General features: G+C 54.4%; 35 protein-coding genes and 3 long non-coding RNA genes across 74 annotated transcripts; 21 read left to right on the forward strand and 17 right to left on the reverse strand.

Moving 5' to 3' along the window:
• The first annotated feature begins 5,919 nt into the window (after window positions 1-5,919).
• On the forward strand, window positions 5,920-17,044 carry LOC115618307 (homer protein homolog 3-like). Its single transcript, XM_030509746.1, has 8 exons — window positions 5,920-6,255; window positions 7,115-7,246; window positions 7,675-7,782; window positions 10,983-11,104; window positions 12,023-12,179; window positions 13,556-13,666; window positions 13,847-13,927; window positions 14,783-17,044. Exons 1-8 carry the CDS (start codon window positions 5,920-5,922, stop codon window positions 14,969-14,971), a joined length of 1,236 nt encoding a protein of 411 aa, XP_030365606.1. The 3' UTR covers window positions 14,972-17,044.
• A 5,353-nt stretch (window positions 17,045-22,397) lies between these two features.
• DDX49 (DEAD-box helicase 49) lies at window positions 22,398-28,374 on the reverse strand. The gene is made up of 13 exons (XM_030509714.1): window positions 28,231-28,374; window positions 28,019-28,142; window positions 27,853-27,938; window positions 27,487-27,608; window positions 27,204-27,391; window positions 26,936-27,076; window positions 26,324-26,399; window positions 26,164-26,240; window positions 25,585-25,682; window positions 25,176-25,250; window positions 24,483-24,571; window positions 24,039-24,110; window positions 22,398-23,774 (listed from the first exon to the last, which is right to left on the reverse strand). The coding sequence occupies exons 1-13, from the start codon at window positions 28,343-28,345 to the stop codon at window positions 23,586-23,588; spliced, it is 1,452 nt and encodes a 483-aa protein (XP_030365574.1). The 5' UTR covers window positions 28,346-28,374; the 3' UTR covers window positions 22,398-23,585.
• A 123-nt stretch (window positions 28,375-28,497) lies between these two features.
• Window positions 28,498-33,403, forward strand: COPE (COPI coat complex subunit epsilon). Its single transcript, XM_030509748.1, has 9 exons — window positions 28,498-28,667; window positions 28,963-29,025; window positions 29,395-29,495; window positions 29,682-29,834; window positions 30,243-30,296; window positions 30,689-30,770; window positions 31,824-31,979; window positions 32,229-32,306; window positions 33,356-33,403. Exons 1-9 carry the CDS (start codon window positions 28,551-28,553, stop codon window positions 33,401-33,403), a joined length of 852 nt encoding a protein of 283 aa, XP_030365608.1. The 5' UTR covers window positions 28,498-28,550.
• Window positions 33,404-35,627: 2,224 nt separating this feature from the next.
• CERS1 (ceramide synthase 1) lies at window positions 35,628-53,683 on the forward strand. Its single transcript, XM_030509715.1, has 7 exons — window positions 35,628-36,076; window positions 44,130-44,289; window positions 44,920-45,100; window positions 45,427-45,588; window positions 46,465-46,612; window positions 47,200-47,348; window positions 47,767-53,683. The coding sequence occupies exons 1-7, from the start codon at window positions 35,855-35,857 to the stop codon at window positions 47,807-47,809; spliced, it is 1,065 nt and encodes a 354-aa protein (XP_030365575.1). The 5' UTR covers window positions 35,628-35,854; the 3' UTR covers window positions 47,810-53,683.
• On the forward strand, window positions 49,689-51,820 carry GDF1 (growth differentiation factor 1). The gene is made up of 2 exons (XM_030509716.1): window positions 49,689-49,976; window positions 50,926-51,820. The coding sequence occupies exons 1-2, from the start codon at window positions 49,700-49,702 to the stop codon at window positions 51,750-51,752; spliced, it is 1,104 nt and encodes a 367-aa protein (XP_030365576.1). The 5' UTR covers window positions 49,689-49,699; the 3' UTR covers window positions 51,753-51,820.
• UPF1 (UPF1 RNA helicase and ATPase) lies at window positions 53,670-77,215 on the reverse strand. 5 transcript variants are annotated; one of them, XM_030509703.1, is made up of 24 exons: window positions 76,622-77,215; window positions 70,371-70,513; window positions 69,843-69,932; window positions 69,171-69,338; window positions 68,102-68,291; window positions 67,348-67,509; window positions 66,597-66,681; window positions 66,328-66,426; window positions 66,025-66,142; window positions 65,044-65,203; window positions 64,828-64,946; window positions 64,401-64,565; window positions 64,082-64,196; window positions 63,745-63,888; window positions 63,094-63,307; window positions 62,761-62,878; window positions 60,992-61,148; window positions 59,851-59,993; window positions 59,003-59,177; window positions 58,230-58,311; window positions 57,577-57,738; window positions 56,762-56,979; window positions 56,220-56,342; window positions 53,670-56,109 (listed from the first exon to the last, which is right to left on the reverse strand). In XM_030509703.1, the coding sequence occupies exons 1-23, from the start codon at window positions 76,844-76,846 to the stop codon at window positions 56,223-56,225; spliced, it is 3,372 nt and encodes a 1,123-aa protein (XP_030365563.1). In that variant the 5' UTR covers window positions 76,847-77,215; the 3' UTR covers window positions 53,670-56,109; window positions 56,220-56,222. The 5 variants fall into 5 exon arrangements, with proteins under 5 accessions (XP_030365563.1, XP_030365567.1, XP_030365565.1 ...); XM_030509705.1 differs by having other exon boundaries at window positions 54,201-56,109; window positions 68,102-68,282; XM_030509706.1 differs by having other exon boundaries at window positions 54,981-56,109; window positions 66,025-66,133; window positions 68,102-68,282.
• Window positions 77,216-77,625: 410 nt separating this feature from the next.
• On the forward strand, window positions 77,626-112,898 carry COMP (cartilage oligomeric matrix protein). Of its 2 annotated transcripts, XM_030509708.1 has the most exons (26): window positions 77,626-79,590; window positions 79,894-81,942; window positions 83,380-84,694; window positions 84,884-84,984; window positions 90,945-91,090; window positions 95,415-95,536; window positions 95,698-95,831; window positions 97,274-97,521; window positions 99,605-99,690; window positions 101,756-101,807; window positions 103,923-104,095; window positions 105,357-105,494; window positions 106,262-106,339; window positions 106,482-106,640; window positions 107,201-107,305; window positions 107,445-107,552; window positions 107,722-107,881; window positions 109,098-109,216; window positions 109,623-109,675; window positions 110,068-110,261; window positions 110,686-110,864; window positions 111,075-111,123; window positions 111,356-111,552; window positions 111,685-111,857; window positions 112,028-112,167; window positions 112,342-112,898. In XM_030509708.1, exons 8-26 carry the CDS (start codon window positions 97,446-97,448, stop codon window positions 112,386-112,388), a joined length of 2,286 nt encoding a protein of 761 aa, XP_030365568.1. In that variant the 5' UTR covers window positions 77,626-79,590; window positions 79,894-81,942; window positions 83,380-84,694; window positions 84,884-84,984; window positions 90,945-91,090; window positions 95,415-95,536; window positions 95,698-95,831; window positions 97,274-97,445; the 3' UTR covers window positions 112,389-112,898. The 2 variants fall into 2 exon arrangements, with proteins under 2 accessions (XP_030365568.1, XP_030365569.1); XM_030509709.1 differs by lacking the exons at window positions 77,626-79,590; window positions 79,894-81,942; window positions 83,380-84,694; ... (3 more) ...; window positions 95,698-95,831; window positions 97,274-97,521 and adding an exon at window positions 101,498-101,629 and having other exon boundaries at window positions 99,608-99,690.
• Window positions 112,899-115,601: 2,703 nt separating this feature from the next.
• Window positions 115,602-163,092, reverse strand: CRTC1 (CREB regulated transcription coactivator 1). 3 transcript variants are annotated; one of them, XM_030509710.1, is made up of 14 exons: window positions 162,925-163,092; window positions 143,613-143,729; window positions 139,345-139,482; window positions 138,594-138,655; window positions 137,788-137,882; window positions 136,415-136,500; window positions 135,988-136,031; window positions 135,443-135,663; window positions 132,628-132,761; window positions 131,806-132,057; window positions 129,562-129,663; window positions 124,613-124,699; window positions 123,601-123,781; window positions 115,602-122,873 (listed from the first exon to the last, which is right to left on the reverse strand). In XM_030509710.1, exons 1-14 carry the CDS (start codon window positions 163,048-163,050, stop codon window positions 122,662-122,664), a joined length of 1,857 nt encoding a protein of 618 aa, XP_030365570.1. In that variant the 5' UTR covers window positions 163,051-163,092; the 3' UTR covers window positions 115,602-122,661. The 3 variants fall into 3 exon arrangements, with proteins under 3 accessions (XP_030365570.1, XP_030365571.1, XP_030365573.1); XM_030509711.1 differs by lacking the exon at window positions 124,613-124,699 and having other exon boundaries at window positions 121,029-122,873; XM_030509713.1 differs by lacking the exon at window positions 129,562-129,663 and having other exon boundaries at window positions 122,504-122,873.
• Window positions 163,093-170,264: 7,172 nt separating this feature from the next.
• Window positions 170,265-189,346, reverse strand: KLHL26 (kelch like family member 26). Of its 6 annotated transcripts, XM_030509477.1 has the most exons (4): window positions 181,553-184,197; window positions 180,719-180,972; window positions 177,511-177,693; window positions 170,265-174,432 (listed from the first exon to the last, which is right to left on the reverse strand). In XM_030509477.1, exons 3-4 carry the CDS (start codon window positions 177,690-177,692, stop codon window positions 172,851-172,853), a joined length of 1,764 nt encoding a protein of 587 aa, XP_030365337.1. In that variant the 5' UTR covers window position 177,693; window positions 180,719-180,972; window positions 181,553-184,197; the 3' UTR covers window positions 170,265-172,850. The 6 variants fall into 6 exon arrangements, 5 of the variants coding, with proteins under 5 accessions (XP_030365337.1, XP_030365336.1, XP_030365339.1 ...); XR_003994756.1 differs by lacking the exons at window positions 180,719-180,972; window positions 181,553-184,197 and having other exon boundaries at window positions 170,265-170,892; window positions 172,767-174,432; window positions 177,511-180,216; XM_030509476.1 differs by lacking the exons at window positions 180,719-180,972; window positions 181,553-184,197 and adding an exon at window positions 189,086-189,291.
• A 7,475-nt stretch (window positions 189,347-196,821) lies between these two features.
• Window positions 196,822-202,839, reverse strand: TMEM59L (transmembrane protein 59 like). Of its 2 annotated transcripts, none has more exons than XM_030509486.1 (8): window positions 202,527-202,839; window positions 201,149-201,254; window positions 200,795-200,889; window positions 199,564-199,710; window positions 199,369-199,468; window positions 198,966-199,074; window positions 198,726-198,843; window positions 196,822-198,478 (listed from the first exon to the last, which is right to left on the reverse strand). In XM_030509486.1, the coding sequence occupies exons 1-8, from the start codon at window positions 202,677-202,679 to the stop codon at window positions 198,317-198,319; spliced, it is 990 nt and encodes a 329-aa protein (XP_030365346.1). In that variant the 5' UTR covers window positions 202,680-202,839; the 3' UTR covers window positions 196,822-198,316. The 2 variants fall into 2 exon arrangements, with proteins under 2 accessions (XP_030365346.1, XP_030365345.1); XM_030509485.1 differs by having other exon boundaries at window positions 198,726-198,867; window positions 202,527-202,729.
• A 4,509-nt stretch (window positions 202,840-207,348) lies between these two features.
• On the forward strand, window positions 207,349-215,078 carry CRLF1 (cytokine receptor like factor 1). 2 transcript variants are annotated; one of them, XM_030509484.1, is made up of 8 exons: window positions 207,349-207,471; window positions 211,792-212,070; window positions 212,631-212,760; window positions 213,143-213,312; window positions 213,503-213,660; window positions 213,738-213,906; window positions 214,172-214,354; window positions 214,487-215,078. In XM_030509484.1, the coding sequence occupies exons 1-8, from the start codon at window positions 207,399-207,401 to the stop codon at window positions 214,501-214,503; spliced, it is 1,179 nt and encodes a 392-aa protein (XP_030365344.1). In that variant the 5' UTR covers window positions 207,349-207,398; the 3' UTR covers window positions 214,504-215,078. The 2 variants fall into 2 exon arrangements, with proteins under 2 accessions (XP_030365344.1, XP_030365343.1); XM_030509483.1 differs by having other exon boundaries at window positions 214,172-214,350.
• A 151-nt stretch (window positions 215,079-215,229) lies between these two features.
• REX1BD (required for excision 1-B domain containing) lies at window positions 215,230-217,811 on the reverse strand. 3 transcript variants are annotated; one of them, XR_003994758.1, is made up of 6 exons: window positions 217,762-217,803; window positions 217,246-217,328; window positions 216,265-216,469; window positions 216,089-216,177; window positions 215,616-215,797; window positions 215,230-215,466 (listed from the first exon to the last, which is right to left on the reverse strand). XR_003994758.1 is itself a non-coding variant. In XM_030509491.1 (5 exons), the coding sequence occupies exons 1-5, from the start codon at window positions 217,762-217,764 to the stop codon at window positions 215,725-215,727; spliced, it is 453 nt and encodes a 150-aa protein (XP_030365351.1). In that variant the 5' UTR covers window positions 217,765-217,811; the 3' UTR covers window positions 215,230-215,724. The 3 variants fall into 3 exon arrangements, 1 of the variants encoding a protein (XP_030365351.1); XR_003994757.1 differs by having other exon boundaries at window positions 215,230-215,500; XM_030509491.1 differs by having other exon boundaries at window positions 215,230-215,797; window positions 217,762-217,811.
• Window positions 217,812-217,924: 113 nt separating this feature from the next.
• On the reverse strand, window positions 217,925-218,977 carry UBA52 (ubiquitin A-52 residue ribosomal protein fusion product 1). The gene is made up of 5 exons (XM_030509492.2): window positions 218,815-218,977; window positions 218,538-218,657; window positions 218,347-218,433; window positions 218,161-218,263; window positions 217,925-218,084 (listed from the first exon to the last, which is right to left on the reverse strand). The coding sequence occupies exons 2-5, from the start codon at window positions 218,638-218,640 to the stop codon at window positions 217,991-217,993; spliced, it is 387 nt and encodes a 128-aa protein (XP_030365352.1). The 5' UTR covers window positions 218,641-218,657; window positions 218,815-218,977; the 3' UTR covers window positions 217,925-217,990.
• A 156-nt stretch (window positions 218,978-219,133) lies between these two features.
• On the reverse strand, window positions 219,134-221,182 carry KXD1 (KxDL motif containing 1). 2 transcript variants are annotated; one of them, XM_030509489.2, is made up of 5 exons: window positions 220,804-221,182; window positions 220,509-220,609; window positions 220,273-220,425; window positions 219,843-219,889; window positions 219,134-219,550 (listed from the first exon to the last, which is right to left on the reverse strand). In XM_030509489.2, the coding sequence occupies exons 2-5, from the start codon at window positions 220,601-220,603 to the stop codon at window positions 219,315-219,317; spliced, it is 531 nt and encodes a 176-aa protein (XP_030365349.1). In that variant the 5' UTR covers window positions 220,604-220,609; window positions 220,804-221,182; the 3' UTR covers window positions 219,134-219,314. The 2 variants fall into 2 exon arrangements, with proteins under 2 accessions (XP_030365349.1, XP_030365350.1); XM_030509490.2 differs by having other exon boundaries at window positions 220,509-220,618; window positions 220,805-220,980.
• Window positions 221,182-226,904, forward strand: FKBP8 (FKBP prolyl isomerase 8). Of its 2 annotated transcripts, none has more exons than XM_030509481.1 (9): window positions 221,182-221,268; window positions 221,406-221,669; window positions 221,777-221,946; window positions 222,117-222,205; window positions 222,515-222,732; window positions 222,804-222,976; window positions 223,088-223,165; window positions 225,633-225,770; window positions 226,048-226,904. In XM_030509481.1, exons 2-9 carry the CDS (start codon window positions 221,420-221,422, stop codon window positions 226,132-226,134), a joined length of 1,203 nt encoding a protein of 400 aa, XP_030365341.1. In that variant the 5' UTR covers window positions 221,182-221,268; window positions 221,406-221,419; the 3' UTR covers window positions 226,135-226,904. The 2 variants fall into 2 exon arrangements, with proteins under 2 accessions (XP_030365341.1, XP_030365342.1); XM_030509482.1 differs by lacking the exon at window positions 221,182-221,268 and adding an exon at window positions 221,281-221,299.
• A 454-nt stretch (window positions 226,905-227,358) lies between these two features.
• On the forward strand, window positions 227,359-278,686 carry ELL (elongation factor for RNA polymerase II). 2 transcript variants are annotated; one of them, XM_030509494.1, is made up of 12 exons: window positions 227,359-227,531; window positions 249,257-249,304; window positions 254,860-254,981; window positions 255,274-255,437; window positions 258,327-258,580; window positions 261,451-261,575; window positions 264,787-264,883; window positions 268,080-268,547; window positions 271,481-271,569; window positions 273,482-273,653; window positions 274,520-274,564; window positions 275,466-278,686. In XM_030509494.1, the coding sequence occupies exons 1-12, from the start codon at window positions 227,397-227,399 to the stop codon at window positions 275,568-275,570; spliced, it is 1,824 nt and encodes a 607-aa protein (XP_030365354.1). In that variant the 5' UTR covers window positions 227,359-227,396; the 3' UTR covers window positions 275,571-278,686. The 2 variants fall into 2 exon arrangements, with proteins under 2 accessions (XP_030365354.1, XP_030365353.1); XM_030509493.1 differs by having other exon boundaries at window positions 227,360-227,531; window positions 268,080-268,575; window positions 271,503-271,569.
• On the forward strand, window positions 243,367-244,830 carry LOC115618185. Its single transcript, XR_003994759.1, has 2 exons — window positions 243,367-243,955; window positions 244,052-244,830. It is a non-coding gene; the product is annotated as an uncharacterized LOC115618185 (long non-coding RNA).
• A 4,436-nt stretch (window positions 278,687-283,122) lies between the features above and the next one.
• ISYNA1 (inositol-3-phosphate synthase 1) lies at window positions 283,123-287,214 on the forward strand. Its single transcript, XM_030509621.1, has 11 exons — window positions 283,123-283,258; window positions 283,810-283,934; window positions 284,182-284,343; window positions 284,541-284,670; window positions 284,745-284,938; window positions 285,070-285,219; window positions 285,296-285,511; window positions 285,588-285,752; window positions 285,825-285,938; window positions 286,018-286,235; window positions 286,812-287,214. The coding sequence occupies exons 2-11, from the start codon at window positions 283,821-283,823 to the stop codon at window positions 287,023-287,025; spliced, it is 1,677 nt and encodes a 558-aa protein (XP_030365481.1). The 5' UTR covers window positions 283,123-283,258; window positions 283,810-283,820; the 3' UTR covers window positions 287,026-287,214.
• A 148-nt stretch (window positions 287,215-287,362) lies between these two features.
• Window positions 287,363-296,906, reverse strand: SSBP4 (single stranded DNA binding protein 4). Of its 2 annotated transcripts, XM_030509548.1 has the most exons (18): window positions 296,687-296,885; window positions 295,898-295,970; window positions 295,692-295,753; window positions 294,652-294,736; window positions 291,446-291,535; window positions 290,809-290,874; window positions 290,622-290,681; window positions 290,436-290,505; window positions 290,257-290,327; window positions 289,970-290,037; window positions 289,846-289,891; window positions 289,699-289,734; window positions 289,565-289,619; window positions 289,396-289,466; window positions 289,222-289,300; window positions 289,032-289,060; window positions 288,796-288,897; window positions 287,363-288,560 (listed from the first exon to the last, which is right to left on the reverse strand). In XM_030509548.1, exons 1-18 carry the CDS (start codon window positions 296,740-296,742, stop codon window positions 288,531-288,533), a joined length of 1,149 nt encoding a protein of 382 aa, XP_030365408.1. In that variant the 5' UTR covers window positions 296,743-296,885; the 3' UTR covers window positions 287,363-288,530. The 2 variants fall into 2 exon arrangements, with proteins under 2 accessions (XP_030365408.1, XP_030365409.1); XM_030509549.1 differs by lacking the exon at window positions 290,809-290,874 and having other exon boundaries at window positions 296,687-296,906.
• Window positions 296,907-297,500: 594 nt separating this feature from the next.
• On the forward strand, window positions 297,501-300,290 carry LRRC25 (leucine rich repeat containing 25). Its single transcript, XM_030509550.1, has 3 exons — window positions 297,501-297,993; window positions 298,211-299,178; window positions 299,545-300,290. Exons 1-3 carry the CDS (start codon window positions 297,748-297,750, stop codon window positions 299,663-299,665), a joined length of 1,335 nt encoding a protein of 444 aa, XP_030365410.1. The 5' UTR covers window positions 297,501-297,747; the 3' UTR covers window positions 299,666-300,290.
• An 866-nt stretch (window positions 300,291-301,156) lies between these two features.
• GDF15 (growth differentiation factor 15) lies at window positions 301,157-303,445 on the reverse strand. Its single transcript, XM_030509551.1, has 2 exons — window positions 303,050-303,445; window positions 301,157-302,423 (listed from the first exon to the last, which is right to left on the reverse strand). Exons 1-2 carry the CDS (start codon window positions 303,363-303,365, stop codon window positions 301,639-301,641), a joined length of 1,101 nt encoding a protein of 366 aa, XP_030365411.1. The 5' UTR covers window positions 303,366-303,445; the 3' UTR covers window positions 301,157-301,638.
• Window positions 303,446-312,582: 9,137 nt separating this feature from the next.
• Window positions 312,583-327,921, reverse strand: PGPEP1 (pyroglutamyl-peptidase I). 5 transcript variants are annotated; one of them, XM_030509577.1, is made up of 5 exons: window positions 327,905-327,921; window positions 325,061-325,113; window positions 319,953-320,069; window positions 319,211-319,443; window positions 312,583-318,571 (listed from the first exon to the last, which is right to left on the reverse strand). In XM_030509577.1, the coding sequence occupies exons 4-5, from the start codon at window positions 319,414-319,416 to the stop codon at window positions 318,379-318,381; spliced, it is 399 nt and encodes a 132-aa protein (XP_030365437.1). In that variant the 5' UTR covers window positions 319,417-319,443; window positions 319,953-320,069; window positions 325,061-325,113; window positions 327,905-327,921; the 3' UTR covers window positions 312,583-318,378. The 5 variants fall into 5 exon arrangements, with proteins under 5 accessions (XP_030365437.1, XP_030365431.1, XP_030365432.1 ...); XM_030509571.1 differs by lacking the exon at window positions 327,905-327,921 and adding an exon at window positions 327,484-327,577; XM_030509572.1 differs by lacking the exon at window positions 327,905-327,921 and adding an exon at window positions 325,652-327,223 and having other exon boundaries at window positions 325,061-325,571.
• LSM4 (LSM4 homolog, U6 small nuclear RNA and mRNA degradation associated) lies at window positions 327,727-333,963 on the forward strand. Its single transcript, XM_030509578.1, has 5 exons — window positions 327,727-328,177; window positions 328,270-328,311; window positions 328,412-328,510; window positions 330,761-330,944; window positions 332,573-333,963. The coding sequence occupies exons 1-5, from the start codon at window positions 328,175-328,177 to the stop codon at window positions 332,659-332,661; spliced, it is 417 nt and encodes a 138-aa protein (XP_030365438.1). The 5' UTR covers window positions 327,727-328,174; the 3' UTR covers window positions 332,662-333,963.
• Window positions 333,964-337,640: 3,677 nt separating this feature from the next.
• JUND (JunD proto-oncogene, AP-1 transcription factor subunit) lies at window positions 337,641-338,992 on the forward strand. Its single transcript, XM_030509562.1, has one exon. It carries the CDS (start codon window positions 337,777-337,779, stop codon window positions 338,734-338,736), a length of 960 nt encoding a protein of 319 aa, XP_030365422.1. The 5' UTR covers window positions 337,641-337,776; the 3' UTR covers window positions 338,737-338,992.
• Window positions 338,993-340,256: 1,264 nt separating this feature from the next.
• LOC115618219 (putative protein TPRXL) lies at window positions 340,257-342,763 on the forward strand. 4 transcript variants are annotated; one of them, XM_030509566.2, is made up of 4 exons: window positions 340,257-340,457; window positions 341,460-342,080; window positions 342,445-342,590; window positions 342,698-342,763. In XM_030509566.2, exons 1-4 carry the CDS (start codon window positions 340,400-340,402, stop codon window positions 342,743-342,745), a joined length of 873 nt encoding a protein of 290 aa, XP_030365426.1. In that variant the 5' UTR covers window positions 340,257-340,399; the 3' UTR covers window positions 342,746-342,763. The 4 variants fall into 4 exon arrangements, with proteins under 4 accessions (XP_030365426.1, XP_030365427.1, XP_030365424.1 ...); XM_030509567.1 differs by having other exon boundaries at window positions 340,366-340,457; window positions 342,445-342,581; XM_030509564.1 differs by lacking the exon at window positions 340,257-340,457 and having other exon boundaries at window positions 341,062-342,080; window positions 342,445-342,581.
• Window positions 342,764-345,757: 2,994 nt separating this feature from the next.
• On the forward strand, window positions 345,758-352,679 carry PDE4C (phosphodiesterase 4C). 3 transcript variants are annotated; one of them, XM_030509555.1, is made up of 15 exons: window positions 345,758-345,996; window positions 347,789-347,977; window positions 348,055-348,091; window positions 348,174-348,238; window positions 348,363-348,412; window positions 348,911-349,023; window positions 349,111-349,204; window positions 349,317-349,495; window positions 349,567-349,665; window positions 349,737-349,901; window positions 349,993-350,092; window positions 350,188-350,342; window positions 350,432-350,554; window positions 351,162-351,344; window positions 351,424-352,679. In XM_030509555.1, exons 1-15 carry the CDS (start codon window positions 345,845-345,847, stop codon window positions 351,937-351,939), a joined length of 2,220 nt encoding a protein of 739 aa, XP_030365415.1. In that variant the 5' UTR covers window positions 345,758-345,844; the 3' UTR covers window positions 351,940-352,679. The 3 variants fall into 3 exon arrangements, with proteins under 3 accessions (XP_030365415.1, XP_030365417.1, XP_030365418.1); XM_030509557.1 differs by having other exon boundaries at window positions 348,914-349,023; XM_030509558.1 differs by lacking the exon at window positions 348,363-348,412 and having other exon boundaries at window positions 348,174-348,211; window positions 348,822-349,023.
• Window positions 352,680-353,889: 1,210 nt separating this feature from the next.
• RAB3A (RAB3A, member RAS oncogene family) lies at window positions 353,890-357,618 on the forward strand. Its single transcript, XM_030509570.1, has 5 exons — window positions 353,890-353,966; window positions 355,094-355,321; window positions 355,474-355,592; window positions 355,712-355,836; window positions 356,200-357,618. Exons 2-5 carry the CDS (start codon window positions 355,094-355,096, stop codon window positions 356,388-356,390), a joined length of 663 nt encoding a protein of 220 aa, XP_030365430.1. The 5' UTR covers window positions 353,890-353,966; the 3' UTR covers window positions 356,391-357,618.
• MPV17L2 (MPV17 mitochondrial inner membrane protein like 2) lies at window positions 357,561-361,864 on the reverse strand. The gene is made up of 7 exons (XM_030509568.1): window positions 361,604-361,864; window positions 360,920-361,101; window positions 359,726-359,896; window positions 359,458-359,534; window positions 358,697-358,825; window positions 358,504-358,614; window positions 357,561-358,306 (listed from the first exon to the last, which is right to left on the reverse strand). The coding sequence occupies exons 1-6, from the start codon at window positions 361,774-361,776 to the stop codon at window positions 358,549-358,551; spliced, it is 798 nt and encodes a 265-aa protein (XP_030365428.1). The 5' UTR covers window positions 361,777-361,864; the 3' UTR covers window positions 357,561-358,306; window positions 358,504-358,548.
• Window positions 361,865-361,959: 95 nt separating this feature from the next.
• Window positions 361,960-367,649, reverse strand: IFI30 (IFI30 lysosomal thiol reductase). Its single transcript, XM_030509569.1, has 7 exons — window positions 363,947-367,649; window positions 363,185-363,355; window positions 363,032-363,106; window positions 362,536-362,631; window positions 362,312-362,464; window positions 362,157-362,225; window positions 361,960-362,082 (listed from the first exon to the last, which is right to left on the reverse strand). Exons 1-7 carry the CDS (start codon window positions 364,079-364,081, stop codon window positions 362,017-362,019), a joined length of 765 nt encoding a protein of 254 aa, XP_030365429.1. The 5' UTR covers window positions 364,082-367,649; the 3' UTR covers window positions 361,960-362,016.
• On the forward strand, window positions 364,339-383,008 carry LOC115618226. The gene is made up of 3 exons (XR_003994762.1): window positions 364,339-364,350; window positions 370,705-370,710; window positions 381,754-383,008. It is a non-coding gene; the product is annotated as an uncharacterized LOC115618226 (long non-coding RNA).
• On the reverse strand, window positions 364,602-383,844 carry PIK3R2 (phosphoinositide-3-kinase regulatory subunit 2). Of its 2 annotated transcripts, none has more exons than XM_030509560.1 (16): window positions 383,828-383,844; window positions 377,153-377,879; window positions 373,325-373,417; window positions 372,844-372,906; window positions 371,724-371,855; window positions 371,323-371,524; window positions 370,936-371,021; window positions 370,531-370,636; window positions 370,326-370,424; window positions 370,028-370,208; window positions 369,692-369,817; window positions 369,281-369,423; window positions 368,919-369,095; window positions 368,617-368,688; window positions 368,073-368,243; window positions 364,602-367,838 (listed from the first exon to the last, which is right to left on the reverse strand). In XM_030509560.1, the coding sequence occupies exons 2-16, from the start codon at window positions 377,490-377,492 to the stop codon at window positions 367,646-367,648; spliced, it is 2,184 nt and encodes a 727-aa protein (XP_030365420.1). In that variant the 5' UTR covers window positions 377,493-377,879; window positions 383,828-383,844; the 3' UTR covers window positions 364,602-367,645. The 2 variants fall into 2 exon arrangements, with proteins under 2 accessions (XP_030365420.1, XP_030365419.1); XM_030509559.1 differs by lacking the exon at window positions 383,828-383,844 and adding an exon at window positions 383,679-383,798.
• Window positions 383,845-384,580: 736 nt separating this feature from the next.
• On the reverse strand, window positions 384,581-409,485 carry MAST3 (microtubule associated serine/threonine kinase 3). Of its 3 annotated transcripts, none has more exons than XM_030509554.2 (28): window positions 409,373-409,485; window positions 406,738-406,769; window positions 397,724-397,812; window positions 397,396-397,468; window positions 397,197-397,217; window positions 396,164-396,242; window positions 395,422-395,579; window positions 394,290-394,365; window positions 393,974-394,183; window positions 393,793-393,894; window positions 393,099-393,231; window positions 392,528-392,595; window positions 392,082-392,167; window positions 391,739-391,947; window positions 391,275-391,413; window positions 390,910-391,042; window positions 390,637-390,802; window positions 390,274-390,375; window positions 389,877-389,999; window positions 389,447-389,556; window positions 389,164-389,300; window positions 388,740-388,972; window positions 388,432-388,632; window positions 388,122-388,348; window positions 387,891-388,013; window positions 387,603-387,739; window positions 387,228-387,409; window positions 384,581-387,113 (listed from the first exon to the last, which is right to left on the reverse strand). In XM_030509554.2, exons 1-28 carry the CDS (start codon window positions 409,409-409,411, stop codon window positions 386,119-386,121), a joined length of 4,383 nt encoding a protein of 1,460 aa, XP_030365414.1. In that variant the 5' UTR covers window positions 409,412-409,485; the 3' UTR covers window positions 384,581-386,118. The 3 variants fall into 3 exon arrangements, with proteins under 3 accessions (XP_030365414.1, XP_030365412.1, XP_030365413.1); XM_030509552.1 differs by lacking the exons at window positions 406,738-406,769; window positions 409,373-409,485 and adding exons at window positions 405,121-405,201; window positions 405,706-405,820; XM_030509553.1 differs by lacking the exons at window positions 406,738-406,769; window positions 409,373-409,485 and adding an exon at window positions 402,786-403,010.
• LOC115618225 lies at window positions 396,932-419,383 on the forward strand. The gene is made up of 3 exons (XR_003994761.1): window positions 396,932-396,942; window positions 397,549-397,554; window positions 419,131-419,383. It is a non-coding gene; the product is annotated as an uncharacterized LOC115618225 (long non-coding RNA).
• Window positions 411,072-414,943, forward strand: IL12RB1 (interleukin 12 receptor subunit beta 1). The gene is given in 15 exon segments (XM_030509561.1): window positions 411,072-411,136; window positions 411,138-411,266; window positions 411,386-411,555; window positions 411,628-411,779; window positions 412,298-412,334; window positions 412,464-412,574; window positions 412,658-412,740; window positions 412,810-413,049; window positions 413,052-413,286; window positions 413,381-413,482; window positions 413,579-413,725; window positions 413,814-413,957; window positions 414,087-414,183; window positions 414,277-414,358; window positions 414,450-414,943. Coding segments are annotated over 15 exon segments (2,202 nt in total). The 3' UTR covers window positions 414,858-414,943.
• A 4,220-nt stretch (window positions 419,384-423,603) lies between the features above and the next one.
• ARRDC2 (arrestin domain containing 2) lies at window positions 423,604-433,078 on the reverse strand. 4 transcript variants are annotated; one of them, XM_030509696.1, is made up of 9 exons: window positions 432,998-433,076; window positions 432,570-432,906; window positions 427,229-427,295; window positions 426,930-427,077; window positions 426,487-426,589; window positions 425,946-426,202; window positions 425,473-425,632; window positions 425,073-425,224; window positions 423,604-424,981 (listed from the first exon to the last, which is right to left on the reverse strand). In XM_030509696.1, exons 2-9 carry the CDS (start codon window positions 432,832-432,834, stop codon window positions 424,928-424,930), a joined length of 1,206 nt encoding a protein of 401 aa, XP_030365556.1. In that variant the 5' UTR covers window positions 432,835-432,906; window positions 432,998-433,076; the 3' UTR covers window positions 423,604-424,927. The 4 variants fall into 4 exon arrangements, with proteins under 4 accessions (XP_030365556.1, XP_030365552.1, XP_030365554.1 ...); XM_030509692.1 differs by having other exon boundaries at window positions 432,491-433,078; XM_030509694.1 differs by having other exon boundaries at window positions 432,570-433,077.
• A 1,222-nt stretch (window positions 433,079-434,300) lies between these two features.
• TEX45 (testis expressed 45) lies at window positions 434,301-438,032 on the reverse strand. Its single transcript, XM_030509697.1, has 8 exons — window positions 437,642-438,032; window positions 437,080-437,183; window positions 436,792-436,883; window positions 436,585-436,700; window positions 436,381-436,499; window positions 436,038-436,239; window positions 435,218-435,306; window positions 434,301-434,688 (listed from the first exon to the last, which is right to left on the reverse strand). The coding sequence occupies exons 1-8, from the start codon at window positions 437,865-437,867 to the stop codon at window positions 434,500-434,502; spliced, it is 1,137 nt and encodes a 378-aa protein (XP_030365557.1). The 5' UTR covers window positions 437,868-438,032; the 3' UTR covers window positions 434,301-434,499.
• A 217-nt stretch (window positions 438,033-438,249) lies between these two features.
• On the forward strand, window positions 438,250-440,859 carry PEX11G (peroxisomal biogenesis factor 11 gamma). The gene is given in 6 exon segments (XM_030509698.1): window positions 438,250-438,327; window positions 438,407-438,595; window positions 438,710-438,889; window positions 439,592-439,643; window positions 439,774-439,847; window positions 439,849-440,859. Coding segments are annotated over 6 exon segments (711 nt in total). The 5' UTR covers window positions 438,250-438,261; the 3' UTR covers window positions 439,999-440,859.
• Window positions 440,860-442,512: 1,653 nt separating this feature from the next.
• Window positions 442,513-445,729, forward strand: LOC115618282 (ectoderm-neural cortex protein 1-like). Of its 2 annotated transcripts, XM_030509691.1 has the most exons (3): window positions 442,513-442,651; window positions 442,695-444,344; window positions 445,209-445,729. In XM_030509691.1, the coding sequence occupies exon 2, from the start codon at window positions 442,767-442,769 to the stop codon at window positions 444,315-444,317; it is 1,551 nt and encodes a 516-aa protein (XP_030365551.1). In that variant the 5' UTR covers window positions 442,513-442,651; window positions 442,695-442,766; the 3' UTR covers window positions 444,318-444,344; window positions 445,209-445,729. The 2 variants fall into 2 exon arrangements, with proteins under 2 accessions (XP_030365551.1, XP_030365550.1); XM_030509690.1 differs by lacking the exon at window positions 445,209-445,729 and having other exon boundaries at window positions 442,695-444,765.
• The last annotated feature ends 2,031 nt before the right edge of the window (window positions 445,730-447,760 follow it).

Consider the following 447,760-nt stretch of genomic DNA (forward strand, 5'->3'; position numbering starts at 1 on the left):
TTTACCAAAGAGATGCTATTTGCATTGGAAATACCTTGAGAAAGTAAAGAGCAGTAAAACACACTTTCTCTGAGGTGTAAAGACCCAACAGGCAGCTGAATTGGATGGGTCGAGGAGCGAGCCTGCAATGAAAACACTGGAGCTGCCACGGTGCTAGTTTAGACAGAAAGATAAATGCTTTATTGACAGCTTTTTCAAAGACTCTCTGTCCCTTCCTCTATCCTGCGCTGTTCCTTACAACGGGATACATTTCTTTGTAGGATTGCGGCAGGAGGTGCAGTGGGAACACCATTCCAGCTCTGCCTTTGCCTCCTGCGGCTTCAGCCAAAAACCCCTTCACCTTTTCACTTCTGTTCTGCTATTAGACTTGTTTGCAGGCTTGAGAGTATGTGTCTGGTGAGGATTAGGGGGGGACTCTCTGAAATCCTCCTGTTAAACACATCCCCGGCAGAGGGATTGAAAGGGGTTTGCTCAGTGTGTAGATGTATGTGTGTGCAGGACGGGCTCTGCAGCAAGGCGGGCGAGCTGGGCTGTGTATGTACCTGTGTATGTCCTGATCCAGATGATCCAGGTGTGTCACGGGACAATCCTGGTGCTGTCTCCTAAACAGGAGATGTGCAGGCTCTCTCTGGGTGGTGCTCGTCTCCCTTCCTGCTGCAATCCCCCGTTGCATGAGCAGCACTGGGGTCATTTAGAAGATCCCACTCAGGAAGAGGCCCATGTGCTATAAGAAGAGGGTAGAGGCCACATCCCGACAGGACACTCGAGGACAGCTCGCTGCCTCCAGTGACATATGTGTTCAGATTACACAGCACAGAGGGGGCAGTGCTGGGTTTTGGTCTTCTCCGGACCTTGGCACCTTTTAATGCCTGCTGTTCCCCTGCAGGTAAAACGTGGTGCTGGTGCAGGGCTGAATTGATGCCATCTGTACCTCCTTGGCATGGGGCAGTGCTTGCAGGGTTGCTTCTCCTCCAGGGTTTTGGGCAGGGTTTTCAGTGTGTCCTAACCTGACGGGGTCCTCCCCCCAGCCTTGGTGGACTCAGTCCCTTTGAGCTGCTCAGTTCATTGCTACTCTGCTGAGACCATCCATTAAGAGGACAAACAATGATTTGCTCTCCTGGCAAGGGGGAAATAAGCAGCTATTTATTAAGAAATCCATTTGGATGCTGTAGAGAGGGAAATAATAGAAGAACCAAGATGGAACTGAGACCAGCATGCAGTTTTACACGCTGTCTTAATGACCACTGAGCACAGACTCCAGAGAGAGCAAATGGGAAACGACTGATCCATAGCCTGTATTCATGTGTCCTCCCCAAGCACCCTGTGACCTTCTTCCGCCTTCTCCGTCAGGAGGAGCCACAAGAGGAGAGATTTGGGCCCTTACTCAGGCAGCACCCTGGAGCCAGGTGCTTTGCTGCTGTGAAGAGCACATTAGACTGGTTAGATCATCTCTGCTTTTCAGTTTTAGCTGCTTGGTTTTGCTGGTAGCTGGCAGTCTGCATCGGGACATTCACTGGGGACAGGTCGTTTTTAAGCCATCAGTGGGCCATGGGATATTGAGTGTTGCCCTTCCCCCTTGGGCTGGAGCAGATGCTGGCAGCGATGGGACCTGAATCCTTTCCAGTTGCCAGCAGGCACTTGCTGAACACGTCTGTCTCTCAGCCAGATCGTTGTCCTTTCAGTTATTTGCTTTGGTTTTCTCAGTTCTCTGCCAAGGGCAGCCCTGAGGGATGTGAGTGGCTTTATTTACATGTGCCCTTTTCACTACAACGTCTGTATGGTCATGGGGACTCCCAGCTGGGAGCAGGACAAGAAGTGGCAGCATTGAGAGATGTGTGGTGTATCCAGCCTATACACTTACAACACAGGGGAAAAGGGAGAGGGAACACGACAGTTTGAATCCTGGGCACTTTCAGGGCTATTTTGATAAGCTTTGTAGTGGTTTTGGGAACAAGAGGTCATCGGCTCGGCCTGCAACAAGCTCAGCCGTGGCTCTGCCCATGCATCTTTGCCCTGGCTGGCAGGACCTGAGTTTTCCCTGCTCTGAACCAACCTCAGCAGTGTCCTGCCTGTGTCCCGCCTTGCTGAGCCACTCCTGGGCTGTGTCAGCCCTGCTGCTGGAGGAGGCATTTTCCATTTAATAACCATTAGTGACTTCTTGGAGATGTGCCTCTGGATCTGCAGACTTTCTTGCTTTTCTTCTCTTGGTTTGCATTGCTGCCTGCTCTTTCTCTCTGCTTTTTTGTTGTGCCCCACCACTTAGACTCCAGGAGAGCTTTTTGTTTTGCAGCTTTGCTTTAACCTCGTCAGACAAGTGAGTACTGAAAGGCAGGTTTCCAGGCTGGCCAGTGTCCTCCATAATGACATTCTTGTACTTGCTGGATACAGTTTGTACCATTTGATGGATTTAAAACAAAGAAAGACTTTTTCCCCCTGCACAAGCACTGCAAAAGGAACATAAACATCTCTGTGCTGTTCCCAAGCAGAGCAGAAAGCTCTCCTAATCATTACCTGCAGTGCTTCAGCTACTGCTTCCTAGAAAGCCCTGTCCCGGGGCCAGGCTGGCGTGCTGCTCCGGTAGTTGTGAGGAGGCCACGTAAAGCAATCACCATGAGGAGGGACAGGCCTGTTGGCAGCAGCTCTTCCAGCTGCAGTGAGGAGAAGGGAAACATGAGCAATCATTTCAGGAGATTCTGCCTGTCTGCTTCCCTCGCAGGGAGGCGGCAGCGGGATTCCCTCCCTGGCCAGGCAGGTGAAGCTGCTGCGAGCCCTGGCGCTGGTGTGCCGCTTTGCTCTCTGTTGGAAGCAAAGCACGTGTGGTGGAGCTGGCAGCAGGCCCATGGAGAGCCTGCGAGGCTTGCACGTTTCTAACTGGAAGGGATGCGCCTTGCACAGCCGCCGGGAAGTGGTGTTGCTCCAGGGAACACCGTAAGGGACAAGCAGAGGTATGAGGAGTGTTGAGGCACGGTGGTGGTGTGAAGGCACAAGAAGCAGAGCACCCTTCCCATCGGCACCATCAGAGGGGCAGCTTGCGGTGTACCTGAGACCAGGAAAAGAACGTGCATTCCGGGGGCTGTGTGCTGGCAGGAGAGCGGCCAAGTTGGCTTCATGGGATTAGGAAAAGCATAAGCTAACCCTGTGAGGGCTTTTCTCCTCTCCGACAGGGCTTCCAGTTGCAGTTTATTTTCCACTCCTGGTGCTCAGAAGGAAAGTAACGCTGGCTTTGTGGTGCGTGGCCTCCTGAGCCTCTCCTGGGCTTAGAGCGATAAGTAGAAGGCAGTGGGGGTTTCCAGATTAAGATACTCTCAGCTGACCTGCTTGGAGGCAGACCTACCAAAGAGGCTGGAGATCTGGGCTCTCTATCCCTTCACAGGCATCTTCATCATGCAAATTCACTTTCTTAAGCTTCTTTCGGAGATACCCAGTCTCAGCTGACATGGGAGAGAGCAGGGTGGGGACCATTTACTGCAGAGCCTCATTTACAAAGCAAATAATAGCCAGCGCTCACATGTCATGGGGAGACAGCGCAGGGCAGCCACAGCGGTTCCTCCCTGCTGGAGTCTGGGATCATGCCTGGCCCTGCAGAGCACGGGGCAGGGAGACACACGAGGTGGGAATCCCCCGTGTGGCTGCAGACCCGATCCCTGCGGGCAGAGGAGGGTGATGTCGGAATGGCAGAGCTCAGGGTGCATCGAGGGGGCTGGCTGGGGGACAGGGGACATCACTTGGTCTGAAAGCTGCTGCAGTCAGCAGGAGGGATCCCACTGGCACTGGTGCAGGCGCCGCTGAGCACAGGAATAGCTCCGTGCGGGCGAGGGCTGATCCTGAGGAGGGGTTTCCATCATGCAGCGCATCACGTGCGCGTGACTGGGAAACGAGCGCTTTCCAGGCTCCCTGTGGCCCTTTCCCAACAGCCAGCGCCTGCTGCCAAGGGGATTTGCTCCAGTTACACAGCTCACCCACTTATCCCCCCGGCCAGGGAAGAAAACTTGTTCAGTGATGAGAAATCATTGCAAGCTCCAAGCTTGGGACAAGGGAGCCCCTGAATGCTGCCTGGTTGAACGCCCTGTGCTCTGGGTGGTGAATAGAGCTGAAAGGAATCACTTGGAGGCAAAAACTCCAGCTAGGAGACCTGAGGAGGAAGCTGCTGGAGGAGACGCATACTAACTCCATGGCCTCTACTCTTACCCTTCCTAACAGATGTCACCAACTAGGTAATGTCCTTCCTCTCTTCTTTCCAACACTAGCCAGGATTTGGGGGTTAAGGTGCAGAAACATTAGTTTTTCCCTACTCTGTAGCTCCTGTGTCTCAAAGGGTTAAGTTGTGATCCATGTGAACTTCGTATCTGTCACTGGAGCCTGGAAAACATGAATCTCATTCCAAAACCAGACTGTGGCTGAATAAAACCAGGCAGAGAAGGTGCAGAGAGAGGCTGGATTAGACCCTCCTGCAGTCACAGAGATCTGAGTCAGGGAACAAGGTGTGAAATGGGGAGCTAGCAGGGAGGATCTGATTTCCTTCCTGAGCTTTGGGATGTGTTCAGAAAGCAGCAGTACATTTGTCTCTGGATTGACAGGAAAGGCTGCTCATGGCAGCTGTGAGGACTTGGAACAGGCAGGAAATACAAGTGGTGTGGATTTGGGGAGCTTGCCCAGAGCAGGGGTCGTGCCTGTGCCTTGTGCGCAGCTGCCGTGGGGGGGTGTTCCCAGTCACATCACATTTCACTGGTTTGGGTAATGGCCAGTACCTTGGGTTTAACCAAAGCCAAGCCCAGACCCCGATGCACCTGATGTTGTGTCATGGGAACATTCCTTCGTGCTCCTGAAACGCTCGAGTTACATCCTGATGCCTCTGGTTCAACTCCTTAGTTCAGCTCAGATCGCACTGGTTACAGAGCCCGGGCAGTGCTTGGTTCAGAGCTTTCTTCCAGCAGCTGCACATTGTGTGGTGAAGTGTTTCCTTTCATTCCTTGTGAAGTGGCTTGCTTTGAATCCTGCAGTGTGACCTCTCCCTGCAGGATGCGCTTCCCAAGCATGAGTCAAGGGAGGAAGAGCTGTGCTGAGGGGAAGGCGCTGCTTGTGCTCACATCCTAGACACATCATCCATCCATCCATCCGTCCGTCCATTTATTTCCCTCGCGCTCCAGCTTGGAGATACGAAGTATATACAATACAGCAGCCAGAGAGTCCTGTCCCTGGTGCACTTGCATGAACTGCCCACTGAGGTGCTGAGGGGTGCTGAAAGAAAGCTTCAAGGTGGCCTAAAAAGACTGTAACCCTCATCATTAACATGACTCTGGCTGTGTTGTGAAGGGCTGCCAGGTATACTCCAAACATGAGGTTGTGATGTCCTATTTGTGCTTCTGCTTCCAAGTTGCTTGCCTATCCATGGGTGAGCATGCATATATGATATACTAACGTGAGGGCATAACCTGTTATTGCTGGGATAAGCAGGCTTTTGGCCTTTGGAAATGGCTGAAGACTGCAGAGGAGGACAGAGAAACTCTAGAGGAAGGTAAAAACCTGTACCTGTAGTTAAACACCCTTGGTAGCTTTGTTATTGTGCCAAGGGTATTTTCATAGCCCAGGGTCACTAGTGTGCAGTGAAAGCTGCTGTCATTGTGCTGCCTGGATGGTGGTCAAATAGGAGGCATAAAACAACCACGGGCTTGTACTTTGCAGGGGCATCCAAGCAGTCCCCCAGCTTCTAAAAAGGGCTTTGGAAGGGTGTCCAGGATGTGGAGAGCTCCTGGGGAGAGCACAGAGAAGCGCGGAGATCTTGGAAAAGCAACTCACAGGAATGCTGGAAAACTTGGGTCATGACTCTCCTGATAGGGAAGGACACTAGATGATACCAGCCCAGACTGGGGAGCTGCTGCTCCCTGCACAGAGGCTCAGCGGAGGGCTGCTGGGTGAGAGATGCTGTGTCCTTGGGGGCTGCCCTGCCTGGCACCCCCTGCCTCAGATCCCTGCAGAGAAGCGAGGAGCAGAAGTGCTGCTGGTGGTGCATCATTCAGCCCCAGTGCCAGGAAGTCAGCGCTCTTTCCCTGTTGCTCAGCTCCCCTGTGCCCTGACAGCCCTGTTTGTTTCTCTTGCAGAGAGCAGCCAATCTTCAGCACCAGGGCCCACGTCTTCCAGATTGACCCTGCCACCAAACGGAACTGGATCCCTGCCAGCAAACACGCTCTCACCGTCTCCTACTTCTACGATGCCACACGCAACGTGTACCGGATCATCAGCGTGGGGGGCACCAAGGTGGGGGCAGCACCACGCAGCGTCACAGCAGGCTCTTCTCCACTCTGTTCTGGTGATGTTGTGGTGTCAAGTTGGTCAGTTCTCAGCACAGGCCCTTGAGGATCTCCACTGCAGGGAATGGAAGGTTAAACACTGCTGCCACGCTCAAGTGTAGTGTTAGACACTAGAATCTGTGCTGATGGGTCTGATGTTGTCTCTCCCAGCTCCAGTCTCTTCTCGCCCTTGGCACGTGCAAAGCACAAGCTTGTCCTGACACCCTTTATCCTGTGCTAAACCCAACCCCTGTAGAAATAATGAAATGACAGGCAGAGGCTGGGGGCATCTCAGGAGTTGTCTGTGCAGTCACTTCCACCAAACCCGAGTAACTCTCCACAAACTGCTCTTGATAGGCGTGTTCCTGACCTCCTCCTGCAGACCTGCAATGGCAGAGCCTCAGCATCTTCCCAGACACCTTCCTTTGGTGCTGCCCCAACCAGCAGAGTGGTTCATAACAGCCGCTCCCGACTGCTGGGGAAGCCTTTTGCTTTACTTGCCATGCAAATGGAGAACAGCAGCGAGTTGTGGAGTCCCCAGGGACACCCTGTCTCTTATCTTCCTTTCCAGCAATGGAGGAAGCTGATGACACTGAGACTTTCTTTTCCTTTTTCTAGATGAGATGACTGAGGTTTGTCCATGTCACGTAGCCACACTAGACTTTTGGTCACCAAAAGCCTGAACTGTTGTTTTATAGACGAAAAGCCAGAGCTTTCTCCCCCTAATTCCTAGAGCACCCAGGGATGATAGTGAGCACTCCCACCCCACCGCCTCAGGGCAGCAGGCTGGAGTTTTCTCTGACTCTCATTGTTGCTTCTCTCTCCAGGCAATCATCAACAGCACCATCACTCCCAACATGACCTTCACAAAGACATCCCAGAAATTTGGCCAGTGGGCAGACAGCCGAGCCAACACCGTGTACGGGTTGGGCTTTGCTTCTGAGCAGCATCTCTCCCAGGTAATGCTGCAGGTGCTGCAGAAAGCTGATGCCAGCGGGGGGAATGTCCCTGAAACCCTGAAGGGGAGATAAGCCTCTGGAGAACAGGCTTTAGGAGCCTGATGTAATGCTGTTCCTAGCATCTCTGCATCTTGCATCAGCTTTTAGCACAGTGGGAAGAGCTTTAAAGTAAAATTTGCAGAGTGGTTTTGAATATCACAAATCAAATTAGGACTTGAGGCTCAATTTCTGTCACTGCTGTTTAGCTAAGCCCACCGAGGGCCAGAACCATGGCCAGGAAGGGGCCACTCACTGAATTGTATTGTTAGTTGAAGAGAAATGTAAAAGCATGTTGGATGGAGCTGCAAAGGGAGGAGGACCCAGGCCTCGGGTCTGGTGAGTTGCACTTGTTGGCAGAGCACTGGAGTGACTCTTCCCCTCCCCTCTAGTTTGCAGAGAAGTTCCAGGAAGTGAAGGAAGCAGCTCGTTTGGCGAGGGAGAAGTCCCAGGATAAAACAGAGCTGACCAACCCTGCCCTGAACATCGCATCTCACCAGGTAATGCTGAGTGATGGCAGCCAGGGGAAACGGCCGCTGTGCTCATCTCCTCCAGTAACTTCTGACTTCCACCCCCTTCTGAGAGCTTCCTCCCAGACACTGAGCGGGGAGCCTCACACTTTGGTGGCACTTGTGGCCCTGAGGTCACTGCTGGAGCTCATGAAGCAGATTAACAAATGAGTGCTTAAGTGGAGCTCCTGGGAAGGTTCACCCCCCTCTCCCTTTGGCAAACTATGGAAGCCGTTTGATGTCTATTGAAGCCATGCTGGGGTGGGGGGGTTCCTGCTGTGCTGCCTGGGGCTTTTTAGTTTGGTGGGGTTTGTTGTGGTTCTTTTCTTCTTTGATTTCGAGCTGCTGGCTCTCCCTGGGCTCAGGGTGACAGCAGCACGCAGGTGGCATGCAGGAGTGCATGTTGCCTGGTCGAAGATCATAGGGAGGAAGACACATGGCACTTTTGTCCATTCTTCTGGGGCTGCAGGGAATTCTCCTCCAAGTGTCTCTGACAGGAGATGGTGCTGCCCACGGGGGTCCATGGAAAGACAAAGGGATTTCTTAGAGCTGGTGACTGAGGAGTGCTGGCCAGACTTCTGTTTCTGTTTCCACTGTGGAGGAGAAGCTGTGCTGTGAGAGCAGGAATCACACTCCTCTTGGGAACTCTCCCTAAGGTAGCGCTGCTGCCTGACAGCCACTCATTCCATTTTCTTTTCCCCAGGAGACCAAGCCAGAAACCTTAAGCCCATCACAGATGGTTCTCACATGTGTTGCACTTGTTACCTTTCTCCCTGTGTAGCTAAACCAACTCCAGCAGCAGTGGGATGGAGGGAGAGGACAGGCTGTGGAGAGCTCTACCCTGTTTTTTCCCATGGTGAAGCAGTGCAGTGCTGATGATGAACTTGCCCTCCCAAATACTTCCCTCCAGAGGTGATTCTGCATTTCCCAGCGCTCCTGGCAGTAGGAGAGGAGCTGTAGGTTGGAGGACATTGTGTTCTCTGGGCTGGGTACAGATGGAGTGGCAGCAGAGGAGGAGGAGGGAGTGTGAACAGTACCTTGGCCTGCAGGGAAAGGAGGGGGAGGTGGTGGCTCTGCAGAGACTGGAAATGTCAGGTGGGGTGCAAAACTGGGGAAAATCTGCCCAGCTTTTGGCTCCTGTAACTCTAAGCCCCATCCTAATGGGTGGGTCATGAGGCCAAATGCTGGGTGGGTTAATGGCCAAAGACTCTGCTCAGTAATCATTACCCAAGATGCAGATTCCTGGCCAGCTGCGGTGTCATCTCCCAGCTCCCCTGGCCAGGAGGTGGAGGCTGGGAGTACAGATCCTCCCTCTTCAGCTGTTTACACCAGCAGAGCTCAGGAGGTGCCACAACAGGACATGTTCATCCCTTCTGTGCTGCGATGGCACCTTGCAGCAGAAGGGCTGAGGAGGTCACATGGAGGTGACCTTCACCTCACTCTTCCCATTCAGCCTGTCTCAGTGACCAGCATGCTGAGGCAGTGGCACGTGCAGTGTCCCTTGCCATGGGGGTGTGCACATCTTGGCCTGCAATTCCTGCTTTCTCCAGCCTGTACACAAATCAGCCCCTCATCCCTTCTCCAACTGTCCCACTGATTCCCAGTCTCTACATTAGTAGAGCTTCAAATCTGAGTTTCATCCTTGAATAATTGATTGTGTTTCTGTTTGCAAGTGAGCAGAGAGCAGATCTGTCTCCTGAAATTAAATCAAGGCTTCCTCCTTTTCTGCATCTGCACTAGTTTACTCAGGCTTTAGATTTTCAGAGCTGGGCAAATCCCAGGATAGAAGCTCTCTTCTGGCCTCTAGTAGCTTTTAGGCCAATTCCCATCCCATTTAGCATCCCCAGCACAGAGTATGTCACTGTGGAAACATAAGCAACAAAACAGTGTGCAGTATCTTCAGCTGGACTCACAGGGGTTCAACACACAAGAAAAGGAAACTTCTGCCCCTTCCCTGCCTCAGTTTCCCCACCTCGTGGTAAAGGTGAGGCAGGGTTGTGTTTTCCAGGTCTTGTTTCTCAGTCATTCTCTGGAAGGCTTCATGAAGCTGGTGTTTAATACATGTCATGGCCATGTCTGGCTCTATTTATAGGTGTCACCCGACTCCAAAGCAGGTGCCTGTCTCTACCACAGGCATTTGAGGGCTACCTATGAACCCCAGCAGCAGCCTGGGCTCACAGCTCCCTGCTTAGGAGCCCAGAGACTCGTTGCTCAGAGAGGCTTTTTATAGCTCAGTTTGCCCTGTCAGTGCCAAGCTGTTTCCCTGCTGTGAGAGGAGATCATGTAGGAAGGGTCTTCTGGAGGGGCTGGAGGATGTGAAGTCTGCTTTGGCTTCTGCATATTCATCTCTGCTCTGCTGTCAGTTGTTTGTCTCTGCTAGCTCTGATGTATGCAAGAATCTGGAGCCATAGACAAGGATATACTTTGGTGCAGAGACTGTGAGTTTCTTCTCCCACACCTTTGGAAAATGGGTGCCAGAGTCACCTGAGCAATAGAAGAGTTTCCTTCCCCTGAGCCTGAGACACCCCATCCCAATGGCACCTGGTGTCTTAGCTCAAGGTCCAGAAGCTGGGCTTGACTGAACCCAGGTCTGGCAGGTCTGCGTTTAGTTTAAGTCTTTCCACTGCTCTGAGAACCAGCAAGAAAATCCTCTTAAGAATTCAGCAAAGCCCCGGGACAGCCACTTGAGCAGCTCCAGTGTGTGCAGGGCCACGGGGCTGGGTTCCAGCTGGTGACACCCTGGCATTGCCATGGGGAAGCTGAGGGCCGGAGAATTCAGCCCCTCAGCTTGGGAGGGGGAAGAGCTGGTGCGTGCAGGCTGTGAGCCCTCCTGCTCAGCGTGTCTGCGCGCTGGGGTCGCTGCCCCAGCGTGGCATGGACACAGAGAAAGGGAGGACCCTGCAGCAGGGCAGCTGCTGGAAGAGCAGAGCACTGACCTGCCTATCCAAGAGAGAGCCCTGTGCCCACATTGCTGTGCCATGCCTGGTGCTGCTGAGCCGTACCTGAGGGTCTTTGTCACCCCTTGTCATGGAGACAAGCACAGCACTACCTGAGCGTTAGGACTGAAAGCCAGTGTTCCCCACAGGAGTGCAGGGGCTCAGAGCCAGCCCTGTGAACCTGGGCTAGGAGTGAGTTTGCAGAGACCTTGTGGGTCTCACTGCTGTGTGGTAACCACTCTTCTTCATCCCCAGGTACTTCCCAGCCCCATCATCAGCTCCAATGGGCCAGGAGAAGATAAACTATTCCGAAGCCAAAGCGCCGATGTGGAGGTGACCACGGAGAAGGAGCGGCTGAAGAAGATGCTCTCCGAAGGGTGAGGCTGCCACAAGTGCTCCCTGTTCCTCACTCCTGAACTGTCTGTTCTGGCAGGATTTGGTGCATGTCCCTGTCATCCCAAATGCTTTTGAACCAATGCTGCTACTTCAGGTAGCTGGATAATGCCCCGTGTCCGCTGCTGCTCTAACCCTCCACCGTAGCGATTTCCCCTCTTCTCCAGTAGGAAGTTATTCCGGTTGGAGGTGAAATCCGCTCTTCAGGCAGCGTGGGAAGAATGCTTTTGTGCCCGCAGCAGGGCTGAGTTGATGCCAGTTATCTACAGATCAGTAGTTTATGATACCAGAAGATATTCACGCTTTTCCAGCTGGCCCAGGGCTACATTTGTGTTAATTCCCCTGATGATACCAGCAAAGTCTCCGCTGCTTCCGCTCTTTGTCTGTTCAAGAGACTCTGGCTGGATTCTGCCCTGCGGCTCCCCTTTAGCTCCCAGCTGAACACTTAAGAGTATTTTTAAATCAAAAGCAAGTGTCCTTTGCTACCTTCTCCTGAGCCTGGGGTGGGAGGGCTTTAGTCAAAGCAAACTCAGATGTGACAAGGATTTAAACCCCAGATTTGCAGTCCCACATTATGAAGCTCCTTTGTAGCAGCTGTACACACAAACACACACACACACCCCCCCCTTAATCTCACAGTGTGGTTTCTGCAGTTTCAAGCCAGCACACAAGGCCTCAAATACAAATATTATCCGGGGGTAAAGAGGCGCAGATTCAGGGCTGGAAGAAGCGTTTACATTGGGGAAGTGGTATGAAAGCTGAACAGAAAACTCTGGAGGAGCTGGGAGCTGCCCTGCGCTTCCAGGAGCTTTGTTTCGGTGCATGTGAGCACGGGGGGAAGAACCCTTCATGCTGAGACTCTCCTGTGCTCTCCTGAACACTTGCCGTGTTCTCTCACACAGTTCTGTGAGTGAAGTCCAGTGGGAGGCCGAGTTCTTCAGCCTCCAGGACAACAACAACAAGCTCGTGGCTGCTCTCCATGAAGCCAACGCCAACGTGGACCAGTGGAAGAAGCAGTTGGCTGCTTACCAGGAGGAGACGGAAACACTGCGGCAGCGGGTGAGCACCGGAGGGGCTTTGCAGAGCAGGTCAGAGGAAGCCCCATCCCAGAACCAGATGGTGCCCTTGACCCCATTCTCTCTTCAGTTTCCATGGGTGTCAGCAGGAGATGGGATGGAAATCCAGGATGCTGCATGAGCCTGGCAGGGAAAACATGTCAAGGAATAAGGCCATGTAGCCAGGGAGCTCTCACAAGAGCTCCTGTTCTCTGCAGAGCAAGTTGGGGTTGTGCTGTGTCCCCATGAGCAAAGGGAGGAAACCAGGGCACAAAGTCAAAGCATACCAGCTTTCCTTCACATTTCCAGGGGGTGGTTCCCAGCTGCAGCAGTACTGAGTGAGGTCCATGCCCCCTTAGCTGGGCATCAGCACAAGCTTCTGGCTGCTGACAGGAAGGATGAAGGTTGCTCTGTCTGCTGTAATTAGCTCAAATCCAAGCTGCCACATCATGAAACCCACGTGGTGCGGTACAAACAAGCCCTTGTTCGGTTGGAAGAATAGGATCTTTTGACCTGTATAATGTCAGAGAGGTCCCAGATCAACTGTGTGCAGGCCTGTGTGCATCTGGGCAGAGGAGTGACAGTCACACGGCTGAGCTTGTTGGGAAGAACTATGGAGAACTTGGGAAAGGGTTTTAGGACAGTTGGGGTTTGGCTGGGAAAGGACTCTGGGGGCCTGCAGAAGGAGGCATGAAGCCATTTCACTTCAGGATAGCTCATTCAAAAGACAGCAGGGATTTATAGCAATTGAGAGCTGTTTCCACCCGATGGCTGTTGTGTGGCCAGTCCCCAGGAAACAGCCATCCCCCAGGATTCACTGTGCCCACTGGTGGTTCTCAGTGTTGGAGTCACACAGTGACAGAACAAATGTTCTGCTCTGCAGCAGGAGCCTGCCTGAGGTGTAGCAGAGACCTTGGTGTTGTGTGTGCATTTTAAACACAAATCCTCTTCATGAATCATCTCAGCCACTGGGCTGAATTTTTCAGGAATGGGGCAAATCCTTCCTCCCAGCCCTGCTGGGGTTGAGCTGCAGCAGCTCCCTTGCCCTTGGCAAGCTCTGCCCAGGGATGTAAATGGTGTAGCCATCACTTTGGGTTGTAGGCTCATGTGCTTGATGTCAACCAGCTGGAAGCACAGAGGTGGAGGAGAAAGCAGAGACAGTCTCTAACCTGAGCTTTGCCATGGAGGGTTTCTGTGTGTGATCTGGGCAGAGCAGAAGGAGATGATTTTTTCCTCCCCAGGGTGGGAGCTGCTGCCCTGTTGTAACCTGGTTGGGTTTGCAAGGAAGCCAAAACATGACGGAGAGTGACTGAGGGTGATGAGGTGTCAGGACATTCCTGTATCTCTGAGCATGCTTCCCCTGTGCTTGCTTCCATGTAGGTAGCAGAACTGGAGTCACAGGGCACTCAGGATTCCTCCAGCGAGAACAACAAGGAAGAGCTGAGCCAAACCCTGGAGGAGCTGGAACTGCTGATCAAGGCTAAGGATGAGGTAAGAGCCCACAAAGCAGAGCAAAGCCTGCAGCTGGGAGGCCCGTCAGTCACCAACACCCTGTTTGTCATTACAGCTTGAGTGAGAGGGGAGGGAGGGAAGGGACTTGGCTGGGGTAGGTGCTGGGAGCTGGCCCCACTGGGACAGGGGTGGGTCTGACAGCTCCTCCTTGTGTTTTAGGAGATCCAGATGCTAAAGAGCCAGAAGTGTGGCCGATGGGAAGCAGAGGGCGAGCGTGAGGAGACACTGCAGAAGCTGCAGGTGGGGATGGCAGATCTGGGACACCTCTGCACTCATAGCAGAGTGATCCTCCCCATTTCTCTGCTGAGCCAAAGAGTGAATGCTGTAGAGCTGCTGTGCCTATGGTCTGCCTCTGGATGATGGGACTGGGTTCTTGCTGGTGTCTCTGCCTTCTTCCACCCTCTCTGTGTCCCTCAGAGATGTGACATGGGGCACAATCAGCAGGCAAGAGCAAACCCAGCCTTCACCTACTCTCCTTTTAGCTCTTGCAGTAGCCCCTGACATGGGACTGGAGCAGAATCTGTCATGTCCTGTGACCGTCTACCTCTGAAGTCCTGCTTAGCATGCTGGCTGGCCAGGGCTGGCTGGGGAGCAGAGCTCTGCCTCAGTCTGGCTGGCAGGAGGGATGCAAGCTGCTCTGCACCTCAGGGCAAGGACACAGGTGGAAGCAGGATCTGTTGTGTGGTCTCTGGGGGCACTGCCTGCCTGTGTTCACCTCTGAGCTACTGAACAAGGAGATCTGCTGCAGGGCCCAGCCCCTTACACAGGCACTGGTTTTCATGGCAGAATAGTGTCTCCAAACATCAAATGCCATCACAACTGGAGGTGACAGGCATGTGAGATCTGCTTTGCAAACTGTGGGCACATCCCTGGGTTTGGGGAACACGTGCTCACATGCATGTGCCTGCCAAGTGCTGTGGCCTAGGACAGGAGATCCCTTGGTGAAAGAACTGGTGGGGCCCCAGGCTTCTGGGTGTGGGAAGCCTGGTGCTGGGCTGGCAGCGTGGCTGGTTGGTGCAGATAAGGGGGGCGGTGTGTGAGCAGCTCCTGTTGGTGCTGGGGCAGCCCCCTCACTGCACTCGTGTCCCTGGGCAGGAGCTGGAGACCCGCAACGCAGAGCTGGAGCAGCGCCTTCACCTGGCTGAGCAGACATTGGCAGAGACCCTGGCCGAGAGGGAGAAGATCCAGAACGAGGTCACCAAAGTGGCGGAGATCATGGATGTGAAGATATTTGAGCTCAGTGAGATCCGGCAGGGACTGGCCAAGCTGGTAGAGAGCAATTGAGCAGCAGCACACTCAGAGGAGACACCTCCAGAGGAGGGGAGCCTGAGCTGGGACAGTCACAGAACATCGAGGTCTGCTGGGGCAGGACATGCCAACATACCAGCAGCTGCCTGGACAGTGTGGAGACCAGCCACAGCCACCTACTGCCCCCTGAACACCCAGGCAGAGGGCAGAGAGCACCTGAGCTCCTGAATCCTCCTCAGGGAGCATCGACAAATCACAGCCAGACCTCTCTGGACCCTGCCATGGCTGTGGCATGGTCCAGAGAGAGCGGCTGTGCCCGAGCCGCCCTCCCAGCCCCCTGCTGCCGCACTGTGTCTCCCACAGTTGTGAGGTTTCAGGGGGAAGGGGCTGAGCAGCCTGTGCAGGTTTTCAGTAGTTTGGTTTTTAGGAAACCACTTGCCTTTTGCAAATAAGCTGCCAGGTGTTTCCCACCTGGGCAGGGAGCAGCAGTTCTAGCACACCAAGAGCAAGAGTTGCTCCTTTTCCTCTTCCCCAGCCCTAACTACATCATGTCTTTTCAACAGGATCCAGTAACACTTCCAGAGGTAGCAGTGTCCCCACTGCAGAGAAGGGTCCTTGCCTGACCGTGTGTCCTTTCCACTGTTCAGTTGCATCCTCCAGAGAAGAAGGAGCTGCAGGTTTTAAAGCTCTTATTAGTTCACCACAGTGGGATGTAATGACTTGTTAAAACTTTAAGCTGAGAAGAGCAGAGGCTTGGTTGGGAAAGGGGCATTTGAGAAATGGGACATCCCTGAGGGGATGGCCAACAAACTGCTCCGTTGGCATCAATCCCGGCCTCTGAGGGCTGCACTTAATTGAAATTAAATGGAGCAAGTCACAGTTGCTCTTGGCTGCTTTTTTTTTTTCCTTCTTTTTCATTAGGAAACAGTCCCCAGGGTCAGCCCCAGTGCTCCCTGTGAAGGGTCTGGGTCCCTGCTCCATGTCAGCCCCAGTGCTCCCTGTGACGGATCCGGGTCCCTGCTCCATGTCAGCCCCAGTGCTCCCTGTGAGGGGCCGGGTCCCTGCTCCATGTCAGCCCCAGTGCTCCCTGTGACGGATCCGGGTCCCTGCTCCATGTCAGCCCCAGTGCTCCCTGTGAAGGGTCTGGGTCCCTGCTCCATGTCAGCCCCAGTGCTCCCTGTGAGGGGCTGGGTCCCTGCTCCATGTGAAGGGTCCTGGTGCCAGCTTGCCACACTTGGCCACATGGAAGGAGAACAGGAGGCGTTTGGAGCATGCTGGGACCAGTGCCCTGAGGAGCCTGTGAGAAGTTTGTGAGTTACCACAGATGTTTTCTAGTCATAGGAATTGAGCAAGGAAGAGTTGTGCCCCCCCACGGCACCTGCTGTGCCCCCCCAATTACCCAGGAGCATGTTAGCCCTGTGCTGAATGATGAAGCAGTGTCCATGTAGAAATAGTTAGAAACCTCCCAGGAGTGTTGATGGATTTGGATTCTGTTGTTGGGGTTTTTGCCCTCTTTGCCACTATAAGTAATCCTGGGAATGTCTCACAGGTTGCAGAAACTCTGGTGCTGGCAAGCACTGCCTGCCAGTGCTGCCCTCTCCCCAGCACACCCCCTGAACCTCAGCAGAGCTCAGGGCCTGCCTCTCCTTTCCCTCACCTGGTGACCACGAGAGGAACCCAGAGCTCCCACGCACTGCCTGCAAGTCAGGGCAGGATTTGGGGCTGGCACCTTGGGAATCCGCTGCCGTGGAGAGCTGCTGGTGACTCCCTGCTGGATTGTGTCCAGGCAAAGCCCTTCCCTTTCCCAGGGGTGATGAGGAAACAGTGAGGTTTCCAGACCTGCATAGCCAGGGAAGGGCTTTTCTGGTTTTAGGTTGGGCTTTTTTCGTTGGTTTTCCCTTCATTTTAATGATTTTTGTTTGCATGACGTGTTCTCAACTGTATGGGCTGGAGCTCCTGTAGTGATACTTGTTTCAGGGTATTTAAGAAGGGAAGGAAGTAACTGGGTGGCAAAAGACTCCAGGGACTTGTTTACCTCCCCGTGCCAGTGTTCATATTCTATTCCTACAGGAGCAGCCTTCTTTTGAAATAGAGATCAGCTCCAAGAAAGGTGTGTTTGGTTTCATTTGTCACTGGGCTATGGCAGGAGGAGGGTGGGATTTGGGAGTATGGGAGAAAGGAAGTTGAGCAGAAGTTCCTTGTGTTCTCTGCTTCCTGCCCTCTCATGCTCCTCTCCTGTGGCTGTGACCCACAGGCTGGAGCTGGGTATGGATCCTGAATTCTGGCAGTGACCATTCCATAGCCCAGCAGCTTGGCCAGTGCCTGTGGTGATGGCTCAGTGGTGGGGCTGACCACGCCTGGCTGAGTCAGCTCTCCTGAGGCCACCTCACACCATTCCCAAGCAGTGAGAGGCAGAACCTGAGTCAAGCTGCTGCACATCCCAGCAGGACTCCCTGGGAGTGGGGGAGAGACACAGCCACAAACTGCTCTTACGCTATTTAAGCCTCTTCTTGTCCCTTATGCATTGAAATGTCCTCAAAGCACAACCTAGCATCACTGGAGAACTCCACCTAGGCCTACAGCAGAGACAACTGAGTTGAGGTGGAGTGGAGGAAGGTCTGCAAGTCATGCAACAAGTCACACATAGGAGGAATCTGGAGCTAATCTTCCACTGCCATCCTGCAGGAAGCTCTCCTGGTTTCACAGTGTTCAACCTTCTCATGGCAGATGGAGAGTCAGACTCCATTTAAAAAATGCCATGGAAAACCAGACCAACCAACCAACCAGGCCATGGAAAAGTGCAAGTTCTGGGCTGCTGCTTATCCTCATGTCCCATCTGAAGCCAGAGCCCAGGGGTGTGTGCACACAGGGGGCCTGTGGGAGCAGTCCTACCTCCCCCCCAGGTCTATCTCATGATGGTGAGTAAAACCAGTGTTGAGTGCTGCTGAGCTCAGACTGGGAGGAGGGTATCCGAGTGCCAACGAGACAGGGGTTGTGCAGGGATCCTGCTCTAGAGCCTCCTCTTGCTATCCCAAGCTGTAACCCCCTGGAAGGGGGGTTTCTGTCTAGTGGGGAAAGTATTACAGCCAGGCATACAAAGTGCAGATTCCTCTTGTGAAATCAGTACTTCTGCAGGAGCAAAGCCCGTGCATAAAACCTGCTGAGCTGCTTGTTCAGTGCACACCAAGGTGCTGCCAGCCCCTGGGGCCTTTGCTGCTGGAGCTGGCCTGGCCCTGCCAGGATGCTCAGCGCTGTTCCCTGCGCTCTCTGTACCCTGAGGCCACTGGTGCTTCGCCTGCGTTGGCATCAGCTCGTCACAGTCCTGGCTGTGCTCCTTTGCTCTTCCATTGTCAGGAACCAGGAGCAGAGGCAATTTTCCTTCACACTGTTCCCAACAGGGACTTTTGCAATGCTTTTCCTTGCCAGAATAATCTGAAGAGTGGCTTTTTGATGAGATCTGTCCTGCGCTGAGCATTTGTTCAAAGCCTCTTACCGAGGCATCGCAGGGCAGTGTGATGGATGGTTCTGGGAGGCACTTTCCATTGCAGTCTTCCCCTCATCTAAACTAATGAAAACCAATTCATCACCAGCTATTTCCACAAATGCCCTAAACCTGCAGTTAGCAATGAGCCAGTGCAGCAGCAAAGCACTAATTCCATCTGCCCCACTCCAGTGAGCATTTCAAAAGGACTTCAGTTGTGTTCCAGAACAGTAGCGCTCCAACACATCACCACCCTGTGCTTTCCAACCCTCCCTCCTTCCCTCTTTATGCTTCTCTTGCTTCAAAAGGAGAAAATCCTGTGTCACAAAAGCCAGCAGTGAGTGGCAAGGCTGCAGTTTGCTTCAGTCTCACAGTAACAGTTATTGTCAGCAGCTAAATAGCAGCTTCCTTGCTGGAGGAGAAACGCTGCTGATTGCAGGTGCCTTGAGAGAGCTAATTCTTGTGGTAAATTAGGATCTTAATTATTCATAGAAACCCAGACAGAACATTAATAAAGAGAACATGGGGAAATAGCTCACATATGAGAGCAGGATGAACAAAGAAAGAAATCTTTCAACCTTCCCCTGTTCATACAACATTGCAATGAACAGCAGCAAGGTGAGATTCTCTGCTCTGGACCCAGACCCAAGACAAGGTCCTTCTGACCAGCTCAGCAAGAGGAAATGAAGCTTTGCTATTACAGGACATGCCAATAATAGAGCCTCAGAAAAAGGATGTGTCTAATGCAAACACCATCTGACAGATGCCAATAGAGCCTGGACAGGAACGCAGACCCAGTCCAGAGCTTGAGCTGGCCTGGCTGGAACGGCAGCCCACCACCAGCTCTGCCACAGCTCACTCTGCAACCTCCTCACCCCGCCAGGCTCTGGTTCCTCCTCCTCCTCCTCCATAAAGCACATAATTACTCTCCCTGAAGGACTGTTAGACACCAATTACTCACATCTACAAGTGCCTGGAGAGCCAAGCGAGGAAGAGGTTAGCACAGGCCAGGCTGGTTAATGCTCTAAGTCCGCTGAGTGGTTTTTAAACAAGAGGTAAAAATCTTTCTCTTCCCCAAAAGCCGCTTCAGAGCCCCTGGTAATGTGTGGTGGGTTCTTAGGCAGCCTCACATCAAAGTTACTTAACAGATTGTCTTTGCTATCTGTGGTTTTGTGAGGACACCCTCTTGCTAAGAGGGAAAAGCAACCAAGCACTTTGTTTTAAACCTCCAAAGGATCAAGCTTGGGGGGAATTAGTAATTAAATAGCACCATTAGTGAAAAAGAGGTGAGCTAACCCTTCCGAGCTCCTGCATCTGGCTGCAGGATCAGCTGCTCAGGGGATGGGTTATTTTTAGTGCAGCAACGGGCTGTTTCCACTCGGCAGCACAGGCTGTGAGTGTGACACCCCCCCATGCACACACTGGAAGACAATTTCCGTGTGCACCACCGAAGGCAATTAGATGTGTGCTTTGGAAAATGTCCATGAACACATAATAAAGTCCCAACACCCAGCGAGGTTCACAGCTCCCTTTCCCTGAGTAATTCCTGATTATTATCGTTACTAGACTGTGGTGTGGAAAGGCAGTTTCTGCTCTGGGGGAAAAGAACATGAGCTACAGCACTAATCATCTCTGCACCAGGTCCTGCCTCCTCCAGCAGCTCCCCTTCACCCTTCCAAACAAGCAGCAGCTGGAATAATACTGGAAATGAGACGTTTGTGTTAACAGGAAGCAACATTCCAGACACAAGAGATGTGGCAGCTCCAGCGACAGGTAATCCAAAGGGGCAACACTTGCACACTCATCAGCTCACACCTGAAGCACCATCTGCTTCCACTTGGCTCCCTGAGCTCTGTTAAGCATCAGCCTGGGAAGGGAGAATCAAAGGTACCAAGATCCACTTCCTCGGATGCTGCTGTAAACTGCAGTGGTAGGAAGCTGCCAGGTGGAAAGGGCCAGGAGGCTGGTACCACCTCTGTCCCCACAGCAACACCTCTGTCCCCATGGTGTGCAGGGAGGGGGTCTGTAGTCTGCAGCACCAGCTATTCCAGGGCACGTGTCACCTTTGTAGTTCACTGGGGCTTGTGTAGGCCGCCACAAATGTGAACTGTCACCCATTTCTCATGTACCCCATCCTGCAGCCTATACATGGGTGACACTGTGCTCCAGAGAGAGCAGGGCAGCTCCTCACCCTGTTGCTAGCTTATTTTCCCCAAGACCTGGTAGAACAAGAAGACAGGATGCTGTACATAGTCTCTGCCTTCTGTTTCAACTGATGCTGGGCTAACAGGGTTTCAAATCCCAGCAGGCAGCTCACAGAAAACATTTCACTCTAGCCTTACAGATATACAGAGATATTGATGTCCAGACCTTGTGATGTGTAGATGAAAACAGCGTCTGGGCCTAGAGATTGGTGGCATGAGTGCCACCTCCCCTGTGGGCTCAATGTGGGAGTAGCACAGCTTGTGATGTTTGGGCTTGGGAACACAAGAATGATAATGGGAAGGGCTGCGCAGAGATGAAGGGATGGGGATGAGCCACTGCAACGGGCTGCTGCTCTGCTCACAGCTTCTCTTTGCCAGGGCAGAGCAGAGTCTGCTGCTCCTTCACAACTGCTCTCCCTCCCAGAAGTGACAGGAATCCAAAGCGAGTCATGCAGGATGCGTTCCCAGGAGACAGAGCTGCTGCAGGGAGGGCATTAAAGCGAGCCAGCAGGGAGGTTTCCTTAGCACACAAGAGAAAAGAGAATCCAGGTATTCCTTCCCTCTGTCCTGTTTTTGGGCTCCTGTTGCTGGCAGGGAGGATCTAGGAGTTAAGTGTCAAGCCTGTCATACCCCGAGTGAAGACACATGTCCGGGCAGCTGCAGTCAAGCCTTAAATGAGGGTGTGCCACAGACAAGGAGTTGAATCACCAAAAACTGGCAGGGAAGAGCTTTGAGGTGCAGCAGAAAAGGTGAAGGTTCAACAAAGCAACTGCAAGGAGCTGGGCAGAGAGCCCTGGAACAAGGGCCTGCTCAGGGCTCTGGCAGAGCCACAGGCAGGAGATTACAGCTCCAATCCAGGCTGTGACGAGAAGGAAATCCTTCTATTCCCAGAAGATCCCAAAGGTTTATGACGATGCCTAGAAACCCCACAATGCAAATCCTAGCTGGGGGGCAGTACTGACAGCAGGTACAGAAACGTCCCCCAACGGCCTTTCGCCCTGGGAAAGATGGAAATTCCTAATCTGGGAATTTAAGGCATTTTTCCACATCCCAGCCAGTGCAGCAACCTCTTTTTCTACTTGGCCACTCCCAAAACTGATTCTCTGAAGCCGGAATGTCTCGTCAGCACTACAGAAAGCTCTTTCCAGCACGTGTCCCTCCCTCCCAGAGAAGGCTGCTCAAAGACAAGAGAGGTGTTAAAAGGAATTTTGAATAAAGCTGCAAGACAAGAGCCTTGATCAAAGCCCGTGTGTCACATGTGGAAGGAGACAGAGAAACCCCTGCCAGGAAGAAGCAAAGGCTCCAGGCAGCAGGTTAAGGAGTGTCTGGAAGAGGGAGGGAAACAACTGACACCCTGGGCAGGAAGGCAGGAGCAGCCTGGCCCGGGCAGGGTGTCTGTGTTAACCTGCAGCTAACAGGCTTGCCCCACACATCAGCACGCACCAGGCTGTGGCAGCATTTAGCATTCACAAAGCATCAGCCTGGTACAAACCTATTTGCTGCTGCAGCAGCAGCTGCCACTGGTGGCAGGGAGCTGTGCTCCAAGTGAGTGCTTTTCCTTCCCAGAGGGCACCCAGGAGGACAGAGGAACCCCCGGCAGGACCACGTCCATCCTGCCTGCTGCCCCGCAGGTAGATGGACCCCCAGGAATGCCAGCTCAATCCTTACCCCGCTCATCTCTTGACATGAACCCCATGTTCTCTCCAAGCTGTTTGCTCCCCTCCCCTGAGGTCCCACAGCTCCCCTCTGTGTTCGGGAAAGTCAACCAGCCGCTCACTTGTTGCAATAAGTATTTATTTGGGCACTGAGCATAGAAACTATTTTTGTAAGCCAGAGACAGAAATAGCAGATCTTCAGTCTCAAGTCATAGGAAGCTCTAAATGTTAAAGAAGGCACCAAGGCTCAAACCTGACATCAGAACAGGGTTGGTCTGAGCTACTCTGAGACTGCAAGTTCTGCCTCCTTAGGGAATCACAACCGTTTCTTAGGAGAGCTCTGCCCCCTCCAGCCCAACCAGGCTCCTGTTCCAAACATGTGATGCAAATTACACAGGGAAACCTACGGAGCAGACCAGAAAAAGGGCCACAACGATGCTCTGCGGGCTGCAGACAGGCTGAGAGCTGGGCTGGGGCAGCCTGGAGAAGAGAAGGGTCCTGAAAGGGAGACCTTAGAGCAGCTCCAGTGCCTAAAGGGGCTACAAGAAACCTGGAGAGGGGCTTTGGACAAGGGCCTGCAGGGACAGAACAAGGGGAATGGCTTTAACCTGCCAGAGGGGAGATTGAGATGAGCTCTGAGGCAGAAGCTCTTCCCTGTGAGGGTGCTGAGGCGCTGGCACAGACTTTTCCCAGAGAAGCTGTGGCTGCCCCATCCCTGGCAGTGTTCAAGGCCAGGTTGGACACAGGGGCTTGGAGCAACCTGGTCACTTCAATGCATAAAGCAGAATTACCCCAAGAAGACCCCGGGACCAGCCCCACAGTACAACCTCTCCATGTGTTCCAGGAATTTTCCTCTTGGAAAACTCTGGGCTGTGGCACAGGCAGGGGCTGAGCTCATTTTGTCACAGTATTTTTAGACTCTGGCTCAGGGGAGAATCTGTTGATATAAACAGTGTGAGTGGCAAGCACCAGCCCTTGAAAGGGAAAGAGCAGGGACTGAATGGAGGGGGAAGAGACAGAGGAGCTTTATTTCCCTTCACGTCACCAGGAGCTCAGGTCTGGCCTCATCTCTGGTGGAGGAAGGAAACTTGCTCTTGACAGACACTCTTGCAGCAGACAGACCCGGCCTGCCGGGGAGGCCCAAGCCAGCAGCGTTGTGCAGGAAGGGAACCCAACAAGCTGGTTTATCGAGGCATCTCCCCTCTCCCACCTTCCCAACAACATCAGGTCAGAAGTGTCCACATTAAAACACATTAGATCCCAGTATTCCCAAAGCAGCAGCAACACCAGGGCAGTCTGAGCCAAGCGAGTCAGGCTGAGGGCTGTTCTTCCTCTTCCTTCAAGCGCCTGTTCCGCCGCTCCATCTTCTTCTGCAGTTTCCTCTTCAGCTGCAGCTGCTTCCTCTTCTGCAGGACCTGCTGCACCTTCTCACGGCACTGCCTGTTCTTCTTCTTGATCTTGGCTAGCTCTGCCTTCCTTTTGGCCTCCAGATCTGGATCCTGCAATGGCAAATGCCAGGACACGGTGACATGCCCAGGGACAGTGCCAGCCCCTTTGCCTCTCCTAGAAGCCCATGACCAAGTAGGCTGCACAAGTCAGACACGACTCCAGTGCACTTTTTAGTATCAGTCACCTTTTAAGATAAAGCTTCACCACCCTGAAGGGGAGTGAGGCAGAGACACCACAGCAGTGAGGGAGGAACTCCCATCGATAGTAGTGTCCCAGCTACTGATCACAGCAGTTTATACAGCAGCAACTCTCACCTTCCCCTCAAGGATCATTTGCTTCCGCTTATTTATTTCTTTCTTCTCATCAAAGTCCATTCCCTCCAATTCCTGTCAAAGCACAAATACAGGAGGCCGATCAGTAACCAAGCACCAAATCTGCCATGGAGCTGTATAGGGTGAGCAGCACCTTGCTGGTGTGCACACATCTGGCAGCCCCCAAAGCACCAGCCTCAACACTCAGCAGCACAAAAATGCTGCAAGAATGTACAATAACAGACCAAACGTAGGGAAAATAACTAAAACAACCCCCCACGTGCACACAGCCAAGTGTTTGCACTAGAAAAAGGAACACCAACTCTTAGTTATGTGCTCAAGAGCAAAGCTGCACGGCCAGAGCCACACGTCAGGCTGTGATGAATCTCCCCGTTGCCCAAGCTCTCCAGTCCTCCGAACACAGGGGCTTCCTGTTTGCACACTTACTATTTCACACTCCCTCCTGGTGACGTTCACTTGGGTGAGGATGTCGAGCACAAACTTCTCCTCCACAGAGAACTCCTGCAGCTTCAGCTCTGAATCAGGGTGAGACATTTACAGACCATGGTTGGGTACAAAATCCAGGAGCAGATTCTCAACTAGTAAAAAACCCACTCTAGTTGCATTGATTATTGGTGGGATTGTTGACACACACCATGATCACTGACTTCTTCAGCCTTACAACAAAGAATCAAATCCTCTCCTCTGTCTACAATTCCCCATAGCACAAGGTGTTGCGTTTATTAGGTCTCCTTCCTCAAAAACTATGAAGCCTGAAGCTATGCAAAGCATGGGTCCTCTTTGTCCACATCAGCATTCACAGTACCAAGAGAGCAAGGAAGAAGTTGGCTGCTTTAATAACAAGGTTACAGAGAAAGTCCAACCACTGTTTTTCCTCCACTAGGAATAGCAGGAAGACAAACCTATTCATGCCTGATGCACTCAAGAGCAGAATCAAAGCTGATGCTTTGCTGATGCTCCTGCTCTTTTCCAAGCCGTAGCCACACAGGGAAGAGAAACCATTTTCACACTGATGCTCTGGATCATCCTGCACAGATGAAATCAGCACTGCAAGCACCATGAGCGCAAAGGAACATACACGATCCCAAATTTGAGGAGCATTAATGGTGCTCTACTTACTGATTTCTTCCTCAATAGCATGCACAAGATGGATGTCGTACTGTGTCACCAGCGTGATGGCCATTCCTTTCCGACCTGCATGGTGAAAACACAGCGAGATATGAATGTCGATGAGCAGAGGGAGATGAAGCCTAACCCATGCCAAATTCCATCATCCCCATGAGTCTGCCCTGGCACAGTCTGCTCATGGGGCACTCAGAAGGGTCTCTATTTGCTCTGCAAATTCATCTCAGTACCAGTGCAGAGCAGCCACCAGCCAGCACTGCAGCCTTAAGGCAGGATGCTGAGCCAGGGCTCAGAGCAGACGTGGCACTGACTGACCAGTCTGCACTGCTGCTGCCCTGCTGCCTCAGCCCAGCACTGGGATCCCAGTTTGAGGCAGCAAAGGGCACTCAGTTTCCCTGCTCACCCGCACGGGCTGTCCGGCCAACACGGTGAATGTAGATCTTGGGCAGGCCGGGAGTGTTGTGGTTGATGACAACCTGGACTGCAGGAATGTCCAAACCTCTGCAGCACAGGGGAGGAGAACAGAAGTGGGGAAACGCTGTTTTAATACAGGCACTTTGAATTCCTGTCCTCTGCTTTCTCCCCGAGCCCCATATTCTCATGGATGTCATCTTTACTGGCTCATTCTAGGACAAACTCCTCATGCAGCTCTCCAACAGTAACAGAACACAGCACCACCTCATAGCCCACTGTTCCCTCTCAGACTCAGAGGTCACACTGAGCCTCACAGAAATCATTCTCCTGCTAGAACACATCTCCCCACTGCAGCAAAAGAAGCCAGGATCAGAGCAACACTGCACACGAGTGGGCTGCAAAACCCAGCTCAGAGATTTTCTACAACCCTGTCCTACCCAAGTGGGAGATTTTAAAGTGAGAGCTTTAAAAATCCACTTGCTAACCCCAACCAAACCTCCACGGTAGTTCTGGCACTTAAAAAGCAGGCTTAAGACCTCTGGCAACAGGGACCGTGATTTTCCCTTACCTGGCAGCAACGTCAGTGGCAATGAGAATCTTGAAGATGCTGGACTTGAACTTTGCTAAAGCTGCAAATCGCTGCCGCTGTGAAGAGAAAAGTCTGTCTGAGGGACACTGTGACTCAGGAGCACTTGAGCATCCCTCTCCCAGATCTGTCCATCACCCACCTGTTTCATCATGGAATGCAGAGCTACAGAAGGGAAGTTGTATTTCCTGAGCATCATGTTCAGGACCTGGCAGTCCCTTGAACGAAAAAACAGTAAAAGAATCAGAATGTCCCAGGAAAACGTGGAGCTGCTGGAGCAGGACAGGGCTGGGCTCCTCCAGAAGCCCTCACACAAATTACCACCACAGTGAGATGTTGCAGCACTGTGACAGAGGTAGGGAAGGGGACCCCCACTCCACACCAGGGAGTGTGACTGGTTTCCCCTTCCACTCAGGGGAATGTCCAGCTCCAGGGCTCCATCCCAGTCACCTGAACCACCCGAAGGAAGGGAGCAGCAGCACTGGGATGCAGACAGGTCTATTTGCCCCATTCCTTTCCCAGTATCCATCAGTAGGAGGAAAAGAAGATGCACGGAGGTAAAGCAGCTTGACCTTCGGGCATGCTACTTGTCTGGGTGGCCCTTCAGCCCCAAACTGCTCAAAGGAAAAGGTGTTTCTCTACCAGACTATGGAAGCAAACACCATCCCAGCCTAACACCCAGGACAGCACAGGCTTGGAACCTCAAGTAGAAATGTCTATGTTAAGAGTGCTCACAAGGAACAAGGCCACTCACTTGCAGGTTTTAGTAAAGATAATGATAGACCAGTCCTCGTGCTCGTCCTGGAAGGTCTGGACTAAGTGGACAAGATACGCGTCCTTCACCGCCTCGGGTACGAGCAAGTACCTCTGGTCCAGCTCCTCCACTGTCCGCACCCTGGAGGGGAAGCACCAGCAGCAACAGTTGGGCAAGTGAAGGTGGAACATGAGGGACAGTGAGGAGACAAGAAACCAGAGAGGAAGCAGGATTCTGTGTCCGCGCAGTAGCGAGGGTGAAGACTTACTCGGATGCAGCCTCCCAGAAGAAGGGCCTGTTGGCAGCCAGGCTCTTCAGCTCCTTCAGCGTGTCGGTCAGCGTGGCGCTGAACAGCAGCGTCTGTCTGCGTGCTGGAACAGCCTCCAGAATCACCTCCAGGTCTGCAGTGAAGTCAGCACAGCCCTGCTCCAACAGCCGGTCAGCTTCATCCAAAATCTAGGCAGAGCCGAAACCCCCGAGCTCATCCACATGTACGGCTGAGAAGGCAGAAGTCTGAAAAGCACAAAAACCCAACCGGAAAACTGCCCTACCAAGAACTTGAGCTTTTTAAGGCTGAAGGTGTTGGAGCTGCGGAGGTGATCTGCCAGCCTGCCGGGCGTAGCGATGACAACGTGGGGCTTACGGGACAGCTCCAGTGCTTGTGCCACCATGTCTGCAAGGAGACCCACAGAGGGGACCATGGAACATGCACTCCAAAGTCATTCCCTCTGTAAAGCTGGAAAACATCACTCTCCTTATCCCCACCAGCCTCCGCTGCCCTGGGCGCTGGGTCACAGCTCCTCGGCATGAGCACAACAAACCGTGCGGAAGGAGAAGCTCCCGAGCGCTCCGCTCGTTCCCGACCAGCCCATCCCGGGGCCGGAGGAGAAGGGCAGAGGCTCCGCCGCAGCACTCACCCAGGCCGCCCACCACCACGCAGTCCTTCAGGCCGAGGGGCTTCCCCAGGACGCGGAACTGCTCGGCGATCTGGTACGCCAGCTCCCTGCCGGCGAGGAGCGCGGTGAGGCGGGGCCGGCCGCCGCGGCGGGGCCTACCGGGGGCCGGCTCCCCGGAGCACCGTACCTGGTGGGTGTCAGCACCAAGCAGAAGATGCCGTAGGGGTCCTCGGAGAGCGCCTGCAGCACGGGCAGCACGAACGCCGCCGTCTTCCCGCTGCCGGTCTTGGCGCAGCCCAGGCAGTCGCGGCCTGCGGGAAGGACGGAGGTGCCGGTGAGCGGGCGCGGCGCGGTGCGGTGCGGGGCGGTGCGGGTCGGGGCGGTGCGGGCCCGGCTCACCCTGCAGCGCGGCCGGGATGCAGGCGGCCTGCACGGGCGTGGGCCGCGCCAGCCCCACGTGCCGCGCCTGCTCCGCCAGCCACGGCGCCAGCCCCAGCGCGCGGAACCCCGCCATGCCGCCGCTCCGGGCGCCGCGTCACCACCGCGCGCCCGCCGCTCATTGGCTGCTCACCCCACCCGGCGCACCACCGCTTCCAGCGCTCTTGGTGACGTCGCTTCCTCCTGGCGCGCCGATTGGCTTGGCGCGGGGAGGGTTGCCATGGAGACCGCGGCTCCCGGCAGCCTCCGTGGCTGCTTCCGGAGACGTGTCTGCGGGGGCAATGGCGGTCGCGGGCCCCGCCGGGCAGGCCGCGGATGCGGACGAGCTCTTCGACGTGAAGAACAGCTTCTACATCGGCGCCTACCAGGCCGCCATCAACGAGGCGCAGCGCGTCAAGGTACCCGCGGTCGCCCGAGGCGGCGCAGCCCGTCCTTCGGCCCGCGGGTCGGTGCCTGTCCCCGGCGGGTAAAGGTGCTGACCTGCGGCTCCCCGAGAGCCTTTCGTCCTTGAGCGCCTCGGCCCAGGCTGTGCTCGGCGCTCCCTGTGGTAGTGGGGGGGGAGGGCGCTGGGGTGGAAGAGAGGCTCCGGCGGTGCCCCGGCCGCGTGTGTGCGGATGGGGGTGTCCCCTGTGGGGTCGGGTTGTGGCTGTGCAGGACCCTGAGAGCGCTTCTTGTTTCCTGCCGTCCCTTCAGGCGTCCAGCCCGGAGAAGGAAGTGGAGAGGGATGTGTTCTTGTTCCGAGCCTACATTGCCCAGGTGAGGGGGGGAATGCTGCGTTTGCCTCGGGGTAACCGGGCTGCAGGTTGGGAACCCGAGTTCGGCAACTACAGCCGTGTCCAGTTTGGGAGCAATTCTTTCAGCATTGGAAGATAACACATTCCCTGGTGCTGATACGGTTGTGAATGCAGTGTGATGTGTGCAGGGTCAGCGTGACCCCCTGGGGCCAGTTTGGGTGGTCAGAGAGTCCTCGTCAGGGCTGTGGAATTTGGCTGCATTGGTAGAGTCCAATGTGGGATGTAAAGCAGAAATCTGCCTTTCCCGGTGGTTCTTACTGAGGTTTCAGAAAGTCAACAGGTATGTCCTGTGCTGTCAAAGTCACAGCTTTGTCTTTGTTGCCTTTCACAGAGGAAATATGGTGTTGTCCTGGATGAAATTAAAGCCAGTGCTAGTCCTGAGCTCCAGGCAGTGAGGATGTTTGCAGAGTATCTTTCAAACGAGAGTCAGAGGTAAGACTGATAAGTTGGACCTTGAGCCCTGTTCTACAAGGAATCTGCTTCCATGTGGAAAGTTTCTTGTAGAAGCGTGGTTTTTATTGGGGTTTTTCTGAGGCTTTTCCAGTCAAACTCAAGCTCAGAGTTGCCGGGGTGCTCAGTAAGGAGCTACTCCCAAATTCTCACCCTTGCTCTTCGTAGGGATGCAATTGTTGCTGATCTGGACAAGAAAATGGCAAAAAGCGTTGATGTGGCCAACACCACTTTCTTGCTGATGGCTGCTTCCATCTATTTCCATGACAAAAACCCGGACGCGGCTCTGCGCACTCTGCACCAAGGGGAGAGCCTGGAGTGGTAGGTGGAACTCAGCCGGCATCACGGAGCCTCTCTCGTGGCTTGGGAGAGGTGCCCCATGAATGGCTGAGGTCTGGCTTCTCTCTAAAAAGCCTTGAAACCGTTGAGAAGCTCCTCTGAGGTTTGCCTTTTGGAGTAGGAAGTGATTTGGTGCTTGTCTTCCCATATCAAGTCTATTGCTCCCTTGTGAAACTTAAGAACCTGCTTTATTGATTCAAGTGTGCTCAGGACTGCTGAGCTGAGCATTGTGTCAGTGCAGCGAGGGAGCGTGTGGGAGAATGGAGCCAGCTGCCCTGCTCCAGGCCCTGCTCCCAGAGCTGGTGCCCCACAGCAGGGAGGCTTGTCCCAGGGCACTGGGAGAGGTAAAGCCTGCAGCTGGAAAAACCACTTTGCTCTTATTCCTTGCAGCATGGCCATGATGATACAGATTCTTCTGAAGCTTGACAGGCTTGATCTGGCTCGGTAAGTTTGTGTCTGTTTGCTTCTTCATGGTGCTGGGGTGGGCTGTGATAAGAGAATTTTCAGCACCCAGCCTTCCCCAGGGTGCAGCATTTTAACACCTGCCATGGAGAAAACAACTTGTGCATAGATGTGGGTGTGCTGCAAAAGAGATAATAGAGCTGGATACAGCTGAAGGAAGAGATGGACCCCCAGGTTTAATCCTCCCTTGAGCAGAATGTGGTTTGAACCTCAAGTCTTGGGTTTCTGGCTTCCCATAAGGAAGTAAAACAGGGAAGTCTTTCATGGATTGCTTCAGTGAAATGTTAAGAGGTGTTTGTGGCATTATATGGAAGAGCTGAGAGAAGAAAGCAGAGCCTTTTTGCCTTGTGTGACTCCCACTTTTCCTTCTGCAGCAAGGAACTTAAAAAGATGCAGGAGCAAGATGAGGATGCAACTCTGACTCAGCTGGCAACTGCCTGGGTGAACCTGGCCATCGTGAGTGTCTGAAATGGGGATCCTTAGCCTACAGCATGGAGAAACACCACTCCACAGCTTGTTCCTGCTTGCTCTTTTCACATCATACTTTCAGAAGAGCATGCAGGGGGGTAGCTGGGTTGGTTTGTTGTTCTTCCCCTTCCTTCAAGTACACAGAAGGCGTTGGCAGCTGGCTTCACAAAGTGCCTGGGTTGATTGCCAGTCTTTCAGCTGTGCTCCTTGGCCTTCGGCTCGCACAGGGAAGGGCTAAACCACACTTAAATAATTCACAAAGCATTATAATATAAAATGGCAAGTGCAGCAGGACCAGCATCCAGACCTTGCAATTAAACTCCAAGAAAGAAATGTAATTCTTTGCTTAGAGCAGACTGTCTTTAAGGATGTTTGTGAATCAGACAAAGCCAAACACAGGCCAGATAATCAGGTGACTGAAAATCAGTCTCCTCAAGTTCAGTGAAGCCCAAGGTTAAGCAGGACACAACCTGTTGTACCATTAAGATTTCTTTCTAGTGTTCACTTGGGTTTGTTAGGAAATCTCTCATGCAGAACCTCTGCCTTGCCATAGTGCACAGCTGGATTTTCCTTAAGGTCTGAGTTTCCTCAAGCGATCCCACCTCTAACTGGTGGACACCTCTGCCTGTAGGACCTGTCTGAAGCTGGAACTTTTTGGAAAGCCAGCTATCCACACCGGCATTTAATTATAAAAATCCCCTTTCATAATCTAATCCCATGAATACATCCAACACCTGAAGTGGTTCTTCTGAAGTGGTTGGTTTTTTCTTTTTGAATGGAAACCTGCATCTTTTGATCCTTTAAATAGCTCTTAATAGTATATATTTTTGCATTCCTTTCATCTGTGGTCTGCAGTGATGTGTTGTGGTGCAGGAGACCACCTGAATGCCAGCTGCCAGCACTGGTTCTGACACGCTCCATGCCTGGGCTTTATAACGCTAGGAATGAACTTTGTGCCTGGTCCTTCAACCATGGCAAGAACATACAGGCTTCTTAGCAACATGGAATGGAACTGTGTGTGTTTGTCTCCTCCCTTCACAGGGTGGTGAGAAGTTACAAGATGCTTATTACATCTTCCAAGAGATGGCAGACAAATGCTCCTCCACCCTGCTGCTGCTTAACGGGCAAGCAGCCTGCTACATGGCCCAGGGCAAGTGGGACGATGCGGAGGGAGTGCTTCAGGAGGCTCTGGACAAGGTACTTCTGGTTTTGCCAGGCAGATTTGCTCTGTGGGAGACACAGAGTAAAGCAGCATGACCTTCACTCTTAAACTTCATGAACATAGCGACACATTGGTAGATATGGTTATGGTGGTTGCTTTGCTTCTACTCTGCCTTTTGCAGTGAAGTGGGCTGTGGGCACAACTGGTTCTTGCAGAACTCTGCTGGTTGTAACCATTTGTTGCTGTGGAGGTAAATCAGGTCAGATGGTTGCTCTTGTTTGCAGGACAGTGGCCATCCTGAGACCCTGATCAACTTTGTGGTCCTGTCGCAGCACTTGGGCAAACCCCCGGAGGTGAGACCTGTTTTACTGTACTCACCAAGCAGATACAATCAACCTGCTTGTGCTGCTGCGGGCAGGGCCTGTGCTCTGAGGGCTTGTGGTAACTTTGCTTGGGCTTTGCAATTCTCTGTGTTCTCATCAGGATCAGCATTAACAAAGCAGAACAGTTCTGGGGTGTGGAGAGCTCCCATCTTCCATAAAGTGTTTGTGGAAATAGAGATGCTGCAGACGGAGGGATGGACTTGAGAGGAAGGCCTGGGTGGAAAACAAATGGCTTGAATTCTGAGCTCAGTCCTCACTGACTATTCTCTCAAACCCACTATTTAAGGTCTAATTTTTATAAGCACAGGGTGTGCCCAGTTCTTACTGATTTTAACTGGGGCTGCTATTGTTTGGGACACTGAGAGAATCGGGTCAGGACTCACTGTAAATAATCAACTTGAAGTGTGATGTTTTAAACTCTTGGCTTCTCATTTTAATATTGAAACTTCTCTCATCCCATCAGGTTACGAATCGCTATTTGTCACAGCTGAAAGATGCACATAAGAATCATCCATTCATAAAGGAGTATCAGGCAAAGGTACAAGTTCCTCTCTAATATAAAATTGAATTTCTCATGCCTCATACCAGTCTCTGATGGGGCAAGTGGATTCTTTACCAGCAAACCTGACTGCAGGGGGCACCTCACTTATCACAGCAAATTTTCTAGCCCTTGTGGGAGATGTTGGGAGCCACAAGCCAGATGTTAAACAAAGGAGCCATGTACCCAAATCTGCTCACATCTTGAATGAATCTCTCTGACATTAGGTTCTTAATCTTGTTACCATGAGATTTTGTGCTTAAATAGAGGAAACCTCCTTCTGGAGAGGGAATCTGGGGAGGGAGGAAGAGGGATTAAGGTGATGGCAAAGGGAAAATGGAACAAATTGAAAAAAAAATTGGGAACTGAGACAGGTGATCTTGCTGCTTAGAATTCCTGTTGCCTCAGCGAGCTGTGCTAGTGGTGGTCTCTTCAGCTCCTCCAGTAAAGTTCAAGGTTTGTTCATTCTATTTCTGTTTCTGGTTCGAAGGAGAACGACTTTGACCGGCTGGCTGTGCAGTACGCCCCCAGCGCCTGAGGAGAGGGGAAGGAGGCTGCAGACCTGCTCTCTGGTACCTTGGGAACTGGGGTTGATGTGCAAAAACCTCCCTGGTAACACAGAAAAGTGCCCTCTGCAAGTCGTCTGGCTTCCCTCACCGTGGGGAGGGTCTCGCAGTCCAGCGGGATGGTGTTAAACCTGTATATAACACGTAGCTACTCGAATTTGGTAGCTGCAAAGCCTGTGCTCAGGCTTACCTGGGTCCTGAACTCTGTTTAAACTACAGTGCGAATCAAGAGTGTGCAACACTGTACCTTAAACATTCCTAATAAAGCCTTTTCTGGGTCCTTAATTTCTGGAATTCATGTAATTCCACCCTGGGACTGAGCCCCGTCATCTGGACTGATGTGGGAAGAGTATGAAGGTTAATTTTAAACACCTGCATTCAGTACATGGATGAATCCTGAATTATGGATCTTCCAGGCTGACTGATGACTCCTCCTTTAACTTTTCCAGTGGAAGCAGCACACTCTGCTGTTGGGGTTACTGCTGGTGCGAGAGAAACCTTCCCCAGAATAAAACTAATCCCACTGTAATAGGCTCAGCCTTAATCTTACGTTGGTAAAATGCAGCAGCTCGTATCTGGAGCCAGGGAAGTACCTCCCGTGGTACGCATGGAGGTCACCGGTCACTTCTGCAGGCGTGGTGGTTGTTGAACCTGTTGTGTTGTGGAACATAACGTGACTGTGTGTGCTGTGGCTCCTGCCTGGTGTTCAGAGGACAGTGCTGCTGTAGCCACGATGCAGAGCAGAGAGCCTGAGCAGAACCCTCGGCTGGGACCTCCTGACCTCTAATGTTTGAATTATCTTCTGAATTACCATTTGCGTTGCCTTCGAGGAGGGGGAGAAAAGGGGTTTGTGCTACACTGTGAATGTGGCTGACGACGTTTCCTTTGTGCCCACCTCGCCTGCTCCCTCTGAAAGGGCTCATTGTCTCTCCTCGGCGGGTTTAGCCAGCAGCTATTTTCAGTGAGGGGTTATTCCTGCTCTGGGCCTGGATGAATGTTTCCTTTGTAGAGCTGTCTGAGGGAGCTGTGAAAGGGGCTTCTGTGTCCTGGGCAGCCATTATCCACTTGATGGGCCATGATAAATTGACTTAAAAACATAAACAATAAAAGCAAGGGGCAGCAGGAGCCAGCGCTGCCCCTGGCAGGAGGGGAACATGGTGTTCGGGCCTCTGAGAGGAGCGAGTTGGTGTTTTCTCATTGCTGCCCCATTAGAGAGGTTCCAGGGAACTCAAGGGCACAATGGCTGTGGTTAGAGGAATGGCTTTCAGTGAGATGAAGCTCATTTCTGTTTTGTCTTTTTCTCTCCCTATCAAGCTGGTTCACATCACAGTTCACGGGGGCCTGTGCTGGTAAGAGTTATTCTCCATCTCTTGTAGTATGGATTCCCCAGCTGCAATCTAGCTGATGGTTCTGGGGCAGATGGACACAGCTGAACTCCATTCAGTCCTCCACAGCTGAAACCAAACCCTGCTGAGCTGCTCCAGGTCCTGTTGTGCCTTGCCAGGAGCCAATTAAAGTGTTGGTATTTTAGGTGAATCTTCACTCAGGTTTCCTCTAGTCGGGCTGTCTGTGTGATTGGATGGATCACTTTGAACACATCCACAGTAAGATTCCCCTTCTCTGCAGCAGCAGCTAGCTGGGGTGGAAGCTGCCTGCCTTCTGCAGGAGGCACTGGAGCAAGTCTTCCAGCGGGGGCCCTTTTGGGAGGGGGTGTTTGCAGTGTTCAGGTGCATCTCATGATTCCAGAGCCTCTGCAGCTGCAGAGGTGCTCTAGTTGAGCTGTTGTAGGGGTGGGAACTCCCAGTTGGGGTGTGAGGAAGGGACGAATCTGTTGCTGGTTGGAGGCTTTTGCAGAAGAGGTATGGAAAGAAGAGAGCTGGAGAAACGTTTCTCTTTGCATCTCGTTTAAGGGTGAAGATTTAGTCGGGGGGTTGGCTGTTGGGAACTGCAGGAGCTCTGTGTTGTGGGACAATAGACGAAGGCGCTGCAGGGAACTTCCAGCCCCTGTGGCTGCCCGAAGGGTGCCCCTTGGCAGCAGAGCCGCTTCCCCTGTTCTGTCCACCCTCATCTCGCCGCACTGAACTATTGGTGTTTGTCTCGGGTTCTTGCTGCTGGAGCGGCTCCAGCCTCGTGTCAGGGCCCGTCCTGCAGCACAGCGGCGGTGCCGTGGGGCAGTGAAACTTCATTCAGCCATTCAGCGAGTGCCCGTGCTGATTAACGGGCCGCTAATGAGCCGCTGCCCCGCCCCGTGCTGATTAACGGGCCGCTAATGAGCTCCGGCTGCAGCCCGCGGGGAGCGGAGCCCGAAGGGGCGGCTCTTAGGGCCCGGTAACGGCGCGGGGTGGGGGGAGCCCCGGCGCCGGCCCCGTCCCGCCCCGCGGAGCGTGCGCGGAGCCGGCGGGCAGCGCGGCGGCGGGAGCGCCATGCCGGGCCCCGAGCCCATGCCCGGCTACGGGCTGCTGCTGCGGCGGGGCTACGGCAGCCTGGCGGCGGCCGCGCGAGGCTGCGCCGACTGCGGCTGGGAGCTGTCGCGCCGGACCTGGGCCGAGAACGCGCACCTGGGCTGGGGCGAGGTGCTGCTCTGCGCGCTCGGAGCGCTGGGCTGGACCGCGTTGCGCCGCGCCGCCGCTCGGAGCCTCTTTGGGGTCAGTCTCGGGGAGCGGGGGTGCGGGAGGGCTCGTTGTGTGCGAGAGCGCGTCCGGGGCTGCGGGATGGGGGGGGGGGGGGGCTGTGCGAGGACCCCCCCCTTCCTCTGCGGCTGCATCCCGCTGCGGAGCCCCCCCACCCCCCCGATGTGTGCCCTTAGTGCAGGGCTCGGGGGTTGTTCGTGCCTCCCTCCCGCCTTTCTGCGTGTCATCCGCGGGGTGCAGGAAAAATGTCCGTCCCCGGTGCGGCGGTGATGAGGGTGGCGTGGGGATGGTGGGATGTGCTGCAACGCTGGGCTGACCTTCCTCCGAGCGTGGGGGTGCCGGGATGGGAGCCCCCGGACGGCTCTGCTGGCCGTGGTCCCCTCCTTGCTAACGCAGGGCTGTGTGAGGGACAGGGTGAGCAGGATGTCCCCCGGAGCGGGGAACAGCTCCATTTAATTTCTTACTGTGAAAAGTGTGTGTCATGAGCAGAGACCTCCCCTCTCTGATGGCTCAGTCCCAGCTGAGGCGATCTCCTTCAGGCTGCTTTCCTGGAGAGGTGCTGGCTGCTTTGCTGCACGATTATCCTGGCCTTGGTAGGACTCGAGGGGCAGAAGCAAGGGAGATGCAGGGTTTTGGGTCAGGGGATTGCTTTTGGGGATGCAGGGACAACCCTTTTCTCACCCACCCGTGACGATGGTGGCAGGAGGCCTTGAGCATAGAATCATAGAATCAAGAGGTTGGAAAACACCTTTAAGATCATCAGTTCCAACCATTACCCCAGGACTGCAAAGGCTGCCACTAAACCGTGTCTCTGAGGGCCTCATCTACGTGCATCCAACATGATTCCCTGCAGCTACATGGGACAGGCCTTGTTCCCTGGGTGAACTGCTTCCCTGGAAGAAATTTCCTTTGTGCTCCAGTTCCTCCTTGTGCCGGGCTCACCTTTACAGAGCGAGTGGTGATCAGAGAAGGGAAAGAAAAGCTCTTGGTGGTGTGGAGCCCGCTCAGTGCTCTCCGAGGACACTTGGCAGCTTGTCCCAATGCTGAGCTGTCATTCCCTCGGAGAAATGGGTCACACTTGTAACTGCAGAAGGGGGGAGGGGGGGGAGGATTTGAGCTGGTTTCTTGTGGCTTCATCAGCATCTGCGTGTGTCATAGTGATGTGCTGCAGAGGGAACTGCCATGGCATGGGTTTTCTCCCAGCAGATAGGTGGCAGGGGAGCAGCAGGGAGGGATGAGTCTCTCCATATACATGTGTGTATATCCCAAGCTTTTCTCTGTTGTTTCTGCTGGATTCGCTCTGGAAAAAGATGGAGGTTGTGGCTTTTCTCTAAAAACTCTGGCAGTGCTTAGGAAATCCGTTTACATCATAAAATCGTTTGGGTTGAAGGGACCTTAAAGCTCATCCAGTCCCACCCGCCTGCCCCGGGCAGGGACACCTTCCACTAGAGCAGGTTGCTCCAAGCTCCTGTGTCCAACCTGGCCTTGAACACTGCCAGGGATGGGGCAGCCACAGCTTCTCTGGGCACCCTGTGCCAGCGCCTCAGCACCCTCACAGGGAAGAACTTGTGCCTCAGAGCTCATCTCAATCTCCCCTCTGGCAGGTTAAAGCCATTCCCCTTGGCCTGTCCCTACAGGCCCTTGCCCAAAGCCCCTCTCCAGGTTTCCTGGAGCCCCTTTAGGCACTGGAGCTGCTCTAAGGTCTCCCCTTCAGGAGCCTTCTCCAGGCTGCCCCAGCCCAGCTCTCTCAGCCTGGCTCCAGAGCAGAGCTGCTCCGGCCCTCGCTCGAGCAGGTCCACATCCCTCCTGGGTTGGGGGCCCCAGTTATGTTGCATCATATGGTCCCTGTATGGGCATCAGTCGAATGGGGTCATTCAGGAGGAAAGTCAGGGAGAAGACAGACCTGTTTAACCACAAGAGGAAACATCTCCCTTGCACAGGATGTCACTTCCCAGTGCAGACTCGGAGAGCATCTGTCCTCACTTTGAACCTCTTCATGTTCTCTGCAAGAACTGAAACCCTCACGGTTACCAAAGTGCACTCAGAGCGTGGTGCTGCCTTCCTGCATGTCAGCTATAAATACCGAATCTCACCGTGTGGACTGTCATTCCCTGCATCTGAGGAGGAAGTGACTCTTACCACAAGCCCTTGAAGCTCTGCACTTAAGTTGCACCTTACTTAGCTTTGGCCATGACCACTCTGCTGAGAAACGAGTGTGTTAAAGCCACGTTCTTCTTCCTGTGCTGTCTGCGTGGCCCCATTCTGATCAGTGGGATCGAGAGAAGGGGAGGCGGGCTCTTTGCTCTCTCCTAGCACCATAGTATTGAACCTGCAACATCTTTGTCACAGAAGGTCTCCCAGTTGGGTTGGAGTGGTAGAGGTTGTGCCTGATGGAGGGTTTGGTTATGATTCGGAAGTGTGGGCTGGTTACAGCAGCTGGGGCGTGTGTTAGAGGTGGTTTTCTCACCATCCTTGGAGCAAAGATGGTTTTTGGGCTGTTGTCTCTGAACCACCACTGTCCTTGGTGTGACCCTGTGTGGCGAGTGGCTGCTGCAGGCTCTGGGGAGCTTGATTAGAAAGCAGCAACCTGAGCATCTCTATTAGTGAAACCCTCTGGAGGCAGCCGAGCCTGGCAGTGCCGAGACCAAGCGCTGCTGGAATGGGACCAGGCAGCTCCACTTGGGAAAGGCTTGGTGAAGCACCTGGAGCTCAGCAAGCCTGTGCCAGCAGCCTGCCCTCCCAGGCACGTCCTGAGTGGTGCAGTGAACTTGAACCCAGGTGTGCTCTTAGTTTTCATTCCCAAAGATGACCCGGAATAGCTGTGGCAAGCCTAGGCAGACACTTGCAGCCCTAAACTACCCTGAGTCATCTTTGTTGCTCTGAGCTGAAGTCCCCAGAATCCATAAGTGAGAAAAATCCACTCTATAAAATGTTATTTAGGGACTTTGGACAAGGGCCTGCAGGGACAGGACAAGGGGAATGGCTTTAACCTGCCAGAGGGGAGATTGAGATGAGCTCTGAGGCAGAAGCTCTTCCCTGTGAGGGTGCTGAGGCGCTGGCACAGGGTGCCCAGAGAAGCTGTGGCTGCCCCATCCCTGGCAGTGTTCAAGGCCAGGTTGGACACAGGGGCTTGGAGCAACCTGCTCTAGTGGAAGGTGTCCCTGCCTGTGGCAGGGGGTTGGAGCTGGATGAGCTTTAAGGTCCCTTCCAACACAAACCAGGCTGGGATTCTATGATAAATGAGTCTCCTGGAGCCTGCAGACCCAAGCCCACTGTGAAAGGGGAATGAACTGAGCACAGCCCGGATTGCTCCAGCACCATGCAGTGAGCCACTCGGTGCCTCAGCTTCCCTGCCTGCACAGTGGTGAAGGCACCACAAAGCTGTTAGATAAACATGTAGGAAAAGGTGCTGTGACAGTAGCAGCAAACCAGCAGATGTTATTCCTTGCTCAGCCCCTCTGCAAAGCAGTACAATTTGCCCCTAAGAGAGAAAAGCCACAGCAGACACCCTCTGAAGACAAGACACAGCACCCACAGGGTGCTGCGGGGGCTGAAGAACCTCCTCATGCCCGACTGCTGACACAGGGAGAGCAGCCCCCGCTCCCAGCAGCTTCACCCCACGGCGTGAAGAAAAGACCCATTGTTGTGGCTTCCCCCCCTCGGTGTCCAGGGGTTGTGCTTCCAAGAGGCAGAGCACGGCGGGACGAGCCGCGGCAGCAGCACCCGGGCTCGGTCGGGTCCTTTGCTCCAAGCAGCAGCAGTGTTGGGTGGCCAGTGTGGGGACAGTGATATTCCCCCCTCAAGCCACACATCCAGTGCTGGGGCTCGGAAAAATAAGTCTTGACAATAGTGAAGGGTGGAGGAAAGTTGCATAAATGTCTGAAAGGGATAATGGGGGACTGTGGCTTTCCAGCTTCCACGTCCTTCCCGCGGCAGTGCTGTATCACTCACATGGAAACCCTGCTTTCCAGAGCATAGTTTTCCATTTACACACCACTTTTCCTTGCAGAGGACACTGCAATGTCCTACAGATTTTGACCCCACTAAGAAAGCAAGCTCACTAGTGTGTGCCCAAAAGTGGGGAGCATTTACCCACTGCACAGAAAAGGCAGAGAGCCAGTAAGGATGGAGGTGATACCTGACAAACACCACCAGATTCAGAGGTTGCTGTTTATAGAATCCCAGCCTGGTTTGGGTTGAAGGGACCTTAAAGCTCATCCAGTCCCAAACCCCTGCCACAGGCAGGGACACCTTCCACTAGAGCAGGTTGCTCCAAGCCCCTGTGTCCAACCTGGCCTTGAACACTGCCAGGGATGGGGCAGCCACAGCTTCTCTGGGCACCCTGTGCCAGCGCCTCAGCACCCTCACAGGGAAGAGCTTCTGCCTCAGAGCTCATCTCAATCTCCCCTCTGGCAGGTTAAAGCCATTCCCCTTGGCCTGTCACTACATCCTTTTGTAAAAAGCCCCTCTCACCATTTCTTGTAGGCAAGAATTTCCATCAGGTTTACAGAACAGTGATGTTTTCCTGCCTCTTCCCTTCTGTAGGCCCTGTGCCCCATCCCTGATGTGGCAGGGGGCGGCAGCCACTCCAGGCTGGGTACGGAGAGGACAGAGTCCCTTGGGGTGGAAAAGCACCACTGCAGCTTGGAGCAGCCCCAGGCCATGCTGTGGGGAGCTGTGCTGCTGCCCTGCAAGGGCCAGGAGCTGTTGGTTGTGGCCAGGGTTTGAGTTGGAGCTCTGCTTGCTCATCATTATCATCTGCATTGAGTAAAAGCTGATGTCAAGCTGCCAGTTCCCTGGCTGAGGGCGCTCTGTGCCAGCCATTCCTTTGTGTTCCTCTGGGGAACGCGTTGTGCCCAGAAGCCAGACGCAGCTCGGCTGGGACTTGGCCGGGTGCTGGTCTCTGGGCTGGGGGGTGGCAGCAGCGATGGGGGCGGGCTGGGGGATACAATTCCTCGGTAACAAGCCTCAATTCATAACTCATCCCTGCAGCCTGCCAGGTTGCATCAAGGACTTGCTGCTTTGGCTGGTTGTAGATGTGAGGGGACCAGCTGCTTTCCTCTCGTGCTGGAGGCTGTAGAAAGGAAGAGAACAGGAGTTTGCTTTTTGCTACGAGTAGTTGTTATTTTTCTGACGCTCAGCAGAGCTGTGGGCAGCGACGGTTTCCATTTGGTTTCTCTTTGCAGCTCCAAACTGCTCTCAGTGTGCTCTCACCCACTGCTTCGCTCCTTCCCTCCCCCTGGGTGGTGTGGGGCGATGCTGTGGGGGAACAGGCACGTCCCCCCCAGCGTGGGTAATTGTGCAGGTGAATCAGAAGCTGCCTGTGAATGTTTGCGGGGGGGTAACGGGGAGGAGGAGGAGGGAGGAAGAGCGGGTTGCCCTTCAAGCAAAGCCCTGTACATCGCTTGCCAAGAGCCTTGGGCTCTTTCAGCCGGAGCCAGATCCGCTGCTCCCGCCGCAGCACCCGTCACCCCTAGCAACATGCATTGCTGCACCGTTGCCGTGGGAACAGCAGCCGGGTGATGGGAGGACATCTCCCACCTTGCACATCTCCCACCTCCTGCATGGCGTGGGCTGGTCTGTGCCTCTCCTTGGCTTGTGCTTCCCGGTGCAAGTGGTCCAGGTTTTGGTGGGGGCTCCGCAGGGACATGACTTTGTGCCCCCAGCCCCCTGTGCGATGCTGGTTCTCTTCAGTTCCTTCTCTGTGTCTGCTCCAGAGCTAAGTCCCATTTCCATAGTGCTCAGGGCACAGCCTCAGATGCCCCGTGGCTGTTTAAGGGAGGAAGAGGCGGGTCTCCCCAGGGCTTGTCATTAACCATCAGGGTTAAAGCCTCTCTTGAGCATCAGCCACCAGAAGCTGGGGCAGGAACACCCTTCCCTAGGTTTTGCTTTTGCTCCAGCCTAGGAGCTGCTGCCACGCCTGCAGAGGGCTGTTCGTGGTGTGCGCCTGCCCCGTGGGTGATGATCTTTGCCCACCCGGGGTAGGAACGTGGTATTCTTCCCCCTTCACAGGTAGGGAGCTGAGGTGCAGAGAAGCAGCGACATGACTTGGCTGGCGATGGGCAGCAAAGCTGCAACAGGGATTTGAGGCTGAGCTCAGCATCCTAAATTGAGCCCCAGCTGAGGAGGGCAGGGGCTCTGCAGCTTGCTGTAGTAGCATGGTGAGCTGTCCCCATATCTGAGCTGCTCCGCTGTATGGAGACACAAATAATTCATGCTTCCTGGGCTCAGGGCTTTCTGTCTCTGCATTATTTATTCCCCCTTCAAGTGTCCTCCTCTTTTTCCTCCTGTGGCTCCTGTTGGAGGAAGCCTTGGCAGCAGCGTATTCCTGGTCTTAGGGAGGATGGCCATGCCCTGAATGTGAGATGCATGTGGGAGGCCAGGGCTGGAGGGGATGACTTGGCAGAGCTTTGTGGGGCTGGTGCTTCCAGGGCTGACCAGTGCTGGGAAATTCAGAGCTTAGAACAAAGCACTTTTAGGCTGGGATAATGCTTGGAGTGGAGTCCTTTGAAAATCTGATGCGGAGAGGAGCTAAAAGCCAGAGCAGCCGCTGCCTGGGGACAGCTGGGGCCTTAATATAGCCTTTGAGCATCCGGGGCCAGAAAGTGCTGAGCTGGGGCAGGGTACAGAGAGTTTGCAGGCATTTCGGTGTCATCTCGAGCTTATCTGGTCTCTCTCTTGGGCGTTCTCTGCATTTCAGGCAGAGATGGTTCCCTCTGGAACTTGGGCAACGCTCTCCCGCGCTGGCTGCTGCCCGGGGGCCGCGGGCTGACACGGCTCCGTCACTCGTGTGATGAGAAGCAGGAATGGTGCCTGGTGTTGCTCAGCTGCCACGGGGGGCCCGGAGCCGAGGGCAGGCTCCAGCATTGCTCACTGCCCGGCACACAGGCTGAGGTGAAGGATGGTGTTGGCTGCTCCAGGTCACTCCTGCAGAGCCGAGCTTCTTTAATGCTGGGGCTTTGCTTTTGCTCTCATTTCCAAGCTGTCCCTGGCCTGGTGGCCCAGCTCTGCTGCAGGCAGCCCCATGGTGCTTGTCATCCCTGGAGCATGGGGTGAGAAGCTCTTGTTCTGATGAGCAGGAGCAAGCGGGGAGCTGCGCGTCCTCCCGGCCGGCGCTGTGCCCATGTTTGGGAAGATTTGCCTCCTGTTTCCCAGCCCTGGTGGGTGGGAGGGGAGCTGCCAACCACAGGGGGAAACCAGCATTTCATAGAGTCCCAGCCTGGTTTGGGTTGAAGGGACCTTAAAGCTCCTCCAGCTCCAGCCCCCTGCCACGGGCAGGGACACCTTCCACTAGAGCAGGTTGCTCCAAGCCCCTGTGCCCAACCTGGCCTTGAACACTGCCAGGGATGGGGCAGCCACAGCTTCTCTGGGCACCCTGTGCCAGCGCCTCAGCACCCTCACAGGGAAGAGCTTCTGCCTCAGAGCTCATCTCAGTCTCCCCTGTGGCAGGTTAAAGCCATTCCCCTTGTCCTGTCCCTACAGGCCCTTGTGTCGGTGCTGGTCAGGTCAAAAAGCTGCTTGGGAACATGAGTGATGCAGGCGGGTGTGAGAGCAAGAGGTCCTGGTGCCCCAGCCTGTCCTGACCCATTACCTGCAAAGCTGCCCCCTCCAGTGCTGCCTGCACATGCAGGGGTCTTTGTTGGGGAGCAGCATGTGGTGTGTTAGGGCTCTGCAAAGTCTTTGCTTCCTCAGCTGAAAGGCTCTTCCCTGGGTTGGCAGCGCGGCGGGGTCCGGGTGAACAGGACAGTTGCAGGTTCCTCCTCTGGGTTTCCTTGTGCAGCGAGGGCTGGATTTTGGTGTTCTGAGTTACTGAGTGCGTTCTGCAGAGCCGGCCGTGGTCAGCCCCGCTGCTGGAGCGAGGGGATGGAGCTGTGCCCGGGCTGTGGGGGACACGCTCCTGCCTTCCCTGTGGGCTTTGCTTTCGCAGCTTTCTGCTGTGGCCGAGGATGAGTGGAAGGATCTTTAGCCTCGTGTTTTTCCTTGCTTCAGGCTCTGTCCAAAGCCTCTTTGACCTCCTTATACCAGTCTCTTTACCCTGTGTGATGATACTTCTCTCCTCTCCTTGCAGCCCTTTGGGGAGTGGTGCAACCTGCGACCGAAAGATGCTGCCAAGATGCCTGAGAGTGCCTGGAAGCTGCTTTTCTACATGATATCCTGGTCATATGGCATCTACCTGCTCTTCTTCACTGACTACCCCTTCTTCTATGACCCACCATCTGTCTTTTATGGTACAGTAAGAACCTGAGAGAAGTGGGTATGGATTAAGATGTCCAGGTTCATAGGATATCTGGGTTGACGAAGGGAATGGGAGTTGGGGTGAGCAAAAGAGAAGACCAAACCCCTAAACTGCCTTTTCTGTGGTGCTGTGGGTATCATAGAAAGGGCACAACAGCCTATCTCTGTTCATTTTGTTAGAGAGAGAGTCACCTAGTGGCTATTGCAGGGGCTGGGATGTGTCAGGGGAAGGGGATCGAGTAGCTAAAGCAGGAGAGAAGTAAATCATAGAATCACAGACTGATTTGGGTTGGAGGGGACCTAAAAGCTCATCCAGTTCCAACTCACTGCCACAGGCAGGGACACCTTCCACAAGCCTCGGCCAGCCTGGCCTTGAACAATTCCAGGGCTTCTCTCTTAGATCTAGGAGAGAGAGGGGGTCTAATGCCAAAGCAGAGTTTGGGAGCCAGGATACCTGGGTTCCCTTCCAGCCTTTACCTCCTTTGCATCTGGGATGACCTGGCCCTGAGCACAGCGAAGTGCTGGGGCTGCTTGGGACAGCTCTGACTGTCCTGTCTCTGCTGGGGACAGAGGCTCTGTGCTCGTGGCTCTGGGTTCACCAGGGTGTCTCTGTCCCACCCTAGGCTGGCAGAAGGGCATGGACGTGCCCACGGACATCGCCATCGCCTACCTGATGCAGTGCAGCTTCTACGGGCACTCCATCTACGCCACCGCCTACATGGACACGTGGCGCAAGGACTCTGTGGTCATGCTTCTCCACCACGTCATCACGCTGACCCTCATAGCCTGCTCCTACGCCTTCAGGTGAGGTCCTGGGTCTGGCGCTGCCCCTCTGCGCTGTGCCCGGGCCAGCAAAAGCTGTGGCCTGTCTCACGTGCGTCTCATACCATGCAGCGGCAGGACTCTGCCTGGGTTGGTGTGGGTTCTCCCCTCCCTCCTTACCCTGCCTGCATGTACCACAGTGCTTGCGAGCCATTGCACAATGCAGCACATTGCTGTGCCCTGCCAGGTCTGGGTGTCCAGGTTCTTTAGGGATTCCATCTTCTCCCAGTGTAGTGGACTGTGGGTGCTGGGTGCTAACATGAGCCCACTGCCCCATGCATCTCCCTGCTCCTCTTTTTTTCCTGCAGGTACCACAACGTGGGCATCCTCGTGTTCTTCCTGCACGACGTCAATGATATCCAGCTGGAATTCACCAAGCTCAATGTCTACTTCAAGCACCGGGGGGGTGTCTACCATCGCCTCAATGATGTCCTCTCCAACATCGGCTGCCTCACCTTCAGCATCAGCTGGTGAGTTTGGCTGATCCCACTTCCCACCCTCCTCACCAGCTTTTGCAATCCTCCCAGTGCCTCTGGGTACAGGGCTGGGTTTGTGTGCATGGGAACTGTTTGGGAAGAGGTTCCCGCAGAGCCTGACCCCATGCTGGGCTTGGAATCCTTCTGTAGTCACTTTGCTGTCTGTCACCACAGAAGTGCCTGTGAAATCTGGCTTGCAGCATGACAAATGACCCCAGGGGAGGAGGAGCTGTTCCCATTTTCCCACTCGCTTGGTGTTAGCAGTAAGAAACACTTTTGCAAGAAAGAAACAGGACTTGGGGCTGTCCCACATTCCAGCCTTGCTATTCCTCCTGGGGCAAGGCAGGAGGGAAAAAAGGATGAAGAATAGAGATGGGTAACATGCAGGTTGTCTTCTCCTTTGTCCCCTTCCTCTCTTTTTGAGGGGTGGCAGCAAGAGCCCTCAGTTTGAGGAAAAGAGAGCAGCAAAGGTTTGTAGTGATTAACTAGGGATGCACAGGGCTAAGAAAACCTTCCAGCTCTATTCCCCTCCTGTCCTGCTCCAGTTGAGCTGATCTGCAGTGTAGACCTGCCTCTCTACCTTGAGAAAGCTCTTCCTCCACAAGCCTCTGGTGCCAAACCTTTCCTGCCCACAGAAATTGTATTCTCCCTTCAGTAGCTGCCCTTCCACAGGGTCTCTGTGAAGTCCTGCCTGGAGCCAGACCTGGAAACCCAAGGCAGATGCCAAGAGCAGGGACTGCGGGTGCAGGGGGAGTGGGTGAGGGCTGCCTGGAGGCAGGAGGTTGTGCTGGGGAAGCTGTGCTGGGTCTCTCCCCTCTCTTGGGATCCCTGTGGGATGTTAAACCCATCCTGCTCCCTCTGCCCTGGCAGGTTCTGGTTCCGTCTCTACTGGTTCCCCCTCAAGGTGCTCTACGCCACTTGCTACTCCAGCCTCCAGTCGGTCCCTAATATCCCCTTCTACTTCTTCTTCAATGCTCTGCTCCTTGTCCTCACTCTGATGAACATCTACTGGTTTCTGGTGAGTGGGGGGAGCTCAGCAACCCCTACACTGGCTTCTCCCTCCTCTGCTGCTCCTGCATGGCGCCTGCTGCCTGTCCTGGGAGCAGCTCGGGGGACTGCAGGGGTGGAGGTGGCTTGGAGGGGAGGAGGGAAACTCAAGTCAGTGCCTGGGGGGCTTCTTTGTGCTGGAATTCAGACTGTGATCCATGGGGAGGGGGTGATAACAGCAGTTATCACTGGGAGGCTGGAACTTGATATGGGCGTAAATGCTCTGGTGCCCCCTGAAGCCTTGGGGAGGTGGGGGGAAAAGGGTGGACTTGGAGGCCTCATGTCAGCAAGCACAATGCTGGGCACAGCGGGGTACATCCGAGTTCATCATCCTGTGGGAATGAAGTGGGTTAAGGGCAGTTGCAAGAGCGCTGCCTCCCACTGCTGCAGGTCATCAACCACGTCCCAGGGCTTTGGCCATCCCAGAGGGGTCTGCCCAGCCCTTCCTGGGCATGAGGGCAGCAGAGCAAGGCCCCACGTAGCAAATGGGAGTGAGTAGGTTGGGAGGAACAGCTCTAAGCCTTGGCGTTTGTGGCTGATGGTGTCTCTCCCCCACAGTACATTGTCCTGTTTGTGGCCAAGGTGCTGATGGGGCAGATGCAAGAGGTGAATGATGTGCGTGAGTACGACATGGAGGACAGCAAGAAACCCACAACGGCCAAGAAGAGAGAGGCTGGGCTCCAGCTGCCCAGTGCTCTGAAAGAAGGGTACGTGGGCAGGGGGTGGCACGTGAACAGCATCTGTGGGCTGGGGAGGGGATGCTGGCAGACACCCTGGAGCCGCTGTCAGAGGGTTCATTGCTGGGCATGAAGGCAGAAGATCTCTTGACACAGAGTATAGAGCGTTGCTGCAGGTATCAGGAAGGGCTCTACAGAGACACTGGGTGTCTGTCCATCTTTCTGTCCCATGAATGCTCACCCACCCCTTCCCCTGCTCGCTGTGTAGGGCTGGCTCTTTGCTCAAGGCTGCTGTCTCTCAGCAGCATCTCTGCTTCATGTGGTGAGCAGAGCCTGGCGGGATCTGGCTGACTCTGCAGGGACCTGTCAAGGCAGGTCTGACCTCAGCAGTGATGTGTGGCAGGAAGGGGGGCAGGTCGGTGCTCATGGCCCCTGTGCTCTCCCACAGGATGCACCTCAAGAATGGACTTGTGAAGAACAAGCGGTTGTGAGGGACTCGCGGCCGGAGCTGGGGCTGACCCAGGACCCGACTCAAACCCAGCACGAGGAGAACTTCATCCCTGACACCCCTTCACCCCCTGCCCGGAGCCGGGGAAGAGACGCCACTGGCAGGATCAGGCCCCTCCTGGGGCTTGGCTGTGACCAGGCTTCACCTGATGCTCATGTGCTTTGTGTAGCCAGCCCGTGCTGGTTCAGCTGAGAGGCTGGTGGCTTTGCTGGTCCAGGTAGGATTTGGAGCTGGCTTTAGGTCCCCTGGTGTTTCTTCTGTAACTCCATCCCTTGGCTGTTCTCAGTCCCTTTGTGATATCCTCTGTCTTTACTGTTGGACCCTCCCACCAACCCTTCCTCAGCAGCTCTTGAAGGCTCCTCTGACCCGGCATCAAACTGGGGAGGGAAACGTCCTCTCCTGCATGGGCAGCACCGTCCCAGGCCAGGGGAGCCTGAAGCCAGCTCTTCTCTAGCTGCTGAGCAGGGACTAGAGGGGATGTGATGAGGCATCTCTGAGCCTTCCTCCTCAGGGGGGTCACTAGTGCAGAGCTGCCCACATCCGTCTGGAGGCACAGCACAGCTTCCACGAGCCAGTCTGCCTGGAAACCCAGCCCTGGAGCGTTAGTCCAGCCTCCTGGCCTGTCAGATGAGGGCCAGGAGCTTTAGTTTGCTTGAAAAGCCAATGTAGATCTTCTAGTTGCTCAAAAAGCCAGTCCTAGTCCTGCAGGGTCCCCTGCTGAGGGGTCTCTAGACCCTCACCCAGCAACATCTGCTTGCTCAAGTGAAGAACAAATAGTTCCTGCTCCTCGGGTTGGTTTTCCAGGCAGGGCTGGCCTGAGCCTTGCCCCGAGGCTGGGCTGTGTCTGCGCCGGGCAGCCCCATCGCTCTCCCCTTGCAGGGCCAGGGCTGCTCCTGTGTCTGTGCTGGGATGTGCAGCTCCCTCCCAGCATGAGGGGGGGATTCAGGGCAATAATCCCAGTTCATTGTGGTTTTATTCTGTGTTTGGGCGCTGTATCGAGTCAGCTCCAGGCTCCTGTGAGCCCTGGGGAAAGCTCCTCTGGAAACAGAGAGCAAAAGGTGACTTGGGCTGATGGAGCCTGGCCCAGGCTGTGGGACCCGGACCCTCCTCACCCGCCGCCGTCTCCGCTTTAGTTCCTTGGCTTTTAAGTGGGATTTGCAGGAAGGAGGAAACAAAGGGAGCTGAGATCCCGGGTGATGCCTTGTCTCGTGTGTGGATAAACTGGATTTTATAGCACTGGCTTCAGCATTCATCTGGTAACTCCATGGCCAGACTGTGGGGGTGTGTGTGACAGCAGGTTTGCTGCCTGCAGCCCTGCTGGCATGGAGAGAAAGGGGCAGGGACCCGGCTGGGGATGGGTGCTGAAGGTGGGTGCTGATGGCTTCTTGTGCCGCCCGGGGGCTGTGCCTGTAGGCAGAGAGCTGAAGGAAGAGTTGAAGGGTTTGGGGTGCTGGAAGTTGATGGCCTTAAGAGAGAAAAGTTGGATGCTGTGATTGAGAAAACAATGAGGGAGCGGGAGGAGACCCAGCTCCGTGCCTGCGGATCTGGGTGGGATGTGTGTGCAGTGGGTGGGAGCAGCTTTGTGTGGGGAAGAGCAGCCTCTTCCCTGTCATCAAGGACTTTTGTTGGACCCGGATGGTGTGGAGATAAGGGAGATTGCAGGAGCTCAGAGGGAGGAGCAGCAGCCTCAAAGGGTTAAGAGGTCCAAGGGAGCCCGGAGGGATGCTCCCACCCTCTGCCCAATCCTGGGAATCCCTCGTGCTAATTGAGCACTAACCAGATCAAAGGCTCCAATTGGCCATCGACACCCCCTGGCCGCTGTCTTCAGGTCCCCAGCCCAGGCTGCTCTTTGTCTGCAGGAAGGAGTGGAGCAATGTGGCTTCTCCCCAGCTTTCAGGCCAGCCTGGCCTGGGCTCTCCTCAGCGCGGCGCTGGCCACACAGTTAAGTTTGCAGGAAAGTTTGCTGTTAAAATCCCTGGGTTTGAGCACCAAACCCAGCCCCAAAACCCACGGTCCTGTTCCCTGTGTGCTGTGGCGGATCTTCCAGAGGAGGAAAACGCTGCCTTCCACAAGCAAAGACCTGGGAGATGCCTGTAGGGTGGAGGAATTTAATGTCCCCGGGAACATCATCCGTGTCTTCGCTGACCAAGGTACAGAAACGCCCTGGTTTGGGTCCTGTCTTTTGGAAGCTCTTTGGGCTGGGGACTTGGCTTCTGTCCTTCCTTGGCTGTCTCTCGGGTGCAGGTAGGAGAGGCTGGGAGAGGACAGGGCAGTGCCCAGTCGCTGCTGTGTGAGCTCTGGACCCTCTGGGTGCTGCAGATGGTTATTTACAGCTAGAAATGTGGGTGAGGGTGAGGGTGTGGAGCTGTGCGAGGCTCTGTCCTGGAGCCACCTACAGCAGCCCAGTGGTGCTGGTTTGATCCCAGGTGACTTGGCCCATGGGGCTCATGGTGGTGACGTGGCTTCTCCATCCGCTGGGGCTGTGGGTGCAGCGAGTGGGACCAGCAGCACCCAGCATGGGGAAGGGACGGGTTGTGGCCATTTGGCTCTGTCCCTCCTCCCGTTTGTCTTCCTTCCCCTGCCTGGCCACGCAGCACATTGAGCTGCTTCAGCCTGAGGCCCATCTGAGCCATTCCCACTTACCCAGTTGTCCTCTGGGTCTCTCGTGCTTCCAGGTTTCCAGTGAAAAGCTCGGGCTGGCTAAAACAGGCACGTTACCAGCTCCTAAAGTTTGCGGCTGTTTGCAATCCTGTCCCCTCCATCCCAACCACCCACCCCCTGGCCTGGGGAAGATAGTTACAGCTGGGGAAGAATGCGCGCCAAAATGTTAAGTAGCATCCAGAGGAGGTGCTGGCATGGCTGTAGCATCCTGGTGCTCCAGCCCAGGCCAGCGTTGGTGCCTCCAGCCCTTTCTGAAGGCTGTGCCATGGGGCTGACAGCCCTTGCTGCAGCTTTGTCATCTCCAGCCAGTGCGTTTGGCAGCCCTCTCCTGTCAGCCCCATCTTCCTCTCACTGCGCAGCCAAGAGCTCAAACAGGAGCTGCTCCTGCTCAGTGTAACAGGGTTCAACCCCCCCCACCTCTTTCTCCTTCTTTGTCAGGCCACTTCATTCACAACGGGCAGCCCCCCAGGCTGCTGTGCCTGCGGAAGCGCCTGTACTTTAACCTCTCCGTGCTGGAGGAGGACGAGCGCCTGACCATGGCTCAGTTGGAGATCAAATTCAGCCACAACTCCTACCCTAGCCCCAGCCAGGGGCAGGGCTTGGAGCTGAGGCTCTACCGCAGCTCCCGGCTGGCTCTGCAGGGGACACCGGCCCCTGAGCGCGGCCAGAAGCTGCTGGTGGAACGGTCCTTTGTGCAGCTCCACAAGTCTCTTGTCTTTGACCTGAGCGGGGTGGCGAAGGACTGGAGAACGCACAGCAGGAACCTGGGCTTGATCCTGGAGATCACGGAGAGCAGCGGCGATGGTGCCTCAGCCCTGGGGAGCGGCGGCTGCACCAGCATCAACTCCTTCCTGGACACGTCCCTCCTGGTGGTGACCCTCAGCCAGCAGCAGTGCAGAGCTTCCAGGAGGAGGAGGAGGAGTGCTGAGCCCCCCCCCGTCACCCCAAGCAGCCTCTGCAAGCCCCGGCGGCTCTACATCAGCTTCAGCGACGTTGGCTGGGAGAACTGGATCATCGCCCCCCAGGGCTACCTGGCCAACTACTGCCTGGGTGAGTGCCCCTTCCCGCTGACCGCCGAGCTCAACAGCACCAACCACGCCATCCTCCAGACCATGGTGCACTCGCTGGACCCCGAGGGGACCCCCCAGCCCTGCTGTGTCCCCGTCAGGCTCTCCCCCATCTCCATCCTCTACTACGATAACAGCGACAACGTGGTGCTGAGGCACTATGAGGACATGGTGGTGGATGAGTGCGGCTGCAGATAGTGGCATGTGCGCTGCAGGGCCCAGCTGGAGCCATGGATGGGTGCTGGAATAAATCCAAGTGTGTTAAATCCCCCCTGTGCTGGTATTGAGGGAGTTTCCCATTGGTGCAGCCCTTCCGTCGGTGCAGCCTCCCATTGGAGGTGCCCTTCTCCACGTGCAGTTTTGGGGGGTTCTTGCATTAAGAGGTTGGTGCTGGAGGTGTGATTTAGCAGGAGCTGGTGCAGCTCCACACAGCCTCTGGGGTTATGATCAGCTCTGGTGCTGGTTCCCTGCCCTGTTCTCCGCGGGTGATGGCAGCACCAGGTTGGGAATCCCAGACCCCTCGTGCTTGGCTGAACTGCTGCTGGTGCCAGCGAGGAGAGCGCAGCCGCGGGGCTGCTGCTTTCCAGCTTTTTGGCTGAATGCTGTAGATTTGTGCAAACAGAAATGACTGTTTTTAGTGACCTGCTGCTGGTGGTGCCCCCGGTGCGGAGCGGGGCTGCGGCAGCTCCAGTCCTGCTGCAGGAAGAGGTATGTTGTCACTGCGGGAGCTGCGGCTCCGGGTGACTGAATCCCTTCCCGCAGGGCAGAGCGTGGAGGGGCGAGCACCGGGTTCTCTTGCTGGGGGAACTGGGGGTGGCCATGGCACGGGGGGGTGGCTGCTGCACGGTGGTGTTTTGGCTGAGGATGGGGGTGAAGCAGCGGGAGGTGATGCTCCAGTGCAGAGCTGGAGGTGTGGGGGGGGGAGTTGCTCCCTCCCAGCCTGCTGTGAGTCCAGGTTTAACTCGCCTCATGTGCGAAGTGATGAGACCAGGGTGGTGTGTCCGTCCCTGTGCCGGTGGCTGGGACCAGCCGGAACCTTGGCTGGAGCCAGATGGCAGCCGAGCATCAGCCCCGCTCTGTCAGGCCCCATTTGTGGTTCAGTTTTCATTTGGTGTTTGGGTTTTTGGGGGGAACAGAAGCAGAATCCACGTTAGACTTGAATTCTTTGTCTTTTTTTTAATGTGAACCTGAGCCCAGCTCCTGGTTGGTTTTGTCTGTGTTTTGCCTCCCTGCTCTGCTGCAGTATTCCCTTCCCCTCGGGGAGGCACTACAGGTTTAACCACTGTTGGGGTTGCTGAGGAAGGGGGGTGCTGGCCCCTGCGAGGGTGTTTCTGCCAACACCCTGTCATGAGGAGCAGAAGCCCAACCCAGGAGCAGCTCAAGGACTGTAGCTGTGTAGTTTACTAATGTTTTCATGTCCAACTGTGTTTCTGGAGTAGCAGAAAGCACCACACCTGCACTCTGCTTTACTCCAGTGGATGAACAAGAGCTATGCTGGAGCCCATTTCAAGCACTTAAATGGTTTAAGGGCTTAGAGGAGGGCTTGACCAAGGCAAAAGCCCCTTCTTTCAAGTTTAGGATAGGCAGGATTAAGAAAACCTGTAAGTATTTGGGGTTTTGTACCTGTGCTGGGGCAGACTCAGAGCCTGAAGGACTCAGCTCACTTAACACATAGTAATGCCAACTCCTAACCTGGTTCTGCAACATGATGAATGGCAACTGTTCACCTCTATCACAGAGACATAAGGAGGTGGGTTACAGTGACCAAACATGGAGAGGCCCTGGAGTAGCTGCACTGAGCTCATACACAGGCCTGGGCCCTGCTCTAACACAGGTAAAAGCCATTCCCACATTTACTGGAGGAGGGAGACGTTCCAGGTGGGACTGGTCACCTCTGGAACCAGCCTCAGCCTTTGGTAACTCCTGTGGCTCCCCCTGCACCCCGCACACAGTCATGGACCACCCCAGGGCTCACAGTAGCCCCCCCTGAGCCGGAAGAAGGGAGGGGAGAGGGCATTTAACAAGAGTGGTCACAGTTTGTTGCTTACCCGTGTTTGCTCTGCACATCCCCACTTTTGTACTAGTCTGTGTTAAAAACGAGTAATAAACTTGAGGTTTATACAATCAGACTAAGTTTTAATGAACGGTGCATGGTTTCATCATCGAGAGTTAGGGGCCACCTCGAATGCAAGAGCTGTTTATTAATATTTTTATTGATGACAAACAGGTTTAAAACAAACTGAGACAAAATCAAAAGAGTTAACACCGTGCTAGCACTGATGTCTGGATTTATAAAACTCAGAGTAACTGCTACAAAGGAAAAACCAGCACAAAGCAGAGGCAAGCATTCCCGTCAGTGAAATAAAGGGGGTGAGGGGGAGAGGAAGGGGGACGGTACTCAATGGATTGCATTGCACAGAGGGTACAGCTTCAACCTATCGGAAACGTCTACGCAGCTACGCAGCCTACAGAGGAAGAAAATTAAAAAGCCCTTCGGCAATGTTAATAAATAAAAGAGTCCATCTCACAGGAGGAAGGTGGCCTCTGGCTCCGGGCTCACGTTGAGTCTAAACTCTGGAGGCTTTTGATGAGAAAAGAATGGGTTTCACTTCTGGAAAGTTTCTTTTGCAGTTCTCGCTGCAGGACTGAACAAAACCCCCCCTGAACACCTGCTCCATGGTTATGTGCTCGCTACTCACGGGTTGTGGGGATGCTACACCAGGTCTGCACTGGGGAGAGACACTCCTGAAAAACTACAGCAAATACAGGTTATGAAAGCAGGTCAACGATCTACAGAAAGGACAGTAATGAAAGGGCTTCCCCCCCAGCTACAAAAAGTGGGTTTTTACGTCATTTAAGTACATTCAGATGAGAGGTATTCTTGAGTTCCCCCCCGACCCCCCCAAAAAAAGAGACTAGAAACACTCGGAGCCCTTTGAGTATAAAGCTAACTTAATTCAGACTTTAAAAACACCCAGGTTAGTGAATCCCACACTACTGTTGGTTGCCAATTGGGAGGTAGAGGCTCAGCTCATTTGGGGATTGGATAAAAATGGGGCTGGGGGTTATTGTCAATTCTCTGCCCTGTTTCTAAAAAGGTTTAGACAGAACTAAAATGCTCCCAGTGTTCCCGTAGGACTTGGTTAAGACATGGGTACAACTTTGAAATTGGATGGCTTCTCTTATGTGCTGTTCTCAGTTCTGACTTCCAGCCACTCCTCAAGCCAGCGGCGGTGGCGCAGCCGTGGCCACGGCTCCGGGTTTGGTTCTCACACCTGAACCTGTCAGCGACCTGCCTTCCGCACCGAAGAAGCCCCACAAAAAGCCTGACCCCGTATCTCTAAAGCCACCCAGCTCTCAGAGGCCACCTTCCAACAGCCGCCTGCTTTGTCCATTTTCCCCACCTGCTTCAGTAACATTGTAGAGTCTTTACTTCAAAACCAATATAATCCCCAGTTTCCACTACCTCTTCCCCAGGTCTGAGGGAGCGAGTCAAGCAGGCCCATTAGCATCTTTTCCTCCAGGCCGAAGGGCACAGGAACCCATCCCCTTTCAAGCGCAAAGTTCATCTTACAGAAAGGCTGTTTTTCACAGAGTAGAGTCCAGACAGTTGCCAATTGAAGCATACAGAAAACTTTGAAACCCTCCTCCCGCTTGAGCGCGCAGGCTCCTGTCACTCTAACTGCTATCCAATGTAGGAAGAAGAGGCTGATTGCTGCAACTTTAAATCACACTGAAAAGTTCTCAAGGTTGGTGCTCTAATTTAGTTTTGGTTTAAACTTTTTGTAAGCTTCTCAGAACAAGCATCTCCCCAGGTCCACCACTAAGAATTCAGAGACAAACTTCTAAAAATTCAGTGCTCCTTTGAAAGAATCTCTTTAAAACCACCTTGTCACGAAAGACCCGTTCAGAATGTGGGCGACACGATGACACTAAGGATTTCAGAGCCAGTGTTGGACAACAAAACCTGCATCTCAGAGTTGAGCATCAGCCATGGCCCGCTGGATTCTGCTTGGCTTGCTGTCACTGAGTCAGGAACTCTCTCTCTTTCTCTCTCAGATACTCTGCTTCTAAAATGTAAACAGTTACTGCTAAAATATAGTACCCCTTTAAAACGAGAACAACTCTGAGATGAGGGTTTTCCTCTCCCCATCTGCTCTGAAAAGTAATGCCCTGCTCGCAAAGAGAAGTATGGAATGAAGTGAAACCTGCTTAAGGCCCTTCTCTCGAGCTTGTTGACTGGGGGAGCAGGGACTCGGCTGACCACTCATTTCAGGGGAGTTGCTTCCCAGTGAGGCGCCAGCCAGTCCTTCAGTGCGCTCTCTCCTCTCCGGTCAGGCTCCTGGTCTCAGTGAGCTTAGCAGTGGGCTCTCTCGCGCGCTCCTTTCTCTCTCTCCTCGCCGTTGGTTGGTTTCTTTCTCCTGTTGCTCTCACACAGTGGTGCTTCAGTTTTAGCAGTGGAAAACAGGTATCCATTTTATTTTATTTTTTTTATTACCCAGAATAAAATGCTGATGAACTAAGCTCCACACAAGCTTAGCTCTTCTTCCTCAACCTGAAAGCGAGAAAGCAAAAGCTGCATTAGGGATGTCACTAAGACAAACGCTGCGTTCATGAACTTAAACAGGGAGGAAGAAGCAGAGGAATGCTCCTCGGGTGCCTTACACTCTAATACTGTGACAGTCCCGTCACTCCACCATGTTGATATGCACGTTCACCCTGGTAAGTAGAGTCCTGTGACAGCGCCACGTCAATCTGAGATTTAAACTCATCACCAAGGTAACTGTCCTGAAAACAAAAGCTTGTGTTAAGCCTCTACCTCCTCGCCCAGCCCAGGTGCTCCCTCAGCAAGCAGAGGACCCGGCAGCCCAGAGGGCTGGGGGGGGATTCTTGTTTGGTTGCATTGGATTTTTTAAAACCCACTCTTTTTTGCTGCAGAATTCCCATAAATACAAAGGGTTTTGCAATAGCCAGAGGCTGAACAGGCAAGTGGGGCAAAGTTAAGGTCTAGAGCTGAAAAAGTTGAGCTGAAGTCTAGACATGCAGCATTGCACTTTATGCCAGAGCGTATGTGAAGTTCACCAAGGGGAGGAGTATGAGTCACTGAAAATAGTTTTAGTTTCCATTTTCCTCGGTGCTAGGAAACAAGGATGCGCATGCACGGGAATCACCACCATAAACCTCACTGTCCATCAAATCCTGCTTACCTGTGATAATTCGGGTTGGGAGAGCCCAGGCTGACTCATCTGTGATGGCTGACTCATGGAGATATACCCCTGAGTCAGTGGACCCTGGGAGAAGGGCTGGGACACCACGTCTTGGCTCGCTTGACTATTTGGAAGGTTTGACTGACTAGTTCCAGGAATCCCAAAACGATTTTTCTGGCGCCCACCACGACCAGTCTTCCCTTTTGGTGCCCCGCGTCCTGGAAAAGCGTTAATCCCAAGCAGCAGTGAGAAGCCTTAGACATGCAAACATGAAGACCTGATCACTCCCAAGAGGCAACATTTTGTATGTACTCAACATAGCGGTGCAGAGAAGTCATGGAATGGTTTGGGTTGGAAAGGACCTTAAAGCTCCTCCAGTTCCAACCCCCTGCCACGGGCAGGGACACCTTCCACTAGAGCAGGTTGCTCCAAGGCCCTGTGTCCAACCTGGCCTTGAACACTGCCAGGGATGGGGCAGCCACAGCTTCTCTGGGCACCCTGTGCCAGCGCCTCAGCACCCTCACAGGGAAGAGCTTCTGCCTCAGAGCTCATCTCAGTCTCCCCTCTGGCAGGTTAAAGCCATTCCCCCTTAACCTTTACCCTTGTCAGAAGTCCCTCTCCAGATTTCCTGTAGGCCCCTTCAGGTACTGGAACCACAAAGCAAAGGGACACTCATTGGAGGCTGCAGTGCTGCTGTGTCTGTGCTCCCTACAGCTAACAGAAGCTCATCATCTCCTCCCATCAGAGGAGCAAAAACCATTCTCTGAGTTCAGAGCTAACCCGTGGGGTTTGCCCCAGCTCCCCTCAGCCCGTACCTGCGGCTGGTCCGTTTGCTTGGCCGAAGTACCCTGGCGGCGGCATCGGCGGCATCACCAGGTTGAAGGGGATGGGAATGTTCATGGCAGTGACGTGGCTGGGGCCGGCGCTGATCATCCCGATCTGGTCATGGGTCTGGAAGTACATGTTGGAGGGGCGGCCTGGGGAGGGGAGGAAAAGCCACAGTGATTCCAGGCATTTAAAAAGCGATTCATGTTCCTGCTTTGGACAGGAGTCGAGGACTTGGGAGCAGAACTTGAAAGGACAAACCTACCCCTGCCAGGGACCAGCAGTGTTTCCAGTTCACCATTTACTCCACATTTAATTTCAGATACTCATCTAACACATTCAATCCTACAGTTACTCTTCTACAGCACCAGCTTAGACTCCCAAAATGCACTCGCATACACACACATACACACGCTCCCTTTCCCCTCATTTTTCACTTGCTGTGCAGACACCAGAGCTCCTATACACAGACAGCAAAATCCAGGCACATCATAAATATTTTCAGTTCTTAAATTCCTCATTTTTCTGTAGTGGCTCTTCAAACATTCAGAAATTTGAAGTCTGTCGAATAGCAAACCCCATGGGCTTGGTGGGAGGGAAAGTAAAAACCTCTGGAGATGTTAATTTTGATAGTTTCCTTTACCTTGACTGCTCCGGTCATAGACAGATCCTGGAATAATGGCCTCCCGTGCATCATACATGGCAGTAGTCATGAAACGGGCACCCTGGAAGCATTAGAGGGGTTAGACAAAGCCTTTGCACATAAACCTTTGCACTACAACTTCAGGATAAGCTGTTTTGGGTAAAAATGCAATAACACACCATGGATCACGCATACTTTACAAGTGCTGAGTAAAGTAATTGTTCTATGTGGAAAGCATCCAACTATCCTTTCAACCACATCACGACAAGAAAAAGAAAAGGTTGTACAGCCCATCTCACACTGTGAAACTTTTGATGAATTTTCAGGCTATTTTGAGGTTCTGATGATAGTTCTTCCCTTGCTCTATTCCTGCCACCATCCTGTGATGGCTCATGAGCTGCCCCCTCCCCCAAATGCTACTCATGATAAAGTATAAAACTTGTAGGTTGAGGATTAAAGTACAATGCTGTAAGTAAATGTGCCTCATGAGCTTGCCATTTCTACACATACCAGTTCCTTTATGCTTCATTCACCTCAGAATTTACCCCCTCATAACATTTTGCAGTAAATAGCTACAAAAAAGCCCCAAAAAGGATTTTCTACAAGCACTTACAAACAGCTGAAGCAGCAAATTACTTGGGTCACACTGCATTAACTAGGCAACAAAAATGGCAAGTTATGGGAGTGTGAGGCTATGGGGATGACTGTTTCTTCCATCCATTTATAACTGATCGAATCCCAACTATTTCATGCCACAACCATGTGAGACTTACTGGGTTGATGGTGTTGACGAGCTTCCGGGGCTTGCTGAACTGCATAAGGCTTTCCCGGAGGTTGTTCAGTGGTCCCTCCACCAGCACCTTCTGCTCCTTGTAGTAATTCAGCAGGTGATTCCAGAGTGGTTGTTTAGACAGAGCTTTTGGGTTCCCAACAATAATTACTCCATACCTGTAACAACAGCAGACAGAGAAGGTAAAATTAACTTTGACTAAAACCAAAGCCACGCGTTGCATTTAAATCTCAGAACAGCCTCGAAGTCCACCTCTTCCACAGCACATCAGGGCACCCAAGAGCAGCCCATGGTAGGTGTAACAAACTCTGATGCAATTGTTTTGTTTACTGCAGATGATTTCTGTACTATGACAAAACACTTGAAAGGAGATTGCAGCAGCCAGTTGCTCAGTATCACAAGTTTCCCTATGCAGGTTTGCCAAATACACCAGCATGCTCAACCAACCACCACCCTGGATCAGCTGGAAAGCCTGCAGAAACCAAGGAAGCCAACCAACAGTGTGGATTCCAAATTACCCTTCTCAGTCATCAAACCCATTAAGAGAAGCAAAATGATAAGAAAGGGTTGGTGGAAGGGGTAAAGCAGCAGATGAAGGGTACAAAGGGGAATAACAAGGCAGATTCTACAAACTACTGATGCCAAGCGGAAACGTTCATTAGGTTGAGATTGCTCTTGCGAGTTGTAGGGAATGTGGAAATCACTCGAGGCTCCCTTAAACCAGGTGGGGAAGGGCCCACTACCCACAAAACACAGACCTTCTGGTCATGGGTCTGTACCAGTGCTTTAGCACACTGAAGTAGGTCCAGAATAGATGAGATTTTACTTTACCTTGCTCTTGTAAGAGCTACATTAAGACGCCTGGGGTCATTCAGAAACCCTATCCCTTGGTGTTCATTGGCCCTCACACAAGAAAGGATAATAAAGTCCTTCTCTCGTCCCTGGAAGGCATCCACACTTGCAATTTCCACTTCCTGAAACAGAAGAAAACATGTAAATCACAGAAGCACAGTGCAAAACAGCTCTGCTACCAACAGGCATTACAACATGCCTTGGCCATGCAGTCCCCATCAGTTGACAAAAATGTTATTTTTGTAATGACAGATGATTTGGTAATTCCACTGCTCTCTAAATAGTTTCCCTAAAGGAGAACAGTCAGTCTCAGTTTAGGACAAATTACTTTTATGTTCACTGCTTTATGGTTCTCACATTTCCCCAAACCTGGCATTTGCACTATGGAAAGCATCCCTTTCTAGGTATTTTGCCAAGAAGACTTCTGACTATTCCAAAACCTCGTAGTAGAACAGGTCCAAATTAGCACTGCTGCTCCCAGCCTCCGAGAATCCTGAATCAGAGGGACAGATCATTCCTGGCAGAAGTAAAGGTATTTCCACCAAATTTTCCTTCAATGAAAACACTGACCAAGTCCTCACTATTGCAAAACAGACTATATTAAACATACAGCAGTCTTGTTTGTAGCAACAAATTTGAATGTTTGCTAGAGGAGTTCCACTGATGGGAGGATGTGTTTCCAAGCAAATAAATAGTACGTGGGTCAGAATTTATGGTGCTTGGTTTCCTGCATGTCTCTTGGCATGATGCTTTTATTTTTAAGGCACAAGCTGACTGAAGCTTTTCCACAGTTGAAGCACTAATGACCTCTCCTTTCTCTGCCTCAAGGAGTCCTCAGAGGATGGACTCACTGAGCCTTCCTTTCAGAGTCCATAACAAGGCACTCTCCTTTATGTGGCCAACTGCTCCCCTGACATTTATTGGCATTTGATACCTGCTAAGCTTTTCCCCCCGGTCTATTTTAACCACAATCACTAAAAACCCCCCAAATTACTACAGAATAAACAGACTGATGCCTAAGAAGCCAGACTGCAAATGAAAATACTGTGAAGTTTCACAATATCTGACTTTTTGAGCTGCTCTGCATCCAAGTGTTCCCATGTGTGCAAGCACTCCGCACCTGGTAGAGCTTTGTATGCAAGGAGCCACTGAACTGCATGTACTGCACCAGGTAGGAGCGCTGCCCTTCGTAAGGAGTAATAATGCCAATCTGATCTGGTTTGGCACCAGCTTTCAATAGCTTTGTAGTTATCTTCTCCACATTGGCAGCTTCCGTCCTGGAAAAAGAGAGTTGTTTATCTGAGGAGAATCAAGGCATTAGGTTGAACTTCTTGCAAGTTAATGGGTCTAAAAAACTTGGAACGTGAATGCTGAGCTGGCCGTGGCCAGCAAGGCTGCCTCAAGAAAAAGACAATTCTGTGCTGCTTGAGCACTCTGATTAATCCAGCTTCAGCTTTGCAGGAACATTCACCACTATCAGCTCTCGACTTAGGCCATGCGCAGATATTCTCAGCCAGAGGAATATGGGCAAAAGCCTTCCTCCCAAAGAAAACCCTCAGAATGACACAAATTTCTCCTTAACATATAAATCCACCCTCTCAGAACTACACAACCAGACTTCCCAGATAGCACAATTCATGGCAGCCACCATTTCAAAATGGAATTTCTTAGTAGGGTTCAATGTACACACGTACTTTTATGAGTGAGATCATTAAAAGTGTTCCCGCCTGCTGTGCAAACAGATCCTTCAGTTGCTTTATCTTCAAAGTTTTATATATAGAATGTTTTTAATGCCAATCCCCCTGTCAGCCAACTGCTGTGGTGTGTGTTTGTGCACAATCTGGGTGGCTGCATTCAGTCTTGCACATGCTACTCATCAGACAGACAGATTAAAAATAACCCAGCACTTATTTTTCATGATTTGGTCTGGTTTTCCTTCCAGGCACATGAACACGTCTGACCAAAAGGAGCAAAGTGTTTTAAGCTCACTCTTTAAAAAGAAGTTGGAATGTACAGCAAAACAAAAAAGAAGGGATAGACAAAAGAAAACTAAGTTCTCATTCCTTACACACCCCGGCCAAAATTAAAGACTCTGCTTCAGGAGCTACTGGAATTCTGGCCTCAAAATGCAACTTGATCAGCATTTCCTGCTGCAACTGCAGTCAGTTTACTTGCTGGCCCAAATTCATTCCACAGATTAGGCACTTAATTGTCCCATGCTCCTTACGCTACCAGTGAAGGAAAACACACACCTCCACAGAACAATTCCAACCCACTTCAGATCTGAACTGCTCCCACTGGAAATGCCTTTTTCTCTTCATTTACTGGGAAGAGAGCTTAGGGCAAACCAGCTCCAGGATACAGCTCAGCCTGCACCATCCTTGCTGGCAGCTTTGATTATACAAAGCACACCAGCAACTTCAGCCACAGCTGTTAACAGCAAACAACATTTTATTCATTTAGAAGAACTACTGCAGAGCATAAGGATCAACAGCACTGAACACTGTACCCAACACACGAGCCATTTGATGGCTGTGGGCTGGCTCATTTGAATACCATCTTCACAGAAACAGAAAGTAACTCTTCTTGGAAATCACAAGCCTTTATTTAGCTGTTAATGCCTTTATTCAAGGCAAGGCCACCACAAGTCATGGGGGAATAAGGAATACTATGAATTTTGTTGCAGAAATTCTAGATAAAGAAATTCTTAGATATTTGGTCTGCAGTGGGAATCACATATTGCTCTCTCTCTTGACTTCAGTACTTGTGACCGTCTCCAAGGGATGTGATTAGTAACAGATTCATTTAACAATCTCCCTTACAACCTGAGATACACTGGGATGATGTATTTTTAAGTAAGTTTAGATCTCAGTGCTGAATTTTCTTTACCTGTTTAAGTAAGAGGTGCCTGAGCTGGCAATTTCTTCCTGTCCTTGTGTAACGTAGAAAAACATTGGCTTATCTGGCTGTGGCCACTGGAAATCAAACCCTTTCTTCACACGGTCCGCTGAAGAGCACGAAAAAGGTAAACCAGTTTTTAGCACTGTATTACTAGCAAGAACATATGCTACTTTCATATCAAAGCACCTTAAAGACTCAAAACTAAGTGCAGTGGCAAGTCTCGTTAAGCAAGTGTATCAACATACTCATCCAGATGAAGGATTAAAGGAAGGATTCTTTAAGGAATGGAAAGGAATTTGCACGAGTACTGTTCTTGCTTACCTGCAGTGACACCATTCTGGAGTGAACCCTCATAGAAGATGTTGGATGGGAAAGCACTAAGTGCAGGATGCATGCGGTACTGCACCTGCAGGCGGATCGGCCGGATACCCAGCACCACCAGCCTCTCGAAGAGGCTCTGAGACAGCCCAGCCTTAGCAGCTTTCTTACACATCACAACAGGACCAAGCTGGCAGTGGTCACCCACGAGAATAAGCTGTGAAAAAGGAAGTTGGCAGATCTCTAAGCTTCTATTTTCTGAAACTTGCCCAGTAGCTAGAAACAACAGCAATATCCTACTATAAAATATATTAGGAACTAACCAGTCTGACTTGTAATAAGCTTCAGATCTAACCTCAGGTTTATAAATCTTTAGTGTCAACTAGCTTTTCAGCTCATCATTTTCAAGTAAAATCTTATTCAGTCTCTAGATTGTTCCAACAGTACCAACATGTTCTAAGCAAAGATTATGCATAGAAATGGAAAACTAACAGGACTAAGACAAAGATGCTTCTATCTGTAGTATGGAAGCATCTTCCACAAAAGGATTTTGTTTCTTTGTATGCCCACACTGTGAATGTTGCTGCTTGCTGCTACTTCCTCTACTCATAAACTTTAATGAGATTTTCTTTAATCAAGTCCAACAGCTCCTACCTGCTTTGCTCCCAGCACCACTGGCACCATGCACTCCGGCTCAGTGGCCTGGGTGCTTTCATCGATCAGAATGGAGCGGAACTGCATCTTTGCAAGCCTTGGGTCACCAGCTCCCACACATGTGCAACAGATCACATCTGCGTTCTGAGACAGAAATGCGACTAAGATTAATCACGTAGGTTATCAACAGCCAGTATTTCTACATGCAGGAGTATCCAACACCATTCCAGGAACCTCCCCAAAGTTAAATTGTACTCTCACCTCCACCAGCAAATTACAGCCAAGCCTCCAGTGGAGGAAGGCAATTATTTAAGCTACTAGAACCAATGCACCTTACCATAAGTAACTCCCGCTCTGCTGTTCGTTTCAGCGCCCGGTAACGTTTCTCATCAGCAGATGACAGTTCTCCAGTTTCATCTTTAAGCTGCTGCAGTTTCTGAAGTTCTGGCATGCTGCAAAAAAGCAATTTTGCTTTATGGCCTAATTAACAACTTCATAGGATTCCAGTGGAACTCATTCACAAAACTAAACAGGACACAAGAAGTTATCACCAAGCAAATACACGTTGTCACCATGACACAGTTCATCAGTGGCGTCCATCACAACACTTCAGTTGGGTTTTTTTTGTTCCCCTGCTCCTTTCAACCATTTCTTACCTATCCATGTTCCTGATCTGGTTATGCAATGCCAAGAAGGACACGGGAGAGTCAATTGCCTCACGACTTTTAGCACACAGACGAACCACTTTCAGTCCAGTTTGATGGATCTTCTCAGTCAACTGATCCACAGCGATGTTACTCGGAGCACAGACTAGCACAGGCCTTGGGAAAACATGAAGCAAAAAGTCTCAATGAGCTGTAACAGACTTGCAATAAAATCCTGTGCTCCAACACAGGCCTCTGAAAAATATGCTGGGGAAGAATATTCTCTGAAATAAGCACAAGCCTTCCCGTAAAAAATATACTTGTAAAAAACCATTCTAGTTCAATGATGCAAATTATTCTGATGTTAAAATGAAGCTGTTTCTTTGACCATTAATAAAATAACCTTGTACGTACAGGATTCAGAGAGAACAGTTCTTACCCGTTGCCCTGTCTAGCCAGATGATAGACAATCGTGGCTGATGTCACTGTTTTTCCGGTACCAGGAGGACCCTGAATAAGGCTCAGAGGACGCTGCAGGACAGTCTTCACAGCATAAACCTATTCAGTATTCAATGCACAGGAAGGTACAAAGTTGTTCCAAGCTCATTCATAAATCCCTTCTCTTTTGTGTATAGTAAAAAGGAGATGAGGTTACCTGAGAATGATTGAGATCAGGAAGTCCTTGTGCTGTAAAGCGCTTTGGCAACTGGCATTTAATAATTACATCTTCCACCTCATGACCTAACAGCTTGTGATAGATGTACCCGGACACTGAGGTCTCATCCACAGCGAATGTTTTTAAAGCACTCTGCATTCTGAAATGAAGGAAGGACAGAAAACACCTCAAAATCAGTATGACCTCAATTACAACTATCCATAAGTGTCCTACACAAAGGTTAATCAGACATCAGACACAAAATATATCTTGGGAAAAGAGCAATGTAGAAGACTTACTAACAGAATTTAGAGACAGAAATCAGACTCGTGAGAACACAGATGTTTTTCCTCATACTACAAAGTAGTATAACCAGAAAAATCTGTAGAGAAACATCAGAGAGAATCTGCAACAGTAATTTTAAGTCTAAGATTTGATGAAAAAATTGTATTTGGTGTTTCTCAGGATCACAAACCAACTCCTATCTTACAAAATGCAGTACAGACATCTCTGAAGTCTACTGACCCCACAGCCAACTCAAATGCCTTGAAATTTCAGCTAGTTAAAGCAATTCAAAGTCTAGGAATGCCAATTAAAATCAGAGAGCACTTCATGATGAAGCAGTGTTCAGGAAGCTGAAGACAGTTCTTTTTGCATCCCAAGTATTACTGAACATGAGGTAAGTTTTCCCCCACCTTGATGTATTTGCAACAAACCTTAAGCATGCCTTAAAAAATGAGAAAAATTGACAGTTTGATGGCATTCAGGTTAATGCAGTTCCTAGTGAAAGCCAGGCCTGGTGCTCTATAACCCAGGTACCACATTCACAGGCTCAATACATTGGGCGCACTCAGATTCCTGACTCCCAGTCTCACCAAACAACTCTTCCTGTTCAAGGATTCCCTCTGAAAGTAAAGGAAAACACACACACACACCAACTGCACCCATTATGTGCCCAATACTGAAGTGCTTTCTCAATACCTGTCAAATGAAGTCGACTTCCACACAAAATCCACTTGGAAGTTATGAGTGACTTCCACAGGCGCTCCCACGCTGCTCCTCAGCTCGATGGCTATCTCATCACCATAATCTGTAGAACCTCGTTAAGTAGTAATCTGCAGCAAACTTCTCCATTGTATTTTTCCCAATTTTGGTATTATTTTAGCAGACCCCCCATGACAAATTAAAAATTAGCTCAAAATTACTTTTGGACCCATTTACTGATTTCTCAAAGACTTCAACCTTCCACTAAGTCTTTCTGAAGGCTCACTAAGTAAAGGATACTATCAGGAACTTTGATAACATGACCAATTCCTTTCCACAAAGGGGCCAGGTCTCCCTTATACCTCAGGCAGATCTCATCTCCTTGCATAAGACGCATATCTACAAAGGAAGGAAAAATGTTCTCAGAATATTCACCAAACAACCACTTCCCAAACCAAAACCAACACAATACTATCTTATACCCCAGACCAGAACAGTTCTCCAAACACTGATATTATTCACCAAGCATAAAACAATCCAGACAAAACATACAATCAAAGTGTCATTACCCGAATCAGTCTTTGGCAAAGTGAAATAGGCAATTCTTTTCTTGTTCAAGCCCAGGTCCCATCTGACTGTGATGTTATCTTGGGTCTAATAGTAAAGAAAAGGCATCTATTAGGTTTTTAAAAATCTGTTTGCTAACTCATACAATCCTCACCATCCTCTACTTCAAAACAGTCGAGAAATGAAAACTTGCTGTTCCAGCATCACAGCAGAGACAAATACTGGTATTTATTCCTATGGCCTGAGATCACACCATCTGCAGAAGATAACTCTGTTCTACAAGAGCTACTTAGTTAATGAGAAACAAAGTCCTAATCAGCACCTGCATTATTCTCTCCCCCCCACCTTTAAAACATTCATGAAGTGCTTGCATGACCTCACGCAGTTCAGGTGTGACTGGAAGCTCTGACAAAGGTAACAGCAGGTTATGAGGATAACAACATAAGGTGGCCAAGTTGCAGTTCTACAATAGAGTATGGCTCTTGGAAAGATGAAACTCTCAACACAGAAAAGATGGAAGTTCCCAAGTGTTTCAAGCTGTTTTTTTAAACCTCAGTTTGAGGATTTTCTCCTTTCCTCTCCCTGCTACCAGACACCATCATTACTACTGTAGTTACTGTGATGTAATAGTATTGTAATAAAGACATCTACTTCACTTGAGCCTCTCTTGTATGCTGTTAACAATAACCATATGTTTGACACCAGAGAATTGGTCAGAAGCCCCCTCAAACAGGCATATTTCAAGTTTATTACCTGAGACTCCTTGAGTTTCTTGTCATAGTCTGCCTCAAGCTTGACCAGAGGACCAAAGATATTTTGGTACTGATAAGCATCTTCATATCTAAGCAGGACATGCTGTGGTTCTTCATCAACACCAGGCTTTTCCAAGTCCTCAAGGGTTGCAGATGGATTTTCCTAGAATTTGAAGCCCAAGTGGTTTCTTCCAAAGTTTTAAATACAAACAAGTGACAAGTTTTCACCGTGCAACAGGACTGATAACACTGTGTTCTACTACCACAGGAAGTTATATCAAGGTATAACCATGTCATGGTGTTAAGACTACACCCAGACGTTATATGTCATACTCACATCCAGTCAGTTTTGTTATGCTTTAAAAAATGTACAGAAAAACCTCTCAGAAAACAACAGCTGAATACTAAGCAAGGATGAAGAGTTCCCTACTCAGCTAGTCACCACATAAAGCAGAAGCAAGTGAAAGACGTGATATGGGGAGGGAAAGTTGTTTTTTCAGACAGCCTGACAGTGCAACTTGAACAGAGCTGAAGAACTCAAAAGGTGAAACTTTCCTACTTTGATAAACAATATCCTGAATGCTTTCATCAATTCCCAGTTGCACTGCTTGTCAAACTCGCAGGATTTAAAACTCATGTGATTTAAGTATGTTTCCTGCCTTATAGAGTTGCTAAAACAGTCTTGTCCTTCCTTCATAAAAACACAAAGTTAGCACTTGGTAAAACATAACCAGTATTTGAAAAGCAGCACATACCTTCCAAAGTTCTTCCAGTTTGTTAATCTGTTGAGCTGTAATCTGACGGGCTCTCAACTGCTCCTGTTCAGATGGAATCTTCACCAGCCATGAAAGGAAACAACGATCCTGGATAAGAGGCTGCCACTGTGAACTGTCCCAGTTAATATCCTTTAAACTGCTCTGGCTGGCACATGGCTGCCTGCACAACCAAAACATTGGAAAAATTGTTAAATTAGACAAGTGTAAGAAAAAGTCTGTCGTGTGAAGTGTAAAAATAGCTTTATCACGCTCCTGAAACAACTCAAATATCTCAGTGAAAAGGAGAAAACAAACCCACCCTATAACCTGCTGGGCCAATTCATCTTTTGGTTCCTTTTTCTGCTATTTCAACACTGGGAAGGCTCAGAATTTTAAATAGCGTTTCTTGGGTGTTTCTAGAACTGAAAATTGTAACACCTGAAGTATTAAATGAGACACTCACCTTTGAAAGCGTTACAGTCCATTAAGATTATGCACATATATAATATATCGGAAAACACTTGGGATTACTTCCCATCTGTTGTTTAGGCAAATAGAAGAACTCATTCCATAGAAACACACCTTCTACTGTCAAATACATGGTGATAGCATTTAATTAAAATACATACAATTAAAATAATGATTTCTGATAGAACCTCTCAGAGGAAAACTTCCAATTTACTGTTGTCTTCAAATGACTCTATGAGCTGACAGAAAAACATATTGTGTAATAGAGTCACTGCTCCAGGAGGGATCCAGAGTCACTTCCTGAACTGATCTGTTACTCTTCCAAGTCTGAAGATCACAGTTCTAGAAAAGGGGAAAACCACCTTTCTTCCATTAAGGACTACTTCACTTCAGGTACTTTTCTCTGGAACCAAGACAATTGCCCAGCATAACAGAATGCTCTTTTAGTGATTATCTACTTGTATACAATTCATCTGAAGGAAAAAATGGTGTCAAATTAGAGCATAAAATATATTTTGGTACAAAATGAAAGCATCACCCTTTAGAAATCAGCTTATGCAACAGACTTGACACAAACATGCCAACAAAGGCATTCTCTCACCTGCACAGCAAAACCACCACAGAGTCCGCCTTAGCTGGAATAAAGCCCAGGAGAAACACATTACGACACCCGCAGTTGTAACATTCCAAGACGGTCTCTCCTAGAGGCCCATCCTTATGGAGAGTCACCTCCTTGCACTTCGCTCTCACAAGATGATTAACAATGTGGCTGAAACCAAAGAGAACATACATTTGTATTCATTTAATAGGAAAATCATATTTAGTCCTAACAATGTATCAGCTCAGTTATTAAAAGACACAAACAAGAAATCGATTTACGCTGTGGCAGACAATTGTAAGATACAAGCACAGATACTAACAGAGTTTCACTGGTTTCTCAGTGCATGAATGCTTTAAGGTACAGGAGTGTGAAAGAACAGGAAACGTGTAAAACGTTCTTTCATGTTCCTGGTAATTGAAAGAAGGCTCCCAAAGCTCCATAGATCAAGAGGTGCTTTGCAGGAAGACACAATGGGGGAAGCTCACTTCACAGAAGTGATTCAAGTTCTGCTGAGATTGAGCTCTAAGCTGGTAACAGCAGCAAAGCTCCACAGGCAGCTGGAGGTTCACATTTAAGTCACCAGACTTTGATTACCACCAAAATCTAAGTCACAGCCACCACATCACTTCAGAACAAACCCACTCTGGAAACAAGACTGTCATTGTTATTTACCTGCCAGATGTATTTCCACGCCCATTACAGAACCACTTTTTGCTGGTGTTGCAGTAAACCACACAAGCAGGGTCATGGATGCCACAGTAACTGGAATTACAAGTGAAAAAAAAGGCAGTGATTGGGTACTTGCTTATAGGAAAACACAAATACAAGATTTAAACTGTGTGGCAGTGTCCAAAATCACAGGGAAGTGAAAATTAGGGAACATGAGTGTTGGTAAAAGCATCAGACACGAGCTAAACTTCTGTTCTGAGTCACAGGTATTTCAACACTTCCCAACATTGCTATCCTTAGGTTGGCTTAACTTTCTACTTACTCCTCAAGGGAAGTCCAAAACCTGCTGGACGAGGCAGCTCTAAGTATCCAACAGAGCTCACCAGAGGGCACCATTCTCCTACCAGTACATGGCTGTCTCCAAAGAAGTTGCTCTCAAAACCCAAAATCCTCTAAGCATACACCTTTCACTCCCACAAAGCACTCCTGCCTCCTGGAAATAACAAGCCTGAGGCAAAGCTTAGGTCTTACCTGCAAGCATGCACAGGAAGGTCCTTTGTGTAATAAGTATCTTCCTCATCTTCTTCAAAATTCAACTCTGCCAGAAGCTGGCTGGTTTTAGCCACGTTATCATCCACAGCTCCATTCTGGAGAATGCCATCAGGTCCATTCACCTGAAATACAAGGTCAGTGCTTAAGTTATACAATCAAAATAGAGTCCACAACATGAAGGCAAGGACAGTAATCCCCCCTCCTCACAGCAAAAACTTGGGTTTCGTTTAGGAAATCTCAAAAGGAAAGTGCTGGTAGGAGCTGAAACACATCCCAGTTAGAGCATCAGTATCCACTTCACCAACTTTCTACTTACTCCTCAAGGGAAGTCCAAAACCTGCTGGACGAGGCAGCTCTAAGTATCCAACAGAGCTCACCAGAGGGCACCATTCTCCTACCAGTACATGGCTGTCTCCAAAGAAGTTGCTCTCAAAACCCAAAATCCTCTAAGCATACACCTTTCACTCCCACAAAGCTCCTATTTCAGAGTATTTAAACTCCTATTTCAGAGTTTAAATAGGAGTTTAAGAGTATTTAAACTCCAACTGGTAAGTAGAAAGAAGTTAACAAAGGATATTGCTTTTCTGCACTGACATTTTTCCATCTTACACAACACATAAAATTCCATTTAAACAATTCCAGCAGTATCAAAAGTTCAGGTTTTTCATCCTTCATTTTATTCCAGAAATCAATCTGAAAACAGGATCTTTATTGTACAGGACATTCCTCACCTATTTCTGCTGTTGACTATCCACTAAATCAATGCTGTTCCCACCTCCAAGATATGAGAAGTACAACTTCATGACACTTGGACAACAGAGAGCAAGAAATCAAGAAGCTTGTTTCATATACACCTAGTTTAACAAAATTGTGTGACTTTCCATTTGGTTTAGGTTTGACACGATTTCCTAAACTGCAAAAGTGCAAACCCTGTAACGCAGCTCTAGCTTCAGAGCACTACGCCTCAGAGATGGGGGTGCTAATGCAGCACATACAAACCAGGTGCTCTTTCCACTGAGGATACACTGCCAGAATCATGAAGTTCTGCACCATTTGGTGCTGCGTCGACAGCTTTTGCACACCAAGCCCCTCTCCTGTTAAAAACAACTGCTTTTTGGCAATACTGAGCACGGAGCTTTTACCACCAGGAAGGAGCATCAAGAAGAGGGAATGTCACGGAGTAGATCTGGGCATAGCATTGCCCCTTGGGCCTCCCTCCCAAAATAACTTTGTTCCTTCAGTCACTTGATTCTTTGACTCTCACTAAAACCTGAGAAGAGGGAAGTGTCCCACAATCCATGTTAACTTTGAGTGGCAAAAGGTGGGAAAGGGACCACCAGAGTGCCTGCAATGGTTAACATAATGCTGACAAAGCGTTCAAGAGGAGTGCTCTGAGGTAGTTTCCCTATCACATGTATTAACCCCCCCCAATGTTTTTACAGGTACTGGGTTAGGATGAGATTTATTTATGACAGTTTAACTAGCTAATAAATAGGAGCATAAGAATCACTCAAGGCCTTTGTCTACTGATACAGTATTTAATAACTCTCTTGCACTTAAGACATTTAATGCAATTTATCTGGTATCTGTAGGTTAATTCTCTGCAGGAGATGAGAAAGCTGCCCACGGTGAGGAGAATGCTAAACCTTTATTAAAAGAAAGCTGATAAAAATAGTTGCTGTAGCATTTTAAAGCCAGAACTCAGCAACAAATCCAAACAAGCTTACTTCTCTGAGAGCCCCATTCAGGTTCCGTGCCAGCCAGTGTCAGTACTGCACATTAAAATTTAACAGCCACTTGCAAGAGTTAAAATTAAGTGGAAGCCACTTCACATTTGCCCTCAGCAGTAAGGAGCTGGACTCAATGACAGCAGCTTTGTTTCATTATCTCCAAATGAAATGAGCTGCATTTGCAAAACACAATCCAAATGGTTTGACTTATAATGGATGTTACCTCCAAGTACTGGCTTTTAATAGAAAGAACCAGCCAAGAGGAACCATCAGCACAGAGTGTGCTCAGAGTGTGCAAAAGCAGCAGAGGGGGAAAAAAGGGAAAACGAACTGCAGCAGCATGCAAGGACCCATGAGTACAATGAACCCAAACCCACCCAGCTCACTGTGTAATAGCACCTCCACAGATGTTGGAAGATAAAAATCCATTTTAAACAGATAGTGCCATTTTACAAAGTATGAAGGTAACTTACTAACTGAGCATGGAATAGGTGCAATTCCAAAGCCTTAAATTTATCTGAATGTCTTAGAGGCACAAACACCAGGCATTCGCAGGTGCACTTCTACCAGGCTGTTGCAAAGAGCCATAACACACATTCTATATATAATTATTATCCACAGCAGCTAACAGCTTTAATAGTTTTTTTGGGTGCTCATAAAAAACTGTATTGCTGAGCAGTAATAAAATTGCAAAGCTTTTGGTCTTTTTAAGGCAGAAACCCAAGAAACTACAACTGCAAGTTATTTGTACTCCTGCACCAGGTGACTGTGTTAGTTACACCTCAGAGAGCTCCAACCCTTCCCAAGTTAGGCACAGTGATGTCACCTGTGACTGTGGAAATACTCAGCTTTGGCAGGCAGACAATGAGGAAGTGAGCAACTATTGTTCTAAAACTACTGTGATGTTAGCCTATATGCATGTCATTAACAATCTGGCACCATCAACTGTTGTACAAGGTGTGGGGGGGTCATCTTTATTTTAAAAGTGTTGACTGAAACTTCCAGCACAGCAAGTTCAACAGCTACAGCAACATGAGGAACATCGAGGTGCTCTGAAACTATCACCAACGTACTGCTCCCTCCATTGATCCCTTTTTGGCCTCTAAAATACTGGTCAAGCAACAACAGTAGAAGTCCAGAGAACTGAGTAACAGAATAGTAAACCAGCCTATGTAGTGGCTTCTTCCAACCGTGTGTAAGCAAGGCCCCAAATCAGCAGTAACAGAATACAACCCTCTCAGTTTCTCCTGGTGCTTCCGACTAACACAGCCCACCTGCATGAGGAGCTCATCCCCAGGTGAACACAGCTACATCCACCTGACGTAGTTCTGCTCTAAAGTGGTGCATTTCAAGCTGGAACAAGAAAACTAATTGCAGTTAAGCAGGTATTTTGCTAGAAGAGTACTCTTGCTCCAGGACTGCAATGCCCTTTGACATGGCACAGTCACTGCAGGACACCCTGTCACACTGTCCCAATTTAGGTCATTTCCCTCTCATGCTTGAGAAAAAAATACACACTTCTGGACTTGCACAAATAACCCAACTATGGTAGATTCTTTATATTAAAGCTAGAGGCTATTTACTGTACCTTATTATAATCTCCTATACCATTTGCTTTCCCTTTCAAAATAAGGAAGTGGCTACTACAGAGAACACTCGCTCCCACACCACCTCCAAAGCAGTGTGGAGTAAGCTGTATTTCCAGATGGGACCTGAGCAACAGGGCGAAGGTTATTTTGCCAAGACAAAAAGTCTTTGTTAGAACTAGAAGTTAAATCCAGCCCTCATAGTCTAGACCAAAAATAATTGCTGTCCCAGCCTCCTTCGACCACTGCTGCAACAGCTTAACTAACACATCAACACCATGTGTCTTGTCCAGCACGGACCCGCTGAGTATATGACTGCTTCTGAGCATCATCCCTAAGTGCTTGCCTGAAAGAGCAAAAAAAATGAGGCAGAAATCAGAATTGATCTTAAAATATTCAGAAAAATCAATTCCCAGGTTTGATTTTAATCATATCTAAACAATGGAGATTGAGCTTCCTGAAGAGAACACAGTGGACATGGCTCTGTGCTCCCGACTGCTCGCTCTTGTCAGTCAGACACTAATCAATTGTAACAACATCCTCTTAAACTATTAGTTAAATGTACATTGGGAATGGAAGCTCTTATAGACTATCTGAATTAATCACTTTATTCAAGAAATCAGGTGCTCTGAATTGCTCATCCTTTTAAACTCTAGGACACTAAAATGATACCAGAATATGAAACAGCAGAGTAAAAGTACATCCCTCCAATATTCATCAGCTTCAAATACACATTATTCAAGCAGCTTTACTTATAGTCACAGTGACAACACATGAATGTGATTAATTTTAGGACCTTAGAAGTTATTAGTTAGCACGTCCCCTGCCAAAAGCCATAACAAGTTTAAATTATTTGTTGAAGGCAGCAAAATTTCCCCCAGAATCTTTAAAAAACACTTAATTTCTGATCTTATCACTCCTGAGACCGTTGCAAGGTACAAGCCTGAACAGCTCCAGGGAGCTGGGGTTTGCCGTGCTTCAGCTCAGGAGATTACACTTCTTACTCTTCAGAGTTCTGCTTGCAATAGTTCTCTCCCAACCCTCCCCAAAACTTACATTTCTAGTCAAAATGGGGATCAGGCTGACCACAACAGTTTGTGGAAATATCATAAACACGCTCAGCTTTAAAAACGTAATAAATAACTCCCTTCTTGCCAGGCTGGATGGGCACAGACACACCAGTACCTGAATGTACTCTCCAGATACTTTTTTTTCCCCTTTTTACTTCAAAGGCTTTTCAAACATGTTTAGACAAAAAGACAGATTAATCCTCTTGTCTGGTCTTCTAGCTTATGAGGCTTATTTTGGGGTGGTTTTTCTTCTTCTGGCCACATGTTGTCTATTGTGAGATCGGGAATGATCACAACCCATTAAAGCTTTAAAAAAAAAAATAGGATTTTACTGAAACTGCCTGTTTAATCAATTCATGTGTAGTCTAACTGTACACAGGCAAGGTCTTCCTACTACCATTAAGTAATCCTGATATCCCAATGCTCAAACTGGATAAAGTCTACCAAAGCCAAATGCAAAAGCTGTAAGCAACCAGAAACTAAACAGCCCATGGGATCCCATCCCCGAGTCTGTCTTATGAACACACTAACCCGGAGCAAGTCACGGCACAGCAGCTACACCCTGGCTGTGTGCTGAGCACAAGAAAGTCCTTCAATTCATCCCGGGATAAACTCAATGCAGCCAGGATGGGATAATACCACCTGCAGGCTCTCAGCACCTGCACACACTGGCCTCTTTGCCATTTGCTCGCTTCTCTATCCACAACTACATTATTCACAGACCCTGATACATCAGCTTGCACAAGGAGAATCAAGCCTGCTCAAACTGTGTTTGGTTTACGATTCAAAACTTACCTAAAGCATTTCAACTCATCCTTTAAAGTGCGGATAACATGCATTTAATTATTAATAACGGGACCACACAAGGATGCAATGAAACTTAGAATAGTCCATGATCTCTAGATGGAAAATAGTTTGACTTTTTAAAAACCATGAAGGAATTCTTCAGGGGTTTTGGTTTTACTACAGTCACGACGTAGCACAGTGACAGGTATCGTCTTCACATGCAGCATATAACCCTGCTTCCTGCTTTACTTCCACTTTTGTGAATTGTTAAATAAATACGTGTATGTAGCAAATATCAACAAGGTATACATTAAAAAAATCACCTCTTTTTAAGCTATGAGGAGCCAGACCTCCGAACTTAAACCTCAGGCAGTATCGACTGTCACTCCCATGCAAACCCAAACAGACCAGCCCAGCAACCATGCAGCAGAAAAGGTGGCAAAGCACGATAAAACAACAGTAATACTAAAAAATTAAAAGCACGTTTTGCTTTTAGTCGCAGAAATCAAGAAATGAAAGGAAGTAATGCTGAATTTCCTCAGCACTCAACTTTTGGTAAGCAAATGCCACCTCTCGCTGCGTTTGTTTTAAAGAGGAAAAGAATCGGAAGCAACATCCCGAAGCGTTTCTAACTTCAACATCACACCGAAGAGCGACACAACTGTCACGACGCAGCCACGGAGTCCGCCGGCTTTACCAGCCTATAACCGGCTGCCGGGCTGCTCCTCAGGGCGCTGTCCCCGCACTCCCGGGGCAGCGCCGGAGCGCACGCCTGCCAGGCCCGTTCCCTGCCGCGCCGTGCCGGCAGCGGGCGGCACCGCTCCGGAGCCGGCAGCCTCCTCTCGGCGGGGCAAGCTCGCAGCCACACGCTGCTTCCACTTCCCCGTCCGGCGCTGCCGGGGACAGAGCGCCCAACCCCGCAGCCCGCCCAGGGCTTCCCCTCGCCGGCCCCACGGCCGGGCCCGCCCGCCCCTTCCGGACTCCCCCCCCCACACCCCCGGTGGCGGAGCCGCCCTGACACCCCCCCCCCGCCGACACACCCCCGGCCGCGGGCTCACCTGCGCTTCGATCGGTCCTGGCGGTCCCTGCCCCGCTCCGGGGGGCCCTTGGCCCTGTCCCGGCCCCGCCTGCCCGGGCCCGGGCGGGGTTTGGGTCTGGCTGGGGAGAGTGAAGTCGGTGAACTCGAACTCGGATCCCTGCGTGTCGGCGCCGAGCAGCTCGGCCTCCTCGGTGTCCAGGAAGGTGAGGGTCTGCGAGCTGGGGCCATACGCCTCCACGCTCATGGCGGCGGCGGCGGTGAGGAGAAGCGGCTCTTCCCCACCCGCCCGCCCCCCCCCCCTTCGCCCGAGCCTCACCTCAGGGAGCCCGGGCGCCGCGCTACGCGAGCGGCAGGATCCGCTGCGCGCACCAGGCCGCGCGCGCGAGAGCCGGCCAACAACGAGCTCGCCGCCGCTCCCCCCCTCCCCCCCACCCCGGCTCGGGCGGTCCCTCGCGACCGGAGCCAACGGCGGAGAGCAGCGGCCGAAGCGGCGGGCGGGCGCCGGGGGAGGAGCGAGTCCCGAGGCGCTGCGAGCGGGACGGTCCGGCCGCTGCTGCTGCTGCCGCCGCCGCGCGCCAGGCCAGGAGCGGTGACGCGGAGCGCACGGAGGACGACGGCGGCGACGCCAGCACGCCCCGTGCGCGTGGGAGGGGTGACGCAGCACGCACACACCTGGGGAGGGCAGGCGAAAGGGGAGGAGCCTCGGCGGAAAAGGCGCGAAGGGGCTCGCGCCGCGGGCGGGGGGCCTGTGTTCCCCCCCATACACACACACACCCCCGAGGGAATGGGCGGGGCCTGCCTCTGATTGACGGCTCTGTCAGCCAATGGGTACTTGAAGAGGGGAGGGAGGGCGGGCCGCGGGGGCGCTGGCGGCGGAGAGGGCGGCTCGGCCCCGAGGGGGCGGCTGCAGCAGCAGCGTGTGGTGGCGGAGGGCGAGGGGGGGAGCTGAGGTGGTGGGAGAGCCTTGTGGGGGCCATGGGGGGCTGTGGTGCTGGTGCTGGGAGCCCTGTGGTGGTACCAGCTCCGTGTGAGGGGAGGCAAGGTGGTGGTTACCACCGTGGAGACAGGAAGGGGCTGTTTATCCGCCTGTGCCCGCTGGCTTTGTGGCCTGCCCGCCTCGTGTTCCTGTTTGAAACGAGCGTTCAGTGTCTGGGCTAACAGTGGCATAGCCTGGGTTAGGGAGTTATGCAGGGGCTTTAAGTGTTTTGAGGCAGATGTGGTGATTAAGGAGGATCTGGTATTATAGTAATACCTGCTCTAGCTGTAATACCTATTATATCTGTAATACATGATATAACAGTGTGGTAGTCAGAAAGCTGAGTTGCTGTGAGGTGAGGGTAGTGGAGTTGGCCACAGGGATTCTCTGAGGTCAGGGCAGAGAAGGTGAGCAGCACGTCTTCCTGTCCAGAAATAAACAAAGTGTTGGATTTGGGTGCCCTCATTTCAACATCCTTTTGTCAGCACGCAACAAACCTCTTTTAAGATAACTTTTGTGTGTTGTGAAAAACACTGATACGAAAGGCTCGATATTCAGTCCCTCTTCCCTACTGAAGCCTTCGGTTATAAGATGCAAATATGTGTTTTCTTTTATAAGTAACGTTAATTTTATTCTTGCCTTTGGTGTCGGATAAAGCCTGGATCTGAAACAGCATGTACCAGATTTGCAGCTGTTAGGCTGAAAAGATCTAGATGAAGATTGAAAAGCATCCTTGTTCTAGGAATTCTGCGCACCAAACACAGGAAAGGAAAGAACGAACACAGGAATCATCACTTCTGCGTACAGACTGTCTGAATTAATCTTTAGCTTTAAGCCTCTAGGAAGAATAGGCTGTACCAATAGTTTATCATAAATGTATCCTAATTCAGGCTTCAGATTAAAGTAGGTTAATCCAACAAGCCGCTAAAATCAAAAAGCACAATGGAAATGTGATGAGTTAGGACTGTCACATCAGCTCCAGTGTAACATGGTGACATCAAGAGAAGTCAGTGTATACCAGTTCGTAAGTTCATCAGTGTTACAAGACAGTTTGAACTTTGAGACTCTTGATTCCTACAGCAACTGAATTAAAACCCACCGAAAGTTTGGCTGGAAAGCGTCCATGGATGAACTAAACTGGTGCTTTCTTAAGACAAACCGGAAATTAACTGTTTTGTAGTTCAGAGAAGAGCATAACTGTGAGAAAATATGAAATCCTACTTGAGGATGAAAGCGGAATTGAAGAAGACAGTTCTAAAGCCAGGTAGGCTGCTTGTTATGAACACTTATTTATTAATAAACACAACGTGCTTGCAGCATTTGGCTGCTTTACAGAATCCTCAAAAGCCCTGGAAACTGATCAAAGTTTTGATGTGCTGCTGGGTTTCTTTCCCTATCCCCTACATAATCCAGAAAATACCAATGCTTTTAAAGAGAGGCTGCTTGGAAAACTTGCTGAGAACTGCAGGTCCTGCCTTCGCTCTGCCGTCAGGAGGGGAATTTAAGGTGCCGGGGCCCGGTGGCTGCGTTGGGGACACGGTGGTGCTGCTGTCTGAGGTGCTGAAGCTGGAGGGCTGCGAGGGATCCCCCCACACGGCGTGGGCAAAAGCAGGAGCAGGGGGTCTGTGTGGGAATCCTGCAGTTCTTTTTGGTCTGTTTTGATAAGGGATCAAACCGGCGATTAGTTGTGGCCGTTGGATTACTGCGTTTAAACTGGACACTGCAACTAGTCTTTATAGCAATACAAAAGGAGGGTACGTTTGAATTTCATGATATTATTGCTTAATTGTAGTTCGCTGCATGCTGGAAGCTCTGTGGACCACTTCAGGGCTTTTAAAGGTAAATATGGAGGCACATATGCAGGCTATATTAGAAAGCCCCATGACAGTATATTTTGTGTAAGCCATGTTTCGTGAAGGTTTTCTCTCTTCAGGCTGGGCTGCTGCAGAGATGGCACTCTGCTCTGACTCATTGGTCTCTACTGCTGTGCATCCAATATGAAATTTAAAAAGGTAACACTTCAGGAAACTGGAACACATTCTGTTGCTGCTTTACCATTTTTATGCATAATTAGATGCTAGATTTGCAGGACAGGCTTAGCTGTAAGAAGCTATCCAAGAGAACAAATGTGGGTGAATGTAATTTTAAAAAGGATGCTTCCTGCTTGCTTGAGAGCTAAAAAGTTTCAGGTGATTATCTTGAAGAGGTGATGATAAAGGTTCTTGTGGGTTGTCAGTGTAAAACTGGTGCATACAGCAGTTTAGGTGTTGATAGAAATAACACAGTCCTGACTCAAAATAATGTGCTTTTGCCAGAGAACTATCCTTGAAACTCATTTCAATTCCAAGACACACTGCGCCGGGATTCGATAACATCCTCCACTCAGGACTGCACAGGAGAGGGCTGAAAACAAGCTCTTACCAAAGGGAATGAACTGATTGGTCTCTGCAAACTCCAAGCCATGGAGATAGTGCTGGGAAGTGTCATCATGACGTGGGGGGTTCCAAGCCAATCACACCCAGTGTGAGGAGTCTTTGCAAAGCTGCTACTTCAAATGACAGCGTTGGATTGAGGAAAAAAATGTATTTTTATCCTGGGATAAAACAATTCAGGTTAGGGGCAAATGAGAACGAAACAGAGAGAAGATGTTCTTGACAAGAATGCTTAAGGAATACTCACTCCTTGCACATCCCGTGGTGATGGATCTATCCAGGAGCGCTGTGGTTAGCAGCGTGTTAACATGGCACAAAACAATGCGGTTATTGTGCAGATCACTTTTTTATCTGCTCTGTCACTTCCCATCTCTATTTCTTCTTTTTTGTTGTTGTTGAAGGGTCAGCTAGTTCATAGGGCTTTTAAATTCTTCATTTCCCCTCTCTCTGGTTTTCCTTTTGCCTCTTCCCTAAACCAAATCTTCAAGTGGAAATTCCATACAATTGTACCTCGCCTGAGGACTAGTCAATGGAAGACCGAAAAATATCTGTTGTCGTTTGGTTTTGCTTTAAAGGAAAACTCTCCCCCTCTATAATGACAGCATTTTAAAAACAAAACAAAGAGACTTTTTAAAAATACAACCTATTGCACCAAACCCACAGCAACAAAGCAGAAACCGTTGCAGGCTGTGAATTATTCCGTTGCAGCTGGTACAGTTCTTCCCAGTTACCACAAGAGGGACATAGAGGGAAAGCTAATGCAGCGCTGGGCAAGGTTACCAGCAGAGCAGCTTGGCGCAGGTTCACGGCAACATGCGTTTTCCTTTTGTTTAGGAAGACCTTCTGGGATCATAACATTTCTATAGCTTCCTTCATCCCATAGAATCCTTAAAAAGCTTTCTAGGCATTATAAAATGTGATAATAAGCATTAATGGCTGTAATGGAGCTTTTCCCAGAACTTTGTATCTTTCCTCAGCGTTTTCCTATTTTAATGTGTGTAGTAGTGCTGGGACAGGGAGAGGTTGGGCTGTATTTTGGTTCCATCTCTAAGACTGGACCAACAAACCTGGCAGCATTCAGCAGGCATGTGCAGGAGAGGGGTATGGAGCTAGTTTTGTTTGTTTAGTTTTCACAAATGAATGGCTGATGATGCAGATCTAAGATCAGAGCTCATCTAAATGCCTCCATGAAACAAAAGGACCATGAAATCCCCTCAAGTAAATATTGAAGGGTTTATTGGGCTCTTGTGGAATTAAAAAGCAAGATCTCAATATGCACTAGATTGGAAGTAATGCAGCATGTGTGTTTAAGGATAGGCAGTTGATTAATCCCTAATGTCAGTAAAGCTTTGCTTCCAGCCCTGGTGAGACAGAGGCATTGCTACTTGGGCACGCTGCTATTTGGGATCCAAACAATAATACTGGGAGAAAGGGCTGTTGTGAGTAAGATGGGAAAAATGCCTTCTTTTGAAATAGCTTTACGGACTTCAGTCTTACCACATTTCTGTGCCGGGTATTTGAACCACATTCAAAGCTCTTGGCAAGTGCTATCAGATTGAATGGTTGTTTTTAAAAGCCCAGTTTCATGCACAGAATGTTTTCACAAAGGAAAAGCATATCAGAAAGAAGTAAGAATTTCTCCAAGGTGCAGAAGTGCGCGTGCAGCAGTGAATGCAGCCCAGCTTTGACTTCAGGAGTGTGAGTAATGCAGTATAGAAAATTCACAGCAAAGGTCTTTTGCTCATTATCAGGGGAATCTCAGTGCTTTTATCCTTCAAATTGTGTAATATTTCTGTTTCAACTGCCTTCCTTGCAGGTTCAATTGTGGCTATAAAAATATTCCTGAAACAAGTCATGGATTGGGAACTTAAAACAGTGAAGGAAAAGGAGGAAAAGACCTGGACATTTCTTCAGTGATCCTGAATGAAGAAGGTACTTAGATATTATGGTGATGAGTGACATAAACTGATACGAGATGAAAGCCAGTAAATGAAACTACCTATAAACTCTGTGCTATAAACCAGTTTTCTTTCACTGTCTAAGTTAAGTGGATACTAAAAGGCCAATAAACTGTGAAAAGGTAATTTAATATTAAAATACTAATTAAAACTACTTTATTTCAGTATAAAATTTGAAATCCTTCCCTCCAAAATGTATTCAAATCCTTTCTAACACCCACTCCTTGAAAACAGCTGAAGTGTATGTTCATCCTAAACAATGCCACGTTAGCACAGACTCAGAATTCAAGGAACTCATGTAGGGGAAAAGTCTTTTTATGAACAGAGCTTCTGGCGTTCTGAAGGTTTCTGGTTGCAAAAGTACTGTATGAAGTGATCTCTTTAACTGGCCACAGAAGTTAAAAGCAAACCATGCTAGCAAAAAGGCATGGTTTCTAAAATCCAAGAAATAAAATCGCTGGAATTGGTGGATACATTCAAGAATATATTTAAGAGTATCTGTTACCTATTAAATCTGTCTTGAGTAGGAGTTCTGGAAGGAGCAGACTTGTTAAAAATCCTCAGTTTCTAAAGGGGCATCAAGGTTTCTTTAAACGGGGCTTCTTCAAAACAGATGTCGTTGTATCTGAGCGTAAAACCAGCTATTGAAGCCCTTGATTGACTACAAAGAGTGTACATGTTCCTTTGTTTTAATTTCTGGCAGTTCTCCTGGGCAGATGGAGAAGCAGCGAGGTTATTTCAGTGTAATGTAAAATCCAGTGCTTCACAAAGGGTTTGATGTGTGTTTGGATCTCATGGAGTGGTGTTCCTCCCTCTGGTTTGGTGGGGAAAATAGGAGAGTGGCGAGTTTTCAGGTTGTCCCTGGAGGCTCATTTAAATTTATAAATACTTTTTAAGTTTTAGCAACACAACTTCTGATGTGGTGGAAGCTTGCTTTCTTCTCAAAGCATTCCTGCTTTACAGACATGTTTTTAACCTTGGGGGAAGGTGGCACGCACAGGGTTAAATAGGAGGTTGTTTTCATAAAGAGTATCTTAAGAGAACAAATCACTCGAAAACCAGTATTTTTGGAGTCCCACCCTGCCTTTTTCTTTGCTTTTTCTTTAAGTGAATAACATACTTGCATTCTCTACATAGAAAGTGAATCCTTCCAAGTAATTCCTTCTTCCTGCTGTGGGAGAGGTCTGTTTATTTGGCACTCGTTTGAAAATGGAATAATGCAAGCCATCCCATAATGAGGTGTATTGCCCTTTGGGTTTTGCTGGGGGGTATCTAAACACACATGTAAGAATGTGTGTTCAGCCATATAATGTGGCTACATGACTTACAGGAGTGGTTCAGACTCCTGCTGGACTAAACACCTGCATCCATGAAGGTCCTTGTCCTGGAACATGAACCATTTGATTTTCAGGTCTCCAGCTCTCAAGAATTATTCCGTCTGGCTTTTTTATGGACATCTCAGGTCCTTTTGATGTGAAATGCAGCATTTGCCAGCGAGGCCTTCTCTTTTCATTGCAGATATTAAAGGTTCACAAAACATTGAGTGTAAGCACTTTCATAGTGGCAGCTACGGGCAAGGTTAGTAATATGAACAGTTGCTTCTGTTAATTGCCTTTATTTCTTGCCTGAAGGAAAACCAGATCTAGAATTGAGAAGACCAAATGGATTAGGTGTTGCAGTTGTTTTGCTGTCATGGAAGCCCTTCCATTAGAAAGCCTTTATTTCTGATGTCTGGGGTGAGTGCAGGGCAGGAAGAGCTTGGGTGCCTGAACCAGACTGGTTTCAGGATGGAGAAGCTTGCTTGAAGTGGAAAGAATGTTTTCTTTGCAGAATGTTGTGGATTTGAGGAGGAACCAAGCCAGTACTGAGCAACAGGTCATGAATGGTTACAGAGCAGCTTTGTAATGCCTTCCCAGAAGTCAGGAGTTCCTTGGAAATGTACCCAGGCCACTGGTGGAGTTTCTTCAAATGGCATATGAAAAGATCTGGACAGTGTACTCCTGAGAGTGGAGGTTTCTGTTGATTATACCTACTTCCTAAACACTGTGAGCTTAAAATACAGTGGATTTGCCCCTACTTGCGTGAAATGAGGTTTCCCACTATCGAGCTGTTGTTAAGGAGTGTTTCATGGAGTTCCTTTGCTAGTAGTTTCCCTGTCACTGTATGGTTTCGTTGCCTGCTCCTCAGCTGCTAAGCCAGGGCAGAGGTGGAGTGATTCTCCCACCCCAGCCTGGTGGTGCTGGTTACTGAGGCTTCCTCAGACTGGATTATTTAGGACCCACTGACCTCCCTTGGTAGCAGCAGCACCCTGATGGCAACACCTCAGGACCTTCTCTGGGTCCGATCTACCAGGCTTTCACCAGCACTCCCAAATTAACTGCCCAGCGAGCCTTTGCTTTCGGCTTTCTGTGCACTGTGTAAGGAGGCAGAGTTCCCACTGGGGAAGGCAGCCAGTGTGACAGCCAGTAAATAAATGGAAGGGTGCTGGAAGAGCTATGAAGAGATGGAGAGATAAGGAGTCCTTCCAGGCTGTTCCCTCTGGACTCATGCAGACCAGCAATTATCAACTGGCGCCATTGGAGAGTCACATTGCAGAAGCTGCTACAGGTGCTGTGATGAAAGCGGAGTCTGTGCGAATTCCTGGCCCCTGAACAAGACCCATGGCAGCACTATGGACCCATCGTGGAGGCTGGAAACTCTGAACTGGGGCTGGTTTTACTAAAAAGGTAATTATTTGGCTTGATTTATGATCAAACAAAAGTTTTCAAACAGCTTTTCAATTCTGGCCCAGAGATCCATGAGGCTTATGTCATATGGAGGAAACTCAGAACACAGACATTTTTTATGTAGTTGTTAGCAAATGTTATTAAGAAAATGAAATGTTGAACTAGATCCTACGGCCTTTTTTTTTCCAGCTACAGTATGAAGACAGAGCAAAAGTCTAATGAGAAGCGAGTAAGTGGCGTTCCAGTCTCAGACAAGATACTAACAGATGAGACCACCACTCTGGCAGCAGGTTAGTATGTGACTTTGCTGGAAGAGGTGATTGCAAAAGGATATGAAGAAGGTCTGGAGAGCAATAATTCGAAATAGCACTTTAGTAATGATGTCATTTAAACAAAAAAGCAACATTAAACATTGGGCAATGAACTCCTTTGGATCAAGAGCAACGCAGGGCCACTGGCCAAGGTGCAGAAGAACTTCTACAGCAGAAGTTGTGCAGTGTAATAAAGAGCTTGTGGAAAGTCCAAAGCATGCAAGGTCATGATGGAAAAGCCAGATTAGAATAATCCTGACGAGTGGCAGGATAAATAACCCAGTATTTTTTGTGAGCATGAGGGCTTACTAGGGAACGGAGGGGAGGAAGGTATTAGAACTGTAGTAAGTAGTGTATTCACTCACGATCAGCCCATGTGTCTTGAAGTCAGATCTTGGGCTAGCTGGAGCACCGAAACAGCCAGAATGATTGCTATGATCCCAGCCCGATCCTGAGCTCTTCTCATGGGGCTCAAAACAAATCCAGTCACAACCTGCATCCACCTCCTTGACTGAGGAAGCAGAAGGGCTGAAACAAGACAAGGGAGATTATTCCTGTGGACTTGACGAACATCAGGAAACATCAAAAATGGCATTTAAAAGCTGTGGTGTTGGAGGTTTTTCTTTAGAGGATGGCCCATCCTGGTGGTGCACGTGGTCTGGATTGGTGGCTCAGGATATGGAGATCAACCCTTTCCTGGCAGGTGTGGATAGCTTGAAACAAACTCCCACTGATGAACAGCCAAAGGCCTGGTCAGCTGGTGGGAGGCAGCACATGCCTTGCTCCTTTTTTCCCTTTAATATCATTTGTTCCATATCCCACTAGAGGCCACCACAAATCTCATCTGGCAAAAAAAAAAACAACAGAAAGGAAGGGAGGGGGCACCTGCAGTGCTAAATGGCAAAAGCTCCTGGTTTATAGGGAGGTTTAGAAGTGGAACTCTGATATCCCTAGAAACAACTTCTCTTCCCACTGTGGTAGGAGTAACTCCCAGATGTGACTTGAAGCCAGCAAATGATCTCAGGCTGTGAGATCAGATTTTGCTGAGTGTACAGGGTTAGACACATTCATTACTCTTTCCAGAAGATCTCCTGTCCAAACCATGCATTGATATTTGATTTCCTTGGGAAATATTGGCCTTCATGGGAGCCTTTACTGCATCTGTGTATAGAGACTCAAAGTTTCAACATTGGCTCCTGCCTTGCCAGTAGAAAGTTGCTTTTGTCATTGCTATTTATTCACCTGAGGCGTGGGGTTCCTGGAATTGTGTGTGCTTTCCTGGAAGAAGTGTTGAAGGGTGGAATGGCTTGTGCAGGAAGCATTCAAAGACTGAAAAGATGTCAAGGAGAGACAAGGCAGCTGCGGCTTAGGGAGAGCTCTCGGATTCCACCCTCATGATGGGTATTTCTCTGGCAGTCATTGTCTCAGGAGCTCAGCGCTGCTTACACCCAGAGAGCTTTGGCTTGAGGAAAGGTTGATGGAAGAAACTGCCTCTGTGGTAGCCAAGAGCAATTGGCCTTTAGCAAAGGAAGCGTTGCAGAAACACAGAGGATCAAACTTCGAGTTTCCATGTGGAATTAAAATCAGAGCAATGCTATGACTGTCACAATTCAGCCGATGTGTGTCCTTGCAAGCTTTGGATGGGAAGAGCCGTTTAGGTGAAGCAGGGATTGACTCTGACTCTTTACACAGACCGTGATACTGAAAAATAGTGTGGAAAAGATTTGCTTTTGTGGCTGTTTTTCAGCTTTGGGTGGGGTCAGGAGAAGGAATTGCCAGAATTCTCCAGAGCCAGCTCATTCCTGTGAGATTTCTGGTCTGATATTTTCTTGAAAACTCCAGAGGTTTGGACCAGTCTCCAGACTGGATCTTGCTGTAGAGCTTCCCCCAGCTCCTCAGTCTGTATGTGCCGTTTTTCCATCTCTAGGGGTGAAAAACCCAACAGCTCAGAGTCTGCATGATGTCGAATTTTCCTCTGAGTTTCTAAATGCTGTACAAAGAAGCCCAATTTTTGGATGAAGCCAATAATCCAGAATGTCTCAAGGCTTAAGAAAAGAAAATGTTATGTGAAAAGAGATGTATGGTGAGACGGGCTGACAGCGTGAGCAGGGAAAGCACGTGGCTCCTTTGCTTCCACGATCCTTGAGGCTGGTGAAACAAGCGGTTTCACAGATGCAGCTGTTTACCTTAAGGCTCATAGGCCTCTTGAATTGGTTCTTTTGGCTTGCACCTGTTAGTAACTTCCTAGTAGTCAGGATGAGGCAGCGTAGTTCCCTTCAGCGTTGTGGAAGCTGCCGCCCGGATAACGTTTTTTAGTCATAGCTGTGTGCTGTGCACCCAAGTGGGGAGACCCTTCTGCAGGAGAAAAGCTGAGTATTTCACTTGTTACTTAACCAGACGTGAGTGAGGGCTCAGCTGCCTGGCTCTGTGCTGTTATTTCTGTTTGACAAGTCATCTTCATATTGGATGAGATCTCTCTTTTGAGAGAGACAAAGTGCTGCTGCTTCTGAGGACGATACCTGTCCTTCCCACCCCCAGAGCGTGGGCCCTGCAAACATCTTTGTCTCTTCATTCCTGTGACAGCCCTAATTGTCTGACAGAAAAGTCTGTGCAGCACCTCAGGCAGGCACTGAAGGGGGACAGCGCTGTGGAGGCTACACTGCCTTGTGCTAAAACGAGCTCTGTCTACAAGGTACTGAGTTTGTCATTCTCTGCTCAGGCTTGAGGAACTGGCATCTTTTTGTGGTCGAGGTTTTGGGAACAATTAATGAAGGCTTAAAGGACAGTTTCCAAGAAGAGGGTTTGTTCTTGTTTGCTCAAAATCTAACCAAAGTTCTTACTCAGCTGAAGTCGGGTATAAGCAATAAAGATCGAGACAATGTTCTGCTCTGCAACCATCACAAGAGGAAGAAGGATTTCTATGGAATACTGAGGCTCTGCTATAATAATAACCCCATTTTCTTTTTTCATCTTCAAGATTCTCATTTTACAAGTGGATAATAAGACCACTTTAGAGAACAGCTTTGACAGGCTACTGGTCCTTCCCATATCCCTCTATTTGTGCCCTCGGTGAGTCTCCCAGTCATCCTGATTCCACAGCAGTTGAAGAAAGCACCTACACTTGAAGAATTTTCATTGTAGTTCCTAACGGCTTGCCCCTCCATTTGCCTTGTATGCAAGTGTTGAACTGCTCATAACCAAAACTAAAGTGTGTGAGGCATAGAGTGTTGTGTATAGTGACTGACTTCTTTTCCTCCTTTCTCTTTCTCACTGGGTATTTTGAAGAGTTGAGTTTGGAGAAAGCAATGCTCAGACTTCTGACCTAATGCTTTCAGCATCCGCATAGCTGGGGGAGATGTGAGGGGAGGATTAATACAGAGCGATCTATCCTCTCTTCCTCTTCGTACAAGTTAACTCTCATTTTTACCACTGAAAAGCTTTATGGCTCCTGCAAGCAGCTGACTGCAAAGTATGTTTCTACAGACTACCTCAACAGTGGTCTTTTGATCACTGGTGTCCTGAGAAGACCTGATTGCTTGGTGCTGGTTTTGCTTCTTTCCAGCTGTTAAATCACACCAGAGATCTTCCTTCTGGTTTCGGGTGTGTTTTCTTTTTTAAATGTAAGCAGGAGAGGTAATTGCTATGGAACAGTTGTGTGAAAAAGAGCAAATGGGAAGAAAAGAACCAGCCCCTGTTGCAGCCGGTGGGAGAGGAAGTGTCAGGAGAACTATCATTAATCTTGAATCAACACTTATTAAAAAGCTACAGCTTTCTGCTGTGTGTATCAAGGAGACCTGAACAGGTTTGCTTAATATAACATCTGGCATGGAAAATTTCTTCATGGTCCCTTGAGATGGCCACAGAAAGGGCAGCTTTGTGGTCTGTCAGAACATGGTTATTAGGGCTACTGATCCAGCTTGTTGGGAAAGGTAACTTACCACTTCATACTTCTGAGCAGAATAAACTGTGAGGTTCAGGTTTTCTCTGTGGGTCTTTGGGCTGTGACCATAGCAAGAGCAGATCTGTCTCCTGTGAATGGCTGCTAACCATTCCTTGGCTTGCTCTACACAAAGCAAGGTTTTCTCTGGAGTCCCAAGCCAAATGTTTCCCTTTTTTCCTGCTGTTCTGCACTCTGTTATGTATTTGGCTGTGCTCTCTGTCCCAGAGGTGTCTATGTTCTGGTGGTATTAGGTATGAAGAGATTGTCAGGTTCCCTGGGATCTTCCTTGCTGAAAGGAACGGTGGAAATGATCTTTTTTTCTCTGAAGCTGCCTGTCAGAAGGCTGATGGCATGTGCCAACTTGTGGCTAGAAGGCAGTAATTTGAGGCCAGCAAATACTCATCTGTGTAATGCTTGTATATATGATACAGAAATAGTATTATTCATACACAGTGTGTGCATTTGTGTGTAGCTACTGAACTAATCGGGTGAAGACAGCTCCAGCAGGATCCAAGCACATCTCCAGGCTCCCTTGGGTTCAGTGCTCTGCCTCCGAAGGGGTCAATGCCAAATGTTTCTTTTGAATTAAAAACTCTTGGTACATGCTCAAAACCCAGTCAATGCTCCCTAAGAGAATCCCTAGGCTATTAAAAGTACCGTCTGCCCACCTACATGTGTGATCTCAGAGCACTGAGCACTTCCAGTCCCTTCTGCAATGACACAATTCCTGTTTACACTCTTGCTGAAGACCCCTGGATTACTCAATAAGAAGGTTTGACCACGGAGATGAATTATATACATCATTTAGGAGAAAAGGAAAACCAGTCTGCTTAGAAAAAGGTTAGTCTGTAAGGTTTGCCATCCCGAAGAGTTTTGGGAAGTGACTTAGTGCATCCTGAGCAACCAGGAAAACTGTGTTATTGTCATTATGGCGCTGGGAGGTGTCTTTTAGTAGCAAAAACCAAAAAAGGAGACCACAGCCAAAGCAGTTGTACTGACAAAACCTGCATGCTCTAAGCATTAATGATACTCCCAACAATAATTCCCAGCAAGACGTGATGGCTTAACCATCACACCAGCTTGCAGCTCTCTTAGTCAAAACAGCCGCCAGTCTTCTCCTTTTTTCCAGTACAATTCAGTTAATTATTCCCAGGTCTCCCGACAAGTCCGAGCTCCCGCTGGCTGCTGGAGCAATAGGAGCCCATTGTTGCAAATTTGCTTAATCCAGTGTTAGAACTCTTTATTGTCCAGAACAGAAAATGGCATGAATAGTAAAGGAAAAAATGTGAGCTGTTTCCTGTAGGGTTTTAACAACCCTCTGGGGGTGTGATTACAACATATGCTGGGGAACAGTGCTGAGCAGGGTGGTGGTGGGAGAAGAGGCTCTGGCAGCATTGACCACCCCATCTGTAAGGCTCATTACAGCGAGCTGCTGGGGAGGAAGGGGAGGATGGGAGACAGCTCTTCTTCATCCCAATGTGCCACTGCTTTTCAGCCCCTTGGCCTTCCAATCTGTCACAGTTTGTCTTTGCAGGCTGAAGTGAGAGGTAAAGCAAAACTGACTGAGGGCTGATGGAAATGTGGGCCCTTTGGTTGGCCTCCTGCCCTCGTGTAAAAAACATTTTAGTTCCAGGTGTCTTCTCTTCAGACAGGATCATGTTGACACAAGGTCTCAGGCATCTTGGAAGGGGTGGGATTATCCATGTGGGACCTGGGAGTGTGGAACATTTGAAAGTGCTGCGACCTTTCTAGAGACAGCAAATCAGCTTGTCAAAACTCAGGAAGCCACTGGGAAGTTCTGGACTGTATTTGAAATGAAGGACAGTTCAGGGTGATCCTATAGCCCTGTCTCTGGATAGACCTTGGACCTATATTGTGGCTTTGTCACCAGCATGTCAACTGGCCTTGTCTCTTGCTGTTCCTTGGTAGTATCACATCTCTGGTGAAACTGAACTGTGGTGGTCTTACTGTGCGCTTAGACACTTTGTCTTTGTTGCAGGACTATAGTTGTTGGATATTTTCTTCTCTTGTAAAAGTCCAGCTTTTCTTGCTGATGCTCCTCAAGAGTTCCTACAACATCGTGTGCTGTTCTCTCAGCCAGTGTGGGCAGGATATGGCGCTTCCAGGAAGATTCTTGCAGTGGTGGTAAGGCTGCCCAGACAATATGTAGTATCCCTTAGTTCAGATGAATGTGCATGTGCTTTTCCCTGCCAGCGTCTGTCAGGGAAGGTTCCCCTTCTTCAGAGAAGCAAGATGGTTTAGTTATTACAGTGCTGGCAGGAGCTTTGGGCTTCCAGGTTCAATTTATTTGCATGGTGTGACTGAGCGGAAGCTGCTGAGCTTCTGAATGACTCAGTTCCATGTCTGTGGAGAGGATTCTTTCTTCCTCAGGAGTAATGTGGCAATGACAAGTCAGGCCATTCAGCTTTCTCATGGCTGCTCCAGGTGGTTTATCTTGTTGGGAGTCTCATTAGACCAAGAAACAAAAAACCTTGTGGGCGAGGAGCTGCTTCTGATTCTTACTGGGAGCTTCCTAGGACGGGTCCGGAGGCGCAGAGAACCTGTCCTGGTGATACACAGACATTTTCAGGCTTGCACCTTTCTTTTCCCCCACCCCAGCAGTCACAAAATTACATGGAAAAAAAGAAAGACAAAGGAGGTAGTAAAGGCATCAGGTGGCAATTCCTTTTGCTGTGTTTGTTACAAATGTCTCTTACTTATAAAATTTATTGTATTGGCTGTTCAACAGCAAAAATGTTGGAAAACCCCTGCTCAGCTCCCACTTCTTATTACTTTTTGGTTGAGGGTTAGAAGCTCAGGATGAAACGAAGAGTTTGAATGAGTTTTTGGCTCCTCTGTGTCTTTTTGTGGGATTCCTCCCCCAGACTCTGGAAGGCAGGTCTGGGCCTTGTTTGAGAAACCATTTTGCAGCTATTTTTGTGTATTAGTGTGATGGTGTTTGTGTTCTGCTCTGTTCAAAGCTCAAAGAGAATGTTCAGGATGAAAACTGATGTTCCATCAAAAGCCAACTTCTCACGTGGTAAATATGAAAGTCCTCACATTCCTAATAGTGGTGGAGGAGTGAGCAGGAAAGCTGAGCCTTCTGAGACTCTCACTTTCCTTCCAGGAAGGCCCCATTTGCTGTGGTGGAAGATAGCAGCTTCCTCCCAGGAGATGTCACAATGTGCCTGTTGCTGTGACACCAGGCCATGGCCCAGTGGTGTCACTCTGCCTATTGCCACAGGCAGTTGTGTGGCCTTTTTTTAGCTCATATAAATGGCTTTGCTGACATGAGTCGAATGCCATTAGCAGGACAGGGAACACCAAGAACGAAGTGAGCACAGTGCACAATGGAGCCATTCCATTTGTTTTGCAAGCTCCATTCTCCACCACTGCACTTTGCCATTGATTAAATGAAAACCCCATTAAAAGCACTGATAAAAGGCCTCCCACACCCTCCAGTTCTTGCTTTCCTGAGGAAGTCAAAGTTAGAGACATAAACCAGACTGCAGCAAGCCGTAACTCTTCAAACATGTAACAAACCACAACCTGTAATGGATTATTCCATCTTGCAATGACTGAGGTGGACGGGGATGTTCTTACCTGTTTTGGGCTGCTGGGTTTTGTGTGTAACATCTTCATTGCTTTTGGTGTCCATGTCAAATAACAAACCTGCTTCCATAAAGCATTGGTGCTATTCTTTATGTTATTTAGTTAGTATCTAAACTTTGTTACTTCAGGACTGCAGATAGCTCTAAGCAGATCCTTTAGGAATCCTGTTTGTTGAGGCTGTGTTTTAGCAACGGATGAATAAGTATTTATACATAATCAAGCCATAAAATCGTGTTTTGCAAACTTTTGAGAGTAGGTTTTTGTTTCGTCTGGAAGCACATAATAGAAAGATAGGAGGAGGCTGAAGCTGGGCCTCACACTTCAATGCCTGTCCTTCTCACAGTGTGTACCTTTGGGGTTTGTAAATGTTAGACAGTAGCATTCAAAATAATGCTGCTGATGTATTTGGGCTTCTCACTGATCCACTCGGGGTGAAATGTGTCGGGTTGGTCCAACTCCAGTTGTAATCCAGCAGTTCACCACAACAGCCAATACATCTTCTGAGTCATGGATAGTTTATGCCCGGTGACAGTTAACAAAAATACTGACTGATGAAGATTCAGTTGAGACTTCAAGTTTGCAATGACTATGATCATTTTGCATCTCCACCTTCCTATATTGCTGCAGACATCACCAGGCTCTTTTGCACAAGGATGGAATTGAAATGCAAGTTTTCAAATATCTAGTGCTTGTTCAAAGAAGGGACTGGTCTGCTCTTTGAGTCCATGGGGAATAAGATAAGAAGCAATGGGCTTAAATAGCATCCCTTGGAAACATTTTCACAGTAGGGATATAGAGCATTGGAAGGCTGCCTGGGGTGGCTGGGGAGTGTCTGTCACGGGAAGTGTTTTAGAGAAGGGTAGAGATGTCTTCGTGAGGAGTGCATTGGTACTATTGATCCTGTATTGGGGACAAAAGGAGGAGATGCTTTTTGAAACCATCTTTTATATAATTTGGTTTCTTATGACCATAAATATATAAGAAACACTGTAAACTACTCAGCATACCATTGAGGAGAGTGTAGATGTTTTTCACTTATTTTTAGCACTTGACCTTACAAGACTGACAAATAACTTTTTCCTTCTGACTTTTGTCCTCCGCTTGGCAAAGATTAGTTAAAAACACAGAGATGGAAAATATTTAAACTTTAAACTAGGATGAGCTTTTCTTTTCTTTGTTTGTTTGTGTGCTGCTTTCATTTGTGATGTCAACTCCAGTCAGGAAAAAAAGGTGTAACTAGCCTGGCACTGCACACTGCTAAAGCGCTTCCACACTGAAGCCCAAACAAACACTACCTGCTGCTCACTTCTTTTTTAATCAGTAATGCTTAAGAAGTTATAGACAAATGTGGAAGCTGTTTCCCTATCAGATAATAACAAGTTCAGATACATCAGCTCCTTTCGAATTTGTCTTTTTTTAAACAGAAACAGGCACCCAGAAATAACCAAGCCATGACCGAACACTTTCTGATCTGCTACTATGTGTTTAAGCTGTGTCAGAGTGGTGATTTACAAGGATTTCTAGCCCTCAGATCTGAATACAGAAAGGTATAAAATGAGTCCAAGGAAAATAAAGGTAGGAATGATCTCAGCCTGTGGAGACACCATGTCTTGCTCAGCTCAAGAAAGTTCTGAAGAAACAAGCTACATTTATTTGTAGTTATTTCGCTACTGTCAATGAATAGAAATGATCCCAGAAACTGTTGCAGACTGAAGAGAAATGGCTTTGGGTTTCTAGAAGAATGCCAAGACGTATTGATCACTGCCTTAGTATGCAGACAACTTACTTGTTCAAATATTTAAAGTTGGTGTAATGCAGATTTAATGTGCTGTGCTTCATTTCATTTAGAATAAGTGAGCACAAGCACTGTTGTGTCACTGTGCTGTTCTACACTGATTGTTGCTGAGGGCAATGAGGGTCATTTCTCAGCATGGAACATTCCTGACTTTACTCTTCTAAGTACATACTCACTGAGTGCATCTTCTAAGTACATACTCACAGTTTTCCATTTGGGCCAGAACACCTCAGCTAACTGCAGAGTTACTTACAAGCAACACGTGCTGCTTGTGAGCCAGGTCAATATAGTCTCCAGCCTTGCCAATAACTTCATTATTAGTGACTCTCTTGCAGAGGAGAACAGAGGTGGGAATGTCCTTGCAGGATGTCCACATTGTCCAAGTTCTCTTTTTCTCTTCCCTGTGAAGAGATCCAGGTTTGCTGCTGGTAGCCCTGAATATTCCAAATCCTTGGGTGACTTGCAGCTTGTCCACACAAGGTGTTCTTCACAAGAGAGGGGGTGTCTCTGTTCCTTTTGTCCTTTGCAGTGACTCCAGGAGCTTGGGAGATTTCTTCTTTATAATGTCAATTATTTGAGTTTCTTCAGTCCATAGTAAAACCCAAGAAAAGTATCTAACATCTCTATAATATGGTTTTGATGAGTTAATTTAGATGTTAAATGATAGACAAATTAGAAAATACAGTGAATTTTACATATAACATGATCACCATGTTTAGTATTATAAAAGGGCATGTTCTGGGCAGCTGAAAGTGTTCAGAAGAATGTGGAACTCTGTACAGAGGAAGCAGGACTTTTCATGACGGTCTTCAAGAGATCTTCCTGGATGCCTTGCTAGATCCCTTCCTGGATCCCTTGCTGGCTGGGGTCATACTGCTTTACAAGCCAATGTCACACACTCTCAGAAATGACTTTAAAGGGTTTTTTCATGTGGCTTTGTTTGGTTTTATGTCCTGCTATCACTGAGTAATACTTTGCATAGATAGCAGAAAACGTCATTACTGCTCATACCTGTTTTATTTGCCTTGTACTGAATATTTCCTTTTTCATTTCTTTTTGTAGTACCAGGACTTTGATTGTCTCATCATTCTACGTGCACATTTATTTCTCCATACAAAGCAAACCTGATGGCAGCTGGTTCTGAGGTGACCTCACAAGTGACCCTTGTCCACTCTTCATTCCATGTGAGTTACATCTCTTTCTTTCTGGAGTTTTATGACTTCTCCTCACTTGAAAAAAACTTTTTTTTCTGAATAGTTGGCTAGAACCGGCCTTTATTAATGACCCATCAGGCTTCTGTTGAAGTAATGTGTTTTTCCCTTAAAACTCTCCACTAGCATAACAGGTCCTAACAGGCTTCCTTGCTTGCCATCTAGCAGGGTCCTGGAGTGAGCAGCCTGCAGAGGCTGTTGCCTCTCACCTCCTGACAGCAGCATCCTCAGACATGAGCTGGACAGGCAGCGACTAACAACGTTTCAGGTGAGAGACTGTCTCTGTGGGATGCGTGATGGGGCGTTTTCATTCACTCCCCACTTGTTGCTATAAAATAAAACTGTAAATATTTCCCAGAACATCTCTGGGAAAACCAGTAGGTTTTATCTTTAATAATCAGTTGCCGTGGTTTGAATTTGTCCAGAAGCACCCAGAAATGCTAAAACCTGGGAAACTCCATGGTTCGGCGTTCCCACTGAGCCACTTCAGTTCACCACAAGCATCAAACCCTCAAAGCTGATTTATCTGTGGTTTGACAGCAGAAAGTCACTTGCTGTGTGTGACATGAGATGGCACATGTGCCAGACAAGCAGAATCATACCAGTGCCACCAAGGCAACACGTGCAAATCAACTTTATTTTCAGTGTAAATTGGCTTGGTGCAAGAAATGTAAAATCTGTCAGCTGCAGCATTCCTGTAATACAAACAACATTGATTTGCTTACTTTAGTGACCATCCACACCCCAGTGCCTGCAGGGCTGCTCCCAGTTACCTTCAGCAGCTGTGCACAGCCACAGGGATGGGAAGGTTTTCCTGAACCTGGGAGGTCTGAGGTCAAACTGAGAAAACAAATGTGTATGTAAATAGCCATGATCCTGCTGCTGTAACACTTGAGAGACTGAGCTACTGTTTCCTGGGGCTTTCCTAACTGTGCGCCCGAGGGTGTTGCATGATCACCATACTGACAGATCTCACAGTCAAGCAATGGGAACGTGTGATCAGGAATTTCACTGCTTTTCAGACCAACCTTTTCTGCAGGTCACAGTTTTAACGTGTGATTTCCCTGAGGTAGTAGCTTTAAGATTTTCTTTGGGCAGATTTTCTTTGGCTGCTGTAGATGGATTTCTCAATCTGCTCTGTCCCCTCTGATGGAAAATGCTGGATTGAGACTGGCGAAAAATGCTGGATTGAAACTCCTTGCTTTACTGACATGAAACAGCAAAGTCTACCTTCCTTTCATACCATCACTTCTGCATTGCATCCTTCCTTTAGGTGGGGGCAATAAGAACATCAGCCTTCAGGGCTAGTATATTTGCCCAATCCCTCTCCAAAATAGGATGTGGTAGCTCCTCTTTGGAGTTGGAAGATGACTCAATAGTTCTACCCCAAGTGTGAGTGGTGAAACTGTCTTTTGGGAGTTAAAAGAGCCTTTTCTGAAGCTCTAGTGAAGTCCAGATGTCTCACAGCTTTTGTGATCTTGCGAGCAGTTTTAGAAGGAAAGCCTGTCAGGGATACAGCTATGAATCATCTGTCTATCCTGTGTCCATGAAGAAGAAATAAAAACCCCAATCCCAAAAGAATCCATTTAATTCTGGAATTTTCTGACCTATTTTGGTGCAAGCTGGGCTTAGAAAAAAAACCCCTCAAGCTCCTGTGCTGATGAGTTTCTCATATTGTTTACTCCTGTAACATTCCCTGTGCACTGCCAGCCAGGAATGACGTCCACCCCTCGTCCAGCATCACAGAATAAGAACTTCAGAGGAAGGAATGCAACTTCATAAATAGCAAACCACAGACACTAATGGGGAGCAGAGGCAAACCTGCAGGTTAAAATTCCTTGCAAGAGAAGTCCATAGATCCACACTGCCTGGAGATTCAGAGATGACTTCAGCTCTAGCCTTCGTTTTCCTCCTCTGCCTCTCCTGCCCCTTTTCATCATGTCAGCAGAGAAGGGCTGGTAAGTCATTTCATGATCTCTGTATTTTCTGGACTCGTATGTTTTCTAGACTCCTATGAAAAGTGTGTTTTGCAGAAGGGAATGAGGAAGGAGGTAACATTCAACTGCACCACTGAAGCCTAAAAACAATGTTTAGGGATTTTGTAGTTTCATATGAAACTCGAAGCTGAACTGTGTAAATGTTCGGTCTTGGATTTTTCCTCAGTTCCCCTCCAGAGCAGTGAAGTTGGTTTTTAAGAAAACATTTATTCAAGGGCAGCTGGAAATTTTGGTGTGTTTTGTAATGACCTAAAAAAGACATTTGCTATTAATCTGCATTTTACATGTGATTTAAGTTAAAAATCAGATCATACAAAATGTCCTATAGCAGGATCCTTAGATATCCGCTCCACTTGTGCACACAGAGCTCAGGGAAGCCCTGACTTCCAGGAATGTACTTCATTACAATAGGGGAATGCTCAGCTCAAAGAGGATCTGTGAGATCTGGCAGACTCAGGCTGTGTACCAGAGATTCAGGTGTGTGCTTGTGGAGACAGAATGAGTCCCTGGAGAAGGATGCATAGCAATGGGAATGTCTGCAAGTGCCTAGATTTCCTTCGGGATTTGCTCCTGGGCAGTGGAATCATTATTGTGAATTTGGATATTAAAAAAACCCCAAACTTTTCTTTTAAATTACGTCTTGCTACAAGGGATGGAAAATTCTGCCCAGGAATAACAGCAGCTGCCTGCAGGCTTCCTGCAGAGCTTATTCAACCCCTCTGGAGTTAGATATCATATGCAAGCTCCTTGTTTTCAATAAAATAAGGAACATCACTTGGATTCAGTCCTTCTGTCTTAGAATGTCACATTTGTGGTACTTTTAATTTAGTTTCCAAACCAAAATGTATTGGAGGGGTTGCAAATACGCACAGAATCCTCTTGGTTCTTTGTGGGGTAGACCCGTGAGGCTTCCAGGCTTGTTTGTCACAGGGAATGCCAGAGTTGTTGTGCTAAGCACGGGCTCCCACCCTGCCTGTGCCACTGGCAAACTCCTCATGCTGAAGGAGGCAGCCCCCAAATCCAGCTGATTTTCCCCTGAACACGCAGTGGAAGATGCTGCTGTTTGTCTCTTCTTAACGGTTTGCTTGCGCTGTAGGCAAGGTGTGACTTCTGCTAAAGGATTGCTTCATCTAGAAAAGCCAAAATGAGGTTGTGCTTTCTCGTAAGAGACAGGGAATAGCAGAGTTGAGCTTTGTGTCCACTTGGTTTCAAATGGTTCAAGTTTTCTTAAAACTGACCTAGTTTTAGAAGCAATGAGCTGCTTCCATTCATTCCTCTTGAGCGAAGCTGGAGTATGGACTGGATATGGAGCATGTCTCAAAGGACTGGGCAAGTCTAGAATCTAGCAGATGGGAGAGAAAAATCATGTTAATCTGCCCTAAATGACCTTGTAAAATGCTTTCTATCCCGTTCAGCGTAGCTTAAACAGGATTTTGCAGTGTTGGATGAGCAGATGGATCCTCCATGTCCCAAAACCACTACTGAGCAATTTGAAACTGCCGCTACCCAAAAAGAACCTGTCTCCAGCAAGGAAAAGTCTGTCCCTTGAGAACAAGAGAGGCAAGGGCTGATGTGCTGGTTTTCCACGTTCAGTGCTTGGCAGCACATTTGGGATAGACTCAGCAAAGGGACTTACTTCAGTGGTGCCCTTCATAGCAGCTTCCACAGCACTGAATTATTAATCTGCTGCTTTTGGCAGCAAAGCCTTCCTATGTGTGAACTGCAGAGACCGTGCCAGATAAGCAGCTACCACAACTGCCAGGCTGCCAGGCCAAGCTGTTTGCTGAGGGGTAGCTGTTACCTGCCTGCCAGGCACGGCTGATTATCACTGTCTGCCCCATCTAGAGCAAACTCTACCCCGTGTGCAGGTCTCTGTTAATTCCAACAAGCTTCTAGTTAGGAACTGCCAGAGACTGGTGCGGAGGAGTCTGTATCTCCTCATATCTTAATAATATCTCGTACCTTAAGCTGAAGTTAATAATACCGTTGGTTTGGACTGCTAATGGCTCTTCTGTGTTTTTTCCAACCACTTTGGTTTGTTTAGGAGGTGAAGTTGGGCCAGAAATGCTGGAAGAGATGAGAGAAACTAACCGTGTGCTAATGGAAGTTCGAGACTTGCTGAGACAGCAGGTAGGTGAGAAAGGGACCTGGGTCCTTATATGCAGAGAGATCTCTGAATCCTCTGCCTTATGTGCTGAGTTCTGCAGCTGGGGGGGGCTGCTTCTTGTGTGAAGTGAAATGAGCAATAGAATTATTGCACTGCAAACCAGAATCAAGAGGGTGGTCTCACAATCAGATCTGTAACTCTGAGATAAAGTGGATTGATGTGAATTCCAAATTCTGCTGCTTAGAACCCTGTCTGCTGAGAACAGAAAGAACTCAAAAGAAAAACAAAAAGCCACGCACACACAGTGGGTATACATTTAACTGGAAAAACAAGTCACTTTTTCCTTGGTTTTGTGGGCTCATGAAATCAGTTAAAGAGTCCAAACTTGGAAGATGGAAGAGACCTTTCAGCCGTCTATTAGGGTCCTGGAAAGGGAAGTCATATGGAGTCTAAACAAGCTCTGTATTCACTCTTTCCTCTTGTTGTTTTAATCCTAAGCTTTTCTGGCTCTGGTAGTTTCTTAGGGAATTTGGAACTTCTTGGGTGCTTAGATCTTTTCCCATTTTAGCGACGAGATGGTGGTTTGTCTGGTCCACTCCCTTTTAAGCACAGAAAAAGGTTCCATTCTCCCTTTCCCCACTGTGGGAGCTGAGGGCAGCAGCCTCTGCCTGCCAGAGGACTGGAATGGCAGACAGGCCCCTGTGCCAGTGCAAACTGGGCGGCCTCTGATCTGCAAAACCATCTGTTGCGTTGAGCTCCCCTCACATCTCAGGCTGCAGCATAAACAGCCAGTGTTTACTAGGAACCAGGTCAGACATGGTTCCTGGCAGCCTCAAGCAATGATTTCCAGTGTTCCCTTCCAGCCCAGCCCTGCTTTCCATACAGGTTTTCTATTTGTTCTTTCTCTCACTGTGCCACCTAATTGGGGGTTTTTTTCATCCATGGCTTTTCTCAACAGTGCTTTCAAGAAAACTTCATAAGCAAAACTTGCAAATAGAACTGGAGAGCCAAGGGGGCACTTCATCATTGCTCAATCTGTGCAAAGATTTTCTATAGCTTACTTTTTCTTGATTCAGCATTTTGGGATGTTGGCAATAAGGATGGCAAGAGGCCTAACAATGAAAGGCCAGATCTACTCTCCTGAGCCAAAGGCTGAAGTATTTTTGGCACAAAGGAGCCACTGATACTTCTTAGAAGTGCTCCAAATCCTCCACTCTGCTCTGTCAGCCTCTTCTAATGGGAGATGTTCTGGGGATTTGGGTTAGATTTCTTTCTGCATTAACCATTCAAAATACAGGACCCCGGGCTGTGTTGGAGGGAAGAGAGTATCTAACATAGGATGAAACTTGCTCTTACACCTGGGAGCTGGCAGAGACATGAGCTTTTGTCAAAGTGAAATGATGTCCACAGGGTGTGAAAGGTTGGTCCTGAGCATCGGTTGCAGACAGTCAGTGAGGCTTTGCAGGAGCTAAGTCTGCTGGGATTGCTCTCTAAGGTGCTGGAGACTCCATAAACATTAGCTTGGGACTGACATGCTTACTTCTGCCTCTCCATATCCCAGGTGAGGAAGTCTGGAAGGAGGAGCTTTCATGAACAGATTCTAAACATCCTCATGGCACGGGCATTTGGAACAAAGAATGGCATAAGCAATGTCAGAGATTATTCAGATATCTGCGAAAATGGCCCATGGGAGCCCCCCTCTGAGCCACAGAGTCTGGGCTGCAGATCAAGCAGACCTCTCTTGGACTCTAGTTCAGCATCTTTTAGAGTAGAAGACCCAAATAAAGTAGATTTCTCTTTCTCTGTGACACTTGTTTGTGTGTATTCAAGTCAAGTGTCTCCTGCATCTGTGACAGAATAGTATTACCAAGATAGCCTGGAGAAACACTGGAGCAGGGAGTGACTTGCAGCAGGGAGCACAAGCCACCTCAGGTTCCAGAAAGTCTGCAACATAGACTTTGGGTAAGAGTTCCTTTGTCAGTAGCTGTGCAGTCTCAGAGACACCCTGGGTTTGACAGTGGGGCTTACTAGTTTCTGTGGGAGCAAAACTCACCCTTTGGTTAAGTGATGGTTCTTGTTTTCTTCTAGATTAAGGAGATAACATTCCTGAAGAATACAGTCATGGAGTGTGATGCCTGTGGTGAGTTAGTGAGCTGAGTCCTGTGTTCAGCTGTCTCCTCCAAGTCCTTCATACCTTTGTGTGCAAGCAAGTACTAAAAAGCTACCTGTGACCACGTCCCCAAAGGAAATGGCTTGTTTCACAATTACCTGAGTGTCACAGGGTAACACTCCGTATTAGTGATGCTTTTTTCTGCACGCATGGACCACCATTCCATGCTTCTCTCGTGTTCCATGGCAGCTGAAGTAATTACCCTTTTCCTGAGCAGAAGTAGCCTTAAAAAGCTGATCCTTCCTTCCAGCAAACCCCCCAGCATTTGCTTACTCGCACTGTTTCTGAAATCAGCTTTGTTGGTGGCTTTGTGACACACTGTGCTGGACTTCTCAGGGTAGCTACATGCTGGTGCAGAAAGCTGCCCAACCACATCTCCTCATAACCCAACCCATGGCCCATGCTTGAATTGCCTGGGAATGCACACTGGGTATCCTGTGGGATACAGCTGGCTACTCCTGAGCTGCAAGTGGAAGAGAACATCACCCCCAAGAGGTACTGCTTTGCTATTCCTTCCGTCCTAGTGCTGCCACCATCCAAGCAAAGAGGTTTATGGAGAGTTCAGGAAGCATGGTCATATTTTTTCCCACATAAATCTTGTCCTCTGCTCCCCAATAAATGTTGTAGGGTTTTATTTCTAAACCGGAACTTACTTCCAGTCTATCTGGCTTGCAGAAAGCATGGTTCTTGGAGATGCTCTTTTATTTGCCAGTACACTCAAAGGGTGCAGCAATAGCCATGTCTGCATTTGGAGAGATTGTCCTTCTGCTGGAAAAGAGATTAGCCAAAGCTCCTGGGGCCTGCAGCACAGAACTGCATTTGTCCACAGCAATTGTTTTAATAATTTGCTCATAAAACTGTCCTGAACTTTCTCTGTTACTTGATTTCTGCCTTCCCCACTTGCTAGTCCGTTTTATGTGTGTTCTTCTCCTGTACTCCTAACTGTAGAATTTGAGCCTCTTTTAGTCATGCATTGAACAACGTGACTCCCAGCAGTCGTGTGCTTCTCATTATTGCTCAGAAAGAGAAACATGAAGAGAGGAAGCCTTGGGTTTAGTGAAGATTTTGCTGCTGGCAGTGGTGGAGTGTTGGCTTTTGTTCTGTTTTGTTTCAGGTTTTTCATGTTAGGCTTTTAAACTGGAGAAAGTGGGAGCAAAAAGTGTCCTGCTACCATGTAGAGTAGTGGCTATGGGAGATTGTGACAATTCTGGAAAGTTTATTCACAGTCCTGAACCAGCCTTCAGTGAAGTTCTGCAACTTCTCCAGTGCTGTGGGGCAGGTCATGAGGATAGAGACAAAAACCTGGCATTTGGCCTCAAACTTTAAGGGAAGCTGGTGTGAGCAGTGTGGGCACAGGCTGGATTGGTTCTCAGTGCTTCGGAATAGGGCTGCAGGAGCATTTATATGGGTTAGAATTTCCTACCCATCACGCACAGTACATCATGCTTAGATGGACCATATTGCTGTATTCCAGCCCAGAAGTGATGAATGGCTGAATAACAGATTGATTTCCCATCTGCCAGGATGAAGGGAGGTTGTGGAGACAACAGGTAGCATGTTATGCATAACATTATGGCACAGAGCCTTATTGAGCCTGATGTGAGTATTTTCCTGCTACAGACCAAGCTGACCTGTTTAACATGCCTGCTTCTACAGCAGAGATTTTGGCTGACAGCCCTTCACAGTGCTTCCCAGACTTCAGCCTGTGTGGGTTCTGCTTTAAGCCAGGTGCCTGAGTCCGTAGCACCAGTGAGGTGTAGTTATGAAGGAACCAAGGAGAGAACTGATATCTGTGGAACTCCAAAGCAAGGGCATTGCACCAACAACAAGAGATTTGGACTGGAGCTAAGGCTTTGGGGGGTTCTTGTTTATTTTTTGTCTGCTCTGACTCAGGAATTTGTCAGACTGCTGCTTCTGGCTTCATTTTTTTCCATTTACAAAACAGCTACAACTGCTTGACCTCAGAAAGGATGTGAGGAAATGTCCTGTGTGTGAAGCACACTGATCCCTTCTGGGACAGCGGGACCACCTGATGCTCGTCCCTGGCAGTGACAGCTCTGTTCCAACATTCCTCTTGTCCTCCAGGCATGCACACCGAGGCCACAGGCCCTGTCATCACCGTCACACAGTTTAACAGATGCCTCCCAAACTCCTGCTTCCCTGGCGTGGCCTGCACCGAGACCGGCACCGGCTTCCGCTGCGGACCCTGTCCCCCGGGTTATTCAGGCAATGGCACCCACTGCACAGACATCAATGAGGTAAAAACCCCAAGTGGGACCAGCTGGAGGGTACGAACCTGATTCACTTGGCTTGGAGTGTTGCAAGTTAGTTTTGTGGTTATAAAGAAAAGTCTTGCAAATCCCCTCAGAGCTGCAGTTCATCAGAAACATCATTTCATGGGAAGGGAGGCTGTATCTCACCCTCCCTTGAGCTCTATTCCATGGTGGGTTTATATCCAGCTAGGGATTTCTTTCTAAAAGATACGTAGGCTCCAACAAAATAAATCTTTTGGTTTGTACCACACAGGAAGGTGAGTTTGGAAGCCCAGAACAGTCTCTTTTGGTCTTACGATCTTTTGAGCTGATGGCTGATGAGTTGTTAGAGATAAGATTTATTATGTGTGGAATAGAATCAAACGCTTCCCAAATAGTCTTTTTACAATAAATCTTACCACACTACTCTTAATGCTGTACTTCTGCCTTTAAATCAAACCTTGCTGGGCAGATACTGTTTGGTTTTTTCAGGAAGTGAGGCATTCCCTCAAGTTTTCTCTCCATGTCTGTGCAAAGCTTCACTCAACCGTTAATTTTGTGTGTCCATAAGACTCCTTAGTTCTGTGGTTCCCAAACCCCAGTCCTACGCTCTCCGATTAGGCCACCAAGCAACTGCAAGTGTCTTGCAAAGCCATATCACCTTTATAGTGTTTCAGTTTAAAAACCTGCTGAAAAGGGTCAATGAGAGATTTTGAGAGTGATGATAATCTGTCAGTCACCAAAACGTGGGAACCGCTCTGTTAATGTAATGTGTCTGCCAGTACAGAGCACAAGAATTCAGTGAAAATAAAGTGTTGGAGAAAATGAAGCATTAATAGCAGTTTTGGAAGACAATTGCTTCCCAGGGTAGTAAACAAACAACTGTTCTTGTCTGTCAAAACCAGTGTAAGAAATTATCCAGTTCCCTGGATTCAGAGGCTGCCAGGAAGGAAAGTGTGAAGTGAAGCCAGCCCTTTGCCTGGGCAATTGATGTCACCAAAGAAGAATTAGTCCTGAAAGTTGATTTGTTTTACTTGTCTGCACATTACTGGAACTTGGGAGAACAACTGAGCTGGGGAAGCTGCATTTTCCACTTCCAAGGAAAGCCAGGAACTTCTATGCATTTTTGGTTTATTCTTTAAAAAGAAAAGTACAATAGGTGGCTCTCAGCCAGCGAGGCCTGTTTTGAGAGCTGGCTTCACAGCTGGCTCTTGAGGGAGAGCTGTGGGCCTGCCTCACAGCTCTGCACCACCTCTCTTGTTTGCAGTGCAATGCAAACCCCTGCTTCCCGAAGGTCCAGTGCATTAACACCAGCCCTGGCTTCCGCTGTGATCCCTGCCCTCCCGGCTTCACCGGCCAGATGGTCGAAGGGGTTGGACTGGCCTATGCCAGAGCCAACAAACAGGTAAGGCCCAGAAACGTTTCTGTCTCCTTCAGAAGCTGTTAACTCTTTCCCCTCTGTAACTGTAATTCAAAAGTCTTGGAGCCTCCAAAGAAATGGGGGGGACATGCAAGGTGGCTGCATTGTGTTGGTGGAAAGACTGATGCAGTGAAAGACTTGCCAAGGATGTCCTGGCACATCAGCAGTGAAGCAACCTCCACTCCAAGACCTTATTTCTGCTCAATCTATGCTGGACAGAATGTTACATCTCTGACACCTCTGGGGCTGCGAAGCCAGCCCAAGGAATCCTTCATGCTAGGACACAGAAGAGCTCATACAGCTACTCCCCCTCTGCTTCCCCAACAGCTGTAGGCAGGTTAAAGTAAAAACAACAACACAAAGCCTAGCCTTCTGGTTTATAAGCAGGAATGGCATGTGGCTTGTGTTATTTAGAGAGCTGCTAGCTGGTCACAGGATGCAGTCTTTGACCTTCTTGTTCCGTTGACCCGCTTCTATCCTTTTACAGTAAGGAGATACTCTGCCAGCTCAGCTCAGAGCTAAGCTATTTTGCCAGGCTAAAATCTCTGGTGACTGTAGAGGGTGAGCAGCTCGCCTGGGGTCAGGAGTACTGCTGGGATCTGCCTCCAGTTTGAAGGAAAACTTGGAGCTGTGGGTCCTAGGAAGGTGTGTCAGGGGCGTTGCTTCTGCGTCTAGTGATGCTCTAATTCTGTAATCTGATGTGGGATCTGCTCAAGAGTGAAGTGAATATCTATTTTGTTGTTCCCGGGCAGGTTTGTACTGACATCAATGAATGTGAGACAGGTGCTGCCAGAAACTGTGTCCCCAACTCCATCTGCATCAACACGCGGGTCAGTACTACTGCAAGCCTCATGTGGGTCTCTTCCCCAGGCTCTGGGGCCTCTGTTAGCTGTGGAAATCAGCTGCTGAGGAAGGTTACAGCAAAGGTTTGCCAGGACTCGTGACTTAACTCCCTATTGCTCTTCCTTGCAGGGATCCTACAAGTGCGGGGCTTGTAAACCTGGCTTTGTTGGGGATCAAGTGAGTGGCTGCAGGAGCCAGTCAGTGAGACGCTGCCCTAACGGAGAGATCAGCCCGTGCCACGAGAAAGCAGAATGCATCGTGGAGCGCGACGGGTCCCTCTCCTGCGCGGTGAGATTCAAACCTTCCTGCGAGCAGCGTCTGCTCACTCCGCCTTCCCTTTGCTGTGCTTGCTCTGCTGGGTCTGCCACTGCCCTCTCCTGGAGAGCCTTCCCCACACTGACCTGCTCTCCTTTGCCACCTGAGCCGCTGCAGTGTTGCCTCCGGTGCTCCCTGGAGACGGGGGCTGCTCCTGGCACCTCAGATCCACTCTTGTGTGTTTGGGGTTTGGTTTTTGCCTTTGCCCGAAGTGCTACAAATTTGTCAGTCATGGAACATTACACACAGCTGAGCAGGGAGAAGCACCCTGCAGCAACCTGCAGGAGCCAAGATGCTGCTGCATCTGTCTTTATAATCTCAAGAACAAGCTGAGAGCTTGTATCTGAGCTATGTAAAGTGCTGTTTACAGTATAAATGCTTATTCCAGACAGCATTTTTCCCGTAGAGCACTGTGTACCTGGATTTGCAATGCTTCATGCTGGTTCTCATGTGAAGCCTTCCATTTCGGAGGCATATGATGGCCATCAGGGGACTCGCTGCCAGCCTCATTTTGTTCATGTGCTGTCTTCCAGTGCCTCGTGGGGTGGGCAGGGAATGGCTATGTGTGCGGGAAGGACACGGACATTGATGGAGTCCCTGATGAGAAGCAACGCTGCTCAGACAAAAAGTGCCGCAAGGTAAGATGCGGTTGTCTCGTGTAGCTGATAGCAGGACGTCAGAGGAATGCCCGACCAGAACTGGGCAATTCTGACAGGAGACCCTGCCCATCCTTCAGAACTCTGGTTCCTAACAAGCCCTTTGTTGCTTTCCTTGCAGGATAACTGCATGACTGTCCCCAACTCCGGCCAAGAGGATGCAGACAGGGATGGAATTGGAGATGCTTGTGATGATGATGCTGATGGAGATGGGATATTAAATGCTGAGGTTTGAATTCTAATGCTTAAGTTCTGCCATACCTAAATGTACCCAAAGGTCTTGCAAAGCAATTGCCTTCACTTCTCTCTCTCTCTCACTTGGCCAAGGGTCTGTGTTACTCCCCAGTAGCAGGCTCAGAGCCACACGTTCCCCTTCAGCCCGGCCCTGTCTCCCGCAGGACAACTGCGTGTACACGCGCAACGCGGACCAGCGCAACGCGGACAAGGACAACTTCGGTGACGCCTGCGACAACTGCCGCCAAGTGAAGAACAACGATCAGAAGGACATTGATGGTGATGGGAAGGGAGATGAGTGTGACGATGACATGGATGGAGATGGTAAGAGCAGCAGGAGAGCATCCTCAGAGAGGTGCATACATGCTGAGCTAAGGCCCAGAAAGCTATGCAGCACACAGCTAGACAGCCTCAGGGTAAGTGCCAGCCTTCAGAGGCTTGAGATCTACAGGAGCAGAACTAACTTCTGGTAGGATGAAGCACAGCTCAATTTTTTAGCTACCAAGTCAAGCCAACATCCTTTACAGTTCAGCTCTCACAGGATTTAAATATCTCTCATCAGGATGGTGCTAACAACTTTTTATTAGCACTCTTATCGTGCACAATCACATCAAACCTGTGTCAGACTTAAGCAAGAAAGATGTACCATGCAGACTGATCTCAGGCCAGACAAGGACACTACTTTGTGCTGTAATTTAAACATAGGAAGAAGTGTGGGAATAACCAAGTTGTTGGCAGCTACTGGCTCAAGGCAGTTTGTATCAGGGCCGTCTTCTGGGGTGAAGAAACATGAAATTACTTTAGAAACAGTGTGTGCACTGATGCTGCTGTATTTGCACAAAGCCTGCTTTCAAAAGCCAGAAATCACAACTGCCCTGGCCTGAGACACACATTCTTATTTACAGAGTGTTTCTGTATCTAGTGCTGTTTGGGTCTGGCTGCATCCTGCTGGCATGATCCGCTGCTGTAGTAGGTAGACGCAGAGAAGTGGGAAGTCAAGTCATGCAGGTTGCAATTAGATTGTTCCTGTCCTTGAAAAGGCCATTTCTAAACCTTCCAGGTCAAAGGGCCAAGATTAACCTTGACTTATTTTCTAATTACATAGATGTGTGCTTTAGTGGGAAAGCCTCTGTCATGGTTTAGGGGACCACAGACAGCTTCATCTTCATCCTCTTGGAACCCTCACTCCTGTACAGATGTGATGCCAGTTTGGAGCCACATTCTTCAGTTCTTTAGCTTCCTCTAAGGAACACAGTTTAGGACATTTCCTCTCAGGTTCATGTGCAGCAGCATGCTCAGACATCCAGCATGATGCAGCTTGGAGCATTTTAAGATCAGTTGCTGCTGATCTCTTCATCCTCCAGAGCTGCTGGGATGTAACTGAAATTGTGCAAAATGTAGACACAAATTTAAATAGTTGCTTTATTACATGACTTGAAGTATCCTCAATTTTTGCCATCTCTTACATCCGAAAGAGATCTTGCTGCATAGAGCCCAATAGGCCTGTTGCCTTGACGGGTCTACTTTGCATGTTTTACAGGGATCAAAAACCCAATGGACAACTGTGAAAGAGTTCCTAACCCTGATCAGAAAGATGTCGATGGTGATGGAGTAGGAGATGTCTGTGACAGCTGCCCCACAGTCAGTAACCCGGACCAGGTAAGGAAGTACTCCCCATTCTGCAGTCCTGTGACCGTGCTGCTCTCACCTGCCTGAGGTGCACAAACCTGGGAACCCACCGAGCACCACTTGCAAATGCCACAGTACGAAAGTGCAGCCCCTCGAGATCAAAGGGCCTGGTGTGTGGAAGAGGAAGCCAGAGAGGAACCGCTGCTCTCTGGCCTCCTCTCCTACTACCCCCTTCATCTGTGTTTAGAAATAGCACTGCTGGAATCCATCAGTGCCACATGTAAATCCTGCAGGAGGAACTCTCCCACTGTTGTCAGTTCTGTTTTCAATCAGAACAGCCATGGCACTGAGCTGACCCCTCTCTTTGGTCTCTTTATTGCCTAATCCACCTCTTGATCTATGGAAAATTTCAATTATTATTGCTTTATTTAACTAGAAAGATACCGACCATGATCTGGTGGGAGATGTCTGCGACACCAACCAGGACAGGTGAGAGCTTGCTGCAAAGATTACACTGGGTTTGCATGAAATCTTGGGGATGGAGGGAGAAAAAGGCAACTCCCTGACAGCCTGGCTTGGCCTTACCCAGGAAAAAGACAGAGGTTAAGGGAGATGGAGTTCTCTTCACACCTCAAAAGAACATGTCAGTGGAAGCATGGCCCGTGCTGGCCTGCTCATCATTACCTACCACCCACAGCCCTGTTCAGACACTCCAGCAGGAGTATTTCTGCTCTGTTGTTGGTGTAACTAACAGCTTAAGGCTAAACTCACCAACTTGCGCCGTTCTTGTGGAGGACCCCAGCTCCTAGAAAGGTGTTACCTGCTTCTTTTAAAAGCATCTTTTAAAATGGATGATCTTTACCTGTGATTTTCTCCACCAGCGATGGGGATGGCCACCAAGACACACGGGATAACTGCCCATCAGTGCCCAACAGCTCCCAGGTGGACACAGACAATGATGGGCTGGGAGATGAATGTGATGATGATGATGATGATGACGGGATTCCAGATGAGAAACCTCCAGGCCCTGACAACTGTCGGCTTGTCCCTAACCCTGGCCAAGAAGACTCGGATGGTAAGGGAATTGGATGCACCTAAGCTCTGCTTGGGGCCTTCTGTTCCTGGTGGCCAGTGCCTATCAGTTTGGTCTCTAGAGATAGCCAGGAATTAAGATCTTCTCAGTACTGACTTGGGACAGTCCTATGTCATTTTCGGATCTCCCAAAACCCTGGCATCAGGATCATATCTGGAACAAGTTCTCTTCCAGAAGTGACAACAATTTGAGGTGTCTTCTGCTCACAGCATCTCTGCAAGCAAGAGAAGCCTCAGGGTTTCTTTGCAACTGACTTAAAGTGTGCCAGTGCTCTGAACATCTCTTAACCTTGCACGTGGCTACCTTAAACTGCACTATCCAACAGCTACTGGAGAGAAACTCGGGTGTAAGGGGTAGGAGAGACTAATGAAAGCTTGTTACTCCTTTTCTTCTCTCGTGCTCTCAGGTGATGGTGTGGGAAACCTCTGCGAAGATGACTTTGACAGAGACATGGTGATAGACAGGATTGACGTGTGCCCAGAGAACGCAGAGGTGACACTAACAGACTTCAGGGCTTTCCAGACGGTTGTATTGGACCCTGAGGGTGATGCCCAGATTGACCCCAACTGGATTGTCCTCAACCAGGTAGACACTGCTCCAGAACAGGCTGGGGTTGGGAGGGAAGACACAGGCCTGTACCAAACTGCGTGCAGTTTTCCTTAGGAGACTCCGCAGGCTTCACATCCTAATCCTGGAGCCTCACCCCGGGGGTATCTTTCCTCTGAGCACCAAACCAGGGTCAAGTTGGTACATTTGAAACTGTTCTAATGAGACAACAAAATTCCTCTTTTTCAGGGCATGGAAATTGTCCAGACCATGAACAGCGACCCCGGCCTGGCCGTAGGTGAGGCTCTTCCTTTTGTCCTTTTGGGAAAGTTACCGCTCAGTAACTGCCTGCTCCTAGTGCAGCTTTACAAGTACTAATGCTTCATCCACCTCCTGGGGAAATACTTTCTGCAGTAGCAGAGGCTTCAGATCTGGCTCAGCAAAATCCACCTCCCCCATCCGGATCTGGAATCAAATGGATCTACATTTTGTCCTAGAACACAGAATCTTTGTTTTCGTACCCATTCCAGGTTACACGGCGTTCAACGGAGTGGACTTTGAGGGCACATTCCATGTCAACACTGCCACAGATGACGATTATGCTGGTTTCATATTTGGCTACCAGGACAGTTCCAGCTTTTATGTGGTCATGTGGAAGCAGATGGAACAGACATACTGGCAGGCAAACCCCTTCCGAGCAGTGGCAGAACCTGGAATTCAACTGAAGGTAAAGCAGCCATTGAAAAAGAATTCCCTAGTGGATTTGTGGCCGCCGCCTTAGCTGTGCTGCTTGGACACACGCAGCTCCAGTCAATCAGTCCTTTATCCTCACATCTTACCAGTCTCGTCTCTGTCTCAGGCAGTGAAGTCTAAAACAGGCCCAGGGGAGTATCTCCGCAATTCCCTCTGGCACACGGGAGACACCACAGACCAGGTCAAGCTGCTGTGGAAGGACCCTCGCAACTCCGGCTGGAAGGACAAGACCTCCTACCGCTGGTTCCTGCAACACCGGCCTCAGGTCGGGTACATCAGGTGGGGGCTTACAACTTCCTCTGCACGCCTGAGCAGCAGTTTAACGTGCAGAAACAGCATCTCTAGTGCGGTGCAGAGGGAAAGAGGAGGGAGCGTCTGATTGAGGAACAGTTTCTATGTGGGTGCATCAGTCTCATGTTCGTGTCCTACACACGCTTGTTCTCTCCTAGAGCTCGTTTCTATGAAGGACCTGAAGTAGTAGCAGACACAGGAGTTGTCCTTGACACAACCATGCGAGGAGGCCGCCTGGGAGTCTTCTGCTTCTCCCAAGAGAACATCATTTGGTCAAACCTGCGTTACCGCTGCAACGGTGAGTTTGAAAAAGCAAACACAGGAATTTTTGCCATTTTACTTCCAAGACATTCATTTGCTCTGGGATAACCTGCACCTACACCTGCAGCAGGATGGCCCACAGCACCTTAGACTATTTTTCGCTTCTGATTCTACTTCTAATCTATATTTGCTTTAATCTCCTCGTCCTCAGACACCATCCCAGAAGACTATGAAACATTCAGAGTTCAGCAAGACTAAGCCCTGCTGTAAAGATGTGTCCAGCCAGCCTTGCTTTCAGACCCTGCTAAGCTGCCCCACTATCGCTCCTGTAGCCCCTATAAGGAACTGTAAGTAACGTACCACTGCGGCATCATCCAGCATCTCTTCTACCACAGCAACTGTCTTTCTTACACGCTCCAAACCCGCTGGCACGGCCGTGGTGTAGACAGCGAGTGTGAACAGAAGCCTGAGCTGCTGTAAACATGAGTTCTCTACACACCGTGGAAAAAGATGTGCTGAGAAGCTGCTTGCTGTAGCTGGAATTGAGTCAGTCTGGTGTGGATGATTCCTAGGAATATTTTCCCTACTCAAAGGCTCTCGAGTGTGAATGTTTGTTTTCCTTTTCAAGCAGACCCAGCACTAGTCTGAAAAGGACACAGGGAGCAGCCCATGTACAAGTTGCTCACAAAACATTAAAAAAAGCACTTTAAGGAGAGTGTCTTTGTTCTGGAATGTTGGATAATAAATACTTGGAATGTTGGAGAATAAGTACTAGACTTCTTCTTTGTCATGTGCATGTTGCTTTTTCCTCCTCTGAAACTATTCTAATGCAGATGTGTAAGAGACCCTCAGCAGCGGGAAGCAGCTGCACTGCTGGAGAGCCCCCAGCTCCGTTATCAGTTGTTAGTACAAACGCACAGGGACATGTTCTCCTGCGAGACCCTCCCTCTGCTCAGACCGTCCTGCCCGGGTCTTGTGCGTGGGGGTGAGCTTTACATGAAAGCTTTAGGTGGGATCTGTCTTACGGCACCAGGCCGGGACTCCCACAGCTGAACAACCAAGGAACAGGGAATGCTGAAGCCGTTGGTGTCATGGGTGCTCATTTGGGCTGGGAACAGCAGGCACAGGGTTTCCATAGCTGCTAACTGGGGAAGGCTTCAGTCCTGCACTAGTGTAATCCCCAGTATCTTTTGGGTAACCAGTAGCAGCATTCCCAGGCTGACAATAAAAGCACATCAGGTAAGGGGTTCACACTGAAACTTCCTCCCAGTTCCTGTGGAACACTCAGAAGTGCCGCTCTGCGAGCTCCTTACAAGTTCCACTCTAGAGCAAGGCTGTAGTATCCATCCTGTACACTGGCCACGCTGCCCCCATTACATGTTCCCAAACAAGCAGGGTGTGAACACACCTTCCCTCTCCTCAAAAGGGCTCTCAGATCGGAAGGGACGTTGTATAAGCTTGTAAGAAACTGATTCCCAAGTGACTCTGGCCAGAGATGGTTCCAAACCAAGAGCAGGAATGAACAACCCTCCACTGACACTGGTCCCTGTCCCCAGCAACCCGGTCCCTGTGTCAGCTGCTCAGTGCACAGGAACCTTCCCACAGACAAGCACAAACCAGGGTCCAAACCAGATTCATTCCACTCAAGAGAGCGATGCAGCAGCTGCCCAAGTGGAGGGACTTGGTCCTTCTGTCCCAGCTGCCTTCGTCACGTCCTGCCCTGGTCATGGCGCCTCTGCTCATCCCCATGAGCCACCCAAGGCAGGAGCTCCTGAGGTGAACACTACCCCCAGGGAAAGCCCATGTCTGTGACAAGTGAATTGGGCCCGGCTGAGCACTTACACACTCAAACCTCCAGCAACTCAGACTCTCCTTACCCCACACAGCCCTAAAGCTACGCAGCAGCCCAGAGACGAGACCTCAGTGAGGCTGAGACAGTCACCACACTGGCCCCAAGAGACACCAGCACTCGGGATGCTTCTGGTGACAGCTCCAAGCTCCAGACTTGTCCCAGCACTCTGCATCTTTCCAAGCAGTTGCAGTTTCCTCACACAGAGTTGGGTTTCACCACTGCCAGCAGCCAGGGAACCACCAGCACTCAATTCTGCCCTTCCTTTAGAAACACGAGTACTGAAACACCAACATTTCAACCCTGAGAACCACCGGCCAAAGAGCAACCAACCAACAAATGAAGCTAAGAAAAAGCTGAGCAGCCAGAGACAAAACCAGTTGAACTTTTATTACATTTCATTTACAAATAATGCAAAGATACAAAGACAAAAGCCTTCACACAAAAAAAAGATTGAAAAGAATGTACATTTAGTTGAGCTGCTTTTTCACATCATGTCTCAGATTGCAAACACTTAAAGCCAACTTCAGTTTCCACTTTACCTAGAGAAAAACACAATAAATAGAACCTTCCTGTCGCAGCAACAACTGTTGCAGCGTTCCTGTGCCACCAATGCTGTAGCTGAGGATTGCATATATCAGTGAGAGAACCCACAACTTCTCGGAATAGAAAAGGTTCAGCTTGCAAAGAACAGCAATTTGTCCTGTCTCTGACGACACATGAACCGGTTCTGCCAAGCCCCATGAACTGCACAAGGTTGGGTTTAGCTGCCGGTCTGTGAGAGGAGCTGCCAGAGCAGCTCTGTGGGGCTTGAGTAACATCAAACTCGCCCTCTGTGAGCACGGACACGTTTAACTCCCACTGCTCCAGGGAATCCTTCCACAGACGGGGCTCCGGCACGGTCAGGAGCATCTGGAAGGTCTAATCCCTCCCCAGAATAAAACCTCAAGGTCTCCTCTCTCAGGTAAGAGCTGACTGAAACACCCTGTTGGCATCACTGCGCTGGATGGTGCTGACCCAACACCGGTCGCTATCTTTATTCACTCAGTTCTCTTCCAACTGTGACGATGCTCATGCCAGGAATATTCAGGAATGTTCGGGATGCAGTGAGGAAAGGATGGCTGGTTTAAGCAAGCCCGGTGCCCCCGTGATGTTTCACCCCATAAATATCATCACCTAACTTTTATATTCGTCTACTCTGCGAGGCCAGAAGCTTCACCCGTGTGTCTTCCCTACATTTAATGTCTCACAAATCCCAAACTGAGCCAAGCTTAATCCTTCCCTGTCAAATGGGGGCTTGTGCCACTGCTCACGAGTGAGGCCACTTGCGCACTGCTCACTCTTCCCAACAAAGAGCAGACAGATTGTGTCGCGTTAAAAAGATCGCCCTTTGTACAACGGAATTCAACTCAGTTGCTGCAAGTTTAAGCCTGTAAAATTCCAGAAGGGAATACAGACAGCGCCACTACTCCTATTGCAGAAACACAGCCTTAGAGGAGATGTACAAACAGAGACCTTTCATCCCTTCTCTTCTAAACCACGGTAGGAAACAGTTGGACTGACCAACCCCTCGGAGCGGTACGAACACCCCGGAGCAGAGACACGGGAGGGCCACAGCCTGGAGCTGCCTCCCCGGACACCCCTTTGGAGTTCGCTCTTAAAGGGATCCAGCTCCGACCATCACCGTGTCCAAGCCCTGCCCTGCACACACGGAGTTCATCCAGCCCTCACAAGCACAAACCTCACCCAACGCTCCCCTTCACCGTTCCTCAGTCACACCAATTTAAGCGTATTGAGAGGGAAAAGCTCCTGTTGCACATGGAAGGGAAGAGCTGACGGGTGGATGAACCCACACAGGTCTTGGACTGATCCCCCCAGCTCCGAGGCCCCCCAGGCAGCGAGTGGCTCCGCTCTGGGACAGCCCGGCAGGGTTCAGTGCTCCACAATGGGAAAAGCGGGATCCCAACGGGCTCCATTCAGGACAAGTGCTGTGGGAGCCTTCACGGCCTCTGGCTCCCAAGACTTCTCCAACACAAGCACCAACTATTGCAGCTTTGTCTCATCCTGAGACACACGGGAGCTGAGCGCCACCTCCTCTCTGTGTTAAGTGTTCATACGAGGCTCAAATCCAGCTTGCACTGGAGGAAGGTGAATTCCAAGACAAGAGCAGGGAGGGCTGAGGGCGGCTGCTGCATCCTCAGTTCTGTTTATCCCAATGTATTTATTGAAGGATTCCCTAAAGCCTAAGGAAAGCGGGAGGCGAGATGAGGGTGAGATCAGAGCCCCCCCAAGCTCTCGGGGTTCAGAAAACATCAAGCAGAAGAAGAATCTAACACTGTGAGACAGTAACTGTCACGCACCAGCAGGTTCAACACCCGCCGGTGTCAGCTTCATCTGACCCATCCACCACACACAACGAATTCAAACACTATGAAACAAAGACTTGATCCAACACACATTAAAACCCAACAGTTTTAAGACCGACAGAAGCCGCGTGAACATGGACATGCCAACGTGCCCTGTTGTTAACCTCGATGAAGCTCCTCCTGGGAGGTTTCTGCCTCCAATGGTAGCTCAGGGTTTCTGCTGCAGGTAAAGCAAAGCTCAAGCTCAGGTCTAGACTAACCCAAAAGCTGTCATTGATATTAAAACACAACTTACTGAGGAGGAGGAACCCCTATGGCAGCTCGGGAACGCCGTCCCTTCTGTGCACAGAGCTGCCAGTCTGCAGCGATGGGAAAGGGGTGACTACTGCTGCCATTGAGCAGACCAACGGCTCAACTTCCTATTTGTACCTTTGAGCTCAATCAAACGAGACTGGAACCAGTGATAAATTGAACATCAACCTGTCCACGCTCCAGAACAAGCCACGTTAACGTGTGCCTGTAGATCCCGGCTTCCAAAAGCCTGGAGAGAGGAGGACGGCAGGAAAACGTGACTGATGATCGCTCTTGCCTGTACACACCAGCAGCCACCACAGGGAAACACTGCCTGCAAAGGCAGAAGCAATGAAGGACGTGTGGGTCTCTTGCCATGTGGGTTTTCTGTCCCAAATTGCATCACCTTAAAGCTGGACCAAGCACTGAACTGAAACACAACCAACAGAACAAGACCCTCGTACCCAGCGAACACCAACACCGACCACGGCGAGCCTCCAGCAAGCAGATAACATACAGCAGATACTCAATGCACAGCGTGTGCTCCATGCTCCTGTCACTACTTAAGGGCAATATGTAAAGTGAAAAGAACCAAGATAAACCAAACCAAATGCTGTTTAGGCATTTCCCTGCCTCCCATTTAGTTATAACCTTGAAGCAACAGGTCAAGCTGGTTTTGAGGAGACAGCCAGGGTCAGGATGAGTGGGGAAAAGCTGCCACCACAATGGCACCACCTTCTCCAGCCTCCCCCAGCCACGTGGACCCTTGGACCACACTGATGTGCAAAGCACGTCACCACCACGCTGCTCCCCAAAACACCTTCAAAACTGAGCAGTGACGGAGCTGCGGCTGCTCCGGGGACACAAACCACTGGGGACAAGCAGGACCCCCACGCCGGGGACACTTCCCTGCCACGGGCCTCACTGGCCAAGCTGCATCGGCACAGAAAATGGGGGCAGGCCCCTGCTCTTGCTCTGTTCTCCTTGGTCTCATTACCTGTGCTCAGACAGAACCGAAGCGGAAACCCTGGAGCAGCTCCAGAGCAGCGGGATCTACAGAACATCAGCGCTGCCCAGTTCAGGCAACCTCAGAACCACAGAATCATGGAAGAGTCTGAGTTTAGATCCTGCGAGAAGAGACCTGCAGGGCTGGGCCAAGGAACGACCCTCTCGAGGGTCTCCAGAAGGACTCAGGGCATGTACAGGCGGGTGGGGAGGCTCAGACGCAGGGCTCCAGCCTCGCTACGCAGTTACCAGCGTCGCCTCCTCACCTGAGGCTCAAATCACTTCTCACCCCTTGCTACGTGGAGTTGCTCCAGCACACAGCTGCCTTTTCTTGCTGTACACATCCTCTACGCTAAGGAGTTGCTTCCCTTGACGCCTTCTACAACGCAGTCAAGTCACTGAAGAAAACAGCCAACGTTATTTTACCCCTTTAGGCCTTTATTTTGATAAAATTGGTCAAGCCCACATAAGGCGAGATACACCACAGTCAAAACCACCCCCCGCCCCCCAATAGTAAAATAAATAACACAAATGAGTACGTAATGTAGTGTTTTGGTTTGCAGTATAGAAATTCCACACAATGATTCTGTTTAAAAAGGTAAAAATGATTTATAATACACAGTTAGAATGTCATGGTGCCCGCATAGAAAACCGACATGCAATCCATGCCTACACTGCGCCGTAGAAATAAGATGCAACTAAAAATACAAAGAACAGGAACAACTACAAATTGATTCTGTCTTTTTTTTAAAGGGCTTTTGTGGGTTGGTTTGTTTGTTTTTTTTACAAAGGACACAGAACAAACGCTACCTGCGCTTTCACATTGCCATCACAGTGACGGGGGGGCCGCTTCGCAGAGGAATAAACGCTGTTGGAATCCCGAAATCCCAACGGGACGGGAGCTTCCCGCTTCCTTCATGCACAGAGGGGGTTTCCAGGGGCAGCGTCGTGCTCATGCCGGGAGGGACCTCCAGCCTCAAGTGGTGTTTCTACAGAAATCCAAGCTTTTACCAAACGAGCACAGTCCAGAGCTTGGTTTTGAGGGAAGTTTAAAGGATTCTCTAAGTTTTGGGATGCTGATTTTAGGCAAACTCGGAGGGCAGCTCCTTCTCTAGCTGCAGGTTCGCCCACGAGCATCGTTCTGGCTTCACCCCCGGGCCTCAGGCACACTTCTTTTTATTTAGAAAAACAAAAATCAATTCAATTCAAAATAAGGTCATAAAACGTACAAAGAATGAACAATTTCTTCTTTCTGGAAAGCTTTTCCCCTCTTGAAAAGGAAACCCCCAGCTCTGTGAGCAGGGGCTGCAGGGCCGGCGCTCGCTGCCATGCAGGAGCCGTAGCGAGCCGGCGCCAAGCGCGGCACAACCGTATGTACGCGGGCAGAGCCCCCTGCAAGCAGCACAAGCTCGGCTTTCCACTTGGGAATCACAGTATTTGATGCACTGAAGGTTTATTCCTGTTATTTCCCCATTGTATTGGCAAATGCAACAGTCTAGCTTGGGAGCTTTGTAATATATATTTCTATCTCTAGCTATAAAAACACGTGTTGGGAGGGGGCAGGGTTCACTCAGCAGGTAAGTTTGGACAGCAACCCTTTGAGACACCAGACAGCTTCAACGTCACTTAACTCAAAAAGTTATAAATACTACTCCTTTTTATATATATCTATTTCTTTTTTGCTAAGTGATCTTTCTGTTTCTGCTCTCCTCCATCACGGGACGGGAAGGGGCAGCCATTCCCCACGGCTCCACCTGCACAATGAAAATGGAACCAGAGCTCTTAAGTTTTCCAAACCAAATCAGATTACTTGTTCCAAAAGCACCGGGATTCACTCCACGCTTTCACAGCCACAAGGTGCCACAACCTCATAGATCAGCTTTGCTTTAAAACCAGCCTTGTGTGTACACACATTGGAAAATGGACATTTTAATGGGCGAGGGAGAGAAAAACTCCTCTCGAAGTGCAGCTCCTCCACGATGCCGTCTGGAACCTGGCTTTTGGGGAGGCAAAACCCAAGAGGTGTTGAAGTAACTGCGCTGGTTCTCAAAGGGTTGGTCCTAGCAGGCCTGTGCCTGCTCCGAGGTGGAGCACACTTCCCATGGCTCAGCCCGTCCCGCTCCCAGCGCCCTTCGCCCCTTGCAGAAGGAACAAAACCTGGATTTCTCTCAACTCGATGGTCCCTAATTTTGACAGTTGCATCCAGACGTGTTATTTTTTAAATTAAGGCCATTTTAAATGTCTACTTACAAGTCTAATAAACAAGATCTCTTATGTACACGCGTAGTTTACAAACCAATGAGAAGGTAGCGTTTAGCAACAGCTCCCTGTAAAAGTCTCCAGTGAGGAATCTCGTCTCCTACTTGGATGCTTCATTCTGAAGTGACTCTGGGTTTCAAAATAAAAACACAAACAGATCACAAACGAGCATTTCCATGCAGGAGAGTCATCGGAACGCGAGCGCAACACGGGAACGCCGCCGAGGAGCGACGGGAACTGCGGGAAGCGGATCCAACTCACGCTGCACCTTCGGCTGTTCCACAGCCGAGGACTCCGAGTCACCCGTGCCCAAATTATCCTGGTCTTTTAGGGGATCCTCCTGTTCAAAGCTACCTTTTTGTTTCTCCTCCTTAAATTAAGAAAGCATTAGCAATCTGAAATAAGCAGACACCAGGAGTTAACATGTACTACCGGGCTTAAATCCTGACATAACAACCCCAAACGTTTTCAACAGAGATGCAGGAAAACCTTCCAGGCGGGTGGGAAGGAACAGAAGAGACACACGTAAGGAAAGAGCTCGAAAGGAAAAAAACAACATCTTTTTTTTAGTGCAAATGGTCAACTAATGGCACGGACGTGAGCAAACACGCACCCAGGTTAGACCCCGACAGCGCCTCTGCTCAGAGCCTTTGCCTGGCGCTCAGGACAGGCTCCCACCCATTTCTGGAAGCACACAGAAACCCAATATAACTCATTAGGAGCAGCCCAGCTCCTCCGCAGACCTTCACCACTGCTCACTGACAACAGCGAGGAGACCCCTGCTCGAGGGGAAGGGGACGGGTGGGAGAGCTGAGGGGACGGGTCTTGCTTACAAGAACAGACACGGCTTTGGACCAAAAAGCAAATCCAGCTGCTGCAGACCCCGAGCGGGTGCGGAACTACCGCGCCAGGGGAGAACCAACAACCCACAGCTCGTCTGGAGAGGGAAACTCATCCAGCCCTTCTCTTTGGGGTGTATGCAACCCAAACGGCTGAGGGTGTTGGCCCCGTCCTGTGCAGGAGAGCCGTGCTCTAGCAGGTATCCCCTCACCTCATGGGCAGAGCGTTAGATGCCACGTGAGCTTTAATTTGTTAGTTAGACTCAAAATAACATTAATCCCTCACTTCTGTAAAGAGGAGGGCCCTGTGCCTGCAGATTCTGGCACTGCACAGGACACAGCGTAACCAAGCCAATGCTTCCACAGGCCCCTGGCAATCAGCATTGAGCCCACTGGACTCCTCATGAGTCTTTAAAGGTGTTTTTCAAAGTGGGAACAAGACCTGGGACTCGCCACCAATTCACCCCCAACACCAAGGTGACAGCCCTGATGCAGAGTCCAGGGGTGGGTTGGGGTTGGGGTTCTCCCTCTGTCGCTCACCGGCCCCTGACACTGCAGCCCAGAGGATGAACAAGGACCAACAGAAATAATCCGTTATGAACTCGACAGACCCTCCACCTGCTCGAGGACACAGCACTGCGGAGCAAGCCAGTTCTTCCCCAGGGTGAGAGAAGGAATAGCTAGGTTCCTGCCACCCTGTTTTGACTATATAAAAGGAAAACATCCAGCCTTGCCGTAGGCTTCCTTACTTCTGCTCAACATCTGTTTAAAATTCCAGTTAGTTAAAAATACCTATATATATAATATATATAATATATTTCTGGAATAAAAACACAAAAAGATGGACTGTACAAGGATGCTGTAGAGTGCTTCAGTTGGCTGTATGTAGTTTAGCTACTTTCCTACTATCCAAATACTTAAATAAAAAAAACCCAAAACAAACAAAAAAGATCATAAATAATGATAACAGAATAAGTAATGAATAAGAATAAAAAATAAACCATAAGAAATAGTCGTGATTTGAGCCAGGCATTGCTACAGAAATGCCCTTCCTGTTGCCCAGGAATCTCTCACAAAGTAACATTAGGAACATGCTCTGCAAGTTAGTCTCCTAGATTCTTTTAGCTGCTTTAAAATGTTCTGATCCTTCCTCCATGCTGATCAAGTAACGAATTATAGTACTTTTGTGTGTGCTCAGAAATGCTCCTTATATATGTATACATATATATAAATATATATATTACATATATATCAAAAAAAAAAGCTTTGAAAATAGTGTTTTCAGTTGCCTGGTGAGCGGCAAACGGCCGTGGGGCTGCCGGGCTCGGTCCTGCTCGGGGCGTGAGGACAGGAGGAGGGTGACAGCCAGGGACCAACCTGCACCCGTGGGCGGCCTGGCCACGAGGGGAGAAACGTCTCACTCGACCAAGCGGGTGGCACAAAGCGGAGCCAAACCCCCTGCAGCTCCCCCGGGATCAGCGTGGGGAGAGGGAGGGGGCGCACAGCGGCGCTTCTCCCCCTCCCAACAGCTTGGTACGTTAGAAGGAATCTCTTTACCCTTGGCTCTGAGCCTTCCTCGCCTGCCCCCAACTGCCCCTTTTCTAGTGCAAAGGATAAATGGACAACATAACGCTGGAGCTTTGGTGGGGGAAAGGGTGGGGCTCTGGAGAGGAAACTGCTGATGGAAACTCCTTACTCATTCACAGCAATGAGCGGGTAAGGGGTGAAATACGGCGCGACAGGGAGTAGGGGTCTGCAGCGCTGCAAGCTTAGAACGACAAGCTTTACTCATTGTACATGTTGTACAGGACAGAGCTGCTGCTCTCAGCAGCTCCTGTTCCCACACGACTGACCCGCTGGCCTCTCCAGTTCGGCTGGGCTCCAGGAACAAGCGTCATTCCCACGCTCCTGGTGTCCGCGCTTCACAGCCGGTCCATCCTGAACGTGTCCTCTGTGGCGGGGTCGGTGAGGACCATGTCTGGGTCATTCAGCATGTGCAGTCCATCCAAGGTTAAAGGGTCAATTTTGAGTTCATCCAGAGGGAACTGGGAATCCGTGTCAAAGCTGACGTCTCCCACTCCTGCCAACGAGCTGGTCAGTTCTTTTGATAAGCTGGGAGGGGATTCTCCTGTCACTGCAGGGAAGAGGAAGAGAAAGGTGTTAGCAGGACTTAGCAAACACACACTGGCCAGGCAGAGGAGTCATAAAGCAGCTTGCAGCAATTCTGGAGTAATTTATCAAACTCAAGGCTGCAGTTCAGACCAGAAACAGCTCTCCTCATTGCCAGCCAGATGGAGCACAGGTTGGCCAGAGCAGCTCGGAACCCCTGTAACTACTTAACACAAAGCCAAATCCCTGTACGTATATTCGTGGGCCACAACACGGTGTCACTTGAGTCTCTTTCCTCCCCGTTAGGTTTAAGAGGAATAACCTTAATTGACATGATTCTAACCAGCAAGAGGCTGCAATCTGGGCTGCAGAGCAGTTTTCTCAGTGGGCTGTGCAGAAACTGTTTCCAAACGTCCAACGGTGACCGGATCTGCTCCCATATGTGCCACTGACAAACCCTCTGCTGGCGTGCAGCCGGAGCAGCACAGGGAGAAGTTTGGCTTTCCCAGCTTCTCCCTCACTGTGGTGGAGGAGCCAGTAAATTAAGAGGCAGGGAATGTCTGTAGGACAATGATCCCTGGCTGCAGGGATCAAACATGAGCCACCTGGCACTCGGGGAATAGCCAGACCGGTAACACAAGGTGAAACAACCTTCAAAGGCACCAACACCCTTTTGCTTTCTTGGCTTGAAGCAAGAAGAGAAGCACCAGCGCTGGGTGCTTTAGATGTCAGTAAGGCTGTGATTTCCCTACCTGTAAGAATGATGTTGGGGATGTTTCCATGGCTGGAGTAATTGAGCTGCTGCGAGTCCTGCAGGCTGCCGTGGCTGCCGGTGAGCCCCATCATAGCTGCTTGGGAGTAGTTGAGGGTGGAGCAGGGGCTATACAGGCTGTTGGAACTAATGGCGTTTTCGATCATATTAAACTGTTCAAGCTGAAGACCAATGCACAAAGGAATTATTACTTGTAACCAGCAAGAAATACAACAAAACAACATACAAAGCTCAAGAAAGGGAAGTAACATTGAAAGAGGCAGGCAAACAAATTCATCTTTAGGTTTCCTTCATCAAAATATGGTCTATTGTCACTGAACTTTCCAGAGTACTGGAAATTTACTGCCAAATTCAGAGTGCAGGGGAATGAGGAGAGGGTGGATGCAAAAACAAAACTGTTGCTTTTGATATTGGAAGAACAAAAGAAAAGGTAGCTTGAAAACAAAGGAAAAAACCCAGAATTCATGCTCCTAACTCAGGTATCTGCCCATCAAGTGCTGCCTCTCAGAGGTCAACTTGTTTCTTCCTGCTAAGAGATTTCAGAGTTGAATGAATCAAGGCACTGGTCAACCAAATGATTGGAGGCATGAGGCTGTGTGCTCGGTTTTGGCACCAGGCACAAGTTGTTTGCCAAATTCAGGAGTAAATATTGTTACCACCTACAAGTGAATCCTTCCCAAATGCAACTATGGCCAAAAAACGTGGCTTTTTTTTTTCAGATTTATTTTCATTATTTTTAATCCAATAAACTCGGCAGAACACCCGTAAAAAACACCTGCTATGATGGTGAAGAGGGATGGGGGGAAGCAAAGAGTGTGGGGAGGAAAAGAATGCAACAGAAGGAAAGAAATCCCTGAGTACTGCAAACTAAAAGTAACGCAAGTAGAACTATATGGCCAAAATGTGATTAAAAGAATCAGAAGTTGATCCATATTTATTTTAAGCTGAAAGTGGCCGAAATATAGCTGAAAATCTGAGATGAATTTGCTCACCTGGTGGGATAGGGCATTAGCCTGCCTAGCTGTCATCTGCTGATCATAATAGGAGTCACCAAATACACTCCCCAGAATGGAAGAATGCTGAAAACAAAACAGAGTCTTTATGGTGCAAAACTCCCACAAACAGGCGTCCCCACGGCGTGGCTCGAGCCGTCCGACCGGTTCTGCTCCAAGTCAGTCAGCAGCACCCTGTGTTGTTATAACCACCACTGCCCAGCAGCCCTGGAACAGCCAGAGGTGCCCTCTGACACGCAAACCCTTCCGTGTTACACTTGGTAAAGCACAAAGAAACAGTCAAGGAAACCAAACAAACTTCCTCACGGAGGACACAGAACACAGAAAACTTCGGGTTTATGGAAACAGACGAGTGCGCCAACACGAGGAATTAGAGACATCACTCTAACGTCAGCTTTTGTGTGAATTCCTGGCTTTTTGGGTGCAAGACAAACCCCACACAGAATTCAAGTGCACGTTGGAACACAGCGTGACGCCAAGCTGCTCCCCAGCCCGCTGCCTCTGCAGCCTCATGCTCACAGCTTCACCAAGGAGACAACGTGCTGAACCTGACCACTCGCTTTAAAGTCACTGCACTCCAGCGGCAGCCAGAGCAGTGAAGGAGAAAGGCCAGCAAAGGATGCTGTCAGCGGCTGGAAGGCAGGGATCCCGGGAGGAATTCCTCAGCATTGCTAATTTGACTGTCCCCTCTAGCACTACGAGCATCTATCAGTTATTCTCCATCACAGAATCCCAGGCTGGTTTGGGTTGGAAGGGACCTTAAAGCTCATCCAGTTCCAACCCCCTGCCACGGGCAGGGACACCTTCCACTAGAGCAGGCTGCTCCAAGCCCCTGTGTCCAACCTGGCCTTGAACACTGCCAGGGATGGGGCAGCCACAGCTTCTCTGGGCACCCTGTGCCAGCACCTCAGCACCCTCACAGGGAAGAGCTTCTTCCTTATCTCCAACCTGAACTTCCCCTTTTTCAGTTTGAACCCATCGCCCCTTGTCCTATCGCTACAGTCCCTGATGAAGGTCCCTCTCCAGCATCCTTGTGGGTCCCAATCACAAATCAGAAAGAGAGCACTTCTTACTCAGAGGTGTCCCAAATTCAGATACTCCAACTGAAATCAAAATAATCTACTGACAAAGAGCATCTATAAAAGGTGGTGTCTAAAAAAGACCACTTGCATGGAGAGTTTGTATCTATCTTGACAAAATAAAATCAACACCTTGCACAGCATCTTCCAGCTGCTTTATCTGCATGTGAAGAGAAAGGCTCCAAACTTTCTCCTTAAAAACCTAAGCAGCCTAGGAAATTAAGCAAAAGCCTAAGAAATACCAGAACAGCCAGACCAGCCACCACAGTTAAAGCTGAATGCAGCCAAAGCTACCCAAACCCCCACAGGACAATGTCCACACCAGTGGACATGTAAATTTGAGCAAACATCCCACCTGAAACCTCCTCCCTCCTCCACCAGCAACATATCTCAGTGCAGCAGATTTGCAGGTTGCATGCAAGGAAAAGGATGGAATAAACCCCCCTTGAATTGTTCACAACCTTGTTGTGACTCTCAGGAAAGGAGCAACAATACCTTCTTCCAAAGCAAACCAACCCACCAGAAGAGGGGAAACACGAGCCTCACACACCTCCATGGTGCTGCGGTTCCCAGTTAGCCACTGGCAGAGCCAGAAACAGCAGCAAACTGCCTCCAAGTCTCCATCAGAGATCACTGGCAGCTTCTCAGTAAGAAATGGTTTAACTAGATGAAGCCAGCTCATCCTTAAGGATTGGTTAAAGCCAAGAATAGGGTTTTATGGACAAAAATAAGCTTCTGATTGCCTTTCCTGTGCATTTGTGATCCGTCACAGCTGTGAGCACAGAAAAACGATGATGTCTTTGCAAATTTACACCCCACTCCGTGCCCTCCTTACAAGCAGGTAAAAATGGAAAATGGTTCTAATTGGGACCAGTCTTCCAGTTTACCACCCAGTCCTCAAAGCTGTGGTGGCTGCTCTCTCCCTTGTGTGAGACAGGGCTACCAGGAAGTTACAAACATCACAAGCAAGAGCCACATTAGACCTCAGGAGAGAAAATGCAAAGCGCTACTTACATCAACAAAAAAAGAACCACACTTTTCCTTAAACCACATCGAACCACAGAGTGGTTTGTGTTGGAAGGGACCTTAAAGCTCCTCCAGACGCAACCCCCTGCCATGGGCAGGGACACCTTCCACTAGAGCAGGTTGCTCCAAGCCCCTGTGTCCAACCTGGCCTTGAACACTGCCAGGGATGGGGCAGCCACAGCTTCCTTGCTGTGATCAGCTGTTCAAACAATACATCCTGCTACATGTGCTCCTTCCAAAGAAAACGGAGTCAGAACCTGGGGCAACCTCAAGATGAGGATGAGCCAAGCTGAACTCCATCACAGGAAAACCATCTCTATCTCACGTGGCAGATGTGCCTCCAGAGCTGTGTCTTGGTTTATAATGAACTCCTACCCAATGCGTGCTTCGGGATGTCACGCACTCAACACGAACCAAAGCCAGTCTGGACCAGCACTAGAAACACAATTCTGTTCAAGAGCTCCAAAGAGGATCAAGGGGTTTGTTTTTCCCTGCACTTCACTGAGCATCACTCCCAAACTAAAAAGTCTGAAAAGTAATAAACAAGAGACCAAAATCTCTTTGTGCAAGTCCATGTTAGCAACTCCTACCAAAACACACTCAAGCTCTGGTTTACTCCTCAGCTCTGAAGTACACCGGGTATTACATCTGCAAGCACTAAACCTCCCAGAGGAAATCAACTGGAAATGTCATTACTTCAACACTTCGGAGTCCCGGAATAATTTACTGACAACCCTGTGAAAAACATCTTGCTACCACCAGCTCCTCCAGACACGCTGGGTGAGGTCTGTTTTGTCAACAGTACATCTTCTTGGGTTAATGATGTGGTGACTGCAAGGGAAGGAAACAAACCCCAAATCGCAAACCCCCTATTAATCTAAAAATACATACCATAATATCCAGTATGCAGCCATTCTACTAAACAAAGCAGATTCCAGCTAATTGGAACAGTCTGCTAGGTGTTAGAGAGGAGCAATGTAGCAATAAACAAGGCACTGTCAATGGAAAGCCATGCAAACACAGAGCTGGGAGCTACGAGCAAGCTTTTCAAGCCATGTTTGAACAGGGAGCCCCTGGAGAACACACACACATCGGGGACACGAGAGCCAATCCATCTGGAGATGTGGAGAGATGGGAAATTCACTTGTGGTGAATGAACCGGAGGGGAGAAGAAAATCAAAGCACAGGTTGCTGGTTTTAGAGTGTGTCACTCATCTCACTGACAGGCTCAGAATGGTTTCACCTAAAGTTAATCCAGGAGGAGGAGCGAGTGGGGGACACCCACCCGGTCACACCTCCCTCAATCCACTCTCGCCAGCCAGTGCCACACTGTTCCACGATGGGCATGTTCTGTGCTTGGAACCACTCTGCCTTTCCCCCACAGATCACCCTACAGCTGATGGATCCTGCTGTCTGGGAGCTGCCCCCATCATCTCAACCAACCCAAATTTTTCTCCAAAACTGGGTTTTTAGTTCCCCCATTGCTTCTCTCCAAGCTTCATTTTTGTAACAACCACCACAGGCAGCTCTTGGGTCATCGCTTTTAATTTAGCAAACATGAAGAATTGTGTGGTTGTTTTGAAGAGGCCAATACTGAAGTAAGTGGTATTGATAAACCCTCTTCCTTTCACTAAGAGTTACCATGTCCTGCTGAAAGCAGCTCCTAAGCAGGAGTTGACAGGATAAATTAGAGTCACTCTGTGCTCCACTGGGGAGTGCTGGCTGCGCTTTGGCCTGACCAGTGGCAACAAATCTGTGGACAAAACCAAGAATAATTTATTGAGAAGCCAAGGGGGGAAGAAAATCAACTCAAAAATCAAGAGTGGGTGCACTGCCTGAGAACCTGCAGCAGGAGTGGCAACAGCTCTGCTCTATGGGACAGCCTCGAGCAGCGAGTTTGCTTGTTCCCTCTGGGGCACCCCCAGAACAGCAGAACTCACAGAAGCAGCAGAAGAGAGAGAAGTTAAGGAGCAATTCAGCAGGGGTTAAGAAAATCCAGACTGTCCTGACACTCGGCTCTACTGCTGAGCTTATCAGTGACCTGTCTCTGACTAACGGCAAGGAGAGACAAAGCTTCTGCTTTGGAACCATGAAGGGGCAGCAATTATTTACACAGGATCCTCCTTGCAGCCTTAAACGTTAAATGATGAAACAGAAAATGTATTTTCAGACTCTGTTGTGACGCTCTGGAGGAACCTGCACCTTGTTCCTACAGGTGGGATCTAGGAAAAGGGCAGCCCTATGGAGCTGCTGGAGCAGCATCAGCTTATTTCTGTGCTGAAATGCCCTCGCTCCCTCACAGTGGGGCAGCCCCAAAGACTTGCTCAACTGCCTTGCTGCTGGCAGGTAAAAATTCCCCTTCCACACCCCCCAAAGTGTGACCTGCATATAGGACACGTGGATGTAGAAGAATATACATCCAGAGGGGGAAAAACCAGCTGGCAGGCAAGAGAGCGTGTTCAGATACTCAGTGCCACAGGAGCTACCCTGCTGCAGGAAGCACTTACATTTCCCTGTCTCTCCCCCTGCCTTGTCCATCAGCTCTACCTGGTATTGCTGACTGAAGGGCTCTACCTGGAGGTTCTGTGCACCCCAGAGAAAGAACTGAGTTTAACAGTGTTCAAATTGCAGCTTTGATCAATCAAAAGGCAATTCACCAGCTATTGAAAAACTCTGGAACTGAATGAAACCGCAAACAAGATGAGACATTGGTAATGCATGAGGCACACACAGGTACAGTGAGACAACTATGGGTCAGTCATGGAGAGACTCAACTCAAACAAACACAAGAAGCAAGGCCTGTGGAAGCACAGAGTCCCTTACTTGAGGGGAGCTGCCAGGAGAGAAGCCTTGATTGGAGACAGGAGAGGTGGGAGACTGGTTGGCTGGGGATCCAGCATTACTGCGGTACTGCTGGAGTGAAGCCTACAGAACAACACAGAATTAAAGACCATGGGATTGATGGAAGCTTGGAAAATTATCAACTTTTGGCGTACAGAGCTTGAGGAAGCTGGGAGAAACCATCCTCTGGAGGAGTTCTTGGCTATGTGTGAAGGCAGGATTACTGTGAGCGATGCAGAGGCAGGGTATCAGTGCGGCAGGGCCTGGCTGGAGCAGGGAGTGCTGCTGCACGAGCAGAACTGATGGAGTATTTCCTCCCTGGTCTCAGTTATCCTGGATTTTTAAAAAGGTCCAATCTGGCAGCCAACAATTTAGGGAAAAGCAGCCTTGAAAGCTGGGAATAACTCAAAAATCCTGCCGTTTATTCTCCAATTGAACCTGCTATACCCACACATCCCTGAGCTGTGCTTACACCTCGGGAAGTCCTTCTCCTATTCCTCTGCCTGCTCTCAAAGAGCCTCATCAAGATGGAAGTTACATCCATGCAGAGTGGAATCCTCAAAGCTGCCTTTTACCCCAGGACACGGAGCAGACGTTGTCTGAGAATCCCCACTCCATTCTGCAGGTTTGTATTAGTGACATTTACATGGTTCTCTGTCATTTTGAGGACATATTTACAAAGATTTACCTTTTTTTGGGGTCATAAAGAACCCAGATTTGAACAAATTAATCATCTTCATGGCATTTAAATAGGAAGTTGCAGTAATTAAATCGTAAGTGTAGCTCTTCTCATCACAACTCCTTCAGAAATTAACAGATGATTGAGGAGAACCTGCAATCCAGGAGCTGTAAGCTGTAAGTACTGAAGGAGTACTTCACCAGGAGAACACTGTACTGATGCTTCCTGACACCAAATTCTGTGAAGCTTATGAAAATATGCCTGAACCTTTCTGCTACATGTTGCTACTCACACACTTTAAGCAGTGAGTAACCAAACTACAGCAAAAGGAACTTTGTTATCACTCCACAAAACCTGCACTGAAGTTGTGAGTGAGACCACAGCACAGCTCCAATGGCTTTTTGGATAAACTAGCTTCAAACTTCAGTTTATTTATGAATGATTTCAGTTGCTTGGAAAGATAAGCACAGCACCCTAAAAGTTAAGGGCATAAAGAAGTTTAGGATGAGGAAAGCAACACAGAAAGCCAAGAATGAAAATCAGAATCATCTCTAACTATGTGAGTATTAGAATCAAAGCACTGGGGCACATTCTGAGTGGGCTGGTATCCTTTCCACTGCTGGATTTGTCCTTCCCTCTTCCCCTTCCAGCCCTGAAAGGGAAGCAGCTTCATTCAAGAACCACTTATCAGCACTCAGCCACAAATGAAATCAAGTGATAGATCAATAGACAATGATTTCTTCTCATCCTCAAACCAGTTACTGTCCTACGACACTGCCAGGAGGACACAACAAGTCAGACCACTGAGATCCTACCTAGTGGGGTGGAATGAGCAGAGCACAAGCTGTGAAACCCTTCCCCGGCTCCCCTGGTCACCCTGGTCTCTGCAGTTTGGATCTGCAGGTGCTGAGACAGAACATTTCATACCAGACCATGTTAAAACAAGCAAGAAATGTGTCTGTAAATCCCTGGGGGGTGTACGTACACACTCCAGTTCTCCTGAGCATCTGAAAGCAGGCACATACCCAGGTTTTGGATAATAACGTATGCTCTAAAATTCCTTAAGATTAAAGGGCTCTAAACATAGAAAATAGAGAAAACACCTGGTTCTCTCCAACTTAGGACAAATGCTTGTTAGCATTTTGGTTTCTTTACTCTTAGCTCTAACTCCTCCAGCCTACAGCACACTGTGGAGCCTACAAGGTGCCGGGTTTACATTGCATTTAACACCCTGGAATGTATCAGCGTAGCAGCAGCAGGAAGGTATGAAATCAATGCTGATCTATTTAATCTGGTCTAATCAAACATGGACACCACTTTATGAACATCTGGCCACCTTAAGCGCACATTGAACCCAAGTTTTCCTCTGTAAAACATTTCAATGTGGATTCAACCAAATCCATTCTAAGTCTCCTTCAGCCTCTGCCTCAAAGCACAGTTACGGGAGGGTCTGCCCAGCCGGATCTCTGGCTCTAGGCTGTACACTGCTGGGTTTTCCACATGAAAGCTGTGTTGGATGAAGTGCTCTGGGATGCAGCCATGCTTACCGAGTTGATGTCTATTCCCATGGATGGCTGGGTCTGGCTACCCGGAGGTGACTGTGGGATGGTAGAAGGTACCGTGACAGAGAGCGGGGGGAGCTGTGCTCCTCGCTGTAAGCCAGAGGTCTGCATTAAAGGAGTGTTCTGAGGCAGGGTACTTGCCACCTGCGTCTGCTGCTGTTGCTGGGAAGTTGTCTGGGTAAAAAATGGATATGGGGGAAGCTGCTGCTCCAGAGACAATGCATCCATAGCCACGGCCTTGAAAAGAAGAACCAAAGTCATCCACGCTGGCACGTAATTCCCCTTCACTTTCAAGCACATCAGCTTTCACTCCAAGAGAAACGCACTAAATCAATCTCATCTTGCATTTAAAAAGTGTTACCTAAAGGTTCAGAAACAGTCAAGAACACGTTTCAAAAGACTTACTATCACCTCCAGTGTACAATAAACAAATAGGCTCAAAGTCCAGTTGAATGTCCAGGTCAGAAACCGATCATCTCATCAGTCACAGAGTCACACTCAGGAAATCAATTTCAAAAGCCATTTGAGCTTCACTCATGAATAGAGAAATGTCTTTCAAAATTTCACCACTAACTTTGGGACAGTAACATTAAAGTGTCCCAAGAGATGGTTTTTGCCACAGTTCTCAAAAAGCAAAAGTAAAATCTCTCCCCTCTCCAAACCTCCCCCTTTTTAAGGCTCTGAATTAATGAACACAGAAGAAAATGACAGAACAAGAGGGAGGAAATTCCAGCCTTAGAGCCAGCTTCCCTCTGGGTACAGGAACACAACCTGTGCTTGAAAACATGGAATTCTCCAAGTTCCTACCTGAGTAATGGGTGACAGAGGGGACAGTGTAGGAGACATCTGCTGCGACTGCGGCCGCCGGGAGTCGGCGCTCAGGGAGAGGGGGCTGACGGCGGCCGGGCGGTGCTGCGGGGCCGGAGCCGGCGGCGACATTCCTGCCGGGAAAGGACAGGAACAGAGCAATGGTTTATTGACACCTGTGTGGAGGTAATCCCCAAGCGATGAGAAGCGAATGGCCTGAGTAGACAACAGCTTCATGCAAAGTGCTGGCTGCACCTCGGCCAATCGGGCTGGAACCCATTAGCTGATTGCAATTGATTTTGTCAGGCTGAAGAGCACTGGGGTGAGAGGAAGATCCCTGTGATTTACCCTGGACCCAAACCAGTCACGGTTGTTCAGGTTCATGCACAGACACTGGCTTGAAATGGCAACAGGAGGAGCAGCTTCAGTGGTTTACAGAATCCATCGGGATTGCTCTCCCACGCCTCCTGGGCTGCAGGCACTGATCCCAGGAAAAGCACCCTCTGCTCTATTTGTAAGGGCTCCAACTTCAGGAAGAAGGTAACAGATGATACAACACGACTAATCAGAGGGCACTTGAGATATTATAAAAGCAAACACCTATTTAATGGAAAAAGCAGCAGAAAAACTGGTTACACAGGAAGTACTCCATCTTCAGTGCACAGGAAGGCAGGAAATATCCTTCACACCCCAAAGAGCCACGACCTGGCAGGGGGCAGAGATCAACAACTCAAGCGACGTAATGTTTAAATTCAAGCCCAAAATGCAGACGTTTTGAAATATCCCCTCTTTTCTGCCTCACCCTGAAGGAACCGAGACACCCTGCAAAGGGATTTCAGGCCAATCTAGTGAGTGAGCTGCTCCTCTGGAGCTGCCAGGAAGCAGGAATTCACAAGAGCCTCTGAGCTCTCAGGCACTTGGCAAACGTTCTGGGCTTCCAGGCAGGCTGCCAGGGAGCCAGGAAGCCCGGGCTGCCAAGGAGCCAGCAGGCAAACTGGCTCGAGCGGCGCGGATCCGGCAGGCTGCCTCCCTGCCGTGTTTCCAAACCCAACACGGCCCCACGGAACGCGGCAGTGAACTGACAAGCTCAGAGGCACAAACGTGCTCCCGAATGGTGGCAGGTCTTGGTAACCTCCCAGGAGTTTGGTTCCCCACCTCCTCTTGGGGCAGGCCTGGGCAATGCAACCAGCTCTTGGGAAAGGTCCCAAAGCCTTTGTGTTCTCTGCTAAAGAGCTAGAAGATAAGAGAGGTGAGGAAGGTTTGGAAAAATCAGTTTTAAAAGCCCCAAACACTGACTATGCCAATGATTAAACTATGGGATGGTCTCCAAAGAGGCACAGGAAAATCATCAGTGAGTGTAGCTTTTTCATTTGTTATGTCTTTGATAGATGGGGCAATGTCTTCAAGGCAATTACACACTTCCCAGGTTGGGTTTGAAGCATTTACTCTGCTAATTATGGGCATGGCAAGACATTCGGCAACCCAGCCTGGCCTGACTCCATGCAAGTAGCTTGTTTCTTTTTACTCACACAATAGTTCTGTCTGAGTGTCTCTTTGGAGCCCAGAACACTTGGTAAAGGATGCTGAAAGCTGCTGCCTGGCTCCGTACTCAAACAGTTAAACCATCCTCTTGCTTCGTTCTCAAGTACAACTGCTCAGTCAGAACCTGATGAGAATTATTTCCTTTTCCCAACATATGAGAGGGTTTTTAAGTGGGTAAGGGAATCCTGCCTAACACAGGAAATCCACTTGTATTTTTGGATACAACGCCTCATTTCTAATCTAGGAATGATGCAACTGCCTCTGACAATAACAATCCACAACCCTCAAGACCCAGTGAAATCCGTTAAGAAATCACAATCCCCAGTGGAGGCCATTTGCATGTAAAGTCCTGAAATTATGAGGAGATCAGGCTGAACATTACAGATTTTAACACAGAGGCTCCTCCTTGAGAGCTGTGAGAGGTTAAGGGGTGCACTTGGCATTACTTCCCAAAGCCCCCCTGTATTATGCAGCCTGACTATTCAGGGTATTTTCCAAACTTAAGCAGTCAAGCTTACAAAAACTAGCACACCTTGTGAAGGGCTCCACGTTACTCCTGATTGCTCAGAAGAGGAAACTGGAGTCAAATGAAGCAAGCAATGTTCTCTCTCTAAAAGAATCCTCACACAGGGGGGGAAGACAAACACCAAAAACATTCTGAACGAATGAAAACAAAAGGTCTGCTCAAGATATTGCCATAACACGAGGGCTGCTGGGGTTAAGGAGAGTGAATTAAAAGAGAGGCTGCTTTGGGCTCTAGTCTCTCCTCTAAGTCTTATACATAAAATAGACAAAAACCAAACAAAAAAGCAGATTTGGGCACCAAGAACATGAGAAAAATGAAATACAATTTGTAAGTCACATAATCAAATACAGCTTTTGCACTAACCTTAGAGCAGCTCCCAGCACCTAAAGGGGCTACAAGAAACCTGGAGAGGGGCTTTGGGCAAGGGGTGGAGGGACAGGCCAAGGGGAATGGCTTTAACCTGCCAGAGGGGAGACTGAGATGAGCTCTGAGGCAGAAGCTCTTCCCTGTGAGGGTGGTGGGACACTGGCACAGGGTGCCCAGAGAAGCTGTGGCTGCCCCATCCCTGGCAGTGTTCAAGGCCAGGTTGGACACAGGGGCTTGGAGCAACCTGCTCTAGTGGAAGGTGTCCCTGCCCGTGGCAGGGGGTTGGAGCTGGAGGAGCTTTAAAGTCCCTTCAACCCAAACCAATTCATGATTCTATGATTATGGACAACATGTAGAAGTGCCCCAGAGTTGCGCTCTTACCCTGACTGGCCGTGCTGATGCCCAAGTGAGTCAGATTGGCAGCAAGATTTCCGGTGCTATTGGAGCTACTCAGGGCTGGGAATGTGGATTCCTCAGGATCTAACGGTGTTGGGAGAGGGGAAGGGAAATGGATGTTTGTCAGGTCTGGCAGGGAGCCACCTGTGTTATGCGTAGCAGGAATCAGTGTTGTAGTGTTTTCCTGGTCAGCTGATGGAAAGATGCTAAATAAGGGAGAGAGGAAAAGAAAACAGGTCTCTGATTACAACTCAGCCTGGACAAATGTTGTACAATCTGTTTTGAAAAAGGCAGGTGCCATACACAGAACTGTATATTGTCCTCTTTGTTGTATTATCTGTTGTATTGTATAGCCAGAGATTTATAATCCAAGGGTACTCTCACAGAGGTTCTGGCTTTTCTTGCGTCTACTGCACTTACACCGTCTAAGTGCTTTTCGGAAAGCTCAAAAGCAGGAGGACATTCCGTACACAACATCCTTCCTTAGAGATTTCAATGTTCTTTAAAAAAAGAAATCGCTCAAAACTTACTTGATTCCTGGAACTTCACATGATTTAGGTCTCGATGACCCAGTCTAAAATAGAAGGAAGACATGTTTAAAGGCAAAGATCCTGCTGGAAATCAATGCTAGGATATACTCCAATTAGGAAGTTTTATTTCATACATTTCTACACAAGAGCTCTGTGAAACTCTTGGAAGATACTTGTCACCTTTTTTGCTTTATTGGCCCAACAAGGCTCAAATTCAGAGTTTCTCCTGATATCATCAAACATGCACACACACATATACATATAAAGTGCTTTTCTGAGCTAATAGTTAGTGATTTATTTCTAAATACAGCATTTAACCTCTAATCTCTGTAAGTACTTTGTTTTGGTTGACAACATTTAGAGCATTCATTGAACTAAATAAGTTTAGAAAACAAAATGGGTACAGTTTGGCATGTGAGATTCCTACCTTTTTAGTGTCCCATCCTTGCTTAGAGAGGGTTTTGTCTGCCTCAGAGGTGGTCTCCTCCATTCCAGGGACAGTCAGTAACAAAACTAAAAAATAAGACCAACAGGAATTGTATCATATTAAGCTTCTCAGTCAGAAATGTTCAGGTTGGAAGTTTAACGATTTGAAAACTCTAAAGTAACTCATTAGCAAGGAATGTGAAACAGTGGCACTGCTGGGAGATCAGAACTGAAAATATGAACACCAGAAGAGACTAAAGTTGTATTTAATCCGAAAGGAGTCATCACAGGCTTCAAAATACAACAAAGCAAATAATACTTCAAAAACGTTGGCCTTCAATTGAGTCTCTAAATGGAAGAGTGTATCTTGGGACCTAGTTTTTCCTGTCTTTTGCGTTTTGCCAAGTGATGTACACCTGATGCTTAATGGGTGGCCAACAGGACAAATTCCAGTGGGGAAAAAATCTGGACCATCTTCCCTAGGATACAGAAACGCTGTAAACCTGTTCCTCCTCCGTATTCCCAGAACATTGGTTTGTTCAGAGCAAGCAACTGTTTCATCATGCTAATAGCAAGGTGACACAACAGCAAAAGAAAGCCCAGTCAGAAAGATGTATCACCAGAAGCCTTTGAGAGTGATGACTCTAAATCCATATTTACACAAGACTGTTTAAGGTGATCATTATTTAATGTTTTACAGCTCTGGAAGCACATGGAAGAGCTCATATGCACCTGAGTGTTGGGTGTTCACCCAGCTCTGGGTGATTGTTTAAGGATTAAATTTCTCTGGGCAGATTTAAGAGCTTTTCATGTTTTTCTTGTGCTGACAGCAGGAACAAGGGCCAGCAGAGGGCACCCGAATTGTTAGTGCGGGAAGGTTGCGCTGCTCCAGCTCCTAACTCCAAATGGGATCAGAGTACTGACTGGAAGCATTGCCTCTGAGGCTGTATTCACTGATCACAACCCCAGAATAACAACCAGATGGAGTCTTGCTACTTTATGATATTTACCCCTGACCACGAAATGCCTGCAACCTCTACACTTGTTGAGAAGTTACTCCAAACTGCAAAGCTCTAGTACCACTGAGAGCAGCCTCACCACTGGGGTCCCACAGCTCAGATTACTTATCCCCATAGGGCAAGGTCTTGGAATCACAGAATACAGGATGGAGGAAAATGTTCTGCCTTAGCTTTGTATGATCTTTTCTGGATCTCAGTACCCAGAAGAGTAAATGTGGCCCTTGGCTCCAATTCTTGTGTAACTGAATCTAGGTGTTACACATACGTGTCTTGACAGACACAGGTGAGCAGCAATACGTGTGTGTGTAACCTGAAGTACAATGCTCTGCAAGCTCCAACTATTTCCTCTGTTTACCTCTTTTCTGCTGGATGTCCTGTGACCCTCCTGTGAAGGACTCTTGCTGAGCTGGAGTCATAGTGCTCTGGTGCAAGGCAGAATCGGAATTTGTCCTGGAAAGAAGGCCAGAAAAATGAATTTTTATTGCCTCTAGATAAAAGGAGGCTTCAATTCAAAGAAATGTAACCAACTCAGTAAAACCTGAACACTCTGCATCAGAAAAACCCCACTCTATGCATGGCACACACCAAGCACAATTTCCTCATGAAACCATCAATTCACAGAACAAATTCATTCGGGTTTGAAGAGCAATTGCTTCAACAATGGGATGGAGATTATCCACCACAGGATAAAGTGGTGGCTGTCACTACAGAATTATTTGATAAGCTTTGTTAAGATAATGCACGATCAAATAATGCAATTTTGAAGTTGAAAACTGCTTAGAAATACTTTGGTTATACCAGTCTTTGTAAAGAAAACATCCCTGTTTCACAGGGAGGGGAAATGACTCAAACTCAAGTGCTTGCAAGGGCAGACTAACCCAGCTTCTGCACAGGGAGAAACACCCAGGTCTTTGACAGCTCAATTCTGGGGTATGCCCTGGAACACCCAGCAAGATTTGCCTTTGAAAAGATGCCATTAGCTGAAACACCTTCATTTGAAAGGCAGAGCATCGAAAAGATGAAGCTTAATAGAAGAAAAAACCAAATTCTAAATTCAGGAAGGCAAATTCAGATGGCAAAGTGCTGTGGGGAACAACCAAGGCTTCTGTTGGACGTGGAAGTGTTGTGGGATCAGAGAACACACACAATTGTGCTACCAACCTTCTCCAGCTTGTGTCTGAGGGAGGTGACAGATACACAGTGCCATACGGACAGCTGTCCACGTGACTCCAGCAGTTAAGGGAAGAACGCCACTTGCTCACTCAAGGAGGAAGCCTATTTGAGATCTTTCCCTAAGGAATAATTCAAATGGCCCTGTCAGAACCACTGCGCTCCCATGGGAAAGGCAAGCAGCCTCCTCACGGGGAGCAACCTGACTTTAAAAGGACACTCAAACCAAAGTGTTAGCTGGATTGTTGCGATGTTTGAACCACAGGTCAACCTGTGCCAGCGCCTCACCACCCTCACGGGGAAGAACTTCTGCTTAAGATCTCATCTCAGTCTCTCTTCTGGCAGGTTAAAGCCATTCCCCCTTGTCCTGTCCCTACAGGCCCTTGTCAAAACCTTGTAACCCTGTCATAGCAGGCCACTAAATGTGTCAGGCACTATTTGCCCTTAGTGAAGCCATGTTGGTTGTCACCAATCACTCCAAGGATCTCAGTCCCTCTCAGCTTTGTGTGTATCACTATCCCCACTTAGAGCTGAGGAAACTGAGAAAGGTAAATGCTTACTTCCCAGAGTAGTATGTATTTATAGACTAGATCACAGTTCAGCAAAAGCAGATGACATTAACTGAGATGGGAAGCAACTCTGCTGACAGGTGAGGAGGGAGGAAGAAGAGAACTGTAAGAACTGGGAAGTGATGTTGTGGAAAGGGGTGGGTGTCCCTGCCAGCTCCTGAGCCAAAGGATATTTGTCTTCCATGCTTATCCACGGAGAGCGGGCGGCGATGCGGGGAGCCGAGGCGGTTTCTGTCACGATACACTCTGTCCACCAGCCCGTGGTGCCGAGTTGTTCTGCTTGTGTCCAGCCCCGAGGACTGAAAAGGAGTCTGAGAGACACAAACTAAATTAGCAGCAGAAAAGCACATGCAGGAGCAGCCTCCCCAGCCCCCAGTCATTTGTATGCAAGGCTGTGTTATTCTAAGGAATGAAACTCAAAAAAGATATGGGCAAGTGTAACCATGTACATGTTTCCTTCACTATCATTTTCATAATAGCCATGGAAAGCAATTACCAAGGCTCTCTCTTCCAGAGATCAGAGACAAGTGGAGGCAGACCATGCTAGACCTGCCCTGGCATACATCAGCGCTGCTCTCCAACCTTTGTAGCTCTGCGATACCACCGTGAGCAGGGCAGGAGACTCCTGACAACTGCTGGGTCCATTCCCTCGGTGCGGCATGCAGCATGCATCCAGAAGGAACATGCTGACAACCAGAGCTTCAGCTACCAGGGCAGGAGATGCAGGAAGGAGATGCACAGTGAGCCTAACGTTCACCAGAACACGCCACGTTCTCTCAGAGCCTCCTTTCACCCCTCCTCTCCGTGTGATTATTTTAAGGGGACACTGATAGAATTAAAAGAAAAAGAAAAGCAGTTTCCTTCCTCCTCTGTCTCGAAGAAGTTACAGCATCCAGTAAGTGATTTTCGTCTCGCTCAGGCTGCACCTGGGTGGGTTGATTCCACTTTGAGCCCTGTCACTACCATTATCTGGAGAGTGTTCACTTGTCAGTAAGTGAATTCAGAGCATGAGGCCGGCAGAGGAGGGACAGGGAAGATGAAATCCCAGGCGAAACTGGAAAACTCCTGTGTTTTCAAAAGCCCTTCCCAATGTATACCTGTGGGGCAGGAAAGGAAGTACCGAATGGTCCCACTCCAACAGCAATATATGGGTCTCTGGGGGAAGAAAGGCTCCACAGCCTTCCAGTGCTTGCCAATGTGAACAGCTTTGCTGAGTCCCTCAACACCATCTGTTTGGAAATCCAAATTTTCCTCCTCCATTCAGGTGCTGCACGTGGCAAATGCACTGTCCTGTCTGCCAAGCCACAGAACCATCTGGCTCCCATGTCAAGCTTTTGTCCCTGTTGCTTTTCTTCTCTCCAAAGTGTCCGGTTTGGGCTGTTTCACTGAGGATTTCTAACAAGTTTCACAGCTCTTTTTCAGTGTTTGGTTTGTAAGAGCTTTTTAAAGAGTCCTTCTGCTATTTAAAACTCTTTTCTATTCAGCAAATATTAGCCTCCTCTCCCTCTAGGCACACACAACCTGGGTTAATACCAATGGATGCAAAGAGGCTGTGGTGTTTATTTGCTCGTTTCAGGGTCAACACTTTATATGCAGCAGAATATTGCTTAAGTCAACATGGGGCTAGGAAGGGAGCACAGTGACTTGTTACTGTTCTCTCAGCCATTACGATCATTTTGCTCCAGTTCCTTAGCAAATCTGACTTCCTTGTCTGCTGCCTTCGAAACCTCAAGTCACAGCATCTCAATTTTAAGTCATTTAAATTAAAACATGTTGGTTTAATCTCTGCTGCAAACACTGAACAACAATCTGGTTCTACCTCACTGGCACCACACAGAACTGGGCATATTTGTAGCTCCAAAGCAACAACAAAAGGTCTCAAACTGTTCCTTGTCTTCTTGTTGCATCAATTCTACCCCAAAAGGCAGCAAAATCTGCAAACACACGCGTGCTTGGAAGGTCAACAGGAAAAGCAATTTCCTCTGCCAGTGGTCTCAACCACAGTGTTGCTAAAAAAGGAGAAGCCAGTCTGGAGCACGCAGAAGGCAGAGCTCACCTGGAATTTCAAAGGAAGCCGATGCATGTGAGCGTCCAGACAAAGAGCTTGAATGCAAACAGTTTATTTCTTAAGTTTTCCCCTTTTTGGGTACAATTTCTGTATTAAAGCCGCAACCAAAATCCAATGTGAGTGCAACAGGGGCACACGGAAACACGGACCAAGCCTCATCACAGGGCAACAACTGCTAGAGCGAGGAATTTTGGGGTGATGCTGTTCTCTGGCTTCGCAGGAACAAAGATCCCAAGTGAATCCCTGACTTGCTCATGGAAATCAGAAAAGAACAAACACTTGAGACAATGGTGATCACCTCCAGCAACCATCCCAGGAAACCTCTGCTGGAGCAGAGACCAGGCAAGGCACCTTCATTGCAATGCCCATCCCCACAGGGCACCTGGTACTTCATTAGAGTAAAAAGCTGTGATTTTGAAAGAAGGGCAGATCTGAGCATGGATTTGGATGCTCAGAGTCTTCATTTGGAAAATTAAGAATCTGAAGTGTGTCGCTTCCCTGAGAGACATTCAAGGATTTGAGAGCACAACGAAAACTCCACCAAACACTAAAAGACAAGAGAAAAAGACAGACAGGAAGGAAAAAGCTCTAAAGCAACAGTGTCCCTTTAAGATTTATCAAGACATTTACTTCTGAAGTAAAAATGAGTGAGGTGGCTGAGGGGGAAGGAGGGGAGTGGTACCTGCTGCCAGTTCACATCTCAGTGCCTCCTGGTGACAAGCAGCATTGGGTCATCATTCTGCCTTTCCCAATGGAGCTCAGCATGCAGGCTAAGAGCACATGCTTGGAGATTGCTTAAACCACAGGCCAAGACAGTGCAAATAAACCACCGTCTGCGTCAAATGAACCCCCCATCCACCAGAAGTAACCACATGACAGACCACAGCAAGTCCAGGGAATCTGTACAGAGCTTCTTATGCATGTTCCAAACTGGGATGCATGGCAAAACCTGTATTTATGTGACAGGCCAGGACTCCTCTGGAGCTGGGACAGTGAATCAAATAAATACTGTGCATAGCAAAGTGTAACGGGTGCTACAATACGTATGTGCCTGGGCAAAAGCACTCCAGGCCCAGATACGTATCTGCACAAACCTAAGTGCTTGTTTACCAAAGAGACAGGAACTGCTCCAAAGGCTTCTGCCACAGCTCCGTTGTGCTGTAAATGCAAAGAACCAACATTCTCAGACACTAACACTCCACCAGAGGCAAGCAGACAGGCTTCCCCTGATCCACCAAGTATCTGCTGGCAATTTCAACCTATTTCAGCTTGCAATCGAAAAACCTGGCCAGCATTTGGCCCTGATTCAGATACATGGGTTCATGTTTTCACTTGTCACCATTTGTTATCTGTAAAAGGATCAACTTTGGGTATTTTTTGGGGGATGTGTGTGAAAACTGTGCAAACCCTGGAGTTTAAGGACAAGTTGTTTCCGTCTCGTCCTCCAGTCACTTCATAAATGTTGGAATATTCACTTTGAAGCTCCCTGTTAGTTCCAGGGCTTAAGGAGTTTATGGAATAACTGTCATTAACAGCCATCAGGCACAGAAATACCGAAATGCTGTTGCTTGAAAAGAACAGGAACCATGAACCTCCTTCACAAGAAACTAAAGACAAAACCTTGAAGAGCTCAGCCCTTTGTGGGGTCATACCCAGGACTCTGTGACATTACAAACCCTGCACTGTGTTCCCTGAAGGCAATCAGCCTAAAATAGCCATTTGGTTCTCCTCCTGCACAAGACTCCAGCTTTTAACCTCCACCAATTGAGCTGCTAGTTTCTCTGTATTTATTAATACAGTCTTCAGCAGAAAACCACAAACTGCAACATCTTATTCCTGCCACATCCTTGTGAGGGAAAATGTAAATGTTACTACTCAAAAAAAGAGAACTAATGCAGGAACTTTAATTATTATGAGTACCCTAAATCAACTGACTATAGAAACAGGAGTCCCAAAAGCATCCATCACCTAATCCTAGCCCCTGTACGTCATCTTCTGTCCAAACATGCTTACTAACAGCAAAGCATTCTCAGGAAACAGTGATACTCTCTCTGTGGTGCATTACCTCTGGAGTCACAACAGCAGGGGAAAGAAAAGCCAGTACATCCCTACATCTACTTTTCAGCCAGCCCAAAGAAAATGGACTATTCTGATACCAGTCTGTGTCCCATTCCCCCTTCTCCCCTCCCAAAATCCATGCATTGCTCCCACGGAACATGCACCCCACTGGGGGGTACCTTCTTCCACACCCCCATTGTGCTTTCCACATCACCTGGCATCATTTGCTTCCATCTCTTAGGTGAGGCAAAACCAGCATCCAGGCACAGCATTAACCAACACAAAGAAACCCCCTACACAAAGAAAGCAACTCACCTGGAAGGGGAGATCCATGGCACTGTTCCCAATCTGATTCACATTTGGCAGTGACCCACCGTAGTACTGGCCACGACTCTGTCCCAGTTGCAAATATTGGGTTTTCTGCAGCTGTAACTAAAAGAAGAGGAGGGAAGTGTAAGGGGAACTCATTTATTTTTCAGCTGTTTTAACTGACTCAACTCGACAGCGTGTCGTTACCACCGAGAACGGACACCATCTATAAACAGCATGAACTCAGCTTCAGCGAGTGAATGTCAACCTCCTCTGCAAAGCCCGCCTGGCAAACTGCCACCTCTGGTCTTGTGTGATAGTGTGAAGAGATGGAAGATAAACCAACTTCATAGGCAGCAATCATATTTCATTTCCAACAAATAACCACCATGGGAAACCACATGGTTCTGTGTCACCTGCCCTTCTGAAAGCCAGGATGTAAGAACCCGTGTCAGTCTGGTCATGGCTCTAATATCAAAGTGAACCAGCTGCTCATGTGTGTGAGAGGCAAATCAGTCATCTTCATTTAGGGTATTGAGGATACTGTTCAATGAAACCCTCAACCTTCTAGCAATCCAGGTGATGGAGGTGTTACAGCAAGTTGTAGCTTTCCACCATTAGGTAAGAGTTCTGGCTTCTTGCACCAGGAAAAGCCCTGAAGGAAGGGCAGAGACACGGGATTTCAAAGACAACCCAACCAACCACAGAAAAAAGAGCAAAGAATTCCTTACTGACCAGGTGTACAGGAAACTAAATGTGACACTCTGCAAAGGTTCAGTAAGTGCCATGGATCACTCTTCAGTGCTGAATGAACCTCACTACTAGAATATCCCAGTAAGCAATCCCATAGCTGTACACGTTCCTGGTGTCCAAGGTGCGCAGGAGAGAGCTGCTCTTTCTACTCCAATGTCAACTTCTTTTCCTTGTCACTTCTTTCAGAAGGCTGCACTGCTCGACAGCTCTTTAGTGAGCTACAGGTTTTGATGCAACTCTTGTCAGTGGCCTCTCGCCGTTTTTTAGTTTAGTAGCACCAATATTTAAAACAATTTCTCATTCAGTTCTGTTGTTCTCACTCATCACATCCAGATTTCACACCACGTTGGCACCAAAGCCCTATTTTACACTGGTAAAGCAGAACTTGCAATCATTTGAACCCAAAAGTCCTGCTCCCAAGGCTGCATCTTTCAAGGACTCAAGAAACTACACTTAAAGCAGCGAAGAAATGAGCTTACATAAGTCCCTCTCCTCCCACTGCGGAGGAGTACGTATTTTATAATGTATGTTGTTCCTCACTAGATGTCAACTGGCTGTTTTTGCACTCTGAAATGCAAGAACATTCCTAGATTGGTAGCAAAGAATTGTTTAAAGACTAAATGTTCAGATCTTGGACTAGATGCAGGTTGGTTGCTAAGGTACTGTTGTGTGTACATCAACAAATCTGCTTTAGTTTCATTCAAGTCGATGCGAAGCCTTTGCCTTGCAATGCCAGGATTTTGAAGAGCAAAGTTGGGAAAAGCACTAGAAAAAGCAGGATCGCCCCAAATGGGTGTTTATTTACATAGCTGGGCTTTCTTTTCTTTACACTTTCTTCAAGCAAAGGAAATGGCAGGATGGAAAGGAGTGGCCCTGCCTCTACAGCTTTACCACAAAGGCCCTGAGGTTGAGTGAAGATGTTTGTAGCGAAGGGAAGGAAGAGCTGGTGCTTTCCGTGTTGATAATGAGTCCTCTGATAAGGCAGCGCTGACACAAGCAGAGATGCTGAGTGGTGCTGACAGTGAAGATACCACACTGCACACCGACAGCACCGAGACAGGGCGCAGAGAAAAGGAACTGGTCTGCCTAGATCATGCCAACACGTAGGGTATATGGATTAAGATAGGCCTTGAAGAGAGGAGGAGAAAACAAGATCACCCTGAATATTCTTTAAAGCTATCCCTAGGAAAGCAACTCAAATACCTTTAATTCACAGAATCTCCCCTGGAAGCCACCAATTTCCAAATACACACAGAGCTGAGGGACTGAATTAATCCAAAACTCACGACACAACTCTTGGAGGTGACACCTCTCAGCGGAACGGGCCCACTCAGAAGCCTCGGCTATTCAGGCAAGATCCCACTCACAAAGCAGCTCATGGGGTTTTGTCTTACCAAAAGGGCAGAGAAATCCCCTCAGCCCAAAGACTTGGAAAACATTCAGAGTGTGCTGTATGAAACGGTTCAGAGACTCCACACCTGGAAAGCAGGAGCCCCCTCCCTGCTTTTCTTGTGCCATCTTTTGACACGCAACCACAACCCAGCAGTAGATGGGATGAGGGAAACGCTCCGTGAGTCACAGCCCCTCGAACTCCGAGCTGCAGATCCCCAAAAGCACAACATCAGAACTAGCTGTGCTTTTTGCCTGGCCTGTACATATGGTTTTGTTGTTAAAAAAAGGCTTGCTTGGGATTTGTGCCAAACCTTGAAGTAACTATTTCAACAGGTGTTGGTTTCTTTTAAAGAACCTACTATAAGGCACCCAGGAGGGGGTGTTGCTTTATGGTTTTTTAATGTTTTGGCCTTCCCTAGTCTATACCTACCTCAAAGCATAATGTAACAGGGAGGTCACGACCATTTGTCTTTCCACTGCAGTTAAACCATGGGAATGAGGAAACACAAGAGATTGGGAACTACAGCACTTCTCACAACCGGGCTCACTGAGAGCCTTTGCTCTATCATCAATTTTAGGAAGATTACCTTCGATAAACACTTTCTGGAGACCTGTGCCAAAAAGAAGACAACTGATTGCTTGTTATTGCTCTCATATATCACGACACCAGCATGTAGATCTGTATTTGTTCCTCTCTTCAGCCTTTGAACAGTGAGTGGCCCCCAGACTACACAGTTTATTGGAGACCATCAACAACTGCCACTTGCAATCTGTGAAGATGGAGTGCAAGCAGAGCAGCCCAGCTTGGGAGCGCCTCACATCTCCACCTCTGTAGCTGGAAGAAAGCACTTGGAAATACTGTGATGTTAAGACATTACTGTCATTCCAAGGAAAATCAGCTCATGTTTCTCAATGCAGAGGATCAGCAAAAACAACCTGCAAATTCCACTGTCATGCTTTGAGGTAACTCAGGAGTCTCGAGGCTTACTAAGGGGACCTGTGAACAAAGAAAAGCAGCACTGAAAATGAACATGGGTTGTGACTAAAATGAACACTTCTGCTTCTTCCTGTACCTTGTGAGGTGCATGAAGTATATTGCACAATCTGGGGCTTGGGGTTGGGTTTGAAGAGGGGGATTGTGGGGTTTTATTTTGGCAGAAATAAAAAGGAAGAAGCCTTTTCTGAACAGAAAAATTCAGATTACTCTTCAAATGTTAACAAGTCTCCTGACAACTCCAGCTTCATCTCCTGGGCTTACATTCAATTAGTGGCAACTTGCTTTCTATATGAATTCAGATAGTGAAGTATGATAATGAATTACTTAGTGCTCACCAGTTATATTAATTTCTTGAACCACGAGAACTCAGTGACTCCACATTACAGCTTCTCCATTTATGTATCATGTGGCCAAGATAACAGCTCCTTGACAGCTGAAAATACTGCTAAATATTCCAGGTCTTTCCTGAGAAAGCTTTTGGTAAGGGAAAAGCTTTTGCTTGTTAAACCATTTCATTTCTGCTTGGCATTCTTGTTCAGAAGATGTGTTTCCCAAATGACAGATCCAAACTGAATTGGTAATTTCCCCTCCACCAGCATGTCTCTTCTGCTACTTAAAGAAAAACAAGCTGATTTTAAGTTGAAGTCCAATGTAAGCATTAAAAGTCATATAGTTCTGCACAAGCAGTTGTCTGGAATAGCTGGAAACGTTCCCCTATTGAAAGACTGATGCCCTGTCAGTTCACCAGATTTGGAGTTATGTTAAAGCCAACAGATCTCTGCAAAGGTGCAGGAGCAACAATCTGCCAACAGCAGCAGCATCTTCACAGCAGCAGGAAGGGACTCATCTCCTTCCCATGGAGCAATTAGGAATTTGCAAGCAATTACATCCTAACCTCAGCTCACAGTGGAGTAACATGACAGCACCTTACTGTGAGGAATGGAACTGGGCACACAGCTGGTGAGATTCCAAACTGTCAGATCTAACCCAAGCACTGCCTTGCTAACAACAACCACGATTCTAGACACCAGCTTTTGTGTGACCCCATTCGCATGAACTACCTCAACTGTTCTATTTAGACTGGGTTAAAGTTTGCTGGATAAAGTTGTGTTCGTAGGGAGAGATTCAAGTCATACAATTAAATATAGTACTATTAAAGGAGAGAAACATACCCCTAAAAGGATATCCAGCTTTCCTGCACACTTTCTAAGTGCCCAGATGGGAATCAAACATGCAGATGGGAATCAAAGGAAGCATTTATTAAAGTTCAACACTTCAACTTCTCTGAATTTTTCCACCAAAAAATTCGGGGCAATTATAAACTTATGGAGAGAACTTCACTGCAATCGAACGGCAAATCTGACACCGGAATTCGGCCCAAATCCCTCAGAATCCTTTCTGTCAAAATGCCCTGTTTTAATACGTAAGAATTTGATTCCCATAACTGTAATAAAAGGGTGGAGTGTCCGTTTGATAAAAACCCCCAAGAGATCTGATGAATACAGGAAGTAAGATTTCATGATAACTGCTCTGCTGCCGCTTGCACTTTCCATCTCAAGCTTTCTTATGAATTGTAGCTTTGCACTTCAGAAAGGTCTCTCCTGCACGCTCAGGCTGAGCAGCACCAAAACGAGTGTAGATTAAAATGAAAAATGCATTCTTAAAGCTTAATTGCAAATTAAATTCTGTTTAAAGGATTAACTGGAAGTTTTAGAGGCTGCATTAGTTAAATCCTGTTGGTTCAAATCAGTTCAAAGCCTCCCCTTGGTCACGTCTGAAGTTTCTCAGGAAGGTTTTCTCCTGAAGCACCCAAAGGTAGGAGCTGCCACAGGAAAGGACAGACAGTTGTCCAGCGTTCTTAAACTGAGTGGGATTGATCTGGCATCCTCAGGAACACGTTGCTGCTATTTTCTGATCTCCCCTTAGGAATGAACTCACTGCCCAGCTCTTGGTAGCAAGGTCTCTGAAAAGGCACTGATACCACTATTTTTGGCCTCCACAGTAAAGCCAAAGACAGACAGTAGGGACCAGGTGCCCTTTTATCCTCAGAACTGGACTTCCCAAGTTACACAGGTAGGGCAGCGAGAGAGAAACTTTCCAGGTCAAGCATCCACTCTGCTGCTCCCCTGAGCAAGCGGAGGGCCGGGAGGCTCCCGAGCCACTCATCCCAAACCACTCATCTGGCTTGTTTCTCCAGTGTGATATTAAACACCACGTCAAACAAACCCTCAGACAAGTCAGTTACTCAGCAGAATCCCTGTGGAAGTGTTTTCTTCAAAGAGAGATTTCTTCCCATTCACAATCCTCATGTTGATAAGTAAAGCAAATACAGTCTTAAAAAGAAAGATAAGTTAACATCAGTTTAATGATTCACAGTTATTGCATTTAGATTTAGTGGCAATAGAGCTGCCAGCTAAAACTCTCCTTATTACCCATCAACTATTCCATGTAAAGAGTTCTTTACATTTGTGTCCAAGTTGCCAAAAACTATTCAGCCATTAAATAACTGCTTTGACCACCAAAGAGCTTCCCCTCACACGAACCCTCTTCTGTTAATATCCAACATTCAGATTAGAGTTTGAATTTGAAAACTCTGAGCTTGCTACCCAGCCACTTCCTAACATCATCCACATCAAAGTAACTGCTCATTTACTAAAGCCACCCTCCATGAAAGCTGTCTAGATTTATTTCATTAAATGAGGAAGGATTCACAGAGCAATAAAAAGAGAATCCTGGTAAGCCAAGGAAAAGAAAACCTAAATGTGAGCCACCATTTGGTTAATTATAGCAGGTATTCAGGTGCCAGTCCCTCTCTCCATCACCAGACCCAGAAGCAAACTCATTAAAGCCAAGATCCTAAAATTAATATCAATAATGAGAAGACACAGAAAATTATTAGCAGAGAAGAGTTCCATGAACAATGGAGGCTGTAGTTTTGTAACACAACCGAGCAGATGGCACCGTGCAGAACGGTCCCAGGGCTCTGCCTGTCTCCTCTTCCCCACAGACACCCTACAACCTTGCCCCTCTCCTTGAACCAGGTCTCTTATGACCTGAAAGAACTCTGGTTGAAGCAGCTGAGCTTGCAGAAAAACATCTCGGGGGGTTAGCTTGGTTTGTCTCAACTTGCTCACCCCACAACCAGATGAGTTTCTGATAGTGGAAAGGAAAGAGAACTGTTGAAGCCAACAAGGGGAGGGTTTCAGCCTGCAGACGAAGTTCAGCTGCATGGTCTGACCTCGCAGCACGTTTCAGGGCTGGCTGAAGCTGATGTCTGAGCAGCTCCCGCGGAAGCTGGAAGGTATGAAAAGAATGAGTCAAACCAATGATGAGAGAACAAGGCCTTCATGTTCCAGCAACCCAGCACTCCTGTCCTCCCTCTGCTACCACAGTTCCTCAGGACCGTACATGAGTAACTGAGGCCTTTTTCTGAGGCAATGGCTTTAACCTGCCAGAGGGGAGATTGAGATGAGCTCTGAGGCAGAAGTTCTTCTCTGTGAGGGTGCTGAGGCACTGGCACAGGGTGCCCAGAGAAGCTGTGGCTGCCCCATCCCTGGCAGTGTTCAAGGCCAGGTTGGACACAGGGGCTTGGAACAACCTGCTCTAGTGGAAGGTGTCCCTGCCCATGGCAGAGGGTTGGAACTGGATGAGCTTTAAGATCCCTTCAACCCAAACCAGGCCGGGATTCTATGAACTGGATCTGTGCTGCAAGGGCACAAAACACTGAAAACTGAAGAACTGCTGCCGGGATGTCCCCCCGAGTACCAATTGTATCAAACTGGACATTCAAAGCATCCACTTCTTCTATTTTCCTGCCTGCATCTTTGTTATCCTTCTATAAAATGAGGCTTCATCACACCAGAATATTGTAAAGATTCAGCTGGTTTTGAAGGACTCGGATCCCTCGCAGTGTGAGGTGTGGAGCACCTCCCTGGGGGTTTCATTATCCTATCAGCAAACCAGTTTGACTGGTGCACCCCAAAGCCCAGAGCAACACACGGCACAACGTGGTTAAATCCAGACATTCCACCACTCTCTGAAGAGGTGCCTGAAGAAGAGATGGGTGTCTATTTGCAACTGTAGCCTTTATCTTTCATTTTCCAAGGAATTACAATGACATCAACACTTTCCCTCCTATCTGAGCACCTGCAGGGTGTGTGCGACAGACGTTCCTCTTCAACCCAAAGAATGTCCTGATAAGACAGGGAAATAAACCTGACAATGTCAACCCATGTCTTTCAGAGCACCTAAAGCTACTCTGCCTCATATAAAGGAAAAGGTGTAGGTTCTTTGATAGAAGATACTGGTTCTCTAGGAAAAGGCTCGACCACAGAACTGAAAACTAGCTGGAATTACACCGAGGGATGCAGTCCATAGCCCCTCAGAGTTAATCCACACTGCAGATACGAAAAGGGAACTTCCAAACCTGTTTTCCAAACGTGTGTTCCTCTCCAAATCAGAACACATTCAAACATGCCTTCTGCAAAACAAGTGACACTGTGCTTTTATTTCTGAATAATCAACCACTCATGGCAATGACGACGCAAACACAGCACAGGGAGTAATGCTGGAGTAGAATAAGCTTAGTTAGCTGCTTCACAACTCTTCCTGCCTAATGGAGACAGACTGCACAGACTCATTTATCAAAGGAAAAGAGAAGAGAATCCCTTGCATTTCTCTCATTCGGGCTGTCACAATCAGGAAGAAACGCCATCAAGCCAGATTTCTCAAGTAACTTATTTCCTGCAGTTTCAAGTACTGATCCAACAGCAGCAGTGGATCCAAACGCACAGCTGTTCCTCCAGGAAGACTGCTAAAGGAAATGAAGTCTGAAGTTTAGAGGAAAGGTATAATCCGCAGTGATAGCAGCTGCTCCGTCTGGGTCACTTGGGACTGCAAGCATTCCATCAGCAGCTCTGTAACAAAATGTTTTGCAATGGGTTGTTGGGTTGGTTCTTTTTTTGTAACTTTAGTATGTTTTTATTTTCATAAAAGTGAAGTTTTTAGCACTGGCTGGAAACAGAGAAGTGTGGACAAGCAGAGCAGAAGTTTCCCTTGTTGCCTCTGCCAATCACACTTGGCCTGCTCATGCTATCAGCACCCTCACACACTAGGTGCTGCAGGGAGCATCCTCCCAGGCCAGGACAGGAAGCCAAGTGTCTACTACAAACTAAGTGAGAATTACCAAGAGAAACTCCAGCCATATGGTATGAACTGGATTTGAACCCCTGCTCTTAGAACTGCTACATCATTGTTTACTCTTCCATCACCATAACTGTCATTTAAGTCACTTTCAACTATTTGTTCCATTATCACATGGAAGTGTCAGGACACAGGCTCTGCAGGGCGGCCAAACACAGCCATTAAAAACAGAGATTTCAGGAAAGAGAAGGAAAAAAATGCATTTTTGCTGTTTTTTTTCTCTTAGAGAAGGAATCTGTTGGAATTTAGCAGCCACAGAAGAGCAACAGCTTTGTCTCTGCCACACTGAAACACTTCACAACCACCTCTTTGACTCAGGGCAGAGCTGCATGCACAAGGCCAGCACTGCACTTGACTCTGACCAGTGGATAGCTATAGTACACTGCCCAATATACAGCTCAAGGTCTGCGGGGTTTCCCCATGCACTAAAACACCCACATTTTCTCAAAGACTTCAGAAATTACCACCAAACTGGGAGGTGATACATTCCAGGACCAGAACCAGCCTGTCCCTGCTCACAGGAACTGAGTACCAGGGTCTGCAGGGAGGGAAGGGGAAGCAGAATCCTCCCCCTCCATCTCCCAGAGCCAGAGCTTGAAATGAAACAGGAGCTCTCTCCAGACACCATGAAGAAACAAACCGGGAATCAGAAGAAGGGGTTCTCATCATCGGAGGAACGAAAACTGCTCGTCAGAGGAAAGGGGACAACACGATAGCTAACTCAAGGCTTTATAAACCTCATTAAGCTTAAAGGTTATCTGATAGTGTCACACACGTGCTGCAGTTCCAGTCGCTTACCAGTACACCCATGAGGTCTCAAAGGGCGTGCACTACCGAGCACCGTCGCGGGTCCCTTGCAGCTGCATAGAAGCCTCTTCAAAATTAAGACAGTCCTGAATGATTCTGTGCTTTGAAGAGGAAAAAGGAGACGAGGATCTCCGCCAGTGCTAGTCACCTGGGGAAGGTATTCCCAGCAGTTCAGTTTTGGGACTATCTAAAACCACTTCATTTTTGCAGCTAGCTTCTTCACGAAGCAAAGACCTGCCCCTGTTTCAAGGTGCAGCCGTTATAATGGGTTCTTCCTCATCAAAAAACCACTTTGGTGACCAGGGTGATTTATGGAGCAAAGAGCAGAGAACAGGAGAAAAAGCAAAGCCAAAAAGCTGAGAGGCAGCCCCAGCCCATGGAGCTGAGGCGCAAAGTGTCACTACTAGAAACCAACTTCAAATAAACTTCTCCCAACTTGTAATTGTAATAGAGCTTTGCTAAAACCATTGTAGTCCAGGCAAATACATTTCATTCATAAGAGCTGAGATATTATATATTGATCAGCAAAGCTTCAAGAGGAATCATCTGAATCCCTGCCCACTAGCGATCACTGCACTTTTAGCACTCCAAGAGAGCCAATTATTACTCATGAGTTCATGTTTTCTTCACCTTCCTGTTGAAGAGATTATTTAAGACCTCAAATCACTTAACTGGATTGTTTTGTCCTGTTATGAGTCATCTACAAATTCCAAGGCACCATTAGATTCTCCTTCAGGAGCTGCAACCAACTCCCCAGATTGCCTCAGCTATAAAACCATGAGGAAACGGGGTTATAAAAACTCCACACGTCCTCGGACCTCTCCCCCAGGTGTCCTCTAGAATTCATGTGAAAGTGAGGAGCTCTCACCCCGCAATGTACATTTATTATTCCTAACCCCCCCCCCAAGTCCACACTGCACTCAAATCACTCAAACCCTTTTCTTGTGAACCCAGAGAGAACAAACCAGAAAGTTTAACTTGTGTTAAAGAGGGAGGGCGAGGGAAGCAAGCAGCAGCGTTTAACTCTGCCATGAGTATTATTTGTTAACTCTTTATTTCTGGTTTGCACCAGCAGAACTTCTTTAAGCATTAACTGCATTTAACTTTCTTCCAAAAAATTAACTATTTGCTGTTTTGGGCTTGTGGGCAAAGAATCAGTAAGAACACACGTGGAAGAACTTGAATAAATAAAGTAATAACACTACCATTTAATATCCAGGCTGTCACTTGTGCTTAAAAACACTTTGCTATTTCTGGTGAACAAAGGTTTACTGTTTAAAACTTCACAGTCACAACTGAGTAGCAAGTAAAAACAGGATACAGCACAACTACAGACTTAAAATAGTGACTATTCTTCGGAGTTGTGCTCTATCACCGGGCAGAGAGCCAAGCTAAGCTCCAATATGAACCAAACCTGATTTGCACTGCTTTGAAAAGCAAACCAGATCCCGTGTCAGCTCTGCATACGCCACCCTGCTTCCTTGGAAGGGTTTCCAAAAAGAGAAAGGCCTGGACGTGGCTAATAATTCAATATAACACACCGGAGAGGACTCAACACTTGAAGCTCATTGATTATTTGCTATCTGAAAGGCAAAGAATTCTTTTTGCTATGTTTAAATCTAGCACAACACTCTCAAGATCTCTTTCTTGTTACGATCATTATTAGCTAACAATATACTTTTAAAGAACATACTCGTCCTGAACAGCCCAACATACCTTTATGTCCAGTCTACAAAAAAAAGTTCCTCAACCATCCCAATTCCTCCTATTGAAATGCCTCCGAAAAGATGAAATAAAAGCAGAGATGCCCTCATTAAGCAGGATAAAAATAGCTTTTATGCTCCATTTTTGTATTTTTAGCTAAAGAATGGAAATTCAGTTATGTAACCCCACAAGTCTGAGAAATGAGGAGCCGAGCGGGGCACGTCTGTGCCCTTTGGGGTGCAGCAGCACCCAGCTCTGCCCTGACAGCACCCACCAGCACAGCGGCATCACTTCAAAACCTGGTGCTACAGGAGAAAAGGTGAGTTACCTGCTGCTGAGGCTTGTGTTGGTTCACGCCAGAGAAAACCACCCCATCGACCTTCAGTCTGTGACACCGAGATACCACTTCACCAGTCTCCAGAACTACCTGGCCTTTGCAGCATGTTCTTCCCTCCAACAATTCCTCTTGCTGCAGCTCATCCTTTAACCCTCCTGCTACAGCTCAAGAAAATGTTTGTAGCTCTTAAAAGGAGGCATCAGACAATTCTCTGGGTATTAAAAATATCTGCTATTAAGAGTCCAAATTCTTCGAATGCAAAAGACTGGTACAAGGTGATCATTTTACTGCACAAGAGACAAATCTAATTACAAAGAGAAGGTCAATAAGACATGTAAATCTGAGCAGGCTGGTGGAAACCTCTGCAATATTGGAGATAGTATTTTTGCTCTTCCCTCACTAGTGGAGCAATGCCACTGAGGTGGCAGAGATGAACAGGGGCTTGTGAAATTGTAATTAAAAGTCTGCAACAAGGACAGTCCTCATCCATTGCATTTACAGATGCAAAAAGGAGAAACCAGTAACACCACTCCAACAATTAGTGGCTGCTGAACAGATGCCATGAATAGGATCTACAATAAGACTTTGTACAGAGAAGAAAGGTGAGAAGTCAGTGTATGAAACAATCACCGTATGAAACAATCGCTGTCTTTTCCTTCCAACGCTGAGGGGTTTCTTCCTTCATCCAGTTTTTGGATGTCAAAACACCACCTAAGGACTCCAGAGCTAGAAAAATCTGCTGCACAGCTTCACATCGCTACCAGATGCTGCTTCTACAACAGGTCTGAAGAGGCACCAGTGTACAGAAAGACAGGTCAAAAACCAACTGATAGGCTTTCTGAGTTGAGAACTATCAGCATCTGCTTGATAATACATGTATTTCAGAAAACCAGCTCAAATTCCCTTCTCTTTGAGACCTCAGTAATAGCCAGGTATCAAAAGTAATTGAAAACTCATCTAACAGAACTGCAGTCTGCCCTTAACACATCCTACTACTATGTAGTGATCAGTAACCGTGCTAAAAACCACAAGTGAGTAGCCCAACAGAGACATCACAGAGGATATTTTTCCCAGCAGTCAAGAAAAATGATAGACCAAGCAGGCAGGAGAGTAAAATCCACCTTGAGCAAACCTGCCTGTACAACACAAACTCTTAGACAAGGCTCATGAAGTGCTGTAGAATTATTACTGAAGCCTAACGCCACAATGCATCAGTTCATTCTCCTCTACTTCATTATTTAAGACCCATTTTCTGTGAGTGTGTGCTGGTGTTGGTTTATTACAAAGGCTTGTTCTGCTTCAAGGGGAAGAATTTTCAGTTCCCAAGAAATAATTTGCAAAACAAGACTCTTCTCCACACTCTGTTACAACTTTGTAATTTATAAAGTACCAATGAGCTCATTCGAAACATCCGTGGTTGACAAACACACGCTTTGCAACACTCGGCTGGCTCCACAAATGTCACTGGAGATGCTGACAGGGATCTTCCTCCTGAACATCACTTGCACAGCACTGAACACACTACACAAATCACCTACAACAAAACCAAGCCACGTTTATCAATACTAACTCCTATACACTATCAGATACACTGACCGTAGCCGATGAACTAACAGACTCCCAAGTCTGGCTACTCCCAAAGCCTCTGGGAACACACTTTTTTTACCAAAATGCCAGTAATTTAGACCAAAAGGAGACAGGGAAGCAGCACGGAGGTCGCTGGCACAATGTGAACACTGCTGCAAGCTTATGTGCACAAAAAATCTACCACATTTTGACAGTTTCCTTCTTTTCACCCACTTACTCCAACCCTGTCAGCTACCATATACCCTCGACACCACAGCAATAGCTACTCCACAGATCTACAAGAACACTGGGGTAAAATTCCAGCCATTACAACCAGAATTAGTATTTTAAAAAAGAAAAGCTTTTTGTTTGTTTGTTTGTTTTTTAAGATCCAGTATGACATTTGCTGAATAGTGCCCTGAAGTCTACTTGAGCTTCGCATCCTACATTAGGTACAAAAGTATTGATGCCAGCGTGGAACATACCATTAGAGACGGATCGATGCTGTCGGGGAGAGTGATAAAGCTGCTGTAACACAGCCCAAGAAAACACTCCTATGCAATTAGAGAGAGGTAATAGAAATCAGAGACGGATATTCAGCCTTTAAGACATTCTGTTTAAATCCCTATTGATCATCTCTGAGATAAGGTCTACTTTTTGCCAAATTAGGATTTTATTACCACTACAATGGAAGTGTCTAGAAACAATAATTTCTTACAGAACAACTTATGCATCTAGTCAGAGCAGGAAACTGCCGGGGCTAAAGCTCACCTCAAAAAACCACAAGCCCACCAGTTTGATTTCGCATGGTCAACTCCTGATGCAAGCCACCGTGCTGGAACTCGCACCAACGCGGTGCTGGGCAACCACAGGAGTCAAAGCTTCCACGAGCTTAAACGTGCCCAATGCTGCTGCCTCAGCTTTACCTTGATAAGGTTCAGGAAATGCTTTGTAAGTAAAATCACTGGCACCCAAAATCCAAACTAAATGGTTAGTGCTAGGAGGAGAGGTTTGTTGAACAGCAGATTAAAATGCACGTTGGTTCCTAATCAGCACAGGTAATCCAAGATGGGCAGAAAACAGAAATGCAGTTCACATGATAAAAAATAATTCAAGAAGAAGTCATCTGATTGAGAAACCGAGCTACAGTTAAAAGCTGGTTTTCAACACCAGCCCTTACACAACCACGTTAAGGGCTTCGGGGTTTTCCCCCTCCTTTTTTTTGCGCTGTGTCGAACAGCTCTTTTCCGCTGCATTTAACAGTTGCTGAGGAAAGTCTGTGCCTTGTCCACACTGCTACTAAAATCATTTTTCAGTACAACATATTCTTGAAAACTACTTAAAGGAACAACTCCTGTTGTAGCGTTTTGTGGCCTGATGCTTTACTCAGGCAGAGAACACTCGCTCACCTCTGCCCTGCTGCTGCTGCCAGCGCATCATTCAGATTAACACAGCATCAACTCCTCCTGCTCACTGATCTCTTTGCCATGCCTGTAGCTTCCACAGGAGGTTTGCAGCTCCTGTATCTGCAACTCTATCCCAAAGTCATCATCAAAATTACACACTTCAATTTGTAAATACAAGACCAAGAAAATCACTACCCAGACCTAAATGTTTCTAGGATCTTAACTACAGGCCGAGCACAGCTATTCAAAGAACGGCTTTGCAGGGAAACCCCCACATCCCCCTCAAAGAGTTGGAAGAGCTGACTGTACATAACCTTATTATGCTCTTACTAAATGAGTAGCTCCTATAAATGCAAATTACTGCAAATGCTCTCTACCACTGAAGCCAAGGAAAACTGAAATGCAACACACTGGTTCCACACGTTCACCCTGCAGTGGTTGTACAAGCGTAGTTTTTCGTGCCTACAGATCCTCCCCAGCTTTGCTGCAGCATAAACACAGGCAGACTTGGCCACTGCACAGAAAGAGACTTTGGGAGCTGAAGCAAGCAGCTTAATGCAGCGTAATGATGGAATAATCATTTGAAAAGTCACCGTCTCCTTTAAGCGAAGGGGAAAAAAAAGCACAACAAACCCTGCCTGGGTTCAGCAGGAGAAAGCTCACACTGGGGCTGGAGCGTGAGCTCCCCAGCAGGGCACATCAGGAGCCGCTCGCTGTTTACCTTGGACAGCTCAGAGCAGCTCAGGGCAGCAGCGGGTTGCACAAGAACAGAGGCTCTTTGTGCCCCTGCGGGGACCTCACCTCTGCATCTCACTCTGCCGAGTTACAAGGATTCCTTCACAGAACCCACCACGCGGCAGCGTTCTGTCAGCAGGGCCCGTGCAGTTGCTCGCCCAGCCTGTGTCTGAGGATGCCCACAGCTGGTGGCACAGCTGCTGCGACGTGGGGAGCACATCTGGCCACAGAGAAACCTACACGCTTGGTTCTGCGTCCTGCTCCAGCAGGGAAACGAGAGGGAGATCACAGAGGAAACCTAAGCCACCTACTTCTTGTAAATGTGCTAATTCAGGGTCCAACCCCTGGATCCGGGAAAGTAATGAAGAAGAAAAACACCGTCTAGAGTTTGAAAAATCAACACTGCTGCTTTGAGAGAGACTCATGACACCATTAACTTGAACTAAACTATCTGCAGCTGAAGGCATTCATCTCCGTGCTTGGAGGGCTCGGTCCTGATTGTGATGCATTTCTTTAATATCTTTCAGACATTCCAAATACTATCATGCAGTTAGGAATTTCCTTTTTATCAAATTATTTAATACAAACATGCTGAAGACATTAGGGAACATTGCGACACTGTGCCATCATCATTAGTGCTTCTCAGTTTTAAAGCCACAGATTAGCATTCCTGCTTCAACTAAGCTTTTACATGCTGGTTTGCATACTGTCTACAGCAAACCATGTACAAAGACATTCTGATCTCCTCCACAGCCAGTAGGACCAAGCACATGAGCGACTGTCTCACACGAAAGTATAATCCAGACACAGGACATGTTTTACACACAAACTATAGGGTTTTTACTTGATTTTTAGTTCATTTCCCTTCAGTCAAATGGCCACCTATGGATAGCTACACCATTACAATACATCCTGCTTGAAGAAATGAAACTAAATCAGGAGCTTTGGATTCAAAACATTCAGGCTGAAAATAAAACCAACAACTTTTTGCTCTGCGTGGTTTTGACCAACTCGCAGAAGCAGCACAGGCACAAACAACTTCTGATAACACCTACAAATGCACAAGCAACTTGTAGGTGTTATCAAAGCAGCACCAGCACCGGGGCTGAGAAAGCACTGAATTACGTACTTGGGGACACAGAGAATCAGGTTTGTGTCACTGAGGAATACAGGTCATCACTAGAGACTCTGCTGAGACGTGCTGTTAGTAGCAGCTCACGAAGACACCTTCCGCAAGTGGCCTGCACGCAAAGCCCCCTCTGCCTGCAGGAAAAGCCTGTCTGGCGGTGCTGGGATTTTGTGGAATGCTTCCAGACATCACCATTAACCTGGGTTTTCTCCCCTGTTTTCACACCAGTAACATCCACACCAGCACAAGCTCTCCACGTGGGGCTTTTGGGGAGTTAGGGGTTTTGGGGGGGGGTCTTTTTTTTAAAGTAAGACTGCAAGGTCCATAAGAGGGAGCTCAAACACAGCTCCGGCTGGAATCCCTCAAAACTAAGGGATTTTAACAATGTAGATTACAAAAACAACCCAATTGTGGAAACCTGAGAATATCCCCAGCTGAATGAGAACCACCTTTAAACCGCAGGTCACGAGCTGCACCCAAATTTTCTTTACCAATCTTACATTCTCCAGCCTCTGAAGAGCCATACATTGAGCAGCTCAGCACTCTCTGTGGTATCCTGCACGTTAATGTTTGGTTAATTACAATTTGAAAGGGCAGCAACAGCCTGGAACAGTGAATCCAACACAGCAAGTACCACGGGGCTGTGCTACAGCAGGAATGGAGAGCAGGCCCTGGTAAACAGCCCCTCCTTGAGAACCCAGCGCAGCTCTGAAATTCCATGTCTCACATAAAAAAAGCAGCAGAACCAGCAGCAGAATAAAGGAGTCAATGTCACACAGGAAAGAAAAGCCTCCCCCTCTTCTCACCCACTTTGTTACTATGGGACTCGCAGAAATCTCTGGATTATAAACACGAAGGTCCCACTCACAAGACAATTAAGCAGCTCCAGAGCTTCTATCGGCCACCCACCCACCGCCACGACTCTCCCCAAGGTCTGTGTCTGCCAGCAAACCCAACACGCATTCTGCAATGTGCCAGCTCAAAACCAGGACGTGGCTGCTCCCGAGAACAGGGGAATGCTCCTGAAACCAAAGGGATTTGTTTTTCAAAGGAATTCTCTTGTTTTATTCAAGTGAATGGTGAGGGCAATAGAGAAAGGAGGAGCTGACATCATGCTCTGGTTTGTCCTGGGCAAGAAAGAGGTATCATAACTTCAAAATCTCAGCTGGAGCAACCAGCAGGAACAGGCAGAAGACGACCAAGTCAAAAAGCAACCTCAGAAACAGCACGTGTGGAACCGCAGTTCCCTGCTCTGCTATGACCAGCCCCCAACACTAAAGCAGACAGGATGGTAACACTGCAAACATTGCAAAAAGACAATTACTAATAATGAAAAGGCAACCGATATTCTGGGCTGCTTCCACCAAGTGAGTAACGCATTTGCACAGTGACAGCAGCAAAGTGTGTTTTGCCAAATGAAATGAGAGCAAACGGCAAAGTTGTGCTTAACCCCTTTTTGCTTTTATGGTGCATCTTAAACACAGATGAAATCATGGAATTTAGAAGAAAAAGTCTACAAAGAAGACATTTTATTCAGCTATTTGGTCAGTGTTTCCATCACTTCAGTACCCAGAATCCTCAGAAAACTTATTCATCTTGGGTCCTTTCCTCAATACCAGGTTCTTGAAAATAAGATGGGTTTCCCTGTGTAAAACCAGGGTTAGGAACCCTCAGGTTCGGGAGGAACTGAATCAGGATTCGGACTTATCTTGCGGAAGGTGAATGCTAAACCTAAGAGTTAACTGAAGGACAACCTGTAATTGCAGACTCAAGAACACTCAGCTCTCAAGTGGCTGCCAAGGACCAACCACCGAAAGGCAAAATCCTGGGTATGGAGCTACTCAGGCAGAGGTGCAAGAACCAAGAAGGCTCCATCGACTGCAAACATCCCTAAAGTGTCCTCACTCTGCTCTCAACTAGCTCCATCAAGAACTCCACCAGCATCCTCTAGGAGACATCACCAAATAGTTTAGCATGAACAAAGCTTCGGCCTCGCACCTTCCCAAGCAGGAGCTGACAGAAGCACCGTGCCTTTCTTTGCCAGCTGACCAGCAGCAGCACCAATTCCAAACAAGGATTTCCCCTATCCTGACACGAAGGAATAAAAGGAAACATGTTCCTGCAAATCCAAGGGGATGTTCTCCTGTTCTCCCATTCCTGCGAAGGTTCAGGCACAAACAAGATCAGAAATTTTTCTTTAAACAGTTAAAAGAAAACCCAAAATGTTGTCACAAGCGGGTGAGACAAAAACCATACAGAAAAGCTCTGACATCCCTACGTCTAAACCAGAAGAGGCATCTGATGTTCGGAAAGCGCATTTGTTATGCCGGTAATTTCTGCTGATGGGCTTTGCAGAGGCATCAGAAGCCAAGGAGGGTTTGGAAGTGCAGCAATTTGCACCTACGACAACTGGAGTATAACAGGAACAACATTAATGACACTGAGCCCAGCAGCTCCCGCCCAGGCTCTGCACACCCATGGGTGCTCTGTGGGTGCTCCACAGCGGGGGAACCAGGGCTTTACCTGCCCACACCTGCAGGGATGCTGTGCAGGGCCCTGAGGGAACCAAGCGCTCCTTAGGCAGGCGGGAGCTAGGCTCGGACCCCCCCTCGCCCCAATCTGGGCCTGGTCTGGGGTGAAGAACCGGGAAACCTCCTCTCAGATCCGGGTGAGGAACCGGGACCCCTCCTCAGAGGCCGTACTGGGGTGAGGAACCGGGACCCCCCCACCCTCCTCAGAGCCTGATGAAGGAACCGGGACCTCCCCTTAGATTCCGGTGAAGGAACCGGGACCCTCCTCAGACCCATCCCAGCGCAGAGAGGTGCCCCCAACGCACAGGAACCCCCGCCCAGCTGGGCCCGCTCTGGCGGAGCCATGACGGAGCTGCCCCGACCCTGCCCCGGGGGCAGAGCCCCCCCCATCAGACGGGAGAACGCGGGACTCCCCCTCCCAATGCGCGCCAGGCCCTGCCCCGCCGCGCCGGCCCGTCCCGCCCGGCGGCAGGTGCCGCTCTCCGGAGGATGCTCCGGGCCGGGGCCCGGTACCGGGGAAACAGATTGGAGATGGGGGGGGTGTGATGTTGTTAAGGGGGGACCGGGGCGGGGGGGGCGGAGGGGGGGCCGCACCGAGGGCACCGCCCGCCCCCGGCAGGGGGCGCTGCCCGCCGCCCCGCCCGCCGCCGCTGCCCCCGGGCTGAGGGGAGCCGCGGGGGGCGCCGCCCCTCCCCCCCCCCCCACCCCTCAGGAGCCGCCGCGGCGGGGGCGCGCGGGGGGGCGCGGCGCTGTCCTCACCCGGTGCGCGCGGGTCAGGCTGAGGTCCTTCATGACCTCCTCGAAGGCCGCCGTCTCCTCCGCCTGCTTCTGGTTGTGCAGCGCGATCTTCTCGCTGAATTTCCGCGGGTTGTTCGAGGCCGCCATCTTCCCCCGTCCGCATCCCCCTCCCCGCGGCGGAGGGGGGGGGAAGGCGGGCGGCGCGCATGCGCCGCGCACGGCCCCGCCGGGAGGGGACCGCAGCGCGCGTGCGCGGCGTGGAGGGAAGGAGGAGGGGTGGGGGGGCGGTGAGGGGGCGCACGGGCGCATGCGCGGGAACGGGCGGGAGCGCTGAGGCGATGGCGGGCCCCGGGTCCCGGGGTCCTCCTGAGGCGGCGCTGGAGCGGCTCTGCCGCTGGGAGAGAGCCGGGCTGGGCCAGCCTGGAGGAGAGAAGGCTCCTGAAGGGGAGACCTTAGAGCAGCTCCAGTGCCTAAAGGGACTTCAGGAAACCTGGAGAGGGGCTTTGGACAAGGGTCTGTAAGGACAGGACAAGGGGAATGGCTTGAACCTGCCAGAGGAGAGACTGAGATGAGCTCTGAGGCAGAAGCTCTTCCCTGTGAGAGTGCTGAGGCGCTGGCACAGACTTTTCCCAGAGAAGCTGTGGCTGCCCCATCCCTGGCAGTGTTCAAGGCCAGGTTGGACACAGGGGCTTGGAGCAACCTGCTCTAGTGGAAGGTGTCCCTGCCTGTGGCAGGGGGTTGGGACTGGAGGAGCTTTAAGGTCCCTTCATCCCAACCCAGGCTGGGATTCTTTGCCAAGGGAAAACAAGGGCATTCATGTGTCCCCACGGGGCGCTCAGATACCAAACTCCTTATCCCAAGGCATGAGGCAAGTTCCAAATCTCTAAAAAGCCAGGTATTCTACAACCAGCACATCTAAACTCTCAATTTACATGTTTTTCTTCTGTCTAAGCTCCCTGAGAGGTTTGCTGCCGTGGGCAGAGGGGGGTTCCCTCTGGATGGAGCAGTGTGTACAACAGGGAAAGAAAGGGAGGGGAAAACAAGCTGTACATTCATTAGCAAGTCTTTTAAAGCAAGCAGCAGTTCTTATTCTGGTTTGGTTAGAAGGGACCTTAAAGCTCCTCCAGCTCCAACCCCTGCCACGGGCAGGGACACCTTCCACTAGAGCAGGTTGCTCCAAGCCCCTGTGTCCAACCTGGCCTTGAACACTGCCAGGGATGGGGCATTCTTCCTGCAAGATAAGCAAAGCTCATACCCGCACAAGCAGAAATCTAGTACCAAGACAGCAAATCAAGTCCTGATCCCTGGGAAAGGTCCAGGAACTGGGAAGCTCCCGTTTCCCTGCTGCTCACGTGTGTTGTCCAGCGAAGCAGAAGCCGAGCCCGTGGCTCAGTTCTAAGCTATCAGAACAAAACGGAGCCACGTTCCGATGCAGGCACGGCCCCGCTGCGGGGGGAGCAGGCAGTTCTAGGCAGTACAGCCGGGCTGGAACACAGGCTTAGGCTGCTTCCCCATTGATTCCAGCTGTGCTAACATCAGGTGGATGCAGAGCGCTGTGATGTGCAGGACACACGCATCAGGCAGTAATAAATCCTGACAGTGCTGTTTCCCAACACCCACACGGTGCCCTTTACACTTTCCTTTTTTTACAGAGCACCAGTAAATCAAGTGGACACTCTGGGTTTTGGTGCATCACTCTGGCCCTGAACAGTGCTCGCTCCAGTAACCAAACCCTGTCACGGCGAGAGCAAAGAAATGAAGCTCCACGCTCGCTTCCACTGCTGATCGCTCCGTGGCCTTGGTTCTCGCCATTTACCCGGCATTTAGAAGTATTTCCTGCCCACATAAAGTAAGAGATTATAACTATCCTCCGCTGCAAGGCTGTTGGAGATGGATGGATGAGACTCGCTTCAACGGTCAGGATTAGCATTAGCCGCAATGTCACGTCCTACCCTAAATTCTCATTGCCAACTTGCACTCCAAAGTTTATAATGTGGTATGAGATACCATCACACAAAGCAGAGCTGGGCCTGAAAGCCCATCCAGGCCCTGGCAGGCTCAGCCCTTCGTCTGTCATTCCTGACAGATGTTAGTCTAACCACTTCTTGCATTTTCCCCCGGGAATAAACAACCGGAATGCATATTCAGTTAAATACCCTCGAGCTGTGTACATGAACAGCATATGACCTGCAGAGTTGGCATGTCATGCTAAGAGCATATAAATCACAGAGATTTAACGCTAAGATACCCATTATCCACATCGGTTTTGCTCGAGAAGCAAGATGATGATAAATAATTTGTTGAGTTATCCTGGATTTAATACCATGGGTGGTAATAGCAAACATCTAGAGACCCAGCTGCCACTCTGCCTCTTGTCTAGCACCAAGCGGTGAAGTGCCTGAGATGAAACTTGATAAACTTTCCCCTCTTGGATCTCTTGGAGATTGAAGAGGGTGAAATCTCCCGTCCGACAGCTCCTGGTTTGCAGGGAAGGAACGCAGATGGCCATGGGGGCGGGGGGTGACGACTTCCTCCCTTAAGAAGACTCCCTTTTCTTATTGTTTCGCCTGTGCAGCGTTATCAGATGGAATTCCAGCGTGCAACCTGGCCCCGCTCCTGTTCTTAAGCTCTCCCGTTTGAAAGCCATTTGCGTAACAAACTTCTCTTCAATACAACATTTGTGTTTGCCGAGTTGCTTCTGGAATTTCTCACCCACTCGCAGCTCCACGTTTTGGGTTGTGGGTGGATCTGAGTGGCTGCTAAGTGCATGACCCAGCAGACAATGTAAATCTTGACTGCATTAAGGCATTGGCAAGGAGACATTTTAGGCGGGTGCCAGGTTTCCTTCTTCCTCCACCGAAGGAGATATGCCATGCATCTGACAAAATGATGAGCTCATACTCCTAAGTATTATTTATGTCTCCTGCCGTCTTCACCTTGAGCACATATGGGGCCATGTGAGAACAACTTGATCTCACTAGAAAGCTGCGATGGGATCCCCTGAGACAGCAGTTCTGTCTCCTCCAGCCTTCCAGACACGTTATGAAGAAATTTCTTGTAACTGAGAACCGGAGCTTTGCTCTGAAGCAAACAAAGAGGCGTTGGAGGACCGGGCTGTTGTGTTCACATCTGCTTTTGTTACAGACAACTCCTTACTGAGCAACCTGCACCCAGAGCAAGCAGCTTGCAGGGAGGAGCTGCTGTTTACTCAGTGCTTGTTTGTTATCCTCCAGGTCCTTTGGAATTGCTCTGGCAGATGAGATCCAGCTACTTCCGTATTCTCCCTTGGAGGCTTCAGAGGAAGGTGTGAGGTTGAACAATTTACACAACAGCAGACAGCAGGAGACTGTGCCCTCATCCACAAAGAAGCTGACTTCTTTTTGCCTACAGACGCAAAGGTTTTGATCTCTCACTTCCAACTTAATGTTCCTGTTGACGTTCCCATTATCCTTAGAGAAGAATATACTGCGTGAAGCCCACGGAGTCCCTACTTCCAACACTGTTCTGAACTGAGCTCTGAATTGTGCTTTCAGTAGGAGAAAATGCTCTTGTTTCAGTTGGAATTTGTGACCATTTCTTTACTTTAAGCTATCCTTGTTTCCAGAGGGCAGATAAAAGCACCTGAATTACTCTCTCTACACTATTCATTGAATCTGATGAGCAGTCCAAGCAAACCAAGTGGCAGTCACACGCATGGCTTGGTTCTGCTCTCTGTTACCAACATTCCCTTGTCATGCTTCCAGTTCAGTTTCTTTACCATCCCCTGTAAAATCTAAACTTACAGTGAGCAAACCAACACTGACTGCTCAAAGATACTACTCTCATTTCTACAAGTCACATCTCCTGGTGCTCTGAAATGCTTTGGCAGCCACACAGAGGATTCTGTTACTGTTCTTTTTTCCCAGAATCGAGCTCGGCTTCACGCCACGCTAATGCAAGAAGTATTCCCATGATCCTGAGGTGATGTGGTGAGCTGGTGAGGCAGCAGGCACTTTATGTCTTTCCAAAGATAACACTTGGAAGGCAGGCAAAGTGTTCTACACGGGTACGTTCAGAGTCAGCACTAAAAGGGAGGCACCAGGAGGAATCGTGTGCTTCAGTGAAACAAGCAGGAAGCTGGGAAGGAGTTTTTACTACTAAGAGATTACACCGTTGCAAATCGAATTGTAGAACAGACAGTGAAGCATGGCTGAGAGCAGGATGTTTCCTTCCACAGCCGCCTGTCGAATCCAACTTCAGAGGATTCGCTGACATTCTATACATAAAGTAGCAGGAAAATATTTTCTTTCAAGATCTTGTGGTTCAGCTTCAGAGACGTGCTGGAAGGGTCACAAGGAACAGATTTACATCCATACAAACCCCATCCAAAGGGGTTTGTAGACGTTTCCTTAACACTCGTGTGTAACAAACAGCTACAGGGAAGGCAACAATCCCTGGTGGGAAACGGCACGAGGTCCAGGCCTTGTCCTGCTCTCTCCTCCTACTGCAGAAACACAAAGCAGCAGATTTTCATGCTGAAAGTAGTTAAAAAAAAGAGAAAACTCTAAGAGTGAAGGAGAATTCCGTGTGGTTTTCCTAGGAGGCTTCACAGAGTCAACTACCTGCCTACTCCTCCTGTTTGCGTCCCAGTGCAAAACCAACCTCTGCTATTTCCATGCCTTAGGACGGTTGTCTACCTGCAAATTAAAGCCTCAATTTTCACGCCAAAGGTATTAAAATATAAGAAAACTCTTAAGGGTGAAGGAGAATTCGGGGGGGGGGGGGGAGGGGGGTTGCAGGTACAGTCATTGTTGCATGAAAACCCAACGTCCAGCCAGACAAACCTTCAGCTGAAAACCCGCTGAGCATCTGGCCTGGGATGGAGGGTGCTGAGATGGTCGTTCATGGACACGTTTCTAGGTTAATGCTACCAACAGAAGTGGGAAGGACAGGATCCCTCCTCACTCCTCCTCTGTGCAGCCCCACACAAAGCAGAGGAAGGCTGCTGCAAGCAGCGTGGGATGGCTGCCCCAGCCTGCACACCCCACGGGCTTGCATGTGGACAGAATCTCTGCTCATCCAAGGACCAAACCTGACCCCCCTTCCATGATACATGCCCTGATTTTCCTAAGAAATAGCAAGTACACGCTTTTGGCATAAGCTTTCACCATCTGAGAACCCCAAAACATGCAAAATTCCGGTCCAGACATGCTAACTGCACTGCAGGGCAAGCATCCCTCTTCCAAACCTCAGGGAAATTCATACATTCCTCCTAAATCCAGTTGTAAACCACTGTCCTTAAGGCACTAATACTGAATGCAAGCACTGATACTGCCAAAGAGTAAAACTGCATCTGAAGGAGGATCACATGTTTATACGTGACCCCAGGCCACAGTGGGGGGGAGAGAAGGCTGTATTTAAAGCAAACTTTGAGACACATCTGGTTACAAACATCAGCAAGCAGATGTAACACCCTTTCTAGTGCATTTTCAAAGCATTATGAATGGAAGATACACATCAAAACTATCCACCTCAGCTCCAAGGGTAAATCCTGCTCGAGGTCCCGCAGTGTTAACGCAGTGCAGCTCCTGTGGCTGCAGGGGAAGGCTGCAGCCCTCGAGCAGAGGAGCCAGGGCGCCTGCACAACAGCCAGGAAAGAGGTCGTTTTATCAGAAGCCATAAACCAGTTTCTAGCTAATTGTGTGACAGGGGCCTGGGTGTGAAACAAGCAACGGCAGCGCCCCCGGGACCCAGCCCAGAACCTTTGATTTCCTTTATAACACCTCCGGAAAGCTTTTCCTTGAGCAGCTTTTCTGTTTTCCATAGCAAACTGCAGACACTGCTCCGGTGCTGCCCTCCTGCAGCCCCCCCCCTTCGCTCCCTGCTCCAGCTTTACCCTTTGTCTCACAATCTGAGGCTGATTTCAGGTTGTGCAGCTGAACCAGCAGCAGCTTCCAAGCAGAAAGCACATTCTGTGTTCCCTTTATGGAACGTTCAATGTTGTACCTGCCCCACAAATGACTTCTAAAACTTCTTTGTGAAACTCTACCTAAAGTTGAAATATTCAACTGCAAAGTGCCAAAGTTGTGTTGCTGAAGCTCAGTTTGGAAAGACAAAAGTTCAGGAGTCTGTGGGATGCTCCTGTGCCTACTCACCATTAAAATGCAGAGGAGAATCTAAGCTGTCTCTGTAAAAAAATAACTCAAAGGGAGAGATGTCTGTGTGATATATAGATGCTCCCAGGTGAAACTCAAGATAGCTGAGCCCTCTGCGGAAGGCAAGGCTGACCTGACGTGCCAACACACCCAGGCTAGACTGCGGATTTATTCAGCCACATTCCCTTTTCCTGGTGCTCGAGTCACAAGTGATGAAATCTCATTCATTTATGCGAGCAACTGGAAGATTTATTGTAAATAAAGTTCTGCACATTACACAACTGGCTAAAAATCATAATTAGAGTTGCACTGGGGAACATGTTTTATTTCTTCTGACAGCAGTCTGGCTTCAATAAGCCCAGCATGATAAATGGCCCAAAAGTTTGCGGAGTTTCGGCAACTAAAGACCTTATCACAGCTATGGAAGTGGAAACGTCTGACGAGGTTTGATGTGGCTTGCGAGAGGTCCCGAGCTCTTCTCCTGCACAGCATCACTTTCCAGCAGCACCAGGGCACGAGGAGCTGGAGGCAGCGCCTGCATACCCTGTAAATCAAAGGGATTTTCTGCTGCTGTTAACTTCTGTTAACTTCCGAGACCCCGGTGCGAGCGCGAGGACACGTCTGCGGGAATTAGCGAGGTTCTAGGATAGGGAGGAATGACAGTCGGACTGCCGAGCCGACAGACCCTCTGGAAAAGGGTCAATGACACCATTAATAGGATGCAGACATTCCCAATCTCCGGCTACTCTGCGCCCTGCCAAAAGCTCCAGTACTTGCTTGCTTTATAGTTTTAAGTACAATTTCAGGCCCATAAAACATCAGAGAAGACAGAAGCTATTATCCTGGCCATGACAGGAGTCCCTAATGGGACATGCATACTCTGCACATACCTAGAACTAGAGATGCTGGGCTTTTACTGCTCCCCATCTGTTCAAGGGTATTTTAAAAAGTACCAAATCAGCTTTACCCCAATAACATTTATTGCTGCCCAGAGACTACTGACTGACTCCAAGTGCAATCAGACATTTATCTGCCTTTGCTCACTCTGAAGAGAGGAACCCAGCCCCCTTGTCGTGGGGCATCCTGTGAATGGTTCTCTCCAACCCAGCCACGGAGCTGGAGGTATTTATGTGAAGCCCCTCTTGCCATAGAGCTAAAGAATCAAACCCAAAGTTGTTCTTCAACTAAGAGAGGTTCTGCACAGACCAGCCCAAAGCCACGTACCTCGGAGGACAAAACAAACTTTATTATCAATGGGGATGATACACACTGCCACGAGTATTTTAGTCAGTCTCTGCTAAATTTAGAACAGCTAGAATATTTCCAGCTAACATTATGAAAAATAATTATTTATATTGCTATAAAAAGAACATTCCAGTAGCAGGGAGAGGTGGTGAGCAGCAATGCTCTGCCACAAGGGTGAAGGAATCTGGAAGCCTTTCCCAGCTCCTGCTCCACAGCGCCAGGGACTGGGAATGCTCGTTCCAGGCTGGTTTGCTGCACAGCAGGTGACAGTTGGTCTGTTTATTCAATGCAGTTCCAGAACAGCTTTGGGAATCCTCCCGTCTCCAGAGCCACCATTCCGATAGGAATGATACAGAGGTTAGGTTTGGTTTTGCAAGGCTGACCTTAACGCTGAGCCCAAACACGCTGCTTCGTTGTTCTCAAGGGTCTTTCCTTTCCCCCCCTTTACCCCCTGACACACACACACGTACCTCAGAAGCAGTTTCCTTGTGAAGAGATGCCCCCTCCGGTCACTGCGGGGTTCTCCGCTTCTGATGTGGCTCCTGAGCACTAGAGCTGCCCGTTCTATGAGAGAACCCCCAAAGCATCAACTGCTGCCACAGGAATCCTTCTGATAAGAAAAATTAAATGAAATAGAGAAGAATACTCAAGTATTTCAGGAAGGCAATGATGAGGGAATGACACACTCAGAAGAGGATTAAACATATTCGACAAACAGGAAAGCGCGTAACCTTCCATTTGTTACTACCTTAAGAAAATGCCCTTTTAATAAACATATGGAAGCATTAAAACAAAGGAAAATGCATTATTTTGTAACTTTGAGGCTTGTATCGAGTTACATTTCATCCCTTCAAAACTTGCTTGATCTGCCAAGGCTGTTGTGCAGCGTTTCTCGCTTCTGCGCCAGACCGAATGGAGAATGGAGTGAATTAACTGCCTGAGAGCTGGAGCACAGCCTCCAGCGTACAACGACGAGCACCTTCCATGGATTCATTATTGCAAACCAGCAGATAGATAGGAGCAGATGAAACTATGCATTGTTTTATCCTAAATTTAGACTCTTAACCGAGTGAGCACGTCCCCTCCCCGCACCATAGCCAAAGGCGCTTTGATTTCATTATTAAATGTCTTTGTGTGAATCTGAGGTATGGAGCTCATGCTTTACACAGGCCTGCTCGAGGATGCACTAGCAAAACAGACGTTACATATTGTCTCTAAAGGGTTACAGCACAGTATTTATTCAACAGCAGAACGCAAGTTTGTCTAAAAAGGCGGCTGCATACATCGAAATCAAACTTGTCTGGGTACAAACACAGCCCTTGGAACAGAAAACCTCATAAAAGGAGAAACTTTCCATTTATTAATTGGTCAAATGAATTAGAAAAAATGGCTTGGAGGAAAGTTCAGGAAGGAACCGAATTCTGTGCAGCAAACACAGATGTCACAAAAATGACAGAGTCATCTTCCAATTAATCTCTTCATTTAAAATACCCACTGGCAACAACAACAACAAACCCCATTCTACTTCGACTTCCATCACGTTACGATGCCAAGTAGCTTATTGACAAGTCGAGGGAGAAAACCTTCAAGCTTCTGAAGAAGTAGCACCCACTCCCTTTCCTGTACAAAAGGAGTTTGGATGAACACATGTTGGTGGCAAGGCAAAGACAGCAGGACCCAAAACAGAGCCCCTGGGTGCTCCTTGGGGCTCAGCCCAGCTGAGCGGCCGCAGCTCTTATTGCCAGGGCAGCCAAATTCTTGGCACTCATAAGGAAAAGAATCCTGCTCATTTGTACATAATCCAGCTATTGACATGGCTTTAGTGTGGCAAACGCTGAATGCCCCAGGAAAGGGAGAACTTCTGGACTAGAGGATCATGCTGCTGTCTGGAGGGGGTGAGGAAGGGATCTGGTATCGCAGTGTGATCCAAGCAATGAGGAACCAACGGAGACCAGAGGTGTGCAGGGCTCAGTATTCGCCTTTGAAAAGGGGAAAGAAACCCAAAAAGTCACCTTTGGAAAGCAAGAATCTGCTTTCCCGATCCAAGCACCTGAGCTCCTGGAGCTCCCACTGTCCCGTTATTGCTTCTGGAGGTCAGTGTGGTTTACAGCTTTTGGTTTGTTTGTTTGCTAAAAAAAAAACAAAGCAGCGACAGCCATTTTTTGGAGCTATTAATACAAAAATCACACCTGAACTCTGTTGAACATCCCCCAGTCCCCAGTGCCCCCTGAGCTGGCCATGGTTTGCAAGGTGGAATATTGTCAAAAATATGAAAAGTTGGCCAAATGCACCCCCCATCCAACAAAAAAAAAATAAGGAAGAGAAAAGCTTTTTCCAGCTGTAACATCTGTTAAGTCTAACTAGCTGACAAGTGCTTCTGATGGAACACGCTTGCCAGAACACTACAGAAGAGGAGGAGGGACTTTATGGAGGAGGGAACACAAGCTATTTTTCTCCTTCCCTCACCCACAAAATGCACAATACCATTTGCAAACAACAAAGGAGCAACACAGCATCTGATCACATGCAACACGAGGCGATTTCACGGGCTGACGGCGTCGCACGTAGTTATCTCTGGGTCATTCCCTGCGGCAGGATAACGGGAGCACATGCTATCCCAGCAAAAGACTCTGGGAAATGTAGGTCCCTTTCCCATTCATCAGTTTCGGTGTTATACACCTGCACAATGCTGGTGACATTGTTCAGATGCCAATTGTACCCTCCTACGATATAAATCTTTTTTTCTAGTAAACAACAGCCTGCTTCCGACTGCCCCGCGCGCATCGGGCTCACCGTGGTCCACTGGTCCGTTTCAGGCATGTAATATTCCACAGCCAAAACATCAAAACAACGGTCAACATGGTCCATGCGGCCTCCCAGAGCATAAATCCTGCTATTTGCACTGACCATGGCATGCAGAACTCTGGGCTCGTTCATGGGGGTTTTAAACTCCCACTGATCCATGGTGGGGTCGTAGCAGTGCAGGGCTTTCTTGTCTTCCACCGAGATGCCGTACCCACCTGAGATGTACAACTTGCCTCCTACCGTGGCTCCCGCGTGCCCCCACGTCCTGCGTTTCAGGGAGCACACGTACGTCCACTCGTTGTTTTGGGGGCAATACTTCTCCACAGAGGCCAGGCTCCCCGAGCGGTTCCTCCCACCAGTGGCATACACCATGCCGTGCAGGACGTTGAGCTGGAACTGGATCCTGCTCTCCTGCATGGCCTGGATGCGCAGCCACTGGTTCAGGTGCGGATCGTAGCGGTAGCAGATGTCCACAGCTCCCTCCCCGCTCCGGTACTGCAGGTGTTGCCCTCCAACGATGTAGACGAAGTTGTCGAGCACGGCCACGCAGGAGTGGCTGCTGCCCACCTCCATCTCCGTCAGCTCCTTGAACTGCCGCACGCTGGCATCCGGCAGGTAGTAGACCTTGCAGCTCACAGTGCGGTCGTTGTCGGTGTAGGGAGTGCCACCGAAGGTGATGAGGGACAGGACATCCGAGCGGATGGTGGTGCGAGGGGACTGCATCTCGTGCTGCCGGAAGGGCAGGATCTGGTAGTTGAATGCCTCCAGCAGATACTGCCGGCACAAGACATCTTCCACCATGATGTCCAAGGTCTGGACGCTGTCCACCAGCTCCGAGGACTTCATCAGCGGGAAGCGGATGTGGCAGAGGACCTGGCTGGCGTTGGCACGGCGGGTTGGGTCATACTGCAGCCACCGGACGGCGGCACGGAAGAGATCTATTTCACTGCAGCTTTTCAGCTTATTGCTCTGCAAGAAGAAAACAAGGCGCTCCAGCGGCAGGTGGAGGAAATCCTCTTCCTCAGAGATCTGGAGGAAATGCCTGAAAGTGAATGCATCTACTGATTCCTTCAAGGATGCGAGGCTGAAGGTGGTGGCCATCTGCCCAATATTGAGACACGTTTCTACACTCATGGCAGACTTCAGAAATTCTTCACAGAGCTCCACGACAGGCACCATCTGGAGGAAGACAGCAGCTCCCAGCACATCCTGAATGCAGTCAAGATCAAGAGTCACTTCAGCGCTGTACGCAAAGTCTATAATGTGCTTCAGTCCTTTTGCAGATAGACCTTTGAGTTCAATCACATCTTGGCTGGCTTCTCTCATCCCGCCTGCAAACATTGCCCTGGGGGTCAAGAACACAAACAAAGATTTCACCCCCTTTTAAATACATGTAAAATGATGCATCACTTCAAAATTGTATTTTATTCTTTTAAACCATACTGATTCCCTCAGGGAGGATGGGGAGGGAGGGGAATAAATCAAGGCTAAATCTCTAAAAGCCAGGAGAAATTAAGAGTATGCAGTTACTTACATAAAGCTTGCATAAACACTGCACTGAGAAGTAATATTCAGCTACCAGAAAGTTATGGTTTTCAATCCTGTGGCAGCATAACTAAGAGTGGACCACAGGACAAAGCTTCGAGAAGTGGGTAGAGCTACCAGAGCAGGGAGTGCAGTACGCTCGACACCAGGAATCCATGATACTCAACAACCAAAGGAGACAACGGGATCTGCACCAGCAGAGGGTGGTAACCAGACCCTAAAGCGTGCAGGATGTGTGAGCACAAAGAAGGAATAACCTGTGTTTAGGAGGTCAGCGACCCTCTGAGCTCGCCTGCGGCACTGCCGTCACTTGGCCCGTTCTATCCTAGGCTGGCTACGAAATCCAACTATTGCAGATGCAACATATCTAATGGTAATCACAAGAGAACCTCCCCTCCAGGGTTCAATCCCAACGCCTTAAGTAAATAGGGAAATAGGAGTTGCAGCCACTTCAGAAACCTCTGTCATGTTGCAGCACAACGGCAGGGGGCTAGCAGGCAATTAGAAAACAAGGAGAAAAACAAGATTCTGTTCAAGCACAGCTGCAAGCACATCAGTTGACCAGGCCACGCAGAGATTAGGCCCTAGATCACCTCCTTGGGAGGCTTCTAAATTCCACAGGAAGCACATACCACGCCAGGGCCTGACGCAGACATCTCATAAACCATTGCTGCTGGAGCAGTGCTGCGTTTCCCAGCGCCGGGGCCTGCGGGCGTGATGGGGACACAACTGCACGTTGGGTTTTTATACACCGACATTCAATTTCAGCAGGTTTTGTTAGAGATGGGTAGCTCGGGGGCAGCGGTTGTGCTCTGGGTAGCATTCGACAAGCAGTAGCAGTTCTGGGGAAGCCGAAGTTAAAGCAGGCTGCTGGAAGAACGGCTCCAGGGAGCTGCAGCAGCCACTGCCACCCTGCACACACCACAGCGAGGCTGCAGGCTGCCACGCAAAGACCTTCTGAACTGCTGGCAGCTGCCTGCACATTTGGAGCTGGGTTTTCCATCGATAACCCACTCTCTTCCATCAGAAAGGTAAATCCATTCTGAGGGCACGGTGTCATTAGAGCTGCTTTAGGAAGCTGTGGTGACTCTAAGGTGCAAGTTAGGCAGAAAAAATGCTGAACGGACCCTGCCTTTCTGCATCGATACAGGAATAAAGGAATATCTTGGGAACACTGTCACAAGACAGGAGTTCCAAGTTTCCTGTCCAAACCTGCCGCCGTCCAGCACAAACCCAAGAAATCCTAAATGACCTAAATGAGGAAATACCTGCATATGAAATCAGCTCTCCGTAACCGGGTGACCAGGAATCCTGTTCACAATTATTTGTCCATACAGCATGAGAGCATTCTGCTAAAATCCCTCCGTGTATCCCAGGTCCCAGAACAGCACGCAGCCCTGATCCCTTGCCCCAAGGGATGTGCAGACACATGTGTGCTTGTGCATTAGCTACACAGAGCATGCAGAAAGAGAAGCATTATTGTTGCCACAATAATGAAGACAAAGTGGAATGCAATTCCTTTAAGAAGCGCTACGGTTCTAAAATGCTGATTATTATATAAATGCCTCAATTTCACTCTTTTCCTCCCCTCCCTCTCTGCATAAAACCAGAGTATTTTCAAAAGCTGGATTATTCTGCCATTGTTCCCCAGGACAACCTTCCTTAGCACCACAGAAGTTATAACAAGAAACCTACTCAGCAATTACATTTCGACAGGGAAAACACACTAGCAGTGGCACTGCATACAGCATTTATGAATACAAATAGTGCTATTAGCATTTGGTGGGAGATCAGCTCCATGGTTAATTACATGCCTGGTAGGGAGAGCGATAAGCTTGGAGGGTTTATGTTACCAAAGGGAGAGAGAAGGGAACAGCCTAGAAAATATGTGTGTACAGAAGACAGACATCGTCAGAGCAGCTGGAGAAGTGGGCCAAGGGATACGTGAGATACACCAAGGGACACTGAAGTCCCTTGCTCGTGGTTACCTGCTCAGCACTCACTTTCTGCTCAGGTCAGGAAGGAACCGACATGGTGACGGACTGCAAACCCCATTGAACAGCCCTCTTCCACCCCTACCTGCTATGACCTGCAGTCTCGAACAACCCTCAGGTCGAGCTCTCTGTTGTTCTGAACCTTCCCTATACCCTTTGCCTCCAGCATGGCCCTCACCTGACGCTGCTCCTGGTGCTGCCAGAAAAGGTCCCTAACTCAACAGAGAAGTTATTCCATGCCAGAGAACCATTGCGAAAGAGCTTGACAGAGGCAAGATGTATGAATACGTATTTTTCCTTAAGACCAAAGTTCCTGCTCTGCCATTGTCTCACTCTGCATTAATTGCTGAGAACACTCATCTCTGTGCTTCAGTTTTCTACCCACACAAGATGGGACAACTCTCCTCTGTCTCCTGGGGCTCTGGAGAATGCGCATCCAAAGCATTTCACACTCTTCAGCCTGTGAACAGTAATCACTGTGGACAGGTCAGTGGTATTTAAAGACAACAGGACTGTATGTACAGTGGGCACCATCATTCAATGGGATGACTCATTTCAGAGCCCTCTTGGAAATCACCTCAGGTAGCTCCAGGGCAAAAGCCCATTTCTTCAGCAGCACCTACCAAGAGGGTTCAGGACCTGGCCTTGAACTTGCATCTTGGCCCAGCGGCTGCAGTCGAACACACCTCCTCTGCATGCAGAGGAATTGGCTCCACATGCCTGGAAGTAATCCCACCGACCTCCGTGGGGCAAAGCAGACCCCCAAAGGGTTGTGCATGGGGGTGATTTTGGGGTGTGGTGGGAAGGTTTGGGGTGAGGGAGGATGGGGAAACAGAAAACCAATGAGAAACGTAGAAATGCCTGCTTCCCTGTCAGATTCTCACCTGAAATAGTCACTGCAGGCAGCCAAGACAACTTTATGAACCTGAAACACTTCATTATTTATAGTGAGGATGACATCAAGCAGCTGAGCCTGAGCTCGGAGCGAGGCCAGTCCCTGCAGTAGAGTGGTGCTGTGGCCAGGAGCAGAGAACGTGCATTTCAGGGTGCTGTTCTTGTCAGCCATGCTAAAAACAGAACAAGAGAGACAGGCTGGTTTCAAATTAAAACAATATGTGGTATACCTACAAAGCATGCTGGGGAAGATCTGTAACGTGAAGCAGTTTGAACACAAATTCCCAGCTCAACAGCCACACAGAACATCATGACATCAGTACCTCAGATGTGTTCTCTTCTCCCAGCACAAAAGAGACTTCCAGATTTTTACATTACCCTTTCCCATCAGCGACAACCCGTCACGCTGCAGCACACGTGGGCTTCAGAGACCATCCAAACACCAGCCAGCGAGGCCAAAACCTCCGACGGACATCGGGGTCCCCACACTACAACTACCCCAGAGCCCACCCTGGCCCTGACTTCAACCAGCAGACTGAGTCACAGTTGCTTATTCTTCTCAGCACCTCTCCTGCCTGCAGCTGTTGGATACTCTGTGCTGTCCAAGGACAGCCCTGTTGGCCCTCCTGGGTCCTGGCCCTATGCTGGACCCTCATGAGAAGAGCAAAAGCAACGTATTACATAGCACTGGCTGCTCTAAATAACGTCAACTGTTTGAACTGCACTGCAAACAGTCCCCTCCCAGAGTAAATATTTCCTTGGTTTTCCCAAAGCCTCTTGCACGTGTTCCCCAGGGCAGAGCATCGTTCTTGGATCCACTTGGCCTCAGATGCACTTGTCAGTGAGAATGCTGCCTTTGGAGGTGAACGTCAGCAGCATTTCTGCACAAGTGGAAGAGACTTGGATGCTCTGTGCTCCTCTGAACATAACAACAGTTATGCTGCAGATTTCCCAAGCAAGGGAATAGTGGGTCAACCTGCCCTGCCCAAAACACAGGTCCCACCAAGTGGGGTCCACTCACACCCACAGAAGCCTGAAATCCTAAATTCACTGGCAAATTTAGTCCAACTCTGAACTACTTTTCAGGATCAAGATCCGAGGAAGAAAACACACACAAGGAGCAGTATTCAGGACGGGGTTGATGAGTTTGGATGCATCCTGCTATTTGCTTGCTGCATTTTAAGAAATATGTTATGGAAGCATGACATAAATAATCCCAAACAGATCATTCCCAATCTGGAAGGCTGCATTACTTGATCCCAAGTCTGCAGTGAGAGAGTGAGCTTAGTGCTGTACTTAAAGGGTGGTATTACTGTTATTATTCTTTAGGTAGAACATACCAGCAAAGCTAAACAAAATAGCACAGAGCCTGGCTCCCCGCGTGCTCAGGGCTGTATGATCCCATCACATGCTACCAACTGTCCCTAAGAGTTCACTACCTAAACAACAACAAAAGCCACACACAATGGACAACACAAGTAGGCGAGGTCAGAGAAGAGTCAGGGAGATGGGATAACAAAAAAGGGGATGTAAACAATCCTCAAACAATAAGGAACAATGGACAGGACTTGCTACTTGCCCAACTTATCGGATTGTCATTTCCTGCAAGCTTTGAGAAGAGGCGGGTTAGGGGAAATCTGTGATGTTCATCAGAGCACCCAGAGGGCAGGCGCTTTGTGTGAGCAGCTCCAGAGCTCTCTGGGATGCTGCAGGATGCAGATAGCGAATCTCCGCAGCCTGTTTCAAAACTCAAGCCTGAGAATGCTCCTCAAAATTCATACCAGCTTCTACCGGGATGCCTGCTACCAGCCACTGTGCTTCTTGTAGCACAGATCTGAAACTCCTGCCTTAAAGCATACTAACAAGTCTTAGTTCAGAAATTGGAGTCCAGCTGTAACATCCTTCCTATAATGAAAAGGATTAGCGAAAAGTCGGTTGCTGACAAGACCTTTATCCATGACTCCGCGAGCCAAGAAGTGACTATCCACTCCAGCTCTTCCCATCGTGAAACAGGAAAGGGATTGGAAGGGGCGAGCGCACGAATATTCATCATGTCAAACTCATTTTACTCTCCTCACTGGAATAATGGCTTTGATTCGCTGGAGTGAGAGGAGGAAACACGGAGCCTGAGCATGGAAAAGATCTTGCCTCTGAGCACAGCACCATTCACTGAGCAAACCCGTTCTGCTGCACGCTGGACACAGGCAGCTCCAGAGCTCACCTGGAGATGGTGACTCCCGACTTCACCTGAACTCCATTGGACTCCATCTCCTGCAGGATTCCTCTCATGGGAATTTTCTTCAGCACTTTTTTCACCCCCACTTGAAATACTCCTGTTCCCAACGCAAGGGTTTACCCACACATGATTGCTTCCACCAGACCCACAACCCTCCCAGTGCAGGTGCCTCTTCAGACAACTTGACCTGAAGAAGAAGTCCTCTTTTTCCCTTTTTCCCATTAAGTTTTACAGGCATTGTTAAGAACCAGAGTGTAAGTTTAAAATAGATGGAGGACTAAATGTGGCCGGGTGGATATTTCTGTGCTGGAATAAACATGTTTGCATGTGCGATTCATTTCAATAGCTAATTGTGAACAGCTACCCCAGCAAAACTCCCTGCACTAGTTCCTTCGTCTGTTTACAGGTATAGAATAAAAGGATCCAATGACTACGTAATCCTCCGGGGGGGAAAAGCCCAGGAAGCAAAGCATTAATAATGTCCAGTCTTCGGTCTGGAAAACAAAAAGAATTTTTAGAAGAAACAAACCCAGAAGGAAAATAAAACCCACACAAAGCTTGAGAAATCACGGAGGAGACTTTACAAGAAACAAAGTGGGAAAAGGAGAGGTGAGAAACCAGCAGCAAGCGCTGCGTGGAGTGGGGCTGGTAAAAAGGGGGATGTGACAAAAGCAGGCTCGGCTCCGGCCGGGCTCTGCGCCACAGGGCACGTGTGCTCTGCTGCACGGCTTCGCCTCCCGCTCCTTTGGGAAGGGAGGAAGAAGAGCAGCAGCAGTTGGATGTCAGAGACTTAACAGAAATAAAGCACAAAAGGAAGCCTTGAACATGTGAAAGCGCCTTTGTGTGGCTGTCCCTGTCTCACTCGGGATCTGGATATGCCGTGTTCTTGTTGCTTAACAATCTGTTCCAGCAGACAAACTTTGCGAAGAGTCGCATGGACTCCTCAGCCGTTCAGAACATGCCTTCAAGATAAAAGCCTTTCATCACACAATAGTAACAAAGTGTTTATTCTGCTCCTTCCCTTTCTGATGGAGAGCTTCTGGAATTTTCCTTGGGATTTGGTCTTTGTCCTCAAAAGGACAGCACTGAGAGGAGTCCCTCCCCTGCGGCAGAGCTGTGCGGAGGTTTCTGTGGCTGGAGCATCCTTTGGCAGGGGCTGAGCACACCAGTTTGGAGCAGGGTCCGGTGTGTCTGGCTGCACCCGGGCAAATCTACCCTTCGAAAAGTGTAAAGCATAAAAATCACATTCACACCAAGCTGTATTTCCACTGCACATCCCGTAGGATTCACAGGGGAAGGGGATCTGAAAATGTTTGCATGATCAGGGATTCTGACATGAATACATTGGTATAAAGGTGACTTTACAGAAACAGAAATCCCACCTTCCATATGGAAATCACTGTAGCAGTGAAAGGTGCCTTTATATTCACTGCATCCATTACATGAATGGTGAGGGCAGCTGGAATTCAACAGGCACGTGGATTCCGTTTTGGGCAGCAGCCTCAAAGACTGGTAGCATCACTGTTACCTGATTTTCAAAAAGGGACTACCAGGAATCAAGTAATGGGATTGGGGATTTGTCTCCAAGCTGCTGCTCTGAAGCCAGATTGCTTTCAATCCTCTCCAGTTGCCGCAGGGTAAGAGCTCATTCAGCACGGTGTATGTGACCTCAGCTTGGGGAAAACCAACCCAAACACATTGCAGGCTTGTGCAAATGTTAAAGCAAGGGTCAAAGGAGTGGCAGACAGCAGGCAGGGGAGGCAAACAAGGCCAGAAATTCTCCTTCTGCTGCTCACCTATTGCAGGAGCTTGGCCATGTGCTCATCCTTGCCCCGAGCGCGCTGACCACATCCTTAGCTGGCATGCTCTGAGCCAGGGCTGCTGGAGTTCTGACCAGAAACAGATGCAGAGAGGAGGCACCTGAAGGCAAAGCTGAGTGCCCAAGAGGCCTCTAAAGCTGATGGGCTGAGAGGTATTGAAGGGCCGTACTTCAAGAATCAGTTCAGATGAGGCACAAAGAACATCCCAAAGAACAACCGTCCCCTGCCTCTGCATCCTGGATCCTCCACAACATCACGTGTCATCCCAGATGCGTTTCAAGCTAATGAATCATTTTTACCAAATCTGTCCTGATGATTAAAAACATCAAAGCTGGAATTAAAGGCTTACCAAGCATGAGTTCATATTTCAGCATGTTTGCAACTACTGCACAAGTACAAATGGAGGGAATTACACCAGGCCAGATGAGACCCTTTCAGCGATTGAATCCTTTGCTAGACAACTGCCTGTCGTCTTCCTCCTGGTGGAACGTGGTCCTCCTCAGAGGGAGGGATGGATCGGTGCTAGCGGGGCTGGCTCTCCATCCCAGCTCAGCATCCCTGCCAACATCCAGCCACGTGTTCCCACTCTCCGGGCAGGTGGTGCTCGGTGATTTCTCACACAGGAGAGACTCAGGGGCTGGCAGGGTTTCCAACAGGGCAAACTTCCAGCAGCAGCCTCTGCAGTAAACACAGGCTTTAAAGGTAGGACCCCGTGGGGCATGGCTGGGGTGCAGAAGAGGAAGGAGGAAAAGCAGCAGCGTGTGTGTGTTCACGTGCACGGAGTATGGAGTGCCACAGCTTTTCTGGGGAGAAACAAAGGATTTGGGATTGCAAAACAGCCAGCGAGGCACCTCCGGAGCGCTGGAGCCTGCAGGAGATTTCCTATGGTGAGAGCAGCAGAACTAACATAAAGCTGAAGAGTAACTTTATTTAGAACATAGGGTATGAATATTAAGGGCCTTCTTTAAGAACCTTTGAAAGGCAGCATTATAGATATTTTAATAATGCAAATCATTTAATGCCTTTAGTTTCATGCCTAAGTAAAAAACACATTCAGATTCTGATTTTTAAACTACAATCAAGACACTTAAAATCAAAACAAAAGTCAAACTCCCTCAGATAAGTCACTGGTAGCCATGGTTACTGTAATATTTCAGATCCTGAGGCTTTATATCACATGCCCAAATGATGAAAATGAGTTCTCAGCACCTCACACTAACGAACGCTACGGGAGTTTGAAAAGGCCGAGCTCTTTGCTGCAGATCTGCTGCTTCACAACCTCTTCCCAGGCGCTTCGGACACGGTCCCGTGGCCTTTGCACCCCCTTAGGAGGTTTCCTTGAAGTCTGGGTGGAAGGAAGAGCAGATGCTGCCAGGCAATGTGACTTAAAATACCTGCCCTCGTAACCTACTTACAGCCCAGCAGCACGACTGGCACCAGCACCCCCTCAGAAACATTTACCATCGCTTCCCTGTCCAAATTAGCACCAACAATAAGCCCTTAATGCTGAGCAGCTAATTAAATATTAACACGTGGAGCGAAGGGGATGTTTTCCAGAGAAACATCATCATCCTGAGGAAAAACATGTGAGCAAAACCATGTAATCGAGTTCTTTGTTCCCTTTTCCACCTCCTTCCCTTAATTTCTCCTATTTCTCTCTTCTGCCTCCTCTCATTTTCCTCTCTTGACATCCTCTCTTTCATCCAAGGCAATAAATACAAGTAGAAAGCCTGAGACTAATATCTCTAAAAGTGACTAGCAATTTGGACTGCTCAAATAAAGAGATTATAAACGGGTCTGAGTTTTAGAAGGAGCAACACTTTGTGGGGGAAAAAGTGGTCTGTAAAACGCCTGAAGCTGAACAGCGAAGTTTGAAAAGTCTCCACGTTTGTCTTTAACACTTTGAGTCTCAAAACTGAAGGAGAGTTACGTGCCCAACAAACCAATCCTTCGTATCTCTATTACAGGGACCCAGCAGGAAGGAAGGAACTGAGGTCTCAGAAGATGGACTGGGATGGGATTGGGCACCACGGGGCTCCCAGACCCTCCGCTGCCTGATTCAGCCTTGCCTTAGTGACCCAGCAGTGAAAGCCACATTTCACAGAAGCCATGAGGTACCTTAATGCTTCGTTTTTAAGTGCTTTCTGAATCAGGTCCTACTAATCCCCTTATTTGCTTATCTGCCTCCTACTTCTCCCAAGCTGGAACCAAGGCAACCCTGTAACCCAAAGGTAAGACAGCGAGTTGAAGCAAGAGGCTTTTCAATTGAGTTTTTCTTTAAATATTATTTTGTGGTCCCCACAGAAGTCCCAGACACATTTCCAAATCCCTGTTTTCCTTTCTCGGAGCTGAACTCACACAGGGCCCAGCAGACACACACACAAACACATTCTGCTCCCAGGCTTCAATGGGAAGCTGTTTGCAAGCCAAAGGAGGTGGGAATTTGGTTTCTGCTAAAAGCACTAATAAAGCTGGATGTGTGTCAGAAGCTGGCCTGGTCAAACGGAGCATTGGAGCAACAAAAACATGGAAGGTGAAATATCTGTACACATTAAGCTCTGTGCTACCTCATGGAGTTTCATGTGAGGGACTGGTCAGTACGTGCTGTACCTGCGGCAAATTAGGGGAGGGAAAGGGAAAAAGCATGGCAGGGGGCTTGGATCTTAAGGTCCTTTCCAACTCTAACTATTCTATGATTCTATGATTCTTTAAAATGTTCCTATTGCAGAGCCAGAGCCACTGCGGTGCCGGTGCCAGGGCAAGGGGAAGAGCAGTTTGGTCCTTTTCATTTAGCAACTCTCACATGGGGGCTCTGTGAGCCTGGATGTGCACACTGCTACCAGCATTAAGGTTTCGGAGGGGCACAAAGTGTCAGGCTGAGCACATCCTTTACCAGGAGCTGCTATTTCTCTCTACCCACACCCAGAGCTACCACAAAGGATCTTGTCCTGTACAAGGGTTTTCCTGGGGCTCTCTCAGTCCTGCCCCAAACCTCCTCCAGCAGCAGACAGTGAAGCAGGCAACACACATCACCCATCACTAACACCACCCTGCCCTGCCACAGCCTCAGCCTTTACAATGGCTGAGAAGGGGAAGATGCTACCCACCCCTCCAACTTTACTGTGATTATGTTCTTGTCAGCCCCAAACCTAAAGCCACCGAGCCAGGAACAAACTGAGCAGATAGAAAGATCACTCTGAGCATATAAATGACTGTGGCAGCATCACAGCAGTGAGGAATCCAGCTGCCCGGTGCTGCTCCCAGCCACAAAGCACTCCTGAAAGGACGCTGGATTTCACACCACGTAAGATTTCCCTGTGTATCCACAGTACAAGCTCTTTACACACTCGATACTCCTGCTGGCAGCGCTGCCTTCAGCAGCTTCACGTTTCTCCCACCTTCCAGGGCGACCCGCCGACCCCGGCTCTGGGAAACGGGCAGTTACGGTGATGCTGGACCAAAGCAGGGTGTGTAAAAAGCAGAACCATCCTTTCACAGGCGGAGCGGTGGCTCCGCGGGTGCTCCCGCAGCAGCACCCGTGGCAGAGCCGCTGAGCAAAGGCCGAGAGGCACCTAGTGGTGCCGGGAAGCACAGCAGAGCCACCAAGGCCACCCCAAAGTGACACTGGGGCCAGCCCCAAGCGCTGCTGGCCTTCCAGGTACCACCGTGCGCTTCCCTCCACCCCGCTCCACCATCACGTTTTCACCTTTGGAAACAAAGCTGATCCATGGCACTTCCATCCAAAAATCCATCGGGATCTGTCCCAGCTCCCCAGCTCCCCACTGTGACACGTTCCTGCTTGGGACGGCCCATTCCAGCCCTGCCAGCAGCTTCTAGCAAGGCAGAGTTCCCCCCACCAAGCAAATCCCTCTGGGACCTTCTCCCACAGCGCCATACCCTTTGCTCCACGCCTTGGAACAACTTCCCAGTCAGCCTCCGAGGTGCTCGGAGCAGTGTTTCTCCCAGCCTGTGTCTTTGGCACCCGCCTGCATCGCCTGGGCAGCGTTGCAATAAAAACAACAGGAGTAGTTACATGCAGAGTAGGTACTCCAGCGTGCAGCGCTCCGCACACGCCTCTCCGCTCACTGCACCTCCACCCTCCAGATTAGTGCCTCGGAGCAGCGAGGGATGTCAAACACAAACAACATGAAGTGATGGAGATGTCAAACACAAACAATGTGAAGTGATGAAATAGCAGAAACAAGAAAAACCCACCATCCCGTCACTGCAGACTAAAGGAACCGTGTTTTCTAGCAGATGCAAGCAGCTGCCCAGCACTTGGCGTCAGAACACCAGCTCCAATTCAGCTCCAGGATGAAACCCTCTCACCGCCACAGCTGTTTGTAGCCCTTACCTAAATCCTCTGCACTTACCTTCCAACAGGCTTACAGCACCATTATGGTTCTCAGCTTCTTGGGCAGTTCAGTTCTGCACCAGCTCCATGTCACCTCACCTGAACAGAATTAACCAAGACCCCCAGAAGTGCAGCAAAAGCTTTTCTTAAGGTCAGTGATTTCTGTGCAAGTTCAGCACTTCCCTTCCACACAAATGAGAAACTGGAAAGGAGGCTTGAGCCACCATCCTGTGATGCAGGGCTCTTCCTTCCAAAGCAGTTAACGCTACATGACCCTTGGAGGTAAGGCCTTTAAAGAATCACCAAAGTTTACTTTTGGTCTGAACGAAACCTCCAGCTCAGAAGTTATTTTTACAGCGATTCAATGAGCGCGTAAACATTTACACCACGTCTACCAGACCTAACAACTAAATCTGGTTTAAAATTGCCATGTGGCAGAGGATGGAACGTAGAAACCACACAAAACTGAACTCAGAGCGGTTTCAGAAGGAAGAAAAGAAGAAGTCTAATTGAAGAGTGAAGCTATGCAAGATCACAGGAGCACAAAACCAAGGCAGACTCACAGCCCTTATCATTATCTTCCCCCGATGAGGTTTACCCCATCCTCCTGTACATTGCTGCTCTCTCCCACCGCTCGCTTCGGAAGGAATAAGGTCAGGGGAGTTCGGTTTGACTTTCTCTTGCTGCAAACCCAGACATATGTACTTCTAGATAAGGCAGACCTGCCGGCCTCCCTCGACCATTCATCCTGGGTTTGACAGTTGGGACTGCTTTCAACCAACACACCAGCGTCTAACAACAGTATTAGAGAGGTTTTGAAATGCGCTTACACGCCCTGGCTGCCTTCCTGCCCATCTTCAAGGGATTATTCCCAATTGGAGACGTGCAGCTCTCCTCAGCAGCTTGTCTGGACAACCCCCATTAATTCCTGCTTAAAGGCTGGCACGGTAACGTCCTCTCCAGCACCTGAGATGGTTTTCCTAGATCTCTGCCACCCTGCTTTGTACAACCCTCCTCACCAGCACTGCAGCAGAGCTCTCACACCTTGCTGTCTAAAGCACCGAGAGCTTTCCTCACTGGGAGCACTGATGGATCTCCCTGTTTCCTCTCTACTCACCAATCTCAAAGCCTATCTCCAGGAGCAGCACTGTACTACACAGTGAACTCTGGAGCCTGAAACTCTCCCTCTACGTGATATGGAGAGCTGGGAGTAAAATATGAAACCCATTTGCAACTCAGGAAGTTCTATCCATAAAGGAAAAAAGGGGGGACGGGAGGGAAGGCAAGTTTATTTCAGATGAGAAGATTCAGGCTGTTTGCTTTCCAGTGCACGGCAATGGCCTTATCTCATGCCAACAGTGTGTCAAGGGCCTTTTGTCCGTGCCCTCTTGCACTGCGTGTTGCTCCTTATCGCAGGAGAGCGCGGGATGCCCAGCAGACCCATGGATGTCCCTGCTCTGGAAGGCAGCACACGCACAGGAACCAGCAGCAGCCATGCAGTAGCAATTCCAAAGATGGAAATTCTGCCCTTGCTGTCTGAGTAGTAGTGCACCGCCGAAATGGCATGTGTGTAACAGCAAGAGAGGACTTTGTCCTTCTGCCATAGAGAGTAAACACTCACCAAGTGCAAAAAAAGTCACAAGTGGAAGCACCTAACAAGGAATCACTGTTGACAGGGAATGCCCTTGAAATTCTCCTCTCGCCCTACACAGCCAATGCAGCGTGTCCAACATCCACCAACAGGTTTCTCCCCTGAATTCTCCAAGACATCCATCCTTTACAACAGAAGCCTAACACCCAACAAGCAGCAGCATCCAGACTTCAGCGAGCTTTACTTTAAAACTAACAAAGAAAATAAACAGGCAGCAATAGGGAACGCAACGGAGCTGCAGCTCGGGGAGCACAACTGCTGCAGCTCCACTCTGGGTGATTTATCACAGCCCTCAAACAAATTACTTCCATTTCTCAGTGCTACACACCCAGCGCCGAGAAGCTCCGGAGCGAGCGGCCCTACACCCGTGTGAAAGGAGTTCTGCTCTGAGAGGGGAGGAAAAGGAGCTGCAGAGAGATAAAATGAAACGCCCCAGGCAACAGCATATAGTTTACACAGGAGGTCATTAGGAAAAAGGAAATAAAATATATATAAGTATATATATACACATATATAAGGTAAAAACTCAGACAGGCTTCACCGGTGCTGAACAAAGACTGTAAGGGCTTCCCTCTCCACAGCATGACATACAGGGTGGTTATTTCAGGAGCAAACACAGAGTTAAATAGAGGCTAAACGATGCTTTGAAGTGCAGTGACAGGTTGACAGCACAACATCCCAGAGACAGACAGCACAGCCCTCCGAACACAGTCCAACACAGGAACTTCTGGATGGGGACAGCAGGGAAAGCCCTGGGAACAGAAACTCTGCTGCCAACAGGTACCACCGACAACCAGCCCCCCCCGACACCCGCCCAGGTACCACCACAGCCCTGCGCTGCCTCCAAAGGGCGAGTGACCCTCCAGAACCAAAACCAGCCGCCCAGGGAGAGGTTTGATGCCGAGGGGGACGGGGTTCAACAGAATGGGCCCAAACCACCAAATCCACGGTGTTTCTGTAAACCTACAAACCTGCTGCCTCTACAAACCCAACCTGAGCGGGGTCTATGTGCAACTCACAGTATTCTCTGGTTTAAAGCCTCAACCTCAGCCTTCCTCCTCATGAACTCCCCCAGGGAAAGTGTTATTATTCATTATCATCGTTCTGTGGCTGCCCCATCCCTGGCAGTGTTCAAGGCCAGGTTGGACACAGGGGCTTGGAGCAACCTGCTCCAGTGGAAGGTGTCCCTGCCCGTGGCAGGGGGTTGGAGCTGGAGGAGCTTTAAGGTCCCTTCCAACCCGAACCATGCCGTGGTTCCACGGTTCTCAGAGGGCCCTCGGCCGCGGGGCCCTGCTCAGGACACCCCCCCCGGGCTCTCCGCCTCGCACGACCCCCGGCGAGCGGCCCCGCCGCCGATAAAGGCCACAGAGATGAACCGAGAGGCGCTTGTGGGCGCCGGAGGAAGGCGGAGAAGCGCCGCGGCCGCCGCGGGCCCCCCCCGGCCCCGCCCCGCCGCCGCCCGGCGCTCGGACCCCGGCACAGGCCGCGCCCGGGCCCCGCTCACCTGCTCGGCGGCTCCGCGGCGAACTCGGCCCCGCCGGACTCCGCCATGTTCGCTGCGCCGCCGCCGGGCCCCGAGCTGGGAGGCGGCGGGAGCCGCCGCGTTAAAGGCGCAGGAGCGAGAGGGGCCCGCGGCGGGGCCCGGCACCGGCACCGGGGATGAGCGGCTCCGCTCCGCGCCCGCCGGGCCTGGCGCCGCCCCGCCGCCACCGCGGCCTGTCACCGCCCCGCGGCTGCCGCTGCCCCGCGGCCAACGGGGCTGCGTGAGGGTCCGTCACCCCCCTCACGGCCGAGGGGGCCCAGACGGGTCTGTCGCTGCTCCATGGCTGAGAGGACTTGGGGGTCTGGCCCCATCCCTCAGCTGAGGGGTCCCGTGGGCTGTCGCCTCCCCACGGCTGAAGGGACTTGGGGGTGTCTGTCATCGCCCCATGGCTGAGGGGACCCGGGGGTCCGTCACCCCGCTCATGACTGAGGGGTCCCAGGGGTCTGTCACCATCCGATGGCCGTGGGGTCGCTGAGGGCTGTCACCTCCCCACGGCTGAAGGGACTTGGGGGGTGTCTGTCATCGCCCCATGGCTGAGGAGGTCTGGGGGTGCTTTTTACTGCTGCATGACCCTCTCCACAGGCCACCATGGGCCTCCTCATGGCAGAGCCTTCCGAGTGATGTTACCCAACACAGCTGATGGCTGTATCCCACCCGTTCCCTTGGGATCTCACGTGTGACTCATTAAATGTCTCCCGCAGGGACCATCGTGTGTGCAACCAGCCCTGGACTGCGGGGACAGCCCCACTCCCCATCCCCATGGGGACGAAGCGTCCAACCGCAGCGTTACGGACCAGGTTTTATTGCTATAAGTGCTTTGTGCAAGAGCAACAGTACCCTCCAGAGGGTGCAGTCCTGTCGTCGGGGATTGCAGGGCTCCGGCTGCACCGTCTCGGTGCCAAAGATGCCTTCGCCACCCCACATCCACACACATGGTCGGCATCAGCGGCACTCCCAATGCACCCGGCGCAGACGAGGCCAAGCGTTGCGGGGTCCGTGTAATTCTGAAAGCTGGCACGCATCTGGAGGGAGCGGATGGTCCAGGGGGCATTCCAGCCGCCGGTGGAAATCAGGAAATTATTCATAGCTCTGCCAATGACCGGGGGTAAACGTCTTTGATTTCCCATGCCTCGGTGTCCACATCTGTATGAGGGAGAGGGGGAATTCGTCCATGAGAATAAACGCACTTGGAAAGCCGTGAAAATACTCTTTCAAGTCAGCCTGATGAAAACTTCATGTTCTGGAGCCCTCTGCTTCAAGGAGAGCAATCTGTTTCAGAGGCAAAGCTGTGTATTTTTCTTATTTAAACCTTCTAAATCTGCTGGAGCATTAAAAATACTTGGCATTTCCACAGCACATTTCATTCCCAGCTCCAAATGCGTTTCACAGACATTCATTAATTAAGCCTCGTAAAACCTTTGGGAGAAAAGGAAGCAAGGACTTATTAATTTGCTATTTGTATTGCTGCAGCGCACGGAGACCCCAGCCAGGACCTCGGGGCCCTGTTATTTTAGACCTGACCTGCACAGAAGAGGAGATGTCAGCAAGCCGAGGCGCGGGGAGAGCGCGAGGACACGCGGGAGAGGCAGCGGATGAGCACCGATGCCGTAAGTCATCGGCGTTTCACCACCGTGCCCATCCTGCTGCCGGCAAGACGGAGCTGCAGGAGCGAGCGTGGCTCCCACCCCAGTCCTCCCAACACCTCACCAGTTGCACTGTGCTTTTTGCTGGTGTTTGGGGGCTCCTGCTCCTCCTTACCAGCGCCTCGCGCTCATCCTGCTTCCTCAGACACCGGCTCTGCTTCATTTGATACCTTCTGCTTTCTCCTGGGGCTGCTTTAGCCCCGCAGCACACCCCGCTCTTAAAGAGGTTTAAAATAAATGCTTTCCCTTTATTATTTTTAGGTCCATACAGATATTTTAAGTGCATCCATTTCAGTCCAATAAGTGCACAGCCATAAAGCAGCCCTGCTGACAGCTACCCCGGCCGGGCTGCCCACTCGCTGCCGACCTCTCCATCCCAGGTGGGTCGGCGATGGGAGCTGTGAACGTTACACCTCTGCTTCCCCTGCAGGAAAAACCAGGCTGTGCTGCATGCTGTAAATGCCTTTCACATGTTCCCCAGATCCCAGTTAAATTGAACCCCAGAAGGTCTCTCAAAGCATGAAAAATGCATTTATAAGACGCTGGAAGGAAGATGTATTCCATAACTACTCTGGTGACCAGGCGTGCTGACTTGTGTCATGGGGGGAAGGAACCAAAAGGGGGTATTTCTTGTTATTTCATACCGCTGATGGGATTTTATCTCTGGCAGCAAATCCAGGAACTTTTTAGTTACCATTATTGTTTGATTTTATGAGCCATTTGATATTTGGTTTTATTTCTGTTCATTATTTGTTGAGTGCTCTTAGCCCCTTCCCCAAGAAGCCTGCCTTATATCTAAGGTGATTTTTACGACCAGTGTTAGCACAGCATCCGAGCAACTCGCACAACTTTTATACATTCATCCCGCACACACGGCATATCAAGGCAGTCCTGGTATTCCTACTGTGGAGAGCTACGGGCTGCCCCTACAATCACAATCTAACCTACTGGGTTAAAAACCAAAATAATAATAAACTCCAAACTATTTACATTCTTTCTGGTCTTCATTTTAAGCCACCAGGATGTATTTGAGTCATATTTTCACCTTCTTTCCCCCCCCCCCAAAAGAAAAAACCCATGAGGACTAGCAATGTACCTTTCAGTGCAAGCCAAGCTCTCGCATATCCCACAGCTCCCACAGCTGGGGCTTTAAAATCTGCGTCCAACACTGTGAGACTAATGACAAAATCATGAGCTGGCAGCGCTGCCTTTTCCTCCAACCTTCGCGATCCATCCTCAGGAACAGGAATTCCTCACAGCACCGTGGGTCCGCGCAGTTTGTGTGAGGTGGAGGAGGTGGACAGCCAACGAGGGGATTTTTCCCGAATTCTGGCGAGATTTCCCCCAGCACAAAGCCTCTCTGTTCATTATTTGCTATTGTTATGGAGGAGCGACCTGCCTCTCGCTCCCTGCACAGCATCAGTGAGGAACCCTGCTCCATGTCCCGCTCGTCACGTGTTCTGTGGGTGCTGTGGGCTTGCTCGGTGCCCGCGCTTCTGGCTGGTGTTATTCCCTCTCATTTCTGCTGGGCTGCTCCCTGCTAATCCCCGCGTAATCCCGGCCAGCGTGTGTCCCCGGGGAGGGGTTGAGCGTGCGGGCTGGGTGCGTCTGCGTGTGCTGCCACAGCCGGGGCATCGCGCGAGCTGCTCCTTCTCCCCTTTGTTTTGCTCCATCAGGATCCCCTGCCTGCATCTCCCCATGGTTGTGTTCAGCTTTGGAGATGTTTAGCTCCCTGAGCTCTTCTGGGAAGCTGGTGAATGTGTGACCCTCTCTTTCTCCCCTTGAGCACCATCTCCACCAGTCACCACCACCACAAATAACTCCATGAGACACCAGCTCCAGCCCCAGGGAACGTGGGACCCCAGCACTGCGGTGGTACCCAAGGAGGATGAGGTCTCCCACCCATCCTGGGGTGCAGAGCAGCCCCGCAGGTCCCCAATCTCCTACTGCAGAGCCACTGCCAAGCGTCTGGCACAACAGACCGCCTGAGCAGCATCCCCTTCCTGCTGGGATGGAGACAACTTGGCTCTTTGACCAGGCAGCATTTCCCACCCCGTGGAGCGGTGATGCTGAGAGATAACACACCCGTGTGCGCACACCTGCACTGGTAACGTGGGTATTGCTGCACCCTGCGCTGAGGGTGAGCAGGAGGAGCAACGTGAGGGCTGCTCGGGAGCGGCTGAGCACCTTCCTCCATGAGTCCTGCGCTCCTCCCGCTCCCGGCGGCGAGGTCCAGCGGAGCCCCTCCGCACGTGCTGCAGCGTTACCCACACGTGTCATCCCCGAGAAAGCAACGGGATGGCTCCGGCGCCTGAAGGTGAGCAGGGGCCGTGCTGCGCTGCCACCACGGCACTTGAGGGAGCCCGGTTCCCATCCACCCGGCCAAACCACAACCACACATCCCTGCTTCCCCTGACCAGCTTGGCTGCGCTCCTCACCTGGCAGAAGAACACACGGCAGCGAAAATAAACACGGAGGGAAGCGAAGCCCCTCATGGCCCAGCGAGCGAGGTCTGCGTTCCAAGAAGTAATGAAGCCCAGGGAATGGAAAATGCATGTCACTTGGCGGCGGGCTGGATGCGCGCAGGCGTCCGCGCCGGCTGCCGAGAGGGTGCTTGGCCTCCACACGGCATGGCCACGGCACAGCAGCTGCGCCAGGCCCCGCCAGCGGCACCGCGCTGAACTCTGACATTTGGAGACGCAGAATAATTTGGCTTCATTATCCCCCCCCCCTTCCCCCGGGGCAGTCCCTCGAGCCGGGCTGGAATGTGCGTGGTAGGGACAGAACCAATCCCATTAGCACGAGGAGATTGTTTTTCGTTTGGGTTTGTTGCTGTTGAATCACCCGCGGCCCCGATTCTTTGGGGTAGGTCATAGGAAGGAGGACGGGGAGAGGACACCCATGGATGTGTTTCTCCCACGTGGCTGTTGCTCACAGCTCGGCGCTCCCCTGCCAGCCTGGCTGCCTGGTTTTGGCAGCACCATGAGGTTTCCATCTTTGAAGGCCACGGGAGCCTTGCTGCCGGCTCCAGGATGGTGCCTGGGAAGGTTTGAAGGAACATTGATAAGGCCAAGGGCTCAGCTCCCATGTGCAGGGTGAGAAAGATGCTGCAAGGCAGCAACAATGCCAGAGCTCACTTTGAACCCCTGCCCTCATCCTTACCTGCATGCTCACCTGCATCCTCATCCTCACTCCATCCCTGCATTGGAGACTTACGACCACTGGAGTTAAAGCTGAATTTACAGCTCTGCGTTGGTCAGGACAGCGCCGGATTGCAGCCATGTGCAAGCAGGAGCCGGGCCAGGGGCAGCTAGAGGCAGCTGGAGCAGCTCGAAAACATCCTTCCCCAGCTGAGAGAGGAGCCCTGGCTCTTTCTCCATCATCTTCAAAAGCTTTGCTCTGGCAGGGCCCAGAACTGCTGTTTCGCCCTGATTGTGCTTTCTCATGAAAGACCCTCATTCCTCCAACATGAAGCAAGAATAAGAAACCTCCCCCTGGCTGCTTTGTGTCCAGCAGCATCTCCCTGGGATGTGAGTGGGAAGGGGAGCAACGGGTGCAGACCCAAATGAACCAACACCATGTGCACTCTGAATTGGGAGAATCAACCACAGATCATGAAAACGGGGGTTGGCACATGTGTACGTGCAAGGCAGGGACTTCTCAGAGCCCTTCCCCATCCTGCTCTCCCAGTCCTGGGCTTTCTGCCTTGTGCAGTATCCATGAACCATGCTTTCCCAAGCAGAGACATCCCGTTGGGACACAGCACAGGGCTCTGGACACCCAGCAGTGGGACAAGGAGCTGTGAGTGCTCCTGAACTCCTCCTCAGCGCGGGTGAGGTGATGAGTGATAGGAGTGAGTGACACCGTTGGGAGCAGACGGCAAGAGGGCAGGGAAATCCATGCAGGAATGCATTTGCCACATGGCCCGGCTCCTCTGGATGGTGGAGCCAGGACAGATCCCAGCAGCGGAGACTTGCTGTGGGGGTAGAAAGGAAGGGGCATGTTCTGGAGGTGAGAACAGCCCAAAGCAGCCACAGAGAGAGCAGCCAGGGGGCTGCCAGCCCCAACCATCTGTGGTTCCCGTGGCTGGGCACAAGGATGCTCGCTGCAAGGATGTGACCCACCATGGGCTCGTGGTTGCCGTGGGCTGGAGGGTGTGATTCTGCTGCGGGCTGGCTCGCCTGCGGCTGATGGGGCCACACACCATGAATCCTGCTTCTCCTGTGAAAAAAGGGGGAGCGAGAAGGAAAAAGGCGTCGGATGGAAACCCCGGCTGCCTGCTGCGGGGAGTGGAACCGGCTGATTTCATGCATCTCCTTCTCGTTAGAGTGGGGTCCCTCCTCACCTGCTCCCGGGCATGGTTCCTGCACCCCGAGCCAGCAGCGAGGAATCTGACTCCAGCTTCAAGGCGAGGAGCTCGTCCATGGATCCCACCCCAGGAGGGGACGCGCTCGGAGCGGGGTCTCCAGCTGTCTGCACCCATCCTGAGCCTTCCCACCAGCCCCTGGCCAGGGGATGCAGAGGGAGCCTTGTGTGGGGGTCTCACCCCTGTTTGCTCCTGCTTGCACCCAACCACTGCTCCATCACCGCAGGGTGTCTGGGGGCTGCCAGCACCCTCACCCAGCCCGTGATGGGGCTCAGCACCGATGCTTTGGGCTATGTGTGGAAGATGCTGGACAAAGACACCTCCTGACGTGCCATCCGAGAGCACCTGGTGGCTTGGTTGTGGCCGGGGGACTCTTGCCCCTGTGTCACCAGTTTGCCCCTACCCCAAAGGCTGCTCAGCACTGGGCTCCCATCTCTCAGCCCTTCCCTCTTGTCCTGCCAGCCCCCAGCTCCCCTCTGCCCACCCTGGCACCCCGAGGCACCCCTGGGACCCCGAGGCACCCCGCTGCCTGCTGAGGACCCCGCGCAAGCCCCATGTCCCATCATCCCGGGAATGTGGCCATGGCACATGCTGCCTCCCGCACCCGAGCATCCTCCGCACGGGCAGGCAGCGAGCTGCAAACCCCTTCCCTGTCCCCTCCGTTTAGGGAGCTGATCCCAGGCACAGAGCTCAGCATCCCTCCATTTAGGCATTGCCTAAATCCCGATGTAGGGACAGCAGGGGCCGTGCTCTGGCAGCAGAGGCTGCTGGCAGGCAGCAGACCAGGCTCCGCAACCCTTTTGGAGCTCTTTCTTTGGCTATGAGTCGTAACAAGCCCCCCAGCATCCATCTGCAGCGCCGCGGGGGTCGGGCAGCACCTCCTCATTCTCGGCTCCGCATCCCGGGTTAAACAAGCAGCCGAGGCCAGCCCCAGCCCCGGCTCCTCGGGGGCCCCGTGCTGCTGCTGGCTCCGAGGATGGGACCCTGCTGAGCTACTGAAGTGCTAAAAACAAGCCTGGAGGCCCTTGCGTGAGCTTTTGTGTCGTGCTTGGCATGGGGAGAGCTCCGATGCGGCGTGGACGCGGGAGCTGCGCCAGGACAAACACACTCCACGTGCGGGGGAAAGGTGGGAGCACGGGGGAGCGTGTCCTGGCCCTCGCCAGGCTCACACGGACGTGTCACACGTGTGCACGGCCCCGGTTGTGCTTTTCCTCCTGGAAACGGGCACCAGGGTGTCGCCGGTGGGTGATGTTGGTGGGAAAAGCCCTCATCCCCCAGCCCTTCTCTCTATGTGTGCCTGAGCACATCGTCCCCGCTGCTGTCAGCATCCTCCTCCTCCTCACAGCTGAGGAGTGAACACGCCAGGTCCCTGCTCACCCCACACCTTCCCAGCACCCACCGCGTCCACCCACCCCACAGGCGTTGACACCAGCTCCCCACGGAGCGCAGCACCCCCTTGTACACTCGACGCGGACTCTCTTGATCCAGGGAACCTGCCGGCCCTGCAGCAGAGAGGGACATCACTCCATGTCCACACAAAACAGCCCAAGCAGGGGACTTCTCTCCAGTTTGCTGGAAGCTTCATCCTGGCTCAGCTTGCAAAGGTGGGACGTGAGCTGGGAACAGATCCACACAAGGGCTCAAACCTGCCGGTGATGGGCACCAGTGAAGCCACCAACTCATCCAGGTCTGGTACAAACCTTTTATTCCCCCTCTGCCCGCACTGCCCAGCCAGCCTGGGGCCGGGTTTGCCCTTGGGAAGCTCACGGCCCCATGTGGTTGCCCTCCAGGGCTGGGGAGAGCTGCCATGGCTGGGACAACACCACAGACTCCATGAGCTTTACACTGAGCTGAGTGACAAAGAAAAGTGTACCCCAAAACAGACACGAGACCCCCCTCACCCCCGCTCCCCAAACCCAGATATGTTGCACAGGTATAAGTGACACGGAGCAGCACAACAGTGGTGGAATGGGGATGAGAGCCCCCTGCCCCACCACCCCACAGCCCCCCGAGACTGCCAGGGAGCAGCCAGCACATGGAAGGAGCCTAAAAACCCAGGGCGGGGGTCACGGGTAATAAGTTAATCTGTACAGATGTGTTAGGTGGATGTGGGGATGTCAGGGACCGCCACCGCCGGGCACAGGGCGCCAGGGGCCAGTGAACCACATGCCGGTGCAGATCAAGCCGTGAAACGATGCACAAAGTCAAGTGATGGAGAATGGTGGAGAGATGGGGAGATGCCCTGGCTCACACTTGGCTGGGAGACACTAGGGATGGGCCCTTGCCTCCAGGGCTTTGAGCCCGGGGGACCTGGAGGCCGGCTGCTGCTAGGTCCTGCCATCAGCTCCATCCCTGCACCAAGCAGGGATGCTGAGCCCAGGCAGAGGCATCCCAGCAGCTCCCACCTCCTGCCCAAGCTCGGCTGCGCCGCAGCAGCACGAGGCAGGGAAACGCCGCCTCGTCCCCTGCTTGGTCCCACCATCAACCCGTAGGCACTGGGACCAGCCACCCCAAAGACATCACGGAGCAGAGAGGGGAAGGAGCCATCGCAGGGCCCCTCCGCAGCGCCGGGAAGGGGCCGGCTGGGTCCTCGCGTGGGCACGGAGGCAGCGGGATCCGCTCCTCTCGCCGGCTGCCAACGCCAAATCCATTCGCCACGTTCCGGCTCCCCGAGGCAATCGGCTCCGGCCGGCGGAAGGGAGTTCCCAGGGCTTGGAGACGGCGCCTTGGAGGCTCAGCCCAAGGTGGGAGGCCGGGGATGTGCCGAGCCAAAGCCCAGAGCGCTGCAGACACTCTCCATCCCCCACCGCAGCCGGCTCCCTCCTGCCCAGCGCTGGACCCATGCCCGGAGGGCTGCGGGGCCCGGGGGGCTCCGGTCAGGAGGAGACGGACCTCCCCGCCACGAGGACGGGCTCCCCCGGCCTCCCCGCTCTGGCAGCTCCGCTCTTGGCTCCTGAGTGCTGGAAACCAGGATCCCAGCAAACAGCACATCTACGGGGGAGGCAAAGCCACTGCCTGGCTCCCAGTGGCCATCCCTGGGGGTGAGAGTGGGACCCAGCCAGGTTCTCCCTGTGCCAGAGCCAGAGATGCTCCTCCAGGAGCTGGGACATGGGGCAGCGGAGCAGGACCGGGAATGATGCCATGGGGATGGTGACAGAGAGGTGATGGGAAGGGGTGGGAGCGCTACAGGATGGTCTTGTCCAAGTCGACTTTGAGGGGCAGCGGCCCCGCGTCGTCACCACCGTGCGCGGGGCAGAGGGTGACGGCAATGACGGGCGGCAGGGGGAAGGCGCTGGGGCCGTCCAGGTCCTCCAGGTACGCCTTGTCCCCGTTGATGCTCAGAGGCTGGAAGAGAGGAAGAGGGGATTGTGCAGCCCTGGAGCAGCCCGGGAACACCGTGGGGCTGGTTGGAGAAGCACCGCACAGCATGGACATGCCGGTGAGCCCAGCGCGATGGCTGGGACCGCACACTCTGTATGGCCACATCTCAGCCCCACAAGGCTCACCCAGCCATGATGGGGAGACCTGGGGTGTTGGGGACCCCCATAGGACCCCCTCCCCAGCTGTGCTGAGCACCCTTCACCCCATATACCTGTGTCTTGACATGCTGCTCGGGGGCAGTCACCAGACTGGCACAGCTCAGCCACAGCATCACCATGATGGAGAGGAAGAGGCAGGCAGCCAGGATCCAGCGAGGAAGGCCCGAGCGCCTGTAGCACCCCACCACCCCCCGCCAAAGAGAAGAGCCCAGTTTATGGCAGGGCATGGGGTGGGAATTGGGGAAGAGGAGGACCTGTTACAGCACATCCCCGCACAGCCCCACTGCACTTACTTGGACATGCAGCCGAGGAAGTCGTGCTCCGGCGGCGGGTCCGGGTGCTGCCCCTTGGCTTTGCCCCTTGGCTCCTTCACAGGGGGTTTCTCCCCCTTCACCCGGGGGCCTGGCGGGGCAGAGGTGATGCTGAGCCCGGCACCCACTGTGGGCACCCTGCCCTGCTCCCCATCCCACATGGTGTGATGCAGGGGTGTCAGTGGTCCCCTCTCCCTGCAGGGACCCTCTGCCCACAGAGGATCCCACGGGTCCCACGTCCAGGCTCATGCCTCTGCATGGGTATGGGAATCTAACCAGACCTGGGAAGGGGATAATTTGTTTAGCTCTGGAGAAATGGGATGAGAGACAGAAGGGATTGGAGGCTCCCGGCCCCACAACCAGCATCCCAGATCCCCCCCCAAACCTGTGTGGGGCTGGGGGTTATGGGGACCAGGTCCCGGTCCTGGCTGCGCTGGCTGGGTCTCCGGCACCGCAAGTACTGGATACTCCAACTCGGGCTGGGACTGGTGGGTCGGCAGGGAAAGAGGGAGAAAGCCATGAGCAAGGGGGTCCCCACCCCTCCCACAGCCAGCAGAGAGGGAACACGGGACACCCCCACCTGAAACACCACGACTTTGCCATCGTCTGCCTGCAGGTAGAAGGTCCAAGTGGAGGAGATGAAGCTCTGAGCAGAGCTGACGATGTCGTTGCAGAAGGTGGAGACCAAATCGAACATGGAGAACGACGGCACCGTCAGCTCCAGGCTCTGCAAAGGAGCAGGGGCATCGTGCCACCACCATCCCCTCGTCGCCCACCACGGGGGACAACATCTCACCCCAACGATGTGGCCCGGCCGCTTAGATCTGGGGCTCAGCCCAGGGGATGTGGGATGTGCAGGACCTGTGGTCCAGCCCCAGGAGGGTCACGAGCCCTGGGGCTGGGGTCCCCACGGCCATCACCCATCCCCACAGCCACCACCCAGCCCCATACATGCACCAGCTCTTTAAACAATAGGCAGGAGCAGCCGCGCTGCCGCGGGCGTTCCTCTCCTGGCAGCCTCTCGGTGCCCTGGATTCTTGGCCGTCGCGGCGGTTTGTTATTTTTAAAGCATCCCTGCTGGAATCCGCTTGGCTGCTCCCTGCCACTGGCTCCGAACATTTTCCGACAGCCCCTTGCACGGTCAAACCAGCAAACAGGAAATAAATAGGTCAGATTCTGTATCTAATTATTATGCTTAAATCTGCTTTGCTGCTTGGATGGGAACCCAGAGGAAAAATGCTTTGGGGTGGGTGAAGGGGTGGCCAGGCCTCTCCATCAGCTGGCGGCCCCTCGGTGCTCATCCCAACCTTGGAGAGGGGCTGGGAAATGGGGTTAGATATTGGGAAGGTCTTAAAAACAGGCTGCAAAGTGGTTTTTCAAAGGAGCTGCAGCTTTCTACAGCACAAATTCATCTTCATCTGCACGTGCACAAAGCCAAAGCCTCCTCCTTGGGCCAGAGTCTGATTCCATTAATTGGGCAAAAGCTGAATTGATGAAATGTAGGAGGGAAAAGTGTTGCCAACTGCTGCGAAGGGTAACACCAAAACCACTGGAACCTGCCACAGTCACCGGTCAGAACCTCTCCCCCTGAGAATTCGGATGTTTGGATGGATGGATGGATGGATGGATGGATGGATGGATGGATGACGGATGGGCTGCATATGTGGACTGTTACATCCAGCCCCTGCCACCTCCTGCCCTCAGACCCTTTGGGGCAGAAGCCAGATGCAAGGACAGGGTTTGGTGGCACCAGGGACAGCCTGGGCGGGTTAAGGGGGTGAATGGGGGCTCCCCATCTTGCCGGCCCTCACCTTCTCCTTCCTGCTCTCCACCTCGGGCAGCTGCTTGCGGCACCCGGTCACGCAGCCAAACTGCTCCTCCGCGTTGCTGTAGGCTTCAGTGCAGGCTGCGAGGCAGGAAGGGGGGTCAGGATGAGCCCAGCACCCCCAGCGCTCCCCAGCACTCCCCAGCCCAGCCCAGTTCACACTCTGGGTGTAAATGTGCACCCTGCTTGGTTTGCAGCAGTGTCTGGATGCGGCCCTGGGGCACAGTGCGGGGCAGGGTGCTCGGGAGGGTGGGAAGCGCCGCGGTGGTGCGGGTGGAATGTGGGGGACCCCCCGGGAGGGTGCTGGGGCGCGGAGGCCACACGGGCACCGGCTCCTCACCTGCCTCACACTCAGCTCTGGTTGTGTTCAGCTCGGCGCTCGCATCCACGAAGTGACAGATGGAGAACAGCCGGCAGCCCCGGTAACAGGCGTTGAGAACAGCATCCTGCAGCGAGGAGGAGGAGGACAGCGTGGAGCTGGCACCAGGCTCAGCCCCGTGGCTGCGCTGGACCCCCACCGCGGCCCCCACACACCCAGTTTGGGGGCACAGGGCAGTGCCACCCTCCCACAGGACCACGGCTGGGGCTGGCATCTCAAACCTGGGGTCATGGCACCCCCAGGGTGTGGGGGGGAGAGCTGCCTTCGCCCCACAGTTTGCACCCAATGGTGAGGTTTGCGCATGGTCTTGTCCCCATTGAGGATGTGGCAGGTCCCCCCATCTCTGTCGGGGTGCTTGGCACTGGCTGGGCCCCAGCATGGAGTGGGGGGGGAGGGCTGCACTGGGGTGGTACATGAACTTGGGTTGTTGGGAACCTCCATGGGGTGCAGGTTTGGGTGTCCCTGCTGTGGGGTCCGTGTGCCCGTGGGGAGCGTGGGCACGGCCGGCGCTGGCAGAAGAGGCAGCTCCAGCTCAGATGGGAAAACAACTCAACCCCGCCCCCGGGAGCGGGGGCCGGGTGGGCTCCTGCCAAGGCACTGGCCTAGATCCAGCCCTGCCATTGCAGGGGCTCGGGGATGGTCCCGGTTGCCACCACATGGCCCCCGGCGTGGCACGGCCGTGGCAGCTCCGATCCGGGGCTTTCTGGGATGCTCCATGTCCAGCAGCCAGAGCTCGGCTCCATCCCAATCCCCGCTGCCATGGCTCAGAGCGTGCCCGCCCCATTGGCACCCCACTGCCACCCCGCTGCCGCCCGCTCGCCCCGGCTGTCCCCACAGGGTGACACCCCCAACCCGGGGCAGCCACTGAGGGCACCCAGACCCAGCACGGCTGAGACCCGGGGGGCACCCCAAAGCTGAGGTGGGTGAAACCACTGTGGTCCCCCCCCCCCAAGCTGTGCTGAAAACCGGGGCTCCCGTGGGGCTCCCAGTGCCACTATGGTGCTGCCCGTGGGGGTGGCCCGGTGTGGGGCTGTGTGGCGGTGGTGATGCCGATACAGGGTGGTGCCCCTCGTGCTCCTGGGCCCCCCTTGGGCCCCCGGTGCTCCCGGTCCGTCCCACCCCCCCTCTCCCGGTGTCCCTGCTGCTGCCCACCCCCCTGCTGCTCCTGGTGCCCCCGGTCCCCTCCGGTGCCCCTGCTGCTCCTGGTACTCCCGATGCTATTGATGCTACCGATGCTTCCGGTACCCCCCGTGCTCCCGGCGCCTCCCGCTGCTCCCAGCCCCCCTGATGTTCCCGGTACCCCCGGTGCCGCCGGTACCCCCGTGCCCCGGTGACTCACGGCGGCGGCCCGGCGCGGCAGGCTGCGGCCGCACTGCCCGCGGCACCCGGCGGTGTCTCCCAGCTGGGCCGAGAACGGGTCGGTGGTGGCGGCGGCGGCGGCGGCCAGGGCCAGGCCGAGGGCGAGCAGGGCCCGGGGGCTGCGGGCGGCCATGGCGGGCGCGGAGCGGAGCGCACCCACCGCCGCCACCGGCCCCGCCGTGACGCGCCGTGCGCCGGGAGGGGGCGGCGGGGGGAGCCGGGGGCGGGGGGGGAGCAGCCGCAGCCTGCCGCAGCTCCGCCGGTACCGACACCGGCACCGGCGGCGGCGGGCGGCGCACAGCGGGAGTGCTGGGAGAGGGGCGGAAGGATGGGGGTGCACGGGCACCGGGGGGCGCGCAGGCACCGGCGATGCGGAGGGACCCCGGGATGCAGGAGGACCTGTGGACCAGGGAATGCTCGAGCGCTGGGGGGTGCAGGAGGACGGGGAGATGCACGGGGACCAGAAGGTGCAGCGGGATGGGGGACTGTGAGGGACCCCGGGGGCCGCAGGGGACACACAGGGATCAGAGGGGCACAACAGGCCTGGGGGTGCAGAGAGATGGGGGGAGCAGCGGGACTGACACCAGCAGCACAGAGGGAAAGGACTGGGGAGAACAGGGGTTCTGGGGGGACCAGGGTCATATTGGCACTGGTGGCACACAGAGACAAGCTCCCCCCGGGGACCGGACCCCAGGAGGGCACAAGGAGGCTTGTCCCCAGCCAGCGTTAGCCCCAGCTGTGCCACTCTCCATGGCCCTCGGGGCCTTCCCGAGTTGCCTTCGTGAATCCCACGCTTGCCCTCCTCACCCTCGCCCCGCGGGGCCCCCCCAGCCGGGGCACCGGGCCCTCCCTGACACCCCAGATTTACAGCTTTGATTTCCCAGGGTTTAAGAGACATAAAAGGCACAGGCTTGGCCCCGCTTGCCGCTGCCCTGCCCATGAGCCTTATTTATGGCAGCACCCCAAAGCGGGCCCGGGGGGAGGAGGAGGAGGAGGGCTGGGGGCTTCGCTAACCTCCAGTCCTAATGGGGAACACATGGCAGGACCCCTGCATGGAGAAGGGGGGGTCTCCCTGTCCCAGCTCAGGGTTGACGGGGGGCTCCACACCCTGGGACAAGGGCAGAGGGGTGCGGGTGGCCGGATCCCCTCGGGGGTGGCTTGGGGAGCACAGCCCCGTGTTCCCCCCTCCACCCCCCGGGAGCAGGGAGTGGGGCCTCTCCTCACCCCGCTGCGCTCCGCCAGCTTATTCATCTTGTTAATCAAACCAGGGCTGGGAGAAAATGTGCTCGGGCCGGGCTGGCGGGGCTGCCAGGTCCCCCCGCGCCCCCCTTCCCCTCCTGGAGCCCGGCCAGCCCCTCGGCCTCGTGTCCGGCACCGGTGACTAATGGCCAAGTAAATGGGATAGATTGGAGGCTGTCACCGTAAATCACGGCACGGCGCGGCCGCAGGTGAGGTTCCCATCGGTCGGGAGGGGGTGGGGGCAGAGCCGGAGCCGTGACCCCCGGCCAGGACCGAATCCCAGCAGATGGAGTGCGGAGAGCACCGCGCCGCCACTGCGCATCGCTCCCACCGCACCTGCCCGCACCGCGCCCGGCGCCGGCCCCGCTCCATCCACTCACCCTTGAACAGCAGAACCCTTTCCCAGGCAATAACACTCCAATTGGCAAATATTTGCTGCGCTCCCTCCTCCCCTCTCCAGAAACACTCGATCCCTTTTCGCGTTTATCACTACTGACCTACATTTTCCTTCCCAGAGCCTTTCGTGAAGCCTCAAGCTCCTCACGGTCCCCCCATGTCCCAACCCTGCGGAGCCCATCCCTCGTGCTCAAGCACCCCCTCGACATCAACCACATTTTTTCCCCCCTCTAGAGATCAGCAAACTCCGTCACGGGCCTTTTTGTGCTTCCCAAAGCAAACAGAGGCGGGAAGGTGCGGCCGCCCGCAGCGAGGATGCTCTTCAGCTCCAGGGTTGTGCTATGGGGGGTGGCAGGGAAGGGGTTAAGTGGGTTATAAATTACCCATGGATGTGGAAATGTGACTGAGAGGAATATAAAGAAAACTCTGACTGCTGGATTCTTTGCATTTCTAGCCTCTTTATTTTTCCCCCAGGTCACTTTAAAAGGATGCAGGCAGTCAGAGGCAGCTCCGCTGCGCCTCTCCTCCTGCTTTTTCTGGGGTTTGGGGTTTTTTTGCTGTTTCTTTTTTACACCCTGGCCTTTGAGCCAGATGCTGTCTCTGTCCAAGGACTTTATGGAGTGAGCTCTGGCTGGGAAACCAAGTAATTAGATTAATTCGGGGTAGATGTGCTGGGCCCAGCCGCAGTGACACATGATGGAGGGCTGGCAGGAAGGTGATGGCTGGTGGGAAGCTGGACTGAGGATGCTCAGCCTGAGTTTAGGGATGTCACCGGGGCCACCCCGGGGGCCTGGATCTGTCTGGGGAGAGCCAAATCCCACCTGGGCATTGGGGGGAGCTCACAGCTGTTTGGGAGCTTGGCCCCACGGCCAGATCCTGCACTGCAACAGGGCAAAGAGGCCCTGGGAACGGAGCCGCGCCGGGGGGGGGCAGCCGGACCACGCCAGCCCCAGGGGACCCCCGCGCTGACGCTGACAGCACGGCCCGAGGGTCAGTGGGGGCTGAATCCCGCCCCAGCCGGTGCCTGCGGGCTGGTGGGCAGGAGGAGCAGCCCGTTAAAGGTCACTGTCAAAGGGCAGCGCTGACCACGTCTGCCGCTGCCCCAGGCGCTGACTCAGAGCCGGAGCGCGGCTCTGTCATCTCCGGCTTCTCCCGGCGCTGCCGTGGGGCCGGCTCCTGACACCCGCGTCTGGGAGCCTCAGGCACGGCGGGGCTGGCTGTGTCCCCCCATCCTGTCCCATCCCACAGCTTCGGGTCCGGATGCTGTTGTGAGCCGGGGAGGGCGACATCCTCGAGCCATGTCCCCGGTGACACCAGTGGGGACCGATGCTTCCTTCTCCTCCCACCACCACTGTCCCCCCATCTCCCCCCTGGCCCTCCAGCAAAGCCTAAAGCCACCTCCCGACGTTCCTTTGCTGGAGCTGGCCACGTCCTCTGTGCCAACGCCATGGCGGGTGTCACTTCTTGCCCCCTGGGAGCCCACCCATCCCTGCTTCCCACTTTATCCTTGGCTCCGGGTGGCAGCGGAGGGGCTTGGCTGGGGGCAGGAGAAGGCAGACGGGTGCAGTGGTGAAGGCAGTGCAGGTGGGCAGCCAGGGCTCCAGGGCTCCACAATCCCCCCGCAGCATCCAGGGCTGGCTCCCGGCCCGGGGTGGCTTCCCGGGGGGCCGCGGGCGGTGGGTCGGGACCGCGGGCGGCCTCGGCCCCCGGGGCTGCCGTGATTCACCCGCTGGGCTGCGGCCGCTGCAGTCTCTCAGGCTGGGTGGCTCCGGAGCCTGACGTTTTTGGGAAATTTCAACAGAAACAGTTCAGAAGCTTCCAAAAAACAGGACGATGGGAAAAGGCATTGTTCTGCCTCACCCCTCCCGCCCCCCCCGCCGCTCCTTGTGCTCTGCTTCCTAATCCCTGCCGTCCCAGCACACCAGAGCCCCGCAGCGACTCCAACAACCCCCATGTCCCCACATGGTTGCGGGGCTCAGCACCCCCTGGCGCAATGGGGCAGGGGCTGAGCCATGGTGTCACTCATTTGGCTCACCCTGAGCCACCCAGGTGCCCCCTGTGTTCCCCACTCTTTGTCCCCTGCACGGAGCGATGTCCCTGTTCTCACAGCCAAGGGGATGCGGGTGCAGAGCTGGGACAAGGGGCAAAGGGACAGGGAAAGCCACTGGACAATGTCCCCATGGACTGGAGATGCCCCCCCCCAGCTCTGAGCCCCCAAAGTCACCCACAAACCTCAGCCATGGCTGCGGTCCCACAGCCTCGGGGTTCCCACCCCTATGCCAACCTCAGGGTCAGGGCCACCATGTCCCTGCATGTCCCCTCTGTGTGTGGGGAGAGCATGACCCAGGAACCCCCCAGCATGGGTGCTCTCAGGGCACCCCACGGCCCCCCATCCTGCACCCCAAGGCTCAGGGGACCAAAAGGACACAGAGCTGAGGACAGCCCATGCTTGGGGACAGTGGCCTTGCCACCACCAAGACCTGCTGCCCCAGGGCTCTGCCACTCACCCGGGGGGCTGCAAAGCTCCTGTTGCCACCGAGTCCCTAGTGGGGGGACAGAGGGAGGCACCGGGATGGGCAGTGATGCCCGAGGGGACACCTTCGCTGTGGTGCCGGTGGCACAACCACTACTGCGCTGCCCAAGATCCCTGGGGACAAAGCCAGCCCCAAACCTGGTGCTGGAGCCACGTGGAGCGTTTTTCCCACTTTTTGGTGGGTTTTTGGGGAGGGCAGGCGGAGCGAGAGATGATGGTTCGGTAGAAAACCTTGGGATTTTCGGGAAGATATTCCCGTTTTCACCCCTAAATAAGTAATAAGAGGGCTTTGGTCTCCTGAAGGTACTTTCCAGTGCCTCGAGCTGTCCCGGGGGCACGGGAGGGTCCGTGGGGGCCACGCGTGAGTCACCGGCCCCGGGGCGGCTCCTTCTCACCTACCGCGGGGCTCGGGGCAACGGGACCCCGGGGGGCAGCATCCCGGGGAGCGCCGGGCGGGCGCCGCGGGCCGGGGGTGGGCACCGGGGCCGGTACCGGAGCGGGGCGGTGGAGACCCGGGGCCGGTGCCTTTCTGCCCCCCCGGGGGCGGGCCCGGGCCGGGCGGGGCGGGGCCAGGGCGGCAGTTGGGGCTTGGGTAACCGGGGGTTGCTCAGACTTGCTCGGGACTTCCCCGGACGCGCCGGTGCGCTCCGCCGCCCCGGGCACCGACGGGCACCGGAGCCGGCCATGCCGCCGTTATCGCTGCTCCCCGTCCTGCTCCTGCTCTGCCCGCGCCTCCTCCGCGCCGACCCGCTCGCCTGTGAGTACCGGGAGCACCGGGCGGCTCCCGCAAGGTGGGCGCGGGGCGGGCGAGTCCCGGGGGTCCCGTCGGGGCCGGGGCGGGCGCTGCGCGGATCCCCCCCGGGGCTCCCCCGGTTACCGAGGAGCCGGCCCGTGCGCTGTGCCCCCCTCCAGACACCGGGATGCGGAGCGGCCCCGGGAGCGGCGGGGGGGGCATCGCCGGGCTCACCTCGGGGCTGTGCGTCGCCTCCCGTGGCGGGTAACGAGGACCCCCCCGGACTGCAGCCGCGACCCCCCAGGACGCCCCTGTAGGCAGCCGGGACCCCCCGCCCTGCCCGGCCCCGCAGCCCAGCTGGGACCCCCCCCTCCCCGCAGAGAACAATAGAGGAACTTTTTCTTGCTCCCCCCCGTCCCTGGCAGCAGCGGGGACCCCCCTGACCCCCTGGAGCAGCCAGGGCCCCTTTCCCCATGGATAAGAGGGACCCTATCCCCGGGAAGGGTCTGTCCCTCCTTGTCCCCCCCCCCTCGCCGTGCAGCCCCCCCCTCCCGGAGAACAATGCGGCTCCATTCCCCACCCAGGACAATGGAAACCCCCGTCCTCCTCTGTCCGGAGAACAATAGCGAGCCCCCTCCTCACACCCTCGGGAGCCGCGATCCCCCTTTCTCCTCCCCAGAGCCTCTGAGACCCCCCTCCTGCTGAGAACAACGGGGACCCCCTTTTCCCTCTGGAGAGCCGTGCCCCCCCCGGCCCAGAGAACAATGAATCCCCTTTTCCCCTCCCAGAACAATAGGGAGCTCCCTCCCCCATGGAGAACAATGAATCCCCCTACAACCCCCCCCAAAATACCTCCCTTGGGGGCTCCTCAATGGTGCCCATTGGGGGTCCCACACAGCAGTGGCAGGTCCAGGAGGTGCCACCTGTGGGCTGAGCTGTGGGCAGCCTCAGCCCCGCGGGGATCGGGGGTCCCCCCCTTGCCATGGTTGGGGGGCACAACGACACGGTAGGGCCCCCCCTGTCCCTGCAGAGCCCTAAACCCCAATTAGCCACCGTCCCACCCGTCGCCTCGTTTGCTTCCCCTCCGGCCCGAGCAAGGCGAGATCCCATTCCCCGCAGCAGGAAGTTTGGCTTCCTCCCTATGATGGGAATTTCTCAAGGCGATGGATGTTCGCTCCGGCGCACAAACGGGTCCCGCCAAGAAAAGCCACCACTCGGCAGCTCCCGTGGCACCGACACCAGTCCCGCAGCCCCTGACCCATACATGGCGTTAATGGGGAAGCCTCAAAGAGCATTAATTGGGGCAGGAATTGCAGAAGTGTGGGAGAGGGGAGGAAAAATGCTCCCAAAATCCCTTTAGGATCCATTATCGGCAGCTTCCAAATCCGGGCGGGTTTTGGCGTGGAGCAGCGCCCATCCCGGTGCCTTCCTGGTGGCCAGAGGGGTTAATCCCACCCAGGACAATGTGGGGCTGTGGCCGGACCCCCGTTGGGGGTCACCCCACTCTTCTCACCTCGCCCTGGTCTGGGGATGCCGCTCGCAGCTGGTTTCACCCACCCGGGACCCTCGTTTTCCCCCCCATCGGGGTCCAGTGCTGCCGACCGGGACGAGCCCTCACCCTGCGGCCCCTCGACGTGTGGCGCTGGGGAAAGGCGAAGCCAAATCTCCTTTTAGAGAGCGAATGTTTCCCCTCGGTTCAGCTCGGTCGCGCCTGCTGGAATGCTGGGGCTTTTTATAAATCCCTTCTCAAGCTGCGGGATGGGCACCACAAATGCCACTTGGAGAAGAGAAAGGGAAAAAAGAGTGGGATAGAGGGATAAAGTGTTTTCAAGCGCCATGTCTGCCCCACAAGCCTCCTCGCTTGAGCTTTCAAAGAGCTCTAAATAGATATATATACTCGTTTCAATTGACTTTTCGCGCGGGATTCAGGGCTGCCCGCGTTTCCTTTTGTTCTTCAGGGCAATTATTGCTATTTTTCCTTTAACCCCCTGCACGTCTCCATAAAGCTCTTTTTAACTGCCTGAGCTCTGACACTTATCGGAAGGCTTTTGCCTTTTCTTTCCGAACTCCTTAAAACCCTGATATCAAACTCAAATGAAATCCGGCCCTTCGGAAGAAAAAGCATAAACGTTTTCGACACCTTGGAAATGTGGTTTTACTTTATAGCATTACTTAGCACCTGATCAGCATTTTTTTTGTGCAATAGGAAAGCCATAAAACCCCCGAGCAGGTATTTTCCCTGCGACTCGCACATTCCACAGCCAGCCTGTGTCTCTCCGGCCCTTTCCTCTCCGCTCGGAAAACTTCACACTTTTCCCTTTTAAAACACATGTTCAGGCTGTGGCTGGAAAAAAAAAAATGCAGGGGGGGAAATAAAAGGTAAAAAAAAAAAAAAAAAGCCTAAAATTGGCTCCTCTGGAGGCTCCTGCTTGGAGGAGAAAAAGAAAATAAAGGGAAAAAATACAGAAATTGGGATAAAATTGGCTTCTCCGGAGGGTCCTGCTCGGAGGACGGGAAACGTGTCTGGTTTACGGCGCTCGTGTGTGTTTCTGGGGCTGTTTAGATTAAGATTTAGGAGAATTAGGGCCCGAGCGCCGGGCGTGTTATCAGCAGAGCTGGAGCAGCCCCGGCTCGGCGCCCTCGGCTAATGGAGGAGCTGGTGCTGGGTGGGCTCTGGCAGAGCTGGGGATGCGTGTTTTGGAGGCCTTGTTGGAAGAGGGGATGACCCAGGGGCTGAATCCCCCTGGGAAGGGTTTGCTTTGGGGGTGGGTGGGATGGATCCGTGCCATCACCGTGGATTCATGCCATCACCCGCGGATGTAACCCTGGGGTTCCCATCACCAGCGTGTCCCAGATGCTTTTACGCCCACCTCAGCAGCATCCCCGGGGCGCTGGCAGGAACTGCGGGTCGATCTCCAGGGAAATGAGGCTTTTGGAGCATTAATTGTGCCGAGGTGGGAGCCGGGCGGGCGTTGAAAGCCGATCGGGGCCCCGGAGGTCGGAGGGGAGAGGAGGTCACGGCACTTTCCGGGAGGTAATTTGGGATATTAGCCTGGCGCGTGCGGATGGAGCCGATAAAGCTGATGGACGCGGGAGATCCCGGAGCGGGCTTGGGGGAGCCTGTTCTTTGAAGCCTGGTGGCAAAGGGGTCTTAAAATAAAGCAGCGGGGGAAGAAGGGGGGGCAAGGGGGCCTTGCCATCACAGGGGGTGTCCCCAGCATGGACCACCCTTGGGGGCACCCGTTGGGGCACAGGGATGCACTGAGGTGCGAGCGATGGGTTTGGCAGAGCCCGCTGGCACGCGGCTGGGGCTGGGCGGGTGGTTGGTGCTGGGCTCGGTGCTGGGCTCCGTGGGGAGCTGCCGGTCAGCGCCGTTGGAAAAGGGGTAGGAAAAACACCCCAAAACCTTCCCATAGTTGCTCTGGAAATCCTTCTGTCGTGAAGCAGCTGCAGCGCCGGGAACCCCAGCGTGGCCAAGGCCCCCCAGCCTCGTGCTCCTCATTCCCAAAGGCGCTTCCTGGCCTGAACCCCCCTGGAACTGCTGAGGAGTCCTCGAGCTTGTGCCGAGAGCGCAGCTGAGCTCCGGCCCCTGCTGCAAGGGGCTGTGACGGGATAAATACATAGCTGAGTGCATAGAAAAGAAGTATTTAAACAGATACAAAATGTGTTTAAATAGAGATAAAATTGATAGACAATATATTTAAATTTATATAAAATATATGGAAATTGAGATAAAATTATATTTAAATATATATAAAATATATGCAAATGGATATAAAATACATTTAAATTGATATAAATACATTTAAATAGATATAAAATATATTTAAATGGATATAAAATGATGCAAAATGTATTTAAATAGATATAAAATGTATTCAAATATATAGGATGTATATAAAAGTATTTAAATTGATATAAAATTGATATAAAATGTATTTAAATGGATCTAAAATAGATATAAAATGTATTTAAATGGTATAAAATGTATTTAAGTAGCTACAAAATGTATTTAAGTAGCTAAAAAACATATTTAAATGGATAAAAATACATAGAGCATATATTTAAATAGATATAAAATATATTTAAATAGATATAAAGTAGATACAGCATGTATTTAAATAGATGTAATATGCATATGCCCCATCCCTAGCAGTGCTCAAGGCCAAGTTGGACACAGGGGCTTGGAGCAACCTGCTCTAGTGGAAGGTGTCCCTGCCCGGGGCAGGGGTTTGGAGCTGGATGAGCTTCCCAACCCAGCCCATTCCATGACTCTATGATATATATATAACATTCTACATATCTGATGTTTCTTGCCCCCCCCCTTTGTGTCTCCGGCTGCAGACCCCGCAGTGATTTCCCCCCAAGACCCCACGCTGCTGATCGGCTCCTCGCTGGTCGCCACGTGCACGGTCAGCCCGGACTTTCACCTGAAAGCCGAGGACCTGTACTGGACGCTGAACGGCCGGCGCCTGCCCGCCGCCTCCTACGCCGCGCTCGGCCCCACCACGCTCAGCGTGGCCCTCGCCCGCCTCAACGGCTCCAAGCAGCAGTCGGGGGACAACCTGGTGTGTCACAGCAGAGACGGCGGCATCTTGGCCGGCTCCTGCCTTTACGTTGGACGTACGTCGGCGCGGTCGCACGTGCCGGGTCCCGTCCCCGCACCATCGCCGGCCGGGCTGCGCTGATTCAGTGGGGAAGAGCTACGGCTCCTGGTTGGAGCCCTGGGAAGGATCCCCGCGGGGATTAACCCCCTGGGCCTTGCCAAAACATGCCGTGAGCTTGCAATGGCTGCTTGTGGTTGCTCCGTGTTAACCTCCCCGCGGCGTGCGCCCAGTGCCCCAGCCCCACACGCAGCAGAGAGGCTGTTTTGGCAAACCCGCGGCAAAATTACACTTGTCCAAATCAATAATTGTAAGATTTTATCTCGGGCTATTTTAAGGACAATGCCACGTCCTAGGAACACAGAGGCATAACTGGGAACACAGCTTGGATTGGGGTTTTGGGCGGCTGCTGCTGCTGAAAGAAAACGGCTCCAGAGCTGGGTGCAGGCAGGAGCCTAAACCCCTCCAGCAACCACATCTGCAGCCCCCAGCCTGTGGTCGGAGGGGACCATGAGCTGCATTTCACTGCTGCACCTTTTCATCCCCCTGTTTCTTATTGATTTCTTTTTTCTCTCCCAGTACCCCCAGAAAAACCAGTCAACATCACTTGCTGGTCCAAAAACATGAAGGACCTCACCTGCAAGTGGGCGCCGGGGACGGAAGGGGAGACCTTCTTGCACACCAACTACACCCTCAAGTACAAGCTCAGGTGCCTGCCCTATTCCTGTTACTCTTTATAGTGCCAGCGTGGGATTTAAAAGCTGGTAGGGAATGGGGAGCCTGATGCCTCTGGGGGCTGGTGCCTGGTGTGATGTTTAGTGGTGGGCTTGGCAGTCCTGGGCAAAAGGTGGGACTCGATGATCTTAAAGGGTTTTCCAAGCTGGCTGATTTTGTGCGTCTATGAGTTTCCCCGGCTCGTGGCTGCCGTGAGCAGTGTGCTGGGAAGGAGGAGGGTGAGGATACATGCCCATGGTTTTGAATGGCCATGGTCCCCACTGGGAGCATCCGTGCCCTCTGGGGATGGGTGAGCATCCTCAGCTGGACCGCGGCACCCAGGGGTGCCGGTACCGGCACTCAGTGCCTGTCCGCAGGTGGTACGGCCGAGACAACACGTGCCAGGAGTACCACACGGCTGGGCCCTACTCCTGCCACATCCCCAAGGACCTGGCCCTCTTCACGCCCTACGAGATCTGGGTGGAGGCGTCCAACCGGCTGGGGGTGGCCGTCTCCGATGTTGTCATGTTGGACATCCTCGATGTGGGTGAGTGACGGCGACATTGAGGTGCCACCACGGTGCTGGTGACCTCAGGGGTGGGAGCTGGCAGCGGGTTCATGCAGTGGGATGTGGGGGGGGGGGGCAGCAGGAAATGGGCGATGTGTGAGCAGAATTGCTCCTAATCGAGTTAAGCTGTTTCCTCCGCATCTGCGGCTCCTTAACCCCGTCCCCGCAGTCACCACCGACCCGCCGCCGGACGTGCATGTCAGCCGGGTGGGCGACCTGGAGGACCAGCTCAGCGTGCGCTGGAGCTCCCCGCCGGCACTCAAGGATTTCCTCTTCCAAGCCAAGTACCAGATCCAGTACCGGGTGGAGGACAGCTCGGAGTGGAAGGTGGGTTCGGCATCACCCGCCAGCGGCGGGGCACGGCGCGGGATGTGTGACCGCGCTGCCATCTCCTCCCTCTCTAGGTGGTGGATGATGTGGGCAACCAGACGTCGTGCCGCTTGGCCGGCCTTCGCCCCGGCACCGTCTACTTCGTCCAGGTTCGCTGTAATCCCTTCGGCATCTATGGCTCCAAGAAAGCCGGCATCTGGAGCGACTGGAGCAACCCCACCGCCGCCTCCACCCCGCGCAGCGGTGAGTGCCGCTGCCATCCCTTGGCGGGCAGGAGGAGATGCTGACGGCACTGTGCTCCCCATCCCTGGCACACACGGGACGTACAGGGGGGTCCCTTCCCTGCTCCTCACCCAGCACCTGGATTTCTTGCAAAAGAGCCAATTTGGAGCTCGGCTTCCTCAGCTGGGAGCCAAAAACCCGCTGGTTTCCCTCTCACCCAACATCACTCACAGTGCGGTGGCAATGGGGGGGTTGCCCGGTGGCAATGACCCCCTTGTCTCTGCAGAGCGAGCAGCCGGGGGCTGCGACCCCAAAGGAGGGGAGCAGAACACGACGCTGCGGCGAGAGCTGAAGCAGTTTTTCGGGTGGGTGAAGAAACACGCCTACGGCTGCTCCAACCTCGGCATCAAGCTCTACGACCAGTGGCGCGTGTGGCTGCAGAAATCGCACAAAACACGCAACCAGGTAGGTAAGGAGCCTTTCACACTTCTATCCCCCGCCTGGGTGGGCATGGGGAGGGGATACGGAGTGAATCCCCCCCCCGGCCTCCGGGGGGTGACATGGACCCGGCGGCTACGCGGGGCTCTGCTTGTCTCCGCAGGTGCTTCCCGGCGATAAGCTGTAGCCCGCGGGGGCCCGAGCGCCGGCAGGACCACACGGGGCGCCTGGTGCCCGCCCGGGGCCACCCGCGGCCCCCCCAGCCCCGCCGGCGGGGAGCAGGAAGGCGGCCGGGGCGAAGCACGGCCCCGGGATGGGGTAAAGGGGGGGGCCCGGGCTGGGCCAGCCCTGGCAGCCCCTCCTCACGTGCTGCGGGTCCATGGCCCCCCGCACCCCGCGGCGAGGGGACCCCCCAGCCCTGCCTGGCTGGGGGGGGCACGGAGGCTTTGCTCCTTACCCGCCAGCCGGAGCAGCCTCTGGGATGAAAGGGGCAGTGGGGGCTTCCTGGGTGTCCCCTGCCCTCGGTGCAGCTCCCCCCCACCCCGGGAAGTGATTTGGGCTGTTTTCTCCCCAGGGACCCATGTGCGAGTGCATAGGGGGGTCTGTCCCTGGGGAGCCACGTGGGCTGGGTTGAGGCTGCTGGGGTTTGCCCAGTGCCTGCTCCAATTTTGATTCAAACCAGCCTTATTTTGGTTCCATTTCAGTCAATTAGGAACAGATTTAAGCTTAATGCCAATAAACCTCTGAAACCCCACCAGGGTCTGCGTCAGCGGCAGCAGCGCGGGGATGGGGATGCAGCGGCAGCCAAAGGGGACCCGTGTCCCTTGTCACCCCATCCCCAGGGACCAAGACAAGCTGGAGGGGGTGGCACTGGGGGACACAGAGAAGCCTGTTAGACCACACAACTCAGGCCAGCTCTACGGGGACAGGTTTATTTTGGATGACCACAGAAAGGGTATGAGTGGGGCACTGGAGCTGTGCCGGGGCTGGGGGTGCAGCTGATCTGAGAGGTGCTTTTGGGGGGCTGCTGCCTCTGGGGCTCCAGCTGGCACTGAAGGCAGTGTCCATCTCCATGGAGATCAAAGCAAGGCAGCCCCTTGGCGCTGCACGTTGTGGTTGTCCTTGGGCAAAGCCCTGGCGCAGCTGGGAAGAGGAACCGGCCCCACGCTGGACCCCTCTGCTGAGGGATGCTCAGGAGTGAGGGGGACCCCACTCCTCCCGGAGAGATTGGGGGTGTTCTTCACCCCTTCCAGTCTGTGCTCAAGAAAAGGGGCCGAGGGGAAGGTGCCCACCTTGCTGGGTGCTGTGGGTGCCCGGGTGGCTGCGCTGGGGGCCGGGAATGGCGCGCGGGGCCCCCGTTCCACCGCCCGGCCCCTCCAGCCGTTCCCACGGGGACATCCATCACTCGACTTCTTCCGAATCGTACTTGAGGTCCTGGAGAATTTCGCTGATTGCCTCAATGGTTTTAATTAGCCTACGAGAGCGGATGGAAACTATAAATAAAGCCCATATGGAGCGTATTATGTGGGCTGCCTCGCCTTCCCCGCGCTGTTTATGAAACACTCAGCCCGGGGAGGCCGAGGGGACCGCGCAGCATCGCCAAACCCTCCCCGGGGCTGCGGCCCCGAGCGCGGCTGAAGGCACCATCTGGGCCCCCCTGGGCCAGACAGAGGGGAAACGTGGGGAGGGGGCTCCTACCCCCATGGGGAATGCTGCCATCCTGAAATGGGGGGAGAAGGAAGCCGGCAGTGGGGTCACCACCTACTTGTGCTTGAGCTCCTGCACCTCCTGCTGATGGGCATCCACGTGGGGCTGGTCCTGCGCCTGCTGCCGGGCCAGCTGGAGCTGCGCTGTCTGCAGCGGGGACACGATGGGAGCTGGGACCCCCCCAAAGCAGCCCCAGGCACCGGTGGGGCCCTCGCTCCCCAGGCCCTCACTCACCAGCTGCAGCTTCTCCTGCTCCCGCTCCTGGAGCCGGGCGAGGTGCTGGGCCAGGTCGGGGCGGGCGAGCTCGTCCCGCAGGCGCCCGGCGAGGCACAGCACCTCGCGGGAGATGCTGCTGAAGGCCACCGTGATCTCGTGCACCAGCTGCCGGTAACGCGGGAAGTCATAGTGGGGTGCGCTGCTCAGGTATGCCCGGTGGCCCCTGCGGATGGGGAGAAGCCACCATCACCACACATAGGGTGGCAACAGGATGGCAACACCCCATGGCCCACTTCCCAGCGCTGAGCTCCCTTTGCCAGCCTGCCACAGGCAGCACCAGGAGGGTTTTCATGTCGTAGAATCCCAGACTGGTTTGGGTTGAAGGGACCTTAAAGCTCCTCCAGCTCCAGCCCCCTGCCACGGGCAGGGACACCTTCCACTAGAGCAGGTTGCTCCAAGCCCCTGTGTCCAACCTGGCCTTGAACACTGCCAGGGATGGGGCAGCCACAGCTTCTCTGGGCACCCTGTGCCAGCGCCTCAGCACCCTCACAGGGAAGAGCTTCTGCCTCAGAGCTCATCTCAATCTCCCCTCTGGCAGGTTAAAGCCATTCCGCTTGGCCTGTCCCTACACCCTTGTCCAAAGCCCCTCTCCAGGTTTCTTGTAGCCCCTTTAGGCACTGGAGCTGCTCTAAGGTCTCCTGGTCTCTCCTGCCCAGGTCCTGGTCGCTCTGACCAGGCAGCTTCACCCCTCACATAGGACAAATTTGGCAGCCCCTTCTTTTGTGTGTGTGGGATAGAATTCTCTCCCCTTTCTACCCCAGCCCGTGTCCCAATCACTCCATCATGTCCCGATGCTGCAGTGGGATACAGGTGCCCAACACAGGCATCCCCCCGCAGCTCGAGCTCATCAGCTCCGCCCCGGCGGCCTCTTAACGCAGCCGGGATGGGGGGCTCCGGTTCCGTGCCGGTGCTCCCCGCCGCGGTGGTCGCGGTACTCACTGCTCCAGCAGCCGGTACGCCTCGGCCCGCTCGCCCTGCAGCGCCCGCAGCCGCCGCAGCAGCGCCTGCACGGGCTCGCCCGTCTGCGGAGAGAGGGGACGGTGGCGGCGGGGGACGACGGTGCCACCGGTACGTGCCCGCGGCCTCACCAGGCGGCTCCGGTAACGGGGCTCTGGGCAGAGCCGGTGCTGGGCGAGCGTGTGTGTCCCTCCCCCCAAGCGCCGGCCCTGGGGGAGCCCCGGGGGCGCCCGTCCGCAGCGCTTGAGCTCAGCCCGGTACCGGGAGCCCCCAGCCACACACCGGGAACTGCCCTCGGCCACGTGTGCGCGGACCGAAACGGCACCGGGACTCCCCTACATCCCCCCCCGCCCCGGCCACGAGTGCACGGACCGGCACCGGGACCCCCCGTCCCCGGGCGCACGGACCGAATGGGCACCGGGACTCCCGTACACCCCCTCCCCGGACCCGCCTTGCGGCCCCCGTCCCCCAGCCCACCGCGGCCCGTTCCGCGCTCACCATGGCCCGGCCCCGGTCGCACGGCGCACGCCCGGCGGGCCGCGGAGGGCGGAGCGCGGCTCCACCGCCCCCTGCAGGCACCGACCGGTATCGCCGCCTCGCCCCGGTTCCCCCTCCCGCCGCCCCCCCCCCGTTTCTTTATTTTCATTAAAAAACACGCCGATTTGAGCAAAAACCACCCGGGGCTGAGCTGCTTTATTGGCAGGGTGCAGGCAGAGCGGCGCCCGCTCTACTTGACCTTCTTCTTGGGGCGCAGGTTGTTGGTGTGGCCACACTTCTTCTTGCGGCAGTTGACGGCGCGGGGGTGCAGGCGGGCGTAGCACCTACGGGGAGGGAACGGGTCAGCAAAGCCCCCGCGGCGGCGACGGGGAGGACGCGGGGGGGGACGCGGGGACGTACTTGCGGCAGATCATCTTGTCACAGTTGTACTTCTGGGCGAGCTGGCGCAGGGAGGGCTCGATGATGCCCCCCCGCAGGCGCAGCACGAGGTGGAGGGTGGACTCTGGAACGAGAGAGAAGGGTCAAGGATGAGCCAAAAGTTAACCCCCCCCCCAAAGCCAAGGGCCGGGGCAGCTCCGTGGGCACCTTTCTGGATGTTGTAGTCGGCGAGGGTCCGGCCGTCCTCCAGCTGCTTGCCCGCGAAGATGAGGCGCTGCTGGTCCGGGGGGATCCCTGCGGGGCAGACACGGCGCCGGTGAGGGCGGCAGCGGTGGAGGAGTGGGGGACACACACACACACACACACACACAGGGGCTGCCCCACCGTTCCCCCGGTACCTTCCTTATCCTGGATCTTGGCTTTCACATTCTCGATCGTGTCGTTGGGCTCCACCTCCAGGGTGATGGTTTTACCCGTGAGCGTCTTCACGAAGATCTGCATCGTGGCACCGGCGGGTCCTGCGGGGAGCGGCCGCGGCGTCACCACCGGGGCTCCCCCCCCCGCCCCGCCACCGCCTCCTCCTCCCAGGGCCCCTCCGCGCTCCCCGCTCCTCCCGCACCCCCCCTCCCCCCGCCAAACCCGGGCCCTCCCCTCCCGGTTCCCGCCCGGGCGCACCCGCGGCCTCGCTGCTGAGAAAAGGGACGACCGGAACCGGAATCCGCGCGAGGCCGCGTCACCGCCCCGCCCCGCCCGGCGCCAACCGCCCCCTGCCGGCTGCTGCGGGACCGGGGCCGGGACCCGCCCCCCCGCGGCCGCCGGTGCGGAGCCGCCCGCGGGTACCGGGAACGGGCAACGGGAACGGGCACCGGGGAAGCCGCAGCGAGGGGGCGGGACACGTGAGGATCACCCTGATAGAGCCCACCCGCGCCCCAAACGGGCTCCTTGCTCCCGAGGGGGCTGCGCCGCGCTCCGGAGCGCACAGACGAGACAAGAGGCGTTTGAAAGCCACGTTTTACTGCTCTACCCCGACGTGAGGCACAGGGTTACACTACGGCGGTGGGTTGGAGGCGGGGTGACACCCTCCGTCACCCGCCTTCGCTCCCCTCTTCCCAAAAAAAGAGAGACACTGCTATAAACACAGCATAGAAAGTTCTCCAGGGCGCAGGACCCGCAGCCTAGTCCAGGCCATTGGCCGTGTCCTCGTCTGTGAGACTCTGTCCGTTCACGGCCGGTAAATCGTACTGGCCTTGGGATAAATCCTCAAAATCCTGGCTCGTGGTGGGGGAGATGACGTCGGGGCTGGTGTCGCAGGACTCCGTGCTCTGCTCCGAGGTAGCGATGGTGGTTGTGGTGCTCTTCGGGATGGGGTCGAAGTCATCGTCGTCCTCCAGGATGGGAGATTCGTGGATGTCTGCAAGGGAAGGTGCAGGCATCGGTTCTGCTGCGGAGGCGCTGCCCCGGCAGAACAATCAGCTCATTTCTAACTCTAGATGGTGTCTGCCCATGTAATCAATACACAAACCGATGCCACATCAGTTAGTGGCCATTTGGAACATCTCCCAAATCAAGATGACTTTTAGCACAAGTGGACATCTCGGCAGCTTCTCCCAACTCCCACAAACCACCCGATGCGTTCTTAGGGAATGGGATTCTGGCATGGGAGAAAAACCAGAGGGAAACCCGCACTGGGAGGATTCACTCACTGCTGAAGGCATCCGGGTACTGCTTCGCCAGCTTCCCCTTCAGCGTCCTGGGGAGAGGAGGGTGAGGTGAGGCTGCAGAGGAGCCGGTGGATCCGGCACGGAGCCACTGAGTCCAGCTCATGGGCATCGCAACCGAGTCCTGGAGGTTCCTGCGGCTCCCTCCCCACCACCCCACCGCAGCACATGGGGTGCTTCAAGTCCCGAGTCCCTCCCGAGGGAGCACAGACCATCCCGGCTGGAGCAGGGCTGAGGGATGCTGAAGCTCCAGTAGCTCCTCTCCGTGTCACTTGGCCGCACGTTTGTCCCTCGCTGACTGTTTTTACCTCCAAGACCACTCCATGTTCTTCCTTCCACCCCTCGCAGCCCACCCAGACCCCCAGCAGCCACCTCCCGCCCCACCGGCGGCACCGCTCCCGTCCCTGCTGCCCACCGGATCCTCCGGAAGATGCCGTCCAGATCCTTCTTCATCTCCACCAGCGTCTTGGTGTGGTGGAGGAAGCGCTCGCTCATCTGCTGCATGCGGACGCTGGACAGGTTGTTGAAGTTGAGCAGCATCTCGTTGGTCTTCTCAAACCGATCCAACCTGCGCGGGAGAAGCGGACGGAGCTCGGCAAAGACCCCGGGAGGCTCCCGGTGCTCCGCGGGCCGGTTCCCCCCGGGACTCACATGTTCTTCTGGGCCAGGATGATGGCGTTGACGTCCTCGGCGTTGACCATGCCCAGCACCCGCCCGCAGAACACCTGCGAGGCCGTGGGCTCCATCGCGGCCTGCGGGACGGCAGGGGGCGGCTCAGCACCGGGAATGGAGACCCCCGGCCCCTGCCACGCCGCCGGTACCGGACCTACCCCCCCTTTGCCACCGCCGTGCCCAGTCCCGGGGCGGCCCCACACGCACCCGACGCCGGTACCGGGGTCCCCTGCCTCCGCCCGCCCCGGCCCCGCGCGCTCCGGTGCCCGCGCACCTGGGGGAGCCGGTCCCGCCGCTTCACATGACGGGAACGGCGGCGGCACCGGCGGCCGCACCTCGCTTCCGGGTGCCGGGTCACGTCGAGCGCAACCCCGCGGCGCCAGCGTGCCCCTGCGTCACGGCGCCGAGCCGGAAGTAGTGGCGAGTGGCGGAGGGAGAGGGCCAGGACACCCCCGCCGCCATCCCCGGGGCATCCCGGGGACACCCACCCCCCCGCCCCCAGTGCCGCGACCCCCGCCCCGCTCCCGCGGCCACTCCCCCCGCAGCGGCCCCTTTAAGGCTGGTCCAAGCCCCGCCCAGCGCTTTGTATGACGAGCGTTCTCCCCAGCCAATGGCGTCAGCGCCGGTGGGCGGGGCGGGACCAATCGGCGCCTACGGGGGGGCGGGGCCGGCGGGTTCGCGGGGCCGGGTGGGCGCGCGCGGCGGCGGCCGTTGCCAGGGGGAGTCCCGGCGCGTGACGGTGACGTGGGGCCCCCGCGGGTGGCGGGAAGGCGCGTGGCGGCGGGGACCCCCCTTTCCCGCGGTTACCGGGTCGGGGCCCTCCCCCCCGGTCTCGGTAAGCGCAGGCCCGAGCCGCGTCCTCTGTCCCTGCTCCAGGTTGCTCCGCGGCGATGGCTTCGAGCGGGGAGGAACCGAGGAGCGGTTCCCCGGGCCGGGCGGGCACCGGCAACGGCTCCGAAGCGGCGCTGGACACGGTGGAGGATTTCGAGGTGCTGGAAGAGGAGGAGGAGGAGGAGGAAGAGGAGGACCTGAGCGAGATGCCGCCGCTGGAGGACGTGTCCCGGCCACCGGCGCCGCCGCCGGAGGAGCAGGGCGGGGGGGAAGCGGCTGAGGACCCCCAGGAGTGGCTGGATGTGCTGGGTGAGAGCGCGGGGCGAGCGGGGCCCCCGCGGCTGAGCAGGGCGGTGGGAGCCGGGCTCCCCCCTCCCCGCTGCGGGGTAACGCGGCTCCGGCCTCTCGCTGCGCAGGGAGCGGGTTGCTCAAGAAGAAGACGCTGGTGCCGGGCCGGGGAACGGACACGCGTCCCCGCAAGGGCCAGGACGTGACCGTGCGGCTGAAGGCCGCGCTGGAGGACGGCAGCGTGGTGGAGGAGAACCCTGCCCTTACCTTCACGCTGGGGGACTGCGACGTCGTGCAGGTCAGGGCTGGGAGGAAGCTCCATCGGTGCCGTGTCCTCACCCTGCAGGGTAGGACCTTGCCTCGGGGGGCACAGGGAGGGTTTGGGGACCGTGACATCCTCATTTATGGGTTGGAAGCGGCTCCTCTGCCCTTGGCTTCATTCCCTCCCCGTGATGTTGTTCCCTTCAGGCTTTGGACCTGTGTGTGCAGCTCCTGGAAATGGGAGAGACGGCTTTGATCATGTCAGATGCAAAGTACTGCTATGGAGCTCAGGGCAGGTGAGCGGGGAGGGCACGGTGGGGAGCAGGATGGCCCCAAACAGGGCTCCAGAAGCTGTCCCCTGCTCTCCCAGTGACAATCCAGCCACCACGCCACAGGTTCTGTGGGCAGGGAGACGGGGCTCGCGTGCCACATGCAGGGGACAGGAGTGTGTCCTGCCTCGGGGGAGCAATTTGGATCATGCCCTGTCCCAGGGAGCTTTCATGGCTCTGATTCTTGGTCTGTGGTGCTAAATCTACATGGCCCAGTGCCTGTGGCATGTGCAGAGGTGGCAGTGGTGCCATGGCTTTGTGTCCTCCTCTGCACAGGAGCCCTGACATCCCACCCAACGCAGCCCTCACCCTGGAGGTGGAGCTGCTGGAGGCTCGGGATGCCCCAGACCTGGAGCTGCTCAGCGGGAAGGAGAAGGTCGAGCTGGCCAACCGCAAGCGGGAGCGCGGCAACTTCTTCTACCAGCAGGCAGACTATGTGCTGGCCATCAACTCCTACGACATCGCCCTCAAGATCATCAGCTCCAGCTCGAAAGGTACCTGCCTCCCCCAGCAAGGGCTGCCCCGGCTCCCTTCCCGCTGTAACCTGCCTCTGGGGTCTTTGCAGTGGACTTCAGCCCGGGCGAGGAGGCTGAGCTGCTGGACGTGAAGGTGAAATGTCTCAACAACCTGGCAGCTTCTCAACTTAAATTGGACCATTACGAGGCAGCTCTCAAGTCCTGTAACCTCGTCCTGGAGCACCAGCCAGGGAACATCAAGGCTCTGTTCCGAAAGGGCAAGGTGAGGCTGGGTGCGTGGCCAGCACTGCCGTCCCTTCTCCGTGGCGTGGTGGAGAGCAGGACTGAGGGACAGATGTCACCCATCCCGCTCAAGCCGTGTCCTGCTTTCCAGGTCCTGGCTCAGCAGGGCGAGTTCAGAGAGGCCATTTCCATCTTGAAGGCAGCATTGAAGCTGGAACCTTCAAACAAGGTAGGCTGCTGTGGTGTGCTGCTGGTGATCCTGCTGAGCCGGGTGTCTCTGGGATGCTCTCTTCTTGCCCATGTCTCTGCAAACCTCGCTGTCCCCATGGAAAGCTGAAGCCCCCATAGCTGTTCCCAGCTCTCTCCAAGAAGGGAGGCTGGAAATAGCCCCCAGGGCTTGGGCAGCCATGGGGTGAGGCACCACATGGTGCAATGCCTGAGCTTGGCTGGGCCGGTGGCTCCCTTATCTCCGTATTGCGAGCTCCCTCTTTGCTCTTTGGTCCTTGCAGTGGCAGCACTCGCTGCCAGCCCATCCCTGCTCCAACAATCCATGTGCGTATGGTCCTGGCTGCTCCGGCTTTGCTGGCTGGTTCCATCGGCTTGTGCTGTGGCTGCAGGAGGTGGAGCAGAGCCGAGGCCCCACAGACTGGCTCAGCAGCCCTGGGGTGATTCACTGGGTGGTGGGAGCAGCCCGGACCTCGCGCCAGCGCCAGGCCAGGGTCAGGAATTTCCTGTGGGTTAATGATCAGCTGCAGGACAGGATCCTCGGCACAAATGAAAAGCCAGTGCCAGGAAATGGCCCCAGCAGGAGCGAGCCTGGGCGCGCTGGGGGCTGGTTCTACGGGTGGGCTCCAACCTCGACTGGGTGTTTTGGTTTATCTGCTTCTTTTGGGGAGTTTCACCAGAACATCGTGGTTTGTGTCGTGATCTGATGCCCAAAGGTCATGGGCAGGATGGGACCCTGTGAAAGCAGGTCTTGGTGGTCCCACAGCACCCACAGAGCTCATGGTCTGAGAGCACCCACGGGGAAGGGTGAGCAGGATCTCGAGCCCTCCGCTTCCCAGCAGGGTTTGGATGGGCAGGGTGCTGAGTGAGCCGGGAGCACCGGGAGCAGCATTCCCAGTGCATCCCCAGCACGTCGCTGCCAGGGCGGCTGCTCTCCAGCCCATCCCAACAAAGCTTTTTAATTGGAGAGGGGTGGAAAAATCCGGATGCCCGGTAGTGACGTGACAGTGGAACCACAAGCGCAGCAGATGCGGGGCCTCTCTGCTGCCGGTCAGCGTTAAACACACACCGGTGAGTCATGGCCATGGCTACCGGGGTGAAAACACCCCAAAACCGCCCGGCTCCACCTGCCTCATGAGGAAACCTGGTTCACTGGGGCCATCGGCACCTTCCGGCTGTTGTAAACCATCAGCTGGGCTCATCACTGCTTAGAATCACAGCGTCAACCAGGTTGGAAAAGTCCTTCAAGCTCGTCCAGTCCAACCGTCCCCAGCACTGCCAAGGCCACCACTAACCCATGGCACTGAGGGCCTCGGCTACACGGTGTGTGAACACTTGCAGGGACGGTGACTCCAGCCCTGCCCTGGGCAGCCTGTTCCAATGCCTGAGCACCCTTTGGGGAAGGAATTGTTCCTCAGCTCCATCTAAACCTCCCCTGGTGCAGCTTGAGGCTGTTTCCTCTTGTCCCATCCCTTGGGAGCAGAGACCAGCCCCCTCCTGGCTCCATCCTCCTGTAGAGAGTGATCAGGTCCCCCCGAGCCTTCTCTTCTCCCTTCTCCTGACCCCTTGGAAACACACGTTCTGGGAGCAGGGAGGTGCCAGCGTTTGTCCCGCACTGATGTGCCAGCCCTGGTGGGCTCAGGGTGCCTGCGGGCGCTTTGCTGCTTGACACCCTCCGGACGCCCAGAGCCTCACGTTGGAGGCAGCGTTGCTGAGCGTGGTGTGGTCTGGGGAAGCCTTGGCTGGTCTCTGGGTGAGCCAACATGGGCTGGAGCCGGTGTGGGGCACGGGGAGGTGTCAGAGCCACCCGGAACGTGGTGTCCCCAGCAGAGGGCACAGCACGGCTGCAGCGTTGGACACGGTGGCACGGCGGCGATGGCCGTTCTGCCACCTTGGGCTCAGGGAATGGCTGGTGGTGCCATTGCTCTTGTTGCTCTGTGCAGGACACACAGGTTTCTCCTGCAGCATTCCCTGCAGGCACAGCCATCACCAGTGCTCGGCATAGCCGGGCAGGTACCGGCGTGCTCCGAGTCTTGCTGTAATCCTGGTCCAGACCAGCCTGAGTTCAAGCCCACTTTCCCAGCCTGCGTTCAAGCCCACTTTCCCAGCCTGCTTCCAGACAGAGAAGTGGGAGAACTGGGGCACGTCTCTGCCCCCGAGGCAGACACTTCCCTGTCTCGGTTACAGGATAAAATCCTTTTCCCGATGTCTGGCATCAACCCTGGGCTTTGCTCCCTGCTGCTGGGCAGGGAATGGCTTGGGTGGCCCAAAGGACAGAGGGGCGCTCAGACCCACAGGGCGCCCAGCCTGTCGGTGCAGGGCAGTCGGGCAGGATCAGGCCATCAGTCCCCCCGCGCTGGCTGCTTCTGAGCTGTTCCACAAAGCTGCTGCATGGCCGCGGGGCGATGGGGCCCGCTGGTGGTGGTGCTGCTGTGATCCCCATCCCCACGGCTCCGCGCTCTCCTCACCAGACCATCCACGCCGAGCTCTCGAAGCTGGTGAAGAAGCACGCGGACCAGAAGAACGTGGAGACGGAGATGTACAGGAAGATGCTCGGGAATCCCAGCACCGCCGGCGCCCCGGGGAAGTGCAAAGACAAACTGCGCTGGGTAAGGGCTGGGGCTGCCCCCCCGGGTGTGGCACAGCGGGATGGGGAGCGCTCGGCTGGGCACAGGAGATGGGTGTCCCCAAGGTCCCTGGGGGTCGCTGCTGTGCTGATGCTGATGGCGGGGTCTGTGCTCCGGGAAAGCTGATGGCTGCGGCTGCGCTCCCGGCTGTGTCTGTCGGATCCTGGTGATTCCAGCAGAGGGATCACAGTTGTTCCCGGCGGCTGTGCAGGGTGGGACCCTCTGCCGTCCCCTCACAGCGCCCGTGTCTCCTCCTCAGTCCATCCCCTGGAAGTGGCTCTTTGGTGCAACAGCCATCGCGCTCGGCGGCGTGGCCTTGTCCGTGGTCATTGCAGCGAGGAACTAAGGATGGCAACGGGGTGGCCCCGCGGCACAGGACCTGCACCAGGATCTGCCTCTCTCCTGCCGGGGCCTCGCAGACCCCTTCCTGTGGACTCGCAGGAATACGGATGCTTTCTCTGCCGGAGGTGCCAAATCCCCCCTCCCGACGTCCCCCCGTATCCCTCCCGGTGGCACAGCCGTGGGGATGGAGCCGCAGGCAGGGCACAGCCCCCCGAGCCCCTGCCCGGCAGTGAGGGGCTCAGCCCCCAGCCACGAGTGTCTTGGAGGGAGCGGGAGCTCCTGCACACCGGTACAGCCGTGGCTGTCCCCAGCCCGATGAGCCGCCATAGGTGCCGCGGTCCTGCCGGCATGGCGAGACGGGCAGGGGGAGGCACGTAGAAGGAAAGCACATGGGTGTGAAGGGGCACGGTGGTCTCTGCAGGAAGGGAAGCGGTGTGGGTGTGCTATGGGGCACATGCAGCGACATTCCCTGTGTCCTGGAGGGCTGCCGGTGGCTCAGCCCTCCGCTGGCACCCGCTCCCCTGCTCAGCACTTCCCCAGAGCGTGCAATGTCCAAAGGAAGCCAAAGAACCCTGCGGCGGGCGGGATGCCGGGGGAGCACTGGAGCCCCGCTCCCCGGGGCCGTGTCGTGTAGGTCCAAGCTCTTTGGGCTTCCTCTTTGCCCTGCAGCTCTCTCCAGCCCCGGGGCTCCGCTCTGCTCCCGGGGGGGTTGTAGCACTTTCCTCCCACCCCAAACCGACTGTGAACTTCCCAAATAAAGGACAATTCCTTCACGCCTGCGCCTCGTCCTTGCCGAGGGAGGGGGATGCTCCTCTTGGCTGTGCCCTCTCTTGCCACATACACGCGTGTGGCTGCGGCGGGCGCTGCGGCAGGGGATGCTCGGTGGCTGGGGGGGGGGGCTTGGCTCTGGGGGGACCCGCGGAGCACCGGGAGGGGGAAAGCCGGGGCCGGTGGGACGTGCCCGGCCCCCGGGGGGGCTGCGACCGGTCGTACCGGTGCTGTGCAGGGGGTACCCCGGACCCCTCTTCCCGCCATGCCCCGCGGCTTTGATTTGCATATCCCCGCCTCCTCTTCCCATTTCCCAATCCGGTGCAACGCCCCGCGTAGCTCGGCCAATAGGAGCACCCGCTGCCCACCTCCTCGCCCCAGCAACAGGCTCCCCCTGGTGGGCGTGGCGTCGGGCGGCTCATGAATAATGCATGAACGGGGCGTGGCCTCGGCGGGAGGCCCCGGCGGCCCAGGCGCGGAGGGGGAGACGGTCCCAAGATGGCGGCGCTGCAGGCGGAGCGCGGGTACGGGCTGTCCTGCGGCCGCCTTGGCCGCGGCACCCGCGTCTCCGTCTTCCACGTCAAGCTCACGGAGAGCGCTCTGCGCGCCTTCGAGAGCTACCAGGCCTGTAAGGTACGGGCGGTGGGGCGGCGGGCACGGCCCCGTAGCGGCCGGGCGGGCGGGCGCCACGAGGCCCCGGCCGGAGCCCCGCGGCGGGCGGCACTGACGGGGCTGGGGAGCGGGGTGAGGTGAGGCGGGGGGGGGGCCCGGGGTTGTCGCTCTATGGGGGGCGGGGGAGGGTGTGACGGGGGGCGGACCCCGGAGGGTAACCGGGGAAATGGGGGGGGGGGCTCGGTGTGAGGGGCTCCCGGCCCCCCCCCATGAGGAACCGGCGTGGGGGGCTGGGGGCCATCCCATTGTCGGGTGCTTGGGTGTCCCCCCACCGCGGTCGGTGTCTGAGGGGCCTCTGTGGGCCCCCCGGTGGGTGACCGAGGAGGCGTCATGGTCCTCCGGTAAGTGCCCGAGGGGGCCGGGAGGGGTCGGTGGTCCCCCCCCCGCCAACCGTTAGAGGGTCCGCACTGTGCCCCCCCTCGGTGGGTGACTGAGGGACCCGGGAGCCGAGACCTCGGTGCCACACCCCCGCGGTGGGGCCGGGGGCCGGGGCTGGGCTCTCGGTGTCCCTCCCGGTGGGGACTGGAAGCCGCCGCCGGTCCCCGATAAGTGGATTGAGGTGGGGGGGGGGGTGTCACGTCGGGGGGGGTGTGTGTCCTCGGTGCCCATGACGCGGGTTCGCCGGGCGGGGGGGACTGGTTTCACCCCGGGGACGTGTCCCCCGGTGCTGGCATCGCGCACTGGGGGGGTCCCTCTCCCCGCAGCACCCGGTTGTGCCCCCCCCCCCCCCCCGGGGCTGTATTTGGGATTCCCGGTTCTCTTTTCCTTGCCACGGGCCCGAGCGCTTCTTAGTCATGTAAATAGAGAATAATGGCAGCACTCGGCATCTGGCGCTGGCTGGGGTGGGGGGGTGTAAAACTGCCCTTCCTGTGGCCATTCCCGATGGATATATTCCTGTTTCTTCCTGCGGGGAAGCGCGTCTGCCCCTCACCTTGCCGGGGAGCTGGCACCTGAACCCGTTTGTCATTAGGAGCGTCCTGCCTGCAGCTTCTGTAGGATAAACCATATGTTGTCACAACACTATTTTTAATTTCGGGTGGTGGTTACATCACATCCCCGAATTGGGCAATCTCTGTATGAGGACGAAGGGAATTACTGGACCAGGCTTTATCACCGTGGATTTTAATGAGTGTTTGTCAGCATTGGGAGAAATCGGGAGCAAGAAGTGTCTGGGAGAGCCCGAGTTATCAGCTTTTTTCCCTCTGGAAAAGGAAAAACCCATCTTTCCTATACATTCAGAAGCATTTTCTTTGGAGGGAGGCAGAGCAGGAAGACTCCAGAGGCAGCTGTGTTACATATTTTGGGAAGTTATTCCCAGTCTGTGTCACACATGAATAGTGGTGTTTATTTTCTAAATGAAGGCTGGTCTGGGGCTTGTTTGGTGGCCACCGGCCACTAATGAACTTTGCTTCCTTCACCACCACCCAAAAGAGAAGTAGTCAAAGGCTACTGGTGATTAACTGGGCAGGAAGGGATAAGGGCAGAGGAGCTCGCTTGTTTGTACAGTGAATAACGCAACAATTAGTGGGCTATTAAACACATCTGCTCCTTCTGCATTTGTTCTATAAACAGTTTCTGCAGCGTGTTGAAGGTCTCTGCTCGCTCTGAAGCGCGCGGCTCCGCCGAGGCCGAGGAGTGACTTTCCAGCTCACCTTGGGAGCCGGTGTTTGTCCAGGCTCGGGGGTAATTCTGGGCTGCAGTAGGTAAATGGAAAAAATTCGCTAAGGCTTCTGGTGCTTGCTTTGGTTTTAAATGTGGTAGAACTGACGGCAGGGTTGTGTAATGTGTATAATGGCCTGGAATCCAATACTGCTGTTTGTGTTACCTGCAGCCCAACATGTGCAGTCTGACCTGTTTTAGGCACCAGGGCAGCACGTCGGGGCGATCTCTGCGACAAGGCTCTGTCTCTTTGCCAGAACAGGAGGGTAATGTCTTCAGTTGCTTGGGTTTGTTCCTGGGCTCAGAATCATGTATGGGGATTACACAATCCAAAAGCGATCACCCGGCCGGGCGAGCTGCCACTTGGTTTGAGTGTCCCTGGGGCCAGGGCAGTCGTGTTCCTGGTGTGGAGCTGGACCATGTGTGCAGCAGGACTATGGACAACCAGGTCTTTGCTGTCTTGAGTCCCTGCTGCTTGAGTCTCTGGCTAAATTGTCCCTGTCCTGATGAGGGTCTACATATTGAAGCCCAGCTCTGTGTTTCAGCAAGCTGTTTCCCTGTAACGTACAGAGATCGTGGAGCTGCTGCCGAAGAGGTTCAGGTCCCAGGGCTGCTGGCTCCTTGAGAGGATTTCTTTCTCCAGGAGCTCGCTGGCTCCATGGAGGACACCTTAAGATGTCGCCTGCCTGCTCCTTGTGAAACTCGCTACCCCTGAAACTGCTTCCACGCAGTTGTGAAAGCGGGCGCTGGGCCCCGCAGCTGAGCGCTGAGCAGTGCCCCGGGTCACTCTGTGCCCTGGTGAACCGGAGCCAGTGCAGAGCGTTAGCCCACAGCAGCTCCTGGGTCTTCAAGGAATGTAATTTGGTGTTAGCTTGGAGTTTTCTGCATTCCCTTTGGGGGTGTGTGCAGGCCTTCCACCCCCCCCCCCCCCCAGAAAAAGCAGGGCATGACTTTGCCCCGGGGGCAAGAGGCTTCTGGCTTTCATGCCATCCATGTTGAGGTACAAAGGATCTCCTCATGCCCCTGCCTTGTTTTTCTCTTTCATTCTTCATCCTGGACCCTATCCTCCACACTTGATGACGAGATGTTGTATCCATCCTCACCTAAATCCCATGGATGCCCCCATCTGTGGCATTCATCCATTTCGCACTCCCATCCTGGGGTTTCTGGGCAAGCAGGGCTCTTACCCCATGGCAGCCCCGGGGGTCACTTGGCAGTAGGTCCATCTGCTCACACTGGAGGTGCTGATGGTGTGTGAACAGCGTTAGGGCTGTTCCTGGAGCCCTTACCTGAGAATTTCCCAACTTCCACAGCTGCAGTTCAGCTCCCCGCGGTGTGAGGAGCGGTGCAGGAGCGCGTGGGGAACGTCGTGTGAGAGCAGCGTGCCTGCAGTTGCACACCTATCTGTGGTACCTGGAGCTTGTGTGCTGACCTAACCACGGCTGGGGGAGGCCAGGCTCAGCCCAGCAGCCCTGGTCCTGGCTTCGTGGCAGCCCCATGGTTCTAAGAGGATGTGAAGAGGGTTGTAGCATCCCTGCTTTGGTCGGTGCATGATGAATGGTGCCTCCTGCTCCCGTTGTCCCTCTCTGCCCCTGCTCTACGGAGTGATTTGAACTGAAGCCACTGGTTGATTCACTGGTGAACTTTGGCAGATGCACAAATATTTATTGGGGGCTCAGCTGAGATAACCAAAGCACATTGCCCCTGTGCTCCCTTACCTGGCCGCATTTTGGAACCATGGTCTGATAGATGCGGCTTCCCAAGTCATCTTCCCCGTGCCTTCTGTGCTCAAACCAACCGTGTCGGAAGTGATTTCTCGAGGGTGGGGGTAAAAGTGGCCCCTGGTAATCATGATTATTGAGAGAACTTTGTCAGGCTTGGCTTTTAAAGCAGGTTGCCTTCATCTTGCTGTGTTTAAAGCACGAAACACAAAATGAAAGCCCCTGCTGTCGTCGCAGGGTCTTTAGGGTAATGCGCATTCATGCTGACTTGGGAATTGAAAGCTGCTCGCAGGTGTCAGGAGGAGAAGAGCAATCCAGCTTTCGAATCAAACCTCATTGAATTATCTTCAAGCTTTTTGCATCATTCCTCCTTTCCTGTAACCTGTTTTTTCCTGTCCTATTAATTCACTGATGCTGTAGTCCGTCAAAATTGAAGCTCTTACGACATCGGGAACATGAGTCGGTGACATGACTGCATGAATCAGAGGAGGCTGCTGGAGAGGAAGCTCTTTGTACACGTACATCTCCTCCCCATCAGCAGAAATGGGACAGGATATGCAGAACACACTGAACTGCTAAACTCCTGCTAAATGGTCTTAATGTTGACCTGAATGTGGCACCTCCCCTGTGAAGGAAGGGGACAAAGAGACGTTTTAACATTGTGCACGAGGAATGTTTTGGCCTGTTGCAGTTTCTTTTTAATTATTTAGGGTAGCTTTTTCTCTCAGCCATGTACCATTTGGATCTGCGCAAATTATAGATTCGTCTCTCTAGTTTTCAAATTGCACGGGAAGGAATTGTCTGTAATTTCCAGCTGAAGTGACGTACAGTTGCTATGGGATTCGGTGGCAAATTAGAAACCCATTATGCTCTTGGTTTTTTATACTGGTGGTAGCAGACTGGAGAAGTAGGTCTGATGGGTGCCGTGCCGAGGGAACATGGGAAGTTTGGGACAGAATCCTCAGTGCTGTTCTTCAAACCTGATCTGCTGCTTATCAGCAAATTGTAGCCAGCATTAAGTGGAGGAGCTGAGTTTGGCTGTGAGGAGCTCCTGCTCTGGAGCAGTGCTGGGGGCAGCGGGGCTGCACATTAACCCTTCACGTTCTTTCTGAGGCGAGGTTGTGTTGTTCTGTTAAAGATAGGCAAGGGGAGAGTTCTGGCACTCCTATCAGTGGCTCCAGCAGCTGGATCCTGGTGATTGTCTTCATTACCAGCCAGACTAAACCCTCGCTCCTCCTTTTTCAGCCTGTTCTAGAGTCGGTTTCTTATTCCACTTAAACAGCAGCAAAGGGAGCAAGGCAAGCTGTTGTAATGCTGGGGTTTGCTGCTGTCTGCAGGGTGCAGGCACATCCGCTCGGAGCAGCCTCTCTCCCAGTGACCTCTTCCCTGGGCAGCGCGTGCTGCCCGAGTCCCTCCTCGCCACGAGGCCGCAGCTCCCAGCGAGGAGCCGCCGGGTGATCCTCCAGCAGCAGGTTTTCTCCTGAACCTGGCTGAAGCGCTCTGTCCTGTTCAGTTGGGTTTTGTCATAGCGCTGCTTGGCAGAGGGATGGGGGCTGTTGAAATAGTTCCCTTGCATGGAGCCGGCTCTGTTGGGGCAGCAGAAGAGCCTTTATCACCGGTGAGGGAGGGGAAGTGCTGTTTGAAAAAGCTTTTGAGGTTAGGCATGGAAGGTGTTATCTCCTCAACAATTTGCACATCTCAAACGATTGGAACTAGGCTCTGCCTGTAACTTGGAAGCATGAACTTGTGCAGCGTCTCCAAATCCCTGGGGTTTGTGCATATTGCAGATGGGAAGGGACAGACTGCATGCGTCACTCCTGTGCTGATTTGTGCCAGCTAATCCATGGGAGAAGAATACATTTTGGCTGACTTAGTGGTTTTGCTGCTCATGCACAAGAGAATGCATTTGAATGGATGGAGTGGCTGCACGGGTTTAGGTAGATGTGGAAGAGACACCGTGTGTCTGGGGGCCTGTACCAGGTACCCTGGTTTGTGAGCACAGTCCTGTCATACACTGGCTTGGTTTGGGGGAAGGAGAGGAGAACCTGGGGGGAAAGTGGTCCTGGGCTCAGCACTGTAATGTCAGGAAGGTTGAGCTCAAGTTACCTCTGAATAATTAAGGTTAATGCTGTGTCTGGAGGAGCCATTATCTGGAGTGAGCTTCAAGCCTGATAACGTGAACGATGCTAATATTTTATACAGGGTGGATAAGGAGGAGACAGCACCAAACCCAGGTTCTGCATTCAACGTGCCTTAGCTTGACCTAGATGCATTATCCAGGAAAGGAGCTTGGATTTACTGATAAGAGTTTTCTATAGGAGCTCGTGTGTTGCTTGGAAACATCCCATGCACGTAAGGCAACTTCTGCACACCGGGGTAACCTGCTATTGCCTTTTGACTGGGGATTGTGGGTTGTTTTGCTAGGGGGGTTTCCCAATAATTGATAAAACCAGGAGCCTGCTGACCCCCCCGAGCAGCCGGTTTGCAGAGCAGTGCTGTCTGTCACTGCTGCGCTGGGGAAGCAGGTTTCTAAACTCCAATCCTTTGCTGCAGTGAAAAGGCAGCCCAGAAAAAACACTTCTCCGAGCGCTGGGTCTCTCCTTTCTTTACCTTGGACTTGTGCCTCTTTAATTTAAAGAAACAAGCATTTGCTCAGCTCCGAAAGAGGTCACTGCTTGTGAGCAGCGCTTGACTTAGCTGCCCCCCTCCACTCGCCTTGAGTCTTCCTTGGTGTGGTACAGCCTGATGGCAGTTAACCCTCCGCGCTCCCCCTGGGCAGCAGGGCTTTGCATGGCTTTGGTTCTGCAGGAGAGAATGCTTTAGCCCAAGGCTTTCATGGAAAACCAGGATCTTTTACTTCTTTCTCAGCCTCTTCAGGCCAGCCATCACCACCACCTCCTTCTGTGCAGATCCTGGCAGCATCCTGGGAGGCTCTGGGCATGGAAAGCAGGACAATCACAGGGAGAAGGCTGGAGACAGTGTCCTGAGGGGCAATCTGTGCACTGTGAACACAGGCTTGAGCTGTGCTGTTGGCTTCAGCCCATTCCAGACCAGGCCACTGGGCTTTCATGGCAGACACAGACTTTGTGCTTTAGATTCGTGTCCATGTGTGGTGGGGTTTAGCAAGTGACACTTCCTGAAGCCAGGTAGCTGCTAAACCTTTGTAGTATTTAGATTTCATCAGTACAAACATCCTTTTGACTACTTGGCTCGGGTATTTGGTGACCTGCGTGGTTGAGCCGATAGGCATTGCTTTGATAAGAACAGCACCTGAGGCCCAGGCAGCTCTGTCCTGCAGCACCAGTGCTGTCAGGAGAGCTGGTGCTAATTGTCATTATTTAGCAAGAGCAAATGTGTTACTTAGAAGCCCAGCAGGATGGAAGAATCCGTATCCCTGTACCCAAAGGATCCATATTTTCTATAACCGAGGTGGAAGACGCTAATTTAATCTTTCTTCTCTATTCTTACCCGCTGAGGGCCTGTTCCTGATGGGCTGCAATCAATACATTATGTGCCAGTTGTGGTTATTTGAATCATATTTCCACATTTCAGTGTCTAGACTTTATGTTTGTGTGAGTTCTGTTGTACCTTTCCAGCTCCGGCGCTGATTTCAGTTGGTTTTGGCTCCTGGTTTCTATGAGAAAATCAAACAGGCTGTTTCTGTCTTTCCCAATCCCTAACAAAGAAGGGACCAAGGGAAGAACTTGTGAGGGTTTTTAAGCTCCTTTGCCACCATTTGTCTCTCTTCTGAGAGAGTCTGTGTCGGGATGAGCCGGGTTCTGCCATTTGGTGATGAGCAGATGAAAGCAAACACAAACCACTGATGGCTGGAGATAAATCTCTCCCTGGTTCTTGCCCTGCGAAACATCTGCTGGGAAGATGTCTCGATATGGGCGGTCAAGGCCAGAAACAATGAATGGGCACACCTTTTTAGAAATAAAAGAACCTGATAATCCACAAAGTAAGAGCATTTGTTGAGTGTTTAATTGGCTGCAACTACTGTGCTTCGCTTCAGCCAGCAGCTTGCTTGCACTCGCAGGTACTCGGCGCTGCATTTACAGTGACCACGAGGCTTGGTCTGTGTTTGCTAAGTCTGAGTTTCTCTGCAATGCTCAGAGAAGCTGATAATGACACGGACCCAGATGACATTAATCTTACTGTGACCAGCAGGTAGGACAGGCTTCAGCAGCATTAACAGCCAGAGGAAGCAGTGGCTTGTGCAGAAAATAGTGTCTAAACCTGAGCGGAGACTCTTCACTTGGTGCTGAAAACAAAGCTCCTGCTCTACAGTAAAGTGTATTATGGATAAATCGGTGAAAGGAAATAGTGTTCCCAGCTCATCATTAACTTGTAAAGCTTGCTGCCATGAAATTTAAAAGCCTCAAGTGCCTCAGAATAGCAAGAAACCCTGGTGTGCAAAGAACCGGAGCCGCGGTTCCAACTTGTCCGTGTGTCCTTGCCTGCGCATCGGCCCTCTGCTCCGGTCCTGCCCGGTGTTTGAGCTGCTGCTGTTGCTAGAGCTGTGGCTTCACCTCTGCAGGGAGCTCAGTGTAAGTTCTTCCATTCCTTTCGGATCCAGGGTTCGGAGCCCGGCATGGGCGGAGTAGCGAGGAAGCAGATTTTCCACCCAGCCTGAGCTTGGGCAAGCGGAAATGGTGCCTTGGGAGCCATGGGAGGGAGTGGGTCGGCTCCTGCCGGGCTCACCTTCCCTGCAGCCGCCTGGGGAGGGAGCAGCCCTTGCTCCCAGGGAGAGCATGAGCTCTGCTGGGCCTTTGAAGCTGCTCCCTGCACGTCTGACACTGCCCGAGGTGTGTGGCCTCATTAGGTCGCAGCAACTCAGTAACTCCCTGACTCGTGGGGCTTTAACGCGGGCACAGAACCGAGGCGTCAACTTGTGATTCAGAATGAAACTGCTATAAAATGACTGGAGCTGGGAAGAGGTTGAGGCGGGTCAGAGAGTGGAGCAGCCTCTGTCACAGGGTTCCTCCATGTGCGTGTGCTGCTGGTGCCGCTGCAGCAGGCTGGGCTGAGCAGGACTTTGCTCTGAAACCATCGTTCCTCTGTCATCAAAATAGGTTTTTGCATGTGCTGATGGCACCTGTGGATGCTTCCAGGGCTGAAGCCCGAATCATGACCTCTGCTGCTGCTCCTCACAGAGTTAACAACTTCTGCTCCCATAAATAGTCTCCTAAGAAGCGCGTAGGAGCTCTGCTGCCCAGTTCCTGTTCAGAAGCGCTGTCAGTGACACCTGCGTCCCCTCTGCGTGCCCATGGGGCAGCTGGGTCTGATGGGAGCCTGGTGGTCCTGTCCATGGCTCTGCTTCCTCCTCTGTGTTCTAGTCAGTAATTAAAAGAACCTTTAGTTATCAGTGTACTTGTGCTCTTCATGCTTTTCCTGCTTGAAGACCTGAAGTGCATCAGTGGGCTCCACGTTCCCTATCGCCACCGAGGAGGTGAGCGTGGCTCCTGGGTCCTGTGCACCTCGGGGATGGTCTCACACGCCGAATGGGTGGCTGCCAACCCTTGGCTGTACTCCAGAAATAAAGGGTGGTTTTCTAAAGGACAGCGATGCAGCCGAGCAGGAGTATTGTACCAAACCAGTTCTCCCAGGCTGGAGCCTGGGAGCAGCCCCGTGCTGAGGGAGAATCCCCAAACACAGCTCTGCTAAGGAAGGGCTTTTTGTTTAATCTTTAGAAATAGATCTTGGATGGGTTTGAAATGTTGACATGGAACGTGCTGTGACTCAAACCCATGGCCAACAGCTTTCTAGAGGCCTGATTCTAAAATCATTTATGACTTAATTAAGGACCTTGTTCGTAATGCCTTACAATGGTACAGTGGTGGTCACTGCGTTACAGTCCAGAACACTTTCAGTTTGGGTTTCTTAACATGAAGGAAAACCAGATTTGTTACCTGGAAGGTTTGATGTTGCAGTGTAAGGTGTGTTCCCGTGACCTTCCTGCTGGATTCTGCAGCCTGCACTGGGGATGTAGCTAACGTATGTGCGCGCCTTAGCTGTCTCTTACAATTAAGGCCATTTAACTCCATATAAAGGCCTTTTATTGTCATGAAGACTAAATTTTATGGACGCTGACGGCAGAAGAAACACACTTTTATTCTAACCTCAGCTGGGCTCGGCTAAGGAAGCAAAACTTTTCGGCTAACAAGAACTTGCAGGATTGTTATATTTAGACCAAAACCTCTGGTCAGACAATTCAGAGCCGGCTCAGTGGCCACACCACTGCTTTTGCATGGAGGAGTTGGGTTAATGCCACCGCTCACCCTGGCAGGCAGCAGAGATTCTCTGTCTCGGTGGATGGAAGCTCTGGGGCTTGGGCCTGGGGAGTCTTCCTGCAGCCCTGGGGCCAGGCTCCCTTCATGGCTTTGCTGTTCCTATCGGACCATTTCTGATGGGCATTTTTGGGATTTGCTGGAGCTGGAACGCTCGCAGGTGTCCCTGCAGGGAGCGAGGCAGCATCTGAGCGTGTTTGCTCTGGGAGGTGGGGTTTTGCCCGCTCAGAAGAGTGTGTTCTTTTCTCCTGCTGTTTGTCGCTTTATTTTTGGCGCGGGCTGGTTCCCAGCCAGGCTGGCAGCGCGCAGAAAGACGTGGGTGAAGCAGGGCAGGGTCTGTGCCTCTCGCTGCAGGAGGGGCAGAACCTCCTTTAACTCGGAGTGTCTTCTCCAAGCAGCTGCCTTCACTGTTGTGTCCGAGACAGCAAGTTCCCCTGGAGCTGGTGTCTGCGGAGGGTATGTAACACGTGAGCGTAGAGAATCGAGTGGGGTTGTCTTGCTCGATGCCTTCAGCTGGATTTCTTGGGGGCGTCTTCCCTTGGTGATAGAAAACCCCTGGTATTTGTGGTGACTTTATCGCTAACCCCCCGTGAAACTGGTAGGAAATCTCACTGGTGTCCCTGTTGGGTTGTGTACCCAGAGTCCTGGTCTGGAGCTCCAATCTTTGCTTGAAGGCCAAAAGAAGCCACGTCTGAGCATCTTGCTTTGGCTTTTGAGGTTGATCTGGCTGGTGGGGAGTGGGGTGGTCGGATTTCTCTGGGATTCCTTTAGGATCCAGGCTCTGCTGCCTTTGTTTTGTCATCGCTTCCTCCAGCAGGGCTGGCTCTGGCTCCCTGAGGAACATCTGAAGATCGTCTTAAGTAGAACTGTGGCAGCCCAGTAATTACGCTTCCCTGTAAGTGACAATAGGATCTAGTTGGGCACAAGGAGAGAACTGGTCCAGGCTTGTTTTCCTGGGCTCAGCAGTGTGTGTGCTCCGGGATGGTTGAACGGGTTCCTCAATCTCATCTCCAAATTGCTGCTCTATATGGGCTTTTTTTTCCCTCTTGCAAGAAAAGTAGTAAAGCTGTGTGGAAGATAAGGATCACAGTGATGCTTCAGCAGCTCCTTTAAGCCATCTTATGAGCACATAAGCAAGTGAATCAGCCCTGGTGTCTTAATATGCCCTAAAATAAATTAGACTTTGGTAAGCAGATTCGCTGGGTCAGATCTGCTGTATTTTCATGACAGGATTGCAGTGAGGAAAATGCTCTTTCCAGTTCAGCCTCGGGGTTGTGTTGTTCATTAACCGATCGTCCCTCCTGTTTACCGTGGCTGATAAGTACCATGCTAAGAATGGCCAACAGAGCTGTTGCCGTCAGAGCTGCCCTTCACAGCGCTGCTCAGGGGCTTTATGGCTGCTTTTACTGACAGGTGGGGTTTGGGAGCTAAAATGCAAACAGGCAGAACATCCCTCTCGGAATCATGGAAACCAGCTTCCCCCCCCCCTTCTTCTTAACAACCTGGAAATGCTGCTCTGGGTACAAAGGGCATTTGACATGTCAGGCCAGCAACATGCTGCTGCTTAGTGAGGCTTAAAGCCAGCATGTGGAGGTACGTTGGAGCAGCAGAGTAGAGCTCTTCTTGCTCCAGCCCCCCCATGTCTCTGGTAGCCACTCCCCAACCCAAGCACTTGCAGCTCACCCGTGACAGGGTTTGAATTCTCTGCTGTTTGGGTTCCTGGGTGAAAAGCCACTAAAATACTTCCAAAATACGTGTTTTAAATGCTTTCTTCCTGCCCTTCAGAACGTGGTTCCCCCCTCCCAGCCTTGGCCTCTCGCTGCCCCATAGCCACCATTCAGCGTGATGGTGAGGAGTGGCCTGCAACGCCTGTTACTTCATCCCTGTCTTGCTTAAACCCTCACCTCCCTCCTCCCCGAGGGGTCACTTGACATTGGACTAAAGCTCTTGAACCTTCAGTTCCTTGTTCCCTGGGAAGCTCCGTCGGTCGTTTGAATGTCTGAGGGCTTCTGCTCTAATCCTGTTCCCCAGCACTTCAAGCTCCAGTACTGGAATTTCAGCACCTTCAGCCTCGCCTCAGTCTTTTCGGCTCTTTGACTGTTCTCCAGTTAAAACTAGGTCAGAAACAACTGTCAGCTTCTGATATTTCACTATTCCTGTTTTATAAGTTGTAACCCACTGTTGCTGGCTTTAATTTAACACATGAAATGTCTCCTCTTGCTCTGCGTGAGCAGCCTGACACAGAGCTGGGAAAACCGCTCGGAATAAGATCTTGGCTGTGGAAGCAACGTTACCTCGATGGGTGTGAAAAGGTGAATTGTCTGTTTGTTACATACGATGCCCAAGATGCCAAAGTGAGAGGTTTCTGCCTCAAGCTGTAAGTGCGCATTTGCAGTCAGCCTGTGCGCAGCCACGTTCTAGCTGTGATTAACCAGCTTCTCTCTCCTCCTTAACCTCATGGGTGAAGGAAAAATAGCTTAAGAAAGAATTGGAAACCCTCAGATGGGCAAAGAATACAGCAAAGTGGGTGCTGGAAGTCATTGCACGTGCTTTCTAACTAAGTTCTGGCTGGCTGGACCCATTCAGCGTTTTGGTAAGACTATTATCAGAGCAATGCTTGAAGTCTGAGCCGGAGTGCTCAGTGCAACCCACCTGGTGGAACTTCAGAGTATCCTTCCTCCTTCCTTTGAGCCAGCGAGCAATAATGGAGTACTTGGGCATTCTTGCATTAATGGTACTTAAATTCAGTGAAGCTTATTGAAACCACTCTGTTCAGTTGTACCCATGGCTCAAACTGGAACCCACTGAGGGTGGGAAGGGTCCGGGATCGAGGTGCTGGGTAGTTGAAGTTCCCTCTTCTTTCAGAGGGAGCTCTGAAGTCTTCATTCAAAGTATCTTCTACTGGAGGAATGGCCTTTAAAACATTCATCTGAGGAAATCTAAAACCCCTGAATGATTCTTGGCTCCTAAAGCTGTTTGAGGAAAGCCTTTAGGGAAAACCGGAGCTGCCGTTCACCCTTCACAGGGTTGGGAGTTTTGGATGATTCAGTTTCCTTCTGACAGTTGTTTTGGGGTTTGGGTTTTTTTTCCTCAGCCTTTCCCAATTTCCCAAGATCAGCTGAGAGCTGCAGTGAAATCTGCTGCAAACCCAAGCAGTGTTGCATGCAGGAGATGACAACCCAGGGAATTGGAGCATGGATGTTTGATGGGATTCTTGCCAGGCCGGGGTCTCTCTCCATTGCCTTCTAATGTAAATGTTGCAGATGCTGGAGCCTTTTCTTAAGAGAATAGTGAATGATTCCACTTTTTGGGGTTTCCAGTCTCTGGAGGCAGAACAGGACCTATCTTTGGAGGAATTACGTGTTGTAAACAGTGTTTCCAAGCAAATCCACGTGTGCAAGAAAACAAAGCTGAGGCTTTGCTTGCCTTTGCCTGCACTTTAGACATCCCAATATTTACCTTCCTTTTTCCTCCCCTCTCTTTAGCTTCCAGTCACTGCGAACAGATTTAGCATTGCTAAAAGATACACAACATTTAACTTCCCCCCTCCAGACAATTCCTTGTAAGTAGCAAAACCAAGGAACTTATTTCTAGGCTCATGCTTCAATGTTTTGCGCTGAATTTGCCAGCACAGCATTATCTTTGTACGAGCGCTTTGGGAAATGGGGTTTCAACTTGGTTTATGCTTTCCCGGATTTACCTTCCGTTGCTTTTAGCCTGAGTTCCAGCAGAAAAATCCCTTCAGGAAAAAGGTGGTAAAAATAACTGTTTGTGTGCAATTCTGCTGGTTCCTGGCGTGCCTGTGGGGAAGAGGGACTTGAACTCTGTCTTGGGGAGAACAGGACAAGACCCTGAGATAAAGGTAAGGGGGTTTGAGCGGACAGTTTTGATTCAGGCATGCAATGCTGACTAGTAAAACTCAATAGGCTGCTGGCTCTGGGTTTCAGTGAGGGGCTGAAACACCCTTTTGAAACTGGTGTACCACAAAATGAAACTTCCTTTTCAGAGAGATGAGAGAATTGTGTCAAAACGATGAGGTTTTGCCTTGGAGTGAAGGAAACCTCCTGTGTTACTGCACTGACAATGGGCACGGTGGTTTGTGGGTTGCTAATTCTTTCATTATAGACACTTTTAATTGATGACCAGGCTATCGGAACAGTCGTCCTGGATGCTGAAAGCTGCACGGGGATGCAGAGGGGTTTTCTTTCCCCAAAAAAGCCTTTCCTTCCCAAGCCTTTGGAAGTCATAGGAGTTATTTCCTGACAGTAAAACCCCACTGAGTAGCCCTGTCTTGGTAATAGCGAAATTGGTGGCATCAAACTGCAGATAATCATCCTTTAAGCGCTCGTGGCAGTCTGGTGTCAGGCACAAAGAGTTGAGACTTTCTGGTTACTGCTTCTCTGGCTGGATTTAATGAGTGGGTCTCCCTCAGCTCCCTGGAAAAGCAGAGATGAAAAACACAGCATAAAAAAAGGAGTGCTGTTCCACTGGGAAACGTGCTCGGAGTCTCCGAACCTGAATTCCCAAATGAGGCTTCTGCATCAGTGCTGAAGATGTGTAACCGTGGTGGAGTTAATTGGGAGCCAGGGGCCGTGCTGCCACAAACCCACCTTTATCTTCTCCTGTTTCTCACAATACACGCTCCCTTTGACCCCGGGCTACAAGTCACCTCCTGTTTTGGTGGGGATTTGTGCTGGTTTCCAGCTCTTGCCATGTGGAGACCTGCAGCCGCCTGGTACCGATCGCATCGGCCTGAGGTGGGAGTCCTGGAAGTAGCAGAGATGGGATCCAGTGACCAACAGGCCATTGGAAAAGGAAGGACACAGTGCCCCATCCCTGGCAGTGTTCAAGGCCAGGTTGGACACAGGGGCTTGGAGCAACCTGCTCTAGTGGAAGGTGTCCCTGCCCGTGGCAGGGGTTGGAGCTGGATGAGCTTTAAGGTCCTTTCCAACCTAAACCACGCCGTAGTTAGAAGTGTGTGGCTCTTAGAATGAACTGTGGCTGTATCTGTCCCCAGTGCTTGTTCTCCTCTTGCAGTGTCTCTCTCTGCAGTAACCTGTCCCCTAAAAGGGGAGCCCTTTTCTGGAGACAGGTACATATAACTCTTCCATGTCCTCTGGAAGACCCAGGTTTGTTGTCTGCAAAAGCAAAGGTGGTATTTTCTTTGGAGACAGACCATTGCATCCTTGCAGCACCTTTTGTGGCCGTTTCAGGTCGTGTGTGTTCGTATTTATTACAGATCAATTCTGTATCCATCTCGGTGCTCAGGAAAGGGAGTTACTCCATCACTGTATTTGTATTGCCATGGAAATACACGGATTGCAAGAAGTCATTTGGTGGTTCCTGCTCTTGGGGAGGAATTGGTCTGATAGATGTGCTGCTCTGTTGCTGTAGCCACGTTCTCCTATGGCCAAACAAGGTCTCCTGCTCCAAAGCGACCTGAGAAGCTCGGTACCAAGTGGCAATACCTTAATTATTTCTCCAAGGAATTGAGCCTCCTTTTAATTTTCTTCCTGAAAGGCTTTGCCTAAATGGCATCTCTGCATAGCTTTCCTTTCCAGTGGAAAACTACTGTGCCTTGTGCCGGCCAAACATCTTGGCCTGATGATGGGAGCAATGTGTGGTTTGTCCTGGGATTTTTCAGTGTCTGCAGCGAGTTGGAGCTCCCTCCCCAAAGCCACCTTCACGGGATGTGTGGTCTGGTGCTAGAGGCGATGAGAGCAGCACACTTTGTGTCAGAGGTAGATGGGCTTTTGAGCTTTTAAAGGTTTCTTTTTGCAAAGCCAGGATCAGAAAACCCCCATCATTTCGTTCCGCACTAGGAAGCAAAGACTCCTTTGAAGCACGTCTGGAAAGTTTGACTTGATGGTACCAAGATGAAACAAACAAAGTTCACTGGACAGGAGCATAAAACTTCAACTGCCCGTGATGTCAGCCGTGATGGGAGTGAGCTCTGCCTGGATTGTGCTGTGCTGCGGGGGGTTTCGGAGATGACACCCACCAGGGAGCTTCATACCTGGGACAAGGGAAGGAGAAGGATGGGTTTGAGGAGCTGGGTGGCTGTGAGGCCCAAACCTCAGGTCAGCCTCTGCTCCCCTGAGCGCTGGGGGTGCAGGATGGGTGCTGGGGAGCCAGTTTGCTCCCATATGTGCTATTTCTCTCTCCCTTCCCCTAGTTCTTTACAGAAAGCTCGCTGGCATCCGGCCCAAGCTGCTGGGCAGGAAGGGTTCCTCCTTGCCCTGTGTCGCTGCCTGGGGCTCGGTTCTTGTGGCTTAAGTTTCCAAATGAACCCTACAGCGAAGAAACCTATTGACAAACGTGTTGGGTTTTACTGAGGAGGCTCTTTTGAGCCTGGATTAGCCGAGCTCAGGAGCTCCAGGCATGCGTGAGAGAACGGCCTCCATGGCCAGCTCAGCTCTCGGGCCTGTGGGGTGGCATCTTGATGACAGGGGACTTTAATTGCTTTCTGCTTTGCTGATACAAGCTATTGGCCATTATGGGGCCGAGGTTCTGCTTTACATCGCAGGCACAAAGCATTTTGATTATTCTACAGTTGTTTTGGGGTGGGGGGGGGTGTGTGTTTCATTTTTGTAACTTATTCCTGTGTCTTACTCTACATTTCCTCACAGGGTTTCTCAGGTGGGACGGTATCTTTGATGCTCAGATGCTGTCGTGATGCTGTGCTCACACAGCTTCCTGTGCCTGCTGAAATCCTGTACCTCAGCCACACTTCCAGTAATGTCAGGAGCTTTGGGGGGTTTTTAGCTGATGTTTTTAAGAACACTTTTTTCTTCCTGTTTTATCAGGGCAGGAATTGCTGCGTTTTGAGCTTGGCAACTCCTGAGGAAGCTGCATTTGTGCTGGAATAGCCACTTCCACTGATGCAGTTCGAACCAGGGAAGCCAATGTGTATTTTGCAGCTTAGCAATTACACACTTTCAAATGCACAGCTTGGCCTTTCTGGCTGACATTAAGAGCTCTTGAGCATTTTATTGCTGCTTGCTCTGTGTTCTGCCTGGGAGCTGTAGGTGCTTTAATGCTGCAGTGACAACCTGCATCCATTCGTGTGTATTAGGAAAACTATAAGCCAGTTCACAGAGTCATTGGGAAGTCTCCAGCTCCTCAACCTTCATCAAAAGCACCTCCTAAAGAATGATTTGTTTTCAAAGCTCAAGTGCTCGCTTCTGCCCCCAATAAATACTTGCTTTCAATGCTGGGGAGAGGAAATGGGGTAGAAGAGTGGTGGGTCCAGACAGAGGTGGTTTTGTTCTTTGCTCATCACGAACAAGGTGATCTCGGCTGAGGAGCAAATGGTCCTGCCCGTTGTCACTGTGGCTGCTGGCACCTCTCCTGAGTCGAAAGCTCGACTTTGGCTTCAGTAGCTGTGCGTTTACATGGCCTTTCCAAGGCTCTCTCCCCAAGAATGTTGTATTTGAATGGCAAAACTGTAATTTTCAAGTCTCAGCAGACTCGATCCCATCTCGGTCTGTGTCCTCAGCGTCAAATGAGGTTGTCGGGAGGCCTTAAATTGCAGATGGAAATTGTGTTGCAGGGAAGACGGTGTTTTAATTCCGTAAGTAATAGATGTGACACTAAAAAGAATATTCAGGAGGCTTTTTACTGCTGCATTTCTGGTAGGAGGCAAATGCAAGCCTTGAAATAGTGGAGTGTCTTGGGAGAAGTCTTTTGTCTCTACCTAATGCGTGGTGGTTCTCTCCTGGGCCAGCTTTGGCTAATGACTGCCAGGAAGCTTCACACACAGGCCCTGGAAGTTGTGGCTATATTCAAAGGTATTTATTTCCCCTGGGATTTATATATCTTGCTACTAATGAACTTTGGGACTCGGAGGTGTCTCTTGTGTGTCTGTCACAATGACACGCTGGATATATTTGCTTTGGGTTTGCTCTGTTGTACGTTGCACAGTCTACGTGGTGTGTTTAAAATGAACATGGAAGTGGCAATTAAATCCTGAAGCTCTCTTCAGGTCTGCACCCAGGTCTACACAAACCAAGTATCCTCCCGGATTGGGATCTAACCCTTTTCTCGTCATCCTTTGCCCAGTTGTGCTGAGAAGCTGGAGGAAGCAGGGGAGGGAGTTTGCCTAAATTTGGACCACGCTGTGTGGGCAACAGAAACATGAACTAGTCATAACCAAAGCATTAAAGAGGAACTTTGAGTTTGGGCATTGGCAAGTCTGAAATGTGTGAATTTGAAACGATTTCTGTTTGTTCTCAGTTTTGTATCTCGCTTCTGAGGTGCAGCAGCTTTACCCAGCTGGGAGTGCACGTGAGTGTCCAAAGTGCCCTGCTCGTGCCGGCGGGGGGGGCAGCAGGATTTGATGGTTTCTCTGTATGTTTATTGGAATTCTTGCTGCTAATTTTAAATGTGACATTCTGGAAATCATTCCCTTGTTCCGAGAGAAATAAGGGGAAGCTTTCATTTGCCCTGCCTCACGTTTGTGACTCTTTAACAGTCAAGAAAACAGGCAAATAGACCAGTCAAAAAACCAGGCAAAGACTAAGTATAGGCAAATATTTTCCATAGAACACTGCCTCCAGTATAAATTCCAGTAAATGCAGAACAGGACTTCTCAAAACAACATATTCCTGAATGATCTGTGTTTCCCTGAAGAAATGGGGAGGTTTCCAGCTGGTTACTTGACCTCAGGATTTCAAATGGCATTCCTGCTCCTCTGCAGGAAGATCCCGTCCAGCTTTTCCACTAAAGGTTTTTAAAACCTCAGGTCCGGCTTTGCTCATACCCAATAATGTCAAACTAATGAAATCCTTTCAATTCTTCTGTGTGTTGTCGACACTTTCTTGTTCTTCCTACTCTTCATTCAAGCTTCCATGTGCCAGATCTGGAGTATTTCAGTGTGAGGAACTGTGTGTGTGTTGCCACCACCTCTCTGAGCCCTTGGTGCCCATAGCAAGGGTTACACGCTCCCCTCTATCATGGGAAGCTGCAGGCTGGTGAGCATAACACCATGTTAATAAAAGACACATGGGTTTGTGGGAGCTCTGGGGATAAGTGTTTGGTTTGTTGGTTTGATCTCATGACTTCTGCAATAACGTTACAGTATCTGGAGGACCATCTGATGAAAAGCACCCGGGTCTGTGGGCTTTGATTCATGTTGGCATCCCAGAGGCAAAGCTCTGCCTGAAAGCTTGCTGCTTTATTTCTCCACCGTGCCTAAAGAATGCAGCAGGAGCTGTGGCAGGCATTGAACTGGGCACGGAAGCATGGAAATGCTCTTTCCAGAGAGCAAATAAATGAAGTTTTATGGAGAAAAGTGCTGGGTTATCACCCGACATAACCAGACTCTGTTCAGGCCACTTTTGAGGGTCAGGGAGAGACAGTGAAGCGGGCAATTGAAGTTTGGGTAGATCTCGGAGAAGTGCAGCCACACGTCTGTGGCTTGGATGTTCCTTTGGAAGTTATTCCTCTGGAGCTTTGGGGCAGTGGCAGTGCAGGAAGGACTCTGCAGTTTGTTCAGCAGTTCGTGTTCTCCTGCAGTGAGATGGGAGGAAGCTTTGATGCTCTTTTCTTGCAGGTCCACTGCGGGAGCTGGCGAAATCGCGGCAGAGATTTGCCAAGCCCTCAGCCCTGCGTCAGGAAACAGTAGTGAGCACCCAGCAGGGATATAACCTGTGTGTCTCAGGTGGCAGCAGCTGGTTCAGAACACTTGAACTGTTAGGTTTGTCTTTATCCTCATCTGCTCCCAGTGGATATTCTTCAATACAGTGAGTCTCATGGAGGAATAGAGCTGGAATGTGTTACCTGGAGGGTGGTGGGGCTGTACCAGTGGCCCCACTGCTCAGATCTCTCTTGTTTTGCCTCAATTGAACACAGAGGTGAGGTTTCAGCAGCAGCCTTGATTTACCAAAGATTTACTGAACCCTTCTAGTTAGATTCACACCTGAATTAGGTTTGGGTGTTGCATGTTTCCTCTTCCATCAGCATTCTCAAACGACCTGTAGCCAAGGCGTTGGGCATGAGCAGAAGGGAAGCGATGCCCGTGCTGATACAGGGTGGTGTTGCTGAGGAGCCAAGAGCCTTCCTCTTCTTTCCCTAAAAGTGGAAGCTCAAACATTGCAACAGCTCTCCAGCATCCATCTCTTCCCTGGGATCCCTTCTGTGGAGCGATGATGTTCCTATGGAGCAGGTCACCAAACCCAGCAGTCCCCAGGCACCGATAGCTCAGGAGCGTAGAAATATTTTGGAGGTTCAAGGAAATAAAGCTCAAGTTTTGCCATTTAACTCATGTGGAAGTTGGAGGTGACACATTTACCTTCAAGCCATTCTGTATGGAGATCAGGGAATCCATAGGTCCTGTGATTAAAGCCTGTCCTGATGTGTGTAGCACTACTCGTGCATCGTTGCCACCTCGCTGCTCCACTTGCCGTATCCGCGTTACCTTCTCATTGCGCTGCAGTCGTGTTCCAGATGGAATTGCAGAACCTCCCGGATCTGTAATGAGCTGGACAAGGTCCATTTGGAGTTTTGTGGGGTTTTTCTCTTCCAAATGCAGATTTTTTTAATGTTTCAAATACTTGTTTGCTGCAGTGTGTGCATGTGGATTTCTGGCCACGCTGCACGGCACACGCTGATGCCGTGAGCGCAGCGCTGGCTATGAACAGTGCGCTGTGGTATGCGGTGTCGTGGCACTCCAGGAATCCAGGGACCTCTGTACGAAGAGCAAGATGTTGTTTATTGTTTCTTTATAAAGGTTCTTTCGGGTCTATAAAACTCGCTGTACAACAGAGCGGGTGCTGTCAGCTTCAAGCATATTCTTGCTTTACTCACTGCCATAAATATCTAGTAACTATTTAGGGGGTGAGGCAGAGCCTGTTAAATCGTATTGGATGGGCTCTGAAAAGGCTCTGAAGCCTGTGTCTCGGTATGAGCTTACTCATCTGGGCTCCAAGGATGTTTTCCTGCTAGCGAATGTATTTCTTTCTTTGTTCATGTCAGCATGTCGTGGCTTAGATCCTTCACTCCTGGGCTGAAAGCATTTGAAAGGGGTTTTATGAGAGATGATAAACTCAATGGGCTTTCAAGCCATTAACTCTTGGGCTGCCAAATGTGTCTGTTTCTGTAATCCCATGGGAGTCGGTGTGATGCTTTATCATGTCAGGATATACCATATGAAAAGGACAATGGACTTTGTCTCCTCAGCTCTTCTTGGGTGTTTTTCCCCATTGAAATGGCTCTCTCATAGATGTGGCAACATGTTCACTTCTAAATGACATTTCAACCTATTTGTCAGTTCTCCTGGCCCTTTGGAAGGCTTCCCAGTGGGATCCACACGCAGTTTTCCCACCCTGGGGAGCATTTTCTTGTGCTGCAGGAGGGTGTCTTGGAATGTTTAGTGTGACTTTAGGAAATAAACCCAACACGAACCACAATCCTCCTGGAATACAAGAAGTAAAAGCTTAGTGGATTTCAGGGGGTTTGGAGCTCGCAGGAGTCTGGGAGCACATGAGCACAGAGGGAGAGGCCGATGGTTGAAACGGGCAAGGGAACAGCAGGGTTTTGCAATGAAGCTGCAGTTTGCTTTCCCAAGGAACTGCCAGCTTTCTGCTGGAAAAAACACGCTGAAAGGCTTCTCAGACCCACAACTGGAACACATTTTCCCCTCAAATATCCACTGTTTAACTCACAGCTTACACAGCTGAGCTGCTCCCGGCCAGAAACGTGGGGCAGGGGGCAGGAGGAACCTTGGTGTTGCCCATCAGGTGTCGTCTCGGAGCTGCCCCTTTCCTGACAGGAGGGTCCATGGGGGACGTTACAGTTTTATCCCTTTTTCTAGGCACAAAGCGCTGTTTCAGGATTTTGGGTTGGTTTGTTTGGTTTTTTTTTTTTGCTTGGAATATACTTCTCTGAAGGTTTTTCCTTTAAAAATAGGCAAGTAAAAAGCACAGGTGAAAAATCCAGGGAGTGGGTTTTGGCAGCGAATGTTGGAGCTTTAACTTTCTCTAAGGTAACGTCTTTCTTTTTCCACTTGTTTTTGTAGGATGCTGTGACATCAAAACCAGTAATCCAGTTTCAAGGAAGCCAAGGGGTAAGTTCCTGTGTGGGTTGCCTTGGAAAGTTCTTCCCTGACTTACACAACTCATCCAAGAGAGGTGTGTGCTCTGTGTGTCTGTCCTGTTCCCGTTCAAAGAACGATGCTCTGCTTTCTGAAAGGGAGAGATGGGAAGTTGTTTTCTCACCTTCCTATATCCATCACACCAGCAGCACCTACCTTGCTGGTAGTGGAATTCTGGTGCTATAAGGCCATGCTGGTGGGTAGAACAAGGCAAAGGAGAGTTTGCTGGTGGCAGCACTGTGGTGGGTGCAGCAATCCATGGAAACCCCTGAGGAAAGGCCGTGCCTCGAGGTGCAAGACTTCACAGGTACCAGTTACTGTCAGCAGTGCTTGGAGGCTGCTCTGAGTGAAGCTTTATTTAATACACACATCTAAACACCCGTGCCACGTCTGTGAGTACCACAGGTATTGTGTATTGAGGAGTTTTACTTCTGTGCCAAAGACTGAACTCCTCCAAGATTATTTATACTTGAAACTGTCCTGCCAGTCCCTGACAACGCTGAGATTTAACTGGTCAAGTAACGCAACTCCTTAGTGAACTTTAAAATGTCATTTATACACCTTTTAGCTACAAAAGGTGCATGTTTTCCTTTAGTGCTCTGCATGAGAAACCTGGAGAGGGGCTTTGGACAAGGGCCTGTAGGGACAGGACAAGGGGAATGGCTTTAACCTGCCAGAGGGGAGATTGAGATGAGCTCTGAGGCAGAAGCTCTTCCCTGTGAGGGTGCTGAGGCGCTGGCACAGGGTGCCCAGAGAAGCTGTGGCTGCCCCATCCCTGGCAGTGTTCAAGGCCAGGTTGGACACAGGGGCTTGGAGCAACCTGCTCTAGTGGAAGGTGTCCCTGCACGTGACAGGGGTTGGGCCTGGAGGAGCTTTAAGGTCCCTTCAACCCAAAGCAGGCTGGGATAAAGAAGGGGATTGTTTTGTTTTAAAGAATCTGAACTGAGCTGTAAATAACTCCTTAATTTATTACAGTAGTGCAATAAACCTTTCAAAAAGGCTTGAATTAAGTAAGCACTAAAGTCTAGCACATTTCTCCTTGCCCATATTTTACCTTGGGGTATTAGTCTCACTGATAGTACTTCGCATGCTAACAAAACCTTGCAGGAAAGACATGATTGTTATCATAAGAAGAAAAATCCAAACTTTCTTGTCCTGGGAAATAAAGCAAGGAGCAATTTCCAGGTTTCTTTTACTTTGTTGACAATGAAACTTCCCGGAGAGCTCAGCAGGAAAGCTTAGATAAAAATCTGCAACTGCACTTGGGCAAAAGGAGAAGGGAATGACAAGGAAAACCTTTCAGGCTGTGTGATTTGTTGTTATTAGATGAGCAAACAGCTCTGCATGTAATGAAGGAGCTGCAAATGCTTCCCTTTCCCTTTGTAGAGCACCTTGTGAGGATCTACATCCAACTCTTCCTGTCAAACTGCTTAAGTTCTAGAAATGCCTCTTGCTCAATCTTCATCCTAAAAGGAAATGTAGGAGAATGAATCAGAAGAGCTTAAAACGCTGCCGTGCCTCATCCCCGGCGCTCTCCGTGCAGTGGGGTTCACACAGAGCTGAGATCCAAGATTTTCAGGTTACCCCAAAGAAAACCTGTTTAAAAGGATGCAGTTCCTTAGAAGAATGAAAAATATTTTGAAACGATGCACTTACTTTATTAAAAAAAGCAAAAAAAAAACCCCAAAACTATTTAATGCACTGAATTGTATTTGAGCCCTTTGCTGCCGGAGAAGCGTGGTTTGGTCACTGGTGCTTCCAGTCCAGGGGAAGGCAACGGGGGGAAGCAGCACGGTTACATCCCATGTGCCATTTACAGAGCATCGTGGCTGAAGGAGGATGTTGGCAGCTCAAGCTGACCTCTGCTTGCCTGGTTCTCAGCTCTTTCATGAATTGCGCTGTCGAGTAAAGGGCAAAGGTAGAGCTTTGAGGAAAGCGAGCTCCAGCTCGACGGGGGCAGATAGAAAGAGCTCTTTGTCCTTTTAGTGTTATTTTTACTGGGTATGACAAGAAGCTGCAGCTCAAAACCATCTGGGTTGAAGAGTAGTTCTCGCACCGGTCAGGATCATGCCCTGCTTTGAGGAATTGGCATTGAGGCTTTAAATGCTCTCCAGTGAGCCCCCAGCAGTGGGACTGGAAGGGTAACATCAGGCATCTAACAAGGTCTCAGACTCAGGTGATGACATTAAAAGACATTAATTTTGCTGCTTGGTTTTGGAATACACTTTCTTCCGCTCTGCCTTAATTCCCCAATATGTTGCCTTCCTGCTTTGCTTCCTAAGAAATATTGCTATGGATATTTCCCATTAATTCTGGGGGGGTGGTAGGTTTTGTATGTAGCACAGATGGCAGAGTGTGACTTCAAGCAGTGTTCAGTGATAGGAGATTTCAATAGTGGGACTATTCTGTGTAAATACGCCCCTTGCAAGAGGGGAAAACTTACAGTACTTGATGATTAGGGGAGGCAGGACATAAAATAAGAGTTCAAAACAAACTCCTGCTTAATTTAATTCTCTAGGAGCCTTTAAATGACTGTGTCCATGTCTTTTTTACCTGTTCCCAGTGTTCGTCTGAGGAATGCTGTCAAGGATGCTCTCAGCTTCTAAAACACAGCTTAATACTCAGTTAACCAGGGAAGGGAATTGCTTGGGAATAAACCAGCTTGGCCAGAGGAGCATGTTGGTGGTTCTACCCCCAGAAAAAAACTGTTTCAGTGGTCGGATCCTGGTCTCCTGCATCGATCCTGGTCTGGATGGAGTCTGGCAGGAGCTGTGGATGGTGAATGATCTGTGCCTGGGATCATTTCTTCACAGCACTGCTGGTCTTGTCCCTGACTCTTTTTCAGCACAATAATCTGTGCAATGCTCAGCATTTCAACAGTAGTAACAGGGTTGTAATTAGCAAAGTGTTGCTCTGCTTTGAGCTGCTCAAGTGGGCCTCTGTGGATAGGCCTTAAGAGCAGCACCTGCTTGTTCGTTTGTCATCACGAGCTGGGTTTTCTTGGATAGTTCTGTTCAGTTTAATGCAATCTTGAGCATTTGGCTCGTTTCAACGTGCATGCAAATGAGAACGTAAGAGTTGGAGCACCAAAGCGTGACAAACGGTGCTAGATGGTGCTTGTAACCGTGCAAGAAAGGCTGGAGATGCTTCTGTTTCAGTAGAAGCACGTGCAGAATTCGAGCTTGGGTTGGGTTGAATTTGCAGGTGCTTATTGGGAGGGGGGAGCTGAGATGGGGAGAGAAGAGAAAGAACTGAACTGGGGCTAAAAAACCCCCTTCAGGTGCCAAATACATGTATGTTCATGCAGCTCTTAAATAGGAGTGAGGAACAAAACACCTTAACGTGACGTGATTGGAAAATCTGACGTTTTCCCCCATTTCTTGGGGTGAACTTGTGCTGCTGTGAATAGAGGAAGGTGAAATTGCCATCCAGAACGAGCTGTACACAGATGAATATTGCTTGAAAGAAGAAAACCAGAAGTCACATCTGTACGGAGCTATTTTTAAGTGTCTATGGTTACTGGTGTAATACTCGGCACCAAAATTAGGGCTCCCTCAAAGCAGTTACCATGCTGCTTTGGTGGCTTGAGAAACCTTCTGTTTCAGCTAAAAATAATTCCTAGATAACGGCCAGTTTGCACACACCAGACTTTCCAGTACTGCAGCGAGCAGCGTTAACACTGATGTGACTGACAGAGGGGAGATGGAGATGGGGTCTGAGGCAGAAGTTCTTCCCTGTGAGGGTGCTGAGGCGCTGGCACAGGGTGCCCAGAGAGGCTGTGGCTGCCCCATCCCTGGCAGTGTTCAAGGCCAGGTTGGACACAGGGGCTTGGAGCAACCTGCTCTAGTGGAAGGTGTCCCTGCCCGGGGCAGGGGTTGGAGCTGGATGGTCCCTTCCAACCCAAACCTTTCTGTGACGCTCTCGCTTCTGTCCTATTTTACATCCCTTGAAGAAGCTGCAGAAACTCCACAGAAATGCCCACGTCGGGGCTCTGGGAGCAGCTGCTTTTCACAATGGTAAATCAGGAGCTAGAGGGAAGTTATTTTAGTGTGTGAAGATATGATTTGGTTACATCCTCCAGGTTTTATTTGGCAAACCCATCGTGTGATCACAACTCACTGCAGCCACCACCAGCACTCGAAGCAGGATGAATTCACCTTCTCGCCCTGTTGCCACTGAATTAACCGGGGTGTGAATGGTGCTGGCTGTGAAACCCCCCCAGTCTGCTGTTTACATCCCTCTGGCCTGGTGCCTGTTCTCAGCTCGCTCCTAAAGCAGAAGAGCATCTTGGTTGTGGTGGCTGGGTGGGGGCAGAGGGTGCAGGGACAGATTAAGGGCTCAAGGCTGTGGCGCGCGTTTGGCCGGGTTGATAACAGGGATCCGAGTTCTTCCCTGATCGCCACCAAATCTGCTCCGAGTATTTTTAGATGCAGACCTTGGGACTGCGTGGGGGGGATAATTTATCCTCCTGTCTCCATGGGAAGTCTGGTTTGAGGCTGATCTGCACAGAGGGTACGTGGAAAAGGGCTCAGCTCAGCGCAGGTCACACAAGCACTTCTTGATGTTTCCGAGAACATCGCTGTGGTTTAGCAAAGCGCACGGATGCTCCGGGCTTCCAGGCTGCTGCAGACAGCTGAGGGCAAAAGGAAACCACCTAGAAACCCTTCTGGACCAGTAGTCATCTTATATGGAGCACAGTCATATGTGGATGCCACGGATTGGTTTGCTAGGCGTATATATTTTGTGCATATATGTGGCCATCTGGGTAAATATAAATCTGTGTGGTAGAGTGAAGCCTAAAATAGCTTGAAGCTGATGTTCCTTCTGCCTCGTTTCCTGGAAGCCATCTTCATCATCAGATATTGATGTGATAGTACAGCTCGGACGCTGAGATTTCAGTTGGCTCTCGAGTGCAGAGGGAAGCAGTTTGCTTCCCTTTGGAACAAGGAATGGCTGGGGGGGAGCAGCAGCGGAGTGTCTGTGGAGCACACTTAATGCTTGATTAACTGTTGTATTTAGCAGCAGTGGCACACTCTGCTGTGGGCCACGAGCTCTCGTTATGGAGTTAGAATCTCTTAAAAAAGAAGGAGCATGTTACCTGGCATGTGCTATGGTTAGTGCTGCATCACTCATTCGGAAGGACCAAGTCTCAAGTGCTTGAAATTGAATATAAGCACTGGGAGCAAGTCTGGTTTGAGCCTGAATCAATAGAATTGGGTCAGATTCTTAGAACAAGGTTATTGTGGGCTCCCCTTTGACAAGCAGCAAGCTGCCAGCTTGGGTCTCTGTTCTTTTACAGACAGAGCTGTCTTTTTAGCTGTTCTCTACATCTGTCTACCTGTTACCTTATCTTTTATGGGCACAGAGTTTTGCGAAGTCGAATCCTTCTTGTAGCTTCTTGCTCTGTGCAGCCATCCCCATGCTTGCAGTGTGCTGCCAAATGGCTAAAAGCATAGTGACAGCAGGACAGTTGAATTTGTGGTAGCGTGGGCTGCCCAGGTGACCAATATTTCTCTCCCTCCAAACAGCACATCACGATCCCAAGGCCGGATCGCCCCACGGAAGTGCGGACTTTCACATTCTATCTCTCCAATATTGGCAAGGACAGCCCCCAGGGGAGCTTCGACTGCATCCAGCAGTATGTATCTAGGTGAGTGGTACATCAAGAGAAAAGCCAGCCTTGGGTTTACCTTATCTTCTGTAGAATCTTTTCTCCATCAGACCTGAACAAAACTTAATACCTGTTCTTTCTTTTTAGTGTCTCTTTAATGTGTTTCTGTGTATTTTGGGTACGGAGGCACTCACAGAAGAATCTCTTCCCATCTCAGCTTCTTTCTGCCCTCTCCTGTATTTAGATAACGCAACCTCTGTTATTCACCAGTGGCAAAGACGTGCCCATTTGCAGTGTTGGGAGTATCTTTTCCATTGCATTTCTTTTGCAGCAATGGCAATATCCATTTGGATTGCCTGGGAAGCATACAGGATAAAATCACTGTGTGTGCTACTGACGATTCCTACCAGAAGGCGAGGCAAAGCATGGCCCAGGCGGAGGAGGAGACTCGCAGCCGGAGCGCTATAGTCATCAAACCTGGGGGGAGATACGTAGGTAAGCAGCAGCCGGGCTTGGGGTGTCTTCACCAGCTTCTGAAGTCAAATGCTGACCTTTGTCTGTGTGGCCAGGGAAGTCTTTAGCCAAGTACCTGGTAGCTCCTAATGCGAAGTGATTTATTAGGGTGCTCTTTTGCTTGTATTGTGACTTCTGTGGCTTCCGTTTTCACCCTAGGACGTGTGTGGTGGTGTTTGTGTGGCCTCTGAGGGTTGTCTGTGTGCATTCATGTCGTTGTCTGGTGCTATCTGTCCCGTGGTGATGCTGAGAGCATGCTGCTGATCCACCAGAAGCATCCGTGCTCCTAGAAAAGTCAGCTGCAATGTGCTGCTGCTGCTGCTGTCGCACATCTGGGCTGTGCCTGCACTTGAGGCCGTAGCCTGCAACATCTAGGATGCAGATACAGTGCCCTTGTGTTAATAAGCAAAGAGACTAAAGCAGTGCTGCTCACTGCAGCCTTAAACAAACCCTCTTAGTGTGACAACAAAAGGAGAATGTTAAGGGAGGGAATAAAACTGTTCAAATATCAGTGGGTTCCAGAAGGAGCCTGCAGAGACCTAAGTTTGAGCTCAGGTCCCTGCTTAGCCTCAGTCTGGTCACAAATACTAAGCAGAAAGCAGAATTTCAGGTTGGTGGTTTCTGAGCCAGCTCTTTCTCCTGCAGCCCATGTGATCTGTAGCCAGTCTCTTAGAGCACGTCTGTGAGGAGAATGGTGAGTTGCAAAATGCAGAGCCGACCCTGACTCATTGTTTTATCAGCCAAGTGCTCAAAGCTGGGAAGATAGCAATCAGGAAGGAAATGCATCGATTTCCTGTCGACTAGAAGATTATTTTGTTTAGTTTTGTATCTGAGAACATTAGAGTAAGAGGATGGAGTTGTTGGGCTCGTGAGGGAGAAGATTCTCAAAGCAAATTGCTTCCCGGAAAGATAGAGCAAAACTTTTGATTTAAAAATACTCTTGCTAAAACATCTCCTGCTCTGAGATGGAGGCACAGCCGTGTAAAAAGCAGTGGAGTGGAGCACATGCTGCATGGAGCAGATGTCAGTGTTCCAGCCAGGAGGGGAGCACTGCTCCGAGAAGGAAGAGTCTGGGCAAGGGCAGTCTCTGGTGGGATGTGCACATACCTGGTGTGCCAGCACCAGCACTAGGGGCTGGTTCCCCTCAGGCTGGGCTGGAGGGAGAGGGCTGGCTCTCACATTGCCATGAGAACAGGGAGCTCAGCACCGAGACCTCAGTGGGGTCGTTCCAGGCAGCTCAGGTGGGGAAGGATTTATATGAAAGGTTGAAACCTGGGGATCAACAGAACAGTGCAGATGGGAACTAACACTTGGGTGAATATATATGTAAATAAATAGCTGATAGGCCTGCAGGGGATGTTTGTGCTCATATACACACAAAGTGCGTGTGTGTACATCTATACATATGCACATATATAAGTAGTTTGAGATTTCACGTTCTGGCTGAACTGAGTTTTCTCTTTTCCTCTCGTTGCGCATTTTGGCTCTCGCCTTGAGTGGAAATGTCCCAATGTGTTTGTGCTGCTCAGGACCTGGCGAGAGCAAAGCTGACACATCTTCTCTTGTCCCCTTTCTGGAAGTGAAGTGCAGTTGGTCTCTGAATTCTGGGATGTTTAACGTGTGAACTGTTGTTTTGCTCCCTCTGTTAGCTCAGCCCTGCCGCCGGTGGGTCGCACTCGCTTGCATCAGCGCGGTGCGTAACAGAGAGCAGGAAATGGGACTCCGTTGTGCAATCTGCATTTCAGTAAAACAAACACTGCACACAATCACCAGTATCTTCAGATGACTCAGTTGAAAACTGCTTCCTAGCAGTGGAGAACTGCCATGCTCAACTAAACCTCCCAAATTCTTGCAGTAATGCTGGGAGTTTGTCCCAGTGAAGGTCACTTGCTTGATCCAAAGTGGTTATCGATTGCATGTCCCTGGTTTAGACCTTGGAACCTACACATTTTCTTCTTTGGATTTGCTTGTTGTACCTTTGGTAGCAGGAACCTGGCTTCGAGACCTGTTTCTGTGTTCAGAATAGTAAACCCCTTTGATTTGTATTTTCCCAAGTGATGTGAGACTTGGGTGAGGGCTTTAGTTAGAGCTGGTTTTCAATAGGAATGGGAAAAATGAATTCTTGGAGGATGCTGTCAGAAACCAAGAACCACATTTGGGAGAGAGCTGAGGAAGCTGCCTCTGAGGGCTCAAGATGAACTTTTGAGACAGCTTTATGTTCTCTGTGTATGTGAATGTATCAGAGGGCAAAGCAGTTGTTACTGCAGCGTAGAAGGGGTTATTCTATCAGACCAGACAGCGCACTAATGAATAGGCTAACGCTGAATGTATCAGTGTTAGACCCCATTCATGGGGCTGTGTTTGGCAGGGGGAAGGGAGGTGGACCCAGCCCCATAAAGTTCCTATTGTTCTAAAAGCAGAAACATCTGCTGGAGTGGCGTTTGTGCTGAGCTCAGCAGCAGGGAGCCGCTCCATCACCAGCTCTGCTCTTTCCACTCCAGATTTCCACTCGTCTACATAATAATGCAGAATTTTCTTCTCATTGGGAGGGAAAAAATGGTTAGATTAAGCGTGGGGATACATGCACTTGGGATAAATGAAAAGCTGGCAAACAAAGAGAGCTTTATATAAGCTTGTGGCCAATAATACTCAGGTTTCCAGAGCTTGGTGTTGCTGTTTACTTATTACAAGCTTGTCATGAATCATAAAACTCAGGGGATGCTTGTTGCGGATGGAGTGTGCTGGTTGTGTTTGTCCTTCGTTGTCATCTTCTGGCACTTCAGATGGTGTAATGAACTCCATGTACATGTTAACAGACCACTGGCCTTCGCAAGGTGACTGCTGCACTTCACTATTCTCATCTCATTTTAGGCAAAAAGGTTCAGGTGCGTAAACCTGCACCAGGAGCTTCCGATGCTGTTCCCTCCAGGAAGCGCCCAACGCCAGTCAACCTTGCCAGTGCAATAAAGAGAGGCAATAGTGCCATTTCTCAGAGACCCTTCAAAGATAGGGTTGTGCACTTACTGGCACTAAAGCCTTATAAGAAACCTGAACTTATTCTCAGATTGCAGAAGGATGGACTTTCTCAGCAGGACAAGGATTTGCTGGACAACCTTCTGCAACAGGTTTGTACTCTGGTGAAGGCAACCGTTTAGGTAAAGGGAAACATCTTCTTACAATGGTGGTACCTTCTGTGTTAGTCTGAACATAACCTGCATGTCTCAGAGCTGCAGCCAAGTGTTCTCTGAGGCTGGGACCAGCAGCAGTTCACATATATTGTGTATACTCGTGTATACACCTCGATTTAGGTGTCCGCAACTAAGCTGTATGATGTCAGTTCACCAGATCAGTTGCTTAAGAGGAACACTTGTGGTTGGTCATGGGGAGAATGACCTAACAGAGGGTCTACAGGCTGTTTGATTCGTTATAACCTATAAATCTATATATTTTGATTAACGTGGACATAAAGGAACACATTCTGTCTCAATCACTTAATGTTTCCTACCTGAAGGGAAAAACACATCCCTCTCCACAAAGCTTTACTTGTTCTTTGAATTGTTCAGCCCTTTCCTGCTTAGAAGTGCAACTGGTTAGGTGTGAAGATCATGCAGCTTCTTGCAAAGCATATTATTTGTATGTCAAGTGTGAAAGCTGTCTCCAAGCTGAATCAGTTCTTAACACTTTGAGTCATATTGAAGGTGCCATTTTAGGAATTGCAGTAAATACCTTTATTGCTCTCGCAGTGCAGAACACATCATGGGGATTTATTTCAGTGCTGCAGCTGCCCTCTTCTGTGCTGGATGGTTTTTACCTCCTTTCCTTTCTGAAAGGAGGCAGTGGGGAGTGAGTTTGCCCAAGGGCACAGGGCAGCTCATGTTGAACATGGAGTTCTCGCTGGCACAACCTGCACCTTCCCCAGTTGTTCATCCAGCAGCGCTCACCTTCTCCCTGAGCACCCTTTTGGATGCTATAAATAGCTTTGGGCCTTGAACTGCTGTTTCTGACAATGACCCTTCCGTGATGCTCTGGCACACTGCGGCGCGTTCGGCAGCCGCCGCAGTTCAGCCTGTTGGGCTAAATGCTGATCTGGCTGTAAACGTGTTGCTCGTAAACTTAATCTCCTTTCAGTGCTACCAGGGCTCCCATCCACAAGCAGGCACAGATAAGCTAAAAATTACAGGCTGCATTAAAGCTGCATGTCTAAATACGTCTAGGTGTGGGTTTCGTTGTACTCTTGCATCTCTCAGAGGACTCTCTGTTCCTGCTGGCCTTTTTGCCTCATTTTGCAAGGTTTCTATTTTTGGGAGGCCCAGGGTGGAGCTTGCACAGTCCCACACCAGCAAAACAAGGAGGTAGCAGCTCTCAGCCTCTGTGCAGAGAAAATGTGAGGAGTTTTCTGCTCGGGGCCTTGCCGAGCAGCAGCAGGAACCAGAGAGATTCCCAGAGAGGTTTTGCAAAAGAACCCGGCTTTGCTGTCGTCTCTTGGGCATGTTGGGGATATCTCAATGTAAAACACAGCTCAGATTCTGCTTGGATTTTGGCTCAGGGTTTTGGAAGGGTGACAGAACTGAAAGGAAAAACAAAGTGTTTGTCATGTAAACTGATAAGTGCTTTCTATTTTTCGCTTATCAGGAGAGCTTTGCTGTGTGAGTTCTGCAGCTTTTTGCTTTGCAATTCATGGAGGTTTAATACTGGGTCGCAGGCTCCCTAAAGCAAAAGCAGAGGAATTAACAGCATCTTGGGTTAATTCAAGGCTTTTCACTCCTTCACTTGCTTTTCCGAGTCTTCCTGCTGCGTGGATGATAGAGCTCCCTTAGCACAACCATCTCCTGGATGGGGCGAGCGAAGCAGAACACTGATCCTTACCCAGCTGCACGAGACCTCCCCTGGCTGGATAAAAGCACTTTCCAGTTTCAAGTTGTCAAAGGGGGGGGCTGAAGCGGGGAGTTTGGGATGCAGAATTCCCAGTTGATAGCCCAGCTGTGGGCACAGCATTTGGCACCTCCCTACCCCTTTAGAAACACTAATGTAAAGGCTGTTTTCTGCACCTGCAGTGCTCACTGTCTGTGGAAGTCTCACTGGGGCTTTTGCTTTGTGCTCACACTGTGTTTATCAGCCGTGTAACCAGCAGCAAGAAGTTAAATTCTCAGTCAAGCTGTGGAAAGACTGATCCAAGTGGGATAACTCTTAACAAGTAGTTTCCATTCTAATACCATTCTGCTGGTTCCAGCGGTGTTTCCAGCCCGTGCAGGCACCGTGCCGGGCTTTGGAGGGAAACTGCAAGGAATAGGATTGGATAAAGTGTCAGAAAGCTGCTGGTGCGAGTGCACTGGGCGAACTGCAGCATGGGATTTAGGTGCAGTGTAAAACCCTGGCTTCTAAGCTGCTAATCACAGGTTTTGCTCTTGCCCTGAAGCACCTTAGCAAGGTTCTCCTCTGTGAAATCCAGCAGCTGATGCCAGTGCACTGAACCACACGGTGGGATCTGCAGGCTCCCACTGCACTCTTTCTACAAGGCATTCCCTCCGCTGCTGCTTGAGAAAGGCCCTTTTCTGTCCCTGTTCTGCTGCTTGCTCAGGAGAGATTATCTCTGGCAATTGTTAACTAAGCTGTCGCCGCAAGAGTTCCTGCATCAGCTAATGAAGTGCTGCAGCCCGGTTATCGGGCAGGGGCGAGAAGTGAACTGCCTGTTCCCAGGAGGGGTTATTTCCAGGTATTTCCATAAACTGCTGTTGGACTGTTCCAGACTATCCAAGCTGAATAATCTGTTTAGGTAGGACTCGTTTCCCTGTAAACTAGGGCAATGCCAAGGCAAAAGGCAAGGCTCAGTTTGATAAAATCATCTAAATAGTTAGCAAATGCAGTATAAAACTTCTCCTTGATCTCTGACACTGTGAACTGCTGCAGCGTTGCTACACCCTTGATCTCTTTTGTTAGAACGAGTGAGAAAATGAAACCCTAACAGGCTCTATTTTTCACATTCCTTTTGTTTCAGGTGGCAAATTTGAGTGCCAAGGACAGCACTTTCACACTGAAAGACTGTGTATACAAGGAAGTGCAGAAGGACTGGCCTGGCTACTCTGAAGGAGATCAGCAGTTGCTGAAGAGGATACTTGTTCGGTAATTATTCCATCTTCTCTGTAATGGCATCTGGAGCTTGAAAGTTCTGGGCCAGGTCAGTTGCTATAATCGGGGTAACTGAAGTCAGAGCTACGGTAAGTTGAGCGTTCGACTTGGTTTAACAACAAGTAAATCTCTCTGTCATCCAGGCAGCTGTAGGAGTTGACTAAACTTGACTCTCCAAGTGGATGCACTTTTCACATCATCCTAGGTTGCCTTTCAGTCATGATACTAGAAACTAGGGGAAAAACATGGATGGGGAACAAAAGAGATTACAGTTCCAGTTAAGAGTGGCTTAAAATCCTGGGAGATAAATGAATTAAGGCAAATGTGCCCAGCCCAGCTCTCCAGTGAAACTCTCCTTTCCTTTTTCTGCATCTTCTTGTACATGGCTTCCTGTGCAGAGTGCCACGCGTGCTAAGGCAAGGAGAGAGACGTTGCAGCCATGTCCCACATCCTCAGCTGCTCTTTTCCAGTGGATGTCCTTGTCCCCCTGGAGCTGTTTGCTTTGGAGACTTTGCTGCTTCATTTCTGTCCTGTTACTTGGATGTTGGTTTACTGGGTGGTTCTTGTGTTGCACATTCTCTTAGTGTTACAGTCATCAGGCAAGATCAAGACTTGGTTGAAGGAAGGGATGCATGAGAAAGCAAGAGGTAGTTCTATAGAGATAACATCCCTAAAACACATGCTGGGTATCCTGCTGCCCATACAGCCTAATCCTCTGTCCAGGGGATGCCTGTTCTCATGTTCCTTCCTGAAAATAGCCTTTACGAGAGTGAATGGAGTTGATAGATTTGTCTCATTAGTTGCTGAAGACTTTTTTCCTCTACAGATATTTTTCCTTAGGGGAAGCCTCCAAGCTTGGAAGCTTTTGGCTGGCAGGCAGCAGGGAAGGAGAGCGCATCTCCCAGCTTTCTAAAGGAGGACTCTGCTCCGAGTGTTTCTCTTTCCCTCTCTGCCTTTGTAGTGTGTTTGTACTGACTTGGTCCAGATTTTGTAATGCAGATAGAGACTTTGCTTGGTTTTGAGACTTACTTGATTGCGCTTTTGGTGCAGCTGAAGCAGTGCATGCTCTGTTTGAACAGTTTCCATGATTTGAAAGCACAATTGTCTTGGAGATGAGACTTTGTTAAACCAACAGAAACTTGCACTTAAAGTGCTTTGGTGTGCTGAAGAGAAATCAGACTCATTTAAATGGCCTGGATGTTGAATTAGAGTGAAAAGGAAGCATCTGACTGCCATGCAGTCCTTATGGCTTCCAAGCAAGTGGATTTCTCCCTGTCAAAAGCAATGTTTACTGCTTCTTTTCTAGAATTGTGGCATTCGGTTATGCAAAGGTCTAAAAATAGCCCTTGGAAAGGATGTATTCAACTGTGCAAACAAAGCCCCGCTCAGGCAGTGCAGGTAATGAGGCTCCAGAATGGAAAAAACATGTAGGGCTGAAGACAGGAGAAAAAACACCCCGAGAAAGGGCACAAGCCCCAGACGCAGCCTTTACGTAGCTGGCGGAGGCGGCCGCGGTTGCCTAGATCCAGCCAATTGTTAAATGGCCTCTTGGTTTTCAGGTCCACTTGCTGCTTGCTGGTTCAACGGCTGCAATAATCAGCACATCTGCCAATGTTAAACCCGGACCTAGCAGTGCTCTTGGTGAACTCGCTCAGTTTCTCCTGGTGCTGTTTGTTCTCCAGCCTCTGAGCGCGGTTGTGAAACGGTTCTGGGCTCTTAGCAGAGCTGCTGGATCGAAAGGAATCGTCTTTATTTGCTTCTCTTTAAATCCCCCATCATTAACATGTTGGGAGATGTGACAAGGTTGCTCAGTCTGGCCAAACGACATCCCCAAAGCCACTTTCACTGTGGTGTTTATGGAATATCACTGTGCCCCTTCCTGTTCTCGCAGTCTCCAAGTACTTCCCTTGAGCCGATCCCTGGCTGTTGGGATTGTTCTAAATGAAATGAAACCAAGTAACTGAAGGCAGAGCAGTGGTGCAACTGCAGCCATCGGAGTGTTGCTGCAATACAGCCAAAGGTTCAAGTTCAAGAAAATCATGTCAAGTTACGAGGCTCTATCACTGAAATAATCTTCCCAACGTCTGGAAACTGCACGTGCTTTAAAGCTGGTGGTAGTCCCTTGTGGAAGAATGGAATGTTGGTTATTTGGGCTGGTGACAGAATGACTGTGGAGCTGGTTTATTAAAACCTGTAACCCTGAATTAGGTGTTTTCAGCTTGTCAGCTGCAGCTTGATGCAGGTTTGCCTGTGTGATCAGCAGAGGGGCAGGCCGGCTGGTGGCAGAGTCAGGGGGAAGCTGGTGCACTGGGAAACGTTACTCTGAGCTGTGGGGAGTGGAGATCCTCAGTGTGAAGGTGAATGAACACGCTTCCGTGGTCAGAGTGACTCTCATTGTACCTTTTTTGCTACAAGAGGTTTCTGTCGTTTGTTCAATATTGCAAATAGAGCCCAGAGTAGCACTATTTTGCATGATGCAACTTAAAAGTATTATTATGAAGCCCTAAATGTAAATCCCAGTGGACCAATAATACCATAACAGTTCCTGTTAGAATCCTGCTTCTCCTGCAGCCAGAGGGGCTTGCTTCTAAAAGAGGGCTGCTGTTTCTGTCAAGTGCTGGTTTAATGGTGCTGATGAGTGGAAGAACTTACTCCTCAACATCTGAACAGGACTTTTGGTCCCTTTTCACTGTGCTTGCTTTCTCCATTGCCTTGTGAAGTCACTTTTACCTGGGGTTAGTGCCCGTTTTTACTAATCTCTCTATGGATTATTTTGCTAAGGTTGTAGTTTGTTTGTTCTGGTACACTCCATCACCAGCTCAAGAGGTAAAACTGACAGAAACCAAGTTCCACCCTCAGTAAGGAATCCCCTCTTGTGTCCCGTAGCTCAACCTGCCTCTTCCCTCCCTGCCACAACACAGCCCAAGGTGTTGCCTCCATTCAGTTACAAAAATCACGGAAGGGCAAGAGGGAGACAAGCAATTCCCATGTGGTGTTGATGGATATTTTCCTGTAGTAGTTCCTGCTTCCTAGATTTTGTCCGAGATCGAAACCGTAAGTGCCTGAACGAGCTGTTTTCATGGCATCTTCAAGCAGTCAGGATTTGAGCCCACAAAAAGGCTCTTTGCTCTGCAGGAAGACTCCAAATACCATCTGTTGGCTTGTCAAGCAGGGGATGTGAAGAGCCTGGAATTGTGTTTTTCAGGAAACTCTGTCAGCCCCAGAACAGTAGCGGTTTTCAAGGAGAAGCACCTTCCCTGAGTCCGCCCAAGGACAACGTGAACTCCAGCTCTCCTCCTCAGGTGGGTGATCCCTCCGCAAGGGTTGGTGGGGCTGGTCAGCACAGAGCCAGCAACTGGCCCCATCTGCTCTTGGTGGAGCCGGCTGCTGGCCGTGGGTCCAGGCTGAGCTGCCCAGCCTGTCTGCACCCTGTAATCACCTGCTGCTGGAGGCCCTTGGGGCAAGAGGTGGTTGGGGTTTAGTTCTGTTTTATTAAGTTAGAGTCTAATTCTGAGTTTCCTCAGCATCTGCTGCTCCTCTGGATGTGGTTCAGTGGCGGCCTATGGGGAGGATCTCTCACAGTGTGTCTTAGCTTTAGTTTTAAGGGCTGAGTTTTTTTCACAGTGCCTACATCCCTCTTGGAGTTCCCTGGGAGAAGGAGCTTGTGTTTTCCTCATTACTAATAATTGACTGGAACGAAGCAGTAATAAGCAGCTCCCAAACACGGTTGAGTTATTAAAAACCTTGACCTTTTGCAACCTAATTGCTGTGATAGATCAGGGGCAGGTTGCTCTGCTTCTTGCCTTGTGCCAATGCCAGTGCACGGAGCTGTGAAAAGTGCCTTTTGAGTGTTTTTCCATGATGATGAACTGTGAAGGAGCTGCTTTTGCTTGGGTGTTAAGCAGAGTCTGTCCCCACTCTTCTTGCTATCTCTTAGCACAGGCCTTTCTAGCTAGCATTGTGAAATGCCAGCTTCCCTTCTGTGCTGCGGGTCAGCCCAGACAAGTTGAGTATTTATTCTCCTCCTGCCAATGGAATGTGTAATGCCTACTTGTCTGGACAGACGTGCTGAGGATTAGTGGCAAAGAATATTAGCAGGTAAAGAAATTATGTGCTTTCTGGCAGTGAGAGGGAGGCAGTTCTCTATTGAGAACAAGAACTGTGCTACTTGTTTGCCAGGTAGTTAATTCCAAATCCTCTCCTGCTCTGCTGTGGGCATGTTCCCTGCGAATAAAGAATGATCCCCTTGGCTGGAGTTAGCTTGGAAAGACACGGTGCTGCTGAGACGCTGGTCTGGTGCTTTTCTTAACCCGATTCTGAAAGAAGAGGTTGAAAAATCCTCTTGCTTCTGGCTGTCCATGTTTTGAAAGGCACAAAGGTCTGTAGGGGATGCTTCTGGTCTCTTGAGATGACCCAGTTGAGGCTTTGGGTGGTTGATTGGTTTGGATCTAGCAGAGGCCAGTGAAACAGGAGCAACTGCACATGGAATAGAAACGTTTGCAGCAGTGGTTCTAACATGGCTCGTGTCAGGCAGCAAACCACAGCCAGCTTCTTACTGTAAGCATTCACGTCATAGAGCTTTGATACTCCATAGCTGTAGTTTCTGTTTAGGGAAGGGGGTGTCTGCTGCTGGCTGCAGTCCCAGCACAGGATTGGGATTTGGTAGTCTGGAACGTGGAATATTTTGGGAAAGTTCAGCTATGGAATGTAGGCAAAGCAAAGATTGGTGTGGTAGTTCTAAAGAAGCAGGGCAGGTATCACAGGCACGTTCCACCTCATAACCAAAGAGGTGAAGTTAGTGAAGCTGGTATTGGCTGCGTTTAGAGACAGGAGAGTAGGAGATGGGAGTTCTTAGAGCTGTAGTCAAAGGGATGGCCCCTCCTTTGGGAGATGGACACTGTTGTGCTGGGAAGGCAGCTGGGGAGGTTGCAGAGCCGGTTGGACGCGCTGTCCCTGCCCCTTGAGCCCTGTGGCAGCGTGAGCAGCTCCTCTGTGTAATCACTGTGATGGGTGGGAAGGATTCGTGCTGCCGAGCTTGGCCTGAGACCCCGCTGAGCAAAGAGCAATAGTAATGGGGCGAAAGGAGCGGGTTGGTGGTTCCCTGAGGGAGCAGCCGTGTTCCATCTGGTTATTCTTCCCTGTGAGGGTGCTGAGGCGCTGGCACAGGGTGCCCAGAGAAGCTGTGGCTGCCCCATCCCTGGCAGTGTTCAAGGCCACGTTGGACACAGGGGCTTGGAGCAACCTGCTCCAGTGGAAGGTGTCCCTGCCCGTGGCAGGGGGTTGGAACTGGATGAGCTTTAAGGTCCCTTCCAACACAAACCTTTCCATGATCCAGCTGCACTTCTGTGACAGGACAAACTTTCCATTTGCAAACACATCACAGTCCTGCCTGAGACATAAAGGAAACAATAAAATAGCCAAAAGAAATAACCAAACTATCGCTTGTTTTCCTCTGGGCACTAAATAATCTCTGCTCAGAGTTCCTGCTGCCCCATGCTGCCAGGCAGGCACCCACCGCTGCGCTCATGGCTCTCCAAGGTAATTTTGGCTGGCTCAGGCTGGCCTGAGCCCAGTAGCTGTAGGTCTGGCTCTGCATTGAGCTCTGCTTCCTGCTGATGGATGGACGGGTTCTTGCACAGCGCAGCTTCCCCAGGCCAACCCGCAGTCTGTAAGCAAAGGTATTGGCACATGGAGCTTCTCCAGGTGGGGCAGATGGGGACAGTTGGGATCTGCTGCTCTCTCTACTTCTTCTTTCAAAAGGGGGTACTTTGGGTCATGTTGGCTTCTGAAACTGCTGCAAATGTCCTTTTTTGCCTTAAATTCTGAGAACTTCACAGTTGATGCTCTTACATCTTCCGGGCAGTGCCTCTTCCTTGAGAAGAGGAAGAAGTGGTATTGCTGGGTAAAACTGACCACAGAGCTGGTAAGATCAGTTGGGAATAAAATGAAGAACTTGCAAATCCCTCCCTGCTCCAGAGGTCTGGGCACATCCTTCCTTCGCAGGGACTTGGAGAGGCTTTGAGTGTCGTGCCGTGGCTGGGTGGGTTTGTAGTTGTTTCTGTTCTCTGCTCAGTGGCTGGCACACAAGGGGAGGGCAAAGGACAGGGGTTACTTCTAAAGGGCTGGATTTGCAGTCAGATGCTACGAGAGCAGGCTGGGTTGCACAGCCTGTGTATGACCAGTGCAGGAGATCAGTCATGGCTCATGTGATGGGGAGGGTTCTATAAGCTCTTCCACCAAGCCACGGGCTCCAGAGCGGCTTTTCAGGAAGGGGCTTGGGATGCATCAGCTTCTGTAGGAGCCGGTGGTGCTGGAGCCTGTGTCCAGGCCCAGCCTCCGAGCTGGGACACTCGCTGGCAGCTCTCGCTGATGGCACAGCTCTTTCTCTGCGGATACTCCTTGGTTCTCTGGTTGTGCACCACCACCTAGTGGTAACAGCACCCCAGAGCCTGGCCTCGGGACGTCAAGATGACTTTAATTTCCCTTTTTCTTCCCCAGAAACGATCCCAGCCTCTGGAGTTCATCGACCCCCTGGCCAACAAAAAGCCCAGGATCTCGCATTTAGCTCACAGGACTCAACCCACGTTCAACGGGAAGCTGAGCTCCTCCAACGGGAAGGATGCGCCTGCTCCGGCGCTGCCGCCGGCGCTCCCGGAGGCCGTGAGCTCCAGCTCCAGCCTCCCGGTGCTGGAGCTGCCCAGGCCTCACGATCCCCTTTCGGATGTCAGCAATGACCTGGCTCACAACGGCAGAGACTGTGAGAACCCGGAGCCGGCTGACAGACTGACTCACCCCCTGCCAACAGACTGTCCCCAGACGAGCAAACACAACTGCAGCTCGTATGTAAAAACCAAGAAGAAATCCAAAAAGCACAAAGATAAGGAGAAGGAGAGGAAGGAGAAGAAAAATGAAGAGAAATGCAAAGAGGAGAAGCAGAACTGTGAAGTAATTAAAAATGCTGACTTAGTTAGTGTTCCCCAGGAACAGGTCACAGGTACGTGCGCTCCGAGAGGTGCTCCTCTACAGCCCGTGCTGAGATAAGGTTGGGATCAGCTCTGTGTGGTTTGTGCTCGGGATCTATTTGGGGAAAGAGGTTGTGTGTCCACTGGCAGCGAGTGTGCGAGTGAAACACCATCACTGCCCCTACCTACAACCCAACAAATGTGCTTCCTCTCAGAAGGGGATATCAGGTTTTTCCTGTCTAACCTTTCGTGCTGTTTGGAACTGCCTCAGAGCGTGTCATGTTTCTCCTTGTTAAATTAAAAGCTGTATGAATATATGGGATGAAAGGCAGGCATCAGGATGTGTTGGTTGGAGAAGCAGTGCTGCCTGGTTCCTTACGGCTTGTCTTTGGTGTTCTGATGACTCTTGTATTGATTTTTAACTCGGTGATGAAAAGTTAGTCACGAAAGCTTTTGATGTTGGATACAGCAGAAGTGACAGCTAAGTCCTGTGATAAATGTTGTTAAAGCAGTACACAACCAGCTCTTCCAGGCTAAAAGAGCTTCCTTGTTGTAGCCCATTACTACTCTCAATCTCTTTCTTTGAGGACTAACACAGCAGTCAATCTCTTGCCCCTTGAGATGCAATGAAAATGTTTTCTACCAAACCAGCCTATTTCTAAGTCAGTTCTGCATAGTCTTAGAGCAGAGAATACATGTTGGCTAATCCAGTCCATTGCCTTGCCTGCTGCTTTCATGTTTCCTGCTGTTTCACTGGGCTTTGTTAGACTCCCAGAGCAGTTCCCCACAGCCCCTGGGAATATCACAGTCCTGATCTGATGTTAAATGTCTTTTTGCATCCATCTTGTTTCCCTTTCCCCTGTTACTGCTTTCGAAGTTCCTCTTCATGCTTGGTGCATGGAAATTAGCCCATCTTGGCTCACAAAGGAAAGTAACTTCAAATGGAAACTGATTTGTTTAATTCCTGGGAAGGGAGAGCTTTGTGGGACATTGGGGTTAGTATCTTCTTAGCTCTCACCTTCCCCACAGTCTTCGTAGCACCTACAAAATGCGATTGCTCACTGGTGATTCTTAGTGACAGTCTGTAGTTGTGAGCATCTGCAGAACCACACTCTTTAGACACAACTTCTGCTTTGCTCTTCCTTTTGTCTCAATCCTGGTGATAATCTGTGAGTGTTGTTTTTCTTTTCCATGTACCTCGTGTCTGGAACGGTGGTGGAGATGCACACACGCCTTCTCTCTGTAGATGGGTATCTTTATCAGTGCTTCTTTACACCAGAATGCCCTGAATTCTTTGGGAAGTTGCTGGCCCTTTACCACCTTTTCTGCTTCACAACTCTTTGTTAATGAGCAGGAGTTGGGGTTGATTCCTGCTGCACGCTGGTGGATGGGACGTAACAAATCCGAGCTGGATTTGGGAGCGAGCATAAACAGGATGTGGTCAGTGAGTGGCTGCTTGGATCTCGTACTGCCAGCTCGCATCTCGGCTGGGATCCCTTCCTTCATGCGGATAACGTGGGCCTAACCCTGCTCCTTCTCCCTGCAGCCAGGAGCTGGCGCCTTCTCCAAGCACCCCCTGGGCCAGGGGCTGCAGGGAAGCGGAGTTTCCGCTGGGAGCTTTGTTCAGGAGGCTCTGGAGGGACCTTTAGGCTCCTTTCAGCAGTCAGTAGGTGGCACTCACAGGCAAAATAAACCTTTTAAACCTCCTTTTTCTCCCTTTCTCCTCCACGACCTTCCTTACCCGTGTTCCGGCTCTTCCTTACCCACGTTCTGCATCTTTCACCCTGGTGGTCAGGTAAGGATGAAAGCAGAATTGGCTGCAGTAGGAATTTGAGGCTGGGCTGTTTAGAATGACACTGGGGTTTCTGCCATTCTTCCATTCTCTTCAGGAAAGCCTTTCCATGGAAATTCAGGGAAAAATCAGCGTTTAAAAAGCTATAATTAGGCTGTTGCTTTTGCATGCCTGGCTTTATTCCTTGGGTGCTTCATGCTCCCTACAGTTCCTCTGGGTAATGACCCTACAGTGGGAGTGTAGGTGAGTGCAGGGATGGTTTAGGCATGGGGCTTACACCTCCCTTTCCTGTGCATCTGGGGAAGTTGTGCAGTCAAGGTTCTGCTTACTCAAAGTAACAGACTTGGAAAGAAGAAATACCCTTCTGCAAAGCACTTGAGTTAAATCCTTTGCAGCCTTCTCCACTCGCCTCTTATTTTGCTGCCCGCTCATGGATGCAGTTGACTTTCTCCTTAGGACTTGAAGTCTCATACACAGCTGATGAGAAATAGCACTTTTCAAACTTGTATTCAAACTTTCTTCCTCCAGACTAATAATGCAGTGTCTGGATTGTGTTGAGGGATGGGGCTGGGTTTAGGCTCACGTTCAGAATCCTCTTCCTCCTGAGGTCTTTGGTCCATTCACTTAAGCTTTGCTTGATTCATGTTTCTTCAACTTCAGAGAGCAGAGAGCACTTGGATTTGCCTACAGGACAGGTGAGGAAAGAGCTGCCTGCCTTAGAAACCTCTCTGCTGTACCCTATGTGAGTCTGGAGCATTAACAGGAGGAATCTGAACCTGTGTATTAGTAGTAGGGATCTACATAGTGTGTAATCAGGAAAAAAGTACCTGCACCTTGCTCAGCTCATAAACCCATTGTGCACTTTAGCAGTGGTGGTGTCACTTCTCCCCCCCTGCACACAGGGTTTATAACAACAAAACTCAGGGTTTTGCTGCTCAGTGCATTGGCTGGTGTCGATGTTGTTTTGCTGACAATGTCCAGAGAAGCCTCGAAGTTTCAGCCACCTTCTTGTGGCTCTTCTGTTGGTCAGTTCAAAGCAAAGCAGAAATCCTTTAGAGCGTGATAAACTGCATATTGCAGCTGAGGTTATGAATGGGAAGTTGAACTATACAGAGCTTTGAAGTGTAAGACTGTCTATAAACAAGTTTTCCTTTTTTTTTTCCCCAGGTTTAAATGGAACATGCAATAATTCTAGTGTACCAACATCAACTTCAGAAATGCCAGATTATTTATTGTAAGTATGTTTCTCAGTTGTTTCATCACTCTGGGATCATGGTTCAAGCTAAAAATCACAATACGGGGGGATCTGTGTTAGACTTCATTGTTTCTTGATAGAACTTTAAGGTGGGCTTAAAGAAAAGGAGTAAATGCACCTTTGTAGGTAGTTCCTGAGGCTAAACTTGGTCTCAGATCTGTTCTTTACCTCCTTGTGGAGCTCAAGGTTATCTTCCTATAAACTGGTTGTTAGAGTACTTCAAGAAACATCCCATAGCCTTGAAGGGGTTTGGAAGGATTAAACATCTCCAGGTTACAGGTGGGAACTTTGGGAGGAAATGATCCGCTTTAATGTTATGGAAGACAGAGCGAGACAGGATTTTGAGAGGGTTGGCTCATTCCTCCCCTGTTCAGAGCCAAGATCATCTCCATAAACCAGTGAAACACTCTTCACGGCAAGGTTACAACCTGTGGGTTGGGATGGGAGTTATTTCACCTCTTGACTTCTTAATCAGATCCCCTTGAGGTTAGTTAAACAATACACTCGTCTGCTGGAGCTCAAAAACCTGCATAAACCCAAACCTGTTACAGACAAAGCTCCAGTGGTGAGGAGGTGAAGCTGTGGGTGACATTCCCTTGGGCGCCTCTCAGCCCGGATTTTTAATGCCATCTCTCGGGGAAGAGATGGAAGAGAAGGAGGTAGAGGAGGCCTCCATCCCCTCCGCTCTGCAGGAGCAGTCACTGGGGCTGACTGGAGGGTACATGGGGTTCCTGTATGGTTGCACAACTTTGGTTTGCTGGTCAAACAACCACTTGGAGGTGACATTTCCAATACCATTCAGAAGACCGGTAGTATTTTCTTGCAACAGATGTGCAGATCCCTCCCATAGGGGGATATTACAGCTCCTAGGTCCACCTCCAAAGGAATAGCGTGGGGTTTATGGACTCCTATAGGGTCTGTTGTCTCAGCTTTTGGTGCCATCTGGCTGGTTTGATGGTCAGCTTCTTAAATTGTAAGAGCTGTCACTGCTGTCTTCATCATGGAGGCTTGTGTTCATGTGCTTCCATGGAGTACCGTGGCCAGCTCTGGGGTCCCCAGCACAAGAAGGACGTAGGCAGAGATGGAGCCAGGCTGAGAGAGCTGGGCTTGTTCAGCCTAAGTCCCAGCTTGATACCAAGTTAGCTTATATGAGTTCATGCACCAGGCTGGCACTGCTGCAGACAGAGTGAGGTGGCACATTAGAGTCGTCACGTACAAAAACCTGGGTTTTCCCATCAGAGAGGACTGGCTGCTGGGCCTTCCACAGCATTCCAGGTTTAATGGCTTTTTGTTGTGCTGAAGAACTTTCAAAGGGCCTCAGAGGCGCATCTGTTAAACAAGAGCTCTTGTGTTCAGTTCACGTTGGGTATCTTCAGAAGGTAGAGGAGATACAGTCAGTCTGTTCAGCGTGGCTGCTCGTCGTGTGCTTGCCACATAATCTTACTGTGAACATTTTGCAATGATAGCTGAAAGCTTTTTGTGTTCCTTTAAAGACTCTTAACGCTGGAAACATCGTATTCCTGCTGTTCCAATGTCTGGCACAGATGCAGAACTCCATGTTCTGCAGGACAGCGGGAGTTAGAAAAGCTGTAGCAGTGCTATCTGAACGTCCTCCTCCACCCTCAGCTGCTCCCAGGCTTTGCTGTACCTGCGAGTTCCACACTATCTGGTATAGATAGGAGATTTGCGGAGCAAACACTGTCTTGTTCTCCACAGAGGTCAAGGCAATAATCCTGACGATTACCTTCACGCCACTGTAATGCAAATTGAAGAGGCTGTGTTTTGTTTTCCAATGCAGTCACCTGATGGACTGAACCTGGGCTGGGCATTGCAGTATTCACACTGTGAGAGAAGCTTTCCTAAGCCAATAACTCTCTTCTTCTTCCTGCAGAAAATACGCAGCCATTTCCTCTTCGGAGCAGCGTCAGAGTTACAAGAACGACTTCAATGCAGAGTACAGCGAGTACAGAGACTTGCACGCCCGGATAGAGCGGATAACGCGGCGCTTCACGCAGCTGGATGCCAAGCTGAAGCAGCTCCTGCAGGGCACTGAGGAATACAAGGTAGAAGCAGCAAGGTCTCTTTGGAAAAGCCACTTCTGCCAAGTGGCAACGCTGCCACTCGGTGCAGTCGCTGTGGATGGGGGGCTCTTGGGGCTGGGTTGGTGGCTGCAGAACGTGCGGGCAGCTGACAGCTCTGAGGAGTGTTTTTAAAACAGCTCTGTGTTCTTTCGGTTTCAGGCTGGAGCACACATCATGGTACTTGTTGACAAGGAAAGGCCTCAGTGAGACAATTGGTGTCTTTAGCCAAAAGCTGCTGGAAGCTATTAGTGTATCCCAGCCAGAAAACTCATACTTGCACATATGGTAGCATATCGAGGCTGGAAGGGGAGTTAGCACGGGGTCATCTGTTGCTCTGGAATCTTTGATCTTAATAATGGAGTATTATTTGACTTGTCAGGCTGATTTTGAAAGAGCTTTAGCTATTCATTATCTTGAGAAAGTTAAGTCTCACTGAGTATAATAAACAGATTTTTACAGAGCACCTATTGTGCTAAAGCCCTTTTCCTCCCTCAAACATCCATCCCCTCTCTGAGAAGTTCAGTGGCTCCTCACTGAATTATCTTTCTATCTTGGGGAAAAAGGAGTTTGGAGTTTTGGGAGGCAACATCAGTTATCCTGCAACCCAGGTGCCTGTTACAGGCAGTTTCCATGGCTGGGGAATGGGGTCTGATCCTTCCAGTACTTCTGGTGTCAGCACCAGGATAGTCATGGAGTCAGCGAGGTGTCAGATCTCATGGCAGGGAGTAGATTTGGGTCGTTATTTAGAGGAAACGTGGACATTGAGCCATCAGGGAATGGCACCAACTGCAGTAGGGTGCAGGACTGATGGCTCTTTGGAAAGTAATCAGCTCTCTTTTCCTTTTTAGACCATCCATGATCAAATTTTACAGGAATATCGGAAAATTAAAAAGGTAGGTAAAAACAGCCACAAAAAGAAAAGGCTTTTGGGTGGTGCCTCTGGTGTGACTGAAAGAGCTGGGCACTTGCCAAGTGAAAATCCCAGTTCTGAAGCATTCTAGCAGATCTTTGTTCAGCTTGAGCCTGTCCCAAAAGTGGTCTTTTCCTGGATCAGAAAGGGTCTGGGGGGAGCTGGGGCTGCTCTGGGATCCTGGGAAGCATTCAGCCTTGTTAGTGGCGTGCCAGCACAAGAATGAATCTGTTAAATCAGCGCCTTTATCCCATCGAGTGAAAGAGCAGCCTGTATTTCAGAAGGCACGGGCTGAGTGATAACAGGATTCAACAGGATCCTCCAGGTCTTGGGGTCTGCTGGTATATGGGGAATGAGCTGAGGGATCGCTTGGGTACATAGCCCCCTGCGGGGCTTTTTGGTGCATGCATAATACTTCCCATCTCTGGATCTGTATCTAAAGCATCCATACACCGGGGTGGTTTGTTTTCTTTTCAATCTGTGGATACAGAGCCCTGTTCTCCCGAGGGATTTAGGAGCTTGTTGAAGAGATTCCCTGTGTGTTGCAAGTCCCTCTTTGTTGTGAAGCTCCCAGGCTTGCACATCTCGCTCTGACGTGGGGCAGAGGGCAGGTGATGCCTCCTGGACGCTGAAGTGTGTCCAGGTCAGGCTGAGCCCTGTGAGGAGGCTCCTGGAGCTGGATACTCAGGAAAAGGGATTTTGTTCTTTGCCTTGTTCGGCCAGAGTAGGTTCATTTTAAAGAGACATCTACTCCTCCAGCTAGAAAAGCTTCATTCCTTGGTCAGATATTGATGCTCTGAGGTCTGGTGGCCTTGGTTCAGCATAGGTGTCACTGAGTTGGGAAGAACTGCCTCCCATCACCGCGTTTTCATTTCTCTTTACAGACTAACCCCAATTACAGCCAAGAGAAGAACCGCTGCGAATACCTCCACAACAAACTGGCTCATATTAAGAAACTGATAGCAGAGTATGACCAGCAGCAGTTTTAGCTGGCACTGATCTGGACTGGGGAGGGCAAAATAAAAGTCACCCGGACGTTACGTTACGTTCCCTTTCGTACAACTAGATTCCTTTCAGAGACGAGTGTTAATTCCTCCTGGTTGAAGTTGGAGCTGACTTGCGATGATGCTGAAGCTGCCCGAGCCACGTCGGAGCTGGGTTGCAAACCCAGTGCCTGGCATGGGCCTGTTGGGTTTTAGCCTCTCTGAATGTTGGAATGTAACAAATGACAAAACAAAAAAACACACAAAAAATACCCCACCCCCTCTGCTTATTTGAAGCCAGCGTTTGACACTTAAGGGAAAACTGACCTAAAGTGACCGAAGCTCCCAAAGGTCAAGAATCAGTAGTTTTCATGGATTAAAGTTTGGCATGAAGTGTAATTCCCCTGGCCCAGCTCCACTGGGTTACAGTAAATTGTCCTTCAAATGGTGAGGAACTGGAATGCTGCTAGGTGACCTCCTGCTCTGGCACCTGCGACTGTTCATATGCAAGCTGTCTGCTCCACATGGCACCGCGTTAAATACACCACGTACCCAGAGCTCTCGTTGTTTGGTCCTGCTTTTGTCATCTCCGGTGTGTTGCTCTCTTGAGGTGGTTGTGGCAGGAGGAGGGGATCAGCCCCCGGGATGTGCCCCGAGGCCTCGTGCGAGTCAGGGGTGGATCCCTGCTGTGTAAATCACAGCCCCTTTTTCCTGGTCTCCGCTGGTGTGTCTGGAAGCAGCAGGTGGAAGTGTCTTGCTGTGGCCCCCCCAGCATGCGCGGGCCAGTGCCTGCATTAACCTTCACGTCCCAGGGCTGGGAAGAGCGAGACCTGTCTTTGCCTTTTATAACTTTATACCAAGGCAGCCAATTTTATTAATTGCTGATGAGACTTTGGTCTATTTTTGTATAAAAAAAAAGGACAAAAAGAGCATCTTTTTCTAAATCTGTGCCTCCCTTTTCCTTTCAGGACGAGTGTTTCAGACCCTTTTCCTCTCTTCCAACCACAGTATTACTGAAGCTTATCGGATAGTTTCCCAGAGAAGTTATCACCTGTACTGACCCATCAGAGCAGAGGAGGTGGGGGGGGAGGGGGACACGATGCTTTCTCCTTCTGGTTTATGTGTCTTTCCAAAGAAGCAGCAGCAGAAAATCACCCTCAGAACAGACACCAGAGCATGAGAGAAGTAAGGTAGCACTTTCCCATGCGGGTCACTTCCACTCTCGTTCTCTATCAGCCAGCTTCTGGTGCAGTCTTTCTTCTTGATTTTTGTGGTTTTGTTTTTGGACTTGAAGGGAACATTTTGAAGAGTATGGCCAGGGTGTGAGAAACACTCCAAAAAGCACAAAGGTGGCCTTTAACTCTGCTATTTCTTTCTCTCCCCTCTCCCCTTTTAATCCTGCCAGCCTGTGTGATTTGACTTCTTCCCACTTCCGTTTATCTCAGAGTAAAGGATTCCTTTCCCGTGGCATCTCCTTCCCTTGGAGGTTGCACTGAAGAGTCTTTCACCCTTTGAAGGAGTGGAATGGCAGTGTTAAGGAGGGAAACAGTTCTTACACAAGGAGTTTTTGGTCCTTTTCCTGCTCCCCCCCCAAAGTGGGTCCATCCGCTGTGTTGAAAACAAGAAGAAATAATTCATAACAATTCCATTCTGGCTGGATGGGGTTTGCTGCATCGTCCGGCCAGAGCCACCGCTTTGCTTTGTCACATGCCGTGCTCTGAGTTTCTCTCCCTGTAGCATCACCTCAGCGCTCTCCAGGACTTTGCCATCCCGTTCTCCAAGCAGAGCCTACGCCTGAGCCCCTGGGGCCGTGGTCCATGGACTTGCACAGCCACCGTGTTCTGCTGGGCTGCAAAACCAAACCCGCTCGGAAGCGGGGCAGTGAAGGAGTGGAGAGAAGAGGTGTGATGCCCAAGGAGCGCTGGGGTGTGCAGGGGGAGCACCCCAAGAGCCTCACTTAGGGAAGTCCCAACGAGCCCCTCTGGGCTCGGGGAATGCTTTGGTCCCATCTCTTCTTCAACTAAAGGCAAGTAGAGGTGAGGGAGATGCTTCTCCTGCAGCTGTACCCATTTGTGCGGCGCTGCCTGCCTCCAGTGCTGCTGCTCATCAGGGAAAACTGGAAAATGCACATTACAGGCAAGGAGCTTTTGTCCAGAAGACTTTGTCCTCCTGCTCGGTGGGGTCGTGCCGTGTGCTCGGGGCACAAGCTTCTTGAGCAGGAAGTGGTGGCTGGTGGCGATGTCCAGGCTCCGGTTCCAGCAGAGCTCCCCGTGCACTGAGGGATCGGGATGCACTGCACAGCCCAGACCTGCGAGCGGTTCCCGTGCGCTGTCCTCGGCAGCGAGGCCCAATTCCTGCTTTTCCCAGCCTGAGCCACGGGGCTTGGGGGGACTTTGATCTCCAAGAGGTGCGTGAGGAGCTCGGGTGGCAGAAGGGGCAGCAGCTACAGCCCCAGGACGAGTCAATCCTTCCATGGAAACACTTCTCCTTCTGATCCTTAATATTTTGAATGGGGTTTTCTTGTTGCTTGGGGGGGGGGGGGGAGGGATAGAGATGGATCTCGATCTTTATACATCTGCTATAAGATATTTTTGCAAACAGAGTTGTATACAGAGATGTATTGTGTACATTGACATGTATATTCTGGAACTTCTAAAATTTGAATATAAAAAAGAAACCCTGAAAATATTTAATGAATATCCAAACTGTGAGACCCAACTAAGCATCCACCACCTTCCTGCTTCCCTTTTCTTTGGACTGTGTTACAGAGTTGTAGTCAAACCTGCCTTTTCCTTTCTTCCTTTTCTTTTTAGAGATGATGAAGCTAGGCAAATTTTGTGCTTTTTGGGTTAAATAGAAACCAGTTGTAGGTGATTAAGTATGATCTTAACTTATTGATACTGTGTTTTCCTTTGTAATATTGTACTGTGGATAAAACTATATTGAGCCATGGAGTTGGAGTTTACAAAAGAGCTTTTCACTTTGCCAAAATGTTACAGTTTAAAGGCAGCATAGTCTTCAGCTTTCCTAATCTTTTCTTAAGAGCTAGTGTCTTTTTTGTACACTGAGAAGCTGAATGCTGATTTTGCAACATATAATAAATTCACTGTATTGGAAAACAAGCAAACAATAAGGTTGTGTCTTTCTTTTCAGTGCTGCTTAACTGTGAGAAAACTCGACAGGGAAAGGTGATAAATGGCTGGCGTGGAGTTGGGAAGCAGGAAGCTTAAAGGAACCGAGGCAGTTGAGGGAGTTGAAGTGTCAGAGCAGTTGGTAAGGAACAGGAGGAAGGTGCTCGCTGGGGGCTGTCTCTCGCCCGGGAAGAGCAATGGGACCTTTCCCCTTTCCAGTGGGATCGGCCTCTCCATCCCATGGCAGGGGCTGGGGTGTTCCTGCTCCAGCCGTGGTCCCTGGAGGCTTGCAGAGAGGCACCGGCCCCTGGTGCCAGTGGTCCAGAGGGAAGTCCTGTGTCAGAGCGGCAGCCTGGAGGGGAGCCGTGGGCAGAGGGGGTGTTGGCAAGCGGGATCCTCACCGCTTCCCTCGGGATGGGCGATGCTGGAGCTCCCTGGGCTATGGCGGCTCTTCCTGGCAGCACGTAGCTCCCGGGGAGCCTCCAGCCCTGGTCCTCAGGTGCCTCCCTCCGGCTCCTGGAGCCGGGTTTGACGCGTGTGCATGCTCTGTTGGGTGAGTCACATCCATGGGGAGCTGGAGCGGGAACGTCGGCGCTGCTGGAGCTGGGCTGGGTGAGCCTGGCACAGCCGCTGCCTCCCACCTCCACCCACAGCCCTGAATCATCCCGCTGCAGCTCGGGATGCAAATAGCAGCTCGGCTGCAGTGAGACGCTGTCCCTTCCTCTGCTGTCACGACGGCTGCTTGCTCGGGTCCCGGCTCTGCTGCTCCTGTGGCTGGAGCATAAAACGACTCCAGAAACTGCTCAGTAGCAAAATACCCTCTGAACAGCTTCTGGTTTCCTTCTGCTTTGGGATCCCCTCCTCTTGACAGGGGATGACAGACCCAGGTTCCCTGGGCTGGAGACCACAAATGCTGGCAGAGGATCTTGCTCCATCCACCCATATGCCCGATGGATGCATTCAGAGCAGGGTTCTGGGTTCTACCTGCAAACAGCAACATCACAGAACCCCAGCCTGGTTTGGGTTGAAGGGACCTTAAAGCTCCTCCAGCTCCAACCCCTGTCACGGGCAGGGACACCTTCCACTAGAGCAGGTTGCTCCAAGCCCCTGTGTCCAACCTTGCCTTGAAAATACAGAGAAGGTGAAAATAATCCATTGAGTGATGTCTTAGGGGTGTCTTGGCTGGTTTTGAAATGGGGTTGGACAGGGAGGTCTCTGCTTGGTCCTGTCTCGGGCTGACGCAGCAGCACGATGTGATGCTCCCCCGGCTGCTGAGGGTTATGGAGCCAGAGCTGACCTGAGCATCAGCTTTTAGTTGGAGATGCTGCTGCTGAGCCCAGGCCCCCTCCTACCACCTTTAATTCCTCACTGGGGTGAGCTTCACCCCTGGGGTGTTCATCGGAGGAAAGGCTGGGTCCTGGGATGGGGCCGCTCACCTCAGAAGGGTCCCTGTCCCTTCCCATCCCAGCTCTCCTGGGGAATTCCTCTGCTCCGGCCGGGGTCACGCTCAGAGCTCATTAACTCGGAGCAGCCCCAGTGGAAATTTACTGGCTGCGTTTGCTGTGCCAGAGCCAGGCGGGATCCGGCGCTGCCGGCACCGGGGACCGCGGCCAGGCCACGGGAGCAGCAGCTCCTGGAGCCTGCGTCCGTGTGTCCCACACCCTGAGCCCGGGGCTCTGCAAGCCAGGTCATAGCTGGGAAAGGTGCCTCTTTGCACAACCTGCCCTTGGCTCGGGGTCAGGCCCGTGTGGGGCAGCAGAGCTGAGCCCGCAGCATCCTCCATCCGCGGAGGGATGCCGGGAGCGCAGCAGAAGCTCCGTGGGGTTTTTCCTTGTGCACCGTTTGCTCCCGGCTTGTTTGCAGGAGGAAGCTCATTAGAATCATTTGTCCTTGCCACGGTCCGATGGAGCTGGTCCCTTTGCCAAGCAGCTGCTGCACTTCCACAGCCCAGCAGGAACACCCGGATCCCTCATCCCTCTGTCCCTTTCCATGCGTGGGTCCGTCCTTGGGCACGTGGAGAGTGATGGCACAGGGGTAGGGAGGGGAGGACGTGGAGCTGCGAGCTGCCAGATAACGAAGGGTCAGAGCCTGGGAATTGCTTTACACAAGGGGAAAAAACCCAACTGTGAACCGAGGTCAGGGAATGCTGTAATGCACAAATGTGGGGCTGCTTGGGTTGGCTTTGGGGAGATAAGGGGGGGTCCTGCCAGTGTCTCCCCCCCACTGAGCCCTTCCCAGCGCACGGAGCATCTCTGCCAGCAGAACCAGGCTCTGAACCTGCTCATGATGAACCACGGGGGAGTTGGTGCTGCCCTGGCTCTCGCAACGGGGGCTTCGTGCTCCGGATGTCCATCCGCTGGGATGGGCTGGGGTGGGCTGGCGGGGGGGGGGCACCATTGCCAGGCGGTCGCTATGGCTCCGCGGCTCCCTGCCAGCCCCCGGGCTCCCGGCCCATGGACGCGTTGGGAGAGCGGGAACAAGGGAGCCCCGCTCATGCGGTGCCGAGCGTGGGAGGAGTGGGAAGGGAGTGTGGGAAGGAACAATGGTGGGAGTTATGGGAGGGGGGCAAAGGGGGGCGGGGGGGGGGGGGGAAGGAAAAGCAGTGGAAAAATACCAGTTGTGGGCCCCTGGCAGCGCTGCCGGACCCCCCCGCCCGGGATTATTGTACAAAGAAATGTTATTTTTGTTTCAATAATTCGCTGAGGCATTGGCATTCCAGCGCGGGGCTCGTTTTGTGCTTCAGCCCGGCACCAAGGGATCATTGTTCCTCCATGGCCAAGGGGCCGGACGCGTTGTCCCCGTGTTCCCCCCTCCCCTCCCTACCCCGGCACCACCGTGGCCGGTGGCAGGTGCCCCCCGGGGGTTGTCCCCGGTTGGGCACGTCCCGCCCGGTGCCAACGCGTCCCCCCCCACCCCCGGGGCCAAGGCGCTGGGTGGCGGCGGGAGCGGAGCCGGCCCCGCCGTGTCCGCGGGGAGCGAGGGTGGGAAGGGGCCGGGTCCGCCCGGGCGTTGCTCCTGCTCCGGGGGTTCCTTTGAAGCCCATTGAAAGGCAGCGGAGCCCCCGGGGGCCGCGGAGCGGGGCCAGACACGGCCCCTCGCTGCTGCGCTGCCCTTTATCCGCAACAGCCCCCCCGGGACCACTTGTGGGATGCAGCCGCCCAGCGACTGGCTGCCCCCCGGCAGCGCTGCCGGGGCTGCGGGTGATGGAGGGGGGACCGGGGGGGGCTGTGCCATGGGATGCCCATGCGGGAATGCAGGGTGCCATCGGCTTTGGGGTGCCCATGTGGGGGTGCAGGGTGCCATCGCCTTTGGGGTGCCCATTGGGGCTGCAGGGTGCCATCGGCTTTGGGGTGCCCATGTGGGGGTGCAGGGTGCCATCGCCTCTGGGGTGCCCATTGGGGCTGCAGGGTGCCATTGCCTTTGGGGTGCCCATTGGGGCTGCAGGGTGCCATCGGCTTTGGGGTGCCCATGTGAGGGTGCAGGGTGCCATCACCTTTGGGGTGCCCATAGGTGCTGCAGGGTGCCATTGCCTTTGGGGTGCCCATGTGGGGGTGCAGGGTGCCATCACATTTGGGGTGCCCATAGGTGCTGCAGGGTGCCATCGCCTTTGGGGTGCCCACGGGGGGCTGCAGGGTGCCATCACATTTGGGGTGCCCATAGGTGCTGCAGGATGCCATCACCTTTGGGGTGCCCATTGGGGCTGCAGGGTGCCATCGCCTTTGGGGTGCCCATGTGAGGGTGCAGGGTGCCATCACCTTTGGGGTGCCCATAGGTCCTGCAGGGTGACATTGCCTTTGGGGTGCCCATGGTGGGGTGCAGGGTGCCATCACATTTGGGGTGCCCATGGGGGGGCTGCAGGCTGCCATCGCCTTTGGGGTGTCCATGGGGGGCTGCAGGGTGCCATCGGCTTTGGGGTGCCCATGGGGGGCTGCAGGGTGCCATCACATTTGGGGTGCCCATAGGTGCTGCAGGGTGCCATCGCCTTTGGAGTGCCCATGGTGGGGTGCAGGGTGCCATCACATTTGGGGTACCCATAAGGGCTGCAAGGTGCCATCGCCTTTGGGGTGTCCATGGGGGGCTGCAGGGTGCCGGTGGGTGCCGGGGCAGCACCGTGGGAGCGGCCCCGCGGGCCGGTGCCCGTGGGAAGTCGCGGGGCTCCGGCAGCGCAGGAAGCCGCCGGCCCCGGGCGCTCAATAGCCGGAAGGCGGCGGCGGGACCCCCCGGTCCCGGTCCCGGCCCGAGTCCCGGCCCCGCCGCCACTTCCCCTTCCCGGGTCAGGGCCCGCTCCCCGCCGCCTCCCGCTCCCGTTACCCCCCTCCAGCCCCGGTAGGGGCCGCCCCACACGTGCCTTGGGGCCGGGACCGGGGGGGGTCCCGGGAAGGGCTGTGGGGGGTGGCGGTGCACGTGCGGGGGGGGTCGCGGGGGCCGGTTGTGGGGGGCGGGTCCGGGGGGGGGGGAGGCGGGTCCTGGGAGCCGATTAAGCGGCGGGAGCCGCGGCGGCCGCAGCCGCGATCGCATCATCCCCCGCGGGGCCCGCACCGGCACCGGCTCCAGCGCGCCCCGGTGAGTGCCCGCGGGGGCGGCCTCGGGAGGACGGGTGGGTCGTGCGGGGAGCGGGAGCGGCCTCGCTCCGTGTCCCCCCGCGCCCCCGGGAGCGGGGCAGCCCCCGGTGCCACCCCGGGGTGCTGGGACACCCTTTGTCCCGTGTCCCCGCTTCCATCTCAGGGTGCAGGAACAGTCCGTGTCCCGCTCTGCCGCTCCAGCGTACAGGGACACCTCCTGTGCCCAGCGATCGTTCCTATTCCCCAGGGAGGGGGCAGCAGGGACACGCTCCTGCCTGCCCCGAGCAGGACGGGGACCCAGCACCCTCCCGCTTGCTGGGGCTCAGTGAGGTCCTGGTGGGTGGTGGGTGATGACTCCCTTGTGTGTTCCCCCCTCCCCGTCCTCCGTGTCCCGGGGGAAGGGGCCGCGGTGGCAGCGGGGCCGGGAGCTGCGGGTGCCACCGGCGGCAGAGCCCGGCCCGGAGTGGGGCCGGAGCGGGGAGGGGGTGTGTGGGGAGGGGTGTCCCGGCGTGCCAGGCCCGCGGGGCTGACACCCATTTCCTCCTATTCCAGCTCCAGGAACAATGGCAGAGACATTCCTTGTGGAGAGCCCCGACGTCACGTACAGCAAAGACTTCATCGAGGCCAAGTACACGTACAGCGCCGTGCACGTCTGCCGCGAGAACGGCGTCACCAAGGTGCGGCGAGGCGGGGGGCTGCAGGGTTTGGGGGGGTCTGGAGGAGGCTTGGGGGGCTGGCAGGATTTTGAGGGGCTGGCAAGGGTTTGGAGGGGCTGGAGGCGGTTTGGGGGGGCTCAGAAGGGGTTTTGGGGGGCTGAAGGGTGTTGGGGGGTCTGTCAGGGTTTGGGCGGGTCTGTCAGGGTTTGGGGGGGGGTCTGGAGGTGAATTGGGGGTCTCCCCATCCCCACGTGTCCCCATCCTGTAGGTGCGTCCATGCTCGACCCGGTTCACGTTCCGCACGGGGCGGCAGGTCCCGCGCCTGGGGGTGATGCTGGTGGGCTGGGGGGGCAACAACGGCACCACGGTGACCGCGGCCGTGCTGGCCAACAGGCTGGGGCTCTCCTGGATGACCAAGACCGGCCGCAAGGTGGGTGTCCCCAGCCAGGACCCAGGATCCTGGCATCCCACAAGGATCAGGACTGGGTCCCTCTGCACCAGGGTCCTGCACGCCAATCCCCTTCCCTGCCCCTGCAGAGCTGGTCTGAAGCCCCAGCACCCTGTTTTGGGGGTGCTGGGGACCCCCTTCCCTGCACCAGCATCTCATCCTCACATTCTCCATCCCAGAAAGCCAACTACTACGGCTCCCTGCTCCAAGCCTCCACCGTCTGCCTGGGCTCTGGCCCCACTGGTGATGTCTATGTGCCTTTCCGGGACCTGCTGCCCATGGTGCACCCCAACGACATCATCTTTGATGGTAGGTGGGATACGGGAAGGGACCCCCCCCTCTGTGGGACACCCTGAGCATTTGGGTCACCCCTTGTCCCCCAGGCTGGGACATCTCGTCGCTGAACCTGGCCGAGGCCATGCGGCGCGCCGAGGTGCTGGACTGGCCGCTGCAGGAGCAGCTCTGGCCCCACATGGAGAAGATGAAGCCCCGACCTTCCATCTACATCCCTGAGTTCATCGCGGCCAACCAGGAGGAGCGAGCGGACAACGTCCTGCGTGGGTCCATGGCTGAGCAGGTCCTGGTGCTGGTGGTGGGGACACAGAGGTGATGGGGGGGGGATGCCACCGCGCTGACATGGTGGGGATGCATGGGCAAGGGAGGGGGAGATGCCCCCGCGTTGACGTGTCCCCATTGTTGGTGTCCCAGGTGGAGCAGATCCGCAGGGACATCCGTGACTTCAAGGAGAGCAGCGGCGTGGACAAAGTCATCGTCCTGTGGACGGCCAACACGGAGCGCTTCTGCGACGTGGTGCCGGGGCTCAACGACACCGCTGACAACCTGCTGCGGGCCATCGAGGTCAGGGGACAGGGATGCTCCGGGGGGGGGTGACACCAGCACCCCGGCGGTGCTGAGCCGCCCCGTGTCCCCGCAGAGAGGCCTGGAGGTGTCCCCGTCCACGCTCTTCGCTGTGGCCAGCATCCTGGAGGGCTGCGCCTACATCAATGGCTCCCCCCAGAACACCTTCGTGCCCGGCGCCGTGGAGTTGGCCACCCAGCGCCGCGTCTTCATCTGCGGCGACGACTTCAAGTCGGGTCAGACCAAGCTGAAGTCGGTGCTCGTCGACTTCCTGGTGGGCGCCGGACTCAAGGTACGTGGGGACAGGGCAGCCCTGGAGGGGGGGACCTGCCTGTGACGGGGGTGACCTGTCCCCACCGCCCGCCCAGACCAAGTCCATCGTGAGCTACAACCACCTGGGGAACAACGACGGGAAGAACCTCTCGGCCCCGCAGCAGTTTCGCTCCAAGGAGATCTCCAAGAGCAATGTGGTGGATGACACGGTCCAGGCCAACCCCATCCTCTACGGCCCTCAGGACAAGCCCGACCACTGCGTGAGTTGGGGGGCAGGACCCACATGATGAGGATGAGGGTGATGCGGTGGTGACGGGGATGTCGCTTCGCAGGTGGTGATCAAGTACGTGCCCTACGTGGGGGACAGCAAACGCGCCCTGGACGAGTACACGTCGGAGATCATGATGGGTGGCACCAACACCATCGTCATCCACAACACGTGTGAGGTGCGTGGGGGGGGGACAGGGGTGTCCCCAAGGGGGTGGCACGTCCCCGTCTCACTTCCCCATCCCGCGGTGCCCGCAGGACTCGCTGCTGGCCAGCCCCATCATCCTGGACCTGGCCATCCTGACGGAGCTGTGCCAGCGCGTCACCTTCTGCACTGAGGCCGACCCCGAGTTCCAGGGCTTCCACAGCGTCCTCTCCATCGTCGCCTTCCTCTGCAAGGCCCCATTGGTGCCCGAGGGCACCCCCGTTGTCAACGCGCTCTTCCGCCAGCGCAGCTGCATCGAGAACATCCTGAGGTACCCGGGGGTCGCCGTCCTCATGGGTGCCACCTCCCGCCTACCCCGTGGTGGCACCCGAGCCTTGCAGAGGTGCTGGTGCTTGATGCCCAACACCAGTGAGTCCCCGTGCCTGTGGGTGCCCAGCACCCATGCATGGGGTGTGCAAAGCCAATTGGGGCCTGGGGTGCCCAACGCTGGTGGGTGGTGCTGGTGCTCAGTGCCACCAGTTGGTCCCAGTAGCCGTCCCCCATGGGTCACAGTGCCCAACGCCAACATGTCCTGGTGTGTGATGCCCAAAGGCGATGATGGTCCCAGTGCCTGAGGTGTTCAGTGCTGGTGATGCCCAACACCAACAGGTCCCAGTGCAGATGGGTCCCTGGTGCCCAGTCTTGGGGTGCCCAATGGGAGATGATCCCAATGCCCGCAGACCCCAGCACCTACTCCCTGGGGTGCCCAGGGGCTCCTGCTGCCCACCATGGTGGGTCCCACTGCCCAACGTGTGGGGTGCCCGATGCCACCACCTCACCCTTCCCTGTTATTGGGTGCCACATCCTTGACCCCCCCCCCCTTTCCCCTTTCCTCCCTCTGTGCCAGGGCCTGCGTGGGGCTGCCCCCCCAGAACCACATGCTGCTGGAGCACAAGATGCAGCGCCCCGCGCCCAGCCCCAAGCGCTCCTGCCCGGGGGGGGCCGCGTGTCCCCTGGCGCCCAAGAAGACCCCCGCAGCACCCACCCAGCTCAACGGGCACCCCTGTGCGCCGCGGCCGGGCCCCCCCCGCACCCCCCTGCACATCGACGGGGCCGACTAATGCCGGGGCCCTTTGAGCAGCTTTCGGGGGGGGGGTGCATTTGGGGGTCGGGGGGGGGGGGGGGGGTGTCCATGCCCTGTGTCCCCCCCCTCGGTGCTCCCCATGCGCTCGGTGCCACCCGGCTCCGATGCCATTGACACTGTGAAGCTTTGAACCCACCAATAAACCCGGACCCCCCCTCACCCCCTCCCCCCCGGTGTTGCCTGGTTCTTGGGGGGACCCCCCCCCCCCCCCCCGAGCAAAACGTTGGCACCTTGTGAAAAAAAATCAAGTGACATTTATTGATGGGGAGGTTGGGTTTGGTTTTTTTTTGGGGGGGGGGTGTTGTATTTTTTTGTGTATTTTCTTTTTTGTTGGTTTTTTTTTTCGGGGGGGGGTCCCCCGTTTTGTTTTGATAAGCAACGGGGGCTCTAATGGGACTAGAAATGGGGAATGGGGGGGTCGTTTCCCTACACAGAACAACTATGCCTATGGTGGGTGCTATGGGGGCAGAACGGGACCCCCCCCGGCGTGGGGCTGTACAGGGGAGGGGGCCCGGGGGCGCGGCGGCAGTTGGGGGGCGTGGGGGGGGGGTTGAGGTCGTTTTTGTTATAAAAGAGGAAAAATCCGAACGAAAAACCCAAAAAAACCACACAAAAAAAGAGAATTCCTTCATATTAAAGTGGTCCCGGGGGGGGGCCCCAGTCTGGCGCTCGGGGGGGGCCGGGGATCACAGTGCTGGCTGAGCACACAGACAGGGCTGGGGGGGGCCGGGGACCCCCCCCCCCCGAAGGGCTGGGTCACTGCGGGAGGGGCTGCTCTCTGCACTGGGCCTGCCCTATAGAGCATGGGGGGGGTGCTCTATGGGGAGGGGGGGTATAGCTTGGGCCCCCCCACCCCCAACAAAGCCTTTTGGGGGGGGGTGCACCCGCATTGGGGGGGCCGTGCTGGTGGTGTGCCCCCCCCCCCCCAGACTTTGGCAGGGCTGGGGGGTTGCTGTGGGCCCCCCCATCATGGGATGGGGGCAGTGCCCAGTGGGGGGGCACTGGGAGGGGGTTATAACCCCCCCCAGTGTTGGGGGGGACATTGCTGCATTGCTCATCAGCTAATTGCAGTTACCTGCATTTACAGCATGGCCAAAGGGGGGGGCAGAACACCACCCACCCCCCCCTCAAACCCCTCCCCACCCTTGGGGGGGGCTGACCCCCCCCGGGGGGGGGGGGGGGAGGGGGCAAAACACCCTTATACCACCTCCTTCCCCCCCTCCCCCTCCCCAGTGCCTGCCCCCACCCGGGGGGGGGGGTGGTGGTGGTCCCTGCGCCGAGGGGTGTGGGGGGGGGAGTAAATAAGTCATATGACTTATTTCTAATTATTCTTCTTCAATTTTCCCCATTTTCTGTTTAGTGTTTTCTCGCGGGGTGGGGGCGGAGGGGGCGGGAAATGTGATTCATAATTATTGATAATTAATTATTGATCATCAGTATTGATGAGGATTCCCGGGGAGGGGGGGTCCGGCCTCACGGGGCTCACACGCTCATCGTCATGCTGGGCGAGTACTGCAGGGACCGGAGAGACCACGGGGTTAATGGGGGGGGTTAATGGGGGGTTAATGGGGGGGTCCGGCCCCCCCACCCATCTCAGTGTTCCCCTTCCCCCCCCCCCCCGTTGTCATCATTGGGGTTCACAAAAGGGATTTAATGTTACCCCCTCCCACCCCAGCTCTTGTACCCCACCCCCACGCCGGCCCCTCCCACCCCCCCATCTCCTCCCCCCCCCGGGGGGGTCCCTTACGCTGTCGCTTTGGAAGGGGTTCAGGAAGTTGCTGCTCAGGTCGGCGTCGTCCCGGGGGGTGCCGGGGGGGTTGCTCAGGGCCCCCAGGTTACTGGGGGAGCTCTGGGGAAGGGGGAGAAGAGGGTGAGAAAGGGAGGACAATGGAGGGGGGGGAATGGGGTATGGGGGGGGGGCCATTGCATTGGGGGTTCCGATAAATGGGGTCCCAGTGCATGGGGGGGGGTCCCCGCACTCACCTTTGGCAGCCCGTCCATGTCCCCAGAACCTGCAAGGACCAAGCAGTGCGTTAGTGCCCCCCCAAAGCCGTGTCCCCCCCGACTCGGTGATGCTCGGCCCCCACCCGCCGCAGCGGGGCCCTGCAGTGAGCGCGGCCGCCCGCAGGTGGCGCTCCCGGACCGCGGGATGGGGCTGGGAGGGGGCACCCACCTAAGGATCCGTTCATGTGGTGCGGCTCCATCGCGCTCATGCCCCCCATGGGCCCCTCGGGGCCGGGCCCCATCGGGAACTGGAAGGGAAAAGCGGCGGGGGGGGGGGGTGTGAGCAATGTGCGACCCCCCCCATCCCCATCCCTGTTCCCCCCCCCCCATGGCTGTCACTCACATTGGGCCGGTTCCCCGCGGGCCCGATGGGGTTCATCATGGTGTACATGTTCTCACTGGAGTTGGTGGAGTCTGGAGGGGGGGGGACACAGGGAGGGGATGAGAACGGCACCCAAATCCCCCCCCCCCCCCAATGTCCCCAACACATCCCACTCCCCGCAGACACTCACCTCCGGGGCTGGGCAGGATGGGGGTGCCAGGGGGACCACCACCCCCGGGAGGGCCCTGGGGGGGGAAAGGAGGGAGGTGGGTTAAAGGGGGGGCACCCCCAGCATGGCCCCCCCCAGTGCACCCTGATACTCACCACATAGTTCCCGGGGGACGAGGAGGAGTAGGCGATCTGGGGAGACAGAAAGGAGGGGGGGGTGTGTGTCAGCATGGGGGGCACAGAGCAAGCAGCCCCGTGGCCCCATTCCCTGCTCCCCACCCCCAAAATCCTCCCCCAACTTACAGAGTTGGCGTTGGGGTTCGGCCACGGCCCGCGGCCACCGGGGCCCCTGGAAGGCAACAGGGAAAGGTGAGGGGGGATGCCGGTGACCTCGGGAGGGGGCCGGGGGGGGGTCTGCATGTCTTACATGTTCATGGTGGGCATGCCAGGGCCGGCCAGCGAGCTGGGGGGGGGGCGCATCCCGCTGCCGTAGGTCTGCAGGGAGAGCTGGGGGTCAGTGGGGACATCCCTCTCCCTGTCCCCCCTCCTATTCCTGCCCCCATGTCCCCCATCCCTCACCCCATCCCTGTGCCCCTGTTTCCATCCCTGTTCCCATCCCCATCCATATGGATTTGTTCCCAACCCCATCCCTACCCCTGTATCCCTGTATCCCTGTCCCAAACCCCATCCCTATCCCCATCCCTGCGCCCTCACCTGGGGGGCCATGCCGGCCATGCCTCGGGGGGGGTTCATGCGCTGCATCGGGCCCCCCATGCCGGGATGCCCTGTGCAAAGGGAGCGGGTGGAGGAGGAGCTGTGAGACCCCCACAGCCCCCACCCCACCGATCTGGGGGTACGGGGTGGGGGGGGACACACGGACCCCCCCAACTCACCCTGCGACCGCGCCGCTGGGTCCATGGCGTTGGGCAGCAATGGCTGCGAGCCCGGGACACCCACCGGGGGCTGCGGGGGGGGGGGACAGCGCATGAGGAGCTGCAGGGTCCCCCACAAAGGGGTCTGCACCCACTGTGGCTTGAGGGGGGGGGTATGGGGGGGGATCCCATCCGTGAGCACCTCACCTGGTTCGGCATCCGGAGCGGGGGCCGGGGGCCGCCGGGGTACCGGGGGGACATGAAGGGCTGCAAGAGACGGAGCAGGGATGGGGTGAGCTGGGGCTGGGGGGGGAGCATCACCCTGGGGGGGGGGGGGGCCGGGGGCGGGCCGGGGCTCTCCTGCGGGCGCTGTGGGGGGGGGGCCCAGCCTTACCTGGCTGTGCGGCCCCAACAGGGGGGCCCCGGGGTTGTGGGGCGGAGGCTGAGAGCCCGCGGGTCCCTTCAAGAGAAACAGAACACGGTTATGGGCGGGGGGGGCACCCCGGTGGGGGGCATGGGGGGGGCACGGGACATGGGGCTGGCCCCAGGAGGGGGCAGCAGCGGGGCGGGGGGGGCCCGGGTCATGTAAACCCCCTGGCTGCACACACACGCTAAGGGCACGCACACGCTAAGGCACACAGACACGCAGGACACATACATTGAGGACACGCACATGCTAAGGACACGCACACTGAGAGCACGCACACGCTAACAGCATGCACATGCTAAGGGCGCACACAGACCTGCACACGGCATGGGGAACACAAGTGTGCTCCCCAACACTATGTGCAAGGGCCCTGGCATGCACATGAGCTCACACACGTGTGCTCGTGCACACACACACACGTACGCACACATGCCGTGCCCATGCACGCACACACATACCTGCATCATGCACAGGCACACACGCAGCCTGCACGGCCACGTGTGCAGCACACACGTACGCACACGTATGTACGCTCACACATACACATGCTATCGCACACACGTGCGCGCTCACACACGCAGCAGCACGTACAGACAGGCGGTACCTGGAAGAAGGCGGGGGGCATGGGCCCCCCCGGGATGCCGTCACCGGGGGGCAGGTTCCCCATCACCGGGCTGGGAGCCGCCGCCGCGCTCTGCGGGGAAAGGGGGGGTCAGCACGGGGGGGGGGGGGGGCACCAGCACCGATGCGAGACCCCGTCCTGCTCCCCCCAAGCCAAGCGGGGGGGACCCGGGGGGGGACCCCATCCCTGGGCGCTGCCGGGCCGGGGGGCGCGGGCAGGGGGCGCGGGCCCCACTCGGCTGCGGCCCCATCCGCGGGGAGCTGTTGAGGGAAGGAATGTGCCGGTTTTCCGGCTCGGCCCCTCCACAACTGGTTTCAATTTGTAGGGAAGGAGGAGAAGGGGAGGGGGGGGACACGGACCTGGCGCTGCCCCCTCCACCCGGGGGGCCCCGCAGCGCCCCACGCCGCCCCCAGCCCTGCGGGGACATGGGGGGGGGTCCTGGATGTGTTCGGAGGGGGGGCATCACCCACCGGTGGGTGATGGGGTTGGGGCAGCCGTGGGTGCTGCTGGTGTGGAAATGGGGATGGGGAGGGTGAGACCCCCGGGGGGTCCCGCGCTGGGCACACGGGTCATGCTACGTACATGGGTCATGTTATGTACATGGGTCATGCTACATACATGGGTCACACCTGGGACACGGGTGGTACCAGGCATTGGGGTGACAGTGGGTGCTCAGGGGTCCCTGCCCCACAGTGAGCACCCTGGGGACTGGGGGGGCAGCCTCATCTTCCAGCTGCAGGATGTGGCCCCAAGGTCCCCAGCCCCAGGGATCATTCACAAGACAACAGGAGCCGGTGCAGGCAGCCAGAACCAACAGGCTGGGGGGCACTGGGGGGGCACTGGGGGGCACTGGGCCCCCCTCATCTGACCTCCCTCCCTGTCAGCTCCTTGCCCCCCATTGCCAGGCCCTGGGGTCAGGGTGAGGTGTGGGGAGCCCCCGGGGATGTGTGGGGTGACGGGGGTGCCACAGGGCTCACGTGCCCGGCACGGAGCACACCAAGGAGCCCACCACATCCCGGGAAGCTCATCCAGGCGCCATCCCAGAGCCCGCCATGGTCTCACCGTGGAGCCCACCCTGGAACCATCCTGGAGCTCCTCATCCTGCCAACACCATCACGGTGCCCGAGCCAGAGCCACCGCAGTGGGGCCACCGCTGCCCCCCCAGCTCCAGCCCCACAGAGGGGACAGTGCTGCCCCCCCCGTGGCAGGGACTGAACTGGCCCCCCCATCACTCAGTGATGCAAAGCAGAGTTGCCATGGCAACAGGTTGGGGAGTTTTGGCTCCTCCTGCAGGCTCAAGGTCAGGAGGGAGAAAATGAGGGGGGGACACACACACACGGGGGGTGCAGGCTGGGGGGGAGCTCCCCACACTGATGCACCCCGGGGTACCCCAGTCCCCAATGTGGGGCCGGCTGCTGCCACCATTTGTCCCCACTGCCAGCCCCACAAGTGATGGGGGTCCCCATCCCCACGATGCTCATGGGGAGGGGTCCCATGCGCCCCGGGGAGGGGGGGCCGCTGAGCAGCACCCATGAGGGGTGAGGTGAAGGGCTCCATGGCGGGGACCCCCAGTTCACCCCATGGGTAGCGGTTTGGCTGCAGTGGCTGGTGGGGACCCCAGGATGGGGGTTCATGGTGTGGGGGTGCAGCGGGGGGGGGCTGCAGGGGGGGCTGCCCCCCGTGGGTCCCCAGCGCTGCCTGCGAGGCAGCACTGCCATGGCAACGCTGCCTGACCCGCGCCGCGTCCCCGGCGTCACCGCACCGGCAGCCTCATTAATTCCAGCATGGAAATCAGCGCTGCGCAGCGCCGGGGGCCGGGGGGGCGCGGGGGGGGGCCTGCTGCAGCACACACACCCCCCCCCGCGCTGGCACAGCCACACGCGGTGCCCACATGCACCCACCGGCACCCGCTGTGCAGTGATGGGCGTCCTGGGGAGCAGCGCGGGCACCCCCCCAGCACCACGCTGGGTGCTGCTGGGGGGGGCTGAGCACCCGGGTGGGGGGGGCAGCTCCAGCCCTGCTCTGGTGGGATAGGGAGAGGGTCGGGGCAATGGGTGCCCTGGAGCCTCCTGCATCCCACAGCAGCTCCCAGCGCCGTGGACCCCACAGCATCCTGCATCCCACAGCGCCGTGGACCCCACAGCATCCTGCATCCCTCAGTGCCATGGACCCCACAGCATCCTGCATCCCATAGCGCCATGGACCCCACAGCATCCTGCATCCCACAGCGCCATGGACCCCATAGCATCCTGCATCCCACAGCACCGTGGACCCCACAGCATCCTGCACCCCACAGCGCCATGGACCCCACAGCATCCTGCATCCCACAGCGCCATGGACCCCACAGCATCCTGCATCCCTCAGTGCCATGGACCCCACAGCATCCTGCATCCCACAGCGCCGTGGACCCCACAGCATCCTGCATCCCACAGCGCCATGGACCCCACAGCATCCTGCATCCCACAGCACCAGGGGTACCACGGCATCCTGCAAGCCCCAGCACCCCCTACTGCACAGCACCATGTATCCCACACAGCATGGCACCGCGTGTCCTGCAGCATCCTGCATCCCACAGCATCCTGCATCCCACGGCCTTCTGCATCCCGCGGCATCCTGCACGCCACAGCATCACGTATCCCACAGCATCCCGCAGCATTCCTGCCGCACCATGAGCCCCACAGCATCCTGCATCCCACAGCACCCTGCATCCCACATCCCACACCCCAGGACCATGCACCAGCCCCATCCCAGGGCACGGTGCCCCCTCCAGCCAGTCCCCAGGACCCAGTTCTCCTCCTGCCACCCCTGGCGGGGGGTGGGGGGGGTGTCCCACTGAACCCCAGGACCACACTGGTCCTGGCGCACTGGGTGAGGTGGGGGGGATACCCTAACCCCGCTGGGGTGCCTCTAGTTGGGAAGCAAGAACCGGTTACAGGATGTGATCCACGGGATGGGGCTGGATCCAGGGGTCCCATGCTCTCTGATGGACATGCTGGGGAGGGGGGGGGCGCTGAGCCAGGCCCCCAGGGATTAACCCACCCCCCCCCCGCATCCCCCTGCAAATAGGTCAGCGGGCTGGGGCTGGGTGTTAACTCCTGGTGTGCTGGGTCCTGGGGTGTCCCCGGTGGGGGGGGACACGTGGGGGGACACCGGGGCACAGACCCCCCCCCCAGCCCCACGGTACTCACGTAGTCGTGGAAGGCTTTGGCCTCGCTGGAGTGCTCACAGGTCTCCCTGCGGTCGGGAGCGGCGCAGTACAGGTCCCAGAACACACTGGAGTGGGGGGGGGGACGACACACACAACGGGTCAAAACCCCCCCAAAGGATGTCCCTGTGTCCCCCCCCTCGGCCTCACCTACAGCGTGTCCCCTGCAGCCAGCTGAGCCCGGACACACTCATGTCACTGATGGGTCAGGGGGGTGATGCTGCCACTGTGTGTGTTGTGTGTGTGCATGTCCCCCACCACCACCACCATGTGTCCCCCCCCCCGCCCCGGTGTGTTGGGGCCTCCCAGCTCTGCCGCTGCTGCCTGTTTTCCCTGGAAACGGTCGCTACGGCCAGAGCCCAAATTCCTGGGACTTTACATCAGGCTGCAGCATCCCGGGGCTGGATGGGGGGGTCCCACCACCCGCGCCCCCACCCGGCTGCTGGGCTGGGTATGGGGCAGCAGAGATGGGGGGTGTGTGCCCCCCAAACAGTGCTGTTCCTGGGTGCTCCCCCCCGTTTGGGGGTGCTGGCAGCGGGAGGGTTAATAGCCAGCAAGGCGCTGTGCACCCCCCCCCCGTGTTGTTTGTCGTCCCCCCCCCATAAATCACCAACTAATCACTTATTGGCAATGGCCAAACGTGACGATGGCAGCACCGTGGCACAGCCGCATCCTGCACCCCATTGAGCCCCCACAGCACCATGGGTTCCCCCCCCCCAGCATCCCCATCAACCCCTACCCCCAGGGTGATCTGCTGGGGCCCCCCCCCCCGGGTGCGGGGTCCAGCCCCAGGCCGGGAGCTCCCTCCCTGCCCCATGTTTGGTGCCAAATTGGATCCATCTGGAGGGGCCGGGCGGGGGGGCGGGATGTGAGGGGCGAGGGGGGGGCCCCCAAATCGCTGATGGGAAAAGCAGAGCGGCAGGTTTATGGGGTACGAGGTGATGTGGTGGCAGCGGGGGGGGGGGGGAAGCAGCCCCCAGCTCAGCCCCAGCACCATGGGGGGGGGGTCCAGCCCCAACTCACCACCACCAGGAGTGCAGGAAGCCGGGGGGCTCTCCCAGCGTGATGTTCTTCTCCCATCGGATCTGCAGGCAGGGATGCGGGGATGAGGGGTCAGCCTTGGCCTCAGCAGGCCTGACACCTTGGGGATGGGCTCAGGGCCCCGATCCCATGGGATGGGGGAGTCGGGAGGTGTCGTGTCCCGTCCCCGTCCCCCCCCCATCTCTTACCTCCGACAGGAAGGTCTGGGCTGATTTCTGGGCCCCCACGTGCAGCAGGTACTCATAGACGTACAGCGCCAGCCTGCGGGGACGGGGACAGGGACACGGGGGTCAGGGACCTGCCACCCCCAGGGACAACAGCCCCATGGCCGGGGCGGGGAGGAGGACCCCGATAGCCACAGACCCCGAAAGGGGAGACACCGAGACACGGGGGCCGGTCCGGACGGAGCGGAATTAACCAGGGGAGCGATGTCACCTCCCTGCGAGGGAGGTGGTGACACCGAGTCCCACCGCTGACGGCAACGGCCCCATCACCGGGGCGGCCACCCCGGTTCCCGTCGGTAGGAATGACTCAGGCCTGGTGACACGTCCCACGTCCAACGGGACAAGTGCCACCGCGGGGGTCCCCTCGCACGGCACCCCCGGGGGGGACCCCGGTGCTCCATCACCCCCCGGGCGGCGGGGAGCGGGCGCCACAGGGGGCTGCGGGGCAGCACCAAGGGGGTGCCGCGGGGCCGGGATCGGCGGGTCCCGGTGCCCGAGGCGGGCGGGGGGAGGGAGGGAACGGGCGCACCCCGGGTCCCGCTGCCTCCCCCGGGGCCGGGGTCACATCTTGGCTCCCGGTGACCGGCTCAACCCCCGACGGCTGCCGGTGCTCCCCGGCGGGGCGGGGCCGCGGGGGTCCGCCCGCCCCCCGGCTCCCCCCATCCCCATTCCCATCCCCATCCCCTCCGTCCCCGTTCTCCCGGCGGCCGCCCCGGCAAAAGTTCCGCGGCCGCGGCCCGGCGCCGCACTCACTTCTCGCGGGCCTGTCCGTCCGAGGGCACGCCGGAGCCCTTGCCCTTGGCGTACATGCTGCGGCGGCGGCGCGGCCCCGGCTGTCAGCGGCCCCGGCCCCGGCCCCGCTCCCGGGCCCCCCCCGCCGCCATCCCGGCCCCGGCCCCGGCCCCGGCGGCTCCGGCCGCGCGCCCGCGGGGGAGCTTGAAACCGCCGCGCCGCCTCCCCCCGCGCGGCTGTTCCAGCAACGCCGCCCGCGCCCGCCGCTCTTAAAAGGGCGATGGAGGGAAAGGTGGAAGGTGGTGGGGACCGCCCCGGTGGGGGGAAACGTGGGGAGAGGGATGAGACGGCGCGGACATGTGGGATGTGTCCGTGAGGTGGGCACGGGCACAGGGGCAAGCGAGGGGGGTCACGGAGGGACACGGAGGATGGGGGTAGGCATGGAGGTGGTGGATAAGGGGGGACGCAGGCACGAGGGGGGGACACGGACACGACGGGGGGGACGCGGAGGGGAGGCGGGGGGCCGCGGACACCCGGGTGGGTACGGACACGGTGGTCGCGGAAGGACACGGACATGAGAGGGTGGGTACAAGGAGAGGGACATGGACAGCAGGAGTGGGTAGGGACGCGGTGGTAATGGAGGGACACGGACGCGAGGGGGGGACATGGACACGGTGGACGCAGAAGGACGCGGATGTGAGACGGGACTTGGACATGGGGGGGATGGACACAGACACGGGGGCTTGAGGGGCACAGAGTGGGGAGCACAGGGGGATGTGCACATGGGGAACACCGGGATGGGGACATGGACACAAACCACACATGGAGCCACCCAGCCCTGGGGTCCCTTTCCAAGGGGGGGTCCTCTCCCCACAATGGACCCCGAGCAGAGCCCCCCACGGGTGCCAGCACCCCGGGCGGGCCCGATCCCACCCGGGCCACCACATGAATTACCCCAACACAGCACTGAGACCCTGACAGCAGCCCCAAACCCGCTTCACTGAGCCCAGCGACCGCACGCGCGTGTGCACACATGTGCCTGCGAGCGTGTGTCAACACCCAGCACATGTACACTGACATGCATGTGCAAGCGTGCAGCAGTACATGCGTGTGTGTGTCCGTGTGTCCCCACGCGTGTGCCCGGGGGAGTGTTGGAGCCACCCGCCCCCAGGGCACAGGGTGCTGACAGGCGGGGCCATTGGGGTGCTCAGCACCCAGCAACACTCCCCCAAGCCCTGAGACAACCCCTGGGGCCGGCTACACCGTGTCACAGGATGAGACCCGCCTGTTCCTCTTCTGTGCCCTGCGGAGGAGCGGCCGGAGCGCAGGCGAGTTGGGTGCTGGGGCTGGGGACACACACACCCCCCCCCCCCCCACCACCCATTGGGACCCCTGGGTGCTGCCCTGCCCGGGCAGAGCGGGAGCGGGGTGGGTGCCAAACTGGGCTGCACTGGTTTGTACTGGGAGGGGGTAACAGGCCGGCTCAGTGGGAATTGGGGTCCGCTGCAGGTGGGTCTTGCTGACCCCTTGTTTCCCACCCTCCAGGTACCTGGAGGGGCCATGGGGCACCCTATGGCCCCCTTTGTGCTGCTGCTGCTGTGCCCCACGTCCCCTCTGTCCCCTGTGTCCCCCCTGTCCCCTGCGTCCCCCACACCCCCCGCGTCCCCCTGCTTCACCGTGCCGCCGGACGCCCCCGTTGAGCTAAATTTGACCCAAACCATTCCTCACTGCGCCGAGCTGGACTGGGGCCACTTCCAGCGGCAGCGGCGGCTGTGGCTGAGCCACAATGGCATCGACGCCCTGAGCCCCTCGTCCCGCGTCCAGCCGGGGCTTGAGGAGCTGGACTTGTCCCACAACGCGCTGCGGGAGCTGCCGGCCCTGTTCCTGAGCCGGGCGCGGGGCTTGCGGCAGCTCTGGCTGCGGCACAACCGGCTGCGGGACCTGCCCGACGGCTTCTTCGCCAACAGCACGGCCCTGGAGAGCCTGTGGCTGGACGGGAACCCCCTTCCCGCCGTGCCCAGCTCCGCGTTCCAGCCCGGGCTGCGCTTCCTGGCCGTGCCGTGCCGCTGCGACGTGGTGGGCAGCGTCCTGGCCCCCTGCGCCTGCTCCCGCGCCTCCTGCCGCTGCCACTGCCTCGACCCCCAGCACCGCCGCTTCAATGTCACCCACTTCCACAGCTCCGAGTGCCGGGGCCGCGCGGCGCTGGCGGCCGGTGCTGCCACGGCCGCTGCTCTGGTGGCCCTGGCGCTGGTGGTGGCCGCCGTGGTTTGGTACCGGAGGAGGGCGGCGGCCGCCGGTGTCGGGGGGGGGAAGTGGGACCCGGTGGCGGCCCACGGGCAGCCCCGGTACATCAGCAGGTCCAATGGCACTGACGGCACCGATGGCACCAGTGGCACCGATGGCACCGATGGCACCACCGATGCCACAGCGCCGGACTATGAGAACGTGTTTGTGGGCCCCTGCAGAGCCACAGCCACCGCGCAGGGATGGACACCGGGATGGCAGCGGCACAGGTGAGGTTCCGGTATCGGCACCAGCTGCTCCAGACATGTCCCATCGCTTCCCGTGCCGTGCTGTACCATGGCATGTGAGCCCATGCCATCCCATGCCATGCCATCATGTGCCATCTCATCCTGTCCCATCCCATCCCATCCCATGCTGCACTGTCTCATCCCATGCCATGCCATGCTGTGCCATCTCATCCTGTCCAGTCCATTCCCATCCATCCTGTCTCATCTCATCCCATCCCATGCTATGCCATGCCATCCCATCCCAAGTAATCCCATCCCATCCTGTCCCATTCCACCCCACCCCACATGTCCCATCCCCCTGGGGCCCTTCCCATGGTCGGGGCAGTGGGTGCCACCTCCATGTCCCAGCCCGCAGGTCCCGGTGGGTGACGAGTGTTTCCTGCGGAGCGAGGACATCGAGGACCAGCCTGTCTATGCCAACACACAGAGCCCCAGCCAGGACAGCATCTACATCATCCCTGACCAGTGATGCTCCCGTGGTGACCCCAGCATAGAGGGGACAGGGATGGGTGCTCCTCATGGATGTGGGCTCCGTGGGTCCTGCTATGGCTGGGACAGGGACATGCACATTCCCCGCTCGCATCCTGCCACCGACTCCTCTCTCAGGGGAGTTATTTTAATACACCCCGTGGCCTGCTCCGTCGCCCCCATTCCACCAGTAGCCGAGGGCCGAGGGCCGGTGCTTCCTCCGGCTGTGGGGACGCAGCATCTGCGGGCAGCAGCGTTCTGGAGTTGGGGACATGTGTGGGGGGCCCCTGGGGTGACCGCAGCAGCACCACAGTTCCTGTTCCCTTTTCAGCTGCTGATGGTGTGCACGTGCGCCTGGGGACGTGCTGGTGGTTGGGGACATCCGGACACTGGGACCAACCCCACTGTCACCTTCCCCCTGCCTTTTCCTGTTAAATCTGCCTGTTTGGGGAACAGCAAAAGCCCCTTTTTGAGTGCTCCTGCAGGATTCCCGGTTCTGCACCTTGAGGGGATCGGCATCCTGGGACATGGGCTTATCCGGGTGTCCCCCCCCCTCCATGGGTGCCCTGAGCTCCATCCCTGGCGATGCTCCACCAGGCCCCATTAAATGGTTTAATCAGCTTAAATGACCTGGGTGGCTCGTGGTGTGCTGGGAGCCCTGGGCAGGGGTGGGGGTACCTGCCCCCGGCAGGGCTGATGCTGTTCCCACCGGGATCCATCCCTCTGCCATCCCCCGATCAGGGATGTTGGTGGCAGAGGGGTGGCTCTAAACATGAGGCTGGAGGTCCCAGAGCCCGTGTCCCCAGAGAGGGGTGTCCCAAGGGACCAGACCCTCAAGAACAGGTCCCCGTATCCCTAGAATAGAGGTCACTGAAGTCCAGGTCCCTCAAGTCCACACCTCCAGAGTGGATGTCCCCAGCCCCATGTCCCTCAGGTCCCACTCCCCAAACTAGAGGTCCCCAACCTCAAGCCCAGGATCCCCACCAGGAGCTGCCAAGGGTCTGGGCAGCCCAGGACACCCCTGGGATGTGCTGGAAGAGGGGGAAGGACCGAGAGGAGCCATGAACCAGCAGAGCCGCCCCATCGAGGTGTGATGAGCCCGTTGGGGATGCTGCGTGGTGGCAGAGCCTGGGGGAGCCATGGTCTCCCCCCATCCCAATGGAGTCCCATGGCCGAAGGTACCTGGAAAAGGGCAGTGGCCGCATCCTGGCCCAATGTCCTGCCCAGGGCGGGGTCAAGGCTGCACCCAGCACCCACCTCAAGGACACAAACAACTCAAAGGTCTCTGGGAGCACGGCCCAGGCATTACTCACCCACCACGGCAGTGCTGGCGGGGTGGGATGGGGCTGAGCCGGCCCCACTCATCCAAAGGGATCTACCAGCAAATCCATATGGAGTCAGCTCCTGGCTGGTCACTCATGGAGGGGGTAAGTGAAGAGCTGAAGGTGACCCACTGCAGTGGTGGGCAGTGGGGCAGGAGCAGCAGCCAGAATCCCTGTTCCCATCTCTTTATTCATTCCCATTATTCTGGTTTATAGAAATATATAAAATAGAAAATACACAAAAAACCCCCACCTTTTCCCCAGAAAGGTGCTTTGCTATAAAATACAATAAGTTAGTAATAAATAAGAGGGTTGTATAAATAAGTCTCTAAGCAGAGAAGAGATGATGCTCAGACAAGGGGTGTGCTGTGGCCACCCAGGACAGACCCACCTTGGCCTGTTTTGGGGTCTCTTGGGTGGGAAGGATCCACTTCCCAAATAAAATGTGTTTTAAATAAGGAACAAGAGGCAGGAATAACATGGCCTGTGGAGGGGGGGTCACAACCGGAGACCCTGGGGATGAGCTGGATGGTGCAGCCGATGCCAGCACGGAGGCATTTCGTGCCGTGGGGTCTGGGTTTGGGGATGCTGGAGCTGCCGGGAGGCTCTGCCCAGTGGTGGCAGGGCACAGTGGGAGCTGGAGGCGATGCCATCAGGCACAGTGGCACTTGGTGACGAGCATGTCCTCGAAGAGCGTGGAGACCAGCCTGCCCTCGCTGTTGTAGTGCATCAGCACCATGGGGTCGTAGCCGGCGGGGACGCAGCAGGGCGGGGGGGTGGCTTTGGACAGGGAGTGCATGCGGGCTTTGATCTGGGCGTGCATGCTGGCCGGCTTGTAGTTGTGGGGGCAGGACCCTTCGCAGAACCTCATGTAGTAGCTGTTGGGGGCGATGATCCAGTCCGACCAGCCGATGTCCTGGAAGGAAACCTTGAGCGACTTCAGGCAGCACTTCCCATCGCTCTTCCCGCATTCCTCCTCCAGCCCCCGGGCTCTCCGGGCCCCCCGGCCCCCGGGCTCGTGGGTTTCCACCTCCAGCAGCAGCGTCTCCTCCGAGGAGGGCAGCAAGGCTGAGATGTCTGCGGTGAAGAGCAGCTCCAGGCGCAGCGTGTCCTCGGGACCGGCAGCCCAGGGCTGAACGGCCGCCGTGAGGTCCAAGCTTGGAGCATCCCGGTCCAGCTCTTGCCTCTGCAGGAGCTGGGGGGTCCCCTGAGCCCCCCCCACACTGTAGATGCTGACGCGGGGGGGCACCGAGGCGTCGAGCGGGGCCATCCCAAGGGATCCCGGCTTGAAGAGCTTCAGCTCCGCCTGCACCACCCGGAGCTGCCGGTGGAAAGCCTCGGTGCGGGAGAGCAGGAAGTGGTAGCGGTAGGGACCGGGGGCGTCCCGGTACCCCGGCGGGTGCCGGTGCTCCCGGGGCAGGTCCGGCCGGCGCAGCACTGCGGGGACAGGGAGGACAGCTGATGTAAGAGCCAGCAATCCACACGGGTATCTCGTGACCGGCTCCTGTCCGGCAGCCAAACCACCCCCCCCACGTTATCCCCCAGATCCCGAGGGATGCTGAGGCCCCATCCTCATCCTCACATCACCCGGCACCCACCGTCCCCCGCGGGGGCCTACTGAGGGACAGCAGATGGTGCCCCACGACCCATTGGGGTGACCCACACCCCCTTGTCCCCCCGCCCCAGCCACACGCAGGAGCAGGATATTTCCCTACTTCCCCCCAGATCCAGAGTGGGGCTCAAGCTGGGGCTGGAGGGACGGCACCTCCGCTCCAACCCACCCCCCAACCCCGCTCCAAGCACCCAAAGCTGCTGTTTTCACCCCAAAACTGCCCACGTTGAGTGGTTTGAAGCAGAACAGCTCCAACGGTGGCTCCTCCCCATTGCCAGGACGAGGGAAGCAGCCGGGATAAGGATGACCAAGGCCACCACGGCTCATGCCCAGTCATGTCCCGGCACACACTGATGTGCCTGAGCAGGGACACGTTGTGAGACACACGCGTGTGTGCGCGTGGGGTGGGAATGAGGGTCCCGGATGCACACGGAGTCACGGCATCACTTACATGTGGGGGTCAGGCGATGCAGGCGCCTGGTCCCGGGCACGGCTCCTTCCCCCTCCTCCCGGCTCCGGTTCCGCATCAGCTCGTCCACTGTGTGCTGGTAGAGCTGCTGTGCCCTCCGGATGCTCTCCTGGTCCAGCCGGTGCCGGATCACGGGGGGTGCCGGCATTCCCAACCTCTCCAGGATCCCCCTTTTGGTGTCTTCCAGCTGGATCCTGTCCGCATCCCACGTGTGGGGCCTCAGCTCCACGCTGGTGACAAGCAGCAGGAGCTGGAGGCAGGTGAGAGCAGCCCCGACATCCTGCAGCGCCTTCGGCATCACGCAATTCCCAGCGCGAATTAGCTGCAAAAGCCTCTTGCGCAAAGGCTTGGACGTGCAGCTCCTGGCGGTGCTGCCACGGGAATGAATGAAGTGGACCTGACCTGACTTTATAGGAGCCGAACTTTGCCCGCCCTCCGGGTGACGCCGGAGGAAACACCCAGCAGGAATCTCTCCTTTCCGCCTGGGAATTTGCACTGGATGCATTGGTGGTGCTGGAGCCGGGCGATGTGCGAGGCTGCTCTGCAGCTGTGGAGATGAAGAAGTATGTCAGCCTTTTCCTCAGACGCAAACAGTCCCCTTGCACCGCCTGGTTTTCCCCATGGATCACCAAGCCAGCTCCTGGCTGGGGGGATCCCGGCACCTCTCCTGCCCCCTTGGTGAAGGACAAGTGTCCGTAGGTGACATCCGATGGCCCCGCAGGTGGCAGAGGGGTGGCAGGGGGTGATGGAGAGGATGATGTGCAGGCAGGCGCGGTGTGTCCATCCCTGCATCCCAGGCTGCCTTCTGCATCCTGCACCTCGCGCTGGTCCCCGCTGGCACATGGATCCCTGCTGTGGCGTGGGGCTGAGCCAGGTACACAGCTCATTCCCTAAAACCCATCCGGAGCAGGCAAGCAGCGCCCGGCTCCTGCCGGCACACACACGGAGGGAGCGGATCAGTTGGACCTTGTCCTCCCGGAGTGGCTGATGACACCCCAGCCTGGCTTGCAGCAGCGGCTCCTCCATGCAGACGCGGTGAGGGAAGGCTCTGCCCCACGTCCAGGCCCTCCTGAAGCAACCATAGCTGGTGTTACGTCATCCCTGGGCATGTCGGGATGGTTGGGATGGAGCCGGGCACGCTGGGATGGCCCGGATCCAGCGGGAAGCACCGCACCAGACCGGAGGAGGGAAAACTCACGGTGGGAATAACCACCGAGGCCGGGACCACCCACCTCTCGCTGAGGGATGCTTTGGCCACAAGACATGAGCAGAGGGTGAGAAACCCCCGGTTAGACAAGGCAAGGGGCAGGGTCCCCCCGGCACCAGCCAGGGCAGGCAAGATCATTCCCAAGTATCCTGAAGTGGAGCCAAGCGGCCGGTCTGTAGCACGGGAGGAACGTGCTTCCAGTGATCCCATGATTTATGGCTGTTGATCCTCTGCTTCCCCTCGGAGCTGGCTCCAGCCTCGTTCCTGCCTTTCCATCCTCCCTTGGATGAGCCCCCCTAGAGCATCTTCCCATGGGGAGCTGGTCCAAGGGCTGGCTTCTCAGTGGGTGCTTTCATTCCAGACCCTGGGACCTGTGTGTCCCAAGGAGTTCCTGTGTGTTAGGGAGCTCCAAGCCCCGCTGTGATCCCTTCTCCTGGGGTGATTGCAACGCTTCAGCTCCCCAATTCAAGGAAGAAGGGAGAAGAACCATCACCCCAGGAGGACCACAAACCTCTGGGTAACAACCACAGCAGAATACCACCACGACCATCTCCACGTCCCGGGAGGCACCAGCCTGGCCACCAGCACCCTCCACCATCAGCAAGGTGCTAAATATGCTCACCCGAAGCCAAAGTGGAGCCGTGCAGGAGGAAGAGGCCCTGACCCAGCAGCAACCCCATTGCTGGGCCTTGAGCAAGACCCGAGGTCCTGCAGTTCTGCTTTGGCAGTGGGTCCTGGTGTGCTGCGTGTGGCACCAGCTCCATCCACGGGTGACACGGTGCCTTGTGCACCCGGAGCACCCGGGTGCGCCGAAGCCGGATGTTTTCTCCCCAAAGACGCCAGGGGTGGAAGCTGGAGATTTACAGCCCAGCAACAGCCATAAAAGTTGTGTTTTTAAGAGCAGGGCTTGGGGGGGGCCGTTGTGAAACATCCCAGCGTGTCCTCACCAGCCTGCAAGATGCGATTGCTCAGCCGCAGCTCCCTGCGTAAGCAGCTTCCCACGTTTCCTCTGGTCCTTCCTGGGCCACCAGCAGCAGAAGGTCAGGTTTATCCAACGCCTCTTCCCAGTGGGATGCAGGTTCCTCCCTAGTTAATGCATCCTATGTCCATCCCTCAGCAAGGTACAACCGCAGCGCCTGCTCACCGTGGGTCTAGAGCAGGGATTAACAGGAGTGTTTGGCCATGGGATTGCTGGTGGCTGGGGACCGCTGGACCTTGGAGAGGCCAACACAGGGCTGAGGGTGAGGAGGAGCTGATGCCCTGGTGCTGTTGCCCCTCCACATGCAGCGAGCAGGGGAGAAACTGGGAGTTTCAGTGATTAAAGCATCCCACAGAGTCACAAAATGGTTTGGGCTGGAAACAACCTTCAGATCATCCACTTCCAACCCCCTGCCATGGGCAGGGACACCTCACACTGCACCATGAGGAGGCCAGTGGTCGGAAAAGCTGCTTAGAAAGCCCAGGCAAAGCTCAGAGAGTGCACTGCTGAACCTGGAAAGATGGGAATCATCTTCTCACCTTCCCTCCATCCCCAGACAAGAGGAGGTGGGCAGGGAGTGTGGTGGGGACCCGCTGCCACCCCCGGAGCCACCCCAGCTCCAGCTGAGCCAGCACCGGGGGAAGAAGCTGTGTTGGAAATGCTGACATCAAACACCAAAAGCAACAAGAACACCATGAACATGAGTCACTTCCCCATCAAACACAGCCCGGCCACAGCCCTGAGTTGCACCAGCTGGGGCAGGGCTGGGAGCGGGGCTGGGGCAGCTCCTGCTCTAAAGCGCTGCCCTCCAGGGTTAGGTCTATCCTTGAGGCTGTTGAGCAAATGGCTCCCGAAAAGGTGCTGAAAGAGTCTAACAAAAGGCAGAGCCACCCCAGGAACAGGCATTCATCAGCTCTGGGACTGACAGAGCGAGGTTATAGCATCCCAGCATCCCCAGCATCCTGCTCTCAGGCACATGGCATTGGACCAGGCGCTCCCCATGGCCTACGGGACCTCCTGTGATCCCTGGAAACCACTTGGATAGAGCAGGTTGGATGCTGGAGAGGGGACGTTTCCTGCTGCAAATGAGGCAGATGATGCTTTCCCATGACGTAGTTTTCAGCTGAGGGCTAAGAAGGGAAGAGCAGCACGGCTTGTCCTATTGCTGCCACCACGGGAAGCTCCAAGCAGCCCTGACGGCTTGGTCTCTAGGGAAGCCGGTGGCTGGAAGCAACTTCAGCACTTGCAGAAGCAATTCCAGGTGAGAAACCCCTCGGTTTTGAAGGGGAGGAACCTTCGAGGTTCCATCAGTCACATCAGGGACAAGGTTTGTTCCATCCCGTCTCACTTCAGGTCTGGGAATGGGTGCAGATGGATGGGAGACGAAGGCTCCGCCTCCGCTGCCAGCAGGGGTTGTTTGGGAAGCAGCATCCTGTGTTTTCCCAGCGCTGGCCGCTGTCACGATGAACTGGCAGAGTGGAAGTTGTTCTGACCTTTAGACGTTTCTAAACACAAGACAAACAGGATGGGTCAGGTGAGCAGAAAGCAGCTTTTGCCCCAGCAAAAAGCACATGTTTTCTTCCCTTGCTGCAAGTTTACAGCATCTGCCAAAAATGAGACTTCTGCTCTACTTGGACAAGGATGTTTTGGCCTCAATTGCACGCGCGGTCAAGGATTAACTTTGAATCCTCAGCCCTCGCTCCAGGCGCTGCAGGAATCATAGAATCATAGAATCATAGAATCGTAAGGGTTGGAAAGGACCTTAAGATCATCTAGTTTCAACCCCCCTGCCATGGGCAGGGACACCTTGCCCTAAACCACGTGGCTCAAGGCTCTGTCCAACCTGGCCTTGAACACCGCCAGGGATGGAGCATCCACAACCTCCCTGGGCAACCCATTCCAGTGCTTCACCACCCTCACTGTGAAGAACTTCTTCCTTATATCTAATCTAAACTTTCCCTGTTTAAGTTTGAACCCATTACCCCTTGTCCTACCACTACAGTCCCTAAGGAAGAGTCCCTCCCCAGCATCCTTGTAGACCCCCTTCAGATACTGGAAGGCTGCTCTGAGGTCTCCACGCAGCCTTCTCTTCTCCAGGCTGAACAGCCCCAACTCTCTCAGCCTGTCTTCATATGGGAGGTGCTCCAGCCCTCTTATCATCCTCGTGGCCCTCCTCTGGACTCGCTCCAACAGCTCCATGTCCTTTTTATGTTGAGGACACCAGAACTGTACGCAGTACTCCAAGTGGGGTCTCACCAGAGCAGAGTAGAGGGGCAGGATCACCTCCTTCGACCTGCTGGCCACGCTTCTTTTGATGCAGCCCAGGATACGGTTGGCTTTCTGGGCTGCCAGCGCACACTGCCGGCTCATGTTAAGCTTCTCGTCAACCAACACCCCCAAGTCCTTCTCTGCAGGGCTGCTCTGAATCTCTTCTCTGCCCAGCCTGTAGCAGTGCCTGGGGTTGCCCCGACCCAGGTGTAGGACCTTGCACTTGGCTTGGTTAAACTTCATAAGGTTGGCATCGGCCCACATCACAAGCATGTCAAGGTCCCTCTGGATGGCATCCCTTCCCTCCAGCGTATCAACCAAACCACACAGCTTGGTGTCGTTGGCAAACTTGCTGAGGGTGCATCAATCCCACTGTCCATGTCACCGACAAAGATGTTGAACAGGACCGGTCCCAACACCGATCCCTGAGGGACACCACTCGTTACAGGTTTCCAACTGGACATCAAGCCATTTACCACAACTCTTTGCGTGCGGCCATCCAGCCAGTTTTTTATCCACCGAGTGGTCCATCTATCAAATTGATGTCTCTCCAATTTAGAGACAAGGATGTCATGTGGGACAGTGTCGAATGCTTTGCACAAGTCCAGGTAGATGACATCAACTGCTCTGCCGCTGTCCATCAGTTCCGTGGCTCCATCATAGAAGGCCACCAAATTGGTCAGGCAGGATTTCCCCTTAATCGCTCCCATCCAACCACCAAGAATGGAAACGGTGCTTGAAATTCCCACCCGCTGCCCAAGCCCCTTCCCCACAGCGATGCTCCCCTCAGGATGAAGTTCTCCGCTCGCAGTGAGCATCTTTCCTGGAATGGACTCCCCAGATAGATGGACCTACAGGTAGGGGCTGTCCTCTGGGTCGGATGCTTCACAGTTTGCAATGGGATTTCCCCATCTGCAGGCATAAACATGGTGTAGGACCTTGAGAGCACCATCTGCACTGAGCAGCAGGCAACGAGCTCAGCCTGGGCAGGACTGAAGGGAGGGTTATGGAGAAGCAGCTTTAACATGAAGATGTTCCATGGTGTGAGCCTCTTTCTGTTCAAAGGGGGATAAATCTCCCCCCTTAACATGCTGGAACAACCCTTCGTCTCCATTTTGAGTGCAGATCCAGGAGGTGTCCTCAGGCCAAGGCTTTCAGGAGCATCATTCTCCCTCTGGATGGTGGTGCTGAGCACAGGAGCAAAGCACAAGGAAGTGGCAGAGCAAAAGCCACAGCTCTAAGGAGGGACCTGCCTTTGTGCAGGCTCTGAGCAGCCCTCAGGAGGGACCCTGATGAGCTCTAAATCCTTCCAGCAAAAAGCAGGTTGGGAAATGGATGAAGGGAATCAAACCCAATCTAGATGCATCCCAAAGAAAGCCTCGGGAGATGCTACCAGCGAAGGACAACCCAGAAAGCTCCTTAAAACTGCAGGGTTTTAAGAGTCTGGATGGGTGAAGTGCAAGGCCCAGTTTTGCAAGAGGCAGAAGAGGAGCTGCTGAAGCACTGGGAACCGCTGCTGCTCGAGCGAGCGCCAACAGAAATAAGGGACTTCTCTGTGATGCCGACCTGCAGCAGAGATAAGTGGTGAAGATCAATGTATAGAGAACCACAGAATCACACAGAACCACAGCTCCTCCAGCTCCAACCCCCTGCCACGGGCAGGGACACCTTCCACTAGAGCAGGTTGCTCCAAGCCCCTGTGTCCAACCTGGCCTTGGACACTGCCAGGGATGGGGCAGCCACAGCTTCTCTGGGCACCCTGTGCCAGCGCCTCAGCACCCTCACAGGGAAGAACTTCTGCCTCAGAGCTCATCTCAATCTCCCCTCTGGCAGGTTAAAGCCATTCCCCTTGGCCTGTCCCTACAGGCCCTTGTCCAAAGCCCCTCTCCAGGTTTCCTGGAGCCCCTTTAGGCACTGGAGCTGCTCTAAGGTCTCCCCTTCAGGAGCCTTCTCTTCTCCAGGCTGCCCCAGCCCAGCTCTCTCAGCCTGGCTCCAGAGCAGAGCTGCTCCAGCCCTCGCAGCAGCTCCGGGGCCTCCTCCGGCCTCGCTCCAACAGCTCCACGTCCCTCTTGTGCTGTTGCCCCAGCGCTGGATCAGGACTGGATCAGGGGTGGACAATCTCCTTCCCTGACCTGCTGCTCACACTGGGGGTGCAGCCCAGCAGCGGGGAAAGAGAAGCTGCCGTGGTTGAAACGCCACCGCGAGGAACCCCAGCACGAGGAAATACTTGGCCACGGCATCACCCCTGGCACGGGGAGCTCATGGTGCGAGAGGCAGCGAACCCTGCCCGGGACCTGCCTGCACACGCCTGCACCGGGGGCTGCTCAGAGCGGGCAGGAAATTCCAGCCATTCCCCTGCAGCAGCTCTGTGGCTCTGCTGGAAGCTCCCGGGAGCCCTTCGGCAGCAGCCAGGGCAAGGCGGGGAGCTCCCAGCACCTTCGCTTGGGGTCGGCTTTGATTCGCACCCGGGTATGGAGGGCTTGAGGAGCAGGGGAGGGAGAGAAGAGGGGGAACAGACCAGGCTGTTACAAGGAAGAATGAAGATCTATGAGTCCACCAAAGAGATCTCCTCCCTGGCGCTCTCTGGATGTGCAGCCAAGCAGGATGCTCTGGGATGAGCTTCCGTGTCAGTGACCAGCGAAGCCTTCAGTGTTCTTGCTCTGGAGAGAGAGGTCGCACAACGACCTCATGGCTCAGCCCACACAGGACATCCCTCTGGAAACCTTGCGGGAAAAGCTGATCATGCTATAAAGGGAATGCAGATCAGAGGGATTTCATCAAGGGTTGGCTCACGCGGAGCCCGTGTCCTCTGCTTTGAGCAAGATCTCGAGCCCCCTTGGTGCCCATCGCATGCTGCGTGTTGGTGAGTGTGAGAAAAGCTCCATCTCTGAAGGCAAAGCTGGAGAACTCAGCAAGATCCCGATGGCAGCTCAGGGAAAACCATTCCCGGAGCTGGGACTTCAAAGAAAGGCAGCGAAAAAGCAGAGATTCAGAAAGAACAGTGAAGTTTTCCTTTCTGCTCCCCCCTCCAGCCACAAACCACCATTAACTCTCTGGACCAGGGGCACGCTCAGCCCTGGCAGCACAGCTTTTGGTGCAGGACCACTGTGTGACCTCCCCAAGTCCTGGTCCACCTCGGTACGCTCTGAACTTTACCAGACTCGGGCTTTAAATCTCGGTCTTAGCAAAGCCCTGCCTTGCGGTAGTAAACACAGCATCAAACCTCCTCCGTCTGCTGAGGGGTAAACACCGAATCACCATCTCTGGTGCAATCGCCACTCATGTCGCAGGACCTGATGCTGCTCCTTCCCCGGTGATGCTCCCTGTCCTCCCATCTCTACAGCACCCGAGGTGAGGAACATCAGGAGCACAAGAAGCCCCCAGGGCTAAGCTGAAGCTGTTGAAGTGTTGCAGCTTCGGGCTGCCCCACTCCATCGCTGCAGGGTGAAGCCGAGCACCATCCGGCTGTAGGGCAGCACCATCTGGTGGCACCAGCCCTCCCGCCGCCCCGGTTTGCTCCCAGGCAGGACCGGTGGCAACAGGAACAGGGCAGCAGCCTGAAAGCAGCCAAGGCAGGATTTGTGCCTGTCCTCAGCCGAAGCCGGGCTGCATCCCAACAGGAGCAGGCGCTGTGGCTCGCAGCAATGAAGCAGCACAGCACGGCGAGAAGATGCTCTTGGAAGGAGATGGGGATTGCTCAGGGTTAACAACCTGCTCCCAAGGGAAGCAGCACACAGCAGCTTCCAGACACCTTCCCACGATCCTCGACGGAGCTCTGTCTGCGGGAAAAGGAGCACGGCAGAAGGAATCCGGCTGGAAAGTGCCTCACGGCGGGTTCCAAGTGTCTTGGGAAGCGTGGGAGGGAGCTGCAGCCTGCAGGCCAAAGCCAGCTTCAGAATCACAGCAGCTCCTGCTGCATCCCACAGCGCTGCCTCGGTCCAGCCTCCATCCATGGGGAGCGGGAGAGGTGCTGCTGCCGTTGGAGCCCATGTGAGAGCAGTAACAGGGGTGTGAAGCAGAAACGCCTCATTAATTGACTGGAAGGATTCAGGGTTCATTGGGCAACACGGACAGTGTGCGACCCCGTCCTGAGACTCGAGAGAGGCCAAGGGGACGAGCTGCCACCTCCAGCTCCTCGTGCAGCCCATGTGGCACATCCCACACCTACAGAACATCCTCTCACCTCCCGTGCTCCAGCGCTGAGGACGCCCGAGACACTAAGTGCAAGAGAACCCTTTGTTGTTCCTAGATGAGGTATTTTCTGCTTGTTTAAAGGAATGCCATGGTGGGAGTAAAAACAGAGCTAGACTTAATTCCAGCTTAGGATGCAGATGGAACTCTGCTCGCCAGAGGACCGTGGCTCCAAACTCCGCTCTCCGAGACCCAGGAGAGCTTCTATCAAGCTTTTCCTTGTGAATTAAGTGAAGAAAAGGTGAGACCTGGTGGGTTTGGTGTTGGGAAATGCCCAGGGCGAGTGGGGGGTGTTTGTTAATCAGATCTTTTCACTGCTGCCTCCTGACATTAGCCAGCTGGGAGAGAACAGGCAAGCCATGCACTCACACTGCTGGGTTGGGTTTGCTCCCCAAAGCTTTCAGGATTACAGGCTCTTGAGAGAGCACTTTGAAGAGGCTTCATCAAGTCAGGGGAAGGACACAGCACCAGCCATGGCGAGTGAATCCTGCATGGATCCTTAGCAGGGGGCTGTTGCTCCGTTCGGCTCCGCGGTCAAAGCGAGGGCTGGTACCTCAAAGTAGAAGGAACAAACGTAATAGATGGAGGAAACACACACATGTGATAGATGATGACAAGATGAAACTTCCACATACTCCTCTGAGTACAGTGACACAAATATCCATGATAAGCAGCCAAAAAGGAGCCCAGAGAGTGTCTGTTCTGAAACCCAGCCACGTGGGATGGGGATGGGGTCCAAGGGCTCATCCCCACCAGCAGCAGGGACTTCAGGGATGGTACAAACCCCAACCTGGTCAGGCTGGGATCACCGCTATGGCATGAGCAGCCCACAAAAGGCACCTTGAACCGCTTGTCACAGACCACCAGGAGTCAGAGTTGAACTCTCTTTATTTACTTTGAACCACGAGTTTCAATCTTCAGTTACAAAGTCCAGTCTGGCCATCACAAGCTGAAAGTATGTGAACGGTTCTTTTAGTACACAGCCCTTTGCCACAGGGGATTGTTTGGGTTTTACAAGGCACTGCAAGAACACACTGAGAAAAACAGAAGCCCCACCAGGTTTCAAATGGTAGCCCCAAGAGCCCTGATGAGCAAGAGTGAGATCAGCCACACCTGAGATACCAGACAGACAACTGGGATGGATGAACAGAGGGCCCCAGCGGCTGTGTGATGCTGTAACATGCATATCCGAGCCCGAGAGGAACACCTAACCTTAAAGAAGAGCCAGAACAACCTGCACAGATTTGGCCAACCTAAGCCAGAGTGAGAACCAAGCAGCAAAGAGTTTGTTTGCTCCTCTTTCGGGTCTGAGAGGGTGTCGGGAAACCCCAATTCAGCGCAGTTGCTGAAGAGCATCCCTGGATAAAGGGGAAACCAGTTTCTCCCAGTCTTTCCATCCACCTTGGGTGGATCTGGCCCCATCACCACCACTCTGCTCGCCAAAAGCAAGCCCAGCACAGGACAAGGCACTCCCTGTTTCATCAAAGTAAACATTTGTGATTTAAGAAGCTGGTGCAATAGAAAACCTGACCGTGCACTGACGCAGCACAGAGTTTTATTTAAGGGCAGCGTATAGGTTCATTTCCTAAATTTAATTCCTATCTATGGGAGGCATTTTCTTCTCTACTTTGTCTTCAAAGAGACTGAGCAGAAGCAGATCACAGGTTCCAATGACTATGATGAAGAAGGAACAAGATCCTCAGCTTTGGAGGTTTGGCAGAACATCACTTTCAGCACGTAAGACACTGATCAGACAGGAATACAAGGCGTTGCTGAAGAAAAAGTGCACTTTATACTGCAAAACATGAGGGTTTCTGGTGCAAAACTAACCAATCCTACGTCAGGATGTCTACTTATAGACTAGGGCTATTTTATCCAAGCCAACAGACAAAGTTTGAAAGAAACCTGAAAGCCACAATTAAAACCCCCAAACACCACGAGTGTCATTCCTGTGTGGAAACACACTGGTTTCAGCTGGCAAACACCACCACTCGCTCTTCCAGCAGCTCCGTGCCTCAGCATCTGATGGGTGGTTAGAGTTAGAAACACACGAGAAGTTAAAAGAGATGCACAAGTCCCAGGTTAAACCATGAAATAACACTGAGCATAAATGCTGCTTCAGCCTAGCGCTGGCTCTTGTGGGGAATGACCAAATCAGCTCCTTTTCATGGTTTTCCTGGTTTTAAGAAGCTCCTCCAACCACATGAAGTTCCTTTTATACACTTCATAGGAAAGCCCACACGTGAGGCCAGTGCATCCCACGCTCCATCAAATGAAGATTATTTGAGTATTAGAAGAAACTTCAGTGGATTATAACTTCTTTAGTCTTTTTCTTCACAAAAAGAACACCACTGAGAGTCTGGGCTGCCCATTTGCGAGTCTGCAGGCCTGGAAGCTCCCGGGCTTTTATTCCAGGCATGGAACTGCATGACAGTAGCCTGGAATAATCCCCTTTGCCAGGTGACGGAGGCGCTCAAAGGTTAAGTATTGCCTGCACAACCAGCACAACAGCGAGAGACACGGCGGGGTTTGAATGCTACATCCAAGTGTGACAGCCTAGGAAGGTAAATACTCAGAGCTTCCTACCTGACTTAGCACAGCACACGCGGTACAAACCCTGCGGAGATCAAGGGGACACATTAGAGCAGAGCCCTGGTTCAGTGAGGCTGGTTTTCTGCCGGAGGCAGCATCAGGAGGTGCTTTACAATGACCCTGCATGCAAACACCACCTCAGCTTCTGCCAGGAGTCAGCCAGGAAGCGTTCACCTCCAATTGCCTCCAGATGCCTTTGAGTTCCCCTCCTCTCGGGGGTGAAAGCAGAGCAACCTGCTCGTGTTCATGGTCTTAAACGTTGGAACACCCTCAGTCAGGCCCCTCCTGGAAGGGCTCAGCAGTTCTTGGCTGCAGTCTCACGTCACAACCACACTCAACACCTCAAACCATCTTCATGACCTTTTCATCCTTTCTCACTATTTCCATTTAGGAGGGAGCAAATCAGGTTGGGGAATGCTCCAGATACATATGTACTGCTCTATACTTTGATATCCTTTCCAAAAGCTACCCCAAAGCCCCAAACCAAACAGCTTCTGTAAAACGTGGATTTACCTTCAACAGTCCCATAGAATATCTCAAGTTGGAAGGGATCCATATGGATCCAGTCCTCCATAAGTCTTGAAGGTAAAGACATTTCCAAGCTCACCGCTTCTCTTTGCTGTGCTTTATATAAGGTAGATTATCCAAAGGAAATCCCTTCCGACCATCAGAGTCACCAAATGACGACGGAGCTTACGAGTATCTGGAGTTCCTCAAAACCCTCCACAGCATTTAATAACTGCAACGATCACATTGGCATCACCAAACTCCATCCACACATCAGCCAGCTCCTACCCCAAGCTGTTGGCAAGCAGATCAAATGACAACAGACCTGATACAGCGGAACCTCCCAAATTCTCTCTTCCACACAAATCTTCTCAGCCCCGTTTCTCTGTTACCCCAGAGACAACTTTGCACTCGCAGGATTCTGAAGCTTTACCAGCTTTGAGCGTTTGCAAGTTGCAGGCACCACAAAGAACAGCAAACCTGAGCTCCCTACACCTCCTCCCCAGCACAGTGTGTTCTGTGCTTGGCAACAGGTCTCCCCGTCAGTGCAAATGTGCAAAGTCTACGTATGGATGACCTGGAAGAAGCAGCAGATAAGGAAGAATTACCAAAAACATCAGCTTTTGGAAGCTCTGCAGCAGTTTGATGTCAAAGTTCCAAAGCAAACATGCACCCCTAGGGAAGGCATTGTGAATCCATGGATTTAACATAATAAAAAGGCAACAAAAGAGAGAAAAACCCACCCCAAAAGTATTTAATTTAGGTCAGGTTAAATAAAATCAGTTTCATGCCATTTGTAAGAGTTTCCCCACACGATTGCTCTACCACCGAGACACCCTTTACAAATGCAATCTCTGAGGACTAATGCTCAGAAAAAACAAGCCCAAAAGATTATAAAATAAATTATTCTTTCCTATGCAACTGCTCCCATGGAAGTGTCACCAAAACAGCTCCTGAGGAGACGACACAGCTCCAAGGGATGCTCCGAGCAAAGTACGGCCAAAAAGGAGATGGTTTCAACACCAACACGTGGGTCAAGCGCTGCAATCCTCAGACAAACAGCAGCCATGGACACTGGCTCAGGATTTAGCCTTGAGCAGCAGAGAGCACCCAACAAGGAATGTCTATAGGTGCTGGACAGGACCCAGCTCCACAGCTCCACATCAGTGTGGAAAGGCGCTCTCCCCACGCAGCCGCTGCTATCTACCTTCCCCATGGATGAATCTGGAGCCACTCCTCCTCCTCAGCCACATCCAGATGGGAATCTCCAAGGCTCCGAGGAAGCACAAACGTTTAAAAGACACGGACAGACAAGGCACATCTCACCTCGAGACTTTTATCACCAGCGGAGTGACCTGCTCCAACCCCTTGTGCTCCAGGTGAGGGCTGCCTGGACGACAGACCTTCCCATGGGAATGAGCCCTTCCTGTGGCCGCTTCAATTCCATAGTTTTTCTGTTCTCACCTCACTCAACTGTTCTTTTCCACTCCCATTTCATTCCTAGCTATATTACAGGTAAATTAAATAGCATTCCTCAAAATCCCTTACACCAGCTGCTGAACTCAGCAGAACACCTGAATTCCTCCTCTTTCAACCACTCAGCAGCTAAGACACACCGATGCCGAAGCTTCCTACCAGAGAAAGGGACAAACCTACAAGAGAAAAGTAGCCCAACTATTGGCAAACCCCAGGTTAAAACCACCAATATTTCAACAAAGCATTAAATAGAATAAATTACTAACCAGAAAGCCTGCCTGCCGACACCCCCCCAAGTGCTACCTCAGATCTGAATACAAAAGAGAACCTTGACTTTGAAGGCAAACTCTTTTGCTCAGAAAAGCCTGTACAGTAAATACAGTGGGAATTTCCTTGGAAAAACCCAGACCTTTATCCCAACCTCTTCACAACAGCAAAGTTATTGCAACTGCAGAAGCCTTGGTCCTCTCTCCAGGGTGGCAAGAAGTGGTATTTATTCCCTTTGTTGCTAGACTTCTCCTGGAAAACAGCAAGTTAATGGCAGCTCTCACTGAGAGATACTAGAGCAGGATCATTCCTAATTAGAAAATTAAGATACTGGCATTCAAAATATTGGGGTGTGTGTGTATATATATATGTATATATATATATTTGTAAAAGTATTAGGATCAAATCAGACCTCTTCATTTAAATGGCCCCTCAGTGGGACCTATTGGCCATCAATCACCAACTTAATGTCTGTTCCCACTGTACCATCATCCCTCCTTCACTGGAGCCTTGTAATCTGGCAGCAAACCTGCATCCACCAGTCCTGCTTAGAGCCTGCATGTACGCTTCCCCCAGCGAATTCCTGGGGAAAGTTCATGCAAGAAGCAGCAATTTGTACCCTCCCATTGGGAGGGAAACACTAAGAACCAGCCTGGAAAACTCATTCGAAGCAGAATTCCTCACTTTCAACCAACTGCCTCTGGTTTACAGACAGCAGGTTTAAGCTTTGAGATGGGCTTTGGCAGAATGTCTTCAAATCTGCACGTTTGCGTATTCATGCCTCCAATCAATCAAGGTGACAACTTTGAATTGAAGTTAAACATTACTCTTCTAACCTTTCAAAAGGAGGAAAATGTGTAACTAAGGAAGTTATCAATTACTCAACCTTTGCCTTCAAAAGAGCAGCTAGCACCAAGTGTAGGGTGAAGGTCTCCTGTGGAGAAAGTGGCCTTTAGCAAAGCTATTTCACCGCGAGTGGTTTGTTTTATACACGTATGACACAAGGTGTTTTGTACAGGAGGTATATGTTGACTTGAGTGAGGAAGGTGGCATTGAGAAGGGAATAAAAAAAGACATTTGGAAGTATTTGGCCGAGTTAGGCTCATCCTTGTGTCCAAGAAACAAAGACAAAGCCAACTCCTGCTCCGCAACAGAAGGAACCCAAAGCACGTCCCTTCTATCTGCAGCTACCAGTTAACCAGTACATTACAGAGGACCCTGTGAATATTTGGACAATGTGGGGTAAGAAGTCAGTGCCTCAAGTATTTTTCCATCTCAGCAATTTCCAAGATTCCTCATCTCCACCAAGCGCTGTTGTCCAACAGACAATCCCACACCATTCCAGCTCTTTATATCATAACCTATCATTTGGGCCAAAGAGGGGGAGGGGAAAAAAAACCCCAAACCAAAACGAAAGCAAACCTTTCAACTTAAAAACTAGTCGTTAGAAGTCTGGGTTATCAATTCCCTGCACCTGAACACCAAGTCCAGATGAGAAACCTTCCATCTGCACTGGATTACACTGGTCAGGAGCTGCCACTCGGCTGCCAGAAGCTCTGCATGAAGCACAGCACACACACTTCAGTCGCTTCAGAAATGAGTAGTTGCAGGTGTTATCAAGAAGAGATTCTGACTCCTTTGTTGCCTAGGCTGAAATGCACACATTTGACAAAGAAAAAGCAAGAAAAGGTCCGTTTCTAGGAGTGGAATTTTCCTTTTTGAAGTCTCCAATTCTGGGGTCTGTACGCTTCAGACCGGTCCCCCAGTACTTCAGTAGCAGGGAAGATTTTGGAAGTGCAATACTAGGATAACTTCTGCCCACTTTCAGTGTTCATGCTGACAATTGATTTTGTCTTCAGAATGCTCCAAAACCTCCAGCATTTCTTCTATTATAGCCTGTAGTGCCCGACCCAGCTGTTCTGCAGTATAGGGCTTGCCCAGCGGAGGCACGTGAACAAAAGCCGACCTCCCGCGACTCTGGTATAAGGACGTGTAGTAAGTGAAGTCACAGAGGTACCTGAAACACAAGGGGAGAGCTTAGTTAGCAACAAGTGACAAATCCAGTGAGAAAACTGCAGGACAGAATCATGGAATGGTTTGGGTTGGAAAGGACCTTAAAGCTCCTCCAGTTCCAACCCCCTGCCACGGGCAGGGACACCTTCCACTAGAGCAGGTTGCTCCAAGCCCCTGTGTCCAACCTGGCCTTGGACACTGCCAGGGATGGGGCAGCCACAGCTTCTCTGGGCACCCTGTGCCAGCACCTCAGCACCCTCACAGGGAAGAGCTTCTGCCTCAGAGCTCATCTCAATCTCCCCTCTGGCAGCTTAAAGCCATTCCCTTGTCCTGTCCCTACAGGCCCTTGTCCAAAGCCCCTCTCCAGGTTTCCTGGAGCCCCTTTAGGCACTGGAGCTGCTCTAAGGTCTCCCCTTCAGGAGCCTTCTCTTCTCCAGGCTGCCCCAGCCCAGCTCTCTCAGCCTGGCTCCAGAGCAGAGCTGCTCCAGCCCTCGCAGCAGCTCCGGGGCCTCCTCTGGCCTCGCTCCAGCAGCTCCACGTCCCTCTTGTGCTGTTGCCCCAGCGCTGGATCAGGACTGCAGGAGAAGGTCTCACAGGAGCAGAACAGGATGAACTCTTTATCATGCTCACTGGCATCCCGTACCTGCCGGCATCCTTCGATATAGTGACCGTGACGTCCAGCCCCAGTGCTGAGACTCTCTTGCAAACTGTGTCCATGTCAATAATGGAATCGATGCACTCGGGGCCTCCTTCCACGCAGCACTGAGAGCCTGGGCAGAAGCGGCAGTTGTCCAAGCCTTTATAACCCACGTTGTGGCCGCACTTCTCCAGAGTCACAGTCGTAGCCATACCCGAAACACCCACGTGAACCACCAGCTACAAGAGAAAAGAAACGAGTTAGATCAACCAAAACACAATTGGTGGAAAATCCAGAGCCTGCTATTCCCAGTTAAAGCCTGGCGGCTGTTGCAGGAGTTCCTGCATGAATATCATAGCAACGGGTCATTTATCAATGAACTCATGGGTCGAGCGCAGAACAATTCTCCTTGTTTCACCCCCTCCTGGCCCACAGTGTAATTCAATCAGGGTTAAGATGAACGTGGGCATGTTTGACCACTGGTGGCACAGCCCAACACGAGCTGCCTCGACAGCCCTTTGCAGTGGCCTCTTCACACCAACTGCTCCCATTCATCGAATGCTCTATTCTGAGCTTTAAAACCCTACAAATTCCCATGTTCTCATGACAAAAGAGGAGAAGATCTAGTGGAGGATCACCAGCCTGAACACACGTTAAAAACAGCACTTCACATTCTGCTCCTTGCTGTCAGCGGGACAGATTGCAACCATTTGCTGTGTCTTTTCTCCTCCTCCCTCTACTCACTCACTTGTGGACTGTGCTTTTTCCATAATGCAGGAATGAGTCTTTGCACTGTCTGGTATTCAACTGGGACTTCGTAGACGTGCAGATCCACATCATCTCGCAGTCCTAGCTTCTCCAACTCCTAAACACATCAGGAAATAAACCCAAGATGGTCAGACACAAGCTCAGCAGAGGATAGAGACTTCTGGAAGGTTTAATGGTGGAGTGAGTCTGCTGGGAAGGACTAACACCAGTTTACACTGTGGGCTGTATAACCTCATAAACAGCACTGTTAAAAACCTCAACATAACAGAGAACAACAAAGGCATCTCTGCACCTGCATGAACAGTCTTCACCCACAGGACCGTTTGGTTCGCTCTGATGTGTGTATAACAGAGATCAACATTTAAGTGACGACAGTTATCAGCAACACCCACACTTAAAAGAAAGGTTGGCTCCATTATTTATAGAGCTATATCCTCATATTCACTTACTGAAAGAACTAGGTACATGTAAGGAGAAGTAGAATTGGGAGGATTATATTCATTGTCTAATTTGTTCTGTGCCTGATGACCTGGAGAGCAAATTCCCATTTGCTTCCAGGTGAGGAGCTCTCGGGGTGAGGTGACAGGAGACCCAGGCTGTGACTGTGTCTATCAGCCTCCACACAACACTCCTCTATGAGAAACTGAAGCAACGTCGGCACATCCTCCTCAACATACTCCTCACTTTCCTCTGGGCAGAATCTGGAATACCAGAGAGCCTGTTTCCACTGCTGGTTTTACCTATTTTACCTAATATATTGTACTTCATTTTGCAACATGAGCTGTTACCATTGTAGCGATTCAACTAACGCAGTGAATTATTTCTCCCCCTAGAACCTTAACTTTTAGACATATACATATGTGTATATATATATACACACATACTTTAACTTTTCAAAGCCATGGCTTGAAAACATCCCAACTATCCAGGCAATAAACTTAGCCAATTTCCCTTTAAACACAGAGGGTCAGTTAAATACCTTTAAAACCAGAGGGAAGAGGGAAGATCTCTTTTTCCCCGTGCAGTATACCTGACTGTTTGATCCCAACACCGAGTTCCCTCATGGGCCTGGATACTTCTCCCTTGCTCTTCTTTGGCCTCCGGTTCAACACACTCCAGTCTCACCAGTAAGAGTATGGGACTTGCTCCTTTGATACTTCAGACGTTACCAGTCAAGCCCACAACAGGACTTCACCAGAAGTAAACCTTTTGGAGCCATCAAACCCAAACTTCTGAGGACTCAAGGGAAGGACACAGCCTCTGGAAAAACACATGTTCTTAAACCAACCCATCAACCTGAGGAGCCGTGTGCCAGGCTCCAAGTTCACACACAGCAGAAGCTCCGTGTCTGGTGCTGCTCTTCTCCTCCTGAACACATCAACTGAAAACAGCAGCTTCCTCACGCCGGGAGCACGGAGCGATTCCCTGTGCTTCCACCGAAGGGGCTGCAGGCACAGCAACAACATCACCTGCTATTCCCCCGCCCTGGGGTTGTTCTGACAGATCTCGAGCACAGAAGCCAGCAAACTATCAAAGGCCCCTTCAATAGATTCTTGACTGATCAAGTTATTTCAGGTTCGGATTCGGTGATCGGAGCCAAGAGCAGCTCTTTCATGCAATTCTTAGGCTTTCTCTTCCTGCGCACAGAGATGATACCTGCAAACTTCAGGCTAAAGAGTGCACACCAGCTGAATCCACTGAAGCTTTCTCCCCTCCAAATCTTGTGTTTCCCTACGTTTACAATTAAATTAGAGACAGTTGAAAGGAGAGGACAAGCTGAGGTTTTTGGACCTCCCCGTTACCATCCTACCTCCCCTATCTAAACATGAGCAGTATCTTTATATCCTTTCTGTCTGTAGTTGTCAGCACGAGTGGTTTCTTTACTGAGCAAAGAAAACCTTTCCCACTTGTAAGGGCCACAGCCAGTGTAACAAGATTTAAGACACTTAAAACACGCAGCAAAGGCAAGAGTAAGACTTCCATGGACCAGCAGATATGAGCAACAACAATGATAAATCACTTGCTCTGGCTCCGAGGGCAAGGCTGATATTAAAGGCTTGCTGTATTGATTAGTGTCTGGCACACACAGACATCCATTACCAGAGATGGATGCTAAGTGATGTTTCATCACATCTCCTTTGCACAAATCTGCCTTCAAAACGTCAGCTGGTTTATGTGGCGCGTTAATAAAGTAAGTAGTTTACAAATGAGAGTATTCAAATACAAGTCAGTCTCTTTAGGAAGATCTCCAGAGCGTTAATAGGGAGGAATTCATCATCACTTCCCTAAAGAGCATCAAACAGCTCCTCAAGATGAGCTTCATCGTGGACACTCTTCCTGGCAGCGCAGGAGGAGACACCTCGGGCTGTTTGAGCTGCAGCCCCTCAGTGACAGCTCCAAACCTTCTCCGCTTTACAAACCCACAACTTCCCTTTAACCAAGCACAGCGCTGGGTGCTTCCACTCCATAATAAAGATGTACGCTGGCCCCCAGACAACTTATTCCCTTGTATACCTGACAGACACAGAAACCCGAACGCGTCTGCCCGGTTCCCTGACCCCTCCACAATGGTCGCCTTTGTGAGCCTTTAATATCCTTATCAGGTCTGTCTAGACACCCTGACAGCAATTGTCCTTAGTAATGTCACAGCGCACCCTGACCTCTCTCCTCCTCCTCCTCCTCCTCAGCCAGAAGCACTTTGGGGGGGGATGAAGGCAAGAGCCCATTCGCTTCACAGTCCACCTGTGTCTACACCTAAGTTACACCAAGGAGGCCAGAAAATGAATAGAAAAGCTCGTTTCAGTAACTACTTCTTGAAAGGAAGGTCCTTCCCAAGCAAAAACTGGAGAAAATTCCTCCAAATGAAACGGGGAAACACAGAACAGAAAATCCACACTAATGGGGAATGTTTTTCCCTGAAAGCCTTAACAAAATAAAGCAGAAAGCTGTTGTTATTCCCTCCGAATTCATAGGGAATCTCTCCCTTAGGCGTACAAATCTCCAAACATCTTCCCATTATTAGATTGCAACTGCTGCTGCTGAAGGTACCCATGTGTGAAACTCTTTTTGCTTTCAAAAGCAAACAGCTCTCCTAGAAGCCCGCTGCAGTCGGAGGGAACAGACACCCCGCGCCCGTGCTCTGCGCGAGAAGCCAAATAAAACCCAAGAGGAGCGGAAAGAAAAGCAGGGAATTGGATTCCTCGGGATGCGGGGATAATAAAAGCTGTAATAAAGCAGAAGTGGCTCAGCCCTAAAGCGAGGGAGGATTTAGCAAGATTGTTTAATTGATTTTTCTTCTATTAAGATGCAGATCACAGCGTCTGGGGCTGAGGCGCGCAGACACGCCTTTGTGTCCCCTCAGCTCCATGAAGTCCCCCGTCTGAAACCTGCACAATGCCCAACTCGCCCGTGCTCAAAGCCATGCTGTTCCTTTTTGTCTGGGCCTCTCGGGGCTGGGCAGGGTGAGGGAAGGCAAATCCTCCCCGCTGCTGCCTCAGGGCCGGGTTTTAGTGAGGAGCTCGAGTGATTCAGGACTCGGCAGAGAGACGGGCTCCAACGCAGCACAAAGCACAGGCTCCAACTCTAGTTTGATGGGCTCCAAACACCCCCAAGCCCCTAAAATGAATCGAAAAGGCACGTGATTCCTTCATCTCTCAGCTGAGCAGCCACCAGCGCCTCGAGCTGCGGTGCTGCAGGAGGGATGCTCCATTTCTCCTCACAGGAATTAGACCTTAGGTGTGCTGTTGCAAGTGGCATCACAACAGCCACCACTCTTCCTGCTCCAGAAGCACAATACCCTTTTGTCTACCCCCCCCTAGAATAAAAGTAGCTGGTTTACACGAGTAAGAACAGACCAAACCCATTTCCCTCGCTGCTCAATTTCAGTACCACGCCATTTTTTTCCCCATATACTTGCATTTTTTCCTCCCCAAACTTAAACCAAGCAAACCCCAACTCAGACATATTCATTTCCAAAAGGCTCTTGGAGGCAAAGGTTTCTTCTTGTACCAGCCACCACATTAGACATCTGGACATTAGTTGACTGTAATTGATTAGAGTTTGTGATTTAATTTAAAAGCATTCTAAAGAAGATATTAATCTCCGAGCTCTGAAGGGAAGAGAGATGTGTTGGGGAGAAAAATAGATTTAATTCCCTGGACAACTGTACTAAAAGGTACCCTTGAATTCCCAGTAGCTTTGTCATAAACCACATCCAGAAGTGACAAATAAGGAAGAAGTGGGATAATGTGGCAGCACTGGCCCTGGCTAATGCTGTTACAGCAAGTGACCTTAACTCCTTCCTTCAGCTGGGCCTCTGGCAGGAGCCTGGCTCCTTCTCCTCGCCTCTGCCGGGACCATCTCAGCGGTACAGGAGGAACGAGCTCCTGCAGATGTGCAGCTACAAGTGGCATCAACTTGATTTCTTTGTGCGAGTCCGACCTGCCCAAGCCATGAGCAATGTCTCCAGCCAGGTCCGGCTCTACGCAAGGAGCTGGTTCTGCGGTGACAAACACTGCGTGGTCCCCCCACCATGTCTCCTGCTTTGCCCGCTGCAACCCACCACCGAAAGCAGAAGGAACAGAGGGGAGAAGCCAAGGGCAGGTCAGAGTCCTCACACTCGGACCCACAGTGGACAACCCCGCAGTGCACTTGACTCCAGAGGCTACAAGGGGGAAGCCTCATTCCAGATGAGGCTTGGTTTAAAGGTTAACAAACTGCCCCGTTCCAGCGGAGAGAAAAGCACAACAATTCTTCTGGCTTTGTTTGTTCATGGTTCGGAATTCTCCAGGGCAGAGGAAGAGCCCAGCTCCCTGCCCCGTTCAACAGCTTCCAAACCTCCGGGTTTAGCCTACGGATTCCTTCCTTGCCTGAGCTACACTCACTCTATCCCATTAAATTCTACTAGCTAAGGGATTGCTTTCTGCGGAGTGAATAAAACATCATCTGACCATCTGGAGCGAGCTGCTCACAGTGAATAAACTGGGAAGACAAGTTCCAAAAGAGCTACAAACCGAAAGCGTGAGGGGCGCGTTATCAGCAGGGCTCTCTGGTTTAACTTGCCAACAACAAAGTTATGTGGAGTGTTACCTGAACTGCAATCCAACTGGCGTTAACAGCGTGCTCTCCAAAGGGACCAAACCCTGCAAGAGAAGTAAAAAATCCACAGTGGTGAAGTCATCCCGACAGGTTTGACCAACCTGAAAGGTGAAAAATGGTCTGAGCTTTCCTGGTATATAGAGCCTGAAAGAAACCCCACTTCTAAGGCCCAATCCTTACTTAACTTGACAACCGAGTACTAAGAGACCTCCACAGAAGTGTTTGAACTCTACACCTTGTACTGGGAGCTTGCCTCAAAAGAAACTCTTTTTTCCCCAGCAGACGCTGGGCCAAGTGGATTTTCTCCTTCCTGACCAGCTTGGAAGAACTTGTTCTGAACAGAGAAGTTGCCCGATGTCATGGAATTAGAATCCTGATTGGATTTTCTGTTCCTGATTGGTTTAGGCCACAGCAGATGCTTCCACAAACGGAGACAAGCCTGTTTCAAACAGTTACTCTCTGCTCAGGTCTTCACCAAGATCTCTGTCAGCGTTAGTTCTGCCTTAAGAGGAAACAAGAGCTCTGGACAACTCACCTCCAGCAAGCAGGAAGGGTTATGATAATGTTATCAAAACCACTTACTCATCACATCTTGATTTCCTAATGAGTAACTCGGAGTTAACTAGTAACCCCCACCATCTCCTCCTGAGCAAGCACACAAAGCTTGGGCAATTCATCTGGGCACGGCGTCGATACGCTTTAATCTGAACTGTCAGAGTTTCCCTGTGAGCCCCATGCCATTAAGAGACATAAATTGTGTCTAACTCCTGAAAGGATTTGAGAGGGACCACAAATATTATGTGACACATTAATGGAAACGGTTCTCTTTGCTCTCGACAGTAGGGCTGAGGTTATGCTGCGCAATAACCTCAACACCCCCCTGCGTAAGGGGTTTGCACAGGGTGGGCTCGTCCACGCTGATGGGTCTCTTACAATCAAACCACTGTCAACATCTGCCCAAAAGGAATCTGCTGCAGGTTTCCACAAGATCAAAACGTTGGTGTTTCCCTGTGAGCAAACCTCCAATGTTCCTAAGACAACCCACAGCTGCAGCAGAGGTGAACAAGTCCAAGCACTGAACCCCTTCGCAGCGGTTTCTGCAAGTCAGGGATGTCCAGACACAACCAGGACCTGCAAGGGCTCCTTCCTAAAGAAACCACAACAGCCTGAACCAAAAGGAATCAAAACACATCCAGTTCTTTCCAATTCAGCCACGGGAAGGCTGGAATCCTACAGGTGCCCACACACATAACATAACCCTCTCGCGCCGGAGCCCAAAGTGAACTGGCACAAAGTCAACTGGGGGCTATCGCTCCTCTGACTCAGCTCCTGTCTGGATCCTCCTGGTATCTCTCTCGCAGGAGATAAGCAACTTTGCGAGCAGCACGAGCACGCCCAGGAGTTCCTCCACATCCACAATAGGGCCCTGCAAGGCTCGTGAGCGGGACACCAGCTGCAGAGATCCTGATGGGATTAGCTCCTTCACCAGTCCTAAAAAAGAAACCGTGCACCAACAGCACTTATCCTCGCGGAGCACCCGCTGCAGCTGACGGGGAGCGCACCCGGGCTGCCTTCAAACGGGAATTCAGCGTGACAGCAACAAGAGATGATCAAACAGGGGCAGACCCGAGGAGCAAGCGCTTGTGTTATCGGAACAGCCTTCCCTGGAAGCAGGGGGGGAAGAGGGAGGAGAAGCATCGCCGGCGGGAGGGTATTTACAGACGCAAGGTTTCTGTTTAGTCACGGCGAGCGCGGCCGCCCCGCACCGATCCCGGCTTCGGGAACGCCGGGATCTGCCACCTGCTTCTTCCCTCTCCGGCTGCTCCCTGCAAAGCCGCTCGCCTCCAGCGCGTACCGCGACGGCAACGAGCCCCCTCTCGCCTATTCAAACCGTCTCAACCTCGGCTGCCGCCGGGGGGAAGAGCCCTGAATAGTTTCCCCCCTGAGTTCCCCATTTGTCACAGAGCTGCCTTCCCCACAAATCAAACCGGCGCCCTTTGTACCCCGGGGAAAGGAGCCTGACAAGCTCCCGCCTGCGACGCTGGGGCCTCCCGTTCCCCCTCATTCCCCCGCTCATCCTTCCCCCGGGGCGCTGGTGCTGCGCTGGGGGGTGAGCTTGGTGCCGGCTCCGACACCCCGAGGGCTCCGGACGGGGCGGTCAGAGCCCCCCCCTGCACCCCCGCGGGTTCTCCCCACCCCTCGGAAGCCTCAAGCCCCTTGTTCCCCCAACAGACACCCCCTGCGGAGGGTCAGGGATGGGAAAGGGGGGTCCCGACAACCCCTTCAATGGTTGAGCACCAGGGAAGCCGCCGCACGCCCCTCATTGAACAACCCCCCAAACCCGCCCGTCACCCCCCGCTCCGCAGCGCCCGAACCGCCCCCCGCGGGGCCGCCCCCCGCCGGGACCCCCGTACCCGTCACCACCACCGCCCGCCGCGGCTTCTCCATCGCGGTGCGGTCCCGTCCCGCCGCCGCCGCCCCGCACTGAGCGCCCGGCCCCGCCCCGCCACCATCGAGTGCGCTCCGCCCCGCCGCCCAGAGCGGCCCCCCCCGGCCCCGCCACCAGCGAGTGCGCTCCGCCCCGCCGCCGCCGCCGCTGCCACCACCATAGAGTGCGCTCCGCCAAGCCGTCTAGAGCGGCCTCCACAAACCACTTCCGCCGCCAGGGCGGAAGTCGCTCGCTGTGAGGCACCGGGCTAGGCCCGGGGTGTCTTCGCCGTTGAGCGGTGCCCGCCGGGGTTCTAAGAGCGCAGGTCCCGGTGGAGGCTGGTGAAGCCGCTACAAAACGCTTATCTCGACCCACGCGCGGGAGGACGCGTTGGAAAAGGCACGAACCGGGGCCCGGATCCGCGGGACAACGGGCGCGCCACCGCTTCCCGCCCGCCCCGCTTTTTCCATTTACGGCTCTGTCGTAAAGGCGCGGACCGGAACGCTGGTGGCGTCGCTTTACGGCCGTAAGCCGTGAGCTCTCTGATTGGCTCCGCTGTGACCGCGCCGCGCTCTCATTGGCTCCGCCGGGGCCGCGCCGCGCTCTGATTGGCCCCGCGCGGGGCCGGGGGCGGTTTGAGCGGCAGCGACCGGCGCGGCGGCGGCGGCTCCGGCACGATGGTGAGTAGCGGCGGGGCCGGGGGGGTCCCGGTCCCGGTCCCGGTCCCGGTCCCGGTGGTGCCTGAGGCCTCTCTTCCCTCTTCCCCCCGCAGCTGCCCCTGTCCCTGTTGAAGACGGCGCAGAACCATCCCATGGTGAGTACCGGAGCGCGGCCCGGTCCCGCACACACACCCCCCCCCGGCCCCGGTGCAGGTCCCTGTCCCGGGGCCGCGCCGTGACCCGTGTCCCCCGCAGCTGGTGGAGCTGAAGAACGGCGAAACGTACAACGGGCACCTGGTGAGCTGCGACAACTGGATGAACATCAACCTGCGGGAGGTGATCTGCACGTCCCGGGTAAGGCGCGGCCCCGGGCTCGGCCCCCGGGCTCTGCTGTCGCCCTCTGGAGGTTCGACTTGTGCCCGACACACGCGTTTAACGCAGTGCTTTAGAGCACCCATAGTGAAGGCTCCAGCTCTCTCCCCAGCACACAAATGCTGTGTGAGCCTCTCCTTCACCCATCAAACCCCAGCCTGGGTTGGGCTGAAGGGACCTCAAAGCTCCTCCAGTTGCAGCCACGGGCAGGGCAGGGACACCTTCCACTAGAGCTTTCCCCTGCGAGAGGGTTCTTGGCGTGCGGCTGGAGGCCGCCGGCCCCGTGCTGAGACACGGAGATGGGGCTCCCAGGGATGGAGCCTCTTCCATCACGCGCTGTTCGAGAAGCAAAGCCTGCTTCAAGCGCTGTGCTGGAACTATGGACTTGCTCCTCTAACTCTCCGCAACACAGGAGGCTGTTGTTTCCCTGCTCTGCCCTGTCTGGTACTTTTGCCCAAGGCCAAAGTTGCTCCAGAAGATTGTGATCAGTGTTTTGGGCTTTGACCTCAGGCAGAAGTGTCTGGTCTTGTCCCTGCCAGGCGCGGGCGCTGGGAGAAGCAGCAGCCGGCTGGATGTCAGAGCCTGGCAGAGCTCCTCGTGCTCCTGAAAACCTCCCTGCAAACCCCCCCAGGACCTGTTGTCTCTGCACCAGGAAAGTTTTGAGCCTGGAGAAGAGAAGCTGCGTGGAGACCTCGGAGCAGCTTCCAGTGTCTGAAGGGGGCTACAGGGATGCTGGAGAGGGACCTTCATCAGGGACTGGAGTGATAGGACAAGGGGTGATCGGTTCAAACTGGAACAGGGGAAGTTCAGGTTGGAGATAAAGAAGTTTTTCCCTGTGAGGGTGCTGAGGCGCTGGCACAGGGTGCCCAGAGAAGCTGTGGCTGCCCCATCGCTGGCAGTGTTCAAGGCCAGGTTGGACACAGGGGCTTGGAGCAACCTGCTCTAGTGGAAGGTGTCGCTGTCCGTGGCAGGGGTTGGAGCTGGATGAGCTTTAAGGTCCCTTCAACCCAAACCAGGCTGGAATCCTGTGGCAGTGCTGGGGCACGGAGGCACGTTGTAAATTACCCCTTGATCAAGGTTTGAGAGGAACCTTTGGTGGCAGGAGAAGGAAACTGGGAGCAAACCCTTCCCTGTGCCCGCGCCATGGGTGACTCTGCCCTTCTCCTCAGGCTGCCGCCGGGATCTCACAGCAAAGCGGCCTCTGCCAGCTCCGAAATACCAAAACGCCTCCAAAAGCCGCGTGAAAGCGGCGCTGGAGCCGCTGCCGGGGCTGCGCTGGTGGGGACTGGCCGCTAGATGGCACGGAACGGCGGCGGCAGAGCCCGGCCCCGGCCCGGGAGGCGGTTGTTTACTCCGGGGGGGCCGGAACGAGGAAGCGGAGGAGCTGCCTCCGTCCCTTCCCTTACCCCGAGCCAAGGAGCAGCCGGGCGGGCCCGCGGCAGGGCGGGGATTGGTGGGTGTCTCTTGGAAGGGAACTGTTTCTGCCTTGTCTTGTGTGCAAAGGACTTGCCCGGACAGGCAGAGTCGCCCCAAATAACTCCTGGGGGGGGTGGGGGGGGGGGGTGTGTGGAACTGTTTCATCCCAGGAGAGGAGGAACGAGGCGTTCCTGCTTCACCTCCTCCTCTGGGACCCGGCAGATGCCGCGGCCACATGCTGCTGCTTGAGGCTGCCTGGGCTGGAGCCAGCCCAGCTGCAGCCAGACCCTGCTGGAGCCGGGGCTGCGGGACGAGGCGGGTCCCTGCCCCTCCTCCCACTGACATCATGGGCAGCAGAGTTGTTGTTCAGCTCCATTGCTATTCCCAGAGCTGCTCCCGAGGTGCAGGAGCTCAAACCCTCCCGGGTTGTGTCCTAGGAAAGCCCTGGAGCTGTTGCACAACCACCGTGTGGAGATCCCGGCTCCGTAACGGGGCACCCAAAGACTTTCTTTTCTCTACAACGAACCCATCAGCTCCTTGTTCCCACAGCTGTGCTCTGGTGGCGCGGAGCTCACAGCCCCACAGCTGCCTCCCTGCCCCACATCCACACCCAGGGCAGCGCAGTGGGGAGGTGACTCCCGGCTGAGGCTGCAGGAGGACAAACCCTTTTGTGCTCCTCGTTTCAGATAATGCTCTCAGCAAAGGTCTCTGGAGCTGTCACACGCTCCAGATGCGATGGAAACCCTCAAAATGCCCCAGAAGCAGATGGAAAAGCACCAGGTTTTGTTTGTAACCCAATGTGTTGCTCCCTAATAGGATGGAGACAAGTTCTGGAGGATGCCAGAGTGCTACATTCGTGGCAGCACCATTAAATACCTGCGGATCCCCGATGAAATCATTGACATGGTGAAAGAAGAGGTGGTGTCCAAGGGCAGAGGCCGTGGTGGGATGCAACAGCAGAAGCAACAGAAGGGCCGTGGCGTTGGAGGTGCTGGACGAGGTAATGCTCCTCGTTGCTTTTCAGGGCAAGGAATGGCTCCTGCTTCCCGGCTGCGGGGCTGGGAGAAGCTGGAGCCGCTCCAGTGCAGGATCTTGTCCAGTTCATGTGTGTTGCTTCGCCTGTGAGGCAGCTTCTGCCAAAGAATAGGAAGGATTGGTGCCAGGGATGTGCCTCCCTCGTTCCTGGGGTTGGGCAGGAGCTTAAGAGAGTCTGAAGTCGACTGTTCCTACCCCTCCTGGCTAGTTTGGGAGCATGGCTCTACAAAACTGGTGTCTCTCAGCTTAGAGAGGCAGGGAAGGGAACAAAGGGCTGCTCTGTTTGGAAACAGGCTGGGCCCCGACCTTAGCACTGACCAAACCCCAGCATCTTCCTCTCCTCGCCTGCTCACCCCTCCTGCCACATCTTTGCCATTCACTTTGTGCTCCCCTCGTTCAGCCCTGGGGTCACTCTTGGCGCAGGCTTAGCCTGCAGCAGGAGCTTCAAATCCTGACTATGCTCCCTTGCTCCAGCAACACTGGGCTTGGCCTGGCAAATCCTGGGCTTTAGGAGGAGCCCTGAGGCCTGAGCCGTGATTGAGGTCTCTGCAGAGCACCCTTAAGAAGCCACCTTGGTTTGGGCTATGCCAGGAATCCCATTGGGAAGCTGGGCTCTACCTGGGGCCATCCCGGGACGTGCCGCGTCTGCAGCTGCCCGGGGAGGGGAACCCCTGGAGCCTTGTGCTGCCCTGGCAGCTCCCAGCTCCCAGAAGTGACCTTTCCAGAGCTGAAGGCGCCTTTCATTTTCCCCTCCTTCCCTTTTCAGTGGCCGGAGAGCACTTGGCAGAGCAGCTTTTTGGCTGTGGTTCTTCGGACAGCCAGTTCAGCTGCCCTGTTTGCTCTGCTCTGGAAATACCCACCTTGTGGAGAGCGGGGCAGAGCCCGCCTCTGGTGGAGGGGGTGTTCCCTGCTGCTTTGAGGTGCTGCTGGAAGGTGTTAAAGGGAAGCTTTGGTATTTGCTAATTAGCTCAAAGCTTTGGCTCCCATTAGTGAGACATGAAGGGAGGAGGAGGGGAAGGGGGGGGGAAAGAAAGGCAGGACAGTTTGGTCGGGAGGGAACGCACGCACTTGAAAGGATTCTTGTTCCTGACACTGGGAATCCTCCGTCTCCTCAGCTTGCCACATCCAGGAGTGGGGCAGCCTTAGCTCAGCTCCGCTGGGAGCATCCCGAGCTCTGCAGGGTCAGGAGCCACCCCCTGCCTCTGGTTGAGGCACGGCCCCCCCATGGAGTGAGCAGAGGGCAGCTCCTGCAGCCAAACCAAGTCACCCCCTTCCTTGTTTCGGCTTGCAGGGGTCAGGAACCCGCTCATCCCCCTGCATTTAAAACACTGTTGCTTCCATGGATCCATTTTTGAGGAGTTAATTCAACGGAGGGTGAGAGCACAGCTCCAGGATGGGGAGGTACAGCTGGGGAGGGGGAACCCACTGATACACCTTGCAAATCCAGGGTCTGCAACTGACAAGGGAGAAAATGCACAAGTCCTGCTTCTAGGACTGGAAAAGAGGGGAGCACAGGGGTAAGTAAAGCTCTGAGCAGCTGGGAGATGCTGCGGCGATGCTCTTACAGCCCTGCTCTTTCTTTCTGCCCCATAGGTGTGTTTGGTGGCCGTGGCCGAGGCATCCCGGGCAGCGGAAGAGGCCAGCAGGAGAAAAAACCAGGCAGACAAGCAGCAAAGCAGTGAGCTGGCCATGGCCCGGCCGGGCCCGATGGGGTTTGTCACCTCAGGATTGCCATGTGTTCACAACTGTCCCCTTTCTCCTCTTCCGCCCATCGAGCCGGGCCCAAATCATGTCCTTTGGAAGCCCCTCTTGCAATTTAATGTGCTAAAAAGCAGAATTATTTGCTCCTTGTAGCCAGCAAATCATTGGATTGACTTCAGCTGCCCCACTCACGGTTCAGGACCTTTGGTTCTGCTGCTCCTGAGGGGGAAAATACTTTAGTTTTCCAAGCTCCCCAGGTTTAACGGGAAGGATGATCCCATACTGTGGTACCAGAGCAGAGGCAAACAAACGCCTTCTGCATGGTTTGGATTCTTTCTTTTTATACTTGAAACTTGTTGCTTTTGTACCAGATGTCGGTGCTTTGGTTTAAAACCCCTCAACTCGAGGATGTTGTATCTTTCCGTGAGTGCTCTTAAGGGGTCGGGATGGTTTAGAAAGAACCAACCTTGAAGCTGTTGCTTCTGGTCCTGGCCAGTCCCTTCTGTCTTTCTCCTCTGGCTTAAAGGAGGGCTCGGGACAAAGCTTTCTTTGGCCTTCAAGGGTGGTTTCCAAGAGAACTGAGTGATAAAGGAGCATCTCCCAATGAGTGTGTTGCTGAGTTGACTTCAGAGAGCAGTTCCCTTGGAAGGAAAAGGCTTTTCTGGGAGCTTCGTGTGCCCCAAATTCTCCTATTTCCCTCTGAAAAGCATCTGTGATGTTGGTTTATTCCCCCCCCTTTGCAAACTCAGTGACACAAAGTCCCGAGCGCTGAGATTTCTCCAGCTTATTCCCAATACCTGGTGCTTCCATTGCCTCCACCTCCTTTTCCAGTCCCTGGGACACAGACCAGGCTGTGAGCTTGTCCCAGCCGCACATTCCGAAAGCTCCTGGGAATTCCCAGCTCAGGTTGTTCCCGTCTTCCATCCCCCAGGCCGCAGGGTCCCATGAGGAAAAGGCACCCACAAAACATCCTGGCTGATGTGAATGGAATGTGGGGAAGGGTCCCAGGAGGGGGAAGAAGGAGGCTCTGGCCATGCTTCTACCCTCCAAATGGGTGAAAAAGCTTCATTTTAGGGGAAAAGCTGATCTCGTGGCTTGTTCTGAAGAGGTTTTGGGGTGTTTTTTTGTTGTTTTGGGGGGGTCCACACCTGATCCCCCCCATTGGAGCCTGTTCTCTGCCACTGCACTGAGGAGGAGTGAAGAACACGCTTTTATATACACTTATTTTTATACTGTTTCTAGAACTCGGTGGTGAGCAGGAATAAACCAACCTCTGAAAGCGATTCCCTCTCTCTGTCTGTAGCGGTGCTGAGCCCCCCCGGACCCCAGCTTCACCTCAAGCCTTGGTGTAAGCAAGAAACCCCCAAGCAGATGGGCTTAAACCTTTGGTTTCCAGCAGCAGCCGCATGTTCTCTGCAGCCACCTTGCCTGGGCGAGCCGGCTTCTGCCTGGAGCCGCTTCCAGGCGTTGGGAATGGGGCACACGTGTCCTCCTCCCTGCTGGAAACTCAACATCAACACCCGGGTGGCATTTGAACAAAGCCCGGCCCGAGCCCTGTGTCAGACTTTCCCTTCCCAACCTGCTCCCTCCCTTTCGAGTCCCTCCAGCCACAGAAACTCCCCGTGTTCCCGGTGCAAGAGGAAGCGGCGGCGGCGCTGGCTGGATAAATCCCTGCAACAATGGGGCCTTTGGCTTGGGAACAGGGCAGCCGCCTCCAAGTTCTCCTTATCTCCTGGCAGAGCTTTGGGATCAGGCCTTGGAGCTGCTGAGGTTCTGCTGCTGGTTAATGACAAGCCCAGGCTCCAGCAGCCTTTCCTCAAGCCTCCCCCTTCCTTTCTCCACCCCTGGAAGGGCAGTGGGATGGGTGAACGATGGCGCTGTGCCCGAGCAGCATCGAGCCTGGGCATCAGCACGATTCTTCTCTGTGCTTTTAGGCCTTTCTGCCCCAAAACTGAGTGTTTGGGGCTGCTGTTTGCTGGCAAACCAAAGCAAGCAAAGAACAAACCAGGGAGGAGCGAGATGAAAGCAACGAGCAGAGAGGAGGAGGAGGAAGGGCTGAGGGTGGGCTCAGCCTGGCAGGCCCAGCACATCCCCGCTGGATGGGTAAGACCCCCTGGAGCCACCATGGGCCCGTCCCTGCTCGCAGGGACACTGTGGCCGTGCCGGTGGCTCCGTGACTCATGGCTCCGGTGCCTCAGCACAGGAATAGTTCCCCAGCAGCCGCCTGCGACGCGGAGGGAGTGGCTGCCCAAATACTTGAGGGCTGCGCTAAGCAACTAAAAATACACGTCAAAGCCTCCTCCTCCTCCTCCTCCTCCCTCCCCGACGTGTTTTCTTTCCTTCTTTATGGGGTTTTTTTATAATGATGATGTTTTTCATGCCTGGGGTCACTGTCGGAGGCCCCCGGGGCCATCGTGGCCCCTCAGGACCAGCGTGGCTTTGGGGGCAGGCGCTGGTGGCCACTGACTTCTTGTTTTCCCCGCTCCGTTCCTCTCTCCCTCCCTGTGGCAGTGACTAAGAGGCAGCTTCCCCTGATGCCCGGACCCACGGAGAAATCCCTTGTTCCCTTTATCCAGGAGCAGGGGAACGCGGGTGCACCCGTGGTAGCATCTTGCGTTGGGTCCGTGGTCGGGTCCACGGGTGTCCAGCAGTGATGTGACACCTTGGCTTGGCTCCTGGTTGGAGCAGGATCAGGCACCACCAGCATCAAGGAGCTGGGAATGGTCCCATGGGAAGAGCAGCGCAGGGTCCTGCCACGAGGATGCTCTGGTGGCCCTGGTGTGCGTGACTGAGGGCCGGTGGTGGCAGCGGTGACATGGGCTCATCCCAAACCCTCACCGCCTGCTCCGGGGTAAATATATCCCGGCTGGCAGGTGGGAAGTGCAGCGTGACTCAGGGGGTGCTCGGCACCGCCGGGAATAGCAGCTCCGTCCCCGAGCCGAGGTGACGGTGGCACCGCCACCAGCCCCATGGACAGCGACCGCCCCACTCCTGCTCCCCACGGCTCTGCCCTCCGGGGGGGGCAGAAGGGGCTGAATCATGGCCCTCGTTAAATGCTCATTAAGAAAACGAAGCTGCTGCCTCACTGCGGGCATCGGGCTGGCCCCGGCGGTGACTCCGGTTTGGGGACAAGGGATGAGCACCGGTGGTGATGGGGGAGCGCATGGGGGGGATGAGGCAGGATGAGAACTGGGTGCTGTGACCCTCGGGGAGGTTTTGCTGGTGGGTGCCGGCGGCTGGGCCCAGCCGGAGCATGGATCATGGATCGTGGCTTATGGATCGTGGCTCGCATCCCTGGCCACCCTCCCGCCGCTCTTCCAGGGAGGCCCCGGGGCCGGTTCGTTCCTCCTGCAACTGATTAAAGCATCTTCAGCCTAAGCTGGTTCTCATTTCATCCCAGCTCATTGCAATGGGGGTGCACGGGCATGGGCACCAGGAGCACATCCATGGATACCCATGGGGCGCAGGCAGCCGTGTCCATGGGTGCATCCCCACCGGATGGGGATGGATGCCCTGGGGCGGGAGGAGCTGCTCCCGCCGGTCCCCGTCCATCGCCAGCCGGGCTGTGCCAGGCCGGGACGCCAGAACCTGCCGGTCCGGCCGCGCCGCTCCCTAATGACGGGTTTGCAGCGGAAACAGGGTCAGGGAGCTCCGGCCCAACCCCCCCGGACACCGGCACCGGGGGTCAGAGGCCGAGACAACCCCGGGGAAAGGGGCTGATTTGGGCTTTAATCAAGGCTTTGGTTGGGAGTTCATCGGCTGCGGGTGGGTCCCAGCCCTGGCGTGACTCCCCAGTGCCAGAACCACCGTGTCCCAGCCTTGTCCCGGTGTCACCGGTGTCCCCTGTGGCAGCCGCGGCTGAGCCGTGCCATGTCCCGTGCCGTGCCGTGCCGCACCGGCAGGACCCGCGCCCCATGGCACGGGCTCCCCGCTGCCCTTACCCGCACCACGACGGCACCGGGCCCGCACGGCACCGGTGCCACCATCACCTCCCCCCTCGGCACCGGCTCCCCTCGCGCTCCGGCGCTGACGCCGCCGCTTTATGCCCCGCGACCCCCCGGCGGGGGCCGCATCCTGCCGGTGCCGGGGGGGGGGGGTTATCGGCGGCCATCGGCCCTGACGTCAGCCGCTGACGCCGATCCACCCCCTCAGCCGCCCGCGGGCCTGGCCGGCCGTGACGCGCGGCGGCACCGCCGGTTAACTCCTTCCCCGCCGCCGGGGCCGGCACACAGCGGCGGCAGTGGCGGGGAGGTGCCGGGGTGGGCCGGCGCTGGTGGGGCGGGTCCGGGTGTATTTGGGTTATTGACCTCCCGTGCCTTTTACCGGTGCCCAGTGCCCGGTAGCCGGTGCCCTTCTCCCAGTGTCGATGCCCAGCCCCAGTGCCCCTTTTCCCGGTGCCCCTTTTCCCAGCTCGCGGTGTCGGTGCCCGGTTCCCAGTGCCCATTGCCCGGTGCCGGTGTCAGTGCCCGGTGTCGGTGCCCGGTCCCCAGTTCCCAATGCCCACTGCCCGGTGTCGGTGCCCGGTCCCCAGTTCCCATTGCCCGGTGTCAGTGCCCGGTGTCCGGAGCCCATTGCCCGGTCCCGGTCCCGCTCCGCTCCTCCCCGCCCCGCCCCTCCCTTTGTGCCCATCATCCCCGGCGGGGCGCGCGCGCGCGCGCCTTCGCGGGGCCACGTGACCGCCCCCTCCCCCGCCTTGACGTCAGCCCAGGGGCCCTCGCGCTGTTGTCCCGTTTACCCGCCGGTTGCCCCGGTAACGGCGGGGAGGGGGGGAGGGGAGAGGGGGGGACAGGAGTGGGCGTGGCCCCGCCCCCCCGGCGCGCTCGCACGGGCCCCGCCCCCTTCCGCGCGTGAAGAAGGCGGGGCGAGGACGTCATCTGCAGCCAATGAGGGCTCGGCGCGGTGACGTCACCGCGGCGGCGCCGCCAATAAAGCCCGTCGCGAGGCGGCGCGCCGGCGGCAGACGCGTGTGTGCGCGCGGGAGCGGGGCTGCGGCCGGTGCTACCGGTACCTCCGGTCCCCTTCCCCCTCCCCCCTCCCTCGGTGCTTCCCTCCCCCCCCCCCGGCCCCGTTCCCCCGCAGCCGGGCGGGGGAGGAGGATGGAAACACCCTTCTACCATGATGATGTGTTGAGCGGGCTCGGCACCGGCTTCGCCCCGTCCTCCGGTAGCACCGGGCTCCTCCTGCCTTTCCCCGGCGGCAGCATGATGAAGAAGGACGCTCTCGGGATGGCTTTACCGGAACAAGTCGCGGCGGCTTTAAAAGCACCGGGTGCGTCCAGCGGCGAGGCGGCGGGGCTGCTGGGCTCGGCCGAGCTGGGGCTGCTGAAGCTGGCGTCCCCCGAGCTGGAGCGGCTCATCATCCAGTCCAACGGACTGGTCACCACCTCACCGACCACCGGCCACTTCCTCTACCCCAAAGCGGCCGCTTCCGAGGAGCAGGAGTTCGCTGAGGGCTTCGTGAAGGCGCTGGAGGACTTGCACAAGCAGAACCAGTTGGGCGGCGGCGCGGCGGGGAGCGGCGGAGCAGCAGCAGCAGCAGGAGGAGGACCCGGCGGGGCGGGAGGCAGCGGCGCGGGCGAGCTGCCCGCCGCCGGGCTGGCCCCGGAGCCGCCGGTGTACGCCAACCTCAGCAGCTACCCAGCCGTGAGCTACGCCGCCGACCCCGGCCCCTTCGCGGCGCCTCCTCCGCGGCTGCCGCCGCCGCCGCCTCCTCCTCCTCCGTTAAAGGACGAGCCTCAGATCGTCCCGGAGGTGCCGAGCTTCGGGGAGAGCCCGCCGCTCTCCCCCATCGACATGGACACGCAGGAGCGTATCAAGGCGGAACGGAAACGGCTGAGGAATCGCATCGCCGCTTCCAAGTGCCGCAAGCGGAAGCTGGAGCGGATCTCCCGCCTGGAGGAGAAGGTGAAGAGCCTCAAGAGCCAGAACACGGAGCTGGCCTCCACCGCCAGCCTGCTCCGGGAGCAGGTCGCCCAGCTCAAGCAGAAGGTCCTCAGCCACGTCAACAGCGGCTGCCAGCTCCTGCCGCAGCACCAGCACCAGGTCCCGGCGTACTGACCCTCGACGGACCGGGGGGACGACCCCCGTACCCCGCTTTGCTCCCCGGGCACGGACTGAAGGGGCCCGGGCGTGGACTGAGGGGCCCCGCGGGACTCGATGGGGTGATGGGGGGATGGACACAGCGTTCCCGGGGATGCCGGGGGGGTGCGGGGGCCGCCCTGCCCGCCCCGCGAACGGACTGAGGGGGAGCCCGACCCCCCCCCCCGCGCCCGACACATTCCAGTGAGGCCCCAGTAAAACCCCACGATACGGAGACCGGCTCTGGCTGTCTGCGGCGGCGGGGGGGGGAACGGATGGGGCGGCGCGGGCAGGAAGCGGCGCGGCCGGCTGCCATCTTGGGGCGGGGGGGTGGGGGGGTTTCGGGGTGCTGGGGAGGCATTGGGGGTGCCTGTGGGGGGAGCGGGGCTACTCCCGGGGCTGGGAAGGGGGGCCCTGAGCATCCTTTGGGGGGAGTAAGGGGGTGCTGGGGGTTAGGAGGGTGTTGGGGGCCGGGCGGTGTTGGGAAGAAGGGGTCTCGTGAGGTTATTGGGGAGGGATTGGGTGTTGGGGGGATCCTTGGGGGGGGGTTGTGTTTGGGACTCCCTTGGGGGTGAGAGAGGTCTCTCTTGGTGGGGTCTGGGGTTACTTGAGCTCACTTGGGGGGGTTGTGGGGCTCCCCTGGGGCTGGGGCGGTCCCTGCGGAAGGGGAGGTGGTGAGGGGAGACCGGCGGCTGCTCCTCTTGTGGCTCTGTCCCAGCTGATGGACCCCTTGGGGCTGCTGGTGCCTTCATGGGGGGGGGGTGGTCCAACCCCCCTGCCCCGGCACCCCGGGGTCACCCCACAGCACCCGCCTGGGCCCCGCTGAGGTTGGGCCTCCGCAGCTCCTCCCTGGGCTTTGGCAACCGGCCTTCGCTTCCTGGCACCGCCATCGCTCCTCCTCCTCGTCCCCCACCTGCGGAGCCTGGTCCCGGCTCCATCCCGTGGAGCAGCACCCAGGGATGGAGCGTGTGGGGATGGCGGCCGGGACGTTGGCCCTGGCATGTCCCGGCTATGGCGTGCGCACACCCGGGATTGCACGGGGGCCCCGCTCTGGGTGGTGGTGGCGGCAGTTTGGCCTCCCGGGGGCCCCGGCACCGGGCCAGAGGAAGCTCCTTCCCCGACACGCGGAACATGGCTGCGCTGCGCCCCGGATGTGCTGCTCCGTGTGGGGATGGACGGCGCGGACACGGTGCAGCCCCACGGCTGCCTCCAGCACCGGCTCTGGTGTCCACATGGCCGCGTCCCCAGGTCCCCATGTCACCACATCCCTGTGTCCTCAGATCCCTGCGTGCCCAAGTATCCACGTCCCAACATGCCCAAGTTCCTGCTCTCCATGTGCCCAGAACCCTTTGTCCCCAAGGCTCCATGTCCCCACAGCCCTTTGTCCCCATGTGCCCGGGTCCCTTTGTCCCCCCACATCTCTCATCCCCCTCCATCCCGGTGTCCCCCCACCCCAGACCCTCTCCCTCCCCGGGGCGCTGCAGGCAGGGCTGGTTCCCGGTGCCCGGGATGCGCTCCCGGTCCGGCGGCCGCGGGGTGGGGGGGGTCCCTGCGCTGCGGTGCCGGCAGGAGGCGCCGCGGGCGGGGCGGCCCCCGCCTCCCCCGGGGCGGGTAAAGGCGGTGCCGGTGCCGGTGCGACGGCATGTCCCGGTGCGCGCTGCGCCTGCTGCTCTGCTGCGCCGCTGCCCTGCTCGCCGCAGGTACCGGGGATGGGGGTACCGGTGGGGGCTGCGTGCTCCGGTGGCACCGGGGGGAGGCTCTGTGGCCTTCCCCCCGCTCCGCCCAGCACCGGGGCACTGGGGAGGTACAAGAATGGGGTTACCGGGGGGGTCCTGTCCTGCTCAGTGGGGCCGCATCCAGCCCTGCCTGGGGTATCCGGAGCCCCATGGCACCGGGGGGGGGGGGCTGCACCCACACCCCGGGGGTCCCAGAAGCCCATTTGGGGACTGTCCACCCTGCGACCGGCAGCACCTGGGGCAGGACACGGCTCCGGTGCTGCCAAACCGGCTCACGGTGGTGTGGGTGCTCCGGTACCACCCCGGGGACAAAGGGCCCTGGTCCCTGTGCTGCTGTGGGGTGTGATGTGGGCCCCCTCTTACCAGCCTGGACCCCCAGGACCCCCCTTGCACCCTGAGGTGCCTCTTCGCGCTCAATCCAGCACAGAAGTGGGTGCCCAACACTGAGCGCTTGGCGCTGGGTTCGCTGCCATCCCAGCACATGGGAATGGGTGGGAATGGCCCATCCTGGTGGGTCTGGTGGCTGTGGGGACTCCCAGCACCGTACTTGCTGGGTGCTGGGTGCTGGCTCTGCTCCTCCCCTTGTGCAAACAGGGTGAAGCAGATAAGGGCACTGCCCAGGAAATGCTGCCGTGTCCCACGTGGCCTCGGCTCCAAGGGTGTCCGGTGCGTGCCACCAGGGCCCGGCTGGCACATGTCCCTGTGCCGTGGTACATGTCTACCACTGCCACATGTTTGTCCCCAGTGACGCTGTGCCTGTGCCATGATGGCTTGGGTCAAGGTTCTTCCTGACCCAGGGTTTCTGGGATCTGATATTGGCCAAATCCCGGTTTTCTGGTCCTCTGTGTATGGTAAAACCAGCTGAAAAATTAGCACCAGGAGCCGGGGCTGGTGCCATCGCCCCGCACGAGGCCTGGTCTGCCCCTGCTGTGTCTTTGCTGACCAGGTCTCTCCTCCATGCTCTAGGTACAGCACATGGGGCAGAAGCATCATCGTCTCCATCCAGTTCAGTCACAGCCACCAGCCTGGGGACACCCGATGTGTCTCCGTCTGGCTCTGACATGGGGACGGCTGATGTGTCTCCATCCAGCAATGCAGCAGCGTCTACAACACCTCCTCCCAGCCCAGACACCACAGTGTCCCCATCCAGGACACCAGCCTCGACGGTGCTTAATACACCTTCGTCTGACACAGCTGCGACATCAGATCCAGCAGAACCTACATCTTCATCCGACCCAGCCACGGCATCATCTCTCTCTGGGATAACAGGATCACCAGGATCTCTGACAAGCCCATCCGACACGACCACGGCACCATCTACATCCAGGACACCGGGCTCGGTGGAAGCAACATCTCCATCCGACGCAACCACGGCACCGTCTTCATCGCACCCGGCCGTGTCCAGCTCTTCGGCCACAGGACATCCCTCCAGCTCCACGGCAGCACCAGCCCCATCCTCACCTGGCTCCTCTGAGCCCTCTCCTGCTGCCAGCTCACCCACAGTGAGCCCCGGTTCCAGCAGCACCTTGGCCACCAGCGCCAGAACGACACCGGCCATCGGCACCAGCGCCGTGGTTGACAGTTTGGGTGAGAGCCAGGCTGCGGGGCCCCGTGCAGGCAGGGAGCTCCTGGACCTGTGGCCATGGGCACAGCAGCAGCCCTGGGACCCCCTAAACCCCCTGCTCACAGGATGGAGCAGAGGGGCTCAGGGGTGCTGGTCCCTGGGTGAGCCCGGAGCCCCCCTGGGCTGCCTCATCCTCCTTGGACCCTAATGCTAACCCTGGAGGTGGCATGGGAGCTGGGTGCTGGGTCTGTGAGGGGTGGGACGGTGGTGGGAGTGGGAGCTGGAGCCAGTTTTGAGCTCCTCTCGCCCCAAGAGCCACTGTGGTGCTTGGGCGCAAGGCTTGGCAATGCTATGGGGGGTAACAGGGTGCCCATTTCGACCCCACAGCGCAATCCCCCACCAAGCCCAGTCCTGCCGTGGTCGCCATCATCTGCCTCTTTGTCTGCGTGCTGGTGGGGGGAGCAGCGGTGCTGCTGGTGCGGCTGGGCCGGCGCAGGACCCCCGGCTTCCAACACTTGGACGAGGTGCCCATGGTGCGGGGGGGACCGGGGGGCGGTGGGGGGGAACCGGCAATGACCGGGGGGGGGCAGTGGGAGCCGTGCTACGCGCAATCACCCCACTCTTTGTCTCTCTTTCCTAGAGCAACCCAGGTGACCCCCGGCCGCGGTTCCCCCACGCTGCTGAATAAAGAAGCTGCTGCCTTGGCTCTGGTTTCCCATTTGCTCTGCTCCCTCCCCAGGGAGAAACCCCGGTCCCAGGGGGAGGCCTCGACCGCTTTTGGGGTCCCCCCACCCCGGGCTGGAGGCCGCGGGTTGGGTGCAGGGTGCGGTGCTGCGCTGGGTGCTGGGGACCACGCAGCCCCCCCGGCGCGGTGGGATGGGATGGGAGGGAGCGCGCGGCCAGGCACGCACGTCGCCTTCCTTCTGCTCCACTGCACTCGGCCGGGGCTGTGGCTAGGACCGGGTGCCGGTAAGGGGCTGCGGGTGAGGGTGGGGGGCTGGCAGCAGTGGGGACCCTCACACTGGGGCCTGGCATCCCCGGGCTTGGGCTGAGGGTGCTCCCGGTGCTGATCAGGGTGGGGGGGGGCCCAGTACTAGGGGATGGGGGGGGTCCATAAGTCACCCCCGGGTGCGCCCCGGTTCCCCACAGATGGTGGGTAACGGGTGCCCGTGGTTGATCATTAACGTGGCACCAGCGGGTTTGTGGCTTTGGTGGGTGCTGCAGAACGGAGGCCACACGCTGGCCTCGGCCTGACGTCCCCCTCCGGCCCTTGGGGGCACCTGAAACCCGAAGCGGGGCCAAGCTCGGGCAGCGGCCACGGCCGAGCCCCGGTGCCCATAGATCACGGGCGGGAGGAACCCGCGTGTCTCGGTCCCGGGCGGGTCCTGCCGCCGACCCCCCCCACCGGCCGCGGCTCCCGGAGCTCCCCCCCCGCAGGGACGGCGATGCGACGGAGCCGGACGGCGCTGCCCTTCCTCGGCGCGGAGGTGAGACCGGGACCGAAACCGGTACCGGGGGGAAGGGGGTGTCCCCGGTACGAGCGTCCCAGCGCCGGGCCCCCGGGCAGCAATAACCGGGACGGCGGCGCTCAGCGGGAGTTAATTATCCCTTTAATGGGCGGTTAATTATTATTCACCTCTGTAACTGCGCGCCGGCTCCGGGGGGGTTTCCGGCGGGGTCCCGGGGGGGGTGTCCCCTCCAGTGGCAGCGGGGGGGGGGTGGGAATGTCTCGGCGGCTGCGTGCGCTGTGGGCACCGCTCCCGGTGCACCGGCCGAGCCTCCTCCCCTCCCTGCCCCGGTACCCCCGGGGTGCAGCGCGGCACCGTGCCCGGCAGGGGGCACCCGCGTGCTACAGGCGCCCGGTGACGGCGGCGGGGAGGGGAGCCCCGGGGCAGGGACCCCCCTTCTGCGGAGGGGGGGGACACACGGACACCGGGGAGCGCTCCGGGAGCAGCACCCCGCACAGCTCCCCGGTACCGGGACTCGCGCCCTCACCGCTGCCCTGCTTCTCCACAGCGCTGCCGCGACGCCGCCGATGCCGCCCCGTCGGGAGCGGGAGCGGCGGTGGGTGCCGTCCGCCGGCGGTTCTCCGGGAGCCCGTTGCTGCCGCCGTTGGGCTGCCGGTTGGCGGAGGCGGCCCGCGGCCCCCAGCCCGAGGGCTCCCGGGTGGTTTTCACCATCGAGGAGAGCGGCCCCAGCAGCGGCGACGAGTCCGAATCCCCCCGGTAAGAGCGGAACGGGGTGGGGGGAGATGTTTGCTCGCCCCGGTGACACCGGGATGGGGTTACCGGGCAGGGCGCTGCCGTCGGTGCCGCTCCCGGTTTCAGCACTGGTGGGCGGACAGCGGCACCGGGGAGCGGCACCGGGGCACCGGCACCGGCAGAGCGCCTGCTGCCAGCGGCCGGCGTGGGACAAAGCCTGCCATCGCCGTCCCTGCTGCTCCGGGTCACCTCCATCCCTGTCCTCATCCCTGTCCCCATTCCCATCCCCTCTGTCTCCGTCTGCCCCATCCCCTTTACCCCATCACCCATCCCTACCCTCATCCCCTGTTCCCGTTCTTTCCATCCCTGTCTCTGTCCCCGTCCCCTCCATCCCCATCCCGGCTGTCCCCATCACCCATCCCTGTCCCCATCCCTGTCCTCAACCCCTCTCTCCGTTCCCCCCATCCCTGTTCCCATGCCATGTCCCAGCCGGCTGCCAGCCTGCCCGGGGGTGACCTCGGTCCCTCCCCTCCCGCGGTGGCTCCAGCCCCGCTGCGCTGCTGCAGGGTTATTTTTGGGCCATTCCCCTCCCCTTGTCCCCACCTCCGTGCTCGTCCCAGCCCGGCTTGTGGGGACAGGGCTGGCACGGCCGGGGGACCTGGCTCCGGTGTCACTCGCCGCAGACACGTGTGCGATGGGGACAGCCGAGCCCGGAGGGGACAGGGACTGGCTGTCCTGGGGACAGGCACTGGTTGTCCTGCTGTCCCAGGGGCTGCTGCCTGCCAGGCAGCCTGGGGAGGGCAGCTCTGCCCCCAGCCCGCTGTCCCCTCATTTCCCTCTGTCCCAGTGTCCCTCTGCCCTGATGTCTCCCCATGATCTCCCCATGATTCACCCCTATCCCGTGGTTTTTGGGGTCCCTGCCGTGCTGTTGTGGGGGGAGGAAGGGGAGCCATTGCTGTCCCTCCTGAGTCCTTGCCAGCTGCTGGATATTTTTATGTCCGTCAGGAACAGCCGGTATCTATCCAGCTGGGCCGGCCTCATCCTGCTGCTCCTTGGCCCCGTCAGGCTCAGCCCCAGAAGGGGGCTCAGCAGGCATCAAGGCGGGGGGGGGTGTGTGTGTGTCTGGGGGCACAACTTGAGCCCTGGGGCAGGTTTGGCTCTCCCAGCTCCCACAGTGACACCGTGGCACAGCCACACCGTGTGTCTGGGATGCTCCGGGCTCAGCCACGTCCCTCGGTGGCACCGTGGTGTGTCCACATCGTATGCTTGGGTCACTTTGGGGCTCAGTTGGGCCGTTGTACCGTGTGTGCGGGCACAGCACCCCAGTCCTTTCGGGACACGAGGGTGGCCGGTGGCCCGGGGCCAGCGAGGGGCCACGTGCCCGGGCTGCCGGCGCGCACCGGCGGCGCAGCCGGGGGGGGAACACGCTCCATGTGCCGGAGCCAGACAGTTGTTTAATTTCCCAGGCGCGGGCGGGAGGGGGATGGAAAGTTTCCCGGGGCCGAGGCTGGGGCGGCCGCTCGCTTCCTGCTCCACACCGGCGGCAGCGTGGCCTCGCACCGCACCGGGAGTCCCCGCGCCGAGCCATGCTGCCCACCCCGCACCGCTCACCGGGGGCTTCGCCGGCGGCCTCCCCCCCCCGCAGTTCCCCCCGCAATTCCCCCGTCCTCTTCAGGAAGCTCCTGATGAACCAGAGCATCCGCCTGCAGCGGCGCTTCACCGTGGCGCATCCCCTCTGGTAAGGGGGGGGGGACGCTGATGGGTCCCCGGCAAAGGGCCACGCTCAGCCCCGGGCAGGCGGGAGGAGGCACCAGGTTTGTACTGCCGGGATGGGGTCAGTGTTGGACAACCCCCCCCCCCCAAATGCTGTGGCGTGTCCCCAAGGTTGTGGACCCACAGGGCCGTGGGGGACAACCAGGGGACAGCGGGGGGGTCCCTGCGTGGCCAGGGGCTAAGCCGGGCAGGGGGGAACCGTTGGCTGAGAGTAGCTGAGCACGGGCACACTCATTGCAGTGATGGCCAGGCAGGGACCCTGCAGGTGACAGGCATCTGCTCCAGGGCGGGGGGGGGGGGGGCCGTGGTGGTGAGAGAAAAGGGCCTTTTTCCTGCACGGCAAAGCACCAAAGCACCCGCCACGGCACAACCGGGCACCTCGCTGCCCTCCCCACCATGGAGCTATATAGGGTTGGTTTTGGGGTGCTCCCCTGCCCGCACCCTGGGGTGCTGGTAGGTGCCAGCCCCACCTGCGCGGGCGCTGTGGGGATCAGCAGATCCCTCCTCAGCAGCAACAGCATCTATTTATAGCAGCCCCCGGCCCCCCCGGCACCGGCACCGCATGGCCGGTATTAATCCTGTCACCAAAACAAGGGGGTTTAACCCGGCATCAGCCCCCGTGCGGGGGGCTCATGTCCCCCCCTGCCCACCCCGGGGCTCGGGGCTGTCACTGGGCTGGGAGCAGACACGGACATCACCCGCGGGGCCATAGGAGCCACAATGCGGCTTTGTGTCCCCGGTACCATCGGGGACGCGAGGCCGAGGCAGCAAAACAAGGGGCTGCGGGCTGGCACGGCGCGGGGTGGCACAGCACGGTGCCTGCCCCGTGCTGCCACTGCCGGGGACGGCCGCGCCGCGGGCACCGGGAGATGCAGCCGGGCAGCCGGTGCCCGTCCCGCAGGCACTCCTGCATCGGGTAGGTGCTGGGCACCCAGCGGCGCGATGGGGACGGGGTGGCCCCGTGAGCTTTCCCGGTTCACCCAGTGCTCTGGGGTGACTTGTCCCTGTCCCCATTGGTGGCGGCGGGAGGGGACAGGCGCTGCGTGGCCCCGGCTGCGTCCCTCACACAGCCTTTCCCATGACCCCAGCGCTGGTGGAGCAGGAGGAGGGGGGTGAAGCAGCCACAGCCACCACGGCGGGGCCACCATCCCTGTCCCCATGTCCCTTGTGCCCCCCCAGACCCGCATGGCTGCCTGGTGGCTCTGGTTGGGGTGTCCCCAGACTGCCACCAGCATGTCCCCAAGGGCCAGGGCTTGGCTTCCCCAGCGGTTTCTGTTGTTTGACATCCTCTGGCTCCATGCCGTGGCTGGGACACTGTCCCATGGGACACGACGCCCTGAGCCACGGTGGATGGAGGCTTTGGAGCTTTCGAGGACTTGGGAGAATTGGGAACCATGGTGCTGGGGACAGGGAGGGGATGAGACAGGCAGGAACTGGCCCTTCCCAGGGTCTCTGGAGCCAGGGGCATCATGACCTGGGTGACATGGGGCAACCTGCCTTTGCTAGCCAGTGTCCCCGCACTGTGGATGAGGGGGTCCGCATGCGCTGAGTTGTGCCCGTTCTCAGCATTGGGGTGCAGGAGCCGGCAGGGCCAGGCTGGGCAGGGACTGGTGTTGCTGCAGGAGCTGCCGTGCTGGTCTGAACGCGATGGTGTCACAGAGACCTGGTGGCATCTGCTGAGCTGTGCCCCTGCACCCATGGGCTGAGGTCCCTGGGCCACCCGTCCCACTCCAGCCTCGTCCCCTCTCCCCTTGCAGCTTTGACCTGGAGAATGGCCCCCCAGGCCGGGGCGTGCTGGACCCCCAGGCCAGCCCTGGCGCGGGGCTGGTCCTCCAAGGCACCTTCTCCCATGGCCAGCGCCGGGAGTCCTTCCTGTACCGCTCCGACAGCGACTACGACCTGTCCCCTAAAGCCATGTCCCGCAACTCCTCCATTGCCAGTGACCTGTGAGTGTGTCCCCCGCCCCGGTCCCCAGAATCCCTGGTTCCCCCCGCTGTGGCTCACGCTCCCTTTGCTCCCGCAGGCATGGGGAAGACATGATTGTCACTCCCTTCGCACAGGTAGGTGCTGTCCCTGTGCCCTGCTGGGGTTGGGGTCCCAGGAGGGTCTGCCCAGCCCCAGCTCCCTCTTGCCCCCCCCCAGGTCCTGGCCAGTCTCCGCACGGTCCGGAGCAACCTGACCCACCTCCAGGACCGCGCCGGCATCAAGTGAGTTGGCCACAGGATAGGGAGGGTGAGGGTCTTGCCTGGGAGGGGGGACACACTCTGACCCATGGCAAGGGGGGGACCGCCATGGGGGTCCCGTCTGCTCAGCCCCCCCCATGTTCCGCAGGCGAGGATCGAGCAGCAGCCTGCCCTCCGGCAGCAAGGCCAGCCTCACCGGTGAGTGCCGGCGGGGAAGGGGGGGATGCTGCTCTTGTGGTGACCTGTCTGGCCCCACATCCCTGCGGATGGGTCCTGCTGGGCCTTTGGAGATGCAGCAAGGCCCCCCCCTGCCCCAGCCAGGGCTTTGTCCTTTGGGATCCTTGTCTGGTTTTTGGCAGCTCCTCCCGTGGTGGGAAGGCTCCGGTTGACGTCAAGCCTTCCATTAATAAAACCTGGTGTGAGCGGGGCCTCGCGGGAGCCCCGGGCTTGGCTGTCACCCCATGGGGACAGTGGGGCACGCTGCATGTCATGGGGACGCTGTGATGGGGCTGAGCCCCATTCCCAGGGATGCTCGACCCTGGCCCCTGGTCCTGGCTGTTTCCCTGCATCCCCCCTGTGCTCCCATCCACCGCCTTGGAAAGGGACACGCTGCAGCCAGGACCCTCTGTGTGTCCCCGTGCCGGGTCGCCATGCCATCGGCATGTCCCGTGCCAAGCTGGCGGCTGTCCCCAACAGAAGATGCCCACCAGAAGCTCTCACGGGAGACTCTGGAGGAGCTGGATTGGTGCCTGGACCAGCTGGAGACGCTGCAGACCAGGCACTCGGTCAGCGAGATGGCCTCCAACAAGGTGAGTGTCCCCCAGCGTGGGGACCCCCTGCCCCGCAGAGCCCCTCGGGGTCCCGCCTGCCCCCTGAGCGCTGCCCGCTGCCCGCAGTTCAAGAGGATGCTGAACCGGGAGCTGACGCACCTCTCGGAGACCAGCCGCTCGGGGAACCAGGTCTCCGAGTACATCTCCAGCACCTTCCTGGGTGAGGCCTCTCCCTGGGTGCCACCTCTGCCGGCAGCAGGGTGGGCTCCGCACCCGCAGGGACCTGGCATTGGGGTCCACCCCCCTGCTCATGGTCCCCTGTGCCGGCCCAGACAAGCAGCATGAGGTGGAGATCCCCTCGGCGCTGGCCAAGGACAAGGAGAAGGAGCGGCGGAAGCGCCCCATGTCCCAGATCAGCGGCGTCAGGAAGCTCACGCACGGCTCCAGCCTGGCCACCGCCGGCATTCCCCGCTTCGGGGTGCGCACGGACCAGGAGGGGCTGCTGGCCAAGGTGGGTGACCCGGGTGGCCGTGGGGTCCCCGGTGCTGGCCCCACATGGACCCGTGTCCCTCTGGTCCTCAGGAGCTGGAGGACACCAACAAGTGGGGGCTCAACGTGTTTAAAGTCGCCGAGTACTCAGGCAACCGCCCGCTGACGGTCATCATGTACAGCATCTTCCAGGTGAGTATCCCAGCGGGATGTCCCTGTCCCCATGCCCGGATGGGGATGAGCCACCTCCTGCCTCCCCGCAGGAGCGTGACCTGATGAAGACCTTCCGCATCCCCGTCAACACCTTCATCACCTACATGCTGACGCTGGAGGACCACTACCACGCCGATGTGGCCTATCACAACAACATCCATGCCGCCGATGTGGCTCAGTCCACCCATGTCCTCCTCTCCACACCTGCTCTGGAGGTGAGCCCTGCTCACCCAAGGCCACCGAGGCCACCGAGTGTGTCTGGCAGGGCCATAACACATCTGCAACACCTTTTCCCACTGTTCCTAGGCTGTCTTTACAGACCTGGAGATCATGGCTGCTATCTTCGCCGGAGCCATCCATGATGTTGACCACCCCGGTGTCTCCAACCAGTTCCTCATCAACACCAGTGAGCTGGGGTGCAGGGATGGAGCTGGGAAGGGGGGGGCATGGAGGGCCGCAGCTTCCAGCAGCACCCCCGGGGTGACCGGTGCCATCCTGCAGACTCGGAGCTGGCGCTGATGTACAACGACGCCTCGGTGCTGGAGAACCATCACCTGGCTGTGGGCTTCAAGCTTCTCCAGGAGGAGAACTGCGACATCTTCCAGAACCTGAGCAAGAAGCAGAGGCAGTCGCTGCGCAAAATGGTCATCGACATGGTATGGGGAACCCAGACACCCCCCCCCCCGGGCTGGGGGGCTTTGTGGTGGGGTCAGGCTGAGCCCCATTCCCAACTTATCCCATCCAGGTGCTGGCCACGGACATGTCCAAGCACATGAATCTGCTGGCGGATTTGAAAACGATGGTGGAGACTAAGAAGGTGACGAGCCTGGGGGTGCTGCTGCTGGACAACTACTCCGACCGGATCCAGGTGGGTGCAGGGATGTAGGGAAACCTTCCTGGCATTGCAGGCGTTGGTCCTGGCTCTGGGCAGGACAGCTGGAATGTCTTGTTTGGTGCCACTACATCTCCCAACACCAGTTGGCCACGGCCAAGGGGATTCCTGGCATAGGGTGGTGGCCCTGGGGGACAAAGGACTCTGAAGCGGTGCTGTGGCTGTGTCATAGAGTCATAGAATGGTTTGGGTTGGAAAGGACTTTAAAGCTCATCCAGCTCCAACCCCTGCCACGGGCAGGGACACCGTCCACTAGAGCAGGTTGCTCCAAGCCCCTGTGTCCAACCTGGCCTTGAACACTGCCAGGGATGGGGCAGCCACAGCTTCTCTGGGCACCCTGTGCCAGCGCCTCAGCACCCTCACAGGGAAGAGCTTCTGTGTTATATCTAACCTGTACTTCCCCTGTTTCAGTTTGAACCCATCACCCCTTGTCCTATCACTCCAGTCCCTGATGAAGGTCCCTCTCCAGCATCCTTGTAGCCCCCTTCACACACTGGAAGCTGCTCTGAGGTCTCCACGCAGCTTCTCTTCTCCAGGCTGAACAGCTCCAGTGTTCTCAGCTTTTTGCCTCTGTTTTCCCCAGGTCCTGCAGAACATGGTGCACTGCGCCGACCTCAGCAACCCCACCAAGCCGCTGGAGCTCTACCGCCAATGGACCGACCGCATCATGGTGGAGTTCTTCCGCCAAGGCGACCAGGAGCGGGAGAAGGGGATGGAGATCAGCCCCATGTGCGACAAGCACACGGCCTCTGTGGAGAAGTCCCAGGTAGGGGCAGCGGCGTGGGGGGGGAGCCGGGGTGCGTTCCACAGGGCCAGGCCGGGGGCTGAGCTTTGCCTTCCTTCAGGTGGGCTTCATTGACTTCATTGCCCACCCGCTGTGGGAGACGTGGGCCGACCTGGTGCACCCCGATGCCCAGGAGATCCTGGACACGCTGGAGGACAACCGGGAATGGTACCACAGCATGATCCCGCGCAGCCCGTCCCCCCCGCCCGCGGGGCACGGCGCGTCCCCCTCCACCACCGACAGGTTCCAGTTTGAGCTGACACTGGAAGAGGAGGAGGAAGAGGAGGGTGAGCTGGACACGGAGCCGGAGGGGGCTGAGAGCCCCTTGGACGAGGACAACAGCGGCTCCAAGACCCCAGCCACAGACGACTCGGGGTCGGCTGACATCAAGTGCCTGTCACCCGGCCCCGGGGACCGGGGCTCACCTGTCACCTGCCCCAGGGACGTGGACAACCGGCGGGCGCTGGAGGGGACGATGCCAAAGGACAGCGGTGGCGGCGGGTGCTCGGAGCCGGGGCCTGAGGGGCTGTGCCTGGACACGGAGGGCAACGTCACATTCCTGCCCCTGGACACGTAGCGGCACCAGCCGTGGGTCCCCCTCGCTGCCGCAGGGATGTGGGGCTGGGCACTGCCCCGGTGAGAGCATCGGCACCGCAGGGACACGGAGGGACCCAACGTGTGTCCCCATGTGGGAGCTGGGCAGGTCCTGAGGGGCAGGAGGATGCTGCTCACCCTCTCCCAGCGACTGTCCCCTGCTCCCACCCAGCCTGCGGGAGGGCTGGAAAGGTCCCTGTGCTCTTCAGGCAGGGCGCGGGGACACTGTGCTCCAGCCCCATCCCAGCCGTGGGGACATGGAGCTCACAGGGCTCCGCGGAAGAGGTCCTCCATGGGGCCAAAAGCGTTTTGACATCTCTCTAGGTGGCCCCTGGCCCAACACAGCCCCACGGCAGGCCAGCGAGGCGGGTGAAGGGTGCTGGTGACAGCATCCTCAGTGCGGCCGAGTGCCGGCGCAGGGGCCACGAGCCCGTGGTTTATTTATTTAGGGACAGGTTCACTGTTTCAAGCCTTTTGTAGCTCACGTTTTCATACGAGCCTCCCCCGGGGGCACCCGCGTCAGAAAGACACGATCCCGCTCTGCCATCAGCACTCGAAACGCTGCCTGTGGACTTCGCACTTGGGGCCCCAGCGGGTGCTGTGACCCCCCCTCTGTGTGTCCACAGGGGCCGGGGCATCCCCTAAGGTTCCTTTCGGTCTTCCTTCACTTTCCAGAGATTAAACCTGGTTTGTTCCCCTCCAAACATGAGCCGTGGAAGTGCCTTTTTACCGCGGTGCTGCCGGGGGAGCTGTGGTGGTGCCACTGCCCAGCGCGGTTGGTGGCCCCGTTTCCTGCCAGGCACCAGGGGAGGGGGGGGCCGTGCTCCATGTTTGAACAAAAGCTTGCTCCTCCCTGGCAAACGCAACCGGTTAAGGTAAATATTGAACCGCCGGCTTGGCGCGGCGCAGAGCTCGAACCCTCGCTCTTCCGCATCGCTCCCAACGGTGATTTATAGCTCCAAACACGTCCCCACCCGTGGCACTGCCCCATCGGGGCCCTGGCTCCTGTGTGTTCCTCGCCCATCCCTGCTGGATCCCGCTGCTGGATGCCGCAGGAGCTGGCGGGCGGCGCGGTGCCAGCCCCGTCTCGCAGGCGGGTGCTCGGCATCCCCCCCTTGTGTCTCCGGATGAAGAGGAGCCGGGCGCCAGCAGGTTGATGGGAACCAGGCTCCCAGAGCTCCCTGCACGGCCTCACGCTGCGCCCAGATCCAGCCCCAGGGGCACGGAGCGGGGCAGGAGCTGAGTGAAAAGCCCCTTTTCACCCCCTTGCTTGGCTTCAGGGGCAGCATCATCCAGGCACCAAGGAGGGCGGTGGAGCCCATGCCTGGAGGAGGTCCAGTGTGGCTGGATCCGTCCCTGCCTCCCGGTTGTGCCGTGATGCTGCGGGGGCTCAGAGCCATGTCCCTGCACCCAGCGGGCTCCAGGCAGAGCCCGAGGGGGTCCGGCTCCATCCTTCCACAGCCTGTGGCATCCTTGACGAGTCCCTGCGGAGCAGCCATATGCTGCCTCCCTCTAATCCCCCCAGGGCTCGGGCAGGACATGGCGTACCTCGCCTGCCTGGGGATGGGAGTCAGCCGGCAGGCCTGAAGAGGTGCCGTCGCGATAGGGCGTCATATCGTGACAGGGGAAGCTGTGAAAGCTCGCCTTCCCTTGAGCTGCGATAGCTCGCACCTTCCCGAGCAGCAATGGCCCGCCCTGCACCCCCACTCAGGCACCGGATGGTTCGACCCGCAGCCCAGCCGAGGCGCCGCCGGACCGTACCACTGCGCGCTGCAAGGGGAGCCCCGGCGGCGCCCACCACCAACCGCGCCGGGAGGGGCGTCGCCTTTCCCGGCCTCCTCCCCCCCACTCCCCAAAGCTCCTGTCCATCACAGCGCTCTGCCGACCAATCAGCGCTTCTCGTTGGGGCCCGAACGATGACGTTACGCCCTCATTTACATACGCCCCGCCCCCTAGCGCCGACGTCATCCGGGCTCTGCAGTTGCTGCAGGAGGAGGCGGCGGCGTGGAGGTGAGCGCGCGATATCCCCCCCCCCCCTCCCCGGTCACCCCCCCCCCCCCAACGGGGTACTCCCCCCCCCCCCCGTACCGACGGCCGCCGGTACCGGGAGGGGGGGGGGTACCCCTTTGAGGGGGGGGTAGCAGCGGGATGATGACTGCAACGGTGGGGGAGGGGGGAAAGATGCATATGGGGGGGGGTCCCTCCATCCCCGCATCCACCCATCTCCTGCATCCCAGCATCATCCCCCCCCTCCCCGGGGCGCGGAGCCCGCAGCACCGAGCACGGCGTGTGCGGGCACTGCTGCAGGTGCCATTTTGCAGGGGAGATGCAGGAGAGGCTGCAGCGCCCTCAGTGCAGCTGCGATCCCTTTGCTGGGGTCGTGTCCCCCCTACCCCTTTGACAGGGTCGTGTCCCCCCCTTTGCCAGGGTCCTGGTCCCCCCTTTGCCAGGGTCGTGGTCCCCCCCCATTTGCCAGCCCAGGCTTAAAAATAGGACCAGGTCGTGGTCTCCCCCCTTTGCCAGGGTCATGTCCCCCCTGCCTTTGCCAGGGTCATGTCCCCCATTTGCCAGGGTCGTGTCCCCCCCTTTGCCATGGTCCTGGTCCCCTCCCCTTTGCCAGGGTCGTGTCCTCCCCTTTGCCAGGGTCCCGGCCCCCCCCCCTTTGCCAGGGTCCTAGTCCACCTCCCTTTGCCAGGGTCCTGGTCCGTCCCCCCTTTGCCAGGATCATGGTCCCCCCTTTGCCAGAGTCATGTCCCCCCCCGCGCCAGGGTCATAGTCTCCCCTTTGCAAGGGTCGTGGTCCCCCCCTCCTTTGCCAGGGGTCGTTGTTCCCCCCCTTTGCCAGCTTTGTGCTCCCCACTTTGCTGGATTCTGTGCACCCCATGTGTGATGCAGGCGCCTTGTTGGGGTGGCTGCATTGGGGGTGGTGGGTCCTGGCCCTGCAGAGTCCTTTGAGGCCAATCACCTGCGTTGGTGGCAGCTCGCCTCGCCCTTACTGGTGCTCGCCCATCCCCAATCCAAATAGGATCGAACCGTGCCTGCACCGCTGGGAAACCGGTGGCACTGGGGCCTGGCATCGGGCGCGTTTGCCACCGCCGCCATCCCCGTCACGGCCTCTCCTCTCTCCCTGCCTTGCAGATGGCGTCCGCTACCGACTCCCGCTATGGGCAGAAGGAATCCTCGGACCAGAACTTCGATTACATGTTCAAAATCCTCATCATCGGCAACAGCAGCGTGGGGAAAACCTCCTTCCTCTTCCGGTACGCTGACGACTCCTTCACACCCGCCTTCGTCAGCACCGTCGGCATTGACTTCAAGGTCAAGACCATCTATCGGAACGACAAGCGCATCAAGCTGCAGATCTGGGTGAGACCCCCGGGATGGTGTGTGCTTGGTGTGGGGCTGCTCCGCTGTTTGCCAGCGCTGGGGGGTGATGCTGGTGCAGGACCCTGATGGGTGGCGCGGTGCTGGTGGTGTCCCCGGTGGTGATGTGCTGTTCTCCCCCTGCTTCATGCCAGGACACGGCCGGCCAAGAGCGGTACCGCACCATCACCACCGCCTACTACCGCGGTGCCATGGGCTTCATCCTGATGTACGACATCACCAACGAGGAGTCCTTCAACGCCGTGCAGGACTGGTGAGCGCACGGACAGGGCTCTGGGGTGTGTCCCCCCCCCCAAAATACCTTTCCCAGGCACCCGCCTCACCCTGCTCTGCCCCCTTCCATCATCATTTCCTGCTTTCCCTTCCCCAAAGGTCCACCCAGATCAAAACCTACTCGTGGGACAACGCCCAGGTCCTGTTGGTGGGGAATAAATGTGACATGGAGGACGAGCGCGTTGTCTCCTCGGAGAAGGGCCGCCAGCTCGCCGAGCACTTGGGTGAGCCGAGGGGGGACCCATCTTCCTCCCCCCCCATGTCATTGATTTTGGGGCTGAATTCCCTCCCTGTCATTCTTCTGCTTTGAGAGCGGCGGTGACTTGTCCCTCGGTGCAAGGAATAAGGTGTCACTGAGCCGCGAGCGCCGGGGGGTGATGGTGGTTCCTCTTGCAGCACCACAAACCTGCTGAGGGGATGAAACTGGGTGGCTGCAGGGGCAGGTTGGAGCCGGGTGGTCCAGGCGTGTGGGGCACACGCGTCCCTTCCATAGTTAATGAGGGGAGGAAGAGCCGTGGAGGGTTCTGCTGGGCACAGCCCTGATCTCTGTGTGTGTGTGTGTCCCCTCCTTCCCCTGCATCCCTCAGGCTTTGAGTTCTTCGAGGCCAGCGCCAAGGACAACATCAACGTGAAGCAGACCTTCGAGCGGCTGGTGGACATCATCTGCGAGAAGATGTCGGAGTCACTGGACACGGCCGACCCGGCGGTCACCGGCGCCAAGCAGGGCCCCCAGCTCACGGACCAGCAGGCCCCCCCACACCAGGACTGTGCCTGCTAGGACCAGCCCCCCCCTACACCCCTCAATATTGGTCAGTGCACCCCATTCCCCTCCTCTCCTCCCCCTGAGCCCCTCTTCTTAGCGGGGTCCCACGGGGGCTTTTGCTGCTGATACCTCCGAAAGGGCTGCAGCCCCTCTAGGAGCCCCCCTTCAGTTAGGCTCTGCCCCCTCCATCCCCTTAATTTATTTTTAAGCCTGGGCTGGTAGAAACCTCCCCTGTTCTGCTTTTAATCGCTCCAAACCCCCCTTTTCCCCGAGGAACACTATTTTCTCTGCTCACCCCCCATCCCATACCTCCCTTGGGAGCAGGGATGCACCCCCTGCCCTTGTGGGGAGCTGCTGTGGGACCCCCCCCAAACCTCAGATCCCAGCTGGTCCTCCCCGTGTCCCCATCCCCAGCCTGGCCTGCCCAAAGAGCTCCTTGGGGGGGGGGGTTCTCTTTGTGCCCGGCTCTTTTCCCCCACCCGGATGGATGGATATTTCCGATCTCTTGTTTATTTGTATAAATAGATGCTAATTTATGCTCCCACCGTCTTCCTCCTTGTACATAAAGAAGAAGAACCCCTTGTAAATAGGTGTAGAAGTGACGCTGTGCGTGACCTGCTGTGCTGTGGCCGTGTTGGTGCATCCAGGTTTTTCTTTCTCTGTGTGGTAACCTTGCTTGTGAATATCTTTTCAAGAGAAATCTTATTTAAAGGTTCCAGAACCACCCCCCCCCCCAAATGCATCCCCGAGAGCTCAGCCGAGCAGCCTGCAGCAAGTTAGCCCTGATTTGGGGATGGGGACCTTGGTACAACCCCGGCTTTGGCGCCTGGGGACCATTGTGTTGCTGATTTGCTACGGGGCGTTCGGCTCCTCCCGTGTTCCTGTAGTACTGTGCTTCTGTGGAGACTGTGCCCAAGTGGATGTTCCTGTAGCAAACATGGACCTGGAGGTCTTGCTTCCCTCTTATTTATTTTTCTTGGAGCTCTGTGTTTTTATTTTCCAGGTTCCCCCCCCCCCACCCCTCCCTTCCTCTTTCCCTGACTGCAAATCCCATCTCCCTTCCCCCCTTTCCTATTTTTGGGTGAAGTTTACTTATGGAAGAGTTAACTCTGTACTGTACAAATGTCAAAAGTGTAAAAAAAAAAAAAAAAAAGGGAAAAAAAAAGAAAAAAAAAAGAGGACAAATTTCCTAAAAATCACTGTATTCCAGAACTGGTGTGAAGAAATAAATCACTGCTGATCACTGGCCTCTGGGGGTCACTGCGGGCGCAGAGGGGGCCCCCGTGTCTGTACCCGCGGCCCCGCTGCCAACCTCATCGCCAAAGAGAAGCAAAAACTCATCTGGTTTCTTCATCAGCATCCACCAAATGGCTTCTGGCAGCTCGGGTGCCCCCTTAGTGGCAGGGGGGGACAGGAGGGATGAGGACAGAGCTCTAAGGCACCGTGTTGAGCTTTAGGAAAGTCAACATTTAGGCAGTTCTCAGTGATGCTGGAAACAAGGGAAGGTCCCAGGGAGGGTCCAGATCCTGCCCAAGCATTGCCTTAGAAGCACCCAACTGCCTCCACATGGATTCAGACGTGGCAGCGAGCAGGCGGCTGCGCTCACACCACTATTTATAGGCGCTGGGTGGCTGCAGGAGCCCACGCGCGGTGCTGGGGAGGGGGGTGAGAAGGAGCTGGGTGGCTTCTGCTTTGAGGACAGAACAGCAGCAGGGAAACGGGCTGAGGAGCTGCACCGGGAGCACAGGGACAGCATCCCTCTGCCAAGCAGCCACAGCAGGAGCAGAGGAAGGTGCTGGAGCGGGGAGCAAGGGGCCAGGCTTGTCCTGGAGGAGGGCAAATCAACCTGTCTGCAGCAGAGAGGAGTGCACTGAGGACACGGAGGCAAAGCAGAGCTGCAGCAGCTCCTCCCCACGCCAGCAGCACGGGCTCTGTGGATACATACAGAAAGAAATCGCTTTACAGCCTACCCTGGGGGGCACCGATGGGTTCCAAACACAACCCCAACCCAGCACTGCGGCCAGTAGATGAGTCAACCAGCAAGAGCTGTGGTGGTGGTGGTGATGGTCTCCAGCCATCGCTTGTGTTGTGTGGATTGAGCCACATCGATACCCGGAAAACATCTCACCATGGGCAGGAGCCTCCAAAAACGCTGCCATTGAGATCAGCTCCTTCATATCCCGACCCTGCGCTGGTTGTCCTGGGGCGCGTTGTGCTCCGTGCTCGGGGGGGTGCCAGGCTGGGAAACAGGAGAGATGGTGTGTCTGGTGCGAGCCCAGCTTGGCTGCGATGGTGATGGCACCCCCAGTGCTGGTGCTCACCCTGTGTTTGAGGTAGGAGAGGTACGTGTCCCAGCCCAGTGTGATCACGTTGACATAAACCACCCGGTACTTGGGTGGGACGAAGAGGAAATTCATGAGCTGAGCCGGGGGCCAGACGCACCAATCAGCCTGTGGAGAGCAAAGAACCACAGAATCGCAGCCTGGTTTGGGTTGGAAGGGATCTTAAAGCTCCTCCAGCTCCAAGCCCCTGCCACGGGCAGGGACACCTTCCACTAGAGCAGGTTGCTCCAAGCCCCTGTGTCCAACCTGGCCTTGAATACTGCCAGGGATGGGGCAGCCACAGTTTCTCTGGGCACCCTGTGCCAGCGCCTCAGCACCCTCACAGGGAAGAACTTCTGCCTAAGATCTAACCTGAACTTCCCGTTTCAGTTTGAACCCATCACCCCTTGTCCTATCCCTCCAGTCCCTGATGAAGGTCCCTCTCCAGCATCCTTGTAGCCCCCTTCACACACTGGAAGCTCCTCTGAGGTCTCCACGCAGCTTCTCTTCTCCAGGCTGAACAGCCCCAATGTTCTCAGCCTGGCTCCATACGGGAGCTGCTCCAGGCCCTGATCATCCTCGTGGCCTCCTCTGGACTCGCTCCAACACCTCCATGTCCTTACGCTGAGGCCACCAGCACTGCACAGCGCTGTGGGGGGGTCTCACACAGCAGAGCAGAGGGGCCAGCCAGGAGCTCCCCGTGGAGCTGGTGCACCCCGAGGGCAGGAGGGAGCGCTTGGGGGGGGTGTGTGTGGATTTACCTTGTAGAACTCCCAGAATTTCTCCTTCAGCTCCTCCCAGCTCTCCTCTGGAGCCTGCCCCTCCAGCGTGCCCATGCCTGCGGGGACACAGCACCACTGCACGGGAGCGCTCTGGAGCTCCACGCTGGGGAGTGTGGATGGGAGGGAAAGGCAGCACCGGGAGAAGGGCAGGAGCTCCAGGAACGCCCCATGTACCCACACCCCGGAACACGTCACTGCCGCGCGCGATGCTCAGCGCCACCAGCGCAAGGAGGGTGCTGGCACCTACCCAGGAAGTACCAGATGCCCAGGGCGGGCGATGCCACCATCTGGTCCATTAAGACTTTCTTGAGGATGGTTCTGAGCCCCCTCACGCCCCGTGCCGGGAAAGCAGCGTCCAGCCAGAGGTACCAGTAATGCATGAGCGGGCCCATGCTGCAGCCGACAGCGAACATCCGTCCTGCAACACAACACCAGGCACCAGTGCATTATTGATGTGATGCCCCATGGCCCCGTCCCCGGCAGCGGATCCGCTGCTGCAGGAAGCACAAAGTGTGGTGCCGGGGAGCTGGAGACTAATTCCCTGCTCTGTCAGAATGAGAATGAATTTAGAATCATAAACCATAGAATCCCAGCCTGGTTTGGGTTGGAAAGGACCTTAAAGCTCATCCAGTCCCAACCCCCTGCCACGGGCAGGGACACCTTCCACTAGAGCAGGTTGCTCCAAGCCCCTGTGTCCAACCTGGCCTTGAACACTGCCAGGGATGGGGCAGCCACAGCTTCTCTGGGCACCCTGTGCCAGCGCCTCAGCACCCTCACAGGGAAGAGCTTCTACCTCAGATCTAACCCTGTTCCAGTTTGAACCCATCACCCCTTGTCCTGTCGCTACAGTCCCTGATGAAGGTCCCTCTCCAGCACCCTTGTAGCCCCCTTCACACACTGGAAGCTGCTCTGAGGTCTCCACGCAGCTTCTCTTCTCCAGGCTGAACAGCCCCAATGTTCTCAGCCTGGCTCCATACGGGAGGTGCTCCAGCCCCTGCTCATCCTCGTGGCCTCCTCTGGACTTGCTCCAACAGCTCCATGTCCTTCTTATGTTGAAGACACCAGAACTGCACACAGTGCTGCAAGTGAGGTCTCACCAGAGCAGAGCAGAGGGGCAGGATCACCTCCTTTGACCTGCTGGTCACGCTCCTTTTGATGCAGCCCAGCACATGGCTGGTTTCTGGGCTGCGAGCGCACACTGCCGGCTCATGTTCAGTTTCTCCTCAACCAACACCCCCAAGTCCTTCTCCTCAGGCTGCTCTGAATCTCTTCTCTGCCCAACCTGTAGCTGTGCCTGGGATCGCCCCGACCCCGGGGCAGGACCTTGCCCTTGGCTTTGCTGAGCTCCATGAGGTTGGCACTGGAACCTCTCCAGCACATCCAGGTCCCTCTGGATCCCACCCCCTCCCACAGAGCTCCGTGCCAGCGTCCCCGCTCTCACCTGTGCGCGCCGGCTGCAGGTCGGTGCCCGGGTGCCGCCGGCAGTGCCAGGCCTGCTGCAGCACGTCGCCGGCGGCCAGCATGGCGCCGCAGCTCGCCGTGTTGGTCAGCAGCAGCAGCCGCCCCGCGAAGAGCCGCCGCCAGCCCCGCGCCAGCATCCTGCGGGCACAGACCCCCCCGCCCCTGCCCGGGGGTCAGCGGGGATGGAGACACCCCCACAGCCCCCCCCGGTACCCATTGATGGAACACCCCTGTGCCCCCCGATACCGGTGCCGTGCCCCCATTCCCGGTGCCGTTCCCCATTACCTGGTGCCGTGCCCCATTACCCGGTGCCGTACCCCCATTACCGGTGCCGTGCCCCCCATTCTCGGTGCCGTGCCTCCATTACCCGGCGCCGTGCCCCCATTACCCGGCGCCGTGCCCCATTCCCGGTGCCGTGCCCCCCATTACCCGGCGCCGTGCCCCCATTACCCGGCGCCGTGCCCCATTCCCGGTGCCGTGCCCCCCATTTCCCGGTGCCGTGCCCCCGGTACCGGTGCCGTGCCCCATTCCCGGTGCCGTGCGCCCATTACCGGTGCCGTGCCCCCATTACCGGTGCCGTGCTCCCCATTGCCGGTGCTTTGCCCCCGGCACCTGCGCTCCCCGACCCCCCCCACCCCATCACCCGGGACCTGCCCCCGCTCACCGCCACCGGCACGAGGAAGAGAGGGCGCGCCCCGTGACGTAAAGATTTCCGCTTCCGGCCGCCATGACACCTACCGAGGCGGCCACCATGGCATCTACCCAGGCACTGGCGGCCGCCATGACACCTACAGAGGCTGCCGCCATGACACGTACCCAGGCACAGGCGGCCGCCATGACACGTACCTAGGCACAGGCGGCCGCCATGACACGTACCGAGGCAGCCACCATGGCGTCTACCCAGGCACGGGCGGCCGCCATGACACGTACCGAGGCACAGGTGGCCGCCATGACACGTACCGAGGCGGTCCCGGTGAGCCCCCGCCGCGCTGCCCGCACCGCACCACCCGGAGCCTCTCGTTTTTAACCAAACCCATCCTTTTTATTGCTCTCTCCCCGGTGCTCCCAGACCGTCCCTCAGCGCCGGCAGCGGGGCGGGGCCTCCGGTATCCCTGAGCTCCCACAGGCTTCGGGCTTCTCCCCCTGGCAGAGAGTGACCGGTAGAGCCTCGGTGCGGACGGGGACAGGGACGGGTCCCCGCTCCCACCGGACCCCACCTGGTAGAGGCGGCAGATGAGCCCCAGCAGCGAGGTCTCGGCCTGTGCCTGCAGCTCGTCCGTGTGCTTCTGCGTGTGCGGAGACGGGGCCGGTCAGCGGGGACCCCTGCCCCGGGGGCCCCGGGTCCCCCCCCGCCCCGCCGCCGCGGCCGTACCCCGTTAACCACGACCCAGGGCACGTATTGGTGCGGGGGGTCGAGCGCCTCCGTGAGCTGCGCGTTGCGGTGCATGAGGGCGGCGCCGGTGTCCCCCCGCACGCAGGCGGCGATGCGGTCCCCGTCCAGCTGCGGCGCGTAGACCTGCAGGCACTGCGGGACGGACGGGGCGGTCAGCGGGGAGCGGCGCGGCCCCGCGGGCGGGCGCGGCGGGGGGCACGTACGGCTCCCAGGGTCTTGGTGACGGAGCTGCCCGACTCGAGGCAGAAGATGACGGGGAAGTAGGTGCTGAAGTTCTTGGCTTCGTGCATCAGGCAGGTCTGTGGGGACAGGGAGAGGGGCTTTGGGCAAGGGATGGAGGGACAGGACAAGGGGAATGGCTTTAACCTGCCAGAGGGGAGACTGAGATGAGCTCTGAGGCAGAAGCTCTTCCCTGTGAGGGTGCTGAGGCGCTGGCACAGGGTGCCCAGAGAAGCTGTGGCTGCCCCATCCCTGGCAGTGTTCAAGGCCAGGTTGGACACAGGGGCTTGGAGCAACCTGCTCTAGTGGAAGGTGTCCCTACCCGTGGCAGGGGGTTGGGACTGGGTGAGCTTTAAGGTCCCTTCCAACCCAAACCTTTCCAGGATTCCATGATTCATTCCATGACAGGGTGGGCAGCGAGGGGCCGTCAGCTCCCCACCCCCAAGCCAACACCACGAGGACAGAGACCATCACCATCACCTCAATCATGTTGCCCAAACACTCCTCCGGGCCGTGCTGGCACTGGAATTGCCACTTCCCGCTGTCGTTCCTCTCCTGCAGGACCAAGCGCTCTGAGCGGGGCCGGCAGCACCGGGACGAGCCCTCGCGGCACCAGGTCGCGCTGGCTCCTACCTGGGCATTACCGTAGGGCACCAAGGTGATGTTCAGGGCCTCGGCGGGCAGCAGCAGCCAGGCGGTGAAGAGCTGCTCCACCAGGAACCTGCGGCACGCCGGGCACAGGCTCTCATAGAAGAGGCTCAGCTCCACGGGGGCAGCCGTGGGGTGGGCGCAGCCGCTCGGGGCCTGTGTGCAGGAAGGGTTTGGGGTGTGCAGGGGGGTTCGGCTGCAGCTCCCCGCTCCCCACATTCACAGGGATGGGGGAAAAGGTCCTGGGAGGGGGGTTAGGAGTGGGGATGAGGGTGTGGGGAGGGAAGTGAAAGTCCTGCAGCCTCGGGACATTGTGTGCTGCTGGTACGCAGTTGTCGGGGCTTTCCACAGCAACTTCCCCATTCAGTGGAGCCCAGCACCCACCGCCCAGGGGTGGCTGCAGCCTCTTGGGCTCGCAGGGTGCTGCCAGACCCACCGCTGCGGCCGTGCCACCGTCCGGGGATGGGAATAAGTTGAAAAGCTGTTTTATGGTGTAAAAGCACAAGTGCCCGGCAAAGGGTCGGGGCCGGGGGGGTGCCGGGGAGCGCTGCGGTGCCAGCGCGGCACAGGGGCTCTGAGCACCCCTGTGGCATTGCCAGCCTATGCCGCAGGGATGCTCAGGGCACCTGCAGCAGGTCCCGCAGCGGTGCCGGCCCCACATGCCCTGTCCCCTCTCACCCAGCCCCACATGGGCCGTTGTGGTGGGACACGGCCCCGTGTGCTGCGGGTGGCACCGGCGGCTCTGACCTGGCAGGCGGCGGCGGCGGCGACCTCCGGCGAGCGGCACCAGAGCTGCGCAGGGCGATGGTCACAGGCGGGAGAAGCCCCCCCGAGCGCCGGGGCCAGCAGCGCCAGCAGCGGCAGCAGCGCCGCGGGGGCCATGGGCACGCTGCGGGTGACACCGCGGCCGATCCGTCCCGACGGGGAGTTTCGAGGCTGCGCCCGCACTTCCTGCCCCGCTCAACCGGCCCCTCCGGTGACGCCGGCGCTGACTCACGCGGGACGCCCGGCCCCGGCCCCCTTTGTCCCCGCGGTCCTGCCGCAGCTTTGGGGTCCAGCCCTTTGCCCCAGCCCCGCTGCAGGGCAGGTTGCGACGGGTCCGCGATGAAAACATGAGCCCGAGCAGCCCGTGACCGGCATTTCCCAGCTGGGTGCAGGTCCTGAAGCTCTCCCAGCCTGGCAGCTCTGCCCAAACTCCTCCCCGGACTCATTCCTAGCGCCGGGTATGGAGGAACTTTGTGCTTCCCTTGGTGCTTGTCGCCCTTTCCGCTCGTTTCTCATCCCTTTGAGCTCTGCTGCCACCTCCTCGAGCAGCGACCTGGCCCAGGATGGGGCACAACCTGCACCCAGCTGGGCCCCAGTCCCCTCCCGCCTCCTGTTCCCACAGAATTCCCTGCAGCAGTTCCATGATTTCTGTTTATTTCGGTTTTTTGGGGGTTGTTTTGTGGGGGTTTTTTTTGAAGTACCGTACAAAAAATCCTCTTACAGTAACAAATCATGGGTTGACATTAGTAAACATCGACAGAAAGAGCAGAGAGAGAGCTACTGCTGGTAACGGGCAGCTGAAGTGGCGAGTTATTATTGCATATACCTAGAACTAAAACCTCGGGTGTGCTCATGCAGCCGCCACGTCCCCCCCGAGCACGACACCCCCTCCAGCATCCCCAGTGGGGTGACGGGGAGTGTGGAGCATCCCAAGCTGGGATATAGAGGGACGAGACCGGAGCTGTGCCCCGGGGAGCAGGAACGGCCACGTTGCACCCATGGGATGTGGGTGAGCAGCTCGGTTGGGGGGACAACAGAGAGTTTGGGGGGGGGGGAAGGGTCACAAGCAGCAAAGCACAGCCCAGGGCCTGGAAACGCATCGCGAGCGGCGGCATCCAGCGGCACCAACAGCACCAGCAAAGCAGAGAAGGACAAATCACAACCAGCTTATTTGGGGGGGGAGCTCAGGGCTTGGGGTTCCCCCCTGGGGGGACACAGGGAAGAGCTGAGCTGCAGGGAGCCAAGTCAAGCACCGTGAGGGAAAGGCAGCCCTGGGGAAGGGCTTTGTCCTCCTCCTTGTACAGAGCGAGTGGAGCCCTGGAGGGGAGATGGGTGCTGGAGGGCGCAGAGGGGTGACTGTGACCCCCGCTGTGATCCCACTGAGCTGCCCAAGCTCCTGGGGAAGGAAAAGGCTCTGGCAGGAAGGGACAGCGTGGGGAGAACAGCAGGAACTCAGCCAGGAGGAGGAAAGATCGTGTCGAGAGAAGCTGGAGCTTCCCCAGCCGGGACGAGCACCAAGAGGTGACAGCTTGAGGCTGAGACACTCCCAGAGGCTCAGCAGGTCCTGGAATGAGCCGGGAGCAAACCCCTTCCTGGCTGGACTGGCCTCAAGCTCAGAAGGTTGTGGGGCCTGTGGGGTGAGCATCCGGAGGCTCCTGCCTGCCTGCAGCCTGCCCTGTGGAGCAGGGATGTGCTGGAAGCGCAGGACCAGGACAGAGTCCCCAGGCTGGAAATACACTGCTAGGAATGGGGTGGGAGCCTGGTGGGAAGCTTTGGGGTGCTGGCATGGCACCCCCCAGAGGCTATGAGTACCAGGCCTCCCTGCCCCATTCCCACATGTTCTCATCTCTCACGTGTCCGAGCACAAACTATTCCCTTCGTTATCCCTGGCAGCTTTTCCCAAGTGATGCCTGAAGCTACATGTGGCCTCATCTGGTCTCTGCACCCCACAGCTCCCTTGAGCTGTCGCCTGCCCCTTCCGTGGCACTTGGACACCCTGAGCTGCAACAGGTCAGGGCCAGCACTGCTGCACCATGGCCTCAGAGCACCAAACAGTGAAGAACCAGACCCAAAACCCCAGCCCAGGGCCTGGAGAGGGCATGCAGGGAATGGGGGCTGTACAGCCAAGCATAGAAGCTGCCACAAGCAACGGGGATGGGATGTTTGCTCCAGCAACCCCATATCCGAAAGGATCTGGGCCCCAGGTGCGAGCCAAGCAGAGCTGGGGGAGGAGGGACAGCGTGGTACCCGATGCAGGTGGCACAGCAAGGACAGGATGCAGAGCACGAGCACGCAGCACCTCGCAGATCCAACAGCAACACAAGCGGCGAAGCCTACAGCATCCATGCTGAGGATGCAGCTCCGAAAGGGAAAGAGCCTCTCCGGCAAAACAAGAGGACAATTAATGCTTTCTCCAAGCCAGGGAGACAGGATAACCCAGCGAAGCAAATGCCACCGTGGCCTCAACTCTCAGCCCAGGTCCAGCAGAGCCACCTCTGTGGCCCTCGAGCCCTTTGAGCTCAGACACAACAAATCCCTGCCTGCACCAGCCAGCTCCGAGGGGCAGCACGACAACACCCGGCTCCTTCACCCCCATACAGTACTCATGATTCTAAGTGCTTTGCATACAGAGTTCCACATCGTGCACATACATTTCTAGGTGCCAAGGCCCTCGGCCCAGCAGATACCGTCCTCCTGCAGCAGAGAGGTCCTTCATTTCGCAATGGGCTCATAGTGTGCGTCGGCCTCCGGCCCCCTCCTGCTTCAAGCTGGCAGGACCCGGGTCTGCAGCAGCCTGGGCTGAGTAGTGGGAGTTCGGCAACCACCAGCACTAGGAAAGCAGCTGATTACAAAAGGAACCGTATTTACAGAGCTACAGTGAGCTTCAAGGGGTTACTCTTGCAAGAGGTTCACCCAAGCCAGCCGGGAACAAGGAGCTGTGCATCCAGAGATTCTGCCGGGGAAAACACACGGTACCAACACGGGTTTCACAGCTTAGTTGGCACAACTAAGGCGAGAGATTCATCGCTAACTGGATCCTCCCTCCCCAGACAGCAACGCTCAAGAGGCGATTATGGAATTAGGGAACAAGACGGTGAGGTGGGGCACGGCATGGAGCGGAAACCTCTGCTGAGAAGCCCCCCCAGAGGACACGGTTTCTCCTTTCTAAATGAGTCTTTGCATGGAAGAGCAGCACCTCTCGTACCAGACACCGCCACAGCCCGCAAGTCACCAAGGGAAGGGAGAGTGGAGGATGCACATGCTCAGCGGAGCCTCCTCCTCTGCCTTCTCCAGCATCCCGGCAGGGAGACCCTCGGGACTGGGAATCTACCTCTACAGTGATGCATAGCGGGGCGACCTGCCAGCAAGAGGGGATCTGACCTGCTTATTGGGGAAGGAGAGAGGACTGTGCTCACCCCCAGCAATTCAATCACGACTGGATCCTGCTTCCTAGAGGCTGGAGTCCACTGGGAATCAACAGCCCAGCCTTTCTGTCCCACCAGCCAACACGGGTTTCAGCTACTGACCAAAAGGGACATCAGGAACGGTCACAGACATCTCAGAGGCTCTGGAGGGGCAGGAGCACAGAGACTCAACTATACAGGGTGCAAAGAGTCCAGAGCCAGAAAGCAGCGCTCTGGGGAGAAGCTGAAGGCAGCTGTAATGTTGTGCATGGGCTGCTCATCTGGCTGGTGGCTGGGAAAGGACAGGGTGAGCCAGCGTGACATTCAGGGAGTCATTGTGCTGCACCAGGGACGTGTGCTTGTAGTGCAAGACCAGGTCCTTGAGGGAGGCGTAGAGGTTGTAGGGTTCAGCGAACCCGTAGCCTGTCGCTGTTTTGTAGATCACACAGTGTTTGGTGTCACCGTCCACCCTGCCAGGGACATAAAGGACATGGGTCAGCAGTGGGACAGGGATAGCAGAGCACAAGCAGGCATCACCAGAGCAGCCCAAAGATACCTCTGGCCCTGGCAGGAGGAGCTGAGGCAGATGGGACACATCGGAAGCCCAGCTGATGCTTCCACCAGCTCCAGCATCTGTCCAGTTGGAATGCGGGAGCAGAGCCCATGCCAGCCTCATCCCAGCACATCTGCAAGGAGATACTCACACCACGGAGCAGGCGTAGCATCCCTTCTGGCTGCTCTCACGGATCAGGAAGGTGCCGTCCCGCTTGCCACAAAGCATCTCCTCTGCCTGCAAGCGGTTGATCTTCCCCACGTACCACGTTCGTTCCTCGTGGTGGGGCAGCTCCTCCTCATCATCCATCATGGAGTACTGGCTGCAATTGAGCACAGGGAGAGTCAGACCCCCTCAGTTTGGGCATGTGGCCCCCATATCTCCCCTCCCACTGCTAGATGCCAGCACCCCTTCCAGCAGGGAAGGTGTTCTCAGTTCCCAGGCAGGGAGATGGGATTTGCCCACGGCCTCGGCACAGGCAGAACCGGCTGCACAGCCTGTGCTCCTGCAGCCTCCCCACAGGGAAATCATAGGATCAACCAGGTTGGAAAAGACCTTTGAGATCATCAAGTCCAACCTTTACCCTGGTACTGCCAAACCCACCACTAAACCATGTCACCGAGGGCCTCATCTACACGTTCTCTGAACACTTCCAGGGTTGGTGATCCCACCGCAACACACGCAGGGACACTCACTCCTCCGTCTCGTTCTTGATACCCAGCCACTCGTTGATCTTCTTCTGCCGGGCACCCTTCTGCGTCAGCCACCTGGGGAGGGAGAGGCAGAGCTCAGCGTGCCCAGGCCAGACACCACCGGAGCAGCCAGCACCAGAGGGCAGCAGCCGTGCCCGCGGCTGCACCCTGCAGGCTTCAATCCTGCACCCAGCAGCCCACAAGCTGGTCTGACGAGCCCCAAAGCCCTCAAGGAGGCAGCTGGATGGCTGCGGGGGGCAGCAGGGCCCCGCTCGCAGCCCTCCACGGGGGCAGGAACTACCTACACCAAATACTGGTCCCGCAGTTTGCGCAGCTGCATGAGGTCTGGCTTGAGGCTGTTCATGCGCTTGTCGATCTCCCGGTTCTCCGAGGCTTGTTTCTTCAGGTCCTGCTCCAGCTTCATCTTGCTGTCATGGATTTCTGTGATGCGAGACTTGAGTTTCTCCGAGTTCATGAGGATCCTGGGAGAAAGAGGTTGGGGTTTAGGCTGGGAGCCAGGCTGGGGGAGGCGGAGGAGGCAGCCTGCCAGCTCCGGCACACAGCATGCTGCTGGAGAGACAAGGGTTGTGCGTGCCTCGGCTCTGTGCTGGGCCAGGATGAGCCTTCCAGCCCTCCAGAGCTCTTCCCCAGCACCCCCTGTCCTCACCGTTGCACCTCCTTCTCATTGCCCTCCCTCCGGAAGCGCTCGATGTACTCCTTGCTGCACTTCTCCTGCGTCTGACACTGCTCCTCAAAGATCTTGATTGTCTCGTTGAAGGCCTCGATTGCAGTCCTCTTCATCTGCAGCTCCTGAGGAGAAAGGGAGGGGAGAGCTGAGGACAGGCGAGCCCTTGGGCAGGTTCTGCCCATTCGCATCCTCTCTTTCACCCTCCCCAAAGCAGCACTTTCCTCGCTGCAGCCAAAATATCTCCCTCTTCAATGCCCATTCTCTGGGGTGTCCCCTCAAGCCCAGCAGCAGACAAGTGAGGCAGTGGATGCCCAACCTCTGCTCCCCTCTGTGCACAGCGGGGGCCATCAGACGTGAGGGCAGCCCACGGGGAAGGCAGCGCCTGTGTACCTGGGACGTGCGCGTGTACTCCTCATACAGCAGGTCGTACTCCCAGCTCTTGTCCTGGTACTGCTGGTGATAGACCTTCAGCTGCTCCCCGACGGCTTCCACACTGTCCTCCTTCACCACTTGGTCCTGCCATACACAGAGCCTCTGTCAGGGCCTGCTCCTGCCCTACAGCAGCCCCTTTGTGAGGCAGCTGGCCCCACAAAATCCCACCAGTCCTGCAGGCTGTCACCCCACAAAGTAACGTCCCAGCGTGGGGAGGAGGTGGGACATTGTCATCTACCAACGGACTGGGGATGGATGAGCAAATGCCCGTGGCCAGCACAGCACAAGCCTCACCTGCTGGTACTTGGAGATGGGGTAGAGCAGCCTGGTGTCCAGCTTGGCATTGTACTGGGCGAGTGACTCATGCCGGTAATGGGTGATGAGCTCCACCACCGAGCCGAAGGTGAGGGGCTCCGAGAAGCCGTACTTCCCTTCCCGGTGAAAGATCTTGATCAGCTTGTTATTGCCTCCCTTCCTGGGGTGAAGGGAGAGGAGAGGACACTTACCACCACGTTACAGCCTGACATCTTGTCATCCAAGCACAGGGACACCCTAGAGCAAGGGAGGCTCTCGGGGGACCCCAGCGCCCTACCTGAGCGTGAGGGTGTATTCCCCCTGGATCTTGCTGGAGGCATCACGCACCAAGAAGGTACCATCCGGCGTGTCCCGTAGCTTCTCGTTCACCTCCTCCCTGCATGGAACGTGATTGTTATGGCCTGTGAGATGCCACCAGAGCTCCCCTAGGGAACTCGATGGGACAGGGCACCCAGGATGTGGGCTGCCAGCCGTCTCCTTACCGTGAAATGTCACCCCAGTACCACTCGGCGTCCTGCAAGGACATGCTGTTCCCGTTGGCCAAGCTGGCTGCGCTGGGCTTGGGCTTAGGGGGTTTTGGAGGCAAGGCTGTAAGAGAAGAAGGATTGAAGCAGGGTGAGCCCACGTTCCAGCTCCCCACAGGCAATCCCTCGGAGCACTGAGTCCTCCTCCCCGCAGTGACTATTTTGGGAAGCCCCCTTGGCCACCACACTGCTGGGAGCTGCTCCAGGCACATCTACAGCAGCAGATGAACACCTCGAGGCGGGCTCCGGGCACAGCTGGGCTACAGAAATGCCCTCAGCAACCCCCTCATGGGGGCAGAGACTCCACACCCCCAGAGCACAAACCCCAGCGCCTTAGGCCCCAAGGAAGGGTCATCTCAGTACCTGGAGGCAACTGTTCCGGCTCCAACTCCTTCGTCTGCAGAAGCATCTCCAAAAACAGCACGGAGAAGTCAGGGCTCAGCTCTGGGCTGCGGGGAGAGAGGAGCCAAGTAAGAACAGCAGTTCTGGGGGGGGAAACCTGGCACTGGTCCCGTGCTCCTTGGGCAAAGGGGCAGCCGGTTCATCCCAGCTGCCAGATCCCAGGCTGACACAGAAGCAAGGCTCTGCCCTGGCTTGGAGTCCCACCTCTGTGTGCTGCCAGCAGCCTAATCCCACGTGCAGCGAGGCAGGGGCTGCGGGCAGACCTGCTCTTACAGGCTGGACTCCTCGTGCTGGCAGGCACAGAGGTTGATGCTTGGTACACGGCTGGAATCCGAAAGCCTCACATACCTGGCGCCAGGCAGCCGGAGGAGAAGGGGGCCGAAGATCTCTCCCAGGGCCCGAGGGTGGAGGCTGTTGCTCTCGGCCTGCTGCGATACCTTCCCCAGATGCCGGAGCAGGAACTGCAGGGTGAGCGTGTTCTGGAGCGGGACCGCAGGCGACTCCAGGGCCAGCAGCAGCTGCTTCCGGCAATTCTCCGGCTGGGGTATCTCTGGGGAAGAGAAGCAGACCCGATGGAAGAGCTGGGACGGCCAGCACCGCTCCATGCTCCAGCTGCAGTGGCGTGGGAGCGCCGTCAGCAACAGGGGCCACGTGCCAGAGCCCGCAGGGACAGGACTTGTTTTAATACCCCGAACGCATCCATCCTCCACAGGCACCCGTTCCCAAGCACAGCCAGGGGAGGCCCTTACCCTGCAGGATACGCAGGATGTCTCCGTGCACGGCCACCGGCACCACGGGGGAGGGCAGGTCCTGCAGGTAGCCTCGCAGCGCCTCGCACAGGGAGTGCACGTCAAAGGGCTCCAGGTCACCCAGGGTCCAATCTGCCAGGGCACAGAATGCCCAGGGTGATGGGTGCAGCTCTGGGCACCTATCCCGGAAACCATCACGCACCACCCAACCAGCTAGCCCAGGACACGGCAGCCACAGGCAGCCCTTGGGCAGCCAAACAGGATAAGGACGCTTGGAAGTGATACCTGCACCCCAAAAACAACCTGGCTCTGGGAACCCAGACAGGTTCCCCCCCCCCTCCCCCCCCCCAGGATGGGGTAGAGCTCATTTTGGATGCCCACCCTCTTTGCCCTCAGCCCTGCCACAGGAATCCTGGGCATGCAGCACTCGGATGAGAGCTTTGTTCCCTGCTGCTGGTAGAGACAAGCACAGCCTGAGCAGCCCTACACTGAACCCAGTGAGGAAAACATCTCCCTCAAACAGCGCCATCCCATAAACACAAGGCTGTCGGGATGGCAATAAAGCCTGTCCCAAAAGCAGCGCAGCCTGAACTGCCAGCACCACATAGTTGGGCTTTGCAACAACATCTGTGGAAGGGGACAAGCCAGTACAGTGCTGGATGAGGCCCAAGCTCAGCCAAGCGGCAGACAGCTCCGGAGGCTCCCCGGTACAGACATCGGCTGCCGGCACAGCGGAGCCAAGGCTCCAGCCACCAAACTGAGCTCAAAGATCCTCCCCTGCTTATTAGTGCTGTGCCAGAGCGCGAGCAGCCGCCACCGGCCCATCCACAGAGCACCCCAGAGCAGGGCGCCCGAAGGGAGCAGGACACAAGCACAGGGGTTCGCTTGGCCCCCGAGTCTCTGCGCCAGCACCACGGCCCTTTGCTCCAGGAATCCCCCCCCTTTCTCCCAGCCCTTCCACTCGAGCTGGGGATGTGTGGGGCCGGCCCAGCCCCCCAGGCAGCGTGCTGGGAGTCAGGAACTGCCTGGCCTGGATTGCATTACTGCTGGCGCTGTCACAGCCACTAATCTCCTCCATCTGAGCGGATTCGCCTCCTCCCCGCGCGGAGCTGGTTCTTACCGGTTCTCAGCGCTTGCCTCAGCTCGGAGCCAGATGTCCTGTACAGCATCTCGCTGTCTATCCCTGCGGAAGCGGGGACACGGCGCTCAGCTGCCAGCACACGCACCGCGGCGCGGCCAGCCCGGCAGGGCGACAGCTAAACCAGGCCTGGAGGGCGTCCAAGCAGCCCCCAGGACCTCCCCCCCGGTTCAGTGGCCTCGTTTCTCCCCCGTGGCATAGCTGCAGGCTGGAAGTGATTCCTAAACGCCAGCACCCATGAGGGCATGTAGGTGTCCTGCCTGCAGACCCAGCACCCACACCCCTCTGCAGGATGGGGCAGCGGGGTCAAGCCCGGCGCTGGGGAACAGCAGCTCAAGCCAGCAAGGAGCAGGCTTGAGTCCTGCATGTCCCATGGAGCTTTTAAAGACAAGTGCCTCCTCCTCTGGCCTCTCTGTGGGGCTTCAGGGGTATCAGCCCCGCAGTGCTCAACATCCCCCCTTACCTTTCTTCTCAATAGCTTCCACCAGCTTCACCAGCAGCGGGGGTGCAAGCTCGGGAGGGCTGAACTGCTCCTGCAATTCCAGGAGAGGAGACCCTGGGGGAGAGGGAGGGAAGGAGGGAGAGAAGGGTCAGCCTCAGCTCAGCCCCCAGCCGAGCCGAGCCAGGGCACGACCAACGCACTCTTAAGAGCAGAATCCAAGAGTGAGGAAAGTCGTGGCCCCTGCTGCAAGGCTGCGGCCCATGCAAACACTGCGCAGGGGCTGGGGGAATCTGTGAGCTGGCTCGGAACGAGCCCAGCCTTGCTCCAAGCCCCTAACAGGGTGTGCACAGGGGATCCCCACTGCTCCTGCAGAGCACAGGAGGCAGAGCCTGTCTCCCTGGGGCCAGGCAGCACAGGGGTCAGCAGAGCTCAGGCTGGGTTCAGTGCCCAGCACAGGGCTGGCAGAGGAGCAGGGCCAGGGAGCTCGCTCCTGGTGGTGAGCTGCGCTTAATCCAGCGATTCAGACAGAACTCCATGTCAGCAAATTCCTGCCCTTGATTGCTCGTTTAACACGGAAACCAGCCCTCTGCCTCCCTCCCTCCGGGAGCCCACAGCCTCCCGCAAGCTGTTACAGGACACAGCATGGCACTGGGGTTCCTCTATTCCCGGAGGAAGGATCTACAGCCCTGCATCGGGTGGCATTTTGCTGTCACTTCCAGAAGATCTGAAGCTGCCAGCTCTGGGCACCCCCTTTCCCCAGTGCTGGAGGGTGCTGCATGCCGGGGCAGGAGCACGCAGGCCCGGCCAGGCAGCTGCCAGTGGGATCCTTGCCGGCGGACGAGCCGTGCCAGGCCCTGTCTTGCATCCAGCTGAGCACCAGCCGGTGCGGGAGGCTCCTTGGGGACCCTGGGAGAAGCCCACGGTCGGTGCAGACACCCGCTCTGGGGATGTAGAGCCAAAAGGCTGCTCCCCATTGCGAAACACAGCTCTGTTGTCATGGAGCTGACCTGAACTCGCCCGGTGTGGTCTTAGCATGAAGCACAACAAGCTGAAACTCCACAATGGACTGAGCCTCCTGCACCCCCAGCTTCACGGGGAGACAAAGCAGCCACAGAAAGGGGAGCACCCAGTTCTGTATGAGCCTGTGCTGCTGGGGGGGGGGGGGTTGGTTAATTCCCAATGGGAGAGGGAATGGAAAGGGGCCCAGCGTGGTGCTGGTCGGAGCGGGGACGATGCAGGCAAGCTGCCAGGCTGGCAGCTCCGAGCCTGACCCTTGGGAAGGGCTGAAGGGAGAGTAAATAGTGGTGCTGCCCACGTGGCCCGGCCGGGAATGTGCTGCTTCAGCAGGCAGCAGCTTGCCTGTTTGGCTCAGCAGGAGCCAGCAGCAGCTCCCGAGCCCGCGGGGCCCCGGGGCCGGGCTGCCCTGCACAAGGCAGCTCAGAGCAGGGCCGGGGCAGCTGCGGAAATAGCACCGAGCCGCATGTTCCGCTCGCCTTCTCCTTCTGGAAGGCAAACACCAGCAGCTCGTAAATCCACTGCTGGAACACGCTGGGGCTCGTTGCTCTGCGGTGCCAGGCCTGCGCCCAGGCTGCGGGACAGAGGTGGCACCGGCCCTGCTCCACGTGTGACACCGGGGGCTAAGGGATTCCTGTAGCCAGGGGAGGATGAGGGGAAGGGGGCAGAAACCCCATCAGCTCTGAGCTTTGTGGGGCAGCCAGAAGACATCTCTGCACCTCCCAAAGTGCAGACCACAAGGAAATAACACGGGTTTGGCTCAAATACAGTTTCTCAGTTGCAAAAATGCCTCTCCCCATCAGCAGCTCAGCAGGCTGCGTTGTAAAATAGGGTGTTTGAATTGCCATTGTGCAGGTCCCTGCTGTGCCCAAAATAGAGGCTGCTTGGGGGGATGTGAACACAGGGGACGGGGCTGGCACCCACCTTGTGTGCCCTCATACCTGACCCTCACCCTGCTCCATCCCCAGGCAGGATGCAGACTGGCTGACTTTGGGTTTCTTTCCTAACTGCACCTTTTCTGTGTGTCAGGAGCGTTGGAACGTATCTTCTCCCACATCCCTGCACAGGGCAGCACCTCTGACCACCCAGACACACCTCCGCCAAGCCCTGCTTGAGAACAAGAGGAGGAGAGCAAGTCCACAAAGGCTCAAATCCAGCCCCCGAGGGAGCACAGGGCTGGATGCAGACAAGGCCGACACATCCTCTGCAGAGCGTGTCCCAGGCTCCCAAGAGCTGCTTTCTACGGGGTGACTCAGGTCAGCAGCTCTCGCTGCCAACCCAAAGGCACAGCCCGACCACATTCCCACCCTGCAGAGACGTTTCCAGCCCTCTGGCTCCGGGAACAGGAGCATGGGAGGCAGCTGTGGGGCACTGCACCAGCCCCACCACCCTGCTTTCTGACACGGGGGCTTCTTTCCGTTCCTTAAGACCCCAAGAGGTGTCTCCCACAGCTGATGGGACAGCCATGGCTTTCGGACAGAGGACGGGGAGTGTGCTCGGATGCGCCCCAGCTCCTGCTGTCCCTACTCCTCCTGAGTGCATCAGCACAAGGCACGGGAAGGCAAAGTGTGGCTGTGACCCCTTTGTGCCACCTCAGAGCACAGGGGGGCTGCTGAGCCCCTGCCACAGGGCCTGCCGCAGCTCCACAGGCAGCGCCGGCGCATGGCAGCATTCCCAGCTCCCGGACCAGGTCCATGCCAAGCCCAGTGCCGGCTGGGAAGCAGGTGCAGGATGGCCCATGTCCTGCCTAAGGGTGGCTGCCGGGCCCCAGGGAGAGCTCCGGATCCTCAGGGAGGGATGGGTGCCAGGCAGACAAGCACTTCGCTCCTGTTCTCGGAAGGACTCTTTTAGAGCCTGACTTTTCTCCTCTTGCCCAGAGACAAGTAATTGTGTGTCTCAGCAGGGCTGAGTGGCTCTTGGCAGAGAGCGATGGTGCTGGGAGGTGGCTGGGAGAGGTCAGGGCTTATTCCTAAAGAGAAGGAGAGGGGTAAAACCCTCAGCAGAGCAGGGAGAGGGACCAAGGGCCACAGGGATCCTGGCTAGTTGCACGCCAGAGAGGGAGAAGGATCTTGGAGAGGCAGGAGTGGGACAAGGCTCAACCCAGGAAGTTCTGCTGAGCAGCTTGAGAAGCTGCAGGAACAATGTGCTTTTCTCTTGGCCAGGTCTGAATGTGAGCCCTGTCCTGGTTTCACCTGGGGTAGAGTTAATTCTCTTCCTGGTAGCTGGTGCAGTGCTGTGCTTTGGCTTTAGTCTGAGAATAATGGTGATATTTTAGTTGTTAAGTTGTGCTTATCCTAAGTCAAGGACTTTTCAGGTTCTCATGCTCTGCTGGTGAGGAGGGGCACAAGAAGCTGGGAGGAAGCACAGCCAGGACAGCTCACCTGAACTAGCCAAAGGGCTATTCCATAACCAGTATGCCCAGTATAGAAACTGGGGGGGAGTTGGTTGGAAGGGGCTTGGGGACAGACTGGCCATCTGTCAGTAGGGTGCTCAGCAATTGTACTGCGCATCACTTGTTTTCCTTGAGTTATCCCTCTCTTTTTGTTATCTCCCTTTCCATTATTATTACATTCGACTTGATTTCGATTATTAAACTGTTGTTCTCTCAACCCACGGGTTTCACCTTTTTTCCTCCCCAATTCTCCTCCCCATCCCAGTGGGATCAGGGAAGGAGCGAGCGGCTCCGCGGCACTTAGCTGCCGGCTGGGGTTAAACCACAACCCCAGACAACACGATGGGGCGATGAAGCCAGTGCTGCCCAGCAAAGCCTCGCACAGCCCCTCAGCCACTACACGCCGGGAGCGGAGCAGGGTTGGAGCACAAAGCAGGGCTTACCTTGCTCCAGAGCTTCTGGGAGGCGGCAGCCGCCGGCACCCGGCGTGGCGGGCAGAGGCCTCTGCACTCGGGGCCGGTGAGAGGGCACCGAGATCTTCACCGGCCCCACGTACTCCACGTACGTGCCCGGGAAGTCGCCCTTCTGCTTGGTCCGCTCGTTGACACCCAGGATCCATCCGATCTGGTTGGGGGTCTGCTCATCGCCGTCTTTGAAGCCCAAGGCTTGCAGGGCCCCCTTGCTCACCACCAGGATGTCCCCAGGCAGCAGATCAATGTCCTCCTCACGCTCCTTGCGGTAGGGGTAGAGCGCACGGTACTGGAAGCCATCGGTGCTGCCCATTCTCTCTGCTGCGGGGAGAAGGGCTCCGGATGCTGAGGCAGCACGTTTCGGGTGGGAGAGGAGGGACTTCAAAGGCAGGTCTCCCCCATCAGCACTCTGAATGTCTCTGCATGAACCAGCACCCCAGGAGCGTGGTCCGGGTGTCCCGGTGTGCTTAAGTGCAGCCCCTTTTCCTTAGTTTGAAACCACGATTCAGCCAAATGATGGAGCAAAGGGAGAAGGAGACAAACATAATCCAGCACTCGCGAGCGGGCATGCAGCAAAGAAACAGGAGGTCAGGGTCTGCTTCACCAAAAAAGAAGCAGGTTTCTTGGAGTCCAGGGGGCAAAAGGACAGTGGACTTCCAGCCCAGAACAGCGTAGGGTGCTCCGTCTGCCTTCCCAGGGCCTGCAAAGAGAAGAAGACTTGTCACTGCAAAGCCAGGCAGCCCTCACCCTCCTGAGACACCAACATTCCAATGGGGGGGTTCATCTGAGCACCTGAGAGAGGCAGGACTCGTTTCTTTCCTACCTACCAGCTGATGTTTGAGCCCTGGATCCAACCGGGACATGCTACTACCAGTTTACACTCCCCAAAGCAAGAGAGGAGCCAGCGGCTGCAAGCAGGAATGCCACCTCCTCTCTGCTACAGCCAGGCACCAGCTCTGCATCTTAAGGAGGTTCACTCCTGCTTCTTCAGCTTACCCTCCTCGTAGCACTTATGCAAACATGAAGACAGCAAGTGGGACAAAACAGCCTTTATGCAGGAACTTGCATACAGAAAAGAGCCACCCTGCAACCACCCGTTGGGAGGCTCTGAACAGCAGCCAACCAAACTGATTTAACCTCGCCTTGTTCAATCGATTCAATTTCACAGTTCACCTTTACATCTCCCCATGCAATCCCCCCCAAGGCGTTCTTCTGAAGGTAGCTGCCCACAAATGTAGCTTAACCAAGCTTTGCCATTCCCACAGAGCAGCACTTCAAAGCTTTGCTCTGAGCAAAGCAGCAGCATCAAGTGCAGGCACGGGTTCCTTCCGCAGAGATGGCCTTAAAATCATCTTGAGAAGCCTTCAAGCCTGCTTAGAGCTGCTCATCTGCCTTTCAGCTATTCAGAAATGGAAGAATCTGCTGCCTGCCCTGCCCAGAAATCCTCCAAAAAGAAGAAACCTGGGTTCTGACATGTTGTGGAAGAGACGTGTGAGCTGGGGCATTCCCAGCAGCCAGGCACGTCCTCTTCTTCCCATCCCCTCCCGGCCGCACAGGCCAGTTTTCCACCTCCCCCAGGCAAATCCCAGCATTCCGGTTCCCATAGGATGGCATGCAGCCCAGGACGGGACCGACAAGGAACTGGGGCAGCCAGGGACCAGCCTGCTCAGGGACACCCAAACACTGCAGGTCCTGGTAATGGCTTGGAGCTGTTTTGGCCCAGAAGCCACCAAACCCAGCTCAAACTCGAGTCTCTGAAAGCTGTTAGTGAGAAGGAAGGTGCTCCTCAGGGCTCAAGAGCCTCTATGCAGGGAGGTGAGAAGGCAAAGCGAGCCGGGACACCCTTCCCAGCGGGATTAATGCACAACCAAGCACGGCACAGAGCCAGGGCTGCTGTGACCGCTGGCTGGACTCGGCGAGATGCACCAACGTTGGTAATCCGCAGTACTTCAAAATAACCCTTCTTGGTTATAACCCAGCAACATGTTCCAGTTCACAGCAGCTACAAACCCCCCTCCTGCACGAGCCTGAGACCGGTGCGAGCCCCCTGAGAGGAGCCAGCTTCATGTCCCCACAGCCAGGCTCTGCAGCCCAGCACCACGCTGCGGGTTCCTTCCCTTGCCAAAGAAGAAAGGCACAAAGAAGCCGTGGCACATGAAACCTGTGCAGCAGCCAGGGCCTGCGCTGGTTGCTTGCACTTGGGCAAGTGTCCCAGCTGGGCTGGCTGTGCCATGAATGAGCAGGCGCTGCCCTCGGGGAGGTAAGACACTCGTGGCCAGGCTCTGGCGGATGGGGAACAGGACTGAGCCTGATCCCGGTTGCTGGAGAGCTGCTCTGGAGCAGCACCAGCCTTGCAGAACTCCTGGAGAGGCTCTGGGGAGGTTCCTGGTGTTTGCAGGAGAAGCAGCACATCCCTGCACCAGGCAAGCTCCCACCATTCCGGGCTGGCGGCCGCGGAGAACTCGCTGCAGAGCCCACATTCCCCCGATCCAATTTTCCCAGCCAGGAAAATATTACTTCATGATCCAGAGCATAAAGAGAGATTTATGACCAGGCTGACTGCCTGCCCCTTGCCCATCTGAGCGCTGCTTGTCAAGGTCCAACAGAGCCGAGCCGGCAGCGCCAGGGGCACTGTCTGACTGCCAAGGGCCCGAGTGGCTGCTGCCTGCTGGGAATGATTCCGGCAGCTCCCGCTCCTCCCGCACCCCGTAATGCACCCAGAGGCAGCAGAGCCCAAAGCCCGTGGGGTCAGTGCTCCCTGACAGGCACCTCCCCAAATTCCAGCCGTGGATCCCAGCCCCGACTGCAGGCGCCTCAGACAAGCCAGTGCAGCTGAAGAGCCTGGAAGGACAAAACGTTCAGCCCCGGCAAACTCGTTCAGTAGCTTTTCAAAGCAGATCTGTGTGGAGGGCTGGGAAGTTGCTCTGGAGCACCAAGTCTCTCCAAAGAGCAGGTTCCTGCACCTTGTGCCGCACCATGTGGCTCCATCAACTCATAGAATAAGGGAATGGTCTGGGTTGGAAAGGACCTTAAAGCTCATCCAGCTCCAACCCCCTGCCACGGGCAGGGACACCGTCCACTAGAGCAGGTTGCTCCAAGCCCCTGTGTCCAACCTGGCCTTGAACACTGCCAGGGATGGGGCAGCCACAGCTTCTCTGGGCACCCTGTGCCAGCGCCTCAGCACCCTCACAGGGAAGAATCCTTCCAACCTTCTTCTCTGCGGCAGGAACGCAGAGCTGCAGCTCTGTGCCACCGCGCTCTTCACATCCCAGGGGGTCACCGGGCACAGATAACTTTGAGCCAGCCTGATCCTGGAGCAGCCTCACGTGCCTTCCTCCTGTGGGGATCGAGTGCCTGTGAACGCAGGTGAGGAACCCCCCAGGAAACCCAAATCCACACGGCTCATACTGGCACCGTCCTCTCCAGGGAGGCTTCGCAAAGCCCTGAAACAGCTCTTTGGAGAGAAGGCAGCGCCGAGAGGCTGGGACACGCTCGAGCCTGTCGGCTGGAAGCACACCTCCGAGCCTGCCAAAAGATTCCAGCTGGGCCCAGCTCCAGGTTCGCTGAGCTCTCGGAGAGGAGCCTCGTGTGTCTGCGCCGCCGAGCACTTGCTTCGGCTGCTCTGGCGATCCCGTGCATCAGACAAGCACATACCTTTGGTAAATCTATGTCAGCGCCCAGAAACAAGCCCTCGATTCATTCCCCGCTGTCAATACTGTCTTTGTTGGGATACATGGGTTTGAAACAAAAAACGCATTACAAGTCTTTTTGTGTGTGCCCAGCACATAAATAAAAGCATCTTAACGTTTTAAATGTGGTTCCTGGGCTTTTAAACCCGGTTCCAAATGCAGTTCAAAGGGCAGCTTGACTCGAAGCGATGCCGAGTGTTACTTTCCCTCCAGTGAGGCAAAAGAATGCGTATGAGTCTTTAAAGGAAAAATATGCTTACAACAACGTACCCAGCTCAAACCTTTCCAAGCTACAGCACATCCTTAGTAAGCAAAACAAGAAAACCCAAAGCAAGTTTTGAACTGCAAAACCCTCCACGGTAACGGGCTGCAAGCAGCGAGAACAAAGCTTTTGCCTTGAAGAAAACCAGAAAATAGGATGTATGCAACTAGGGATGGGAACAAACATGGACACGGGCCCGCCTGCCATGCGGTGCCCTATGGTGACAACCGCTGCCAGGGCTGCTCTCCTGAGAGTGCACCGCAGCAGAGGCACGGGGCAGCCGAGGCCATTGTCCCCTTTTTCACCTCTTTTCTGGCCAAGAAATGCTTCTCATGGATCTGGCAGCAGAGCCTGAGGCACAGCAGTGTCCTGCCCATGGCCACCAGCAGCCCTTTGCCAGGGACACGGAGCAGAGAGGTCTCAGCAACCTCCTCCTCCAAGGCTGGACAGTCCGAGAGCACCTCAGGCTCTCTGCAGACCTGCTCCAAGACTTCTCCTACCGTCCAGAGGCTCCTCCTGACATCAGATTGTCTTGCTTCAGTTGAAGCTTGTCTTGTGCTCCCCACCTCAAACTTCCTCCTCCTCCCTGCAAGAACCTTTTACATCTCCTCCCATTTACCGAGGGTGAAAAGGACCAGCACACCAACACCATCACTTGACTGCAGGCTCCCTTTCCACCAGCACCCAAGCAGCAAGAACACACTCCTGCCATTTTAAGAGCATTCACGGGGCTGGGTTTGGGGACTTCTGCCAGAAATAGACCCAGAAGCTGTTATTTTGGCCACTCCCCTCAAAAATTCCAGTTCTAAAAAAGCTGAGGACATGTAAGAAAAAATAAAACCCCAAGTGCTCTTGCTAAGTTATCTGCTCAAAATCACCCTCCCCAGGGTATTTGGAATTCAGACGATGATTTATTAGCAGCTCTGCACAACGCAGCAATCCCATGAAGTAACCTACAAGGTGAGGAGCACCCACATTAGCAGGTCAGCATTATTCGGGTACTAGTCGAGAGAGGCAAGACCTTCCAACATGAGAAATCCACTGTCCCTGTCCCTGCTTGCTTTTTCTCTTCCATTACTCAGTTCCTTTAGCTCCAAGCTGTGGCTCCAGATATTCCCAGAGGAATTAAAAGAGCCCTCGATATTATAAATACTCTTTTTTCATTGTAAACACAGCCCAGCACTCGGGAGCGAACCTCCGGCGCTCTGACACGGCTCCAAACTGGTTCCAGAAACCACTCTGCTCCTCGCCACATTCCAGCTGAGCTGTGGTTTCTCTTCCAACCCAGAGCTTTTGTCCAGCGAGACCCAACTGCGGGCAGAAAGGGTTTTGCTGTGTGCTTAAAACCTTGTTCTAGCGAGCTAAAAACCGAGGGCTTTGGGGCAGCAAAGGAGCACCAAAGCCTCGCTGCGAACCGCACGGACTGAAGCATGATCTGCCCATGTCAGAGAAGAGAGTCACCAAAGAAACCAAACCATGGCTTGGACTTTCCCACATCATGGAAGAGTCGATGACTCCAGCAGTGGCCAACCCAGCCTCGGGGACACACCAGCTCTTCGCATGTTAGGGAAGGGTGGGGGAATGGCCAGGAAAGCAGTGATTTAGGCTATATTTACTCAGCTGTCTCCATTCTCTGCTCTCACAGAGAAAGTCACAGGGCCAGTTCCCCAGTGGCTCGAAGAGCTGCTCAGGAAATAAAAGCCGTGCATGAATGGGGAGGAGACGCGGCCATTCCTGTGCCGCGCTGGGCTTGGGTACCCGAAGGCACAATGCTGGTGCCACTCCAGCTCTTGCACAGCTCATTCTAGACAGGTTCCCGGTTTTATTTCCCATTGGAAACACCTCAGTTTGGGAGGTATGTGACCACGGGAACCTTCCTCTTCAGGTTCAGGGCTCAGGGGCTCAGAAACATCCACAGGATCACAAGAAACACAGCACACACACACCTCACTGCAAAAAGGTGGCCACCATCCTACAGCCAGGGTTTGGGGGCAATTGTGCCTAGAGACAGCAAAGCCACCGCCACCCAAGGCTGGATTCCAGCACATCCAGCCGAAGGGGAGCATCCCTGCACCACCCGACCCCAGCCTGGGCAGAACCATGGTGGGACCAAGCCGCATCCAAGCCACAAGCCCAGGCTGGATCCCTGCAGCCCTGACAGGCAGCGCTGCCCGGAGGGTCCCGGTGCAGGGGGAATGGCACCGAGGTCCCCGCGCTGGGGATGGAGATGGCCCGGGGGGGGGGTGTCGGAGGGACACAGGCCTTGCACGGCGGGGGGGATAGGCCCAGCCCCCGGTGGCACGGCCCGGGGGGGCGGCAGTGCCCTGGCAGCGGGGCCTCCTGCGCCGGCACCACCGGGAGGGCGCGGGGAACAGCCCCGGTGCTGCCCCCCGGGACGGGGCAGAGGCTCAGCCCGCGGGGCCCGGCGAGGTGCGGGCTCACGGTGAGGGGCCGTGCACCCCGCGGGGACCGCTCCGGTTCCCCTCCCGCCTCCCTCCCTCCTCCTCCTCCTCCTCCTCCGGCCCCGGTGCCCCCGGCCCTGTCCCACCTCTCCGCCGGCCCCATCCGCCGCCGCCGCCCGGCTCCAGCCCGCTCCTGCCTCACAGCCCAGCGGCAGCCTGGGAAAGGGCCCGAGCGCCGCCGGAACGGCCCGAACCCGCCCCGGAAAGACCCGAGGGGAGCTAGGAAGGGACGAACCTGCCCGAAGCCTCGGCGGCCCCGCCCCTTCCCCGGCTGCCGAACGCGATCGGGACCACGCCCCTCGCCCGAACTGCTCCGGAAGGAGCCGAGGCGGCGCCGGCGCCAACCGGCTTTCGGCGCTAAGGGAGAGCGCGGCAGCGACCCCTAGCGTAGGGTTGGGAGCACAGATCGGGCCCAGCACCGCGGCTGCATCGGGCACGGGGCACGGCACCGGGCACCGCGGCTGCACCGGGCACGGGGCATGGCACTGGGCACCGAGACTGCAGCGGGCACGGGGCACGGCACCGGGCACCGCGGCTGCACCGGGCACGGGGCACGGCACCGGGCACCGAGACTGCAGCGGGCACGGGGCATGGCACTGGGCACCGTGATGGCACCAGGCATGGGGCATGGCACTGGGCACCGCAGCTGCACCGGGCACGGGTCATGGCACCGGGCACTGTGGCTGCACCAGGCATGCAGCATGGCACTGGGCACCGAGACTGCACTGGGCACTACACTGGACATAGGGCATGGCACCGGGCATTGGGACTGCACTAGATGCTGGGCATGGGACACGGCACTAGGCGGTAGGCAGGAGCAGTGCCCTGGCCACAGGGCACATTGGGCAGTGGTGCTGTGGACATAGGGCACTGCATTTGGCTCTGTGGTGGGCACTGGGCTGGGTACCATACCCAGCACTGGCACCCACGATCTGGTGCCGGCAACACCAAATCCACCCCCTGGCTGCAGACACCACATCACGGCTCGTTGCAAGAAACAATTTTAATACAACATAAACTTTGTTGAAGGTAAGAGCAGAGCTGGGCACTGTGCAGGAAGACACGGTCCCCTTGGCTTTCAAGACATTTTCCATTAAGAAATTCCTTCTCCCACCATATCCATGCCACTGGTGCATGGCCAAGCCCCCTTCCCACAGTGCTGGTGTGCAGGGGGTGCCTGATGTCTCCCCAAATCCCCACTGCCTTCCCAGACCTTCGTACAGACACTAGAGGAAGAAGCAAAGGAAATACCGAGCTGCTCCGGCTGCTCATTTGTTGGGGTTAAACGGCACCGGTTTGAACGGGAGAAGCAGGAGACGGGACCTGGCACCAACCACAGGCACACAAAATAATCCAACACGCTGCTCCAGGGTAGGAAATGTGCCCAGTGGTGGTGGCACAGTGATGCCCGATGGCAGGGGGGGACATCACCGGCACCAGGGCAGCAAACGGCAGCGGAGGGGGGGGAAGCTGGAACATGCATTATCAAACGGGAACGTTCATATCATAGAAAACAGTAGAAATGGGAGGGAAATGCTGGGTTGAGCCGTAGTTTTGTCAGACAAAAAGCGACAGGAGGGAAGGGGGGGGGGAATTCCAAATGCCAAATGAAGCAGCAGCACAGGCGCTGCCAGGAATACTGGCTTTTTATGGATGTCTGTATGCACTGACTGATGGACACCACGGAATGTGCTGGTAGAAGAGATGCAAAGAGCAAAGCCAACCCTAAAAAAACCCATTAATATTTGCATCTGATTGCTGACCCCCCTGGGAAGGTCTCTGCTTTTCCCACTTGGAAAGGCTGATGGAGCTGGGGGGGCTCCAAAAGACTCTGAATAAACAAATTAAAACCTTTACATCCGCTCTACACTGATAAATAAACCATCTGCATCATCATACGGTGAACCCATATGCAAATAAAATCACCCCTCTGCATCCCAGCTGGGAGTGCCAGTACTGGGGAATGTTACTGTGGGTTTGTTTTGGGCTTTTTCATTTTAACTAATACAGTTTCCCCCCCTCACAACGGGGGTTCCTCGGGAGATTTGGGGTGTTTCCAGCTGAAACTGAAGTTAAAAAGTGGGGAGAAGCGAGTGGGTCTTTGCAAGGTTAGAAAACAGCATGTGGTCAGGCTGGGAGCTGCATGGAAAAGCCTGGGGCCGCTCGGGGCCGTGTGGGACCCTGCGCCGGTCCTGCACTGCCCGTTTAGCTTATAAAAAGTAATAAATTAATTGAGGAATATTTGCATCGAGTCTTTTCTATACACAAAGGTTGGGGCCCTGCCAGGGAAACGTCGCCACCAGCAAAGCTCCCGCGTCTCTAGAAAAATAAGAGCATCTCTCGAGGGGTACAAAAAGCCTTCGGGGGAGCCCAAGTGCTAGGGCACAGCCACAGCCCGGCCCGCGCTGGCGTCCAGGATGGCTCCAGGGACGTTTGTCATGGATATACCACATGGGATGGGTATTTTCGGGAGGTGGTGGGATGCTGTGAGGAGCCTGAACCATCCCCGGGTGCTGGCGTGGGGGCTCAAGGGTGCTTGGTCCCGCTCCATGCGCTGCTCCGGGGTGCTGGGTGCTGAGCACCCAATGGCCCCTGGCTCCGCAGTGGTTGCCGGTGGCCAGTTGCTCCCTCTCTGCAGTTCCAGTGCTGCTGGGAGCCATGGTCCTGGTGCTCGCATCCATCCCGCCACGGTGAGGAGATGCTGCTGTTGGGCTCCTCAGTGTTGCGGATGGGGTAGGAGCCCTGACATTCCCACTCGGCCACCGCCACCTCCTGCTCGTCGCTCTCGGAGCCCTGCACCGCGATCTGTGGGACCGAGCTGGGCTTTGGCTTCTCGGTGCCACCACCCTGCCCGGCTTCGCTCTTGCCACTGTCTTCACTTGCCGACACTGCATCCGGCTCATCAAAACTCACTTCTTGAACCGCTTCTTGCTTCTTGAAGGAGTCCCGGCGCTCCGAGAGGTTCAAGCGTCGCATGACCACCACCTCCTGGTCCCGGTCGTGCCTCTCCCCCAGCCGGGAGCTGGCAATGGGGTGATAACCGTGCTCCCCGGTGTACACCGGTGCTTCACCCTCCCCAATGGCCTCCCCATCCACCGTGGGCATCTCCAGCCCCAGCTTACGGGCACTGCCGGTCTTCTTCTCCACCAGGATGGTGACGATCTCAGCTGACTGGACACGTTTGAGGAGCGGGGAGCGGGGGCAATCAGCACTGCGGGGCCGTGAGCTCTGCCGGACGATGGTGGGGGGGGACAGGGTCTTTCCTTGGAAGGAATGAGGGGTTTTGGGGTACCCAGGGAGTGGAGATGGGGAGCGTTGTGGAGAAGGTGGGCGCTGGGTGGAAGAAGGGGTACAAGCGAGGGGCGAGGGGGGGATGCTGCTGGTGGATTTGCGACGTCCCACTTTGTAGCGTTGCCCACCCAGTTTGGGTGCCAGCCCATGCAGAGAGCTGGGGCGCACGTGGCCGGCGGGTGACGTTGGGGTGCTGGAGGAGGGAGAGGTGCTCTGTGGGGACACAGCATCTGCCGTACAAAGAGAAACAGGTCAGCGTGAGGGATGAGGGGGGGGACACGGACGTGGCATCCCCACCACGCTGCCCCAGAGCAGATATCCCGCCTTGGATGAGGTTGGGATACCTGGGGGCAGGTCGGGAGCGGGGCTGCGGCATGGTGTCGTGGGACCCGGGGACACGCTGTGTGTGGGGGACTCCGGGAGGCTCTCGCTGGAGGACAGCGAGTGGTGGAGACCGGAGGAGTAGCTGCGGCTGGTGTGCAGGACCGACGACTGCTTGGAGATCTTCTTGAAAAGGGATTTTCTCCTGGGGAGAGGACACACACAAAGGTGGTGGAGAAAGGAATAGCCCTGAAAGCTGGTGGCCCTGAGTCTGGCAAGCTGGTGCTGGCAGGACTGGACCCTGATGAACACCACAGTATGACAGAGCCAGAGCAAATCCCCTCGCTACGACACACACCAGGACAAATGCCATTTTATCCCAGCCCAATTCCACTCACCTCTCCTGGCCGTCCCTTTTCCTGCTCTTCTTACTCCTCCGTGCCATCCTGGTCTTGGAGCTGTTTTTCCGCGCGGGGCCGATTTTGATGGAGGTGTTCTCCAGGGCCGTGGTCCGCAGGGCCACTTTATTCCCACTCTGAGGGATGGGAAATGAATCACTGCAGTGTGCTGGATCCAAGCACCAGATCCAAACCAGCTCCTGCCTTGGCTGCTGGTGGAGGCAATGCTGGAATGCTGTTGGATTGATGCACTGGTCCTGGGCAAGCAGCGGGGCTCTGGTCACCTACCTTCAGCAGCAGCTCCACGACGTCCCGATGGACTAAACCTAGCACTGACTCGCCATTCACATGTGTGATGAGGTCACCTGCTCTCAGCCCTGCTTCCTGCGCCGGGCTCCCCTCTTCCACGCTCTGCAAGCAAAAGACCAAGATTTCATTTGGATGCAAGCCTAAGTTTCCTCCCAGGGTTTTCCCATCGGGAAACCTGCTGTTTGGCACTACTGGTCCCTCCCCACATACCCAGACCATGTGGTGCACGGTGTAGACATCGCTGTCGCCCATGTAGACGCGGATGGCGCGCAGGGTGAAGCCGTACTTCTTGCCCGAGCTGTGGATGATGATGGGGGGCCGCAGGCTGGCGATGGCGAGGGATGAATCTCGGCTTGGGGAGGAATCACGGGAAGAAGGGTTGGACGAGAGGGAGTGGGGGGAGATGGGGCTCATCAGGGCACCTCCAGCGAAGTCGTCTGCAAGCAGGAGAAACCGTCTCAGCCTGAGAAAACCATGTGGCAAGGGCCACCCGGCAGGATAAACCACGCAGTGCACAGACCTGATGTGATGATGAGGGACAGGGCTGAGACAGAGGCGGATTTGGGGACGCGGCTGCCCGGCGAGGCTCGCTGTCTGTCTGGCACATCCTTTTGGCTGCTCAGCCGACGGCTCCCACCCGGCTCCAGGCCCCGTGGAGCTGGGTTTTTGGTGCCGGTGCTGTTGCTTCGGAGGCGGATATGGTTCAGGCTGACGAGGTCGGCTGTGTAGAAGGGAGGAGGGAGAATTTGGGGATGTGGAAAAGCCACCCCATGCCATGTGGGGACCTTGCAGGCCCCGGTGCATTCCACTCTGGCATCCCACACACACCGGATAACACCGACGGCTTCACCACACCACCAGTGCCTGCGTCAGGGTCTCCCAGCACAAACTTGGGTCTCTCCGGCTTGGAGGATGCCACGCAAGGGCTTTCATCCTCTGAGGAGAAGGCAAACTTGGGCATGGTGTCCAGGCTGACGGTGCTGGGCAGCGCAGTGGGGCTGCGGCTCCGCTCGTGCCGGGAGGTGTATGGTGTGGAGCTGCAGGATGTCCAGGAGCGGAGCCTGCATGGGGACAGCAGGAGGGCTTGAGACAACCAGAGATGGGTGAGGGGGATGGCAGCAAGCTGCTGCAGTGCCCCAGGACATGTCTCACCAACACCTCTGCAAGCCCTTGGCACCGGTTTGTGCTGGCACAAGCCCTTGGCACCGGTACAAGCACATATCAATGTTGCATCCCCCATCTCAGCACGCACCGGGGTTCAGTGCCCACCAGCCGGCTCTTGTCCTCATCTCCCGAGTGCCTGTCCTCTTTGTCCTCGTTGTGACTCCGGTCGGAGGATGAGATGCTGAGGTTGGAGTTAACCGCCAGGAATTCGGAGCTGCTGTACACCTGAGGAGGAGACGAGCCATCAGCAAGGAGCAGATTTGGGAATCCAGGTGCTCCGGCATCAGCCAAGACACCGATGATCAGCACAACTGTGCCGGCTGCAGTGCCAAAGCCTCTCATTCCGGATGCCGGAGGAGGATTTGGAGCACCTTGCTGAAGCGATGGGAACAGGAGGAGAACTGCCCGATCTCCACAGATGATTCCTCGTCGTTGGTTTCTTCATCCTCTGAATCCAAGTGCTGGTACCTCTCAGAGCGAGCTGAAAGCAAGAGCCAGAGCAGGCAGAGCTGTCACCCTGCCCACAGCACACCGCATCCTGCCTGACCCTGCTGGGACCTATACCCATGGGGAGCTGTATTGCGGCTGACAGCCCAGTCCCAGCTCTCTGGGGAGTTCTGGGGTGAGAAGGTTTTTGGTAAGACTGAGCAGCCCGGAAACAGGACTGCATCTGGTTTGTGACTTTAGTTGTCAAGCGACCAACTTCACCCAGGATTTTCCATCTCTTATATCCCACAGGAGCATCTGAACTGGGATAACGGATTGATAGAGCAGGGGAATAGGGGATGGATTTGGCCTCACTGTCAAAGTAGCTGGTGTCATCCTCCGACTCCAGCTGGGGGATGAACTCGGCCTTCTGCCGCAGCAGCCCGTTCCAGTCCAGGTGGAGGAAGAAGGAATGGTGCTTCACCTCGTGTGCACCCCCTGCCAGGCAGAGAAACCCACATCAGGGGGATCGGGCAGGATCTGGGATGCTCCCACTCCCATCCCAAATGGCACCGTCTCTCCTCCATGCAAAGCAAATGGCTTAAACCAGGATGGACCGGAGCCCTGTGCAGCCTTCTTGGGGGTGAACCCCGAGCAGGAGACCTCCTCCGAGCATCCTCAACATGGCTTTGGTTTCAGCACAACACCAGCTTGATCTAAATTGGGGCGCCAGGTCACCTCTTAAGTGCTACACAGGCACTGCCATGCGTACCAGTGCCCAAGCGTTCCAGGGGACACTGTCTCAGCAACCGGGTGATCAGGTCCTGGGCATCTGCAGGAAGAGCTTCATCCCCTTCTGGCCACATAATTTCATCTGCAAGGAAAAAGGAAAAGGAGTTTGGAGTGGCCGGAAGAGTTTGGGGGTTGTGATGATGTGAGGTTGCAGGAGAAGCTGCTCCCGGGCAAGAGGAAAGTTCCCCAGGAGCTGGAGCACATGAAATCATGCTCCCACACCAGGAAATCAAAGCTTGAGGAGCCTCTTTGCTGTTCAACTGAGTATGAATGAAGGAATGAAGCTCTCTATGTGCTAAGGACGAGCCATGCCTGCTGCGAAGAGGGAACCACCAACACTCACCACTGATAACCTGCCCAAAGAGCTCCTCGGGGGTGTCTCCAAAGAAGGGGACGCAGCCCACCAGGAACTCGTAGAGGATGATGCCCATGGCCCACCAGTCAACGGGCTTCCCGTAGCCCTGGATGAGGATGACTTCTGGGGCAATGTACTCCGGAGTGCCACACACCTGCGTGGGAAGCAGTGACTGACACCTCTACAATGACCTCTACAACAAGTCTCACTATCCCGGCCCTTAGTGACAGCAGATTGGCCAAGTGGGGCAAGACCTCGTACCTGCTTGTCCATGAACTCCCGAGTGTCCTTCTCCATGTGTCCTTCATAGAGGTTCGTAGTCATGTTCATCAAGCCGATCTTTGATAGACCAAAGTCTGTCAGCTTTATGTGGCCCATAGAGGTGATGAGCAAACTGCAAGAGAAGACAGATGTCCCACGATGATGCTGTTTGCTTCTGGGGGAATCTGAGCAGGACCAGCCAGACCCCAGGACTTCTGGTCCTGGTGCAACAGCACAGAAGCAAGTATTTAGGAACCAAAACCCATGATCTCATTCTGCCTTATCCCCTTGGATTGGATCAGTGCCTTTCCCTTCCCCATCCAAACCCAACCCCATCCTTGCTCAGACCTGACACACGTCCTCACTTGTCAGGTTTGAGGTCCCGGTGGACGATGCCGTAGTTGTGCAGATACTCCAGTGCGAGAACGGTCTCGGCAAAGTACATCTTCGCCATGTCAACAGGCAGCGGGCCCATGTTCTTCAGCAACGTGGCACAATCCCCCCCTGTGGGGACACAGGTCCTGCTGAGCTTGGGGGGCTCAGAGGAGGCAGGGAGATCATCAGGCAGGGCTATGCTGCCTCTCCTGCCAAGCAGGCTCCCAGCCAGGCCCTCCTTGGAGCAGTGTCGATCCCTGGCCACAGGGCACACTCTCCTAGGTGAGCATGGCCACCACCTTCATCAAGGTGAGATTCAGGATCACAAAAGCACCTCCTTGTGCTTTCTGATCTGCTCCCTGGAGCAAAGCAGGGCAGAAGATGCCCAGGTGGTGTCCTTGATGCTCAGACATTGGTGTTCACTGCACCATGCAGCCCTGAATCCCTTTCTCACCTTCCACATACTCCATCACCATGCAGAGGTGTCGCTTCGTCTCGAAGGAGCAGAACATGCTGACCACAAAGGGGTTCTCCGCAAAGGTGAGGATGTCCCTTTCCACAAACACCTGCTGGATCTGGTTCCTCAGGATGAGGTTCTGCTTGTTGATTTTCTTCAAGGCAAAGCGCTGCCGTGTCTCCCTGTGCCTCACCAGGTACACAGCCCTAGGAGACAGCAAAATGCCTGGACCTCAAAATATATTCTCCATACGTTCACCACCAGCAGCACAGGGCGCAGACAGGGAGGACTTGAGAGAGGTTTACAGATAGAGACAAGTGTTAGGAACTTCTCAACTCACCCATAAGCCCCATTGCTGATGAGTTTGATGGTCTCAAAGTCACCCTCACAGGGCTTCCTCCGAGGAGCGGTGGCTGAAGGCTGGCTCTGAAGAAGACACAGAAGGTTTCTAACATTTCCCAGCACGCTGGCACTCATCCGAGCACCATCACATATCACCTCTGAGTGCTCCTTGCTGCCAGGGGACATCCCTCCCTGAGCCCTCTCCAGCTACAAACCCCAAACCAGAAGACCGAGATGCTCTGCAGATCAAGAGTCCACTCAAGAAGCCAGATGAGGGACTGTGAGATATTACACCTGAATACAGCAGCCACCCTTGGGGACAACCCAAACTAACATCTCCCAGCCTAAGATAGCAGAGGAACTGCTGCAAGGAGCTTTGGTGTGGGGTGAGGCAGGATGAAGCTGGAGGCAGCACATGGGACATGCAGGTAGGACCATGCTCACCTCACAGGCATCATCATTCTCTGGCGTGATGGTGTTCCCGCTGTCGAAGTGATCCAGCTGGCCCATCTCTGCAGAAGACAGGGATGGTTTTCACCTTCTTCATGCTCAACCATCACCAAAATAACCCCCCACTAACCACTCGCTCTCCAAACTCAGATATCCTGCAGGGATTTAGCCACATGTTTTGCCCAAGCTGGAGGAATTCAGGTGATGACGTTAAGAGGTTGGATACGAGGTTAAACATTGAGATAATTCTTTCTTTCATGGTCATTCCTGTGTTCCTCAGGGATTATGGTTCTCCCCAGGAGGCCGTGGTTTCCTATGGATTAAGCGTTCTTGAGCTTAATCTGCTTTGCTGAACGTGCTGGGAGCAATAATGAGGGATGCGGGGCTGGCCAAGAGTCTTGGACACTGTCATCCCGGTCCTGCTGTGACCCACCCTGTGACACCAGCGCAGCTCTGCTGGTCCCTCTGCCACCTCCCAGTGCTGGTTCACGTGTGTCAGTGGCCCAAACTGGGAGTCCACATCCCACTGCAGACCTTGGGGCCACCAACCTAAGTGCTTCCCTACCCTCCAGTGGGTCCTTGACAAGCCCGAGTTGGCTGATGATGTATCGGGGAATATCGGTCTTTATTCCCTGGCCAACTTTGGCGTGTCCTTCTGCAGCTTCCAGGAGATGGTAAAACTCCTCCGGGTCAAACTCCTGGATGGGGAAAACCACACACAGTTTAGGAGAGAGGCTTTGCAAAGTTAAACCTTTCCTTGAAGCCCTGCAGGTGCCACCTGTGATTGGGGACAGGCTCTGGATGCATGAAGGAGAAAGCTGAACACTGCTCCTGTTTCTAGCATCGTTCCCCATGGAAAGAGTTGATGGAAAAAAAATGTAGCCCCATGAGTTGGCCTTGGAGGGGAAACCAAGGACACCACACCAGGAGCATGCTCCTTCTTCCAGCTGCAGGAACCACAGCACAAAGGTGAGGTGCAACAGTCAAAAAAGCCCCCTTGAAATGGATGATAAAACTTTCCGAGAAGTTCACTTCTCCCTGCTCCACTAGGGAAAACCAGCTTCTCCTCGGTGAGATATGGCTGTAATGCTAGGGCTGGTCTTAGCTCCCTGTTACAGCCTGGCCAGGATGGTGAGGAGCAGTGGTTCCCATGGTGGACCAGGCAAGGTGGTGAGAAGATGCCTTGTCTTTCATGGCAAGCCTCCTCTCCGGGTGGGCACAGACCAGCAGCACAGACATCAGGAGCTGCCGTGTCTTACCAGGCACTCCAGGAGGCGAGCAGGACGGGAGATAATGATCAGCAGCTTCCTCACCAGTTGGTCGATGAACTTCACCTCCTCGCTCTCTGAACGCTCCTGAGCCTGCCGGAGAGGAGACCCAAGTCAGCCATCTCTCAGTGGCCTCAGGAGGACACGGGACAGGGAACTGCCCCATACTCACATCTCGGAGCATCTTCTCGAGTTTCTCCTGCAGCTCCATGAAGTAGCGGGAGGTGATGAGAGCTCCCTGGGACTTTGCCAAGCAGTCACGGGCCAGCTCAATGATTTGGTGGTGGATGAAGCCCAGCACCCCATCTGCCAGCGGCAGCGTGCTGCTCGGAGAGAAGTTTGTGATGGTGTCCTGTAGACGCTCTTCCATCTGGGCTGTGGCCTGCAAGGCAGAATCATGGAATACCAGGTTGGAAGGGACCTCACGGATCACCTGGATGGTGATGCCTGGGAACACGCATCCCCATGCACGTATTCCAAGCAGTTACCTTGGGGAACCTCTCCTTGTAGACATGGTTCATCATCACAACTTCATTATCAAACATTCCACTCGTCCGTCCAGGGCTGCAGAGGGAGGAAACTGGTTGTGTTATGAGGTCCAAATCATTTACATCTATGCAAATAGCTACTACCCATGAACAGCAATTTGTTCCTTCCTTCTTACACCTGCCCCAGGTGGTTAAAGCTCATCTGAGTGGAGCCACCACTTCCAGCAGCATCCCTCCCACTGCGCATGGATCTGGTCCAGGGAAGGTTAACCTCCCACAAACCCAGGTCTCCAAACTCAAGTCAATTGAAACTCCAGAGCTGAGAAGCTGGTGCATCAGTCACTTGGCTTTGAAGAACAAGCTCATCCTTCCCTTCCTCTGGATCCCATCACTTCTTGCCACTGTTGCCCTTTTTGCAGCTCACCAGCAAAAAAAGCCCCAACCAACCCCCGTGGTGGATGCAGGGACCTTCGTTAAACATGGCTCCTCTCTTACCCTCACCTGACATTGCCTCTCCCAGGCCCCTGATGATCCTGTTACACAAAACAACTCACAGGAGCAGCCAGAAACTCTATAATAAATGGTGATTAAAACCAGCCCCAAGCCACCCGCTGCCAGCCCCAGCCCAGCCTCTGCCATGCTGAGCTGGCCACAGAGCTGCCATCTCCTCGGTGACAACCTCACCACCTACAAAACCCTCTCACATAATTAATCTGATGTTAATGTCACATCCCAACAGCCGAGAAGATGCTGAGAACCAGACCCTAACACCCAAAATCACAGAGCTCAGGATCATAGAATCATAGACGCTCATGGAATGGTTTGGGTTGGAAGGGACCTTTAAAGGTCATCTAGTCCAAACCCCATGCAATAAGCAGGGATATCCAACTACATCAGGCTGCTCAGAGCCCCATCCAACCTGACCATGAACACACCCAGGGATGGGGCGTCTACACCCTCAAGCCATATCTTCTCTACTACCCCGGGCAAGGTGAAAACCTTGGGATGGGTTTAGCAGGGCTGGGACATGTCAGGAACAGCTCACAAGAGGGCAGAGGATGCTCTGGCTGTGCCAGCACCTGGGGCATCACCCTGGCATCACTGTGGGTGCTGCTCACGGTGGGTGCTGTACCTCAGGCTCCTGGACCGAGGGCGCAGGCAAGGCGAGTGCCGCCCTTCCTCATCCATGACGCTCTCCGTGCTGCGGAAGTGCTTAGAAAGGAAATGCAGCTCGTCGGGGGTGGGCTGGTACGGCAGCTGGTGCAGACGCTCCTGGGAGGATGAAGATGACTGGAAAGAGGGAAGAGATGCCAGGGATCAGGAGACGCAGCCTTGCTTCCTGCCAGGGGGGTGGAAACCAGCAAGCCCGGGAGGAAAATACTCCTTGGAGCCTCTTAGGAGGCTGGAAATGCTGTCAGGCAGCATGTTTTGTGCTTGGTAATGTGAAATACAGATGGCAAGGCCAGCGCAGGGAGATCTGCACTGCCCACTCCCACCCCAAAACCCCCAGCTCTCCCAGTCTGGCTCCACTGAGACCCATCCCTTGTATCTGCAGCATCCCGGGTAGCTCCTGCCCTGCCATATCCCTGCACAGTTGGGGTGTGCCCTGTGTGCACTTGACCTGTGCTACATAGGTAATGCCCAGGGATGCTCCAATGTCCAGGGATGCTGCAATGCCCAGGGATGCTGTAAGCTGTTAGCCAAGCTCTACAGCTTTCTCAAAAGCCCATTTGGGAAGCACGCTGCAGCTAAAGCACATGGTCCTCTAGGAAACAGAGGGGCTGCCTAGGAACCGACAGGCTTGAGAGGCATTTCACCAAAAATCAAGCGTTTTGGGTTCTTCTTGCCTGCTACCATGAGAAAGCAAATGTTACCGAGACAGTGGAGCTGGGGGTGTTGGTCCCATAGCCAGAGGAGGGTAGCGAAGCCAGTGACCACCTTCTGCCATCAGCCCTGTGAGTGCAAACATGCTGGTCACATACAGGAAAAAACAACAACATCTAAATGCAAATAAATAATGTCAGAGCGATAAGGATGGGGAAGAGGGTGCAGGTTTGACTTGAATAATAAAGCCCTGAAGCCTCTTTTTGGAGTGGACTGAAACAGGGTGAAATAAGAGGGGTTTGGAGGTGCGGGGGGATGTTCTGCAATCCCAACAGTGAGAGTGAGAAGGGTCCTCATGGAGGGCCAGTGCTGGGGTGACTGTTTCAGGTGGAGAAAAAAACCCCAACAACCTGCAAGAATCTGATTTAGAGCAAAAGTCACCCTCTGGGACATTGTTCTATGAGAAATCAGGATTCCTCAAGACCCATCCTGAGACAACAGGCACTACGGAGCAGAGCCCGGTTATAAACAGGAAGGGAACTGCTCATACGTAGGCGAATGCTTCCTCTTGGAGACGCTTCTAATGGACGGGACAACGTGCAGGTCAAGACGAGGCCCTTCACCTCCTGCTGCCGTTTCCCGTGTGAGGCCAAGGACAGTGGGAGCAGGCAGGGTGCTGGATCCAGCACTGGCACCACCGTGTATTTGGCGTGAAAACCATCTGTGAGCCTCCAGCTTTTTTCCATGTGAGGATCGATGGGTTTAATCAGCTGTTCCCCCCCAATTAATTCATTAGTTAAACAGGATTCTGGCATCTGCCTCTGCAGCAGTGCAGGGTGGGGAGGGGATACAGCAAGATCTGCCTCTGCGGGGACCTGGCTGAGCATCCTCCAGGAGCGCTCAAAGCGGGTCTGAGCTCATGGCTGGGGTCAGTGTGATGGGAACAGGGATATTTCTGCTCCCAGAGCTGCAGGGAGCCTGGTTTCAGAGCAAAATATCCTGCCCAGGGATGCACACAAAGAAGGGCTTTGTGATGTGGAGCAGATATATCCCCGGAACACAGCTCCAGCCTATCTCTGGTACCTGTCAGTCCGAGGAGCATGGCTGGAGTGGTAGGAGGCACCGGTGCCACAGCAGAGCAAACAGCAGCAGACCAAAAACCAGGGAAGAAAAAGGGGAAAACCAATCAAAACAAATCACTTGAGATGCACAGAACAGCCTCAGCTCGTGGGTTGTCATTATCAGTGAATATTAAAGGTCTGGGAGGGGGTCAGGAGCTCACCTGCGAGCGAATGGGAAGTTGATGGAGGTGCTGGCAGAGAAGTTGCGTGGACTGTCCAAGGGGCTGCTCCCAGCTATGGGGAGAAAGGGGGAAAAGTCACCCTAATACCCACCCCGGTGTGATGCCCGGCATGCCGCGGGTGCCCTGTCAGAGGAATGAGTGGGTAAATCACTCCCCATGTTATTCCCTCCTGGAAAAGGCACTCATGGCCAGGAGCTGGTCACTCCTGCTGCTGCTAACAAGGTGCTGCAGAAGCAGAAGTGTTATCATCCAAAATAGTCAGGTAATTTTTGGAGATGCTCAACCCATCCCCTGGGACATCCCTTACCTGTTGGCACAGAGAGCGGGGAGAGAGGCCGTGAGAGTGTCGGAGAGGGGGTGCCCACCACTAAGCTCTTCCTATTGCTGCTTCGGCAACTGGAGAAGAAAGAGGGAATTAATTTGGGGAAGCAAAGGACGGGCAGGACTGGACAGGCTCGGACATGTAGGAGCTTGTACGTGATGCCTGTGCCAGGGGACATGGCTGCCATCACACTATTGATTACAGATCTCCTGCCGCAGGGAAGATCCATCCCCAGAGATGGGCCAAGGGGTTATTTTTAACAATGAAGCATGTTGTTGAGGTGCCACGTGTGGTTTTGGCTTGCTGGAAGGTTCAGAGACTGGCAGCCCCTTGTGCAGGAACAGAAAAAGGGATGTAAAAGGAGGAAGTGATGGAAATGCCAAGCGGCCACAACCCGACCTGCTCCATCATGTGGAAAATGCCCCCCCCCACTTCCTATAAACCCCCTTACACTTGCTGGTCCCCATGTCACAGCGGAGAGGACAGTTGGTCCCCGACCCCATGAGACTGCAAAGACAGTGCTGAATATCCTCCCCAGGCTGGGAATGCGAACACACATGGATGCTGCTCATTAAAGGACATGGTTTAACTTCACACCACAGCCAGATATACCCACAAAATCCAGAGGATGAACCTCGAGTAAAAGGATTCTCCTCATATCCCAAAACCAGATGTGAACAGCAGATGCGGTATCTGGGCTGCAAAGGACAGTACTTTGCAACCCATTGTCCCTCCAGATGGATGTACACAGAATGGATGCACAGCCACACATGACACCCAGCACCCCTTCACGTCCTGCTGGCATTTCCCCCCCACGGAGCTCCTCCTGCTCCCGCCCTAAAACTGGGAGCTCCAAATCTTCATAGAATCATAGAATAGAATCATAGAATCAACCAGGTTGGAAAAGCCCTTCAAGCTCATCCAGTCCAACCGTTCCCCAGCACTGCCAAGGCCACCACTAACCCATGGCACTGAGGCCTCGGCTGCACGGTGTGTGAACACTTGCAGGGACGGTGACTCCAGCACTGCCCTGGGCAGCCTGTTCCAATGCCTGAGCACCCTTTGGGGAAGGAATTGTTCCTCATCTCCATCTAAACCTCCCCTGGGGCAGCTTGAGGCTGTTTCCTCTTGTCCCATCCCTTGTTCCTTGGGAGCAGAGACCAGCCCCCTCCTGGCTCCATCCTCCTGCCAGGCAGTTGCAGAGAGCGATAAGGTCCCCCCTGAGCCTTCTCTTCTCCAGACTAAACCCCCCAGGTCCCTCAGCCGTTCCTCATCGCACTTGTGCTCCAGGCCCTGCACCAGCTCTGGTGCCCTTCTCTGGCCCTGCTCCAGCACCTCAATGTCTCTCTTGCAGTGAGGGGCCCAGAACTGACACAGGATTTGAGGTGCAGCCTCTCAGTGCCCGGTGCAGGGGGACAATCCCTGCCCTGGCCCTGCTGCCGCACTGGTGCTGATACAGGCCAGGATGCTGGTGGCTTCTTGGCTGCCTGGGCACAAGCTGGCAGAAACCTTCCTCCCCCAACCGTTCACCCCATCCCACCCCTGCCCGGCCCCTCCGTTTGCTTTTCTTGCTTCAACGCAGGCTTCCAGAGCAGCACCTACAGCTGCAAACCCACAGCCCAGCACAGAGCAAGAGCAAACCACAGCCTCTGCTGTGCTGGGTGAGAAATTGAGGCACAGCGAGAGAACCCACTCCACCACCCGAGCAGAGCTTTGTGCACCAAGAGCACCCAGCTTTGGCATTGCTTCACCACTCCCCCTGCTGCAGGGACCAGGGCATACATGTGTCTGTGTGTGGGCACATCCCGAGGGATGAGGGGCTTGCTTCTCCTTGCTTGGTTTCATTTTGGAAGTGAAAACAAACCTTTAATGGAGCAAGTTCCAGTAATGGTGACACGGAGCGAGGCGACGTTTCCTGTTTCCGTGCGCTCCACCCTCGGCTCCACAACCAGCTTGCGCCACTTTAACCCCCCTTCGCCTGATGCATCATCTACAGCTGGTTCCCATCCCTCAGCACACAGAAACCTCGGGCTAGAACCAAGCCTCGGGGGCAGAGACGAGCTGCTGAGCTCTGGAGTCAGGAGTCAGGGCTGCTGCCCTCTGCCTCCATCACCTACTTGCGTTTTTGGTACCAAACATGGAGTGGAAAATTGCTGTCAGCATCTCCTCCTGCTCACACCGAGGCTGCCTCGGCCTCGGCGCTGCCGTTGCCATCCTGCACTGATGTCAAAGGATGTGGAAAGTGTGTGACAGCCAGTATAACCCCAAAGCCTGGAGCAGAATACCGTGTCACCCGTCCTGAGGCTGCCTGCGAGGAGCAACCAGCATCTCCCACCACCCTGCCAGCACCCACACCAGCACCCAGCCTCGGCATGGCAGAGCCGGGGTGCTCACAGGCAGGAGACAGAGGAAAACGTGGCAGCTTCCTGCAGGCTGCCTCCTTGGAGCTGTGGGAAGGGCAGGATCCAGCTGCACAGCACAACACTGGTGTCTCTAACTGGTAAATGGCTCTGCCAGGATCCAGGTGAGCGGTGTTGGGAGTCAGCTCTGGGAAATGCATGGAGGGAATGCAGCATCCCGCAGGATCCAACCCCTCAAACCTCCCAGAGCATCATGTGTCAGATGCCAGCACAGCTGAATCCCAGGCAGAATCCCGGCGTTTGGAGTGAAGTGGGTGCAGGGTAGTGGGAGCAGCACAGGCAGGGTCAGGCTGATAAGGGAGCAGGCGCAGTCTCAAAGGGCAAAGCGGTGGCTCTGCTCCTAGCTGCGTGATCAAGAGCATGAGCTGGCATTCCCAGCTCCCTCTGTACATGGCTGCGGACAACATCTTCCCCCAAAACTGGGTGCCTGGCGCTCACATGCCTAGGGATTTGGGGAAATGCCATGGATCACCACATCCTGGAAAAATCAGTTCCTACTGGGATAAGTTTAACATCAAAACCTGTCGAACCAAGCACCTACATCCTAAGTTTCTCCACGACATTTCTGCTCTGTGGCTTGTGACATGCCGATGAACTTGGCTGCCTCCAGGGATGGAGGCTGGGATGGGGGATGCTAGGATCCGGAGTCTGGATGGTGAAATGCAACATGCTGCCTTGGCACAAGCCCTGCACAAACCCCCCGCGCACCCAGCATCGCTCTGCGGAGCTGCTCTGCTCCCTCATCCCACCCCGGCCAAAAGCCTGGTACTGTGCATACTCTGATTAACCCACCCCAGAGCAGCAAGGACCACGCTGGGCACCTCCCAGGAGCCAAATCCCAAATCCTCACAGGGAAACGTGGGGTAACAAGTTGGGAAGAGCCTTTATTTCTTTGCACTGCAAGAAAACAACCTAAAGAAACAGCCCTGCAGCCTGGGATGCATCCCTACATGTCCGTGTGCCACAGGTCCCTGTTAGTGGATGGGAAATAGTACCTGTTACTTCTCCTGTCATGTTTTTCTACGGTGGGGACAGCCATGGGCAGTATCCATGGAGAAGAGCCCCATCAGCCATTGAAGCACTGTCTGTCCTGCCCCGCACTGGCCATCCCTGCATCCTTCTATGGGAAATTAGGATCCCTCAGACCTCTTAATCCCACTAAATCACATCATATGTTTCCTGCCCACTGTAAAATAGGCCAGGCTGCTTCCCGCTGTGGATTCTAGGAATACCAAAGACAAGCAAATCCTCTGCCCTTCATGAGAATTACAGCCTCCTCATGCTCAGCTGGACACAGATGACTGCCTAGATCATCTCTCCCATTACGCATCAGTCCCAGCCCCCCCACCCCAGCTTGGAAAGCCTCATCCAAGGCCTTTTCTTATTCATTAAGGATCCCCTGGCCCATCCTCACCCGCTGGCAGCAGCAATTCCTAGAGCTCAGGTGAAGCTGGGCTGGGAGCGGCGCTGGCTGGATCCATTTGCTAAGCAACCGCGGCGCTTTGTGCAGCCCACAGTCATATTAAAAGACATTCACAATGGGAATCTCTCCCCTCTGCCTCCGCGCTGTCTTAAACACCTGATTTCTGTAAAGCTGTGGAAAGGTTTTATGCCTGAGCTGGCTCCAGCACCACAAATCTGCTGGATGGAGGTGCCAGCTTTTCCAGCCTGCACTCCTGGGGCTCTGGGGGTGCTCGTTGCACCTTTCCCAGGGCTGGCAGCGCTGCCTGTCCCCTTCCTTGGGGTCAAATCCCATCTACCTGCTTAGGTCAAGCCTTGTGTTGTAGCTGGAGACCTGGGGTAGCCCCTCAAGCACCCCATTTATGCAGCAGCCCCTGACACTACCCCAGCCCCACTGATGGAGGGTATGTGAGCCCTTTGCAGCCCCCTGCTCCCCCCTCAGCCCTGCCCGTGCCTGGCTGCAAGGGACTGGCCTATTCCCAGCCCCCCGGGCACCCTGGGGACCCCCACCCTCGCTTGGGACCTGTCCGGTCAGTGCGGTGCCCACCTCAGCACAGGGGCTCACAGGGGTACTTCCCCCCTTGTGCACACAATGCCCCTCCCCAGACATGCACCCTATTGCAAAGAGCCCCAACCAACAACCCCCCCCAGCCTTAGGACTGGCACATAGCACCCCAAAACGTGTGTCACCCAATGCCCTGGGACCCTCAACTCTGCACCCCCATATCACTGGGCTCCCAACCAAAGCACCCTCTGATACCTCCACAGTGCACTGCACGCCCCCCAAAAAAGGGTGCACAGCCCCCCCACCAACCACACACCTTATTGTGCACCCCCCCAGTGCAAGGAGTCCCCCAAATCATGCATACCAGTGCACAGTCCCCCCCAAACCTTAATGTGCACCCCACAGTGCAAAGACCCCCCCAAACTACACACACCAGTGCACAGCCCCCCAAACCACACACACCTCAGTGTGCATACCCCCCCCCGCAGTGCAAAGACACTCCCCACACCACACACACCATGCACAGCCCCCCAAAACCATTCACCCCGGTGCCCACCCGCCCATGCACGATGTCGGCCCCCCCCAGACCACGCATCCCGGTGAACCCCCGGTGAGTGGTGCCCCCCCCAAGCCGGTGCAGGGCCCCACCGCCGCCCGGTACCTCTTGGAGCGCTGGAGCAGGGCGCCCGCCGCCCGCTGGCTCCGGTAACCGGGCGGAGCCGCTCCCCAGCAGCTCGGGTCCGACATCGCGGGGGGGTCGGTCCCGCCGCGGCCCGGCCGCATCCACCGGCACGGCCGAGCGGCGCCGCCGGGGGCGCGCGGGCCGGGACCGCGCCCGGGGCTGGGACCAGGGCCGGGGCCGGGCTCCCGCCGCCGCCGCCCGCTGCCGCCCGCCCCTTCCCGTTACCATGGAGACGGGCAGCGCCCCCAAACGGGGCCGGGGTTTCCATGGAGACAGGGGTAGCACCCCCAAAAGGAGGGGAAATGGGGGGGGTGTTTCCACGGAAACGAGGCAGCGCCCCTCTATGGGGTCGGGGTTAGTGTAGAGACGTGGCTGCACCCCGAAACGGGGTCGGGGTTACCATGGAGATGGAGTATCACCCCAAAGTGGGCTCAGGGTTGCCACAGATGTGGGACATCACCCCAAAGTTGGGGTCAGGGATCGCGTAGACATGGGGCAGCACCCCAAAATTGGGGTCGAGGTTAACATAGAGACAGGGGATCACCCCAAAATGAGCTCGGGGTTGCCACAGATACGGGACAGCACCCCAAAATGGGGTCAGGGCTAATGCAGAGATGGGGCATTACCTCAAAACGAGCTCAGGGTTGCCACGTAGATGGGGCAGCACCCCAAAATGGGGTCAGGGTTAACATGGAGACAAGGCATCACCCCAAAAAGGGTTCAGAGTTGCTACAGACATGGGGCAGCACCCCAAATAAGGTCAGAATTACTACGGAGATGGGGCATCACCCCAAAATGAGGCTTGGGGTTACCATAGAGACAGGGCAGCATCCCAAAATGGGGTCAGGTTACCATGGAGATGCAGCATCCGCCGCTGATGCATTCAAGGGGCATGAATCCCCCCCTCCAAGCCAGCAGGGGTGGCCCCAAAGCCTGGGGCTCCCTTGGCAGGGAGGAGTACACCCCTAACAGCACCCTGTCACCCATGGGACACCGTGCTCAGCCCCAGCAGCATCCTGCAACCACTGTCCCTCTCCAGTTTTTGCATTTAGCAGGGGAGATCCCGAGCAAGGACCCAGTGACAACCACCCTCCTTAGTGCCAGTGACAACACCCTGCGTGGCGGCACGATCCCAATCCTGAGCCACATGGGGTGGCACTGCCACGCTCACAGGAATCCTGATGCTCGTGGGTTTGGGCAGGGTTTCAGCATGGCGAAAGGGCAGCACCAACCCTGGCAGCACCACGCTTCCCTTCACCTCGAGGTGCCAGTGTGTGGAGGCACCCATGGGTGTCATTATCTGACTGCATGACTGCCTGTCATTATCCTCACCCGCATCCTCATCCCCATCCCGTCCCCACCCCAAGCATCCCAAAAATGCCCTCCCCGAGGCCTCGGCTGAGCAACCACATGGCCACACTTGTTTTCCCACATGCCACAGTCACTGTGGGCAAGGGGTGGCCAGCCAGGGCTAGTGGTGGCAGGGATGGACCCCCACGTGCAGTCAGGGTGCAGGCAGCACCCTGCCTCCTGCCTGCCCGCAACCAATGGCTCTGCCTGTTGCTGAGCAGCAGCAGAGTTCCCTGATGGTGCCCCATCGCCCAGCAGATGGATGGAGGCATGTGGCAGCACCTATGGGTGCTGGGCAGGCCGCAGCTCTGCCCCACAGGCGCCGTGGGGCACAGGGCTGGGGCGCGACTGCTGGGTGCCAGCACATCTGCTGCACCTTGTCCCTGGGGCATAGCGCAGCCAGCACAGGCAGCAGGGTCCAGCCACCCGCCTCCGTGACAGCAGCACCCATCAGGGCACTGCAAGGGGCTTGTGGCATTTTGGGTGGGGGACACTCATCCGCCAGAACAGCACCCCCTCCTCTTCCCCCACGGTGGAGCAGAAAAGGTGGCGATGGAGGTTTCCCGGTGGGGTGAAGGTACAATCCCCCACTCTCACCCTGCTCCCATCACAGTGCCCATCCCTGGTCCTATTTTGAGGTGATCCCCCCTCAAAACAAGGATGCTCGGTGCCAAAGCTTGGCCTACAGTGATGGTGTTGCCAGTGGGGGTCCCCAAAGTGGGAGCTGGTCACAGAGATGGGGCCCACCAGCATGGCCAGGGCACTTTTGGGGTACACAGGGCTGGGGACAGACCCCAGTTGCATTGCCCCAAGTGCCCTGCAGAAGACAGCGCTGCTTTTGGGGACCCCCAGGGCATCACCGGTGGGGGGGACCCACCTTGCTGCCCCCAACTCCACCTCTATCTACTCTGCTCCCCAGAGTTGGCAGCTGCGGACTCCACGGAGGGTTTGGGGGGGGTCTTACCTCCAGGGGTGCAGGGTTAGTAAGGGGCTGCAGGGGCTGCAGGGGCTCAGCAGCGTCGGGCTCTGGCTGCTCGGTGACAAGCTGCAAGGCAAGACGTGCCGGTGCGGCGTCAGCGGGTGCCATGGGCACCCCGGCAGCACAGCCAGAGCCCGCCGGGAGGGCTGGGGGGCTGTGTGTGTGGTGAGGCCGGGGGCAAAGAGCAGAAGAGACAAGGGCTGGAGGGGGAACCAGGGCTGGGGGGCCCAGGCAGGGTGGGGAGAAAGGAGTGAGGCTGAGCTGGAGGGGGAACACAGGGGACTGCGGGGACGCTGCGGGGTCTGAGGCTGCTGGAGAGACACCGGGTGTCTGGTGCTGCCGGGGGAGGGGGGATGTTTCCGGGGGGCTCCTGGGCTGTGGATGCAGGAGGAAGGGCTGGGAGCAGCGGCCCGTGGGTGGGGGTACAGAGGGATGGACCGGGATGGGGATGCTCCGAGATGAGGATGCTCCGGGACGGGGATGCAACAGGACGGGGATGCCCCGGGACCCTGCCGCCCGTAGCCCGCTCCCGGTACCGGCGCGGCGCGCCCCGCCCCAGCTCCGACTCACTCCAAGGTCAGCGAGGGGATCTTCAACCTGTCCCGCCGCGACTTCATGCCGCCGCCGCCGCCGCCCCGCTCCGCTCCACTCCCCGCTCTGCTCCCGCCGCACCGGCTGCCCCCGCGCTGGGCGGCTCCCGGGGGCGGGCGGCGGCCCCGCCGGGGATCCCTGCTCGGCCCGCCGGGCCCGGGCCCGCCCCTGCGGCTCGGCTCGGCTCAGCACGGCAGCCCCCACATCCCCGGCGCACCCGATCCGGTCCAGCGGCAGCCCCGATCCGTACCGTGCCCGGGATGCGCTGCTGGTGCTGAGACACGGCAGCCCCAGCACAGCTTCCAGTGTAGCTCCAGTGCATCCCACAGAGCCCCAGTATGGCTCCAGGGCATCCCTAATGCATCCCCAGCACAGCTTCCAGTATTGCCCCAGTACATCCCACAGAGCCCCAGTCTGGCTCCAGTGCACCCCTAATGCAGCCCCAGCACAGCTTCCAGTATTGCCCCAGTATATTCCACAGAGCCCCAGTATGGCTCTAGTGCACCCCTAATGCAGCCCCAGCACAGCTTCCAGTATAGCCCCAGTATATTCCACAGAGCCCCAGTATGGCTCCAGTACACACTTAATGCAGCCCCAGTATGTCCCTAGCATCCCCCAGGTGCCCTCCCAGCATGTCCCCCAGCATGCAGCTCTGTGACCCCTGACAGCACCAGCCCACTGCCAAGAACCCCCTCCTGCCTTACCTCCATGACACCCCAAAACCAGCCTGGAACAGCCCCAGTACACCCCAACACACCAACCCAGTACAGCTTCACAACTGCCTCCTCCCACACCCCAGCACACCTGCAGCAGAGCACCAGTACATCCCAGTACACCCCAGCACACACACAGTTGGGTCCATCCAGTATCAGAGAACATGGCGATGCCACCCTGGATTTGGGCACAGGAAGCATGTGACACCCATCCCCGCTGCCCCCCATGGTGCTGGTGCCTTGTTCCGTGTCCCTCCCGGTGACCCCCCATCCCGGGCAGCTCAGCTCGGGGACTTACGCTCTTCCTCGGCGCGGCAGGCTCAGCTCCTTCTGCAACGAGAACAGGGAGAAGCAGGGTGAAAGCATGGCCCCAGGCATCGCAGGGCACCCACACGTGGGACCCCCACCTCCTGCCAGCCATGGCCACGTGCCCGGCAGCATCCCCACTGCCTGGCACTGCAGGATCGGGCCCCACTCACTGCGCCCCAGCTCTGCCGTGCCAGGTGAGGGGGACAAATCACCCGCCCAGGGCCAACACAAGGGGAAACCTCCTTCCAAAGCCCCCAGGGCAGGCATAGGACTGAGGGCACAAGGGTGGTGGAGAGGGTGCAGCACCCAGCTGCCTGGCTGCAGTGTGGTATTGGGGTGATGGCTGTGCCCTGTCCCCTACCCTGTCCCCCCAACCCTGGGTGTGGGGGGCAGCCGGGTGTCCCCACGCTGTTTATTTTTCCAGCCACTGGGAATATTTCTTGCCAGGGCTGTTTGCTTACAGGCACAGGGCAAAGGGCAGCTGCGCAAGCAGGAATTCCATCTCACATCATCCTCTCCGTGCGGTGGACACCGGCTGGCTGTGGCACAGACCCAGTGCCCACCTGTGTGCCATACAGAGTGGCACAGACCCCATGGGCACGGTGTGAAGGGGCTGGTTGTGCCCTGGCACACCGCAGGACGCTGGCACATGTGGTGGGTGCATGTGCTGGTTAATGCCCCATCATCACCCTGATTCCGCACCCACTGCCAGTGCCTGCCTGCCCAGCACCCCTAAGCAGCTTAGACACATTCCTGACACAGGCAAGAGCTCCTCATATGGGGCCACACGGCAGCACCCGTGCACCCACACTGCCCCGGAGCGCCCGTGCCCCTTCCCACTGCCCACGCCACGCAGCCCCTGCGGAAATCCCGGGATTGGGGCTCGCTGCAACGCAGTGATGCAGCAGCATCGCCATGGCAACGGGTGACATCATGCCTGGGTGCATAGGGACTCCGCATTCCCCGAGCCCACGGGTGTCTGTGTGTCCCGGGGTGGCGAGGGTGGGTGCTTTGGGTAGGTGCTGGGGGCGGGTGCTGGAAGCAGGGGTGGGTGCCGGGTGTGGGTGCCTGTGTCACCCAGTGCACCCAGCAGCACTGGGTGACCCCAAACCTGGGCTGGGGAAGGGGGTGCAGGGTCCCTGCATGGAGCAGGAGTCCCCCCAGCACCGTCATCCAGCCCTGCTGTCACCCACCCTGCTCCTCACCCACAGCCGGGGCCATCAGACCTGGAGCAGAGAAGGGTCACACTGAGGGGTTTACTGCTCAGCCATGTACAGATGGGACAGTGGGGGAGAGGACAGACATCCTTGTCCCCCACGCTCCACAGCACAGCCTCCCCACTCATCCGTGGGCGCAGGGATGCAGAGTGGTCCTGTGGCACCCAACACCCATCACTGCCATGGGCTCTCTGGCCATGCTGCATCCCCAGGGACACCCAGAGCACCACCCAAGAGCCCTGGGGGAGGTCCCTTGAGGGGCAGCACCCCAGGGCCAGCACCCATGGTGTGCTTGATGTGCCCATCCAGCACAGCATATCTCCCATCAGCACGTCCCGGAGGGAGCCAGGATTAAGCATCAGCTGATCCCTGCAGGGATGGCACTGGGGACGGTGTCACTGTTCAGTGCTTTGGGATCAGCTCCCTGGTGGGAGCCCCTTCCCACCCCTCCTGCCATGGGGATGTGGGCATGCAGCTGGGGCCCACGGCTCTGTTCTCCATGGGGAATGCCAAGAACAACACCCACAGCCAAGAGCCCCGGAGCCCATGGCCATGGCTGCATCCACAGCTCCCACGCAGCTCCTTCCCGGGCTGAGCGTGCAGCGGAGCGCGCCTGCCCCGCGGAACTGCCAGCTTGGATGCAGGCAGCACCGTGCATCCTCCAACCACCCAGACAGCTCATGCCAGGCCCCCGTTACTGCGGCTCCACTCCGCAGATGGGGCTGGAGGCGTGAGGCCAACCGGAAAATTGGGCTCTCTATGCTGGGGGGGGGCTGTAGTTGTCACTCCTCTAAGCACAGGGTGGGCAAACATGATAGGTACCCCTTGGCCTGCCAGAACACAGGGTGATGGAAGGGGCAGCTCTTTGGAGGGGCAAATCAGTGCTGGCACAGCAGTTTGGCACAGACTGGCATCGTGCGCTGGGCTGGAACGACCACGGCGCTCCCATGAGAGCCCCTAGCCCCTGACCAAGTGGGTGCACCCCCCCAGCACCCCGCAGCGTGTGGCTGGGGCTCATGCCCTGCCCTGCTCCTGGTGCTGGGTGCCCAGTTCCTGTGCCCCCATCACATGCTGCTCACACACAGCACCTACCTCTCACAGGCACCCAACCCAGAGCACCCAACTCCTACACACAGCACCCATTTCTTGCACACGCACACCCCCAGAGCACCCAACTCCCACTCGCAGCACCCATTTCTTACACACACGCGGATCACCCACCTCTCACCGCCAGCACCCATCTCTTGCACACCCAGCACCCCTCTCACACGCACTCAGAGCACCCACCTCTCACCCGCAGCACCCACCTCACCCCAAGCTCACCGGAGCTGGGCTCCCCCCGGCTCCCTCCCGACCCGCTGCCCGTGTCCGGTGTCGGGAGGCTCCTCCCCGCTCCCCGGTGCTCACCTGGAGGCCCCGGCGCCGCAGGATGCTGGGCTCGTCCATCCCGCCGCCACCGCCTCCCGCTGCGCCCGCTCCGCCCGGGGCGCCGCCCAGCGGCCCCGTCGCGTCACCGGACGCGCATCAGCACCGAGCCCGGGGCTGGCACAGCGCGCCCGGCTCCGTACACCCCAGCGCGGCGGAGTCTGCCGTGGCATAGCACAAGACGGCACAGATGGGGCTGGCACAGCACAGAACGGGACAGCCCAGTGCTGGCACAGTCTTCCTGGATGGGGCCAGCCCAGCAGGGGCTGCCGTGGCACAGCACGGCACAGCACGGGGCTGGCACAGTCTGCCTGGCTCAGTATGGCATGGCATGGCCTGGGACTGACACAAGAAAACCCACCCTGGCTCGGTGCGGTCCAGCCCTGATCTGTCCTGCGGCTGGCATGGCACAGCACGGTCCTTATGGCCTAGCACTGCCCAGCATTGCCCAGCATGGCACAGCCCAGCCTGGAATGGCATGGTCCAGCATGGCCCAGCCTGGCATGGCATGCTACATACAGCATGGCATGGCCCGCCCAGCCCAGCCTAATCCTGCTGTGTGTTGCAGCATGGCAAAGGTTGGCATGACTCGGTTTGGCACGGCTCGGTTTGGCACAGCACAGCTTTGCGTGTACCCCAACCTGGGCAGGCAGGAGAGGGCACACAGTGAGCCAGGAGGTGCCGGGAACCCCCTGTACCCCCACCCCGGCCGTGCAGTGTGAGGGAGGGGTCCCAGCAGCACTGTCCCAGTGCAGGGACACTCCGGCCATGGCTGCCCCAAGGAAAAGCCACACAAGGGGACACTCTCTGTGGGAACAAGGGGACTCTGTGTGCGGCCCTCGGTGCCACCCGGCTCCAGCATCCTGGGGTCACCCGCCCCATCACGCGGCTGCCAGCGTTCTCCCAGTGACACCATGTTCTCCTGCCTCACTGGGGCTTTGTTTGCGGCTGCAGGGGACACGTTGTGCCGGGGATGGGCACAGGAGCGCGGTGTTGGCGTGGGTGCACACACACATTGCTGAAACCCCAACAACCCAACCTTGGAGCAGCCACTCGAGCCTCACTCAGGGCAGGGGATCAAACACATGGCAAAGAAAAAAGCACCAACCCCCCCAGCCAAAACCCCAAGACATCTTTGCTTACCTTGTGGTTCTCACAGGCTGGGGCACATGGCGTGGCCAGGGCATGTGGCGCAGCTGGGGCAGGGTTGGGCTGAGTCCTGCCGGCAGAAAAGGGGGATATTTTAGATGCTTTCTCTTTTGCTTTTGGTCAAAGTGAGACCTGCAGCCGTGCCTCATGCTCTGCCCTGCCTGGGAACAGCCACCCTTCGGCAAAGCCGCTGCCAGAAGAGGAAATACCGGGTGTGCGCTGAGAGCTGGGGCTGCTGCTGAGCTGTCGGGAGCACCCACCGGGTGCTGGGGGAGCAGGGAGCCAGGAAGGGCTTCAGAGCCCCGGATCCGGCGTGGGACAGCCCTGGCGGCCAATGCTGGGGTGGTCGATGCTGGGGTGGCTGCTGGTGGCGCTGGTGGCGGGCGGTAAGTGCTCCTGTGGCGCCGGGAGATGAGAGAGAACTGCAGAAGACTTTCAATGAATGATTGAGGGGTGATAAGGCCCCGGGAGGGTGGAAACGGTAGTTTGTGGGTGAGAATCACCCCTGGGTGAGCAACATGGTGGTCAGGCAATGGCCACACTGCTGCTCCATCCTAGACTTGCCCGACCCGCTGGGGTTTGGGAGCCTCCAGACCCTGCCCTCTCCCGCAGGCACCACTGCGGTCCCCGGTCTCTCCTGCTGGAAGCGATGTGGCTCCCGCTGGTTCCTCTGCTCCTGGCCAACCCTCGGCCCCGCCGGCAACACCTCCTATGTCCTGACACTCTGGTGAGTGGCCACCGCATCCTGGGGAGCCCACAGGATGTGTCCTGACAGCGACACGTGGGGACGTGCTGTCCACATCCCAAACCCATCCAGACTCAACCTTGCGCCCACTGCCTCTCCAGCTACACAATGCCCAGGCGGTGCCAGCGGTTCCAGGCTGGCACAAAGACAACATACACCCTGAAGCATCACCACGTCTATGTCCTCACCAACACCACAGCCTGGGTGGAGGCACACTGGGGGGACCACATCCATAGGACCCCCAACCACACACTGTACTTCGACGAGGCTGGTAAGCACCCGTGGGGCTGTGCTGGGCACCGGTACCAGTGCCGATGACTGCGAGACCACCTCATCTTTACAGTCAAGCCAGATCCACCCTCTACTGGGATGCCCTTCACCAAGACCAGCAACCGGCTCCGGTTGCGGGTGCCGCGGCCACCGTGCCACAGAGGGAGCTGGCCGCCGCAGCGCGAGGCTCGATTCCGGAAGATGGGAGACCACGGCTGGACGCAGGTAAAACCGCTGTTTGCCAGAGCTGGTGGTGGCCGATGGGACAATCAGCAGCACTGTGGCAGTTCAGGCAGCCCAGGGAGCGTGGGGGCTTTGTCATGCCACTGTCCCCCCCCCAAACCTGGCCATGTCCCATCTGTTTCGCTGCGTTATCAGCTCTGCCCCGTCCACCCGGCCACAGGATCCTGCTGCTGTAACAGGATCAGGCTGCAATCCGGGGGGGATTACACAGGCAAAACCCCAGATTATACTAATGACGACGACAGATGAAATCTGGACACTTGTCCCCAGTGAACCCCCTCTGAGGACCCCCTGCCCTTCTTGATTGCTGTTGGGAGGGTCATAGGGATGAAGGCCTGGTGCCCCGGCTAAGGGGACCCTCCTCAATCACCACATTTCCCTGCATCCTCTTTGGCTCTCCCAGCCCCTGGGATATTTAGGGAACACAGGCCAGCATTGCTTTCACGTCCCAGTAACATACTGGTTTTACTGGGTGCCTCCATTCCTGGTTCTTTCTGCAGGTGACCTGCGAGACAGCGACAGACAAGGATGACTCAGGTCTGTTTAGCGGGGATGAGGGGGACAAGCATCTGCCTTGTGCTCTCCCTGCAGCCCCCACAATGGCCAAAATGTGGGGGGGAAGGAGAAGGGGGTCACCCCTCACCTGACCCTGTTGCCCCACTCCAGTGACCTGCAACCTAGGGGGGGATGGCGCCTTCGAGGTCCAGCTCCGGCACAAGCTCCTCCACTGGAGCAGCCACTGGAGCGACTGGAGCAGCTCCATCTTCATCCCCGCAGGTGAGGAAGAGGAGAGGAGGCAGGTGGGATCCCAAGGGCTCCCAAACCCACCGATAGCCCAACCAGGCTGCTTCCTCTTGCAGAAATCCTGGCGAGCCCGGTGCTGAGCTATCAGCTGGGAAAACTGGGACGAGACGGGCAGCGGGTGCTGAGGCTGAGCTGGCAGGTATGGTGACATCCCCTGGGGTCCCTCCTGGGTGTCCCCCCACCATTTCATCCCCTCTCCCTCCCACAGCGAGCCCCTGAGGAGCAAGGGGATGTCACCTACACTCTGCGTGCCCACATGCTGGCGTGTCGCTGCGCCAGGCTATCCGAGGAGGATGCCGTGGTCCTTGGGAGGGACGTGACAACACACAACCTCACCCTTTCTGGGGCTGAGTATGAAATCCTGCTGACAGCGGCCAATGCGGCCGGGTCAGGGCCAGCGCGGCAGCTCTGTGTGCCCGCAGAGCAGCGCCCAGGTACCGGCCCTGCACCAGGACCAAGCTCCCGGCAGCCTCCAGGGAGTTATTTTCCCCTCACACCCTGCGTTTCATCCCAGATCTTGGCTTCAAGGATATCAGTGTGACCGGTGGCACCATGACCGCACGGTGGGAAGCACCAAGCCCTGGCTCTGCCTACTGCTTCGAGCAGCAGCCGCTGCCGGGAGTCCCAAAACAGGGCGTTTGCATCGAACAGGATTTTCCTGCCAAGAGCATCCATGTGGAGAGAGGCAAGGGAGTGCCCCGAGCCCCCCCCTTCCATCCCCACTGCCTGGGGCTGGATCCTGGTGAGGGATTAACCGGCATTCCCGGTTCCTGCCCCAGGAGCACTGGAAGTGCTGGCATGTCACCGCCTCGCCGTGCACGGCTGGGCCGCGGCGCGGGGCTGGGCCACCTTCGCCCTGCAGCACTACTATGCCAGCAACAGTACGTATGGGAATACAGAGCATCCACAAAAAGGGGGGCTCCCAAAGTGCTCCCCCATTTATTTGCACACCCCTCCCTTCCCACCTTCATGTGCAGCCTCGCTGGCCGTGCCCATCCGCATCAATGCCAGCGCCGAGGATGCTGCCATCACCCTCTGGTGGAGCCCGTCACCCCGTGCCACATGTCCTGGGGTGTTGGCCAAGTACCTCATCTGCCACGCGGCTGAGGGGGACAACGTGACCTGTGAGTGGGACCCCCCAACCCCATGGGGCAGGAGGAGGCTCTGCCTGCACCCTGCAGACTTATTACCTGCTCACTATCGCTCACCCAGATGGTGAAGCAGACGTCACGGCATCACACTACACCCTCCGACACCTACAGCCCGGCACAACCTACAGGGTGAGCGTTCAGGAGGTGACAGCAGAGAGCAAAGGGACCTGTGGCGTTTGGTGGCACTTCCAGACCAAGGCACTGGGTAATGACTGGAGACCCTGTCCCCTCCCCAGTCCCCATGGGGTGCTCACCCTCATCCTGACACAGGTCCCGTGTCCCATGCAGGGTGCTGGGGACAGACATGCCACCACCCCGCTGTCCCCATCTCCAGGTCCCCAGGGAGCAGCGTGGAAATCCAACCTGAAGTACTTGGGCATCTCGCTCGGTGTCCCCGCTGTGGCAGCCATCTACCAGCTGAACAAAAAGAGGTGACAGTGGCACCCTCGCCCCCACCCTGCTCAGGTCACCCACCTGCCCATCTTCCCCATTACCCACCCTATCATCCACTATCACCTCCCTAGGGCTCGGCGCCTCCTCTTCCCACCCCTGCCCAAGCCCACGGGCAGCAAAGCCATCCAGTTCTCCACCAGTGAAACAAGCCAGGTGAGACGCAAGGCTCAGGAGACGCTGGATCCTGCCCCCCAGCAGGCTCCTGGTATGCGACATTCCCACTCCAAACATATCCCACCCTTAGGGCCAGCCCTGGCCAGGCTTTGTGGAGCCCTCAGAGAGGTTCAGCCCGGCTGAGCTGCTGCTGACAGAGCTGAATCCTGGTAAGGAGGTCCCTGACAGCAGCACAGAGCCCAGCGAGCAGCAGCCCGGCCCCATGGCTGAGGAACCGGCAGTAGTGTGCCCGCTGGGCTGCGAGAAGGAGCTGCCCTTTGCCTACCGCAGGCAGGAGGTGCTGAGCCCGGTGGGATTCCCACCGCCCAGCAGCACCAGTTACACCAGCCACCCATCTGAGGAGGAGCAGAAGGAAGAGGAGGGAAATGGGGAGCTCAGCCAGCCGCTGGTCCCCATTGCCCTGCTCATCTCTGACAAACCCATCATCATCAGGGATGAGGAATGATGGGACCCATCACTGGAGAAGGCGGTGCCATAACCATCACCAGGGATGGATGGCAGAGGGGTTTCCCATGGGATGTTGAGCACCCACCCCATGGGTTCATGGTTGCAGCAGCGCTTTTGGGGGGGTTTCTGGTTTTCAGGACATGAAAGTGATGCCTCCAGATGCAACACTGCATGGGGCCAGGCTCTGGCCATGCACCTCCCAGCCTCAAGCTGTCATTGGTGATAAACAAGGAGGCAAGTGGATGCAAAGTCCAGCCTGGGCTGAGGGTGTTTCCTTGGCAGGATCGGGAGAAGAGGCAGAGCTTTCTCCTGCCCTCCTGCCACAGCCAGGAAACAGCATCACCCCAGCAGGATGGGGCTCAAACAGCCCCAGCACAGAACACCGACTACTTGCAAGAACTAAAACCTGTAAGAAATAAATGGGAAAATAACATAAATAAAAGAAATACACAAAGCAGCAGGGCTCATGTGGCTTCTCTGGCCTGACCCGCACAGATTACAGCATGGATTTAGTCAAGAGCAACCCACAGAGCTGCAAGGATGCAGCCAGGATGAGACTGGGGGTGACTGGGGACAGGCAGGACCCCTTATACCCTCACATGGGGCTACACTGCTGCTTTGGGCCTCATCTGGAACAGAACAGGAGATGCTGCTGAAGGTGAAGAGCGATTTGTGGTTCTCTCTGCCCTGCCACAGGGGCTGGAGGCGTCTGTTTGCTTGCTGAGAGTGCAAAAACCTGAAGAGAAGAACTTAATGGGGTTAGTAGCAAGGGGAAGTCCGGGACCACGCAGCACCGGTGCACGCCGCAACCTCGCTGCTGCTGCTGCAGGCGTGTTTGGTGAGAGGTTCACCTCCATCACGCTCCCAGCACCGGTGCCAGCCGGAGGTAACACACCGCGGAGCATGGGCAGGCAGCACATGGCTGCGTTCTGGCACGCTGGTGGGGTGGGTTGGGATTTATGGCATCATTCTTATAGCTGGGGGGGCTGAGCCAGCTGCGGCCATGCAGGATTCCCACCATATGGCCACCGGTGTCCGGCACCGCACGTCCAGAGCGTCTCAGCTGCTGGTGGAGCCACGAGGTGGCACCAGTCCCGCATCCCCACACGCTTCCCACCTCCCGGCAGAGCAAATCCACCCTTCCCTTCCCACCACGCAGAACCCCGTGGGCCCCTGCGTTGCTGACAGCTTCTATCCTTGTTCCACAGCACTCCAAATCCCTGGGGATTGGCTGGGGATCCAGCATCCCTCCCTCCTCCCCGCCCCCGGCTCCAAAAACCCAACGTGAGAGATCAGATTTAGGGATATTATTGGGATTTGGGCGATGTCGGGCTCTCCATCGGAGCACATCAGGCCAGCCATGTGGAGGAAGTATCCAGGTACCAGCTTGGTCTGAGCATGTACTTGGGTTTCAGCTGTGGCCCCTGTTTACAGCCTATTTTGGGGGGCAAAGAGGTGAAGGAAGCAGCACCGGCATCACAGTTGGGTGGCAGCAGTAAATACACTGCCCAGCTCTGGGCCAGCGCCACCACCAGTTAATCATTCCTGTTGATGGAATGAATTCGTGCCAGGACAAACAGTCCCGACTGCTGCATTGAAAACACCCCACGGAGAGGGGGGGGCTGGAGAACCCCCCCATTCCCTCCATGGGGTCACCCTCCGGGGTCCATCCCACCCATGGTGCCACTCTCATCCCCCCAATGCCTTCAGGGACAGCCACATCCCCACCGACAGCTCCATGTATCCTTTCCCACACATGTCCTGAGTTGGCCAGTGCTGGGGAAGCCGAATTAACACAGCCTTGGCAATCAGTGCCAGCGAGTGGCTCAGGACTCTCTCATTAGGTTAAATGAGTCCCTGGGAGCTGCTCTGAGTCCAAGGATCAGAGGACAGCCACCGGGCCAGCTTTCACAGCCAGGATGTGACTTTCCCTGCTCCTCCATCCAGATCCGACCCCGCAGGGCATTGGTTATGCCTGGTGGGGGCTGCTACCATCCACAGCCTGAGAATGGGCAACTCATTACACCCAATGGGTGACTCCTAGGACAGTTCTGGTGTAAGCAGCAAAATGCCATTGAAATGAGGGAAATAAAGCTCAGCCCAGCATGGGGGGATGGCAGGAATGCAGCTGGATCAGCATCAATCCCAAAGAGACCCCGAGCTGTGGGGTTCCCCCAAGCTTGGAGCTCTTTGTGGGTGAGCAGAGCTGAGCAGCCCCAGCCATCCCCACCCTGACACCTTTACGAGCAGCTGATTTAATACCCACTGCCTTTTATTTTTAGAGGAAGACATCTGATGATGCCCAGCAACACCTCTTGGTATTCCCTGATACGCCGACTATTTCTGTATGGCTGTTTACACCTGCCTGTGCCAGCGCTGCCTAAACACCACGGGGGAAGGTGCTGGTTGCCAAGAAGAGTGCTGAGCATCCCTGCCCTAAAGGGCAAAAACCTCCCCCTATTCCTTCCCTATTCCCGCAGGGTCCCAGCAACACATCCCCAAAAGCAAAGGGCACTGCGGACACACATGGGTGGATTTATCCCATGCTGCTCAGAAAGCACATGGGGCAGGCAGGAAGGTGCTGGGAGCCTGGGGATTTGCCTGGGGCTCCCTGATTTTGGGGGTTGCGAGCTCAGAGAGCACCAGAAGTAAACCATAAAACAGCCAGAGGGGTTTGCTACAGACCCATAAACATCAGCTGCTTTGGGGCCTGAGCCCCCAGGGAAGGTGAGGTCTGCCCCTGCAGGTCTGGGCTGATATTTTGCTCCCAGATGGAGGAGTTTAACCTGTTTCCCAGTCTGGGGGAACCAGCCCCGCAGAGCAACAGCCTGGTTTGAGCATGGGCAGTGAAGGAGCTTGCAACCCCACAACCCCTTTCCTCATCCATCCATCCTTATCACAGTCCCTTCCCTGCACCCAGCACCCTTCCTCCATCTCCGAGCCCCATCCTGGAGGAAGGATAATGCCAGGGAGGTGTTTGAACCCAGCCCCTCCATGGCAGGGAAGAGGGCAAAAAGCCACCACTGCCACCATCCACACAATGCCACCCGCTCCCAAGGGGATGGGGTGACGATTGAGGAGCTGCTTTGACTTAATCTCTAAGCAAACAAACCTTAAATCCCTAAGCAAGCAAAATATCCCTAGGATATATATATACACAGACACACACACACTAAATTCTTTAAGCGGAATTCGAGGTCTCCATCTCACCCAGGGGCAGATCCTCACGGTAGAAACCCCTGTGCAGATGGGGAAGCTTTGCTTTTCCTCCCTAAGAAAAGCTTTTTGGGGTTCCTCCCCCTCCAAAAGTCCCCCAAGCATCGCTGGCACCGTGGTGCCCGTGCGGTGGGGAAGGGGCTGGAGGGACCATGGGTGGACAGACGGCCGTCAGCCGCCGCTGGGCTCATCTTGTTTTGTAAGTCACGGGTATTTCAGCGCCGGTTTTGCAACCCTGCGGTGTCACAACAACAACAACCACCGCAGTTTAACTTCACAAACAGCCCGCGGCCGCCCCTCACCCCGGCTCTTTCCTGCTCCTGTCGGCTGCTTGCGACAGCTTCACCCGGTTCCAAACCCAGGCATGGAAAATGACTCCAAGCAGCATCAACATTGATGATTTAATGGGCTTTCTCCCCGCATTGAGAGGAACTCAGAGCTACCCCATCCCCCGCAGAGCCGCACTGAATGCAAAATCCCACCGGGAAGGTGGGAAACCACCTTCTCCTTCTGCCACGCAAGAAACACCCGTGTGACAGCAGGAAACATTTCCTTTCTGCAGCTTCAATGCTTGCGGGTGGCTGCTCTCGGGGCAGGGCAGCCCCTGGCACGGCTGATGCTTTCCAGGCTTTGGCAGCAACCTAGGGCAGCAAAAGCTACAGCTATTCCATGGATTTGTTTTCCAAGTGAAGCTTAATAATAACAACAACAACTACTAAATAAATAAATAATAAGGATGATAATAATAGAAATCACAAGCTCTGGGGGCCGGGCTCCACCTCCATGCGCTTCCCTGTCTATCGGGTGATCGGGAAGGAAAGGACGCGGCGCCCTTATCGACACACACTTGGCAGTGGAGCCGGCCAGAGGTTTGCAGCGTAAACATATTTTGCTCAAGCTCCGAGTTGAGCTGAGAATAGCGCCAGAGAACCCTCCCAAAACACCCGGTTTTCCCAGCAAACCCCCATCCGTGCGTGCAGGGAAAGGGCTGAGCCTGGAGCAAGCACCCAGTTGAGCTCTGCAGCAATAAATTACAGGACCAAGAGCAATCCCCCCGCTCCCAGCTCCGCTCTTCCCATGTTTACCAGCTCTTCCCTCACACATAAAACTGTTGGAAAGCGGAACAAACCAGCTCAGGCTCCCCCCGGATCATCCGGCAGCGCCGCAGCCACCTCCAACCAGCCGGGCTATCACTGCCTTCATCGCTGTGCCGGGGTATGGTGGCATTTACACAGCTGCTCAGCAGGAAAAGCCTTCTCCCTGCTCCACATAAACCTTTGCATTTAAAAGTAATTGGGTGCAGGCTGGCTAATGGGGATGGTAAATGGGGAGAGGGGATAATTGTCAGCTCCTGGTAACGTGAGGGTATCCCTGCAGGCTGGCTCGGAGCCACCTTCTCCCCCCAGACTGGCCTGAGGGTTTTTTGTTGAAATCAGCTCAAACTTTCTGCTTCTTCCAGGGCAGGGTGTGGGGAAGGGGAAGGAAAAGGGAGCAGCACACTGTTAGACTTTGAGATTGGGGAATGGGAGCAGGGATCAGAGCCATGGGATTCACCGGGGTTGCCCCATCACAGGAGCTGCCCAAGGGAACACATGCGCCCCGCTCCAAACCTCTAGCAGGGGATGGCTGTGTCCCCACCAGCACCTGGAGCAGCAAGGTTTTGGCTGCAGGGAGATGTGGTGGCCAGCACATGGGATGCCACTGTGCTGTGTCCCCTTGGAGGAGACCCTGCTCCAGCCGGGGGTTTCCACACAGCTTGTGAAGCAGGACCTGGGAGTGACGGCAAACACAGCCTGGGTGGGGAATGGCACCGGGAGCAAAGTCCTATCGTGCCACGTCCCAGGCATGGCCGTGTCACCAGCACATCCCAGCCTGTCGCTGCGTGCTGGTGCTGGGACCCTGGCTGGACAAGCGCCATCCATCCCCATGGGCTGTTTGTGTGCCAACATGTCACGTGCCGCCGTCGGGTGACTCCGGAGGGGGGGGATTTTTCTTTTAGTGTTGTTGTTTTTGTACAAAGCCAAAATATTTGTGTCCCCACAGGGGTGGCTCCGGGTTGCCGAGCCCAGGACACTGCACTGGGGTCCCAGCGGGAAGGGGGCACCCAGTTCCATGGGGAGGGTTCCTGCTGGAACCTGGCGCCAGTGGTTCCATCCCCACCCCAGTTCTTGCTGCTTATACATAGACATGTTTGTGCACGGCGCCGGGCCCCTTCCTTGCTCCCAAACAAAGTCGAAAAGCCATCAAAATTTTCCATTGCCAGAGGGAGGGAGCGGTGATGAGGGACTTGGAATGGGGATATCAGCCCCAGAAAAACAAGGGGTTGGGTTTGATATGGGGAATCATAGAATCCCAGACTGGTTTGGGTTGGAAGGGACCATAAAGCTCCTCCAGCTCCAACCCCCTGCCAGGGGCAGGGACACCTTCCACTAGAGCAGGTTGCTCCAAGCCCCTGTGCCCAACCTGACCTTGAACACTGCCAGGGATGGAGCATTTGCCACTTCTTTGGTGAATGAATAAAGAATAAGGAATAAAGGTGGTGGTTTGCTCCCGGCAGCCTGCAGCAAACCTGGCACCGGCACCGGTACCTCCTGCCACCATCGGGGCTTGTGGGGTGTCTTGGTGAGCACCGTGAGCCCGCTTGCACTGGCACAGTGCTTTCCAGGTATGGGACATGTGGCACATGCAATATCCATCCGGCTGCTCCAGGCCTTGTTTTTGCCATCAACCCACCCTGGTTTCTCTGCGGTTTTCCCTGCACCCGGAGGAGCTCTCAGCCTGGCCAGTGCTCTGGGAAAAGCCGCGATTCCTGTGGAGCTGGTGCAGGGATGCACGACTTTGCCTGTGGTTTCCATGGGTGGGAGCGGCTCTGGCACACACAGAGCTGAGTCACGGGCGGAGGATGCCATGGTGCCGCCCCGGCATGTTGGGGTGCGCGGCGGCTGCTGCTGGCACCCGGCACAGCTCTGCTGCTGCCACGTGAAGAGCAACCCCAGGGATGCTGCCAGGGCCAAGGTGTGCTGGTCGCAACCCCGGTGCTTTTGGAGGTTAGACCAAACCCAAAGCAAGGCCTGGTGCTGCCGGGGCTCTGTGTGTGTCCCCTTGAGGTGCTCAGAGACCCATAAAGAGGAGACAAGCAGGTCTCCATGCTCCTGAGCACCCACCAGCACCAACCTGCTGCTCCCTGGGGTCCGAGTAATGTGAACCCAGTGTCCCACCGGCTGCAAAGATGGTGAAATTGGGCAGCGCATCGACCACATCCCCAAGCACAGGGGCATCTCCTTGTGTCAAAATCCAAGGGGATTCATCACCAACCATCCCCTTGCAAACAGACCAGCCCGCAGTGCCCCTGCAGCAGGTTTTGGCACCCTGCAGAGCTCATCCCAGCTGGGATGGGGGAAGGCAGAGCTTGTTTTGGGAGCTGGATGGGGGCCTGGGCCAGGAGGCAGCACCCTCACAGCTAATCCCCGGTCCTTGCAAGGCTGCGCCGGCGCCGGCACATTCTGTCCCTGCCAGTGCCGCGACGGCCACGAGCTTCACGTGTCACCCTCCCCGTCGCTGGCCCCCTGCCCTGACCCTGCACCAGCGGACAACAGCCTTGAGCAGAGGCCATGGCCACCGTGCAGGGACCAAGCATCCTCCAGGATGGGGAGAGCTGAGGGGGAAGGAGCAACCCCCCAGGATGTTGCAGGAAGGGGCTGCAGAGCCATGAGCTGTGGGGTGAAGGTCTCAGCACCCTCAGAGCCATGAGCTGTGGGGTGAAGGTCCCAGTGCCCTGCAGAGCCCTGGGCTGCAGCAAGAGGTGTCCCCCCACCCCAGTTCCCACAGCGGAGGGGTCCCATAGTTCTGGTACCAAAGGGCAAAAAGGAAAGGAGAGAGGAGCAGGGGGTGTGGGGGATGATGTTTCCGTGCCCCTTGCAAGGAGCAGGTTTTGCTGGGTGGTCTGGGAAGCATTTTCCAACGCTCGAGGCCAAGAGCTATAAATACTCTTGCACTGTACTTGCATAATGCAGCTCCTGCCCAGCAGCGCTGCCCGTGGCATGGGGCCATCCTGGCTCAGCAGACCCCAGCGAGCCCCAAACCCTGTGCCAATAAATAAAACCTGTGCTGATCAATAAGGACTTTGGAGCCGGGGAAGATAAACAGCAGAAGGTTGGAGGGAGCACCGGTGGCACTGCCAGCGGCTGTGAAAGCACCGCCCAGGGGGAGTCTGTGCCTCATCCCACCTCCCAGTATCCAGACGAGGTATTTTTAGCCCCTCTGGGATTCAGGAGCATGGCCCTTTGCTGGCAGGAGACCCAGACGGTCTGTGCCCCCCGCGCTGCTGCCCACCCTTACAAGAAAAACCTGGAAGCATTTGCAAGCATTCTTGCTGGGAAGATTCCTCTCCCATGGGGACCGGGAGCGGTGCCCACTGGCGTTGGGTTCCCTGGCCTGGCGCTGTCATGGTGTGACGTGCTTTCCCAGAAAGGTGCTCCCCCCTCCAGCCCTGGGATTAAGCATCCCCTTGTGCAGCCGGGGCGGATGATCAGGGTCTGACACAGCCCCCGGCATCGCTGCGGCTGGGCACAGAATGGCTCCGTTGTGCCGGGCGCAGGTTGGAGCTGGGAGCTGGTCACAGGGTTCCCTTGGAGGCATTTTTCACCCAGGGGGTCGCAGCGCTGCGGTTCGCGTCCCTCTTTGATGTGCCCAAGAAGAGACAAGAGGTGACGCAGCACCGCGAGCGGCAGATGCAAGAACGGGTCACCCCAAACAGGGATGCAAACGAAGCCCCTGCGAGGCCGGTTCATCCTCTCCCAAGGAAGATTACTCAGTGCAGAGCTGGGAATGCCAAATAAAGATCAGATTTGAATAAAGGTTGCACGAGCACCAGGCTCCTGCAGGCAAACCCGGGGCTGAGCGCCTGGCCCGCTGCAGGAGCATGTGCTCCAGCACGGCTCAGCAAACAACAGCAACAGGAAAGAAGGATCAAGGGAGGGGAAATCACATTCCAGTGGCAATATTTTTAAGCAGTACAGGCTGTGGAAGATAGAACTAAAGCCCTGGCTCAAGCCCAGCTTTGCAGGTGCTAGGAGCTGCTGCGCTCAACAGAGATGTGGAGCACAGAAATGCTGTTAAAAACCAAATCCCAACTCAATGATGCAGGTGAAGGAGCCTCCCTGCTCTTCCTGCATGGCAGCAGCCATTCCCAGCTGGCACAACATGGGGCTAATCCCAACCCTCCTTGGGAATGGCTGAGACACTGCAGCTGTGTCCCAGTTGGACCCAATGGGTCTGTGCCAAGCTCTTGGGATGGAGGAGAGCGTGTCTGTCCTCTGATATCCGGACAGAGCAGGAGGGCCTCGAGCACAAGGGACCAATCCTGCTGGGGAGCAGCATTGGCCAAACAACCCAGTTAAACCCAGTGCAGTGTGGGACTTACAGGGTGGAGCTGGGTACCCACAGGATGATGAAGTACAGGGAGGGACATGGGAGCAGGAGTGCTCCCAGCAGCCACATGAGCTGCACGGCGCCGGGCAATGGGAAGCAGAGAGCAATAGACAAGTTATCCAGGCACCATCTGGGTTTAAAGAGTTTATTATTTCAACAAGAATTCCCCAACAAAAAGCAGTACAAAAAGAACAGAGACGAGAGTGGTCGTTACAAAAGTGTTCACAGATAGAAAAGAATCATCTGAGCAATCCCAGGGCGCAGAGCACGGCCCCAGCACGGGGCCGAGGTGCGCTTGGCTTTGGTTGTGCGCAGGAAACAAGCGGCCCTGTGGGCAGGATCGGCTCAGTGAGGGAATGCAAACGTCCTCAGCACCCAAACTCTGCTCAGGTCCTGCTGTTACAACACCCAGCTCCCTGGTTCCCACACCAGTGAGCACTGGTTGCTGCTGTGGCCTCAAAGCACCGGGGCCACTGACCCCTCCATGGGCGCAGGATCAAGCCCGTCCTGAGAAGGACTCCTGGCCCTGAAGGGCTCATTTCAACTCCACATCTCCCATCAGCATCTGTGGCTGCCACCAGCCTCAGACCTGGCTTCCTTCTCTCTGGCCACCAGCGAGATGTCACCCTCATGGCTGCACTGCAATTTGGGGCTTGCTGGTTTCAGCCCCATCATGGAGGAGGCATCAGCACACTGCGCAGGTTTGGTGCTGACACACAGAAACCAGCTTTCCTGTTCTTGGTAAATAGAACCAAAACACTGCCATAGATCATAAATGTGTCCCCCAAGCCCTCTGCACTGGTAACAGCCCATGGAAGCCTTTACAATTTCAGTGGGGTATCCAAAATCATTCCCCCTGCAGGCATCACCAGGCTCACAGCAAAGATTATCAGCAGCGGATGAAGTCTCTGCTTCATTTGGCCAGAAAAAGGCCTTCTGCTTTCTTAGGGAACTGCAGTCCTGGTGAGCTACTGCAGGAGAAGGGCTTCATCTGCATCACCATGGGACAAACCCAAGCCACACCAAAATATTCTCTAGTGATCCTGAGAAATACCTCCAAGCTCCTGTTTTCCATGACAGGAGTTGTCAGAGCATGGCCACTGCAGGCAAGGGGAGAGCAATCCTGGCTCATGCTGAACATCCCGTTTTAACCCCCAAATTCTGGGGCAGTTATTAACCCTCCGTGTTCTGCCCAACCACACATGGAACTGCTCCACACCGGAGTCTCACGTGTTCTCCTACCATGCACAAGTCCACGACACCACGCTTGGCGATGGTCTGTAGGACAGTCACAACAAGAGAGTTGAGGGCAGCAGTGGAGCCAGGGTCTCGGGCACTGCAGGAGCTCTGGTCTCACAGCCACTGTGTCTCCATTTCCAGACCCAAGTGCTGTGAGGGTGAAAGCTTTCATCCCAAGGGATCACTACACTGTCAACTGCATCTGATGCGCTTCTCTCAACAGGTCATGCAGCGCGGGCGGATGTTGTCTGAAGGAGGGTTTGGATCAATCTGCAAAGCCAAGTGTGGAGTCAAAAACCTCAGCAGTGGGTGCATTCCAGCTGTCTCCACCAGCCCTTCCCAGCCCAGATGGATTTGTTACCTCTGAATACAGTGGAGGTGGTCGGAAGCGAAACTCCTGGATGTAGGCAAAGAAGGGACCTTCCAGGATGCCATCCCGTTCACTGCGGCACGGCGGAGCCAGGCTCTGCTCAGCCTCGGGGCTGGACACAACTGATGAGTATTCAGGAGGAGCTGGAGAGAGAAAAGAACATCAGGGAACAGGAAACACGCAGGTAAAAGGCCTTCAAATCTATTTCCCAAACCCTCCGAGTTGGCTGGGGAAGGAACCCAGAAGATGCAGCACCACAACCAAAACCAGCAAAAGCTGGTTCTGGAGCAAGAGCCACGGTGAGAAATTGCTCTGACCTCACCATCCAGAGCGGTTTGATCAGGGGGTTTGGCAGCACCCAGATAGATCCTGGGGAGAGGGAGATGCTCACCCTCCGGCTGCTCCGGGATGGTGCTCAGCCAGTCCAGGTTGATGCTGTACTGGCTGCTGACACTGGACGTGCGGCTCCCAAATGGATGCAGTGGGATGGTTCCGATGACAAGTGGCAGTTCAAGGAGCAGCTTGGACGTCCCAGGAATATCCACACAAACCTGCAGAGACAGGAGGCAGCAGGGAAACTTAGCTGCTGGTGTTTTCCCAGGCTGAAGGGGCAGGTATCTCCCCAGAGCACTGGCTTGAGCTGGCTAGGAGGGAATTCTTGCAGTGGGATGCAAAGGGAGATGCAATTGCTCCTGCACAAGCCCTTGTGCTGTGCCTGAGGGCCAGCAGGGAGAACCCAAGATCTCACACAAATCACCAGCCCCAAAATCTTTACACTGGACACAACTAGCCCAGCTCTGGTGAGAAGGAGAACTCTCAGCACTGAGCTGAGCCTCCTGCAATGCTCCTCACAAGGCTCCTCACCTTCAGGGAGTATTCCACCTGGATGATGCGGCACTGGAGGATGGACGGCCCCACTGGTGGGATCTTCAGTGCTCGCCCATGCCAGACTTCCCGCTTCCCCGCTGCAATGGAGTCACCGACGATGCTGGTCACCACTGATTTCTTCTGCTTCTTGGTGCCCCGGGCGATGAAGGTCTGAGTCTGGATGATGGCCGCCTTGGGCACCACCACTCGGTTTGTGCAGTTGTCAATCTCAGCAAAGATAGGGATGACCTCACCTACCAAAACAGACACGCATGTTGGAGGAGGGGAGACAGAGCCCGGTCCTGCCTCAAGGAATTCCTGTACAGGATCACCAAGGGCTGGACATGCAATCCAGCACTGCAGCCACAAGGTTTAATCCAGCAGGAGCGTGTCCTGAGGAGGCTGCCCGCATCAGGAGCACAAACTAAAGCTCTCTCGCCAATTCCATGCCAGAAATCAAGAGCCCAGCTCACATTGCCCCCAAATCCCGTCCCACCAGGGCCCGCAGAGGTTCAAAGGCACCAGCACATCATCTCACCTGGGGTGTAGCCTTTTCGGTCAATCTTGGCAGTCACAGAAACCTGGCCACGATTGCAGTACCAGGCACGAGCAAGTTTCTCCTTAGCACCTGCTTGGGGAGCCTGGAGAAATGAGAATTATGGAAGCTATTTAGTAAGAAAGGATGAAACTCAAAGCAAGCACCTCCCTGGCACTGAGAACCTGCCAGGGAGCATCAGCAGCTTCTTCGGTATCTGATGCAAGATGCTGTCGCAACCCCTTAAAGTTTCCAAAAACTAAGACACAGCCAACCTCTGCCCAGCCCAGGTAACACTGGATGGCACAAGTTACAGGGGGGAAACATATTCCCTTTGGAAATCAGGCCTGGATTGTAATTTTGGAGCAGATGCAGATACCTTCCCCATGGGCTTCCCAGAGAAGTTGTGGATGCTGCTGCCCCAAAGCGGAGCAGGGGGAGCTCACCAGCAGCACAGGAGTGTTGATGTCGATGGGTTCAATCACAGTGAACTCCTTCTTCACTTTCTTCACCGTTGACCAGGGTCTGTGCAGCTTGGCTTTCACCCAGTAGCGCACGCTGCCGTGTTTCCCCTCGAAGGAGGTAGCCAGGGTCCTGTGGACAAGAAACGAGCCTTTTAGAAGGGTTCTGCTGAAAGCATCTCATTTCTGAGGTGCTCTGTCCCCCCTCCCAGGACCTGTGTGTGATGCATCAAGTGGTTTCTCTCCCCCTTTGCATTAAGGTAACAAAAAATACGCAAACTTACTCGGGGAGCTGGAAGGTGAAGGGAAACTCATGCCTTCCTGCCTGCAGGACGGTGGCTTCACCATTGTCTGTGGGCAAAACAGATTGAAGATGATTATCTCCCTCTTGCAGAACTTCCTCCCTGGCCAAAGCGGAGGCAGAGATGTGCAGGACGCAGCAGAAGAGCAGCACGATGGCACAGGAGTATTTCTGCCAGGGTTAAAGTGCAGCAGCAGCGACACAGCTGTGACACGAGAGGAGGGCACGTCCCACAGGTGATGGGCACTGTCTGCTCTGCACGCGCGTGCCTCCAGGCACACACAACCCAGGGCCGCCTTCTTGGAGAACCCTGGGTGGGTTCTGCTTCATCCTGCACCCACCCTGCACCGTGGCTTGGGAGTGAGAGCCCAGAGATACCCAGCCAAGCCAGGAGCAGCTCTGGGAACGTGGTCAGCCACCCCCCATGTCCCCCAGGGGTGGCAGCCCTGTCCTGCCTGCGCTGCACAGAGGAGCTGGGACTGGAGGGGACCTCTTGGGATCATCTAGTCCAATCCCCTGCTCAACGCAAGCTCCTGAACCTCCGCAGGAGTTTTCCAACACCGCTTCCCTACCAAAGAGCACCTACAGCAAAGGGGGAGTCTTGTGTGGGGCCAGCCCCTAACCAGGGTGCCCTGCCCAACAGCAGGGTCCAGCCACACACCTCAGCATCCCCGGGTGCTCTCAGCATTTGAGGTGCCTTCAGGGGACCTATGCACCCAGCCCACACAGCACCAAGACCCTACAGCACCCCATGCACCCATATTTCAGCTGGTTGGGGTGTCTGCAGCACCCAGGGTGTCTCCGGCTGCCCCATGCACCCATTATTTCAGCCCCGGGGGTCCCCGGTAACACCCACAGCCTTTTCCTCGGAGCCGACCGGTGACGGAGCACCCCAGGGTGCCACACCAGGGGGTTGGTTGGGTGGTGGGTGCCGTACCTGGGGGTGCCAGCAGCGTGTCCCGGTGGCTGAGGAACTCCACCTGATCGCTGTAGCTCTGCGTGTAGGCGGTGCTGGAGCCGGCGCTGCGGGACTCGGTCCAGTGAACGCGGGCAGCGCCCATCGCCCGCAGCCGGAGGGCACCGAGCCGCGCCGCCGCCGCCAGCTCCAGCACCACGCGGCCCGACACCGCCTGCCCGGGGCTGAACGCGACCGCGGCGTCCCCCTCCGCGCCCTCCAGCACGACCGAGAAGCGTTTGAGGCGATCGAAGAGCATGGCGAGAGCCCGTCCCTGCGGCGCGGCGCAGCCCGGCCCCGCCGCCGCCTCCGCCGCCTTAAGAGCCCGGCGCGGCCGGGGGCGGCCCCGGTGGGGCGGGACGGGGCGGCCGCGCCGAGCTCTGCAAAACAAGGCAGCGAGCATGTGCGAGCCTGGCCCCCTCGCTGCCGGGAGCCGGGGGGGTTCCTGTGGGGTCGGGTGTCCCGTTCCGGCGCGTCCTACATCGCACCGAGGCATCCCGATGGGTGCCTGGACCGCAGCAGCTCACGGGAACGTGTCCCGGAGCAGGATGGTTCACGGTGCCTGGGATAAGGTCCTGTGTGCCCTACAAGCCTCCCCGCAGCTCCCACCCCATCCTCATCCTTTCCTCCATGAGCCAGAATCTGCGTTCCGAGGCAGCAGCCCCTTTCATTCCACTTCCCACCGGCGAGAGGCTTCGCCACACACAGATCCACGTCCTTCCTTTCCCAAGAACCATTCCCAGGGGTCAGAACAGGCTGCAACTGGATCTGGGCTCCTTCTGGCCAACTGGCGATGAAGGGAAAACTGGTCTGGGACATGGCTTTGTTTTTTTTTCTAAGAAATGAAGAACTGGCTGGGGTTCAGCTTGTGCAACTGCAGTGAGCAGCACATCTTCCCTGCGCCTGTTTGTTAACCAGGCGAGTGCTGGTTTCCTACCAGATCGTGCTGGGCTTTGTGTGGTGCTGCTCCAAAACCCAGTGACAAAACACACGGCCAGGCACGGCGGGGGGGGACTCGCTCTATGCACAGCATCTACTGCTGCCAGTGCTCAAACTGGGGATTCTCAGGGCGACATCACCATTAGCAGCGCCCTGAGATGTAAAAGAGAGGAGAAAGGGGTCCACGCCTTCCCCAGAGGGTTAACGCAGCTTTAGGAACTTCTCCTTTAACCGTGATTGTCACATTTACAGAGTGCCAGAGCTCCCCACCCCGGGCACGGGCACGGGCTAAGACAAACCAGGCGTTCAAAATGTTACTTGGCTTTTGGCCGCCAAAGTTGTGAGGATTTTTGAGTTGCTCCCAGCCCTGCTGGGCAGGACCTGCTGTGCTGAACGCACTGCAAATGAGTGGGGCTCCAGCCTTGCAAAGCTTTAGCTGTCTCCAAAGCCTGACTGGAATGTCTGTCTCCCTCCCCAAGGGAAGAGACCGTGTTTTGTTTTATGTGCACAACCGGTTGCTGCCGTGAGCAAACATGAATCATAGCAAACACTGTAAAGGGAGAGGGAAAGAAGGAAGGAAGGCACAACTGATGACACCAGCTCTGGGAAGGCTCCTGCTGTCCCCACTGTGGTGCATGGTGACGTTTGAGGTGATGGGGCTCTTGAGAGGGGCTTGAGCCTCGGCTGGGCCGAGGCAGCTCCATCCTGCGCTTGGCACCTTCCTCCTTTCCCTGCCCGTGACTCAGCCGTCGCCCGTGGGGTGAGCAGCCCTGCAAACATCCTCCCTGCATGAGATATCCACAGCCTCCCCTTGCTGCCCCCACGTGTGATGGGAAGCCCCTCTCTGACCCCTTTCGGACCCCAGTGCTGGGAGAGGGTCTCTTGTCTCCCCAGGGATCACCAGTTGCAGGGGCTGTGGGATCACAGCCATGGCCTTTCCAGTCAAGAGTGCTCCAGGGTGCCCGAACCCAGCTGAAACCCGGGCCAGGATCCGTGCAGGGAAGATCGCAAACTCTTGAGCCCCATCTAGAGTCTGGCCAGGCTTAAGCTGGTCCCAACAGGAGCTGGCACCCTGCCCGGCTCTGAAGGGGCTTCTCCTTCCCCGACCCACTGCTGGGACCTTGTGGCTTCTCCCCATTGACCCTGGAGAGCCAGAGTGGGCAATGCAGCAGGTAAAAAGCCGAGTCAGCAGCTCTACCCTGATCCAGCATGGGGACAAGACGGGGCAATGCAGAGCCTTGCACAAACTCCCACTCCCAGCTTGAGGAACAAGCTCCTGCTCCGAGTGTTGCATATGTACGAGGATTAAGGTGCACCCCACAACAGAACAAGAGCCCCGATGTGCTGTAACTCTCATGGCTGTCTCCATGAAAAGAAAATGGCTTCTAGATGTTTGTGTCTCACCGGGGCAGGAGCTCACCTCTGGGAAGTGCTGCGGGATTGCCGGATAGAAAAGATCACTGCACAAGTATCACTGGTTTTAACCAGGGCTCCCTCGCACCACCTCTGCAGAAGGATCCAGGGCTTTCCTTGTGTTGCCTTTGCCCATTAAACCCCTATTTTTCCCCTCTCTTCCTGCTCCCTAAGATGATTACACAATAGACATTTAATGGCCCTGCCCACAGCCTGCACATCCTTCTTTCACCCTTTTCCTTGTCTCCGTGTCACAGCACTCAGTGCCAGCGCTCACCAATCTGCCAGGAAACTGCAGATAAACTCAGAGCTCTGGGGAGAGCAGAAGGGAGGGCTCTTATCTCCACCTGGCTTCCCTCCTCTGCACTGCCTTGTTACCATGACAAAACCCTGCATTTTTTAAACACCACGCAGACACAGTTGATCTCATCGAGAAGCAAGAAGGAGCAGTCACAGGGACTTTTGGATGATGGCACGTTTTCAGCAGCTTTGTGCCAGCTGACATCAGGAAGGTCCTCACGCTGCCACTTGGGACAGCGGGATGGAGCAGAACCCAGCAGGATCCAAAGGAAGTGATTTTGGCTGTAGAATGACACTTCTCTACAGCCCACAGCTTTTGCTGCCTTAAAACACTCCTGTGATCACATGCCCGTGTCCCTCTCACAAAGCAGAGAAGGAATCTGCGGGTGGACAGAGACAATAAAATCCTAGCCCACAAGTCGTGGCAAGGCTCTCTGCTCCCCACACAGCTCAGTTCAGCTCTCCCCGGGCAGGAAGCAAGCGCCAGAAACCATCAGCTCCAAGCGACAGGAGCACAGGGTGCTGGCGAGGCAGAGCAGCTCATGCAGCTCCTCCAGGCCCTGGCCAAGTGCCCTTCTCCACATGGCTCCAGGGGCTTTTACCACACACAATCCCAGCAGCAAAATCTAAACATGCTCACAGCAGCTTGTGGCTTCCTTACAGACATTCATTGCAGGGATAATGGGGAATAAAACTTACCCTGTAACCCTAAAGCTAATGCAGACACCGTCCAAGCACTGCAGCGACCAAGTGCTCAGACCTTCCCTTGCTGGAGTTCAGGACAAAGGCTTCTCCCATGTCCTTAATTGTAATTGGAACACTTAGCAAAGGGGCCATCCTTAGGCGCAGCATGGAAGAGCCACTGCCAAAAGACAGAAACTCCAGAGTAATGCAGGTATTTGGAGCAGATGGCAAGGTACAGTCATCCAGAAATAGAGAATATGACCCCCCAGGGCAGTACAGAGGCAAGAACAGCTCCAGGAAGACAGCTCATGTCCTCCTTCCATCACTCCGGTCTCTTCCTGCAAATCTACATTTGGCAGCTAGAGCTGGCACCGCTTTCTGGCGTGCACTGTGGCCACTGACACAATTAAATGCCTTCAGCGTGAGTTAAGTCCTACGGCACACAGCACCGTGCCACAGGCAATCGTGAGGCCAGCAGAGGCAGGGAAAGGGGGAGAAAAAGCCATGGAGCCATGACTAACACTATCATTGGAGGGGAGGATGAAAGACATGCACTTCCCTAAGAAAAAACAGAGTTAATGAGGGTATGGCCAGCTGAGATGCCCCATATCCCTCAGCCCTGGATCATTTCATCCCAACCACACAAAGAATTCAAGCTGCTTGTCCTCTTGCAGTAGATCTAAGCAATGTGCTAGCTGAGCATCTGGTCCCAGCATCAGGAAACTGCAAATATTTAATCGAACTACTAAGTGCTCTTTCTACACTTGTGAACAGACCCTTCTATTTGCACTTCCCTGTGCAAACAGAACAAAAGCCACAGCTCTTCGGTGCTCCCCAGCCCCGAGTTTGCAGGCAGCCTCCTAGAAACCAGCAGTAACAGAGAAAAAACCCTTGGCAAAGGTGAGAAGAGGGTGTCCAAGATGGACAACCCTGACTGGGTTGGGAAGCACCTACCGGGGATGATGCCTGCAGCCCAGGCGGGTCCCAACCTAAGGCCCGGGTGCAGAGAAGCACCCCGGTAGCGCAGCCTTACCGGGGATGAGCTGGCAGCGGCGGTGCAGGAAGGTCTGGTGGGCTGTGTAGTCGCGGTAGACGATGTTGAGCCCCACGCTGCGGCTCTCCAGCCAGTGCGTTGAGGCTCGGCCGCGGGCGAACACCTCGAGCGCCCGCAGGCGCAGCGCGTGGCGGAGCTGCAGCTGCACCCGCCCGTGCAGCAGGTCCCCGCTGCTGTGGGCTCCCCACGCTCGTCCATCCTCCAGCTCCAGCACCAGGCTCTGCACACACCCCAGGGGCTGCATCGCTGCTGGCCACGCTTAGCCAGCAGCTCCAGGAGGCCGGGCCCTGCCTGGGACACGCAGCTGTGCAGCTCTCTAGGGAAGGGAGGAAGGAGCAAAGGCTGCACCCGGATCCTCTAATTTATCCTGCCCCTAAGTGGCCTCACCCTGCAGGCCTGATCTGCACCAGGGTGGGACTGAGACCCTGTTTTGCTGTGATGCTTTAGCGGTGACCTCATGCGTGTGAGGCTGGTGCTGTGCTGAGGCTGGGGCTGTGGAGACAAGTGACGTGGTTTTAAACTGAGGGAGAAATGACGTGACTTCATCTTATCTCTGAGTCACAGACACTGTCAACGTGCAACTGGAACGTGCTGGTGGCTCCGTCAGCAGGAAGGGGGGTCATGCACCACCAGCTGCACTGGCAGATTTCACACTGCTGGAGGAATCAAAGACTGGAGATCAAGAAATGTTTGGCCTTCCCAGTTCAGGCATTGCTGGGGTGTTGCTGGAAGGGGTGGAAGAGGTGTTGAGAAAGCAAAAGACCCTTATCCTAAAAGCCAGTTTTACTTTCTGTGTCTGAAGTTGTATCAGAATGAGTGTGAAAAAGGAAGTGAATAACCACAGGGCCCTCCCAGGCAGCAGGTTCCACCAAGGGGTGGAACCATTTATCGCCTGTGAACGGTGGCTGTTTCTGTGCTAGCACGGGTGGCAACAACATCTCAAGGTCACATAAAAGTAACAGGGCAGACTTGCAGCAGATGCCAGTCCCTGTTACTACACCAAACATACAATCGAGGTGTTTGAATCAAGGTGTTTGCAACGTATGGGCACAAGATACTGACGTGAGGTGCCCGTGTGCATTTGCAAGCCTTGAGTATGTGGAGCAAAGCCTGTCCCTTTCATGAGAGACATGGAGCCAAATCCCAAGAGGAAAGCATGAGGGCTGTTGGGCCCAGCCACTGCTCACACACAAACTGCAGCAACTGGAAATGGTTTGGACACCCATGCTCAAAGGCTTCAGTGCTGGCTCAAATCAATCCCACCTGCACCAAAAAGCTGAGGAGAGCTTGAGAAGTGGCAGCTGTGACAAGGCAGCAGCTGACCCTGCTCCTTGGCCCCACAAGGGCCACCCCACACACATCCCTTTTTATAATACCTGTGTCCCAAACAGAATTAGTGCAAGCTCAGCATTCAAGAAACCTACATGAGTTAGTAACTCGACAAAAATACACGGCTCATCTGCAGAGAAACAGCTCACTCATCATAAGCTGGGGAGAGCTGTCTCTCTGCCCTGCTGTTCGCTGACCTTTGGTTTCAGCCTTGACACCAAAATCCAAACAGATCCTAAGGGAATATTGCAGCACACACAGAGCCCTGACAGTGCCTCTTGCTCTGCTGCTGATCTCTTGCCTTTTCTCTGAGCTTCCCATCACACCACCTACCTAGAGGCACTTGGTGGATCTTGCAATGCAGGGAGCTGTCACCCGTGCCTTTGGGCTAATCTCCCAGTGTTTATTCTTGCTGTCACAACACCTTCTTGTGTCCTCATTCAATTTGAGAAAGAAATGTTCCCTGTAATAACACACAGATGGGCCAAGAGAGGAGCACCAGGATGGCTAAGAGGTTACACGATGTGTGGGCAGTCCACAGAGCAGCACGTCCTGGGTAGTCACTGAAGAAGGGAGAACATCATGGAGCAAAGTGCACCTTCCTCCGGGGACAGTATCTTTTCAGGGTCCCCAGGGGGATGCAGCTCACTTGGAAGTTTGCCTTTTGGATGTCTGCTGGGCCTCCGAATTTGGGCGTGAACTGATCTTTCTGCTCAGTCCTGAAGAGGTCCGGTGCCCTCCAGGGTAGCCCCAGGTGTGCGTATTTGATCTGAGGAGAGGAAAGAGCTTTCAGCACAGGGAGATGGGGCTGGGGAAGAGGCAGGTGGTCACATGGAACTTGGCAGCCCCAACATCTGAGCCCCATGTTGCTACCTGAAGGGTCACCCCCCTGGGCAGCTGCATCCTACCTGCATCCTCTCTCTGGCAGAGGCACAGGGTTCTCTGCTGGTAGTGCAAAGAGATATTTACCCTGGCTGGACACCTCTAGCTATGCCAATTTTCCTCCTCTGATCCTCTGTGGGGGACCAGAATCACCTTCCCCCTCCCTCCAACATGACTTGGCTTAGGGATTTGGCTGCCTGTCCTTCCTCTCCCTTCAGAGACTTCTCTCATTTGCAACTCTGCTCCCCACAGAGCATTTGCTTGAGACTGGAAACAGACAGGATTTGATGCATGGCTGTCCCAGCTCAAGAGCACACAGAAACTGGTGATGTTAGTGGGGAGGCTATAGCTTTGCTTGGTATAAACCTGCTTCCCCAAGCCACCCCATGGTAAATCCAAGGCTATTAAGGCTGTACCTGCTGTAGCATCTCTTCAGAGGGTCGTTCTTTCTGCTGTCTGTGTGGAACCAGTGTGGCCTTCATGGTCGTGACAGAACATTCATCTGCTGACAGATGGAATTGAAACAAAAGTTAAATTCAGGCCAGTAAGTTAGGAGGCAGTATCAGAAAAGCTTTGCAGTTGGACTTGCAGTCACAGATCTGCACGCATCTCCTTAATGAGAGGAGAAGACAGGCTTTGCTGTCAGCACTTGGCTTGAAAACTTTTGCCCAGACACAAAACAATTCTCAGGGTGAGGAGGTAAGTGAAGAAATTCAGATGGCAGTTGTAGGAATATCACTCCATAGCACTCCATGCTAGTTGTGGAGCTGCTCCAGAAGTTTGGGGCCAAGGAAAAGATCAATTCAACTGTGATCCATTCCACATTTAGTAAAACAAATGGCTTAAAGCCAGATACTTGGCATGAAGGGACCTCTCTGCTGCAGAGCACTGGCCATCAGAAAGAGGAGGCAAAGTCAGAGGATTTTGCTAATGACCATGACCAGCTCTAACCACATCCCCTCCTGAGGTTGCATAAACACAGAAATCCTCTCCTTCCTCCCACATACACGTACAAAACAACTTCTAAAAACACACGTAGAAAGGGCCTGCCTGGTTTGGGGGTAACAGTCTTATTTTACTAAAGGCGTGTTGCTGCACCAGTGCTTTCCTGCCATCTCCAACTCAAGGTATCTGAGCTGCCTCCCTTCCCAGAGCACTGCCATCCCTTGCACAGAGCTAGGAGAACCTCAGCAAGCTTCATCTGGCACCACCACAGTCTGAGCAATGTCACCTTACTGTGGTAGTCGAAGGGGATGTGGCTCTCCCGGTGGCTCCTGCTGTCTGCCATCACCCTCTCGCTCTGCTGGGGTGGCTGATAGTCCAACTGCTGTGTTGTGCTGAACAAACGGGAGCCTGGATGCTCATCTCCCAGGCAGAGCTTGGTTGGATGCTTGGGAAGCAGCAGGTCAGGCTTGGGGGGGAGGTTCCAGCAGCCAGTCTGCGCTGCTTTATCAGAAACAGGCTGTGCAGGGAAGGGAGAAGGAACAACAGCATTGGCTTTAGGTGCCAGAGTAGCGTACCTAGAAGAAGAGAGGGTCTCCAACAGAGAAACACCTGCACAGCAAAGCTGGGAACAGACCTCTGGGTAGGAGAGCTGTGTAGTAGTAGTGCTTGCCAATGCTCGATTTCTCTCAGGGTCTTCGTCACCTCTGGGGATGGATGAGGCATATTGGTTTGGGTGCACCATAGTTACAGGCTCTGGCAAAAGCAAGAGTGAAGGGTGTCAGAGCACTCCAGTCTCTGAACAACCAGCAGTTGACTCTGTGTCACGGGCTTGCTTTACCTAGATCGTACACTGGGAATTGCTCGGATGTTGAGGTGGAGAATCTAGTACAACCATCCCCCAGCTGCACGTTTGCGTGCTGGATCTGGGAGGCAGCACGTTCCTTGTCGTAGGCTCTGCAAGAGATCAGATAGGAGATGCTTAAACAGCAGTGTTCATCAGAAAGATCAGTTCCTGAGGATGCCCACTAGGTTCTCCACCTGATACCTGTGTGTCCTTTTGTCTGGGGCACTGTAGGCATGTTTCTGCTCACTCATAGATCCACCGATTCCGGGATCCCCAAATTTAATAGATGTGCGCTGAAGGGAAGCCAACAGAGATACAGAGCCTTGCACTTGGTCTTGTTGGACTTCCTCTTCCCCTTCCTTCCTGTCTTTCCATCCATCTGGCTTCCCAGGTAGATGGAAAGATCCCACCCCTTTCAGGACAGAATTCAATATGAGAACTTGCTGTCCTTTAACTGTGTCTTGGTCCTCCCCAAAATCATACTGTTACCTTTTCACTTGGTTTTGCAGGCAGACTCCATTCACCCTTAAACTGTGCTTGATAAGAAGTGTGGTAATAGGACCGTCCATCCCCTTTAATAGTGGGATCACATCCTGCCAAACAGACAGAAGGGGAAATGGTGTTATTTCTAAAAATGCTCTATTTACCCTTGTAAGGAAATATTAATGCTATTGAAACTGCAATCTTGAGGCTCTTTTAGTGTTTTAGTACTACTGAATTTATTCTGTATAATGAAATGGCCAAGTGACACCAGGTTGCAATAAGGTGAGCCACAGCACAGGGATGTGGCACCTCAGAAGCAACGCACCACCTGAGGATGCAGCAAATGTAGAAGAAAGGCTTTGCAGCAAAAGCTTGGCTGGCGAGTGGCTCTAAGAGAGTGCTCTCACCCTGTTCTATAGCATCAGATTGATTTACTCAGCTATAAAAAGAGAAAGCAAAATAACCCCATAGTTCTGACAGCTCCAATTGCTCTCAGCACGACTTGAGCCAAGGCGCCGGACCCCCAGCGCCCAGGAAGCCAGGGCAGCACGGAGGTGCAGCAGCTTACCCCTGTGTGAGCGCCATGGCCTGGCAGCAGGCTGGACCTCATGTGCCGGGTACGAGAAGGTGTAGACGGATGGAAGGAGCTTTATTTTCTCCCTGTCTCCGCAGGGAATGTTGTCCTCCCGTCCCCGGGCGGCGGGCACGGGGGGTCTCTGCGCGGCGGGCTGGGGGCAGGGGAAGCGCTCCCTCGTCTCTGAGGTGAGGACGCGGATGCGGGGGTCCGTGTGCATGCGGACCCCCGGCTCTGGGGGCACAAACGGGGCCAGGGGCTGCAGCGGCCGCTCGGGGAACGCCCGGCGGGTATCCGAGCAGGTCTTCCCCGCCGCCAGCGCCCGGCCGAGCCCAGCACCTGCCCGCTGCGGGGCGGCGGGGCCGGCGGCGGCCTGAGAACCCCCGAGCGCAGGGGGAACTGGGTGTGAGAAAGCGACTCCCAGGCGCTGCCCAGCGCCCAGCGCTCGTCCCCCAGCCGGACGTGGGTCGCCTTCAGGAAGGGAATGCCCGTGAGGGCCGCGGGGATCACCGGCCGCCATGGCGGGAGGCCTCGGCCGCTGCCGGGCCGCGTCTCCATAGCGACGGCTTCCCGGCGAGCCCCGCGCCGCGCCGCCACATCCCGGAAGCGTTGCTATGGCGGCGGGTGCGCTCAGCGGCCTGGTCGCTGCGCTGGAGACCCACCGCGGCCGCGACCGGGCGGTGAGTGAGCGGGTACCGGGAGCGGCGGGGCCGTCCCCGGGGGTCGGGGCCCTCACCGCGCTCTGCCTCCTCCCCGCAGGTCCGTGCGCTCTGGCTATGGCTGCCAGCTGGCGGGCGGAGCGCTGGCGGGCCGCAGGCTTCCCCGTCCGGGCTGCCGGGGAGCCTGCTGGCCGTGTCCGCCCAGCTGAGCGCCTGCCGCACGGCGCTGCGCCTCTTCGATGACTTCGCCATGCTCAGACACAGCTGCGGCTACGGGCTGGGCCCCAAGGTGAGCGCAGGGGGGGAACCGACCGGCCGCACCCCCGTTACCCCCACCCCGGCCCCACCGCAGGAGCCGAGTTGCATGTCCCCGTCCCCCCCCCACCCCCGTGGCTCCCCACAGGACGAGGACGGGCTGGTGCGGGGCGCTGTCGGTGCTCTGCAACGTGGCCAACCAGCTGTACTACCCCTGCGAGCACGTGGCGTGGGCAGCCGCGCCGGCATCATCCGCACCTCGCGCTCAGAAGTGGTGGACCCTGAGCACGGGGCTCTGGGCAGTGGCCCTGCTCCTGGGCATCCTGCGGTAAGGTGGGATGAGGGGGGAAGGAGATGGGCAGGGAATGAAGCGTATCCCACTCAAGGAGTGTCAGGCCACTCCTGGAATACTCCCTGGGCTCAGGTTTGGTCCCTGCTATGCAACAGAAAGATTGTGGACAGGCTGGAGAAGGGCCCACAAAGATGATCCAAGGACTGGGCAGCCGTGTGCTGAAAGGCTGAGAGAGGTGAGTCTGTTTAAGCCTTCAGAAAAGAAGGAGCAGGGAAGACCTTTATCCCCATGTTTCCTGTAGTTAGAGTGGCTACAAAGACAATGGAGACTCCCTTTTTACAAGGAGTTCAAATGGAAAGGATGAGGGGTACGAGTTACTCCTGGGGAGATTCCGACTGGACACAAGAGGAAAAAATCTCATCATGAGAAACAATCAGCCCATTGCAGCGATCTCTCCAGGAAGTGGGGGACTCTTCAGCGTTGGACGCTGTTAAGATTCTGCTTGGTGATGGGCCATTCTAGTCTAGGTCATGCTTTGCCTAGAAAGGTTGGACCTAGAAAGGTTGATCCTTGAATTCCCCTTCCACCCCGCTGTTCTATAGGTCTGTGATTAATCGGGATGAAATGAAGGGCCCTCCAGGCAGCAGAAGGGTGCTCTTCCTCACAGATCAGTTCATGTTGAGAAAAACCCCCTCTCCTTTGCTATAGGAGGAAATAACTCTGTTGTCTTGTTTTCAGATCCCTCAGAATCTTGTGCAGTTAAGAAGAAAGCTGAGGCAGCACACAGCGGTTATGATTGCCCTCCTTGGCCATCCAGCTCATTTACTTCAGCACATACCTGTTCTCATTTTGTGAGCTGTTTGCTAATTGTTAAATACATGATGCGGCTATCACTCACGTTACTTTTGCTTCCAACAGGAACATCTTCGCTCAAAGTCAGAAGGAAGCGAAAGCCCAAGTGAAGGCTGAAGTTCTGAGCATCCTTGCACAAGCGGGCAGATCTCTCCAATGCGATCCATTGGCTGCCTCCAGGATTTCTGTGGGCTGGAAGGTTTCCTCCATGGTTAGTTGGTCTCCTGGGGACTGTATCTTCCCTGATAGGTATCTACCAAGCCTCTAGAGGAGGGAATTCTGAAGCTGTATAAACCATCAGTAAGCTTCAGGAGCCCAATTTTTACCTGGTGAAGATGCCTTTAGTGAGGCAGGATGCACTTTAACTCCCCTGGGAGGCAATGATTGTAAGTTCACCCACCCTGTAATTGGGACTGTAATCAAGATGTCTATTACAGAGAAGACTGTTTGCAGTTAATGATTGTTATCACTCTCCATCAGGGAAATCTTTCAGGTGAATCCTCTGAAAATCAAAACATCTTCTAGGATTGGTAATAGGGGGAAAAAAAAGTCACTTCCATCCTTCCATCCTCTGTCCCAAAAGACAAATGCAACAACCCTCCAGTCTTTGCTGTCACTTAAAAGCGCACAAAGTCACCATTAGGTGGAAAACCAGCCATGGTTCTGTCACATAAAACTTCCGAGGGCTGGATCCTGTGAGCCTGGGCATGGTGCCCTGGGAGGTGACCCGGATCATGGGAGTTTCTCCATCAGATATCCCAGCGTTTGAGCCCAGAACTGCTGCCCCCAGCAGAAACTGGAGCGAGCGGTTATTTTGTGATGGTTGCGTTTCTCTGGAGGCAAGAGGGGAAAGAAATAACCACTGGGAGCCGTGCGGGGCTTTCTTCGGGTCTGCGTTGCTCATTTAAGGACAAATACTGGAAGTTGGGACTTTTCGGGTAAAGGAGAAGCCGCAGCGAGCCTCCAGCCGTGCCTTGCTGGGCTGCCGCCGGGTGGAGCTCTTCCACCGGGCTCCGGCCAACGGACTCGTGCCTTTGAAAAGCGGCGAATGTGTTAATCCCCGTTCAAAGAACCAATCAAACCTCTGTCAAGATGAGTTTTACAGTTATATTTCTAGGTGGTGCCAATAATAAACGAGATGAATGCTTCAAAGCTGACCTTGAGTGATCGTTCCTTCCTGATAACCAGGCAAACGTGCTTTTACCTGCTTCTAGAAAGCTCCAAGTGGTGCCTGGGCAACAGGAAACGTTTGTGCTGGGGGAGCTTGCAGGTTACCGGCCTTCGTTGTACCAAAAGAATCGGGAGCACCTGATGAAGCAGCAGGAAAATGCACCTTTGGAAAACAGTTGTGCTTTAGCGTGTGTGGTGCTCGTGCTCCTGCAGCGCCGAACGGCGCCTTCCTCGGAGCTCCGACCTCCTCTTCTCTGGTTTTTTTGTCGTTGCTTTTGGCACGGGCATGTGAAACTCGCTCTTGCCTGTGTCCAAAGAGCAGAGCAAGGACTCAATCGATACTCATTATCTTTTGCCCTGTCCTTGCTGTTTATCTGCACTTTCACTCTGCAGTGCAGCCCCGAGGACGCCTTCCTGGCTGCGCTCCCAGTTTGCTGTCAGATCTTCAGGGTTTAATAAGAAATCAGGTTCTATCTTTTTAGATTAACCACACGAAGCCAGTCCTCCTGGATCCCCTCTCCTGCTCAGTGTGGGACCTACAGAGATCTAAAAGACCCAAATATGTCTCTGATACCAAAATCTCTACTACACTTTCAATTTTAATATAGAGAAGGGTCCCTCTCAGCTGCTCTGAGTGCATTTGCTTCGCCTGCTTCCTTGCTGAGCAATTTGGAAGTGCAGGACAAAGCAAAGATAAAGCAAAACGTGGTCATCCCGAATTCTATGGAGCAGTGTCACTGGCACACAGTACTCCAGCCCCTGCGGTGGCTGCAGCCGCCTGCCCAGGGCAGAACTCGCTCTTTTGTGGCGCAAGCCCTTGCACGCACAGACCCCATCCTCCCCGAAACGGCCTTTTTCGGGTTCTTTTTCCTCTTTTCCGCTGCGGCCATCAGCCCAACCCGCTTCCTGCTTTGCTCCACGCAGGAAAACACTTCCTAAGCGTGGATGGATGGTGGGTTCCGGGAGTGACCGTGGCAGCAGCAAGCCGAGCCCAGCCGGGATGGATCTCCCGTCCCTTCGGGAGAGTTACGGCATCTCCGGGGCTGCAGCCAGGCTTGAGGAGGGTCCCAGCCACCGACCCGGCCCCTCGGCCTTGCTGCGGGCGGGAGCGGAGAGCCCCGGCCCGGGGGGAGCAGCGCTGCGGGGCGGGCAACGGAGCTCGGGGGGCGACACACGGACACGCTGCCGCCGGGCGGGAAGGGGTTAAGGGGCGGCGCATGCGCACGCCCGGCGCCGGCTCCCATTCACAAAAGAGCGAGCGCAGGGCGCTTGCGGCCGCTGATTGGCTGCTCCGGCGCCGGGGGGGGGCCACGCGGCGGGGCGCGGCGGCAGAGCGAGCGGCGGGAGCGGAGCGAGGTGCGGGAGCGATCGGCGCTGCGCGGGTCCCGCTGTACCGTGCCCTGCACCCGCCTCTGCTCCGGGACCGCCCGGTGCCCCGCTTCGGGCTGCGCTGGGCGAGCCCCGCCGCTGCGGGACGCCCCCCTCCCTCCGCTCTCCTCTTACCGGTCGGATTCCGCAGTCCCGCCGTCCCGCTGCAGCCGTCCGGCGCGGTCCCAGCTGCACCCCCGCCGGTCCCGGTGCTTCCTGTGCTGGCTGTCCGGTTTTCCCTTTGCAGAACAGCCTCAGCACCATGTCCGTGAGCAGCCACGAGAACCGGAAATCCCGCTCGAGCTCCGGCTCCATGAACATCCACCTCTTCCACAAACCGGGCCACGCCGACAGCCTCCTCACCACCTCAACCTGCTCCGCAAGCGGCACCTCTTCACCGACGTGGTGCCGGTCTTAGCGGACCAGCCCGCGATTCGTCCCAGCGCCCCTCCTGCGCGCTGGGAACCAGACCTTCCACTGCCACCGGGCTGTCCTGGCGTCCTGCAGCCGCTACTTCGACGCTATGTTCAGCGGGGGCCTGAAGGAGAGCAAAGACGCTGAGGTCAACTTCCACGACTCCCTCCATCCCGAGGTGCTGGAGCTGCTGCTGGACTATGCCTACTCGGCGCGGGTGCTTATTAACGAGGAGAACGCCGAGTCCTTGCTGGAAGCTGGGGACATGTTGCAGTTTCAGGATATTCGAGATGCTTCGGCTGACTTTCTGGAGAAGAATCTCTACCCCGGGAATTGCTTGAACATGCTGCTGCTGTCCGATGCCCACTGCTGTGAGCGGCTGCTGGAGCTGTCCTGGAGGATGGCGTTGGCCAACTTCACCTCGCTCTGCAAGACTGAAGATTTCCTCCGACTGCCCAAAGACAAGCTGCTGGAGCTGGTGGAGAGTGAAGAGCTGGAGGTAGAGGATGAGACATTGGTCTATGAAGCTGTTATAGGTTGGATCCGGTACGATTTGCCCCGACGTCATGAAGTTCTGCCAGAGCTGCTGCGCTCGGTCCGCCTGGCCCTTCTGCCTGAGTCCTACCTGCGGAAGCAAGTGGCCTGTGAGAAGCTGGTGACCAGCCACAAGCTGGGGGAAGAGATCGTGGCTGACGCCGTCCGATGCAAAATGAAGATCCTGCAAAATGATGGCTTGGTGACAGGCTGCTGTGCCCGACCCCGCAAGGTCAGCCAGGCCCTGCTGCTGCTCGGGGGCCAGACCTTCATGTGCGACAAGATTTACATGCTGGATCATAAAACCAGCGAGATCATTCCTCGTGCTGACATCCCGAGCCCTCGGAAAGAGTGCAGCGCCTGTGCTATCGGGTGCAAGGTGTACATCACCGGCGGCAAAGGCTCCGAGAACGGAGCTTCCAAAGATGTCTGGGTTTACGACACCCTCCACGACGAGTGGGGAAAAGCTGCTCCCATGCTGGTGGCGCGGTTTGGCCATGGCTCCGCTGAGCTGGACCACTGCCTGTACGTGGTGGGGGGTCACACAGCAGGGAGCGGTGCCTTCCCGGCCTCTCCCTCCGTCTCTCTCAAGCAAGTGGAACACTACGACCCGCAGCTGGACAAATGGTCCTTGGTGGCTCCTCTCCGCGAAGGCGTGAGCAACGCCGCCGTGGTGGGAGCCAAGATGAAGCTGTTTGTCTTTGGTGGCACCAGCGCCAACCAGGAGAAGCTGCCCAAGGTGCAGTGCTTCGACCCCTGCCAGAATCGCTGGACGGTGCCCGCCAGCTGCCCGCAGCCCTGGCGGTACACGGCCGCCGCCGTGGTGGGCAGCCACATCATCGTCATCGGCGGGGACACTGAGTTCTCCGCCAGCTCCGCATACCGCTTCCACAGTGACACCTTCCAGTGGTCCAAGTTTGGGGATGTTACCGCTAAGCGCATCAGCTGCCGCGCCGTCACGTCGGGGAACAGACTGTACGTGGTGGGGGGCTATTGCGGGGCTCAGCGCTGCAAGACGCTGGACTGTTACGACCCAGCATCCGACACCTGGAACAGCGTCACGACGGTGCCTTATTCCCTCATCCCCACCGCCTTCATCAGCACCTGGAAGTACCTGTCTGCCTGAGCCGCGGCGTGGTGAAGGACCTGGAAGGTAAATAGTTGTGGATCGACCCAGAGCTCCTCTATGTAACTTTGTGCTGCACAAGGGGTAAACCCTGAGGGGCAGATGCATGTGGAACCGAACTGGGACTGGAGTTGTTGTAGAGAACAGCCTTGTGTGAGCATCAGCTCCAGAAATGTGCTTCATGGCTGGTAGTTTGATCTAAAACTCTGCAGGAGAGAGAACAAACATCTCTTTAGGTGCCGAAATGCTGCGGGGAGAAGATTAGTATTAATAACAAGACACTTAACCTGGCGTTCCAGCCCTTCCACTGAGTCTTGGCCTATGCAAAGATTTTGGGGAATGCTGTCTGTGAGGAGGATTGGGTGTCATCCCTGGTGCAGAAGGCTCCTCAGTCGCTGGTTAAGAAGCAGGCTGTCTGCAGGAGACCCAGCGGTGCCATGGGAGGCTGGTGGCTGCTTTTAGCACAGCCTCCTCCTCCTCCTGGTGCCACGGTTAATCTGCTAGTGGCACCCAAATGTCTTGCGGGTCGCGAGGGCTGTGAGCTGGTGCCAGAACAAGATTATAGCTGGGATTTAGTCCCAGAATGGTTGGTAATTGCATGTGTAAGACAAGCCCTGTCTACATATAAGCACAGGGTTTCTCCGCTTCTAATTATTCTCTGGTGTCCCTTTCATGCCGCTTCTTTCCTGCAACGCAGCCATTAACTCTTTAAAAGTTTGCAACTGGAATTAAACCTTTCTAAAGGGTCCTGGCCTAAAATATCCTGTGATACCATAGAAAACTCCTGCGTGTAGAGGGCAATAAGCAGCCATCGCACCACTGTAGTAGCGGTCTCTGTTGGCTTTGAGGCTGCTGCACACTGGTCTCACAATACTCTCTTCTGCACTACAGGCTTCACACCTCATGTTGCCAGTGTCTCCCTTCCCTGAGGATCCAGGCAGAAGACACAGGCAGCAGGAGCCTCCTCCTCCCCAGTGAATCTGACCTGGATGCCAGCCCTTGCATGGATCCCTTAGCACCAGCAGGAGTCAGGGCTTTGGCTTTGAACCGGTTCTGTAAATCCCCTTCGTTCCCAGCGGGGAAGGGGCAGCTTGTGCTGGCCCTGGAGACAGCAAAAGGTTTCCAAGTTTTCTCCTAAAACTTATATGAGCTCAGAGGAGGAACCAGAGGAATGTTTTGGGTTAAGTGTTACTTACTAGAAAGGACTCAGGAAGCTCCTAAGTCACTGGCAGCAGGCTCTGGGCTGTGCTGCTGCCTGCTGTGACCTGGCAGCACCAGAGGCAGCTGCCTGAGATGTCTTAACACGTGACAGTACTTTGCCCATGGGCTGGTTCTGTACTTTTTATTTTAATATAGAGCAGTTGTGTGTGTTTATTACTCAGCCTGGAGCTGCTTCAATAAATCTGAATAAAACCCACTGTGTCCCTTGTCTGTATGCTTGAACAGCAAGTTTTCGCAGCCCACACTTGAGTAAAATAGTGAAAAGTATTCCCTGCTTGAGTCCAAATCTCTATCAGCCGTCAAAGGCTCAAATCTTCCTCTCTCTTTGTAACATGGGACTTAGGAAGGCTCCGGTACTGCCTTCTAGCTTTGAAGGGCACACAGATCTGTTTAAAACTCCAAAGATTAAGCTGTTCTCTGCCTTTACGTGGAAACCCATCCTCTGCAGAGTTGGGTTTCCTCACTGCCGAAAAGAATGGGGGAAAGCACTGCTGCTTCTCCTCCCGAGGCCTGTGTGCTGCAGGCCGTGCTGCAGGTGATGGCAGCAGTGGTTGGGAAGGGAAGGCTCTGTTATGGGTGGGAGATAGGAGACAAGAATCAGCATGGTCAGAGGAAAGGTGCAACTGTCTCACCACAGAAGCAGGGTTTGGGTGTGATCCATTACTCAGTTTCAGAGGTAAATAAATCAATGTCACAACCCTTCCTAGCTACTAATAAAGGCAAGAACCGGCAAGACTGGGAGGAAGAGAGCTGCCCTGCTGCTGGTGGCTGAAGCAGGTAAACGGACTTCATCCCCATTCTGGTTTCTGATGCCCCTGTCATTTTCAGCCCCAGGCTGGGCCTTTCTTCATAGCCCTCACTGTGTCACCTCTCCATCACGTGCAGAGACCAACGGGAGGCTTGTGCACCAGGCTGCAGGGAAGAGGAGCCCACAGCCTGCCCTGCAGACGCAGGCTGGAGCACCCCAGGCAGCAGAATAGAATCATTTAGGTTGGAAAAGACCTTTTAGATCTGGAGAGAGACTTTTTGCCAAGGGCCTGTAGGGACAGGACAAGGGGAATGGCTTTAACCTGCCAGAGGGGAGACTGAGATGAGCTCTGAGGCAGAAGCTCTTCCCTGTGAGGGTGCTGAGGCGCTGGCCCAGGGTGCCCAGAGAAGCTGTGGCTGCCCCATCCCTGGCAGTGTTCAAGGCCAGGTTGGACACAGGGGCTTGGAGCAACCTGCTCTAGTGGAAGGTGTCCCTGCCCGTGGCAGGGGGTTGGAACTGGAGGAGCTTTAAGGTCCCTTCAACCCAAACCAGGCTGGGATTCTATGACCCAGCAGCTGGAGCATGGGGCGGCTCCCAGCTTGGCCGTGCCTCGTACACGAGCAAGCTTGCAGCCCAGAGGAAAGTCACAGCACAGGACCAGAAGCCAGCAGGGAAGCGTCTCCATCCCTGTTAGACAGCCTGGAGCTGCTTCACCTTTGTTATACCTACAGCTAATCCTGAGTGTCAGACAAAGTCCAACTTTGCTCAGCAAGGCAGAGGAGCAGAGGTTTCATCCGCAGCCATTTCAGCAGCAGCTGGTTCAGTTGTGCTGCCAAGCAATAAACGCTGGCTCCCGGCCACATCCGCCTTTTGCACCAGGGACAAAGTCGCTTCTAGGTCCATCTGCCTCTTGTGTCACCCTCATGGCATCTGCAGCCAGGGGAGCGAGCTGCCCTGCTGCTGAAGCCTTTGTGAGCGTCTCTGAGTTGTTTCCTCATTTCAAACTGAACTTACAGCCCAATGCCTCTCAGGGAAAACCAGCACTTCAAGCACACCTGGGCTTGGCTGCTCCACAGTGGCTCCCCACCGCTGGCAACAAAGCCGGAGCTGCTTTTCATCGCTTTCATCCTCCTTCATCTGGCAGAAAGCCCCATGGTGTCCCTCCAGCCCCACCTCCTCCTGGTAGGAACCAGCTCTCAGCACAGCAGGGAGCACCCCTGGGGAAATCTAGACACCTTTTGCATGCTTGAAATCATCCCAACAGACCTGTTTTCCCAGTTGGATATTTCCATGCATTGATCCACTCGCTGCTTCAGTGCTGGGGCCAGAAGATTTAGGCCAACTGGGCTGCAGGTGAATTTGGTGTAGGGGGTTCATTTGGTTACTGGGACAGAAATCCTCCTGAATGAATAGAATTCATTTAGAATCTCAACCTAGCTCAAACCTAGGCCTCTCCTCCTAGCCCAGAACCTCA

Source organism: Strigops habroptila, chromosome 20, assembly GCF_004027225.2.
Source record: "Strigops habroptila isolate Jane chromosome 20, bStrHab1.2.pri, whole genome shotgun sequence".
In the NCBI taxonomy this organism is placed as follows: domain Eukaryota; kingdom Metazoa; phylum Chordata; class Aves; order Psittaciformes; family Psittacidae; genus Strigops; species Strigops habroptila.

What these genes read in the sequence shown, in the direction of transcription:
- LOC115618307 (XM_030509746.1), top strand. Translation starts at nt 5,920, where the DNA reads ATGCTGTGTCCTTGGGGGCTGCCCTGCCTGGCACCCCCTGCCTCAGAT. An exon ending in AAGAAGATGCTCTCCGAAGG is followed by an intron (nt 11,105 to 12,022) that starts GTGAGGCTGCCA and finishes TCTCTCACACAG; the next exon opens with TTCTGTGAGTGAAGTCCAGT. An exon ending in AGACACTGCAGAAGCTGCAG is followed by an intron (nt 13,928 to 14,782) that starts GTGGGGATGGCA and finishes GTCCCTGGGCAG; the next exon opens with GAGCTGGAGACCCGCAACGC.
- DDX49 (XM_030509714.1), bottom strand. Translation starts at nt 28,345, where the DNA reads ATGGCGGGGTTCCGCGCGCTGGGGCTGGCGCCGTGGCTGGCGGAGCAG. An exon ending in TTCTGGGAGGCTGCATCCGA is followed by an intron (nt 27,077 to 27,203) that starts GTAAGTCTTCAC and finishes CTTCCCCTCCAG; the next exon opens with GGTGCGGACAGTGGAGGAGC. An exon ending in AAATGATCCTTGAGGGGAAG is followed by an intron (nt 23,775 to 24,038) that starts GTGAGAGTTGCT and finishes TTGCCATTGCAG; the next exon opens with GATCCAGATCTGGAGGCCAA.
- COPE (XM_030509748.1), top strand. Translation starts at nt 28,551, where the DNA reads ATGGCGGTCGCGGGCCCCGCCGGGCAGGCCGCGGATGCGGACGAGCTC. An exon ending in GACAGGCTTGATCTGGCTCG is followed by an intron (nt 30,297 to 30,688) that starts GTAAGTTTGTGT and finishes TTCCTTCTGCAG; the next exon opens with CAAGGAACTTAAAAAGATGC. An exon ending in AACCCCCGGAGGTGAGACCT is followed by an intron (nt 32,307 to 33,355) that starts GTTTTACTGTAC and finishes TCTGGTTCGAAG; the next exon opens with GAGAACGACTTTGACCGGCT.
- CERS1 (XM_030509715.1), top strand. Translation starts at nt 35,855, where the DNA reads ATGCCGGGCCCCGAGCCCATGCCCGGCTACGGGCTGCTGCTGCGGCGG. An exon ending in GCCTGCTCCTACGCCTTCAG is followed by an intron (nt 45,101 to 45,426) that starts GTGAGGTCCTGG and finishes TTTTTCCTGCAG; the next exon opens with GTACCACAACGTGGGCATCC. An exon ending in CTCACCTTCAGCATCAGCTG is followed by an intron (nt 45,589 to 46,464) that starts GTGAGTTTGGCT and finishes CTGCCCTGGCAG; the next exon opens with GTTCTGGTTCCGTCTCTACT.
- GDF1 (XM_030509716.1), top strand. Translation starts at nt 49,700, where the DNA reads ATGTGGCTTCTCCCCAGCTTTCAGGCCAGCCTGGCCTGGGCTCTCCTC. An exon ending in CCGTGTCTTCGCTGACCAAG is followed by an intron (nt 49,977 to 50,925) that starts GTACAGAAACGC and finishes CTTCTTTGTCAG; the next exon opens with GCCACTTCATTCACAACGGG.
- UPF1 (XM_030509703.1), bottom strand. Translation starts at nt 76,846, where the DNA reads ATGAGCGTGGAGGCGTATGGCCCCAGCTCGCAGACCCTCACCTTCCTG. An exon ending in AAGTCGACTTCATTTGACAG is followed by an intron (nt 65,204 to 66,024) that starts GTATTGAGAAAG and finishes CCTTCATTTCAG; the next exon opens with AATGCAGAGTGCTTTAAAAA. An exon ending in CAGATCAGGAACATGGATAG is followed by an intron (nt 64,197 to 64,400) that starts GTAAGAAATGGT and finishes GCTTTTTTGCAG; the next exon opens with CATGCCAGAACTTCAGAAAC.
- COMP (XM_030509708.1), top strand. Translation starts at nt 97,446, where the DNA reads ATGACTTCAGCTCTAGCCTTCGTTTTCCTCCTCTGCCTCTCCTGCCCC. An exon ending in TGGCCAAGAAGACTCGGATG is followed by an intron (nt 110,262 to 110,685) that starts GTAAGGGAATTG and finishes TCGTGCTCTCAG; the next exon opens with GTGATGGTGTGGGAAACCTC. An exon ending in ACTGGATTGTCCTCAACCAG is followed by an intron (nt 110,865 to 111,074) that starts GTAGACACTGCT and finishes CCTCTTTTTCAG; the next exon opens with GGCATGGAAATTGTCCAGAC.
- CRTC1 (XM_030509710.1), bottom strand. Translation starts at nt 163,050, where the DNA reads ATGGCGGCCTCGAACAACCCGCGGAAATTCAGCGAGAAGATCGCGCTG. An exon ending in CCATGGATCTCCCCTTCCAG is followed by an intron (nt 139,483 to 143,612) that starts GTGAGTTGCTTT and finishes TGTGTCTCTCAG; the next exon opens with ACTCCTTTTCAGTCCTCGGG. An exon ending in CTCTGTCACCCATTACTCAG is followed by an intron (nt 132,058 to 132,627) that starts GTAGGAACTTGG and finishes CTTCTTTTCAAG; the next exon opens with GCCGTGGCTATGGATGCATT.
- KLHL26 (XM_030509475.1), bottom strand. Translation starts at nt 177,761, where the DNA reads ATGCTTTGTAGGTATACCACATATTGTTTTAATTTGAAACCAGCCTGT. An exon ending in GCCTGCAGTGACTATTTCAG is followed by an intron (nt 174,433 to 177,510) that starts GTGAGAATCTGA and finishes CTTGACCCCCAG; the next exon opens with GGCAATGTTTGCAGGCGGGA.
- TMEM59L (XM_030509485.1), bottom strand. Translation starts at nt 202,679, where the DNA reads ATGGCCGCCCGCAGCCCCCGGGCCCTGCTCGCCCTCGGCCTGGCCCTG. An exon ending in CAGAGCTGAGTGTGAGGCAG is followed by an intron (nt 200,890 to 201,148) that starts GTGAGGAGCCGG and finishes CCTGCCTCGCAG; the next exon opens with CCTGCACTGAAGCCTACAGC. An exon ending in AGCAGCATGTCAAGACACAG is followed by an intron (nt 198,479 to 198,725) that starts GTATATGGGGTG and finishes CCTCTCTTCCAG; the next exon opens with CCTCTGAGCATCAACGGGGA.
- CRLF1 (XM_030509483.1), top strand. Translation starts at nt 207,399, where the DNA reads ATGCCGCCGTTATCGCTGCTCCCCGTCCTGCTCCTGCTCTGCCCGCGC. An exon ending in CTCCTGCCTTTACGTTGGAC is followed by an intron (nt 212,071 to 212,630) that starts GTACGTCGGCGC and finishes TTTCTCTCCCAG; the next exon opens with TACCCCCAGAAAAACCAGTC. An exon ending in GTTGGACATCCTCGATGTGG is followed by an intron (nt 213,313 to 213,502) that starts GTGAGTGACGGC and finishes CCGTCCCCGCAG; the next exon opens with TCACCACCGACCCGCCGCCG.
- REX1BD (XM_030509491.1), bottom strand. An exon ending in AGCAGGAGAAGCTGCAGCTG is followed by an intron (nt 216,178 to 216,264) that starts GTGAGTGAGGGC and finishes TCCCCGCTGCAG; the next exon opens with ACAGCGCAGCTCCAGCTGGC. An exon ending in GTGCAGGAGCTCAAGCACAA is followed by an intron (nt 215,798 to 216,088) that starts GTAGGTGGTGAC and finishes CCGCTCTCGTAG; the next exon opens with GCTAATTAAAACCATTGAGG.
- UBA52 (XM_030509492.2), bottom strand. Translation starts at nt 218,640, where the DNA reads ATGCAGATCTTCGTGAAGACGCTCACGGGTAAAACCATCACCCTGGAG. An exon ending in CAAGATCCAGGATAAGGAAG is followed by an intron (nt 218,434 to 218,537) that starts GTACCGGGGGAA and finishes TCTGCCCCGCAG; the next exon opens with GGATCCCCCCGGACCAGCAG. An exon ending in CGACTACAACATCCAGAAAG is followed by an intron (nt 218,264 to 218,346) that starts GTGCCCACGGAG and finishes CTCTCGTTCCAG; the next exon opens with AGTCCACCCTCCACCTCGTG.
- KXD1 (XM_030509489.2), bottom strand. Translation starts at nt 220,603, where the DNA reads ATGGAGCCCACGGCCTCGCAGGTGTTCTGCGGGCGGGTGCTGGGCATG. An exon ending in ATCCTGGCCCAGAAGAACAT is followed by an intron (nt 220,426 to 220,508) that starts GTGAGTCCCGGG and finishes TCTCCCGCGCAG; the next exon opens with GTTGGATCGGTTTGAGAAGA. An exon ending in GGCATCTTCCGGAGGATCCG is followed by an intron (nt 219,890 to 220,272) that starts GTGGGCAGCAGG and finishes TCCTCTCCCCAG; the next exon opens with GACGCTGAAGGGGAAGCTGG.
- FKBP8 (XM_030509481.1), top strand. Translation starts at nt 221,420, where the DNA reads ATGGCTTCGAGCGGGGAGGAACCGAGGAGCGGTTCCCCGGGCCGGGCG. An exon ending in TGCTATGGAGCTCAGGGCAG is followed by an intron (nt 222,206 to 222,514) that starts GTGAGCGGGGAG and finishes TCCTCTGCACAG; the next exon opens with GAGCCCTGACATCCCACCCA. An exon ending in CATCAGCTCCAGCTCGAAAG is followed by an intron (nt 222,733 to 222,803) that starts GTACCTGCCTCC and finishes GGGTCTTTGCAG; the next exon opens with TGGACTTCAGCCCGGGCGAG.
- ELL (XM_030509493.1), top strand. Translation starts at nt 227,397, where the DNA reads ATGGCGGCGCTGCAGGCGGAGCGCGGGTACGGGCTGTCCTGCGGCCGC. An exon ending in AGAGCTACCAGGCCTGTAAG is followed by an intron (nt 227,532 to 249,256) that starts GTACGGGCGGTG and finishes TTGTTTTTGTAG; the next exon opens with GATGCTGTGACATCAAAACC. An exon ending in AGGGCACTGAGGAATACAAG is followed by an intron (nt 273,654 to 274,519) that starts GTAGAAGCAGCA and finishes TTTCCTTTTTAG; the next exon opens with ACCATCCATGATCAAATTTT.
- ISYNA1 (XM_030509621.1), top strand. Translation starts at nt 283,821, where the DNA reads ATGGCAGAGACATTCCTTGTGGAGAGCCCCGACGTCACGTACAGCAAA. An exon ending in TGACCAAGACCGGCCGCAAG is followed by an intron (nt 284,344 to 284,540) that starts GTGGGTGTCCCC and finishes TCTCCATCCCAG; the next exon opens with AAAGCCAACTACTACGGCTC. An exon ending in AGGACAAGCCCGACCACTGC is followed by an intron (nt 285,753 to 285,824) that starts GTGAGTTGGGGG and finishes GTCGCTTCGCAG; the next exon opens with GTGGTGATCAAGTACGTGCC.
- SSBP4 (XM_030509548.1), bottom strand. Translation starts at nt 296,742, where the DNA reads ATGTACGCCAAGGGCAAGGGCTCCGGCGTGCCCTCGGACGGACAGGCC. An exon ending in GACGGACAGGCCCGCGAGAA is followed by an intron (nt 295,971 to 296,686) that starts GTGAGTGCGGCG and finishes CCGTCCCCGCAG; the next exon opens with GCTGGCGCTGTACGTCTATG. An exon ending in CCCAGCGGCGCGGTCGCAGG is followed by an intron (nt 290,328 to 290,435) that starts GTGAGTTGGGGG and finishes CCCTTTGCACAG; the next exon opens with GGCATCCCGGCATGGGGGGC.
- LRRC25 (XM_030509550.1), top strand. Translation starts at nt 297,748, where the DNA reads ATGTGCAAGCGTGCAGCAGTACATGCGTGTGTGTGTCCGTGTGTCCCC. An exon ending in GAGGAGCGGCCGGAGCGCAG is followed by an intron (nt 297,994 to 298,210) that starts GCGAGTTGGGTG and finishes CCCACCCTCCAG; the next exon opens with GTACCTGGAGGGGCCATGGG. An exon ending in CCGGGATGGCAGCGGCACAG is followed by an intron (nt 299,179 to 299,544) that starts GTGAGGTTCCGG and finishes TCCATGTCCCAG; the next exon opens with CCCGCAGGTCCCGGTGGGTG.
- GDF15 (XM_030509551.1), bottom strand. Translation starts at nt 303,365, where the DNA reads ATGCCGAAGGCGCTGCAGGATGTCGGGGCTGCTCTCACCTGCCTCCAG. An exon ending in GCATCGCCTGACCCCCACAT is followed by an intron (nt 302,424 to 303,049) that starts GTAAGTGATGCC and finishes CTGTCCCCGCAG; the next exon opens with TGCTGCGCCGGCCGGACCTG.
- PGPEP1 (XM_030509571.1), bottom strand. Translation starts at nt 327,517, where the DNA reads ATGGAGAAGCCGCGGCGGGCGGTGGTGGTGACGG. An exon ending in GCGGGCGGTGGTGGTGACGG is followed by an intron (nt 325,114 to 327,483) that starts GTACGGGGGTCC and finishes CTTCTCTTGCAG; the next exon opens with GGTTTGGTCCCTTTGGAGAG. An exon ending in GGAAAAAGCACAGTCCACAA is followed by an intron (nt 319,444 to 319,952) that starts GTGAGTGAGTAG and finishes TTTCTCTTGTAG; the next exon opens with CTGGTGGTTCACGTGGGTGT.
- LSM4 (XM_030509578.1), top strand. An exon ending in CGGCGCAGAACCATCCCATG is followed by an intron (nt 328,312 to 328,411) that starts GTGAGTACCGGA and finishes TGTCCCCCGCAG; the next exon opens with CTGGTGGAGCTGAAGAACGG. An exon ending in CGTTGGAGGTGCTGGACGAG is followed by an intron (nt 330,945 to 332,572) that starts GTAATGCTCCTC and finishes TCTGCCCCATAG; the next exon opens with GTGTGTTTGGTGGCCGTGGC.
- JUND (XM_030509562.1), top strand. Translation starts at nt 337,777, where the DNA reads ATGGAAACACCCTTCTACCATGATGATGTGTTGAGCGGGCTCGGCACC.
- LOC115618219 (XM_030509563.1), top strand. Translation starts at nt 341,342, where the DNA reads ATGGTAAAACCAGCTGAAAAATTAGCACCAGGAGCCGGGGCTGGTGCC. An exon ending in CGCCGTGGTTGACAGTTTGG is followed by an intron (nt 342,081 to 342,444) that starts GTGAGAGCCAGG and finishes TCGACCCCACAG; the next exon opens with CGCAATCCCCCACCAAGCCC. An exon ending in ACTTGGACGAGGTGCCCATG is followed by an intron (nt 342,591 to 342,697) that starts GTGCGGGGGGGA and finishes TCTCTTTCCTAG; the next exon opens with AGCAACCCAGGTGACCCCCG.
- PDE4C (XM_030509558.1), top strand. Translation starts at nt 345,845, where the DNA reads ATGCTGCCCACCCCGCACCGCTCACCGGGGGCTTCGCCGGCGGCCTCC. An exon ending in GCAAAATGGTCATCGACATG is followed by an intron (nt 350,343 to 350,431) that starts GTATGGGGAACC and finishes TATCCCATCCAG; the next exon opens with GTGCTGGCCACGGACATGTC. An exon ending in CCTCTGTGGAGAAGTCCCAG is followed by an intron (nt 351,345 to 351,423) that starts GTAGGGGCAGCG and finishes GCCTTCCTTCAG; the next exon opens with GTGGGCTTCATTGACTTCAT.
- RAB3A (XM_030509570.1), top strand. Translation starts at nt 355,094, where the DNA reads ATGGCGTCCGCTACCGACTCCCGCTATGGGCAGAAGGAATCCTCGGAC. An exon ending in GCATCAAGCTGCAGATCTGG is followed by an intron (nt 355,322 to 355,473) that starts GTGAGACCCCCG and finishes GCTTCATGCCAG; the next exon opens with GACACGGCCGGCCAAGAGCG. An exon ending in CCAGCTCGCCGAGCACTTGG is followed by an intron (nt 355,837 to 356,199) that starts GTGAGCCGAGGG and finishes TGCATCCCTCAG; the next exon opens with GCTTTGAGTTCTTCGAGGCC.
- MPV17L2 (XM_030509568.1), bottom strand. Translation starts at nt 361,776, where the DNA reads ATGGCGGCCGCCTGTGCCTGGGTACGTGTCATGGCGGCAGCCTCTGTA. An exon ending in CCTGCAGCCGGCGCGCACAG is followed by an intron (nt 359,897 to 360,919) that starts GTGAGAGCGGGG and finishes GTTGTGTTGCAG; the next exon opens with GACGGATGTTCGCTGTCGGC. An exon ending in TCTCCTACCTCAAACACAGG is followed by an intron (nt 358,615 to 358,696) that starts GTGAGCACCAGC and finishes CCTGTTTCCCAG; the next exon opens with CCTGGCACCCCCCCGAGCAC.
- IFI30 (XM_030509569.1), bottom strand. Translation starts at nt 364,081, where the DNA reads ATGGCCCCCGCGGCGCTGCTGCCGCTGCTGGCGCTGCTGGCCCCGGCG. An exon ending in TGCCCTACGGTAATGCCCAG is followed by an intron (nt 363,107 to 363,184) that starts GTAGGAGCCAGC and finishes TTGGTCCTGCAG; the next exon opens with GAGAGGAACGACAGCGGGAA. An exon ending in GTTTGGGCAACATGATTGAG is followed by an intron (nt 362,632 to 363,031) that starts GTGATGGTGATG and finishes CTGTCCCCACAG; the next exon opens with ACCTGCCTGATGCACGAAGC.
- PIK3R2 (XM_030509560.1), bottom strand. Translation starts at nt 377,492, where the DNA reads ATGGGCAGCACCGATGGCTTCCAGTACCGTGCGCTCTACCCCTACCGC. An exon ending in CCCAGAAGCTCTGGAGCAAG is followed by an intron (nt 373,418 to 377,152) that starts GTAAGCCCTGCT and finishes CCTCTCCCCCAG; the next exon opens with GGTCTCCTCTCCTGGAATTG. An exon ending in ATCAAGAACGAGACGGAGGA is followed by an intron (nt 368,244 to 368,616) that starts GTGAGTGTCCCT and finishes GCTCAATTGCAG; the next exon opens with CCAGTACTCCATGATGGATG.
- MAST3 (XM_030509552.1), bottom strand. Translation starts at nt 405,752, where the DNA reads ATGAAGTCGCGGCGGGACAGGTTGAAGATCCCCTCGCTGACCTTGGA. An exon ending in CCCGCTCTCTGTGCCAACAG is followed by an intron (nt 397,469 to 397,723) that starts GTAAGGGATGTC and finishes TTCTCCCCATAG; the next exon opens with CTGGGAGCAGCCCCTTGGAC. An exon ending in CGCTCCCGACCTGCCCCCAG is followed by an intron (nt 387,114 to 387,227) that starts GTATCCCAACCT and finishes TTTGTACGGCAG; the next exon opens with ATGCTGTGTCCCCACAGAGC.
- ARRDC2 (XM_030509693.1), bottom strand. Translation starts at nt 428,696, where the DNA reads ATGCCTCGGTGCGATGTAGGACGCGCCGGAACGGGACACCCGACCCCA. An exon ending in CCGAAAAGGCTACACCCCAG is followed by an intron (nt 426,203 to 426,486) that starts GTGAGATGATGT and finishes CTGTTTTGGTAG; the next exon opens with GTGAGGTCATCCCTATCTTT. An exon ending in AGGTGGAATACTCCCTGAAG is followed by an intron (nt 425,633 to 425,945) that starts GTGAGGAGCCTT and finishes CTGTCTCTGCAG; the next exon opens with GTTTGTGTGGATATTCCTGG.
- TEX45 (XM_030509697.1), bottom strand. Translation starts at nt 437,867, where the DNA reads ATGCACACGGACCCCCGCATCCGCGTCCTCACCTCAGAGACGAGGGAG. An exon ending in CCAGACAAAAGGACACACAG is followed by an intron (nt 436,701 to 436,791) that starts GTATCAGGTGGA and finishes GATCTCTTGCAG; the next exon opens with AGCCTACGACAAGGAACGTG. An exon ending in CACAGCTCTCCTACCCAGAG is followed by an intron (nt 436,240 to 436,380) that starts GTCTGTTCCCAG and finishes AAAGCAGCGCAG; the next exon opens with ACTGGCTGCTGGAACCTCCC.
- LOC115618282 (XM_030509691.1), top strand. Translation starts at nt 442,767, where the DNA reads ATGTTCAGCGGGGGCCTGAAGGAGAGCAAAGACGCTGAGGTCAACTTC.